This window comes from Lonchura striata, chromosome 4, assembly GCF_046129695.1.
Source record: "Lonchura striata isolate bLonStr1 chromosome 4, bLonStr1.mat, whole genome shotgun sequence".
Taxonomy (NCBI): Eukaryota; Metazoa; Chordata; class Aves; order Passeriformes; family Estrildidae; genus Lonchura; species Lonchura striata.
The window spans coordinates 27,484,778-27,909,896 of NC_134606.1; the positions used below are offsets into that span (position 1 = coordinate 27,484,778).

Genomic DNA, 425,119 nt, shown 5'->3' on the forward strand with positions numbered 1-425,119 from the left:
AATTGTAATGCACTGTATGTTCTTTAAGTACCAAGTTTATCTGCATTTCTTCTGTGGACCCATTTGTCCCCTAACGGACCAAAACCCCCTCAGTCCTCTGCCGTGACGTCACTGGAGAATGCTGACGTCACTTTGGGGGCGGCAGCTCTGCCCCGCGCCCGCCGCGCCCACTCCTCCCCGCCAGGGGGCGCTGCGCGGGCAGCCCGCCCCGAGCCGCGCGCCGCCGTCACGAGGGCGGAAGCTGCGGCGGGAGCGCCGCGTCCTGCCCGGCGCTTCCCGGCCTGGCCCGGCGCTTCCCGGCCTGGCCCGGCGCTTCCCGGCCTGGCACGGCGCTTCCCGGCGCTTCCCGGTGCCGCGGTGAGAGCGAGGCGGCCCCGGCACCCTCCGGCTCTTCCCCCGTCCAGGCGTGGGGCTGGCGCGGTGCTCCGCGGGCCGGCTCGGCCGTGGCCGTGCCTCCGGCTTCGGGGCGGGGCCGCTTGTGCGGGACTCGCAGGTGGGAGGCGGTGAGGCGGTGTCAGACGGGCCCTCGGGAGCCCGCCGCTGCTCTAGGTAGCTCTTCTGAGGTTTTTCTGTCCATTTGTTGATCTTGTGATTGAGTTCCGGCGATGCTGTGGTTGGGCTGCGTTCTGTTGTGGTGTGTTCTGAGCCGGTGGGATGCGGGAGCAGCGTCTTTTCCTGTTTGCGCCCTCAGAGAGGCCAGGCAGTGCTGAGCAGCTTTACCACGCTGCCATGCCCCGTCTGGCGTGTATTTCCTGGACAAGCCGCGGCTGGGATGTCATGTCTCGAACAAATTTCATGTAGCCTTTGTTTGGCTCATTACAGGAAATGTTTATTTCCAGCTTCTTAGGCTGAATTCTGTGTTCCTTTGAGGCAGCAGGATTCAAGTGTGAAAAGCTTAATTTTGTGCTTGGTCCTGGCACACTGTGAATGTTTTGGTGGCTGTGACTAAAAGAACTGAGTTTTTAATTCAGAAGTTGAACTGTTTATGAGAGCCAGTCTTGGATCTTGGATTTATCATGATGTGGGAAAGGTGTACTCTGCCTAACCTGCAGTACTTGTGATAGCACTGAAATAGGAGAGTTAGCAATTTGTAGTAGCTTGATTGTGACTTAGAGCAGAAAATAAAATCCTAAATAAGGAAGGAAAGAGGCATCTGAATTTGAAATATAGCAGATTATTGGTATTTTGTGTGTTCATCTTATGCATCTGTTGAAGAGTAACACGAATGGTGACCTGGTACAATTGGGGAAACAAAAGGTGGGCCCAGCATTTGATGAAGAGAAGGAAAATTATTAGCAGCTATGGAGTGGTACATTGCCATAGGGTGTCATTTAAACAGCATGCCCTGAGCGCTGTTGACAATACTGTTTTCACTTTGGCATCGTGGCCTTGTTTTCACAAAGTTCTTAACTTTCTAATCTTCAAAATTGCTGTAGTGCCCAAGATTTTGTCTTTTCTATGGGTTTATCAGAGGAAACAACTCGGGCATCTTCAAGAGAACAACCCAACCTGAAATTCAACTCTATATATTGTCTCAGCATCCAGCAGTGTAGTATGTTGTGTGTACTAATCATGCTTTTTTAAAATGAACTGTAGAATTTTAAGGCACAGATAATATTGAATCTTCTGTATTTGAATAAAAACGCTTGAATGTGATGTGTAATGTGTTTCTCTGTTCAGTCTAGATAAAATCTCTAGTGTGAGGCACTGTTCTTAATCAAGTAAATATTGCTAATTCCTTAATTTTCTGGAGCTTGGAGAGGGGTTTTTGGTTTTGTTTTGTTTGTTGTTTTTTGGGCTTATGTGATTGAATTCTACAAGCTTGAGTATTGGATGGTCTTTTTTTCCTTGGTTCCAGTTTCAACTTTATTGAATGCCTAGTATTTCCCTCTACTACAAAGAAGCTTTTTGTACTCCATTAATTTAAGCTCAAGAATTATCCAGGTATTAATAAATTACAGTTTTCTAATTGAAACAAGTAAGGTTTTTGTTTTTTTTTTTTTCCTAAAGTGGTCTGGTCTTCTACCCAAGTCATGCCTGTCTAGATTACAAGTCATTAAGTTATCTATAAAATTGGATTTTAAAATCCTGTGGTTACTGTAAGTACATGACAGGTTCTTTTCTCGTGCGTCTGGTAAATATGCTTGAGTTTATTTTTTACCTCCTAAAATCTTTCAGCTGAGAGAAAATGACTGCAATCAAGCATGCTTTGCAGAGGGATATTTTCACTCCCAATGATGAACGTTTATTGAGCATTGTGAATGTGTGCAAAGCAGGCAAAAAGAAGAGGAACTGCTTTTTGTGTGCCACAGGTATATATGAATACCACACTATATTTCTTATCTTCACCTTTGTTTTTTCTTGGTTGCATTTGTTTTAGCTTTATGTACAATTCTTATTCTTGACTTGTATAAAACAGGTGCTTTCCATTCCTAATGGAGAAAATTATTTATAACTTGTACTTTCATTATTGCTTCTACTAAAAAAAGAAGCAAACCCCACTACTTTTATTCACTGATCTCATTGTAATTTGAAAGGAAAGAATGAAATAGTATTCTCTAGGGACTGGTGGGCTTTTGAAACAAGCTTTATGTAGTGCTTAAAACAGGGTTTAGTAATAATCTAAGCTGATAAGCCTAAATAAAATGCTTTAAAGAATACTGGTTAGAGACCAAGGAAAGGCACAGCAACTGCATTGAGTTCTAATGTTCCTTGAAGTGTATGTTTATTACATTTTATCTCTTTAAAAAACTAGGTGCTTTGTGTTGATCTGTCAATAAATTAGCTTGCTAGAATATTTTTTGACTGAAAAATGTCTGAAAATGTTTTCATTCTGACTGTACTCTCCAGTTATGTCTGTGCTATGTCAGTTATGTGGTCATGGTCCAAGATCTGCTGCATCAAAGAAATAGCTGAAAATTGGGGTCATTACCTCACAAGCTGTATAGAGAAGTATACCTGTTTGGTTGAGACTTAAACTGAGTTGCGGTTATTGTGGATGAAAAGGTTTCAAAATGTTTCTTTTCATCAGATAAATGCTAACAAATCTCCCCCACAGATAATTTGTTTGGGAAGTTGAAGTACAGCAGACACAGATGTGAAAGTAGTATGTGTGTTTTGAAATGACTCTCTTACTTCATTTAATAGTGACAACAGAACGACCAGTGCAAGTGAACGTGGTAAAAGTGAAAAAATCTGACAAGGGAGATTTTTACAAAAGGCAGACTGCATGGGCACTTCGAGACCTTGCTGTTGTTGATGCCAAAGATGCTGTTAAAGTATGTGGCACTTTTTTGTTTAGTCCTCTGCTCCCATGATCTTCTTCATTCCAAGTTAGACCTAACTTCCTTGTTACTGGCTACTTTAAAAATTAGATTGATAACAGGTTAATTAAGATGATACATTCCTGTGCTGCCTGTGCCTGTGTTTTCTTTCAGCCTTTGCAAGACTATAACCCTGGTAAATTGAGTAAGAGTAGTCTAGATACACTTGAATAGCAGTAGTCTCAATATCTGCCCTGTTAGTTGTAGTGATCTTGCAGTGACTGTAGAGAGCATCTGCTAAGGACTAGTAGTACTTTTTCGTTGTTAGTCTTATGTAAAGTCTTACCCAAGCTTCATTTCCAGTAAGAAAATTTATGACTGTTATACTAATGACAGTCAAAAATTTGTTAAAATATCGAAAATGTTTTGCTACATGTCATATTTTTTTTCTGGGACACTTAAAACATTCTTAATGAGCAGTGTATAAGCTTGAGGGTGAGCTGGAAGCATAGAGTCCTGATGTGGTGGACTTTTCCATAGAACAAGAGGAGCAGCCTAATTTGACCACTTAAATTAATTTGTTGCCATAAACTTTGTGAAAAATCTGACACATCTTTGTATTGTGTTATTTTTGTCTTGCCTTGACAAAATACTGCTGTCATAGCATGGGTTCTTGTTTTTCACTATCACATTTTTAACACATTTGTTAAGGTGCATGAAGGCCTTAAAGTGCTGTATGAGCTTAAGGCTGGCATCTGTGTAATTTAATTTTTATCCTGTCATCTCCATTATTAAATGTGTGGACAATCTCTGCTACTTAGAGAATCATTTGACTGTGGAGCATTTAACATATTTCATCTTTTGCAGGAGAGTCCTGAATTTGATTTGCATTTTGACAAAGTGTACAAATGGGTTGCAAGCAGTACAGTGGAAAAGAACACCTTCATTTCATGTATCTGGAAACTCAATCAGAGATACCTTAGAAAGAAAATTGACTTTATTAATGTTAGTTCACAGCTGTTGGAAGGTAAATGTCTACAATTATATTTGAAGTATAAAGCTTAGTAATTACTGATTTAAAACAGATACACTAAAAAAAATACTCTTAATCCTGATGGGTTTTCTTATTTTTATTTCTTTTCAACTTTATATTTTCTAAATCTTTAGGTAGGTGAGATAACTATACAGGAGATTTTTTTGTTAGAAAATGGAGAACCAAGACAAAATACTTAATTAATAAAAGTACTAAATATTGATAAGCTTTCTATATTTCTAAGACATTCTGTTTCTTGAAAAAAAAAAATCTACCTCCAAGAACTGGTAGGTCTAAATGTGTAACGAATCTGCTTTTGTTCTCATTTACATTTCCCCTGAATTAGAAAAATTCTTTAAAAAGCCAGCCTCTGTAGCATTCTAGAAGGTAAGGGGGTTTTATATGAGATTTCTTGTTCATTGACTGTGAGGCATGTGCTAAATTCTGCTGGCCTCTATTACAATTTATGTGACTGATTGGTGGCTAGGATGGCTTTGTATCTTGTTTGCTTATCCTGTACTAAATGTTTTATGATCACATTATCTTTTAATAGTTAACACTTTATAGTAAAGCTTAGCAAGTAGGAGTATATCACATGGAGTGTGTCAGAAGTGGCAAAACTACTGGTATTAAATACTAGACTGGTGTGTGCAGAAAAACTTGAATTAGAAATGTGAAACAGGAAGGATAGCATTTCTGTGTTTTGGTGTTGACCAGAATTTGTTTTAAACCAACATCTAACAGTTCAAGTTTGTGCAATAATAAAACATTCAAACTTACTGCCACTTAAATGTGTACACACTGTTCGTGCTTTGTCTAGCTAACATTCTCTGCTTCCTTTCCTCTGCTTTTCCATACCTTTTAATTCTTCAGAACTTCCTAAAGTTGCAGAAGGTGCGTAACACCTTTTTCCTTTATTTTGCCTTGTAAGCAATTTTCTTAAATAATATGTTTTTTGGTTGGTTGGTGGTTTTTTAGTGCTTTGCTTAGCTTATCAAGTTGCTAGAGAAATAAGAGAGATGTTTCAAATGTCCTACACTTTCTGTCTGGACTATGTTAATACTCATTTATCAGCCTTTGAGTGGCTTGTTAAATTCATTAAGCACTTCTGTGAGAAATCATAGTTAATGAAACCACTGTTTATTTGATTTTCACTTAACTCAGTACGAATTTTCCTGCTGTTAAACACATCTCGAGCATCAAAATAACTTTTATTTAATCAGTGGTATGTATCTTAAACAACTTTGGTATATTTCCCTTATGGTCTGTCAAGCAAAAGAGAGAATCTAACCTGTACTGATTTTCCACTAACAAATTGAGTCTAATACTGTAATGTATTCTGATGCTGGTTACTAGTGTAAGAAGTGAATAAACTGAGACTCGGTTTGTTCCTTGGAATAATGGAAGGTGGATATTTGTATTTTGCTTATGTTACATAATTTGGAAAACATCGCTGTTGGGAATCAGTTCTGGAAATTGTAATGAAGTGTGTGGAAGACTGAGACTTGAAAATGTGTTCATAGGCAGCAGGTGCTTTTTAAGAGAGTTGTTTAATGGATAGATATACTTGTGGGTAGTTAAACATGCTTAAGTACTCCTAAAATACTTGTGACTTTCTTGATAACGTGTTTAATTTTCCTTCTCTACCTAAGAATCTGTTCCAAGTGGAGAGAATCAAAGTGTAGCAGGAGGTGATGAAGAAGCTGTGGATGAATACCAGGAGTTAAATGCAAGAGAGGAACAGGATATTGAAATCATGATGGAAGGGTGTGAATATGCTATTGCTAATGCAGAGGCCTTTGCAGAGAAGTTGTCAAGAGAGCTGCAAGTGCTAGATGGGGTAAATAGTCCTTCCAATGTACAGTGTGCCAGCATGTTGAACTGTTCCCTTTGATGGTGACCAAACAGCATTCTCTGAAAAGATAGTTAACGTTACCTCTCACGTACTGAAATGTAGATTTTTTTTTTAGACAACCCAACATTCTAGAGGTCACTTGAAAAACTTAGGAGATGCAAGGGTACAGACTTGAGGGAACCATCAACAACCTCCTCAAACTGCCAAGTTGTGTGTTTCTTGTATATTTTGAAAATTGCTGCTTTCATGGTGATGGCTGATCTTGCAACAGAGAATCTGACCCTATCACCTATGTTCTCTTTTTTTTGGAACTAAAAATGTTCTGGTATAGTAGGGATTACTGTTTGGCCTTTTGTTTTTCTGCAGACCAGTAATTCAGCTGGAAGAACTTGAGCAAAGTTTTGGCTTTATGTCTTATGTTTTTGAAACAAGGAAGTGTCACAGATTTAGGAATTTCTGTGTTCAGTAACACTATGGCTTAAATTATTTTGTTGATTGCATGAAGAGTTTTGGAAACTATTTGACAGTAATAGAGGGAGAAGGAGATACCAGAATGCTTTTGAGATATAAAAATATCTTCTAAAATGTGACTTTATTTTCTGTACAGGCAAATATTCAGTCCATTATGGCCTCAGAGAAACAGGTGAATATCTTGATGAAGTTGTTGGATGAAGCTCTAAAGGAAGTTGACCAAATTGAGCTAAAGCTGAGCAGTTATGAAGAAATGCTTCAAAGTGTAAAGGAGCAAATGGATCAAATTTCAGAAAGCAACCACCTAATTCATCTCAGCAACACAAATAATGTTAAACTGCTGTCAGAGATAGAGTTCTTAGTGGTAAGGATTTTTATTATGTTTACTATGGTTGTTCACATCAGGTATAAAATTCTTTTAGGTTGCTACCCTCTTTGAGACTTCTTTAAAATAATGAATTTATTTTTCTATTCCATTTATACTTATTTTCAGTAAGTTATAATAGCAAAATTATATTTATCCTTCTTGGTTCATTAGCATAGCAAACTAATTTCCTTTCAGCTTATGGACAATACTCTCCATTATTTTGTAGAATCACATGGATCTGGCTAAGGGCCATATAAAGGCCCTTCAGGAGGGAGATCTGACATCTTCTCGAGGCATTGAGGCCTGCACTAATGCAGCAGATGCTCTTCTGCAGTGTATGAATGTAGCTCTTCGTCCAGGTAACGTTTTTGTTAGACTACTGCCTAACAAACAATATTTATTATGGTAGTGCCTTGCCAACTAATCTCAGATTTTGTTCATTGATTGAAGGAATTTTGACCTCTGGTCCTCTTAGTTCCCCTACAAATATATTACTCTGTATTTTGTACACTCTAAAGTCCTTTTTGTTTGTTGTAGGACATGATATGCTTCATGCAGTGAAGCAGCAGCAGCAGCGGTTTAGTGACCTGCGTGAGCAGTTTGCACGGAGACTTGCCAGTCATTTGAACAGCGTATTTGTTCAGCAGGTATTATTTCTTACTATTGAATACAAAATTTTTGGTCACAAACTTTTCTGGAAAATAAAAAACCCCAAAACAAAACCAAACATACAAAATAAAACATATGAACCTTGGTTTTGTTTCTTAAGTGATTCATAAAACACTGACTTGACACTTGTTTCCTAAAGTCTGGGTGGTTCTTTTAGCCTCAGCTTTTTAATTTGTGTTTTTTATCTTCAATCAGTTTACTCAGACCTTCCTTCAGCTCTATAACAGGTCCTCCTATCATTCAGTTCCAGTGAGTACATTGAGTTTGATACAAGATTTTCTAATCAATTTTTTTTTCCTGAGCTTGAAATGATCTAACTAGCAGCTGCATTTTTGACTTTGCAAAAAGAAATTTGTCCTTACTGATTACAGAGCATCAGACTTATGTGCCTTTTCACTTCTATTATTTTTGTCAGCCCTTAAGCTTTGTTCGTCTGTTTATGAGCTAACATTCCACTGATCTCATTCCCAAAAGTTGCTGAGAGACAGATTGACATGCATGGAGGAAAAATACTTTCAGTATTTTTCAGTAAGTTTTGGCTTGTTGTTAGCTGTGAGGTAGTAATCAACAGATAAAAAATTATGACTTTGCTGTTAAGTTTAAACAGGAAGAGTTCATTAACTGCAAGAGATGAGATTCTGCAAAGCTTTTTTGTTGTAAAAGAGGAAAAAAAGAGGGTTTGTACTTCATTTTGAGATACAGATTCAAATGTAGAGGTATAACTGAATGAGCTTATTTTGTTAGTTGGAGGAATATAGCAGTTTCTTAGTCTGTTGTTGAAAACCTCAACTCCAATACTTTATTACCTTTAACATCTGAAGAGTTGCATTATTTGTTTAGAATTTCTTAAAAAAGAAATTTAAAGCACTTTAGAAAAAACTAAGATAAAGGTAAAGAATTAGAAATTAAAAAGACAAATGAAAACATGGTAATGTCTGGAAAGCTGATAATATAAGCAAGACATTCTGATTTGGAAATCATTAGGTAGAAAAAAATAGTTACATTGACATTTGAGCCTAAATACATTACCTTGAAAGTATGAAATTGCTCTTTATTTTTTGAAAAGCGAAATTACTCAATGCTTGATTCAAACTACTGTTGTAAGATACTAAAGTGCTTCACCTCCTTTATATTAAAAGGAGAATAAATATGAAATTTTTTAAACAGAAATGCAACTTTATATTGCCATTTGCTGCAGTTTTAAAAAATGTTTACTAACAGTTAATGTAGGTGTCTTTTTTGTGTAATACTAATAATTAATTAACCTATTACTTTAAAAATCTTTTAACAACCAGGTTCAGCACTCAATTTAAAGGCAACTCCATGCTTTCTACTTTTGAAATATGAAGTAGGTTGGAGGCTTGAAACTATGAAATAGTTGAATGACAAATTCATGGTGTCATTTGATAACAGTATAAATTTATGTGTAACGAGAGAAAGCCTGTTAATGAGATGGGAAAGGTGCCTCTAGAAGCTCTGTAATGTTTTAGAGCAGTCTTGAACAGAACATACTTTACTGTAACCAGAATGAGTAGTGCTGTGGAAAAGTTGGCCTGGAGAGAGAAATGTACCTTGTCATGGAATTTGTCATCTAGCTTTATAAAGAATGGAACTACTAACCAGAGAAGTTGTGTATAACAAAGAGGCATGAATAAAACTGTTCCATGAAGGAAGAAAAAAATTTGGAAAGCTGAGTATTTCCTAGCAGTAATATGAATGAGCATTTGGGCTGTTGTAGTTGATGAAAGATGTGACAGCCACCAGGTAAATTATGTTAAACAATAATGAACTTGAACATTAAAAATACATGGTGTAGGAATCTGACAAATGAGGTGTTAGAGGGAGTTTCTCTGATCTTTTTTTTCCATAGAAGCATATCAAAGATTTGTTCAAAATTTTCCTATATGTATCCCCAAAAGTATGCACAAAGTATTGAGTATGACCTCAGTAATCACAAGAGCAGCTGTGTTGCTAGTGCTGGCTGGATTCCAATTCCAAATTCTGTGTTCAATAATTACACTGGCTTCTTGTTGAACTACAGGATTGTTTTTATAAGCAAAATTTATAGTGTTATCCTTTGCCATTTTCTGTGAGTATAAATTAATGAAGTTGGCCAGGACTTGTTTCTTTGGGTCTATTTGTATGTCAGTTTATGTAGTTAAAAGAGGAGGGCTCAGAGCAATTTCACGCTCATGTTGCATACAGAAATGTATACTGAGACAGGTTGCAAAGAACTTGAGGATGACCCATCACTGTAAGTGTTCAAATCCAGTTGTTCAAGGAGAGGGTTTTGGCAGCCTGGTCCAGTGAAGGTGTCCCTGCCCATGGCAGGGGAGCTGAAGCTAGATGGTCTTTAAGATCCCTTCCAACTCAAACCATTCTATGATTGTTATGTAGTAGTTCAGCTTTGTCCAGAAGCTGGCAGTGTTCATGTTGCCTTACTTAGTAAAAGTTGGTATTTTACAAATTAAATCTTTGATTTTTTTTTCAAACAAAAGAGAAGCTTTCTCTAACAAAAGGCTTGATTAGTATCCAGTATAAACAGAAAAAGGGTAAGACAAAGTTGCTTTAGTTTTGATCCAAACTGGCTTCTGTTCCAACTTAGAAACAGGCAAAGGCAGTTTTTAAACAGTACAGCTTATTCTGCTGACTTGTTGTGTCCAAGATGGAACTATCAGGAATGCTTCCTCTATCAGGGATGGACATTGACTGACCTGCATAAAGCACCTGCATGTGATGCAGGAATTGGAGACCAATTAGTACAATTTTTGTGTGCTTCCATGGCGCAAACTATAAGTTCTGTTGCTTTATTTACAGCAAGCCCAGTAGAAAAAGACTTTACAGAAAATATTAAAACCATTTGGAAGTTAGTTACATAAATTATCCATTCTTTTAACCCAGGGATAGTGATTGTGTGTTCTGCTGTATGGCTGCACAGAGGTGTTACCTTGCTTGGTCTTCATGAATTGCTCAGGAAGCTTGTTCAAGCAAGTGAAAGCTTAAAATGCTAAATCATGTGTTGGTCTAGCAATATGATTGGATCTTTGTGTAAAGGAGGAGCATGAAATTAGTAGCTTGTGTTAAATGGATTGTTTTATGCTGCTGGCTGTAAATGTTCACTGATGGTGTGTTGTATGTATCTGTTTGTGTGGAGAAGAGGGAATGTGTGTGCACTGATGTTTTTAAGATTTGATCAAGGAAGGCTTGGCCAAAGTGGACTACAGTATGTTGAATTGGAGCAGGCTGTCAGAGGAGAGGTATAAATCTCATCATTAGCACCCAGGCCACCCGTTAACTGGAGACTTGAAAACTGTATATGGGAAAAACATCTTTAAACAGAAGCAGCTACTTTTTTTTGTTAGAAGAATAATGTGATAATCTATTAACATTTTTCAGGAACAATTGAATGCTTCTCATTACATTTTCATTCAGGTGTACATTGCATTCTTTTACAAAAAGTGCCAAAGTGACTCACCTTGAAGGCAAAAAGCCTTAAAATGAGCAAGCTTATTAAGATGCACTACCTGCCTCGGCTGTAATAACTCAGTGTCTGTATTACGTTAGGTGTCTTTTTCAGCCTGCATCTCTAGACCTTGCTTCTATGCAAGGTGTTTTGAGGCCTTTCGTTTGTCTGAATGAGATACTGTCTTCATACTACATTTTACAGGAAACTTCTAATGTGTCTGTGTAGTGCTTCTAGATTTACTTTAATACTTTTTCTTACCAAGGGTCATGATCAGAGTTCCACTCTTGCCCAGCACTCTGCTGAATTGACATTACCCAATCATCATCCATTTCACAGAGATTTACTTCGATATGCTAAACTGATGGAGTGGCTCAAGAACACAGATTATGGAAAATATGAAGGGCTAACAAAGGTATGTGAAGTGATCAAATGATGCTACAGAATGTACATAATAGACTGGGCTTGAGAGTCAAAAGAATTCTCTGTGTCATTTTAATATTGCTGTATATTATGTATAACTCACTGTTCCTCTTTTTTTATTCCTTTTTAGGATAATAAACTTCATTTTTTTAGTATTTGTGGTTTTCTGCTCTGTTTATTGTTTTTTTCCTCAAACAGTTTATGCTGAGTTATCACAAGATATTTATATTGATATTTATGTAAAACAAGCTTGCTATTATACAGCATAGTAAGAAAAAATAATTCATTAATTTCCAATTGGTGTGCTTATTGCCTGTGTAACACCTCTATTTCAACAGACCTTCATTACACTTGGAAGTGTCAAAAACTTCAGAGGTCTCTTGTGCAATAGATTAAATAGAAGTGTTTCTCCCTTGTATGCATGTAACTTTTAACTACCTTGTTTAAAACTAACATGGAGTAAAAAAATTACTAAAGAACTATACAAAACGTTCAGGTAGAAGTCAAGGAAAAGTTAGTCCTTACAAAACAACTATTTTTTAAATTAAAATTCTGTCATTCTTAAATGGAAGATTTAAATTAGACTTTGAAAATAGCTTTCACATAGTTATTTGTTTGCCTTCAGTGTAAAGCACACAGTGAATGGTTGACATCTTTGTGATCTTCTAAAAAATGTGAAAATTACATATTTATGTATGCTTTGGGGGGAACAGTAAGAGTCTGATAGAAGAGGGTGCTGAATTCTCTCTCTTCTACTACCCTTGAAATGAATTCTGTGATGCTCTACCACCAGTAATCCTATCTGTATGTAGTGCATTGCATATTTTTTCTTATGAAGGAAAAGTAGAAGTTTCTGATTAATGCTCAGTGAACTCACTATGAAAATGAATGTAAGCTGTTTAAATATCATTAATATATTTTTGTGCATACCGCATATATATATATATATATATATATATATATATATATACTTATATAGTCCAAACCAGTTTGCTGTTTAGTAGGACTTGAAAATGCACATGTTTAAAGAGTTATTTAATAACTATTTCTAGAATAGTTATTTTATAACTATTTCTATAATAGAAGAAAGTCATTATGAATACCTGTTAACTAAATTTACATTTTTCTTTTAAGAATTATATGGATTATTTATCACGACTTTATGAAAGGGAAATAAAAGATTTCTTTGAAGTTGCCAAGATCAAGATGACAGGCACAACCAGAGAAGGAAAAAAGTTTGGTAAGCTTCCAGAAGGCACATAACTTGCTTTGAATCTTACTATTTGCATATAAAACACTCATTATCTAAGGCTAATTTTGTAATGGTGTAAAATTCTTTACTTTTGGCAAGATGGAAGAAGTTGAATGAAAAATGACTGGTAAAACTTCTGACTTACACAAGGCCAAAGTAGCACAACTGAAACCTTGTGAAATTGGTCAAATAAAAGTATAAAATACAGTATTTCTCTCAGTTTTCAAGTCTACACTAATTTTTTATTACTTGAATTATCCCACTTTATTACCTGAACAAATTTGAAAAATCAACTCTAGTAATTAAAGGGGGTTTGGGCAGCATTTTTTTATATTTCTTCTACTGTTATTTCTGCTTTTAATAAATCTTGGGTGGATTTTTAAGAATGCTAATCCTGCCTAGTAAGACTTGCATATTTTAATGTGTTTTTTCAGTGGGATTTACCTATGTACTATGAATCTAGAAATCATAATTTGTTAACTTGTAGGTATTTATTTTTAAGGGAGTATTCCTGCTTGAATTAGTTGAATATGGAAGTATAGCTTAAAAAAATAACCTAGATACTTAAAAAGCAACAGTGCTGTAGGTGTATTTATGTATTGTCAGTTCTATATTTTGAGGTGCAGTGTTTCAAAGCTTCTTTGAAATATTTATATTTGCCGTGGATTGCCAGTTTGCGAATTTTGAATTCCAAAATTATGTGCAGCTGTAAGTAGTAAGTTATGTCAGCCTCTTTCGGGTCCTGAATTTGTGCTTTGAAGCTTGATCATAGAAATCAGAAAAATGTAATAAAGGGAAGAAAGCAGGAAGGTGGTAAGGCTTGTTTGAGAGATGGAGAACGGGAGATAAGGCTTGGCAAGCTGTTGGACATGGAAAGTGGAGGTGCCATAAGATGTCATTTTCAGAACATTTGAATTCCTAAATCTTGAAAAGCAATCTTACTGCAAGAAAAAAAAAATACCTTTAGTCTAATAGAAATTGATTTCCGAAACATTCTAAACACTTTGTCTTGACACTTGTTTTGTGATTGGTATTTGTGAAGAGACAGCTTTTGTAGCAGTTCCCTAACTTGTGTAAATGTTACGGAGCAATCAGGCATTTTGGAGAGAGAGGTCCTTCAATTCACAAGAATAAAACCTGCACCTTGAGAAGACTTTCTGTCATGTATTTGTGCAAATTTAGTTATGTTGCAGCACCTCATAAGGGTGTGTAATTTCAAAGGCTTCTGTGTTCATTGTAGTGATTGTACTACTACTAATTACACATTTATTCAAAATATATCACTTCTCAATAGTAAACTTGTTTGAGGAGTAGTGTAGGTGCATAATGCTCCAGTTGTACTCAAATACTAAAGATGACCTGTTTCCAAGTTGTGTTGGTGTGTGTTCTTGCCTTTTTTTTGTGCTTTGGGAATAGCACTGCTATTTGAATGCCTCAAATGCAGAGGAGATGCTGGGAGAATTCTGGCAATCTGTGCTAATGCAAGGTTCTTTGTCTGCATTTTTATGGCAAAAAAAGCCAGCCTGGGTCATGAGCATTCACACTTGTCTTCAGTAGTCCTTTATTTTTTTTTTTTTTCCTCTTTTCTGATGAAGCCAAGACTTTGATACTTAAATACCATAAAGTCAGTGTTGGAAAGAGTGCTACTACTGCCATATGTTTATATGATGTAGCTTGTCAAAAGCTACTAAGGCTCCCCTGGTTGTCCAGGGCCTAATCTTTGTAGTTCTTCATATTCTGTAATAAGTCCCATATGTTTAGAAATTGAGGATGATGAAGAAGTGGGACAAGTGCATGACAGTTGCATATGCCAAGTATATCATGCCTAAACATTTTTTATTCAAAATCAGGCAAAACCCATATGATCTAAAAACTAGGCTGGAATTAAATTTGAATTTGATGTTACAATTATCTGTAGTGTTGCCTACTGAGAACATCTGGTATTTAAGACATGTTTGTGGCATTGAGAAGTATCTACTCATTCTATTACAGTAGGTTCTGCTTGTCTGCTCCATTCTGGGGGGCTTGTAGCATCCATCCTCATCAAGATCTCTTTAAAACCACATATTGCTTTTAGTGTATGTATGCAAATGCCTTTTACTCTAGGGATTCTATATTTTCTACAAATGCTCATTTACTTTAAATTTTATATTTAAGTCCACTTGAGAAAACGTCAATTCTGAGAAAAACACAGGAAAAATATAAAAACCTCCTTGTAATTTTTTTTACTATATGTTTATTATCTTTATCGTCTCCAAATTTGCAATCATCTGTTTTTGTGCAGCATGAATGCAAAAGATGTAATCTCTATATAAATATCCTGATATGCAACAACTAAGAAAAGGTTAGCCAGTCTTACTGTTGATGTGGATTATATTGCAGTAATTGTGTGTGTGTTTTGAATTGAAAAGGTGGACAATATTTCCGACTCAGTAAAAAAATTCCATAAGTATGTTTTCATTTCTTCATGTCAATTGTTGATATAATTTATCATGGAAACTGAGTCTGACAAATAATTTAATGGACTTCTCAATTTGGGAGAACTTAAATACATGTTACCAAAAGTATTCTTCAAACATACTATATAAGAAAAATCAGATTTTAATACCTAGAAACTTACTCTATTTTCCATGTAGTGTAGATACTGAATTTCTAAAATAGTACCTCTCCAAATAAATGTGTTTGCTATGTAGTTACTTGCTGCTTATAGTTCTCTGCATGTTTCTTTCCAGTTAGAGCTTAACTTGCATCTTGTGCATGTTTTGTGCAAACTGCATTTTAACTTGTCTTTGTCTTTGATGCTTGCAACCTAATCCATCCCAGCTACACTGCCTCGAAAAGAAAGTGCTGTCAAACAGGAAACTGAGAGTGAGTATAACTAGTTGCATTAGTTGGTGTTGTCAATGCATGTGTGTTGATGTTACAATGTAGTGCTGCATCAGGGAGAATCTACCTCACACTGAAGCACTCTGTTCAGAATGAACTAAATGTGAGCAGAACCATTGGGCTGGCAAGACAAAAAGGAAGCACAGCTCTAAGTCCCAACATAGAATTTGAGAAGATTTGCACATAAAGACTATCTTTTGGTTTTCCCATGCTACTAGTTGATAGTAAAAATACGTTTGTGCCTGAGAGCACAAACATAATTTTTTTTGTCATAGTTTTCCATTCCTCCAGTAGGTTGAAGCGACAATTTAGATTAGAACTATAGACTTTGTCTTGTGTCCCTAGACTAGATACCAACAGAGCAGTTAAGTGAAGCTTGCAGGATTGCTTTTAAGTTTCTTTATGGCTTCGATGTGAGAAGTTTACTTATAATGATAATTTTTTGGCCTTTTTTGTTACTAGCTTTCTCTGTCCTGGTCCAACATTTCTGAAAATTTGGGGGTAAAAAGAAATAAAAAAGTAAATACATAGTCCTAGGTGAAGGCCCAGAAGTATCATGAAGAAATGACTGAAAAGGAGGGGAGAACATGAGCAGCAGAATTACTATGGGGCTGTAGATCTAGCAAAATAGCTGAAACAAACTGTGCAGTTAGAGGATGTTAACAGCAGCAGGATCGAGTTCAAGATGGAAAAGTGCCTGTGTGTATATAAAACGTTTAAATTATGTTCCTTCCTGTAGTTCAGTCCTTCTGGTTATGGCAGCCTTTGCCCAAAAGACATCCACAAATGTCATAACTGGTCTTAGCTTTCAAGTCTTCAATCCCCGTGTTCCTGTATTTTAGTTTTGTTCCTTTTATACCTTTTTGCCATACTTTACAATGGGAATTTAAATAGTTATATTGTACTTTGAAAATTGCTGAAGGATTTCAGTTACCTTATAATGAGGAAAGACTACATTTACAGCAAAAACATAGGCAGCTTAGATAAAAGTTGTCTGATTTTAATATAGGACTACTTGCAATTCTTGATCTCATATGTTCTGTAACAAACTTCATATTCTTCAGTATTTTATTCTGCCTTCACTTTCCTCCTTCATAGTGTCTTTATTTCACAGGTCTTCATGGAAGTTCTGGAAAATTAACTGGGTCGACTTCTAGTCTAAATAAACTGTCTGTTCAGAGTTCAGGGAACCGTAGATCTCAGTCATCCTCACTGTTAGACATGGGAAACATGTCTGCCTCTGACCTGGATGTGGCTGACAGAACAAAATTTGATAAGGTAAAGCCAAAATATCACATAAAATTCCTGCTTAGTTTTGTATTAGAGGTATCTTACATATCCTTCTTGTATAGTTCAAAAATCTCTACTTTTTAAATCTTAAAACATTCCAATTTCAAAGTTTGTATGTACCATACATCTAATAAAGGCAGTTCCTAAGAAATATGTAGATCACAGCATTATTCTCAGATTATAAGATTCTATTTAAATCCTTTATGTGCTGTATTTGGTCTTTAAAGAATATCAAGCATAAAAAACTATCTTTTAAGTTTAAGCCAAATATGTGTTTTTAAACAAATAGGAATGAAACTGATGGATTCTCCACTGGTTTTTTTTGTTTTGTTTTTTTTTTTTTTTAACTCATTCAGTGTTCTATGACATTTTACTAGCATGTAAGCAAAAGTGAAAGATAAGAATTTTAGCCAGGACTTGAGCATGGCCCTAAAATTTTACTTATGCTGGTTTCACATTAGTTATCATCAGTTTTCAACTTTAACCAATAGCACTAAGTTGTTATTGGAGTGGCCTCATGTTTTAAAACCTGATGTCCTCAGCATCTGTTGACTTTTTTCCCTGAACCATTAAAAGTGACAGTGCTCACTATTTCTTGCACAGTTGATTCCTCTGTGCTGTGGAAGGAAAATCAGCAGTCAGAGATAAAAATAATTTTGTTGTTCTCTACTGAATTATTTGATGGAGATGAATGTTTTTCTTCTGACCACTCCATTGCTCATTCATTTTTCTGGGAGGAAATATATGCCCGAAACAATATTAACTGTTATTACAAACTTGTAGCAGCAACTTGTCTAGCATAAAAAAACTAACTTGTTAAAACAGTTTTATGCAATTATTGTGCTGTTATTTTCAATTTCTCACTTGTGTCTCACACCCACTGGGGATATGTGAATGTGATTTAATATACACAGAGTCATAAGCTATTGAGCTGACCTACTAAGTTGTTGGTTTTTCTATGGGAATTTTCATCAGCATGGATTTCCTATGTGGCTAGATTGGTTTAATTTATGTAAATTATTACATGCCTTAATTTTTAAATACTTGCAGAGAAAAATGTAAGAGAAATATGTTTAACATCTGATTTATAATTTCCTTATTTTGTATTAATTAAGTATTGTAATTACTTATTGCTAAAATAGTGTTTCACTTTAGTTTAAATCTAAATATTGTGTTGTATGCTTTAGTACAACACCTACTTATTTGTTTCTCTAGCTGCTGTGTAGAAACTTTTTCTGCTATTTCTACAGAACAGTTGACTTCAACATACACAGTTGACCTGTTTTTCTTCCCTGAGGCTTTTAATTTTGTCTTCCTCTGCTCAGCAAGCCAGGCAGAAAAGATGGTGGCAGAGCCCAAGACTTACTATTAAAATACGAGTGCTTCCATTATAGCAAAAAAGTGCTTCCTCAGGCTGCAACTAGAAAACTTCTAGTTGTGGAAAGACTTAGATTGTTCTTTTCTTCACAGTATTACATGGGTAAGAAAGGGCTGTGTTGAAGATGCAGCTATTACTTTTAGACATCTACTTACAAGCTGTTTCCATTAAGTAGTAGTAAGCCTTCTAAAGCTCAGTGAAGATAAAAGGTACATGTAACAAACAATTAAAATTATTACTGTTACCCATCCATAGAGTTTGATGTGTTGATAAAATATTTTAACTTTCTTTAGATTTTTGAGCAAGTATTAAGTGAACTAGAACCTCTGTGTCTGGCAGAACAGGACTTCATTAGTAAATTTTTCAAACTGCAACAACATCAGAGCGCCTCTGGAACAACAATGGTATGGCTTAGATTCTCTCACTGGAGTAAAAAGTATTGACTAGGCCTCAAAAGAGACCTGTTTAAAAGAGAACTTTGGAATTTATTGGTGATTGTGTGATCCAGGTGATAAGTAATTAGTTTTTCTTCATGAACGGAACGATCTTTATTTTGGCTAACCAAAACAACATTTTTTATAGAAGACCTAATATGTTTCCTTTGCCATGGGTTTGTGTCCTCTTAAGATGACAACAAACCATCATGCTATATAGGAAGACAGTGGGGAGTAATTGTGGATAATATTGAATTGGTGGAATGTGGCTGAAAAATTACCAAAACTTGCAAACTGTTCTGTTTTCCACTCTGGAGGCAGGGGGTGCTGGGGGTATGTAACTGTTACTTATATTGGTTTTGTCAGATGTAGTAACTGCTTTGATAAAGCAGTGGAGACAGACCTTATCTTTACTTACATTCCTTGTTCTCACAGAATGAAGTGGAGGAAATGGATGGAGTAGCTTTATCCCGTTCATATACTTCTGGTGTTCCACAAACAGTATCATCTGAGTATGTGCTGCTGTTTTTTATTTAAGCCTGTGTGTGAGTTTATTTGGCATATAAAACTTTTTTATCTAAAATCAGAAATTATTCCCTTTCAGTGAAAGTGAGTAGTAAACTTTTAATTTTTACCTAGATGCTACATGTGTTGGTAAAAAGAATATTTTTTGTATATAGAATGGGTGCTCCTGTATATGGCTGTTTAATTCTCTTAATAGTTTGCAAATTGAAATTAGGCACTATAATATAGAAAATATGCTTAGCAAACTTCTGAGAGTGTGTCGCAGGTTCCACAGAGAAAATACTTTTTGGAATGTTTTATACCTGTGACTGTTGATTTTTAATGTGTGGTACTGACTTTCTGAAAGTCATGAGACTTGTTGAATGCAAATGAAACTACTATATGAAATAAATATATCAAAAAGCATGTAAAATAGCCTAGTAAACTGTCAGAGTAATATTTTCCTCTTATGCATTTTTAATAGGAAGGACATGATCCGACAAATGATGACAAAAATATTTCGTTGTATTGAACCTGAGCTGAATAACCTTATAGCACTGGGAGACAAGATTGATAGCTTTAATTCCCTTTATATGTTAGTTAAGATGAGCCATCATGTATGGACAGCACAAAATGTGGACCCTGCGTCCTTTCTCAGCACAACACTTGGGAATGTTTTGGTGACTGTCAAAAGGAACTTTGATAAGTGCATTGTAAGTTCTTTAGTTATTCTGATTAACCTAACTGTAATATTATAGGAAGCCCACTCCTACTCAGTTTCATTTTACATTTCTGTGTACTTAAATTCTTTAAATTTGAAGTCAAAATTAGTAATTTATTGCTTTTCTACTGGCCAAGCCTTCAAATAAATGGTGGTTGTGTTTCTTTTTTCCTCTCCATTCCAGTCTTCCTCAATAAGTAGCTTTTTGTACCAAATAAGACCACTCGCTCAGCGTTCTGAGCTACTTGACATTCTTAGTTTTTTGTTTAAACTTGTACTCCTTCTGAGATTACTGAAATCCATTAAGTAAAATATAGCTCTCTGCCTTTTTCACTTGTCAGAACCAAACTATGTGGACTTAAAAGGGTATGAGGTCTTTTGGCAGTAGCAGAGGCTGCTCCCGCTGTCTGAAACTTTCTTTTGCTAATTTCCTTTGCAGTTACCACCATTATATTATGGCAGGTGAAAACAGAGTTGTTGGTATAACTTAGTTTTATTGTCATAAATGTAATTTCACTCTAGGCAAACATCATAAAACTGACCATTCTTAATCAGTTTAATACTTAAAATATTTGGAAACTTATTCTTTTGTTACACTCAGAAATAAAATTTCTTCAAAAGACTAAAGAAATGTCATGCAGGAAAAGAAATCATTAGCTTGGCTGAATCAAAAAAGTGAAATTCCTTGTTAGATTATAAAGTGAAAATTGTTAATTGCTTCTGGTGCATAAATTTGGGGTTTTTTTTATTGTGTGTTTGTTTTCGTAATACTAAGTAAATAAAGGGGAATAAAATACCATCTTTCCTTTTTCTTTCCAATTATTTTACTTAAAAAATTTTTAAGGGTAAAAAGCGTGGAAGACTAAATGAATGTACTATTCGAAAGAATTATTTGTCTTTTATATATGTCAGTTTTTTCAGTATGTCTACATGCTCTAGAGCCTAACACTTGTTCTTGTTTCAAATTCAAGAGTAATCAGATGAAGCAGATGGATGAAGTAAAAATCTCAAAGAAGAGTAAAGTTGGGATCCTTCCATTTGTTGCTGAATTTGAAGAATTTGCAGCCCTTGCTGAATCAATTTTCAAAAATGCAGAACGACGAGGAGATCTAGATAAAGCCTACATAAAACTTATTAGAGCTGTCTTTGACAGTGGTAGGTCTTCCAAGGCTGTCATAGTTTACTAAAATAATTGTTTCCACTTGTTTATATATAATTTTACCCCAATTAATAGGTGGGGTTTTTTTTGGACTACACTAAAATTTTGGTTGTCTCTGTTATTGTGAGTAACTGTAATCCTTTTGATTGTAATATACTTTTAGATACTTTCCTTTGTACAGACCTGTAAAGTAACTTTTGAGTTGTGACAGAGTGAAGTGATTAAGACTTAAGAGGGAGGGGAGATAGCAACTTGGCATGCCCACTTTGCAGTGGTTTCTTGTCTTTTTGTTTCCCCCTGTAAAAAATCATATAGGAGGAAAAAAATTTGGCAGTAGATTTTTCCTTGTTAGCAGTTCAGTGTTTTGACTAAATTAATCTGTGCTATTACTGATACTCTTATGCCCTGGATCACATTCATGATGGGCATCCTAATAGTCTCAGCAAAATGATTAATAAATGAACAGGCATGGAAAATTAACTGCTTTTGGTTGAAGCCATCCTCTTTCAGCCTCCTTTTAGGTGCAGTACGGGAGAGATAGGTAGAATTATTTTTTTTTTTGCCTGCTTGGTTTTTTTTTTTGGGTTTGGGCTTTTTTTTTTTTTTTTTGCAGGGGAAGGGGGAAGTAGAAGATCTAGGTGCAAAATTATCTATTTTCATTATGACATTTAGGGACTGATGGTAATTTTGACCATAAAACTAATAAGCAAAAACTGAGATTAAGAAGTACATTTAAGAACCCCCCGCTACCTTACTGAAGATTTTTGTCCTAGTGAAGATGGGAATTGATTTTGCTGTTGACTTCTCTTAAATAGTTCTATCTTGTGAAATTTATTAGGGATACTGAAAGCATGCTTGTAAGCCTCCTCAGAATGTGACCTGCTCCTCACACCTGTAAATGAGATCATACATTTATCTTTTTATAAGTGCATTTTTTGCCATACAAGTTTCATTGTCTTAGAGCCTGAATGTATCTGTTCCTTCCTTTGAAGGCTCTTAGATAGCATTTTATTTACTGGTAATTCTGACTAAATGAGTTACATGAAACTCAAAATTCCCTTTTTGATAGTATTATGGTTATTGCTTATGTTTTTCTGAATTTGTTCTTTTGGTATTCTTAGTATTTTGCTTTTCATTTCTTTTAGTTGAGAAAGTAGCTAATGAAAGCCAGAAGACACCCAGGGATGTTGTCATGATGGAGAACTTCCATCATATTTTTGCAACACTTTCTCGCTTGAAAATTTCTTGTCTGGAGGCTGAGAAAAAAGAAGCCAAACAGAAATACACTGATCATCTTCAGTCTTATGTAATCTACTCACTTGGACAGCCTCTTGAGAAATTAAATGTGAGTATATTTGAGTATTCATTTAAATGGTAAAGGATAGTGGAAATAATACATTCAAAAACTGTTTGATGTCTTTATCACTGTATCTATCGTAATCCCTTATTATTTTGGATTGGAATATGTCTGGCAAGAGTATTCATGAGGATAACAGTTTTGGATGAAAATAACCAAATTTTTCATGGCAATTAATAGTACTGACTAAACATCAGTGTCTTAAGCAAAAGGTTTTGAGGAAGAAGAAAGTGAGGGGAAAAGTCATCAGGATTTTGGGGATAATCTTTCTCACCTCAACTGCAGAGAAAATTGCTGTAGTTTCTGAGCTGTTCAACAAGAAGAACAGTTATAGGAAAATTCTGTGTATCTGAAGTTGAACTAAATGTTAAACTGAGTGGTGACTTAGGTTCAGATTCAGTTCTGTCCACATGAACGTCTCATGGCTTTTTCTATAAACAGGATTTCAGGCATCCATTTTCAGAGGCATTTAAGATGTATTCCTGTTTTGAAAATTAAAATGCTTTATTGCTGTTTCCACTTTTGGATTGACTCTGACCAACATCTAAGATGTCACATAGCTAAACTGCTGCTCAGTCCCCCCTCTCCAGGGGGGACAACAGGAAGAGCAAAAGTGAAAAAACTTGGAGGTGGAGGTTAAGACAGTTTAATCAGAGAAGGGGAGAGAGAAAGATAGAGGGAAAAAAAATAAAGTAAGTGGTACAAAACCAGTCATTGACTACCTCTCACAAGCAGACTGATGCCCAGGCAGTTTCTGAGCAAAGCCACTTTGAAGCCAAACACCAAACCTGCCTCCTCCAACCCTAATTTTTATAGCTGAGCATGATGTTATGTGCTATGATTTGGTCAGGTTTGACCTGTTCAGCAGTAACCAAAACATTGCTGTGTTAACAGCCCAGTTTTAGCCACAAATCCAAAACACAGCACCATAGAGGCTGCTGTGAAGAAAGTTAACTAGGGAGTTACTTCTGTCCTACCCAGACCTGATGCACTGTTGAGCTCAACCTACATGTTCATAGAAATACTTCCCTCTATTACTAAAACATTTTTATTTACTATGTTGAGAAAACTGGCTAATGACAGTGAGAAGGGAGGGCAATTGTGAACAAATATGCTCTTGTGTAATTATGGTTTAAAAGATGCTCAGGTGCTTAGGGAGATCATCCAATAGATCCAGTATTTGGATCCCTGGTTATGAGCTCATGAATTGAGGATTTTGAGGCTGACTGGTTATTAGTTAAAAGGTTGCAAAGAAAAGCTCAATTGCTTCTAGAAAGGATTGGTTTCAATTTTATTCTAGTGCTTGGACTGCTGTCTTGTTGAACTGTGTTTTAATGTTTATGGCTGAGCAGTACTTCATGCCCAATTAAGAAACAAAAATTGGGAGAACACAACAGTCATTAAGCCAGATCAAGATTTAACCACAGATATTCTTGTCAAATGCTCAGATTTGTGATAGTGACTAATGCTATTACTTGTTAGCATTTTTTTGAAGGTGTTGAAGCTCGTGTGGCACAAGGTATACGGGAAGAGGAAGTAAGCTATCAGCTGGCTTTTAATAAACAAGAGCTTCGTAAAGTTATAAAGGAATATCCTGGTAAAGAAGTGAAGAAGGGATTGGATAATCTCTACAAGAAGGTAGATAAACATCTCTGTGAAGAAGAAAACTTACTTCAGGTAAACTAAATCGTGTCTTAAAAACCCTATAATGTTACACAGAGGCTTTTTATTACTGCTTTTGCATATGTATTCTGTGAGAATGTTCAGCATAACTCTAAAAACATAAATTTTGAGTACAGCTTTTGGGTTTTTTTAATAAGCATACTCTGTTTCTATTTGTTTAATACTGATTTGGACGAGAGCAGTAGAAAAAAGTCCAGAAAGAAACTACTTTATGATTCCCTAGCTGACCATTAATGGGTGATGTCTGTTCTGCAAAATACATTGGAAGTAGAGAATAGATTTAAATTAATGGATAACCTGATGTGAATCTTAATTGGTGCACTATAGCAGAATATTTTCAGTTATCTATTTTCTGATAGTTGTATTATCTAATGTTTTCCTTACACTGTGTGAACTTTTTCACTGGAGTAAATAACAAGTAGACTTGAGTTAAGCTTGTTTAAACAGCTTTTTAAAGTCTGAAATGTGAATTATAGCACTCTTCTGGTTCGGGGTGCTTTCCTGAAAGGCAAAAGCAATACCTCTGTTAGGAGAACTTCCCCATCTTCTATTTTCTTCTTTGCACATTTATTATGTCATGTCAACATTACAGATCTTAATGGATAAAAACCATCAATCTTCTTTTTAATACAGTAACTCAATCTATTGAACTTTATTAGTAATCTTTAGCTGTAAAATGACACCTGAAATGTGAGAATCAATTAATGAACCAATGTTTTCTAGTTAGCCTATGTATTATGCCAGTTGACTTTTCCTAAAGTTTGCTTTCTTTGGCAGGTTGTGTGGCATTCCATGCAAGATGAATTCATACGACAGTACAAGCACTTTGAAGGACTGATAGCTCGCTGCTACCCTGGATCAGGAATTACTATGGAATTCACTATACAGGATATTTTAGACTACTGCTCCAGTATTGCACAGTCTCATTAAGTTCTAGGAAGGGAAAGAAGCTAGCAAAGTGTGTGCCTGTATATAAGGGAATCAAACACTATAAATGTTAATGGGTTTTTAAAAGGTGTTTTTCCATGTGTGTGTAGTTAACTGCCATGTTTGAGTAACACTCCTGCTTCAAATGCCTTTCAGGGCAAAATAAAAACTTTGGGGATTTATTGTGCTTCTATTGGGCTGAAGTAATGTTTGAAAGCATTATTCTGTGAAACACTTTGGATACAGTTTTTCCCTTACCCTAATATTCAAATATTTTTATTTATAATTCCTTCTCTTGCCAAAAGCAGTAAGCACTACCTTCATAGTATGCCAAAAGAATACTGTTTTCACTAATATTTTTCATCTTAGAAATTATGTAAGTATTGAAGACTATCAGATGTTTTCCCTTCCTTGTTGTAGGAAGTATGGATGTAGAACTTTATGCAGTGGGAAGATTGAATTCATGTTCTAAGATATGTGACTACAGCTATAATTCTTAATTAAACTATGTTCATCATATTCTTTATTTCTGTGGAGAGTTATTTCAAAAAGTTGAAAATACCTGAAGGAATTAATTCCTTTGTTTTGTTGATGGTTATTGAAGAGTTGGTGCCTTTCTGCATTCATGTTGTTTTTCTTCCTTTTAGTAAATATGATGTAGTATCACTGTACTCTAACCTCATGTAAATCCTTCCTCTTCCTGGAGCTTCAGTTGCCAGGGATTCAGGACCTAGGTTTTCTGTACAGCTTGGTGAAATTGCCAAGTTGTTGGATAGAAGTGGGGTGTATACAGGGTAGAAACACATAAAATAAACATGCAGAGGTAGAATGTTTTTTCAGATGCAGATGCAATAATAATAAAAAAAAAAAAAAAAAAACAACAGTATGAATGTCAGTTTTTTTGTAACAAACCTGCTAGATGCAACCTGGATTTCACAGATTCATAGAATTGTGTTGGAAGGGATCTTAAAGATCCTCTAGTTCCAACAGCCTTCCAAGGGCAGGGACACCTCCCAGTACACTAGGCTGCTCAAAGCCCCATTCAGCCTGCCCTTGAACACTTCCAGGAGCGGGGATTCTACAACTTCTCTGGGCAACCTGTTCAGCGTCTCACTGCCCTTACAGGAACCAGCTTTCTCCTCCTAACCTACCTAAATCTACTTCTGTTTCACTCTGAATCCTTTGCCCCTTCTCCTGTCGCTGCATGCCCATGGAGAACATCCTCCGTCTTTCCCGCAGGCTCTCGGGGCCGGGCTGTGGGCACGGGCGAAGCCGCTAGTCCCGGGTCTCCCGGGTCTCTCCGCTTGTCCCGGAACTCCCGGCTCGCGGGGCGCTGCAGGAAGCGTCCCGCCCGGCGCGCGAGGGCTGCCGGGCCGGGAGGGGAGGGGAGGGGAGGGGAGGGGAGGGGAGGGGAGGGGAGGGGAGGGGAGGGAAGGGAAGGGAAGGGAAGGGAAGGGAAGGGAAGGGGAGGGGAGGGGAGGGGAGGGGAGGGGAGGGAAGGGAAGGGAAGGGAAGGGAAGGGAAGGGAAGGGAAGGGAAGGGAAGGGAAGGGAAGGGAAGGGAAGGGAAGGGAAGGGAAGGGAAGGGAAGGGGAGGGGAGGGAAGGGAAGGGAAGGGAAGGGAAGGGAGCGGAAGGGGCGGCCGGGCCGCGCGGGCGCGTCCCCCCGTTGCTGCGGGGACGGGCCGGAAGCGGCCGCTGCTCCGCGCGCCATTTTCAAAGGATTTCAGGCGCTGGGACGTCGCGGGCCTGCCAGCGGGCCCGCTTGCCGACGCCTGAGTTTAGTGGTGAGTGTGGGGAAAAAGTGGCGTGAACCTGCTTGGAAAGTGACCGACCGCCCCTCTTGTAGGTACAGACTGGGATTGCTGGAAGGTCTGCAAAGCTTGCAGTTTAGGGAGGCGGGTGATGAGCAGGCTGATAATCGAAAGGGTTTTGTTGTGCCGAAGTGGGAACGTACAGGGCATGGTGTCAGGCTGCCAGGGAGGACGTGGAGTCTTCCTCTCTGCAGACATTCTAAACCCACCTGGACGCGTTCCTGCCACCTGCTCCAGGTGACCCTGCCTTGGCTGGATGATCTCCAGAGCTGCCTTCCTAACCATTCTGGCATTCCATTACACTTTAGCGAAAAAAACCTGTTTCTTCGGGAAAAGCGTTGTCTTTCCATTGGCTAAGTGCCGAGACTCCACGGCAAGCGTGTTGTATGAATACCTTAGTCAGAAATGAGCTCCCGGCAAATCCACTTGGAAGCAGCCTTTCCTGAAGCAAGTGCTGGCTCTCTGGGTGTGTCTTCAACACGATGTTGCAGCGACTGCGTGTCACGGCACAGCCCTAAAGCACCGCGGTAGTCAAATATCAGGTCCGCTGAGTGCCTTTGGTACCTGGGCGAACAGGACAGGGAAAAAAAGGGAAAAAAACCTTTAACATGTAAGTTCTGGTGAATGAAAAATGCACTTTGGTATTTCCCAAAACTGAGACTGAAACTGCAGTTCACTATTGTCTTTGGTGTTAATGTTACAGGCTCAATTAAAAAACTTGTTTCATAGCATATACATTTGTCCAGAGTAATTTCTTTGTGTTCAGCTGTTATCGATGTAGTTTTGTTGTCCACATGGCTTGATGACTGCATTATTTCTTCCATGGCCAAGATCCACCTTTGCTCTGCTTTTTTATTATTACATTTTCTGATTGATAACACAAATATTCCATCTGCAACAGTTCTGAACCTGTACTCAGCATAAATTTTGCTGTGTTATTCTCCGAATAAAAGGAGGACTTCAATCTGCTAATCTAATACCTATAAATATTGCTTATTTCACACAATTTTGTGCCAGTTGATTCTCTAGTTAAAGCCTAGAGCAGCAGGATATAAGGTTTCACTTTTGCCCATCTTTCACATCAAGGATCAGTTGGTGACTTAAAATACTAGGGAACACTTCTTAGGTGCTACATATATCTATTACATAAACGTATCTTTAAAAGACTGCTCACAGCCATCCAAGCATGTCATAAAATGAGGCATGTGAATGTTGTTACCTTCAGCAGTTTTCATCAGCAAAGGGGGAACAAAAATGAGGCTAATTGGCTCTGAATACTTTTCAGCAAGCAACTGAGAGGTGTAATCATTTAAACATATTAGTAAACCCTATTTAGCAAATGACTGATTTCAAGTGATAGAGGTGTAATCATTTAGATGTATTAGTAAGTCCTGTTGAGGAATTGTCTGAGTTAAAGTACTGTTCAATTTTCTCTTTTCTATTTTTCATCAAAAATGGAAATTTGATTCTCTTCACAGCAGTCCTAAATTGAAAGAAATATTTAGATGATAAATTATGTGAACTATTTATGCAGCTAATGTAGCCTGTCTCATGGGAAATACCAAAGCTGTTAAGAGTGCTTTCCAGTACTTTGCAAACTTACAGACATCTAGTAGGTATGACATACCTTTCATCAAGATTCGGTTGTGATTCACAAGGCTATTAAGCTTCTTTAAAGAAAAGCAAATTCTGGATTGAATTGACTTGGGTGCAAACAATGTAGAAAACTTGGATTTACAAAAAGGCTTTTTGAGAAGGTTCTTTACCAAATGTTTTTAAGAAGGCAGGTGTCTGTCAGAAATGGAGAAAAGAAGCTGGAGATTAAAAGAGAGAGTAGAAAGTACAACCTTACACAGTGAATGTGCAGAAGATTGTCTGCTGTTTAAGACTGATCTGAAACAATGGGTTAAACAGCAAGGGAAAAATTTGCTCATTTTATAAACATGTTAAGTGTGATCTCAAGGATTGTGAAGAGTTTCACTGGACTGAATAATAAAGTGGGAATTAAAGAATAGCATTAATAAAGGCAAAGTGATACATGCTGTGTTCTCTAGAATGGCACTAACTGCTCAGAAAAAGATGTGGCACTGTGAATGCATCTCATCTATGCTTTAGGGCAAACAAAGACCAAATGCCCTGGTTTCAGGTAGGATAAAGTTCGTTTCCTTCCTAGCAGCCAGTGCAGTGTTGTGTTTTGGATTCAGCATGAGAATAATGTTGATAACACTCTGGTGTTTTGGTTGTTGCTAAGTAGTGCTTGCTCTCAGCTGAGGACTTCTCGGAGCCAGTGAGGAGCTGCACGGAAAGCCATGAGGGAACATAGCCAGGACAGATGATCTGAGCTGGTATTCCACTACTTAAAAATAAACCAGGGAGTACCCAGAGCAGGGCTGGTTGTGCTTCGAGGACATGCTGGGCATCAGTCAGCAAGTGGTGAGTAATTGCATTGTGCATCTCTTGGTTTTATCACTCTTTCTTGCTTAGTAGTAGTATTATATTTTGTTTTAAATATTAAACTGTTCCAATGGCAATCTAAAAAAAGTTTTGCCTTTTATTCCCCTGATTCTCCCCTCCACCCCTGTGGGAGTGGGGAGAGTAAGCAAGTCAGCTGTGTGGTGCTTGCTTGCAAGCTGGGGTTAAGCCATGACAAACACTGATCAGTAATGTGAGAGAGTGGGTTAAACAGCAGGGGACAAAATTTGCTCATTATGTGGACATGTTAAGTGCAGTCCAAGGGTGCCAGAAAAATTTCACTGGACTGAGTAGTGATGCCAGAGTTGAGGAGAAGTGTTAGTAAAGGCAAAGTGATACATGCTGTGGTCACTAAAGTGGTAACAACCACTCAGATGTGTCATGGTGAATGCATCTAATTGATGCTTTAAAGTGATCAAAAAGGCAAATGGTAAGTTAGGAATCAATATGAATAGTGACGGCTGCAGCCAAGTGTCTCAGTGTCTGCTCGGAGAAAGGTCTATCAGGTACTATTACTATTATTTCAGTCCAACTTGAAGCTCTTCAAGGCCCTGCATTATAGGTTTATATGAAAAAAATGTATGTAGGAGTAAGATTTAACTAGTATTTTTAAGGTTTTTATACTCTTGCTGTGGCAACTGTATAAGAGACACGGGACATTGTGTCAGACAGGTCTTGGATTCAACTGAATCAGTGCATTTAATGTATTGATTTTATATTTCCAGAAAAACAAATTTTCCTCATGTAGAAGTTACTAGATACTTTTTCATGTCATGGTAAGAATAGTGATAGCCTAAGTTTAGGGTGTAAGATTTAAATTATGGTAGTCTGTAATGGCAGAGGTCTGGAATTACTGACACATAATTTCTTTCTAACAAAGGGTGTATGACAATTATTGTCTTTGAAGACTTTAATATCTATGTTAACCTCTCTGAAATAACAACACCAAATCTTCCCATATTCATTCCAGGATGCCTTTTGGACCTATACTAGAGCTATTCATTTCCTGGTCTTATGATCAGATATGGCTGTAGGGAATATAAGATAATACTCTTTCTGGATTGATTCCAGTGGTAATAATGAGTTAGATTAAAAATTTCAGTTTTTAGGAAGGAGAGTGATTCAACCAGCAATTTGTCAGTACTTCCCAATACTGAATTGTGTTTAGGTTGCTGTATCTTGAATGCCCATTGCAGGGATTTAGTGAGATTATATATGTACTTCCTAGCCACAGTTACTGAAGTGCTAACATATGTCCATTTATTTTTCTTTGCAGTTACTTTCTGTACAAGCTGTCACACGGATATGTTAATGATACTTCTTCTGTAAAACATTCTCAATTCGATTAGTAAAAAACCTTTGCTGTTTCTAAAACACAAGCTTTTAAACGAATCTGAACTATTTGGAGGTAATTTAATCTTTTTAACTGATACAAGTCTTCTTAAGGAGAAGATGGGCTCAGGAGTTACCAGTTTTCTTCTGTAGTAATATAAAATGTATTCCTGAGTCTCAATCTAGACACAGTAAAACAATTGCACTTTTCCTGAATTCAGTACAGAATCTTCAACTTTGGTGTAGAAATACCAAGAACTTGTTACTTTAGTGTTTGGCTGTCAGAGGAGTATGAAGAGCATTTCCTACACATCAGGACATTGACTTCCACTGAGCACACTGGTGGAACGAAAGTGCACCTCCTCCTCCTTCAGACATCCCAGCACAGTATGTAAAGGATTGTTGGCAATGCCATTGCTTAGTTAATATCCCAACAACCTGAAACCTCTTCAAGCAAATATTTTTAGTAGTACTCAGAGCAGATGCTGTGCTTGCAAGACTGGTGATTCTCATCCACAGAGCATTACCCGGCAACCACAGGTCAGTTGCTAGACTTCTTTGTAGCATTTTAATAAAATGAGATGAAATCTTAACTTTCCAGCATTAGATATGAGAGAAACATGCACATTTTCCTCAATTTATCATCAATAACTCATTTCCCAATACCTGAATGTATTTATTTAATATATTTTTTAAAATCTGGTGGATTGTGATGATAGTTTGGGTGGTCTCTGAATTCTGTTCCTTTTATGTGAGATGCAAACAACACCACCTTGAATTGGTAGTTTGGTTGCTCAGGTCTTTGCAGCCAATAGGTTAATATTGAAACTTCTAAAAAAATGTGAGGGAATATGTTTTACAGAAATAACTACTTTTCAAAAATATTTCTAACTAGTCAACAGATGTTTTTACAGATTACGAAACATAAGCTTTAGTACTTGATTTGTCTTCTCATTCTGTGTCTAAATTCAGAAGGATGTAATGATGTTAAAGTTCTTCTTCCCTCAGGTGTACGCAGGAAAACCAAAATTATCATTTGGATTCAGACACAGTAATACTGATCCAGTCCCCTTTAAATCAGCTTAGTAATAAAAGATAACTAATGAGTCAATTGAGAAAACCCAGCTCTCTGATCCTTGAACTGTATTTTTCAGAAAATGATGCAAGTATGACTAGAGTACACTGGTAGTTTTTATCATTCCTATTTTCTATCATAGAATGTAGATGAAAGTTAATCTGTCTTCAACATTTTACATGTTTTATGCAATTTTAGAAATGGTTGCCATAAGTTATATTAAGTACTGGCTTGTAAACTTTGAAAGTAAGATTTATATATGAAAGAAAAAAGTGTGAGTTTTTCAGCATAATCTAGCAATTTGTATTGTGTAAGATACAGTGATGACCATGATTCGAAAAATTCAGAATATAATAGGAAAACTAACTGCCAAGGCAAATACTTATTTTTAAAGGAATATCTAAATATGTTTAAAACTTTTCAGTTGCAGTGATCCTGTTTTGATTTACTTAAATTTTAAGGACATGCTTATGCACTGTATTTCCTACAGAATAAAAAGGTTTTTCCATTACTTTTCCCCTCTGTTTTTCCTTCTTTAAAGGACAGATGCTGTAACCAACAATCTTTTGCAGGTGTCCTGTTTTTGTTGACTGCGGCAAAAGCAGCTTTGGAGGTGTGTTAACAATGAGTACAAATGCAGAGCGAAGGTTTGTTAATCTCAGGAAACGCCTGAATCAGCTGGGCTATCGGCACCCACTGGGAGTGGACAGTTTACCTTTGGTGGAAAAGCTTTTCAGGTATTCAAAGGGGATTAATTTGAAAAATAGTAATTGTATTGTAGGTATTGTTTGATTTTTGACATGTAGGAAAGAAGGTTTAATATGAGGATTATTTTCTAGCAGTGTTATTTTAGAGCTACCATTAAGTTCTGGTGTCAAATGAAGTCAAATGGGTTTGCTTAAATTATGGGAACATCTTAAGATTTAATTTAATTCAGTAAAATTGCTTCTAAGTATCTATGGCATAGGAAAATGCAACTTTTCTAACCTATTGATATGTGCTTAAAAGGACACACTCTCATAACTGGTTGTATAAAAAATAATCTCTATTGCGTGTTTTGTGACTTAAAACATTCACATCTCCATTTATTATGACCTCATTTAGGGAATTTTAAATTTGTTGTCTCTGCCCTCTTTGCAAGACACGTAACAGAAATAACCGCAAAAATTTTCAGATTTCCTTCTTGTTAGATCTGCCATTTTTTGGCTTTGATATTACTAAGAACACAGTAATTTCTATAGTAATCCAGTTACATTTGACTAAATACAAAAATGTAGCTATTCTGGCTCTGTTGCTCCTGTGTGTAATACAGATGGAAAAACATAGGTAGGCAAATATGGAGTAATCTGTCTTCAACATTAAGTCTCATTCATGTGTCTACCAGGTAAGTTTATTCTCCCCATCACTAGCTTTGATACTTCTCAGATGTAAATTCATGATATGCTTTGTAACTGTTTTGTTTTCTTTTTTTTTTTGTCCTGTTCTTTCCTATTTACTGTTTTTTTTAAACAGGTGGTTCCTAGCTTTCAGTTTTTCTTGCATGACATTAGTGTTTTGTTGCCTTTGTTTGAACTCATTTGCTCCCCCTCTTGGGGAAAGGGTTTTGTATCTCAGGTTATAATAAACGTTTGCATCTGCAGTGTGAAGGCTGATAACATTGCTAACATATCTGATGCTCCTTTATCCTAGTGACTTAGTTCATACAACTGAGAGCTTGCGCAAAGCAAAGTTTTCTTCTGGAAAGACTGAGAAAGAATGCAGCAATTATGATACTATTTTGGAACCTTATAAAACAGAGAATGCTAGACTTACCAGGGAAAATAATGATCTACATTTAGAAATATTAAAACTGAAAGAGCAGTCTGATCGTCATGTTAAAGGTAATATACAAAAGATGATTTTTTTTTTTTTAATCCTTCCATGTCAAAATAAAAATATGGCTAAATCCTTGATCTGCAGATTATTTTATCTGTACTTTTAAGTGAGTGTGAGTGGTCATAGAGTTCAGTGCTTTTAATGAATTAAGATTCATGCTTAGACATTTCTTTTGCAGTCAAAAAACTTTGGAAGTTCTTCAAATTACTGTTTTAATAAGATATGAGAATGTTAGAAATCTTAATGCATACTTTTGTACCTTGAAATGGTGTTTTTTAATTGAAAATGAAATACTGTTAAATGCTGTTAAATGGGCCTTTGTTCCACAGTGGGTGTTTATTTGTAAAACATGTATAAATATATATTTTTGTGTGTTTGTTTGTAAAAGTATGCACATATGTATGTGTATTTGATAATTTTCTGCTATGGAAAAAGAATATAGGATTTTCTTTATGCTTATTTTGTGCTACTAGGAAAAATAATAGTGAATAAGACAGATAATACTGCTTTTCTCTCCCTTGAAGATTTGAAAGCCTCCTTAAGGAGGATTGAACATGAAACAACTGACTTGAAATTTCTGAATAACCAGTATATACATAAAATTAAAATGCTGGAAAAAGAGACCAAAGCCAAGACTGAAAAAATTCAGCAGCTTCAGGAGAAGAATCTGCAAGCAGTGGTGCAAACACCTGGTGAGTGTAAATAATCACAGATATTTCAACTTTTTTCTGTTTTTTTTTTTTTTTTTTTATCTTCAGAACATAATATCCTCTCGTAAGAGCAGTTACTGTAGTAAAATATCCAGTAGAATAGCATTACCCTTTGAAAGTTTGGGCTCTGAATTCTGTAATTTCTCTGTTTGAACTTTCAGTTAGGGACAAATTTGAATGCGTATTGTTTGACACTTGCATATTTTGGACAGGTAATTGAGTGTAAGTGACAAATTCAGATTTTTGGAACCAAGATCTAAGCATAGCAAGATGCAAAATATGTCTACAAGTATTCCAATCCTCTATAAACTTACAATATTTAGAGGATCTTTTGATAACTTAAAATGTTCTAGATGTTACTTTCAGGTTAATTTCTTTCTCCAGGGTTTCATTTTTCTTAATTTTTTTGAATCTAAGGAATATAGAATTACTTTGGGAAATTTTGAGACTGTCTTTATTTTTCCAAGCCATTGAATTATATATGCATTTTTTGGCATTTGAGGAAAATCAATAGATAGCTAGGAAAAAATAAATTTCCTCTTTATTTTTGCATACCTTTCTGCACTTCATGTCCTTTGCTTCAAAGATGACATGTCAGGCTTTTGTCTGTCTTTTTGCATTCTTGTCCCTTGGTCACAAATCTTCTAGGATTTTTCTATACTACATCATCCAATATTACATGTTCTTATTTAACCATATGATGAAGAGGAAATGTTCTATCTGGAAAAAAATACTGCATTTTGCCTTTTTCTAAATATGTTATCATTCAAGCTAATAGCATACTCTGCTTTATGGGCAGTAGGATATGATAGTCACTGAAATGAACACAGAGTAGAAGGAATAAAAATATTACTAAACAATGCAAAGGTTAGTTCAGTCATAAAATAGTTCTTAAATGTGAAAACCAAATGCCTTTTGTGGTGTTTTGATTTAGCTGTTTTAGTAAGCTGAGTCACTAACAGCTTCAACAAGTTTCAAGTATAGAGTATTTGGGATCTTAAACACTGGGGAAAATGACTTATAAAAGCTTTGTGTGTTTCCTTATTATAATAATGAACTTTGGCAAAACTGGTGCTAACCTGCAAGAATGGTATTGCCTAGAATATGTGAATTTTATCAGCTTATTGTAGAAGGAATAAAATGGTGTATGCCCATTCAGAAGCAGTGAAATAAATAGGAAAATTAACTTTGTATTAAAGTAGATTACTCCCTTGCTTTAACTCCAAGTAATATATCTCTGGGTTTGTACTTCTAGGTGGCAGGAGGAAAAGCATTCCCTTCAGGCGTCAGCGCATGCAGATAGACCAGTTTGTGCCCCCCTCAGGTGTCAGTGCCTACCCAGTGCCTCAGCCAGAGGACCCATACATTGCAGACCTTCTCCAGGTGGCTGATAATCGGTGAGCCAGAGAGCTTCTTAACTTTGAAGTTTAGGTGTGTCTTTGATTCTCAGTGTCCTACTCCTTTTGACTGATAAGTTAAATTAATGTTCCCCCACTTGAGTCTGTCACTGGTGACAGTAGTTGGTAGATGGTCTCCCTGTTTTGAAAAAGCCCCTTGACCCATGAGCTTTTTCTTCTTTTATCTCCCATCCTGTTGAGGAAAGGAAGTAAGAGAGCATCTATATGAGGGACTGACAGTCAGACACAGTCAACCTGCTGCAATATCTCAAACAACATCTTCTGCATTAATATTTTGCATGAGCAAAACTATTTCTCTGTGACATATTTGGGTTCAGGAGCAAAGAGGAAATGATAGTGCTGAATTGTGTGCATACAATTCTTTCATGAATTAATATAAAAATGTAGCACTACATTTCAGAATTCAAGAACTGCAGTCAGAAGTAACAGAACTACAGAAAAAACTGGAGACATCTGAAAGTGGAATGAAAAAGTATAGCAAACAGGTATGTTTATCTCTCAGTAGTAGTGGGATTGTTGTTTTATTATTAATATTAATATTATTGTTATTATCTGGGTGTCATAGCCATGGCAATGGCCTTGTCTTAAAAACCTTCTTAGGAATGCATTGTAGGGCGTGTGAAATATAATTATTCTAACTTGCCTATGTTGAGCATTTTTCTTCCTCTGCTTTTGGAGACAGCAGCAATGACAAAATACTTGCCTGGTGGTTTTGCTGATAAATTTGTCTATTGAAATTACATTAACTAAGGTAAACTTGACAATCATAAGTAGAATTTTTCTGCATATTTTAGTGCGTAAGTGTTAACTTGTCCAAAATAGCAGTTTGATCTACGTACGTCTTAGGATTGTTTTTCATTGCTTGGACTGGTTATATTTTTAAGTTTTTATTAATAACTTATTTTACAAAGTTTTAATGGTATTGTATTTATAAGGTAGGTACAATCTTTAAGTAATGGAATTACATCAAATGTTCATGTGTTACGTCTTTCAAAATCTAGGGATTGGTGGACAGTCCTTTTTTCTTTACATCTTGGTTTTTCTCTTCCAATATTTCCTTTTTTCCAGCGACTAGAATAGTCACTGAGTTAGCCTATTTAGAAGTTTTTTTCCCTAATTTTAAGTGCTAGTCTCAGTTAAGTTGTAGCATTCGTTAACTTCACTTCAAATTAAAATTGAAAATTAAATTTGGTTTTCTTCAAGAATGTAATCTAGTAAGAACTGTTTCAGTTTTTCCTTACAAATTGTGTTTGATTCATTTATTTCTCTTTCAAAGATACTATTTTTTTCAGAAGAACCGATAATCTGAAATACAAAAAAAGATAGAAATTGCATTTTTAGTTGTGTACCTTTTGCTGAATGTTATGTGTGTGTTTATTTAAATGAAGGGTTTATTAATGGTGTATGAGGATACTGGAACATTTTTTTTGTCCATCAAAGGTTGAGATACGAGACAAAGAAATTGGGCGCTTAATGCTGGCATTGGGTGGTGGGCGTTCTCATGAGGTTCTCTCTCTGGAATCAAGAACTAAAAGTAATGAGAAGCTTATTTCCTGCTTGAATATACAGGTAATGCATTTATTGCAGTTGTTTAGTCAAACATAAAAATACCCACAAAACTTCTAGCTCTTCAAAAAATCACTATAGATATAAAATCAGTCAATGGAACTTGCCTTTCTTTTTTAGTGGCAGTGTTTCTTGTCCAAGGAAATTTAATTTCCTCTTTTAAAAGTCTGTCAGAAAGGTTTTGGTAAAGAATTCAATGAACTCACATCTGTACATAGTATGTTAATCTGAAAGTATTCAGCAAATTTTTGTATACCACACCATTTTCAGCAAGTTTTAAAATCCTTTTATTTAGTTAGAAAGTTATTGCATGCATGCCATTTACGCTTTAGAAAGTAACAATGGTATATGTAATTATGATAGGGGGTAACCCTGTAGATATTCTCATGAGAGAGTGGGGAATCTTCCTTATGGATTTCAAATGGTCCCCACCTTTACTCCAACACAAATTTAGGAAAGGATAAGCTTAAGGTAAAGGTGTTTGTGTTTACTGTGTGTATGAACATGCATTCAGTAGTGGTCTCTGAATAAGAATTTAAAGATGAGCTGGAGTACAAATCACATAAAGCCCATCTCTGGATTTGTACCATCAATTCTCAGGTTTTTCTCACGTGAGTTAGATGTTCTGTGTACTGATTGTGCATGATGTACATGATGGCATGGGAGCCACATTGAAGAGTTTATTCACTTAGGTTCAGTGCTGCAAAAATCTAGAATGAGTTATGACTTGGAAGCAGGACAGCTGTGCTCAGTGATCCTGAATTAGTAAGTCATGAGGAATACAAATTTATTGTACAGGGAGTGAGCCCAGAGCTGCATGAAGCTGGTTTTGCACCGTCAAGACTAATTTGCTCAGACTTGGTCCCAATATACAGCTTTTATTTGACAAGAAATGTATGATTGTCTTTAGATAGCAGTATTCATGACTAGGAGAGAATTCACAACATTGTATTTCTTTTTCAGGTTGATAAGCATTAAGTTCTAAAAATAGAAAATCTTGCCATTTTTGGCATTTTTACTTTGCATATAGAGATACTGTATTTCAGAAGATTTGGAGGAACTTTTGCTACCTAACTTAACAATGCATATTAATATTTTAATGAAAAATGTCTTTCAGGTTGATTATCTTCAGAAAAAAAACAAAGAACTTGAAAATCACATTCAAGATCTCTTGGATACTAAACAAAATGTGACTAGTGAGGTAGTGGATTTAAGCAATAAAAATGAAGAACTGTGTCAAGAACTGAATGAAATAGATCACTTGGCACAGCAGTTGGAAAGACACAAAGAAATAGTGCTTGAGACTGCAGATAAGGAAATAGGAGAAGCAAAGGTAATCACTAACATGTCACAGAGTGAAAGATCTGTTTCATTTTACTTGGTTTTATATCTTCTAATTGCAATGAAAGGCTTATTAGCTCATGAAATGAAGATTAAAATAATTTTTTTCCAGTTTTCCTAATATTACATGGAATTTCTCAGTTAAAGTAGATTATTTGCAACTATTTTGTCTTTTTACTGTATTAAATTGAGATTATTTTAGTTAAGGGACAATCTGTCTTTTTTCTTTTATTAGCTTAATATGAAATAAAATGCTGAGGTACTTAAAGCTATTGTGAGGTAATGCATATTTGCAACAGCAGTATATATATTTGGAGGGTTTTTTCCTATGAGGAGTCATGCAGTGATTAATTTAATCATTATGCTCCAAAAGAACGTGGGTGTTTTTACCACAATTTTTTTATGCTTTCGCTTCCTAGAAGCTTTACTACTTTATTACAAGGAACTAACTTCATTCTAACTTCATTTCTTACCAAATAGTGTGCTTCCTTCTTTTTTTTTTTTTTTTTTTTTTTTTTTTTTTTTTTTTTGTAACAAAGGGATTTTTGTCATTTTGAATATGTAACTCTTAACATATAGGTTAATTTTGGTTGATAGAAAGAAATTGAAAGACAAGTCAGTGAAATACAGGATCTACAAGAAACGATAACAAGGCTTAAATCAGTAAGTAAAAATATTTTCTGTTCTTGTTTGTACCCTTTTTATCATGCTGTCATCCGCATGATTGTTTCATTTATTATAAGATAAATCAATTTTACAATTAGCAAGATAACTTCTTTAGTACCCTGAACCTTTGATGCAAAAATTACTAACGAATAAACGAAAGAGCTAGAGAAGCTACATCATATTGTTGCAAAAATAAACTGAAAGAAATTTCTGTAGACAGTATGGTTGACTATGTCCTTATTGTACATTTCCTTATTTCTGCTATCTGAAGTCATAATTTCCTGGTGACATAATAATTTTTACCACAGATGAGTTATAACATCCCAGAGGATTTTCATTGTCTTGAAACTGCTTTGTCTCTTAATTGGGATGTGAAAAATTATCCAATACTTGGCTCACTCAGAAACAAAGCATAGGCCCCAGATGAAAAGCATCACTATTATAAATTCTTTGAAGACCAGACTCTTTCTAGTATATATGGCAACTTGTGTATTAGCTGAGTGCAGTGTTTTCTTTTAATCTGCCTAGGGAACTTGCAAATACAAAAATACTTAATTTTCAGGACATCAGATTATAGGAAAGATGTGTCAGAATTGCATTGACTGAGGTGCTGTATTGTAATGCACTTTAACACTAACACTATTACCAAATGCCCTTAAAATTATTTATTGCTTTCGTCGTTAATTTTTTTTCCCATGTTTGTATCCCACTATCCTACTGGTTAGTTTGCTTTTCTTGTTGCTGATTGCAAACCTTGTAAAAAGTAATGCTTACTTAGGCTTAATAAAATGTAGTAGAAATACAATGATGGCCTGCAACTAATGTTAAAGCATAAAGCATCCAGGTCAACCAGAAGTAAACAGTGTTGTATATTAAAAAAACTATCAAAATGTTAATTTTTTTTCCCAAGTGTCTCTATTGGCAGTTCTAATTTTTATAATACTTGTTACTTCAGGAGTTGTGCTCATGTCATAAGGAGAATGAGAGACTGAATGAAGAACTCTTTGGGAAAACAGATGAAAAAGGGAATCTTGAGCTGCTGTTAAACCAGCTTCAACAAGAGAAGCAAAGGCTGACAGAAAAAACAGAGAACTTAGAAAGAAAAGGTAAATCATCAAATGTAGATTCTTGGAAATTGCTTTTCTATAATTTTTTAAATAGAATACCTACCTAGTAAACATAGAGTTAATAGTACTAAAAGACTTTTGATATATATAAATTAAAATAAGACCATAGTTCTCCAGTCGTAGTTGAAGTGAAAGCTCTTGTCATAAAAAGATATTTTCATTCCCTATGTGAGAACTGAAAGTTCATCTTTTTACTGTGCTCCCACAGGACATCCTTATCCTAATTCTGTGGTAGTTTCATACAAAGTAATTTCCAAAACTCTTCAGATCCATTTCTTGAGATTTATCCATTTAGATTTTGAAAACCTCCAGGGATGAAAATTCCACAATATCTCTAATGTTCTTCAGTTGTCAGAGTAAATTATTCTCCCCATATTACAATTGTTTGTAATTGCTTGTAGCAATTAATTGCCACTGTTCCTTATTTACCTATTATGTACCTGTGAAAAAACTTGCTCTACATTATCTGTAAGTGCCTCATGGTACTGTCAGTCTGCCCTTTGCTCTCAGCACTTCTCCAGGCTGAATAAACCCAGTTCCCTTGGGTGTTCTCCACAGAGCCAGTATTCTGTTCCCTGACAATCTTGCAGTGCTTGCCTTGGATTTAATTTATGTACATCTTTCTTGTTGTAGGAGGGGCAAACCTTAAAACAGTATTTTAAGTGCAATCTCATGGGTGCTAAATAAAGGAGAATAATCACATCCCTCTGTCAATACAGCTCAAGGTGCTGTGAGGCCTCTGATGGTCTTATGCTATTCATTTGTGTTTAGCCTTCTTTAGCCTTTAGAACTCTTACATCCTGTTCAGCAGGATTGCTGCCTGGATGGTTGGTGTGAGTTAATCCATCCCAATTACCAGTGTCTTTGAGGAAATTCATTACTTCCCTATAGAGCTTTTTTCTTTCTTTTTTTTTTTTTATTTCCAGAACGAGAACTTGTCCTTGAAATTGAAAGAATGAGATTGGACTATGGTATTGCCCTAGGAGACAAATCTCCATCTCGTCTAGATGCATTTGTAAAGACCTTAGAAGATGACAGAGACTACTATAAGCGAGAATTAGACTATCTTCAGAAAATGGTAAAACTAAGGCCTAGCCCAAGCCGCAGGACTGCAGAGAAGGTAAAGTTCTTGCTGTCAAGATAAGTGAAAAAAATACTGTAGAAACATTTAAGAAGCCATCAAATATATTTTAAAATTTATTGGCATTAAATGACTGTAGTAATTTTCTGAATTACCTTCTTGATGCAGAAGGTCAACTGAGAGAAACTCCAATGAACTTTTCTTTTTCTTTCCTTGTCACATTTTACAGTAACGCTGATTATTTATTGATCAGTTTATTGAAATAAACAGAGCTAGATAATAACCAGAAAAAGGTTGAAATCTTACTGGTAGCGCCTTTGCTTTTTCTTTATAACAGCTGGTTCCTGTTGTTTAGATTACACCACCAGTGTAATTTTTCTTGTGATTACAGTTATTTTGAATATATTTTTTATGTTTTGCTAACAGGAAGAATTATTTTATGGCATTAATTTTTCAGACATTTTAATTAGCAAATTTTAACAACAGTTTATTGATCACTTTTCAGAGCGAAGAGCTTAAATCAATCACTAGAGAAAGAGATGAGCTGCGGTCTGTGTTAGACAGATTTGAAAAACACATGATAGAAATTCAGTCCAATGTCAAATTATTGACTGCAGAAAGAGATAGATTAAAAGTTCTTTATGAGCAGGTAAGAAGAGATTGTTTATAGTTAACATTGAAATAACCAATTAACACTTCTTGTACTGTTAGTTAATTAAAATTTAAAACCTAGTAGAACATAACCAAGGCTAATAAAATACATACCTGTTTTTATTACTTGTTAATAAATTATGTATTCTAGTTAGTTTACTAATTTGAAAGCTATTAAAAATTACTGTACTGGCTTTTGTAAATGGTAAACATCAGGAAAAAGCAGTAGAATACATGAGAAGGTTGTGTAAAGATACAGCAAGGGATCAAGAAAGGAGTAGTTAACTGATAAGAGAACAGTGAAGTTAGGCGATATTTAGGACAGTAAAAGAAAAGAATGATGATTATTTTGAGTAGTTTAGGGAATACATTTTAGTTATCTAGAGAAAAATAAGACTGTAATGGGACTTCTCTAATTATAGCATTTGTTCATGTGTACACTATATTGTAGTCCCATGTATGCTAACAAACTAATCTTTTAAAGTCTCAGAGTGAATTGAACAGGATGAGAAGAGAAGCAAAACACAGTTTTCTTTCTCAAAGTCACACAGAAGAAGAAAGAGACATTGCACTGATTGACTTTAAAATACTAATGGCAGAAAAAGAAAGTCTTGAAGATAAATTAAAGGTGAGCTTTTATAGCTTCATTGCTTATATTGAGGTGACATATAGGGAAGGGTTATGCAATAATGCTGTGTTTGTTTTTGGCTGTCTATCAGTTCCGCTTTTCAATAACTTTGGATTTCAAACTCATAATGAATTTTATATTATTATCAAATATCTATTATTGTTATTGTTACTGTTATGAATTACCATGTTTTCCTGTAAACACAGTCCCAGGCAGGGGTAGAGGAACATGCTTTAAAGGGCAAATGTGTCATCACCTTGTGTGGGAGACCTAGATATGGAGGCCCAGCCACAGACTACTTCTTGCATATGCACTACTTTGAGGATGTCTCGATGTCATTGTTGTGTCGTTTCTCCAATGCACTGAAGTGCCTTGAAGAAATCATGCACTTCACTCACAAGAGAGAAGTAACAATGTATTTTGTTCACTTAAGGCAGTTAATTTCTAAAATTCAATGGTAGATGCAATGGTTTAACAAGATTTGATGGTAAGGTACATTTGAGTATTTGCTGCATAGAGGCCAAGGTCAGACAAAACTATCAGGGAGACCTTCCCATTGAGTCATGAGGTTCAGAAGGGTCTTCTTGCCTTCCAGATTGCTCAGAGGAGTGTGGCTGGATCCATACTTGGTCAATAGTTTGTGTCTAAAGGATTATAGCAATCAATCCTGTATATCATTTAGCTAACATTTCAACTTTTCAGTGTTCTCACTCCCAGCTCATTAGCTGAGTATGAGATGCAATAAGGATTCTCTCTGCCTTAACGAGTAACCTTCAGAAGCTTCTCAGCTCAAGGGGAGATCCTCGTGTGCAGCCTGCTGCCATGCAGGAGAGCTCAATGGGCTGTGGGCTGTCCACTAGTCATGGATTAGGATGATTGACTTCTATTTGCATACCAGCAGTATTTCAGTAGCCACATGCTCAACTAGCCCTCAGCTGCTGCCAAGCAAGACTTACAGTCCTTAGCTATCTGCTGTTAGCTCTCATCCCAGAGTTCTCCTTGAGCTGGATGCAGCTATCAGGGGGGCCACTAGTGACTATTGGTTAACCAAAAAAAAAGAGGGGGATGGGGTGAAGCACACTGTCACATTCATATATGGTTCTTATCCTACAAATTTGGTACTATATGGGCTTTTTCATTTTTGCTGATCTTTAGTTGCTGTTGCACTTTTTAGCAGATTATATTTTAAATGGTACATAACTGAGCCATGAAACATAAATTCAGTCCAAGTTTCAGTATTTCTGACCTTTAAAAAATGTTTATTAATGCAGTGATTTTCCTGTTACTATGATCTTGACAGGCAGCCCAGGAATGTGGTGGAATCACCAACCCTGCAAATGTTCAAAAAGCATGTGGATATGGCACACAGGGACATGGTTTAGTGTTGAATATGGCACTGCTGGGTTAATAGTTGGACTTCATGTCTTAGAGGTCTTTTCCAACTTAAATGATTCTATGATTCTATGAGCATATGATATCTGGTATTAAAGTGCATTAATGGTTGTAGTCAAGAGCCTATGATTTCAGGGGATTTGTTTCCCTGCTTCTTCTGTATTGGTCATTAATATAATGTTTTAAAACTTTTTAAAAATAATTTTAATGGACTTATCCCAGGACAACATATGTCAGTAGTGATTGTATGATGATTGCTTCCATCGTTTGATTTTACTACCACAAAAATAAAGACCTGTTGTGTATCTGAATGCAGTGGCAGTAAATTTGACCTCTTTGCTTAAAGTATGTGCATGCAGTAGTAGAGGTGTGTTTCCAGTTCCATCCTTTCTTCTAACAGGTGGCTACCAATGTTTTATATGTGTGCCATTTTGAAATACCTTTACAAACACACTAATCTAAGGCATTTCTAGGAAGTTTGAGAGTTTGTTTCACTGTGGTTATGCACAGAAGTCAGTGAAGAGATAAGTAATCTTTAAAAGTTTCTTCATAGATTTAGGGAAAGGCCAATTAGCTTTGTAGTGTACACTACATGTTGTAATTAATAATATTTGAATAAATTTATTTAAAATGTTTTAGGGCACTAAGTTATACATGCACGTGACCTCATGTAGTTCAATAAACTCTATGACAACTCGCAAATATTAATTTAGTTGGGACCAAATATAAATATACTATTTTAAAAAAATCTAAACCAAGAATCAAACCCAAAACAGTAATGTTATATTAAATTACAGTAATGTATTTTCAGCTAATGTGTAGTTTTACAGAGAGAGCTTTGCATTTGGTCTTTTATCTGAGAATGTAAAGCAGTATTTTCTGAAACATGAAACTTAAGTTTCTCTGATTAAATCTAAAAATATTGTTACATGTAATTTTATATTTCTCAGATGCATCAGGAAGCAGCAGACCATGAAAAATCAAAGCTGCAGCATGATGTTTCAGAACTGGAGAATAACATTAAAGGAGTAAGTGCTTTTTTAGGAAGTAAGCTTTTATTATTTCTAAAATAGGATAGACTATTCCAGAAATTAATTTTAATATCTGTTTTCAACTTTAATTTATTTAGAAGCCAAGTTTGATAGCTTTCTGCAATAGTAATGTTTGGTTATTTATTTTAAATTGCAGCTTCAGATTGAAAAGTGTGAACTAAGGACTACAGTCTCTATCCTGAAAGAAAAAATAAACTATTTGGAAAATGAGTTAAATCTGAAGTCAAGTAAACTTGCCCAGACTTCTGACGATTCTTCTCAATTTAAAGCTGAGATTTGCTCACTTCAGTAAGTCTGATACAAAATGTGATGATCTTTTACAGATGCTAGGATAATTCTGTTTATTCTGTAACTGTATAACAGAGTTGAGTTCCTGGGAAAGACTGTAATTATAAATATTTTAAAAATCACTTGGTACAGCTTGTATGTTAAAAGAAAAGTAAGAGAGGAAAGTGCTGTGGTAGCTTTTCACAGCAAGCTTCTCCTGGACTTACTTGATGACCAAATATACTGATAATTTTTATGGCTCATTCTAGAATTGTTTCATGCAATAACCATATTTTCTGCTTATGAATGTAGCAGAACTGAAAGTTTCTAAAAGGATTCCCAAACTCTGTTTGTTAAAAAGAAGACAGAGGCCTTTTTAAACTGCAGCAGTAGCACCTACAGTTTTGAGAACCAATATCTTATGATCCGTAGACACAGTCTGTGGGATTTGACCAGCTTGCTTAGAACTGGAGGATTTAAGTATCGTCATGTACTTGTAAGGTCTGTTTAAGGTTGCAGGATCATTGTGTTTTTTAAACTTGCTTTAGTAAAGCAAGTTTACTTGCTTTCCCATCAGGTGTCTAAATGTCACAGAACAAGGAAAACGCTTAGAGAAAGTGAAAACAGTATTGAATAAATTTGGGTGGAAATGAGAGCCGTTGATGTAACAGATCATTATAGGATGGGTAATGCTGTAGATGACATCTTTCGGATGTTTTACAAGGGAAACCAGGGTCTGTGTAGTATCCCCCATTCCCCACCTGAGCAGTACCACACAGCACCCTGTAACAGCACAGCACGTGAGGGAATCCTAGGAAGAACTGAAGCTGAGCAGCAGGCCTTGCAGTTCATCTAATGCACCCAACTGCACAGAGTTGGGTAAAACAATTAGTGTATTGATAAAATTGTGACAAGAATCATGAAAATTAAAAAGCCTTATTAGGTTCCTCTAATTTCAGTGTAAAGCATTAATATTGCAAAAAGAAGACAATGAAGAGTAGAGCTACATTTATGTTAGCATTTGATTTTATTTTATGCATGATGGAAATGCTGTGTTTGCCCCCTTGCCCTTTCTTTTCCCCCTCTCAAGTTTCACTTCGAAGTGGATGACAGCAATCTTTATAAAGAGACATGCTGTATTCTACATTAGTGAGGTTTTTTAAGAATGAAAAGCTTCTCTAGCTTTTGTGGGATCCCACTTGAGAGGGATTTTTTTCTTTACCTGTTTCATAAATAATCCATGTAGTTACTTCAGAATTTTGTTGATTTTTTTTTCCTAAGTCAATTTGATATTTCTTTCCAAGACAAACAACTATGTAGGTAGATGATTTCAAATATCTTTTAGGCTCTTTATTTTTTAAAAGTAGGATCAAAACTGTAGTTGTCAATTTGGTTGTTTCTTAAAATGTGGTGGGGCTGATAATCACTGCTATGAGCTCCATATCAAAAACTTTATAAAACAAGAGTCAAAAGATACAAGTAGTGTTATGAAGAGTAACAGAAATCAGAGGAGGTGAATGTTTCTGGTTAAGTGGTTGCTCCACCAAGGTTCCATTGCTCCATTTTGCATTGATGTTGAGGTGAACTTGAAGCAAGGGTCCAAGTGGTGTTGGCTTCAGCAATCCTTAAGTCCTCTCTCTCCTCAAGGGAGAGGATGATTAGTAATGGCACAACCCTGTGCTGCTGGTTGGTGAGACAGCCCTGTCAGGAGGTTATCCTGGAACTGTTCCAGCACTTGAAGCAGCTTAAGAGCAGAAGCTGAAGACTTTCAAGTTCCAAGCTTCTTTCAACTGTATACTCATTTTTCAGGCTTTTAAATGACCAACACCAGAAGTCTATTGAAGATTTACAGCACAGATTGTCCCTCAAAAAGGATGAACTGCTGACAGCTCATGATGAAATTATAAAGCTGAAAGAGATAATAGGTAATTGTAATTATTTTTGTGCTTATTTCGTGATTTTAAAATAGAAAGCACTTATTCTTTTGTTTTTAGATAGGTTAAACCAGAGGAGCACGTCACAGGAAGAAGCAGTCAGTGTGCTGAGAAGTACAATTAGTGTTTTGGACAAAGAAAAGGACAGTCTTCAAGAAACCGTAGATGAAAAAACAGAAAGAATTGCATGCTTAGATGACAACCTAGCTAACAGGGTATGTCCAATAAAAGTACTACTTTACATTCCACCAGGGGATTTTTAAAACAGTTATGTTTTAGGGAAACGTTTTGCCTTGATGACCAAGTCTGTGCAGAGCACATAAGCACTATGCTTGGACCCAATGCAGAGTAATTTGCCAACTCAATAGAACCTTAATTATGAATGTTTCTGTATTCTCTAAATACTCCAAGAAAATAAAGAAGCATTTGTTTGCATTTTACATGTGGGGGTATTTATTGAGATATAAAGTACTAGCCTGAAGTGACAAAATCTATAGCTGACTTCCATCTGTTTCAATGACAAGACAATCCTTTATCAGTAAATAAACCTGGAAATTACTTATTGGTGAAGAACCAAAAGGTTTATATTAAAAGTTCTTTAACTTGAAGTGTTCTCTTATATTGCAATATAATAATACCTGATACAACTTTTGATTTTTTTTCCACAGGAGAAAACAATTGCTCATTTACGTTTAACTCTCTCTGAGCTGGAGTCCTCAACAGAGTAAGTTAAGAGTAGGATGCCTTCTTTGGAGGTTTTGTTTTATGTAGTAGTTTCAAAGTGAAACTAGATGGCTATTTTAGTTATTTTGATGAAATTGAGTTAATTCCATTTGAGTCAAGTAGAGGAGTGTATAGTGTTGAGAAAGATGTACTCAGCTTTGGAAGACACTTCGTCTGCAATTATATTGCAGGCTGCTAAGGAACTGTTTCAACAGTCATTAACAATTGCTTGTCTGTATCAATTTCCCTAAACTGGTAACATTTCCTAACTCTTGGTCAAGAAGTAGTTTGCTATAACTAGGTATTAGATTGACCCAGGTAAGATTCAGAGCTGAATTCTTAATGATTGCCAATCTAGTTCTTCTAGCTTAAGATATAAGTACAGCCTTAATTAAATTGTATTTATGTAGTTTTTAGCTGGGCTTCCTCTGATCTTCTGTTCTTTCCTCTTTTTAAGTGTGACTTTTTAAACTATAGCATCTTAAAAGCAAAAATTTAAACACCAATATTTAAATATTTGAAGACCAATGTAACTGAATATTTGCAACATTGGTGCATGAATTATATGTGACAAAAAAAAAAAAATGCAAAAGTTCACTTAAGTTTACGGATGTTTATATTTCTAATTTTTTGGTTAATCTTTTCATTTCTCTTTTCATAATTGTCCTTCAAGTGTAAATTATTTGTCTTCTTCCTTTATAGCTTATAAAATATGCAGTTACCATAATCACTACCAAAGACAGATAAACATAGGTATCTGTAATTGCTCTTTGTTTAATAAGATATGTCTTACCAAATACATCGTCAAAACTGACGATTAAATCCATCTTACTTCAGCGTATTGACATTTTGCGTACTTAGTTTACATTCTATTTAGACTCAGTTTGTCATCATTCAGAGAGCAATAATTTTATCTGATTATTTTCAGCAGTATGTGGTATAGGACAAGAAAGGACAACTTTAATAATGTTTTCACTTGATAGCCAGATGCAGGACATGCTGGGAAACAGAGACCGGGAGATATCCACCTTACGTCGCCAGCTTGATACATCCCAGCTAGAGCTTGCAGAAATGGGAAGAGTGAAGGAAATGGCTCTGAAAGAAAACAGGAGACTGCAAGATGACCTGGCTACAATGGCCAGAGAAAACCAGGTATGAAGACAGTACCTGATACTGATGTGTTAAACTATGTATTGCTTGCATCAAAACTGTTACATCCTCAATTTTGATTGATGTGTTTCATGATTGGTATTTCTTGATCACTGGGATGTGGAAGATCACTGAGCAGAAATTGTAAAAGCAATACTTCAGATACTTAAGTGTAGTCAATGCAGTGAGGGAGAAATGGGCAACCTTTCGGTTTGGTAACCATTCCTCAGATGAAAAAAGAAATATAAATAAAATAAATCTAGAACTTTATTTATAATATAATGAAATTTTGTTAATTGGTTATATCACTTGGCAATTGGCACTCAGTTGGTAAAGACTGGGTTTTATTACCTGTAGGAGTGATTATTAAGAGAGAAAGAAACTCCAAAAGCAGACATCAGATTATGAGGTGAAAGTGAGAGGGAGAGGAGGGAGATTGGTAGCACATCTGAATTTATTCTGGTGAAGCAATTAATTAATTTCATCCATCTGGTTTCCATGAAGCACTGGATTTATTGAGTGAGGTATGCTATATTTGAGGTTAGGGTGTTTTGGAGATCAGAGCGTTGGAGGAATAATGAGTTGGTTTCATGCAGCAGTTGGTTATTGCTGACCAAAAGCCTCCAAGTGCATGACATGGATGTCCCTGTGGTATACAATGTTTCTGTGGACAATATATAATAAAAATGTTCAGTGTTTTATAGGGTAAGTAACATCTTTTATTGGGCAGAGCATTAGAAAATCTGTGTAGAGAGTATGTGAGAGTTATCTTAAGATGGAACCTGGAATTTTGTTGCGACTCATTATATTCAACTTCTATAGCAAATGCAACTATTGTAGCTCCTCATGAAACTCAAATGCCTTTTAAAATTTTGATCTTGAGATACAAAAATGTTTGTTTGAATTCACTGTAAGTGCCAACACTAAAAACAATCCGGACATTTTTAACTGAACCATTTATTTAAATTCCCCTCAGTCACCCTGGCTGAGTCTAATGCCACAAAGTATAATATAGCAACATATTTCAATAAAGTGATGTAGGACCTTGAACAGTTCTTGCAAAACCTATAGTGCAATATATAAATATGTGGATGTACTATTGAAATTAGACCTGCTCCACACAGGTGTCTAATAAGACGAAATACTAGATGTTATCATAATGTGATGATGAAAGTTTTCCCAGTGTTTGGGAAGGCTACCACAGAGACAAGCAGACTGATTTTGTCATATGTTAAATAAGGCATACAGTAAAAAGGCTAATGAATAGTAATGTAACACAAAAAAAAAGAAGGGGAAGAAATAAGGCAGCATCCTTTAGTTCCCCACATTTGATCATGGAGATAGAAAAAGATTCTTGCAATTTTGGCTCTCTGGGCTAGAGGACTTGGAAGGAGATGAGAGCTGAACCTGGGAGGGACAGAATTAGCAGCTCAAATATCTCAAACAAATTCCATGGTGCATTTTTGATGTTTAAATATGATCTTAGTAGTGCATTTAGTTATTTAGTCTTGCAATTCTACTTTAAAATAAATAGTATTTTGTTATAAAGTTGGATTTCTATTGAACTTAAACTTTCCTTTACTCAGGGATAGTGAATCTTAAAGCTAGAAAAATTCCAGCTCCCAAACATCAGTATGTCAAATTTTCCAAAGATCAGTAGGGTGTGTCATCAGGGAAGCTGCATGTTTTATGAACTGGGGGGATAGTCGTTGTTTTTTGTGATTATACTTGCCTGGAATCTCTTTGGTGTATCTAAGGTAGCAGGGAATATTTCTAACCCTACAAATCCCAAAGAGGTTTGTTAGTAGAATAGAAAAAAATCTAGGGCATATACAATTACTTTGATTTAATCTGATAGAGTATTATATAGTGATTAATTTACTGCAAAGAACAATTTTGTCTTTATGCAATCTCTCTAGGCTATCAGTACCGAGCTTAAAGATGCAATACGTGAAAAAGAAGAAATGAAAACCAGGGTTCATAGTTATATAACTGAAGTCTCCAGATTTGAGAACTTGATAGCTTCAAAGGTAAAAATATAATCTGTAGGCAGTCATTACTGCATTCAGTAAAACAAAGTAAGAATTACATGGTTAAGGTGCTGCTCTCCCTGCCTGTCCCATTTCCTTCTTTTATTTTTCCTTATTTTCTCTGTAGTGTTTAAAGCTACTATTGTGGGATTGATATAACACCTTCTTAGATCTGAAACACTAATTAATTCTAGCACATCACAATTTCATCGATTGTATTTCAGTTTGCCATAATGCTGGAGACTGACAAACATGTCATGTTTGAATGTTATTTTGCTTTTTTTGGGTTTTGACCAGGCAATCAATAAAATAACAGGTACTGTTTCATGATTGTAGGCAGCAAGCAGCTTATACAATGATTTTAATTCTTTTACTCTTTTGGAAAACAAAAAATTTTATATATTGTTCTGCATAAAGTTGTAAAAATAGTACTGTTAAAATAGTGCTCTGGTTAAATGTCCTTTATCCTGATACTTGGATTCAAAACATGATGTCTGTGAGTTAAAACTTAAAATAATTTGGAACGAATAGGATTTGGATCAGGACAACATGAACTGGCAAATTTATTATGTGACTTTGAAGGGAAGAATAAGTTTTGATCTGATTTGCATGTCTAGATGAATGCATGTGAATTTAACCACTTTTTACAAGTAGAAACTGAAGCATAGAGAAAAAGTTAAGGTCAGTAGTAGGTTAGCTTAGAACTATCAATCTAAAATATTTGAAGTTTATTTTTTGAGAATTTTACAATATATCATATCTTCAAAGTACTTCAGCTACAGACATAACTACATATTTGGCAAATGATAATCCAGTTATTCAAGTCAGGTACCAGGAATCTATAGAATACACAGCCAGAAACCAATCGTGAATGCTTGATTTCAGGGATTTTTCTAGTATTATATCTGGATAATGCTTGTGGAGACAAGGATTTATTTTTCTGCACAGTGTTCACTTGCTAAATCACAAATTTCTATTTCCCAATACTCCACCTGATCCTGTCTGCACTTTCCAAGTTCTGCAGGAAACTTATGAAACTTCTGATCATACACAGAAAGAATTTCAGAAACAGTTGCATTTCTCATTAGATAATTCTGATTTATACTACCAATGTACATATCCTACTGCACATTATGTGAGCAGGGAATGGAGGTAAACAAGAAAAATTTATCCTTGCCCTACAATACGCACTTGGCCAGAGTAAAATTCACAAGCAACATTCATGCTATCACTGCACAAATGGTGAGCACCAAAACTTGCATTTTTGTACCTCTGTGATGTACCTTAGCCATATATACTCTAGTAGATTACCATTGTTAGAGGCACTGGTGTAATACAAATATTTATAAGGGTGTGGTAACTAAAAGAGCTGAAAACAGAATTTCTTGGAAAGGGCAGCACGCATTGTATCTCAGTAACGTGACCCTTGACAATGCAGAGAGATGCAAAATAACCCCTCTCCTGGGAGCCTTAAAACTCATTAACAACTTCTAAGTGTAAGTACTTCCATTTTAATAAAACTGAATGCCATCACTACATTTATTTGCTGTTTGGACATGGAAAAGGAATGATGAATTTTAGTAGTTGCTGGATAGTGGGATTAAGAAAATGAAGGAAGTTCTGCTTTCTAGGGAGAAAAAAAGAAGAGATATTGTAAGGAACAGTCTTGAAACGAGATCAAACAACTTGAGGGTATATTGATCATTGCAGAGTGATTTACTGTTTCATTAGGAAAAAGAAAACCAAGAATTGTTAGAGAGGTTCCAGATGCTGCATACACAAGCTGAAGGCTGGGAAATAAAGGCTCATCAAGCTGAAGGAGAAAGCAGCTCCATACGACTGGAACTCCTTTCAGTAGATACGGATCGGAAACATCTTCGAGAGAGAGTAGAACTTCTGGAAAAAGAGATTCAAGGGGTAATAACTTATGCAATGAAATTCCATCTAGGAAAGTGGGATACATCCAAATGCTTTTTTAATGAAGTCAATGTATGATTTTTAACACCTTTATGGAAAATAATTTCTATATGTAAATGTTCCAAATACAAACACTGGAGTTTTTGAAACAGTAACTGATTTTGTTTAGATGTGCTTTGCTTCACCCCTGCTTGCCCAAAATTAGAATCGTGGCATATATTTTCTTAGTTTTAGATCTCTTCTGTTGGGTTATCACTGTTACTATGACATTATAGGTAACGTTTTAGTTGCTTCAGAACATTTGCATATAGCTTTATGAGTATTTTGCAAGCTTAGTTCTTAAAGTTCAAAGTTCTTTGAAGCTTTGAATTAAGTATTTGAAGCATTGGTGGCTGGACTCAAGGTAAAAATCTGGTAGAGATCCAAATTCAGAATCACAATTCCGTAATACTGAATCCTAGACCAATGTTATAGAACATAAGGTTTATATTTTAGAAACAGAGTTTTATATTTTAGAAGCAATAAGAGAAGTTCTAGAGCATAATTGTGGTGGACTAACTGCATTTTGTCCCATACTTTTAATTAGCCACAAATAGTTAAGAGACGATATTATAAGCTGAGTTAAAAAATAAGTCGTATGTTTGAGGGTTAAGCTTTTTTAAATCTTGCTCCACCCTTCTATAGTACTTGTCTAATTACTCAAGTTGGTGATTAAAAATTGCAGAGATGTTTTATTAGTTGCCTTAGCTATATTTTAGGGAGAGGGAAGAAATATTAAGTTAATTTTATAGGGAAAACTAACTTTGAAGGGAAAATGAAGTGTTAAAACACCCAGGTAATTCAACAGGAAACTCTTGAATTTAACACTGAAAATGTATCCGCATTTGGTTTTGTTTAGCATATTGTTGCACATCAAGTATATGAGTCTCAGATCTCCTCCATAACCAAAAATATGTCCAGATTGGAAGAGGATCTTAAACGTGAAAATCAGGATAAGGCTTCTGTGTTGGCAGACCTCACTTCTGTGAGAGAACTCTGTGTGAAACTTGAGGCTAGCAAAGAACTTTTAGCTCGACAGCTGACATCCAAAAGCATGGATTATGAAAGGGTAAGCAGCAAAGGCAAATTTAATTTGCTGTAACAGAGTAACTTCCTTTGCTTTTAATAGGTTGTAGAGAAAATTATTACTTCTTAGAGCAAGGTAAGTTAATTTATATCATTAGTTTTCTGGTTTTATGTAAATTATAAATTTTACAATATACAGGTCTGTAGCGGTGGATTTTGTACAAAAAGATTCTTTGATTCATTATCACTGCAAAATGTTGCAGGTAGAGTTTTAGCTGTACCGTAGACAGATCTTATATATAGTTCTTTTTGGTTTTTTAATTTACTCAAACTTTATAAAAAACCAATAGTGCACTTCTTATTTAAATAGTAAAGACCCTACCCTAATGGCTTATTTTCAATTAAGAAATTTAGATACAGCTGGAATTTATTGAATATTTTGAAAGTTTAAAAAGTTCTAAATATTCATATTTTATGAACCTTTTTCTTTACAGCTGATTTTGTCTTCATTTAGTGACTGGTCAGCCTTTCTGGGACTGTAATATTCAAGACCTTGAGAAAAGTAAAATTTGTTTATATTCACAGAACTGGAGAGGAAAACAAGTATTCCTACATTTTCAGCAAAAGCCAAGAGGCTAATTGTGGGCTGACCTAGTCAAATAGAATGAAGTATAGTAAATACTGTTTTCATACTTGTGCAAAGTTCTCCTGTTAAAAGCCAGTTCTTGTTCCAGGTACTTACCTAAACATTTCCAGCACTCAATAATGCAGCTCCCAGTAAAACACTGATAGATGTACAGCTTGAATAGTTTTAAATTAAGCACAGTTTAAAATAATTATAGGCTTTACATTATTTTGTTAGCTCAGTTTCCTATTCTTTTTTATTAAACTTCTGATCATTTCAGTTTTTGTAACAACTCTTCACAAAATAAAATTCTCTGTGTTTGTAAATTAGTGTATTAATAACATAAAATATTTGTGCCTTAGGTTCTAGGAGAATTAGAAGATACAAAATCAGAAGGAGAGTTGCTGAAAAAGCAGCTATCCAGTGAGAGACTTACAGTTCAGAATCTTGAAACGTTATTGGCTACTAGTAGAGACAAAGAATTTCAGAACCAATTAATGTCCCAAGACAAAGATACCGAAATTCAGTTACTGAAAGACAAGCTAACCCTGGCTGAGAGCAAACTGTAAGTTTTAACAAATGTGTGTGTGTTATGTAGTTTGCAAAAAAACTATTTCAGTGTGACAATACTTATTCACAAAATCTGGGTGTTTAGTATGGCTGAGCAGATTTTTGCAGGAATGTCTTTTGGCCTTTCGTGGCATCATTTACTTAAAGTTTCTTTACAGGTCTTTCATATTGCTTTCAATTAATCAGCACTTTGATAGACATCAGTTTAGTGCAAGCAGTAAACTTAAACAGGAGTTCCAAAGGAAACATCCTCTACACAAAGTTTCAACACGTGTTTACTGCTCACAAAACAACCCCCCCCAAGTAAATTAACGCTAAATGTGAATTCCTGATCTACTGAAGATGCCTGTTGTCCTTGCTTTGATTAAAGCATCACTTACATTATAAATAGTGAAGTCACTGTGCTTTAAAAAAAGCAAAAGTACTTTTGCTGCTGTTGATACTAACTGTTGAGGAAAAAGCCCTGTGTCACTTATTATTCCTTTGAAATACAAACAAAAGTAAACCTGATGTCTCCACTAAATGTGGCCAACAACTTCTTCTGTGGATCTGCCTAAAGAAGCAATAGCTTTTAGCAACACTTGTTTATAGAAAAAGAATGATCTATTTGTAACAATGAAGTTAAGAAGGTAGTTGCTTTATGTGTGTGAAATTCTCCTAAGGATACATCAGCAGGAACTAATGGTAGGTCTGCATTAAATAGCAAGAAGGAGGAGTAGCAGCTGAGTGCAGATGGTGGTGAAGAGTAAAGTCAAAGCAGAATTTCAGATGTAGAAGTCCACCTGTTTAGTAAATACTAACGTAAGGAGGGAAAGGAAACATGTGGAACTTAATGGAACAGGTAATACTCCTTATGAGATATAAAATATAGCCAATTTAAACTGTCTGGAATTTGGTGACACAGATGTGCAAGAAATATGCTTTTCGTTGATTTATGTAGAGGCTACAATTTGTGGCTTATGATTGTTCACCTCAAGTAGCAATGTTCTCAGTGAATCTGGAGATGATGACATTATTATTGCCCCTGTGCAACTAATTGCTTCATGTTTTAGTATTGTTGATTTTTGTTTACTTGGGGAAAAAATGTTAATTGCAACAAACAACAAACATACAACAAACATAAGCTAATAGAATATCCTGATTACAAAGTGCAATGCAAAAGTTAGAAAAAACACAAACCAACGAAATCCCAAAAAACAAACACAAAGAAACCAAAAGGAAAGGAGTTTTTCAATTAAATTGATTTTTTTTAACTAAATTGAATCCAGTTACTTTGTGTACAAACATTATAAAACTTTTCAACTACATACATAGTAATTTTTTTCACTATTTTTCTTTTGCACACATAGTAGGGTTCATTTGTTTTTTGTAAATGTTAATACTTGCAGTGTTAATAGGGTGAGATATTTGCAGGAAGAAGGAAAACATTCTCTTGGAAGAAGAGTGGCCATTCTGTTGAATTGCTTTCCATTCTGTATCTCAGAGGTTCTGTATATTACCAGCCAAGTGCTCAGGTGTCAAAACTAGTTCTATATATCTTATTTTCTACTATTTGGTTTGTGGTAGTTGTATTCTAAAGAGCAGGAACTTAGATGCTCACAGCTGTGACTGAAGTATGTGACAATTATTTGTGTCTTGCAAAATTGTCAATTGACTTGGCAGTATTTCAGCTCTTAACTGACAAATGTCATGTGCCAATATTTTAGAACATGATTTAAAGTTTTAGCTGTATATTACCTGTCTCTCTGCTTTATTTAGAAAATAGCACTGCTAAAGCCTCTGACTTTACAAGGTGTCTTAGAATTAAGTTTAACTTGTGAAGTTCTCCAGTGCTGAAATTATGAGTGTAAAGAATAAGTAGTTTTACTTTGAGTACTGCATGGGTGATAGTACAGTAAATGAGGTCTGGATGTTCTAGAGTGGTTAAAGAATTAAATACACAGAGAATATGGAATAGCTAAACTACTTCTGGAGAGCTGTATGTATCTACTGTGAAATAGAGAGATGTCCTCTGAAAATTGTGTATCATCATGTAAACTTATATGATGATTACTTTGCATAAAGGGTTTAAAAATATTTCTAAACTTTGGAGTGATTTACTTAATGCTCTTAATTTTGTTTAAATGTCATTGACACAGAATAACCTCAGAACTCACAAACTGTTTACTTTCTTTCTTTATTTTACAATAATGATATTGGGCCCTGAATTCTTACCTCCATCTTGAAAGCATATGCCTGTCTTTGAAGGACATATAAAATATCATCAAGATGTCTTCTGCATCTGTTCTCAACATACTGCATCAAGATACCATTCTAGGAATTTTACTGATGAATAGGGAACATGGGAAAAAACATTCTGCGGTTTTATTTGGAACAAATCTCTTGAGTAGTTTTCATCTTCCTGGAGTTAAAGACCAGCAGGTGCCAGACAGGAAGCCTGTGACTGAACTAGGAGTGGAACTCATATTTCAGAACTCCAGTCCAGTGCTTTAGCAATAAACTAGTAAAACTTTGCTTCTCCAGAAGAGACTTTTCAGCACTCCATGTCACAGTGGCTTTGAAGACTGTATGGAATAATATAGCTGTCTAGATTCTTACTTAGACAACTTATTTTACTTGCAACAATTTCTTTTTCTTCCTTTATAATGTAATTGATGGTATTTTGCAACCAAGCATTGAATAAGCCAAGCTGATGATTTACTGAGAAGTATATTAATCGTGTTTCTGAAGATTTTCAAGGCTCTTTTTAATTTTGACTCTTGCACTTGAAATGGTTAAGCCCAAATACCATGGGTGTAGTTAACAAGCTTTCAGACTCTGGGTTTTGCTCGTCTGGTATTTGCTTTAATACAATTTTTACTTCTATTTGGTTCAGCTGTATTTGTGGCTAGCCATAGTTCTAGCCTACTTGATAAAAATTTTACTGAAGCCATTGTCTGTTACGTTTGTAATTTTTTGTGGATATTTACTGCCTTTTTCTTCTTTGTTTTTTACACAAAGACTATCTCAAATTGCAACAGAGAACAGTAAAACAATAAACTAATTATTTAATTGTTTTGTCTGCTTTTATCAAACATGTTTGTGTCTACCTTTGTCTGAAAAATAGCATGATATAGTCAGGATGTAGTGAGAGGTGAGTCTGCTTCTTGCTTTATTCTCACCTTAGGTTCTTCCAGAAACATTTAGTTCTTGCTGCTTCTAATATGTCTTTGATTTTGTCTGTGAAACATGTTCAGTATCTGGTTTTGTTTTATCTTTCTCTAACTTCTCTAAGCTCCTAGCTGACATTGTTCAAAGAAAACTTTGTTACTTCTCATGATTTTTTTTAGAAGCAGCAATAATAGAGAGGTTTCCATGCTTCGAAGTAAACTTGCACAGATGCAGACTGACACTGATGTTTTAAAAAGGAAACTGACTACTGAGCGATTTGAGCGGTAAGATGCTGATTTTCAGTGAGTTGACTCTCCATCCTTATTTCTTCTTTCTCACTTTTAAAACTGTTGCTTTTTTGAATAGTGAGAAACTTATGGGAACACTCTTGTTCCTCTTGTCATACAAAATTTAGTATTTTCATAGTTTCTGAATTTCTTCATAAGTTTTGTGAATTTACCACTGCCTCTAAAAGTAAAAAAATCCCTTCTCATGAAAACAGAAATAGAATTGAGGGGCTTTACAAGAAAGTGAGACTTTTTGCAGGGTTCTGTCTTGTTCCTTTACCATGGTACAGTCCAGAGTGTTGTGTAGCTGAGGTTGCTGTGTGTTGGCAGGGAGCGAGCGATCCAGGAGATGCGGCGGCACGGCCTCTCCACCTCCTCGCTCCAGGCTTCGCCTCCGCTCAGCTCCACGCTGAGGTCGCCCTCGCGTTCTCCAGAGCGCAGCGCTGCAGGAACAACTGAGCAAGCAGCAGCTGAAAAGTAAGTGACTTGAATTTAGCAAGTCTTTTCTATTTAAGAGTTAGGTTTAAACTGTTTCTAAATAATACCTTTGTAAATTGTAACACACTTCAGATGTTTCTAAGTTCTGCTTTTGCTGTCTCTCCTACTATAAAATATTGATTGCAACCAATAAATGCAAAGTGCTCTCCAAAGACCATATAATATAATGGATTCTCCTTCCTCTTTTTCTTAATGGACTTGTACCACCTGACAACTTTCAAATATATGTTGCTTGCATATTACTACTGTTTATTATATCCAAATATACTTTACCAGTTTATTATTGTTAATAGTTATCTCCAAACAATGAATGGTTCATATTAAGAGGAACACCATGAAATTCTCCCAACTACAGCAATGAAGGAAAGACGCTCCATAGAAGAGTCCAAATCAAATCCATTTGAACCCTACACTAGATAAACTATCTCCAAAACAAGTGCTTAAAAACAATTAATATATTTTTTCATTGTTAGTGCTTGAATCTATGAATGTCTAAGATCGTGATCACTATAGTTCATAAAAAAGAAATCAGAATCGGCCTCTTACCTGTTCATTTTCACTATCATTTGTTCTTTTAGAGATCGTTGTTGGTTTAGATGTTGCCAGTTAAGTGTTATAGGCCTGATTATTGACTGTATAATCCCACCTGTCCTATATTGAGTTGTAGTGAAAAGGGGAAGGACAGGGAGAGTTAAGGATTGTTGTAGGAAATATGTGTACTGTGACAGCTGATGAATCTAACAGATTTTAAAGTTTATTTTTGCCAGTAAATACATATGGCTTGTTCTAAGCTTACTTTTGTTAACAAAAACACAGGTTTCTTGAGAACTGAGCTCAGCCTGGCATGAACAATAGTGAGCAATTTTTCTCTTCTGCGAATTTTTGGGCAAAGCAAAAAGTGGAAACTGTAGCGAATGAGATACTGATAGTGGGGATGAAACAGCAGATATGCCTTTTGCTTTACTAGTGAGCCCCATGGCATACCCTGTTTTGTTGTAAAACAACATTTTGACTGAAATTATGACAGGTGATATATTTCTGAGAATAAGTATCATCAGTAGAGTATTTAGTCTTCCTTGTTTTACACTGAGTCCCGAGAGCAATAAAAAGTCTAGTTGCTATGTTTGGAGGATACTGTGTAGTGCACTATTTTTATCTAATATTTGTATCCCTAGTTTTAACAATGTCAACTCTGTACCATAGTTTACCAGAAAATACCCCATTTTCATGAAGTGTGTATTTTTAAAGAACATGTTTTTTTTAACAACTGAATTCACATGCAGTTGTTATGCACACCTTGCCTTTTAAATGTATCATTTACAGTAGAGTGGTCTCAGCAGTGCTGTTACCATCTTTCATCCTTCTTGTTTATTCTTTCTTAGGAGCTTAGCAGAGTGGAGTGTACTCTGTAATTACTGTTCTGTAGTGTTACAGCAGTCTCTCTCTGACCTGATTTCATCTTCTCAAGAAATTTCCTCTTCTTCCTCATCTCACTTTTACTTCTGTAAATCATTTTAGCAATGGGTCAGTGGTGTAGAGTTTTAAGTAATATGCTAATAGTTGATATTTGGGAATAACAGAAGAGCATCTGAGGAGGCTAAAGCTAATTGCTACTTTTTATTCTAATATTAATTAGTAAAATATAATAGGTACCTTTATTTTAACATCTTTTCTTTCTCCACAGGAATGTGACCTTCAAGGAATAATCAGTACTTGAGTAACTGAAGCATTACCTTGTTAAAATGACTTTTTTTTATAAATTATGAATACTTGTATTTCACCTTTGTTTTCTTCAAATCACTGATTACCTTTGAAACCTCTGGGAACAGGTCTAGTAATCAACTTTGCAAAATTCTGCTTTCCCAACCAGCAGGAGTGACTGATTTTTTGTTGGCTGTTTGATGGGTTTTATATCAAGCCTGCCTAAGTTTTGTTACTATTTTGGAAACATAATAATTAAAAGAAGGAAATGAGTATTGATTAGAAAACCTCTTATTTTCATTTTTCCATTTTATTTGTTTGCTTATCTCATATGATTGGAAAAGTTTATTAATCTAGTGTGAGCTAACATAGAATAACATCCCCAACTGTGTTAAAAATGCTGAGCCAGTGTATATTTTCTACTCATGATGATTTCCTGTTTGTGCATCTAACAAGTGTTTTCAGGTTATTCTTTATGGTATTTAAAAGTACTGATTATCTATTTTGTGAATGCATTTTGTTTACTGTACCTTTTCTTACTAAAAAATATATATCAATTATTCTTTATTACTTGTTCTATCCCTTTGTTTAACATTTCTGTGAAATTGCATTTTAAATATCCCCATATTTAATGAAAAGTGAAGACAGAAATTTTTAAAGATGTATTGAAATACTTTAAATATTAAAAAATTCTTGAAGTATTTTATTTTCAAACTTTTGAATCATAGCTGGAGATGTTTTTTCAAATGTTGATTTTAAAAGTTAAGAGCAACACCTGCGATCATTCACACAGTTAAGCTTAAGCTGTTGGAGAGGTGACACAGGACTTTATGTTGTGACATACATATTAGGTAAATGAAGTGAGAACCAATCTTGAAAATATCTGGTGTGTTTAGCAGAGAAACATTTCAAACTTAGGCTTTGAAGTAAGATGGAATTAGGAACATACAGTTTTCTAAATAATTACATACCAGCAGGGTGACATGATGTGCATTCATAAGAATTATACAGAGCACTAGAAATGGGAGGATGCATTGCTGCCCATCCTTGCACTGGGCAAAAGGTCCTGTTCTGCTTGCCTAACATCCAGTAAAAACCTGTGATTATCAGCTGACATTATAAGCATCTCTAAGGTGCAAAGAACACATTAAATAACATGGGGGAAAAGATTATTTTTTTTGCTTAGATTTTATCTAGTTTGCAACAAGATTGTTCCACTTTAAAATTATGAATACTGTGTTAACTGAAAATATTGTATCATGTATTATATATTAAATTTTACTGATTAAAACCAGCTTAGAACACCAGTTCAGAAGTACCAGAAAATACTTGTATCACTTGTGGTTTCTCAGCCACGTAGGGAACTGTGTATTCATGGTGGGTACATTTTACTTTCTAGATCTTGCATTTGCCAGTTATAGGAATGAGGAAGATTTTTTCTCTGGTACTTACCTATTTATACTGTTTGTAATTAAGTCAGTAGTTTCCACTGATGTTAATTGGTGTTAATTACTCAGGTTGATTTAGTAAGAAGGAGAAAACTCATGTCCTGGACTTGACACCTTCAGTGGTGATTTTTAAGTATCCTATTTTGTAAATAAACCCTTTAAAATTGGTATTAGTTTTTTGAAAGCTAGTGTTCCACTATATTGAATATAGTGTATTTTATCTTAATGGAAAATGCATATTTTGGCACTACAATTAAAACCATAACACTTCAATTAATAGTAATTCATACATGGATATATCAATTACAAATAATTAGGACCTCATTAAACACAGCTATTATAATAAAATTGGTATAATTTTGATGACCAAAGCCTGTGCAGATTTTTAGTATTAAAACAGTACTAATATTCAGATTGTAGCATAGCTGTCAGTTTGCCTTCTTGCTACTATTATTTTATATATATTTTGATAAGCAACTAGAGTAAAACTAAAGTAATTCTTAAACAACTTCACTTTTGATTCAAGTATTTCAATTAGTGAAGTAGAAAACCAGCATAAATTTGTGAAAGATTTAAATCTGTGGACTATTGCATATGCCATGTCCAAAACAAGCCTTATGTGGGCAAGATGTTAATGTGGCTCACCTGGACTCTGCTCCCAGAGGCTCCCGTGCTGTTCTCACCTTTCATGCTTGGCTCTCTTCACCAGGCACCCTTGGCTGTTGTGTGTAGTCCTCAGCTGGGACAGTTGCAGGGGGAGAGTGGCAGACATGAAATTGTGCTAAAACGCCATATACTCAAATTGTCTGTCCTATTGTCTGCAGCTGGGGAGGGGGAAAATAGCTTCAGAGAAATAATAAAGGAGAACAGTAATTGTTAGGGCTGTTTTTCTACAAAACAAATGTTTTTCTGAGTCTAGCATCAGAAGCAGGGAAATCTAGAAATAATAAAAGGACAGGTGTTTTCAATTTATTAAAACCTGAATTTCTCAATTAAACATCATTATGTGTTTTTGAGAAATTTTTATAATTAGCTGGTTTTGGGGTTTTTGTGTCTTACATTATGTCCCTAAAATTTAGGTAATTAATCTAAAGATTAGTAATTCTAGGGTTCAGTTGGAAAGTCCAATTTATTCTTCTTTTATTACCCTAAATCTGGGAAATGCTGACATTCCTGCGTGATGCTAATTAAAAAAAAACAACAAAAAAAAAAAAAACCAAAAAAAAACAACCCACCAAACAAGCAAAAAAAAAACCCCAAAAAACAAAAACCAAAAAACCAAAGGTTGAGAGATTCAATATTCCAATTTAAAATATTTTATATAGAAATTGATCTATATATGGCAACCTGACCTAGGCAAATGCTGTTATTCCTTAATGAAACCTGTAGATTTTGTGGGGGTTTAGATCATTCCTTGGGAGAGAACTTTATACTTTGTCTTTGCTAGCAGTGTAAGAAACCACGGGTTGTGTGGTTTTGGTACCATAGTCTTGCAACTTTTTATAAAAGGATATTCCAGTTTCATTTCATCCTCTGACCCTTCATAGGCCACACAAAGATCATAGTAGCTGCAACAATATTAATTTCTGGACCTAAACCCTTACCATTCATGCTGCACTGTAAATGGTGTGGGGGGAGAGAAAGCCTTGATGTGTGCAAGCATGATCAGCAATAGCTGAATGGTGTCAGGTGCTGCTGAGCTACCACAGGGCTCTGGCCACAGAGGCAAAGAACCTGCCCATCCATCTCCTCAGGGTTATCTCTGCCCCACGCAGCAGCTGAGCTGGCACGGGGCGCTCCAGCAGATCCCCTGCCCATTTGGGCTGCAGACATGGCTTGCCCAAGGTAACCAAACTCCCAGCACACAGAGTCTTCCATAGGGCCCCCAAGACAACAGGGACATGGATGTTCTTGGGAAGTGCAAAAAGAGCCCAAAGATTATTAAGGGATTGGAGCATCTCTCACATGAGGACAGTCTGAGCAAGCTGGGGGTGTTGAGCCTTGAGAAGTAAAGGCTCGAGCGAGGCCTGTGTGTAATGGTGGGTGGGAGTGGGAGTAAATTGGGTGGAAGTAAAACATCTCCTCTTGGTTGTGTCTAGGGGAGGTACAAGACAATGAGCACAAATTGAAATACAGGGAATTCAACTGAAACATACGATTTTTTTTCCCATGAGGGTGATCAAACAGTGCAACAGGCTGCCCAGAGAAGTTGTAGAGTCTCCTCCACAGAGGTATTCAAAACCCACTTGGAAGCAGTCCCAGACAGCTGTAGGTGACCCTGTTTTGAGCAAAGGTTGGTTGGACAAAGCAGTCTTCAAAAGGGCAACAACCCTTTGAAGGCTGTGGGAAACTCCTACAAATCCCCAAAATGTGATCAGGTAAGTGCTTACCCACCTGTGGTGAAATTGGCCCTTATTTATGTATCATCTATATTATGATCTTTGACATTTTGAAAATTACAAGTATAAAAATAATTGCCATTGTTTTGTCTCAGCATTAGTTGTATCTATGTTAGAGCTTGGGTGAACTTTGGAATTTATAATGGTGGTTGCCTCTCCCACCTGTGTGTGCTGCAGGCTCAACATCATCCAAGCAGAGCTGCCCCAGCAGTGTTGTTAGTGTGTCCTTTACCATTTCAAGGTGATGGTGCAGGAATTAAACTAAGTAGAACAGCATGATGGCAAATGGATGAAAGAGGGAGAAATGGAATTATTGGTAGCTTCTTCTCAGTTTAAATCCTCCTGAGCAGAGATTGCTGTATTTTCATGAATACAAACACAGAAATGAGTTTCAGCATGGTTACTCAGCTGTGAGTCAGTCAAGGTCTGCAGGAGCAGATACTGTTCTTTGGGGAGATTTTCACTGAGCTTCTAGTCCAAAGGAGCCCATTGACATCTAAACTTGTCTTTATGAAAAGACATGTGTGGATTGCTGGACTATAGCTGTGTCTGTAGTCTTTATCTTTGCATAAATACATAAAGATTTTGAATGGAAAGAAAGGCACTCCCGGCTTACTGCTGGCTTTTACATGGCCTCTTTGTGCCACCTAGTGGACCTGGGTTTTTCCAGTGATCATGGCACATCCTGGAAAGGTTTGGGTTTCTCTACAGAAATTCTAGATTTTAATATTTCTATAATAAGATAGACTTGCTAATAAAGCTATGCATGCCTGGAGCCCGGTCATCATTTTGCTGCTGAGATCTGTGACTGCATCACTTTCCAATTGTTTCCAATTTCTGAATTGTTGGTTCTTAAGAGAAAAAAACAACAAAACATACAAACAACACTTTTACTTATTTCCTGCTCCAGGAAAGAGAAAAGTTCCACCTTTGCCAACAACTTGGTTGTGATGGGACTGAATAGGGCTCCCAGGGCTTGTATGACTAGTCATCTCTAGAAGACTGCAGGTGAAAAAGTGATTTCTAGCAATTAGTGTTTATTTCAGAGTCATAGACTAGTTTTTCTCACAAATATCACTTGCACACAGGAATTCACTGAGCAACAGCTCACTAAGGAGTGGGAGAATATCAGTTAATGCCCACCAAAGCTTATATTCTTCCTTTAAAATCTCTGTATCAGGCACAGATAAAAAAAAAAAAAAACCAAAAAAAAAAAAAAAAAAAAAACCAAAAAAAAACCCCACCAAAACCAAACCCAAAACAAAACAACAAACAACAAACAAACAAACAAAAAACCGAAAAAAAAAAACAACAAAAAAGGGAAGATAGCTCTTTGGTCCAAACCAGCATGGGTCTTACCTTTTAAGAATATCAGAAGGACCACTTCTGACTGGACCAAAAAATTAAGGAGCAGACAAAATCTATAGCTGCAAGGCCTTTTTCTCCAGGGGCCATCTGAATCTGGAGAGCTGGCTGAAAAAACACATCTGTGTCAGTGATGGAGAATCATGAACCGTGGGATCAGTGTTGGTTCCAAAAGTGTAAGAGTCTGGATGGGACTAAGTGCAGCATGTGCTTTTACCATGGGAAATTCAGGAAACAGGTGTCCAATTTGGTTCTTGTATTGGAGAGCTCAATTGGAAGTCTGCAGCCCCAGAAGAGCTGATACCGGATTTAAGGCTATGAGAAAGAAGGGAGGCTGATTTCTGTGCTTCTGTGTTGGGGGACAGTTCGTTTTGGTTTTGTTTCTTGCAGTTTTCCCTATTTCTCAGTAAATTAAGGGGATAAGTATTTGCCTAACTACAGCACGGGCTAGGCGCTGGGTTCAGACTTCGGTCTTGCTGCGAGAAGAGAACAAACGGCGGATCAGAGCACGGTGCGTCTGGAGCTGCGGACCTCTGCTCCTCGGCCAGTGCTGGGTCCCGGTGAATGCGGATAAACCCAGCTTCACCCCTTCCTTGCCAACAGCAGGGGCCGAGGGGACGCGGGCGGGGATGCGGGCAGGGACCCGGGCGGGGATGCGGGCAGGGACCCGGGCGGGGATGCGGGCAGGGACCCGGGCAGGGACCCGGGCAGGGATGCGGGCAGGGACCCGGGCGGGGATGCGGGCAGGGACCCGGGCGGGGACGCGGGCGCGGCCGGGGCGCGGCGCTGCGGGGCGCCCGTGAGCGGCGGCGGCCGCGCTGCCATGGGGCGGCCGCCACGGGGGCGGCATCCGACGGGCTGGGCGGCACCGCGCCCGCAGCAGCCACCGCCGCTTCCTTCTGGCAGCACGGACAGGGAGCCCAGGTAGGACCCTGCGCCACACCCCTCGTCCCCGGGCAAGGGCCGCTGCGGTGCCGGTAGAGGGAGGGAGCCTCGCCGCATCCCGGCCCCGCCGCCTCCCGCGGGGCTCCGCATCCCGGCCCCGCCGCTCCGGGAGCGTTCGCCGTGCGGAGCCGCCCGCTGTCGTGCGGGGCCGTGCGGGGCTTTGTGCTGCCCCGTCTGTGCTACATGTGCCCTCGGGCTCGGCAACGCCAGCGGCGAGCACCCAGGGGCAGGAGGCTGCGCCGGGAGGACGGCCAGAAAACCCCCCCGTAAGTAGCTCCCTGCCACTGTTGGGCTGCCTTTGTTCGGCGGAGGGTGTAAGGAGGCGTGCGGGTGATTTTTCAGAAGGTGTCACTTCACTGCTGCCGGGGAATTCAATGGCTGGGCTGGTTCTCTCCGATTCATTCTGCTCGCCCTTTGTTAGCGTTTTCCCGGGGAGTCCGGTATTGTTTCAGCTTCGCTGAAAAAAAGCAGGAGCTGTCAAAGGGATGACTTTGTTCCCTGCGATGCTTCCCTGGAGCAGCATCGCTTTGTTCAAGCTCCCGTGAGCCATTTGTCACACAAGTGCCGCTGCGCTGCCGTAACGAGCGGGCTCCGCTCCGCGTCCCTCTTGCTTAGCCTTTCCCACAGCTGGAGCAGGTAAGCCAGAGGCAATACCATTCATATGGGAAACCCATCTCCTCAGTTACGCCATCTCCTCACTTAGAAAACGTCTCTTTCAGCGACAGAAATGTGTGTAACGCGCATCTTTTTATGTCACGGGTTGATTTTTAATGAATGACGGTTTGGGGGTTTTCAATTAATTTTGCTGGTATTGCCTCTAGTCAGTTACAAATCTGTTTCTCTGTGGCTGTAGTATGTTAAACGTTATTACACCTCTGCTCTGTTATTTTAAGTGTAAGAATGCCCAGTTAAAACACAGTTCAAGGGGTAAATAGAGACCTGGAAACCACAACTGGGCATGCTGAAAATTTAATATGCCTGACAATAATGGCACTGAAAATGATCTGCTGTTGGGGGGATGGGACCATGGAGAAAGGGAAGAGTAATTTGCAACCACAGGCCTAATATTCTGTCAATAATAGATACGTAGATAATATAATTTGTTAGCTTCCTAATATGTTTTCTGTACATACCTTAAATGGTATTGTATGAAAAGAGCGCTTAGATTCTGGATTATTTAAGATAGCTGATAGCAGTAACATGTTTTAACAAATTAAAGATGATAAATTAGAGCCAGAGCTGACTTTTATTTGGTATTTAGTAATGCATGTTCAATAAATTCCCATCACTGAAATAAATCTAATTGCACCTTGCATAGACGATTAAGTCTTGTAACTATATCAAAACATTAATCAATAGGCATAAATGTTATCATGAGTTTCTGTAACAGAGCCATTGTTACTTCAGTAGCTAGCAGTTCTATGTATTACTTATGTTGGATGGTTTGAATCCAGGTCAGGAATTCATCAAACAGACAAATTCAACTCTTCCCTGCTAAACTGCTGTCAGTTTATCAGATTAGATGTTGTGTTTGGGGTTGAATATTTCATTGCAACAATTAGCTTGAATTGAGCATTGTGAAGTGTATTGAGATTGTATATGAAAGTGATTTGTATATTTATTTGTGCTCCACTGGATAATTGCAAGAATTTCTGTGGAAATATTTATTGGTAAATATGGTACATAGCAAAGAGGTTGTTTCTGGTTGGTATTGGGTCTACTTTTCTCCACTAGGAAAATTTGTCTTAGTGCACCCTGTTCTAAAATTAAGGACCATTTTCAAATACCCACTTGGGCAATCCTGCATTTTAGAGAGAAGTGCTTCACACTTACAAGCAAATATTATTTTATATACTGTATAACAGAATTTTTAAAATTGCACTGGTAGCAAACACAGTTGGTCTGAAGTATGAATGGCTTGCTGGGTCCTGTGCTAAGACATTGACTTTTTCCTTTCTTCCCCACATCCCTCCCACCCCCTTCACCGTTTGTCCCCTATAGGTTTTATTTTGGTCTGTTGTTTTGAGAGGTTACACAGGTAGTAGCATTTGTGAAATAGAAAGGCATTTGGTAAAATCTTTTTTTTTTTTTTAACATAGAGTTCCTTAAAACCTTAACAAAATTTATTAACTATTAAAAATATTGTTTGGCAATAATATTTAACTTAAATTGCAGATACTAGAAAAGCGGCAGTTTGTTTTGGTTTCACACTTCTGATTACAGCAATAAAAATAACTTTTGCAGTTTCTTCTGCTGAGGCTTTTAGTCACTCTGAATAATGTTTTGCCAGGTATCGCAGTCACTGAAAATGGATTTGTCTGTGACTAATGTAGTTTAGAGTTATTTCAATATTCCCGTTATAGATGTGTCAGGTAAGCTCTTTTTAAATAAGAAACACGTGGCATAATAAGTGTTGAGTGAAATGTGATGATGAATTTATGAATATGAATATATTTGGTTGTTGTTTTAGAATGAAATCTAACACAAACAGAATTTTTATAGATAGTGTTACCTTGAATGACTATGTTTTGACTTCTAGTCCTCACAAGCCAAGAGACAAGATTTTTTTTCAAATTCTGAATTATTCATATTTGAAAATTGCTGACTCTGATTGTTGAGAGGGATTTTTTTTCCCCCTCCCATAAAATCAATGCAGTCTGTATTCCATAAAGGCACAAATAAGAGAATCATGGCACAAATGGATAAGCCTACTATTGGCATGTTGGAAAAGTACAGTCAAATTTTTTTGCATCAACATACTTAGGGCAATGTAGTTGCATAATAGCTGCCATCAACATGATGTAAATGTTGAGATGCTCTAAACACCTGCATGTTGACATCAAGCCAATGTATTTGAACAAGATATAATAAAGTTACATAAAGCGCACTGTAAAATAGAATTAATTGGTATTAAGTAGTATGATAAAAGGCAAACTAAAGTTATAGTGTTAACTTTAATTACATTGCTGCTTCTACTGGAGGGGCCAAATTTTTTTTATCTGTTATTTAAATTAGTTAGTGATGGATAAAAATTATGTTTGTTTCCATGGAGACTCCATGAGTTCTGCCTTTAGGGAGCAATCAGTTGTTCTGTAGATCTTACACTTATTTTTTTCCCATCGTTTCCTGAAGGAACTTTCACTCCTTTTGACTCTGCACCATACAACTTCTCTCTTTAAGACCTAAAATATATTTTGTCAGAAGCACACAGCATTTACCCTTGCTTCACATTCAGCATTTTCACTTATATTGGTGAAGCCTTACAAAGAAATAAAATTGACTCGTAGCAAATATTTTTTAAGTAATGCTGTTCAAGACCGGTGCATCGCATGAGCCAAATCACAGTGATTTCATAATTAAGTTTGGTGGGAAGAAAAATGTAGAGATCTTGCTGCATATTATCCTGGGTAAGTGGCTTACAGTGCTGTTTTAGCACACATTGAGTGAAGCTGATTCAGATGCCACTACAAATGTGTAAAGTACATCAATTCATTTTTAAATATAGTTCAGCTTCTTCTTTATATATGTAGGCTGTGTACCAAGTAATGGCAGTAATGGTTTCATGCCTCTAACAAGGCCATTTATGAAAATACTGTAATATGCAGATGATTTTAGTTCATTTAATTCACATCCAAACATTGCTTGGAAATGGCTTATCATTTTAATGCTAGCGCATGTGAAAGCTTTATTTTCTTCTCTATTATTGCCTTAAGAGAAATAGTAAGAAAATGATTGAAATAAGTAAGAACTTTCCTCGCACTTTAGTGTTTGGGAGTGCAAACTGCTGTGCATTTTGCTGGCATGCTTGACCATCTCTTTCATTACTCAGCATGTTTTGAAAGTCAGCTGTCAGACTTGGGCAGCTTCATAAAGCAGCTCAGTCTAGTGATTCGTAGTAAGGCTTCTGTAGGAGGATCCCGCACGTTAAAGATTATGTTTACTGTTAAGTTGAAATGTGGAGGGAGTGTGATGAAAAGAATTGAAGTGAAATGAACCAGACAAAATTCTGACTTTCATGTTGCTCTTCAAAGAAAGTTGATTTTCTTCAAAGTAGCATGCTGTCTTTGTGGGTTTTATGAAAGATGTATTTGAAACTTCAACACAGAAAAAAGAGAAAAAGGTACAATTACAGTGATCTCTGGAACAGTTTGGTCCAGATGAGAAAAACAGTGATAGGAAGACCTGTGAATCTTGTATTATCTTTGGGTATCTGTTGGCACATATGTGAGATAATTGGATTGAGTGGATTCATCTGCCAACAAAACCGAACTGCCTTCCGTGTTGAAGAACCTCTTTTTCTGTTGCTTATAACTTTGGCAAATTTTAGCCATGTGCTCTGTAGTTCATCACATATATTTGTGACTCATGTTAATTTTTATTGTAATTAATTAATTAGTTGAGCATTAGACTAATTGTTTTGCCTTGCTAAAAAGTCCTAAGACAGTTCAGAAATATGGTACTGTTCTGTTTTTTAGCTAGGCTCCAGATCCTGCTAAGGCAGTCTCCTTTTATCTGATCTTCATTTTTACTGTCTTCATGAAAGTCTACCCAAATTTTCTGTCCTAAGTCTACAAAATGCTAGTCTGCAAATAAAGTTAAAATACTAAATCTACAAACTATTGTAATTTTCACACACTTTCAACACTATAATTTTCACATACCTGTGAAGATTTTAGCAAATAAAAAGAGAGATTACATGTTTATACAACACCCAGTGTTACAGAGTATTTTTAACAGTGACCTCAGTGGTACTTTCTATATCTGCAGTAACAATTGCAGTGAGATAGTGACTATGCTGGAGACAGAATGAAGGTTTTCAACAGAACAAAGATGTTGTAGTTATGAACTCTATAAGGAAGGGATTTGGCATTTATTCTTTGGAAGAGCTGTGGTTTATGGTAGATTACTCAAGTTACTGCTGCAATAGAAACAAACATTATATGATGATACATGAGAGAACAACAGCATAGAAGATATGAGAACTCCTCCTCAACTCTAACACCACGTCTAGGTACAAAAATGTGTATGAATTGGAGAGTATCCAGAGGAGAGGAATGAAAATAATTAAAATATTTAGAATATATGGTTTATGAATGAATGCTGAAATGTCTGGAGTTGTTTCAGCTCAAAGGATGAAGACTGACATGGTTAACAAGACATGATAACTTTCTAACGTCACAAAGCTGTTGTGAAGCAATGTTGTCCATGCCTGTGCCCAACCAGATGATTTGCAGTGGGCTCAGCAATAATGAGGTTGAAGCAATAAAATGGATTACTGAGTTTGGATTTTCATTATTTTAGCATCATTAAACCTTGTTTGAGTATTAATCAGGAATGACATAAATATAGTTGAATTCTTTCTGGAGCAGTGTGATGGAATTGATTACTCTTTGCGGTCTCTTGTAGTCTCCTAAATCTTCAACATCTATGCACCCTGGTGTTGATCAGATTGTCCCTTGTTCCCTCACCAGTGCTGCACATGGCAGAATTGCCTGTGTGTGATGTCTCTGAAGTGAACAGGGTTCTGAGCAGAGCAGTTCAGAGCTTTTGCTGTGATCTCTTGATTCAGATCAGCTCTGACATCCACTCCTCTCTCCTTTCATAGTGATTCCTCTGCCGGTGCTTGGGCAGGAATTGTGAGGGAGGAAAGTGCCATGGGATCCTGGGGGGAGCCTGAGATCCAGCTGACCATGTTTGGAGAGCATGGGCACAGATTTCACAAGGAACCAGGCTAACAGGATAGCACATGAACATGGGACATGATGAATGTGGAGGGGAGGTAAGACACAGGGACAGATGATGGGGCTTGAGAAAGAGTAGGGTACAGAGTGAACTACTAGGTGGGAAGGTGGGTTTCTGGCAGGGACTCCAGTATACCAGAAGCCTTGACAATTGCAAACTGGGATCGATGTAGTAAGAAGACAACAAAGAGCCATAGGAGATGAGATGAATGACTGGAAAAGTTATGTTGGAGACTATGGGACAGAATTAAAAGCTGGAAGAAAATTGCAGAGTCTTCTTAAGATTACACTGTCTTTTAAATCTTAGCATTTGTGCTTTACGAGACCCATCATAAATGATTTTTTGGTCTTTTCAAATGGAGAATGACCACTTGTTACTCCAGAGATCAGCTGGAAATAGAGAATAAAATAGAGACTATTCTGTACCATACTGGTCTTAGGTGGCTGAGCAAAACAAAAGATGTAAAAGAAGCATTTTTCAATTTATTTTGGTTTTTATGGGTTTTTTGTTTGTTTTTGTTGGGGTTTTTTGAGATTGACAGGTTTGCAAGTGAAAGAAAAGAAGTGCCAGAACTACACAGAGCTGTCAGAGTTGCAAGTTGCTAAGAAGAAGAGGAAAAAAGCAGGTTTTTTGTCCTTTCCGGATCCTGTTCCAAGCTTGGTAGATATTGTGCAGTAGCCTACGCTGGCCCATCTGGGAGCTATGACGATGAATGGTGCCATCCTGCTCTCAGCCCTAAGCTTTGGCAGTCATTGCTTCATCCACTGCTCATGTTTGCAGGAAGGACAAACACCCTCAGCTCATACATGTGGGTTTTGATGTTCTTCCCAACCACCCTGTTCCAACATCCCCTGCTGACAGCACAAGGGTGGGTTGTACTAAAGAGCCCTGCTGTGTTTTTTCTGGCAAGTAGATTAATCTTGCAGCCACCCACACTGCCTGCTGAACACTGTCACGAGTTGCTGGTAGCCTGATACCAACACCTGATATCTGACAAACTGTGTGCTTCAGGTTATTGTGTTTCCTTGGATAGGAGGCCAGAAGGAAAACAATGCAGGTGAGCTTTGGAGCACACAACAGTTACTTCAGAAGTGAAGTGAAAGCTCCATTTGGCCCAAGGTTACATCCCTCATGCACCTGCCTCCTGGAACACCCTGTCCAGCAGTTAAAGGATAGATTCCCAATGCTTTAAAGTTCCCCATTTCTGGCACTCTTCAGGAGCTTTTCCAGACAGAGGCTGCATCAGTAAGAGGCACATGGGCTGTAAGCCAGAAGGGTCACTGAAGTAATTCTTTCTCCACCCAGGTGTTTTTGTGGGGATATTCTACATTGTCAGAGTGAAAGAGAAGCTGAAGACCCATTTGTGACTCTGACAAGATGTTGAATGCTGTTGTTTGTCAAGCAGAACTGTGACAGTAGCATTAGTTGCTAGACTGCATTTTGCCTCATTTTATGTGCACTGTGCTTATTTACAAATTGCAGCTTGCCTGGTATGTAATGCCCTGGCCCACTCAGCAGGTTTAGCAGAAGGTAATATGATCCACTCTGGGTGATACATGGGACAAAGAAAAAATTCTCAGGGAATTTGACAGGAAATTTTTACTTGCAAATTTTAGAACTTTTGGGTAGAATAATGTACTGGAAAAATTTTGAAACAACATCCAGACAAAGTAAGGCACTTCACAAACTTAGTAAACTTTACTAAGTAAACCAAACTAAGTTTACCAAGTAAACGTGGTGAACAGTAACTTATCCAGACACAACAAGACCCTAAGGCATTGACTGGAATTTTTTAGTCTGGTTTCCAATATATTTTGAGGAGAAGGAAAAGGGAAAGGGGAAAGGGGAAAGGGAAAAGGGGAAAGGAAAGGAGTGTGTAATCAACACTCTAGGATCCAGTGGATTGTGCCAGCTCAGCACACGTGTTGCTCTGGTCTCCTGGGTCCTCCCCCAGGCCTGCACTTAAATGTTTCCTGGATGTCGCTGGCATCATTTTGGGGCTCACCACAGGCCACACGAGGTCAGGCCACAATTTTGGACCAGATTAAGAGCTGACTAAGGCTCAGTGGGGTCGGGATGTGGAGCAGTGCATTGTTCCACATACACAGAACTCACTCTGTCCCCCAGAACTTCCCACTTCCCAGCTGGTTTGAGCCAGCCATTCATTCCTCCTGTCTCCTACAACCTTCACTACTGCAGTCAAAGGGTTTGCTGAAGGGTTTGTTTACATATGTGGACTTCTGCAAAACCTTTGACATGATCCCTCACAATATCTAGACTGGAAGAGGTGGATTTGATGGGAGGAGTGCTAGATGAATAAGGAATGTGTTGGACCATTTCATCCAGAGTCCTGATGGGCATCAGTGGTGAGCCCCAGTAGTCCATATGGAAGCCAGCGCTATTTATTATCTTCATTAAGGATATGGACAATAGGATTGAATGCAGTCTCAGCAAATTTGCAGATGACACCAAGCTTACTGGTGCTGTTGACACACCTGGAGGATAGGATGCCACCAAAGGGACCAGGACAATCCAAGGGGGCCCATGGGAATCTCATGCAATTTAACAGGCCCAAGTGCGAGGTGCTGCACCTGGGTCAGCACAACCCCTGTGCATCCACACAGGCTGGGGATGAACAGACCCTGAGCAGCCCTGCTGAGAGGGACCTTGGGCTGTGTTGGTGGATGAGATGCTGGACATGGACCCAGCCATGGGCACTCACAGCTCAGAAAGCCAAACATGTCCTGGGATGCATCCAGAGCAGTGTGGTCCCCAGCACTTAAAGGAGGGCCACCAAGATGAGTAGAGGGAGGGAGCACCTCTCATACAAGGAAAGGCTGAGACAGTTTTGATGGTTTATCCTGGAGAAGACATGGCTTTGGGGACCTAGTTTTGGCTTTCCAGCACCTGAAGGAAGCCTACAAGAAAGATGGAGAGGAATGTCTTACAAGAGCATGCAGTGATAAGAAAAAGGGGAATAGCTTCAAACTGAGAGTAAGTTTAAATTAGATACTAGAAAAAAAATCTTTACTATGAGGGTGGTGAAGGACTAGGAACAGGTTGCCCGGAGAAGTTGTGGATGCTCCAACCCTGGAAGTGTTCGAGGTCAGTTTGGATGGGACTCTGAGCAACCTGGTCTAGTGGAAGGTGCCTCTGCCCATGGCAGGGTGGCTGGAACTTGGTGATCTTTAAGGTGCTTTTCTACCCAAGCCATTCTATGAGTCTCTTATATGTACATGGGGTACATGAATGTGCATGTAAGGCTATATGAAATTCCAGTTGTTGCTGCAGTGACTTTCCATCTCTATGGATTTTCTGTGTACCTCTGCATTCCCTGAGCTAACCTGCTCACGTGGTCCTAAATTCCATATCCTTCACTTTGTATGTGCCTCAGTTAGAAGTTGTAGCTAATTTTAATAATTTTAATCAAATCCAATTAATAGAATTGCTGAACATCATAACTGACTGCAGTTAACAGTTGCATTTTAAATGTGTCAATAACTGCATAACATTAAGTAGTCTCAAAAAAACAAGTGTAGATATTGTAAGTTCGACACTAAATATTAGTGACCATGTTTTTGCTATAATCTCTTATATTTACTTTACTTCTATCAGGTGGGTTAAAAGCATCCTCCCTGCCTTCAGTCTGCTCTGCAGTGTTAACCCTTCCCTTGGAGGTTTTTTGGCCCCATGTCCAGTCTGTCCCACTGATGACTTATGAACTTTGGGAACCTTTTACTCTCTGAGATTTGCACTCTTTTGTGTTGCTACTGATTTGTGGCATGAGCACAACTGACCACAGGTGTTTAACCCCATTTCTCCCAGGGACCAGACTCAGTTTTGCCCAGACACACAAGTAAACTGCATATCAAATTTGTCATGTGCATTTGTTTCTGCAAAACTTTATTGCCCATGGCAAGAAAAGCAGTATAATGTGTGACAGGGTCCCAGGTGTCCAGCAGTAAATCCACAAAAGCCCAAGCAACTACTCTATTATGTATATGCATCAGTTCTTTACAGATAGTGTTATGGACTCTGCTGTTGATTATGATTGTGATTATTGTGAAGCTTTTACAAATTTTCATTCATTACTTTTACCACATGTAAACCACTAATGCAAGTTCCCCACATTAGTAGCACTGCTGCTTTTTCATGTTATACAGCTGTTAGAAGGTAACAGGTAACTTCTGTTAAGTTTGACCCTGCTTTAGTTAGAAAGCTATAATAAGTAGCATAATTTAATATTTGTTTTCCATTGAGGTACAGATATGTTCCATAAATTCTAAGCATTTTTATACTGTAGAACTGTGACTAGATCTGCATGTCTGGAGCTTGCACGTAGCATTCTGAGGATACAATACTGACTGCACCAGAAAGGTTTGTGAGGAAATGAATCATTTGGTCTGCAGAGCAGAGCATGGCTACTGTGTCATAAATCAAGCCTTTGTTTCTGAACAAGAAGGAAAAATATTGTCTAACTGCCCATTAAGTCAGCTTTAGTCTTTCAGTTCTCTAACCGTTAATTCTTATAACATTAATAATAGTAATTTAAGTAATGTTTTGGGTGCAGTATTGTGTATGTATGCCATTGGATGCATTTGTGCAGTGTTTTGCTTTTCTTGGGCAGAGCATTCCAAGATGATGTCTTATGTTCTTTATAGGTGCTGCCTATAATTCCTGTTACTCTTCCTCTAATGCATTTACTTTATTTGGGCCATAGAATCATAAAATTATTAAAGTTGGAAAGGACCTTGAGTCCAGTCTTTACCTGAACACCATGGCTAGTTGACTGGCTTGTCAACTAGATCGTGTCACGTCCACTGAACATTCCTGAACTGTTCCAGGGACAGTAACTCCACTGCCTCCCTGGGCTCTAATCCATTCTAATCCTTGATGACTGTTTGAGAGAAAAAATTCTTCCTGGTGTCCAACCTGCCATGGCTTGAGGCTGTGCCCTCTTGTGCTGTTGAAAGCCTTCAAGCCTCAGAATGACTTAGCCAAATAATGAATATTCTTATTTTTTTTGAAAAGCAGTTGGTGTTCTAAATACCTAAACTGAGATATTTAGGATTTTTCTTGCAACAAAATGTTAAAATAAGATTTTTTTTTAAAAAAAATTAGATAACTCTAAGTGAATATGAAGGAAATTGGACTGGATTGCTTAAAAAAATATATATTTCTTAAAGCACCCCCCAGATCTCAACCTTGATTTCTAGTAGGGAGAGCAGAAAATCTAACCAAAACACTATTGACAAATCTTTTTTTAAATATTCATTTCATCTTTGCAGTGCTGTATGGTTTAGGATAAAATATTGAATTCATAATTTGAAGTGTTAGAATTCTGTAAATTCAGCATTTTTAGACAATGAAGTTGCTTGATTCACAATGAAACAGAAGGAAAATGAGGATAATAGGAGAAACACCTTAGGAAATGCTTTGACTTGGCTTTGTTTTTTGTCATTTTGTGACTCATCTTAATTCCCTTCAATCCTCTCTTCCAAATGAACAAATAACATGCACTCCCCAAGAATCCTACCTTTTTTTTCTTTTTATCTTCAAAAAAGATAAAAGTGCTGAAAAATTCTGGCACTAATAGTAGTTTGTACAAGGTGGTCCTACATCTGTGGTTCTAATTTTTAGGAGATACTGAATTATAGAATAATGTATTTACTAAAATATAACCCTGTAAAGGTGTGTGTATAAATTCACAAGTATGTTGTTGAATATAATGTAAAACACAATAGAATTAATCTTTATCCCAAATAACAAATTAAAGAAACCACTAAGTGCATCATAGTTTTGTAGACCAGCACTAGCCTGCCTAATCTGATTTCTGCAGTCCTTCTGTAAATATCAGCCTTACAGCATCTGCTCAAAGAGCAACCCCTCTGCACTGCCATCCCAAAGTGCTGGTGCTAGGAGAAAGGGTTTCAGCAGGGAGAAATGCATGCCAGCATGGGAGAAATGCATGCCAGCATGGGAGCAGCATGCAAAATTTCACTACATGCTCGCTGGAGCGGTGCCAGATTTCCTTGAGGAAAGAGGCAAAAGGAGTGTGTGCTTCTATTACACACTTCAAAATGAGGTCTGTGAGGACATGGTGGAGTCAGCTGGGCTTCTGGGGAGCATGAGTTACTCCTCTGTGTACATGTTTGTTGTTGTGTCTTGAAGAGCATCAGTGGTTTCACATCTGAGAGATTTGATCCGGTGGGGAAGGTGGCTGGTGTCAAAATGCAAAGGAATAGACAGCTACACCATCACAAGTAAACCTACAAATGGTGGCGAGACAGGGCTGCTTGGGGACTGGTGCTGGGAAGGGCTCTGGCTGGGTTTAATCATTCAGACTGTTATCTGGTGACCTTCACGTGTGCTCATTTGTGTGTGTTTGCTTTGGTCTCTGTACTCCATGGCTGCAGCTCATGCTGAATTCTGCCTCCGCTCCTCATGCCTGCGGGGACCGCAGTGCCAGCTTTGCTCTTCTCGCAATTAATTGCAGTTACTCATTGTTCTCTTGTCTCTTACAAGTTTCAACTCCTGTGACTTTGAGCTTGGAAGTTTTTGCTAACCTATCCGTCTGCAAACAAAGAGGACATTTGAATGCCTTCTATCCAAAAAATGCATTTGTTTTATGCCCTTTCCTGAGTGCAACCGTGAAATTTTTTTAAGCCCCATTATTTACATTTGTAGGACCTTGCATTCTTAGTTTCAGTCAGCAGAAAAAAGGCAGCATGGTCCTTTTTTCTAAACTATCTTATAAAGTTGCAGAAAAACCTCATTGTTATAATGAGTTATCAAATTTCAATAAGCAAGCTATAGAATGTCAGTAAGTAAGCCCTGAACTTGCAATAATTTATAATATTAAAAATAAACAAAAAATACTTAGTGGTGCTGCATGGTAAGTAATAAGCTACGTTGATTAGAATCATGTAGTGGTTACCACAATATGGGTAAGAAGATAACTGATGTCAGACTTTTCTTAGAGAGGTAAGAAGCTGAAGACATTAATTTCTTCAAGAAACTTTAATTTCTTTTTTAACATCTTGGTATATGGGGATGGGAACCAATCTTCTGTCTCAATAAAAAAGGAGAGCAATTAAAACCTCAGTAGTTTTTTCCAGGCTTTTCATTGGATGGTGTCAATCAGGAAAATACAGACTGATGATGCCATGTGTTGGCACTTTGTAATCTTCTGTATTTGGTAACCAAAGAAAGTGAATTCTTTTCTTCTTTTACTGTTCAAAGATTGCCTTCAAAAACATTCCAGTGATGTTTACCTTTGATATTTCTGTTAAACTCTACCAGAGATCCCCTGTGAAGCGGGAAGCAGATGCAGATGGCTGCAAACAACTGCAGGTGTTTGGTAGTCAGCTCTTGACTTCTGATGAAGGTTGTTAGAACAGGAATGAAATGTCACTGATATGCTGAAATGCTTATGTGATGAATCCATAGGTTTAAATGACTACATTTTGTGAGTTTTTTGATTTAGTACTAGAATTAATATCTCATGGCTTTGAACTTCAGGGAAGAATAGTGTTTTATTCTTTGTTACTTTGCATAAATCTTCTATCAGAGCTGTTATTGGTGTGAAGTACAGTATCTTCCATTTGTGGACCCTAGACATGGGTGATGGTGGCATCAACTTTGTCCTTTCATTTTCCTCCTTTCCAAGAGCCTCATGAACCGGTTAGAGACATTTTGTGCTTGGACAGAGGTCTGGCTCCTAGGTATTTTTTGTTGGGCTTTTTAAACCGTTGCCAAGATCTGGAAGGCTTCTTGATCAGTGATACTGAAATAATGTCAGAAGTAAATAAATTAACTTGCAGCTGCTTTGTAGGTTTAAAAAATAGGGAGAACAACCTCACTTGCACAAGCTGATGTACAAGAAAGAGGCTATAAATTTTGTGGGGTCTGGTTGGTCCTTCATCATTGCTACAATTTAAGAATGACTTTTCATTCAGTTGATAGTTATGTAATCTGTTGTGTGTGGTCAGACTGGGGAGAAAGCAGCATGAAATCACAGAGACTGGGCTTTAAAACAGCAGTTTGCCACTTCAGGTAATTCTTGAGGTAATCTCTTGGTCTGTGCTGCTGAATCTGGATCCCCCCTGATAAATGTTATATTCATTTTACGTATTGGCAAAATGCAGATGTGCACAATAAATGACATGACAGCTTTCTTACTTAAATGGCAACAATTCTGATATGAAAATAAAGCACAGGACACCTTTCTGCCCTTGCACAGACCCCCCACAGTCCTGGCACAGGCAGCTGCTGGCCCAGTGGCCCAGTCCCAGCTGAGGAAAGGCAGTGAAGCGCTGCCGAGCGTGAGGGATGCTCTGCTGGGGTGGCTCCACCGGTCAGTGGCTTTTATCCTCCCCACGAAATGCTCTGCTAGCTTCGTCAAAGATTAAAAGGAGAAGCAACACTGTGCTGCACACAGATTTGCTTTCTTGTCAGCTAAATATGCTGTGTCCACCTGACTGACCTACTTTTGCTCTTTTTCTGAGCTGCTGTTGTTCTGAGAGAATGCCTAAGATCCTGCCAATGTGTTATATGTACTGCCTTATTCTTTAAGTTTTCATACAATTTAGTCATATTTGACACAGACATTTCTCAAAAAGTAATTGGTATTCTTGTTTTTCTTTTATCTCCTACAAGCTGCACTAATATTTTGCATCTCCCCTTGGATTCCAGTGTCAAAATACTCAACTTTTTTTTTTTTTAGGAAGAGGCAAGTAAATATCCCTCATTTTCCTTGCAAAATATTCCTTATTTTCTAAATATTTAAAGAACTAATATTCATCAAAAGTCATTAATTCTGCCATGCAAACTTATTCATTAGTATTTCTATTTTCAATGTGTACATCTGTCTTGTGCCTGGGGAGATGGGTTGATCTAAACCCACATTATTTTCTAATGGAGGAAACCCTAGGACTGACAGTGAAACTCAGGTTCTTCCCAGTGCTTTAGTGTGTAAACAAACACTGTGCCTCACAGCAGACTTCACAGCAAATAGCAAGGCCAATAAAAATACACATCTGTTTACAAAGGAGATATTTTCTTTTTGTTTTTTATGCAACACGTCTGGAGGAGAAATGCAAAAATGGTTCATGGAATGAAATGAAATGTTTCTACTATGGAGGTTATCTGTTCTTTTGCTTCACATGAAGACACTTTGAAAGAGAGTGTAATAAAGTACTGCCTAAGGCAAACCTAACTCATTGATTATCTCTCTACTGCTGTATTTTTGCTCAGCTATTTCTTGATACATTAATACTGTACTTAATACACTGGCTTTTTTATAGTCTAACAAATTATAGATAAATACATGTCAGAATGATTTGACACTTCTAACTCTAGCACACTGTGATCATTGAATTATAGAATGGTTTGGGCTGAAAGGGACTTTAAGGATCATCCAGTTGCAAGTGCCCTGCCTTGGGCAGGGACACCTTCCACTAAACCAGGTTGCTCAAGTCCAACCTGGCCTTGATTATTATATCAGATAACTATTATAGCAGATATGGTTATATCATAGGACTATTATATCTGATAGCAGATTGGTAGGGAAGAATATTTTGCTTTAGGAAAAAGAATTTTTCTCTGTAATTCTAATGTCTGCTAGGGAGCCATTAGAATAGAAAAAATTCTATGTGTAAAGTATATGTAGAATAACACAGAATATGGAGAATATGATTTTTGCTTTACAAATTCTCATGTATGTTAAAGGACTACTAAATTCACATCTGAGCATTTCACAGATCCATTCATAAAGCCATTTACAAGGAGTTCTTTACAGATTGCTTTCATATCTGAAGGACATAAAGAGCATTCTTGGGTCACATATGCTATGTAGGACACAGGCTTGGCTTTAGTAGTCTTAGATAACTGTAATGATAAGGTATAATAAACCTGTCCACCAAAGGCACTAGTAAGCATTGCTTTCTGCAACTACTTTCCTGATCACCTACATAATTACTGTGTCTTGTAAAAGACATGGGTGCATATATATATACACACACACACATCTGTTTAGGTGCATATGTCACTCAAAGCTCTTTTTCTTTTGTAATATATGAAAATCTTTTCTGACAAGATTCATAAACTTCATTAAAAATCAAGTCGACTGTACCTAATCAGATTTTACCCCCTTTTTCCCAAAAGAAACAGATGGTTTTTTGCTCCGTGCATCTTCTTCCTACATCTGTCTGTGTTTTAATTATGAACAGTTGAATATAGCAATACAGTCATTCCAGTTATTGTCATAATGAAAAATAAGAAACAATATAGAAATATTTTCCTCCACAATATAAATTATGTTTTCACTGTTAGTAAAGGGAACATGATAATTAAAATTTCAAGTTATTTGCAGTTTCTCATAATTAAATATGAACTCTAGCTGGTCTCCAAGTTGGTAGGGAGTAACTGAGGGAGCTGGGGTTGTTCATCTTGAAGTAAAGGAGAGTCAGAGGAGACCATTTTTATTGTCTACAAGGCCTGAAAGGAGAGTGTAGCCAGGTGGGGGTTGGCCTCTTCTCCCAAGTGACTAGAGGATAAGTCCAATAGGACAGAGAAAATGGTTTTGGGCTCCACCAGCGGAGGTTCAGGTTGGACATCAGTAAGACTTTCTTTACAGAAAAGTGTTCTTAAGTGTTGGAACAGGCTGCACACAGGGAGGTGATGGAGTCACCATCTGTGGAGGGTGGCACTCAGTGCCATAGTGTAGTTGAAAAGTGGTGACCAGTTCAAGGTTGGACTTGATAATCTCAGAGGTCTTTTGTTATCTTAATCATTCTATGATTTCTACAGCCTCAGGTTGTGGACACAGTGCTAAGGAGGGGGCAAGCACATCTGGGTTCACAGCTGGCTGGTGTTGTGCTGTTCCCAGTTATGAGTGACTTATCTCAAAGGCTATGCAGACATTTTTAGGGTAGCACTCTGCTAATCATCAGAAGTGTTGGATCCATTGAGAAACTACCTGTGAAAGAACTTGGACCTGTCACTCACAGTGTCCAATTAAAACACTTCTAATTGAAGATCTTTATTCTTCAGGGGAAATACAGCAAACACAATGGGCTGTCCTGGTCTATCAGAAAAAGAGAACCTTTCTCTGCTTTTCTGATGCCTGGATGGGGCAGCTGAGGCAGTGTGAGGGATGCTTTGTGTCCTGTAGCCAGGCCCTCCAACTTCTGATCTCAATCTCTTCTCATTTGCTGGTCCTCTCTGAGTTATTGGAGTTGAATTTGGTCTTTGTATGCAGGTCTCTATTCATTGCAAAATGACAGCCTTTCCTCTTGTGTGGAAAGTTTAACCCCACCATTTACCTGTAGGAGCATAAGTGTGTGCATCCTTTTTGCCCCTAGCCTTGTCTGGACTGAAAGCCATGGACGCCTCATTGGCAGTGGGATCTGGTCATATTTTGTGCCCAATTACTGGAAGGCATGCTCCTCTTCTTGCTTACCTTTGCAAGGCAGTACTCTGCATTCTCTCAGCTGGCAGATCTCCCATTGACATGAGCCTGGGATGAAGGTACTAGAGTAAGGAAGAGTAATTGTGGAGGTTGCTGACATTTGGAATTGTGAAAAGAGGTTTCCAATGCATTAGAAAATACAGAATTATATAGAACTCTAGGATGTACCATATATAGAAGTGCTGGAATCTCCTGTACTTATGTGTGTGTGGGCTTAAAGAGCTGTTTTCTAAACATTACACTTTTTTTCCACATTATTAATCTAACAAGGAAGATTACTTTGATTTTTTTTTTTCCATTAGTGGGATAGTGGTGGGCTTCTTGGAAAAGTCAAACTCTTATTAAAAAAAAGGAAAATGGAAATGGTTATCACATGAAATAGGTCTGCTCTTTCAGACAAGTGGTGCCTTTTTTTCTGCACCTAATAATTGCTGAAGAATAATACTCACCCAGATCTATCTTCTGCTTTAGAAAAAAACTTTCAGAAAAATGGGTGACAGTTTGATCTGAAAAGATATTTTAAAGCTGATTAAATTGAATATTTTTTATTTCTGTTTTCTTTTATACTTGAAGTTGTTTTGTAACTGATCTAGGTTGCATAGAATTTAAAGTACATACACTGTTTATCCTATTTTTTCCTTTTCTTGCAGACAAATGTGTGTACATTCAAGAAAAGTAATACAAGTGATTTAATGCCCGGTGTGGGATGGCAAAGGACTCATGACATTAAGTCAACAGATGAGGAATATCAGGCAGGTCATGACCAAACACTGACAAATGCAGAACCAGGTTAGAGTCAAAAGACTTTTTTGTAGTTTTGGCTTTTATGCACATGTAGTTTTAGACCAAGCAGCTAATAATTGTTCTTCTGCTTGATTATCTGTGAAAATATATACAGCAACATCTGTACTGCTTCACCTGGCAACTCAACAATTTGATTACTTTGTGCTTCTCAGCTTCTCAAAGTCATCTGTTGGTGGTGTACAACTGGAGTTAAATTTCTCCTGAAGACATACATAAAAGCAGAGAGGATCCTGGAGATGTTCTTGCATCTTAGGCTATATGTTTGTATGTGCCTGTGCATGCCCATGTTTAATATGCATGACATATTTGTTCTGGTAGTGTCCAGTCCAGCATGACCACTGATAGCAGTGAGGCTGGAACTGCATTGGGCCAGACCAGTAAAACAACAGCCCTCTCTGTCTGGAGATGAGAAGGACTCAGGCAAGAATTCTGAGTTTGTAGATGAAGAGGGATCTGCTCCTTGCTAGGACTTAAAAGAAGTGATGACATAGTTATGACAGTCCAAGCCAGATTTTAAATTTATTGTCTAAAACAAAAAAAGAGGTCTTAGTGATAAGCCTGGGAGCAAGAAGTCATCTGAGCTATGCTGACCTCAAGCTGACTTTGTCTCTGAGAAGACAAAGCACAAAAGAAACAAACTTCATAGAAACTGTTCTCTTGTCTTGCTGAAGGATTCATGAGTTGACTAAGCAAATCTAGATTAAGCAGAAAACTTGGAGCATCAGCTTTAAGCCTTAAACTCAGAAGAGCATCAGAATTTCTGAAAATTAATCCCTAGCTCTCTTAGTAATTTATGTGCAGAAACTGGCATCCCCTCTTCCTATCTTCATAATAAGCCTGGTATATTTTCCTGCCAACACAGTATCCTGGCATATGTTAAAGGCCAGTGAGTATTTGCATTGAATTCTTATTGGTAATAATAGTGATTTATTTATTTTTCACTCAAAGATTTCCAGGTATTGAAAGATTAATTCAAATATCTGTGTTTTATTTTAATTTCTGAAGATCTCCTGTTCTGAAAAGATTTGGAATGGTCTCCAGGACTTCCATGGATTAGTGATGCAGCCTCTTTTAAAGAGTATGTTTTCACACATACCAGGTATCCAGCACTGCTGGACTACTGAAACACTCTGTTTTCACTTTTTAATGCCCTAGACAACTATCTAACATAGGCAATGAATAAGACAAAGGTAGAAAAAGAAAATGGTGCAAGATGACAAATGAGTCACAGAAGCTGCCCATTGCAAATGAAGAACTTCCAAAACTGTGGGGATAACCAGCAGATTTTATAACTGACACTGTAAGCCATTACTGGTTTTATATGACATTTTTTGTGCTTAAATGATTTGCTATGCACATTACAGATTAAATGTGACACACTACAAAATTTGGAGAATGTGTAACCAGGCTCTCAAGGGAAGGCTTGCTGGACAGGCCCCATTGGTTCTGTGTGCTTCAAGCACTTCAAGTTGGCTCTTTGCAAACTGAGTTAACAAAATGTAATGTCAGAAAACAGTTTTGTTGTTGAAAGCAGCCATTTTGCTGTGCTAGAAAACAGACTAAATCAAGCCATTCTGGGGCATGAGACTGTGCAGTATGACAATCTAGAATCTAAATAAATGCATTCTGTCACCCCAAGGACAAAGTCACAAAGCCACTGCAGGCTTTGGTAGAATATCAGCGCAGGCATCAAAAACGTGCCAAATAAAAATTATTTTTTTGTTCTTGGTGGGCAGCTAGGTTATTCAAACCTCTTGTTTGCCTGAGCTTTCTAAAAGGTTATCAGCCTTACTCAACAATTTACCAACATTGTCAGTTTTCTATCCAGATAAATGAGAGATGATTTTTGATGTTTTTTGGCTTTTGTAAAATGCTGCATTTCAAGTGCAGACTAATAGGCTGCTTTTCCACAAAAGAACTTTTGAAAAAGAAAGCATGCTGTCTGTTTTGCAGTGAACATGGCATCTCAGAATTCAGTAGAAAATGCATGCTTATGTGACAGAGAATAGGGAATGCCCTTGTTTCTACTTTGCATAATTGTTAACTTGTATGAAACAGAAGTTATTTATGATGAACCAGATATGTGTTTCTGGGCTTTTTGCTGCCTTTATTTCAGTCTGGTAAATGTTTATGAAAACAACTTTTCTTCTAGGAGGGAAAATCCTTCTAGTAAGTCTTTCTGTCCATTTAAAGAAGTAGGACAGAAATCTTCAGCAGGTTCAGAGAAAAATATTTAATTAGGTTTTTCTGTGCATTTCAGTTTTTTTAATGATTTCTAGTGTGAAAGTAAAGAAGGAAATGTAAAGTTACTGGAGAAGATGAAATAGTGAAAGACTTTGTGTGTGAATTTTTAATAGCCTATACAGTTCAGCTCAGTTCCTATATGTGAGTCTTTTTGGAAACGTCACCTTAACATGACACTATTTTAAATACATACTTGAATCCAGTCTCAGCTGCCATTATTCAGCCCTTATGAAGTTGTCCTTATGCATTGAAACTCTTTCAGGGATTCTTTTAGCCATGAGTCTCCTGCAGCACTCTCGCTCAGGAATGGAATCTTACATTGCAGCTGCAAGGGCTGCAGGAAAGAAGAGCGTTTTGCTCTGGTGTTTGAGTGTGGGGAACAAGGAGTTTTGTCTCCAGCTTTGAATGGGGAAGAGATGCTGGAGCAGCAAAGCTTGGAGGTACCCTCTTAAACCACTGAAATTTTAAAAAGCAGTGTCTGCACGGCAGCGATGGCCAAGCCCAGCTGGTTTGCTCCATGGCTGCCTATGCAGATTAGCAGCTGATGGCAATATAGGGTGGCAGGACATTTTCAGTTAGTGTAACAAGGATGTTCCCTCTTCTTTTCACCAAGGTGATGAACCTCCTTCTGCGGTCTGGGTGGGGAATTTTGATGGGCTGCCACCTCTGTGCTCTCTGACCTGCACCAGCCTGTTGTCAAGGTCTGGATGGTGCCAGAAGTTGGAAAGGCTCCTTCTGCTGCCAGGAGCACAGACAGCACAGATGTGGGCAGGAGGAATGCTCTCTGTGTCTGAGGTACAGCTGGCATAGAGTAAGATCCTACTTTGCACAGAGTGCAGGATACACCGTCTAATGAGAAAGTACCAGGCAATGTTTGTTTTTGTTGTAGATTGGGAAAATCTGATATTTTTGTCATTGCTGTCTAGTCTGGACATCATGATTGAGAACACTGTCAAGGCTCCAGTGGTCCATCTATGCTAGTGCTACAGCTGATGCTTCTGTTTCAGGGCATGAGATAGTCAGCAACTGTGGATGTCTTTAGGGCAAAAACTAGTTCATAAAAGAATATATAGTCATATTTATTGGAATTTTGTCTTCTAAAAGTTTACATTTTATGGATTCTTATATCAGTGTCCTAATACATTTCCCCATTTATATTAAGAATTGCTTAGTGTTTGTTGTTTTAGGCAACATGCGTGAACAAGAAGTGTTCAGAGCACTGAAGCAGCTAATGTAACAAAAAGAGATCGTAAAACAAATAAATCTGAATAAAGGGGGAAAAAATATCAATGGGTGTATTTGGGGGGGTGTCTCTTTATATACAAATATATAATGTCTTTTCTAATAGACTTCTCTTCACATGAAGCACTATTCACATTATGAATAGCCTTTTCAAAAAAATATGGCTTCTTGGCATGAGCATCAAGAATTGCTATGGCTGTCAGCATCTGTTCTCTTATTCTCAGAATAACTTTTCCATCTAACATTAGAGGCCAAAAGAATTTTTAACTATGGTGTAGCATTACATTGTAATTTTCCTACTACAGTCAGTCTGGCAGCAGAATTTCTTTCAATGAAAAAGTGAAAAAATCAAGGTTGTTTGTTTGAATCCAATGCAACAACCTCTTCCTCCACAACCCTGTTAGCAGAGAAAGCATTCACTTTGTAGAATGACACAAATTTCATGTAAATAAGGGACAGTTCCTTCAAACAGATGTTTAATCCTTAATGAAACTATTTTCATTAATCACACAGAAAAAAAATATTTTTTTCTAAATAATTGCCTGATTGTGATTGACTTTTAAAATGCAGAGGTCTATGAGCAACATTTAAAAGAAAAAGCCTTCTTTGTGTGAGCTTTTCAAACAAGTGCATACATCATTTGTGCTTTGTTTCTAGCACAGTCTCTGCCAGCATCTGTGTGAGCTTTACCAAGGAAGCATCATTGGGGTGGCTGGAAGCAATTCCTGCCAGCTCTGATCCTCTGTAAAGGCTTGTGGTGTCTGCTTGTAACCCCTCATACAAGAGGCAGATTTTGCAGCTGAGGCTGGCACAGCCCTGGGCAATAAGGTCCAGGATCTATTGTTGCTACTTCAGTAGGATGACCAAGAGCAAGGAGGGGAAAAGCCTGCAGGCTGTAACCGGTGCTATTGGCTGAGGTGGGTGTCCAAATTGAGAGGCACTTTTCCTTCCTCCCCAGTTGTGGGAGGCTGGATCTGTTCTTTGTGTTCCTTGTGAGGCAGGTGAGATGCAGAGTGTGAGATGGCAGCAAGTGAATTTGCTCTATCCCAGGTAGTGCTTTTGCTGCTGGTGAAGTGATTGTTGGCGGGGCCTCCTGCCCTCCTTTTGGTCTGGTGTGGATTACACCTGCCTCCAGCTTTGTCTCCAAATCATAGATATTTCTGGTGTCTGTCGCCAAGGCATCCTAGCAACTGTGACAAAAATAAAGGTGGGTGAGTGCAAAGCTTTTGCTAGAAAGTGGAAGAATTCAGAGAGGTTATAAAGCCTTGTTCACTGTAATGCTTTCTGTCAGCTGAAATTGCTGAAATTCCAGCAAGCCATGGGCACAGAGCTGCCACTGCCCCAGCAGGGAGGAAGGATGTTGAAATAACCACCCACAACCTGATGGGAGAGGTAAATTTATAATGTTTTATTAACCAAACTGCATTTCCACAGTAGAATATTTAATGACATCAATGGCGGTTCAAAAGACCCTAACAGTTTAAATGTCTCATTGATTTATTTTTATTGATATAATTTAAACATTTATTAGCAGAACAAGTAGATTTTTCAGCCTTTTATAGTGGTTGCCTTGTGTACTTTACTTTAGTCTCAGTCTGCTCATTGCTGTGTTAAATTAACATATAATGGCACTTCAGGCAGAAGAAGCATTTGATCAGTCTGCCTCTAACTGCAGTTGCACTGCATATACTTTCTGTTTTGAAGAATGGTAATCCTTTGTATTATACAATCCTCTTTTGAAAAAATAATCCTGGTGTTATGTAAGTGATAAGTAATGTGTCCTTAATATATTATCGTGGGTGGGAATATTTCATCACAAATACTTTTATCCGCATAACTATCAGTGAAAATGAGGGGGAATAACACAAGAGTCACACACTGTCATTAGGCAGCCAGTGGTTCCATCAGGCCATGAGAGTCCTTTTCCAGATCACAGGTTTCGTTTACTTTCACATCCCCTTGCTGAATATTGCTGCATATTGAAGCACTGATTTTTTAATCAGAGTTCATATCTCTGCTGTGGAAAGAATTTTCAATACAGTGTTCAGTAAGTTTAATTATTAAGATGCAATATCTGCACTTAGATTATGTCTATTTCTGGAACTGTTCTTGAAACAACTTTTTGCTGTTTCTTATGCTTGCAGGATTCTAGAATATAATAACTCTGGATAACACCATCTGTGCATATAGAGAATTTTTGAATGCATGGTAGAATAACCTCAAGAAATCCTTAAAGGAGTATTTTGTGGTTTTTTATCTTGTAAATCAAAGTGTCAGAATGATGCTCTTCCAGCATAGCAAGCCACTGAAAATTCATAAAAGCTTTAAAACCTGCTTAAAGAAAACAAACATGCAGCAGATGTATTGTATCTTATGCTGTGCTAATAATTCTTCTTGACTCTCCTTTGCCTTTTATTATTGCTCTGTATTCTTGCACACACAAACAGTCCCAAGTAGGAAACCCTTTATTTAAACAAATCCTGGACTGTACTTTTGTCTTTTGGCTTAGAAAAAGGAGATTATTTTCTGTTCATTAAGGAAATTTGTCTTTGTAAGAATCATGAAGTCATTAGCATCTCATAAAAAGCTATATCTGGTTTTTCATCCAGATGTGAAATGTCTTTACTAGCATGATGGTTCCACACCAAAATAATAAGTATATGTAGGGTGTCATGCAATGTGATTGTATCAGGCTGTTAGTTTCAATTAACAACAGCAGCTGGAAAAGCAGTCATCATTTCTGTCTGCACTGTGTAGGACACAGAACAGGTCTGGAAGCTCATGGGTTAAGTGATTCAGAGGTGCTCTTAGACTGGAAGTATGGGAATCCATTTTTACTTTGAAATGCTTTAGAGTTGCAGTGTTGTTTTGCTTTTCTGCAAGCAGAATCTTGAGACAATAATGCTTAAAAGAAGATCGGTTAGCTGTCCAGAAAACTATTCAGCTTAAAGAAATTACGGTTTTGCTTTTAGAAAATGGAGGAGGTGAACAAAACCACCATAATAGAAAGTCCAGAATTGAAAGTTGTTTGCATGCTCACAAACAGTTAACATTGCTTTTTCTTTTTCAAATGTCTGCCTTTGGTTAAAGAGTGAGGACTGAAAGGGGGGATGCAGTTTGTTCAGCCAGACAGGTTGTGCAGTCGGGCTATCCAAATGTCTAATCTAATTATGGTACGTTGTTGGGAGACTAAATGAAAATCCTGCTTGGTAACAGTCCTTGGATGGTGTCATAATCCTGCTTGCAGGATCCAAGTTATGCACTTCTCTGGAAAGTCATGCCTGGGATGCCACTCTTTCTATATTCCTCTCATTTTCTTTTCCATCCCAGAGCAGGAGGAACCCCCACCTGCTGCTGGCTCTCACTGATAGCAGAGAGGGACAGGTCCAGGCTGACAAAGCAGCTGTAATGCACAAAGTCCTTCACAAGTCTGCAAGCACAGTTCTGGGGGACAGAGATCTTTACAGCCAGCCAGTTGCCAGGGCGTACTTCAGAGACTGGAGAGCTTCTGTGGATTTTATTTGGAGTTGGTGGTTCCAACACCTACTGACAGCCCATCTTGGAAAAGTCTGTGCTCTGGTGATGAGAAGATCTCATGGGTCTTAAGATTTTTGTAAGTATGTGGTCTTACAGTCTCTTTGTACATCAGGTAAACAGGCTCTGGTTTTAGAAATTTGTCTTTTTGGAATGATTCATGGAAGGAAAAAGACTTAAGATTTCAGTAACTAGAAGACACACAGGAAAAAGCAATGCTTTCCTTAGTGGTGTCTTGGACAAGGAAAGGGAAATCCTTTGTGGAACAGAATGATCTGGTGTGGTTGCACGTACTTAGATGTGAGGGGCCAGTAAATCCACTCTGAATTTTTCTTTAGATCTGACCTTCCACACAGACACTTCAGTGAGTTTGTCTGGCTCTTTTTGAGTTTGCTTTGATAAAATTGTATTATTTTATCAATGTATTCCCTTCCATCTACTAGACTACCCTTTATTTTTAATACATAGAATAGTTTATTTATTATAGTTTGAATAGCTGTCACTCCTAGAAAGCATTTCCCTGTTGGAAGCAGCACAAAGTCTTTACATGCTTTTTGCCATGAGAAAGCTGTGCTTGGTGGGGGGTTCTGTCACTGAGAGAACTGAAAATATCCCACACCTTGGGATTGTAATGTCAGGCTTTATGTGACTGTCTTGCTGGTGGCTGTCATACTTAATATGTGAAGGCCTCCTCTTCCTGTCAGCCATTCAGCTACTGGAATGCAGGCCAAAACTATGGATCCACTCTGCATTTGCCCTTGGCTCTGGATGAAGAGAACTGTCAAATGTTCATCCTTGTTGATTTTGACCCTCAGCTGGACATTGCCAAGAGGCAGCCTACAAAATGTACTACAATATCTGCAGGTGCCCTTTCCAAATCCCTGTATTTCCAGGGCACACTGTGCTGTTCTTGTTCACAGTTTCTCAGCTTGGTGCACTGCCTCATGTTCTGGGACACTGTGTTGGGAGCAGCATGCTGAGAGTATAGCTCCTCACAAAAAGCTATGAGGATCATCCAAAGTTGTCCTATAAGTTGAAACAGATTTTTCAAGTGCAAGAGGATGTTCTGTGTCCAGGTGCCTCCATTGCTTCTCCTATTATGGGTTGACCCTGGCTGGACCCTAGACACTTGGTACCCACAAAAACTGCCCTGGAACTCCCGTCCTCATATGGACAGGGGAGAGAAAATATACGGCTTATGGGTCAAGTTAAGGGCAGAGAGACATCACTCACTGTGACTGTCATGGGCAAAACAGACCTCAATTTTGTGAAAATTCATTTAATTAATTACCAATCAGATTTGAGTAGGATAGTGAGAAAATAAAAACTAAATGTTAAAACACCTTCCCCTCACCCCTCCATTCTCTACCTCCTTCCCTTCAGAGGCACAGGGGGACACAGAGTAGGGGCTCAGGGCAATTCATCACTTCCTAACTGTGCCATTCCTTTGTCTTCAGGAATAGGACTCTTCACACTCCTTATCTCAAAGTCCTCATGCCACACACTGGGTGCCAGAAAGGACCGTGGTGCATTGACTTTGGCTGGATGCCATGTGCCCACCAAAGGGCTCTATCCATCCCTTCCTCTGCAGGACAAGGGAAAGGAGAAAGTAAGATGGAAACAATCTCATGGACAGTTTGATAAAGCAAAGGCCATGTGTGGAAGCAAAGGAAAACAAGAGACTTATTCCCTACTTCCCATCAAGAGGAGGTGTTCAGCCACTTCCCAGGATCAGGGTTTCAGTACGTGTAGTGCTGCTCCAAAAGACAAACTTGTTTTGTAGCTAACAAATGCCTCCAGTCCCTTAGCTTTTACACCTGAGCAGACATCATTTGGTATGGACTGTCCCTTGAGCCACTTTGGGTCAGCTGTGCACCACCATGGCTGGGGAGTCCAGCAGAGCATGGTGTGCCATGCCAGCCATGTGCTGGGAAGTCATTACTGGGGCTAGGCATTACTGGACAGGCACTGAGCTGACCAAAACTGGGCAGAGAACAATCTCCTCTTGAGAGGTACTACTTTTGTTAGTGTGGATAGAAAATGCTTGAACTATCATAGCATCTTCTAAGATGTTGCTATAAATTATGTTGTTTTAGTTAAGCTGTCAGGCAGTCCTGGGAGTTAAGTAATTAAATTGCATTTAGCTGTTCAGGTGAACTTTAGTAAGTTTAGTGTTCTTTAATGCAGCTTTTTGATTGGGGGACTTTTGGAACTGAAATGCTGGAGTCAAAAGGCTGGGTTCTCTTCTTTTTGGGAAAGATTTCTTATGCTGGAGGATTGCATCCAAGATCTGTTGTACTTCTGAGTATCTTAGGGGAGGTTGCCTCTCTCCATCTGCTATGTTGTCATTCTGTGAGGGTAAGACAGACCATTAAGGACTTGCTTTGCAAAGTTCCAAAATGTATTAGTCTTTAGGGTGTTCTTATGACCATATTTTTAAATAAAAGCCAGTGTAGGTTTGGCAGAACTCAGCAGTTAAATATTAAGTGTCAAAAAAGACACATCTGGATGCGGAATTAATTTCTGTTCAGGCTCTGTGTGAAGTGTATTAGGACAATAGCAGTGGAAGACAGCGAGGTACCAGTTCTACTGTGCCAGAAATGATAGAATGGTAGAAAGGTTAATGAAATTTTGACTTAGAAACAGCTATTGGTTTTGTCTTTCAAACATAAAAATGTGGAGATCTTCTGGTTTTTTGAAAGAAAAAAACAAATTAAATGCGAGAAAAAAATACCCAGTTCTCTGAGAGGTCAGCCATGAAGGTAACAGATTTGGCATAAGATGCAGCTTGGAGATGAAAATGAAAGAGTGGAGTCAGCTCTCTATGACTTGCATAGAACTAACAGAGTATTGGTCTTTTATTTTCAGCCGCACTGATAAATTGTATGAAAGCTTGGAACAGGCAAATGGTACCAACTCAAATAGCTAAAAAATATATTTTTACCTGTAATTTGTAGTAAACATGAGAATGCATCTGATTTCTAGCCAATAAACATGGAGTAATTACTGCATTAAAGATAGAAAGTTTATCTTTTTATGCTGCAGTTTTCTTCTCCAATTACATTTGCTTAACATAATTTAATAGACAGCAAGTTAGTATTTGCACATGAAAACATTCAAAATGTAGGAAGCATTTATTTAAAACCTTCCCCTCCATTAAAGGCTTTTCTAAGCTTTTAGGATCTCAGTATGTTTTTATTTAAGCCACTTGTGGAATCCTTCCCATATCTGTTTGTCAGGGTATTTTTAACAATTTGACAAACGATTAGAAATACACAATGTGTCTTTATACAAAGTTCTCCTGGTCTGCCTGGCGAGCAGAGGTGAGGACAGTGGTGCTCCCACTAGGTGGGGCAGCATCCTGTCACGTTTTTAAGAACTAGCACGCTCATGTTTTCTTCTGTGAGAAAGCACAATTTTCCAAAAGCCTGTGGGAGCCTGTTGAGAGCCAACCCATCTGGAGCAGACAAGCTCAGGAGATACTGCCTCTTATGGCTCCCCTTGGATAATCATTCCAGCAGTTGACACAAGAGCCTATTCTTGGGAAACATTGGGGGTATTTTGCCTTGAGGTTGATGGGATCAGTGCCTGCAGAGCTGGAAGCATGGGAGCATCCTGTGCTATGGCCCAGCCATATCAGCTCTCTATCAGCTCTCTGCTGAGCGGGAGGTGGCACAGGAGCCTGGATGAGCAGGGAGTTAAGGACTGCCACTCAGAGCCAGGATGTAAGGGGAGTGGTAGTCCAGACTATGTGTGCTTATTTAGTATATTTAGTGCTGAAATGCTTCAAAATATTTATTCAGAAAATAGTTACAAGTGACTTTTGCTTCTGCTTGTATGTGGGATTTTTCTCATAATTCTGGAGCTGCTTTTGGAACAGTAACTGTGCCTTTGACCAGGTCTGTTGGTGCCTGAGTGGAAGGGACGTGTTGTGTCCCGTGGCTGTGGAGCTACCATCATGTGCAGATGCTGTTGATGCAGGGTGCTGTTCTGAACTTGTATTGCACCTTGGTAGGAATAATGAACCAGACCCACAATTCTGGTTTTTGGGTACCCTCTGATCCTAAAAGTGTGCTGGATATAGAGAACACCAGAATGTGCTGCAGGAAGATTCAGACCTACGTGGCTTGTGTCATTTTTCCTTCCTGTACATTTCTCCATTTTTGGATGTTTTTTTAAGATGTGTCCATTGACTGTCAACAGATGTCTATGAAGGAGTTTATTGCCTTTTTTCCACTAGAAATGTGATGATTCAGTGATGCAAAGGCCTATGCAGATTACAGTGTAATTGGTTCTGAAGGTTGTCTGAACCTTGCCTTGTCACAATGCTTGCCCAGTTTCTCATCCCTAAGTTGAACTTAAATGTTCCTTCAATGTGAGATTCTTACTTTTCCAAGAGTTCCTGTTTCAAAATAAAATTTTCATAATGCAGAGTAGTCTGTCATCACTTCTGGGAATAAATTCGGGGTTTTTTTAGTAAGCCAGTAACAATATTTTTTCTTTTGCCTTTAAAAGCTGTAATTAAATGTTTCACTTAGCAGCCATTTATTCATGATGATTCTAGTTCATTATCTAATGTTTTTGAATTATATATATCAGTCTATGAAGGGCAAGAGAGTGATAAAAACACTGAATTATTTTTAAACAGATCCTTATTATAAAAATAAATAATACAGATGATTCTTTATGTTGTGATGTTTCTGCATATGTTGTTAGAACAAGGAGGAGTGGCTTTGAAGTGAGAGTAGGCTTACATTGGATATGGGGGAGAAATTCTTAACTGAGGGTGGTGAGGAAGTGGAACAGGTTGTCCAGAGAAGGTGTAGATGCCTCATTCCTGTTAAAGGCCAGATTGAACAAGATTTTGGACAGCCTGGCCTAGAGAAAGGTGTCCCTGGCCAGAGAAAAAAAATTGATTTGAAGGTGGCAGCATTTCAAAATTACTTAAATCCCTTCCTTTAAAATCGTTCTTGTCTCTTTAGGGTCCGAACGTTTTGGGTGGGAGGATGATGGGTTATTGACTTTCAATAATTTACTTTTAATATATTATTATTCACCATAAATTATTCCACAGATTACTATTAAAAGTGTAATACAATCCCAAATTGTTAACATTTAGCATACTAATGATCTTCAATTATGAAAAATAGTGACAGTAGATGGAAGAAAACCTAGCAACTGATATTTAAGTGAAAAATATTATATGGATAGAATACTGTGCAATACTGTAATAAGAAAAACACTAATTTAAATATGTCCTAATTTTCCTGCTACTCTGTCTTTTCAGGCTAGAGTTATCAGTATCTTTCTATTAACATGACTGGACTATTACTAAAGGTGTCTCTTAAAAATTCTGGGAGCATGATGTTTTTTTCTGGGAAGAATCATAAAATGCCTGAGCAGATCCCCCTCTCCTCTCTCCCTCAATTTGCTTGTATGTGGTCTAAATAAAATTCAGGTTCCATTAAAGATACTTTTTTTAATTTCAAAGAGGGGGAGAGATATTCTTTGTATTTTCCTCTGACAGGCAATATTTTGATATCAAAGAGAGCGAAGCACTTGAGCCTTTTTAAATTATTCAGGACTGTCATATATTTTACATGAGAAGATTTTCTTGTATATCTTGATTAAGTATAGGAAACTGGTCTAATACAGTATGCATTCATTAGTAGAATTCCAATTCCTAAGAAATGAATGTGGTGTATGTATGAAAATGTATTTATATAGGTTATAAATTAATATAAATTTTATTTATATGATGTAATTAATTGAGGGGGGACTGGAAACCACTAGTTTCCATGACTGATTGCAGTCTGAATTTTCCAGTATCGTAAAAATCAGCTAAGGGATATGAACAGGGCCAGGAGCTGGACTTGATGATCCCTTCCAGCTCAGCATATTCTCTGATTTTGTATGTCTGCAGAGAAAAATGTTGTTCAAGTGTAAAACTAGCAAGAAAAATAACTGTTGTCTATTTTAATTAATAAAATTTTATGGAAATATCTCTTTTTAACTCTGTTTCAACTTTTTTACTCAGGGAAAACAGCTTAAGTCAAACTTTCTGTCTTGATGAGGAAAATTCACTTGGTTTTAATCTTTACCAGTGAAATAAAAATTACAATTAATGTTTAATCCTAGTGCATAAAAGTCCCGAATTCAAAGACATAAAATATGTTAACAGAAAACTAATGTAATTAATTTGTTTGTTGATGACATCCAAATGTTCTACATATGCACTTGCTAGGCAACAGTAGACATGTTCATTATGAGGCACTTCACTAATGCCTACAGACTCATGACACTGTGGTAAGTACATTTGGAATTTTTGACCTGTAGCAGGAATAAAAATATTTATTTAAAAAAAAATGTACTGTAAAGAAAGGTCAGATTACTCCTTAAGACTCAGCTTGGTTTTTTTTTTTTTCTCCTTTTTAATCTTTGAGAGAAATTCAGTAGTTCTTTCATCTGTAATGACCTGATATTTATTTTTCTCTGAAAAGCTCCCAGATCCGTTTTTTTACAAATTACCAGTGTCAAAAAGGTACACTTGTACAAATAAACTCTTTCACATTGTGCCTCTGCAATAGGCGTGGAATCCTCTAGCTAAGAGTTTTAGCCTCTCCACTTCCCCCAGAACATAGCTGAAGTATCATTACCTGGTAGGCTTACTAAAATCTGACTGTTATTGCCACTCATCATGGGTACACTCTAATGTCTATCTCCAGAATAAAGCAGAATAAAATAGGTGGCATCCCACTGCTATGAAAAATAAGGGTTTCATTATGAATCATTCTCAAATCACCAAGTTAAATTTAGCGTCTTTGGATTTCATCAATGTCAGAAATTTAATCCTCCTGGTAGAGTGGAAAATAGAATTGATTTGCATCTAAAAATATTCAGAGTAACCTTATTTACAAAGCAATACAACTTGTGTAGATATACTTCTAAAAGTGTGTGTGTGCCTGCTTATATACATCTAAGCAGCTGCTACCTTCTTTCTAGTAGAAGCAGTAAAATAAATAACCTTTAAATAGTTTTCATATTTGGATAATGAACCACAACTGAACATGGAAATCACAGGTTTCTGTCTTTGTCTATTTATTGTGATTCCACAAAATATTTTTGTGCCAGCATGGCTGCCAGACTTTGTCCCATTGCTGTGAAGTGTGGGATAAAGTCTCTGAAAATGGTGCCCTGCACATGGGACCACTGCTCACTTAACCTTTTTGCTATTTATTTGCAGCATTTTCTCTGTAAATAAAATAAAGCCAGAAGTAATTAAGTGAAACAAGTGTAGGTATTACTCCTCTGGCAGAGTAATTCTTGTGAAAATATCACTGCCTTACTCCAGAATATATGATTTTCTTTCATAAGCTGTGATCATTTGGTGAGATGTGAGATGTTAAAAGAAGTATATTACCACAAGTGTGGTACAGTAGCTGTCCAGTTCAGGAAATGTGAGTTCCACACATTGCTGACAGTCAACGAGATGCTGTATTGTAAAATACATGTAAAATAGATTTCTCAGTGTTTTGTCAAAAACTGAGAAATGTGTGTTTCTTTCCCTGTACCTTCAAGGGAATAGTCCTCCTCTCCTGCTATTCAAACACCAGCAAGAAAACATGCTGCTTTGCCAGTGTTTGTATCTGTCCACCTTGAATATTACTTCACAAATTGATTTTATTTTTTCCGTGGAGAGGGAAAAAAAAAAATCTCACCCAACCAACACAGTTGTAGCCAGTACAAAATCTGTGCATAGACCAGAAAAGCAAAATGTTCTCACTAGGACATGTTGGAAGAAATCCTGGCTTTATATAAATTAGTGGGCGTTGTGCCACTTACTTCAGTTGGAGCAGGCTTTTTCTCAGCATGTGCCATTTAAAGAATACTGAAAAATTCAGACCAATTCTGGTGGACCAGATGGTTGTGTTTCAACCTTTGATGGTACAAAAGTAATTCATTTAACTTTTTGGCACAAGGGCTGCACCTTTTCAAACTCAAAAATAATGTTTGGAATTCAATCTTGAACTATTATGATAAAATGAGAAAACTGGACTAATATAGCCACATAATGATGTTAAATTGGAAATGAATACAAACTTCAGAAAACAACAACAATTCATAGTGACAGTCAGGTTTTCTTCCCTAGTACCATTTTATTTGCAATTGATGGGAAATCAAAAGAGAAAACTGTTTCATTAAAAAAAAAATAAAAATATTTGGATTGTGAAATTATCCCAGTTGTTTGACTGCAGTTGATTTAGTAAATCTAATTTGGTACTGAAACAACACATAAGGACTTTATGTCAGTATTGAGGAATGCTCACAACACACCTAAACACTCTTTAAAGCATGTAACAGCTTTTAATTAGATTACTTTTTCTGCATTTATTTTTATTTTCATTGCTGCAGAAGGACTGGTATTCTAATCTAATATACAAGGGTTGTTGATTTTAACTGTAATCTTGTGAAAATAAGACACAAGTCCAACACTTGTTTCATATTCCTTGCCAAGTGCCAGAAATACAACCTTAGGAAATGATTGTGGGGCCATCATTGAATTTTTCTTTCCCACAGGAAAAAGAAGTAATTAATTTAATGAAATTAAGCTTAATTAAATTACATATTAAAAAGTCTTATGTAATACTGGAGCACAGAGGTGATTTCCAGATGCTCAGGGAGAGAGAGCCCCTTCCCACTTCCATAGGGATGTGCTGGTGAGAGTGCTGGGGTGTCAGAAGTCAGTTTCTCTTCAGAGACTTGCTTAGTAAAAGACTTAAAAGGGAAATTAAGTAGTTTAATAAAAAAAAAACTTCCCAGGACTATGTAGAAGTATTCCTGTTTAGATTAGATATCATACCTTTGATGTTGTTTTGTTAAAATGAATGCAAATGTACTTTCTTTGTGGAAGGACAGGCCAGCTTGGAAAAAATGTAAAATGTGCCCTATGTTCCGCTGAATATGTAAAAATCATAAAGGAACTGAGCTGATTGTGATGTACATCACTTAACTGGATCATGCTTAATAAGAAAATCTGCTTAATTGGGCTATCTTCCAGAGAAGATGTTTAGGCTAAGTCCAAATGCTGCTTAAAAGGAAGATTATGAAGAACAACAAAAATTTCATCTAAATGAGGGTGCATTTGGCTAAAGACGTGTAGCAATAATCAGTGGGGTATTTAAACAGATATGAAATATAGGTGTCTTTTTCTTAAATAGAAATAGACCAATAAAGATTATGCCTTCATGTAACTCTGCCCTTACAATTTGTGGGGTTATATGAAAGGCATCATAAACCAATCATGGCCAGCAACTAAAGAATCCTAAATATTCCCTGTTTCTGTTTTGTTTTCCTGGTCTGCATTCATTTGCTCACAAGGCTACACTCACAGATAATTTTAGACAAGTTACAATCATTGCATCTCTAAATGTGATGCTTTGATCCTTGTTATTATGTCCTAGAATGCCTTAGAGCTTTCATCCAGTTCTGCTCTGGTGGAGGCTTAGCAATTTGTTTCAGTAGCAACAAATGTAAAATAATACATAGATGAGTGAACAAGTATCACTTCAAGACTTGTGTTGGGATTCTGTTCAGATCTGACACTTTTGATTCAAATTGGATACTCTCAATTTACATAAATCTGTCTCCTGAGATGTATTTTCCAAATGCATCTTACAAATGCACCTGTCTTGGTGACACACTCCTTTCCAGCTTCTTGGGGCACTTGTTTTAAACTGTGCTGTATCCTCTGTGTTGAACATTGAGCATCTTTTGTGTGTTAGGATTTTCCCCAAAGCACTGATGTCTCTGAGCAGCAACATGTATCTACATCTCTTATTTGGCAATGCAATTCTGAGGGCCTCATCCTCATACTGGGACACAGGATTTTGATGCCCTTCTTATTCTTCACATTTGATTTCATTCTCATCAAATGTAGTACAGACTTTTAAAAATTAGAGGAGCTGTCTATATATGTTAGCTGGCATGAGAGATTTCTTAAAGCTGGCAAATAAAGTGTGATCTGTGCCACAGCTGGCTTGAAAACACAGCATAAGCGTTCAGTGAAAGAGAGGCTGGGCAGCAGCACTGCTGTGCTGTGTTGGTATTGCCTAGAATGTGGTCCTACTCTGCCACACTGAAGAATTCCACCTTTATCCATGATATTCTTTTAGATCTGGCTGAAAAAGTGGGGGGATTAGAGACAAGATGTCTTTCCTTGAAGGAAAGATTAATTTCTTGTATAAAATTTTAGTATACTTTTTGGCTTTAATATTTTCATTCAAATAACAAACCACAGATTTTATTCCTCCATAGAAGGAAAGAATTACAAAGAAGTAGTGTTAGAACTAAATTTAGATGCTGTGCTTGTCCATATAAGTCTTTACAGCATGTTTTGGGTGCTTGCAACTGTGGCCAGGGAGAACCTGCAGCTGTTTGCCACTGACCCTACAGAAGGAAAAGAATACATGGACTGTGTCTGTGCACCAAGTGAAAGGAAACAGGCTGGAGGATTTAATGTCCTTTTGCTCTTCTGCTACTCAACAGCCAGATGAGCAGCTTCTTGCACTTGCAGGAACCTAAGGCTCTCGGAGGGAGTGGGATGCAGTGAGTGGGAGGACAGAGACTGCCATGTGTGAGTGCTTCCAGGGCTGTGGCCTTTCCAAGCCATCCCCTTTGGACCTGGCTCTACTGGATAGCATCACTGTGTGAAGGCAGGATAGAAACAGCTGTGCAGGATCGTGTATTTTCCATGGACTGCCTGGAGAACCACATTTTTACTTATATTTCAATGTGGTAAATTGCCTGTCTTTTACAATGGTATTTAGCCATGGTGTCTTTCTAAAGTGTCATGGTTCAAAAAGATGCAGGAAGTTGGACTTGGTAAATTAGGGCCTGAGAAAAGATGGTCTGACCTTTCACCCTGAGAAAAGGAAAATGGTAGTAACATCTACCCCTAAGCAACATCTACTCCTACTAGCATTTGCTTGGTATTCAAATTTTACCCACTTCCAAAAAATTAAGAGAGATGAAGAGCACATGTGATGACAGTTCAGCTTTGTAACAACAGCTGACATCGTAGTTTATTTGCTTATGTTTTAAATGATATTTCTTTTTCCAATTGTTGTTTTCTAACCGTAAGAATCGTTAAGATCTACTTCACTCTGGATGTGAAAAATTCTGTTTTATTTGCTCTTGAGCAGTACTTTCAAGTGAACTGGAGACAGCAATCTCCCAAAACAGAGAACTGATATTCTTTCTAACTGAAGTGTAGGGACCTCAAAGACATAGACAGACTGAGCTCTGCAAGGATGCAAAAACTGGTTTGTGCCCATCACCAAATTTCTAGAAAGAAAAGTATTAGTTAAAGGTTATTGCCTCCAGCACTAGTCAGTAAAATTAGGGTCTGGTTTCATCTGGATGATCTGAAATCTCTAAATGTTTCTGTCGGGTTTTTATTTCTTAGGCCAATGTAGCTGTCAGAGAGTTGTGTTTTCCTGCTCCAAATGTATGTGGGTGTATGGGAATATGTAATGCAATTAATTACCCAGAGTGGATGACATTTCTTTTCTTTACAGGGCTGAAATAGAAGTCAATTATCACTTTAAAATAGCTTGCCTTTCTAGCCTTCAAACAAATAGAGAAGAATATAGAATTTGCATGTGATGACTGTACCTTGTGCAATTCTTTCCCCTGCATGCATTTGCTTTCTTTCTTGTTATTACAGCAAATAATGGAGTGTTATAGGGAATGATATACTGGCTTGATATAGAGCCCCAGGAGATGGGAAAAGTCTCCTTTTGCCTAGCCGGTTCTGCAGGAGGAGTTAAGAATCCTGTTGCTTAGCCTAGGTGGTATTGGAAGAACAGAAAAACTGTCTGAATAAATTACTTCAAGGCTCAGAACAAGACTAAGCCTTAAACATTCTACAGGGCTGCAAGTACCTGCAGATTATGAATTGTTTTAGTGCTAAGCAGTAAATGATAAAAGAATAAAGACAGAGAGGTCAACTGCAGAAGGGTTCCTCTTGCTTAGAAAGGTGTTTGGTTGCTGCATACAGAGAAGTTTCAGCCTTTTGCTTTACTATAATACTGTCATCATGAACCACTGCTTTGCCACTATTGGAGATTTTGCCAAGAAAATAACATGTGTTTATTCAATGTAGTTGGGATTATTAGTGGGTTGATTTAGAGTGCTACTCAAATACCAGCTTTGCTAAAGAATGTTTATACTTTTTATTTACTGACTGGTTCATTTAGTTTTTGTTTTTTCAATTTTCATATGTTTTCAATACACAACTGCCATGGTGTTATGTAGAAGTAATTTGGCATTTTACCTTCCTTAACCTTCAAGTTGCAGTCCACTGCTGTGATGGGCAATTATGACATGCACTTCTTTCATGAACTCATCTCACTCCAGTTTTGAAACTGGTTATAAATATTTTTCTTCCATATATTGTGCATTTCCCTCCCCCTATTCCTACAGTTTTATATCTTGGAGGGGTGTGAGAGGAGGGCAGGAAGTTTTGTGGATTTCACTTTTTCCCCATGACCTGTAGACATGCACTAATTCTCATTCAAGCTGCTCATTATCTTAAATTAACTTTTCTCTTACAGCTTCTACCTCTCTGTGTTTCTAGAACCTCTCTGCCATTCCATGTTTGCTTTAGTTTTACCACTTTGCAGAATCTGGGGTTTCTGTGCCGTTGTCCCACTGAGTGCTGCAGAACAGACACACACACAAAGATTTTGGCTGGCAGGGAGGTATCTTGTTCCAGAAGCCAAAGCAGCAGCTCTGTGCCTCAGCTGAAAAGCCTTCCTCAAAACATATGGTCATGCCAATGTATCTCCTTGTAGGATGAGAGAGGGTATCTCCATGTAGGAGACACAGCAGCAGCATAAGGATGTGCTCTCCTAAAAATAATTAGGCTGCTAATGTGAGGATTAGATTTGCTTCCTTTTTTGCTGCCTCACCTTTTAAATGCTTAGATACATCATAGCTAGTAATCCTTTCGTGCAATTTAAGGATTAGTGGTGTGGCCAGGTTGGAGTTTCGTAACTGACTGGACTGCTACTAACCTGGATGATGTGCTCAGCAGATGTGTTTGGAGCTGGGGGAACATGGCAGTTGAAGTGCCACCAAAATCTGAAGATAAATACTGTATGTTCTTGCTGCTCATGACAACATATGTAAGCAGAATATCTTTAGCTACCGCAAGATCACTCTGTTCCCTTCCAAAGCAGTGGCTTGTGTGCTGACACCCACTCAACAAGGAATCTGTTCTCTGGCATTTGGTTTTTATTTCTTTATCTTTTAAAATATAGTGTCTGTCACTTGGGAAGATGTCCTGTCAATGGCTGTTTCAACACAGGCTAACAAATAAAACTCTCTCAATTAAAATGACCTGCTTAAATGAGAGTTGAAGTTTGATCCAGGGTTTTGGTTCATTCCCAATTTCTGGATCTGTTTTTCAGTTCCCTCCCTCCTTAGGGTGTTCAGACTCTATCCATAGTAGATGTAGCTGAATAGCTGAAATTTTCCTGTAGTTTGTTCATAGGGACAGAAGAAATATATCAAATATATTTTGATATAACCTCACGATATTTAGAATCCTGAGATCAAATGAAAATGCATTATTCTTTTAAAGGGTTGCTCATTGTACCAGACATGGGTTCAGCTTGGTTTGCTCAAGGACTTTACAGATACCACAGGAAATGTGCAAAGTGAACTTGCTCAAGAGTGCAAATGAGAATGGAATTGGATGCATGAAAAACAAATAGACCTGCACAACCATATCACTGCTTGAAAAATTGTAGGTTTTTTTAAATGTAGAGTTCCCTTACTGCTATTTGCCCAGCTGTGGTATAGCAACCTCTCAGACCTCAAAAGGCTTGAATAGCCCAGAAAAGTCTAACTTGTTTTTTCTCTGCAGCACAGTAGATTGCTTTAGAAAATGCATTTTAGAAAATGTAGAAAAGCACAAATCTGTCACTTCAAAGTTACATGCTGTTATATAAAGACTTACTATGGAAATATTTTTTAAAGAATTCTTGAAAGTGACAGAGATGCAATAGAATATTTTAAGATACTGTTATCAAATGAAGAAGAATAAATATAAAGAATATGTCTTTGTGTCCAGCGGGCTGTGATGAAGCAGGTAATCAGGACAGTAATGGGCATTTCATTTTCCAAACTGTTTATGCAGGGGGAAATTTGTAATACTGTGAAACAACAACTGTTTCATTGGAAAATCTGAAGTGCTGACAAAGACATTAAAAAGTGCTGTGGTTCACTGGCTCATGAGCAAAGCAGCTCAATATTGCTAAACATGCTTTACATTCCTTTACTTGCTGTCATCAATGTTCTTTGGCCACAGATACCATCAGAAGCCTATTGCTCAGGGACCACTCTTTTGGAGCGCTAATTTGTCTTAAAAAAGGAGATATAAGTAAGTGACTCAAGATGAAGATAGGTTTGTGAGTATTGACATTTGCTAGGTGTTGGTACAGAAACAGAATAATGTATAAAGAAAAAAAATTACACCTAAAACATATTCTTCTCTATACTGTTGGCAGAAAGTGGTGTGCAAGTTTTCAATTTTAATGAGTCAACCAAAAAGCAAAAATCCTTATCAGCATCCTAAGATCTTACAACCCAGGCATAAAATTTTGTTCGATATCTTCTGGTCAAGCAGTTAAGTTCAATATTCCTAAAGACCTTGTTGTTTTGAGCTTTTATTTTCCTGATCCTCAAATTGTTTGTTTTCTGGTGTTAGCCATCAGGGACCTTAAAAGTTCTCTTTTAGAGTAACAGATAATTGCATTTGTTTTCCTAATTTCAAACAATATGTAGATTGCTAAAAATATTGGGTGGAACTCTTGGGAAATGCAGTTTTTGTCCCACTCTCCCTCCAAAATTAATACTGCTGTGAGACAAGGCTTTAGCTGGATGAATAGATGCCTAGAGAACAGATGTTATTCTTTTTTCTTAGAACTGGAAAATTTCATAGCATAGAGATAATAAAAAATTCATCACCTTGATGAAAAATATTGTTTTCTCTGTTATTCACTGAAATTGAGCCATTAAAGATACCTGTTCTGGTTTTATTTGCATGATGCTGTGGTAGAATTGCAGCTTGCTGACTCGTATGAAATGTTTGGTTTTACCCAGGAGGAAGTCCTGAGTCTTCAGTGATGGTTAATATGGTAGAAGAAAATATAGATGCCCCTAGAAATGGTTTATTGTTGAAATGTCCAGGTTTCTTGTTCAAAATAATGCATTTATAGCATTGAAGACATCTAAGGTGGCATTCTGATATACTTTTAATATTTAATGTTAAATGGTAAGGTTTGTGGTCTAATTCTGTCTTGATAACAGATCCTTCAGACACCAGAGGGTCATTTCTCTTCTGTACTTCTGAAGTACAGAAGAGAAATAACAGGCTGAAGGCTACACCCATCAGAAGTCCAGCAACTTCACTATGAGGCACAAAGCATCTAGTGGAGGCCAATATCTATCTTGTAATTATATCTAAGTTGTAATAAGTTTGAACAAATTTTTGTGATGTTTTAGCTATTGTTTAGGTGTTTTAGTTGTTTAGACGAGCTAATCTGAAACAAATTTCCTCAGCTTTTCTGACCTCAACAAAATTCTGAGATAGGACCTAAGTTCCTTTTATACTTAGCTGGATATGAAGGACCACAAGAATTTTATCCACATGCTTTGCTTTTTGTGCTGCCTTTATTGCTGTTCTGCCTTCCTGTCTCTGTCATGTTACACACCCTGATCCCCCCAGGTCCTGCCATATTCTGCCCTTACCATTCAGCATCTAACACTAGCAGTGTTATGCCACAGCAATGAAATTCTCATCCAGAGGAGCCACACAGAGGTGCATCAGGCTGGTCCCTGTTCTCACAGGCAGCTTCCCAGGTGATCTTATCACCTATTAAACAGCATTTTGCAGCAGCTACCAATGTCACATCTCAGGGTCTGGGGAGAATTCTTGGGCATGACCTTCTTAGGAAAAGCATGCAAGGAGAAGCATGTCAGTGCCTTGTCGTGTCATAAATCTTGGTTAACCCTCTGCTAGGCTCCATGGAAGCTGAAAGCAGCTGGATGCTCCCTACATCTAGCACAGCACACAGCTCAGGACAAAGATGTTTTTGTGTCACATTTCCTGCAGAGTTATCTCAGAGGTGATGGAATAAGGAAGGGCCCTGTTCTTGTCCAAGCTGTGCAAGATCACATCAGGAAGACAGTAGGACAATTTATTTCAGTTGCAGGGAGAACTGACTTTATCATAAGTAAGATTTAGAGGAACCCAGAAATTCTTTCTTAACTGTTTACCTGCTATGTTTTCAACTTTGGTAATTCCAATTACAGGACATGGGTATTTGACAAGTATATGACATGAAATTTAAAACAGTTTTAAATGTACCTGCCCCTTAGGGCTCTCCTTATCTGATCTAGCCCAGTCCCAGCCCTTTCTGGGAGCAGCACAACCCACACTGCAGTGCAGTGAGAGAGGCAGGCTGGAAGCTGTTGTGAGAGCAGATGGTTCAGTGGGCTGCAACTGATTTGTAGCTCATGGGAGCATGAAGTATTTATTGCACTCAGGAGCTATTCTTGTTTAAATACCCTTACATATTGTCTTTAAGTGCTGCTATTCCTATTTTGTTTCCAGTAAAGAAGATGAACGTGCTTGTGCTAAATCCTTCCCATTGTAAATACATTTGGGGATTTCTTCCTGAACAGCTGTTTCAGGTACCCCTGTCATGACGGCTAAAATTAATTCAGGATGAGGTGACAGAAGTATCTTGCTACTAGCCTAAATAAGGAACATTGATAATATCTCCTTCCTGCCAAGATGAGCTTGTAACCTCTGGAGATGAAGGCAACAGAAACTCTTGGGGAAGGTTTTGAATGAAAAATTTAATTACTCTTTCTTAAAACTGAAAATAAGTAAAAATTAAAACACTTATGGAAACAGTTGAATGGTAGGTATTTTAGCAACAGTGTTTTGGGAAACATTCAGCTTGGAAAGCAGAGAAGGGTTCATCTATTTTGGGCAGATTCAAAACCTTTTACCTCTAATGTCATGTTTCTTGCCCTTGACCTTCCCTTCCCAAGAGTTTTCAGAATGAAATAGAGATCTAAATTGGAGTGTTTAAAACCAACAAAAAACTCCCCATATACAAAATAAAAACCTATCCTAACTTTAGCTCTTAATCTCAGAATGAAGAAGGGCCAGTGCAGAACTTGTTTATTGTAAGTGAGGTGTGTCTGAGCACTGGGTGTAAGTCTCAAACAGGTTTTGTTTCCTTGTGGAAGTCTTGCTGCTTCTGTCCTGATTGATCTGTGGTTAATTTAGCAGAAACTGTCTTGATAAGAAGGTTTTGTACAACTTTGCTTGTCCTGGTTTACCTTTTAACCCAACCTGTTCTGTCCTGAGGATTATTTTTAACTTTTTCAGAAGAAACTGGCTTCTCACTCATGGGAAATTTAATCTGAGCAACAGGGAGGAGATTTCTCCTTTCTTTAAATACTGGAGAAATGGAAAGCCTACTTGCTCCAGATTTCAAGTGTTGTAAGAGACATGACAGGATGTCATGGCTCTTTCTATTGCCTTTGTAAAAGAAATAACTATAGCCACATCCCCTTTCCATGTCTGGAGATCACAGTTTTTGAATGTTCATTTAGGATTTACTAATCCTGGATAGTAATTAGGATGCTACTGGAGATATTCTCCAGAGAGAACATCAACAGTTGCCTCCTCAAACCTCTCTTAATGTGTAAGTGGATCTGTGCATGGACTACACTGGAGCAGAGAGATCTCAGTAGAGCTTTCTCCCAATATTGCTTTATGCTCTGGCATTCAGATGTGCTTCCTACACCTTCCAGACATTTTTCAGATGTAGTTAATATGCAAAGTATTTAATGGTGTTTGCTACCAAGACCATCGTTAAAATGTTTAGCTCATATAACTTTTCAAGAATAATGATTTTTGTGAGGACAGCTCTGCAGGCAAAAATTCAGAGCAAGCAGATTGGAAAATGTAGTAATTCTCTCTAGAGTGGATTCTATGAGTGGGTGATACACGAGTAGCATGCTAAATAAGAGGGGAAAATAAACACTTTTACAACAACTTGATGCTAGAGCCCTCTTTTACTCAGGTCACTAGGGATTTGTGTGATGTTGCTCTGGACAGTACTGTTCCTCTACAGAGATTTTCACTGCCTAGATGTGAGGCTCCTTTCTGTTCTTTTCAAACCCAACTCCCAGCCTGCACATCCTTGCTGTGTTCCCTTTACTGTGTCTATGGAAAGTGATAATTTACCTGTGGGGAATTTTGGAAGGAATTTGAGACGGGACCTCTGAATTATTTTTGATAATGCAGATTATTTTTCGTATCTTTTTTATATAGGTAGGAAGAGTGAGTTCAGCTTACATTGTTACAGCATAGTTCAGAAGGTCACAAGACCCCTAGTTACAAGACCTTTTAAGGATTTATTTACCAATAAAACACTGACAAGGATATTTATGTCTTTGGCCCAATCCTTAAATATTTTTTCTTATGGGTTCTTATGGATCCATGTTACAGTGTAAGCTTTCTTAATCAATCATGTTATGACACACAAACCTACAGTACTGTATTTTAAACTCTTTGTTTACCTCTATAACTACTTTGATTTTATATCTTAAACTATAAGCTTTTCTCTATTTAGCACGTCTCTGCTTCAAACTATAAAGCTACATTCTCGCTTTTAGGACCCAAGTTTAGAAGTCTTTTCCGAGATCTCAAATTAAATCTTGTGTTTAATTCCAAGCTTTGGCTTACAGGCCACAAGTTCTGAGAATTCCTTGCATTTCAGACTCCAACAATAGAACAGCTTATTTCTTTGCTGCACTCTCAGCTTAATTTCATAATTAAATAAGGGATTTTTGATTTGCCTTGTGTGCTCTATTGTTTCTGGTTTGGAGGCAAGGCAGGAAAATATTTTAAAAAGTAGAGTGTTCTTGGTTTCTTCTCTAGGCTTCACCCTTCTTGTCCTATGGCTTGTTGCAATCTCTATGCTGAAGGTTGCCTAACCCTAGGATCATACTCCAGTGAAGGGGATTTGAGGTAAGCATCTGGTGAGGGAGAAGAGAATCGACTCAGTTAGTGAAGGAAAGAAGACGGAACAATCACCATTTGGCAAAATAGGCAAAAATTTGCTTTCATTATAATGACTTAGGTTTAGGAGTCACAACTACTTGCTTGTGTGTTACTACCCTCAATCACAGTTATTTCATTGCACTCCAGATGGCATCTATAATTTGTATTTTAGCAATAAAAAATGTCTAACAAGACTAGTCTTAGACAAGAGAAGCCATTTCCTTGTAGCTTGTGGACATCAGAGATTTGTTCAGGATTTAATGGATTTACAGTTCTAAATCCTACTTGCCCATAGGATCCAAATAGCTATTTCCAAATCAAAATTCTGGGAAAGCTACAGTAATTTGGTGAGAAATGATCTATTACAGCCTGCTATTGTTGGATAGAGGTGATAACACCTCCTTTGCAGTTTCACATGTTCCCTTTGTGTGGTGAACTTTCTAAAATTAGGTGGCTAATTCTGGCAAGGAGACAAAGCTTTTCTGGCACAAGGAACTTGAACTAAAGTGATCTGGCTGCAGCTGAATTCTTTGGAAATGTACAGGTTGCATTTGGAGAATATTTGACTGCTTCCTTAATGCATTCGGTTACTGTAATCCCTTGGGACAAGTCCCCAGGGGCAAGAAAGCTTTCTAAAGCACTCCTTCAATGTTCTGTCTCCATTAATAACTTCATGCCTAGAGAAGATATGCCATACAACCAGGAGGGTGCAATTTATAGATTAAAGACACCTAAGGGAACAGTTTCTCATTCAGTTAAAAGCTACAACTGTGAACCTTGCTTATGTGAATATTTTGATTGATTTCTCTTTTATAACAATTTCTGGAAGCATTTAAGAGATTGTTTTTTAGTATTTTTAATCAACAAAAGGCTTAAACTAATCACTCGTGCTATTAAGGCATAAATATAGCTCTCACAAATTAACTACTGCAGTGAACCAACCCAGCCCCTGCCTGGACAGCGTGCGTACATTAACATCAGTGCAGACATCTTTGCATTTCTTCTTTGCTTTTCTTCTTCTTCTCTTTTAATACAGGTTGAGTTATTAGTGAAAAACCTTGTAATTTGTGTATGGACCCTGAGCATATCAGAGAGGGATTTTTTTGTGCTGTCAAAATTAGCTAGGTCTAGCACTCAAGGCTGCAGGGTGGAGGATATGATTTGTCACATGAGGATGTGTATAAAGCTTTTTATATAAACTAAAAATTTGACTTTTTTCCTGCTTTATTTCCTTTCTTTTTTCCTGTTTTTTCCTTTTTCTAACAGCATTATCTGGTTTATTGTACAGCAAGCTGTGGACCAATTCTTAGGCTTTTACTTCTAGGTGGTAAATGGACACACTGACTGATGGGGAGAAAAGCATATCTTTGTTAATTGTGATCCAATCTATTCTTTAAACTGTCTCTGTTGCTATTGAAACATAGAATTTTTCAGATCTGTTCATTTTTTGTTTCAAACAAATGAACTTTTGTCCCCCTCAAGTTATCTTTTCGTAACACTTTGTGTATTTTCCAACATTCACTCCTTCTAGCATAGGGAATAATTTTTTTAATATCAAGAGCAGATGGACTTATCAAAGATTTGAAGTTGTATTTGCCTTAGGCATGCATGCTAGACTGGTTATTTAGGCTCCTTGAACCTAGACCAAAGATGGAACAAGCTGGAAACATTCACTCCATGCTTTTATGTAAATTTTCATTCTATTCTGAGATTCCTGGCAGCAATATTCTGGAACCAAAATTTCTGGTAGTATTTTGGTGCTTCTTGGAAACTGAAATAGAGCATGCAAGATCTTGTGAAAGCTTCTTAGACATTTTATTTAAAAATAGCTGTTGAAAAGAGCATTCCCAATTATAGCCAAATGATTCATCTGCTGGCAGTGGGGTATCAGCACTGGTGTTCTATCTGCTCACCTGCTTTTGCTGCCATAGCAGATCCCCGTGCTCCCTGCTTTTGGTATATACATCCAGCTTCTGTAGCTGGCATTCAGGTCACTTTAATATTCCCTCCCAGGTCATTTGTTTGTACTTGCTATAGACTTCTCTTCAATATGACTATTCCCATCAGAATCCCTAGTCACTTAATCCCTAGTGAGCATCATGGTCATTCCAGCACCATTGAGTATTTATTTATTTATCACTGGGCAGTATCTGAAATACTGAAGCAAAAGAATGCAGGAAGTAATTGAAACAGTTTTTATTCTCTGATGTCACTATCACAAACACCAAACTTTCTAAACATCTGGAAAAATGGTTTGTAACTGGGTCCTTTTCAGTGCTCAATATCACTTTCACTTGGCCATATTTATCCAGCTATCAGAAAAGGGGGGAAATTAAGAGAAAAAAATACTAGGTCAGTGCACTGAAAGTCTTATGGGAGTTGGGATCTCTGGGTTTAAAAGGGCACAACTGAAAGTGAATCTACATTTGGAATAATTCCTTGGTGGTGAAGAACCTTTTGCCTGTCAATAACAAATTGTGGTTGATTGACCTTGGCCAGCTGCCGACCCAGCTACTCTCTCCCTCCCCCTTGACATGACAGAGGGAGAAAATACCACTTCCCAACCCAGCCCCTTCTTCCCAGGCTCATCTCATACCCAAACAGACATCAAATACACATTTCAAAGCACTCATTTTTTTGTCTTGGTACCTAATTACACAAAAATCATCCTGATATAACAACAAAACAAGCATTTTTTGCACAGTGTGTCTGCAGGATGTGCCCCAACTGTGCAATGGTGAAGCCTGCAGCTGAGCTGGTGGTGGGCTTTTCCAGGTTATCTGAGCTCTACCAAGAGAACCTGCTCCTCCAGAGAAGCTGTGGTCTTGGTTTGTTGTGTCACTGAAAATGCCTGGTACATGTCCGTGGAAACAACACAGCAGTCTTTTTTTTCCACATCTTCTTTCCTCTCCCTTCAGGGCATGCTGCTTTAGTGGGTTTTCTTTCAAATTTCTGCCCGTTTTCCTACTCTCAACACCTTCCTACTAAGAGAAAGTGAGCAGATTTAAGTGTCTCTGCTACTGGCAGTTGACATATTTACCTTCTACCATCTCATTGGTAGAAGTGCCCTTTTAAGGATGATGATGAAAAGATGAGAAACATAAAATTGATCCACAGGCTTGTGACAACTTCTTACTGCTGGGATAACAGTTCCAAAAACAGGTTGGATGCTTCTCAAACTCAGAAAAAAACTTTAATGCTTATCCAGAAGAGAATGCAAACTGTATGATTAGAGCAACAACAGCCTAGGAAATTAAAAGCACAGGAAAGCTTCCTAATCCATACATCTTTTCACATGGAGAGAAAAGGTTTCCAGGTGAGCATAAATATCTGCAGGAGTGAAACCTTATTCAGTGTCCCAGAAATGCAAAAGACAAATGCTCACTGCTGTTGTTGTGCTGTATTTTCACTGATACCTTTCTTTCACTTCATACATTTTCTGTCTGTCACACTAGAGGTGCTGATGGCACAACCAGCCATACCTGGAAAAGGATATCTGAGCTGCTTTAAGATGTCACTAACTTGATAGAATTTGTGGTGTCCACAGCAAACTTAATCCAGGAGATTTTCCTGATAATTTGTAATTAGAAAAAGCATACAGTCAGAATCCTTTAAATACTGTCATATATATCATATTAATAAGTTCCTATTAAAATAAAGAACTCATTTTATAATTGGTTGCTTTTTAAAAGGTCTTTTACATCTAGTATATATTTCTTTTTGTAAGAATGGCTTCTGCAAAAAAATGCATTTTCCAATTTGAAAATAAACAGAGTAAAGCTATTAATCTCTTGCTTCACTTTGCTGGGAGACGGAACTATTTAAGTGAAGGAACAGCATGACACCGAATAATAAGCAGCACACATTCATCTTTTCTAGGACTGAAGTTATAGCCCACTACAATTACAAAAAGATATCTTTTTTAATAACTATATAAAATTCTGTGTGCATTTTCTTGAGATTAAAAAAGATGTAGCAGGAAGTTTGGGGAGGAGGAAGAAACTTAAAATTATTTCTTGTTTATTCTGTTGTTTAATTCAACAAAACCACAAATGTCAAACTGGCATTTTTCAAATGTGTTCGAAGATATGGCCCTGAATAGGTGATGTGGGAAAAAAGGGCAAAATTTCTAGCAGAGCTGTAATTTCTTTGGAGTCAATATTTGATATTTGAATAGATACTAATTCGTTGTGAGGTGTGTGAAAGGTCTCTTGCCCTATTAGCTGTTTTATTTAATTCCGCTGACTAAAGCTGGGGAGTTTTTTATTTATATTTTGGGAAGATCACATTGTGAAATGTAACTAAAAAATTCTTTGATGTTTGAAGCTTTCTTTAATGTATTGTAAAAACCTGAAGACTGGTTGTGTGTATATGCCTAAGGGGGTGAATAGTTGTATTTTTTGCATGCATATATGTTTTACAGTTTTATGTTTTATTTATCACTGGTAGTAAAAGGTTTAGGAACTTTGCTGCTGATAAGGGGCAGTTCTTAGCGTCAAGTGGAGAGATATTAATGTGCTTTCTGGAAATGTTATATATTTTATTCATGGAAGCATCATGGAATTGAAAGAAATATTGTTCCATGGTATTTGGTGTGGGTCATTCAGAGACAAGAGTAAACTGGAGAGTAATGATTGAAGAGATTTTTTACTTCCTTTGAGTTTTTTGAGTTTTTTTATAGTTTTACATAACTGTTTTTTCACAAACACCCATACAATTTCTCTTTCACTACATGTAGTGCTTTATTAAATGAACACAACAAACACTGAAAGTCCTAAACAAAAAAATTTTATATCCTTGAATTTCATAGAAGACTGTCAGACTTTAGTACAGCAAATTATTTCCTTTCCTTATCCCTTCCCATCTCTTGATATTTAGTACATTTCATATTTTATATCTTTAGGATAATCAGAAACAATTAGGGAAACTATTAGTCCTCAGCACTTCATTTTCTATCTTCTCTCTTTTTGTATGTGAGGGAGAAAATATAAAAGGTTACAAGGTTTTCAGGAATGGAACTATTGATTTATCACTAAATGATATTAATCTCATCTAGACAATGTAGCTTTTTGCATATAGATTTCTTGCAGGGAAAGAGTGCCAAGTGTTTGTGCAATCTCACTTCTTGATTTCCAGATAACAGGATTGCAAGAGAGGAGAGAAGCACAGACCCTTCTATGCCTAAGCAATGAAGTATGAGAGAAGCAGATGTGAACTTTATGTGACAACAACTGAAACACCTGTCAGGATGAGATACTGGGCTGCCAGTAACCATCAACCACAGTTTCAGAGGCAAATTGTCATATTAGGACAAATTAGCTGGAACAAGCTGGGAAAATATAGTACTTTCATTGCTTGTATATGTAGCTGGAAAACAAGTTATTATGTATACAGTAAAGCATGTAGCTTAGGCCATTTGTCAGGTGAAATCATTGCATGCAGCTGGAACAACACTCAGCTGAGTTCTTTTGCTTTGTTAGCACGATGAAGATGCTAGTGTAGTGCTCCCTCTAATTTCTCTCTACAGAGAGGAAAAAGTGCAGCATATCAGTCACAGAACTGCTAGCCCCAAAGGATTGTCCAGCATGGGTTCATTTGGCTAACTTTACCAGACACAGCATCCCTTCTGCTCTGCCAAAAAACCCACAGAAATCTTTGCCTTTGGGTTTTTTTCCCTCAGAGGTGATGTTTATATATTGAACAACCTCATTGGGTTGTTCTTGCAGTCAGATCTTGCAGTCACCTGTGTCTGCAATGTCCTGTCTCATTTAAATGCTTTTTAAAGGACTGCTGTCCTCTTGAGGACATTAAGATACCTGCAGCTACTGGAAAAATTTGGAATAACCAAATTTTTTATTCTAGGCAATGCGGAAGTCTCTGTCAAATGCCATAGCCTTGATCTCCCATGACTTGGATCTGATACTTTGGATCTGTTGATCCTTGTTTCATGTAGCAGCAGCTTTATTCCTGTGCAGGAGGCTTTTTCCTTGTCTGACTTCATGCCAGCAGCTGCCCTTTTTTCCTGGCTTTTGCTGGCAGCCTTTGCCTCCTGTGTCTTCCGTGTGAATGGGCCAGGGAGGATGTTTGGCTGGAGCAGCTGCAGTCATAGGTGAAAGGTGAGGGATCTGGGCTGAAAAGACAAAACCCCAAAAAGCTGGGCTTTTCTTGGCATGGTGTGGGGTGCAGGGTGGGGCTGGGAGAGCTGGGTATTACTAAGCAGAGTTTCTGGTTTTGTGTTTGGCCCCCATCTTCTCCAGGTTGGTGCTGCGTGCCACAGGTTGGACCTCGGTGGTCTGTGTTAACAGCTTTGCATCGTTTATCAGTTTAGACACAATTCCCGGTTTTGTGTTCCTAAAGTTAGCAAGATGTTTTTTACATCTGTTAAATGCTTTACTTCAGGCAAGCCTTGGATGAAACAAAGAGATCAGGCAGGGTTCCCACTCTTAATTATTGAACTGTGACTTCATTTTTCCTCAGAAGCTTCTGCTTTTTGCCACCCGTAACCTGTAGTGGTTGAGACAAAAACACAAAGCCTGTCAAGAGGAATCTTCAATAACGTCAGAATGGATACTCTTGTGTTTACTGCCCACTGGTGCGTGGCACTGCTGACTAGAAGACTTTCTACCTATAAAGCATGTTGGGTTTAAGCTTCTCTAGTTACCCAAAGATGAGGTCACTCTGTTCATTAAGGATTTATGATTATATAGTGCCTTTCTTCAGAGAGCTTCCAAGGCAGCTGGCAGGTTTATATCTGCATGAGCGAGTGCCTGAAACAAACCATTAGTGATTTCTCCACAGACTGAGGACCTCAAAGAAAATTTCCTTTTCTCCATATTCTCGGGTACACAGTAGGGTTAGGCATCATTACTCCATGAGGCATTTGCTGCCTGTGCACTTTGTGATATGACATTCCTCAGACAGGAGTCTCTTAGGCTTTTTTTGTTCCCTTTTTCTTTTTCTTTCAAGTTCATTTGACTGAAGTTTTTTTTTGGTTTTTTTTTTACTTTTAAAAAAATTTTTACTGTGGTAGAGCAGGATCCTATTCCTCAAACAATTTTACAGCCTCATTTAAGTTAGCCTGTAGCACAGAATTCAATTTGTATCAAATAAAGAGAGTGGAAACAGGTCACATAATATTGCAAATAATTTTTCTAGCCATGTTTGGAAACTGTGGTTATATAGTCAGGAATGAACATAACCATAGAACAGTGTTTTGAATTACACCTTTAGTGGACAAAAAGTAACTGGAGGAGTTTGCGATCATAAATTAATCTTGCAGTGTTTCATGACCTGTATTATCATTTAAGTTACTGAAAAGAAAGAGGCAATGTTTTTTCCCCCCTAAGCATTAGAGGTTATACTTGGCACAATAAACAGAGAAGAAAAATCATAGATCTTGCTAGTGAAATAATGACATGGTAATAGATGATGTTTTTGTCTTTCATAGTGTATTAGGAGCATTTCTAATTGAAGATATTAGTGGTATTTGAGAAAGAAAATGACATTTTGTTTTTAAAGCACATGATCTATTGTGTTTATTGTTTTGAAAATAAAAAGCTATGTCTTCTTAAGGCAGTGTTGCATATAAAGTGTGTGGAAAAGAAACCAAGGGAGAACCTGGGTTTCCATTTATTCCTTGGCAATTTACACCTAAATCCTGCCAGCGTAAGTATAGCTGACACACAATAAAGTGTACTTCCATTCACACTTGTGCAAGCTCCCCATGGCTAGGGACAGGTTGAGGTTAGCCAAGCATGATCAGAGAGCAGATGGGGTAGTCTGACAGAGAAGTTAAAGGTAAAACTACAGTGTGCCCTGGCTGTGCTGCAGGACTGTGTGCATTAGTCATTGCAAAGATGCACCCACTTTCCTACTGCAGTGCGTGAAGCTCCCCTCAGTCTTGGGGGTCTGGAGGTCGAGGTGACCCCGAGAATTCAAAGTCCTTGCTTCCCAGCTGCACAGCCAAAGAAGAAGTTGGAATGCGTAGGGTCAGCTTCTCAAGGTTGTTTGTTTTCTTTTATCTGTAAAATGCTTTATCAAGGAGCTGCGGTCTGTCTAGCAGGTCAGTCTGTGACAGACTCCCCCCACCTTGGGGTGGTGTTATCATTTTATACTAAAAACTACCTGTACTATGTTTACAACAATGTGCCAGTATCTATTATTTATGTTGGACAGTGTGTCTCTGCCTTAAACCAACAGAAAAGTGTCACCACCACAGCAAGACATGGAGGGCAAGAAGAAGGAGGAGGTCAGGACATGCCCAAATCCCTCCATCTTGTCCCCTTGAACCCCTTATTTTAAAACACTAAAATTCTACTTTTTTACCCTGTGTTAATTCAACTATCACTCTACTCAAACCCTTGTGGCTTGTAATTCCTCATACAAAGTTTTTTCCATGGGCTAAAATCGAAGCCACAGCTGTTCTTGACTTCGTGCCAAGGTCTCCGAGCCCCCTGCCAGAGTCTTGAGACAGCCAGGGCAGCCAGAGGGATGTCCTGAGTTCCCACACCTAAGCCCACGAGAGTTTCCCCTTTCCATGCCTTATCAGCAGGGATATCATACAGGTCAAACAGCCTCATTTACCCATCTGGATGTCTCCCAGTGTCTTTGATGCAGCTTTGAGACTGACCTGTGCAAATATAATTAACCTTCCCTGCCTCTGGCTGTGCTGGAGAGAAGAGAAGGGAGCACAGAGGCACATAGGGGGTGATCAGACCCACAAAATCTGCATTTTTCATCTTATGATCTGACAGGTTTTTCTAACAAGATTATTTCTACCCTGTAGTTTGGGAGATCAAAGCTTCCTTTTTACCCAGTCTTTTGCTTGCGTTTGGATTTTATCTCTATAACCTTGACTAGATAGATGAGTTTTTAATGATGTCAGCATGACCCAGGGAAATTACAATGTCAACAGCAATTGTTTTGAAGGTCTGTTGATCCAGTTTCATCCTATTTACTCATGTTGTTTTTTGGCTTGTGATAAATAGGGTTGTACTTGAAAAAAAATAGGAAAGTTTTCAATTTTTTGTTTCCTAATCGTGGGAATTACTTTCCTAGTTTCTTCCCTTCCATTTTCACAGAATCACAGGTTGTCTGAGTTTGCAAGGCACCTCTGGAAGCATCTGGTCCAACCCACCTGCTCAAGCAGGCTCAGCTAGAGCTTGTTGTGCAGGACTCTGTGCCTTTAGGTTTTGAACATCTCCAATGGATGGAGATTGCACAACATCTCTGGGCAACTTGTGTCAGTGCTTGGTCACTCTGACAGTTAATAAATATTTCCTGAGGTTCAGAGGGACCTCCTGTGTTTCAGCTTCTGCTCATTGCTCCTTGTGCTGTCACTGGGTATCACTGGGAAGAGCGAGGTCTTCTTTGCATCCTTTACATCATTCTACCTTGTTGCCATTGAGTGTATTGTTCAGACATACAGGCTTGCAGAATACTGCTGATAGTCAGCTCAGATCTTTTTCAGAGATTTTGGTCATTTTTTTTCCTTTATTTTTTTTTCCTGGGTTTGCAGCTCAGAAGAGGATTCCTTGCAATGCATGGCTGGAAATAACAGTATAAGGAGATCTGGGAGAATTCTCCACTCCCACCTCTGCCACTCCTATCTCTATTGAAGACTGGGAGCAAAACATTTTTACTGCTTGTTTTTCCATCAAACAGCTGTATGAATTAAAAAACATTTTGTGATACCCTGGAGTTCACAATACATGTAACACAATACATGTTAATCATAATAGGCATGCTAAGTTACCAAACCTCTTTTTATGCCAGAATTCATGTGCTCCTTTTTGAGATATTATTTATTAAATGTGATTTTTATATTTTCTGTTATTTGCATATCTTTTAATTACTAGTTCTGAATGCTTAACTTCTTACTTAGCTCATGAAAACATGTGAGTTTAATTTTGGCTGAGAAGTGAGCATACATTTTGCCCACCATGCTTGGAAACTTTTTTCTGCATATAGAGTAAAAACATAATTTGCTACTATATTTGGAGGGATGGATAGGAAAGGTACATTTAATGGTGTCCTGGTAGCCCCTTTTGACTCCTATATATGTTTTGGTTAAGGAATGTGTAACTTGCAGGAACCTAAGAAATGGCAGGCCAGATCCTAACTGCTGGCATTTTTTTTCTTTAATGAGTTTTGGTATTTGCAATGAGGGGATTCATTCCCCTTGAACAGTCCAAACCTCTGATTTTGGGAAGGAAGTAATGATGTAAGTAATAAACTTTGCCATTCTAAAGCTCTGTGTGCGGGTGTGAACATGCGTGTTTGGGAATTGTGATACTGCAGAGGCTGGAGAGGAAAACCCAAGTTTGGTACCGTGATAAAGTGTTAATCTGATCTAATATGATCTCTGGAGTTTATTTTCTCTGCTTTGAGCAGTTGTGGATACTAATGATGCATTATCAAAGGCAGCAATCCAAAGCAATGGATTTGTACCATGTGCAACACAAAACAAGCTCAGTATCTGGCACAGAGAAATTAAGGTTTAGTGGCCACCAAAGAAGTGCATGAGTGTTCATTTTAGTTTTGGATTTAATTTAAAGCTAAACCTTGATATCAAAATATACTATAACTTGCTAATAAAACAGTTTGTAGTACTAATTTCTCTCCTAAGCCTGACCATGCTGAAAGTGTTTTACTCAATTGTTCTGCTTTTCCTACTCCATAGAACCTCTCTATGAGGACAGGCTGAGGGAGCTGGGGCTGTTAAGCCTGGAAAAGAGAAGGCTTCAGGGAGACTTTAGGGCACCTTCCAGTACCTAAAGGGGGCCTGCAAGAGAGCTGGAGAGGGACTTTTCGCAAGGTCCCATGTAGTGACAGGACAAGGGGGAATGGCTTTAAAGTGAAAGAGTTAGATTGGATATTGGATAGAAAGCCTTCACTGTGAAGGTGGTAAGGCATGGAAAGAAGTTGCCCAGAAAAGCTGTGGATGCCCCACCTGTGGGAGTGTTCACATCCAGGTTGGAGTGGGCTCTGAGCCACCTGGCCTAGTGGAAGGTGTCCCTGCCCATGGCCATGGCATCAAGCTGGAACTTGATGACCTTTAGGTCCCTTCTGATCCAAACCATAACCCATATGGTTTTAGGATTCATAGCTAACTACTCACTGTAAGCTTTTATCAGTAAGTAGTCTGGAAAACATGTATGTTTTAACTGATATTCCATATATTTTAACTGCGTACTAAATGCATTAATTTTAAATGTTATTAAAATTAATTTGAGGATCAAGTTTTAAAATGTGCTAGCCCTGTTTCTAGTAATGGAGAGATGTACTATGTTCTAAAGAAACCATTCAAGTCATAGAGGGTTCTTATTCATTAAATGAGAAATTGAGTCATAATTTTCAGTATTTTAATGGGCAGGTATCTCTACACTCTTCTGATTTTTTCAGCAGTTGCTGTTGGTTTTTTATGTCTGATGATATTTTTTATTCTTTAAATCACAGGCTTCCTTTGCATTAAAAAAATATTCTGTGAGTATGTTGATTATATTTACCTGTGATATGCTGACTATATTTCCTTTTGGACTGTTACTCACTTATCCTGATAAGCTGAAACATGTTTTTAGCAGAATGGGGACTTAATAAGCAGGGTGAAAAGATCTAGTGGGGTCCTTTAATGGACAAATATTTGATAGTTTGCCATGCTTAATTGTCTACTGGTCTTGTGTTTTGTGGCAAAGTAGAAACCATGTGGACCAAGTACAAGAACAACTATTGTCTGAGAAGCTGAAAATAGACCAGTTGATCAATTTACCACTTGTAACTCTAGGCTTACAGTAGGTATTTTCAGGGACTTGCTTTATAATGGCCTTTCTCTGTTCTAAGGTTTTGTACTATTATTATGTCTTGAGGTAGAGTGTAGATTGTGAAAAGATAAAATGCACAACGTAGAGGTCTGTGTTCTCAAATGAAACCTGAGGCTACATATTATTTCCTGATTTCTGTTCTGCTCAGAATTGCACGGGTCTGGCATCATTGCTTCTATCAGGTACTTATTACTGTAGTAGTTTTCCCTAAGTGTATGCAGAATGTGCATTTGCTTAGCTTTCTGTGTTGGAAATATGTATTTCTAATTCTGCATTCAATTTTATGGTGTACTGGAAAAGGACTGTATAGAATAGTTTCCTTAAACAATCTTTCAGGATCCAAATATTCCATGCTGGCCTGTTTTCAGGAATTTCCTTTTCATTGAAATGTTTCCAAATCCATCCATCTTCATGTCTTCCCCTGAGAATTAAAAGAGCGTTAGTAAATAAAAGGAAGACCTTTTCTGTTTGTCTATTACTGCCAGGGCATCTTCTTGCACACATCTTGAGCTTAGTAGTTTACACCGGTTGTGCAAAATTTCTTTTTCTTGCACCTTGAACAATGAAGGTCTGTTTTATACCCAGGAGTCCGAAGTGCTTTGAATTCTGATTTTTGAGAACAATAAACTAATTCAGAAGTTGGCCCATTGCTCCCATGCTTCCAAATCTTACCCAGAAGACTGAAAACTGGCTCTCTCTAATGGACTGGTAGATTTTCTGGTTCCCTTGGGATGCAGGCAAGGCACCAGACGTGAAGTCTCTCAGTTACAGCAGGCTCGTCATTGCACGTTCACTGAACTCCTGGTTTCTGTGATGCCATAGCCACTGCCATAAGTCACTGTGGTGCAGAAAGGGCAGGGAAACATGTGAAATTAGCACACTGAGAGATATTCTCTGCTCTGCCAGTTCACAGCACGATGTCTGCAGGGCAGGGACACCAGAGAGGCTGTGTCAGGCATTTTGGGTGCGTGCAGGATTTAAAGCTATGAACTAAGAGAGATCTTTGCACTGGCAGTGGATTACTGGGGGATGTTTTCTGGTGACAAAGGAAATGTATTCCTACCTGTTTTGCCAGAACTACATTGACCTGATGCAGACCACAAACTTTCCATGCTCAGACCGTTGCACATCCTATTGTGAATGCTGCATCTTGTGCCCAAAAAAAAGAGGGTAGTGCTGAGTCTGCAAGTGAGAATTAGATTAGAGGTTGATGTGTGTATATGACATTTTAACATCTGATGTACCAAGTTACACACAAGCACCAGTTTGAGATGTTAAAATTTTGTCATATACATTAGGAGTACTTTTCTTTCTTTTTTAGAATTGGCCTGGCATGCTCAGGATGTTTTCATATTGCTTTTTGATCCCTCGTTCACACTGTCAAGACATTCTGAATATTATGAGTGGTGCAGAGTCAACTGAGTGCTAATTTCTCATTTCTTAGCTTAAACAGATTGCTTTGTTCAGGTACCTTTCCTAGCAAAAGTACAATTCTAGATCATGTGTCTTGGCAGCCTGAGAGCCCTCACCAACATTTAGTCCTTGAACTTTAGCAGTAACAATTTAATGCTTGGAAGCAGTTTGATCTGATTACCAAGAACCAAATATACACCTACTCTTGTCTTGTCAAATGGGGCGTAATTTAGCCTATACAGTAATTATATTGTTACAACAAAATACTCTTATTTGTGGCTGCCTAAGGATGTAAGGATGAATGAACATAGCAAATGCTATTTAATAACTGATAGAGTCTAGGAATAGTATAGTTGCTACAAATTCCCTGTCTGATCCTTCTAGTTATATGTAAAAGGAAGCATAAAAATCCCCAAAAAGAATAAAAAACTTTTGATTAAAATTTTGAATAATATATCAAAATCATAAAATTACAGGTAAATTTTTCAAAGTAGAACTTGAAATTAGTTTTGAAATAGTGAAATGAGAAGAAAAAAAAAATCTGTCAAAAAACTAGCTGCTTTGGTCAATTTTGCAGGTTGTTTTCACTTCTTTAAATTTTTCCTGTTTTGCAGTTATTCAAATAGATTAATTTAAGTTTTTTGCAGTAGATATGTTTTTAATTTTAAAAAAGATATTTAGTTATCTTTTGCCAGAAAAATAGTTAAAACTTATTTCTCCATACTCTAGTAGAGGGAAAACCAAGGATATTATAAGCTTAGTTTTTAGAAGTTTTCTGGTTTTCATTTTAAGAGAGTCATATATGGCATTTTTATTTCAGACAAACTACAGTAAAACCAGTGACATATTTTTCTTCAGAAATAACTTATTTAGAACTGCAGGAAGGAAAAATAAAAAAGTGCTGCCATTTCGCTAGTTAGAAGGAGGAAAGAAAGACCATTTTGTACAAAAGTCTCAAAGGGAAATCCAAAGCTAATGAAAAATTTCTCAGGTTGCAATATCTTTTCTTTCTTTCTCATTTGTTTTTTCTTTAGTCTGCAGACATCTCAAACCATTTACAAGAGATGTGGCAGGCAAGAATTGCTCGGCTTATAAGCACCCTTCAGAAGAGTGAAAACACAAAACCCTCTCAGGTTTGCCTAGAAAAGTTGAACTAAAGTTCTTTCTTTTCCACTTATACCTAGGCAGCCTGGGAGAATGTCAACCTCTGGTCCCTAGCAACATATCCTGACTTCTGATCACTTATATTAAAGAAAAACACCCATTTCAGAGAGAGTGCAAGACTGCCTGGAAGTAGAAAATACCACACCCCACCTTAAAAAAGGTAAGAAAGGTTTTCCTGCTGATGCTTTAACAATGGAAGTGATGTCTTCATTTCACAAATGAAAATTTAGATAATTGAACACTAAAACATTTATTTAACCTGCATGTTCTAACTTAGAAAAAAGGGTTTTTTTTGTTTAAAAGGGAGAATGTAATGCAATTGTTCCTGAGCTTAAAACTACTTCTTTTGTAGGTTGTGTGTATTGTGGAAAAAGAAGTACTGTGTAAACCAGGAAACATTATCTTTCATGTCAAGCACAGAAGTTTTTGTTAGCCATGCAAAGTGTTACATAGCTTCCAGTGAATTTTGCCAAGACATACACAGCGTGTTCGTAGAATGCTGCTGCTGGGAATTAGTGCTAAGGAGTAGTTCTGCCATTTGTGCTTTTATCAGAACAAATCTGCACTATCTCCCTTTCTGCTGGGTTTGATTGATAAATATTTATAAAATATTTGCAATTCTACTTCCTTAGATGCTTCAGTTCTAAAAAGTATTGGAAGAAGTTGAGAACAGTTAAAACATACTGGACCCTGCACCTGTACCTCTGAAAGTGGAGTGACAGCAATGGAGGATCTTTTACATTCAGATTTTCTTTGCACACCCCACCCAAAGTTTGGTTTTTTTGAGTGTTTTTTTTTTTTTTTTTTTTTGTTTGGTTTTGGTTTGTTTTTTTTTTTCCTAGGGAATGTTGAAATTCTGATAATCTCTTTCTATAGCAGCCATTCTACAATGTGTTTCCAGGACAAATGTGTTCAACACGTTTGTGAACGCCCTACCTACAGGACATACCTATAAATTTTGATTTGGAGTGTGTCTAACATAGAAATGCTGCGTTTGCTTTTGTACAAAGCAATGTGATTCTGCTGTTTGAAGTTATTGTGGTTTTAGAGAATCTGTGCTGTCTAACCCAAATCATCTTGTAAATTCAAAAGACTATTGGTTACCTGTCAGTCCTGACTTGTGACTGTCCTGCCAAAATGTTTGTTTGGCTGGTGTTTTATGTGGCAAGAGAATGAATGACAAGCAGATATCTTTGACAACTCTTTGACAACAAATGTTCAGCTGAAATGCATTGGCTTGCTGCTGAGAAACAAAGGTTCTGTTTTCTTGAGATTGTTATAGTAATTTTGACAGTTTTCTACCACAAAAACCTTCTACACCTTAGCTGAGGGTAGAAAAGTGCTTGTGACATAACTGTTCATGAGATGGGGTCTGTTTACAAGCAGGACATGTTTTTATTTCCTCAAAGCAGAAAGGTAATAAGAGTGCCACACACCAATGGAAAATGCTCTGTGAGTACAGGATGCTTCCTACCCACTCTGTCTAACCTCAAATTTCCACGCCATTTGTATGTAAGGATCACAGATTCTGAACTGCCTTCTGTTTCCTTTGAATAGACTTAATTTTTGCAAGCAACACAGCCTTTTTCAAATAGCACATTTTATATTTTGCCCAAAAAGATACAATACCCATTGCCTTAAAATACAGCTGTTCAAAGAACAGTCTGTGAGGGTGGTCAGGTACAATAGCATGTTCAGACTGACTAATACAAACTTCATAATGAAAATATGCAAGACATAGGTTTCTGTGGAGAATTTGCATATAATATTTCTTCCAAGAGAATTAAACCTACATTTTTTTTTTCTGAGAGTGTACCCAATGTTCTTTCGTAACCACCCACATATGCTGTTGTTAGAATATTCTACTTTTTACTGCAGAAAATGTCCAAACCTTTTTTAGAAAGTAATTTTCAGTTAGTAGAGATTTTGTTTAATCTGTGAGATTCTCTGTAAATCATTTGTGAATGTAGTGTTAGTCAACTTTTGAACAAGTTTATTGAAGTATAATATTTTGGTTTTTTTCCTAATGCAGGCTATTTTTTTTTCTAATTCATTCCACCATTTCACATTTTCTAAGCTAAAATGCTCATGGCTTCAGACTCACATTTACTGGTGATCCTACCCAGCTTTTCCAGAGACTTCAGATTTCCTTTGAGGTATTGTCCATTAAACTTTTTTTTTTTTTTTTTTTTTTTTTTTTTTTTTTTTTTTTCATTCTACAAAAAAGTGGAAGTACAGAAAATCTTGTTCTTTGGTATTCTATTAAAGTGTTTTTTTTTTTAAATTTAATTTGCATCATCCAAAGATTTCCCCCCTTTATTCTGCAATTTCTTGTCTCCTAATTTTGCTTCTCCTGTTCTTTATATTTGCCCAATTCACATTTCTTTCTTACAACACTTAATGACTATGGATACATTTGGCTGTGTACTTTCAGTCACTTCAGAGGAAGTAAAAATAACAAAGATTTTCTGAAATGAGTCACTGTTGAATAATTAGCTATGCAAAGAATCTATTTCCTATTTTAATGAAGAAGGGGTCCTGCAAGGAAGACAGAGACCTTGGTTTAGTCAATGTTATGTTGTAGCATTTGTTCATGATTCATTTTTCATATTTTTAAATTTCTCTTGTGTTATTCTTGCAATGAGTTTTAGTGATAAGCCTCAACATGAAAAGTCCCTTGATTTGCAAACCCTCCGCATATTAATGTGAACAAATTGGTTGTCTTCTCAAATTTAAAATCACAAAACCAGCCAGGAAGTCTCTCACTGTAAATGGACTCAGACTTCATGCTCTTCTGCAATTCAGCCCTCGCTTGTTTTTGTGCAGAACAATGTCATCTCCTCGTTCGAGCCCAGTAACGAGCGACTCCACGCACCTGAGAAATTTGCTTATTCAGTCCATGGTTTTTTCATCTGGTGCCTCTGGCCATGCAGGACTGGACCTGGGGTATGGAGCTCAGCTGGATAGCTTCATCCTTACACTATGTGCAAAACTTCTCTAAAAAACTTCCCTGTGCTTACCGTAGCCATACCAGTCTCCTGTGTTGTACTTAGAAAGAATCAATGCCATTGTTGCCTCCATGACCTGAGAAGAACAACTAAGAAGATGGCTTGAGAGTTGCAGCAATCTGGAATTATGTTTGCAGTTCCATGGAAAGTATTTTCTGATGTGCAATTAATTAGTAAGTTCAGCATATCACACTGTCTGCAGAACATTGCAGCAGGAGTTGAAAACTGGGGTGGTTACATCCATCTCCTAATACTTGTAGGGCAATAGTTACAGTAAAAATGCTCAAGATTTTGATGATCTGAAACCTATACAGTAAATATCCAATAATTGTTTCATATACTGTTTGGGATACCTGCTGGTTGGGTGTATTTCTCTCTGTGGCTATCACAGAGGGCATTGGAGGTTACCAGCCTGAGAGTCTAAGCACCAAGAGTCTAAGCTCTTGGTAAGAGCTGCGAGATCCATGCCTGATATTTACCAAGCTGGCAAGCAGTGAGAGATTTGGCTTTTTTGACTATTACTGGCAGGACAGTGGAAGGGCAGTAAGTAGATCAGTTATAATATGGAAGCTACCTGACAATTTTGGGAACTTCCAGAGAGCCTGGAGTAAGTGAAGCAAAAGGCTCAAACTCCTTCTGCATAAATTTCCTCTGAAAGCTCATACCATCATGCTGAAGAGCACAGTTATTGTTGATCAACTCCTTTTGAAATAATGGTATGACAGCTCTAAATAAAAAAATAATGGACAAAAGAAGATGCCATGTCCCATTTTTCATGTTCCTTTATCTTCCCAATATATAACAGAACTGGTTACCTTTTGCATCTGTTCTGTTTCTTGAGGAAGCTGCCCAGTATGCAAGAACTTGTCTTGATAATTTTGCAATAGTTTTTTCTGCTTTTACTTCCTTTCAATAAGATGGATGGTATATTTATGTTAAAATCAGAGGAGTATTTATGTTCAGCCTCTAAATGTCTGTATGTTTTTGAATTTTTGTGCTTAATACAGAATAAGAGCTTTAGGAAAATGAATATAATATGTTCTAAGGCAGAGCTAATTCTTGTGAAGTCATTTGATTGCAAGAGTATCGCTTGATTGTAATTGAATCTGTTTCTTTCTTTTGGTCACCAGCTTAGAGTTGGAATTGAAATTATTTTTTTCCTAATTAGATTGACTAGTTCTAAGCAAGATTTCCATGCTCACCAGGAGTATTCTGGAGCAGCTTAGATCTTAAAATGGGGTCCAAATTGTGCAACTTGATGATTCTTGAATTTTTTCAATGTTTTCAGAGTTTCTTTCAAATTTCTTTTGACAAGCCAGTATTTTCAGAAGGCCAGGAAACCATGCCTGCCAAATTAGGATTGGTTTCTGTTTTGGTTGTTATTTTTGTGTTCTATTTAGTTGTTCTTTTTGTGATCTTGCTGACACAAATTGACTCAGATATAGTAGTTCTGTAAACTACATTGTTTTAAGTTCTTCTATACTGAATTTTGAGAGGATACTGATGAAGTGTACTGTAGGAAAAATTATCTGAGGGCAAAAGGTGATTTATGCTTCCTTTACTGCTTTTAGAACTGGGTCCCTATGGTAATACCTTTTTCATTTCTGCTCCTACATTACAGTGTCAAAGTTCAAATTTGCATCTTAAGAGTACTTAGGAATTCAGATTCATAGGGTTAGGACAGGAAAAATTGACACAAATCCTGATTTGACTTTGCTAATATGTTTGTGATGTTCTGCCTCAGGCAACTGACAGTGGTTAAATAATCTTAGAAAGTCAGGAAAAGACACTCATATGCTTAATTTCAATATGATTTAGTGCTTTCTTAAGCTGAAAGCTCAGTATAACACTGGGTTTCAGTGACTGACTAGGATGGAGAGAAGTAAAGTACTTCAGGAAATTCTAAGCAGAAAAGAAACTCAAGCATTTACCAGAGCTAATTCTGAAATGTCACATGAAATGCTGTTATGGTGGTGGTTGGACTATCTGGTCTGTATTTAAGGACTTAAAATTCCCTTTGACCTTCCTCCGCTACATCCAAACGAATCTCTGAGCTGAAATGCAGCTCAAAGACTTAGGCAGCTTTTAAAAAGCTTCTTGGAGATTTGTAATGTTGTGAACCAAGAGTAGACAGGCTAAAACAATATCATATAGTGCTGGTTTGTGTATTTTGTAGTTTTGTATTCATATATTGTTGTCTAAAATGAGACTTCTTCCCAGAACCAAAGATTGGTTCTGTAGATGAAGCAAGGGTACAAAAGATATATAACCTACAGGCAAATTTCCCCAGAAAAGTTCTTCAAGGACTTTTAAACTGTTATTTTAATCTGACTATGTTTTATAGAGGACAAATGTTGTAATTATTAATGGCTGTAGTATTTTCAGATCTAGAAGATACAATGTGACATTATAATTCTCCTAAGTAACATAGGTAGTAAAAGTATATTTTATTGAGCCTATTAATGTAGTTGCTTATTCTTTGGTGCAATTTAACATATGGGAAACATGCAACTAAATAATGTAATTTGAAGAAAATAAGCTTTTGTAAATCCTTGTGTTTCTGCAGCATTCAGGTAGCTAATACAGTGCATATACTATAATACTGTTCAATACTATTAAGCTATCTAATATAGTGTTCATGTATGGCACTATTTGTTTATTGTGTTAAATAGAAATGCTATTTATTGTTTATTAAATAAACATTTAACATTATTAGTTTCCATTAGTGATCAGAGGAAGGAATGCAGACAGTAAGAAGAAAAGCATGTCCTGTACAATGTGACTTTCTTATTACAGAGTGCTGCAGTTCCTGAGAGTTTTGATTTACAGGTCTTTGTTATAACTGCAGCTATAATTTTCACAGGTTAAAGACCTCTAATGAAATGTAATGATTGTTGTATCCTTACAATGCTGCTACTGCATTGTTCCAAATCAGCCTAAAATGTAAGACACTTTAGTGCATGATTTAAAGCTAAGGGAGAATTTACCTTGTGTTTGATTTCAAAATCTCAGTGGTGATATAAATGTGTTGTGCTATACTTCTTGTTTCAGCAACACTTGGAAAAAAACAAAACAAAACAAAACAAGAAAACCCCAAACAAACCCAAACCCAAAACAAAGACACCAACAAAACAACATGGCTGCAGCTGAAAGTGATACTAACCAAAATGTTTTGTCTGAGGTACTGAATACTGATGATTCAGGTATTGTAAAAATAAACTGGGTTTTACATTGTAAATTAAAGAGACAGGACATATTTTCAGTTTATTTACAGAGGAAAACTCTTCCTTCTTCCTAAATAACTGTAAGGGATCTGCCTATGTCTGAGTCTGCTTGTGCCTAAACAATGTAGATCTGACCAGGCTGGTTTTGTGGTTCTTTCTCACTGCAAGTGGGTCACCCAGTGTCTTACATAATCTGGAGCATATCTGATCACTTGGGATAGCAAGACCCAAGTATTTGTATAGGAATTCTAAGACATGACCTTTTACAGCTGGAACAGATTTAGTGTTTTCTTCCTTACTTCCCTTTTCTCTTATCTTTCCCATTATTTCAAGCTGCAGCAAAGATAAGCTTAATTCTAGTATTTGAGCTAGAGAGTTCTAGAAACTGTCTCTAAGAAGCAATAAGGTATTCAGTTTATGTTGTCTTCCTCTTTTAAGTGTAGAACTGTTAATTTCATTGTATTTCTGAGTACCTTGTTAAGGTGAATGTATCTGCACATCATGGATGTATCCAATTGTTTAATATACTTTGTTTAGAAACTTTTCCTGATACTGAATCGAATCTTTCTCTGGCAACATTTTGTCATAGAAAACACTCAGACACTCCTTAATAACCCTACTCATTTCATTCTCTGTAGTCTCACTTCAAAAATTAAAGTTTAGAACTGAAAGACAAGACGACCTTTAAAGATTCAATATGTAATCTTTTATATTCCCAAACTTCTTGGAATTCCTCTGCTAAGGTATAAAAACAAAGCTGCAGTAAGGAAATCTTCAGCGATAGAAATATAGGAAGGAATTATAGAAAACTAGATCATGAACAAAATCTTTTTAAAAAATTTCAGTTCAGGAAGGGTTGAGGGTAAATTAAACTGAATTCTTCAACTGGGCTATTGGTATCATAGTTTCAGAAATTGTTAATGAAAATAATACCAGCTATTTATTTTACTTCTGCTGAAATGATTAAATAGGCTGCCCTTATGGACTTTTCCAAGGGAACTGGCCCAACAACTTTCGAGGTTACAGGCTTGATAAATGCATTTTGAAAGACTGTCACATGAAAATGAAAGGCAATCCTCATTCTCAATAGCTTAATTACTTGTAATTCATATTAAGTGCATAAGAGAAATTTACATAGCCTTTGTGATGTCTGTATGAAGTTGTAAATTGAAGTCTATAATTCATCCATTGAGGGACTGTCAGAATATGTATGAATGAAGAAATACAGAACTTTCTTATGGGAACCTTAATGCTGAAAAGCAAAAAACATTTCCTTAGAAGACTTGAAATGCCTCTTAATCTGTAAAGAAATCTGACCTGTTGAGAACTAGTTACAGAAGCAGAAGTAACAGGGCTTTCTCTGGCTTTAAAGATTTGTATCTATATTCAGCTAACTAAAAGCTAGATGAACATGATCATCCTAGATCATTCCACCAATGATATTTATCACTTGAGTGCAACAGAAAAGACCTGGGCTATTTGCCTTCCTTAAGAGTGCTTGACTGTGTCAGAGTCAGCAGGATGTATACACAGTAGAAATTTGGGAAAGACTTTTTGTTTATACTAAAATAGATAGTTGAGTTAATTATGAAATGGGAGTGGTGATTTTTAGATGCTTCCACTAAATGCCAGTTTCTCCATATGTTTTTTAAGCAGCTTGGAAGAACTATGCCAATTTCTCCTTATGTTTTAAGAAGCTTGGAAGAGCTATGCAATGGTAGCTCTTAAAAGTTAAAATACTGCTGAAAGCTTTCCTCATAAAAGTCATCATACATCATGAACTGCCAGTTTTCTGCTAATTGCATGGTCGTGACTTCAGAAGTCACAAAATCCACTAGGCAGTGATTTTAATCTTTACTTAGGATTCACTTGTAGCTAATACTGTTTAAATTCTCTATGCCTTCTTATTTTTCTCCCCACTCTCTTCCTTCTGTCAGCCCTTCATCCATTTGCTTTAAAGGCCCAGGGTGGATGAGTCAGTGATTCCAATCTGTATTTGCTTAGATACCAACTCCCTTTTAGGGATAGCATTATCATGCTTTATCTCAGTAGGTAGTCATGCTTTTTGAACAATTTTGACATCTGGAACTTTCTTTTATTAGATATAGACTGCTGCACTCCTCTCTATATCAAAAATAAAGCATGATCTCTGGGTATGTTTTAAAAGAAATCCAAAACACAAACAACCCAGTTCTTGCAGTATCTTGCTGCACAGATATCACCAATCCAATGAATAGACAAACTGGTTTAAGCTTGTGTGGATCCCTCACTTCCTTGTCTACTTTTTGGTTGTTCACTTGAACATGGGTCTCCTTGCTTCCTACCTCTCCCTGGTCTTCACCTTCTCTGCACAGCCAGGAAACCCTGAACACTGACCCTGCCAGACCTTATGGTTCTGAATTTTACCTCGTGTGACTTGATAGTTTGGAGGGATGCTAATAGTATGTCTCTTCCTTGCTAAATAAATAACAAACTGCAGATGTCTGGCATAAGAAAGACTGAAAAGCCAAAATACCTGATGAGAAGCAGACCTTTCATGATGCCAACACAGCAACAGCTGAGTGCTTGAGCAGGAACAAGATGTTTCTGAAGCACCCTAAATGCCATGATTGTTTGATTCCCTAGAGCTGCAACCACATACCAAGATTAGGGGTATCTCACTTGGAGGACTTGGAGAGGAAGGGAACATTTTTTCACCCTTCTTAATTCTCTCTTCATCTGTCAAGCCAGGAGAAACCTGGAAAGGGAACACATGATGGTATTGTTCTGTGTTAATTATTTTCTAATTAGCCGAAGCATTGAAAATGCTTCTGTTTCTTTTAAAGTGTGGTAGTTTGTGCTGTGGCTACTACCAAATGTGAAGTTATTTGAGTGAATGGAATAACTTTGTTATTATGTGTGTTGAGGTGTGAGGTGACCTCATTATTCTTAAATCTGTTCCTGTTTTGTAGCACTCCTTATTCAGCTCTACTCTTTCAGCTGCTCAAGTGTTTTTATCCCTGCTCTGGTTGTGTAACAGATTTTTTTTAAAATATCAGAATCACGGCAACATAAGTCAGTTGAACCAACCTCGCAGAAATTTAGCTGCTCATAGATAAGACAATAATAGAGCAATATTAATCAGGGTTTGTGGCTTAATAAGATAAGAAGCAATACTTAACAGGTTTTGCTTTGATGGAAGGTTGTTGATTAATGCAAGATATTTTTCATTCCAACTGAGACTTCTGGTAAAGACATTTAAAACATTTTCACTTTGCCTTTGCTTGCACAAAGTCAGCACTTCAGAGAAACATTGTGTTGAAAACTCTGACAAATGGTATTCCTTGTCTGCCTTCAGAAGGGTGTGCACGGGGAGTGTTAGTATGCACTCTGCAATCTGTGCTCTCCAGGGCAGGAGTGCACGTCTCCAGGGTGATGCTGCTCCCTTCAACCCTTCATGCTTTTGCTTTTGCTGAGGACTGTGCTGCTGGAACCATTCACCTGAGAGTGGGGAACCTGTCCACTCCCAAGGAAACAGAAGTCTTTCTCAAAGCTCACTCAGTGGGCCCCAGGCAGCCTTGCTGGTAGTACCTAGCAGAGTTTGTTTGAAGAAGGAGATTAGATGGTTACATTGCAAATGCTATAGACTGCCAGGGTTCTTATGCTAACTTGAAAGTTTTACCTTTCAGACCTCCAGCATTCAAGGGCCACCAACGAAACAAGATTCCAACCACCCTGCTTGAGAACTCTCTGTCACCTCCTGAGTAGTTCCTGTGGGACATGTTTCTCTAAATAATGCATCCCACCTTTCATACAATTAACCACTCATTAGAAACTTCCTGGCTCCAGTGGTTTTTGCCTGCTTTCATTCTCTACCACTCTCTCTTGATTTCTTTTACTAGCTTCAATATTCTCCATTGACTGCATATAGCTTTGGAGTGCTTGAGTGAGTTGGTGATCTGTGGGGTTTTTAACAAGCAGGTAAGTTTTCTGACAAAGTCTGCTTCTTGAGTTAAAGGTGTAGTGCCTATGATAAATCTATGCTTGCATTATTAACATCCACATCTACAATTACATATAACAAGCCTTTATAAGTCCCACTGCCTCCATTTCCTGTTGCATTGAAAATAAATCAAGATGAAATTTGAAATAAACTAAGCTGGCAAGAGGATGCAAAAATTTCAGTTTGGCATCATACGTGGCATTGCAACCAATTCAGTGATGTAAATTATTTAATTGCAGTCTGCAGATGATGTAAAAGCAAAACATACTATGTGCCTAATATTTTTAGGGGATTTACATGAACTGGAGTTGTTTTGGAAAAACTAAGACATTTTAAATGTCTACTGCATTACACTTTTCAGCTATTAAAGCCTATTTTCAAGTAAGAAAATTGAAGGAAAATACTTTTTCTCTTTATAATTTGCATTGTTTGATTTTGTCACTTCACCTTTTATCCCCTTTCATTTAATGTTGTGATGTGTAACAAAAGCTTATGTTTCAATTTTCATCCCTGTTTAAACAGAAAAAGGCTGTGATGCTGGAAGCAGGCAATTTGGGTGTGACTGAGATAAAGCTGATACTAGGAAGTTATAGGGAGAGTGATTTCTGCCTCTTCATTACCAGATTTCCACCACTTATCTTCATGCTTTCTGTCTGAGTGATGCTGCTTTCCTGCTTCTGGTACAAAAAGTCATTTTATAACCTTGTATGACAGTTAAACACTACTAATTGTCCTCAGTTAGGAGGCTGTTTTGTGGCCATTTATGCACCTCCAACGTCAATGCTAGATTAGGTAGTCCCTCTAAGAGAGGTAAGAGGTACCCCTCGACACCTGTGCTTTTCAGCATTGCAGTATTCATCTGTTGGTCTCCAAGGTGAATCTTTGTTGTGGGGTTTGAAGTGCAAAGGACCTGAATAGCTACAGAATGTGCTCAGGACAGGGACCACACCTGAGTCCAGACAATGTTTGCTCAGGTACCTGTGCAGCCTTTCTGATAGTCCTGAGCCCTGCTGTAAGCTCTCGTGGTCTTAATTAACCCTGGCTTGCTGGCTGTTTGGAGGGATGCTAGATCCATGTTGTGCTGCAGGAGGAAGGCTGGGTGAAGTTATTTATTTGCTAAAGAGAGTCTTGGTCTGGCAGCTGTTGGAGTGAAGAAAGTAGCCCTTATAGATGAGTCAAAAAGTCATGTATTTTGATAGACCACAGCAATTTCACTTTCTATTCTCCTTTTTTTTAAGATCTTTTTAATTAAAAATTAAATTGGGTGAAAGTCTTGGCTCCTGAGAATGTATCATTAGTGAAATAAAAGGTGTCTCTAAAGAAAGAAGTTGCTGAAGTCATTATTACACATAAATCTTGGTGTATCTGCCAAAAACAAACCTGTTTGTGATACAAATCTGTATGACAAGGAGAAACAACAGGGGGATACTACTCTCAAGCTCTTTATTTTATCTTCTCATTTCCTTTTCAATCCCATTTGCTTGTGTTTAGGGGGATTATTCTGTATGTCAGTATTTGCAGTGCTTAGAAAAAAAGGGACTGCTAAGCAGCCTGGGATTCTTCAATGTTTATTCACATATTATGTTTTTAATTGACACAGAGGGAGATTGGAGAAATGAGACACTATTAAATGCACTATGTACAATAAATTAATTAAAATTCCTCTCTGTTGAAGGCTTTATCTTACTTCAAGAGTTTCTGCAATTGATATGAAAATGCCAAGGACCTCTGTCGAAACTAGATGACAACCAGAAATTTTAGTTTCACATTGAGAAAGCACAACTTTGTCTAGATCTTAAATTTTATGAGAAACTTTTTGGTCTAAACACTTTTGGGATATGAAGGCCTAAGCTTAGCAACTTGTTCCTGGTCTTTGGGTAAAACTTGTAGAACAAGTTGATTTTGAACAAACACCAAACAAGATTCAAAAAGGCATCACTAAAACATTAATTTCCTGTAGAGGATTTTACCACATGATTAGCTACCTGGTTCCCAGGAGATTTGAAAATCAGATCTCCCATTTCTCTGCCAAACTACAGATCTGGGAGCATAGCTTCACTGGGTATATTTTCCCTTAAGCCCTGGTTTATACAGCCTGTTTGTGGAAGACTGCCAGCTTTGTGAAAGAAGGTACTGGAGCTATGGGAAGTTCTACCCTGAGCACAGAGAAGTAGGATTTGGCTCAGCCAGTGTTGACTGAGAACTGCATAATGAAGCCCTTTTAGGATTTATTCCAAACTTTATTGCTTTCAAAGAGGAATTTGCATTACTGTTGCTTCTTCCATGAGAAATAATATAGATTGCTTGTGTTTGTCTCCCTTTCATGGTACTATAGGATGCTTCAGGAAGTATTGGTGTCTAGCATAAATTTTCTTGGAAAATGCAGCCTCCAGATGTTATGGTAGTAATTGACATTAAACTGTTCTTGTCTAAATAAAAACATGGATAATATAACATCAGGATTTTTCTTTTATAAAAATCATGCTATTATTCACAGCACCTATAAAGAGTAGTCCCAGTTTATTGCCCTTGTGGGAAGGTAATGTTATTTTTTGCTTTGTGATTGGGGAAGACTGAGCAAAAAGCAGTTGTATAAACTGTAACAAATGAACGATCAGATGGGAATTTTTATCTATCAATCTGAAATCATCTTGAACAGAGTGCTGAAATACATGCCCAGCTTAATTTGAAAGGCTGTTCCTACAAGATTCCTATCACATTACAATATGTCCTTCAGAGTTGTCTTTAAAATCACAAGAAAAATAGCCAAACAAGTCCTTCTCTTTGGTGATTTCATGGCTTCTGTTTCTTCCTCAGAGAAGATCAAGTCTGAAGTTTCTCTGACTTCGTCTGAAATTGTAGGCATGATCAATTTGTTTAAGAAACCTTGTAAGTACTTGACTGCTGGAGCACATGGTGTCCTGTCATTAAAAGCTCACTGTTAAGTTTCTGTGGCTTAGTCTGGAGCACTTCCAGCGGGGAGCTGGCTGAGGGGGGAATGTGCTGTGCTTCTTGTTTTTCAGTAGGAGCTGCTGCTAATGTATGTGCTGCTTTTGTCCATTTTTATGGCAGGTAGAATAAACAGTGTACGTGTGAAGCGCAGTCAAATTCAAACCAGAGAGGTTATTCTGGTTAATTTTTTGCCCTGAGGTATCACTTGGGGGTTTCTGCTCCACTGTGGGAAACTTTACTCCTCCATTTGTGTTATGTCAGATGCTGTGCTTTACCACGCCTTTTGAAATGGTCCCTTTTAACTGAAGAAAGTTTAGAATTTATGGATTTAATTTTTTAAGTAAATAGAAAAATATATATTTTTATATGGTCATCTGGATTCTTTTTCAAAGTTGTCAGAAAGCTTGTTATTTTAAAGCTTAATACTGTAGTTTTAATTTTGATGGGTTTTCCTATGTCAGTTCTCAAATATCTTTCTGTTGCTCTGATACTGACTTAACATAATTCCATTTCTATTTTTTGCATTGGATTTGCAGGGATTCTTCGACAAACTCAGAATTTGTTTGAGTTAAATGTGAATGGACTGAAGCAGTGTTAAGTTTGCACTTCTGTGTAAATAGCAAGCATGCTGTTGGATTCATGCAGTGGTGTCCTGTTCACCTGTTTGTTTGGGGGGGTTGGGGAGGGGGGAGTTTGGGGACAAGGGGCCATCCAAAGTGTTTATAATAAACAAGACTTGCTTTTACTGTGACATGATGGTTAACACTGTAATATGACTAAAGCTTTAGTCTGTTTTCAGATTTCCCCATTATGTATCTATTCCAGTTCAGAAGTAAATGGTGTCTCTGTTTCCTCCGGATTGTGTGATGTTCTGCATGAACTTGTGGTACTGAAAAGGCGTTAACGGGGGGAAAGACTCTCACCTGATCACCAGGTGCCCTTCAGAGCAAAGCATGAAGCCCCCCAGTCACTGACAGTCAGGTTGGATGCTCTCCAGGGAAAGAAATAGAAAGAAAGGAATGTAAAAAAAGCCTTTACTTCTCAACAAGTTATTTAATCAGCTCCAATTACAGATTTAAATTATGGAAGTAGTAAGAAGACTTACTTGGCATGTACTGTTGAGGAATTCATGTAGGAAGAAGAGACACAAGTGTTTGAAATACCTGGCTAGCTCTCTGTTGTCATCTGTTAATAATTCACATGGCTCTTTCATTTCTATTTTGTTGAGAAAAAGAGAGTAGGCTTGACACAAAGAAGCTCTTAACTTCCTTTGTAAAGGAGTGGGAGTACAGTGTGTCCATTCTGTACAAAGAAAAGAATTTACTTTTGTGAAGTTTTCAGACTTTTTTAGTTTTCTTTTTGTCGGCAGCTTCACCAGTGGATGGTGGGAAGGAAAATCTGTTTCTCATGTGGCTTTTACACTTGTGTTAGCTATTATTAGTTAAGCCATAACTAAGCTGCAAATTCCAGGCACAGATTTTCCCAGAATTTGGTGCCTGCTTTTATAGGGAATCATTTGTTCTACAGTTACCCCCAAATAAAATTGTGCATTGCTGTCTTGCCTTTTACTGGGTTTGTGGTGGATCTCTGTAGAGTACTACCAGAGAGGCTGAAAAAGCCCTGGCAGACAGTTGCAGGGGATGAGTCGGATTCAGTGTCATTGAGACACTTCTCTGAAAGTTTCTGTTCTAGGAAACCTTTGCCTATAACCACTGCCTTGTGTAATTGGCAAAGGATTAGCTAAATTACATGTTTGCTCTGAGGGTACTTGTGTTTCATGGATGGGATTAAAAGCAGAACGGTAGAGAATATCTACAGTTTGCCAGCATTCCAGCTGAAGTGAGTGATGACATTTCTGCACACTTTGGTGGTCTTGTTCACAGAACTTGCTTTCCTGCTAGGGCTTTATTTTGTCTTTTCTTTAAGTTTCTTTTCTAGCCTACTATGTGCAATGGTTTCTGAGCTCCCTTCCTCTCAACAAACTTACCCTGGGTAAAGAGCAAGTCTTGAAAATGTTATGCAATTAAAATCTTGGTGATATCTTGCCTGGGATGTTTGTTTCTGTTTCCCTAAGAAGGATACATTTTATAAAGAGGTAAGTATGACTTACCTCACTCCTGCGTAAGTATTAGCAGAAATCTAAAAGACGAGAATGTGAACGCAGCTGATCTATTTATCCAGAATCTCTCTACTTAGGATAATAATGCTTGCTATAGATGGAACATGAAGTTTTAATAGCTCATGGGTGGAGACAAACACTAATTGTTTCACCTGGTCATTTGTAATGAAGGCATTCATTATTTTTGTCCTTTAATATTTCTTTCAGAAAAGCTGGAATGCACGGTCTGCCTGCCTGTCCCCATGGGTCAGGACTGAATTGCAAATTACTTCTCTGGGGCTTGAGCAGACTGGCTGCTGTTGGAAATGTGACACTCAGCTATGTGGAATTCTTGTCTGTACCAGCCTTGCCATTCTGAATTAATTTCTCCTAAATTACTAAACAACTTACACTTAATGAGTTTCAACTAATTAGTACCTCTTGCTTTGCTATACCTGTAAAATTATACTTCATGAACTAATTAGATATCTCAACTCAGTTGACTTTTGTCCTCTTGTTTACTGGTTTCTTACTAGATAGTGAGATTAAAATCTTGTCATCTTACTTCAAAGATGCAATCTCGTCATGTCCTTCTCCCATTACAGACTACACTTAATTCTTATTCTGGAATGCTGTTTCCCTAAATGAGGTGTCCTCTTTATCCTGTGGAGCAGAGTGCCTGTCCCATTTCACAACATAGCCTAAAGCAGGGATGACCAGCTGCTCTGTGGCTACACTTGCCCCAGCTGATGACTCGGGTGCTGAGGATAATAAGAGGCTGACACTGCAGAGGGTGCTTGGGGTATCCTGAAGAACAGGTACAGCCAAACCTTACCAGTCTGGTGGCATGGTCCAGGAGGGCAGGGCAGGGAGACACAGCTGTTCTCCGTGAGGTCAGGTCCTCAGCACTTAAAAGCTATGGCATGGAGCCCATTCCAGCAGAGGAGAGCAAAGTTCTGGTTTGGCAAGGCTGCCTTGGTGGCTGTGCCCTTGCCCAAGAACACCTAGAGGGGCTTACAGCCATCTTGGTTTTCTTCACTGTGGATCTTGGAACAAAAAACTGTTTTTAGTGAAAGAAACAAAGCAAAGTAAGCCCCCTTCCCCCTTCAGTTTGGGCTTCCTCTTGTAGAGAGCAAGTAATGGTGGTGATGCCTCTGTGTGTGCTCCCCAGGCAGGGTCTTCAGAGCTGCTACTTGGGATCCCGCTGTGCTGTAAGCACTGTGTTTCCACCACAGCTGCAAAGGGTGAGGTATTTCAGAGAGTTTGTTTCTTGGGGACTCTGAGGACTTTTCTACGGGAAGTTTTGTGGCAGACAGTTTAAGGAAACTCTTGCTATTATTACAAGGAAGCAACACAGAATGCTGTATCTTCTGGTCCTTCCTGGGACCTTGCACATGTTCTAAATAGCCATGTTTCTTCCCCCTATCTTGGTCCCAGCTAATATCAAATCCTTTGGTTAAGGGGCTTTTGGCCTCCTTTACAGTGATAAAATACTGACCAGCTGGCAAGACCTGCAGCTGGCTATCAGTTGCATGGATCCCCAAGGCACCGTGAGGAGGAGCAGATAAAGGTAGATAGCCCATTTCAGCTTCTATCCAGTGTCCCCTTGCACTTTGTTCAGAATGCTTTATTTAAGTAAAACTGGTGAAAACACTTCCCTCTGCTTTTAGAAGAACTTGGTAAAAATATTAGAGTATTTTTAAGAGCCATTCAAGTAGCTGCTTATTACAAAGTAGTGGAGGCTGTAGCTGGGTGGGGGTGGCTCTCTTCTCCCAGGCAACCAGTGACAGGACAAGAGGACAGTCTGAAGTTGCACCAGGGGAGGTTTAAGCTGGACATTAGGAAGAAGTTCTTCACAGAAGGGTTGATTGGGCATTAGAAAGGGCTATTCAGGGAGGTGGTGGAGTCACCGTCCCTGGAGGTGTCAAGGAAAGGACTGAATGTTTCACTCAGGGCCAAGGTCTAGTTGACAAAGTAATGTTAGGCCATAGGCTAGACTTGATGATCTTAAAGGTCCTCTCCAACCTAAGTGATTCTCTGATTCTAAAAAATCTCACTGCTCTCTTACTTTCTCTTGTTTGATTAGGTGGCTATCAGAATACTATCTGTATTGCCTTACTGTTAGCGACGCTTTAGGATACAATGTGGGTGATGCCCTTACAGGAACCTGTTTGCCAAACCCAAGTACAACTATTTTGACATTTTTTAGTCACATGTTTGACTGTGATTTCTGAAATGGCACCTTAAAATTAAGTAGCAGCTGCCCTTCTATTAATAAATATATATATGTGTGTATACAATGCTAGTTATGCATTCTTCCAGAAGTTTTCTTTTACAAATGCATCAGTGATCTGCTGTATGCAAGTACATGATGCATTTTATGTACATGTAAGTTTCTGCACTAATTTTAATTCAGCATTTGTTTGAACATCAATAAACCAGATCAGTTGCCGTTAGCTAATTTTCAGTTTACAGTCTGAAACTCTTAAACTCTTTGTGCAAGTTCATCAGACAGAGAGCAGATATGTGCAATATTAGCTGTAACTGAAGCAGAACAAATTGCATTTGTTCAGAGTAATGTTTTCTGCAAACACAGTATGAACAATCCATACGCTGTGAAATAGGTCATCTCTCTACCATCATAGAGACATACCTGATAAATCAAGCTCAGCTAAAACCCAGAATATGTGGAGAGTGTCCTATTTTTTCTGTTGTGGTGTGTTCATTAATTTTAGGGTTTGTTTTCAAAAAAGCTACAGTGGAAGAGCAGGAAAAAGAAAAGGAGGGAACATGATTTTTCTTGCAATTGAGACTTATCCTCTGGTGGAAATCCTGGAGGAGATTCTGCATTGGTATTACAATATATTCCTGCCCTGCAACTGGCATTTTTCTTTCTTCTATATAACATGTAGTTATATAGTCTATAGTTATATAGTCTTAGTCTCAAAGTCAAAAAGAGGGGTGAAGAGGTGGGAGAAGCCTAAGCTTAACTTGTACACTGCATAAAGTTACCCCTTCTATTGTTGACAGCACTGTCATTTCATATATCTAAATTAAATGGTTCTTTCCTCTGACTGTCCTGGGTGGGTGTTACTGCACATATGGCTTTTGGGCTTTAGTCTGCTTCTTAAAAGAATGATCAAGATTAGCACAGTCATTTAGAGCACCAGGATTTTTCTGAAAATGCAGTAGAAAACATGGTATGAGGATCTGGGGGTCTAACAGAGCGCCAACACAGAGCACTGGAATGAATGTTCTGTTCACCCAGGACTTTTAGATGTGTTACTTTTCCTCTTCTCTAAGTCCACAGGACAAAGTAACAGCTATGGTTGTTTCCATACTCATTTGACAAATCTTTCAGGAATGTGCATGTGAGAAATTTTTCAAAAATTAGAACTTGGATTTACTTTGAGATGCTTTGCATTATCTCAGTGTCAAAATACGTCACAGAGAGAAATGTAGCATCTCTTGAGGATATTTGGTCACATAATGGAAATTGATTGCATTTTAAAACTTTTATCTTGTTTATTATATTTGTACTATTAGAATTCTTTTCAAACTTGCATATGTTACTGTAACTCTAAGTGATGCTTTACAGAGATGGAAAAACACTGTCTCAGCTACTGAGTGCTTGTAGTCCAATAAGTTAAGAATGAATACAAAGCAAGTAAAAAGGGTTAAAACTCAGTAAGTGTTCACCTCTCTTCTCTGGCCCCAACCCTTTCCTAAATCTTCTCTCTGATATTTTTTGCAATGAGTGCTCTTGGACCTTGAGTTTTACGGGTAGAGCAGGGGTACAGGTGGAAGGGTATTTATGCAGGGTGTAAAGAAGTGTGTGATATCAGAGAAGCAGTTAAGGAGGGGAAATAAATGCAGTTCGGTCAACATGGGCTTCCTCTGACTCTCAGTGTGAACTTCTCTTAACTGGACAGTCAGGGCACCCAGTCCTGTACCAGGCTGTTTGCAGGGATCCAAAATTTGCTTCAGCAGCTAGGAAACAAGTATTCAGAGCTGCTGAAATGGACCCCAGCTTCCATCCACACTAGACAGACAGACCCTGGCACTGTCAGATCCAGGACAGAATTTCTGTTCCTTGGTCTTGCCACTGGACTGGAGCAGCTGGAATGTGTCTGGTCTGCCAAAAGACACCCTGTACAAGTAACATTTTCTGGAGTGATGTTGCATCATGAGACACAGAACTTGGCTGGTCCCTGGGGCTGTCACAGCCGCTGCAGCCCTTCGGAGAATGACAGACACAACCTGCACTCCCAGTGTCTTTCCAAGGCTTACAAACTAGATGCTTGAATAGTTTTCACTCAAGGGCCCATCTTGATGTCATATCCTGCAATCCACAATGCATTAAATTCCCTTGACTATAGTTATGTTTAGCCACTCTCACTAGGACATGGCACCTTGTGATTTGCCTGGCCACCTGTGTCCTCTTTGTTCTTTGTTCTGGCACATAGTAAATAGTAAATAAATTTCAGTGTGGGTAAGTGATATTTCAGAGAAAGTGCTATCTCCTTTCTCAGGGAAGTTTAATCATGCTCACTTTGTGTGGCTAAATTTGTTGTATTTCACCAGTATAATGATGATAATGCCCTGTGTTCTCAGCACAGTGAGATGACGTGTGATTAGTGTCATCAGTCACATCCTGGCCTGGCAAATCCTCGCCTGGAACCAAAACAGCATGAAAATAGGAAATGGTTTCTTCTATTTGTTCTCACTACCTAAAGGCAAGATGTTTTAAAAGGAAATATAAGGTTGTCTTAGTTCAGGAATAGAGAGAATTGTGCTTTTGTACAAAAGCCATTTTGGATTTGAATAATTTTAGGTATTTTAAAAAATGTTTAGGTTTATAAAGGCTTGAGTATCATTTCTTTATGGCTGCTTATCTCCTCTTTGATTTTGCTTCTTCATGAGCAATACATTTTATTCTAGCCTTTTAAAATAGAAGAGAGGGGGAGATTTCATTTAGCATCACAGTAGTATGATGGATATTTTTTCTATTTTGTTGTTCCAGAATTTATAAAGAACCCTTTCTTGATATTTCTATTTGGAGTAGAAATCTTACTTGGTTAACATTTAAAATAACACTGCTTCTACTTATTATAATATACTCAGTGTTAGCCAAATAACTGTGATGGCAAAATACATCTGAGTGTCCTATGAAGTGAATATTCTAAGTTTTGCAAATATCAGAAGAAATATCTCTTAGATATTTATAGGTAGGTCTAAAAGGTAAAATTTCACCAGATTTCTATATTTTCTAGTGAGTAAGTGCTTCAAGTGATGTCTCACTCTAGTTTTAATTCTGGAAAGAAAAGGCAAACCAAACACTTCAATCTTATTATTCTGTATATTTTGGTACATTGATGACAAGACAAGGAATTGAGTCAATGATAAGGTCCTTTTCTAAGCAGATCTAGTGTTTGAGAAATTTGCCAGAAATTCAACCTGAAGATATACAAAAATCACAAAAAATGTCTTACTTGCCTCTTGTCTGTGCTTGGCCTGGGTGGTGAAGACAACCCAGGCTGAGGGCTCTGGTGTGGATGCAGAAAAGCAGTTTCGTGTTCCTGGTCCTGTCTTTAATCTGCCCTTTCTGTGTAAAAGTTGTTTGAGATTTTCTTTTGTTCCACAACCTGTTGCCTATATGGGAACAGGTGATGGATAAGTGATGATGTGTGATGCTAGTATAATTAGTGACTAATACTAATGATCAGTTTAATCTCCATGGTCTGTTTATTTGCTCAAAATCTTGTTTCTGAAATTACTGGTAACAATGTTAAGTGCTGACTCAGGTGAAGATGTTTTTTTGATAGCATTCCGGTCAAGACACCATTTTCATCCTTCAGCTGATAGTGGTCTATGCTACAAAAACCAGAAATTTCTGAAAAAACTGGAAATGGCCATCCGACCCTGGTGCCCAAAAGGGAGATCCAGTGCAGACTGGAGTAAGGGAGTGCCAGCAGGAGAGGCGGCAGAGCAGCACGAGGTGTTCTCTGTGCTGTGCCAAGGTGAGGCTGTGGTCCTGGAGATGAAAGGGGAACAGGAGGAGTTACAGGTCCTGGAGATAAAAGGGGAACATGCAAGTAACTGGCTATCTTCTCCTGCTGACATGCCCAGAAGGCAAATCTTGTCCCTGAACAGCATAGAGAATGTCTCAGTGTTCTTCTGCTCTTCCTGAGGAGGATAATCTGGGTCTGTGTATGCAGTAAAAGCTGCTCCAACAATGAAAATCCAGACGTTCGTTAAATAGGAAATATCACAGACTCAAGACAGATGCCCTAAATCTTAATCTGGCCACAATTTGTGTCAATATCAGAGCATTTTTTTGTCAGAAGGAGCAAGTGAGCCTGGCAAGGTGGCTGGGAAAGGGAAGTGTGCAGCAGGAAGGTGCAGGGGGAGCAGTGAGGAGCCAAAGGTGTCCTGCCAGAGCTTTGCACAGCTCCAGGGGCAGAGATAGCTCCATGTGCGAGCACAGCGCTTCCAGGCTTTGGTGTGGAACACAGAGCAGGTTCAGCTCCTGTGCTGCTGATTGAAGCTATTTCCTGTGATATTTTGGGAATATGCCAATCTGGGGAACGAGTGCCACGATTCCTTCTGTCTACGTTGCCCAGCAGAATAAGGAAGTTGAGGTTTGGCTTCCTTCAGAAGTTAAAGAAACCTCAAGCACTCAGCAAAACAGAACTGTTCCCAGCTCCATGCTTCTCTTCGCTCTGGTTTTCACCATGCAAACATTGACTTTGGTCTTTGCTTTTTACCAAAGCTTGCTGGAGGATTTATGATTGCTGTGGTTTATGCAGCTCTTTTCTTAAGGTATTGTTTATTTTCTTTATTTTGCTATGCAGCTGCAAATAACAGCATGATTTAATTCTGTGAAATCAGAGATCAGCACAAGTTGTTTCAGTTATTTTAGACACATTCAGCCTGAGGTCAGATTTAGCTTGGTTTTCAGCTTGCTCAAATAAGGGGGTCTTGTGATTTGTTGCAAAAATTAGAGATGATCTTGACATTTTAGTTCTTTATATCTGGAGAGGAAAGGTAGATCTACTGCCTTCTGTTCAGCATTATAAAGTTTAATGAAGAACTTATTAAATTAATGTTCGCTTGAGTAGTTCATAATTTGTTTAGAATAAGACCCCTTTTACTCCTTTTCCATTTTATTTTATAATTCTCAGAACTTTAAAAGAAAACACATAGGCATAAAGTAATTGTTGGGGTTTCCCCTTCTCCTAATCTCCCTCCCCTTCATTTAGAGTTACATGCAGAACTATGTTGGAATTTTTTATAATGTATTTTTACTTCATCATGGAGCTGCCCTAACTCAAAAGGTATATTGATAGTTTCAATAAAATCCACTAACATCTCTTATGACGGGGGAGTAAGTAAATTCATAAAATGAAAATTTGACTCTCTCCATTTAATCTGACCTATCTAAAATATTCTAGCAGTTCATCTGAATTGCAACTTTAAAATTCATATATGTTTGTCATAGTAAAGTATATTATATAAAACGGTACAAAAGTGAAAAAAAATCACTCTGAGTATCTATGTCTGTACTGGTCTCAGTTTGTGTTAGGCATTAAAAGCAGAAATAATGAATCTGGTTTTACATCATGACATGAAATTTTTATCCAATACAAGAAGAGAGAATTTGTTTTGTGTCATAGTGACTCAGTAATGCATTAGTTTGTTGCTCCCCTTAAAAAAAAAAGGAAAAAATTCCAAATCCCAATCTAAAACATATTGGATGCACCTGCTTTGTTGCAGCCTTGATTTATAAGCCCCTAGTGACCTGTTAGTCAGTGGGGTCTCCAGCCCCTGCTTGGGCAGTAACCCCTGCCACTCCCCAGAGCCCTTTCCAAAGGGGGATATTTAACTCCTGCAGCAGCACCACAGTGCTGGCTTCAATTATCCTGTAATCAGCTGGAGTGGTCACATCTGTCTTCTCACCCATTTCTAGCTGATTTGGGACACTTCAGCAATAGGACTTAAAGGAATGGGTTTGTATATAATACTTCAGCTCATTTCTATCCCAGTTATGCCAGTCCTTCAGCCATCCAGACCTTCTGACATAGCACTCTGACTATCCTTTGAGGTCAGGATATTTCTCTGCTTTTTCTTATTGATAGAACTCAGCAGCATGCTGGTAGCCTTTCTGCCTTGCCACTGAAGAGGTTTAGTGTATGAGTTTCATACTCTCTTCATGGAAATAATATTTTCTATGGTAGTTTCTGTAAGGGTGAAATGCTCCTCTTCCCACTAGTGGAAAACTGGAGGTAGTAGGGATATAAAAATGTTGACCAGTGCAATAAAGGATTTATTTAGAGCTGGAGAGGCATGAGAAACTGTTCATGTAACAAAATCCCTTGTAAGAATGATCCTATAAATTTTGTTTTGAGTGTAGGATCCTGGTCTGCCAGCCTTGAGGACGTAAAAATGACCTCTGGCAGCTGGGGAGGGGCAATGGGAGTTGTTTCTCCAGTGCACATGGTACTCCTTGGACTTTGGACTGCTCTGACATGGGGCCTCAGGGTGGTAGCTTTGCCTTAGGGAAGTTTATCTTTTCAAAGAAATTCCCTCCTGCTGAGGGACTTCCATGTTTTACCTTTTTTTTTTTTTTTTCTCTGAGAAGCAAATAATGGTCCAACATCTCTTTATTGCATTGACATAAAATTTTTAAATCAGCTCTGGAAACCTCAGATAAAACTCAGCACACCAAAAGGGTCTCCCATCATTAATAACTTGAGTTAGTAAGCCTTGCACTAGTAAAACAAAGCTTTCTCTCTTCTGTTTCCTAATACTTTGTTGGTGAATCAGAAGCTATTGTGATCTCTTCCTTCCTAAAAGTCTCACATGCATCACAGCACCCAGAGCTATAATAAGCAGGTTTTATCTTATCAGGTATGCTCTGCAATGAAGCCCAGCATCTCAGGAACATCTATTGCATTTACTTAACCCTTTCTCAAATGTCCTCATGGGTATGAACTCCACCACCCATTCTTACTGTCCTCAGATATGAATTCCAACTTTTTTTACACCCTCTGGCTACTGACTGTGTAGCCAATAACTGGAGCTTTCCCCTGGAAGAAAGGAACTCTTGGGCCTCAGTAGGCTTTGCTCCTGAGGTTTATACTAATTTTCTCATACTGGCTTCCCTGATGGGAGTCTCTGCTATCCCAAACCTACCTCACACATTCCCAAAGTGAACTATCTGCTCCAAGTCTGGTTGTATTTTTTGGAGGGCAACATCTTCTCTGTCCCAAAGGTGCTGCCCAAGGAGGCAGTGTGATGGATTAAGAAGGCTGAATGTCAATGTTAAAACACAGGGTTGGATGGTTGAGGCTTTCTGACCTCTAGGGCCACTCATTGTGATGCTTGATGAAAATAGATGGTGCAGGAATACAAAGACTGGCTGAGAAGTCCTTGATTAAAAGGCAGGGAAAATAGGAGAACAGGAGCTCAGAAATGAAGGAGAATTTTGCCATAGAAAATGAGATTGAAGAAGTGGATATTTACTTAGCTCTAATTCTTCTTCTTAAGAAGAAATATTTGTCATCCAAACATTTTAAAAGTTTTATTTACTCCTCCTCTTCATTCATACGTCTTTGCTGCCCCTAAAGAGCACTGTGCCAAACCTCATGCAGTGGAGATTAAGACCTTTTACCTTCAAGAGGGTATTTCCTTGCTATATCAAGAGAAGTGTCAAAATAGCCTTTCCTTGCTCTGGATGATAAAGCATATTATATGCTGCTTGAACATTAATAGACTCTATTATGATGATTCATAAGTGTCTCCTAACAGCTGACTGTCTCAGCTATGTATGGTTTCTGTGGAAAATATGGTCTTTGGGAGGAAGAAAAAGCACAAAATGGGCTGTTGCAGAAATGTTTTTGCTTCTGCAGATGGCAAGGGAAAATAGATGTTTCTGGAAAGTTTGTTCTTGCTGTGTTATGGATACTTTAGGTAGTATTACTAGTTTATATCAGGTAATCCAAGAATACCCCATCCTCTCTGGGACAAGGTTTGCAAGAAATAGTATCTCTTGTAAGATCACCTGATACTCTTGGAAAAACAGGCAAGCAATGCCCCACTATTTTTCCTTCGCTTTGCCTAGGTGTTTCATTAGACCATTGTGGCTACACCAATTTGATGCCTTCGATACCTCTCAATCTTGTTTTCATTTAATGTTTCTCAGGTATTGGTGTTACGTCAGGTGATATTATCCCTGTCAGCATGGGGCTATTGCACACTATCAGCTTTATGTCGGTTATATGCTAACACTAAATGTCTCACAGAGGTGAACCCATTTCTTTACATTATTAAATCTGAGCATCAGTCTTTTTTTTTTTAATGTCAGTCTTTATTCTCTGTGCGCTCTCTTAAATGTTTCCTTGTTTTTTTTTTTTCATGTTTCTCCCTGATTTGTATATCTGGACTCTGTCCATCAATCAACCCCAGCTACCTATGGAAGAGAAGGCAATGGATTGAGGGCAGGTCATGAAGGTAGAAAATGTCCAGAAATCGATTTTCAGTGTGAAATCAGATATTCTACCACAGGTACAGGAGCTCACACCTATTTTAAAATATGGGAACATGGTTAAGCAGAGCAAAGCCTGCTCTCTTCCTCCTTGATCCCAAACAATTTATTTCTCTTTTCTGGAGGAGTGGAAACACTTCTCCAGGGAGCGTTGAAAATTTATCAACAAAAATGAACATCTCTGGCATCTCACAGAAATGGATGCACTGAAATGTGGAGTGTGTGGGAAAGCTGGAAGCAAGTGCCAATCCTAGTTTGTCCAGAGAAGCTCTATGCCATTAGATCAGACTGGAAAAGGGGGAGGGAAGGTAGCTTTTCTGGTGGGAACCTGAAAAGTAAAAAAGTTTTTGTAGATGCCTGGCCAACCCAGGGCTCAGCGGAGCAGTGCTTATTGTAGTGGATGCATCCCGAGTTATTTTTAAAAAAGCATCAATAATCAAACCATTAGCTTGAAATTGGGGGATTTTTTTTTTAATAGTGATACTGGCAATGTGTACCATAGCAGCCTTTTTCTGTTGCAGAGATGCAATGAGAAATGTCAGTTAACTTACCCGCTTAACAATACCTTTAAGTCCTCTTTTCCACCTTGGCTGCTGTATTGTGCCTGCAGCCCAGTTACCCACATGTCCTCACCCTGCCACATAGTTCTTAATGCTACATCCATATGGATTTTCATTCCCTAAATTCATTATAGAAATAGGTATTCAATTAAATAATTTTTATTCACATTAATCTCGTTTATTTCATCATATTTTATAGCCATTAAATTCACTAACAGAGAATGCATAAGTTTGGAGACAGCTCCTGTGCAATATGTCATACTATGAGAAGTGTCACAGACAGGTGCTGCATTTCATATTGTGAGCAAAAAAATTCTGTGAAATCTTTACAAACCCCATTTCAAAACTGGGTCTTGAAAAATCTTGGTCATAATAACTTAAAATCAACAATATGAATCCTGCTTCTATTTTTCCGCCCCCCCTTAACAATCATCTTTCTACCCACCAGCTGATGCATGTGCTTGGTCAGCTCTGCTCAGAGATGACCTGCCCCCCAGGTTTCCTCACCCACACTGCTGTGAGTGCCCCCAGCACTGCAGCAAATAGGAAAAGCTGCTAGGAATAAACACCCTGTTAAATGTTTAGGTGTCTCTTCTAGGATAATGTGAGTCTTTCTGTTTCTCATGTTAAGTTTGCTTTGCTTGTAAACTGTTTTTCAGCTATTTCCAGGGGCATTGACATCTCCTGTATCCCATTAAGTGGCATAACCTCACCCCTGCCTGTTGTCTGGAATATGCTCCTCACTCCCTTCCCAGTAGTTTAAATCTCTTCCCTCTATAATCATGGTAGTTAAGTCTTTGTTTGGCCTGTGCTTGTGTGGAGGATTCTGTGCTGTTTTTGAAGGGCGGCACAGCCTGAGAATCCCAATGGAATTGAGCAGTTTAACTGCAAGCTATTTTATGGGGAATTTTCAGCTGGCATGTCGATAAGACTTTGCCAGCTGGAGTCCAGAGCCTGTGCCTGATTTCCTGGCCATTGCACCCACCGTCAACCTTCTTGGAGAGCACAAAGAGAGACTGCGAGAGGAGAAGCTGGTCCTCTTTCTCATTGGGAGTGAGGCACCACGTGCTGCCTATGTGATGGCAATTCTCTCTGATTTAACTGGCTCTGAGTTACACACTGCATGTCTTTGTGCATCTGACAAATTATATGACAGGTTACAGATTATTCTAGTCTGCTCTGCTACTCTTCTGGTATCTGAGAAGGGAGCGCCTACCATATGTGCTGTGTTATCCTAGCTGGTGTATCCAACCTTGTTTATCTGTCGCCTTCACACCTTATGTTATTCTGTGATTCAAAACTGGTTTACTGTTAACTGTTTACAGTGATTTGAACAAGATAGGCTTGTCAAACAGACAGAAAAAAAGGTTTAATTACTCATTTCTCCTGGCCTCCTGGGGCTGGATCTGTAGGATTCCATTAAAGTGCTTAAGAAGAGAAGCAAATAGCATTTGTAAACTGACTTGTTTCTTGGCTCTCCCAGCAATTGTCCTTGTTGCGAGTCGACACAGTTGAATGTCCCAACTTTAATCCTTTCCTATCCCACTTTTTTCTCAACAGTAGAGATGGACAGAAGGGATGAGCTGTGTTTGAGAACTACAGACTCAAAAGGCTTTTGTGCAGAGAATTGTATGCTGCATTGGTGATGTTTGGAATACTTTTTGTACTTGTTTTACTGTCACAGGAAGCATTTCACCGTGCAATATCATCCCACATCTTCCTCCATAAGATCTTGTGAAAAATTTACATAAACAGACTGTCTTGCAGTCAGGCACTCCCTCCTTGGAAACCCGGCAGGATGGAGAACAGCATGTTCAGCCTGTACAGGGCAGGGTGGGCTTTGGAGTGAGTCACAAAGCCTCATTTAAAGAATTCATGCTTAGTAATGTGACAGCTGTGATGATGGGTGTGCAGCAAGGAAACAGCTAAGGGACATGTTAAGTCACATGGGGAAAAGCAAATCTTGCCTGCATATAAGCATGTTGGTTTTCACCTATTTTGATGAAATGAAAGCTGTGTTGACCTGTTACATTTGTTTAACACTAGACTCAGAGTTGGTGAATCAGTACTGTAGAATTCAAGTCAATGAGGCAATTCACAGTTATATCTGAAGATCTCAAAAAGAGGAGGGGACAAGAGTAACGTGGATGAATGACATGGTGAGAGCATTTTCTAAAAAATGCTGTAGTTGAATTGATTTATGCAGTAAATTACATTAACCAGCAAAATTGGCGTCATGCAGCTCTCCCTTTTGAAGAAAGCTGAGGAAACAAGTGAGGTGAGAACTGAACAAATAGCTCTTCTACCCAGTCTTGTGTCTGGTACTGATGCTTTCTGTCCTGTATGCTCTACCATTTGATTTTTGGTGTTTTGCAGTCAGTTTCGGAAGTGCATTAAGGGTCAGAGCAGCTGTAGCCAAGAGCAATGATTTCTTTCTTTCTCTGCATTATTGCCTGCTTGTATTTTAGAGGTTTCATATAGGAATATATTCTGTTACTTATAAATATATTCTACATATATCTAAAGTCAGAACTGAGCAGCAAGCAATTGGTCTGGCTGGAGATGAAAGCTGGTCTGCTTATGGAAAACAGGGCTGGGAGACAGGTAATCTTCCATATCCTGTTTTCTCCTACACTGGTAAAACTGCTGTTCCAGTTGTTGCTTTTCTCATCTGCTTATTGTGAGTCAGTGATTCTGGACTGGAAAGTTCTGATGCTGGGCCTGAATTTGAAGTTCATAATTCAGCTTTTTATTTTTATGCTGCTATGAGGATGCCCTGATATTTTAATGAACTTGCACAAATGCTGTGTATTCTCACTGCCCAGGAAGAAGAATTACGTCTGTGTGAACTTCTATTGGGTCTGTAAAGGAAGTGCAGAATTACTATCTCTTGTGTCGTTGACTTTGTACTTTCAATGTAGATATCTTACTTCATCCATAATCAGGTACAGAAAGATGAACTGCGTGTAAGTTTGATGCCACACTGGGTTCAACTTGGACTCTCTGGTTCTATGCTAGTTTGGAAACCACAGGAAGTAGGCAGGTCAAAGTACTCTTGGTCACATTTTTTCTCTCTGAAAACCCTGCAGATACTCCACCAGTGACTGCAAAGGTGTGTTACCCAGATGTAGCTTTACCCTGCTTAGGTACAGCAGAGAGGAGTGTAAAACCCAAGGTGGAACTAAAGAATGTTATTGCACTACAGAAGATACTCCAAGTTTCCTGGTCAAAAGTTTCTACATGAATATACTTTGCAACTAAACCAGGGCTTTCTGCTGAGCCCCAGCCCACAGGAAGAGTAGAGCACACTGAGGCAGTGTGCATACAGCCTGCGAGAAAAGCTCATGCAGGAATGTAATTAGCTCATGAAAATATTTGTCACCAGCACAACATGATGCTTCTCAAATTAGATTATGATAGGAGGCTGAATGCTGGAGTTTAAAAAAGAAACAAACAAAGGAAAAACCCAACTACCTTGTTTTAAGTAGATTTAATGCAAAATTAAGGTAAAGCCTAAGAGGCATACAGTGCTTTAACAGTTATTATGTTTTATGCATTCTCTGATTCATCCCAGCCCCGAGAAATTAACCCATTCTTGACAGCGGTTAACAAGAAAGTCACAGTACTTCTTTTTAATAGATGGGGAGATAGCAGTTGGAGGCTGCCTTTATTTTTTTCCAGAAGAAAAGAGGTTACTTTTTCCTGGTTAGCTTTTTTATTTCTTGTTCCTGTCTTCATGTATGTTTTGTGGTTTTGCTGTGCTTTTTTTGGTGTTGCTTTGAAAATTTCAGTGTCTTGAGGAAGAAATGCTTGGCCAAATTCTGTCCTCAGTTACTTGTGGGAAAAAAAAGTCAGAGAAGTGTATTGACTTTGCTGATATAAAGCTGGATGTTTATTGAAGTAACCCAACACAAACCAACAGAAATTTATCCTTTTCTCTTTGTTCCTTTGTAAATTGGCTTGTATAACTTGTAAACAACTAGTTATGAGGCTAAAACACAGCTGTTTGTTTTCACTTGCTTTCAATTCAAGGCAGAGGATCCAAAGGGAGGTGACCAAAGCAGTAGTTGTCTCTCGGTAAAATGGTCAAAACTGTGCTATAAAACCTAAAACGGCCGCAGCGTTACGCTCTGGCTTTGCAAAATGATCCTTTCTGTGGATCCAAGCGCTTGGCTGCAGCTCGCTAGAGCCAGGAGCAGAGGTGTGAAGGTGCTGCCTGCGCCCTGTCAGTGACGCGCCCGGGGCAGCGGCAGCCCGGCATTCCCATGGCGAGCGCCGGGCCGCTCCGGGCTGCAGCCTCGCTCTTTGACCCCGCTCCTGCCGCCCGCGTCCCTCAGCCGCTCTCTCCTGTCATCTGCAGACAAGAAAAAGGCAGGCAAATTCCAGCCTTTCAAGAAGCTCTTCGGCAAGAGGAAGAAAAGAGAGCCCGCCTCGGAGTGCGAGGAGCCCAAGCTGAAGCCCAGCCACTCCTTCGGCAGCATCTGCAACGGCGCCTTCTCCTCGGATGAGGAGCGCGGCGGGCTGAGGTGAGTGCCCGCGCACGGCCGCGCTGCCTGCTTCCCACGGAGCTAACCGCATCCCCCTCTGTACTTCTGCTGCTGCGGAGCGTGTGCGTCTCTCCTTCCTCCGAACGTGACACCTCCTGCTTTAGACCTCAGAATCTCACCGCTAAAGGGGCACGTGTGCTGCTCTGCAAATCGGAAATCCCAGGGGGAAGCAGAAATGAATTTGAATCCAGCTCTGTGATTTAACACAGAGCGGAGGTATTAATGGCACTCCCGTTTTTAAAACTGGAAAAAGGGAAACCTGATCTGGCTATTATAGATACATAATTACATACATTTCTCTGCAGGGTGGTATCTTTGAGTTGGGACAGACACATCCTTTTTCACTCTATCCCAAATAATTTTTGCAGTGCAATTGTCAACAAACAGGCTGCTTTTATTTTGAACCAATTTGAATGTAGAGTAGAAGAAGGAAGAGAGGGGAGAGAAGCACCTGAAAAAAAGGTCATATTCCAATGACAATGGAGGATGACAGGACAGCATGAGAATTTTCTGTGGGGATGGTGGGAGTAAAAAACTGTATGAAGTAAACAAGTCAGCAATCTCTAACTAGGAACAGGGAAAAAAAAAAAAAAAAAAACAAACCCAAAAAAAGAAACAAGAAAACCCAAACAAAAAACCCCTTACCCCAATAGCAACAAAGCCCCAAGATGAGATGCACAAACTCCTAGAGTCAGTAATACCAATCTCACCTTCCAGCTGCTCATCTCAGAGAAGTTAGCTGACTCCTGATCAAAGCCTGCTGTTTTGGAAGAAAAAGAACTGTTTCCATTAGGAAGTGTATCTGGAAGTGTAACAAAAAACTCAGAATGCGTAAAAAAACTATTCCAAATTTCTTTAATTGAGAATGAAATGTATATCAGAAGCATCACTGTGAAAAGTATTTCTAATGGTGCCTATGCAAACATGATTTATAAAAATTTTTTAGCTCTGGATTTTTATTCCATTCTGTGAAATTCCTTGAGTACTAGGTTTCCTTTTGGTTTCCTTTTGGTGTAGTATTGTACACCTCTTTTGCTCGTCCCAGCTTTTTCAGAAAATCAGTAGCCACGCTGTAGCTGGAAGTGTGACTGAGCACTGTTGTGGTGCATGACCTGAGTGCACGATGCCAAGGCACTGTAGGAGGTTTTGGTGCCTTTTCCCTCAACAGCAAACTGAATGGCATCATCTCACTATCAGGCATTTCCCACTTGGCATAGCTGAAAATGCAGTGCTGCACCCAGAAACAAACAGTGATATGGGAACCTGTACTGTTCCTCAGCAGGCACATGAAGGCTTGTTTGAGACTGTTAAATGTTTGCATTTTTAAACCTATTAATTTTTCTAATTAATGAAAGCATTAAAAGTAAGCTTCTGGTAGAAAAATCAGACGGTACAATTTAAATCTGAGGGGATTATTAAATGTAAAGGGTTCCATGTCTCATCTCAAGTGGACCATTTCTTTCTGTGATTCCTCAGAGGTTTTAGCCTGTTAGAAATACTCAGTCAAAGCTCTGTTTTTCCTGACAGGTTTCATAGTGGAAAGGTGGGTGGGATTTGATGATAATTTTCAGTTTGCAGGTAGTTTTTGCCATGTTTTTTACTCATTTTACAACAAGCATAGGTGTTCAGTGCACTGCATTTGATTGCTTTGAGAGCTTAGTTTTGCCACTCCAGTCTGTTTTCAACATCTTCCATCCGTTATATTTTTTAGTCTTTACTTTAATTTCAAACATTTATGGATTGAGTGCAGAGATAGGCTGTCTAACTAAAATAATACACATCGCTGTTTACAAGTTTACTAACAAATTGCATTGCCATACTTTCCACTTTTCATACAGAAATAGACTAGATCAAATACAAATAACTAGTAGAATATTTACATAAGTAAAATCCTGAGAAGTATTGTAAAACCATTTGCTTCAAATTCTTTAAGAAAGTACAATAACCGTATAGTAAAAAAAGGGTAATAAAAGTTCCAATGCTGTAATAAAAGCTCAGGGATGTTCCCATTCCTTTAATAAGGTATATTTCTTTCTCAACCTGCAATGTACATGAATTTATTATCTACAAAAGTGTCCTGTGGACATTTAGCTTTGTTTTGGGGAGAGGAGATTGTTGTTTTGAAAATATTTTGAGGGAGGAAGCTGCTTCAGGAAAGTAGAGACAAGCAAATGAATGTGTGTAGGCTAAAGAAGACAACTGTATTGCTTCCAAGGCCTAAGCTAGTATTTCACCTAGTGCTGTATTGGCTTACAAGCCTGCTCACAGCTAACACCTGAATCTCTAATGGAGACTGCTGACTGGCTGATGCAGACGTGCCTGGAGCAGAGCAATTTAGGTAATCTACATATGGTGTAGATTGACTAGCTGAGTTGGAAGCAGCCTGAGATATCTGCCTGTCCATCCTTTCTTACATCCTGGATTCATCAGATGCAAATAACTTGCTTAGTATCCTGATATATGCACACTTCAGCCTCTGAATTTATCTATGTTATTTTGCAATACCCAGATGGGAAGTTTCCTTATGCAGTTTGTCTTGCTTATCTGGAATTCCTTTCCTGTTTCTATGTTGCCCTTCTTGAATTTACAAAGTTAAAACTGTATTCATCAACTTTCTGTCCTAACCATAAGGACTGGGAGATAGAAGTACTGACTACAACAAATCTCCACAAGTTTGTGGAGCTTCACTGAAGTCTCCAGAAGCTTCTGTTCTGAGGCTGTGATTTGGCACATTAAAAGACTTTATATTTGTCTTTTTGGTCACAGTTGACAAATGCTCAACTTCTGAGCAAGCATTGTGAAGACAGACCTGAAAGGGTATCTGTGCAGTTTGTCATTCTGGCTTGATGCGCAGAGGCAGTGGGGAATTAAATTTCTCTTATTGGGGGTACAGTAGAATACCGTTCCTAAGGCTGAATGAAGTATTTCAAAGGACCTGGAATTAGACCTGTCAGGTGTTTAGGACTCAACTGTGACAGCATTGACCTTCCAGGAAAAAAGTCTCTGAGCAAACTGCAGTGTCTTGGCAGTGACTTCTGCAGAAATGGGACCCCTTTACTTGCAGTATTGGGCAGTTCTGTGTGGAGCAACCTAGATCAACAGTAAAAAGTGATCTGTCTACCCACTTGGAGTTTCAAAGAGCTCCCAAGAAGCTTTCTCTCTGTCACACACTGGATATCTTTTTTCCTGTGTATTAACTGTATTTCTGCAATTGGCATTTGCCAGTCCTGATTTCCTTTCTAAGTGCCTCATTTTGAGTGCCTTGTTGCTGTGGTATTTGGTGTCCACCTTCTTCTGAAGACTTCATCTTACCAGAGTTCTGATCTAAGCAAGTATCTCTTCAAGCCCAAGCAGAGCAAAGCAACATAGGGACATTGTAATGAATTTCATTTTAGAAAAAAAACAAGCTTGGATTTTCCTTACTTTTGTCAGTTGACATGCAAACACCTGGAAAAAGTTTGTTATTTCTGGGTTATGAGGTGTGTTCAGGATGTTCCAGGACAGAAAAGGTTATGGCTGCAGTTTTCCATTTGCATGGCTTTTTAAAATAAATTTTATTACAGGCTTTGGTGAAATTAGAGTTGTTTCTCCCTTTTTGTAATTTATATTGCAGCCGAGTAGCACAGAAATAGGAGCCACAACCACCCTATAAATGGTCATTTCTGATGTGTACTCAGCACCTGGCCAGAGCAGAGGAGAAGGGAAAGCCTTCTTGGAGTGGTTCCTGGTGTCTTAAGAGAACATAGGGCTAACATCACACTCAGTATTTCTGCTGACCTTAGTTTTTCTTGACACCTCAACTCTTGACTTCCTCCTTTCTGTCATGAGCTTGCTGAAATCTTTGTGCTCCAGAAGATTTCTTCTCAGGTGTGTGATCTGGGACATTTTACTACTTGCTCCAATTTTATCACTTAGTAGAAATTTGCGGTAAATGCCTTTAGCTTGCCTTTTGTTTTTCCAGCTGCTACTTGAGAGCTAAGCTGCCTGTATTTTGTATATGATCCTGAGAGCCCTTCAGTGTTTCTTCAAGTCCTGACATTTTATATCAGATGCTGCTCTGTTTCACCTTTTTAACTTGTCTTTTGTCCTCAGCCCTGACTATGACCAGCTTCATTTTCACCTTAGTAATCCTAGAACCATTTTTACTCTGGTCTTCACTTCTATCACATAGGCTGTCTTGCTGTATTCTCCTGGAAGGTTAGGCTGTCTCACTGCCCACTTGTCCTCTCTTTTGCTTCCCTTTTGCATGTTTTTGTTGCACTCCCCCTCCTAATCATCATGTATTTAATTTCCTTTCAGATTCTGCATGGCAAATGTAATTTTCAGCAGCTGGTGACATCTAGGGCTGGGCTCTGAATAAAACAGATTTGTCACCCATAATAAAATGTACTGTCTTATTTCCTCTTCCTTTCCTTCCTTATTAGCTAAATGCAGTTTCTATATAACAACTATTCCTGCCAAGGCTAGTGTAGACTTTTCACTTCCTTTTCTGTACATTTTGCCGTATTTCATGGCAAATTTTGCAAAAACAGGTGCTGCTATTTGACAAAATAGTGTCACATGCAGTGGATTGCCAGGTCAAATGTGAAAGCTTGACTATTTAGAGCCCTGTTCCTTTTATTAGTCTGCATAGTTTTATGCTAACTGGTGAATTAGTCACATCCTCAAGCTGCATTAGGAGCCACTTGCAGAATTACTGTAAACCAGGGTCATACTTTTCTTTGCACATGCTGACACTTTCTGAAAGTAGACAATTAATGGATAATTACATAAAATTCATTTGTTGAGAACTATGTAGTCCCATCCAATTATCTTCTTGTCAGGCAGCAGCAAAGGCAGAGCCACCTCTTCAGGGAAGGCAAGCCAGACACAAAGGGGTCCCACAGCAGGAGGGTCCATGGTCATGCTGCAGGTCTATAGCTGAGAAGGCAGGGCCAAGGGCAAGCCAGGAAAATGGGCTGCAAACTGAGCTCTGGATCAAAGGGCTTCATGGCCAGGCACAGTTTTGTCTGAGCTGCAGACCAGCACTTCTCCAGCATGGCTCAGGCAGGGACCAAAGCCTCAAGTGTGATCTTAAATAGAACTCCTGGACCCGTGTGTGCAGGTGGAAACTCCAGATGAGGCTGATCAGGGACATTAGAGCTTGTTAGTGCACTCAAGGCCTTGATATTGCCCATGGTTAATTTTTATGCCCCTAATTATAATAATTTTAGTTATTATTATTTAGTTATTATTAGCATGGTGCATCAGATACTTAAAGCTAGGCTTGATCTCTACTTCTAAGAAAAATAAAATTACGGTAAGTTTCCAGGTTCCAGGTCCCTTGATGACACCAGACTGGAGCTTTGTATTAAGATAATGCTGTGTGGTATCTTTGAAGAGAGCAGGGCTACTCTGAGCCTGGCTGCACAACTGATCGTGGGCATCAGTGGGACTCAGATGGATCATAACAGGGGACTGTGCCATTTTCCCAGGGTTAGTGCCCTGAAATTCAGTGGTTCCTGAAGGTGATATGAATATATAGTTAGAATAAATGCAGAAATGATCTCTAAGTTTACTTCATGAAAAAGATTCCCCATTGAAAAAGCTTTTCTTTTGTCTGTTCAGACTGTGAGGCCCATGTTTGTGGGTTTGTTAATGCAATGAAGTCATGTGCTGTCTGAGCACAGCTCTAACTCAGAATCATGTTGCAGCATGAACAATATTCCCCATACAGACGTGAGTTAGGACCAAAACTCTCCTTCCAGCAGATGAAAAAGAGGACACTAAAAATACAGCTCAGAATTAAATCCATTTTCCTCTATTACAGTATTAATGAATCTCTGGAATGACTAGAAAATGCAATTTATGTTTTTCATCTCTAGCTGCCCTGGAGATATTAATGGGAGATGCAAAATGTTGAATCAGATTTCTTTTCTAAAACAAAACATCAAGTAGAGGCAACCCATGACTGCACTTGTCATTTCCCTCAAGCAATATTCTGGGAAATGGTTCTCAGTTTCCTTTGAAGAGATTATATGAAGGGTCAATACCTGGCTAAACCAAATTAGTTCTTGCTTTGCATGCTTTTTAAGTTTTTTATTGTTTAAAAATGGCTTTATGGTGAAAAGTTGACTTTGATCTTTAACGATTACAGAATTGGTTTCTAATGGAAATCTAAAAGAGTGAAAGTCATGAGACTCTGTTTTTTTTGGACTTGGGCTCTACAAACATAAAAGAACAGAACAACTCATTCTTTCCCTTTATTTTCCAGTTTCTATTTCTAACTCTTTAATATCAGAGTGGGAGGAACATTTATGACACACCAAAGAGGCAACTGGTGGTGTGAGATTTCTGTAATGCAGTAATGCATCAGCATGGGATTATATAAGAGTTGAGGTCTCAATATTCCTTTCTGGAAAAGGTTCCCCTTTTTAAAGGATCACACATTTGTCTTAAGGAGAAGAAACAGCTCTAGAGAAAAATGGCCTCTAAAAACATCACAGCCACCAGGGTCCATACAATAATGTATTCTGTGCGTAAGTGTCCCTGCACATGCTCTGATGTAGTTAAGGGTGCAGTCCCACATCAGGAAATGTTGATTGGTGTCTGGGTCTTTCCAACAGCTCCCTGGATATGCAGCTAGCATGGAAACTTGTGTCAGGATTTGCTCAGCCAAACCAGGAATTTGTGTGGATTTTTGAGTTCTTATGTTTCGGGGGATTTTTTTTTTTTTTTTTTTAACTTGGTTGTTTGCTATTTTGTTACCAGACCATTTCTCTGAATTTTCATGTGAACAATGATCACTAATAAGGCACAAAAGAGGTGATGGGAATACATGGAGAGGAGGATAAAGAGAGTGTGATACCTCACCTAGTCTTAAGGTACCTAGAACTGATAGAAAATCACATCCTAAATAGATCCATAGCAGTGGATGGCTGAGAGAGGGTCCAAAGAGGGTCTCTGTTGCATTTCATAGGAGAGGAGCGAGACTTCCTGTAGGCTCAGAGTGGTCCCATTCTATTGTGGGAGATTTATTTCTCATCTCCTAGTTTCTTAGCACACACAGACATCTCAGCAAGAATGAGTAATGGATAAAGAGCAAATGGAATTTAACTTTGCTCTCAGGATGAAAAAAATTAGTTTTGAAAATTTGTGTATTGCAATTGAAATTGGAACATGATATTTGGGTTGCAACACATCTTCAGAGAGAACATGTTCAAGGATTTGTTAAAATTGCTTTGTATTTTGATATAGCACATCCATAATTAATGTAATTTAGTCAGGTTTGTGAAAGTGAGTCAGATGATGATTCAACTATTTTCAGTACAAACAGCCTCTGAAGTGTCATCACAGGAATTATCAACAGAAGTGCTCATTAACTGATGTCCCTGTTTTCCTACATCCCTTGGAAGTTATATGGAAGTTTGAAACTGTAATAGCTTCAGCCATGCCTATGACTGTAGCCCATATCTCTGTCATGCTGTGAATTTGTTGAAATCCACTCCTGATATTGACATTCCTGATATTCCTTTTAACTGAAGAGAGAACAGTCTGTAAATGTGGATCATGAGGATGATATTGTATAAAGACTTCTGAGAAAACTTCCGAGATGGGTGGCAGCAAAGGAAACTCAATTATTCATACTGTATTATGACTTAAAACACATTCAGTCTTTCCAAAAGTAGAACATGATCAAAGTGAAAAATACAGTGGAAAAAGGACCTTTGTGATATAATCTGTCAAATTCACAACTGGAAAATGTGAAAGGACTGTGGACTCCAAGGGAGTAAAATAAAAAGCCTTTCAGAAAGTACAAGTAGCTTGGAAATCACCTTAACTGCTATTTAAACTTGCCTGTAAAAGAAACTAGGTTACTACAATGTGTGAATATTTTTTTTCCAATGTTCTTTAGCCTACATAGATATTTAAACAAAATTCTTAAACTATTTTTACCAGCTGTTGGACATGTGGCTAACAGAATTGCTGATTCATCCACTTCTTAAATATTCAGCAAATTTGCAAAGCATTTCAAAGGGATAGAGTAGACAGCAGCCTGGCATTAATTCACCGTGGGGTTTTTTGTGACTGTTTCATGTGTTCTGACAATTTGGAATATGTTTAATTACCAAATCAACAAGAAAACAAAAATGGAAACAAAACCTTTCAGATATGCTTGTCCTCAGCTCTATGAAACAAAAATGTGTGTGCCTTGTAATGAGGGGGAAGAGAGAGAGCAGTTGGTGTCTGGGAGAATGCTGGACATGCTGTAAATGCTTCACATGGTCCTAACCTGCCACTGGTACCATTGTGTCAAAGTCAGGGTTGGGTTTTCAGTGGTGATGTACTTGTGCTTGCAGGTCACATGGAGCTGCCAAGCTGCTTCATGTGACCTGGCGTTCCCAAAAGAAGCTTTAAATTAAATTTTGACAAGTTTGTAGGCAGGCAGAGAGACTAGATTCCTAAAAGAGTCCTTAGCTCTGCAGCAGGGTGGGGAAGATTTTCACTCACAGCCATGTCCCGGGCAGTCCACCAGAACTGACTTCAGCAGTTGCTCTTTTCTTCCACTTCAGAGATCCAGGTTTTATCGGGCAATTCCTACAGTCAGAGTATTCCTGCCATTGGTCAACTGCAGTTCTGGGGTCTGACATGCTGGCAAATTCTCTTTAGTTTTAAAGTTGCAGGTTGGCTGCTCCCAACTTCAATATTAACAATTCATTAGTAAGGTCAAGAACTACTTCCAAACAAGCCACTCAGCTCTTTGGTGCCTGAATTGCAACCCTTGCCTACTAATTAGTTGTAACAAACAACACAAATATACATGAGGTGACTGATTTTAAGTGTGAGAAATTCAACCCACTGGACAGCAAAAGGGGTGAATGGTGTTATATGCACAGTGAGTAGCTGTGAGACAAAGCCACAGGTATCTGAGCCACAGCATAGCTGGAAAAATATTTGAGAAAGGATCCTCTCTGGAGAACAATATGACCTGGACTATGCATTCTCAGCAGATCTCTCAGCTCAAAGGTAAATAGCAAACAACCAATTCCCACTGGCCTTGCCTTCTGCACCTGCAGCAGGCTCACACACTGAGCAGAGCAAATGCAGGAGAGGTTCCCGTGGGCTGGTTTGTCAAATCTTGCATGTGCCTTTCCCACCTTGTTGAATGCAATGCTGGAGCTTCCAGTTCAAACAGACCTACACTATTCTATGAGAAAAGCCAAATTTCACTCTGTTTCATGTCAAACTATTCATTTCCAGGCCTGCTAGGAATTTGTCTCTGTGCAAGAGACACTTCTCACATTGTGGTTCACTGGTTGACTCCTGGTTGGCCAAGCAAGGTAGAGGTATTTCAGTGCTATGCAATTTTCCCACAGCTCTGTGTACAGACTGAGTCACAGTGATTCAGTATAGAAACCTTTTTAGAAGCAGGTTTAAAAATATAATTTTATGATTTATCTAATCAAAGGAAAGTTTCTAAAGAAACATTTATGGTGTACTACATCTAACAGCCAGAGGCAACTGAGATGCGGGTTTTATAAAAAAATCATCTAATATCGAATACAGCATCAGTTAAATATTCCTCTTCTTCCATGGCTAAAAGTGTTGTGGAATATTGATCAACTCTTTGCCTGATTGTGTGTTGGTTTCAAATTAAACATGTTTCTCAAATATTAATCTGGATGAAGACTAATTTTTCAGTTAGTCTGTGATCGTATGGAAGATGAAATGATTCAGAGAACTGTGTGTGTTCTCCCTCCAAAATTGGATTGATTATTTTGTGAGTGCAAAAGTATTTTCTATATAAATGAGAGGGAGAGGGTTTGGGAGAATTTTTATTTGCAGGTTGCCTCTAAGATATTCTGTTATAAAAGTCAAGAATAATCTATCATCTAATCAGTTTCAACAGGGTTATGTAACCTTATATGACACTCTTCCTTTGTAAGAAAAGATTATTGTTTTTACTTAAAATACCTCAGGGAAAAATGAGATGAAAATATAATAAATGCATTCCCAAATTATTTGTTTCCAAAGTATGAATAGAAATATCTTGAACACTTCATGAACAATTAGCACATTTTAAAAGGCAGAAAAGATAATATACTGATCATAAATATGGGAAACTTAATTTTCTTGTTCTTTGATTTACATCTCTCTCTGGAAATATCATCTTCCTTGTTTTGCTGAAATATTTATTTATAATGTTTTTTATCATATGTAAAAGGTTATGCTGGATAGATCTCTATCAAAACTATGTTTTTTTCCCTCCAGATTGTTTCCTGAAATTCTAAGTGTGTTCTATATGGTTGCCAACAGGTTATTAAAAGGAGAGATTTAGGACCTCACAGTTATTCTGTTTTTTCAAATTATGGCTTTTATCATGATTATGGGTTATGGGCTTTTTGCTTACCGTGGAATATTCTAGGTGAGACAAAACATGACTTTTAAACAGATACATTTTTCCCTCAGTGTGCCTCCAGAACCACTAGCCCTTTTCTTTTTTTTAAATTCTAAATTCTCTTACAATTAAATTCATTAGAACAATTTCTGGTAAATAAAACCCCTCTTTGTTTCACGCCTCTGCCTGTGGACTTCAGTCAGAGCCATATAACAGGTTCATGTGTGACACGCCCTCCTCCTTGGCCGCAGTGTTCAGTTTAGCAGCAACACATGGGCATTTTTTGCTCTTTGTGGCTAAACAAGGACACACATCTTGGTGCAACAAGCTTCTTAGCAGTCTGGGGCTTTGGTTATAACCTTTTATTGTCAGTGTGATCATGCTCATGGACATAGGAAGTGCTGAGTAAACAGCTAAGGGAGATGGCTCTATAAAAGTAGCCTCCTGCACTGTAACACCTCTTTTTGTGTTACAAAGAGCTCCCTTTGCTTGGCACCTGCTCTTTACTTTGACCAGGAGCAACAGCGTGTCACTCCCAGGCAGTGGCACTAAGCATGGATGCACTTTCTTAGATATGCAGTCTGGCAATGTGTGCATCATCACCACGAGTCTGTATCCTGAAAGTAACAGTTAGATTTGAGACTTACAAGCAAAATCAGTTGAACTTCTCAACACTCCTATTAAAAACACCCAACTCTAGGTCCTTCAAAGGAGGGAGGCTGTGTATAAATTAATTGTGCTCCTCCATTAAACTTTTGAAAACCAAAAGTGTTGGGATACCCCTCCTCTGAGAATACACAAAGGTTTTACGTAGAAGGGGAAAAAATCCATGCAGGACAACTATGATATGAAGAGCCACTCTCATAAATTAGTACTTACTTACTTGTTGATTTTTTTTTAACAGATCCTCCCATTATTCTATGGGCAGTCGAGCTTTTTCCCATGACAGTATTTTCATACCTGATGGGAGAACAGAGGGTGAACAGGCCATTCAAGCAATGTCACAGGAGAACGTTTTAGGGAAAGTCAAAATTCTTCAGGTAAGAAATTGCAAGTGGGAAAAATATGTAAAATGTGGTGGGAAATGGTCTCCAGAACATGTTCAATGTGCACAGAGATAGGTTGTTTTCCTATAAACTTATGAGTTTCTCACCCATTTTAAGTTCTCTGGCAAAAGGCCGTTGTAAGTAATTCAAATAATCCGCAGAACTTCCAGGTATTGGTCTTGAAAGGTACAGCAATGATGCTGTAAACATATCTGCAGAAACGTCTGCACCTGTGGGACTCGTCTGAATTGAAGCAATGATTTTGGTGTGTCCTGATCTGTATGCCTATGTCCTACAAATGTGCTAATGAGAGGAAAAAATGAAGGCAGTGCTGAGGGCAGGGAATGGTATGCAGAGTGAGACTTCCTTGCAAAGCCAATTTAATTACATGTTTATATGTATTATTTTTTTTTCTCCTTTTTCTCACTGCACTTTCAATGGTTTCCATGGAGGGTGGACTTGTTTATCTCTCCAAAGCATAAACAACATATTTGGGTATTTGCTTCTAAAGAGCTTTATATGATCCACTTTCCCTTCTTTTCCAGAACTCTCTCTCATTAGTGCTCAAACTAATTTATTGCTTTACTTTCTGTATATCTGTAAGATTCCCTGCTTTACGCCTTTCTAGACCTTGCGAGAGCTGTCCTTCAGACACATGTTGCACTTTATTGCTCAGGATGCTGACATCCTGTCAAAATGCTGATGCATTTTTAATGCTGTGCAAGTACTGTTACCCCGAAGATAACTAGCAAAATACTATTGATTTCTCTTACCTCTAAGTCTACCCATGATCCATCTTTTCTGGTGAATGAGAGATCCTGAAATTAGACAGCTCTGACCTTCAGGATGGAATTGTTCCTGCCTCCTGCCCGGTGCTGTCAGCAGACAGAGCACCTGCACAGTGCTAGCCATGCTGACTGTGGATGAGCTCTGAAGTAGAAACTACACTAGGACATCTCCAATTCCTCTGTGCTGGTTTTTCAGCTTAAATTTCCCTGGGTCAGGTAGATTCAGTGCATTCTATTTTCCAGGCTGGAAACCATTATATTTCAAATGACTACTGACTCAGGGTAAAGACCTGAGGTATGTGGGCCTGTCCTGCAATGTCCTACAAAGCCACCAACTCTTTCAAGTAGCTGTGCCCTCCCTATCAATTGGATTTGTTTTCTTGGTTTCTTCCTGGTTTCTTCATAGCTTTTCTCTGAATAACTTTTCATTTCCAGAGGTGTTTTCCCTCATATCAAAACTCAGCTTAAAATTCTCAACGGAAATTAGTGCCTTTGCTAAACTAAGCCACCTGAGAAAAAGTATAGTTAATGCAGTTGGTAACAACCCTGCTCACTAAGCAACTGCTAAATCAAGAAAATTACATCAAAATGTCACCCTTGAAAGTCACTAAATAAATAGCCAGTGGTACTCTCTTGCTCATATGAACTTTGCATAAGCCTTTTTTTAGTGTGGTTAATTGCATGTATTTTAAGGGACAATATTGTTTCAGCTGCTTGATGAAAAGAATGTGCTTGCCTTTTTATTTAAAATTGAATGATGGTAGTTCATTTTTGTCATTTTAGTGTAGCTGGAACTCAGCCTGTAACATACCAGATTCATTTTTCAACTCTGAAAAATGGTGAGAGCCACTTATTCATTCAGAAAAGGAATGCATAAGGAATGCAAATGACACTCTTATGTATTTACATGTTCACACAGAACAGTCACACATTCATCTAAATGTCCATGGATTTTTTTTTTTTGCAAACCCATGGAAAGCCTCCCTGTAATAAGCCCAGGAGCCACTTCTTGTATCTTCAAAAATTGCTGCACACCATGCAACTTTTCCTATTTCTGTAGCCATGATTTCTTGATTTCTGCAACTGTTCCCTGAGTTTTAGGAAAAAGTCATGTCAAAATCCCATTGCACATTTCAAATTGACCTTAGAGTTGAGTCTTAGGTCTGATGAGATATTTGGACTATCATTCCTGTTTGAAGGTTTTATGCGCTCAATACCCCATCCTTTTTTCCCTGCTATTTTATGAGCCAGTGTTTGCTATGTGATTTTGCAGTCACAGAAAATGTTGATGCTCTGTCTCCTGATAACAGAAGCTTCTATCTACTCTGAAATCTCTTTCTGCAAGCTAACTCAAGGTGGGAACATCTGTATTTCTTAAAGCAGTAGATTAAGAGGAGACAGTCCTACTTCTGAAGAGCACTCTGCTCCCTAAGGCAATTCTGTGGCCAGCCACCAGCATTACTGTGGCTTTGCCAGGTTTGTATGTCAGGGTGGAAGCACAGCACTTCCAGTTTCCATTTACCTGGCAAGGTACTCTTCAGTAAAGAATTGCTGCCAGGATTCCATACCTCATGCTGACTCTAAACTTGCTGCATTCCAAATGGAGACCAAAAGCTCTGCAGATTTTAACCCTTTTCAGGATTTTTTTTTGGAGGTAGTACAGAAAATGTTCCTGGAAAACTTAAGTCTTTTTCTGGAAAAGTCCCTGTGCTTACAAACCTAAGAGACAGCATGGTGAAATGGGTTTTGAAGTCAGAATAGCAGTGCAAGCCATTTAATACTGATGGTGCTGGATCTCATTCTGGGGATGACCCAAGTGTTTCTTCCTTCTTGCCTTGCATTTCTGCTGACTTCAGAGTGTTGATGAACCCACAAAAAGTGTTGTGTAATAGTGCAAACTCCATAGTAATCTGGGCAGCTGGCCAGCTCGTGCACTGGTTGAACTGCTTATTGTGGGAATTCTCTCTTTTTAATTATACATGAAAAGTAAATTACTTCTTTCTGGAATTGCTCTCATTTGGTTTTATTGATTTTCAGATTGGCAGTATTCATCTTATCATGCTTTCTGTAAATGGATTTGGTCACGTTCAAAGGTTTTACTGTATGCTAGAACTCAGACTGAGAAAAGCCAGACCTCTCATAAACCTCCAGCAGCCCTTTTGTATCCTGAAGTTATTTGATGTTGGCTGAAGCCATTTGGTGTTGTAAAAGCAGTATTTTCCTTGTCCTTTGGAACTGCTGAGATTTATCACTACCTCATTTTTTAAGAGCCAAGGTGGAAAGCCAGCCTGAACCTGCTCCGAGCAAAAGGTAGTACACAGGCACTGGTACTCTTAATGTTGAACTCTTTTAGTTTCTGGGCATCTGTTGCTTTATTTGTCATACATGGCTGTGAATGAGACACAAGGAATGTTTAAAGTGTAAATCTAGCAGTGTGTCAGAAAAAACCCCACAACCCAACTCTTAGAGCTTCATTTTACATCCTTACCTCCAGAGGTTAGTGGATTTGTTTTCTTCTCCGTCAAAGTATCTTAGAAAAAATTCCTGACATTTTGTAGCTCTTTCTCTTCTTTCTACCTCTGATATTTACCAAAAATGGTCAGCAAATGAACAGAAGAGAGTTTTTATTTCAGACTAATAAAAACTACAGCAAGCAAAATGGCAGCTTGTTTAAAACATCGGTTTCCTGAAGCATCTACACTACTCTCTCCCACTTGCTGTCATGATGCCATGGTGTGGCACTGCTACTGCCTTTGTTCTCCACTGCTTGCCTTCATTGAAATTATGTTGGATCATCTGACATCTGTGTAGCTGCAGCAGTCAGCTGCAAGAAATATTAAAGATTGACTGTGACATACAGTTTATAGCCTTTAGGAACTACTGAGTTACATCCTTTTTGTTTCATGTGGCCGTGTAGTTTAAAAAAAACCCTCTGCTCTGTAAAGATATAAAGCATCTATTTATTATACAGATATAAATTATGATAAACATTTTTTTAATCACAACTTCTCAGTCAAATGCAAAAGGACTAATTTTAAAACTCATATTGCCCTGATTTTGTAATGATGAATGACCCGTATAACTTTCTTCTTGTCAGACTTATGACTGTTCAGTTTTGGATTACATTTCTTTTAGTCATTAGCATATCTTAGCTAATGACCAAGCCAGTGCTTCCCTCACTGTTCATTGCACATCTGTATTCTACCAGCCACTCCCAATGTATCTTCTGTTTCTTATTGCCCAGATCTCAAAAAAGTTACAAAGCCATTTTCCAAACCTCAAAGTAATTATCTTTTACCATGATGCTCTGAATTTTTCAGAATTGGGAGTAAATTTTCACTTCATGATTACCTAGCTTTGTATTTCTTACAATTAATTCCTTTGTTGCCATTATTTTCTAGTGCCACTGCAGAAAGATTGTTTTCCTCATATTTGAAAATTCTTTTTGCTTTATAAACCGAATTTATTATTTTTTTCTAAACCCTTCTAGCATTTCTTGGGCAGACCCTCTTTTTCTTACGATCACAGTAATTCTTGAACATAAGCTTCTTTTCTAAGCTTCTTTTCCAAGGAAGGAAATTTTCCTTCCTTGCATCTGCTTTGCTTTAGGAGAGACTGATGTGACAAATGCCACAGATGCTGTATCTTCAAGCCTCTCCACAAAATCTTCTCTTTACACATGAGCATGTGTAAGTGATCCATCGCCACTCTGCACCAAAATATTCATTCATGTCTGGATTTGTTGCAAATACACATCCCTAAAGGTCCATTTACAGTTTGCTCCTTCACTGTTCTTCTATTTTGGACTCTCCCAAAAAGTTTCTACAAGTGTAATGCCCCTAACTACATGCTGCTACAGGAATGGAGAGTGGAACATTTTTCTCCCTGCATCTTGTATCCAAAACATCTGTGTTAATATTTGTAATTTTCCTAATTTTCTATAGGTTTCCATGTTAATTTTATACCTGGATTATTTTCTAAAGCTATACCAATATAACTTTTCACATTATGATTTCCAGTTTATTTTCTCCTTGACCAAAAAACAAAATAGCTTATGTGGGTATTTAATTTGTCTAGATATGCTGCAGATATTCCAGTTTGGATTAAGAAATGGACCCACTTCCATGGTTCACCATGAATTAGGTGAACTGTCTTCTGAGCCTAGAAAAGAAATTATAAGAGAAAATATGGTAGAGATGCCTGAAATAATGAGTGGAATTGATAAAATGAATAGAGAAAAATTATTCAGTTTTTCACAGCCTGAGAACACATGAGCAACAGTTGAAACTAGTAACAATTCCAAATAAAAATAATTTTTTTTTTTAAGTAAAGTTGGACTGTATAAAAATTTCTCAGATGCCATAAATCATTGGAGCATTTACAAGTATGGGCTCAGTGTAGGCTCACCCTATTCTTATGTATTCCCAAGGCATTTGATTTTGGGGCCATTGTGAGAAACTATACAGGACCAAGTGGAATTTCAACAGTGTGCCTCTTTTTAGGACAAGTGTTAATTAAGTCATTATTTTCCATTTAGATATAACTAGAAACTTAATTTCAATTAAGTTTCATTGTATTTAGGCATTGCAAGTAGATATGAAGAGTAGATCTTTGAGTTGAAGGGAAAATATTACCAGCAATTTTTGTAACCCTTGTTTCAATGGAGTCAGCTGAAATAGTACACTCTGTTTTAATGATTTTTAACTGAAAAGAGTAGGCAGCTCAGCGGATCCAGTTTTGGATTCTCTCCAGGCATGAAGCCCTATGAATGATGTGGTTTCAGGGGCCTGAATCCAACAAACATGCAAGTAGGCATGTACACAGAAGAGGAGCCAAATGGGAGTGAGAGCGAGATGTACAGCATGATCTGGGCTCTTTGCCAATTAATATGGAAAACTTGTTCTGTGGCATTTCCTATGCAAATGCAAAGAGTGCTTTGAAAGTCTGGGCTTTTTTTAATTAGCTGCAGGTGCCAGACAATACAGAACAATTTTACTTAGGAGTTTTATTCCTTAAGTTATTAATGGGCAGCTGTTGTCAGTTAAATAGTATCACATTTTGGGCAAATTATTTTACATGAAATACAAGTGGGCCTGTGTCATGTCCAGTTATCAAGAAAGATTTAAAAAACTGGATGAGTACAAATTTATAATTATTTTTTTTAAATTCCTAGTATTTATTTATCTGTACTGGATGTGCAGACCTGTGCAGACCTCACTATTGCACTGACAGCCACATGTTTTGTGTGTGAATAGAAAAAACTATCAGAAATCTTACAGAAACCACATGAATCTTCCAGAAAAAAAAAATATGGATGAAGTAAACCTGGCCTGGATATTGTCCTAAAGCTCCAGCCCCTGCTTCATGGTATAGATACTGTGTAGTAGCTGAACTGTTTCGGTGGTGAGAAGGGTTTGTAAGTCCTGTGGAAATGTTTGTCCCCTGGCTGCAAACTGAGGGATCAGGAATGCCCGCTGGACTTGATAAGGCTGGAAGTGGGAGATGCAGGCACAGAAAGTTCATCTGTTTACTTCTGCTTCTGGTTGACAAATTTCAGAGCAAGATGGTGGTTTCTGGCTGCTAAATTACAAGTCTTCTTGAACAAACCAAGAGAGACCAAGGTCCTTTGACTGAGCCCAATATACATCTGTGGAGTTTTTTTAAAGGCTATTTAGCCACGACTATGCAATGGCAGAAGAACAAAATGTGATGCCTGCAACTTCTAATGACTGGCATTGCAAATAATCCTCCTTAGGCAACAATCATCCAGAAAATGTCAGCATAGGGAATTCTTAACTACAGAGGATTTATAATTATGTGTTCAGAAATATATGTCTAACTGAAACTTTTGAGAATTTTAAAGCAGATGCTCCTTTTCAGGGATTATGGACTCTTCTCAAGGTCTTGCATCTTAAACTGACATATCTTCATCTCTCTGCAAGACTATTTATGTGTTCTCCCAAATAAAGTTTATGGGTTCTTTATTTTCTTTCATGGATTATGCATTTTTAGAATTTTGATAATTGACTAGGTAGAAAATGCATTAGTGTGGAATTTTTCTGAGAGGGTGATTGCATTGCATTACATTATAAGCACATTCTAAAAAAGACCAAGAAGCAGGTTTAGCATTACTCTCTAACAGAAATAAGAATAAATTTGCTCAGTAGTTACAATGAGCTATCTGACATTTTGACATTTGGTCATTTGGTATTTAGTGTCAGCTTTAGAGATTATAATGCACCAAAAGAAAGTGGTCAGTGAAGACCTACTAGTGGAGCTTTTTGTTTTTTAAGATAAGATAAAAAAGGCCAATAAATAAATAATACAGAGATGCACCTTCTGTTCTGGAAGAGTGAGGGTGACTAGAGTTTATTCCTCAATCTTCAAAATTTATGCCAGTCTGAGCAAACAAACTTTTAAAGCTTTGAAACAATTCAAAACAAAACAAAACAAAACAAAAAACTGTCATGACTGTGTACAGTCCATTAATATTGAGGATAGTATATTTATTGGAAATATAAGGAAATTGGCATCTAAATTTTTATATACAGAAAAACACATTGTTACTGCAGAGCCCTCCAGCACCCTTGATGGTAATTAAAAAGGCCATTCTTTTTCAAGCATAGACCTTTCTCCACAACAGCTCCACCACCCAACTCCCGCCAAGCACTGCACAGACACACATCAAGAACTTGTCAGAAGATCAAAAGGGTGACACACCATGCCTTCCTCCAAAACACACTGAAGCACTGTGTTCATGTGTGTGTGTTCCCACCATGAACAGATGCACAGATCCTTAGTTTCCTAGGTGGCTGCTCAGTAATGCTGATAATTCCAGTTTTCTGCCCAGGAGAATTATTTGTCTAGGAATATGACTTTAGGAAGAAGAAAGGAGCAGTCTCAACTTGGAAAACACATTATCAAATTAAGGCTTTTTTTTTCAAATAATTTTACTTGGCATTAAAAGGCCTGAAGGGATAGAGCAGAATTAAAGGCCTCACATGATCTCCTACCATTTTGCCCACTCCAGCTTCCACATACACAATGGGAGCATGTGAGATTTCAAGTCAGAGAGCTGCACTGCTGACAAAAAAGCCTGCAAGGATTTGGTGAAACCCTTACCTTTAGATTATGCCAATAATCCAGATGGGAATAAAAGTTGCCATTCAGAACTGCCCACTAAGCCAAAATGCTTTACAATATGGATTTCACCACTTTCTGGCAAAATTCAAGTGGGCATAAATAAGGCAAACTTTAACTCAGTAAGGAGGCTGAAAAAAGCTATTCTAGTTTAATAACCTGACTATTAGGAGTTTCTGCATGTAATTTTTGTTTTCATGGTTCAATACAGAAATCTGTAAATGTCTTTGGGATAATATGGATAAACTTGATATAAGAGTCTAGACTACTGGGAACTGTGGCAAGAAAGACTAATGTGACCTGAATTCCTTTAGAGAATATCTTTTCTTAACAACTCCTCACGTGTGTGCTGTGTTACTGATTCTACACTAGAGGGGAAAAAAAAAAAAAATCTTTGTTTTACCTACTATCTACTCCAATCTTCCACAGCTCCCAGCAGCAAACTTCTCTTAGGGTCCTGTGTAAGTAACTGATATTTCCTCTGAATAGAAGCTTCACAGTTGAATTACTTGTTCATAATATCACAAGAGAAAAATGGGAGAGACCCTTTGGAGAATTTTTCTGTCCTTGAAAAACAGAAAAGCAGGAAAATAACTACAAAGTCCTTTCCTTCCTAATTGAGAATGACTCCCTGAAATATTTCAGGAATATAATATATTCATAAATGTTCTTTGCTCCATTTCCTCCTTCTAGAGAATTTCTTCTCTCTTTTGCAAAAAGTTCACATTCAAAGTCTGTATGGTACATGTCTCTGCAGTAGCCAGGGCTGCAATTTCTTTAACTCACTCTCCTAGAGGACATAAAGTACATGCTTCTTTTTTTATTCATCTTATGCTTGATGTAATTCAAGAGTACTTCCTTGTAACCCTTGAGAGATGATTGTTTCAACATGGAAAATAAATGGTGGGAAAATTTTTTATCTGTCCATCTCTTGCATGTCCCCTGCCTAAGCTTCTTTGTGTAACAGCAGTGAGTGGCAGTGCCCGTGAGCATGAGCAGACATGAGTTTGTATATTCTTCTATGAGACCAAGCATTTAAAAGAGCTGGTTTTCCCCTGCTTTGAGAATCTGCCTCTCTAAGGCAGGGTTGTGCCAAACCCTTAACACTTAAAATTTAAAAAATACAAATCTCATGCATTTGTATTTCTAAAAGGTATCCCTAAGGATACCTTTTAGAAATACAAATACATGAGATGCAGGGTTTGGGGGCTAAAAAATAAAAATATTGCCTTTTGGGGTAGTTTTAGTTTCTCAGTGTATACTTTTCTCATAAGCTTAAGTTTCACAACAATAAAGCTTCATAATTAGCTTTTATAAAAAAAGTTTTAACCTAGAACATAAATTTTTAAAAAAGATTGAGTGTTTTAAAACTCACAGTAAATTTTCAAAAGTTGGCAACATTGTCAAGAACTTGATTTTATCTTCCAAAATAGGAAATCATGTAGTAAATTCCTCACTTTAGTCACCTTGTGGGGAGAAAGAAGAAAGAGCGGCCACCATGTTGCAACAATTTGAGCCTTGGTATTTTTTTTTTTTCCAGAGTTAGAACTTGCCCAGAATATTTTTGTTCAGCTTTCAGGCAGAGAAGGGGCACTTGCTGAATTTGGCTTCCTTTGCTTGTAATATAAATACCTGCTTTATTTGTTTGTTTTATTTTTCTCATTTTTCAGCAACAGTTGGCCAAAAATATAAAATTTGGGCAGCCTCCACAAATGACAATTTCTGCAAGGACGATGGGGGAAGCAAATGCCAGTACAGAAGATGATGCACTGCTCAGCAGCCCCATGGAGACTGAGACCCAGCAGGATACGGTGATCTCAGACTGCACTAATAAAGTGAGCACTTTAAATTGACATGTCCATGGCACTAGAGCAGTGCTAAAGCAGCAAAGTTTACTGAGGTGTAGCAGATGTTTCCAGTGAGGCATAGCAGAGCTCAGTGGGCTGTTTTATGTGGGAGGGATCTCTCAGCTTGTGCTTCTTGGCCTGGTGGGAAGCATGCTCCTGGCATCCTGAGCCAGGTTGCACAGAATTACTGGTTGAGTGTTTGCTCTGAGCTTCCAGCAGTGCAGACATTGCTTCCAGTTGCTAGAACACAGGCATTTTCTCTAATACAGAAAACATTTTGAAATATAGACTTCCCAGCAAGGATAGTTGTTCACAACATCAAATACCAAAAAGGAAAATAACTTCTAAATGAGAGGTGTGTGAAGCCCAAACCTGTACAATCCTAGGTCTTGGAGTAAGTACACATATTTCTCATGGACAGGAACCAACGGCAAAGAAGGGGGAGAAGCATTTTGAATGCTTACTAAAGTTTTATTTTATTTATATATTTATATATTATCAGTATAATTAAAATAATTATTTAAATTATTCATGGAGATTTTGATGCTGTAGGCATTTAGGTGTCCAGAAAGGTCTTTTTCAGACAGTGAAGAAACATGGCAAGTGAGGAAAGGTGTCTGGAATAGCCCTTAGGATCCTGGGACACCGGGGTATGAGCCTGTGCTCATGTTCACTCACACTGTGCTGTCTGTGTGGGAGGCCAAGGCAGAAGGGTCCTGTGCAGTTCATGCCTATGTTCAGCCAAACATACTGAAGGGAGATTTATGGCTGAGCTGGCCCAGATTCTTCACCTGTCTTTAAAGGACAACATAGCTCCTCTGTGACCACTTCTTTCATGGTTGTGGCTCAATCTGCAAGGGAGCCAGGCATTTTGGTAGGACCTGCACACTCACACCTCTCCCTTGGTGATCTGGAAAGATAAAAATTAAACCAAATTAAGGTATTTTTTTTTTTTCCTAACAAGTACTTCTTCTGGTGTGATCAGGTGAGGTGAATCAAGGGGATCCTGTGTGCCTCAGAGCACAAAGTGTGCAGTGGGACTGTGGACAGGCATTGGTGATGCACTATACCTACCCTGGTGCTAGGTGAGTCTGTGTTTGAGATAAACACAGATTCTCTACAGACAGCCTTCTTCCTGGCTCCTGCAGGAGACCCTAGTGCCACCTGGTGACTTCCAGCTCAAAGGATACAGTAGTTCAAGCATTAAAAACCCGCTAGAGTATTTTTGTGTAACACAGAGGGAGAAATTCAGTTCTTACTAGCTACTCTTTAAAATACTACATTTTGAAAACAAAATTAACACCTCTTTGTGCAATTCTTTTTCCAAATACTGAAGAAGCAACCATGCCAACTTAGAGGCAGTTGGAGACACAAACAAACCAATTTTCCATGGATAGTGTCAGCCAGAGCACTTGGTACTTTCCTTTTGTTTCTGCACTCTGCTAATTACCTGTGTTATCAGAGAATTCTGGTGCATGGCAGCTTCCCTGGTTTCTGCTCCTGTCTCACCTGCTGGCCCTGTAACTCCTTGCCATGTCCATCTGCATAGGTCTTGGGCAGGGGGGGTGGCTTCTGTCAAGAATTGGTGGCCAGGACCACATAGATCTGCTCTACTCCTGTGGTGCTCTCTGACTTCTGATTTTCCTGACTGAGTAACGTGGATTGGTGGAAAGAGTTTTGGGTTTAATTTAACTTGTAGATGTGAAGCTGAGCTTTCAGCCTTTATATGAAAAATCATGTGGTGTAATCAGATCCCAACATACATTAGGTTACGAAGTGATACTGGGATAGAATGATTAAAACTAAAGTTTCTGGGTGTGATGAATGCTGCTTCAAGCCCTATGCCTTGAAAATTCCTCACCATGATGGCTTGGAGAGACACAGTAGCTAAAGACTCCTAGTTATCCAGGCTTCCATGGCTCTGGGGGACTGTTGGCTCTCTAAAAAGAGTAATCAAGAACATGGAGTTGAAACTCCTTGCAGCTAATGCCTGAACAGGCTAATATCTTTTTTCCTTATGTGTAAGTCAGGAGAAAATAAAATCATTAAGACCTGATCAAAATCCTACAAAGCAAAATCCTCTTTCTTTTGTTTTGGAAACTGAATATCTTGTTGAGGAAGCCTGATTGTTTTGCCTTTTGTAGTGCTGTATAGACAGCAGTGATTCAAGGAGCAGTGAAGACAAGCTCAGAGCATGCAGGAACAAGAATTGCTTATCCATCAGTCCTGAAGGGAGGAAAGAGGGAAAGATAACATATATGATTTCACATGTCCTTTGAATCATAATTAATCAATCCTTTCCATTTTAATACTTGTTTGTGGTAATCTTTTCTAGTCCACTGACACTCCAGATTTCTTGAGAAAAATGAATTTTCTTGGAACAGGACATGAAATGGAAGAAAAGGTAAAAAAACTTTCATACTTGGTTTGCACTGAGTTACATTCTAATTTTAGATATTAAAAGCCTTACAGTTTTTGTTTTCATACATTGTTTGCTTGATCATCCAATATTTTGTGAATGCTGTGCAGTTTTGGAGCTAGCAATAACTAAGATTGAGAAATCTTAAGAGCTGATTGCAGGAAACAGCAGAACCCAGTCTCTGCCAGTCTTGCAGCATTCCTCTATTTGATGTATTAATCACAGAGTCATAATTTTCATAAGTACTTCTAATACTTTGTTATGTCTGCATGTAATTCAATAAGCATATGCAAAATGTTTCCTCAGCTTTTAAGTAATTGGTTCCCTGATTAGCATATGTTTAACCTCAGAAGATTACAGAGCTGTCTTGAAAACAATGTATATGATTTCTTTCCTTACCGAATACATTTCTCCCCTTTTTTTTTTCTCTCTGTCTTTTTTCCATTTGTGTTTTGCCAAATGCAAGTCTTGGGATGATAGCTTGAGGACTTATGGAAGAGACAGATGACAGGCTCATTCTTACACACCTAGATATACAGTTCTGCTATTTATTCACAAAAAGGGTCTCACTGAATCACTCTGCTTATATTTGCACTTTCTGAACCCAAATATTTGAAGGGCATGAGAAAGAAAGCACCCATCAAAGCCAGTGTTGTCTTACTTTAGTATTTTGCTATTTGGAGCTGTCTTGGACCATTCCACACGACTCTGGAGGGAAGGTTTTCCACAGACACCATACCAGTTGGAGATCCAATGCTGCTGTCATCTCCCATGCAGAAAGTACAGCTCTGTAGCTGTTCTATTATGAAGTTTAGATAAGTCAATCTGATTTGCTTCTGCCTACAGTGTATAATCTAAATTATTTAAAGATGTAGATATTTTTTCACAGTAAACAAACTTTAAAATGTCCCAATGTTTGATGTTGCTTAAAACGCTGCCTGTGCCTTTCCCATTCCCAACAAGTTCAGAGTGGAGCTAAGCTCTGAAAAAACTTCAGTGGAATGGTCTAAGTAATTTCTATGTGAACACTATAAAAATGTGTAGTGCTGAAAATGGGAAAATATTAGAACTGCAACTTTCATGTCCAAAGTTTGTAATTTGTATAATGGAAAGCCAGGGTTTCTAATATTTTCTGCTAGTAATTCCTTTGAATTCAAACCTGCAAAAATGTGTGTATGTCTCTGTAATTTATTTATTTATGTATTTATTTATTTAATGGAACAAATAGCTTAATAGCGGTTTATTGTGTTTGTGATACAAACAGGTCACTCCAATTAAATCAACTCGGCCAAAAAGACAGTTTTCCTGTTCTGGCACAATTGAAACAATCAATTTGGATTCAGTTCCGCAGGCTCTTGCTCGTCTAGACAACAGTGCAGCTAAGCACAAACTGTCAGTGAAGCCAAAAAAGCAGAGGATGTCAAGGCAGCACAAGAGATTGACAAAGGTATTAAACGGCTGGCCAAAAGCGAGAGGAGGGAAATTACTTTTGAAACTGGGTACAAAATAACCATAAACGAGTGTACCAGGATCTATAGGCAGAGGACATAAGATCTGATCAACACTGTTATTTACCTGAAACCCTAACTGGAGAGAAGATGCAAAGAAGATTTAATATTGCCAGTTGAGACAACTGCTACTTAAACCTGAATTACTTCCACTAGGACTTTACATTAAGAGAGTTTTCTGATTCTAGTTTTTCTAGTAAAAACTTTAGGTCATAAAGGCCTGAAGATATGTGCTGCTGTTAATGCTGCTCTGATACAGGCAATCAGATGGTGCAAAATTTGGTTGGGAAAAAAAATCAGATTCTCTAAATTGGGCATGGATTCTGACGGGGTAATATCTTTGCCTTATAAGAAGGAATAAGACTTAAGCAATGTAGCTCTTGCAACAGCTATAGAGAGAAATATAAAGTTGTAGCTTTGTACACTTACTGCACATCTGTTTTGATTTTTATCCTGACATCTTATTTGTTCTTGTAAATGGGACAAGAGTATTCAAACACATGTGTCAGGAGAGCCCACTTCCCCTTCTTCTGCACACTGTACTTGCATTTATCACTGTTGTAATGAAGGAATTAAATTTAAACCTCTTGTTTATATAATGGTTAACTGGAGCCAAACAATGGCTCAACAAATAATAGCTAGACAGGACATTAACTGAGCTGTTTTCCTAAAGGGAAGCACTCTTCAGGTACAGAACAGAGCAGTATTCCTGGGAAGCTCTGGCTGTGCTATCCATACATGTTCCCATGGCTCCTACAATAGCACTGGAGTCTCAGCACAGCTAATGAGGAAGATATCCTGGCTCAGGATTTGTGAAAAGAAAGCAAATTGTGTTTCCCTGAGGAGCGTTCTTTCCTGGCTAGCATTGCAGAGCTTTTTTCTGCAGGCAACAGCTCTGTCTCTGCAAGTATCAGATTTGCCATGAAAGAACTGGCAAAACAATGCCCCTAAGTATGCATTAATTATTTCAGGCTTAAAGGATGGAGTTCTAAGTAGCAGAAGAAGATTGGGCATATGAAACTCATGCTCTGTTCCTTGGGCTTCTGCAAATTTAAAATAGCAGGTCTCAATATACACCAAATGGTGATTCAATATTGGCATTATACTGCTATCACTCTTGGGATGTTTTCTTTCTTTTAAAGGCTATCATCTGAATAGGGGAGAGACATGGGATCTACGATGATATAATCCATAAATTGGAGTGGGGTGTGTTGGCTCATCTAAGTCACTGTTTAATTTATTTTTTTTTGCATTTGCAACTCTTGGTTCACTGTGAAGGATAACAAGCCAACAGGCAATGTTCAGTAACTCCAAACTTGTCTCCAATTTTAGGGATCACAAAGTTTAACAATAACAGAATTTGAGCCAGAGGATCTAGAAACTCAGCTGTATGAGGACATATACCCAGGTTATAATGGACGCTTCACAGCAGACAAGCTAATCCAGGACAGAGATGAGCATAAGCAGCTTCAGCTGGCAGAGGAAAAAAGAATTGAAGATCAGTGGGGTATCCTTGAAGCTGAAAGGATAAGACAGATTGTAGAAATGGAAGAACAAAGAGAAATGGAAGAAAAAAGGTGCCAAGAACTCGAAGAGATGCAGAAAGAACAGGAAAAAAGATGCTATGAAGAAGATAGGAGGCAATACCTCCTTGAAGGAGAGACATCTTTGAAAATAGAAGAGCAAACATGCCATAAAGAGGAAAGAAGACTGATGAAGGCTGAAAAAAGGCCAGAGCTGGAGGACCAGATGCAGAAGGAGTTGGAGAAGCAACAAAGACAAAATCTGGAGGAGAAGAGGCACTGGGAAGTGGAGGAGCAACAAAGACGAGAGCTGGAGGAACAGAAGCTTAAGGAACAGGAGGAACAACAGAGACAAGAGTTGGAGGTGCAAAAGCTCAAGGAACAGGAGGAACAACAGAGACAAGAGCTGGAGATGCAGAAGCTCAAGGAACAGGAGGAACAACAGAGACAAGAGCTGGAGATGCAGAAGCTTAAGGAACAGGAGGAACAACAGAGACAAGAGCTGGAAGTACAAAAGCTCAAGGAACAAGAGGAGCACCAGAGAGAAGAGCTGGACAGGCAGCAACACCAGCAATGGGAGGAACAACTGAGACTAAAGCAGGAGGAAGAGAAGAACCGGGAACAGGAAGAGCAAGAGAGACGAGAGCTGGAGGAGCAGAAGCACCAGGAACAGGAAGAGAAGAGATGTCAGGAATTGGAGGAGAAGCATCAGGAATGGGAAGAGCAGAAGCAGAAGGCTCTGGAGGAGAAACAGAGACAAGAGCTGGAGGAACAGAAGAGGCTAGCACCAGAAGAATTAAAGCAACATAGGACTGAAAAAGACAGTCAAAAGGAAGAAGAAAGAAAATGGCTGGAGGAACAAGCAGAGCTCAAGAAACAAAATAAGGAAGAAATACAGCGACAAGAGCTAGAAAGGAAAGAGCTTGAAGAAATTGAAATAAAACTGAATCAAGAGGAAGAGCCTGAGAGCCTCAAACAAGAGAAGGAACAGGAAGAACAAAGACATCATTTGAAGGAGAAAGAAAAGACAGAGAAAGAACAACCCCAGCAAGTGACAGATAAGAAACAGAAACGGGAAGAGCAGAGAAAACACAAACTAACAAAACAAATGCACATGGAAAGTTCAGACTGTGTTCTACAAGATGAACTGAAGCAGCAAAAGGAAGAAAATGGACATGAATGCAACAAGCTGAAAGAGCAGAAGGTAGACACAGAAGGACAAAATCTTCAGCCAAAACAAAAAAAATCCTTGGAACAGCCACAGGAAAAAGATGAGTTGTGTTCTGCTGGAGGGGCTGCTAGGCATCCAGCAGAGGAGAAGCTCCAAGAAGGATCAAGTTCCCAAAAAGTCAAACAGCCAGAAAAAGGGACTAAAACAGCAGAAGAAATACTAGCCCAGAAACTGAAAAGAGAAGTTGAGGCTCAGGAGCAAAAACGCATAGGGGAAGAACTGCGGTGGCAAGAGGTAGATGAAAGACAAATGGCATCCAGACCTTTCACATTTCAAGTGTCTTCTGGAGATAAACAGATCATATTTCAGAAAGTAAATCTGAGTCCTGTTATGCCCATCAAAGGAGCAGGACTCTCTTCTCCATCTGCCAAAGACAGCAGGGTGCACACTACCAGTAAGGGCTCTCATTCCCTCCCATCATCTGTGTGTGTACCCCACACAGCTATTTTGGTTACTGGAGCACAGCTGTGTGGCACAGCAGTGAACTTGAACCAGATTAAGGACACGGCTTGCAAATCATTACTTGGCTTAACAGAAGAGAGGAAAAATGTGGATATTCCCTCTCCAGAGAAATCTGAGAGAAAAAAACAGGATCCTAAACCCAGCAGCAGTAAAATGAAACATGCACAAGAGGCACTGAACAACCAGGCCGTACTGGCTGAGTGGGCCTCTATCCGCTCCAGAATCCTAAAGAATGCAGAAAACAACAAATATAATGAGAGAGACCGAGTGACTGCCTGCAGGCACAGTGATGACTGGACACCCCGAGGACGTGGTGCTCCCCACGGCAACTTGAGGAAAACCCTCTCTGCAAATGCAAAGTTCTCAATAACACCAGCATGGCAGAAATTTTCAGACGTTTCAAAAAACAATTCAGATGCTGAGAATGTGCATGTGGCAAAAGGCAATGAAACAGTGGCTGTGGGGAGAACCACTGGCTCATCTGCTGATTCAAAGGAGGATGTGGTTTCCACTTTTAAGGATAACTTAGCTGAAAAACCTAAAGAGAAAATGGAAACCCATAGGGAAGTGACAGACAACACTGAAGGCTGTAAATTTGCAAAAGATCTTCCATCATTCCTTGTACCAAGTTTTCCACAGTCTATGGGGAAGGAATCATCCCAGCCAGAACTTCCCAATGCTCTGGAAAATCAGCAGAGTAACAGCACAAGAAAAGCAGATAAGCCACCACCAAATGGAGAAGAAAATGTTTCTCCTTTTGGGATAAAGTTACGAAGGACAAACTACTCTTTACGTTTTCATTATGACCAACAGGCAGAGCAAAAGAAAAAGAAAAGATACAGTGCAGGAGACAGTTTTGATGGTGTGCCTGACCCACTCACCTCAACAGAAGGTGAGAAAGAATCCTCTGTTTTCACTTCAAAAGAAAGTACCTCTCCTGGCACTGGGAGAGCAAACATCCCTGGTAATTTAAAAGACTCTTCAGTTACCGTGGTGGAGTTTTCAACACCTGTGGGCACACCAGTGGTCTCACCAGCCACTGGCCAGAGTGCTTTACCTGCTCATGAGAAACTAGCATGCAAGTCACTGGTCCCACAAAAACCTGCTTTAGCTCCAAAGCCCACCAGCCAGACCCCACCACCATCTCCTCTCTCTAAAATGAACAGATCAAACCTATCTGAAATGCTGGGGCAAAGAGTGGTTAAAGCTGAATCAGATGGTGGCTGGAGAAAAGAAGACAGACCAAATGCAGCCCAACCCATACCATCCAATGACTACAAAAATGAAGAGGAAGAAATCAAAGAAAAGAAGTCATTTTTCCCATCTCTAAGTATTCCATGGAGAGAAAAAAATGACAAAAAGCCTGAGCCATTGAAGAAAGGTATGTATATCTCAAAGCAAATTTACCTATTATCTACATTTCCAAAATGAGATACTGGAGGTCCAGAGGAAGACATTTGGTCTTAAGTTATAATTTTTACCTGGCCTGCAGTGTGTGTGTGTGTGTGTGTGTATGTTTTTCCTTGCAAGAATGTTACCTCTGCCTCTAGTGAGTCAGGTGATGGACTCTGTGGTCCATGGATAATGGTGTCATCAGAGCAGATGGTGTAATTTTTAAAATCTACATTCGGTTGCTTCTCTTTTTAAAGAAATGTTATCTAGCTTAAACAATATTAAGATGTATGTCCCCTTATCGTGGGGAAATTCTTTATTTAAGCAATACACCTGGGCACAGCAGTCTGTGCTTCAGAGGCATACTTCAGTGATGAAAACAATTAGAGCAGCCATAATGTCTCCTCAGAAGAGAGTTGAAAGCCCCTGTGTCCTGAAATGGCATTCTGTACAAGAGGGAAAAGTACCCTTTCAGAGTAAGGACACTCAAAAAACCAAGGCAGGAATTCAGCACTTCATTGGGAAATCCCAATATTTTTCATTCTTGAATTTTTCAAACATCAGGACACTTCTAAAACACTATCTCAGTGGAACTGCTGACTTTTTGTTTCTTTTTTTTCACGCACACACACACAAAAGGATAAATTTGAGCAGCTGGGTGTGTCGAATTAGGTCTTATTCCTGAGGCATAAAATCTGTTTCAGGATTTGTTGTGCAGTCTGCAAAGGTCCGTGACTGACATGGCATTCAATGGGCTTAGCTCCAGAATTTTCACAAGGTAGTTGTAGGGGTTTTCTCACGACAAGAGATGTGCATTACTCAATCAATTCTTGTCATGTTTTCTTTCAGAAAAGCCTGTCCTTCAGAGCAGGCACTCTGTAGATGGCTCTAAATTGTTGGAAAAAGTGGAAACTTCACAACCACTTTGGATTACATTAGCACTGCAAAAGCAAAAGGGATTTCGTGAGCAGCAAGCTACGAGGGAAGAGAGAAGACAAGCAAGAGAGGCAAAGCAAGCAGAGAAACTGGCTAAAGAAAATGTAAGCAATCCTCAGAAACCTGCCCATTAGAAACACTGACACCATAATGATAACTGTTAGCTACCTTTGTTATGTGGGAATATTTTTTTTAATGTCTGGTAAGACTTCATAAAAGCTAAAATGACAGTGAATAAAATGTATTCTCAAAGTCTGGAGTTCCCTCTTGCAAAACTGAGACCTCCAGGAGAAAATACGGTGCAATAGTCTGGCAATTTTAGTGTAAACTCTGATGACGGCAGGTGGTAGTTAATGACAATCATAAGCAGAACTACTGTGCAGGGGATAGAACAGAAAAATTGCCTGCAGGGTGGTACTTTCAGAGCTTACATGAGATGTTAACCTTTAATGCTCAGGGAATAACAGCTGCAATATGCAATTATAGGTGAATATTACTAAGTTTGAATTTATTTTTATTGCACCATGTACTATTTGGGTAAAATACAGATGAACAAAAGAAATGAACAATCACGATATATCCAAATGCCTAAAGCAGGCACTGAATTCAATCACTTCTTTTCTGTTCTCCCAATAGCTTTTTACTCTCTATGGCTTTCTATTAGTAAGGGAAACATTTCTGCTTACAGTACCAAAGTGATGCTGCACAAACATTATGTTGTATATAGATATCACAGATGGTAAAAAGGGAGAGTATGTGGATAACTAAATGTATTTTGCTCTTTGTTATGAGAACCAAATTTCTCATGGATACATGCATAACCTGAGACATAGACAACTGATGGAAGAAAACAGCAGTGGGTGTGGTTGCCCACAGGTGCACATTGTTTCAGTGCTGTATTTAACAGGGAAGGCTGGCTCTAACTCTGTATTTTGACTGAAATGACAACATAACAAATTAAACTTTGTGGTGGCCTTTTTACAGTCTTCAATAATTGTTGGTTTAAGAAGTATCAGTGTTGTGAATCTTTGCCAAAAAGGAAGGTTAAGGAAAGGTCAGGTGAAGAATGAAAGCATCAAGTGTTAATCTCTAACTTGTAGCCATTACATGACAGACTTTCTCATTTAGCAATTTTCTTTCTCTGTTCTAGGCTGCTGTAAGTAATCAGTCAGATAATAAAAGTAGCAGCAGCAAAACAAGCACACTGCAGAAATCTACAACTCAAGAAGGAGAGAAGAAAATTGATACTGCTGTGTCAAGACTAGAAAGAAGGGAGCATCTAAAAAAGTCGAACACCCTTCCAACTTCTGTGACAGGTACAGTTGAGAGATTCAGTTTCACTCTAGGAATAATGCACTTCAGAAATGGTATTGCATGTTTTTAAGAACGTGAATGAGGGGATTTCCTTTCCCTCATATACTACTGCTAGAATTACAAATGCATTCCATAAAATAACACAACTTATTCCCATCTCATGTGCTGGCCATTATGATGGAAATACATAATTTTAAGAGACTTTTACCAGTCTTTACCAGGTTATTATGGCTGCACTGCTGCAATTCCTTAGAATTGCCCCAGTTCAAGTTAACTAAATTAGGCTGTCTCCCCAAGCCATATCCAACAGTATTTTTGGAACATGACTAATGAACATTAGAGGGATCTGATTTACTGTAAATTGCAACTGCAGTACTGTTTTGCCTTCAGGTTAGGGGATAGCACAGACAGGGAATGATATTTAACTTCTACAAAGTATATTTGTGCAGGAAATGAAGCATGTTGTGTTCTCACACCTCCCAGTTTGTCAAGGAGAAATATTCACACCCCCCCCCCCCCCCCAATATTGGAAATAAATATTCTCACTTGAAAAATGCAAAATATAATCAATTCAGTTGAAGGCAGCCTGTTACTTTGCATCTAGGACTTCTCCCTCCCAGTCAAATATTTGGCATGGTAGGTTGAAAACAGAACCTACTGCTTCTGTCACTTCAGTTAAGCTGAAACCATCTCAGGCAAATCAAAATAAATACTTCCCCAAAGGGCATAATATTTGGGGTGGCATGAGGTGATTGTTGAAATACAGACTTGCATATATTTTTCTAGCTAACACAGTCCTAGGGGAAAGGTCTAGGAGCAGATAGGTGTTGAAGAAACCTTTTTAGAAGTTGTGCAAGTAAATAGCATTTTTGAAAGCAAATACACCTATCAGCTGTATCTATTCAGTACCACTCTACACCAACGGAGTAGGATGGTGAAATGCAGCTATTGAAAGCAATGAGGTGACTCAACTGATTTGTTAAAGGCTAAACCAGTGCTACTCCTGCATTACAGACTGTCCCAGACTGGAAACCCCTACATCTGCCTATATTCAGTTGACTCAGCAGCTGGATCTTCACACTGCAACTGCACACCCAAGCAGATGCCCCAGAGAACTTCACTTGGAACATCTTGGGTTGGCCAAATGACCTTTAAAGGTCCTTTCCAACCCAAACTATTCTAAGATTTTACATAAATTGACCAAAATATTCATGCTTTGCAGCATTCCTGTCAAACTCTAAAATTCTATTGGCCCTTAAGAAATAGTGACTGAATTTCCCTGTGATTACTGACTATATTTGGAGCCAGGCAGCCTTTAGCAACTACACATATATACCAGTATTTGTGGGTAATAAGACCGATTTGGGCTTCCACAGTTAGAAGAGCATTTAAGACAGAGGACCAACCTAGTTCATGTTTAAATTGGAAGTCTGCTGAGTCCTCCTCTAAGGACTTTAAAAAACATCCAACTTGAAGGTGGTCTATTTCAAAACTGCACTTGTACAGCAGGAACTGATAAGAGTGTGGGACCTTTAAAATAGCATAAATTACCATAGTATTTAAAATAATTAGCTTTTCAAAGTGTCCATCTACAGAAATTGCTGCTGTTACTGTTCATTTACTTGCAGATAAAGAGATATGACTAAAGATGTGCTAAAAAGAAAAATAGAACTTTTTTGGTTTTTTTTTTTTTTTTTGCATCCATGGAATTTTAAAACCTCTACACAACTTTAAAGCTTTTATACACATTCAAAACCTCAAAATGAAATGCAACTAAAAGTAATTTGGAATCTGAACATTTAGTAACAAAAAAAATTGTGTTTAAGTCGGGGGGGGGGGCTGGGGGGAAATGAGAGAGGAGTTATTCTGTAACTAAGGTTTTAAGATTTTTAGAGTTACTTCATATGTTTCAGACAGGACTTATTTCTATTCAGATTGCCTTCAAGGGGATTCACTGTCTCAGAATTTATTTTCCCATCTGACCTCTAAATACTTCCATGGTTCTGCTCTGTGAAATTGCTTTTTAGAAATAATTTGTTTATTAAACACATTTTCTTATGGAAACAGCTGTTTGTCTTACACTACTTTGAAGAAAATGTGGCAAAGAGCTAGTTGGAAAAGAAGGTTGCTTTTTCAGGACAGTCTTTTGGGCAGGGTTGAGGCAGGAAGCTATAGGATCACCTTCTTCTCTGAAGAGGGAATTTAAATACTACTGAATACATTTGGTTTACATGTGTGCAGCAGCTGCATCACCAAAGAGAAAAAAAAAGCCAGCTTTATTCCCCATTGTTTGCTATGGTGCAGATGTAATTAAAATAGTTTATTTAAAGAGTAAGACTAGCAAATTGGAAATGCTTTCTTTGGATGTTACAAGGACTGAAAATTTTGTCCCTATTGGGAGTTAGATTACTTGGAGTCACCTCTGAAAAAGGAAACTCAGCTTCTCCTAATTTGATTATTTTGCAAATACAGTAAGATTTAACAGAAAGTGTTGGAAATAAATATCTAGTGTTAGAATATCGTCACATAAAAATGCAATCTCTAGAATCCTGCAACAAAGCACAGAATTCAACTTATATTGTTTTTTTTCCCTTTCCCTATCCCATAAAAAAAAGTGGAAATTTCAGATTCTGTTCCATCAACCCCAGTGACAAAGGAGGTGGCCAAGAGATTCTCTACGCCTGATGCTAACCCAGTGTCAACAGAACCAGCCTGGCTTGCCTTAGCCAAGAGGAAAGCAAAAGCCTGGAGTGACTGTCCACAGATCATAAAGTAAACTGTAAAGTTACATCTCTGTTGCTGACTATTAATTGCTTTATTTTATTTATTCTGCTTTTTACACATGACAAAACTGAAAATGCATGTATTGGAAGGACTGAAAACTGAACTAATTACCATTTTGCTCTAGCTCACTGTAAAGTCTACTCAAGTCATATATTCCATTGCTTTGACAAATAGCTAAAGGACGTCAAAGGACGGCAAAAATCTCACAGCCAGACTCTCTCAAAAACTTAAGAGTGCTCAGATACTGGATGTAAATTTTAGCAGGTATCATAAATAAGGGCCAGAACAGAATAAGAGTTCAGATGCTTTTTAAATTATGTTGGTATTCAGTTCTGGAATTTTACATCTCTATGTTTGAGATCTCAGAAATTTTTTCAGAACTTCGTTGTTGAAATTAAGGAAAGATGCATGTTTCCTTCTCTTAAGTCTTAATTTATTTAAATATGTTAAACTGTATGAACTGCCAGTTCTGCCTGCTATTTGAAAGCTTTTTCCCTAAGGAAGAGCTTCAGAATACACTATTCCACATGCAAATGAAAAGTGATGGTACCATTCAAATGCTGAGGTAATTTCTTTCATCACAGGATTAATATACTACATCTATATACCACCACTTTTAAGAAGAAAACAATTAATCCTACTTAAAAAGCCACAATTTTTAAACAAATGTCATTAAGTTCTCACAAAGAAGTCAGGGATTCACTGTTTCTTCTAGACATTTAAGTGCATCACTGTTTATGCTTGGCCATATTTATGCTGCATAGACAGTGATTGTGGATTACAACTTTAAATCAATTGACTGGAATTAACCTGCTCCTGTGTGAATGCAAATTCCTCCAGAATTTGTCTCAGTAAGTTCCCATGGGAGTAGACTGGCAGAACTGAAGTTAACTGAGAACTGAGAAGGAAGTCAGTGAGAGTTATAGGAGTTTTAACTCTGCATTCTTCCTGACTTTACTCCACATGCAACTTCAGGCAGTTCAGATAACTTCCTGTACTTTGACCAATATAGCCAGAACACTTCAAAAAGAAGTTTACTTACCCCATCTCAGGTATCTGGTGTGGCAATTGAACACTTTATTACTTCACATAACTAAACCAGAAACGTCCACCCCCTCCCTCTTACAAAAAAAGGATAAAGTCCATAAATGTAATAAAAACGTCACTATCCTCAACATCCCACAGAAATCTCTAGGCCTGCATTTTAAAATATCACCCAATTAAATAAATCAACTGAGTTTGTTTTACAAGAAAGCCTTTAAAAAAATTTGAAAGTCTCCTTCAAACCAAAGGGCTCAAAGGAACCTTTAAGCCTACAACATCATAAAGGAGGACATTTTCATGAAAAGAAATTACATCATTCTAGAATGATACAACATATGCTTCATGGAAGTGTTTTAGCCAAACTGCTGTAAGCAGCATGAGAAAGAGTGTTTTAAACTACGCAGGAAACAGAATGAAACCTGTTGTACACTCTGTTCCCAGAATTAAAAAGGAGTTTCAGCAAAAATCATTGGCAAGTACAGCCTTTCCCACTGAACAGAAGAGAGGGGCTCAGTATCATGGTTACAGTAACACAAACACAATGGATGTGTTAGATCAAGTACCTGTACAGCAGCAAGATAAGCTTTCTTGGGTGTCTTAAGCCATCAGTTTTGCTCAGTTTCATATTTAAAACTAGAATCTCTAAAGTAATCTTTACCAGGAATTTAAGTAATTAATATCTTTTAAGCAGAAATGAGACAATGCTGCTCTCAAATGCTTGGGAAAAAAAACCCCAACTTAATGCCTTCAATAACTGAAGAAAGGATTGGCCCTGTAATTCCTTTTGCTCTGCTAGCACCTGGAATTAGTGCATCTTAAAGTTAAATTTATATTTTTTCCATGTTTGTTTGCCTGCAGTATGGATATGTAATAACTAAACTGCCTGAAATCCATCTTTACAATTATTTATTGGGAGGGGGAGACAGGTAGAAATGCAGAGAAGGTGAAGTAAATCAGGATTAAAGATACTGATATTTTGTAAAGCATAGCAAAATTAGGTGCTATTGTGCATGACATAAGGATGCAATTTTCCAATACAATCCATTCATAGCACAGAGAATAGAGCTTTCATTAAGGATGGTCCTAAGCTAAAGCTTCAAAGCAGAGTTTTTTTCCAACCATAAAGGTATCTAGTGTAACAATGGAAACTGTATTATGTACAGTACTTGATGGAAACATTTCTAAAGCGTACATGTGCAACAGTGACATTTCATGTTAAATTAACAAAGATTTGCACTAAATACCAATGAAGTGAAGTTTCACTTTGCTTTAGCTTTGTTGCAACCATTTCTGATAAAGTATTGGAAATCTGTAAAAATAAATCCAAACCACTACTACCCAGTTTAAAACAGCAAAAATGTTTTAAGGACTGAATAAACCACTATGTAGTATATTGTCTCAATTTTTTGTAACTTATACAAACACAAAATACCATTTCTTTTGACAAGGTTATATATGATTAACCTCTATGTTCATATAGTAATGTATAAAAACTACAAGATGTATAATTGTGGGGTATTTGTTGTGTACCTTTTTTAATTTTTCAAATGTTTTAAAGTGCAATTGTTTATTATACTGTCATTTTAAATCTTATTAAACTATAACCTGGTCAGAATTATCTAATCATTGATATATGTCCTCTGTGTCTCATTTTGCTAATTATTTAGCTCAGGTTTGCCTTACAAACAGAACTTTTTACAGTGCTACAACTGTACTGCATACTAAACAGGATTCAAAGTATATGGCTCATGAGAGCAAGTAAGGTAAGAGTTTCTACTACACTTCTTTTAGAAGACTCTCAGGAAATGCTCTCAGTGAAGTGTACTTTTGCCACTGCAAGTACTTGATTTGCATTGCCAGACCACTGGTACTTACTTCTAAGGTCTTAAAGAACACAAAACCCAATTTGCACAACATTTTATTAATAGTTCTTGTGAAGACAATGTAAACAGTATTCATTCAAATATCTTAAAAAATTATTTCACAGTGGTTGATTGAGCAGTGCACACTTCATCTTGGAACTCATACTGTTCCTGTCACTGAAATTTAATAAATATTTATAGTGTTATTTCCACTTTAGAATACAAGAGGCAACTCCTACTGACTTCAATGGAGTCTAAGTATATGCTAGATTAATTAAGCCATTGACAGGCTTAGGTCCACAGAAGATGAGCTATTCTGTTTGTACAAACTGTAGTAAACAGGTCGCTCCTTCCAGGTATATGAAATTCAGGCTATGTCTCCAGAAATCAAATTAAAAGTGAGATTCAAAAAAGAACTTGGTTTAGCTTGCCTGGCACAGAAATCATGACAGACAAACACTAGTCTGGTGCAAGGAAGAGCCAGGCACAGGCGAGGAGAGACTCAGAGAAAGCAATACACTCCTCCCCTGGAGATAAGCCTGCTATCCAAGCTGTGGAATATGGCTCCTCACACACTTTGTCCCGTCCCTGGCAAGGTGCTGAGCAGCCATCCTCCCTCCATCACTGGACACTGCCTGATGCAAAATCCCACTGATAAGCCTGCAAGGAGCATCTCTTGCCTACAGCAAAATAGGCAGAGGGGTAGAGGGCACCTCTGAGCTCCTAGTTTACAAACATAAACAATAAAAAGAAGCAGCCTAACATCTCAGCTGTTATTTTTTCCTGCTATATACAGATCTAGACAATAAACATAATCATTTCTACAGCCAACAACAAGCTTTGTTCCCCATACTACGGGCGAAGAGAAAACCTCGCCTGGAAGCTTATCTACTCCTTCTGCTGTTCCGCTCTTGGCATCCAGGATCCACACTTTGCCATCTGTAGATACTGCTGCCAAGAGAATTTTGTTATTTAAGTCATCACTTTGGAAAATAAATGGTGTTCCATATACACTTGAAGTGGCTTCAAATTTCCACAGTAAATTACCCTCCATGTTACAGCAGTAGATAAAGCAGTCATGAGAGCCAAAAAATATTTCTTGCTTAGTTAAACTTGAGAGGCATGGAGATGAAAACACCGGCCCATTAGTGGAAAATTGCCAAACCTAGAGAAAGAACATAACCACCCATTATCAAAGGTTTTTTACATTATCAGTTTTACAGCAACTGTAATTTTTAATAGACTCACTGTTGATAGGACAGCATTTCATTTCTAAAGTACACTAGATTTCAGTGAGAGCTAGTTAAATCCTTGTCAAATCATAAATAAGGTTTTACACAGAGAGTAAGCAATAAAAGTCTCATAAAATAGATGTAGAAGAGGGAAGAATTACTGCCTTTGGTGAGGCCCATGTAAAAATGGCCAATCTGGGAAAAGAATATTCTTGGGCTGTTTTTCAATTAGTAATGAACATCAAGAATCCTGTTAATGCGCCATTCTTTGCCAGAAAGGCAGATATTCCTTTTGTAATATGGATTTCCTCTGCTTAAGCTAACAATGTGCAGATCCCTCCTCAAGAGATTATCAGTTCTGCAACACTGCTGCAAGCAGAGAGCAGTGCACAGATGGACTAACATGTATTTTACAATCAGAAAAGGCTCAGGAATTGCCATTGTATACTGCCTCTCAGGTCAACAAATGAATGGTGTCAGTTGTTTTAACACCAGATACAAACTACATTTACCTCTTAGGAACTAAAAAGATACTCTCACTTAATTCAGTGTGAAGGCTGACACATATTTTACCAGAATTATGATTTGGCAGTTTTTTGACAAATGCATAAAAATTCTAAGAAACCTTTACTTCTGAATAACCACCATCTTACAGGAGAGATACCTTAAACATACTTGGAAAGCTCCAAATGAAATAATTTTATTTGCTGGCACTACACTTGACAATTCACTTTGAGTATAAGGTCTGAACTAGAAATTCTCCTACTGCATCAGGCAACTTGAGTTTGTGATTTTGCCATGAACTGCGTGGACTACAGTTTTTCTACTTTCTTATCTCTAAGAACAAACACTCCTATTTGGTTCACAAAAAGCTATATGTCAATCATTGAGCCTCAGAAAACAGTCCTAATAAAGTATCTTATTCAGGGTTTTGAGATGGACATAAAAAACCCAACAACACTTTTACCTTTTCTCCATAATGAGTGTAACAATATAAGTTTCCATCCACACACCCAACACAGACATAGCCCTCATTGCAGTGAGGAGAGGAGAAGAGTGGTTTTCCAAGATTGCTTTTCCAAATCTTACTCCCCGTCACCTGTAAGTGGCAGCATGGAATACCTGATGCTTAACACAACTGTAAGAAGCAGCACAAAACCACCCTTCCTGACCCATCACTGCCTGACCCAGCCCTTATGTAGTGTGGAATAAAAAGCCAAACCCCCAAACCAAATCAACACCCACAAAAACCAAACATGTAATCAAAACCTAATTTTCTACCTCACTGTAGGCAAAATAAAAATGATAATAGTGTATTAGCAGTAGTTCTAATAAATTTTAGATTCAGTTTTTTCTTTCATTCCCAGCTGTGACAAGGAGTAATGAAGAAGAGATACTTTGGAATCACGTTATATTGATACTCTGTGACATGTTGCACGCACTATCTATGACTGTCACAATGCATTCCTACTGTATCCTGCACATTCCCCAGGAATTAGGATTATTCACAAAAATAAGAAGGCACAGTCTCACTTGTAGGTGGGTTTCTCAACTACCTCTTACTGTGGATTACAGAATAAAAAAATATCTTTTTTAACAACAGCCCACTCTTGCAAAACAACACACTGGTTTTCTAATGGTAAACTGGTTACTGCTGAGGACAATTGTAATGGATGGAAGGTAAAGGTGATTAGGATTGCTGCTCTGTGTTGTGTGACTACAGAAACATTAACAGCCGCTTCAAGCCCTTGTTCCTTTTATCAGGCAGGACCAGCTGTAAGCCAACAATGCCTTAGAAAACCATGAAATTGCTCCACATCTATCAAGAATACCATTTCCCCAGTGCAAAGAAAAGAACTGCACACTGAGATTAGAAGGACAGCTCCTAAATATGGGGAGGGAAGCAGTGAGAGGAATGAAGGGGCTTCTTTCTCCATTCTGTTCTGATTTCTGTATATTTTTTTTTTCAATCCTACTGTAAAAAGAGGAGGGGGCATGAAATAAATCTACAGACTTGCTCTCACTTACTGGTTTTACAGATACAGGAATGACAAGCAATTGACTGCAACTTTGGCCTATGTTCAGCATTTGAATTCAACCACATCACGTCAGACCTCCTTATCACCAGGCAGATTTCTGAAGTATGGGAAGTATTATGGTAACCTGGCATATCATTATAATGCCTCCAAGTGAAAAATATTTCATGGTAACATATGATCATCTTCCCTTCCATTGGAATAGCAATCTTAACTTCAGAAATACATTTGGTTTCATTTAAACTTGAGATTGGGATGAGAGACAAAGGTACATACTGGGTTAACAGCCAGTAATAGTCCTCCTAGCGTAGCAACATAGAGATGATGTGGAAATGAACTTAGACAAGGAGATGAAAACACAGCTCCACCTTCACAGTGTAACTTCCATATACACATCTTTTCCTGTAAGTACATGAAAAAAGAATAATAAACCATTTTTCAATTGGAGTCAGAGCTCATCATGTTTACAATGACCTTTGAATGTCAAACATTATGAAGTACTCAGCAAATACTAGTTAAGAAGTGAAGACAATCTACAGCACCAAATGTGGCACCGGCTTTCTCTTCCAGTAAATAAAATAAATTCAGCTAATGAAAAGTCAGTATCTGCCCCTTTTATTTCCCATGTGCCTCCATCTTCTCATTTAGCATGTAAGATTGAAAACTAAAATTCTATTTCTAGCTAGGCACCATACTCTGAAACACCTGTGGAGAATTTAATAACTAAGAAACTTAAGCTTTGGTTTCAACCAGGACTGATAGCACAAGAACCACAACTGAGAGGACCATTAAAAGTGTTCACTGTCGCATAATCCTAACTCCGCTTACAGCAGACCTAACTTTCAGAAGTGTGATTGTGGACTCCTAAGACACTAACACCAGTGGAAATTTCTCTGGTGCACTATAAATGGAATCTAAATTGGATATTTATTGTTCTACATATAAAAGTGAGTCAGTGCTCTTACATAAATATCCAAAGCATACACATGTTGGTCATGTGATCCAATGTAAACCAGTCCACTGGAAGGGTCTACAACTGCAGAGCTTTTCACAGTGTCTTCTGTGACAAAAGTCCAGTGTATTTCTCCATCACTGCTTTGAAGCACATACACCAAGCCATCATAACAACCTATGTGGAATAAAACATGATGGGGGAAAAAAGAATAATTATTATTTGCGTTTATGGTATGATTTATGCTGCTAGTTGCATCACTCCTGGAAAGAAATGAGATTATTCATAAGGTAGAGTTTCAAAATATTTTTGAAAGCTCTACCTGTGTTTTCAGCTGAAAGGTTTTGCTGATACAGTCGAAGATGATTATTCTGTGTGCTTTTTCTAAGTTACATTTGGAATATACTTATTTCACTACCTTTCTATCAAATTTTTCAGTAGCAATATTAGAAAACACAGAGAGTTGCTGAAAAGGGAGAATACAAAAATTTTTCATTACCTCTTTTGTGTAGGTTTTGTTTCTGAAAAAAGGTGTTAAAATTTGTAGGCTTTCTATTGAAAACTGAACTGTCACCATAGAAACTCATTCATGTTAATTAAATATTCAATTTTATGGTCAAGAGTGAACAGCAATCAAAATACAAACAAAAAGATGGCAACATTAGAATTCCATTAAAAAACCTCACCACTTGGACATCTATACTAACCACTGACGTAGATTATTAGCTAAAAAAGATGACACCAAGATAAATAATGGCAACTCTGCTGACAATAGATATGACAAAACCAAAAAATTATCCAAACATGTTCTTTACATTTCCAAAAAGAAGAGTCAAATGAGATAATTAAACTCTGAAAAATCGTATGAGCTACCATGTACTAATTTCTAACTCTATCAATTTACAAAGATATTTTAAGACTGCATTGCCTTTCCATATTTAAAAAAACCAAAAACAACAGTTTAAATGCCACAGCTTAATCTACTACTAAAAAAGAAATTGCAGCCATTGATTATTCCTTATTAATAAACTAGGATATACTAAACCACAAGTGTTTATGTTAGATAAGCTCCATCTGTAGTTATCATGAAACTTAAATTACTTCTTCCTTCTGTTTCTATTTTACAATAAATTAGTTCTGAGGCAGATACAGAAGTTGATGGATGGAGGACAACCAGAGATAAGAAATGTGATTCTCTGTCATTCATCTTGCATTTAGCAGAAAAAAGAATTCAAAATGAAGGCTGAAACAAAAGACATACCAACAACAATGAAATTCCCACACTTGGATACACAGGCAGAAGATTCAATGCGATCTCCAAGGGTCTTCTCCCACTTTATTTCTCCCAAATCTAGATCAATTGCCTGCATTGCATGGGAATGAGAGCCAACATACACAGATGCAGATACTTCTTCTTTAGCTGGTATTATAATCAGTGGTGATGCATCAACACATTTTTTTGTGTTTGACTTCCACCTCACACGCAGGGCCAACTCTGCCACTGATGAATGGCTACATTCTGCATGAATGTGCTGAACAGAGGAATGGTCATTTTCATCTGCCTTGTTTTCAAGTGTTAAAATTCTGTTCTCCAGTTCAGACCCTCGCACATGGCTTTTCATTACACCTGGAATCTTGGAATGCAGAAAGGATGGGTGCTGTAGTGGTTCCACTCCTACCTGTACTGTATTTTTGGGCTGCATAGAAGAATTGGTGAAATTCATAGAGAAAAAATTATTTCCTCTGTTCAGTGCAATAAATGGAATTAATCCTGAAGCAATCTCAAGCCCTCTTTCAGATGTCAGTTTAATGTATTTTCCATGGAATTCCTCTTCACTGTTTCCTCTTGATTTTCTTTTCACAACATTGTCAGGGATCATTAATTGTTCTTCATCTGCAAACAGCATTTTAAGAGTATGTCTGTAAACCTCTTCAATTGAATGGCTGAGAATAACTTCAAGGAGTCCAGGCACACCTTTGCCTACTAACATCTCAATTTCTTCATAAAATCGTAATGCCTTCAGGGAGTCTCCACCACTGTACAGAAATACTGCATCTTTAGAAATTCCAGTGGAATCACATGGAAGACCAAGGACAGACTAGACAAAAAAAGAGGGAAAGTGGTATCAGTCCACAGTTTTATACCATGTCACACATATAAAACCTCAGGTGGGGTAGAATCCACCTGAACACCTAGAAGTCTTGCTAATAATGAACAACTGAGAAAATTCACTACTCTGTAAAAAATAATTGAAAAATGTTAGTGCCAAGGGACGGACAGAACAAAAATTGGGGAGGAACAAAGAAATAGAGACATATTAATTCTGTACTACAAAATGTCTTGCTCAATTCCAATTCTGCAGTCTACGGAATTAAAGGGAATTGTACTATATATTGATTGGCCATTTTCAATACCATTTATCAATGACAGCTTTGCAGATAAAACATACATGCCTTTCAATAAAATAAATTTAGGTTTTTTATTTTAATAGTAAAGCTTATATAAACTGTTCTTTTTTACTTCTAAATTATTTAAATAACCTACTTACCATCCTACTTTTGAAGTTATCAGCCCTTATGTTCATGAAAGATTTTGCATTTGGCATTGTTACTACAACAAACAACAATAACTGTGTTGCCTCCTACCACACTCCCTTGTTATTAAGCCTGGATGTTAGATCCAAACCCTTTGGTTTTGGTAGCCACCTTCTGCTGTCCCTACTGGGTCTAGGACACAACTAATCCCCTGGGTTACCACTTCATAGCCATTAATGTGACAAGGATTGGCACAGACATATAAATACACTACATTTACTTGTTCGAGTCCTAGGCCACACCTAATCCCACTTTCAGGTGAAACCTGTAAGTCTACCTTTGAAAAACAAAGTAATACTGTTTGGCATCATATTTCAATACCTTGAAAAACAAGTCTTTAGCACAGAAATTTAGAAACAATCCAGACAGGCAGTTCAGACAACAGTTGTGCAACTGTGCCATCTATTTAAAAAAAGGACTCTTGAATTTATAATTATCTTGAGAAATAAGAGACTCTACTAACACAGCAACTGATTTTTTACAAAGTGTCCATATTGCAGTTCCTTGTTTTCTTTAGAGATACCTTCTTTTGGCATGTGAAGCAGCATTCAAAAATCTACTGACATTACATTCTTTTTATACTAATTGCTTACACCTCATAGCCTGCAGGTTTATCTAACAGAGAAATAAAAATGACTCTCTCTTGGCCACTGCAAAGCAGCTATGTTTAAGTATTAGAATAGTAAAAGAATGTATAGGCAGCTAGAATGTTCTGGTTGCATTAGTCATACTTCTTAAAGCTGTTTAATTCCTGACACATGCATAATGATCCACTAGCAAAGAAAAAAAGGCAGCTCAAAATACTACCTTCCATAAATACTGCAATCTTTCCCACAATTCTTCTGCGTCACTCAGCTTACTGTCACGCCTTCTGGAGTTTAGATGGTTCTTGTAAATCTTGTTCAGCTCAGATGTATCAACTTTGCCTTTGTAGAAAATAAAGGACGATTTTTTGTCATTGTTCTTTTAGTATTAGCACTTTCAAAACTTGCTCTGCCCAAATAGTCACATATTCTTGTATGCATTTCCTTATTCATACTGTACTGCATCTGCATTTTTTTTTACACAGTTGATCAACTACATGAAACCCAGCAAGGTCTTCGAAAATTTACCCCTCCCACATAATCCCACCTTCAATGCCTGTTTTTTCCTCAGCAGAAGTGAGGGTTCTATTGCAGACTGCAACTGAAGCAACTGAGGTAATAGTGTTAAACTAAATTGATTTTTCCACTACACTTTGACTCTCAAAAGAAACATCATCAAGAAAACATAATAATGCATGGCCATTATTTCCTATTAGGTATTACATTACTTACTAATGTACATATTCTAAAAGCACGAATCAGATACTGGATTTTGGTCAATCAAAAAATTATTAAAAAAAACAAAGGATACCATTAAAACAAGAGGCAAGGGTTCTTAATGGCTTCATTTACCATGTGATGTTAAAGGCAAAGCTTTAATCACTACAATCTCATCAGGGACTGCATAAGCTGGTAGATGCTTCTGGAGATCTTTAAGTGTTTCTCTCTCCTCAAAATCATCTTTGGGTAAAACAAACAGGATAAGTTTTTCTTGTTGATACCAGGTAACTGCACAAGCTTCTACCTGGCAAAGATCTTCAGCAACCTGTGTTTAAAAAACATTAGTCATGTTTTGAAATGCATTTCATCAACAGAGTAACAGAATAAAAAAAAAAAGAAAAAATGCACACCTTTAAAAACTGTATTTTTCTCACATTCCTACATTACCTATGAAATAGCTTATTTTGTAGCTGAAACTTGTACTTCACATAAAAACAAACTCAGAGATATATGTATTATTTGCCAAAATGTCATGAACGAGATATAATCCAGGAGTCCGACACTCAGCCATGTAGAACAATCACTATACTCAGTACCTTTCAGATGTTTATACAGTTCTCAATTCTCCTGGAAGAAACCATACAATAAAACAGACTCCCAAAAACTCAGAACAAACTCCTCCCTAAATTATGTAACTAGATATTTCATAATACACCCACTGAATTCCTTCAGACTCCTAAAAGTCATCTGAAAATAAACAAATACCCATTTCTGATTATAACAATGTGTTTCTTATAGCAGCCTTTTTATAGTGGCATACTCCGTGGATGTGAGCACTTACCTGCTGCAGATATTCGATATTGAAACGTTTGCCGTGACGTTTAATCTGATTGTCTTTCCGACCCAAGAAGAACAACTTTGCATTCTTCACTCTTACAAAATCCCCTGTTTCTCTCATTGTACCCAGTGGCACAGTCATTTCATCATCAAGAAAGCAAATTCGTTCTTCACCACCTAGACAAAAAAAGATTGCAGTCATATCTATTAAAATAGCTAACTGTAAATGAAAATTATAAAGAGTGTTTTAACAAATTCTCTCAAACTTTACCATGAATTATAAGAAATATTGAAATATTTTTATCAACATCCAAACTTCTGCAAGTACAACTTTGACTATGCAGTTAATTCAGTTAATACACAAAAATTACTTCAGCTCAGAATGTCAAAATCCAAGAAGGGTAAAAGAAATCAATATAATGAAGGGATAGTCTGCAGATAAAATGATGGTAATTTCCTGTTCATCATTCCAACATCCTAAAATACTATCAGAAAGCTCCTAGCCCAATCAGAACTTAAAATGCTGTATTAATCTGTATATCACAGGCAAAAAGCAAGTAAAATAATGAATATATTATTAAAACTCAATCAATTAAGCATAGCATCTTAGAAGAATTAGAAACATAAAATAACCTATAAATATTTGTCCCTCGCCTTCAAGAACTTCAGATCCATTGGCATCTCTGACCTCAAGTTTTGTTCCAAGGAGCGGTGATCCCAAAGGTATAGGAAAATCTGTTCTAAATTTATTAGAGAGAAACAGTAGAAGTCTTTCTGTTCTGAACACAAAACAACTGCCCCAGAAACCAGGTATCATGTAGATTTTTAACAGACTGGCATTAGAGCTTGGGACTTCTTTCTGCAAATGCTTCTTAAAAGTATCAATGTATTAGAAACTAGAAACCTTATCAGAGTGCATGGGTGTCAGTAATATATACCAGAAAACCCCACAGAACTACAGAAAATAAGGCCTGAATAGACCCTGAAATACCCTGAGAGAACCCCAATAATTTCAGTTAACTTTTAAGTCTCCCAGATTGAAACATCCATCAAGTCAACCAATTTACACATTTGTAACTGCTTTCTAACTAATTTTTTCCTTGCCTAATTTTAACTTTTACTCTATTTTAATAAGTACAGTTAAGAAAAGTTCAGAAAAAGATTTAGAAAATGTTCAGTTAAGAAAAGACTGAAATACAAGAAACTGTCATTTCAATATCATGTATTTATTATAGACTTCTCTTGAACTACTGACCAACTCCTTCCTTTCCCTTCATTCTCCAGCCTCTTCAAGCAGTTGCAGGACCTCATTTATTGAATATAGAAGCTATTTCTGAGTGGGAATATAGAATAATTTATTTTCTTCAGTAAAGCAAAACTTAAAGCAACTTCAAATAACTTTGGCATGGATTCCAGTTCAATTTATATTTTAAAGTATTACAATTTTTGTTTGAACTCACAGAAAATTAGTTTTACCTAAGAATGTAATAACACTTCATGACAATCCCCCATTTTTAGTCTTCAAGGGTTTAAGCACCAGGTTAATATATCACATCATTTGTGAAAACCATCCTATTTTGTAGGACACATTTAACTCAAATTGCATGTATAATTATTATGCCAGGGAGTAATTTCAGAAACAAAATTAAACAGTGAGATAATGGGAGGTACCTTTCACAACTCTATAAAATAACATGAAGAAAAAATGCCAAACAACCAAACAAGTCAGAAACAGAGTAATAAATTATGAAAAGAAAGTACTTATTGAAGCTTAAGTAAAATTACTATGAAACCTTGGGTGAGCCACTTCGGACAAATTTCTGTCACACATACTACTAAAATAGGGGAGAGGGGGGCTGTAGTGGCTCATGAGATAATGGATGAGTCTGTTTCTACATAAACTCAAATGTAACTTCTTCCAGTATAAACACTCATGAGGACTCAGTAGCCCTGGTAACAGGAGACTGAGGTTCTATTTCTGGTGATTGTCATCATTCACATGCCAAACCATTGAGAACAATGAATTTTCCTACCTAAAATCAGCACTAAAAACCTCCTCAGGAATCTTGTAGCAAGTGGCCCAGCTTGACACTTCAGTAATACCATAGAGATTAAAAATGCTTGTTTTGTTCTCCTTGTGCTTCCAACTTTTCAAGAGACTCAGTACAGGAAATGCTTCACCACCAAGGGCTAAGACACGAAGTGAAGTATTTGCAGACAACACTCTTGATTTAATAATGTGAGCTCCAAACCTCCTGAGAAGTGTTGGTGTTGCCTGAATGATACATATTTAAAAAAAAAAAGAGAAAGACCTGTTACATTTTATCAGGGTATGTGTACCCCTCTTCTGCTACATAGCTGTATTATGGATGTACTTGAAAACATCTACATACCAACCATCACAATGGTGTTTTTTGAGATTTTGTTTCTTATAAGGCCCTGAATGAGTACTATCAGCATAAATTTATGCTCTTCTGCAAAGCTTCTTCTTTACTCAGGTGTGTTATAGGTCCCCTTTTGTGTCTCAGCTATTACCTCAAGTGTATGCACATTAGTTCTTATGTTAAGTACTTGTAAACAGAAAGCAACACAGTATTCTCTCTATGTAATTGTCTGAGCCTTTTTTCCTTTCATTCTAGAATGTTACAGCAAAAATATAACCTATATATCTGATTAATGTGCATACAGAACATTTAAAGACTTTACATAATGCTAAAAATTTCTTGGTTGTCAGATTCTGAGTTATCCTTGATTTATGTAAATAGAGCAGTTTATAAGAATGGGTTTGTCTCGAAGCTTTCACTAAAATAAGCAGGGCGAAAAGATATAAAACCCAAAGCCCCCAAACCCAAACCAGTTTCCTTAAACAACTATTTCTAGAAAACTATTGGTGATGTAGAGACCTTTCACTGAAAGGAAAAAAAAAAAACAGTATATCATTTTACCAGGCACATTTCACTCTCATTCTTGCCTACTTTTCTAGTGAGAAAACTGGAAAATTAATGGGATTATTTCTTACCAGGTTCTTTTTTTCTAGTAACAGATGATGAAAATAATTTTTTCAACTGATAGCTTTAACATTAGTGAAATTTTAGCAACAAAACAAGGGAAAAAAATTTATACTCTTCCCTTCCTATTTTTGGTTTTCTCAAGTCTGCTCAAAAACTTCAAGGCAGGGAGGTAATGGCTTTCTATTTTTTAAGAAACGTCATAAAATTACTCATTCATCAGTTAAGCTATAAGGAGAATATTTTTGTCAATTATTCAGCTGAGAAGCCCTTCCTTCAGAGATTAGGACAGTGATCATAAAGAAAAAAGCCACAAAAACAAATCAAACTTTTCTTAGAAAGTATTTTCAAAAATCTTCATTCAGGAAATTTTGCCTTCCTCTATTACTGCTTAAGAAGCTTAACAAATATAACTTTTTTTTTAAGGTCTTAAAAGACACTTAAAAAGTCTTACTCATAGAGAGCAGTATCTCAGACAATTTTTTTCTAAAAGCAAGTGAGCTCTACTAATCATGAAACTTGTGTATCATAGGATAAGCTACCATTTATAGCAATCCTAACAAATAAAGATAAGAGCAGAGAATAGTTACAAAAGATTTGCAACTAATGGATATTTTCCTGCTGTGGAATCTTCAGCCAACTACTCTCTAATCTTAAATTTACACCCTACAATCTCAACTATCACCAGTCTTACAAAAAAAAAAAGGGGGAAGAGGGTCTGGAACATAAATCCTACAAGGAGCAGCTGAGGGAGCTGGGGGTGTTTAGCCTGGACAAAAGGAGGCTCAGGGGTGACCTTTTTGCTCTCTATGACTGCCTGAAAGGAGGGTAGAGCCAGGTGGGGTTCGGCCTCTTCTCCCAGGTAGCAAGTGACAGGACAAGAGAAACAAGAGAGGACTACAGGTAGAGGCCTGGCTTATTCAGCCATGCTGGGTGCTTCAAGTAAATTTTGCAAACTTTAAAACTATTAAAATTGAAATCATATAGGAGATATCTATTCTAAGACACAAGAGATACATGAAGCCTCATATAAGCAGGTGACATGAAAACCGTAAGTACTGTTCTGAAATAAATTATTACCTTGTTCTCATTTTTGTTAAAATTTCAAGCATTTTACCATCCTACATATAGCACTGGGTTAGTTGTACTGTTAGCATAGAAACTAGGGTTAATATTTCAAAGTTGTTTATGACAAAATACCCCAAGATCAAGTCCATTAAAAAGTGCTTAAAATGACTAACGGTTTACTCTATTATCAGATTCTTCAGAACAAAAAGTTTAATTAACAGATTAATTCTAAAAATTTCTTAAAATAATCTTCAGCTCAGTGTTTTGTGGCATAAAATGTTTGAGGTTTTGATCAAATGGCAATTTTCTAGACAGCTAACAGTCTACAACAAAAAGGATAGCTATTGCCTTTGAGCAAGAACACTCCTGTCCTACCAACACTAGATTCTAGGCTGATGAAAATATAATTTGAGCATTAGTGAAAAGTGAGAAGCAAGACACTGGAGACACTTAGATTTTGCCTACCTGCAACACTGTCACATGATGGTGGTGAAACAGAGCAGCAGAGAGCTCCACAGGCATCATTTTAATGGTGTTTGGTACAACAAGAATAGAGGCTCCACTTGTCAGAGCCATGAACAATTCAACCACAGATGGGTCAAATGTGAGAGGAGATGCCAAGAATAGTACATCATCCTGTGTGATCTCAAATATGGATCTAAAACAAGAAAGCTAGGAATTACAAATCTGTTGTATGAAGTCAAAAAACCCTTTCCAACTAAAAGAATGAAAGCATGAAATAAATGCATTAGCAAAGCTCAGATCTTAAGGGCTCTGAATATGCAGACATGTAATTTGAAGAAGAGCTCCTGGACTGTAACTGTTCATTTCACTAGTGATGTCTTTTATGAAGATACCCACCATATTACGCACCAACAGAGTTCACTGAAAGGCATATTTCAACTAACAGAAGCTCATTAAAAAAGGATAAATATAAAGAAAGAAAAAGCAAAGAAGAAAGGAAAAGACAAGACAGGAAAAATATTGTATTTTCCATAATAGATATTTTTTAATATTAAATGAAAAAGAAGAAACCTGGGTAACCTAAAAAGGAATTATGACTTAAGAACTACAGAAAACAGTAAATATAACTGTGAACAGATGATTAATTTTGTTGTCTATTTCTTTTAAACCACAAGCCAGATGACAATACAAAACTTAGAGCAACAATGCACTATTTGAAGCACAGCCCTCAAAAATGAAGGCCAAGCACAATTTAAGTATAAAATTGATAGAGAAATAAAATGTTGCATGATTCCACTTGGAAATAAAAGCAAAAAAACCCACAAAGGTGGATAAGGAGGAAAAAGCAAAGCTGTCAGCAAAAACTCTATGTACACTCCTCTGAAGTATTAAAAAAAAATCCTAAAACCATCACATTTGAAAGGAAAACTGAAAACCACACTTACTTAAGATGCTGAATATTAGGCACTATACATTTATGAGGCACTCTGACTATTTTGGGGATCCCTGTAGTTCCTGATGTATGCAAGACATATGCTAAAGTGTCTTTCTGGCCAGCGTCCTTGTATCCTGCTTCTGATGTTTTTACTTCCGTTTGATCTGGGCAAATGGTGTATCCTGTCTGTGAGTTACCCACAGCTTTGAAAGGTTCACATTTACTTTTCGTATTGCCTACTTCTGAACTGAAATCAGAGTTGCTTGAGCTCACTTGGAAGAGAGTTAAACCAATATGTTCTATGGCAGAGGAATTATGGTAAAAACAGCCAGCATGGGACATCTGGAATTTCTGCAAGAGAAAATGAACAATTCAAACAGTGGAACTCAGGAGGTACTGTTGCTGTTCTACTGCATGCAATGACATAGAAAACAGCATTTCATACAAACAAGGTGTGATTCTTCATACCTTTACTTTTGGAGGACACACATCAGACAGTTATAAGCTCATGTATTTCTATAAATTAAATATAGCGAAAACAGACTTCATAAATGCAAAATAAACAGTTATCTAAGCAAATGGAAAAAAGAAACGGAAAATATCTTAAAAAAAAAAAAAAAACGCTGCAGAAGACCAAGGAATCTGAATTGCAACTTGTCTATTCCCTTTGCAATGAGTGAGCGTGTAAGATTTGGAATGAGTTAGACAAAGAGAAACTCAAGTATGAAATGCAGGAGCTTTTTTAACTACTGCATATTTCCAACTCTTAGCATGGACATTAAACAAACAAGTCTGGAAAAGTCTTCCTATATCAATGCCCAAAAAGGTTGCCTGAACAACAGTGTAACAGGAAAGAAGGCAATTGTTTTGAAGAAGAGAGAAACATTTTGTACTTCTGATTTTAAAGATGTTCCCTTCTGAATAAGAAAGACAACCTTTTGCCATGTAAAAACAAATGCGTTCCATCCAAGTTTATTAAAATAGAATTCAATTTGCAGATCTACAGATCTAAATTGCCCTTTAATGCTTTCTATAGAAGTCTGACACTTACATTTATTTTGTCATTCTCAACAAGAATATACTGAAGCTTGCTTTTTTTCATGAAGTAAGTGGATATCGTTGGTGGTGCATCTGGATCAATAGGTGAATAGGCAGCTGGAACTTGAAGGATTCTAATAAAACACAAATGTTTTAAAACAATTAAAAAAAATAAGAAAATCCTCTCAGATTTTGCTAAAATTTCTTTCACACCTTTATAGTTGCCTGAGCTAGAAAATGTAGTCATAACATGACTTTTAAAGATCTTGTTGGTAACAACGTAGGATGAAAATCAGTGTTGCCTTTTGGTCTTTTACAGCAAGGGAAAAAATTAAAGCTAGATGAAACATTCAATATTATTTCAGGCCAAGCAAGTCAGTGACGACAAAAGGTATCACTGACATCAACAGCAGCACATTTAAAAACCTTCTGATATTGACTAGAAACAGAAATATAACCTTTCCATTTACCCACATACAACACCTATAAATGTATTCTAAATAGGCAACAAAAGCCTGCATGCTGAAAACGCTTTCCTACGAGTGCAACGAACGCAGTGTAAGAAAACCTAAGCAGACACTGGGATGTCTTTCCTAAGGCAGGAGGAGGGGCTCCCAGTCCCGGTGCTCCCGGATAAGCACAAGCGCTGAACTCGCCACCATCAGGAAAACCAAAGCGACTATGCGGAGACTGAAGTATGAACCATCCCCAAAACTCTTCACATCTGCTCTGCTGTTGAGTTCTGTACTGTACGTATGTCCTGTACTGTTTATTTATTATACTTCCTCCCTGTGCAAGTGGCTTGTCACTGCAGTAGTGCCAAGGTCCTGAAGAGGCGTGGGAATGGCAGCATCCCGCATGCTCCTACAGCCACCTGTGCCAGCCAGCACCTAAGCCTGCCCTGCATCACACAGCCGGCAGCTACTCGCAATGATAGCTGTAAGAGTCAAACAGCCCCAGCAAACCCCCTCCCATAGCAAAGGAAACTGTTACACTCAGCTCATTGGGATACAGGACAAATCAGACAGCAAGGGACCTCAGTATGACGAGTTCAACCTCCTGCTCAGGCAGAGCCAGCTGTGACACCAGACCAGGTTGTTCAGGTCTTTGTCCAGTCAGGTTCTGAATGCCTCCAGGGACGGTGCCTGCACATCTCAGAGCAACCTCCTGCACTGGGGCAGAAGCATTTCCTGACTGGTGAGAAAGTTCCTCAGTGATTGTGGGAGGCTTATGACTACACTGCTTGCTCACTCCACTGAAATCTTCATACTCCACTGCGGTACCTCTTCTGGTGCCATTCTGTATCTTACATCAGTTGTGAACAACAGGAAAATACCAACACAGGCCATTCCCCCAGGAAGCACAACTGCTGCTGTATTCATCAACTAAAAAAACCAGGCTTGTGATCCTGTGATTATCTATTCCATCACAAATGCTACAAATACAAAAGATACCTATATAAAGGATACAAACATTAGAATCCTTCCACAGAAGCGGGATTTTAAAAATCTATGGATTAACATGAGTGTTGAGATCACAAGCATTTCAACTTCCTAGCCATCAGTTAATCAATACTACTTTAGTATTACAATGCTCATTACTTCTTTCCGTAATTTTCATAATGGAACGTTAAATGCATGTTCATCTAGCTTAAATCATGGAATTTGCATTCAGAACATATTTTTTTATACCCAGCAAGCCTATAAAAAAAAATCTGCACAGTCCTTTTCTCAATAGATGTTTTCTGCCAGATTTAAAACTTCCAGCTTTAAACAAGAAGAATAAATATACTAGTCATTAATTTCGCTGTGTTTCTATAAACATGCTAAATCACTTTTAATGAAGGGATGCAGTTACAGTTTACAGCTTTAAAACTTAAGATTCAGAACTATTTCAGCATTGGGTTTTCAAAAGGTTGTCATATTGCCATTTTTTTTCCCCCTAAATGATGCAAGACTCCAGCACCCACGCTGCTCTGCTATGCTATTACTACATTTTTGTTGTTAAAAATATAAGCAAACTATAAAATTTTCTTTAACAGAGATGACCTTTAAAAAGCCAACACAAAGTGCAAACATTCAAACCATTACCCTAAGATCCAAGACGGCAGGTTTATTCCTGGATAGCAGTAAAGGCCTATTTCCCAGCTGCCTCGGCGGTCACAGTGCTTTCGAAGGAAAGCTGTCAGCTCCGCGGCAAGCTCGAGCAGCGTGGCGTAGGTGTGGATCGCTGGCGGCTGCCCGCGGCACGGGTGGAAGCAGACCGCCGCTCTGTGCCGGTGCCGGGCGCCGGCCCGCGCCACCAACTCCTGCAGCAGCATCGCGCCGCGCCGCCCGCTCCCCGCACCGCGCCGACACCGCCCGCTCGCGACTTCAGTCGGGCTACAGAGCCGCACTACCAGGAAGGAGGGAAAAAAAAACAAAAAAGGTCCATGGCAGAGCATACACAGGTCTACCACGCCTTAGACCGCAACAGGTGCAAAGCTGGATTCTTGACTTGTACTGAGGTAGCTCCTCACCGTTACACTTTGGTGGGCATGGCTGAATTGATAAATTCATTAACGCAACTTAACTAGTAACTCTTTCAATGGAGTTTTAAAATATGAATCCTTCTTTCACAAGTAGAAACCCCCAACACGTGAACTTTTGGGGCACTGTGCTTGTGCCCGTCTCTGCCCCGCCAGCCCTCCTGCCAAGCCCGGACCGGTGACCGGAGGAATCCAGGCTATGGCCCCCGCTCTCCTCTTTCGGGTTACCCCGTTTCTACACGGCACAGGCACGGCCCGGCGGCTGCCGGCGCCACCCGGGCTCCGCGCCCTCGGCACGCTCCGGCGCGGCTCGGGATCCCCACCCGCGGCACTTCCCGGTGTCCTCCTGGCCCCGCCCACGGAAGCGCCTCCGATTGGCGGGACGCGGTAATGCCGCGCTCTCATTGGTCGGCGGCCGCGCGCCGTTTGGGTACCCGCAAGCAGCGCCTGCTCCGCCAGAGCCACGCGCCATTGCTTCCTGAGGGAAGGAGAGGGAGCAAGGAGCAGCGAGTGCGCCAGAGCCTTCCCCGCTGTCCCCTGCAGACATGGGAAACGGGCTAAAAGCAAATGCAGATGGCTCGGGGGAAGGGCAGGGTTCCCCCTCACGCTCAACGCTCACTCGTCTCCGTCCCCGTATGTCCGTCCCCCCCCGGCCCAGGTGGTGCCGCCGTGGGCGGGCGGGTACGTCACGTCCGGGTGCGGCGGGAGCGCCGCCCTGCCCTGGGCTGGCCCGGGAGCGGGCCCTGCGGCTGTCCCGGGACCGGCCTCCGGAGCGGGCCCTGCGGCTGTCCCGGGACCGGCCTCCGGAGCGGGCCCTGCGGCAGTCCGGGGACCGGCCTCCGGAGCGGCCCCTGCGGCTGTCCCGGGACCGGCCTCCGGAGCGGGCCCTGCGGCTGTCCCGGGACCGGCCTCCGGAGCGGGCCCTGCGGCAGTCCCGGGACCGGCCTCCGGAGCGGCCCCGGCAGCCAGCCCGTACCCGGCGAACGGCGGCACCGGGGCTGGGCTTCCCTCGGGATGGGATTTAGGGCCGCCAGGGGGAAGTGAGGGTGAGGGTAGCGGGAGCTGTGCAGGGGGAAGGGGGGCACCGGTGCTGCTCTGGGGGCCACGTGCGTGATTTAATGACACAAAGTCATAGAACTGTGGAATGGTAAGGATTGGAAGGGACCTTAAAAATCCTCTAGTTCCAATATCTGAGCAGGGACACCTTTCACTAGACCAGGTTGCTCAATGGCCCATCCAGCCTGACTGAGCACTTCCCAGGATCGGGGCATCCACACCTCTGGGCAAGCTGTGCCGGTACCTCACCATGCTCACAGTAAATGGTTTGCTTTGGCTCCGAGGCGCATTCAAGGTGTCCTTATTAAATAAATAAGCCTCTGCGTGATGCTGGCGATGCCTCAGAGGGAGAGAACGAGAAGACCAGTTCACAGCCGTTTTTAATGTTTGCATGTGAGAAGTTAGACATCAGCTTTCTACTCTGTCGCATTCTCAGCACAGTTGCACATTGGTAATGGAGCGGAAACGGTTTCACAGTGAAATGCAAATAGCGACACCTAAAGCCAGAATTTTCTTCAGCACACTGGTGTGTGTGTTGACTGTGTTTCATAGTGTATCGAAACCTGAAGCATAAATCCATCTGCCAGAATAGAATGACACTTGAAAAGTATCTTTAACTTAAGATTTTGAGAAATACATAATAAAGATTCAGTATTGCAGTGCATCCAAAAATTACAGTGCTCAGAGTTGCAGATGGAATTTCATTTGCATAATGTGGAGGGGGGGAAAGGCAATGAGACTATTTTTTTTTTAAATTAGAATTATGCAACCCAATGCTCAAATATTAATTAGTGATAAAGCAATTATTAGGAGATTTCAAAAATAGTACTTTGTTGAAAGCACATTAAAAGAGAATTTGCATAAGTTTCATTTCCAGTCCTGTGGATAATTTCAGACAGATATACTTCTAACACAGTGAATCTAAATGTTTATTTCACATATAAAGGGCTCCTTTTTTTGTATTTGTATTTTATATATTTGTAATCTAAGAGCTCAACGTAGCCCTTCTAAAAATTATTTTGAGGGTGGGAAATAAGAACAGTGAAAAATGTTCACAACACTTTTTCTGTTTTTTTCATACTCCTTCCTGGTTAACCTGGAAGAGGGGGTGGTCAGTGTCCACCCAGTTCTGGTTTTGTTCAATTTACTGTCCAGATGAACTGTTACGGTTCTTTTAACAAACCAAACCTGCTAATTAGAAGAGATCCACATACATCCCCCAGTATGCAGATCTGGGTGCTGATGAAGCCTCGGGCTCATCACACCTAGGTTCTCCCTCAGGTTTGGCTGCAAGTAGGTTCTGATTCCACTGCACAAGTCACAGTCCTGACTTCATTAGAGCATGTGTATTTACATGCTTTTTCAAACTAGGACTTTAGTGTGATTGTCAGTGAGGCATAATTGCTACAAATCCCACATAAAACTTCCTTTTGAATTTAATCAGCAATCCTGTAATTCTCAACTATATGGAAGATGATGGGGAAGGAAGAAGCTCTTAAACTTTTCTATTTATTTTTTTAAACAGTGTCACAAACAATTATAAGGCCAAAATACACAATATTAAATAGAAAATCTACAATTAAGTTGCTGGTATTCAGTGAGAAAGACTGAGGTATACAAACTATACTTAAAATTGTGCGGAAATTTGCAATAGTTATGAAAAGGTGCTTTTCCATTTTCAGCTTGTGGTTCATTGTCCAAGTTTGCATGTGTATACTTCCTGTAGACCAGTAACTGTGACCAACTGAACACTGCATTTAACAGCTAATGGTTCTTCAGAACAGTTGAATTTGTTTAAACATTACATTTCTTCTAACAGCTTCTAACAGCAATAATGTAGTAAAATAAGACTATGCCCGAAACAACTCATGATCTTCATTTGATATATCATTTTTACTCTTAAGTATGGAAAGTTGGGGGCTTTTTTTTGTTTACTTAGGATGTTGACAAATGAGATGTACACTTCAGAAATTGTCAGACTTATCCCAGAGAAAACAAGGCATAAAACAGAAAAAAGAATGGCAGTGCCGATTATTTTTTTCTTCCACACTGTACTGGCAATTGATAGAAGCACACAAAGATAATGTAATTACATGACTTTAAAACAATTTTTAAGTTACAAAACTAGAGAGCTTTTGGCTGAGCATTTCCCTGAGTCTTCATTCTTAACAATCATGTTAGACATCATATGCATAGGATCTGTTACAAAGGCCTCAATTAAAAAAGGATGTATGCAGAAGTTTGATACTTCTATTCTTAAAAAGCCTAAGTAACAACTGTTGAGGAAGCAATTTCAGTCTTCAGAATCTGGTATTTTTCCTAAGGAGAAAAGCAAACTTCAGATACTTTTGCACTAAGACTTTGATAATTTGAAGTTACATCATCACACAATTTGTGCTTTGTGAGCAAGTCTAATGGGGGAGCTTTTAAGGCAAGACCAAAACAACAAACTTTGGGACTTCTACATAATTAAAAAAACTTTGGTTTTTATAGCATTTTGTGAGAAAGCAGAAGGCACAACTGTGCATTGAAACAATAGGATTTTGTATTTTAATCTACTTACATTGTTTTTATCAGCACATCAGACTTTTTGTAAGTCTTTGCTTAAAGATGTGTTTTAGTAACAGTAATTAGTTAGCTGTCATAGGCTTCTGTTTGACCTAAATGCAAGAAGGCTATTTAGCAATAAGGCCATCACTGGAAAAAGTACATTCAACAACAAACGAACTGATGTCCATCCACTAAAAGTTCACCATTCTAGCTCAACGGGATAGTCTCCAGTAAGACACGCTGTGCAATGACCAAGCTTTCCAATAAATGCCTTCTGGTTTTTGGGGTTGTTTTCTTGTCTTGCTTTGATGCTTTCTTGCACAGATGACACCAACCCTTCCACAGAAAGATAGACAACACTGTCTGCTCCTAGAGGGAATAAAGGATCACCAGTTAAAGCTGCAATATTGCAACGAATGCAATGCTCTTTGGAAATGCAGTCACATTATCATACAGTTTATGAAAGAGAATGACTGAAAAATTTTAAGATTGTGGTATGTCTTGCCCTTCTCAAATGCTCTGTGCAGGGAGCAGACTCACTGAAATCTAGACAGAAGGTTCTGTTGGGATCAAATATGGGATACATAAGTGCAAACACAGAAGCAAAGTCCAGAGTGTGTACTAAGACTCCCTGAACTCCCTGTAGTCTCCCAGAGTTAACCTTAATTGAGGTCTGGAAGTAGATGTGTATTTGGCTAGTGCTTCCCAAATGTGAGCACCAAGGACTACCAAGCCTCTCTGTGACCTGGAGGAAGGGAAGACCATCATGTTAAAAAGAATCATTACGCACTTCATGCAAATTTTCTAGAAGTAGGAATGTTTGATAGCCTTTTCATATCATTAGTTTTCTATCCTTTGCACTCATGTAGTGAATAATACTTAAAAATGAGATCCTAGAAAATATTGAAATATTTGCATACACTTTCACAACAATTTGGGGAAAAAGATTCCATCGCAGTAGACAATGAAAGTAAGTATTTAACACAGGAAATCAGTATTTTCATGGAACATAAACTGTCAATCTTTCTTTTGTTCTGCAGCAAACATGACTCAAAATTTCAGAAGGTTTTTAACATTCTTTGGTTTCAAATGTAATTTCTTTTGAAGTGAAATATGTGATGCAGTTAAAATTATTTATATAAATGTAAATTTGTAGAAAATTCAGTGGGTGTTTACAAATTCCGAATATATTTTTATGACTATCTCATGCAAATGAGATATTTTCACTACTTATTTTCCTCCTGGTGTTTTGATTGCAGTAGCTTCTTTTTGTCAAGTTTCTCTGAAGGAGCTTTAAGCATTGGAAAGCTTTGTTGTCATACTTTATTTGAAACTTATGAAATTATTCTAATACTTTCTATTGTTTTGACAAATACAGCTCCCTAACTATGCTAAAAAAACCAATATGTAGCTGAATTAGTTTCATCCATAGAATATTCACAATGCAGAAACCTAGCTTACCAACCTTACAGTTCTTTAGTCAGTTTTGCCTGGTGCCTTGATATGTTCTGCTTTATTCTGAAATAGATTATAAAATACAGTTGACAACTCTTACAAGAGGGAAAAAAACAAGCAAGTAGCATTTACCTATATAGTTTGCAAGATCATGAAATTCAGGTCTGTTGGCAATGAGTTCTTCTTTAGTTGGAATGTTTATTCCCATGTAACAAGGAAATCTTATAGGAGGTGAAGCTACACGAATGTGCACCTGAATAAAAATAGTTTCAAAACAGGGTGATATAAGTTGATAGTCAGCAGATGATAAGAGCAAAGTCTCAATTCTACACAGTGATAATGAACAGAACACAGCACTGCACAGAAATTATTGAAGGGTTAAAAGTAAGATAAAGTTTTTATCAAATACCAACAGAGCAGGAGAAGGTAAGACAGTTTTAGAACTTTATTTTTACAGTATTTCCTAATGTTCTTAAGAAGGTTCCATCCTGATTTTACTTCTATTCCGTGGTGTTCAGTCCTTGATAAACAAGTTTCAGCTCACAAAATCAAACATTATACAGGACATTTTTGCTCCAGTGACTGACTTGCACACTGTTTTGCTTAAAAAAATCTTTATCAATTAAAAAAATGGTGCTCCAGTGACTTAAGATATGTGATATTTACAGCAGTATATGGTTGTACTCTGCACGTTTACAAGTCACACATAAGGAATACTTGGTTTTCTGATCTTAACTGATTTGTATTGCATTCTTTTATTTGCCAGGCAGTGCTTTGTAAGCAGAGACCTGTTCCTGTCACCTCAAGCACTCAAAAGTCACACTCGTACAAAAGAACCTTAACCAATTTTACAATAAACACACACTAGGCATTGTTTTTTTCCACATTTGCCCTTTTAAATAAGGCAGCAATGTACAGTAAAATGAAGACAAGTCCCTCTGCTTTAACAGCCCATCAACTTCTATTTACATCTGTATTGTACTGACTTAAAATTGACTTACCTCTTTGGCTCCTGATTCTCTCAGTAGTTTTATTATGGGTGAAATGGTATTGCCTCTCACAATTGAATCATCAATGATAACAACTCGTTTGCCTTTAAAATTATCAGACAGAACACCAAACTTCTTTGCAACACCAAGTTGCCGTAACCTCATATTTGGCTGGATAAATGTTCTCCCTACATATCGATTTTTACAGAGTACTTCAACATATGGTAATCCACACTGCAAACAGGAGACAGTTAAACAGAATTAATATAGAAGGACTTGTCAGTCTCAGTTATTGTTTTTTAAAGTGACCTTAGGACTTAGTATGACTTCACAGTAACCAAAAAATGTTTAAATACCTTAATGTAGAGGAATAATGAGAGAAAAAACAAGGCAGGGGACTTAACAGGAGTAGTCTACATACTGAAGATATAGAGCTTTATCAATATGCAAATCTAACAGCCCACATGATTATAGTCCATTACAAAAAGAGATATGTATAAATATGCTTAGGGGGAAAAAAACAGCAAGGTAACATATACCTTTTGAGCATAACCAAGAGCTGCTGGGGTTGCAGACTCTGGAACAGTGCTGACCAGGTCTGCTTCCACAGGTGCTTCAATAGCAAGCTGCTGCCCACATCTTTTGCGGACTGAATATACCATCTGACCTATGAACAGAAATAAGTGGTTTTCTTGGTATGCATGATTCACACTTCTTCTCAGTTTTCTGTGTTTGTATGAATTTTTGTGTCAAGTTGTAGGCATATTATGTCAGTCAGAAAAGTTTCAGAACTAATAAGAAATTACTTGCGTGAGGTCATTTTTTATTTCCTTCCATAATGTCACATTCTAGCATTCACATCTGTATCACTTCCTGGATAACTAAAATCCAGTTTGCCCTAATTGAGTAACTAACTAAAGGTCCTTTGGATGTTACAAAATCTATTTGCAGGAGGAAAGAAATAGAAATTATGCCTGCCTGTTCAAAACATGCACATTCTATTTTTAGACTGCTTTTTCCAATAGACAAAATTTATGCAATCTGTCTCCTTCTGTCCACTTACTGGCTTTGAATCTGTTGGCAAAATTCACCCTGAATTTAGTAAAGGGATAAGGGGACTCAGACAATCTTGTAAGGTCCTAAAAAACTTGCAACATGGGAGAGAACTGAAAGTATTGTGATGAGATGAGGCATAGCAAAAGCTACAGCAGCAGTACCAAGGAATGTGAGAGGTAAGGATATTGAAGGGTAAGGCGACTGTGAAAGAAAAGCAATTTGGGGTGAAACTGGCTTTATAAGGGTGGGGAATTGTACTGGATCAATAGATAGCATGTCCCTAAAAAAGCAATTAAGAGTTAATTGCCAGGTATGAGAATCCTGGCTAGTATTTTGAGGGCTTCTATTGAAATAATAATAAAAGCATTACACTGACAATGCCAAGTACTTAGATAATGCATAGATTTACAAGTTAAATTACAAGCATCTTCCCGAAATGACCCTTATTGCAAAGAAAAATATCAAAGTTATTTTCTAAATTCTGTTTCACCCATCTAATTTTTAAAATGTTTCCAAAAAACCAATAAAGTTCCTTTCTTCACTCTCTCGCTTTTAAAAGTTATCTCATATACCTTAATCATGTTTGGCCCTTTTCATCCCTCCCATAGGAGTATGCAGGCAGCCTATCTGAGCCTGTATCCACATCCAGAAACAGGAAGGTGATGCTACACACTCTTCTTGATGAGCTCTGCCAGCCCATTCTGTCCCAGCTGTGCTCTGTAAGCTTATATCCAGTGGTACTCTGCTATGATCCCAGAGTCACTGTGCTCCAGGAAAACATCTTGCACATTTTAGGTAAGAGCTCTGTATGCAACATTATTGTACCTTCAAAAATACTGTCTGGTCTTGCAAAATAAACATATTCAAAGATGCAGAATGCTGATGGATCTCCTTCAGATCTTTGTACAACATCCAGTGTCTGGACATCATGTCTGGATATTTTCACAATCTCTCCAGGAAGGACCTCCCGATAGTACCTTGAAAAAGAAATACAGAGAGGTTAGAAATGTCCTGAAGCTGGGTGATAATTCTGAAGTACAAACAAGAGACAACTGACAGATAAAAATATTTTAGAACATCCTAACATGACAACTTGTTTCTATCTTAGCATTTGACCTAGAGCATTTTAAGACCAACATGCTAAGACAACTGACCCTTCCTAAAACAGTCTGAATTAATATGCAAAAGCTATAAACTAAATAAAAATACTAAACTTGGTACCAGAGAATTATGGTACTTGTCCTATGTGTCAGACATACTGTCTTGAGATTGAATATGTTTTCATAATATAGTCCTGTATCAATACTAGAGAACTTTCCTATGAAAGCTAATAAACCTTACGGTGCAATATAAGAAATATAATTACCCAAAATAATCCTGGCTCACAAGCCAAATCTACTGAAATATCTGTCTAGAGATAACAGATAGCTACCCCCAAATGATATAAAGCTGACTAGAAATGTACCTTCTATTTCTCAAATCTGCAGAAGTATGTTAGTGGTTAATAGTTAGGGTTAAGTATGGAATAGTTTAGGTATATTATGTTAAAGTGTTTAACCTTATTAAATATTTTTCTAGATTCTTTAGTGAGTCCTCCGGTGGCTATTCTAACATCTAAATTTATCCCAAAATATTGAAGTATTCTGGAGATACAAATCAGAGGTGAGCAAATCTGTTTATTCACTGGTCAGATACTAGCAGTAGCAGGCAACACTAGCTACAGAAGTAGCATACACAAAATTGCGTATTGAAAGCACACAGGATTCAGCTGATTGTCCTACATAGTGAGCTTGTCTAAACAGAAATTTCAAGGAAGTTTCAGAAAATAGTTATTTTTTTCTAACAAGGAGGGCAGCTTACCAGACAGCATACTACAACTCAGGTTATTTCAGCCTGTGAACTACCAGTGTATCTTTTCTGTAGGTAAAGAATTACTTTGTATTGCAACTATGCTGCTGAAAATGAGGATTAAATGAATAAGTTATATGAGCAACCAGGTATAATGCAACAAGTAAGAGGCATTTACTATGTGATAGTAGTTGTCTTTACTGTTACTTTCTGCACACATAAGTCTTTTTTCACAATCATCTGTTGGCAAAAACCAGGACTAGCAAAAACATCCTCCACAGCAAACTAAACCTTGGTGTCTTTCATATTCTTATTATTATGGTATTTGGTAACTTGGGATTTAATGTTTAATCACTGCCTAAGGAAGAGTTTTCAGACAAAGTAAGAATCAGGCCACTTACTCTGCACCAATAGACAAAAAGCTGCAGGACTCAGAAGAGACAACCCATCCTTCTGTTTCACTGTTATCTTTTCCTGAAGTAAAAGATTTCAGTTAAAGTCCCCAGTTTTTGCTACCATGACCCCCCACTATCACATTTTTGCTGCAGTATCTGGCTTGCTATGGTTTCCAAGTGTGTAATTAAAGGCTATTGTAATTTCTAACTAAAATGTATAGCATTCCACTATTTTCACCTTTCTATTATTTAAAAAGTCCCAAACAAATCCACAAAATAAACATTATAAACCTGTTCTAGGCATAAGTGGAAGTAATAGCATTGTAGTCACAGCTCATTAAGAGAAATAGTTCAGGTAACTACCTTTGTTATCCCTGCATTATTTCAAACTTCTCAAATTCTAGTTTAGTGACTTGATAGACATAATTACTTTTGTTCACACAAGAAACTCCTTACTTTTCCTACACTAAATAGGTTGATAGAGAGATGCTTTTGATTACAATGGATGCTGGATTGAGTTCTAATGAGCATTTTGAGAGTCAAAACCATAGGAAAGATGTATATAGGATAGGAATGTCTGTATGCTTTAAAAAATCTTGGTAATTTTTCTTGTTGTTTAGAATTACTCAATTTACTGAAGATATGGAAACATTTACTACTTTGCCTTTGAATTATTTTAGTTTTAAACAAGTGAAGATATTTCAATCTCACTTGATGGAAACTTGTTGATTTGCAGGCTGAATAGGAACACAAGGAATTTTTCCCATAAACTGTTGTGTAATGGTCCAGTCACCCATGTGACTGGGTTACTTGGAATTCAGAGATACATTGCAAGTAATCCAGCACCTTACTATAGGTAAGTGAAAAAAGGAAGAAACCAGACTTGTTTCTAGACATTTTCCTGAGCAACTGGTTTTAAGTGGCCTGGCTTGAGCAAGAGATTTGGACCGATTGACCTTCAGAGGTCCCTTCCAAGCTCAACACCTCTGTGATTCTGTTAATCCCTGTTTTCCTGTTAAAGCAATGAGAATTATTTGAATTGTATTACAGTTGGGATGCCTAATTGTGGCTATCATTAGGTCACTATGATTCCCTGTATCTAAAAATGGAATTTTGCACACCACCTATATATGATTTTTTCTTTACCAACTTTTTTTGTTTTAATTTTTCAAACTTATTTTTGCATCACATATTCCTACTTACACCTCAGTAAGTGTAGCTTTACTTACTTGTATCAGTGATTTCAAGCACACACTATGCATATGGAGATTCATTCATACATACAGACATACATACACATATATATATATAGTTTACCTTTTCCATTCATGTCCCCTACTGGAATAAGGCGACCAATGCAGAGCGGGCGATTCCCATAAGGATCACGTACTGCATAGATTATGTCTTTATGCATAATTAGCAATGAATATGAAGTTGGAGTTTCCCTCATTAAGTTTTTTATTCTGGAATGAGACATAAGTGAACATAACTGTGTGCCACACTGTAGGAATAAAAAGGTAAAAGACTCTAGAAAGTGCAAAAAGGCCTTAGAAAGTAGACATAAAGCTGAGAAAGGCTGGGAAATTTCAAAGCCTTCTAATGGGAAGCTATGAAGTTAAGAACCAAGTGAATACACTTATATTTATCATAAGGAACAAGAAAGAACAAGAACTTATTAATAGTTTGGGATGTGAAAAGTCCTAGATATATGCTTTGCAAAGACAGAGAAAGTTTCAATCTTAAATAATGAATTGTTATGTATTGCTTGTGGTTCATAGAAGTCCTTTAGTCCTTTTGTTAATGTTAAACCCACGTGGGTTTCTTATTGGTGAAAGTATAATGACTTTACACCTTTTCTTTTATGCTGTTGGTTCAAAGAATAGGTAGAAAAAGGCTTTGCATAAGCTGCTATCCTGTCTTTGATCTGGATTTGCATGGATGTTGTTTCTCCGTGTCTCTTGCTTTTTGCTTGTATGATACGGACAGATAATAAATCCTAAGTTTGCAACCAGTCAGGGTTCCATCCCGTTTGTGAGACACAGACCGATCTGGCAGACCACAGGAACAGCTGTGTACATTCACAGCTGCACATCATGCCGAGGTGCAATGGCTGGTGCTGATTATGAAGCCCATGCTCCTCACCTGGCCACCCAGTCGGCAGTATCGTCGTTTTCCAGCGGAGGTGTGAAAGCCAGCAGCTGGGTGATCAGTTCGCTGTCAGAACTGGTTGACAGGCCCACACCATGCTTCATAACCTTTTAAGACACAAGCCAAAAGTGTTACCAGCATTAAAAAAACAACCTCGTATCATACCACTCAGATTTGAACCTAACAACACCTTGGTGCAATGAACAAACATTTCAGTGCTTCAGGTGATCACAGCATAATAATGCAAAATTTCTTCTAGCAAACCAATATTTTTCCTTTTTCCTCTCATTCCTTTGCTCCACATGCAACCAAAAGTAATGCCACCAATGTTCAGGGCATAAATTCATGTTTGGGTGATTTAATTAGCTTTGTGCATGCTCTGGGAAGAGAGTTAAAATATAGAGGAGAAAATATGAATATGAATAGATCCATAAAGAGATATCATGGCAGAATCCCCTTCACAGGGTATTTTCCCCCCAAAATGATTTATTTTGTTTAGGGAGCTCTTTCATAAGCCAAAGCAGTTTGGTATAAAGGAAAAGTCACAGCAGCCATATTGCTCATTTCTGCCTCACACTCAGAAAGAAACAATGCCAGAGCTCCCAGAGGAGGTACTAACCTTCTTTCTGAGACGTGAAGCATTTGTTAGCTCCCCATTGTGTGCCACAGCAATCTTCCCATGAAGAGTCTCTACAACAAAAGGCTGGCAGTTCTGAAGCTCAGAAATTCCTGAGGTGGAGTACCTCGTGTGCCCAATACCAAGGTTTGAAGGGTACAGCTTCTTCAGGCTGTCTGCACCAAAGACGTGATTTATAAGACCCATTCCCTTTGGAAGAAAAAAAAAATGGTTGGTTTTATTTTCCTGGTGACTTTCTGAGTTCTTCTGTGCCTGCTTAATGCTGATATAGTATTAATGGAACTTTAAGAAAAAGGAAAATAACCTGAAAGATATGGGAAAGAAAGAAGCTGAGTAGGTCACAGTGCTATATCACATCCCTTTAGTCCCGTTTTTAAATAAAGCAATATACATTTTTGTGCCGAGGTTTTTCATGGAACAATCTATTCCCTGGCTAAAAATAGATATTTTTAAGGCTGTGGTCATTATGCATCTTGTAACATCCCCCGTGATTCTCTCAGCTTGAGAAAGTCTGTGTGACCTTCTCAGGCCTCTATTCTGTCTTAGATTCTGTTTATTGTAACCAATGGGTAAAGTAGGTGCCACTTCCTTGAGTCTCACTAGTGTAAGATTTAGTCATCCATCTTCTTGTGCAAAGTCTGTAATAGTGTATTTTTTATTTTTGAGATCAAGAAGAGCATCAGTCCTCTTCCAAATCTGCAGAGTTAACACCTGAGGTGCAGGGTGACTTTGGTAAAAAGTTTTTGCGACATCACTGGCATGCTCTGGTAACTTCTCTGTGTCTGCCACTGTATGCACAGAAACACCTATCAGGACAATGTTGGCAGGTTTGTTTTAAACATACGCTCAAGACAGGTTACAAAATGAGATACTCTGACAAAATCAAAATAGCCTATCAAGCATGTTACTTTAACTACACTGTTTCTTAGCAGAAACTAACTTACATGCATCTCACCTAAGAATACAAAATGCATTTATTTGCATTTTACCTTGTGCACTTTGAATGCCTGGGATGACTCGCCATCACTTGTCACAATTCCAGCACTCTCCTGGCCCCTATGGACAAAATAAAATTAAAATAAAGCACTGACATACACTTTAACATGCAATGGATAGATTTTTTTTAAATGGCATTTTAATGTAGGCTTATTTGTTGTTTTATTTTACACACTTATAATCGCTGTGTTAATTGCAGGTTTCCTGCCTGTGTTATGCTTTATTTCAAGACAGTCACATAAGGTTTGTGCCTAAGCCCACTAAATTCAGTGGGAATCTTTCCACCCATAAGTACTGGCTCAGGCTCTTAATGGACTTCAATTTCAATACAGGCATAATGTAAAAACAGATGCTTAATCAGAAAAGCCATTTTTAGAGGCATAATGGTCTACATGATAGTACTAGGTTCTGTAGTGCTATTCTATTTCTGCTTTGGGCTGTGAGATATTATTAAAAACTGATGGTGTTGCTTAGGGGAATGGATTGTCTTTTCTAGTGGTCACCTATGCAGAAGTTTTTGCATTTTTGCGCTTAGCACAAGCTAGTATTTACACCTCTAAAATCTACACAGACCCTCTGATGAGAGCATCTGAGTACATAAACCGTTGGGCATCTCGGATTCTGAACTCAGGCAAAGCAACTCTGATGTCCAAGTGTCACTGCAAATGGAAATACTTCTCTTAAGTACATCAGCCTTGGGCTGGCAGTTGTGCTTTGTTGAGCAGAAGAGCTGATTCAGCTGAAATATGTGTGTTTTTCCTGTCCTGCTGCCTGTCTTCCCAGCCCTTCCCCCTGCTGGGTCCCCTGGGTGTACCCCCGATCCCCTGATGCTGCCCTGCCCAAGGCAGGCAGAACACTGTGTACCTGCCCACGGTTTGTAATCCAGTCCTTATCCATTGAAAAGGTGGGTAGACTTCGCAGACTGGATTTTTTTTTTTCTGGTGGGTAACAGTGCAGGCTACTCCATCTCCCTTTAAAAGATTTCCTGAATTAAGGCAGTGTTGCCTTATTTCAACAAAACTGCTGCTATATGCCTGCCTCTGCCTGTAATACTCATCAAGACTTTGGTGGACAGGTGAGCTCCTGCCCACTCTCATATATAATAATGACTGAATAAGAAAGATGCTTTTCTTAAAAAGTGAAAGACAATTAATGTCCTATTTGTACATTGGACAGGTTTAACTCAGTTGAAGTCACTGGAATTATTTATTACAAGCAGAATCGGGCACAAAAAATAGCATCAATAGAATGGATGCTAATCTACAACTGACTCATTGCCAATTTTCTCCAATTCATAAAATTCCTTTATTTGTAATTAGTCCCAGATGGATGTAAAGCAAACAATTTGAAGAATGCTTACTTACAAAAAGCAAAACAAACCAAACTTTCCACATATCTGAACAAATTTACCCTGTTAGTGACACAGTTCTTCAAAGAAAATAATCAGAGATGAGAACATTCTTTAAGCCATTTACCTTAACTCAAGAAGATGTTCTATCTATAAACACTACGATGGGCAATAAGACTTAGGGGTTGATGCACCGCATTCAGCAACTTGTAATTGCAATGTTAATATTACAGGAAATTTCCATTTTAATACTGTCATGGTCTCTTTAAATAGTAACTAAATCACCAGGGAGAGGGAAGCAGACACCGCAAGGCAGGCCCTGGTCAAGGCGTAGGATTACATCTTTCACATGGCGCTGACAAAAGGACGGGATCTCAGTGTCATTACCACCATGCTTGCACCGCTTCACCGCCTGAGCCAGACTTGAAGTATGCCAGCTTTCATTAAAACATCACCAATATATGAAACGCGTCTCTAGGGCCCGCAGTTCAGAGCAAACAGCGCAGAGAGATGTGAAGATGCCGGGCAGGACGGTTCTAAACGCGATCCCCGAGGGGAAGGCTCGGTCCGTGCCCCCGGAGCAGCGGCTGCCCGCGGCCTCCCGGCAGAGGCCCGGCCACAGGGGCCGTGTGTCTGACGTTGCTTTGGTGGTTTTTGGGGTTTTTTTTGTGTTTTTTGTTTGTTTGTTTGTTTTTTGTTTTTAAGGGACGAAACAGGCTCTTTTTGCCTCTCTTCTCCCACCCTGGTGCCCCACTGACTCCTGAAGAAGAGTCACAGCAGTCAGCCCCGGCCCAGGTCTCCCCGGCGGAGCCGCTTCCCTCGCCCGGCTCCAGCGCCGAGCCCGCTTATTTGGCAGTGACTCAAGTTACTCCCCTCAGGCAGCTTGAGCCAGTAAAACTAGATCCTTTCATCTCAGCGGAGCTTACTGACAACCAGCCGTCTGGTTTCCTAGGAAACAAAATCTCGGCTAGAAATAGTGAATCATTTCCAGGTCACTTTCAACATGGAGAGTGGAGCAGGGAAGCACTGGACTGAGGAGGAGGTTAAAGCCTTGTTAAGCGTCTGGTCAGAAAAAAATATCAGAAAGCAACTGCACGGCACCCTGAGGAATAAAGGAATATTTATCTACATTGCTAAAAGGTTGCAGGAGTTGGGAGTGTGCAGGGACTGGAAACAGTGCCGTGCAAAGTACAAAAACCTGAAGTACGAATACAGAACGGTTAAATATGCCCACAACTCTGGGGATGTCACTAAAACCATGAAGTTTTTCCATGATCTGGATGCCATATTGCGATATGAGCCTGTCACACAATTAGCAGCAGAAGAAAACGGCAGGTGTTCTGCGACTGAGATGCAGCTGAACACAAGCCCCACAACAGACAGCACGCAAGGTAAAAAAAAAAATATTTTTGCTTCTATTTTTCTGTCTTTGCTTAAAACCCAAAGGGAACAAAACCGAAGCCCGACTTGGCTGGCGCTGGAGCAGAGGCTGCTCAGCGCCGGCAGCGCTGTTAGAAGTGACTGGATGCACGCCTCGCGCAGGGGAATAAAATGTTAGCACCCACCAGTGTCGAAGTCTGTAAATACAGCGTAATTCCAGCAAAATTATGCTAACTGCCTGTATTGCAGCCGCGGTGAGTACTTGCTAGTGTCCAGGCTCCTGCACGGGGTGGAAATGATAAATTAAAATAAGCTGCTTTCTTTCCCTTTGCCTTTCATTTGCAGTACTTTGGAAGCAGATTTTGTAGAGGTGCAATTCAGATGTAAACGTAAAGAAAAAGAAAAGGTTGAAACTGTCAGGGTGTTGTAAAAATTGTTATTTGTTGTGACACAAATTTATGATTTTTATTTCTCACATATATATCAGCTTGATATTTGAATGTGATGACAAGGTAAATTATTTTATAAGCAGTTTTACTTATGATATTCAAGAAACACATGCATAATAATCTCTCATTAAAAACTCTAGTTTAGCAGTCAAAGTAAAAATTATATTTATCAGACTGTTTTGCGGCAGACCAAGTTAATGCAGCTGCCTTTATTCTGAAGTGGGTTTTACTAAATTATTTGCATCTCTTGTTTTATTCAACCTTCTCTACATATGCATTTAAGATCTGCTTAATGTTTCATTAGGGTCAATCTGCTGTTTGACATCAATCAAATCTCCTTGTCACATTCTAAATGTCACTGAAGCATCAGTCAATGATAGTTATAAGTACCAAAATAAGATGACTAAAAAGAGAAGTTAAAAGATTAATTTGTTCACACAGTATGTAGCAATTTACATTAGTTTTGTCAATATTTTTTAAGAAAACAAGAAACTCAACATTATTGCCAGGGGATATTGTCAAAGGCATAGAAAAGAGCTGGACATTGAGCTTGTCCTTGTACTATTCCACACCTCCCTCTACAAAGCTGTTTTAAAGATTTGAGGAAAAGAAATTGCCATTTTTCATTGTAATTGTTTACCTTAACAAAAAGCTTGACCTTAATTTGTCATCACTATCAGAAATCTATCTAATCTGTCAAAGTAACTTCAAATTAAAATGGCTATTTTATAATATTGTAATGTGCTCTCTGCACTGTGAATTGCAATCCATTTTTAAATTTAATCTTGCAGAACTGAGGCTAATATAAGCTGATACACTTTGAGGACTATCTGAAATCAGGATAGTGTCCTATGTCTGAGAATCTGCCATTAGATTATCCTCTGTGTTTTGATGTAGTTTGCATCTGGTAATCCTAATTCTCATCTGCTTTATACCTCTAGCAAATTTAAATCAGCAAAAGTTAATTTCAACTCTGAATCCCAAACTGTAGTATCTGTATTTATAAAATAGTAAAGTATCTATATCTATAAAAGTAGTTACCTCTAGGTGAGACATGCCTTGTTTTGCAGCACTAGGACAGTTTGGTTTTAAAGGTGGTATAATTACATATATCTCCTGATTGTACAAGCACTTCTGTTACTTGTTCCAGAAAAATAAAAGCAAGCAAGTTTTATGGATAAATAAAAATTAAATGCAGGTAACTGTAATAATGCAACACTAATGCAAAAATTGAAATGTGAAGATTTTCGCAATAACCACAATTGAGCTGCAACGAAAGCAAACTAAGATAGAAATGTGTCCTGCAGCTATGCAGAATGCATACACACATACACCACAAGGGGCTGAGGGAACAGCTGTGAGGTCATCAACTTTCTTATTAAAGAATGCAAGTCAAGCAACTAACACTGTACTAGAGGCCCAGTCCTGTTCCACCCGCAGTCAGTCCTATGCCTGCCCAGCCCAGTACTTTGAAGAGCACTTGTAAGGCAAACCTGGCATCAGTGGCTCTGCAGCTGATGCTCTCAAGTCCTTCTGCAGGGACGGAGCTGATGGTGTCGCTCCCACAGAGGGAAAGGCAATTCCTGGCACAGGCAAAGGCAGCCCCCTACTCCTGCCCCAGCAGCGACTGCAGGGCCCTCCTGGGCTTTTCCCTTTCAACCACAGCATGTTACAGGAGAGGAGAGAAAAATGGTCCCTCGCTTATTTTAAAAGAGGCAAAAAGAGATCTCATTTTGAGGGGGCTGGAGGAATCAAGGATGTCTAGGCTTATGGCTTGGGTAGCAAGAACAAAATGTTATCAGCAAACTAAAACCTGTGACTAGTGATACATGTCCACCATGAACATCTTATTTTATTTTAGGAAACTAATAGCTATTCTGACTTGTCTTTTTAAAACACATGACATGGGACAGGGCATGTTCCCAAATAATTCACCATATATTTACCATTCTGCTTAGCCTCAGTCTCAATATTCCTATGCATGCTTAATGTAAAGATGCAAAGCATGTCTTTACATTATCTCAGCTACTGGGAGATTGCTGGGGAGGGGGAAAAACAGGAATGGAGGAAAAGAGACTACTTTTTTAATAGGACTGAATGGTATTTCAGTAGTGTTTCCTCGAGGATTTTTCATATGTGGTAGAATCAATTTTCTTTTGAAAGTGTATTTGAAGAAATTATTACTGAAAATCTTAATCAAATCTGAGAGGGGTGTCTCAGGACAAACCTAGTATCAACACATACCAGTTCCCAGCTTGTTCATGAAAAGATAACACTTTATGCATAAGCACATGCAGAAATGTAAGCAGAGATGTTCATTGCTGCCCTCCCAAACCACATTTCAGAAGCAGAGCTGTACCTTAAATAATCATTAAGATACAAGTCAACACATTCACTTCTCTTCAAGTATAGTATGTGCATTACTACCCTAATCAACAACCATGAAAAAGTAGTGGTGCACTATGAAAAATTATATCTTTCATTAGAATTCAAATGAATGACCTTCACATTTTTTTAATCAAGTTAAATCAAGTATAAATAAACTAAATACATTATTTTAAAAAAATACTTGCCTAGTAGTTTAAGTTGTTTACACTTTTTATATTTATTTCTTTATATTTAAATATTAAGGCACTGGTCACCTTGCTTGACCTTCACTTTACCTCAGCAAATGCAGAAGGATTATCACTGAGCAGAAATGCATCAGCAATGACTGGCAGAAAACTCAGCTACTAAAATTCAGGAAGATCTTTCAGAAATGCTGACATAAAAGTGCCAATTACACATGGTTTTCCATGTGTGCACTTTTTAACGTGTCATTGACAGTATTTTATATAGCTTTTTTTAAACAAGTGTGCAATACTTTTATTGCACACTTGCTTTTCTGGTATAGTAATATCTTTTTGTGATAACTGTTCTTACTTACTAAAAAGAAGTTTCTCTTTTAATATAAAAATGCAATTAACCTTGCTCATGCTAGTACCTATGGCACACTCAGAAGCCTTCCAGCAGAGAATTTATTCTCCTCTCCCTGGTTTGCTCTGCTGCTCCTAAGCAGCTGAAATGCCAGTCCTGTCGCTGGAGGTGGAAGCATGAGCAGCATCTCCTGCCAAGGAAGCCAGTCAGGCAGCTGGGAGCAGCCAGAGATCAGGCCACTGCATCTATGAGTCATAGTGAGCCTTGCTGAAAAGTCAGGAGGATTTAGGATAATGGTTTCAAACGCAGTTTTCCGACGTCAGGGGTAGGAGATTGCATCCTACCTGCACCTCATTACTGCTCCTGTGACGCAGAGCTGTGAGCTTTGATCTGGGTGCCCTGCCTGGCTGGAGCTCACAGAAGCTCAGCTCCCGTAAAAGGAAGCAACATTTCAAACCTCCTGTCAACATGGTATGTAGAAAACAGCACACTACCACAGGACAACTTACAAGTCTGTACTCTGTGAAAATCTGGCTGGTTCTGAACCTCACGTACATATGCTGCTTTTTATACTTACATAGCAATTGTTGTAATGCTGCCTTTTAAACAAATGTAGAAAAGCTATGCTGGAAAAAGCTAGACTTAATCCTGTCAGCTACAAATACACCTGTTGTCAAATCACAATGAATATGGATTCCCTCCCCATACTATTAATGAATTACATTGTTTCCAGAGCTTTTTGCAGGAAATCCTTGTTTTCTTCATACTCTTCTATGAATTTATTTTTTGTTACATAAATGGATTTGTGATTTTACGAATGTGTGTGCAAAGTCTGCCTTTATTTGTATGTCCCTTACTTTACATTATTATTTACCCTGAATACTGAATCAGAAGAGCATACAAGTCACTAGAATCAATCAGTTTCAACCAGAATTTTTAAAAGCATTCAGGCTTCATATACAAGACATAAAATGATTTGCCTCCTATAACACATGTACCCCTTATGGGGACAGCTAAATTAATTTAAAATTTAATTTAACTACAAATTAACTATCGAGATTTCCAAGTTAAAGATATTTTCATAGTGTATGCGACTTTTAAATTTAAACTGCTAATTCAGACCATACCTATTTTTCATCTAAAAACTCTTTCCTTCCCAGGTGATGTACCAGTTTCTTTAGAAGATGATGAGGATGTTCCAGGAGATCCACTACTTTTTATATCTCATGCCAGACCAGTTCAACTAGGTACAGTATGATGGTACAGAGAGATCAAAAACTAAAAAGCAACATGGGTGTCAGAGTACTTCCCCATAACTTGAAAACACTGTCATCCTGTTTCTGACCAGTATAGTTTTATTTCAGCCACACTCTGGCACCATCTCCTCACCACAGCTAGCACTCAGCCGTGTCGTGCATCAGTAGACACTGACCACTGTATATGATGTAACACCTGCATGACCTCTATTTGCATGGAAAACACATCCCATGCTATAGCTTAGTCATGATAAACTGCATTAACCGCAGTAATTTTCTTAAATGCCAATGGAAAGTATGCCAAATGCTACAGAGGATACCCATGTCAGCTTGCAGCTTTTCCCTAGCTCATTTTCTTAAATCATGGATGCTTAAAGCAGCATGAGTGAGTGGCCTGGGTGAGGAGAGAGATGCAGAGTAATCCAGACTTGCAGTGGTCTCCAGCATAACTTCAAAATCACCTGCCCAGGCAAGGAGTGGTCAGCAATGCTTTAGTCCAACCAACCACAGAACTAATTTGGAAAACATCCTATTCTAGTAGTTTTGCTCAGCAAAGTTACAAAGCAAAGGCATAAATTGGGCAAGACAGAAAAAGGAAGAGCATCCTCGGTGTGAGCCCCTTCAAGGGGAAGTTACAGGAAATGGAGAAACAAACACATTTTAGGCAGATTTAAGCAACTGATGTCCTGATTTGTTGCCTGGATGCATACCAGCTGTCCTGAATTTCCTACATGCTCTTTCTATTTTTTATATACCCTCTATGGCTTAGTAAACATTCCAGTCCAGTTACAACAACTTCGATTACAAAATCTGCAAGGTGCCATATTTAGGAAGAAAACAAGGCACAGGCTAAGCCTATGGCTATTATGTTACACATTGCACCCCTCTTGCCTGGCATAGAAAGAAATTAAGTAAGAGACCGGAATGTTACATGGAATTTATGCATATATAATATACAAAACATGCAGAAAGTGTCTGAATCAAGTTTTACAGGAACATATTTTTATTTCTCAGTGCTCAACACACTGCCAAGCAGAAAAGTCTTCAATTCTGAGGAAGCTGCTTTCTACAAAGTCAGGACTTCAATTGCATGGGCTCTCAAGTACATACTAATACTAAAATGCTCTCTCCTAGTACTTCTTCTAGTCTGTAAGTTTCAGGCAGTATCTTGGAAATGACTGAAAGAAAAAGTTCACCCCTTTGTATCTATAATACCTAATATTTTGGTTTTATTTCAGCAGATTTCTCAGGTTTGGGAAAGTTTAGAAAAATCTTAACTACAGCATAGTGCATCTTTCAGATAAAAAAAATTATGTATGTCCTGCTTAAACATTTTTTAAAACAAATTAGGTCTAAAATGCTTTTAAGATATTAGGAAAATTTTTGCACTGACCATAACGACTTTGTTTCAAAGCAGTGTTTGTAGGTAGGATATTTTGAATCAGCATGTTTTTTAAATGGAATGCAAAACAAACAAACCCACCATTTTCCACTCTGCACACAAAGCTGAACTAATATTCACAACCAAAAGTGAGTTCAGTTGGAAATCAACTGACTAGTGAAAAATACTGGTCTATACAAAGATTAAAGAAACTTTATTCCTCCCAGATGCCCCTGTGCTCTATAGCTTTGACTGGGAAGTGTAGAGAGCACCTCCTTGCACTCTTCATCCTCTCTTCTGTCATCTTCCCTAGGCTGTTCCTCAGTGGCCTATCTGATGTTGGCAGTTATCATCTGTGGCAGTTCCACTGATTTCATTCACCAGTAAATTCACCAGCATTTTCTTTCAGTCCCTCAGGAAGAAATGGAAAAAGCATAATTGATGTGCCACATGAAAATTACCCTTCTCAACTACACTGCCTATGATCTGGCTGCTGCAAAGTCCTGATTAACCCAGGACTATAAGGAAAAAAATATGGTATCTGTTAGAACAACTTACTGACAACTAGAATGAATTATGGAGACTAGCAAAGAATGGCTTTATCTAGGACAAATTTGTCCTCAGACAGGTTATGATAAATATGCTCCACCGAAGCTCTGTGCACAATCCAGGGTCGGATGCTATTGCCATCACACACATCTCAGTGGCTATAAAGTATCAAACCCCCATAATCTGGTTTGCTCTTCCAGAAAAAAACACTGACAAAGGCATTTATCACTGCGGTATGACTGTAAAAACCTGACAGTTACTGTGCATTTTTATGCTGCTTCATTTGATCATGCCCTGGAACTGTTTTTGGGTTGGTTTATTTGGGTTTTTTTAGTTATTTTTGCAAAGCTTCAGGAAATGCATGAGAAATCCTCTTCCAAACTAATCTTATAACCAAAACAAAGTCTTAAACCAGTTCATAAATAGAAAAAATGAAACATTAAGAAACTAAAATATATATTTCAGTGTTATTGCATGGGTGGCAACCTTTACCTCATAACATTAAAAAATAAAGTTATAGACTGGAGAAAATGGAAAATACCTAAAATACCTTAGTTTTCCAGAGTAAGGCAACTCACACTCATTTTCACTAAAAATCCCCAACTATTTTTGATTGATTTGCCCTGAGAAAGGTGCAGGTCCTGTGCTATGAGAACTGGGTTCTAGCACACAAATGTTCTACTTAAGCAAGTCTCCACTCCTCTGTCCTCTACAACTGGCATGCTTTGTTAAGAAAGAAGGATCAGATTCTTTAGATCCTTATCCAGGTTAATCTCTCCATGTGTGTAAAAACTAAATATTTCTTTTTTTTTTTTTTTTTTTGCAGAAAGTTAAGTAAGTCTTAATGCTAGTGTCAGTGACTTGGGGCCAATTTATTATTGTGCTCATGTGGCACATCCCATCTTCACAGTTCTCTTCTCCTCTCTTAATTTCTGAAGGACAAAGCAGCTCATCAGTTGCTCCTAAAGGTCTTAGAGGTAAAAATTTAGTGTATTAGGTCAGAAGAAAGAAATGTTCCTCTTAGATTAATTAAATGTACATGTGCTATCTTAATATCTGTCTTCAATGAAAACAAAAATTACATCAGAATTAACAAAAATGCTGACAAATTAATAACCAATAGCTTGATTTTAATGTCACTTCTGTTCTTTCTTTAATGTTTTTTCTGCTCTTTCTCTGGAGAAACAGTGTCCTTCATTCTCATTCTCTCTGTCCTTTCCCCACCCCAACCACCCAATGCAGGTAACAAATATCTGTGTCTTTCCCCCACCCCACACAATGCGAGTAATCCAGCATCAGCAGTAGAGGCTTCCAAACCAGCGGCTTTCATTCCTACAGTAGCAAATGAAGGAGGAAAACACTGGACTGCTAATGAAGTCAGAGCTTTGATACGCATATGGTCAGACAAAAATATCCAGCAACAACTGGAGGGGACAGTGAGAAATAAAAGAATATTTGAAGAGGTTGCTGCTAGACTGCAAAAGTTTGGAATTGAGAGGGACTGGAAACAGTGCAGGACAAAATACAAAAATCTGAAACATGAATACAAGAGTGTAAAAAGTGCCCAAGACTCAGGGAGTACGAGTAAAAGCATGAAATTTTTTAATGAACTGGATGCTATTCTGGGGCACTGCACGACGGAACAAGCAAGTAAATCAGATAATGATGAAAGTGAGAGGCCTCCAGAATGGACAGAAGCAAAATCAGAAAAGGATTCTGTAGGTAAGTACTTCAACTACCCACATATCATTTAAAATATTTAGTTTTCCAGCACTAGAGAGACCTTAAAAAAAGTCAAAAAGCACATGCAGAGAGATTAACCGATTGGCTGGGGTGGAAAAACACTGAATAGAAATTTACTATTTTGTCCAGTAGTTTTGTATTTTGTCTAAGGTATTATTTCAGATTGAATGATTGCCCTGTACTTTTTAAATAGAACTGAGAACCAATAGGAGAAAAAAAAAGACATATAATAAAATGAGAGAGAGACAATTCCAGTCAAAGTCATGTCAGAAGAGACTGTTTCCAATCTAGACAACAGAAATTTATCTGTGAGATAGTCAGACTCACTGTTACTGGAAAAACATATGTTACTGGAAAAATTAAGACATTGAGCAAAAGAAATATGTAGTAACAGACACTGGTTAAAAAAATTAATGTCTAAATTGTCTTGCTCTTATGGTTCCAAATAGCTCAGTTTGATTGGACATTGGAGCAAGACTCCCAAACTGGTGAGACAACAGTGAAAATAGCAAAAGGAACAGCACTAAGAATGCTGGCAGAGCCTGCCTTTGATTTTGGGTGGTTATTGACAATTGATGGTAATAGATGATCAATGCAGAATTAGAGTAGACTGATGAACCTACACTACCCAAGACTTAAAACATTTTTATTGGTATGTGCAACCAGAAACATGCTTCTTGTTTAAGAACAGAATTAAACATGAAAACTTTTAGTTGAGGTGAGGAGATGATACTATGTTGGCCAAATGTAAGACTAGAAGTTAGTAAAGTAATGGGAGAAGTCAAGAAAAATATTACTGTCTGCTGGCATAAAGAGCATCCGAGGCTGAATGGATTTTTTAATTTGATACACCACAGCTGTTCTTATAAAGTATAGAAATTCAGTGCCCTAATTAATTTAGCATTATTTACACAGAAATGCCTGGAGACACAGGTGAAGAGGACTCTGTTAGTAACATGTCGGAAGACCTACAGGTTGCAGATACAAAGAAAGTTTCTGATTCAGGTAATCTGAAAAGTCTTCTCTTTTATGTAAATACCCAAATTTAGTAAATGAAAATTAATTTCTAAAATAAGCCCAAATTTAATTACAGGTAGAAAATTCAGAGACCTAAACAATTAAAAGCAAGAGATAATGTCATAGAGATAACCATCATGTACTTATGTACATATTTACAATGTCCTGCTAAATTTGATAAAATCAGTGCAGTAAGTAATAATTTCAAAGACTTGTGACATAGAATGTAGAGAAGAAACTACTGGTTTAAGCAAGTTGAGTGCAATGTCCTACTGCATGTGCATTTACTTAAACTATGTTATTCCCAAGGATTAGAATTGTTCAGTCTCCTGGGCATGAACTAATAGAGCATCTCTATTTCACAATATGTGATCAGGATATAATTGTGTAAATGCTCATGACAGGGCATAAAAACTTCATTAAAGAGTCTCACTAAATATGAAGGTCATATGCTCTGCTCTTTACATCTGAAAACAAAAATTTCAGGGGAAACGGAAGTTTATCATTCAGCTGGAGACACGTGAAAGTCTCTCAGGCTGACAGGTTTTATTGTCCACAACAGAGCACCTCATGTTCTCTTTCAGCAGAGTGAGGCAGAACATGGTTTAAATTAAGCATCAACGACTAGTTTTAAAGAATTTAAAATGGTCTAATGTGAACTTGAAGGATTTTAATATCAAATTAAAACTCTTCTGACAGATGATGTTACTGTAAATACTACTCCAGAGAATCGGGCAGCTCTGCATACAACGAAAGAAACAAATATGACAAGTAAGTAAAGAGATGGGTGTAACTTAAGGTATACCAGAGATTAACATTTTTGGCTTTTTTCATTCAATAGCAATTACATTATTAAATTTAAATTTAGAAACAAATAAAATATAGCGACCTTTTACCAGCTCACCATGGACACTTGATGCATTCCATGGAGAAAAACAGGTTGTCATGAAAACTGCATGCCTACAGGGACCTAATTTTCAGAGTGACAAACATGAAAGAAATAAACAGCATTTTGTGGGATCCAGTTAAGACTGCTTAAAAATATGCATTAAATTCAATTTCTCCCCATGAACAAGTGAAAGTACTACATACACATGGAGAGTAGTAAGACACTGTAATAATGCAATGATTCAGCAGTGCTCCTTAACTGTCATCTGGCAGTTGTAGCACTACCTGGTGCTACATAATATTGTAACTTCTTGGACTGAACTCTTCCAAACAAGCTATTTAAAATGAAGTTAAATGAATATTTCTAGTAAAGTTTTGAGTCCACATTTCTGTCATTTAAGATAAGTGTAGGTGTAAAGATATCTGTAGTTTACTGTGGTTACCATCTCCCTTTTAAAATATGTGTATTTTAACTGCAGAGTTTCTTTGTTTCTGGGTAATTGTAAATGCAGTATGATTTTGTGGGAAACAGTTAAAATAGCAAGTGGTTCAAAAATGTCTGTGGCTCAGCCTATCCCTCTTAAGACTATTTTTCAAACTTCTGTGGGGGAAATGCAAAACCACACTCCAAGGTAAAACCAACGAACAAGTTTAGTTTGCAAAATTCTTTCTCTCATTCCAAAACAAAGAATACACACTCAGGTTTTTTGCAGGTGGTAAAATACACATAGTCTTCAATTTTATTTGTGGTTACATAAATAGGTATTGCATAAAGCAGAGCAAAGATGCACACTTTTTACATTACAATATCACGGGGACCCTTTGTTCTCTAATTGTGGTACATGCCTTTCCTAGACAGTCTAAGTAATTTTAAAGTGAGAAACTGGTAAGTAAAGAGATTATATGTACCTCTGTACTCATAAATACACATGCTGATAAATAGTGAAAAGGCATTGATACATTACATTGGTTGTTTGATGTGAGTAATGTCTCACAATCACTGGTGTTTAGGACGTGACTTTTTAAAAAATTTCTTTCATATTTGACAGAACTTTTGTAGTAAAGTGTTTCTCAATGGAATTATTAAATTTATAGGTATTTCTGTGCCTTGAAAAAAAAAAAATCCGTAGAAAAGCCCAATTTGGCATAAATAAGAATTTAGAAATTGTGTTGAACTCATATCTAGGTATCTTCCTTATCAGTATATGCAGTTAATGTACTCTGCAGCCAGATCTGTAAATGCACTTACTTATACACACACACACACATATATATATATATATATATATATATATATATGTGCATATATATATATATGCACATATATATAAGGTAGCCTGGGTAGGCATTGCCTTCTGGCAACTGCAGCTGTGTAAATGCATAGAAGATGCACGAGCTGCTTCAGAGTGCATGTGCTTCTCATGACCTTACACGTGAATCTGAGTTAGGAGCCACAGTAACACTCTCACCACTGCCAGTCTTTATAAAAAGCCCTTTTTGGTTTGCCATACTCTAGTAAGAAAAATACTAAGATGGTGTTAGTCAAAAGACAAATACATCAGTTGCAGGAGAACAACTAGTTATTTGATGTGCCATGGTATTGTTTTTCTCCTCTGCCCATATGAATTTGCTACTCAAAGAGCAGCAAATGTCCACCTGAGAAGACAAATGTAAATAAACCCTCACAGCTCCTTTCACAGCCTGTCCTAGTTCCCGACACGCTGCTGTCAGCAGTGCCCAGCTGGGGGAGCAGAAGGACCACAACAGTCCCCAAGCCGTGGGTTTTTAGCTGAAGTGTCCTGTGATAGGCTGGGGACACTGCAGGTTGCTCTCTCTTTTGGCAAAACTTTGAATCAGTCTGAAAATTAAACCTTAAATAGTCATTTTCACTGATGTTTTCAATCTCGTGGCATCACTTTTAGTTGTTACTAAAAGTAACAAATCTGTTCAGAAGAGCCTGTCTAGCCTTCAGTCTATGCAGTCTGTTGTTCTAAACTCCATGTACATTCCATGTGTCAGACTTAGCAGTCCACAGAGTGTATGTATAGGTGTTTGATTAAATTTGAAGTGCCAGGGAGAAACAATGGAGATGAAAACAGGTTTCTAAGAAATACCAGTAGCCTGATGTTCTTAAAAATACCTACAGCAAGTATTTTATGTCAAACAAATTCCTTTCCTTGTCTTTTATTTTCCTAGGTTTTTTTATACACCATACACTTTACTATATGTCCCTCTCTGAACAAATTTGGAGTAAGCAGTGACACTTCCAAGATGCATTCCTAAGCAAGGGCTTTTTAAAAACCTATTGTTTAAAGTTAAGATCTTAAGTTGGTACATATTCAGGCACTTAACACTGGCTTGAACACTTGCTGCTGTGTGCATGGAATTTTAAAATGTACAGATATAAAGTCAAAAGATAATGTTTTCATATATATGACCCAGGCTAGTGCTAAGCAGTATTTCAGAGAAGTGCAAACCCCAAAGTTCTTGATTATTCACTGCCTTAGCCAAGGCATATTTGGGCTGCAGACATCAACTCTTAACTGTGCATCCACAATTTTCTGTATCCATCCTCAGATCTGCATGACAGAGCAGCAACTTTGCAAGTTGTTGGAGCGTAAACATAAGCCACACACTGCAAATTTTCCCTAGTTTAAACATATCCCAATTCTGTTTTATACTATACAAGACCCACATGAGAGTAAGGATTCCGAGACAAATTACTAATCTTGCCTCATGAGCCAGAAAACAAGATAATTAGTGATGGTGACAGAGTGCCAAAAGAGAACAGAACTTGTATCAGTCTGAGTGGGTGAAAGACTGTGACAGCATTGCTCGGGTGGCCTTGTGAGCAGTGCTTCAAACACAAAGTAGAGATTAAGCATATTTGCTGGCAAGTGTCTATAGCTTCACTAACAATTCAGATGGAGCCACTGTGTTTTATCCAAGCCAAAAACTGTTGATGGCTTGTTCTGTTTGGCTCAGTCTTCTTGTGCCCTCCCTCCAAAACTCTGAAAGGTGCCTTAGAAAAAAAACAGGCTTCCTACCCACATTCTTGGCTCGCAAAAAAAAGGCACGTGATGCTAGTCACATCATAAAGAACATCTGGTGCAAACAAAGCTGTATTGATCTGGGGGTAATTTTTAATAAAATGGCTCTAGATTAAACCTTATTGCTCAATGTTTAGGGGCAATATTCTTAAATGGACTGAGAACAAGTTGGGAGACAGAAAACTGCTGTCATTGATCCATGATGTGGCCTTCACCATTTAATCTCTGTAGAGCAGTGTCCTCACTGGGAAGCGAGGATCAGCAAGACCACTTGCATCATCCACATGCCCATACCTCTGTCCTAGGGCAGAGGGGTGGAATTTTCCCTTAACACCAGCGGGCCAATGGCACAGGAGTGGAGCTCTCCTCCCCATGGAGGAGAGCCCAGGGACATCTCTTGTCACCCAGCTGTGTGATGTAAACCCCTGCAAGCTGCAGCAGCAGAGATGCTCTCAGGACAGGCTTTAGTACATTGTCTCCATCATGCAGGCAGCTTTACAGATCAGTTGTCTAAGCACAGCACCGTGATGTGTCAGGGTCCCATGTTCCTTTCTGGGGCTAATTCAAACACTCTTGGCATCAGTCACTCTCAATAATTTCAGTTATTGCACCCTTTATGCAAATCACTGCCTTGCCTGTTCTGCTGCACAAACATTTGTTAGTAACTAGATATCTTACCCACCATCAGTGAACCATTCTACAAATTCTGATCCAGGTTAAAATAACTTAAGAGTTTGCACACGTAACCCATAAACTTATATCCTGCAGCTGTTATGTGATGTTCTGGATTTACTTTATAAGTGGGTACACTGTGTTCTTAAGCCTATTACTGCAGAAAAATGGCAGCTTTAATGTATTAAGAGGGGAAATCTTTAACAGTAGTTACCAGCAGCATTCTGAGTAGGTGATTCTCAAGACATCACTTAAGACATGTTTAGTTAATAAGAACTCTGTAAATTATTCTTTTTTGCAGAAATCCTTGAAGATGAGAGTGACTTAGCCAACTCCACCCCAGCATCTCTGGAAGCTACACAAATAAAGAAGGAGACCATTGATATAGGTAGGTCAGGACTTTGTCAGGATAGTTTTTAACAGGACATTCTACTTTACAGGCATTGCAGATTCCAAAGGCTCATATGTTATTCCAGCAAATTACACTTGTTCTACTTCTAGGTTATGAAAAATTATGGGTTTTGTTTGATTTCATAGTGCAGAAATGTATGAACACTTATTTCTCCTTGCCATAATTATAACAAAATTTTCTTTTCCCAGACAACATGATCCTTTTTATGATGAATATGATTAGTGTGCATTTGATTGTGACACAAATACGGTTTTTCTTACACAGTTGCTAGAGACGATAAAATGGAAAGGTAAATAGCTGTCTCAGAAACTCAGAACATTTTATACATTGTATTTTCAAACTACTTAACGACTGCATTTATTATCAGATTATTTACTATTAAGAAATTTCCCTATATATATTCTGAACTATTTTAAATATAAAACTGAAATCAGCACCTCAGCAATATGTAGAAGTCATATATTCAATGATAAGTGATCAGGAGAAGATTTGTTTAGTTTAAAATGTTAAAATATAACATTAGAACATAGTAGGGATACTAATATTCTGAAATAAATGAGCATAAAACCATATAAAATCATGAAAAAAAAGACATCAGAGGAAATAATGATGGCATTGAAATATAGTGACCTGACACTCTGGATCCAAATATTCTTTACAGTAATGCTGTTTGTACACAGAAGTTAATAGGAAAAAAAAATCAATTCTAGTGATTCTGTGAACAGCAATTCTTTGGCCTTTGACACTGAAAGTTTCTACCCTAATAATATTTCCATTGTATCCATCAGGCATATTCCAGGCAAGAGCTTCCTTTTCAGCAATTATGTTATCTGTAGTTTGGATGTTGAGACATCCTATGCTACACACTCTTTACAACTGTTTGCATTGGCTGATCTTGATCGTGAAAGACAACTGTAGTGACTGTGACACTGAGGACACCAGAGCAATGCCATCACAACAATGACACACAGGAACACAAGTAGCACTGAGGATAAAGTAAATCTGTGACCCTGAAAGTTGAGACACAGCGAGGTCACACAAATGCAAAGTGAAGAATAAAATGTCATGCAGCTCAACTGACTGCCTCATACACACAAACTCCCTATCAGGTAATATCCAATTGAACACAGTAATCATGCAAGTCAGCACTACAGGTGCCACTGCCAAAGACAGGAAAAGATAAGAGAGCCAGTATGGTTGAGAGAATGAGCAGAGAAATGGAAGCCATGGGGAGGCTGGTTAACGGTTTGAAAAAAAAGGAATCTCTCAGGAGCTTAGGATTAGACCTACAGCTCTGTTTTGGCCCATTTTCAACAGTTGCAAGTGTTAAGGAAGATGCAAAAATTTTCTCAAGAGTTTGTGAGAAAACCCACTTTTTTCTAGTACCCCAAGTAAATCACTTACATGTGCTAATGAGAATATGATTTCCAAGTTTTCCACAGGTACAAAATATATTCTTGCACATGGCTTATGAAAAACAAGTGTTTGCCAAATGACTGAAGAGAAAACAAGTTATAGAGCAAATATGAATTCCAAGTACTAGTTTGTGCATATATTGGCAAGTACCATTATAGAAAGCTCATCAAATGAACATACTTATTTACAAAGAAACTTTATTTCTGATAGATCCTAAATAAAAACTAGATTTTAAAACATAAAAGGAATATTTAGAGAAGTAAATACTGTGTTGGTAAAGTACCCTTTACCAAAACCAGTATTGAACATAATTAGTCTATGGCATCCTCTAGCAAACAATGAGAACTAATCTTTCTCTTCTTCCCAACCCAAAGAGTAAGTCCACACAAAAGTGAACTTTCAGCCTCAGAGTAGTCTGAGCATGAGCAAATGAACACAGAATCAGTAAAACTGGGTTTTGGTTGTTCATAGACAATTTTAATAATTTCTTAGTAGGCAACAATGAAGTTCCAAATAAAAAGAGACTTCAGGGCGTTGGAACAACTAGTTAAGGGATCAAGAGCACAAGTAGTCTTCTCTTCTTCCAGTTCAAGAGCCAGCAGATCACTATCTGGCTCCAAGCTTGATGACACTGGGAAAATACTAGAATTTTTAATCATGGTTCCATGACACCAGACTTGTTGGCACGTATCTCAAAGTGGGGGAAAAGGATCTTAGCACAGAAGTTAGCAAAACTCATTGAAAGAGCTTTAAAATAAATTTGCAGGTGGAAAGAGATAAAACCAGACTTACTAGAGAGCCTGGGGGCCACATGCCAATGTTTGAGGGGTGGTGTTCTAGAGAGGTTCTTCCATCTGCTGTCTCAGTAGTCAGGGAATGGAGATCAGCAGACACACAGGGGTTGTTGATGTGTTAGAACCCACAGAAGCACCTGAGAATGACCACGTAGAAATTAGAGCTTTTCACCCCCAAAAGCCCAGCTGTGATGCATCTACACCAGTGCAGACAGCATGGGCAACAAAAAGGACAAGCTGCAAGCCATTGTGTAGCAGGAAAACTATATCATAGTTTCCATCTTGAAGACAGAGGGATGACTTGCCCAGCTGGAGTAATGCAATGGATGGCTATAAACTTCGCAGAAGAGAAGGCAAGGAAGGAGAGACTGTGGGGTACTCTGTATGTTAGAGAGTGTTTTGATTGTCTAGAGCTCATGATGGTGACTACAGCGTTGAGGATGTATGAGTAAGAATCAGGATAAGGCAACAAGGCAGGTATCCTGGTGGGAGTCTGTGTTTGACCACCCAAGCTGGGCAAAGAGGCAGCTGAAATATTTCATAAGCAGCGGGGAGAAGTCTCACAGTCACTGGCACTTGGGGGGGATTTCAGCTGACCAGATATCTGCTGGCAATACAACACAGCAGAGGACACAGCCGAGGAAGGTTCCTGGAGTGTTCCTGGCTGACAACTGCCTGACACAGCTGGTGAAGGAGCCAGCTAGGGAAGGTACCCACTGGACTTGGTGTTTGTCAATAGAGGGCTGGTGGTGGCTGGAGCCTCTTGGCAACAGCAGTCACAAAATGGCAGTGTTTTCAGTTCTTGGTCAAGTAAGAAGGGAGCTCAGCAGACGTGTCACCTTGGACTTGAGCAGTGGTGGAGTTACTGTCCCTGGAGGGATTTAAATGACATGTAGATGTGGCAGTTAGGGATGTGGTTTACTGGTGGACTTGGCAATGTTAAGTCCATCTTAAATGATTAGTGCTTCCATCCTAAATGATTCCATGATTCTGTGATTCTTCAAGTCTATAACTGATGGGTTAGATTGAGGGCTTAGGACACTTAGGTGGAAATAGGTGTTTCCTACAGAAGGTGACAATAATACTAGCAATTTATTTGTCTAAATCCAAGTCTATTTAAAACTGTATGTTTCTATAGATGATGATTCTATAAGCACTACCTCAGAAGACAGATCTTGTACGCCAGTAGCAAAACAGATGGTTGGGACAGGTGAGTATTAATTTCCATGCATTTATTATTAAATAAATCACAATGTAATTTCTGTACCAAAGCTGGAGCAATCAGATCTGTACTGTAAACACAGCTCTACTTTTCTGGTCCTGATTCCATTCTAGCTTTATTAGTAGACTTAAAAATTAGTTTCATAGCTCTTTTCCTTTCATGAGCAAAACCTGTATTAACACTGTACTTCAACTTTGCCTTCTATACATAATCTAATGAGCAGCATCTGCCTACTTCTGACTATTTTCGAGTCTGAAGATTTTTTTTTCTTCTGTTGAATCCCAAGTAGCCTTTTCATTTGCACATTGCTATTTTAATTTGAAACCACACTTCTCACCAATGCTGAGATTTTTAAAGCGTAATGATTTCTGCTTTTCTACGTGTAACACTTGGATACATCTGTCTTTAATCTCACAACAGTAGCACAATTACAGCAACAAAATGTTGACTTTTAGATGCCTTGGAGAAACAAAAGATTCCACTTCCTACATATCTTGCATACTTAAGAGAACACAATTGTGTATGGATACTAAAATTATAAAATATTAAAAGATATAAAGATATAAAATATCCAAAATATAAAACATTAATCATTAACTGATTAATTATCAGTTGCAATTATGCTTTCATATATGTATATTTAGTATGCATTTATAGCATTTACAGTTAGTTGTTTTTTTATTTATATTTTCAGAGAATCACATTCCCTTAGAAGAAGCACAGAATCACTTTAAAGTTATTACAATTAATGATACTGGAGCAGGAAAACACTGGAGTGATAATGAAGTTAGAGCTCTGATAAACATATGGTCAGATGAAAAGATACAACAAATGCTTGAAGGGGCCACAAGAAATAAAGAAATATTTGAGGAAATTGCCAGAAGGTTAATGAAACATGGTATAGACAGAGACTGGAAACAATGTCGCACAAAGTACAAGAACCTAAAATACGAATACCGTGCACTGCAGAAAGAAAATGAGCATCTTGGAAATCCCAAGAGAAAAATGAGATTTTATGATGAAGTTGACTGTATCTTAAGAAGGCAGCCTCTGGGAACCTCAGGCTGGGGATGTGAAAGCTCAAGTCTCCTATCAGGTACTGAAAATTTCAGTGATGAGATAAAGTGCTTGAAGTGAACTTTCTAAAGTCACGTGTTTGAGCCATGCTGTAGGTGTGAAATGTGTGGCCAGAAATGGGGAGAGAAAATAACTGGGGAGGCTGTATCTGCATGGTCACATAGGGAACGCTCAAGAAACTCAAATGGTCTATGGAGACACGTGGAAGTGAGAATATTAGCAAAAAGTGAGAGCACTGAAGTGTTATTGGAGAATCTGCTTTTGAAAGCCTAAGTGACATACAGTGAAATGGTGCTAGAACACATGGCAGGTTCTAGAGGTCATACAGCAGGCATGTCAAGTCTGATGGATAGAGAGCTGCAAGCTCATACTCTTTGGAACTGCAGAAATCAGTAGCAATCAAGCCAAGTGCAAGGACTCCAAAAACCCCAAAGTATATTAATTCAATACACAACGCAGTCAAGAGAGAGAAAAATCCAGGACAGTGATGTTTATTTGAGCACTTGTAATAATTGTATTAATTTTGCTAAAGCAGATTCATTTTTCAAAATAGAGTTTGCCTCTATTTTCATATCAAAACCCCTCTGATCTAGGAACCACACAGCTAATCTTGCGTCTGCTGTAAGGGTTCTTGTGACTGGCCAACTGCTTCAGACCTCAGGGGCACCTGCCCCCTGCTCCAGGCAGATTAGGTGCTCTCAGAAATAACTGAACCTCATCAACTTAGGATTCAGTGACTTAAGGTAAAGCAGAACTAGTTGTGATTGTTCTCAATATGTTAAATAGTTTGCAACAGCACAGCACAAACGTTATTTGAGGACTTGAACCATTTCTGCAGCAAAAGCCAGGTGAATGGCTTGAGCAGGAACTGCTAGAACCAGCCTTAAGCCAGCTGTCTTCAGTCATGAATCAGAGCCCTAATGTGGTGTCCAAGGCTGCATTAGTTGCAGCTGGAATGACAGCCATAGAGCTTTGAGATCACAGTTCTCCCCACCTCAGTCTTGTGCTCTCAGAATGTGCTCAATCACATTCTCAAGACATATATTTTCTTCCAAATACAGAAACTGAATATATTACTGTTCATTTCTACTCTCCATGAATGGGATATGTCAACACCAAGAATGGTGTTTTACATTTTAGCATGCTGGAAAATGACTGTGTGATCTGTGAATGCTGATGCAGTGGCATCAATAACCTTTCAGAAAAGAAATTTCCATTGTTAATCTGTTTGAGGCATTTGCCAAATAAATGTGTCTTGTCCTAGGGTATTTGCTTTTGTAGTATAAAACCTTTTGGTGTGTGACTGACTGTGCCGTGAGAATTTTGAAAAAAGGCTTAGTCAACCTTGTTCTTCTCTTCTAAGTTTCAGTGGGAGATGCTACAGCAAACACAGGATCTTTGAGTACCAAGAGAAAAACATGGAATGATGGTAAGAGCACCTGACTTTTAAAAGCATCTATACACTGCTGTTGAATTGGATGCCAGATTCTTATATCCAGTATTCAAACAGTTAAAAAAACATAATCCTAAAACTTAACACCAAACTCCAAGCCAACATTCTCCTCTCACCCACAACAATCGGCAAAATAAGAGTTCTCATGAAAATGTAGGCCTAAGGAAAATTGCAATTAATTTATTTCAGTCCTCATCCCTGGTATAAATGAGGTAAACATCAGGAAAAAACTTGATTTATAAGAATCAAATGCAAAGAAAATATAGTATTTAAAAAACAAGACGTCTCAATGGTGTTGCTTAAGGGAAAATAGGGACAGGCAGTCATGGATGTGATTTCCTCATATTACAGTACTGTGTCTGTAAACATGTCTAATGTGTTGTACACAAGAAAACAGGTCAAGACAGAAGTGTCAAAGACAAGACAGACCAGAGAACCATGGAGAGAGAAAAATTATGAGAAGGATAGAAATATATGGCATGTGATCTAATAGGGGAAGTTCAGCAGCTTATTTTTCTTTCTGCAAAACTGACAGGCCCTAAATAAAATCAAACAATAAGGAACAAAAGGATTAGTTTTAAGGAGCTCACCACTATGTCTGTAGATACCATTTTGGTATTTTTAATACCAAAATGATGTCTACAGACAGATGAAATGAACATTACATTTTTTAATTCAACCTGTTTAGTTCACCACCACAAACTGTACTAACTCTGTATTTAATCATTCTGTGTGATTGAATAGACTTTCATTTATTGCCTGTTATAAAAGTAACTCTTGGAGAGGGCTGTAGCTAGGGCAAAACTGAAAGTTTGAGATATAAGTGATTTTTACAGGGTCTGCTGCATTCCTACTCTCCATTATACAATGATCCCTTATACAACATCAGGTAATGCCTGCCAAAAGAGCAGATCAGAAGAACAGCTTTAGGAAAATCCAGTATGTACTAAACTTCAGTGTCAGCAGTTCATTGACTTGTGCACTCTAACCACGTACTTTGCTTTTGTCCACAGAGGTGTCACCTGTTCCACTTAAGAAAAGTGCTTCTGAAAATGCCATACTCCATTTCCAAAAACTATTAACAGAGAGAGTGCACACAGTAACAGAAGGCAAAAAGTTACTGTTTGAAAGGCTTTGTAAGCAGGAAGAAATGCAAGACCTCAACAGAAAACAGCTGTATACTGATCCATCAGCCATACAACAGGTTGGTTTCACAAACTTTCTACGAAATTAACATGCAAATAGATTATGTCAGGTAGTATGAAAGGAGATATTTAGGGGTGTAGGTTACCCACAAGAGTACATGCTTGATTCCCTTTAATATAGTCACCTTTAGCCATTTACACTAAAACAAGGTGTGAGTAGCTTTTACTAGTTATATCAGTTAGTTGAATAAAAATTATGACCTCTGCCTATATATCTTGGTTCACCTACATTCCACAATTAACAGCCATAATTGAAAGAAAATAATACTTCAACTCATCAAAGAATACACGTACAGTTGAAATTTCATTCCATCATTTCCAATTACCATCTTCCTAACAAGTTAGTTCTCTGCAATTACCTAAACAGTTGAAGCCATAGGAAAACTTTCTGGTTAGGCAGGGCTGGTGGGGAAAATACAACTCTTAATTCCTTAACCAGCATTTACCATCCTCCTAGCCTCTCTCCCTGCTTATACTGGTGTAGGGGAATGCTGAAGGCTTCCAACAATGTACAGAACTGAAATGGAGAATTCAGTGAGCCAGAAAGAAAGTACACAGGATTGATGCCTACGTAGAAGGGGCAGGCATGAGTTATGGTCCCTGTGCTGTACTGGGCAAGGGGTCTCTTATGTCCAGTAACCCACAGAAAACATAGAAACAGTGCAGGGAACAATGACATGAGACAAATGCCATATCATAACTGTTATTCTGCAAAATCCTATTAGCCACTACTTCATTTTATGGTTGTGTAAGTACTTATGGTCTGCATTACATTTGCAGGGTTTTTCTTTCACTGTATTCCAGCAAAACAACTTTCTGAATCTCAGTCATGTTTGGGCATAGACCTACACAGCCTGGTGAAAGCCAGGTCAGTTCTGGGCACATACAAAGACACAACTCAAGTCAAACAGTCAAGTCCTTATTGCAGCAGCAACAGCCACCAGGTTTATTTACACACAGAAGCCTAAATTCCATCCAGGTCCCTCTTCATAAAACTTTACATAAAAATATTACTGGATATAATGTGTTATTTCCTGCTCTATGCTTAATTATTTCCTAGTCAGTTCCGCTATGAGAGACATTATGAAGGGAAATACTTTCGACCAAGGTGTATTTAATCTGCCATTTGAATAGCATTTTTAAAACAATTCTGAGGAGTTAGGAGAGGGATTCCTAGAAAATAGTAGTTTTTCGATAATGTTAATTTACACAGTCACATGGATACATAATTTTTTCAGTGTATGCTTATCTACCGCTTTTCAAATTTTACACTGATTTCTCAGTATAAACCTTCTTTGGTTTGTTATACTGTCACCGAAACTATAATTTCCAACAATACTATCATCATTGGCTTAAAAATCTTTCTTATTTCTCTCTTTACAATGAGTTAGTTTAAAAGTACATCCTTGAACTTGCATTGAATTACTTGCACTCAGAAGTGTTGTCTTTGGAAGAAGGACAAGGTTGGCCCCTGGTATCACAGCAGTCAGGTATCACTATAGAACATGCTGAGTCAGCTGAAGACCCCACCATTCCCACACTTCCACATGTGAAGCAGAAAAATTGTGACCCAACCCTAATTCGCACCAGTACATTTAAAAGTTTAGTTCAATTAAATTATTATTTAAAATACTTGCAGTAACTGTACTGAAAATAATATGGGTAACTTAAATGTTTTGCTCAACCTTTTCTGTTTCATGAATGCAAGGCTGAACTTAACTTGATAACTCATTCCAACGAGAAGATTCCCCTTCTCTCCATGCTGCTCTGAGTAATCCAGTTCTTGCTGGATGCCCTATAAACCAGTTCATTTCGCTAACCTCACACAAGACTAGCCCATCTAGTAAGAAAAAACTCTGTTTTTTCTGTGTCAGTTGAAGTAGCTCAGCAAGTTCCCAGATGTTCCAGGACTAACTCTGAATAGCTGAAAAGTTATTTTTGTTGCAGTGTGCCTCTCCTTTTAGAGGAAATACTAACTTGAGGGAAGCAGTTAGTACTGCAGAGATGACAAACTCCACTTTAAATTCTGCATGATGCACAAGAATCCAAATCTTTCCAAACCTTGCTGTCATTCAGTACAATGGTCCAAAAAAACCCTTTATCTTCTTCAAGAAAATACAAAATAAAGACTTTTAATTCATTAAAATCAGCAGATCTTTCAAGAATATGTATCTGTTTTTAAATGCTGATATTCAGGTGAGAACAACACAAAAGCACTGAGGCAAATGACTTGCTGAATTCTTAGCAGGTCAGAGCAGAGAACTGCAGAGCACACTTGCAGTCTTTACTTGGAAATGATTCATGTCAACACTAGGTGGTAGACATGAAGCAAGAATTGACAGTAAAAAAAGAACACAAGAGTGTTTACTTTCAAAGTAAAGGGTTTTTTTTCCCTCAGAAAACTTTTCAGAGAGCAGGATTTATCCAACAAACAAGTGTCCAAAGAAGGTGGATTTCCCTCTGTGTGGGATTCCTCTTCTATTCTGCTTTGTGACTGCAAAGCATAGCTTGCTTTTTGTAAATGTTTTGTCAGAAAGCTGTCTTCTGCCCTGCTGTTCATTTATTGTTGATCAAAGATGGTAGGAGATGTCAGATGTAGGATGGGGCATTTGGCATCATCTGATATTTGTGCACTACTCTCGTTTATACAATTAACAATTAATTTACTTGAGACAGATCAAGTGATATCAAGACAACCTTTCTTCACTGAGGTTGTAGTTAGAATTCCACATTAACGTTTTGCTTAGAGACAAAATTACCAGGAATGTTGACATTTATAATTCTGGTTGTCTAGAGCTATGATCTGTCTCCTTTGGACAGCATCCCCAGGGGTAGTGACAAAGGGCTTAACAGAATGTTGCTAGGACAAAGGATTTCTCAAAACAGTCCCTTCAGAAATAGTATTAGTTAATCTAACTCATCTTTCCAGTATATGTTTATATCTGCTAAAACTTTATATCCACTAAAACTTTTGCTGTGGCTCTTCTGTCTGTGATCACAGCTTTACATTTACTTTATTGGATTGAAAGAGAATTGTGTTACATTGGTGATTATCTGGGTTCTGTTATATGAGTATTAATAATGGACAGTAACAGAAAAGTTATCCAAAAGTGCACTGGCCAAGCCTCCACTGATAACAAGTTCCATACACAAACCCAGCTGAGACAAGGAATATTCCCTGACTTAATAGGACTTCCACCTTCATAGAAGAGGGCTTTTAAAGACTTTTCCTAAAAATGAGTACAAAGCTGATACACTCAGGTTTCAGTACACAGTATTACTGCCAAAAATATTTTCCAGAAATTTTGCAAAAAGTTAACATAAATCACACTTCCTCGAAGATTAACTTTGCAAATTTGTCCTGGTCAAGGACTCAAATGACGTCTAATAGATTTGTAATTCAGAGTAACTCCTCCTCCCTCCCTCACCGCCCCCAAGAAAATCCTCTCCTTACCAACATCCTCTGATTTTATTTTGGCATGCTGTCAGTGGATTTTGCAGTGAGCTTGTTCTCTGGCTTATAAAATGTGGAGATGATTTAGACCATCTACTTTTGAGCCTTGTTAATGTTGATGCCAGAATAACATGATTTGCTTGAGCAGAATTAAGTTAATGAGCATTCACTACTAACATAACTGTAAAATGTTACCATGGTGTCAAATTAAATTGATAAAATGATCTAAGTTTATTGAAGGCCTTGATTAGACTGTAAGAATATACTGGTTTTTGTTTTAATTCACAGTTTGCCATTATAAGATTAAAGCAAATAAAATGCTGTGTTCTAACTTCTGCTACAAAGGAGTGAGAATTTAAGCTTCAACAACTAGCAGCCTTTTTTTTAATTATTAAAAAATTGCAACCCCAAACAACTTTTAAAGTTGTTTCTGCTAATGTCACAATAGTGAAACTACAAGTTTATCTTTTGTCTTTGATGATGAGCCTACTTGTGGGCTCTCAAACTTTGCTTACATATACACATCAATTTTTCATGCAGGACAGTTTCAGTGAGTGAAGCAGCGAGCACTGCTCATACACACCACTGAACACATTTAAATATTTTGGTTGCTTGATGCAGTGTATAGTTTCAAGTTTTCAGCTGCAAACATCCCCACTGAAGAAAATCTCTTCAATGCCACAGTAGTAAAAATGATCAACTCATTCTTGGCCATTTATCAGAAACAGCCAAGTCCTTCACCTTGCTGCAACCGGCTGTATCAGAACACAAAGCACAAAGAATTTGTGCTGCATGTTTTTGTGGCATCTAACAAATACTCTGGATTTTTACACATACAGGTAAGATTTCAAAGATTAGAAATTATAACATGTTCTCTGTGACCCAGGCATCTCATAAATGCAGCTTCAATGCCATGCTTTAATATTCTCAATTTTAAAATCTAAGACAAATTAAGGGTCAAATTCTGTAATTTGATTTATTGCACAGTTCTAATTTGAATCTAGAAGAACATTCTTATATCAAAAGGAAGTAATCATTACATAAATATCCTTACTAATTTGAAGATGATATCTAAGGACTATATTTTCTAGTGACCAGTCAGATTTCTGTTAAGTCACTCAGGCCTGACTTGGATAGTTCGTTAACATTTACTACAATCTTCTTTCATATTTAATTATTTTTAAAGGCCTGTAGTTAAGAGACATGTCTTAGTTTTTAACTTTAAAACCATGGGCCTAATGTAGTTTACTGATTCAGTGAATGCTAAATTTTAACTCTCATTTTCAAGAGACATTCCAAAAAGTAAAAAGAAAAATAGCTGTTATCCTCTTGCTTCCTGATCAGGATGCCAGCTCTTCTACCCATTGTAATAGGAAAAATGCAAAGAGAGAAACATTAGCAAAGAAAATAGGAACATCTCAGCTATTAAACAGAATTTTATTGAGTGCTTGCAAAGGTAGACCTAATGGAACAGACTATTTCACCTTTACAGGTGCAATGTTTATGCCTTCAGGAAAGCAGTCCTTAAAAATTCTGACCATTACTGAGTTAGATCAGAATTGGTGATAGTGCATATATGCCTCTATGTGTGTAGCTTCCTGTACAATTTGCGAATGAATAATGAATTTCACTCATAGTATAAATATTGGTGTGTACAGTCATGTCCTCCACAGGGGATATCTGATATTAAAGAGCTCAAGCAAATTAAATATATTTGTCAAGTGGCCATCAAAGAAAAAAAAACAAACAACAAAGGATATTGAAAAGTTGAAATAAGGTTGCAATGAAAATTGAGATAATAAGACGCAAAATAATGAAAATACATCAATAATTTTATTTCCACCTAAAATACTCCAGGTCTACCAGTGTAACTGTAAGCACAAACAAGGTAAGATTATTTCCAGCCTCTTCAGAGGTTGGAATGATGCAAGCTAAAATGACACTATTGTTTCATTTTACATTAAAACCATGGGTTTGTTTCTGGGACTTTGGCTGCATCATTCCCAATAAAAACATTTTTGGTGGACACTGGCAAATATATATACCTGCAGCTGAAAGAGAGTTATTAGCATATGAGAGTCAGTAGGAATGCAGCATTTTACCAGGAAAAGTATACTCTCTACTGTAATAAAGAGAAAATCTCCATGTAAAGATTTCCTATTGTTGCTCCAAAACCAATTTCAGAGCAACATTTGCATGTCTGTGACCTAAGAAATACAAAGAATGTATTTTATCTATTCAGTGCATGTGTACTTACCCATGCCCAGGTTACCTAGGTAGCCCACCTACCTAGACTGTCAGGACTGTGTTTACTTAGCACACTTTTTCCAGCTGTGAAATCAACCACAGCAAATAGGCTCAGCATGTAGTACTAAATGAGCTTGTGCGTGTGTTCCCACAACGACGATATCCCTTTCTGGCACCACTGAAAAAATTATTGGTATATGTCAGTCCATAACATTATTGTTTTGAATACCAACTAAATGGAAGCAGAACCCAAACTTCATTCTGTAGCTCTGAATCCACGTGGCTGACAGTGAATCAGGTCTGTTGTACATTGCCGTAGATATGTCAGGTAGAAGTTTTATTATATCATGATGATAAATCTAAACAACTACCGCTAGTAGGAGCCTAAAAACGCTTAATAACTGCTCAATTTCGGTAGCCTCGGATTGTGTGATTTACACTTTAAGGTGAACATCTCGAGAATGACGGCCGGGCCTCGCCGCGACTAGGGCAGGAGGTCACGGCTCGGCGCGGCTGAGACGGGGCGGCGGGCGCATCCTGCTCCTCGGGACATACTCCCCCTGCCGCTCGGGGCTCATCCCTCCAGCCCGGGGCTTATCCCCCCAGCCCGGGACGCGGCCACGCCGCGGGCTCCGCGCAGGGACGTGCGAACGCCCGGGCCGGCGGTGCGGGCCCGGCAGCGAGAGCGGATGCGACTCAGACGAGATGCAGCCGAGGTCCAAAGGCGTTCGACAGGTCTCCTTCGGCGGGACCGGCCCGGGAGGCAGAAGGCGGAGGGGTGTTCCTTGCACTTCGCCTCCGGGATGCTGCCGGGGCGGAGCGGAAGGGACCGGTCCGGGCGCTCCCCTCCGTCCCAGAGCGCTCCCGCCGCCGGAGACCCGAGGCCCTCCAGGCTGCACGTGCCGCCGCACGGCCCCGAGCAGCCGCCGCGGCCCGGGCCGACACCGAGCCGCGTCCGGGCGGCCCGTCCGGGCACACCGCGGCCCCGCGCCCCTCTTACCTGTGCTGCAGCCCCACCAGCCCCAGCGTGATTACGTGGGGCACGTCCAGCTCCGTGGGCCACGCGCCGGAGGCGATGCAGCCGAACACGCCGCACTCCTCCCGGATACCCAGCTCCTCCAGCTCCATGGCGCGGGCAGCACGTGGTGGCGCGGCGGCCCCGCTCCCGCTCCCGGTCCCGCTCCCGGTCCCGCTCCCGCTCCAGCGGCTCCCGCGCGCTGCTGCCGGCGGCGCGCTCAGCCCACAGCCCCGCTCCGCCCGGGGATCCCGGTGGCCCGCCGGGCGCCTCCCGCCCTCATTTACATACGGGGGGGCGACACCGCACCCCCGGCCCGCTCCACCGCCTCTCCCGGCCCCGCCTCCCCTACATTCCACTCTGCCCGCCGCCCCGCGGGGCGCTCCAGGCCGAGGGGATGTTTGCCCGCGGGGTGAGCGTGCGGGGGGCCGGGGCCCGGGCGCGGCTCGGCGCCGGCATTGGCCAGGCAGAGGGCCGGGGCTGTGTTTGCACGGGGCGGGGGGTGATGCTGCCCTCCGGGGTTGGCTCGGGGGGCTCGGCGGGGCCGCCCCGCGGCGTAGGGCGGCGATTGGCGGGCGATGTCGCGGCCCGCTGCCCGCGCTGCCCGCCCCTTCCGCCGGCCCCTTCTTACCCCGGCCGCCGAGCCCTGCGGCGTGCGCTCAGGCTCTCTCTTGTGCCCTAGGTGCCCGCGCCCGCTCCCGCCGCAGCCATGGCCCCCGCAGCATCAGGTAACCCGGCGGTCGTCGGGGGTGGGTTGGCCGGTCGGTCGGTCGGAGGTGCCTCTCTCGGGGGGCCGGTGCTCGCTTAGCATGGGGTATGGGTATGCCCCACCGGGCTTGGGCTATAGGTACTTGAGAGCCAACTTTTTCATGAGTGATTTTTTTTTTTTTTTTGGGGTGGGGGGTTTATTATTTATTTTTCCGTGGGTAATCGCTCGTACGTGGGCACGGCTGCGGAGAGGTGGCGGGGGCAGCTCCAGGCGCAGGATGCTGGGGGCGGCAGCCTCCCCGCGCCGCTCGTATCGCCGAGCTCCGGGATTGCCCCGAAGTTTGAAGAAGAAAAAAAAGAGAAGCGGCGGGGCTCTCGGCCGCCCCGCTCAGGCGGCAGGTCCCGGCTGCCCGCACGGTGGGGGCGGCTGGGGCGCCGCCGGAGCGGCCCCCGTGGCGCCGGGAGCGCCGGGCGGAGCCTTAGCGGGGCTGTCGGCCTCCCTTGGGGGGAAACGTGACCACATCACTCCGTGGGTCAGCGCTCGCAGAGCTCCTCCTGGTCGGGGACCGCAGCGCAGGTTCCTGCTGGATCCCCATGGACTAGAAGGTGGTGGCTCTGCTTGCGGAAGTAAACAAATCTTTGCGATGCAAAAGTGACTTTTTTTTCCCTCTTTTTGTGTTTTGTTTTGTTGTTCCTCTAGACCTGAAACTTGGCAAAAAAGTTAATGAAGGTAAAACGAAGGAAGTGTACGAGCTGCCAGATATCCCAGGATGTGTTCTCATGCAGTCAAAAGACCAAATAACGGCGGGAAATGCAGCCAGGAAGGACCGAATGGAAGGGAAGGCTGCCATTTCGAACACAACGACAAGCTGTGTGTTCCAGCTGCTTCAGGAAGCTGGTCAGTGTTTTAAAAGCAGAGTGTGTATGCTTGTATGTTCCAGAAATTATTACGAAACAGTATTGTTTTATAAGAGAGTTTAACCTGCCTTGAGGCTCTTGCGGTTTTTTTAGTCTCTTTTTATTAGCTTTTAATTGTGCTTTTCTCTCTGGTACTTTAGAGCTGGATGAGCGACTTGTTCATGAGAGTATCTGAAGTAATCTAGTGTTGCAGATAACTGCAATAGTTTCTCCTGCTTGTTTGGACACGCCTCTAATCCCCTCCCCTCTGCTTTTGTCAGTTCTTCCATACCCTACATCTCCTTACCTGTAAATCTGGGCTGGATGCATCTGCCTTGCTTTACTACATCTGCATGCATAGAACACAGGTCTAGCTAGTGGTACTACCACGCTATGCCTGGCATTGTGAAATCGCTGTATGTAAGTTGAAACGTAAAATCGGAGTGTCTTTTCCCTCCCTCAGTTATGTGTTATAGCAGTATAAACTTCCTGTAAGCTTTGCACATAACACTTGTGAGGACCAGATTGCAAAATACATTTATCAGTCTGTATTGAATGTATCAGAAGCTTAATCTTTACTTTAAAAGATTCAAAGCATTTCTGATGCTAGCAGAGTTTCATGGAGTACATAACTTAAATCACTCAAGTAAGTGTAGTAGCAAGTTTCCAGAAATGGAGCCAGTAGCTTTGCTTTGAAAAAGCATTTTGAAGTGTCTTTGACTGAGTAGATGGCAAGTTGCAAAGAATTCCTGCTGGTCGTGAGTCTGCTAACAGTAGTAGAATACAGGCACTAGTAAGCTTGGCTAAGATTCCTTTTAGCTGTGTGCTCTATGTGCTTTGAAACATTCACCCAAAGACTGCTTCAGGCAGCAGCTGAGTTACTCTGGAATTAGTATCTGTTACAAGGTATGGTGATAGATAACTATGAAGTCCTAGCAGGTTTCATATGGGGAAGAGAAAGATGGTTTCTCCAAAGTTATATCTTTGTCTCAGCCCATATTTTAAGAACTACTTACACATATGCTAATTCAGTGTAATCCTGAGTCATGGGCTTTCTTGAGAAGCCTGTTGTTCATACACTGCTAAGAAACCTCCTAGGTATTTGATTATTTTTGCAGTTGATTAAAACTTCTAATTTTCATTTAGGAGCAATTTGTGAGATGTTTTTGCCTAATTCTTGAATGGCAATAGTTAAGATATAACAATCAAAATAATAGCCTACAGATGTGCACTTTTAACATGAAGCCATTCTGTTGACCTTTCAAAAATCCGTGAGTGGCTTGTACTCATAACTTGCACAGGTGCCATGGAAAAACATGCAGAGTAAACTGCAGCTGCATTTAAAAGCAACAAAAGAACTTTGGAGGGTTCTTCTCCAGTTTCCTTATTTCAGTGGTGTAAATGCAGATAGTGGGAATGCCTTATTATAGAGGGTGTTTGTATGTTTGCCTTGCGCAACTCTTCTTTACCTACTCTTCCAGAGGTGATGATTTACAAAGTTCTGTTAAAGTTTCTCTCCCTTTTATAATAGACCTAATGTCAGCCTAGCAAAAGCACACATCTGCATGATGAAAAATGTAGTAGTGAACCAGACAGGGCCTTATTGTGCACTTGATTATTTAAGTCATTCTGCCTTTGAAGGAAATGCACCAAACTTCGAAGAGTCAGGGAAGACTTTTTTCTTCCTTTATGTTCTGGAAGTGGAATGGAATAGAACTGCTTGGTTTGACTGAGTGCAGCTCCTTTCCTTCTGTTTCTGGCAGATGCCGACTGGGCTTGGCAGTTGTCTTGCCCTGGTCAGGTATGCGATGCAGAGTCCCCAGGCAGTTGCAAAGGAGAGCTGCTTTATTGCAAAAACCAGGCCTTTTTAAGCAGTTAGCCCATTATCAGCTACATAGTTTTAAATCATAACAAACAGAATTCAGACAACCACCATAGCCCATGATGTAAACACACAATGGTTAGATAACTTGGTTTTTTTACCTCTAAGTCAGCTGAGTCACATTCCCATGGTCCTTTTCTACTTAGCCAAAGTAACCGACCTGAGCCATGATTTTACAAGGCCTTCCTTTGGTAAGGTTTTACCTATCTGCATGTCGAGGAGAAAGGTGGGACTTTCCTTGAGAGTAAAACTGAAAACAGAGCCATTTTGCACTTAAGGTGCTGATCTGCATGTTGGCTGTCCCTGTTTAATATGGGGTCCATCATCTTACAATTATGTAAGAAGGTTGACTTGTTGCAGCAGGTTTTGAGTGCACATTCTTCTGCATCTGTCTTTTGCCTAATAAATCACCAAGATCTAGTGTCCTAAATAACTTGGTTTGTGGTGAAAGGGAGGACAAAGCCATTCTCTCTGCCCCATCTGCTTTTATTAAGCAAAGTAGTAAAGACTGCTGTGCTCTGTTACTCCTTTGAAAAGCTCCAATTACTGTTTGATCTATAATGGATCTTTCACCAGAGAACATAGTTGGGTACTTGGTTGCTGCTATTTTTTTTTTTAACAAACAAAGGCATTGTTAATGATAAATTTAAATTTTTAAGGCTCTGTGAAAAAAATTATTTTCAAGAATAGGATTTCTGGGTTACAAGTGAGTGTTGTATGATAAAATTGGCAAAACTAATGACTTGTGGAAGATACTGTCTTTTGCAAGGCTGGAGTGGGCTTAAAATACCCTGAAGCGATTTAGTGTATCCTTTAGGTCCAGGGAACAACAAGATTCAGATGTGCTTAAAATTAAAGATGTTTGTGACTACTGTTTTAACTGTGGAGTGTACTTACTGATGAAACTAAGCTGACATCTTTTTCTTTAGGAATCAAAACAGCTTTTGTCAGGAAACAGAGTGACACAGCATTCATAGCAGCTCACTGTGAAATGATCCCAATTGAATGGGTGTGCAGAAGAATTGCTACTGGCTCCTTCCTCAAGAGAAACCCTGGTGTCAAAGAAGGATATAAGTTTTACCCACCCAAAATTGAGATGTTTTACAAGGTAAGTTTCCCTTCCTATGAAGTTAATCAAACTTAAGCAGGACTAGAATTCTGTATTATCTCCTTTAAAATGCTGATAGATAAATCAAATAGTGCTAGTGGCTGACCAATTCTGTCACTATCAGTAGTTTTACCATTCTAATGTTTTCTTACATTCTTGTCCAAAAGCTGTTTTGTCCCAAGTCCATACAGTAGTGGCTTACAGTACAATCAAAGAAAAACAAGCCAAGCTATACTGAAAATTAGAAAAATGTAGGTATAAGGGCTTTTTAGACATAGACTTAATGCATCAGTTGAAACAGATGTGTTAATGTATTGAAGAAATTAAACAGTAGTTGGATGGTGAGGGTAGGTAGCTAGCTAGTCATTTAGGATTCTGAACTCCTTTGGAAATGTGTGCAGAAAGATATATCTGGTGAACTGCAATTTAAAGTGTTTGTGCTATACCCTGTTACTCTTGAAGATGGTCAGGTGTTACAGCAAGTGTTTTCAATGTTACCGTAATTTTTTTAATGCTAATCATAAAATATTAGTTTGAAGCCTGTATTTGTTACCTAGAAAAAAAACCAACATAAAAAACCTTGTATGTTTTAATAGCTATTTTCCTCTTCTAGCAAGTTTAAATTGCATCATATATTTGTTCTGGTTTTCTTAACAGGATGATGCTAATAATGATCCACAGTGGTCTGAAGAGCAAATAATTGAAGCAAAATTCTGTTTTGCTGGACTTACTATTGGCCAGACTGAAGTGGATATTATGTCTCGTTCTACTCAAGCCATTTTTGAGATCCTGGAAAAAGCATGGCAGCCCCAAAACTGCACTCTTGTAGACCTGAAGGTATAAGAATCTAATTTTTCATGACCCTGGTTATGACAGGAAAAATAACACTGTAAAATTACTAAAATAGGATTCTTACTATCTTTTTAGATTGAATTTGGTGTTAATGTGCTGACAAAAGAAATAGTTCTTGCTGATGTTATTGACAATGATTCATGGAGACTGTGGCCAGCAGGAGACAGAAGCCAGCAAAAGGACAAACAGGTGGTGCTTCAATCTTTACCTTCTAAGTGAGCAGGGGAGAAGAATGAAGAATGTAAAGCCTACAGTTTAACATCTGCTTTCAGAGTGGCTTTTTCTAGGTGGTCTTCCTTTGTTACAGAGCAGTTTGTATGATCCCTCGTGTCCAAGCTTGTTCTCATTAAATAGTTTATCTGGTTTATGGTAGAAAAAAAATCCTCTGTCTGTATATCTTCAGCTGGAATACCCAACAGCACAGTCAGGAATACCTGACTGGAGCTATCATAATGAAGTGTGGCATTTCCAGGAATGATAAGGATTTCTGACTTGCACAGATAAAATAGTTGATAACAGATTGGTGGGAAGAATAGAAGCTTTGGTTCCCAGGTCTGCCTCCGAGTTTCCCAGTTTACTCAGATATTAATTATTATCTTCTACTAGTAGAGATCTGTTGATACTTAAAAGAGAGTTGCAGTACAGGTGCTTTTCTTTGTTATTTATTTTGGTTAACCATGAATTCAATAATGTTGCCTCCAAAAGCATTGCTAATAGACTATGCCCACATAATGAGGCCTGCAAACAAGTTTAAAACAGAACTTGTCCTAGATTTAAACTTAGAGCATTTATACTTCTCAAATATGTCTGAATTACCAGATCACCAGTTATGAAAGAACTGGTTTGGGAATGCTGGTGCCAGGAGTTTGTCATGGTTACTGAGAGGAGTGACCTACCCTGGGAGAGAAAGTGTTGTAGGCCATGGGAAGATTTCAAACTGTACATGGCAGGAAGGGTATTAATTTTAAATGGGGAAGAAAAACTGCTCTGTTGTTTACTTGACCTGAATTATGTAGTAGCCTGCTTGAGTTAATTGCTCTGACAGTTCCCTAAAATAAGGTATGTGATATCATGTAGAACCTAGGTTGGTACAGTGCTACTGCAGGCAATCATGTCATTACAAATCCAATTTTAAAGAAGTTGTATGTTTTTCCTTAATTTTTTCCTGTGGAAAGCTTCCAAAACCTTAATACCCCTGTGGCTGAAAGTCTTTTGTGTTGTAAATGGGCATAAATTGCAATGTAGAAGGCTGTTTATACCTGGAGTTGTTAGAAACTGTGCAAATATTTCATTTGAGGAATAATAATTATTATTACCAATTATGGTAGCAAAATTAGTCTTTTGTGTACCCAAATCACATTAACTTCATCTGCTGGTTTTGGCTGGGGTAGGGTTATTTTTCCTGACAGTGGCTGATATGGGGCTGTGTTTTGGATTTGTACTGAACACAAGGTTGATAATAAAAAGATGTTTTTGTTATTGCTGAGCAGGGCTTATCCAGACCCCAAGGCCTTTTCTGCTTTTGGTACTGCCACACTGCCAGAGGAAGCTGGGGGTGCATGGGAGGTTGGGAGGAGACACAGCTGGGACAGGTGACCCCAACTCACCAAAGGGATATTGCAGACCATGTCACATCGTGTCAGTATATGAAGTGTGGGGAAAGAGGAAGTGGTTATGGGGAGACGTTTGGAGTTGGTGTTTGTCTTTCCAAGTCAGTTGTGTGCTGTGGCCCTGCTCTCCTGGAGATGGCTGAAACCTGCTGCCCATGGGAAGCAGTGAATTAATTCCTTATTTTGCTTTGCCTGTTAAAATGTCTTTATTGCAACCCATTAGTTTTCTCAATTCTACCTTTGAGATTCTGTTCCTGATCTCTGGTGGGGGAGTGAGTGAGAGGCTGTGTGGGGCTTGGCTGCTGGCTGGGGTTAAACCACAACACTTCAATGCTTTTATTTTCCTTTTTTCAGTCCTACCGGGACCTGAAAGAAGTGACTCCTGAAGCACTGCAAATGGTTAAGAGAAACTTTGAATGGGTTTCAGAAAGAGTGGAGGTACCTGTTTTTATGAAGACCACATCTAGACTTTGATAACTGTGCCTTTAATCCTGTTAACTGCTTTTATTTCTCCTCTCTCTCTCCGCTCTTTTCTCTAGTTGCTTCTAAAAACAAAGAGCCAAGGTAGAGTTGTGGTGTTAATGGGATCTTCTTCTGACCTCAGTCACTGCGAAAAAATAAAAAAGGCATGTGCAACCTTTGGAATACCTTGTGAATTAAGAGTGACCTCTGCTCACAAAGGGCCAGATGAAACCTTGAGGATCAAAGCAGAATATGAAGGTAAATGCCAAGAAATACTGATTTGGATTGACACAGCATCATGTTTCACAATGACTTGGCAACTTAAAAGATGGATGTGGGGTTTTTCCATTTTTTGTTAAACAGAACACCAAGCTGTGTTACAATAAATTGTGTTTCACACTTGCTGGTAGCATGACTGCTTTAAGTAATTTTGGAGTAATGTATTGTTTTACTGTGCTGCCACACCTTCCATTACTCAAAGTTTAACCTCTGCTTTTATCCCAGTGTCAGAATTGCTTTGCCCAAGCCCTGATCATGTTAATAGATTTATTGTAGTAGCCTGCTGGTGATGCCAGTATTTCTGAAACAAGGCAGGACAACATTTTCTCTAGCTGACTGAATATTCTCATGTGTTACATTAGGCAGATGTTGCTCCCACAATGTTTTTTCTGTTTGATGAAAACATTTTTGCTTATTTATTTAGATGCCATGAGAAAATACTGTGAGAAAAAGATGCTTGCTTTAAATTACCCTCTTTGCCAAGAAGACTTAACATCTCTTCAAAAGTGTTTATAGCCTAGCTGAGGACATTCAGGCATTATTTTATTTCTGTGGGAGTATACACATTCTATGCATACCATTCTACTTGGTGAAACTACAAATGTGGTAACCATAGTTAAAACACTTAGAGGTGAACTGTTTCAGATTTAAGGTGCCAGAGGTTAACAGATGTCAGAGGTTTAATGGCTATGTTCTCTATAAAGCTAAGCAGCACCTCTTCCTCTGATAGAGACGTCCCCTCAGAGGCAGAGTAAGAAATGCCACTTTCAGCTGTATGTGGTAAACATCTCTGGGATTTAAGGATGTAAGATTTCTTAGAAGATATTTCTATTAAAGGAGGAAGTTGGACACAAAATATTAGTCCCATGTAATAGAATTGAAAAGATAACTGCAAACACAGTTGTGAATTCAAAGCTCCCATGAAAGCGAGTGGTAGAGAACAAGGTAGATTGCTTATCTCTGAATGTCTTCCTTCTCACAGGAGATGGAATCCCAACAGTGTTTGTTGCAGTAGCTGGCAGAAGCAATGGTTTGGGGCCAGTAATGTCTGGTAACACTGCTTACCCAGTTGTCAACTGCCCTCCACTCTCAGCTGACTGGGGTACTCAGGATGTATGGTCCTCTCTCAGACTACCCAGTGGTAAGATGATCTTCAACTTATGCTCTTGTTCTAATCAAGCTCTATTTTTTTGTTGTTGGTTGTTCTACTGTACACACACAGGGCAAAGCATTGGAAAAGCAGCTGGATCAGTACCAAGTGAAGTCTGTGGAAATATGTCACATACAGTCTTTGACTTCTTAATGGCAAAAAGCCCAACAGACAGAGTAAAGATTACATATGAATAATCCTTTTAAAAAGTAAACCTTGGCTTATCCTTGCTAAACATTTTGTTTTTAAATTGAAAATAACATTAATGGGAATTTAAGTAATTGGATTTTGATGTATTTTCCTTATTATCAAAGATCAAATAGTATCTTTCTCAACAATCAGGGTAGGTAAACCTCAATGCTTAACTGTTTATTCACTGCATTTTTACCTATATTATTTTTGTTAGTAACTTGAGTGAAGGCCCAGAAAACTGTTACATCTTTATAAGTGAGTCATTTGCATGATGGCTTTTAGTGTGAAGTACCACAAAGCAGTCATGTTAACACTAATGGAACAAGTGACACTTCACTGGCTTTAAAACTGGATCATGTGGCTCCTGGAGGCTGAAAGAAGCCTTGTCTTAAATTGCTCTTCAGAGAAAATGTTTTGTTTGACTATAAACTATGCTTTAGTAAGTGGCATTCTCTTCTCTGCAGGTCTTAGCTGTCCTACTACTCTGTCACCTGAAGGAGCTGCCCAGTTTGCTGCCCAAATATTTGGGTTAAACAACCATTTAGTGTGGGCCAAACTGCGATCAAACATGTTAAACACCTGGATCTCCCTGAAGCAGGCTGACAAAAAACTTAGAGAGTGCTCCTTGTAAGTCACACTAAAAAATAACTATTATTAGTTACATAATGATAATGGTGGGTGCATATTCATTCATATTAGGATTTACCCCTGGATGAGTTCTAAAGTCCTGCATCATTTCTTGCAGAAGAAAGCATTGTTAGAGAAGAATAGGAAGTCTGTTGTGTTGTCATCCTTCCCTTGTGTATTTTTTAATAAAACAACTAAGTAGAGATGGGGAAGTAGTATTTCAGGTACTCTTAGGTACTCTTTCTGTTGCTCCAGAATGGTGCTGTTCTGCTTTTTAGTCTATACTGTTAACTACAGACTATGTTGAGAGAATGATTTGGTGCAATCTAAATAGAATTCAACTGGTCTTTTGCATTTCTGTAACAGTAACATTCTTCCATAGTATGAATGTATATCTTGAACCTTATTAACTGAACTGGACTGTTGACAAAAGCCAGTGTTTATGCTCTTCTGCTTGCAATGATGGTATGCTTTCTCTAGCAATAAAATGGCAACATATACTGTATTAATAGGAAAAGAGTGTGGAAAAATGTTTTAAGAGCCTGAAATAAATACATGCCTTATTTTAAAAATGTATATACATACATGTATCTTTTTTAAAAATATGTGTGTGTATATTTACCCCATTGATATCTTTTGGAATGATGTGATGAAGTTGGCACCAATTTGCTTGTTCATAACAAGCCATAAATACAAATGGCTTGAGTAACCTGTAACTTGGCTTATTGGCTGTTTGCTCTAACTCTTGCCTAGTCTGGGCTTTGTTCTTTTAAATACTAGGCAGGTCTACCTTCAGTAGTTCTACAGGGGCTGTGTGATGATGTTGGACTGTCTTCATACACTTCAATAACTGTAGCTATTCTGTGTCTATATTTCCTCACTCTTTCTGTGGAAATTTTACTGAACAGGGGAACAAATACTAAAGCAACAAACTTCTGGGGGGAAATCTAAGCATGACTTTCTTGTCTTTACACACACCAGTCTTCTGAGTAGGTAAGATTCTAACAAATATGCAATTACTCAAAGTATGTAACACCTGTGCTTTACAATTATAAATAAACTATTGAATGCATTCATCTGGTTCATGGAGATTTATTGAAAAGTACACTCAAAAATAGCTATCAGCTGTGGTATGTAACTTCAGGACCACAAATTAGGTAATAATCTTGTAAGAAGCTTATGCACTAAAACCTGCATGGAACACTATTAGGTGACAGCCTTCTGAAAGACACTCTGCTGCTTGATTGTCTCAGAAGTGTTAGGTTGTTCATGAAGTACTCCGTGATGGTGTGGTAGGTCAGGCTTGCTCTGTAGTGTGAGTAACTGGATTAAATGTTGCTGCTGCTGGCCTTCTTCACAGGCACTGACCGCATATTATGTGTTTCTGTATAGAAGAACTCTAAGCAGTGTTTACTTGAATGCAAGGGTTTAAAATTGGTCAGAGCTTATCCTAAAGTAAAAGAACTAGAAATCTTAAGAATTAGGGTAGTTGCTTTTCTAATGAATCTCTAAATGAAGTATCAATAGTGAGAATTAGTGGAGAACAAAGAGGCTGAAATTTCTTTGTGGCATGATCTAGATGAGGGCATTTAGTCTATTATTGGCAAATTTGCAAATAACATCGAGTTGGGTTGGCATGTTTATCTGCTGGAGGGGGTAGGAAGGCTCTGCAGAAGGGCCTGGATTGATGGGTAGGGCCAGTGGTATGAGGTTCAGCAGGACCAAGTGCTGGGTCCTGTACTTTGGCCACACTAACCCTGGGCAGCACTACAGGCTGGGGCAGAGTGGCTAGAAAGCTGTCTGAAAAGGACCTGGGGATGCTGGTCAACAGCAGCTCAACATGAGCCAGTGAGTGCCAGGTGGCCAAGAAGGCCAGTGGCACCCTGGCCTGTGTCAGCATTAGTGTAACCAATAAGACTGGGGAAGTGATGATCCTCCTGCACTAGTGCAGCTGCAGCTCAACTGCTGTGTCCAGTTCTGGGCCCTCACTTTAAAGAGGACATGGAGATATTGGCACATGTCCAGGGAGGGGCAACAAGGCTAATGAGTGGTCCAGAAAACATGTCCTGTGAGGAACAGCTGAGGGAGCTGGGTTTGTTCAGCCTGGAGAAGGCTCAGGAGGGACCTCCCTGCTCTCTACAGCTCCCTGAAAGGAGGCTGTAGTGGGGAGGGCTTTGGGCTCTCCTGCTGTGCCTGCAGTGAGAGGACAAGAGGAGACGGCCTAAAGCTCAGACAGAGGAGATTCAGATTAGATATTAGAATTTCTTTTTCACTGTTAGTGTTGTCAGACATTGGAATAAGTTGCCTGGATGGTGGAGTCACCATCCCTGGAGGTGGTCTAAAAGTGTCTGGATCTGGTACTGGGTGATAAGGTTTAATGGCTCAGGGGTTGCAATGATAGTGCTGGATGGATGGTTAGACTTGATGATCTTAAGGGTCTCTTCCAACCTAGATGATTCTATGGTTCTATGCTGTATTTGTGGAAGCAGTGGCTTCCAAGTAAAGATCCTCAGGATTTTGGGTTTTTTTTAGCAAGTAAACTATTTACCAAGTTAGTACTTGCCTGCATATTTGCCAAGGCACATCTGAAAGCATGCCAACAACTCTCCTGACAAGACACTGATGTTAACTTCAACTAGTAGGAGAATTAAGGGGTGAAGAGTCCATGCTCCTTTGTTGGCTTGGGTGAGTGAATTGTATCATCTTATCTTGTAATCAGACAAGCACCAGAGCCAACAACTGTAAAGTCTGCCCACTCAGCTGCATAACAATACACAACCTGAGGGTGAAGTTACACAAGAGGTGAAGGTGTAATTTCCTATTCGGCCCTACCCAGCACTACAGTGGGTGTTGGCTTTGATGGGTAATCAACCTGGCACCTGACCACCCTAGCACCATGCTGGGATACACAACTACAGCCAGCCACTGGTGCCTCTTCAGCCCGTAGTGCTGTGCTGTCTGTAGTCTTCCACTATGCAATAACAATTAGTAATAGATGATGATTTGAGTCCTAACACCTGAAATACTCTGTTTGGTCTCTAGATACTTTACTCGCATTACTTTAACCTGGATTATGCTAACTTCATTTGTAAAATTGTGCCAATTTACGTGAGGCATGAGTGTGCCAAGTGCTTTAGTTGCCATAGAGATGGTCATTCTTCAGCTTTTGGATGGTGTGGGTTATTTGGGGGGGTTTTTATGCAGTCTGTATTGAACTTTCTAGTTGCAAATCCTTGCTTGAGCAGTTGCCTTGCAAAGAAGCACCAAGACATAGCAGCTGACATTAATAGTGTGCTGCTGTGATCAGCAGACAAAACCTGCAAATATCTGCAAGGATTTTCTGTAGCGGCCCTTAAGGCCAGCTGCCCTAAAGGTCAGCTGTTTAGTTTAGCTGAAACTTCTTCACAAAGCTTTTGCCATGGAATGAAAATACTTCCCTTTGATTCAGCATTCCAACTATTACATTGATGCAATAAACTGAAAATCGCTCCAGTCCGAAATTACTTTTGTAGCACTTGCACTTTTTTGGTCCAATTTTAAAAACAATCCTAACAAATTCTTGAATAAAAAAGTGCTTTTATCTTCACAGAAATTATGTAGAGTAGTTAATGAAGTTTATTTGTATTTGGTACATTGAGTTGAAATACCTGTAATGAAGGTCTTTTAAGCACCTGCTGTGGAACCTAGGACCCTGAATTAGATGATGTCCTAGTTAGCAGTTACCTGCTTAACAGTAAATGTTCTTTAAACATAACAGCAAATAACTGGACTTAGCAGAGGGAAGTGCTGATGGCAGAACTTCTTTTACATCCTACACTGCTTCAGGTACAGGTGAATGGCAGCTAATGCTCAGCCTTGCTAGCATAATTTCATTTCCACAAAAAAAGCCACAACCATTTTGTAAAAGTGAGGGGAAAATCAGTCATGGCTCACACAGGCTTGTTCTTCATCCACAGCTCAAAGGTTAAAGCATCTATCCAGAACACTGAAAGTATGTTTTTAACATCTGCTGCCTGTGGGGAGCTGTAAAAGTGAATTGAAGGCCTTGGAGAGAATGTGCTGTAGACTTCTTCAGGGTGGCATTAAGGCAGTCCCTATTTTAAAGGAATTCATACCTAAAGAAAAATTATGATTGTTCCTCCACTGGAGTGCACATTTGAACCTTTTCTTACAGCCTCAGTGATTTCTTTAGCACTGCAACTTAATTGTGAACTAGTGGTGGAAATTCTGAGCCATGTTTTAAAATAAAATCAGAGGTGCCAGTTGCACTGTATTTGGATTGTGTTGCAGTTGGCATGGCCTGTGCATTTTCAGTTGACACTTCCTGTTCAAAACTTCCAAAAGCTTACACAACTGCTCTTTGGGTTCAGGCAAAAATAAAGTGTAAATGTTGGAATGCTCAAGACTTCTTTCAAAGTATGTATTAGAGGAGAAAGGAAGAGACGTTTCATTGAGGGTTAATTAAAAAACCCAACAAAAACAATACAAACCCAATACAAACTCGGAATTTTCTGCAGAGCTGAAATGCCTCTAGAATTGTATTGCAGTCCCAGTTCCCAGATCCCTGTTCCACTTGTGATCTAAATGTGTGCATTCAGAGATCTTCACTGTAACTGTGCAATGGCTGCCTGGGTGAGAGGGACCTAAAACCACTTCAGCATCTCCTCTTGCACTTTTGCAGAAGCATTTTAGATCTTAACAGGGCAAAGCAGCCTCTTACTAACCATCCTTATCAGGATACACGAAGTTAGTGTTCCATTCAGGACCTCAAAGCACATCTATCCACACAAAACCTAATACACACTCCTCACGTTAGAACAGCTACCCTGGTTATAAGCAATTTGATCCCCTTGCTACTGGAGAAAAGGACAAAACATAACCTTTCCCTCAATACTTAGAAGAGTGCTTTAACCACCACAGGCATGCAGAGATCTGTGGGAAGATTATGACCTCCCCTTTTCCACCCAACTGTCTCAGTTTGTTTCCTTAAGTGAGCTTGCCTCTAGAGTTTTGGGTTTGTGCCTTGGGAGTCTTGTAGCAGGCCTCAGACAGGTCCTGTTATCTTTCTTCTGTATGATGACTACAAAATGTCAGTTCAGCTGCAATGGGCAGCTTTTTTCAGGACAAGATTTACTTCCTGAAGGGTACTCCCTGAGTGCAAAGGTCATCTTAGACAGACTTATTGTTCCCTGTGGGAGGTAAAATTCAGAACTTCTTTAGGAAGGAATGAAGATGCATTTGGACAGAAGTTGGTAAAAGAATGAACTGTAACAGCTTTTCTCTCTCTCTCCCCCCTCCAGATGACAGATGTCATCACCAGTAGGAGGATATCTTCACAGAAAAATAATATAGCAAATAAGCTGCCAGAAGCTTAACAGATGCTTGGGAATATCAAGCATTAAGTTCAAGTCTTTTTCAATGACAGAGCTTTTCACAGAAAAGAATGGGCTGTAATTCATTTGGTGCTTCTCAGACCCCAGGATTTCATCCAGCAGGCAGCTAAAGCATCTGGTGAACGGGTTTTATATGCTGGCAGGGGAGGAACCTTCAGTCAGAATCAAGTGAGGGCTGATGCAAGAGGGGTAAACAGAAGGAAGAAAACAAGAGAAAAAAGAAGAAACATTGCCCCTCCCCTTAGAGCACTGCAAGGGGGCTAGTATCCCACTTTGCCCCTCCTGTAGCTCTTTATGCTGATAAAAATATTCTGACAGGCCAGAAAGCTCTTGAGCGCAAGGAACCAACACTCACTTAAATAGACAGTATAATTAAGACGCCAAGCTCCAAAGAGCTTGTTTGGATTGGAAAGTGACTGTATTTGTCTTAGTATGGCACAGTCTCTGGCTTCCCATTACATCATTCCCTTTTTGAACACTAAACATCTACTAAATGGCCAGTTTCATAGCTAGTACAGGTTTGTATTCAGTATGCTTTAAAAGTTATTTCCAATATAGGACATCCTTCCAACTTACTTATGAAACAAAACCAAACCCCTCAACTGGAATTGTGAAGACTTCATTACCAACTACTTTCTCTCCAACACTCAAAACATTTTGTCCTAGAGCTTGTCATATGCTCATAGACATTTCTGACTCAAATTTAATTACATCACTTCTACAATCAAGAGTGGATTGTTTTTAAATCCGTCATGAAATCCTGCTACTTGTCTTTGCTTGTAAAAGCAGTTAAGAGTCATGAGCAGACAGGAAAGCATAACTTCACAAAAAGCAAGGGTCAATAGACTTTTGTTTTGGTAAAGGCCTTAGAAAATCTTAAATTCTATGATTAAGCATTTTACAGCTTTAGCTTTTTTGGGTTTATTGTGGAAAAGTGCATAAATGAAAGGATAATGGATAGATTGCAGCATGATACCATGAATACTATCTTCCTCAGAAAGGTAGTTCATCTACTAAGCGGAAACCCTTCCCAGTGTAAATCCAGTTGTAGATAGCCAGGTCATTACAGTCAAAGCCAGTACTGAAAAAACATCTCAACACTGGTGAGGTGCAGGCCAGGCAGATGTGGTTTGGATACTGCTCCTGACAGTGCCCAAAGGCAACCATTCTCTCTGGGAACTGTCCCTGGCACAATGTCAGGTGAGCAGAGCCTGGTACTGTGAGGCTCCCTCATGCTGCTCCCCAGGACTCAGGACTGTGTGCACGTAATTCTACCCTACTATACTGTCTCATTTGTAATTAATGCAAGTGAGTCTAAAGCACAGTTTGAGTATCTAGCAGACATTTACCCCACCCCACATGTACTGATGCAGAGCTCCAAGGAATGGGTTAGCTCACCTAAAAAAACCAAAAAGATGACCACGTTTTGTAAAGCATATAACAGTGTTTGAATCTGGCCTCATCTTTCACGGGGTTCAGAGCAAACATCTTTCTACTAATGTTCTAACATCGCTTTTAAGTTTCACTCCCATCAACATATCTTACAGTCATCTTTAGTCATCTTTGCACATTGTCCTTAAAGAAACTTGAGGCCAGTAAAAGGTCTACAAAGAAACAATTTGCTCTAATGAATGTGACAAATGCTTGCCAATTGCCAAAAAAAAATCAAGTTAGATGGAGAAATATGAATTTACTATTTCCTACCAAGAAATGGAAGTTTCTAAACCAAATGTTCATCAGTGCTCATGCAGGGCAGCAAGCTGTTACAAGAAATGATGTTTGGTAAAAGGCTGGAGGTAAATATTAATAATAAATTAAGAAATTCAGTGAGATCTCTGGCCATAATTTAAAAAAAACTGTGAAGAACTCCTTGCCAAAACACACACCACTTCCAGGCAGGTATTTCTGAGTATGGTGACTCCACCCCCATCTCATTGAAGTTTATGAGCTGTCGTATTAACATATGTGCACATCCAATTAACTGTATAGCTATTTATGGATCACCAGTCTTTTGAGACACATCTAATTTTGATCTCATGCTTATACAAAGAACATTTCTGCATGAACTTGTCAATCTTTCAACTGAACAAAGAAGGCACAATCTCAAAAATAAGGTAACCCAACAGTAATTTAGGACAGCACTTTGTTGGCTGGTTGTCCTATCCTGCCCAGCAAAGGAGACTCCCTTGAGGCTGACTCTTTTGTTGACTGTGACTCATCATCAGGTAAGACTAATCATTAATGGTGTTGTACCTTGCCTACATAAGAAGAGATTTCCCCTTTTCCCTTCTGCTCAAGTCTAGACTACCTGCATTCCATTCAGGCTTAACTACATTGATTTTGAACCTTGTAACAATATAAGGTGATCAAACATTGTCCTTAGCTGGCTGCTGTTTTATTGTTCGATAGCTAAAGAACCCATGCTGCAGGAAGGGGAGGGGAAGAAAATTTAAAAAATAACTTGTAATAACTCCCCAGATTCAAAATACAATGTACAAAGTACAGCATTGTATTCTCTCCAACCTGTTTACTGAAGGGGCTTTGCAAACATTCAGGTGAATTTGTTGTTCTGCCCCACCAAGTGCACAAAATGACACAATCTGGTACAAAAATATCCACTTTAAAAATTCCCATGTGAGAAACCTCTTAAAAATCTTTCATCTCCAATCTCAATTTTCTATCAATCTCAGAAACACCTATAATAATCACATCTGTGGAATGGTTACTGAAGAGTGCTACTTTAATGCAGCATTTGTTAAACACAGTAAATTTGTTTTTTATATTGTTCTTGTTTTTCTTCAATAAAGTTTTGCCTTACATAGTTTATACAATTCCAGAAGTAAAACTCCTTCATGCTCAGGGCAGAGCAACCCAATTGACACTTGCATTTTTTACTGTATTAAGAAGTCAAGGGGGCTTATAAAGACACTTAAAAGCCCCATCTTTCAGCAGACTAGGGAATACTCAATTTCAAACTCAAGTTCTTGGTGAGAATGAAAAAAAAAACAATTACAACTAGTTTATTTGGGTATTTCAAGCTTGGTTACAGGGACTTTTCACTGACAAAAAAAAAAATCCTGCCACCTGCATTCTTAAGAAGATCATTGTGATACAAAGATTACATTTCTAAGGGTATCGCATACAGAAGTGGAAAAATAGAGGATTCCCTTTCTTCTTTTATTATGCAAATAAAGCTTTCCAAATATTCACCAAGGACTTTAGTCAGACCCTAAAGGGGAAATTTACCCTAGATAGAAACTGATATTGGAAGATGATCCAGCAGATTTCAGGCTACCTGTAATATCTCCAGCCTTGAACTCCAGAAGAGAACAAGGCCAGAGTATCTGACTAGCAATTCAGTGAAATACCTCACTGCTCTGCAAGGACAGTTTCCTACTACTTTTAAGTTTTGCAAAATGCAGACTTCATACCTGATTTAAATAAAGTAGAATAAAAGCAGGACACAAGGAAAAACTTGTCTGACAAATGATCAGTCTGAGACAGGTACTATAATCAGAAACAGATTATGAACATACCAGTTTATGTCATGAAGTGGTCACAACCTTCATGTAGGTTAAACAGCAGCTTCTGGATTTACTTAAGATCCCAGAATATGGAAAAGGAAAGTGATTTTAAGTTTCTGATAAAGTTAAAAATATTACAAATTTTTAGCTTTTATTGAAAATTAAATATATTAGCAAAAGCAAGATTTAAGAAATATTTTACAAATGATTTACATACAAGAAAGCCAGTATCAGACATATTCACAAATATGCAAACCTTTAATTACAAAAAGTACCTATTGGCAGCATGATGCTAACCTTGCCACTGCAGTGTGCTCTACTATTTATATGAATAAGGCATAGAACTCACATTTGCACCAACTTAAAAAGTTCAAATAAAACTTTAAGCTTTTGAATCCTGGAAGCACAATCCCCGACAGACACACGCACACTTAACATTTCTTCTTCTAAGCTCTACAAACTAAGTGTGTGCTCTGGAAGAATAGTCTGAAAAGCCCAGTAGAAATGTAACTGGTACTAGCATTTAGATTTCAGTTTCCTCTTTAAAATGTACAGGCCTAGGTATGTAAACCATATTCACAGTTTTAAGTATTTTTAGACAGAAGTACCTTTTTTTTCTGCATTTGTTCCTTAAAGTTGGCTCTCAGCTCAGCATACAGTTCATGTCACTTGTTTTGTGATGCATACCTTTACAAGATAACTTAAAAAAATCTGTGCCATATTCATGGTCAAGTTAGTTAAACAAGAGTAGTAATAACTGTGACATTCAATACTGTATTTCAAATATTTGTGCAAACAGCAAAAAAAGTTGTTTGAGGCAAACATTTGCAAAACCTTTATTACCTCCTCAATGTTGTAAACTTGGACTGTCAGCCTTAAGTCCTGCACTTCCACAGCTTAGAAAAGTCAATTCCTAAAACGATCAAGTCTCAAAAAGGTTCTTTTCTACATAGTGCAAATTTTAATGTAGATAACGTGAAAAACGTATCTAGCTGGATTGACTCTGTGCAATAGTCAGTGGTCTTCTCTCATAGCTGAAGAACATGTGCATCCAATGAACCATGTGGTTCAGGAAGCCAGGAGGGTGGAGAGAAAAAACGGTTCCATTACACTTCTCAAACCAGTGCTAGATGTGCAAAGGCAGCAAAAATTCCAGCTGCTACTACAACCAGAACAGAGTAACTTTTCAGGAAGACCCAGGCGGTTAGTCACTTGGACTGGTCTCTAGAAAAATAGGTGAGTATATGTTGGATTTTTATCAGTCGGTCTTTTAAAGACATCATGGAGAGAACTGACAGCTGGTACCTGGGATCTACTGGGAGAACAGCTAGAAGCCACCAACACCAAGCAGGACCATTGGGCATTGCCTAGAAATAAAACATAAACTGGTTACCAATAAACAATGTCGTACAGTTGACTACCATGGAGACATCAAAAGACAAAGTCATCAATGACCAAGACTTCTTTAAAGATTGATATAACTGAGAAGTCAAATGAAGTACACTTAAACTAATCTTCTAAAGCAGTAATTTTTAAGACAACATAGGAAGCTCATAGATTCCTTGGGAAAAGATGGCTAAGTGCAAGACAGCCACCCAATGACAAATCTCCCTGATAAAAATTAAATCTAATTCTTGTCATGCTGTTCTTAAGGCTTGAATATTCTTGAAGCCTAAAGTTTTCGTTGTAATTACTTTTATTTGATGGACTTCTCTGTCACCTCCCAATTCCACTCCCTTCTCATTACCTTCTAGACAGAGCGGGACTACTTAGTAAGTTTCTTCTAAGCAGTAAAAACTGTAACTTTTTCCTATGCTTTAATTACCAACAGCAACCATTAGATGTCAGGCCTTGAACTGGATTTAATACTCCTCAGTAGAGGTCCTACTACTGCAGAGAATATTAAGTACCTCAAGTGTTTTGCAAAATTGTTACTGGTAGTGGTACACTCCAGGATAACATTTCCTCACTTGCAGCTGTTGCCACACAGCCGACACATTTGTGTCCTATTATAAATCTCAAGTACACACCCACAGTATTGCTACCCTGCTAATTATACTGGTTTTGCACATGTATCCCTCTTTACTAGTATGCTGTTTTAAATCTATTTTTATTCAATTGTTCTAAAAATCCCTTCTGACTTCGTGCACTGGCCTCTACAGCATCTACAGTTCCCTCAGACAGGTTAATGTGGTGAGAACCCACAGAATAGGGGGGCCAAAGTCCTGTATACTTTAAACCATCTAACAATACTGCAAAACTCCCAAACCCTTGTCATCTTAAAAAATTTCTTATCATTACAGTCCTGTAATGACATCCAGTTACCTAAACCTAAGGTTTAGGTACAGGGCCTCATCACTAACAAATGAGAAAGCCCTTAAGACCTTGTCACTCGAAAGCACGGATACACAGGCCGGTATTGGATGGGTTCCTGCTTGGTGTGCGGGACCTGCCCTGTGCTCTGCTCTGCACTGCAACCAACAACGCCTCCCTGACGGCCCCACAGCAGATGCTGCAGAACAGTGACCAGAACAACCCTCTGCACCAGCCAGATAAAAATCTAAAACCTTTGGAATGACAACTCACCTGTGATTTCACCTGGACCTCAAGAGCCGGACACTTTAAGGACATTACTACCAAAAGCAAATGCTGCCTCTGATAGTTTTAAATGTTACCTCTGATAGTTTTTAAGTTGGTTGTTTGTCACGTTCAAGTTGTAAGTTATAAATAATTAGCCTGCAGCATGCCACCCAGTAAAATTGTGCCTTTGATAACTCCTAGACATGATCATAACATTTTTGATAAGACACAACAATAGCTAGAAAGATCAGGCTTGTCAAGTTTAGTGAAGAACTACATTCTCCTTGTACTGTGTTTGCTGTCCTTTCTGCAAAGGCCCCTGCAGAGGGATAATAAACACAGTTTTTATATTTTGGAAACAGAAAGGGGGAACTATAACAGCAAACAGCTGGACTGTGAGGCTCACAGACTCCTAACTTTAACCTGGTAAGCCTAGAGAGGGCACTGAGAGGAGGAGGGATCTGGCTACAGAGAGCGGGTGCCAGCTAGTCCCTGATGAGAACGTAAGCAGGTAGCTATTGGCACTGAGGTGGGCAGTAACCAAACCCGAGTCACTCAGGTTTGAATGTGGAGTGTTTGAATAACCTGTATAAGAGCTGTGCATGCCATTAAAGCTCCCTCTGGCGCATGAACTCCCATGCTGTGTTGTCTCTCTGTCTCCCCCGGCCATGACAGGTAAATACAGTTTCACAGAGGTATGTAGCACATGGGTGAGGGACAAGCTCCCCTAAGATCCCAATTCACATAAAACTCTGCTTTGAAAACCAAGTCTGATGTATTTTTAAATGTTACTTTTCTACAGCCTCCACTCCCTCAGGATCTCACGTTCATTAATTGTTCATAATAACTATCAAAACGGATTGCTGCAGCTAGTTTCTTAAGAAACATTTGTCAAATGCTAGCAGCTGCAGCAGTTTATGGCACTAGCTCAGAAAGGAGGAACATGTTATTTGTCATCACTTCTTTGACAAAGGTAACTGCCTGCATGTGGCAGATTGTTTCTTTACTTTCACAGGGAGAAAACAGAGAGCTTTTTCATTTTGAATTCTAACAACTTTACTAAACTAATAGTTTAACTGTTACTGGAACTTAAGAGTGTTTTCAGTTTACTGGTTTTATTTCCACATCAGCATATCATCCTTTCCTGGAGAAACTGCTGACCAGTGACAGAATTGCTTTTTGTTGCTCATTTTAAGAAAAACAAGGTGCAAGCCTTATTGTCTTTGAAGCTGGAAAAAATAGTGGTTTTTTGTTTTTTTTTTTAATACTTAGCAGTTGGTAATAGGGCTTTTATTTTTAGAAATAAGGATTTAATAATGAATATTAAATGATGTCTCACCTGTATATTTTCCTCCCTGTCAGGCATTGGTCCAAAGTGCTGAAGAATTTGAGTGCGAAATTTGTTTCTTAAGTTTTGGAACCAACTGCAGGCCTGATTGTAAACGAAATTGTGCAGCTCTCTCAATTTCTTTAGTTCTTCATCAGCAACCTGTAGGAGGAAGGTTGTGAAAATATGATTGTGATAAAGAAACAATTAAGAGGTTTAAGCTAAAATCAAAAAACACTCAACTATATTTAGATACATTTCTTGTGTTCTCCGTAGCCTTGACTGCTATTGACTGAATGGTAAATAAGTATTTTGATATTTTTAAAGTTACAGCTTCAAACTATTGTTGAAAAAAAAAACCTATGGTTTTCTTATTTGTTTTATAGTAATAAAAAAAAAAAAAAAGCTAGCTTCTAGGGACCTAAAAATTTGAAAGAGAGCTTTCCAGAAAAAATCAGGCAAAAATCTTGATATATTAATACTAGTAAGTATTTAGACATCATTCTGCATACCTTAACATCTTCCAAATATTCAATGTCTGCAGTGCAATAACCATCTTTCATCCCTCTCCGTAAAACTCTAAATCTCTTTCCACCAATTGTATCAACAACAGAACGTCCATCAGGTAGAAAATGAACGTTCCTAATTTGCAGCATGCAACCATAATCTGCAAAACTAAAAAGAGACCTTGTCAGTAATGCAATTACTCACTTCTGAAAAGATGCTTTTTGAAATTAAAATGACAAAAAGATGGAAGCTTAGAATTAGGATGTAAACCTACCCATTTTGAGAATCACTTATGCACATCCCAAACTGTTTCGTTCCAGTTTCCATACTCCTGCGAATCATGAGTCGGTATCTTGGCTCAAATACATGTAGAGGACAAGGCACAGTAGGATATGCCATAGTGCAAACAAACATTGGAACATTCTTGGTCAAGCTTCAAGAGAACATAAAAAGAAATATACACCTTCAAAATCTGAACATTGAGCTATGCCGAGACAAAATATTTTTTTCAGTATGTCTGCTATATTTGAGGTCATAAAGCACACTTTTCAAAGTCAGAACATGTAGAAAGTTTAATGAATGATAACCCCATATACTAGTAACAGTGGCTGCAAACCTATGTACTGATTTGCATATATACTGGACAGTAAGACTCACTGCTATCTACGTAGTGAGTACCTAGTCAGTGAATAAAGGCCTCTGTTTTGGGGTGGGAGTGTCAGCTGCTTTTTCATTTTTGCTTTAGGTTGCGCTATAAAAACAATTAAGCCCTCAGAGACACAGTTTTCCTGTAAGTAAAAGATGTACTAGTAACTACACAGTAGCTAGGTCACTGTTTAGATTATTTTCAAGGAGGGACTCCAGATCACAAGATGTAGCCCAGTGTATAATTTGCACCTTGCAATATGCCAAAGCAGACATAACTGAAAAACAAAGTATTTTTTAATCCTATTTTATCAAGTATGTATAGTTGATAGTAGATACAATAAAGTTATCATTAAAACATTACTTGGTTTTTAATTTTAATGCCTTTCAGACTATAAAACCTAAATAAACTATAAATAGGTTGCAGGAGCTATAATGTTAAATAGTTTTCCAGCATTCATATCTACAATACATGATGCTCTATGTATTTGAAGAACTCTCTATGAGATAAACATGTTTACAAAAAATCCCAAAAACTTTTATTACATTTATCTGTGTAAGATTAATGTCTAGCATTAATTACTTTGCAAGAAATTCAAGTCTCTGAGACTCTGAAGTCAAATGAAGACAATTTCATTAACAGCAGCAAAACTAAAACCAAAGCTCCCTGACAGTGCACTCAGAAAGAGGAATGGAAGGGGAAACATGCTTCATAGAATCATAGAACAGCCCTAAGTTGGAAGGGACCTTTAAGATCATCTAGTTCCAACCCCTCTGCCATGGGCAGGGACACCTTCCACTAGATAGGTTACTCAGAGCCTCATCCAACCTGACCTGACCAACCTAGTGACCTTCTCAATGATGGAGTTACAAGGGAAGGGCTACAGATATCATTTTATCTGTAAAGAATTCCCCTCAATGTCCTCTCCAAAATGAAGAGAGATGAATTTGATGGGTGGGCTGTTAAATGGATAATAAAGGGTTGGATAGTTGCACCCAGAGGGTAGAGATCAATGGCTCAGAGTCCCAGTGACCAGAACCAGGGGTCTATACTGGGACCAGCACTGTTTAATGTCTTCATCAATGACACAGACAAAGGGATCCACTGCATCCTCAGCAAATTTGCTGATGATTCCAAGCTGAGTGGTGTGGATGGCACAACTGAAGGATGGGATGATGTCCAGAAGGACCTGGACAAGCTTCATACTTCTTCTTGCACCCATAATATACCACAGTTAATGACTATAAAAATAATAAAATATTTCTAAAATGGATATCCATATTAATTTCTCAAATTTTTCAAGACAGGAAGCTTACTTGGAGTGTTCTGCAGTTTCTTCAGCATGAATTCTTTTTCTCTCAAATAATTCATCAGACAAATATTTCATTATTAACTCCTCCAGCAGTTCTGTGATACTGTATTTTCTGCTTGCAAGGTACTGTAAACAATTAAAAAATTATTTTAATGTATCTTAACAAAAGGCTTGATAAAAGGGAGATTTTTTATAAAAATATGATCTATAAAATGTGACAAAACTCATGAAAGCTTAAAGCTCTAAAGTTTTTATGTTTCATTAATTAAAACCTAATGATACTCTAATATTTGAAAATTAGATTCTCTGTGTAAGTTCTTAGTGCCTGACAATTTGAATGTCTAACTCAGTTTGTATCTCTATGCTCACCAGAGACAGAACTGACTTCCCAGGATATACAGCAATAGCAATAGGAATAGTGTATAGTAATCACAGAGAGGTTTAACTGAATAGACACTGAAGTTTACAAATATGCAGGATTGAATTACACCACTGAAGCAAACGGTCACAGAAACAAAACCTCTAAGACCCTGAGACCCTTTTCCATTCTAGCAGTAATCCATAGCCCAAGCAAATCCAAGTTGTTGGGTTCAAGAGAAACAGCTTTTAAAATGATACAGTATTTGTACTTGTGAGCTTTATTGAGAAACAATACCTCTTTCAAACTCTCCTTACAGAGTGGACACTGTGGAGCATGATCTAAACACCGTTCCAAACAACCTTTGCAAAAAGTATGTCCACAAGGGGTTGTTACTGGCTCAAAGAATAGCCTGAAACAAAATTATTAGACATTAGATGTCATGTCTAGTGTGTGTTTTTCCAAAAATGTCAGTCATTAATCTCTTGAATTTTTAGGACTAGTTATGTTATAACAAAGTAAAGAAACAATTAGTCCCAAGGCTCCTTATTCTACTTTTTCCTCTATACTGCAGTTTGTTTCCATTTACTGCAACACTTGTTGTTTTGTTTTCTGATGAAGCTGGACACATTCCAAAACTCTAGGTAACTAAACATTTACCACAATATACAAAGATTTTGGTCTCCTTACAGAGATTCACAATACACAGAATTATGTGATTCTTTGAGAAACTGTTGTTTTAACAGCAGTATTACATATTAATAACATAACTATGAATAGTTAAGTACACACCGTATGTTTTATGGTAATTATTCTAAAAATCAAGATTATTCAGTAAGATTTTCAAATACAACCTACAAGGTTCACAATGCAAGGCTATGCTTCTAAGCATTAACCTTCCCAAAATAAGTTTTATTGATTGAAGAACCCCTAACATTTAATCACAAAAGATCCTGTCCTTTGATGGTGACCAGTTAACACTGCCAAGTTTAACTAAAAAGGTAACTGGATTAAAACAGTCCTACAGTATATAGCATTGTAGCAAGTGACATTTAAATACACATTTAAGTGCAGGGATAGCGAAAAGCTGCAAATTATTGACTGATATCAGAACTCAACAACTTACAAGTACCTCCGTTTGTACCTGTAACACATATGCAACCAAGCATCTGTAGCTAATATTGAATCAAGGACAAAATCTTACCTCATACATAGAGAGCACTCAAAATCTGATACATCAATCAAATCCCCTGGGATTGCTCCAAAAGCCAGTGTTATGTCCCTTTTTGTACTTTCTAAGGAAAAGCAGAAGATACTTCTTCAAACAAAGCCACAAGGCAGTAAATACTTCAAATTTCACAGTAATTGACTGTTTACCTCCTTGCTTTTTGTGTTTGTTTCTTCCATCTTCACATACAACTGTATCCTGTTCTGAAAAGGAAAGCTTTCTTTTTAACAAAGCACCTTTTCCTTGGCCAGACAGGAGGGGTTCAGAAGACACTCTCTTTAAGCCATCTTCCTTGGCAAGGTCTTTTGTTGAGTTAAGAGCATGGGCAGACTGTGCACGATTTAAGCCTCCACTCACAGGCTCCAGTACATCTGATCCCCCTAAACTCTGTAACAGTAAGATGAACCAAATTGTATTCTAAGAGTAACACAAATCTAAGTATGTGAGACATGACTGTGCAAAGATATATAAGCCAAACTGATACTCACAGTTAGTGGGTACCTATTAGTTAATTAAAAAAATTTCTAAGTCAACATGGTACTTAAATTTGTTTAGCATTAAAAATTCAAAAATCTTCACCCACTTCAAACAGAACAAAAATTGTATTTCATCTGCTTCAAAAAAAATAATTGTATTTCTCTTTGTCTTGAAGTCCCTAATGTCAAACTTCAGTACCTTCTAATACTGTATTTATTGCTCATTCTAGTAATTACAAATAATGAGGAGTATAGAATTAGGAGTTTTAACACTACAAGTGAAAATAAATTACTTCTAAACCACGCTTCTTTTCCTCCAATTTATCCAATTGCATAAAATCAGTATTTACACTTAAAAGTATGATAAATCAGGCTATTAGTACATCTGATATATACACATCAGTCAACCACAGAAGTTACTGTAGAGTTTTTATTACCTGTGGAGGACAAAGCTGTAAGTTGCAGTAAGATGCAGTCACCTCAGAACCATGTATAAAAGGTTTATTTCTAATATGGGGTGAATTCCAAGCAGATTCCTTCAGACTCTCACCTAACTTCTCTGGTGACAAAACATCACACAATATCTAGAAAAAATGGCTCAATGTTAATAACAACGAAAAAGAATCCAGACATACCTTTGTTTAAAATTTACATATCAAAAACTAAGAAGGTAATCTACATGAAGTTATTCTCGTGAACATATCTTTATTCAAACAGTAACTGTGAAGGCAGAGTTGAAAACAAACAGAAACCTACACACCTACATTGCTAAAGAAATTTATCTAGAAATCTTTTCTACTACAAGTCAAACAGAGTTAGATGCTATCAATTCAGTATTATGCAGCTTTTCAATGTAAATTTTTATTATCATAGGAAAAACTTTTGTGCTCTGGGTACAGAGGGTTTCAACTTGGAAAATTTCACTTGTTGCCTGCTTTCCAGTAACTTCGAATGCACCTGTACTTTTCAAGATGTATGTAAAACATGTACATTGGGACTAACTCTTCAACATAGTATGATTTATGAAATATCTTAAAAGGAATCTGCCACCTAAACGTGTTTTCTGTATGTAAAGAAGATTTTAGATGCTCAAAATCTATCATAATGGGAGTTTCATAAATGAGTCAAGTCAGAGATAGGAATCTAGTATCATAAATAAAATTACCTTTTCTACTTCTAGCTTGGCTGGAAGAAAGTCCTCATCAAGGGCTAAGCACTGTAGAAACAGTTGTAAGGCATCTCCTACAAAGCCAGAGTCTTGCAGAACTTTTCCTTTCTGAAAGTAGACCTGAGAAACAGATACCACAAAGATATTTGTAGAGAATAGGGGGAACTGCAGTATTGATCTTACAGGCATTGCAACAGTGTTAGAATCAGAACCTTCCATGACAGAAAGAATGCAGCTTTAACAAATTTGAACTGTGCACAGTGTGCATGATACACATCCCTTACAGTGTTTGAGAAGAGTCGTGGGATAGGTTGGTGCAAGTCTTCTTCCAACTAACTTGTTTTGTCTTATATAAAGGGTTAAAAATCTCACTAGTGCTGAATTCATAGCCCTTAATTTGCCTCTTCTGTGAGCATTTGGAAAGGAAGAAGAGGGACAGGAAATGCAAATTATTACATAACCTCACACAACAGCTTACAGAATACTTTTTTTGCCCTCTCTTTCATTAAAAGCCTTATGGTTCCAACCTTCAGAAGGGTGAATACAAATAAAACAATCCACACAACTGCTCACCCCTTACATACATCTCAACATATAGTCTTAAAATAAAACAATGTGCTCTCAGAATTAATTGCTTCTTCAAACTACATTTTATGCTTGAACACTGGACACCAGCTAGGAGGAAAAAAAAAAAAATCTGTGTATTGTTTTCTTTGAAAGAAAAAAAAGAGGGAGGAAAGACTACCGGATTTCGCTGAACCTACTCAAAAGTAGATGACATTGAAATAAGAATTTATCTCAACTTTTAAAAGCTGCACTGACAGTAACAGAAATAGTTAAGTTAGATAAAACCAATAGGTATCAAAAAAAGTTTAAACAACAATATCTATTTGTATATAGGAATATGGATAATGGACCAAAAATTAAACTTAAAAAACAAACAAATAAACAAAAAAAGCCCAACAACACAAAACAAAACAACCAAAAAAGACTCTACCAAACCCAAGAATGCAGTTTCTACAGAATGACTGATAGTACGAACAGTAACATCTGTTCAACTAGACTGTCAGATAAGGACACACAATCTTTGATGGATTCGGGCAGCTTCCTTTAAGATGAATTCTGAAGAAGGGAAGTTTGCTCGTCCTCCTCTTACAGACAGTTTGTTTTCCTACAGAGGTAAGGATTGTTATAGGAATACATCCATCAAACCAAGCTCAGTTAAGTGAAGTGACACTTCTTTCCAAACATACAGAAAAAAGTAGACAGTACTATGAACACTGAGAACAGAAAAGCAGGAGGCTTTATGAATTCGCAGTAGCCACGGAATTGCTGAACACAGGAGAAACAAGATCTCCCTTGTGTGGCAAGATCTTACTGCTCCTGCTGAGTTCAGAGTTTAGACAGTGTAACAACATGCATTCTGAAGACCACAGACTCCCCAGCTGCCTGTATTAATTGTAAAGCTCAGTTCCCAGTGAGTTTATTTAGGCTTTTTGAAGATAAACTTTTCAAGCTAAAACAGCACTGTCCCTCTGTTAACAAAAATTAACAACTAAACAAAACAAGCCCCAAACCCCAGCTGCTACAAGTTACATCACCATGAACTATTCCAACTCTCAGTGTATTTGTCAACCAGCTCTAACCTGCCATACTCACCAGGAGCCTGTCTGATACAAGTTAACTATTTTAAAGATTACTTTTAGGATTTTGCGTGTCTTAAGAGACAACATTTAAAGTAGCTGGCCTAAGTTTTTAAATCAATGCAAATATAATTTGGAATTTATTAATTTTACAAACACAATATTGAGAAATGATTATTCATACCCACTTACCTCTGGCCAATTTGGCATTTTGGAAATAACAAAATTTAGATCTTCTATGGCTGTTTTATATTCTTGGAGGCCAACATATGACTCAGCTCTGTAAATTCTTAGCATCAAGTCACTGGAATCTGCAGACAGAAATTAGGTAAAATCTTTTAAAAGTAAGAATTTTGTAATTTTTAATTAAATTTGCTTTCATAGTGATATGTCATAATTAGGTAAAATCTTTTAAAAGTAAGAATTTTGTAATTTTTAATTAAATTTGCTTTCATAGTGATATGTCATAATTACAATTTTTTGTACAATTCTTCCAAAATTAGTGGAGAACCTTCTCCCTCACTCCCTGTGTTTGGCTAACAAAAGTGGCAGTAATTCCCAGTTTATGTCTCCTAAACTAAGGAACAAATTTTGGAACATGATGTATCTTGCAGCAACAAGAAAATTTATTTTCAACTACTGAACAGAGAGGCTCAAAAAGCACTGCTCAGTACTGCTGGGACAACAATAATTGAGGACTAAATAAACTTTATCTTTACAGTATAACCAATCAAAACCACAGAAACCTGGGAATACACCACACTTGTATTAAAAGCCTAAGTATTACAAAGTTTGATTTCAAATACCCAAGTCTTTCTACAGACTGCAATTTGTTTTTATAGTGCTTGACCCCTTCTGACAATGGCTGGAGATGCCACTGTGGCATCCATCTGGGAGGTACCAGAACCAGGCCTTATCACTATGTGATAAAAACAGATAGAAAATTCCAGAAAGCCTTTAGCATCAGTTGGCAGCCCTGTTTTAAGGAGTTGTAGTAGTGGAACTCTAGAGTGGGAAAAAAGCAGGATGTGTTCAGTGAGACCAAATTCCCATGTCAGACATATAGTATTTTGCACTTGCAGTACAGCAACCTCTAAATGGGAAGGAAACCCATCTCCTTGCCACTAAAACAACAGTTTTGTAACACAACTAATTGCAGTTGCTGCTTGGAAAAAAAATGCCAGAACACTGTTTTGATCTTAATTGTTTTTTAAAATAGACCTGATTTTGATTGAATAAGATAAACTAGTCAAAGGTTGGTCTACCGTAAACAATACTAAAATCAAATAGTTCTTTAAGTTTGTTTCAAAAAAGGCTTGGAGGCTATCATTTCAATTTAAAAAAATCTTAGTTTATTCTAGATGTCTAGTATAACTTCTCATAAATTTCCAACATTAGCCTGTTCTACAGTTAGGAGACATACTGGTCAATATTCCCATAGATTGTAACACACTGCTTTGTATTTAGATTCCCAATGCTATATGTAAAAAGATCTTAATGTAAAAGAAAGGGTCAAGAAAATCAGAGAAGAATTAAATTAGCTGAAAGTAGAGTGTCTCCCTGATTTGTCTTTCTTTTGAGTTGATGGTTCCCCCTCAAACACAAATATTGCCAAAGCCAGTTTGTTTCATTTTCTCATTCCACATAATAAAATGGTTGTTTTAACTGAATTCCGGGACACTCTTTTTGTCTGAGTAAAATACAAATTCTGCAAGCAGAACAACTCTGAAGCCTGGTTTCCTGCAGCTGTGTTTGGTGTCTGCTATAGCCTAGCAAGGTAAGAGCTTAGATTAAACTCTTCAGATAGTTTTTAGTGTTGTACTTGACTCTTTGATGTCCAACAGAGTCAGTAGCAAATCGAACTCCTTTGTCCAGAGGCAGCAGTAAGTGCAGGTCTTTGTTCTCTGATAAGCTGCCTATTTGCACAGAATCAGAGGAAGCTCATCTGTTTCTGCCTTTCAAGTGCAGAACATGACCTGAGGAACTCCGAGCCTTTTTTCCTAGGGGGAAAACGAGGGCTAGTTCAAAGATAAATATGTGAGTTCAAGTGTACAGCAGGTGGGCACTTTACCCACTTTTTTTTCCCAAAAGAAATGCATGATTCCAACTGAACTAATACAAAACAAAGAGTTTAGCTGAGATCCCAACTTTGCTGCTGAAGATACAGTCATTGAATGATCAATAGATATGACAAACTGGGCCTGAATATTCAGAAGACCAAAGGCAGATGATTACTAGTAGTGTTTCTCAAAGCTTAGTACTGGGGCCAATCTTTTTAATATCTTCATCCATGATCCAGACAAGGGGATAGAGTGCACCAAAAGTTCATAAACGACAAAAGTTGCGTGGGACTGTTGACCTGCTGAAGGACAGGATGCTTCTGCAGGGGGATCTGGATAGACTCAATCAATGAGCCAAGGCTATTGGTTTGAGGTTTAGCAAAGCCAAATGCTGGGTCCTGCACTTTAGTCACAACAACCCCCTGCAGTGCTACAGACTGGGATAAAAGTGGCTGAAAAGCTGTTCAGTGGCAAATGATCCAGGGAATGCTGTTCAACAGCAGCTGAACATGAGCCAGTGTGTGCTCAGATAGCCAGGAAAGCCAAAGACATCCTGGCCTGTAGAAGGATTAGTGTGGCCAGCAGGACCAGGACAGTGATTGTCCCCCTGTACTCAGCACTGGTGAGGACATAGCTCAAGTGTATGAACTGTGTCCAGTTCTGAGCCCTTCACTACAAGAAGGACATTGAGGGGCTGGTGCAGGTCCAGGGAAGGGCAATGAAGCTGGTGAAGGGTCTGAGTTTAGTCAGGAGAAGTCTCAGGTGGTACCTTATCACTCTTTACAACTACCTGAAAGGAGGCTGTAGACAGTTGTGGGGCGGTTGGCTCTCTCTTCTTCCAGGTAACAAGCAACATAATGAGAGGAAATGGTGTCAAGAGAGGTTTAGTATGGGTATCAGGGACTATTTTTTCACTGAAAGGATTGTCAGGCATGGGAATAGACTGCCCACAGCAGAGTTAAATTCCCTGGTGGAATTTAAAAATATGTAGATATGGCATTTAGGGACAGGAGTGATAGACTCAGCACTCAGATGGCTGGATTAATGATATGAGAGATATTTTCCAACCTAAATAATTCTCTGTTTTTATCTAAATTTATAAGACTTTTTAAACCACAACTTAATTTCTAGGCTTTGTTACAATGAAAAACAATTTTGCAATGTTTCAGCATATATTTTAATGTTTTTCAGCTAAAGTTTTGAGTCTTTGGCTCAAAGCAGAAACATAGCTAGTTCTAAAACTTTCAATTTCAGTGACCAAATATATTGTAAATACAGAAATCACACACTTCTAGCATCCCAAAGACAAATGATTTTAACAAAAAAATGTACTAAGTATTTGCAGCATAGAGCTGTATGTATCAATTGTTATTATTACATTAATAGGAAATTATACAAAGGTGTACACACAAGAACACATTCAATAGTCTAGAGTTTTACATTACTTCCAAAGCATCTGCTCTTATTTTAAGTATAAATATACCAATAAATGGACCACCTCTGATCTGATTCTTCATGTTTTTATACGGTTCTTAATATGCCAAATTTTTCAAAATAATATGCACATTAAAAACATTACATAGAAATAAATATTTATTAACACAGTACTACATGGCCACCCTAAAAATCAGAGCTGGAACACACAACCCTTAAGAGCCAAAAGAACTGGGCTTATTTAGCAGAAAGTAATTCCTGAAAGCGTTGGGAGAGCACAACAGCTTTTCAGAATCCAAAAGTGGGTTACCTAGAAGACTCTACTGAAGTACGCAGTAAAAAAACCAAAAGAGACAATGGTTATAAAACAAAACAATGTCAGTTAAGACTTGAAATAAGGAAAAGATTTTTCACTATGAGGATAATTAACCTTTGAGCAGATCACCCAGAGAGGCTGTGGAATTGTCAGTTTGTAGGTTTTCATGATCCAGCTGTACAAAACCTCAAGCAAACTGCTCTGATCACAGTATTTGTTCTGCTTAAACAGGAGACTGATTGCTCAACGTATCTCCTGATGTCCACTCGAGAAGGAATGAGTGAGAATCAGATCAAATTCAACCCACTAGTGGTGTGTTTCAGGACACTTGATTAAAGGCAAGCTGCACTTGTATTTTAATTTAAAAGAGCTCCTTTAACTAAGCTATTTCATTTCAGCAAGGAATATACTAGCTATATGAATGTTAACATTATTTTGGTTTTTAAAGTCACTTTTGTATAAGGGCAAATACGACTCTTTCAAATGTTTCAGAAAGAGAAGAAAGTTATGAAAAGATGCCATTTGAGTAGAGGTTTACCATCAATGACGTATTTAGGACAGATTTAAGTTTATCACAACTTTTTATCTATGTGCATTAAAAAGAAACAGATGAAGCAGCAGTAAGGAAACGCTGAAATGGAACACGAATTATTTTAAACATGAACACATTTCTTATGCTACATCTTTTCCATCTCTAAGTGTCTTCAAAATTCAAGGTTTGAAGGAACATGGAAAGTATACCAGCAGCTATTAATTTATCTATTGACCTGGAATCATCTTCAATTTGTGGTTGTGAATCCGCAGTTCTAAATTCACATAACATATGCCTACACACTGATGCCCAAAGTTCTTCAGTATCTTTTCCAGAATATGTGTAATGTTGATAATTGTAAGGATTGAAGACACAGGAAAGAACGGTACAATGGACCTTAAACTGAGCTTCTAATACTTAATTATAGCACATGTACTGAACTTGAATAATAAAATTTTGAACAAGCATCACAGCTGGTAAGTATACTCAAATTTCAAACCCATTTTGAAGCCAAAAAGAAGATGCAGATTCACATAAAAAAGAATCAAAATTCTTTCCCCATATTTAGGAATATCTAAATAATCTTCCTAAATCCATAAAAGAAAGATTAACAAAAACTGTGTAATTATTTCAGTCTTTTATTCTTTCAAAGCAGTCTTGAAACATGAAAAAGGAGCCCTGTAAACATATGTGATCAGTACTGGATTCATCAATTTTACCCTGGAAACTACTGAGATTTCTTTTTGACCTGTATGAGTCAAAGCTGTACTTCAGGAAGAAGTCTGCATCTTATAGTTTCAAGATTTAAAATCCATCTTGTATTCTTACACTTTGGAAACACCCTGGAAAATAAAGTAAAATCAATAACCAAAGCTAAACCCCTTAAAATTAGGTTGCCAAAAAGCATATAAAATAGATATTCGACTTAATCCCACCTACATTGAGAACAGTTTATTCTGGAGCTAGACCTAATGTATCTCCCCAGAACAGATTGGAAGGATTAGACTTATGCAAGCTTTTGGTTTTTTATCTCCACTGCAGACAACTGTATAAACGTAATACACTTAATCTGTAAAAATATTAATTTCTAAATTACCGAACAGAAAAAAAAAATATCCTGGTATAATTCATAACAGAACCTCCCATGTCACCAGGTGTTAAAATCCATAGTCAAATTAAAATAACGAAGGAATCCCTCGCTGGATCCATCTAGGTGTATCAATCACATAAATTTGACTCTCTATAAAGAGTAAACTTTGAAAAATTGAGCGTATCTTAGGAGTCCATGGTACCAGCCAGATTGCGACGGATATAGGATAGCCTAAAAGCGTGCCTCTACCTCCCCTCTTTGGACCCTCTTCAACACTATATAAAACTCCAACCACACCCACCTATGATGTCACTGCCATTACACAACCTGTCCCCCTCCGTGCCTGTCTGCTTATGCAACTCGGCCCGGCCTGCTGGGAATTGTCTTGGTGACACTTAAGACTGAAAATAGGTCTCTCTCTCTCAGGAAACAAGGTTAAATACACCAACGGAATTTCTCTTTGCCCGCGCACAGCGATTACCCAACACAAACCGAAGCAGAGCCCACGGACTCCTCTGTAAACAAGTCCCACAGAAGCGTGCGGGGGGAGACAGACCGCAGCCCATGCGGGACGCTCGCCCACCCCTCTGGAGTAAGCAGAAGCAGGTGTACCCCACTAGCAGGCTGGGCGCCCAACCAAGGGCCGGGCAGCCGCGCGTCCCCTCCACTCCGCTCTCCCAATGGAGAGGTTCCTCGGATCCCTTCAAACTCGAGAAAACTTCGGACGCTCTTCATCGGCACGCGTCGATGGCTGGCGGTCCCGCCGCACTCGGGGATAAGGGCGCATCCACCTACTCCACCACAGCCCCAGCCCCCCGAGCCTGCCGCCCCGGGCCGCTAGCCCGCCCCGGTCCCGCCGGGACACGGGCGGCACCGGCGGAGCCCGCGCGGCCCCGGCGGGCGGCAGGGCGGAGGAAGGGAGCGCTCCCCACAGCCTTACCTGCTCGCAGAGCCTGGTTGGCGGCGCCCAGCGCCTCTCGGAAGCGGCCCTGGGTCAGCAGCTCCTCCAGCCGAGTCCCTGCCCTCGCCCTCTCGCACTCGCCCGGGAACCACTTCTCCGCCAGCCGGTTGAGGACGACGCTGGTGCGCAGCGGGGCCGCGGCCGTGCTGGTGCCCCCCGCCGGCAGCAGCCAGTCCCGGCAGCGGCGGCAGCGGGCCCGCAGCTCCCTGCGGAGGCAGCGGCGGCAATAGGTGTGCCCGCACGGGACGGTCACCGGCTCGCCCAGGAACCTCCGGCAGCCGCAGCAGCGCAGCGGCCCCTCGGCCCCGCGCTCCCGGCCCCGGCGCGGCCCCTGCCGCAGGCGGTAGTTCAGCACCAGGCAGTCCACGAGGGTCCCGAGGCGCTGGGCTCCGCCGAGGGGGCCGAGGCACAGCGACGCCAGGGACGCGCCCACCGCTTCCTTCAGGCGGCTCGCGGGCACCAGCCGCGCCAGCGGCAGCTCCCGCTCTTCGTCCGCCCCCTCGCCGGGGCCCCCGCTGCCGCCCGGCTCCGGCGGCAGCTCCGAGCCCACGGCGGCGGCGGGAGAGGACGCTGCCATCGGCTGCGCGGCTGCGGCGAAGGGGGTGTGGCGCTCCCGCTCCGGCCGCCGGGACGGGCTCCGGGCTCGGCGCGGGCGGGGGGCGGGAGGAGGCGGGGGGAGGTTACAAAACACCGCTCCACGCGCGCGCCGCCAGCCGCGCGGTCACGTGGCGGGCCGGGGCGGGCCCGCCCGGGAGCGGCCGGCTCGGGGGCGGCGGTGCCGGAGCCCCCCGCGGCCCGCCGGCACCGGGCAGGGGGCGCGCCCCGGCCGGGCCGGCTGGCGGGGCCAGAGGGACGGCCCTGCGGGTTGACTCCGGGGAGCGGCTGCCGTGGTGAGGGTCGGGCGCTAGCAGGGCTGTGCGGGAGGCAGGGATAGAGGGACAGTCACCGGGGCCGGGAGAGGGGTCTGCAGCGGGGAACGGGGCTCTGTAGCTGCCGTGGTCCCGGAGGCATCGCCCGGCGGGCGCCCGCCGCCCTCCCTGCGGCTGCTGCTCGCACTCGTCTTGGGCCGCTTGGGCTTGCCCCTCTTCCTTCTTTGTTAGTCTTTTAATGGAGGACACGATAAGATAAAAGTTACAAGGTTAAGGAAAAGCTCTTTGTCCTTAGGGCTTGTTTCCCCCCCTCTCTCCCCGAGTGTTCGCAGCCCTCGCAGGACTCGGACGCGCCCGGCGGGCAGCGAGCCGCGCTCCCCGCCAGTGTGCTGCCGAGGCGGGCTCTGCGGGGAAGCACCTGATCGGTTTCGCCTCAAGTAGTCCCACTGGGAAATGCTCAGGCTTTCCAGGTGAACGCCAGCCTCTAAAGGAAGCTTGAAGCCTATTGCATAAGTGCTATGTATTTATAATTGTTACAGTGCCTTTTTTTTTTTTTTTTAACGTTAGAAGTCTGTCATATATCCAGACGTTTCAGATAAATATAGCAGTACCTTTAAAACCTTCCAAGGAAAGCTTGCACATCAAGAAAATTAATATATGACTGTACGAAAGGAGCAAAGCTGTATATATCTTCAGCTGTGTTCCATGTATGGCAGGCTGGAAGATGATGCTAAAGGTTGTTAAGAGAGCTGTAGGCAAACATGGCATGATTGGAAATAACTAGACACATCTGGATTTACATTCAAGTGTTTTGTCTGACCTCAGTACTCTAAGCTTGGTCCTTTGCCAGTGGCTTTCAAGTTCCTAAAGTCAAAGAAAAAAGATGCTATGGTAATTGAAGCATGAGGGCACCATGGGTATATTTTAAATATGGATAGGAAAGATGGTCTCTTACCGTAATCAATTAAAAAATTGAGTGAGTTAGGAAATTTTTTATCTTTTGATCTAAGGATCAAAGTAAAGTAGATATCTGTAATATGAACTTGAGTTGTGATGGGATGTTGAGGATTGCTTTGAATTATTATGAATGGTTTTAATAGATTACGGATTCTGGTGTGGACATGTCAAGCATGAGTTGGCCCCTCACAAAGAATTTGAGTTAGCCAATTTGGACAAAAGTACTTCTCTGAAAGAAGTACTGTTAAACAGTAGTTTATTTTGCATTCCAGATTAGATTACTTGTGGAAATACAGAAGACAAATAAAACAGGACAAACCCCAAGGGCTTGTGGGATTGGAATTAGAATAGTAAAGCTGTCCTCTGATGAAACAATTTAAAACAGTAGAAATGAAAACATGTTTCCACCATTGCCACCATAATTCCTATTAAAGTTCATACATTAGTGATTCAAGCAATCAATGCAATCAGCTGTTTTACATAATTTCCAGTGTAAAGGCACAAAATACTCATGGCTTTGCCAGCATTAACATCTTGGAGCAGAAGATTTGAGGTTTTTCCCCATTATCTTTCCCTGCAAAACTGAAACAGTGAAAAAAGGGATTTGAAGTAGGATGAATGAATATATGGGTAGGGAACCTGACATTTTTTATTTCTCTCACTAGTTGTAGAAATATCTGTATCTCGGAGATTATTTACAAGAAAGCTAGACTATATATTCACCTGGTCCTTATTCTCTAGACATTATTTTTTATCCATGTTGGAAATGATACTGAGCCTCGTTAGACTGTGAAATTACCCAATGTTAACACTCTTGTGTCTTTGAACTACAGTTGATTCTCTGAGCTTTGGTTTTGGTGTATTATTCCACCTTTGGCATATTTAACTAAACAAGGAAAAAGCCTTCAAATTTCAACATTTTTACTGTGTTACCATCAGGATGTTATCGTTATGTAAGAGAGGGAAAAAGACATTTTCAAGATTAGATAACAGGCAGCTCCACCACCACTCCATTAAAATAGCACACTCAAAAAACCTTTTTTTTTTTTTTTTTTTCCTTGCTTGTAGGGTCAGATAAATGATATTTTAAAATAGCAAAGCCTTGCCATTGTGCAGTTCATGTGGGCCGTTCTAAGAAAGACTTCAGGGACTGTCGTTTCCCTTCCTGCTGTAGAGCAGTATTGTACTGCTGGTTATGGACGTTGGTGGTTCTCATTCAGGAAGGTATCTGCAGAGCACTGTGCCTTCAGTATAGTGAGATAGGAGTAATTCCTTTCTTATGCTTTTTAAGGTATTGGTTGGACATTTTTGAAGCAATTCCTTGTATGAGTAGTGTGTGCAACCTACATGAGATGACAATAAAACAGTAGTTTAAGTTGTATTTGATCCCACTTTAGTTAAATTAAGCACAGTTATTGTGATTCAAGGTCTTCAGAAATTAGTAGCAGTATAAACAAAGTAAAGCAAGACCAACCCAGATTAGGGAACAGGCAGTGGACCTAAAAATTAATGCCTACATACTGGAAATCTGGAGCCAAGCCCCATTTTTACAGGTTCTAGGCATATACCCCATGAAGAAGTAGTTAACCCAAAAGATATGGTTGTATTCTAAGAGAAAGAATGGCTTTCTGGCTGTTTCTCCTCTTTTTCTGTGAAGGTAAATGCTAGTTACCCAGCTATTGTAACTTTTTGCAAAGAAATGTGTAGCAGAGGCAAAATAAAATTAACAAGAGAAAGATTAGGCAAATAAGAGTCATACTTAGAAAAGCATAATATTCCTGAAAACTATTTTTTCTACCACAAAACACTTAAATATCATTTCTTCTAGGGAAAAAAAAAAAAAAACTCCAAAAAAAAAAAAGGAAATATCAAGCCATATTTAAAATTCTTGAATGGCTTTTGAAGACCTTAGCTGATAATGCTTGAGTTCCTTCAGCCCTGGTTAAGAAATGATGCTCAGAATCAACTATGATTTGTTTTGTTTCAGATTTTCATGGTTGTTAAGTAGAATTTTGGGGCTTTAGTGAGATCTGGCAGAGAGATTTTTAAATGGAAAAATCCTCAGCATCACTGCAGTAAAACAGACACTAATCCTTGTTTGTGCAACGTAGTGGTGGGCAAAAGTTGGTTTTGAATTTTTTTTTCAGTTAGGAGTGGTCAAAAAGCTGCATTTGCAGCTTGGTCTCAGAAGGTAGTTACGGTAAGCTGAACAGGGCTAGACTGTCAGCAGTAGTGTGGCCAAGAGGACCAGGGCAGTGATTGTCCCCCTGCACTCAGTGCTGCTGCCATGCCTCAAGTGCTGTGTCCAGTTCTGGGCTCCTCACTACAAGATGGATGTTGAGGTGCTGACACAAGTCCAGAGTAGGCTAACAGAGCTGGTGAAGGGTTTGGAACATAAGTCCTACAAGGAGCAGCTGAGGATACTAGAGTTCATCCCAGAGACTAGTCTTTCCAAAAGAAAAGAATTTTAAATGAACAAGATTTATTTTAGATTTTTTTCTTTTGGCAAAGGCAAGAATTCTAGCATTTGTATGAAATCTGTTAAATGCAGTGACTTCTGTTGCACAAAACCAGTTTTTAGCTGTCTAAATAAACTGCTAATTAACAAACAGTCAAGTGCTCATTGGGATTTCCCTTCAGTGTGAAATCTGAATTCTTCATAGTATAATAGTATGGCAATTGCCGGTGGATAAGGGACAGACTGAATCTGGTCTGTAAAGCCTTTGATAGTGTTTCCCACAGTCTTCTCCTGGAGAAAGCTTCCTGGAGCAGCATGGCTGCTCATGGCTTGGACATGTGCAGTGTTCCAGGCTGAAAAGCTGTCTGCATGGCCAGACCCAGAGAGTGGTGGTGGGTAGAGTGACATCCACTTGGCAGCCAGGCCCTATTGGGGTTCCCCAGGGCTCAGTACTGGGACAAGTTTGGTTTCATATTTTGATCAATGCTCTGGGGGTAGCGGTTGGTCTCTTCTCCAAGAAACAACCAATAGAATGGGAAAATGGCCTCAAGTTGCCCGAAGGGAGGTATAAATTTGCTATAGGAAAAACTTTCCTCACTGAAAGGGTGGTCAAGCATTGGAACAGGCTGCCTCGAGCAGTGGTGGACTCACCATCTACGGAGGGGTCTAAACCACATGTAGATGTGCCAGTTAGGAATGTGGTTTAGCAGTAGTCTTGGCAGTGTTGTGTTAACAGCTAGACTTGATCTCAAAAGTATTTTCCAACCTAAATGATTCTCTGGTTCTATATCCTCATTTTTGGTTCAATTACAGTTTTGGAGGTGTCTGCCCACTTTGTCAAAAGAGCCCTGAAGGTGATTTTGGATTTGGGGCAGTGACACCCAGAACCCAGGAGATGCTTGCCTCCTTTCTTCTTTCCCAGTTACCAGAATCCTAGTTTGTCTGTGGTGCTGAGAAGTCTCTTCTCATCTCCAAAAACAGTTTTGAGTCTTAAGATACAAATGTTAGGGACTGATTTTTTTTCTCTCCAATTAGAGACTACTTGTTTTCAGTAGATCCAATGACACTTTTGATACTTGTCTGAATGAGATTTCTCTCACTTTGATGATGATGGCAGAAATACTTGTCTTAAAAATACAAATGGCTGACAAAGATTGACCTCAGGGATTAAAAGTAGAGTGTATAAAAGGAGTGAAAGTTTAGAGCAGATTTTATCTAAAGACATAAAATCTCAGCTAAGGGAGGCTGAGCACATAAGTTTCCAAATGTGACAGAACTGACAGCCATGACGGTCAGATGATCTGGGAAAAAATCTGGGACACTGGCTATAGCTCAGCAAGTAAGTATTGCTTACAAGAAGGAAGAAAAAGGCATTCACCAAGTATAAATTAAGCTACCTCAATAGTACATTAGGGATGTAGAGCACATTTTCAAGTGAAAAACTAATGAGAGCTGTAAAGCTAACATGAACAGCATAACCCATAACCCTTGAATTTACATAACATAGATTAAAGTCAACCTAAGTAAGTCTGCTTTTGTTCTTGTAATGGAAATTCTGTTCTGCAGACGGGCAGTGCTCAGGCTCTCATCTCTATAGACTTGAGTAAAGCAGATGATGTAATGAGTCACTTGGAGAATTTTGACTGAAACAGAGTAAGGTGGAATTGCTAAAAAGTTGTCAGATCCGAAAGATCCTTTTAAAAGCCTATGGAAATGGATCATGAAGAACTTCTGGAAACACACTTCATATGCATTTTTTGAGGATCAGCTTTAGTACTAATTTTACTTGATATTTTCATCAGTGACCCTGGCACAAAAAGGCAGGAAATTGATCTTTTGGTTTGGCAGCAAGTAAGAAAGTGATGTCAATAAACTGAGGAGAAAAATGTCAGACAGAAAGAAACCAACCTGCATGACTACTGGGGTAGTAGATATGAAAGAATTGTAGTCATGCAAGTGCCAAACCATGTACATATATTGAGAAAATTATTGCTAGATACTGAGAGTTTATTAACAGGAAATGCTAGAAGATGAGAAAGAACAGGAAGCTATAAAAAAACCTGATAGCAACCTAGACTTTTTTTTACTGTTGAGATAAGGAATTACTCACTGTGCTCTGTGTGACTCTGGTGAACAGGGTCACACAACAGACAGACTGATGAGGTTATTTGTAAAAAAGAGAAAGTGTAACTAACTGAAGGAAGAAAAAGATAATTGGAACAGATTTGCCATACAACAAGAATTGGAGAAATGCTTGCTCCCCTGTTGTCTTGCCAAAATGAGGATGGAGAGGGGACACAGTTGCCCTAGGTAAGTGATTTATGAGAACAGATAGCAAGTGACACATAAGAAAAATTACGAAGTAAATGACTAAAAGAAATTTAGATTAGGAGAATACTTCTGAGAATCTGAAGTGAGATTATAGGATAGTTTCTGAGAAACAGTGGGAGGATTTACAGGCTGTCAAACAGTGCTTGTTAATGCCAGGACAGGGATTACCTGACTTGCTAAGCTGTTACAGCAAGGGACTGGATTCAGTCTGAAGAATGGAAAACAGTTAATCAGTAGGAAACTAGTTAGTAAATAGAAGAATAATTGACAAACTGCTGCCTAGATTTTTCAGCTATTGAGTCCACTCCTTACTCTCAGTCATTGTTACACAGTGAATGTTTCAGTGTGTCTCATCTCAGCAATGAAGGAACAGTTGCAAAGTCATGAGGACCACTATTGAAATATTCCCCAGGTCCTTGGAAAAAATACAAACTCACTTAGGGAAGAAGACTTTGGAGAAGCGTGAGAAGGAGAGGAAACAACTTCTTCCTTTGAAAGACAGCAGGAATAAGGCATCCTAACCCTATGCTCAGGCTAGGATACCCAACACGCAGGACTGACAGAGAAGGTAGCTGCTGTCAGTGCAGCAAAATATCCATATCCCCATGGAGCCATAGAGAGGCATGTTAGCCACTTACTTCCATGGTCGCCAAAATTGGGTGGGGTGAGAAAGCAGCAAAATCCAAGCTTAGCCACCTTGAGCTTCCTGTAGTATCACTCCAGAGAGGAAGTGCTTGTGGCTGCTGCTCTGCCTCTGCAAGCCATGCGTGGCCCTGGGGACTTCGCAGAGATGGTGACTATTTAAACCATTACCTTTTGCTTTTCACTCCTAAATGGCTGTTCTGCCAATTCTCACTGCTTTAGCTGAATTGGGCATATTCCACTTCAGGCAGATCCAGTGAAGGACAGAGCAGGCTGTGCTTATACCTTTGGTGATTGCTCTAAATGGGAAAAGACCAGTTGAGCTGAAGTTGAATCCTCTCATGGGAAATAAGCTTATTACTACTAATAAAATTTTTGTTGAATAACATTTCATTATTTTTTAAAGTTCCATGCACAAGAAACCAGCAAAACCCCAGAATAAACAGCCCTGTGAAAATGGCCATGCCAAATACTTCTCTGAGACATTTGGTATCTCTCTAATAATATTTTTGTAATTGTTTCAGAAGGAAAGTGTGCAACATAACAACCTGCAAACAGTTCATACATAGTCATGCCTTCCATGTGTTAACTGTTGGGGAGTGGCTTCACATTGCTGCACATTATAAATTGTTACTTATTTACCATGCCAGTTGGTGGCCAAGGTAGCATATGTGAAATTAATTTGCAGTTTGTATTACTGTTAGTTTAAATTTTCCAGTGAAACATTTTCTCAATTTAAAAGGAAAAAAAAACAGTTACCCTTACCCATCAATCAGGAAGGCAGTGCTTTGTAGAAGACTATTTATTCAGATAATCTGACAAATCTTGGGTAAGTTTTCATGAGAAGCATTTTCCAAATATGCATGAAGATAGAACTAGTGGTTTGTGTATATTTCCAGAATAGCTCTACCGTGGGACTAGTCCCCACATGCCTCTAATCTGTAAAGTCCCTGTTGTGGAACAAGAAAGTGATTTTGGGAAATCCATTTCTTGTCAAAGGTCAGCTCCTGGCTCCATAGCAATAGCCTCCTGCCATGTGTCTGTAGCTGCAGTTAAAAAACTTCAAAATTTCTACTGAATCGGCAACCAGGACCTTGCAGTTCTGGCTTCGAGCCCTCCTCACATGAAAAACCATGATATGCAAAATTAGTAGTGATATATACATATTAGAGAAAAATCAAGTTTTTCTTGAGAATCCACAGTAATTTCCAACTTCTAGAAGCAGATCTGTTTAGAAAAACATTTTTACTTCTTCATCCATGAATAAAAATATTTTGCCTCAGCTTTATGGTATTTATTTTTTCCTAAAGTAGTTAAAAGTCATTAAAATTGATGCTTGATGTTTGAGTCACTTCATCCCTGGCTAAGAAATAATGCTCAAAACCAAGTTGGTTTTGTTTTGTTTCAGTTTGTTCTGTGTTGCTTAGTAGACTTTTGAGGCTTTAGTGAGATAATTCCAGCAGAGAGATTTTTAAATGGAAAAATCACTGCAGTTGAACAAACACTAACCCTTGTTTGTGCAACACAGTGGTAGGCAGAAGTTGGCTTTGAGTAATTTTTAGTTATGAGTGGCCACAAAGCTGCATTTGCAGCATGGTCTCAAAAGTTAATTTGAACTGAACAAAGCTAGACTGCTACCACTGTCTCTAGCATTACTGTACAACACTGCAGTGTGAATTTTCCAAGGGATCTTAATTCCCTTTGAGAAAATTTGAGCTATGAATTCTCAGTTCTTTTGAAAGAAACCAGCCCAATAGTATGTTATTTAATTACACGGTAATTATGTGTGCACTAGTATGAGAAAAAATGCTCTCACACAGGATAAATAGTTAGCTACATGTTAGAAAGATAAAGATCTCATTAAAAATAAAAAGGGAGGCAAAACATAATAGGATCTAAAATACTTAGGTAAAGACAGAGAGTTTATGGGCTTGATCCAATAAGGGACTTAAATACCTAAGACAAAGTTTATGGAGAATTCAGGTTCTTAAGTCAAAAAATGAGATCTCAGCTCACGCAGCTACTGCCTAACCCAGGAGTGCTTAAAATCACAAGGTTCTTCCTTGATTGTAATCTGTATCTTTAGAGTGTCTTGGATTTTGCTTTTGTGCACAGTGTGCAGCTACTAGAGCAGTTTAGGCACTTTTTAACATTCAGCCATTTGCAGTCTTCAGCTGAAAAGTTCAAGGACGCTTTTCTGTCACAGGCTACACCAGGCACAGATTCACGTTCTGAAATTCTTAGGTTGTTGTAGTTGCTTACTTTTAACATGAAAGACGGAGAGGTAGACTAACCTTTTATTTAACAATCTCTCTGTTAGATTATTGATACAAGGATAATTCTTGCACATCATTTCTGTTCCTACAAACAGCAGAATTCTTTGCTTCATTGTGGCATGACTTTTAACAGGAACAGGGAAGGATCATCTTTTTTTTCAATAGCCCTGTCTCTTGCTGGGTAGGTTCACTTTTCTGCCCTGTATTGATTTGCATCTTTTATGTTTAATGGGGAAACACAAACAATGGGTTGCTGTATAGGAGGTGCTTGTTTTCTCATTTCCTTCTGTTAAACTGGCTGTGATTTAACAGAATACTGCAAGCCCTGCTCCTCATTTCTTTTTTTTTTTTTTTTTTTTTAACAGAATGGTAATTGGATCCTACAGTTAGGAGGACTCTAAGCTGTGAATTTTAAGCACGCAGTGTTATCTGTGTTGTGGCCTGACTTAAGTTTCTAAGGAATTGCAATAATGTTGCTGCATTTCTGGGGTTTGGTAAGTCTGGTAATACTCTGACACTGTTGAACTGACTATCCTGGAAACACTAATAAATGGAGTTTCATTTTCCTGTTTTCATGTTCATCGTATTTTTTCTTTTCCCATATGTGATAATATGTGGTTGTAGATTCTAAAGTATAGCTGAATGCTTCTATGTGTGCAAGGAAACAAACTTAAAAATGTGATCAAGAAGGTATTATTTTAAATTACTCCAGCTTTAAAAAGTAACTTAGCTCCAGATATGACATGAATCATAATTGTCTTTTCTTCAGGAAGAGAAAACTTGGACTGATCAGACTCTTTCCTTCAGCCATTGTTGCTTGGTAGGAGAGATGGATATAATCTACAGATTTATAAAATAGCTAAATATTCACTGGAAAATGTGCTCCTATTAATATAAATAGTAATTATTCAAAGAGCAATGCACTTACAGGGTGAAGTACTAAATTTAAAGAGATAAAGTGCAGGAGCTCTTAGTGCAGAACTGTAACTGAATGATGAACAGAAACCGAAATAATAGCCAAGGAAGTACTGAAAAGGCTTCAATTAAAGAAGGCTTTTTATTTTTTTAATAAAACTTGCTTATTAAGGAACTGTGCAAAAAGCAAATAAGTCAGCATTTTTAATGTTTATCAGTATGTTTTCCTTCAGCTGAAAGCTTTTGCCTAACAGTTATGTTGAATATCTCACAATTTTTTTCTGAGTTTTTATGTATTCACTCTACAGAAAAAGTAGAGGTTAATTGGTTAAAAATAATGTATAGCAAAACAAAAAGTAATGATTTTGGACATGTGTTCTGTATTTAACTTAGTATTTAAAAAACAATTTATGTTGGTATCTATTTGTATAGTCTCTAATATTTTCTAATGTATTTCCTGATAAAACATATATATTCTCCAATATATTCCTCGCTATCAAGCTGGATGTTTTGTATCTCTTTATGATTGTCCTCTGAGATAAATAACATTGAGATACATTTGGTGTTGAATATAGTTTGCCAAATAGGAGCAGTCTATTTGAATTTTTAATAATTATTGCTCTTCATTCTTATTCAAGTTAAAAAAAGGGGAAAATTAGAGTTATTGCATCATAGTTGCATTAAGGTATGCCTGAATTGTAAAATCAAATCTTCAACCAAACTAGAAGGAAGGAAAAAAGCTTATTATGCTTGATACCTAGCCTCTTGGAAAAAAACCTTTCATTTCTGGATGGTCAATAATGAATGCTCAAATAGGGTTTCAGTCAATTAAAATATATCTTAAGAAATGCATATAGAAATCAGAAAATACTTAGCAACCTACTTATAGTGGTAACTGGAGGGAAAAGCCCTTCATTTGTTATTACTGGATTGGACTGCTGCTAGTATTAGATAAATTGCTGAGTCTAAATAAATCTAGATGATGATAAAACAGTTAGCAATCTTTTAAAATTCTGAAGAAGTTGTTAAAGTTACAAAATTCGTGTTTACTTACTCTTCTTAGGTTAGCTCTTTGGGATAAGAGGAGCAACTGCTCCTTTTGTTGTAGATATTTGTCATTCATAGAGTTCCACAGAGATTTTGCATGTATATCCACTTTTTCTGTGTCTAATGGGTGTCCTTCCTTCAGAGGTTTTAGAACACTTGGCAAATGTTTTGTATCAAAGAGAATAGGAAATACATGATTTTTCTTCAAAACTCTGTGACTTGTACTCTTTACTAACTACAGTGTAATATAAAGAACATGAACTGAACAAAAAGCAGTCACTTTAATCACAGTGGCAGAAGGCCACTAATTAAATCACCTTATTTACAGTAGTTTACCTTTTAGCAGCAAAATGAATGTTACTGTTTATTCTGACTATTCAATATTCTTTTTCTACTTTGGCTTGTACCTACTACTGTAACCCATGTCCTGTTTGCTTCTTGAACATTAGTAGCATCACCAGCAGCACGTTGTGTGAGATAGGGAGAGCCTATCCATAGGCTGAGATATCACAGCCACATCTTTTCAGCCTCTCCTACAAATGTGCTACAGGAAATGTACACCTTTATTTTACTTCTGCCAGAGACACCAGATGGCAGGGTTCAATTGGGAGACCATTAGTCTCCATTAGACCAATGTTTTTCAGTGGAGCATGGGATCATACAGGAGAGAAGTGAGCACTCAGATTCTTCATTTCAGCATGATTGTATAAAGAACATTGTGTTTCCATCTTTCCCCCACCTATATGTCTCTTTCACCATGTTCATAGAAGAAAATAATTGAGTATCTGGTCTTTGGCTGTTGTCCACAAATATTCTATCTAGAGACAAAAGAAGATTTCATTTAAATTTTTTCCATTCCTGAAAATGCAATGCAACATTTTTTTAAAAAACTCAAATGTATATTGAACATAATTTATCCATGCAATTGTAACAAGTTTCAGTCATACTGAGTCTAGGCTAGACACTTGTTCACAGGAGGCTCTGTGGTAAATACCTCATCCCAGAAGGATTCTATGTGATGTGTGCTGTCCTTGTCATACTATATATAACCATTTTAGGGATCTTTTTTAATGATTGCCCAGGAAAGGTTTCAGAAGGGCTGAAAGACTGTGATAAGCCCATGTGTGTGAAAGTATTTTTAAAATCACCTAATATATTTTATTTATCTTCATATTTCTACCTCTAGTAAAAAAAAAAAAAATCACTTTTTTTTTTTGGTGAATAGCTTATCCCACTGTTTTTCATGAGTTTGCTGATGGGCTGGATCTGTTTTACATTTGTGTTTGGCTATGCTGGTATTGATAGATCACTTGAGGGCCCTGCCTTACTCCCAGTTCATGCTTACCCTTCACTGGAGAGCTGCTAACCTGACAAGCTGTTGCCATAATTTTTCTTTGTGACATACTGTAGAGCCTTCTTGTTAAAAATTCCTTGGTTTGTGTTCTGGGGCTCTCAGCTCTGGAGATTTGATGTATGGCTCACTCTTTAAAGTTTCATGGTTCCTGTAATATTTCAATTTCCTGCTGGTGCTGATTTAACACCTCAATTCCTGGCCATAAATTTAAGCCAAAAGTTAACTTTGTAGACTAGCTGTAAATATTTATTATTAATCTTAGAAATAGAAGCTATGACATGTTTTTCTTTGCTGTTTTTAAACATTGGAATGGACTGCTGAAGGAGGCAGTGAAATCACCATCCATGGAAGTGTTCACCAAACGACTGGATGTGGCACTTAGTGCCATGATATAGTTGACAAGGTGGTGATCAGTCAAAGATCTCAGAGGTCTTTTCTGTGTTTCATTAAAAAAAATGTTCTCAGAGGTTTTTTTCCTTGGTTACCTGGATCATCTTAATGAAAATGACTAGTAGAAAACTCTGGTGTTTACAGGACTAATTTCTGGGGGTAACAGTTTCCCAGAATTTTTGAATTCTGCAGCACCATTAACAAAATTAATAGTTAGTAATTGATTTCAGGTTTAAAAGCAGAGCTGAGTCATATCTTAGACATAGTAGCTAAGTAAACTGTTCTGGTAAAGTAAACAGTAATACATCAGAACAAAAGGTTTCTGAATAAGGTATTTGCTGATAAATTACAGCATAGCAGAGCCTGCCTGTCAGGAATGAAGCAAAGAAGGCGTCAGCCTATAGTCCTTTTTTATCCGGAAGTCTTTCTCATTGTAAAAGATTTACATTGTAAGGAAAATACCAAGTATTTGTAGAGGGAGGTTTTGGTAGAATAAGTAATTATTGGGAAGGAAGAAGTAATACTGAAGGTATATTTTTCAAAGACCTCCTATATGTATATTTACATAATGGGACTGATTGATACTAATGGGACTGAGTCCCTCTTTTCCTTGAAATCACCTCTCTGCCAGTGGTGTAAAGTTGGCAAGTCATGGATGTAGCTGCTTTCCTACTTTCTGGTATCACTTAAAGAAAAATATACATTGTGTTCAGATTGTACCATAGCTCAGATTTCCCTGTGCCCACAGCCCTTTTGGGAGCACAGTGTTAACTGTAAGCAGCCTCTGAGCCTTCCTTTCCTGGCCCAGATATAAGCATATGAGTGATAATATGCATCAGTAAACATGAAACAAGTCTTCAGTCTTGGTACTGCTTCATTTTGCAACAATGGCCTCCTTTCTAAATCGAAATAGAAAGATGTAATGCCTTTACCAATTCTTACTGCAAATAACAGTTTCTTCATGGAATGTCTATATTAAGAAGTCTTGCTTTGAAATGACAATTTTAAGGTGATTTACATAAGAAATAACAATGGACATGCAGCATGGAGCTGGGGGAGCTGCTCTGCTTCCCTGCTCTGGGGGTCACTGCTCCTTGGTGTACAGTGGTCCTCTGGTCAGGATCACCACTGCATATCAGAGGTTATAGAAAAGGAAAGGATCTTCTGAAGGTTTTAAAGTGTGTGTACGTCCCTCCAAAGCAACCTGTTTTAGTGCCATTAGTATTGCCTGTGCTTGCCTGTATTCCTGCTTTAAATGCTTTGAGAAGACACTTCTATTTCTCCTGCAGTGGAGATACCATCTTGTAGTTTCACTGCTTGACTCCTGGAGTTAGGATTAGGCCTTAGCAAAAAAGTCTGTGAAGATTCTCAAGGGCAATTAAAAATTGTGAAGCAAAATCATGATGATTATTGAAAATTCCACTGTTACCATGGAAGGTGTTAGTGCTGAATGAGATTAATAAGTTCTTTTAATAAGGCAGCATCCAATTTCTGTTTTTCTTTCATGTAGAACAAAAGTTATTTTTTAAATTTTTGCCCACTTAGTCAAGTTGCAGACAAACAAATACACATCTTGGATTATTAAAATTTTGGAATTACTTTTATTTCTTTTGGAACAACAGACATAATATGCTTTATTTAATGTAAATTCAACTCTCAGTGCTTTCTGTTTTAGGATGGTACCATCTGGGAATTTTAGAAGGGTTTGATGTGCTTATTGTGCTTTACAAGCTCAATTCTCTGGCCAGAATGTGTTTCTCATGATGAAGCAGAAGATTCATATATCTCCAGGCAGATGTTTTCCTGCAGGCTTGGCCCTTAGAAGAAAGGAATTTTAAATTCCTGCTTGACTTAGTAAATGTGCTGAGTGGGAGATACATTTATTCAGTGTTTAATAAACTAGTTGGGAACAATTTTTCAGATGAGATAGAGAAAAAAAATTGTAGTTTGAAATTATGTTTAGTTTTCCCACTAGAAAATTGGCAGTTAACAACTACATTATTTGTCAAAAAATCTTTCAAGCAAGAAACTAAAGTCAGTTCTATTTGCTCAAAACTAATGGTCTAACATTGTAAATAGTTTTTAATAACTTCTTTCATACATAATGCATCCCAAAAGCAACATACATTTGAATGCAGAACAACTGCACTTTTAGGAAAGTACAAATAAAAGACAAAAATAGAGCTTTCTGCTAACCTTTCAAGTAATTATTTATTATGAAAAGTTTGGCTGTAAAACTTTAAGGACTGCATTTTGCATTGAGGTTTTCAGTGGAACAGTAAAGTTATTGGATACAGCAAAAATAATAAAGAATTTTTTTTAGTAACAGGGAGCAACAAATTATTTTTTAAACTATTTTCATACTATTATGCGTAACTGTTTCAGTTAGGTAAGAATTTTACTAACTGTCCTTTATATTTATTTTGGTTTGTCATCAGATTTTGAATTTCATGAGTCCCACAGGACAATTCCCATTCTTGATCTGCATAATCCTCATGGGAGGCATCTGAGTTCTGGACCACCAAAGCTTCTTCTGTCATTATTAGAGATGGTGGATGCTTCTTGTGTTGGGCAGGAATGTGGACTCACTTATGCTCACACAGAGAAATATTCCTGCACTTGTATGTGCTTTTAGGAAACTCCTGGCCTGACATGCTCTGGCTCTTGAGGAATGGAATACACTCAGTGCTGGTAGCTCTGTGAGCAGCTGCAGTGCCAGCTCCGGGTTCAGCTCTGGTGGTGAGAGCCCCAGACAAGAGGCTGTGACCTGGAACCAGCCATTGCACAGCAAAGGGCACAGGGACTGTGGTGCCAGCCAGGGCATTGGGCACTCAGAGACACGGCAGGAGCTGAGGATCTCCAGATCTTCCTGTACATTGACTGTGAGGGTATAAAACCCTGGGTTTTTCTTTGGACCTCCTTCTTGGCAACACCAGCTCAAGCTGTTATTCTGTTGTTACACCATGATTAAAATATTTGAGGGATCCAGACGTCTGGGACTCTGCTGTGGGAAACGTGGAGTTGAGCCAATAGGGAAACCTGATGTGACTGTGAGAGTGGCACGTGTGGCTGCAAAGGGACCTCAGTGCCAGCATGGGTGGCGTGAGAGTCACTGGCAGAGTGGCTTCTGAATGGTCAGGCAGGAAAGTTTCCTTAACACATCCCTTGGTGGCCTCCAGTTGTGTTGTGTCAGAGCAGAACGGGTCAAGTCCATGTACATGGTTTTGTGCCTTTTGCTCTTGTCTTAACCAGTGTATCTGCACAAGTGCTAGGGCAGTAAATGCCTGGCATACCCACAAACTTCCAGCTCATTTTGAGCTAGAAAAATTTTCACAGAGGTCTGTCTTTAGATGTAGACAAAGGAAGCAGATGCCAGTGGCTGCTTGGAGCAGTTACTTTCTGTTCTAGCTGTGCCAGAGGTGTAACACGGTGTACCTTCTTTTTGCTGCTTTGCTGATGTTGAGGGAGAAAAGTGTGGGAAATCAAAGAATTGCAGTTTTTGCAGAGTTGTCAGTGGCTCTTTCCAGCCATTGATTTCATGCTTTCCTCCTTTTCCTCCTACTTTATGTATCATGCAGCCACAGAAGTAATACTTGTTTTCTAGGAATTTTCTCTGACTTTCTAGGCACAGCTTATTTCATCACCCACCCTCCACCCCTTTTGTATGACAAGCCCTTTCTGGTTTCTGGAACCTCAGACAATGTAGAAGTGTTATGAGAGATGGTTTTTAGGGAAAAAACTCTTGCAGGAGTATTAGTAGGAAGTGCTTGTGTAGGAGTATGGTGGGAATTTAAATTTGCTTTGACAAACTAGTTGTTAACAGTGAATGATGTTTTGAGTGACCTTTTGTACAGCAGAAGTGGAGTTGTGCTGGTGGTTTTGCAACAGTGGACATTTCCAAATATTCCATCAATATACATACAATTTCAAGGTGACACTACTGCCAAGAATTTACAGAACAAGAGGCAATAAAAACAAACTGAAATAAAAAATAGGAATAATATTTTTAACCATGGTGGTGGTCAAACTCTGCAACAGGTTGCCCAAAGAGCTTGAGGAGTCTTCATCCTTGGAAATAGTAAAAACCTGAGTGGATAAAGCCTGAAGAACGTGCTCTAGTTCAGTCTCCTTTGATCAGAAGGTGGACCCAAGACCTCCAGCAGTGAAAACTCAACCTATTATTCTGTTGTAAGAAAAGCATGCAATAATCCTTTTTTAAGTGAAGGTAATTCCCTGAAGTATTGTTCTGACTTCCCGCATTTTGTGGTTCACACACTTCTGAATACATTCAGTTGTCACTTTAGAACCCTTAATTATTATACAGGATATAAGTATAAATTACACATGCAAAAAAACTAGACACCAAAATCATTGTTAATTAATAGCTCCAGTTTTATAGTCACTAGACAGAAATATTTTAAACAATAAAGAGACAGGTTTTTCTTTCTTTGAAGTCTGCAATTAAAACTTCAGTTGGCTTAATGAGATGAGGAACTTTATTAATCACATTTTATATCTAACAGAAAATAGAAACTTAAACAAAATGAATAGGTTAGTTATATATTTAAACAGTCTGTAAAACCCAAACCTCAGGTAATAGGAAGTTCCCTCCAACCATCAAGCAGCTGTTTCTGGTCTGCTCTTTGCACAGTGCACTAACTGTTGCATGCCCACCGTGTGTGCATTACTTGCTGACATAATGGTCTGGCTGCTTGGCAGAAGGGAAGAGCTGGGAAGTTGCATTGTTCTATAGGAAGGCTTTTAAATGTGTAGAAGCAGCTTGGGAGTGCACAGTTAAGGAATGGGCCAAGCCTTGTATGTGACAAGACACACTTTGTACTTCACTGGACAAAGAAATCTCTTGATTTGTTATGTTTGAAAGTGGAAAATATTATTGTCCTGTTTGATAAATGAAAATGTTTGTCTGCAAAGCAAGCATAAAAAGAATAGAATAAACATATTTTCTCACTAAAGGGATAGTTTCAGGAAAAGAGGATTAAAATTCTTGGAAAATCAGTGAGGCAGCTACAAGTGTCAGGTGATTATATGGTCTTATGTAAGTACAGTGGTTGGTGTCTAGCCAAGTATTTCTAAAACTTATAGGGTAACTTCACATTTAGGCAAGCATAAATCTGAAAGCACTTCAAAACTCAGCAGTGTTTGCTCCTGTGTTAGAGTTTCTTTTAAAAATGAAAATAAAAACTTTTTTTTTTTTTTTTTTTTTTTTTACTACAGGGAATTCTTACAGGGGATGGTGTGGTTAAAACAGGGACTTCCAAGAACTGAATTTTATTTTGCCTTTCTTGTAGATCCCTTGTACTGTAATGGACAGGCCATTTTTGTAGCTTGATTTCTCGCATAATCATAGCAAACATATGTGTGCATATGACACTGAAAAAATACAGTGTGTGTTGGTGGGTGTGGCTGGTGGGTGTATTATCTAGTTGTTGTATGGCAGTGTATTAAAATAATTTTGTTACTGTTTTGTTTCATTTAAAAAAAAAGGTTCCTAACTGGAACTAACTGGGAGAAAAAAATGGTTTTTTTAAAACAAATTTTACTCCCATTTAGTCTGGTAGTGCAGGACTTAATAACCTGCTTCTGAAGGCAACCTGTCTTAAATGAGTAATTTATTTGTATGGTTTGGTAGGGTTTTTTATAATATAATGACTTTTCAAAGTCTCTTTTTTTCCGCTAAGATAGCATTCAGGATGCATTTTTTTCTCTGGATCTTATTTTGCTTGTACATCCACATTTTTTTTTATATCATGCTTAGTTTTTGTGCTGTTTATATCACATCACTTTTCCACTTCAGGTTTGATTTATCTTTAGACTTGTTGAGAGACACAATACCATTGAATGATTCTCTGAGACACAGGCAAATCTTCAGGTATTTAAAAGGAGAAAAGGAATATTTTTCACTGGCAGAACATTGCTTGAAGGGATGAAGATGACTGGCTAAATCTGGTGAGTACTAATTAGACAGAATTTGTCAGTCTGTCAGTCAGTCTTACAGATTTTCTTGATCACATACTGAACATACACAAAGGAAGAGAGTAGATACAGTGAATTTAAGAAAGGTCTTCAGAATTATGCTTCTTTTGAAAGAGATTTATGAACTGATTTCTAGCAGAAGCGTAAAATGTTTCCATATGACAACAGGATGACAGATGTCAGAGAGATCTCAGAAAGAGAGATAGAGTAGACAAGAATCCACTTAGAAATGTATTAGCTTTTACTGAAAGTGTAAATTTGGACATCAGAGAACTTCTGTAATGCCTGCCAGGCTGTGTTCTCTGTCCCACAGGGCTTTTGGCACTACAGTTGCCCACTAGGCAGCATCAGATGAATCATCATGAAAACCAAACAAGACAACTTTACTTAAGAGAGAGAATATAGAATATGAACAATCCAACTGCCATCTGTATGTTTTCCTGATGAATGGCATTATCACATCTTTTTGTGCCAAATGAGTAAACTGTTTTCACCACACAAATACTGTCTATTCCAGCACATATTACATGCAAACTACCAGCACAAATTTCAGGGTGATGTTTGCAATGTGAATTCACTCTGCCAGTTGGAATCCTATCTAACAAGTTCTGGTTAGAAAAGTAATGTCAGAAGAAGTGTGGGTTTGTTGTTAGGTCATGAAAACTTCACAGCTTTCCAGGGGTTTATAAAATTCAGCTGAGTCCATCGCTGTTAGATTGCTTACTAATGTACTTAAAACCAGCTGATTTAGTTACAGAGAGATGTACAAGCTGAAAATGTATATGAAATAAAAGAATAATGGCAAATTGGAGACTTGTATGCAGGAACATTTCAGTGAGCTAAAAGAGAATAGAAAGACAAGATGTTGTGGTATTCTCTAGTGTTTCACAGGAACCTTCCAGCCCATCTAGCCTGGTTTCAGAAAGGAAAGTAACATTTTTGGTTTACTGTCTATTTAAACAATATGAATATGTATTCTATGTTTGTAGAAAGAAACTTTTAAATCATTACTTAACCTTTAAAATCAAACATCTTTTTTTCAGAATGAAAAAAAGTTAAACTGTCCCTCAAATAAGGTTTTCATATTAAGAAAATATTAGAGATCTAGATTCTCAAAAAGCATTTGCTAGCTTAAATGTAGAGACTTTTAAGATCTTAAGTTTTGGCTCATTGAGTGGTGTTTCTTTGTGCAGTGTGTCTTACATACAGTAAAGCCCCCTCACAGATTTCCCAAAGCCTCTGTGCAAATCCACGATTTCTGGCAGCTCATGTTTATTAAACAATAATGTGCTTTCAGTGGAATAATGTCAGTAGTGGACCAATGGCTGCCTGAGCAAAGCTCTGTGAAAAGAGAAAAGTAATAAAAAAGTAATAAAAAAATCAACTTTTCATATTGATTAGAGAAAACTAATTTACAGCAACAGAATATAAATACAATCAGAATTCACATTTTAAGATGGGTATATGAGGGCAATATTGTGACAAGTTTGACAGTTGTTCTTCCTGGTCATGGTGCTATTTGGTGTTTCTCATACAATGCTGTTTAGTACTAAATGTTTTCAAACCTAGAGGATGCTGTTAGAACTGGTAAGGGCAACACTGGAAAATGCTGCCATTACAAAGCAATAACAGTAAGATTTACCATGAAGAATATTTCCATTAAACAGCTTTCAGGAGTAGTGCAAAAGAAGTTTCTGGAATTGTGCTTGTGACAATGACCTCAGTCTTTGAAGATCCAGCTAGGATTGGATTATACTTGTTAACAGTACACATTGCAAGCTGTTGACAAGTTACACTTCTTTTTATTTTCCCTTTAAGATGTGTATTTGTCTTGCATTCTGTATGTACCTTTCACCTCAAGATATATTTACTAAATAATTTATGACGTACTTGAGGTTCTTTCCCCCCCACCCTTTGTGGCTGAACAAACTGCTGTATGTCAGCAGCATAACTTGTTACAACAAGAAGTAAAGCACAATGCCTAGCTCATAATGCAGTGCAAAGATTTGAGAGACCAAAACCACACCTTTTCATGAGATTCTTGACATTGAAGTGGGCATCTCTGCAAAGAACTCATTAGACTTACTGAAGTTGTTGGGACAAGAATCTCAATCTCGGAACTCTTAAGAGTTCTGGTTTCTGAAATACCCTTTAGTATAAATATCTGACCCTAAAAGAGTAGAGGATCAGAGATTACCTAATGAACTACTTACGCCACTTCCTGCTGCACCTTGCATTTATATGCCAGCTCCTGAAGCTGGCTATGTGATCAACTGTTGAATTTTGGGAAAAAGAAAACAAGAAAACAAGAAGACACAAGATATAAATTTTAAATCATTTTTTAAATTTTAATAATAAAATCAAAGAAGAAGTTTTAGGAACTTGAAAGTAAATCAAATTTGTAATAGTTCTCCTTTACAATAAATAAAGGTGACATGAAGACTTTTTTAGTACCTCAGGCTCATATGCAGTGATTTGGATCTTGAAGAGGAGAGACTTTTTTTAAGCATTTCCTGATACTATTTGCCAAACTCTGCTAAATGATTTACTGAGTAGTTTCAGGGCTCAGTTATCATACAATTCTTCAGTGTTAATATATCACTCTTTCATCTGGAATGGAATTACTAAAGAAACTATTTCTCTTGATATTTTCTTGGAAACAGTAATTATTTTTTGTGTCTCATGGCATTTGATTCCATGATGGTTATTTAAAAGTGTTTAAAAAATCTTTAATCATTTCCTCATCATTTCTTTCTTTCTTTCACAAGAATCTCTAATATTACCAGTAGCATTTCTGTTTCTCTGTTTCATTCTTTGCCTCATTAATTACCTCATTAGCTCTCATTTGCCAATAGGGAACCATATTTTTCTTTCAAATTGTGCAGTTTTTAAAAATAAGTAAAATAAACTGGGATCCATTTGTTCAAATCTTTATTCATCCTTTCAGACCAGAACGAATAATGGTGTATGCTAAACTTGTCTTTTTTTTCCATCAGCTGTGTCAGGTGGTCTTGTAGAACATAATATTTGTCCCACCAAGCTTGCCTTACTTCCCTGTTGGGTGATCTGCATTCACCAAGGCTTTGGTGTGGCTGAAGGAGGAATGGGTCTGGAGACAGGGGTTCTGTAACGTGGGACTCCAGCTCTTCCTTAGACCTGGGAGATGAGCAGGAGCTCCCAGCCAGGAACTCTGCTGTACAGTCCTGGAAGACAGAATGGGTCTTTGGGCCCTGCAGTTCCCCTCTCTGCCATACAGGGCTGTGCTCTTTTTGCAGCTTTTGAGCTGTAAACATCCGAGGATGAGAGCTGTAATTGAGAAGCTGTCCCTTAGCAGAAATGCAAACATGAGAGAAATTTTTTTCCTATTCTTTTGACTAAGAATTTTCTACCTTAATTTTTATTGAATTCTTCTGGTTTTTTACTGCCTATAACTCTAAATGTTGTATGTGCAAACATGTATGACCCTGATAGTTGCTGCTTAGCCAGTTGCCTTGTGACTGCATATTCAGTGTCCAAAAAAGCCAGAGGAAAAAGCATATTACATTAGTTACACTGGTTTTGCAAGTAATTTTCTGAAATAACTTCTGGTAAAAAAAAAATGAAACAGAACCTTTCCATAAGTTATAAAATGCAGTAATAAGAATTCATATTTTTAGTTTGTTGTAGCTTCTCCAAAATGTCTACTGTGTTGTTGACTCAGAATAGCTTTCAAACTAGGAGAACTGGATCTCAGCCATGATACTTGCAAAATAAAAATAAAATAAAATAAAACAAAAAATAAGATAAAATATAATCAATTTGTTGATCCTCTGTGTTCTGACAACCTAGATTATCCTCACAATAACCTTTGTTATCTTTGATTTTAAAGTCCTATACATAAGAAAGTCAACTTTTTAACAAAGTTTAGTTTACTTGTGCTGGAAATTTAGAACACGTCTGACTGCTTTTCAAACCAGAATAGTGAATTGTGTTACAGCACTGAGAAGGTTGATATATAAAAGGAAAGCAAGGCCAAACAAATATCTTGAAATACAGGTTTATTAAGTTATGATACATGTTAGCTTTGTTAATTCATCAGAAAAGAATGTTTGGATTTTTTTAACTTAATGAGCACGTGAGTCTGTTTATCACATGCCTCCAAAATAAGTGTCTTTGCGGATGTTTTCTCTAAATACTTTTTCTCTCCTCAGGCCATGCTGCACTATTAAATTAAACAATGAATTTCCTTGCTTTTTACAGAAGACAGAACACTATGGCAGGCATAGCCCTGGCTATCCTGTGCATAGCACTAACTTTTTAATATCAATTTTAAGATTTATTTAAAGATTAGTAGTGTAGCACCTATATATTTTGTCTGGCAAAACTTTTTAATATAAATTCTAGGAACTGTCTGCACATTATTGTAGTATTTCATTGATGCTATATATGGTTAGTCAAAAATGATCAGTTCATTTCATTGAGAGTGATATCTGTGATAAATACCATGAATTTTACTGACTGCTAAATGGTCTGGGTCACCTAGGATAATTTTATTACCCTACTTAATTATTAATTGTTTCTTTGTCCTAGTCGTCCTTCCCATATCTGCAATCACATTTCTTTCACAGTGAGTTTCAAACTTACAGTTATTCTCTAGTGTCAGATGTCATGTTGTCAGTGTTACCTCAACAAACCCAGCTGTTTATGACTAGACAGTCTCTTCACAGGCAGAATAAACACAAGCACTTCTGAAGAGGCTTTATAAAACTCTAGAGGGGAAAAGATTAAAGAAAAATTAGAAGTTACTGTGTAGTTAAGGAACTTTGAGTTAGAAAATGCTCTGATACACGCCTGTTTAAATTGCATTTCAATCTGAGGTAATTCACTATTAATGTCTTTTACAGTAAAAGCCTGAAGTCATTTAGTAATGTAACAATTAGTAAGGAATAATAATAGCTTTTATTTGCATATCCTGATAAAATGTGGTACCTGCTGACTTAGCAGTGAAATTTTGCCCCCTCACCCCCCGTTTTTAAACTTAAAATGCTCAAGTCTGGGTCTACTGACTAGGCTCATACTTAGAGAGGTAAATACTACAAACCTAAAATGTCTTTGCCTTCCAGTCAAGGTTGGTCTATATTGATACTTGCAAAGTTAAGCAGTTATCACATTCTTTAAATATAGCTATCTTGCCTGGTCATAAGAAACCTTCAGCACAGTTTGCACGCATTGTAAATTACTTCAAGCTCTTCCTAAGGAGAATTTTCTTGGCATAGTTTCTACAATGCATGCTTCCCTCATTAGAAGAATAGCTTAAAGAAATAGAGTATGAAACTACAAGAGATTACAAAGAGCTGTAAAATTAACTTTGTGTTTTTTGATAATGTCTGTTAAATCCTTCCTTGTGTGATACAAAGTGGACATGATGTAAAATCCACCATGTGTACAGAGCTGTAACAGAAGTCCTGACAGGGCACTGTTCTAGCACTCCATTGTATAGTGGCCAAGGATATAGACCTCCCTTGCAAAGAAATAACCCAAGGTAGTGCTGTCATCATGTAACATTCAGTTCCAGTAGTTTGCCTTAGTTTGAATCAGTCACCAAGAGAGGAAAGGGAAGGAATGCTGGGCATGTGTATATTTGTGATAAGTAATTAGTGTTCATGCACAACACTAACATCCATCAGACTCTGAAGGAATGGAATGCAGTGCATCTGCAGTGAGGACATGTTTATGTTGGATTATCCTGTGCTAATGCAGAGTGTCATTTTCACCATTTGACTCCTGCCACTGTATCTCATGTAGCTGAGCCACCTTACTGCAGTGGGCTGTGGCTTGAGGGCTTTTCAGATGTGGAAATGGTTTGCTTTGTGTATCTATAGTAACCAACTGCTGGCATTTTCACTAAGTGCTGTGCATAAGCTGAGGGTGTGTTACTGTTATTATTATCTGCTTTATAACTTATCCCAGAAGGCAATGTAGTATGTGGAAGCTAAATTTTCTTGAAATAAAACAGTTCATGATCTGAAGTGGTTCAGCTCTGGCAGCAAAGATGCTCGTGAAGTTTAATTGACCCTGTTGAAAATAACCTTTAGTATGTCTAGAGAGACCTTTGAGTGTTACAATTTACCTTTCTTGATCCAAGAAGAGTAGAGTACAATGGCTGTGTGGGCTGTAATGCTCTCAGTGCCTATCACTTCCCTGTATGGTAGACATACCTTTTAGTTAGTGGTACAGCAATCAGCAGGTGAATTTATATTTCATCCAAAACATCACTTATAATTAAACGTCTGATCTTCTCAGTGGTGCCTAGTTCTGCTGAACTGTTTTTACTCAAGTAATAAACATTCCTTTGCACATTTTAAATAGCAGTAAGTGTAGTGGCAATTTCATATGGTGAAGGAATACTCAATGACAGCATCTTATCTTACCTATGTGTGAAAGGCAAGAGGTTTTATAATTATGAAATTACCCACTGAGCAAACTTTCTTAATAATGCTCTAAAGAAATTAGTATGAAACACAGGTAAGGGTAAAGAAATTATCAGAAACCAAAATCATCATTACATCATTTTTCCAAATAGAATACTTTAAAACTTGTCAAGCTGCCACTGCTTGGCTTGTGTCACTATGCCCCTTCCCTAGCACCCAGCCAAGTGTGCTTAGCAGCTGTTGATTTCCTCCTCATATGTTTTTTAACTACCATCTCCTTTGGGTTGTGGTGGTAAAACATGAATGGACTTGGGAATAAAAATCAGGGCGGGAACTACAATCACAAAGTCACAGAACGGTTTCTGCCATGAGCAGGGACACTCCACAGTAGACCAGGTTACTCAGAGCCACATCCAATCTTGAAATGTTGATGGGACATCCACAACTTCTCTGGGAAAACTAATAGTGATATTGTAATAGCGAATTAGTGATGCTGTGATATATTGTGGTATTAGTGAAATAGTGAAATTGCAATCAATATCTGTTGATGTCTTTGCATGTTTTCCAGTGAAATTAATTATGAAGCAATTCTGTCTCTCACTCTGTTTCCTGTCACCCTCTCTTTGTCACCATTTTACAACAGGTATTTTTCACTAAAGCCTATTTCTTAGTAGGTAATGTATTACAGAGCATGGAGGATCATGTTACAGAACTTGGTGCATATAAGTTTTATACCGTTTCTTCTAGGATGTGTTGTGTCTGTAGAGAACTATTGTAAACTAAAAATACTTCATTACCTTAAAAGCAGACAATTTAAGAAGTCTTCCTGTATATTGTGAATCTGAAGTCAGGTGGAATTCATATTTCATCACTCTGTAAATTATGTGGTTTTAAAACTGTGGTTAGCAGCTTGTTCTGATATTGGCATTCCATAAAGAAGTTAAAAGAGTTTTTGAGAACAGGGCATTATGTTCTCTGCCATGTCAAAAGTGAAAAGTGTAGCAAGTGTGGCTTCAGAACTGGAAGTTCCTGCCAGATGACACAGATTGTATTAAATCATCCAACCCTTATGTTGATACTTTGCTGTGCTGTTCTGCCTTGTGCAGAGATGGTTAAAAAAGATTTGTCCTTGCAAGAAAAGGTAAGTAGACTAAGCACAGTCATCCTGCTTTATTGCTGTAACATCAAGGCACTATAAAATCTGCAAACAAATCAAATGGGAGAGGAATCTACAGCTTTCCTAATTAATTTACATAATCTTTAGCTTTTCTGCTCAATTTTTATGTATGAAGATAGTACCTCATAATTTGTATGTACAATCTCTTACCTTTCCCATGCACATAATTTTAGAATTTTTGAAGCATTAGGATTCCTTCACATCTTTAAATATTTTAATTATAAATCCCTCTTGATTGATTGAAATTAACATCCTCCTAAACATCCACAAGTAATGATTGCTGTTGGCTAATTTTTATACCATTGCTGATAAAACAGTAGATGATGAGTGATCTAACAAGTATTTCAACATTCTGCCAGCAATTATTTGTTTAATTAAATTATACATGATAATGTAGGGTATTCACAGCTGCTTTACTTCAGCCTGCCTGTATGGGTAAATCTCAGTTTATATTCCCTTACTGGGTGCAAAATTCCTTATATTCAGTGAACTATTGGGTAAGAGTTGCATAACATAGAACAGCTGGCCTTTTTTAAAATAATACCCTAGATTATGCAGAGATAACATTTTGGAGTTAAAATATCAAGCATTTTCCTGTCTTTTTTCAGTCTTGCCAGAACACACAGTACCAAACCTATAGTTCTCAAAGGCATGGAAAAGAAGTTGGGTATGAGTTTTAAAACCTGCTGCCTTGCTGACAAGCATAAAGAATCATGGTAACACCAATCAGCAAATCATCACCTTCTGGCTCCTCCCAAGTTTCAGCAGACTTCCTACCAGACCTGTGAAGCAAGCTGTAAGAATTATCTTCCTCTAGGCACTAGGCAGCAGTTTCCAAGTCAGCTTGCTCCACAATGCCTGCAGAAACTTGGTGGAAACAGCAGATTTTATCTTGCCTAGGGATTATAGTCTGCTGCCTGAAAAGATGGTGTTGACAGTTTGTTCCCTATTAAAAATGCAGTAGTACAGTATACAACTTACATAATCATCCACTCAGTAGTAGAACTCTTCAAAGCACATCCTTACCAATCTCCTTTGAATATCAGCAGGGACAATAACCCTGGGGATTATCTGAATACATCTGAGGAACAAAATCTGTTTTTGGGATATCCTTGATTGTTCAACTTCACTTTTTCATATCTGTATGTCAGATAGGAAGGTTGGAATCATCTAGACTAATCCCCATGCCCAAGCAGTGTCAGCTAGAACCAGTTACCTTTGACCATGGCTGTGAACTTTTTAATACCTCCACAAGTGGAGATTGCAGAGCCTCTCTGGGCAGCCTATGCTGGTGTTTGGCCACTCTCACCAGTAAAGCATTGTCTTGTGTTCACATGGATTTGTGTTTTCATTGTGCCCATTGCCACTTGACCTATTGCTGGGCACTACTTGAAGGTCTGTCTCTCTCATTCTTTCCTTGCATATATTTATTGAATGATAGAATAATTTGGCTTAGAAGAGACCTTTAAAGGTCAACTAGTCCAACTTTCCCTGTGATGAGTATGGATGAAGCTGTGAGCTATACCCTTCCTCAATCCATTACACCCATTGATGTGCCTGAGCTTTCTCTTCTCCAGGCTGAAGAGTCTCAGCCTCTTCTCATACAACAGATGCTTCAGTCCCTTTATCACCTCTGTGCTATCCATTAAATCCATATCTCTTTTGTATTGGGCATTCCAGTCCTGGTCATGCAATGCTCCAAACTATGGTCACACAAGTGCTTAATGGAGGGGGAGGATCATTTGCTGTGACCTATGGTCATTGCACTTCATATTACCCGGGATGATGTTGGCCTTTTTTTCTGTGAAAGTGCACTGCTGGTTTGTGATCATCTTGTCCACCAGGACCCCAATGGCTTTCTCTGCAGAGCTTCCTTCCAGCAGGATGGTCCCTGGTGTATATACTGCTTGTGTTTATTCTTCTCCCACAGTTCTTTTCAGGACTTTGCATTTTCCCTTTTTAAAATTCATGAGGTTCCTCTTGAACCAACTCTCCAGCTTGTCTAGGTCCCATATGGTAGCACAACTATGTAAGTGGTTCAGCTGCTCCTCCCAGTTTTGCATCATCTGTGAACTTGCTGAGATGCACTCTGTCACATCATTTCAGGTCATTAGTGAAGCTGTTAAACAGTATTAACCCCAGTAATGATCCCTGGATTACACCACTTGTGACTTGCCTCCAACTGGACTTTGTGCTGCTGATCACCACCCACCAAGCCTGGCCATTCAGTTAATTTTCAAGCTGTGTATTTATCTAGCCCTTAATTTGTCAGCTTGTCTTTGAGGATGTTACAGAGTCTGCCTTAACTCAAGTTGAGGTGAACAGCTTAAGCTGCTCTCTCCCTCATCCAACAAGCTGCTCATCTTGTAAAAGGTTATCAGATGGTTAAAGCATGATTTCCCTTCTGCAAACTTATACTGATTGCTCCCAGTCTCCTCTATTCCCTTCATGTGTTTGGAAATGGTTTCCAGAATGATTCTCTCTATCATCTTTCCATGGATATAAATTGCTGCTATTTATTTACTTCCATTTTGGCTTTTCAAGACAGTGGATAAACCTACACGAATGTGTGAGACCAACTCCCTTATTCCATTCAGTTGGATATCACCTTACGAGAAGTGGATCTGTAGGACATACTGGTGGGTTTGTGTGGGCAAGTGAGGTATTGCCTACCGAACTAACCATGGCAGAGAGGGAGAGAAATTGGAAATATGTCAGAAGATGCCTCAAAACAATGCATATTCTGATAGCTAATTTTAATTTGCTGGCTAATCATGGAGGACAAAGTCATTCCTACTACTCAGACATAAGTATTTCTTCTCTTTTTAAGTATGGGTCAATCAGACAAGAATCTAGGTGGAAAGGCAATCAGACAGAATGAAATTATGAGGCTTTATAAATAATCCTGTTTTCAATATACCCAGAGAACTTGCGTGATTGGATGTGATGTATGTAAAATCAAAGGTCTAAGAGAAAAATCGAAGACAACTGTAAAAAGCTTTTTTCTCTTGTGATTGAAGGCTAGAAAAAATGAGTTTCATATCAGCACCACATTGTCCATATGGCCTGATCACAGAGGGGAATGAAAAAAATTATCATGAAAATTAGCTTTATGGGCCAGATAGAGAAAAATAACATTTTAATTATTACTATGGCTTGTTTGTGAAAGTGGTAAAAAGAATTCATTTCACAAGCCTCCAAATGCTTTCTTACTGTTTTTAGCCTTTAGGTCCCTCCTTGAAGTTTAGAATTGGCCCATGTATTTTCAGAACAGGTTCTGATTTTTTTTTCCTCCTATTCTGATTATTATCTTTGTCCTGCTTTCTTTTGCAGTAGTTTACAATTTAGCTCAGTATTCCATCTGCTTTTCCTGTAGTACTAAAATAATATAAATAACACATTTTTCATGTTTTCATGAACAATTTGAACTCTTGCAGAGTGACTGCAGGCACAGAGGTGGGGAGTTTATCACCATGTGAAATTATTTGATACAATGAACAGCTGGGTGATGAAGGCTCATCTGTTAAGAAAATGTTTTATCTCATGTTGTGAGACATACTGAATATGAAACAGTAGCTGGTAGTTTAAGGTCCATCCTTATATGAAAGTCAGTGCCTACCAGGAAGTGCCTAAAACTTGTGCAAGGCATGTTCATCTTTTTCTCCTTGTGCTCAGAGCTGCTCTGTTTCAAAGAGTGCTGTTTAGGAATGCTGCTGGATGCTCTCATACTAGGAGATTATAATACAAAGTTTGTAGTGTAAAGAATCAGCTGAAATTCTGCAGTTGCACTGGAGGATTATTTTTAAATAAATTCTCAGCTGGCATAATGTGCAAGCATTGCTTTATATTTTGGAAAGGCTATCTACCTGTGATTCAATACCATCCTGCATCTTAAAATTTGCTGTTGTGACTACTACTATGCTTGCAAATTTAAATTACCTCTTAAGAAACTTAGTGTATCTGTTTTGTGTGACTAATTTCTATTTTTCACTCTAGCAAAAAGGGGAAGAGGAAGAGAAGAGGGAGTCATTGTTTTGTGATGATGGGACAAAAGGTGTTTCTCTAATTCTTCCTCTGCAGACTTAAGAGGAATTTCGGAAATAAGCTCCTTTTAAGAGTTATCTTCACTGATTCTCTCCTTGTAATAGTGCTTAGCATTTTGAATGTTCTGCATTCAGGTAAAGAACAGTATATATGGATCTCTTGGGATAGCATGTTCTAGCTGTAGAACATCCGAATTTGTAATTTCAAACTTTAATGGATAGAGTTGAAAGTTTTATTATCTGCTTTGTCTTGGCGATTTTATTTTCCCATGGAACAATTCTGATCTCACTGTTCTACAATCAATTCTGCTTTGACATCTAGTTTGTGTTTTCCCAAGAGGCATAGTTAGTTCTTGCTGATCACTCCTCCTGAAAGAAAATTCAATGTACATTTTAAGACGTTTTCCTGAAAAGTAGCTTCTGTGGGATGTTTACATAAGCAGACTGCAGTGTACCCTGTTTTTTGAAGGCATTTCTGGTACAGCGGATAACTGTTTGTAATACTGTTGGGGTTGGGTTTTTTGGTTCTTTTATTTCTTTTTTTTATTACATGCTACAGTGTCCTTTCTGGATCCTTTTGTTTGTACTGGTTTAGGAAGGTACTGATTTTAGACATTCTGCAATACTTTTCCTCATGCATCTGAGCATCCTCTGAAGATTTTTTTATGGAGGGACTTTGAGAACCATGGTCCTAGCTATCCCTAATGTACTAGATTATCTGTGATTTTTTCTAATAATTGCTTATGTCTTAGCTGTATTATTTCTGTTAATACTTTTTTTCATATCCCATATTCACAGTGCAGGATTAGACCCTACAGGCCTGTTTTAAAATTATTTGCACCTTTATTTTGATGTGTTAAATTGTGCATTCTCAAAAATCACACTGTGGTGTGGCACAGAACTTATATTTTATTGATTAATTTTATGTGAGCAGGTGTAAGGCTTCTAGAGTAGATGTCCTGTCATTCACAGCCCCATTAAATACATCAGGGCATTCATTTGTCTCTTGTTGGTCTAAACTAGATGAAATCCCTAGGATCACATATGCTTATTCAGCATGATAATTTGTCCAAAGAGAGATTAGCTAACATGTCACCAGTTCCATGTTGCTGCCTTTGGCCAAATTGGTGTCACTCTTTAAGGAATTGGACTGATGCCTATGGCTGGGTCTGGCCTTGACAGTATGTCTATGTTCAGTGCTTGTTTCATCCTGGAATCACTGCTGTGCTCTTCCTTTGATCTTTCAGTGCTTCTAGGCCTGTTGTGCTTCTATTGCTGTTTAAATTCTAGGGCTCTTATAGCTAAATTAGAGCTTTGGTTTGCCTGGTTTTTCTCCCATTTCCTTTTGCTTGAAAGTCTTGTGTATCTTAGGTCCTTATCTAATCTGATTTCTAACAAACTAAGATCAGAAGTTCAAGATTGGAGTCTCAGTTAGAATGAATACAGGAATTATTTCCCCACTTTAATGCTCTGTGATGTTCAACCTAGACAATGCATTCTTCACAGTTAATGTATCCAATTTTTCTTTAGGAGTCTGATTGGTAAAAAACTTGGATTAAAAACATATATAACAGAAAGGAACAAAGGCAAATGCAGAGCCCTGCTGCTATTCCCACTCCCCTCCTGTATTTTTTTCTCACTTAAAGAATGAGTACACAGTTCATGTACAACTCTTAAGGAACTAGGACCATACAAAGCAAAAGTGAAGATGATGGAAAATGTATGTATTGCATTGATATGATACACATGTTCAGAGGCTGCTTCCTCACATCTCTCCTTTTAATCAACCTTTGAATCTATTGATCTGCCGTGCCCACTTCTATTGCTTTTTTTCAAGTGAGCCGTGCCTTTGACATTGACAGATTTAGATTTTATCCCATAGATTTCAGAAAAACATGCCCACTAAGTGCAGTTTGCCTTACTGTTTGATTACTTCTTTGAAAACCTTCACATTTAAATGGAGAGAGGAATCATTTGTCCAGCTGCTCAACCTTGCCATCAGGCTCATGTTCCAGGGATAAGCAGGATTTAGCAGAGGTTAAGGGGGTACATCTGTACAAGAGCTACTTGTTAATATATTAGTGACGTATCACAGAAGGATTCACTTCGGGCAGGAGCTAAGTGTGGGCTTGGTACATCAGCTGATCTCAGACAATAAGCTCCATTCTGAACTAGATTGCTTTATCTTTTGAGGCTCATCAATTTATAGAACAGTATTTATTGCTTTTTGCAATGTTCCAGTAAATAATTAATCTGGTAAAGATTTAATGGAAGAAGTCCTATATTCATAGAAATTTCTTTGATCTTAAGCAAAGTGCAGTGGAACTACAATGTTAGCTTTTAATACCTTGAGAGTTTCTTCAGAAATAATCTTTCTTTGACATAAGCTCTTACACATAACGTGTGCCAGTTAGGTCTTGTGTATTAACTGCAAACACGGGATGTGATATAATGCAACCCAGAGCATATCAGAATTAAATTTGGCATTGCTGCAGGAAAGAGCCAGTTAATGTCCTTGTATAATGCTTATGTAATAGATTAGATTCTCTGCCTGACTGTTCTAGTTGTCAGTGGTGCTATATAAAAAGCTTACCAGCTTGCTAGTACTCAATTAGCTCATTCACCAGGAGTAAACTAGTTTTCTAGCTTATAGGAGCAAAGCGCTTCCAATCCTCTAATTGGTTTATGCATATAATCTTTTCCACACACCAAGTGCAAAAGTTGACTTGCTAATAGAATTGGAGAATAAAGTGAGAGAGGGGAAAAAAATACAGAACTATCTAGAAACTCAATCTGTATGAACCACTGTTTATTAATAGCACCATTTGTTACTCCTTCAGTTCTTGGTTACTTGAGATAACAGGTAAATCTTAATAGACAAGAAAAGCATTCATAGTCACCTAATGCATAAAAAATGTTTGGTTTTCAAGATATACAGTTGCTGTCAAGCTCTCAAACTTTATTTGTTTTATATATATTATTTTAATTTTCTACCTTTTTTCTTTTTAATGTTTTTAGAGGATACAGGTAGGCTTTAATTGTTACCTGTTATAAGTTTTTAATAGGAAATTGTACATTTTATAAAACAAAACTGGTAAAAGAGATTGGAAAGCATGTTTGGAGATACTATGTCAATGTTAGTTCCAGTTGATTCTTTGAAAAATTATGCCTTATAGCCTATTTTATGGCATAGAAGATAGGATTTTAGGGCTTTTAACTGAAAGCTATAATAATCTCATGATAGTATATTTAGTGACCCTTCAAATAATTTATTCAAAACTTTTAATTATGAACATTGTCAGGACAGAACCAAATGAGTGCTGGGCTTTTGTTATTGTCTGTTCCTCCCAGGGCAGAAGCACTGTGTCTGAGAGATATCATCCTGAGATGGGACACATACCTTCCAGGCTTCAGCTGCTCCTCCAGCCTTTCTTACTTGTCTTTTGGCATCAAAAAATGCAGAAATATCCCTTCTAGAGTTAACCAGGACTATGGTGAGGCTTCACTTTAAATTTTGTTATTTTAGCCTCTTGTCTGACTTCTCATCCATGCAGAGTCTTACCATGAATAAAATGTGGGAAATTCTTGCTTCAAAGTATTCAATGCTAAGGAAAACTTGAATATTTTATAAAGCTGTTGGTAACATCTGCTTCATGTCCTGCTTTATTTAATATAAGCTCTTCTTAAAACTGCATAGTTTTCTTTTGAGATGCTGAGATGTTTTATAGGTATTTTTCATCCAAATGTACATCTAGCTTGCTCATCTCATAGCTAATGCATGTTTAGAAATTTTTATATATGAACATAGCTAATAACATACTTTTTAGTTTAAGAATCAGTCTAAGAGTAAATATGAACTGAAAGCTTAATTCTTCTGCTAGAGTTTAAGCAGATCCTTGCTACAAGCAAAAGAGAAAGTAATTTTCCTAAAGACTTTTGAGCCTTTAATAATAATTCAAATTTGAAAAATTGCATCAAATTGCAATTGAAAAGCTTTAAGTAGGAAATCAGGGCCATGGTTTCACTTCACCTATGATTTTTGCTCCTTTTAAACTTCAAGAGAATAGCTCAGAAAACAGGTTGTATTATTTAAAAAAATGGGCTTATCAAAGAAAATGCATATGTTCCTGTACCTGCATGGACAGGTACAATTTATTCTGCCAAAATCTTTGCTCTGTGCCAGTGAACCTCCTCTGTTCATTGGACAATATCTTCCACATAGGCAATTTATGCAACTGATTTCCAAGATACCCATTGTAACTCTCTGAAAGAGCTGCACCTTCTGGGCATTCTCAGGCTGGATACCTGGTTCTGACTGTTACTTGATAAGAATAAAATATCTTATGGTTTGCTTTTTCCTCTGAGCATCTTTGAGCCCTTATAGTCCTAAAAACATTCCTCAAAGAAGCTGGATGTGTTGATTCTCCCCAAGCACACTGAGTCTCAGAGAAAAAAGAATGCCACCTTGGAGAAGAGAGGGCTCCTGAGAGACCTCATTCCAGCCCTATGCTACTTAAAGGGGACTTATGTAAAAGAGGGAGAGTGACTTTATACGGAAAATAGTTTTAAACTACAAGAGGAGAGATTTAGATTAGATGTTAGGAAAAAATTCTTTGCTGTGAGAATGGTGAGGTACTGAAGCAGGTTGCCCAGAGAAGCTGTGGGTGCCCCATCCCTGGAGGTGTTCCATGCCAGGTTGGATGGGGGGTCTGAGCAATCCGATTTAGTGGATGGCATCCCTGCCCATGGGCAGGGATTGGGACTAGATAATCTTTAAGGTCCCTTCTATGGTTCTTGAAAAGTCTTCTGATACTAAACTGGACAAAAAAAAAAAAAAAAAAAAAAAAAAAAAAAAAATATATATATATATATATATATATATATATATATATATATATATATATATATATCTGAGAGCTTCCATTCCATCTCAAAATGCAGAATACTTTATTTTCCACAGAATGAGGTGGTGAATGAAAATGGTGATAACTTTAACAGTGCTCCTTGTACTGTGCTTTACTGCTGTTGTTCCCCCCCTGTCCCATGGCTCAGGGTGGATGTATTCCTCAGATGGGAGCACCAGGCTGGTGTGTGTAAGCACAGGGGAGGGGAGCACAGCCCAGCAGAGGGAAGTGCCTGGATAGCAGGACTGTGGTGTCTGGGCATGGTGGGAGGGCAGGTCTGGTCAGGCACCCAGGATAAAGTACTGCCCAGCAATCACCAGGCAAGCCCACAGAGATGAGGCAGGGCTGAGAGCAGGCCAGAGAGGCAGCCTGCCTCTCAGGGTCTGTCCATGGGGCTGGTGGCCAGGTACAGGCACAATCCATGGCTTGTGTGGGACACAAGCTGTTGTGGCTCAGCTTAAAGACAGCTTGTGTGAGAAAGGGGAATCAGCACCAGTGGAGTGTCCCCACAGCACCGTCAGGAGGGCTCTGCCCAACGTCACCAGAACCCCTACAGAGGGATGTAAATTGTCTCTAGTAGAACATTTCTAGTGGTGGATGTCCTTCTGTGCAGTGCCCAAACCTCACTGCTGTTTAGCAGCTTTCAGCACTGATTTCATGCCCAGTTCCTAAGTCTGCTAAAGGTTCAGGCTGCTTTCTGAATGTGACAGAGAATGTCTGTTGCTGTGGCAGAATGCATAAGAGAGAAATAAACTCTTGGTGACTAGGAGTTCCGGTCTGCTGATAGACAGGTGTAGTTTTCTGTAGACTGTTAGTCCAATGCTGTCTTTAGAATCTAAAGGTTAACATATTAGCAACACTGCTTGCTAGCAGTGACCCACCATTATGCAGTCATTTATATGCAATAGTATTGAAAGGGTAAATGTTCTCCCGCAGTGCAGAAGTGAAACATGACTCCTGCTTTAAGGTCACACATTGCTTTATCTGATACTACTGGACAATATATTACAAACAAGATGGATCCCAAACCATTCATCTTTTGCAATGCTTGTCAAATGGATTTTATGAGACTGTATTATGCCAAGCATTGTGAAGACCACTCAAGACTGACAGAAAGTTTTTTGGACTGCCAAACCTCTTTGGAAAGTTCCACATCCTTTCATATTGTCATAGTTACAATCATCTGTTTATCATAGTTTAGCAGATTCTTTCAAGAATGGATGGTGTAGTTATAACAAGAAAATTTGTTAAATTACATTAAATGATATTAAATGTTCCATTTAAATAATTAACAATCATCAGCAAAAAATAAAAATAAGTGTGCAAGTTCATGATGCAGAGACTTCTGCGATGCTCTCTTGTGGTACAGGAAAGGATGACAAGTTTCTGGCTTTTGATTGTCATTGCAGACATTTGTTTGTGTAGAAGTCAAAATAAAGAGACTGGGCCCTCCTTTATTTAGTGTCTATGCCCTGAAAAAAGGGATTAGCACCCATGAAATTTTTCAGACTCTGAGAAGGAAAGTCCTTTATAAAGAGAAGACAGAAGTGCTAATTGTGGGAATAAGAATATTTCTTGTTTATGACAGATGTTTGCTTGAGGTTTTTTGTTGACTCTTAAGCAAAGTCCTACACACCATAAATACAAAGCAATAGAAATTTAAGTAATGTTAGGTCTTATGAAAAGGTGCTCTTCCTCTTAAATAGTGCATATTTTAAAACTATTTTCTTTGAAGAAAGGTTTCCCAGTAGCTATAACAAGCTGTCATCAAACTAGACAAAGAAATGCAATAAATCTTTGCTTGACACTCATTTATTGAAATTGCACCTCGATAAAAAGGAAGCTTAATAATTAATTATTTACCTCTACTCTTGCACTTCCTCTGTATCCTCCTATCCCTGTCTTATGGTGTGCAAATTTTAGGAAATGTGGCACAAAATGACTGGATGACAATGGTAAAGGAGCACTGGTGCAGTCTCATGTTGGTTTCAAAATCTAGTCTCAATTTGCTATAGGGCTTGTCATTATTAGACTTGTGGCAAGAGAGGTAGGAAAGGTCAAGGTGAGGATTTTCTGTGTATCCTTAAATATCATATAATTATACAGTTGTGTCCTTTATTCCCCACATTCTTGATAGTTTGTTCTTGAGAAGATAATGCATCTGCCAGTACCAGCATGTACAGGGATTTGTGGATTAACATTTTTTAAATTATGTTTTTATTCTTAGAAGCCAGAACTATAAGAACTAGAAATTAATATTCAAAAATACTTTTTTAGCAGTTTTCTGCTTTGCTGAGGAAAAAAAAAAAAGGCTGCACTTCACCCAAACTGGAGTAATTTTTACTCCTTTTGATTACAATGAATTCGAACTTCAGTGATATATTTTGAATATATTGTCACATCTTTCAGGCATTTGTGGAGGAATAGTAAAATAATGGTCACCAACATCTCTGATTTGTTTAAGATCAGAATATTTGGATCAGCAGTGTCCATTTCATTGCATTTGAATTTTTGTTTCTTTGTGTATCAAAAACTTGAGGGTGAAAGATAAGATTGACTTTCAGCCAAATCCTTTTCATCACACCTACATTTAGAGGAACTCATTACTATCAGTTACGAATTTCTGATTCTTTTACCCCTCTTCTTTCAGTTAGTGGTTTTATCAATTTCCTATCTGTTTAATATTTGTAGACCTGTAAGTCCCTGTGCAGACTTAGTGTACTGCAGCTAAAGGATCAAATCAGGTGGATTACATTTCTAATGTAAATAGCTGAATTGTTTCCAGTTTGAACATATTTATGGTTTATCTTAGTTAACAAAAAATCTGTAGAATTATCAGCAGATTATAATTATGGCAACAAGAACAGAGAAGATGGAACATTTTTTTTTCAGGCAATTTTCTAATAGGCAAATGATCTCAGGTTTTGCTTCCACTTCTGATACTCTATTCACAAGTCAGAATCATTAATGTGCGGCATCAGAAACATTTGGCAGCCTCATGTCTATGAAATAAATGCAATATTAAACCATAGCATGATTAATAGTGGATGTTAAACAAGTTTGTGATTTGGAGAAATAGTCTACAAAAGATTTGGTGAAATTTGTGAAATTGCAGAGAATGAGTCCTTGTGTTTGTGGTTGAAAAACAATGGAAACAAATAATCAGTGCCAGATTAAGCTGTTACAACATGGAAGTAATTATACTTTTCATAGCAATTAACAATTAAATATTTACAAATTCTAAGTTATTTTAATGACAATTATAACAATGTGTATACACTTTCCACTGCATAAAATACAAAGGTCCATCTTGAAAAATAGAAAAGCTAGTTTCTCATTGAGTTGCTCTAGTGAACCTGATGAAACTTTAAGCCCTTTATTTCTTTGCAAAGTGAAAAGCTGTGTCAGGGGTTATTGTCATTAATAGTCATGGCTCCAGTTTCCTCTTTTTGAGATGTTTTTTCTTCACTGAAATGTTCTATACAGCCTGGGTCTCTCTCATTGCATGCACTCCATCTCTGCATAGGTTCTCTTGGAAGTCTGTGGATGAGTTCTCCACCAGCAATTCCAGGTTCAGTGAGTAGGCATGGAGGAGAAAGAACTTACAGCTCTGTCTGCTGGTCATGAGCACTTGAAATCCTCTGGTGCTTCATCACTAGAGTTTTGGTCTCACTCTCGAACAAAATGCTTCTTCCATTCACTTTTCTGTGACTGTATTTTTCTTTCCTTTCCTTATCACTGAGAAAGCCCAAGTCTCACTTTAGTGCCTGATGGCTCTTCTGAAGCCGCTGCCTGTGGCATTCTGTGTTTTCCAGCTTGTTGTGATTATTTAGCAAAGTCACAAGAATAGGCCAGAGTCCAAGTCAGCCTGAATGCATCCTCCCACTGGAGGAGAGAAAGCTCAATGCCTCAAGCTGAGAGATTCCACTGGCTCATGACTGCTGCCTCTGATTGCTCTCTGTGCAATCAGCCCTTGCCAGCTCGACAGTGAGAGCACAAGCCTGAGCTCTACCCGGGGCTCAGGGAAAATCAGGACAGTTGAAGGTTTTTCACTGGTGCTGCAGTGGAATGGCTCTTTCTCCCTAGGAACTTCTGCCAGCCAGGTAGCATTGCCACTAGGGCTGAGCAAAACAACTTTATTGCAGGCAGCAGAGAAGGGCTGACCACCTCTACAACCAGGGAGCATTTGATTCATCTGCTGAGCAGCACCACGGGTCAACAATATGATTATTGTGGTGAGTCATCCTCGCTCAGCTGAAGATGATCATGGAAAGAAACCCCGTGGGAAATGAACCCTTTTGAAGAGAATAATTCAGCCCCTTTTAGTAACTGATCTTTTGTTTTGCTTGTTCATGGTGTTGGAGGAGAAGCTGGCCATCAGTGAGCACCAAGCAGTGGGACAGGACAGCGTAACTCCAACAGTTTGTTGAAGTGGAGATGGAGGAGGCAAGGAGAGGCCTGCAGACAGATTGAGAGGCTGAAGCTCATTTAACATCTCTACTGAACTGGTAGCTGAGAAGAAGGTGGAGGAAGCAGATCTACCACAGGAAATCCCACTGTTGCAAGCAGTAACTTATGCCACAAATCTCTAGGGTTTTGCAACCTCTGATGACAGGGTTTGTGGGGAGAAAGTGCAATCCCAGCATGGCTCCTGGTGAACAGGACATACAGAGCAGTCAGGTGGATGGGTGAGTGTTTCTTCACTTGTCTCCAGACACAAAGTGTCCTAAGGATAGCCAAACAAGGTGAGCCTCTCTTTCTTCTTCGGCTGTTCCTCCAAATGATGAGTGCCATAAGGCCCAGGAGCATTCTCTCTACATTTCTATCCTTGTTACATGTGTTGTGTCTCACTGCATTCACGTAGGTCTCAAATTCCTGCCCTGTCTTCTAACAATGTATCATCTAGTCTTTATGTTCTCTTGTGTCCCACCATGTTTCACAATTGGAATTAAGGACCTTTTCCATGTCCTTTTCCAAGACCTTTCCATCCAAAAGCCTGGATCATGAATAGTAGAGGATTGTGGCTTTTATACTTGTGGGTGAGCCCCATTTCTGTTTTGAGGACTTCTTTCTGGAGTACCTGTAGCCTCTTTTGACTGGAAAGGTTTGATTAAGAATTAGGGGAATGAGTCAAAACAGTGTTTGAGAAGAAGGTCAATAGATGAGACAGAGGAGGAATAAATGTACCCAAGTGTGGTTGAGGAAGCTTAGTGTTAGGGGTTTTTCTGTTCTGGCAGACTTATTAGTAGCAATCTTGGCTGTGACTTCAACATACATTCAAATAAGTAAGTACAATTAAATTTTTTGTGTAATCACACAATTTTTTTAGTTTGTTGCAATTAATCTGAAGTGCATGTATAAGGAAATAGCTTTAATCATGTCTCAAAAATTAATAGATTCAAAAGTTCAGGTATTTATAAGGAGGGTCAAGACAGGTTTGCAGTGCAAAAGAAGTTTCTGGTAAAGTAGTTTAGTTTGATAGTGATTAAAGGGTTACAGGTATGTAGAAATGTGTACTGATTACACACATTTCCTGTTTCAAAATTAGTCTAAGCTAAAAGTAAATATATATGTATATAGGTACTTAGTGGAATAACAAAATGCTTTATTTTGTTTTATGTATCTGTATTGAAAGGAGATAGGCTATGTATTTAATTAGTAGTTTTAAATTAAGAAATAATAGCTAATGAATCTGCTGAATCTCCTGACAAATATGTATGTGGCTCCAGCTTCCCTCTCAGCTGGAGCCTGCCCTCCCACCACATCTCTTGTGGAGAAGTCCTGGCTTCTGTATTTTGTTTGCAGAATGCGTAGTGAGCTAAAGGCTTTTTTATGGAGCTGTGTCCCTTGTCTCAGAAAATGTTGCCATGTAATTGAAAAGGTATTCTTTTCAGTGGTACCCAAAGTGCTGGTACGTTTTGGCTGTGCCTCACCATTTCAAGGTTAGTTTTGTCAGTCAAAGAAAAAATGTGAAAGCTTTAAATTAATCCACCTGCACAGTCATGGATCTCGTGCATTTCCCGTTGGACGCGAAAACAAAACCAAAGCAAAGCGGATGGAAGGAGGGGGCGGTGACGCGGGGCTGCGGTGCGGGGCGATGCTGATGGGGCAGCGCGGCTGCTGCGGTCGCTGGGTCGCTGCTGCCACCCGCTGGCGCCGGGCTGGGGCTGCCCGCCGCTGCTCCGGCCTGCAGGAAGCGCCAGGTGCTGCGGAGCCAAGCGGTGTTTGCTGGGATTCTGCAGGAAATGGGCAGCATTTGTCCGAAGAACACTGCGACTCTTTAACATCGACCGTCTTGTCTGGCGACTGCCATGTTAGTACAGAGCTAAAAAGTTTTTTTATTCATATTTTCTGTTTAGTTTTATAATGATTTTTTCCTTTTGTCGTTCTCATTACTGTAATTCTGAGGATAGTATATATTAGGGCTAATGATACTTCATTCACAAAAAGCTCCTTACTGGAAACTGTTCCTTTTAGTAATGTCTAAATATAAAATCACACTTGTCTGTATAAAAAGACTCCCAGTTTAGACAGTGACTGGGAGTAGACAGACCTGTTTAGACAGTAACAAGAAATCCACCCCAGAGCAAAACAAGACCAGTGAGACCTGAGAGGGTTATCTCAGCTGTAACAGAGACCTCTCCCCTTCAATTTACCCAGATGGCTCAATCTCTCTAAACTCCAGAGCAAACACATAAGATTGAAAGGATGTTTTGAAGGTCAACATGCTTTGAACCTTTCCAGTGAAAGTATTGCAAAGTCACTATTGAGTGTTCTGTCAGGATCTCCCATTACCCAGTTTTGCTGGGCACTGGCCTCATTGCAGCACAATGTCACTTATGGACATTTTAGGCCTTAATTGTCCTTTAAAATGTTTTTCAGGACATCTGTGGTTTAATACAAAGATGCACATCTATTTAACCTCAGCATATGTGTGAACTTTGTGATTCTACTGCTTGTTATCAAACACATTTTAAGGTACTGCTTTTTTTAAGGAAAGGTTTGCTAGGCTAGGACAGAGATTACATAAATGTGAGTTATTAGATATCATGATGATAAACTGCCAGGTTTGGCTAGCAACCTGAGGCTATCTTCTCCTTTATTGCATTAAATGTTTTAGCTTTCTCAAATTTCTTGGTCTCAGTGTCTGTCTCAAATCTTGCAGTTGTATCATCTGTCCCAGACATGGCTTATGTTACAAGCATCCAGGACTCCATTACACTCTTGTAATACAAGTTATAGATATACAACATATATATATATATATTCTTGAAGGAGTTTACTGTAAGACTGAGGTTATTCTTCTTTATTGCTGTTTCTGGAAGCTAACTAAAGCAGAGGTGAAGGACATTGGACAAATAATTGAATTCCTTATTTAATGGGAGTACCATTTTCTGTTTCTACTGACATGATCTCTCTGGCATCCTTTCAGTCTGTCATAAACAGGGGGAGTTAAAAATTTTCTTAGCATATGAGTAGGAGAGTTCAAGGTGGAATTGGGGTGGGAGTTGATTTATTACTCTCCAAAAGAAATGTATTCGATTCTTGGTGTGGTAGCCTGTTAGATCCGAGGATAAAAGATTTGCTCTTTTGCACCCATACTGAGCGCTACTGACAGCTGTGAGACCTCTTACATAGTTTCCACGTGCTGCATGTAACAGAGACTATGGTTGGAAGGCAGACTTTGCCAAGGAGCATATCTGGAATGCGTGTGTTTTGGAGGAACACAATCCTTTTGGTCGCTGTTGAGAAAGCCGCGGAAGAAGCCGTTGGCGGGCGGCGGGGAGGCGCCGGCGGGCGAAAGGCGCTGCGGAGCGCCGCTGCAGGGTGCAGTGCTGCCCGCGCCCGCGGCGCGGCGCTGCGGGCGGCGGTGCCGGCGCTTCGGCCTCGAGCTCCGAGCCGCGAGCGGGCTTGGCCGGGGCCGGGGCCGGGGCAGCATCCCCCCGGCAAAAGAGCAGCTCGGTGTCCGAGTCTGCGACAGGCTTTCAGTAGCGCGTCCACGGTATGCTTCCCTACAGGCAGTAAGTTAGTAATTCTAGACTCACGAGAGTTACTTTTACTTGCGTCTTTCTGATAGCTTTGTCATTTTATAATCCTGCTTTTTTCTGGTTTTGTTTTCTCCTCTTCCTTTCTTTGTTTGCTTGCTTTGTGTTTGTCGGTCTGAGGCTGTAGCTTTAGAAATTATTTTACTAGTGGCTGGTCCAGGTATAGACCCTGCCCCCTTCCCAGCTGTGCACTGTCACCTTAACTGTTTCTTCTGCTATAATAGTGGTTTGCTTGATTGCTCTATCTGCTAAAGTTTTGTAATAAAAAATTCCATTTTATAATGGGATTTTTACCCTATTTACCTTATGCTGTTATTCTGTTTTTAAATTTATGATAATATCACAGGTCTGTTTAAGAGGGTGGTGAAGCAAATACTAGTATTGAGCAGAACTAAGATAATGGTAACTTCATCAGCTGGCTGGTTAATTATGTGATAACTGGAGTTAAAAGAACATTTCTGTTCCCTGTATGTGACCTTATATATTTCCTATATATTCCTTACAAGGGATTTTTAACAATATGGTGTTCTAGTTCAAGGCTAAATTTTGGCAAAGGAACCTTGCAGCTCTTCATAGGAACTTGTTTCGTGTCAGAAACATTTGTTTGCTTTCAGAAGCTACCATCCATTTGGGACACTTTGTGGTGCTGGTCATAGCTTGTAAGCCTGGTGGGATACCATGTGGGATAAGTATTTGAATTGCTTCTGTGCCTGCAGACAGGAGACAACCTTTCTAAGCACATTGTATTGCTCATGCACTTATACTGTTTTTCAGGAACAATGAGATAACATTAGAACTCTGAGACTCTGTGTTAGCAATCAAAAGGTAGAAATATTGTAAATGCTTTATGAGTTTAATAATGATCTGAAAACAATTCAGCTTGGTCTTTTGGCACTTGAATTGCTTTGGGATCCAGCCAGTATTTCAGAGCTTCAATGTCTGAAACAATTCAGTGCTGCAGGCCATTTTTAGGATGTAAAAATTACTGTGGGTGGCTCATCTTTATGTGCCTGTTCAAAGGATAGGCAATGTCCTGATCATTTTCCTTCAGAATCATAAAAACAAGAAACATCAATAGCAACTTTTAAGCATTGATTAAAATTAATGTGAATAGTCATGAGGTCTTTCAGTAAAGAACGTTTGCCTTGCTAGAGTCGGACCACTACAAAAACATTCCCAGGACAGTCTGGCTTTCTGTAAAAACACATTTCATATTAAAGATGAGATTTTATTAGTCATTATGTTGATTTGTTTACCCACTATTTGTGTTGTCCTCAAACTAATTGGCAGTAGGTAGCTCTTTATCTTGAAGGTTATTTGGAATTACATGTTGCATCAGAACACAGTAAGTTTAACCTAGTCAACAAATTTAATATATCCAACAGGAAATATAATGTGATAAAGCAAAAACCTTTGTTTATTGTAGCTTGTATTGGTCTTCCACTAAAATAGAGATTCTTTTGTGACAGAAACACTGATGTTATTGGTACATAATTATTTCCTGTTTCAATTAAAATCAATTTCTGATGATAACAGGAGCTATCCCTTTTGTTGCTGATACACCTCATTATTGATTGTCATGAAGTTTTTTTCTGAGGTATTTATACACAGGTCTATTAATGCTAGCATTGTTGGGAATAAATATACAATTATATTAATGTGGTTCTTTCAGAAAGCTGTGCCAAGGGACACCATAAGAGAAAAAAACCTTTTGAATTTCATTTACTTTCTCCTGATTAGGCACTTGGCTGCTCACAGCCAAGTGAATAGTCATTTATAGTAAAAATGAATGTGCTGTGGCTGTGAATAATGGCTGTGTTGTAGTTGGAACAGAGTCATATCATTTTTTCTGTTCTGGTATTGCAAATATAGCTTCAGTTCAAATGTCTGCATAATGTTTCTATTTTTTGCACACTTACATAGAACTGAACCAACTGAGGGGCTCATATACATATATATATATATATAAAATTTGGACATAACTAAAAAAAAAAAAAACAAAACCCAGAGTTGCTCCTCATATTCTATTTGAAGTTATCCATAAACGAAAATTTTGTATTTTTTAATGTATTGCTTTACTGTTTATGCCCTGTGTGAAGCTGTTTTACAGACTATGCTGAAAATGGTGATCAGCAAGCGATTTGTTAAAGATGATGCAGAACTGCTTTTGCACTAATGAAATGTTGAAGGTCATCTATTAGAGCACTCTTATAGTCCATTTAGTATAGGTTCCAATTCATAAAACTATGCTGTGAGACAGAATTCGTATTATAGGCTGGTATGCAAAAGCAAGAAAATAAAAGGCTTATGCATGAAGCAGTATCATCTGTTATTGTATTTTGAAGCAAAATTCAGGTCTATGCAGGTTACCTCTGTCAGAAAAAGCATGAAATAATGTATCTTAAGGATGATTCCCCCATTTATTGACAAATAATTAAAAATACCCCAAAGAACCAAAGCACAATTATTTCTTTAATCACAAGAAGATAAATTAATTTCTTAGGATTTCAAGAATTCCAGTCAAAACTTAAAATAAATAAAAGTAATTTTATATGGTAATCCTATGAGATCACAATATTACAGGACGATTGGTGGGAAAGTCTTTTCAAAACTTCTTGCACTTGTGTACAATTGCTCACCCTCTCAAATTGTGTTTTTGAAGCCAGGTTGTTTAACAAAGCCAATCTATATAACAAAGATGCAGCTAGGAATGAGCAACTGGGGGCAGCAGAAACAAAGCAGAATTTGCTCTTGGCTTGAAATTAGTGTCCTAATGCTGCATTTTGATGTTACCTTTCTAGAATTCTGTTCATGTTTTTCTACCTCCCTCTCATTGAAACAATAGCCATAAAAATTCCCATTATTTTAATGATGTTTTACAGAATCTACCTGTATTTTTTATACAAGACTCATTTCTGTCTGTTGGTGTTAGAATTGCCGTTGCCCTTGGTAAACAATGCCCTATTTTCCAGCAGGGACTACAGCCTTCTAGAAGCTGCTGTTCACTCTTGATATTCCAGAACAGCATTGCTCATTCCAGCTGTACCCATAAAATCAAACTCTTCATATCAAAGGAGGAAAGCTCAGGTTTTGATAGAGAACATGATGACAGGTGAGTTAATATAGAAGGTTAATATCTCTGGAAGAAACCCCATGGCCTTCCAGATTGTGGAGTGTGTTGTTAGCGGTGATTTCCATGAGGTAGGACATCTATGTAGGATATGCACTGAATATGCACTGAATGCATGTGGTCCTTCTGGGAACAGAAATTCCAAGTGGTGCTGAAAATGTCTGTGGTCAGGTAAGGGTTGTCTCAGGGCTGCTGAGAATGTAGTGAGAAATGTCACTGCATTTCTATACGATGTTAACAGGATTATGTACTGCAGACATGAAGCATGCTTATGTGGGTATATTTGGTTTGGGTGGCAAGGTTTTGGTAGTGGGGGAGCTTCTGTGAGAATCTGCCAGAAGCTTCCCATGTGTCTGCCAGAGGTAATGACTGCAGGACCCACTGCCGGCCAAGGCTGAGCCCATCAGTGACAGTGGTAGTGCCTCTAAGGGTGGAGAACACCTGTGTAACAGCACCGGGAGAAAAAAGGAGTCAGAATATGTGAAGAAACAGCCCTGCAGGCACCAGGGTCTCTGCCCCAGGCACTGGAGCAGAGATTCCCCTGCAGCCTGTGGGAAGGACACAGCACTGGAGCAGGGGAAGAATGTGGGGAATCCTACCCCTGATGGGGAAGGAATGGCAGAGACAGCATATGATGAACTGGCTGCAGCCCCAGTTCCAGTTCCCTATCTCCTTGTGCTCCTGGGAGGTAGAGAATTCAGGAGTGAAATTGAGCCAAGGAAGAAGAGAGGAGTTGGGGAGAAGACATTTTAAGTCTTTGTTTTCTCTCTCATTACCCTGCTCTGGTTTGATTGGTTATAAATTAAACTAATTTTCCCAAGTTCTGTCTATTGTGCCTGTCAAAACAATTGCTGAGTGATCTCTCCCTGCCCTTATCTTGACACACAAGCTTGTTGTCATAGCAGAGACACAGCAGCTTTGGTGGGCACCTGACAATCAGGGGCCACCCACCACAGCCAAGTGTGTTCTAAACATATTTGGGAGTACTCTTCTACTGAGAATGGGACTATTGAAATGGTGTTGGGGGACTGTATAAGGAAGAAGGAGCCAGCCCTAGTGATACTTTGTCCATAGGAAATGTAGGTTGAAGTCTTCAGAAAAAATTACCTCTGGCCCTCACCTAAGCTTTATTTTGTTGAGGAATACCCTCAGTGCTGGTAGCTCTGTGAGCAGCTGCAGTGCCAGCTCCGGGTTCAGCTCTGGTGGTGAGAGCCCTAGACAAGAGGCTGTGACCTGGAACCAAGCTTTGCACAGCAAAGGGCACAGGGACTGTGGTGCCAGCCAGGGCATTGGGCACTCAGAGACACGGCAGGAGCTGAGGACTCAGCTGGAAGACCCCAGACTTCCCTGCACTTTGACTGTGAGGGTGTAAAAGCCCAGGGGTTCCTTTGCTTGGGGTCCCTCCTTGGAGGCACCAGCTCCAGCTGTTATTCTATTGTACTATGGTTCAGGTACTGAAAGGATCCTGAGCTCTGAGACTCTACTATCAAAACCTGGTCTGACTCTGTGAGTGTGGGGTGTGTAGTTGTGAAGTGCCTCTGACCAAGTGAGACTTCCAGAGTGGCTCATCAATGGCCAGACAGTCTTTAATAGCTTTAGGGGGTCTAGTCATTTTGTTCCAAGTGAGAGCATAAGCAGAACTCAGATGCGTGCAGACTAAATTTTGGGAATCTTTGGAAGAGCTGAGAAGAGCAGAATGAATCTTGGGAAGAGCTGAGAGCTTATATCATTTGATAACATAAATTAAGTCTGTGTACACCTCTGCCTCTGATTATCCATTATGCATGTATTTCACCTGTGAGAAATATCTCTAGTATTTTCTTTATCTATGAGTGCAAAGACTGATTAATAAAGAGCATTTGATAAAGTAACAAATATTTTTATGAAGACAAGGATATTCAGAGCAAAATGTGTCTAGGGAATATTCAAAAAGATCAAAAGCTTGTTTTCTTCATTATGCTACTAGGGAGTGAAAGGAAAACAATCCATTTGGCATCAAAGTACCACACTGTCTCATTGCAGCACAAATAAAAACCTATCTAGTTTATAGCAAAGTTACTGAACTGCTGTCCTGTGAACTGGATGAGCTGAAGAATGAATTTTTCTCAAGTCTGTAAAATTTTCATACAGATATGCTGAGCATCTAGTTCCTCAAACTACTGCTGAGCCTGTCCATTTCCAGGAAATGATAAACTTGATTTCTGGGAGGCTCAAAACCCAGAACATTGATAGTATAAATAATGCTGTGCATTGACAACATCCAATAACATGTATATAACACGTACCTATAATAGAATAAGATAAAAATAATAATTTTAAGCATGAAAAACCAGTTTTAACACAGCATTTTTAATTGCATTTTGAATGAAATATTGAGAGTACTTGCATTTATTCTGAATTGAAATGAGGTCAGATATTGAAATGCCTTTGTTTCCTGCGAAGTGGAAATTTTAAGTACTGATCAGTTCTATTTCTAGAGGAACTTTGTGACTGATTAGATGTCAGACTAATTGCTAGTTCTTGTTTTCAAAAATCCAAAGAAGGAATCTGTCACTTTGAGTTGCCAAGATTATTTTATGTACATGTGTTGCAGTTTGTACGTCTTTTAGTCAAACTAATCTTCACTCAATCCTGTGTATGCATTTAGGAATTTCTCTTTGTAAATTACCTTTTTCCCCCAGTTGACAATAACAGGTATACCAAACATTGCTTTCATCATTGCTTGTCCATCTACCATCCATACAGGAGAAACTATGGAGAAACATGTTCTTGAAGAGATCAGAATCCTGTATTAGGCTGTAGTTATTTTGCATGTCCATATACTGTACAAGAGTAAACATGATTAACTCATAAGTAAACATGATTAACTCCATGAACTTAGAGGTCTTTTCCATCCTAAATGATTCTATGATTGTATGAGTATCTTAAAATTATGCTGCTAAAATCTTTTGTTCTGACCTATTTACCTCATTAGCCTGCACACAATTTTCAAGGTTGGCCTTTCAGCTTCAACTTATATAATTACAATGACAAAGATTGTTAAAGCTGCTACTGTGCAGTTTCCTTATTATAGACAATGTCAGAATGAGTTAAGATATTCATGTTTACATGTATTCAAATTCTGATTAAATGAAATGTAAATCTCAAAACTTGAAACTACTATTTCAAGTTATAATTTATCTTTGCCTGTATTATGAGAAAATAGCACACCTCAGTCTAGTGAAGTACAGGCATGTCTTGTAGGCATTTTTACATTATTTGATCAGCATGTCTCCACTGATCTTTTTATTGCTGTTACACTGAAAGAGCAACAAGAGCCCCCAAAGAGACTCTGAGTGAAATATAGCCAATGGGATTTTACTTTGAAAATACTTGCACAGTATTTAATGAAAAAATGCCAGTGTACCGAGGATTCATTAACTGTTGTATGTTGCCAACAGAGCTATCATAGTTTTTCCTTTCCTCCAGGCCACAAACGCCACCCCTATGTCTTTATCTGACAAAACAATTATGTGTTCAGGCTGTGAAATAACATATGGTAAAGTGTTTTATTCAACAAAGACATCCTAGTGAAAAATCTACTAGTTTTTTTGACCTGAAGTGCCACACTGTATCTTTGTCCTTTGAAATCTTTTACAGAATCATAAAGAGCATGTCACTTAACAATTTGGAAGTGCATCAGATGCATACATTTTTCATACAGAGTAAACCCTTGCCAGGAAAATTTAATAAAGTATTTTGCTGAGGTAGAAGAATGTTGATAATGCACTCAGCATATCTAGCCAGCGTACAACAGTGACAGTTAGTTCTTCTAGATAAACAGAGGACTTTAGATATAAATGTCTAAGTAAATCCCAACACCTAGGATATCATCACTTGGCAGTCAATAATAAGTGGATTCCCATGGTATCTTACATGGCATCTTAAAAGATTTTCTGTTTACATTTTCACCATTCCAGATTTTCATCTGAAATGGCAAAACAGTGTTATAGAAGTTTCCCATCAAATAGAATTCTGTGGCAAATGCTTTATCATCAGATAATATTCATTCATAAGAACCAAAGACTTTTTCTGAAAAAGGATGGTTTTGCTGAGTTGTTTTCTTGACTTGTTTAATTTTCAGTTTCTTTAAAATATTACTTTTTGAACACTGTTTTTGTTTACATTAGAATTAGAAATGGTGGAGACTCAGAAGATCTGATAAAATTTTCAGTTTAAAATTTTGGCTGAACTAATCCAATTGCCTATCTGGGACACTTGGAAAAAGAGGAAAAGAGGGAGGGATTTCTAAATTTTTTTTCCTCTTTACTTTCAGATTTTTCATCCCATGATAGTTTGAAATTTAATTTTTGCATCAAAAAGTACCTTCAGGACTGGCTTGAGTTTTCCAAATGATCTGACAACTCTCTCTATGGAGCTTTCTGGCCACCAAAACTCTAAAAGAAATCACTGTGTTTTTTCTGTTGGGGTCACTATTCTTGCACCTGTGTAGGCGTGAGCTGATAGAGGAATGGCATATGTGAATGTTTTGCATGAAACCTTCTTGTGCTGGTCCAGTAGAATCATAGCAGCTGGCACATGTAAGAGCCATGAACAATGAAGAAGCATAAATTTAGATCTACTGGACTTTCACACATGATGTAAGGTCTAGATCTTCAGATGATACTAAAGAAGAGCTAGGATGACTTACTTGGAACTGTATCAGCACTGTATTGGCACCTTATATAGATCGCAGAGGATAATGGTATTTTAAAATCCCGGATAAACAGCTTTTTTCTGCTCTAAAGTCATTTTAGTAAGAAAGCTGGATCAAAACTGAGATCAGAATTTCAAATAATACTGGAGTATGTCATTATTCTTCTATGGGTGGAATTGGAAATCAAGAAATTATATAACTATATATGCATTGTGATTGAAAAATATTAATATGAAACATACAAGAATATGAGAGTTTTCATGCATTTGTTTTTCTACCATATGGCTGTGATAGACACCTATGCCACAATAAACAGAAATGTTGATTTAATATTCTCCCTCTTGTGCAGGGATGTATAAAGCACAGACTAGAAGTTAAGTGTTTTAAATTAGACTTAGCTGATGTAATAGCAAACAAATGTGCTGTGTGTCCAGATTTCACGAACATGTAATAATCTGTGTATTCATAATGAGTATTTTCATTGAGCTATTTGTTTTGAAATTCTGTGGCAATCCATCTGTTTTCTTAATAACTTGACTCTGGTCTTTCAGGTAATTTGATTAATTTTTATGACTTTTTTTTTTTTTTTTTTTTTCAGTTGGTACACTCTCAAATGAGTTTTGATATTATTACTGGAAATCCTATCCATTGAAGTACATTTAAGTTTTATTGTCTAAATTATCTATATAATAATGAGATGCTTTAGATTATAATTTTTTACGTGCTAGGTCAGCTGGCCAGTGTAGAAATGCTTTCTAAGGCAGGAAGATGTGAAAGGTACCCAGTCAAGCAAAAGGAAGAGATATGGCCTTTTAGAAAAATCCCTGAGAGAAACTGCTATGCCTCTGCTTTTGTAGTCTTTGTTTTCATCTGTTTTATTGGACTCTAAATACAGTGGACTTATTGTATATGCATAGTGAAGTTGTGTCAGATTAATTGTTACAAAAGCCTTATCTTAGTCTTTTACAGTTGTAATCTTCTCCTGTTTTATGTTGGATGGTAATTTGGTGATATGCCTAGTACTTGTGAAGGTTAGTGGCTTAGGCCTAATTTAGTTATATCCAGACTGTTAAAACCTTTTTTTCCAGTGATGAAATAACCTTGATAGATTAAAATAACCTTGAAAAGAGTTTGCCAAATTGGCAACTGTAATTGTTCATCAAGTAGCTGGATTGCTATGGAAGCACACTATGCAAGCTTTAAGAGGAGGCTGATTTCATTGACATATTTTCTCACTCCTTCAATTGCTGGGATATTGTGAGCATAGTGAGGTGAGTACTTGTTTGAGCAGCTGCTGCCAATAATGTGCCTGCCTGAAGGCTGTGCTAGCTGCTGGAAATGCTGTAATCATATTACCACAGTATGTGCTTCTCTTTGGAGGCAAGGAAGCTGTAAAGCCTTAAACATTGGATCAGCTAGTATTCTATTTGCTCTTGCAAATAGACTTTGGCCAGTCTGAATTTGTTGTTTAAAAAGGAAAACCTGGCATGATATTTTCACCACATCCTTTCAGATCTGAAATAGGCTCAGAAATGGGTCTCAGTGGTGTAGTCATTTTCTGTACGACAGAAATTCAGAGTTGCCTGTTACATCGCTCACACTGAGAGTGACTAATCCATTATAAGGTGCTTAAATCTGGCTCTTGCCACATCACTTTTCTGAAACTATAATACATTAACTGACCAAGACCTTTTGCCTAACACTTCCTGGGAGACAAACTGTGCAAAGTCCTCTGGAGCAGGGTTTTAATCCTTTCCAGCTTAAGGAGAACTGATCTCATTTACGCTCTTTCAGAGTTCTTGTTCAGTCCTCTGAAGGACGGTGTAGAAGTAAATTAAAGTAACTTCTCAGATACAGCTTTCCTCTCTAAGGACTGGAAAACCTCAAAAGAAAAAGAATTTCCAGTCTGGTAGCAGTTATTTTGTATCTGTCTGCAGATTTTTCATCATCAAATTCATTTTCCTAATGGCAATTACATAAAACTTAATTGACTTGTTCAGTGGAAAAAGCAAACCATGTGCAAAAACCACACAGTGGATTCAAATTCCCCCTTTTCTTACAGAAGTAGCATCAGTTTGTGTGACAGCTGCCAGTTAGTCCAGGTACAATGTTATACTAAAGTGCTGCTTTTAAAGTCACTGGGAGTCTGCTCTGCTGTGCTATCACTCATACCCTGGCAGGAATGCTAGAAAGCAAAGGCCTGGGAGGTCGACTGCAAACTGTGCTGCATTTAGAGTAAGAAAAAGAATTGCTGTTTCAGAGTTCTTGTTTGCATGGTCCTGTTGTTTCACAGGCTTGAGAGAGGAGAGGAAGTGGCTGAACTGCTCGCATCCAGTGCAAATTAATTTGTAGTTGTGCCAGCAGGCTCCAGCTGAAACTGAGCTGTGCTGTTGTAAGGCTTGTATTAGCTCACCTCTGCCTTCAAATGGGCTTAGCATTCAGATGAGAAAATCTAACAGGGTTAGAAGAAAGTAGGCTTAGTGAGGTGGAATTACTAGAAGTTTTTGTGGATCCAGATTCTCCCATTGAATTAAACTCTCCTTTCAGGACAGTAACTATGTCTGTTCTCTGTTTTTTTCCCCCCAGCCATATGTTTCTTAGGTAATTAAGACTAAGTAAAATCAGTGGGTGAAATTTTTAGGTATCTTTGGGAAAAGTGTCATTACAGAGCCCTGATTATGCAAAACAGAAAATAAGGTTTTTCCACTTGGCATATGCCAATTAGCTTTTTCAGTGGCTTAGTGTAGGAGTTCAGCATGATTTCCATATTTTGAAAATAAGAATTGCTGAGAGATTAGGACAACATGGATTGCAAAAAAACAGGTATCATATTCTAAAAATTATTGTCTTCACAGTTTTGAGTTAACAGGACATATAAGAAATGGTGCTATATGAGTGTGTCATTGAAGAAAATAGAATTGCAAAATCTAGCTTCTTTTTTCTCACTTGTAAAATTTGCTCATTTTTCAGGGTTTTTTTGTGATTTAAATATTTTTATTCAGGAGCTGTCAAATGGAATTAAACTAAGCACAGTGCACTGCATTTCACTTAATTTCATGTCCACTGCATCTCAAGTGAAATCCACCAAGCAATTATTACCATTCACTTGCAAAAACTGCTATGTTCATAATTTATGTTTCCCAAAATGTAGCCAGTGAGGGAAAGTGTGAAATGCTTCTGTGCTGAATTGAAACATGAAATGAACTCAGAAATTGTGGCTTAGATTGAATTTAAATATAACTCAGCATTGATTGAAAATCTCAGTGTCCTAGATTTGCACTTTTAGGTTTCAATTTATACTAGGCATGAATAAGTGTTGTTAGCTGCATGAATAATGAATTATTTTCTTCAGCTCAGCTCATTCCCTTCACATATTTATTCATATATGCTGTTTAAATGAACCTAAATGCTTGTATTGGTAGGTATTCACTGGTGTTCCTGCAAGCTGCAGGATAGACCAGTTTCCTCAGGCTTAAAACAGCTACAGAACTACTTACCAAGAGACCACCCTTCCAAACAATCATTTATATTTGGTTGTCATCAGCATTCAGTGACAGAAGCCCCCTTTCATTATTATTATAATGAATAAAATTCTTGTAAATTTATATGTATTTTTGTAATATATTTCCAGTGTCAGAATACTAATTTGTGGAAATGGGAAGTAGCTTTTATGACAGAACCCAGGGTTTGGGGCTTGAGGATGTTTTTCCCATAGACACAGGATGCCATAATCATTCCACACCTTTTCAGAGCTCAGGGAGTGTGTGAACAAGAGATTGCATAAACAGGAGGAGGAAGTGGGGCTGAATTTGTCAGGTTTCATTGCTACAGGAGCTGCACAGTTCTGTTCATGTCAGTTCAGAAAAGAAGGACTAATATTATCTAATTTTAGATGAAACTAATTTTGTAATTTCATTGTCAATTTGTGTTTTATCATTCTACAATTTAAATGTCACAAAGTTAGTTTTTATATCAGTTATTCAGACTTGTATGGATCCATAATTTATTACTGCCTCTAGGTAGATAATTAATATATTTCCTTTTTATAGTAAGGTTTAGTAACAATTGTTAAGGTAGCACATTATTATTATTGTGCTCAAAGCACAATAAATAATAAATAATATATTTAATTTTCAAAAAAGCTTTTAAAGATGTTAGTGATAGGTATATGCCACACAGCCATCAATTTCTGTATGGCTTTTTCCTCAGTTTCTTACCATAAGTAATATATTTTCTTGCTCCCAGTGTTTGTGGTGTTTGTTACACATTAGGTACTGAGAAATGCAAATAACATGCATGCAGTCACAATAAAGTCTGCAATAGAAATGGAACCTAATTTGTGCTTCTTGAGTCCCTATTATTTCCTGGATGCTACATTACTGCCCATCTTTTTTATTCTACGGTTGTGTCTTTGGAAATTATCTCTAAATGAGGACTTAGTAGCTATTTGAGTTATTCAAATGAAAAAGATTAAAAGAATCTGCTTGTTAATAAATCTCATCCTCAATTCTCTCTTTCTGTAACTGGTAGTCCACTAAGATTGTTTTAAAAAAGAAAAAACAACAACAACAAAAAAAAGAGAAAAATAATTAAGTAAAGTGTATTTGTGGTGCTGGGAAGAATTTAATTTTCTGTATTATGGAAAATGTAAATATATGTGTTACAGAAACACTGCCAAATTTTGCTATTGTGAAGTGAGAATGTTTTAAAATTTAACCCAGAATGAAAATGTTACTAATTCCTTTAATTTCTGAAGCAGAATTTCTTTACAATGACACAATTCACTTATGCTGGTATGGGACAATTTTTCCTAAGAAAATTTCCTGGTTGTTTTTTATTAACATTCCATCTTTCTGAGACCCGTGTACAATTCTTAAATCAAGTCTAGAAGCAAGCAGCTCTTCCATATTTATGAAATAGCAAGACTCCATGAAATACTAAGGCAATGAGAGCTTGGAGGTGTGAGCTGTTGGCAACTGTTACTGTCTATCAGTCTAATAGGATTTTCTCAGAAATGAGCAGAGTCTTTTCCAGTGCAGAATATAGAGTTTCTGTCACACCAGTACAAATAGAAGTACCAGTCATTTTCAGAGAAAATTGTATTTCACATGAAAAATGAAATAACAAAATGGTCATTAAGGCTCATGTAAAATCCAGTGAAATGGCCCAAGGAATGATAGATCCACAAGCTAGAATCCCATTAAAATTTTCACATTTTTCATGTCTTAGCTCTCTTGTGTCAGTCAGCTTAGACCTTAAAACATATTTCTGCTGCTTGTCCTATTTCTTTTCAGAGATAATCCAAAAGGGCCAGTGTATTGGGTTTTCATGGCCAGGTTTTGGTGGCAGGGCAGGGCTACAGGGGTGGCTTTTGTGAGAAGCTGCTGGAAGCTTCCCCATGTGTGACAGAGCCAGTGCCAGTGGGCTCAAGGATGGATCCAGCACTGGCCAAGGCTGACCCCAGTGATGGCAGTAATGCCCCTGGGATAATATATTTAAGAAGGGAAAAAATTATTGCAGAGAAGTAATTGTGGCAGAGAAGAGAGGAGTGAGAATATGTGAGATAAGTCCTGCAGACACCAAGATCGGTGAAGAAGGAGGAGAAGGATCTGCTGCAGGTGCCGGAGCTGTGATCCCCCTGCAGCCTGTGGTGAAGCAGGGTGCCCCTGCAGCTCATGGAGCCACAGGGGTGCAGGATTCACCCACAGCCTGAGGAGGAGCCCCACACCACCTTGAAGTATTGTACCCTGTGAAAAGGAGCAGTTTCTCAGGAACTGAAGACTGAAGCCCAGGGGAAGAACTCACACTGGAGAAATTCATGGAGGACTGCCCCCCTCCCCAGGAAGGACCCACACTGGAGCAGGGGCAGGACTTTTCTCTTTGAGGAGGAAGCTGTGGCAGAAACTTGTGATGAACTAACCATAATCCATTCCCCACCTCCCTGTGCAGCTGAGAAGAAGGAGGTAGATAATTGGGAGTAAAGTTAAGCCCAGGAAGAAGTGGGAGGTCAGATGAAGGGTTTTTTTGCAGCTTTTGTTTTACCTTCATTGTGCATCTCTGATTTTGATGGGGAATAAACTCAAGTAATTTCTCCAAGTGGAGGGTTTCTGATCCATAGTGGTAACTGATGAGAGATCTCTCCCTGTCCTTATGTACACAGCACAAGCCTTTGATTGTATTTTCTCTCCTCTGTCCAGCTGAGGATGGAATAGTCAGAGCAGTTTTGGTGGGCTCCTGGCATCCAGCCACGGTCAAACAGGCACAGCCAGTTAGACCAGTGTGGCAGCATTCTGCATGACTGGGATCCCTGCACTTTGGAAATAACTCACCTCAGCTCTCTGCCTTTCAGTATCTGGATTACAAAAAAGCTACTGGGTGACAATTACTTCGAATTGCTCTTAGAAAGGGTTGGATCTAAAGCAAATGATTTTAGAGATGTGTGCTCCACTCAGCTGCCTGCATAAACTCTGCTTTTTATTAGTCTGATTAGCAGTCCCAAACATTTAATGATTTGTTTGCTTCTTCCTCCACACATGTGCTTCCTTTTCATCAGCACTGGCACACACTGCACACAGTGTGGGGAAATGCAGATGTCTGAGATAACTGGCAATGTAATAAATAGAATTAACTGACACTAAAACTGGAATGTTGGACAAGGACATCTATGAAAACAAAGGAAGACTGGCCTTCATGAAAGAATAACAATATGAAAATAGAACTTCTTTTTAGCAAAATAATTTTAGTGACTGGTCCCTTTGATGGAAACTTACTGGAATAGAATTTATTTCTGGCAAATGAGATGAGCAACTACCCTGTTCTGTAGAGATACAGCCTTTCCAGTGCTTTTAAGGCCCAGTTTCCCAGCTCTCAAAGGTATTAGTGATCCTCTCTGGTTTTTCCATGAGAGCACTCACCTGGTGTTCCTTCAAGTGTGTCTGGTCCTTAATGTGCCTTTCAGGGCCCATATATCCATGGTACTGATGATCTGCCTCATAACTGGCTCAGTCTAAAATGGCCAAATCTTCCAGCACCTATCAATGGTCTGCACAGCTGAGCCAAAAACATCATTACATGCACCAGTGCCCAGACTGTCTCACCCACTGCATGCTTCTTTGATACTGGGAAAGAGCAGGAACATGCAACAGTGACATCCAGCAAGGAAAGAGACTGTGACTGTGTGCTTTATATGTGGTAATTTTTAACAGCTTATGTAGACTGTAATGTGTCAACATGAGAACTCAAGCATGGCAGTAGAAGATGTGCTTATGTCTTAGCAATATTTAACTATACAGTACTTAAGGGAGAAGAAATGAGAGAACTGCAAGATAACTTTGGTGACATTGAATAAGCATAACTATTTATGGAATAGATATGAAAATGGCATTGGGTAGCTACAGTAGTCATTAGCAGCATTGCTCTTTGAACCATGAGCAGCACAGTGTTATGGTTATGGCAGCAAATTTCTGAATTGTCCCAGTCCAGTAAGTCCTCAATATCCCTCCCTTGGCATTCTGGCCCCACAGTCCTGGCAGCTGATATGTTGAGAGGCCTTGAGGGCTGTTTATCAGTATAACCATCAATTCTTAGGTGCTGGGATCTTCAACACTGATCATCTTCTGCTGATCCTACCTTGGTAGTCTTTGTTTTTTTATACCTTCAAGGTGCTGTGACCTTCTGTACTTCTCAGTATATAGTTCTGTAATCTCTCAGAGAGATTATTCATTGCTTCTGTTAAATCAGTTCAATCTAAAGACAATTGGTCATTGTTGGTCACCATGTCCTCACCCTGCAGCTCTTTTCCAGCAGTGACAATTCCATGAAACCATTTCTCTGTCCTCATGCCACAGCGGTTTTAATGGCACTGTTATTGCACTATTTTCTTGTATTTTATTAATGGCCTTCAATCAGAAATGTTAAATTACTTTATTTTAGTTCAGCATTTCCTATATGGAGATCTTGCATTTGTGACCAGCTGTTTGGTTAGTCCTTATGTTGCTACAATGCCAAATGTTTGTGCAGGGTTAGTGAAGTTACATCCAAGCCAGTCTTGACTTAGCGGTTCCCTGTACTTCGCTGTGATGACTTGCAGCCTTTTACCGAAACCCTTCTTAACCCAGAGAGGCCTGGCACAGCTTGGTTATTCTCAGCTCCCTGACACATACCCAATGCCCACTTGTTTTTTACAACTCTGTGAGATACTCCTCTGCAGCTGAGGAACTTTCCATTTCTCTTTGTTGAGCTCCATGATGTCCTGCCAGACCCCTTCTCCAACCTCTCATGATCCCTCTGAAAAGCAACCATAACTTCCAGCATATTGCCTGCTCTCCTCATTTTCTCTTTCTACTGCTTTGCTCTTTTCTCCTTTGTCCATTTTCTACATTTTTTTGGGATGTGAGACCTAAGTAAGAGAACCCAGTTGGCTTTTATGGCAGGGAAGAGTCAAGGGCCCCTTCAATGTATTGGCACAGTGGCATCCTCCTGCTCTGTTGTGGAAGACCAGCAGCCTGAGATAGCGCTCAGAGCTGCAGTGCAGGATGGAAAAGCACAGTGTGGTGTTGGATGCCACCTTCACCATGGGAGCAGTGGCTGCTGAGGAAGCACTCCTGTGTTGGGTGCTGGGCTGTGGGCATGCCCACCCGTGTCCTGGGAAGTGCTTTGGAAGCACTTGGAGAGGAGCTCCTGTGCTGTACATACTCGAAACTGAAGTAACTGAAATACTGGGAGCATTGGCCTCTCTGAATCCCCCTTGCAGGAACACTGGGTTGGAAATGTGTCTTCTTCATGATCTTGGTACATTTAGGCATATGATGATTTGGCCAAAGGCTCTGATATTTGAGAGCCCACTCAGGGTGTACCCTGATGGTAGACTGCTCAACACAGCTCCGCTGTGATGATTCTGGCAGTGAATATACTGGCACAAAGCTGCTTGAGCCATGGATTGCATTGAGAGGTGTAATAAAATTTCTTGGCATCAACTGACCCATTTCTGGGAATAGATGCATATGTAAAAATGAGTGTTCTGTGGCACAAGAACTACTGCCAGCTCAGCACTCAGGACCATGCAGTGACCTTGCATTCAGATATTAATGGCCCAATGGTGGTTATTCTTCAGCTAGGTGATAATACTTTCTTTGCTCTTCACCAACCCTGCTCTGACTGCTGGTGATCTGACATCTGAACCACTATGCCATGGGTTTTGGGAGTGGGTGGCCTTGGCCTGTGCCAGGCTGGAGCCAGCAGTAACCATAATGGACATGACAGTCTAGCTGCCAGAGCATCCTCCAGAACCCTGCTGGGCCAGGTGCTCAATACCACCAGTCAGACCACCACCATACCATGTAAAGGAACCTCATTTTTTTCACTCAGAGGAAATTAATATAGTAGTAAGACCACTGCATTATGTTATTTATCAATTAAAAATATGTTATTAATTATTATTAATTAAATGTACAACATGTTAATTATTTCAGTTATGAAATCTTAACAATCTTAATATTTTAAAATAATTGCAGGTTTGGTAATCAAGGAATAAATGGAAATTTCTGGCTTATTCCAGTGAATAAAGATAATTTAGAAATGACACCAGCCTCCTTAGAGGAATTGCTTATTTGTTAAACATTATTATAAGCTGTATTTCACCCTTTGAGTACCTAAAAAATTGAAAGTGATAACACAGAAACTGGAAATCTATTATGGAAGTAAATTCGTAGTCTTGCAGCCATTAGGAGTGATTACTGAGGAAGTGTTTATGTACTGCTATCAGTATATTGTATATAATACAGATTCATAAATCTGCTGAAGAATGTAATTCATCATAACACTTATTTTACATAATACAGGTGAGCTGACCAAAGAAAAATAGCTCTACAAATAAAACAACCTAAAGTATTCAGACCTGGAGTAGTTGGTTGATCAGATTTGTCACCTCCTCCCACAAGAAAACTGTTTGGTATCATGATTTGGACAATCTGGGGTCAATTAAGTTTGCACTACTGGAAAGAATAATATATATGGAACTAGCTGGCATTTATGGATTAATTAGTTAATTTATTAGCATAATACAATTAAGATCCTGATTCAGCAAAGTATTTTTTTCAGCAAAACATATCTTACCTTTCACCATTGTCACAAAGTAGTCAGTACAAGTTCATTGCACTTTTATGTACATAAACATCTTCCCGGAGGACTCTTTATTTTTATGGAAATATTTTAAAGTAATTTTTCTGCTGTCATTCTTTAGACAGCATTATACCAAAGCAAAAATTAGATTAAACTGTTTATACTTTTCAATTAAATTGAAGAAAACCAAATGAACCAGTATTACATAGGACAAGAAACAAATTTGGTTTTCAAATGTTTCTGCTTTAATGAATGATGGCAGCTAAAGGGGCAGATATTATTTTGCAACCTTTTAACATACCAGTAACGATTTGTAAACATTGCATTATACCTTTCCTGTTTCAACCCTCATTGAGCATCTCTCATTTTTCAGCTTATACATTCTTCAGAACAGGATGTGTTTGCTCAGTGCCTAGAGCAAAAGGGCTCTTGATCTTAATTGGGGCCTTTGGCTTCTGTGGTAATCTAAGCTATTAGGGAACAATAGCCTACAAGACTGTTAGCAGTATCAGCAAGGACATTTCAAAGGCCATTAACGCTAGCTAATATCCATGTATCACATGAGAGGCTGCTATTACTATGAAGTTAAAAATGGCAGTTGCAAGATATTATTAAGCTTCTAAAATTCACTTTGCTTTTGTGGGCTAGGATTTTAATAACATCAAATTATCAGTTTAGAATCTGAATCTTCTGATAATATATTGGATAGTAACTTGGTAGAAATGTGTGGGTGTCTAATGTCACTTTTATTTATCCTTTCCATCACCAGTGACCTACAAACTACAAGCATAGAATCCTTTAGGGGATTCACATCATTCTTGATATATGGAATCACTCTGCTCTTTAAAGCTGTATCTAGTGGTTTAGGAACTGTCATTTAGGCAAAGGCAAAATGTTCTTCCTGCAAAAGAAACAGACAAATGTAGGATTGTTAGAGTTTCATCCCATGTGCTCTGTTTCTTCTTTAGCTACAGGAAATATCTAAAATCATAGGCACTGTGATGGGAAATTCAATTAAGAATGAACAATATAGTGTACATAAAGATTAGAAAAAGGAAGCAAATATAAATTAATTCAAAGGTAATGATAGTAATAAGCAATAATGGTAAAATGATTGTCTATAAATAATGGTTAATCAAATACTGTTGTACATGCATATGTCATTTTGTGTCCCTACTGTCACAAGCTGTTGATTCTGTAGCTGTGAACCTTCTGTAAGTTCTTCTCTACAGGAAAATAATCTGAGTATTGTTTAAAAGTCTCTATCTGGGTTACACCAAGCACATTGTTAGCTCAGGTTAAAGCATGCTCACGTTATCTAAAAACTTGAAAATCTTCTAATAGCCTTCTTCATCATTTTTCCAGATAGGTAAGTAAGTTCTCATGTTGTTGATTTAACCCACTTAATGTCCCCATAGAGTGGACACAGTGAGGTTGCAATTGTACAGGGACGTAAACTGAAGAACCTGTTGCCAGGCTGAGAAGATCCTGGAACTCAGATGCTCTGTGATGGACACATCATCCTTACTCTAATCAGGGTAATCACATAGGACTGAATTTTTTCATAGTTGGTGGGCTTATTTTATCTACTTTCTTTAGTGATCTTGGGTTTTTTACCTCCTGGTATGCTATCTTTGGTCCTTAGAAGAGTTTTCCTCCTTTTTTTCTTTCTGAGTTCTACTCTTTACTTATGTCTCTTACTCTTAAGTCCCCTTTGAAGTACCACCTACCCAGGAATCATGCCTTGTTGGGAGAACCCATTTCGAGCTCTTTTTTTTGGTGGCTAATATGATTATTTTTTAAAGCAATATTTTTTTTTACCCAACCCCTAACTTTTCTTTTTTTTCTGTAAGGAGAAGATGTAATTACTTGAAGAATGCAATGTAAGTATCTGGCACTACAGACAGGCTGGGATTTATGGGAAAGCTCAGCTTTTAGGTGATGTGGCAATATGTGATTTTGAAGCCCTGAATTCATTCCCTCTAATCCCTGTTTTGCTCTCAAAAATTTGTGACTGTGCCCTCTGTCATCATAACTGCTTTCTTGTGATAATTGTAGCTTGTTAAAGTTAGAGTAGTAGTAACAGGAAGAAACGTCCAGATTTAGACCTCTCCAGAGACAGCAAGCTAATACAACGAAGGCTGAATTTATGGCTAGGAAGCTATTTCCCTTTTTTAAAGGGCACTATCTTGTGCAATGTAGCTCATCTGGGTACTTGATAAATTCAACTTACTTAATGAGGAAAGTCCTGTGAAAAATGGTATCATATATCTTGTCCTTGTCTTGTTAAATGTGTCACCCAGAGGCATATTCAGAAGTCATGTAAATTCGATGAGGAGGAATTGGCTCCTTTTTTCTCCCAAGTGCTCCAAATAGCTGGGAGCACAGGGATGTTATTACTAATAAAGGAATTGAAGAAGAATTTTGTCTTGATGATAAGCTAGCATAAAAGAAATGAAATATTATTTAGCTAGAGGTTTATGCAAAACTCATAACTGCAGTATCTGAGTATCAGTTTAACAATGAAGGCTGTCTTGAAAATGGAAATTCCTCTTATAATGATTTACAAGGCAGCAAATTATTTGTTTCTTGCTAAAATCAATACCTAGAAATACAAGCTTGCACACAGCACATCAGGCTAGCTTGGATGTTGTATTCACAGGCTGAGTTCCTGTTGGAGCAATATTAACCCTGAGAGTAAATAACTGAAAGTGTTAACTCAGAGAATAAATCATTAAAAATGCCATTGCATGAGATAGCCTCCTGTTAGTGTACTCCAAGGTAGTCTACATGGAAGAGTTACCACAGAAGGCTATGAAAGTTGACTTCCCAAACACCCTAAAATGTTTTCTGCCTTTCCTCTAGTAGTCTGAAATTCATCCAGCTTTCTCATTTTTTTTTTCTTTAAGATCAAATTAAAAGAATAAATAATTAATTATACAAATAGCTATAAGTATTGGAAGTATTGGTGTAATATCCTCAGCTATAATTCATAAGAATCTGGCATGATTTTCAAAAATGTCAGTATGTCACTAAGGCTTACTCAATATTCTTTTACAAACAAGGCATTTGTATTCTCACAAATAAGTATCATCCTTTCAAGTTTGTGTTTCAGATATCACATTAATAAGATAAATTATAAAAGAGATTAGGAACATTGTAACTGTTGCTTTCTTTTACATGGAATTATGTCAGTTGTGAAGCCCGAGTAGCAGGAAAGTGAAATGAGTTCTGTTCAACTACTAGAGCTCATCGAGCAATTAGATTTAAAAAAAAAAAAAAAAGTATTCTTCCAGGTTCAGCTTTTGTTTTCTTGTGTAAAGAGAGGGAAAACAGAAAAAACTTTGAGAGCATTGATTTGTATATAAAGTATATGAGTAAAAGTCCATCTTCTGCTGTGATTATGTAATGAGTTTACATGAGATATTTTCAAACATTCAGTGGAAGTTTTTAAACTGGAACCCTGACATTAGCCATATAATTTTTTCCTCTGAAACAGAGTCAGCAACTGCCACATACAGGATTTCAGCTTATACAGAATGGTCCAAGTACAATGACAAGATTTAATTCTAGAATCTCCTGATTTACTTTTCTCAGTTGGGTGTTGAAAGGAGCAATTTGTGAAACTCACCTAGATGAGGAAAAAAAATGCATCATGTCCTAACCTGATATTTCCAATTATTGGAATTTTCTTGTCAAAATACTCCTTTAGCATCTCTTGGTCTGGCTTACAGAATTAACTTACTTCTCCTGTCTGTATTCTTAGGAAAAAAATGATGATCCTTCACTTTGGGACTGATATTGGATGACACTGTATATAGAACAAGTCTAATGAGTTGTTTTGAGGCAGTGTAACAAGAAGCAAGGTCACAAGGCTGCTGAATTTCATCATTCAATAGCACTGTCAATTTATAAGGCACAAAATGACATTGCTGTTCAAGATTAACAGAGCATCCTTACAAGAGAGAAATAAAGAGAAGAAAAATACTAAGCTTTTGGATGTCTGTAACAAATGAACTGAAGTTCCTAAAGGCTGCTTATTTTTGTCAGCAGAGTTCACATCAACTGCCAATATGTCTGAGGAATGATTTTCTATTATACACACCAAATCTGTGAACCAGAGGTGTCCTTTTAATATTAATACAGAAAATATTTCATCGTTTACAAGGCAGTTTCCTCTGAATTTCTGTTCAGTCTTTAGGATTATGCCCTGTAAGGTGTTTCGAAAATGCTAAGAGCAAGAAAAATTTCTTAGAGAAATTCTTTCTTGGGGGAAATCTGTTCTGCTTTAAGAGAAGACCTGATGTCCTCCTTTAGGTCTGTACAATATAGGGGAAAAAAAAGAAGAAAGAGGTAGGTGTTTTGGAAATACAGTAGTTCATTAAAGTTTCTCAAGATAAAGATAAGCAATGTATTTTCACAGAATTAAATTAGAGAGGTAATATTATTTGTCTTGGAAGACAAATGAACCACTGTGGATGAGGTAATTGAGAGGTGAGTTGGCAATAATCATATGCCTGCTGAAAAGTAAATAAATAATGTATAAACATGCAATTTAAAAAATCCCTCCTGATTTGGGGCTATTGCTCTTGAAAAGCTAATAGAATAAGTATCCTAGGAAGAGCACCAGCAAAGAAAAGGCTGGTGAGTAGCCAGCTGATGAATAAATGTAATGTTTGTGGTGTTTGTGATGAAACACAAACTACCTTTTGAGCATTAATCCTAAAGCAGCTGTTACCTTGACAACTGCAGGTAAGGGATGGTTGTAGTGTTCACCTCTCCAGATTCGCTTTGAACTATTAATAAAATCTTAGAATAGCTTGTCTTTTTAAAGGCTTCATGTGGCTTTCCAAATATTTGGATTGATCTGTTCCTGAATGGCAGTTTTGCATACAGAATTGAATTTGGGGAACCTGACACATAGCAAAGAGAAGCAGTTATTTATGAGGTCATCTGACTTAGTGGTTGCCTTAGTGGGAAGCCTGTTATGGAAATAAAGCACATGCTGTTTCTGTGCTGTGTTTTGCAGGTCCTCAGGCTGTGTGTGAGTGCACCTTGCATTGTGTCACTGGAACACAGGCACGGCTGCTGAGCTCCTGGCCCGGGTGGGCTCCAAGGTGTCTCCCTGTGGTGTGAACACATTCTGTCCTGGCTGGTGATCCTGCTGGAAGAAAGCAGCCTCAGGTGGCACTGCAGCAGAAAATATCTCCTGCAGCTTAGTCATGTGAGCAATGCATCACAAAGTAAGTAGTATTTTAAACTGTACACAGCAATGGCTCTCTCAATAATCTTTTATGGACTATTCTACATCAGCATGGTGTGGTTGGTGAGCCCTCAGAAGGGATGGAGAAAGGCCATTTTGGCATTTCACACTACCCTAACAGCTGACTGCTTCCTCCTGCTCATAGTCCCACAATTAGAATACAAGCCTATGCATGTTTCTGACCCTGCTTCTGCGGATGTGCAGCCTCACTCAGATCTGAATAATGTCTTTGTGTACCATGAAGGGAGTGTCTCACTTGGAGTTTGGGTGATCCTCATATGATATACTAACCAAATAACAATGTCTGTACCTGGATTGTTCTTGACAACTCTGTTAAAGGAAATATAAAAGCTTCAATTTTTCTATGTGCAAACTGATCCTTGAAAATGATCCTTGAAGCTGTTTTTAGTGCTCCAAATTGGATTCCCAAGAAATTAATCAAGGTTAGCAAGACTACAGTTTCCTACTTACATTGCAAACTAATATTTTTGGATATACTGAAGTTTATAGTCAGTATGTAGACCCCTAAAAAGAATTTTTCTTTCAAAGGTCCTCGGTATGTGCATATATTTTGTCCATTCATTTGTTTACTGAAAAAGAAGTTCAGCAACAGAGGTTGGATTTTGATATTGAACTTGTGACAAATTATACAAATACCCTTCTGTGCCTTTTAGTAGATTTTCCTCTATGGAAAATACTTGTTAAATCGCGTACTTAGTTCTGTCACACTCTGATACTATCACACTCTGAACACTTTTGATGTTTATCTTCTCTGGCACTGAGGCGTTATGTTTTCAGCTGATGTACATCCAGTTACTTAGCAATAGAACTTAATGTCTTCTATATTAATAGGATTGTTGGAAAGTGTGAATGGTCCTTTGACAGAGTATTAAGCCAGCCCTGGAAGCTACAGCTATTTATATATATGAGAGATAAACAGAGAGAAGTTTAATATTGATACTGAAAATTTTATTCTGATCTGTAGCACCTTGTGATCTATGGCATAGCCTTAGGGTATGAGCTCATCAAGCTGATCTCAGAAAATTGGGTAAGTGCTTGCTTAGTTCAGGTTTTAGTCCATATATTAACTTCTTACGGTTTTGTGTATTTTGTGCATGTGTGTAAGTATAGACATGTTTTAAGTTTTTACTGCAGAAAACAAATTTAAATTCCCCTCTTTTTAACAGCAGAAGAAAAATATTCAAGTTTCAGGACTGTGAGATTATTAAAATGCCACAAGTCTTATTCTTGGCAATGAAATGAAATTATAAGTAAACACTACTGACATATTCATCAGTTTGATTTGTTCTCTAAGACTTCATAGAGCAGCAGAAAGGCTTCAACAGCATTTGCCTATTTAATAATGCAGCTGTTTCTGGTTCAGAGAGCACAACAGAGAGTTAATAAAAAATGACCAACCAAAAATCAAGACACGTTCCAAAACATTGTCAAGAGAATCAACAATGACGATTTCCACTTTCTGCCCTTCTCCTTTTCTCCTGGGATTGTCTGCCTGCCATCATCATCAGTTTTATCTGGCCTTTTAGGTCTCCTGGACATTGAATGTGCTTTGTTACCAATGTATTGGAGATTCTGATCAGTAGGGTGAAGACATCATCTATGGGTACTGAACAGAGAAAACTTGGACATACACTGAATGGCAGTTTGAAGGAAGTGGGATAACAGCAAGGTTCATCCTGTGTTGTAGCAGGTGTTGACAAGATTAGTACAGTTAGGAATAGATACAATTAGATATATTCCATTATATCATTTGACACAGAGCCAGAGGAAGAGATCTTCCTCTGTGTTACAATACTGTAGAAACTGTGATATTTCAGCAATTTCCTTTGCAAGAAAAAAAAAAAATAGTGTTTCCACTGGCCTTAGTTCAAGATGGAAATAAAGAAAATTAGTATCACCTCCTTTGCTGGGTCACTGCAGAATGCTTTTTGGCATTCTAGCAAGAGCACTTTGGTTGCCAGGAGACAATAAGTTAATTTTGGAAGGTAATGCCCTCCAAGCAAGTAATGCCAGCATTCTAGATCAGAATAAAATCTAATGCTCTGTAGCCAGAAGATTGCCTTTTAAAAAGATTTACCTCTCTACCTTACTGATAATAAACAAACTGCTGCTGCATTGTCTCTTGCTGGCAGAACAAAATCCTGAACAGTAAAATCTTAGGGTGTTGTTAGGTAATCAACATAAAAATAATGCTGCAGCAGGCTCATCTAGGTTAAGCCATCTGCTAGCTATGCTGGTACATATGTCAAATGACAGACTGCCAAAACTATTTTTCACAATCTTAAAATACAAGGGATACCAATGAAATGTTACAGGGATAAATTCAAAATGATTTCACAATTAATGTATGGCATTAATTTCACCATATGGGACATGGCAACCAAAGGGTTTTGGGACACTAAACATTTACTGATGCTGTTAAAGTCTATACACAAAACCATACTGACACCTTGGAGTGGAAATAGCAGCAGAGCAACGTAAGAGACACAGGAAGCTGTATCTCTGATGGTGGTACCAACTATAGCAGCACAGACACATTTCTCTTCAGTCTAGCTGCAAAACTGAATCTTCATATATTCACACTCAAGGTTGTCAGAGTTATGGAGAATTCATGGAAGATGAATATTTGAGACCAGAATCACTTGTGCAATTGTTTGAGCTTTTCTGGGTGGAGATGGGATCCATAATTGTACAGATTGGTCTGAACTGAAAATCTTTTGATTATTTGGGAGAATGGATAAATAGGCAAATGGATTGCAATGGTCAGCACATATGAACTCTGACATTGAACAGTGACATTGACATAGTTCAGGAGTGTTTTGCAGTCAGTGACTCCTTCAGTACCTGAGAAAGTTCAAGTAAGTTAAGTCAATAAAATCTACCTGACTGCTAAAATGATTGTAAACTGACAGTGGAATTACAGTATTTGCAGAGAAAAGAATAGTGAGGCCTCAGGGAAGAACTGTAACAGTTCTTTGAACATTAGAGAAAATGTCTTATAATGGCATAATTAACGATTATAAGATAACTGAGAGGTGACTTGATTATGGTGCAAAAGTTCTAGGAAAATATCATTAGGTAGTAATATTCACTTTCAGTCTAAAAAAATTACACCATAAACCCCAGCATCTGGGAATAAAAACCAAGGAAAACTGTAATCAGCTGTAGAATCAGATTTTTATCAGTGTGGGTGATTAACTTGTGCAATGAAGTAGGTGCTTTATGAAGTATATTTCGTAAAACACACGTAACAGGGCCTGTTAGAAACGTAATAGGGCTGGTTAGAGATTAGATAAAATGGCTTAGCCTGTGGTGTCCAGAGGGTGTGATCAGATTATTTGTGGTCTCATAACATTCTATCATAAAATCTTTTTAAAGGTGTTTGGGCTTCAGTTAAAAACTTATAATGGTCCACACATCCAGAAAGATTGAAAGCTATCTGACAGAATGCTAAACTAAAGAAAGCCAAATTCATGGTGAGATAATATCTTTCATTAATAATGGGAAAGTACACTTGCATCTATATATCATAAGTTTAATGAATGGTCTAAAATACCTATTTTAACTTCAAAATCTTCAAGTCTGAATCTAGTAAATACATTTTCATTCTTAAAATTGTTGGAATTTTCACAAATAATGTGGCAATTTTCAAGACTAATTATAATGTAGTTTTTTAAGCTTCTGCTCTAAGGTACATCTTGTGTTTCAAACACATTAAAATAAATAAGAAAACATTAAATTTATATTTGTAAGAGTTTTGTGAGTTTTGAACTTCTGATTTTTGAAGTAGTGTAACCATGGTGGCTATTCCTACATGAAAAAGAATAAATTTATGGTTCTTGTTATTACAATGCCTTATTCCATATAAGGCTTTTAGCCTAGAAATTGCCACTTCAAGACAAAAATTGCCACAGAAGCTAAATGGACAGCTTTGATAGAAGAGATGGAGTTTGATAGATAGCAATGAGGTGATGCAGTGGTGATGCTCTTTGCTCTGCTGGATGAAACAGGCCATAGGACTGTCCTGAGTGACCTCCTGTCTGAACTGGGGAATGAGGGTGGGGGTGTGTGTGAAATCCAGCTATGAAGGTGGACTACAGCCTACAGGAAATGCAATGTGAGTACTCTCCAGCATTTCTTTGTGGTGTGTTCATAACTGGTTTTGGGCCCAGACAGAAGAATTATTTTACCTCAGGCACCCAACCAGAGTGTTGCTGTGTCAGATGTTACAGGGCCTGCTCACAAGCATTGCCTGGATGCTGTTTTGGTCGTGAATGTACTTGTTATGTGACCACTTATACAAGAGTTGGAAGCCCACAAAGTTTTTAGGATGAATACATTTAATTCACCTATCAAACTAAAATTTCCTATCAAACTAAAACCAGCTTCCTTAACTTCATCTGTGGAGTGTCCCCACTGTGAAACCTAGGGACAAATCAGTATTGAATATACAAGCACCTATTGTCCTTGTTCTACCTGAAGAGAGAAAACATGACAGAAATGGCTTATGCTTACATGAAACTCTTATATTAGAGCAGCAGTTGATGGTGGAGCAGCAGCTGACTTCAGAGCAGCTTGCAAAGGATTTTGTTTTGAAATTGAGCTTGTCTTTATTTAGATGGGGGGCTTTTAAATTGAGAAAGAGAAATCACATGGTAACCGGTGCTACAAAATATGCTCTTCCTGAAACAGTCCAATCCCAGGTTGCCAGTGCAGTCTCTTGGCTGGCTCAGCTATCATCAACTCTCACACTTGCATGAAAGCCCAGGACCTGTAATACTGTAACAAAATACTCAAGATGTTCTGATCTTAAACGGATATTAAGTAAACCTCCTCCACTCCATTTTTCGTCTCCTTCCTATCCACGTTGTATCTTCATTATTTTTCCAAATGTTACAGTTCTTATGGGCCATATGGTTCACGTTTGTAGGTGTAATACCAAAGATAATTTTCCCAGAGTTTTTTTAGTACATTTTAGAACATTTTCATAATGTTAAATAAGCCTAATAGGACATAATTCCATCTTCCTTTTGAAGTCACTTTCAAGCATCTAAATGTTGGATTTATTTGGCCTTCCCTTCCCTTTTGGGCATTATAGCCATAATAATCTTTAGTTTCTTCCCTCTCTTTTTCTCATTCACTTCTTACAGACTACTGTAGGACCAAAACAAAATTGAACATTGAAATGCTATTATTTATTTTGTTTTAATTTTTAAAATGATAAATTCATATATATAAGCAGATTAATGAGACCAAATTCACCTGGAGTATAAGTGTTCACTAGTTATTGGAGATTATGTTTCTGTTCTCTAGTTATACTGGAGAGGAATTACGTGCCATAAAAAATAAAAATAGAGAAGCCATGAGGGTTTCAAGGAGGAGGAACTGAAGACAATGTGCTGTCAGCTGCAGTATATCAAAACTGCTGAGCAGTGGATAGCTCTTTTAAAAATTCTTTTTTTTTGTAATGGAACTCTGGGAAGCAGGTCAGAAACAGCAACACTTGTCTACAGCACAAAATGTATTTGTAAATTGTACATTGTATTAAGTATTATGACAAAGGCAGAATGCCTGTCAGTCACACAAACACAGACACAAATATTTGTTCCACTGTTCTCAGTGCAGCTCTCTCAGGTTTACAGTGGACTAGGTAGAGATACAGGTGCTGTACAAGCAGGGTTAACTCACAGGAATATCAGACATTATTTCTTCTCATTACTTGGGCCCCTAAGGGAGCCATGTTGGTATAATGAGATCAAAGACACTAGATAATTTTAATGTGCTTAAGTATCTCCATTCCAGAAGAATCTATTTGGTTTTATTATGGATACAGTATGCAATTTAGTTGCTAATAGCAGCATTGAGCCTTGAAATTAAGCAACACAGCTAAGGAAGGGCTGCGTGGCAGAATGTGTTTCATGTCTGTAATTACAGACTTCAAAAACCCTCTCTTCCCTTGAAATCTCTTACAGATTGCCATCTAAAGGGAAATTTCTATAACTGAGTTGAACACTGGATATTTTCAAAACTCGTGTGCGAGAATCACAGTAAGGAAAGAGACAGTAACTCTAAGATTGTTGTAGTTATGATTATTTTGCAAGAATCACCTTTTTCCCCTGGGAGGTAGCAGTGATCATGATGCATCCTCTAGAAAGATATCCAGATGTTTCTCAGTGCATATCACCTGCAGCTCAAAGTCTAATTACTCATTTTCACTACCTTCTTGTAATAGAATTTCTGTTTTGCAGAAGGCTGAAGATGAGTCATGGAGGAATTGTCTTCCAATCATGTTAGCATCCATCACACAGCTGCTTAAAAGGATTTTATCAGGAGATGCTTATTCACTAGGATGCCTCAAAAAATTGGATTCTGCAAAATGTACCCATGTGAAAATCTTCATGCATACAAGCAGCTTCACTTGAACAGTGACTGTCATTCAGCAGTTACAGAGCTAACAGTTTATGACTCTGAAATTTTTTAGTCCTATAAAGCTGATAGTTATTTCTCTGGTGTTTGTAGTTATGACTTCAGGGTGGTTGAAGAGGAGTAAAGCATAAATCTAGGCTTTCAAAGCTTAATTCTACACCTCCTTAATTCTTTCAAATACAAAAATCAGCAAAATATTTCCTGATGTGTTTTGATGTTGAAATACTGTATTTTCTTCTAGTCATTACATGTGGCCTTGTGCCCACACTGTAGGAGTGCAGTACATTAATCAGGACTGTAGTGTGATATCTTGGAGAAGCAATAGGAAGGGATCTGCTGCCTCCTGCCCACTCCTTCAGTGAAGGTGTTCTGAAGCCCAATACAGTATTTAATTTCTATTTATGTATTCTCTCACTTTGACTGGGAAGTTGCTCTTAGATCTGTGGGAGGAAACAGACATTTTGTGACATACACATATTTGAGAAAAGCCATGAGACTCTATTATCTCTGTATAGTGAGTATAGACAGAACCAGAAATGGGACTTAAATCCCATAATGTAGCCTCAGGCCAGTTCTTTTTAGGGATGTATATGTCAGAAACATGTGACAATAGGGAGTTGAGATGAAATGCTGTGTTACAGTTGTCTCTGTTATTCACTGCTAGTTTGGCTTGCAATGTGTCTGTGCAGGCACTTTGGTTGACATGACAGTCTTTGAGTGCTTTGAGGGACAGCTCATCTGGATCAGACAGATGCTCTGAGCTGGAGCAGAGCCTGAACAGTGAGCCCAGCTGGATGCTAGCTGGCTTCTTGCTGGTCAAACATCTTCTCGAAGTCAGACATAGTGGGAGGTGCATTTAGTAGTGACAAACCTGAAGCTCAAAGAGGGACAAGAACAAAGTTTCCTTGAGGGAAAGGAGATGACGAATTTCTTTTTGGGCAATTTGCTTTTTAGCTTAACAGTGATGTGATAATGCTTGGAAGACGCTTGAGGCAGCACTGTGCCCAGTCAGCACTGTGCCCAGTCAGTGCTCTGGGAAATAAAAATCCATGATCTTCAAGTGACTCTGTGACATATCTGGGCTTGAGTGTTACTCATGCACATCTGTCCTATGTCCTGAACTCCTGAAGCTACCCTGACACTCTGCTATGTAGCTAAAAAGTAAAAGATTCTTAGGGAGACAACAATTCTACAGCAAATGAGGGAAAAGGTTTCTGGTTATAGTGGTTGTGGATGAGGATGGAAGGTAGAGTTTTTTGTAACTAAAATATTTTACAATAAATGTGTTTGTTCTTTTTAAGCACAGTATTTTGTCAGAGAAAGCCAAGTTGGCTTCTGTGTAGAGGTTGTGTGGGAGACTTTTAATTTACCCACTGATATTTAATGGCATTAGATAGCCTTCACACACAATTGTCATTGATTTGCTTATGTATTCTGGAGAAAGTACCAGAGGAGCAGTGAGGCCCTGTGGTGTGTAGCTATTATGTATTTGCCTTCCTGCTTAACTTGAGCTCTGCCAAAGTCTTTTTCAGGACTTTCAATAAATCCCTAGGGTATGTTATCAAAAACTTTTATATGGAGCAGTAATTCCCATTAATAATTCCCAGACAATGAGGGAGAACCCTAGGACTTTTTAAATTAAAATACTTCACAGATGATTAGATGAAATATTGTAAAAAGCATTTGGAATATTATCAAGAACTTTATGATACAGACCACTTGATGATACAGACTACTTACCTCTTTCTTTTTTTCCTGTGAAAAAACATTTCCTATTTTCATGTAATAATTGAATATAATATGTAAATTTGGTCCTTACTGTATGTTTAGAAGTGACTGTGTAGTCTCCATTACTAGCAGGATTCCAGCAGATCCACATCTCCCAGAAACAAGAACATATAGATCATAAATGAGGTATGGTTTAGAAACTGAGACATATTTCCCTGTAAAGTTCATTTTTTCCCTTTAGTTGGCTACAGCTTCCTCATTATCTCCTGTTTCTATAACCTTTTTTACCACTTTACTGTGTCTCCATTCCAGAGGATTTTTTGAGTATAGCCTGTTGAGACCCCTTCCTCAGATTCAGAAACAGCTGCTTCACAAACTAGTCATTGTCACAATTCTTACTGAGAAGTTTCTGGGAATCAAAAAAAGGCTGTCCCACTCATTGTTGACACGCAAACCATAGCATATTGCAATTAAAAACATCCTCACTGTGGGAAAGAAAAACTACTCTTCCATGGAAAATGCTGTGTGTGCAGCAGGTAGGCTATCAAGGAAAATTAGGCATATTAAGAATTTTGCCCACTTTAGTTGAGACTGGGCAAAGAAAATTTTGGGTTGAATAGCAGATAATGTGTAAGATACGATTTCTTCTTTTGTTTAAGGAAAAATAAATCCCAACAGCCCATCAGTTCCAGACTAGTCTCAGAAAAAGGACTTCCATGTCTTCTGCAGTGAATTACATATTTATATTCAAATCGATTGGACATTAAGAAAAAAAAAAAACCAAACAAACATTTGTCAGAAATGTCAGTTTCTAGTTAAGAAAGCTTCATCACAGTTGTTACAATTCTATTACTCCCCTACACACCAAATCAATCAGAAGAGCTTGAAAAAAAACAATCAAACAGGCATTCCTAAAAGCTTGTTCTTGTTTGAATTAGTGTCCAAGATCTTTCAAATTACAAAGCCCACATTAGGATTTTTCTAAATTTCTGTTCATGAGGCTCTCTTGTATTAGATTTAAGTAGGCTACATACGATAGCTTTTTATTTTTGTAAAGTACTATGAAGCCAGTCAGAGCCAGACAATATAATTAGTGTTTCTTATTCCCTGGACTGTCCCAGTAAGGCTTTTACTGACTTTGATAACATCATGGAGAATGACTCAGATACACTTCCAGATAATTTTCCATTGAAATTGGATGCATAATTTCTACTATAAAACGGCAGATAATTAATGGCTCTGATTTTATTTAAAATATTTAAGCCTTGTTAACTCTTTCAGATAACTTTACATAAATAATAAAATGAAACAAGTGTAGAACTCTAATTGCTGGATATAAATGGTAAAATTATTAATTTTGCACTAAGATGCTAATGAGAGATTTAAGAAGCAGCTTAATTAGGAGGAAAGATAGGAAATTTGACCAATACTCTGGTGGAAAAGTGTGAAGACAGAAGGCAATGTCCCTTATAAAGGGACTTTGGCTAGAAATGCAGATGGGTTTCTTCCTTGAGACAGATACAGAGCTCATCATTGAAAGCTCTAATCTTTTAGACATTTGTCTCTCTCATGGCACTAACAGTTTGGTAAAGTTTGCCAAAGCTCATCCATATGGTGAAATTTAACCACATAAGAATGGCATTCATGGAAGATAACACATGGCTCTTGTCCTCAGCTGTCTTCTGGAAAATGTGAATAATGGGGTTTGTGGTTTTAGGAAAAAGAAGTTCTACCTTTTCCTAGGAGTTAGATTTCCAAATCTTAAGTATTTGGCTCTTCATCTGCAGAGAATTTTCTGGAAAAGCTTAATGCTATTATCTCAAAAATTTAGCCTTATATTCAGGGATTCAATAAAGTTGTCTTTCAATGCTCTTGTCTGTCACAGAGAACTTGTGCCTAGGTCTAGAGTCTCCCTGAGGTTCAGTGCAAAGCTTTCTAGAGTAGAATTTAAGTGAGTTAGTTCAAATACTGAATGTGGGCTACCTATGAGTTTGGTCTCCTTGATAAATAAATTAAGCCCGCTATATTGCAATTCTACTCAAGATGGTGAACATAAAGTTTAGATACTGATGTCAGAGCCATTAGGGACTTAAACACATAGCAAAATAGGCAGACAAGGCTAAAACAAAAGTCTTGGATCTCAAGAGTAATGGCCATTTCTGAAAATGCAACCTCACACATTTGTGGTAGAAAGCAAGGTTGAAAAAAAGCAGCCTGAGGCTGTAGAACAAGACATTGTCCTCACTAACCCACCAAAGGGAGGGGAAGCTATTAAGAAAACTGTTGTCTCAGGTCTTAAAAATAGGGATTTTTATTTGCAGCTACAACAGGTTGCTTCTCTGTTCAAAAATTTTGCTGAAAACTCACTAGAAGCTGAGAAAACTCACATTCTTTTGTTTTTCTGTCACTGATGCTTCATGCTTAGTGAATGTCGCTGTTTACAGTGAAATTACTCATGTACCTGTAGATTGCTTTTTAAGGGGTCATCTTTCTCACTGAACTCCTTTGAACATTAATGACTAAAGAATGTGATATTTTAACATGTTTCTGTTCTTCTTTCCTTTCATAGAACCACAGAATCACTAAGGTTGGAAAAGACCTCCATGACTGGGTTCAACCTTTAACCCAACACCACTATGTTTATGATTAAACCATATCCCCAAGTATCACATCCACACATCTTCTGGACGTTTCCAGGGATGGTGATTCCATCAGTTCCCTGGGCAACCTGTTTGAATGCTTGACCACTCTTTCAGTGAGGAAATTTTTCCTACTATTCAGTCTTAACCTCTGCTGGAGCAACTTGAGGCCTTGTCTTTTCACTTGTTACCTGGGACAAGAGATCAACCCTGACCTTGCTACAACCTCCTCTCAAGTGTTTGTAGAGAGCGATAAGGTTCCCCTTGAACCTCCTTTTCTCCAGGCTGAACAACCACAGCTTCCTCAGACTTGTGCTCCAGACCCTTCACCAGCTCCATTGCCCTTTTCTGGATCTGCTCCAGCCCCTCAATGTCCTCCTTGTAGTGAAGGGCTCAGAACTGGACACAGCACTCAAGATGTGGCCTCACCAGTGCCAAGCACACAGGGACAGTCACTGTCCTGGTCCTGCTGGCCACACTAATGCTGACACAGGCCAGGGTGCCATTGGTCTTCTTGGCCACCTGGGCACTCACTGGCTCATGTTCAGCTGCTGTCAGCCTCGAGGTCTTTTTCCACTGGGCAGCTTTAAGCCACTCTTCTCCAGACATGCAGTTTTGCATGAGTTTGTTGTGACCAAAGTGCAGGACCCGGCACTTGGCTTTTTTGAACCTCATACTGCTGAACATGGCCTGTCAATCCAGCCTGTCCAGATGCCTCTGCAGAGCCTTCCTGCCCTCCAGCAGATCAACACTTCTTGCACAGCTTAGTGTCATCTGTGAACTGACTGAGGATGCACTTGATTGCCTTGTCCAGATCATCAGTAAAGATGGTAACAGGACTGGCCCTGAGCCCTAGGAAGCCCAATAGGGACTGGCCACCAGCTGGATGTAACTCTATTCACCACCACTCTCTGGGCCCACCCATCCAGACAGATTTTCACACAGTGAAGTGTTCATCTGTCCAAGCCATGAGCAGCCAGTTTCTCCAGGAGAATTCTTTGGAAGACAGTATCAAAGGATTTGCTTAAGTCCAGATAGATGAACATCCACAGCCCTTCCTTCATCTACTAGGCAGGTCACCCTCTCATAGAAGATCAGGTTTGTCAAGCAGAACCTGCCTTTCCTAATCCCATGCTGTCTGGGTCCTGTTTGTGCTGTATGTGCAATATGATGGCAATCAAGATGATCTGTTTCATAGCCTACCCTGGTACCAAGGTCAGGCTGATGGGCCTGTAGTTCCCTGGCTTCTTCTGAACCATCTTGTAGGTGGGAATGTGCTTCTTCTCCCTGTTTCTAGCTCTGGGGGCTGGGTACCCCAAAGGCACCTGGTTCTACTGAAGCAGAGAGGACATTATGTATATCAGCCATTTACTCATCCTTTGTCACTAGGTTTCCCTCTGCATCCAATAAAGGCTCCTTAACCTTTGGAGAGTCTCCTTAGCTCTCCTTGTGATTCTGATTCATAGAAACAGTTTTTGTTGTCTTTTGTGTCAGCAGACAAAGTTCTAGCTGAGCTTTGGCCCTTCTATTTTTTTCCCTTCATAACATCACAACATCCTTGAAGTCCTTCCAAGTTGCCTGCCCCTTCTTCCGAAAGTGATACAAATGAATATTCCAACAAAGGACTAGCCCAAACTTGCTACATCAGCTATAATGCAAAGTCACTTCTTTAGGTCAGGCAGAAGTATCCTTCTTATAGCCAAGGAAAACTACTTCCTCTGTCTAGCCTTTATGGATGTTATATTTTGCTTTTTGAGATGGTTCTTTCTAATAACTATATATGTACCACTTCCCCTTCCTTTGCTGGTAAGCCTATGTAAATATTTATTACAGAGCAGAGCCAGCTCTTCAGGATCTATAAAGAGACATATTTTAAAAAGGCATATATTTGCTTATCAATGTTCTGAAATAATTTTTGTTGATCTGAGGGACAAATTGGTTGGTGTAGATGGCCAAGTATGCCTTCATGTGTTACTGTAAATGATTTATGAACCCTGGGTTTTCATGGCATGTTAAAAATTCATATGAACATTAGATTTAAAATTTAATTATCTGAACTAGCTGAAGCACTTCTTCAGGCTTGTAATTGGGTAGATATATAGCATTATACACAGCAGGGGAGACTTGGGACTTGCATCCAGATCATCAGATGTATTATGTAGCTTACTGTCATTGATGAAGGGTCTAAATTTGGTACTTGAATAATTTGGTATCTCCCTTTAATCATCCTAATACAGAATATGTCAATAATTTATGTTTACTCTTATCCTGATTTTTCCAAATTTCTTTAGACATACTTAGATTAGTAGACAGTAACAACTTACTTAACTAGGAAGCACTACTAAATGTGAGTGGTGATAGTGAAATCTGACCCTACATCTGCCCTTTGCAGGAAAAATTATAAAAGAGTTACCTTGCACTTAATTTTCATCTTTATTCAAATCACATAGCTTTGTTGGGGCTGTATTCCTCTTACTTGACCAGAATCATCTGAGCACATTATTCAAGCACACTAAACATGTGCTCCAATTTAAATTATTGAACTGGCTTTTTAGCAGAGTAGAGGGACCATTGGAAGGCAGATCATCCCACCTTCTGTAAGAGTGTGATAAACTGCCTTGTGCAGCTGCCTGTCTCTCTCCCTGCTATCCATGTGGGAGTATGGACTGTTAGGTAGTAATACACCTGGTCAGACAGGGAGTTTTAGGTACCAAGTTACCAGAGATTATAAGATATGTCTTTTTTTTTCTTCTTTTTCCTTTTCTTTTTTCTTTTTTTTTTTTTTTTTAATTGAGAAATCAAACGTGGACCTATGATGTTCTATTCTTTGTACAATAGCAAAATATTGGCAAAGAAACTGCTAAGGAGAGATTCTGCTAGTATTCTCTCAAAATTGACAATGAAAGTAAACAGAGAGATCCAATCATTTAAAATTTTAACCAAGATGGCAAATAAAGTGTGGTTTTTATGCGTGCTTATGGGATTTAATTTGCTAAAATAACTTCTCTGAGATTCCTGGAATAAGAAAGCTAATAAACTGAAAAGCTTCAGTGTTGCTAAAAGGAGTAGCTCTTTAAGCATTTGGTTTGAGAATTTGTGTGAGCTGGAGGAAAACTCAAAGAGTTATATTGTCTTAATTATACTTAAATTTGAAATCCTAGGGATACAGACTTCTAAAGTTATAGATGTCATAGCTTTGAAAGAGCTGAGATAAAGGAAAATTAAACTATTTACAAATAAAGCTTTCTTGCGTAAAAGAGAGAAAGCAATAACTGATATGTGTAATATAAATGTTTATATTTCAAATGTTATCCACCAGACTTCATATAAAAGATCCAATATTCAAAGATATTTAAGCTAATTGTTTATCTTACTCCAGATGGTAAAGAGTTGTTCCTTACAGTAGAAGTGAGCATGACAATCAAAAGTATGCATTTAAGTAGAAGGGAATGTGCCCAGTTATGTAATAGCAATTTATAGTTCTTGGCTTGATGGTCATTTAGGGTTAAGAAGGGGCTACTTGTGTAAGAGGAAGCCACAGGTAAATGTAGGTATCAGATACTGCACCTTAGTACTCAGAGAAGATACTGTGGCTGTCACAGGACTGGCAGTTCTCATCCTCTTGACTGATGATCTTGTGATTTTTGATGTCTCCTTCTTCATGGAGCCTTGTTATCTCTGAAAGGAAACTTAACCAGCTGTGAGCCTATGCACTTACATCTCCTTTGAGGAAACAAGGGCAATCAGTGAACAGCAGAACACTGGTGTGTACTGACCAACCTTTCTGGCCGCAAAAATCAGCCTAGATGTAGCTTCCTTTATGAAGACATTGTATAGGCTACAGTGTTGATTAGAAGGGCCTCACTGTAGGTGAGAATCTTGTCCCTGTCTCTCCTTATCTTTCAGTGTCCTAGTGGCAGCCTTGGACTAGGAATGTGCAATCTGCTCTCTGGAGATCAGGGATCTCCTATCATGATAATGGTCACTAAGAGTGGAGAATGTCACATGAAGAACATGCCTGCCACTGACCAACAAGTGCTTTGTGTTTCAGACTAACAATTTTTCTCTGATTGAGGCAAAATCTTTCAAAACTTGCCACCTCTCCTCCTCAGAGTAGACAAACAGATAACCATTTCTGAAATATATATTTTTTCCTTTAGAGCCCTGGAAATTCTCAGTAGTAAAAGTAATAATAATAAACCTGTGGGTCTTGAGATATAACACAGAAAAATATTTCCTTTTCCCTCTGTACAGTCACTTCAGAAATACCTGCTGGCTGAACTGAGACCAGCCAGCCAGTCCTTTTTGAGTTAGGCCTATGCAGAACAGAATGTAAAGTTTGCATCAACCTTGAGTGATCCTTTGATCTTAACAGCTGTATGTCCTGAATGCACACCAGCATGAGCTCTGAAAGGCTTTGTTTATATGGTCTTTCTCCATCACAGCATGAGATCTTCCTCCATCATCCTTCTCACAAGACTCCTGAATAAGCTCATCAGTACTCATGAAATGGTTTCAGAGTCTTGAAGATATATTTTAAAGGTGTGACACAACCTAGCTTTCTGCCATAATGTAGAATTCCTGCATCCTGGGGTAGTGGGCCATTTGGGCTAGGGTATCCATTAAACTCATCTCCAGACTCAGGTATGAGTTTGAAATGTGAGAGCTGAGCTGAAGAGCAAGGCAGACTCATGGGACTGCCAACTGATCTGTACCTCTCATACTACTCATATGCTTGAGGAGTGATTCAGATGCTTAGATGATGAGTATGGGTTGAGAGTCTGTGTAGAACAGAAAAATACAGTTAAATGAACAAATGAAACACATGTACAAAGCAAAAACATTTCATTTGTAACAATATCAAACAGAAACTAGGGAAAATATCATGACTCTTGGAGAAGAGCACTGAAATTTTCTGGTGTTTGTTTCCATTATTAAAATACGATCTACATATAATATAAACCAAACTGTGGAGTAATAAAAGTAAGATAAGAACTACTAATGCTGCAAAATACTATTAATATGCAACAAATAATATGTTTCAAAAAATATTTTTAGTTCATATCTATATAGCACCAAGGAAAGCCAGTCACATTTCTAGTTGGTCTGATTGTAGGTATTTATCAAATCAGCACAAGAATCTCAAGGGGCACTTCACACGAGTAGCAAGTGTGAATTTGGGAACAGAGTGTGGTCTTGTGATTCTTACTGTGAAGCAATCAAAAATAACACTTTTTTTTTTTTAAGTTAAGACTCATAAATCTTAACAGCCCTATATTTTGCCATCTGATCTGCTTTCTGAACTCCAATCTAAATAAGTATCATATTGACTTAAGGAATATGTGCATATTCACTCAGATGAAGACAGTAAGTTTCAGGTCAATGGTCTGAGTCTAGATTTCAGTGCCATTTTTGATGACCCAAGGAATCCTGCCAGGTTTCCACACTTCTGCAGAAAAGCACAGGTTTTGTACAGTTCATACATTGTATTTTCTGGTCTTGTGGGGATATTTCAGATGCACAGTCCCCTCTCTGTAGCCTTCTAAACTGTGATATCTTCATCTGTGAGGAAGTACTTGTAACTTATGTTATATAACTAAACATACTTTCAAACAGATGGCTCAGCAGCATCCATTTGTCTGATTTAGTGGGAATTGCATACGTTGTCCAAATGCAGATATGTGGTTAGCAAGCTCTAAAATCTTTACTGTGGATGCAGAACTCATGCACAGCTATGTGACAAGTGTGACTGGTAGTGGTTAAACTGGTAGAAGCCAAACAACTTACTGTGTAAGCATATCCAGAGAAGGTAAAGAAGTTCCCTGCTCCCTCTACCTCTGAATGCAATAATATTCAGCATCCTGGCCCTTACCAGACATTTCCCTTCAGGTCTTTGTTGCAATTCCTGTCAAAATACAGAGATGCCAACTTCAAGTCAACTTGTGCTCAAGAACATTTTGCACAGCTTTTCTATTTAAAGATTTTGGGAGTACTGTGTTTCAACCACATCTTTTTACTCCTTATGCCAGGTGCTTTTCCTGCCACTGGTCATTCTCTTGTGGCCTAAATGCTCCAAGTAAGATCAATGGAGGAACATGTTCATTTCTCCCTGCTGGCAACAAAGTATGCTTCCAAAGGAGAAATCTGAATGTTCTTGGAAAGTAATCTCTATGGGTAAGTCTAAAATAGCTAACCATTTCAATGTCTGCTAAAGTTCTGTTGTGCATTTTGGGTGATCTTACTGCTATTAGGGTACTTCAGAGGCACGAGAAAAGTGAACCTACAGCTTTAGTGAACTAAAAAAGGTGTATTTTCAAGATGAGAAGTGAAATTCAGTTTGTCAACAATTAAGTAAAAACCTCAGCTAAAGACCCACCTGGAAATTACAGGCAACTCCCTTCAAAATGGAAATAGTTCCATAATATACAACCAGGATAGCAACTCAGTACTTACTGCCCCTGTGAGTGCAGTGAATCCCTCTGCTCTGCATGGGTCTTCTTGAGAAGTAAAGCTGAGGGAGCTAATGCCTGCAACAAGGATGAGAAATTTCCAAGTGAGGTAGTGTTCTTTTGTGCCTGGAACTGCAAAGGACTGAACTAGCAGTTCAACAGCCTTGTCAGGATTTTCCCCAAGATTTTTCTCCTTTCTGGAGAAAGAAAAGGAAAGTTATTAAAAAGTTTTAGATATGGAAAGATAGTAAGATTCCCAAGACCTAATAATTGACTTAATTCCTATCCAGAGCATAGCATAGGGGTGCTTTCATAACACCTGTACACCTGCCATTCTGTGGCCTGGGGAGGGGGCACAGGGACTTAGGAGACTAGATTGTGGGTAGTATATGATAAACAGCCCCACAAAGCCAAATTGTGAAGACTTGCTGATCTTTTGACCAGGTATCTATCACAGCACTGGCTGAGACCCTCTTTTATGAACAATTTATTATCTGAAGTTAGAGATGGCCTTTGAGAAAGATCTTTGAGGTGTGGTCTCCAGAATGCCACATATTTGCTCTTCAACACTCACTCCCTCTTCCATGTGCTTTCTGAATCCGAGTTTCCTCTTGCTCATAGGAGGGTGCAGAAAGATAGATTCTGGAATTAAGTGGTTGAGGTAGAAGTTTTGGTGAGACTATGATAAACATGGATAGAGATTTGCTCATCCCATCCCCCTGTGTGGAGACTCATAACTCTAATTGGAGTTCTTCCCAGATCTTAAGAAGCTCCTACTTACTACTGTGTTAATTGTTATGGGGTTAAGGAAAAGGCACATTTTTTACTAAGTCTGTTTTTCTGGACTGAGAGGACTCTGCAGCTCTTCAACACATGCTCTTTTCTTGGATTTATTTTTAGTAATGTTCTCCTCATTTTTTGGTTTTTGGGTTTCTTTCCAAATATCTTTTCATAAAACTAAATTAAACTAAAAGAGAAGAGAGAGAAGCATAAGACACTTCACTTTATTGCTGTAGTGTTAAAATGGGCAAAGGCAAAGGTTCTGGAATATAACAGATCTGTGAGCCATCTCTAAGAAGTGCTTCCAAAAGAATTCCTTTCCCATCAATCTATTTTTAAATACAAAAGAATAGAAGAAACATTTTCAGCATTTCACTGCATTGAGTATGCAAGAGAAATACCATGGGAATAAGTTTAGAAACACTGAGAACTCAAATTCAGACTCTTTGATGTTAACAGCTTTTCTTGCCAAGACAGAATATTTTTCTCTACTTAGGATAGAAGTTCTCACTGTTACACATATGTAGCTGAAGTGAGAATTTTCCTAGTTCTGATGCAGGTTAGACAAGAAGGTTTACTGGAGCACATCACATGTGCTTTCTGCTTCTTGGTGATCAGAAGAATTAAATTAGACTAATCTCCCTGTCACCTCCTCTTCCCCCCATGAAATGGGCTAATGCACAAGAAAACAGAATTCTGTGCTTTGAGTCAAGATTAGAACTTTGGGCTATTCGGTCCTGAGAGTTATGAGATTGGGTAGGCATGGGAAGAATAGGAGCCTCAGGCAGTATGGAGAAAAGTCAGAGGTCTCTACAGCCCCAGAAAAACAGTTTCTGCTCAGAGCTTAGGGTACCAGAGAGCTGAGGTATTCACAGTAGCTCAGATAGCTAGTTCAGCAAAAGACAATATTTAAAGTCCTATTCAAAGCTCATCTTCCACCTGAAGAAAGGAAAGATAAGAAAGATGCACATGGTCTTGCTGTGATGGATCTTGGTCTCCTGTCAATATGAGGAGACTGTGGACATGCCATCCTTCCATACTGCCCATGTGGCCACTGCCAGTGTGACACAAAGGCACTGCCTATTAATGGTGTGTGGCCCATTCCATGGAGGGACTGATGGGATGCTTACCTACTTTCTGTCTGGTACAATAGAGAGTGGCTTTAGCAACATTTTCAAACATTTGGTGACGGTTCTGTTTTTACAGTGTTTAAGTGTTTCTTGTTCAATACACCAAAATCACATGAGAACTGAATCATGTTCACTTAGTTCCAAACTGTGCGTGACGATCTGCACAGAATGAGAAATGAAGAGCAGTCATTGTATCTTTCAAGCTCAGTAACTCAGGCATTAGAAGAGCCAACTTTTTTCAAATTCTAGCTAGATTTGTAATGCCCCTGGTAAATGTCTGCCCTTTCAGAAACACAATTTCACTTCTGCCAAAAAAAGCATTAAGAATACTAATTCAGGTCAAGTTTACTGTTGGTATGAGCAACACCATAAGTAACCCATAATGAATCTAAAATGAATAACAAGTAGCTGCCATTGTATGATTTAAGATTATTTAAACAAAAGAGAAGGCAAAAAGAAAATCAAAGAAAAATGCTCCTGAAAGGACAAAGGAAAACAATGTTATAGCTGAATTGCTTTTTTTGCTTTTGCTGTGACACTGGTGGGAGAGCAACTGTGCAGGTGACTGGAGTCTCAGATAAAGGCTTGGAAAAGCTCTAAAGTGTGTTAAAGGACAGAGAACCCTGAATCTCTGCAAGATCGCTTTTGAGCTTAAAGAGGCGAATCTGAATGAAGAGTACTACCTCCAGTCTCCCACATCTCCTGGGACAGCTGGTCAAAAGCCTGGTAAGACTCTGTTAACAGAGCGCACTGAGTCAAATTTGCCACCACATACAAATAATTTCTATGAACAATGTGCACTACACTGTCCCAGTCTGTTTTAAGCTGTTTCTAAATTGAATAACTAAAACAGTCTGGGACAGGGTCAGTGTCTAGAAAGCTAAGGCTCTGGCTAATTCATGAATTTATTTTGTGTTTTTGGATAAGTAATTTGATCTTCTGTGACACAATGATTGTTATTAACTTAATAGAGGAAGCAAAGTCAATGATTTCTGAAGAGAAAGTAGAAGCATTAGGGGCCTGTATCCTTCCAGGAATGGATAAGAATCTCTGTTGTGCAAGTACACTATTCACTTTCTGTTTTCCCTCTTTTACCTTTACTTATCTCTAAAGCTGAACTTCAGTCATACTGGAGACAGTCACTGAATTGAATTTTTATTATATGCTTCAACTGAGATCAAAATGTTAAAGCACTATAGAAAAGTAGTCTTTATTTTTAGCCACAGAGAGGACATGCATATACTTAAAAAAGTCTGTCCTTGTTAAATGTCTGCAGCACTTTTGCAGAGGCAAGAAATGCAAGTACTAAGGGCTTTGTCCTGAAAAGACACTTCCATTGAATAACAATTAGTCTTTGTAAGGTAAATAAACCAAACCCTCCTTCTCTGCATGCCAAATAAGGTCTTCATGACTTCAGGATGCTGGGATGCAGCTCAGGGTCCAACAATATGCCACCTTAACCTCTACAGTTTGTGTCTGTCAGCAATCCTGAAACACATATTCCTCTATCTCCAGCATGCTTAAGTGTAAAATGATGTCACATTGTCCTGTTTTGCATTGCTATTTTATTAGCAAATATTTTGTCCCTTTGCTACCACAAAAACCCCAATGACTTCTTGCTGCTGAAAACTGACATTATAAAACAAGAAAGAAGAAGGTTTATATCAGAAGGAAACCCAACAAAGCAATTGCATCAGAACAAGGTGTTCCCAATCTGATTAATAAAGACAGCAGTCTGTGTTCATATTTCTTCCAAAATTTTGACTTAAATAAGCTAAAATATATATGAAGTACATACAACTTACCAATGTACAGATTTTACCCATCCCTACTGTCACTTGGCAGCATTTTCAGCTGATAAATTTGGTTTATCTATAGGTCTGGGATTTGGAGTTCTAGAGAATAGTCTGTGGATCTACTTGGGCAAGATAGGACATAGTAAAAATTACAGTACTGGCACATTAAGGAGCCCTGCATTTTACATGGATTTCTATCAGTGCATTTCATAATAATTATTTTTCAATTGATTTTACTGCAATACCACTAAGTTGTATCTCACTTTACTCTTTGATAATGAAATGAGAAAGGAATTTCCTTCTGTCATGGTCAGTTCTGCCTGCTTTACCTCTTGCAACAACTGTACTGAAATCACAAAGAAATAACAAAGACTCTTTCTAGTGAGGTGAACATGAGTTGTCCTGTAAAGCTTGGTTGTACTTAAGTATTGAGTAATAATCTTAGCACTTGTGCAACTTAATGCCTTATAATCTTCAAAGCACTTTACAAATCTTAACTAGTAAATCCCCACAGCAGCTCTGCATGGTAGGCTATGAAGGTCACACATTAAAAATCTCCCATGATACAAGCTTGACTTCATAGTAAGCCTATGGGAAAAAATATCTGTACAGTTATGTTCCTGAAGTAATGAGTGTTTAATTTTACTGGATTGTAATATGGCTTACTTTCAGTAAATTTGTTTTGCTTTCTTATCCCATTCAAAGTGAATCCATTACACCCTGCAGCATGGCTCAGCACACAGTATTATCAAAATTTTGAGGATTTTGTTATTATTAAAACTTATGGAAGTAAATGAGAAGTAGAGGATATGAATTTTATTCAATAAATCAAGTTTCTATTGCCAGTGATTACAAAGACCATGTATGGGAAAAGGTAAGAAAGTCCTAACGACTGAAGCACTCAGGACAGTAACTACCATTTTTAGCAACTTTTGAAAATTTGACTTCTGTTATATTGAGATTGCCAAGCAAACAAAATATGTTTATACTAAATTTCACTGGGAAACTTAAGCCTTTAGAAACCCCATTTCATTTGAAAAATAGCACAGTTTTTCTAGATCAAATTTGCTTTGGATTTTCATGTTGCAAAAAAAAAAATTGAATAATTGCTGCTAAAGAATATTATTTTTTTAGCCTTTTAAGGTCTAAAATTTCCCACTAAGTGAAGCTACTGCTTTTAGTTTACTGTAGTACTATCACAAACACCACTGCTTCCATCTGTTGTTAGTTTTCATGGAAAACTTTTTAAAACAACATTACAGTTTGACAGTAACATTATAATTCTATGTGAAGACCAAATTCACCAACCAAAGATGCAAGTCATTAGCTCATGACTACCTCTCAAGCATCTGCATAGAAAATAAGCTTCTCAAAGGTGTTTAGTCTTTGTACTATTTATTGTAGAGAGGAAAAAAAAATCACACTGATGAGGCCTTCTTCCAGTGGAAGCAGACATAAAGTAGACTTTTTGTCACAAGCTTAAAAAAAAAAAATCAGTTTTCCAGAATGTCTACTGAGACACTGCAGCCTTATTTATATATAAATAAAGCAGGATCCTTCCCCTCCAAGGCACCAGGCAACTTAATACTGCCTTTTGCTTTCAAGTACAACTGTCTCTTTGTAAAGCTTGTAATTTGAGAGATGATCCTCTGTAATAAGGAAACTCTGTGATATCATGAAGACTGACCTTGATTCCTTACTTCCCTACTTCTTCAACCTGAAACTTATTTCCTTGGGTTTCCTTGTCTTTTTTCCCCTTGCTTTGTTTTTATTCCTTTTTCTTTCTTTCTTTTTTTTTTCCCCTCACCTTTGGAGAAAAATCACAAATAACCTTTGAAGGAATAATTAGCAGTTCCTGTAACCCTATGGGGGTTACCTTTACCTGACTGACTGCAAAAGGTTATCTAAGGGTAAAGGTTTCAGACAGACCAGGGAGAGAACAATCTCCAGATGAAAGATGATAAGGGATGAGCACAAAAGAAATGCTAGAGAGTAAAGGAATAAATTAATGGGAATGCAAGAGGCAACATAATTAGCCAGCCTTACATGCTTGCCACTACATAATTTCAAATGTTCCAAATGGAGCCTGGTATTCTGCAGAGAAACTCATAATTAAGTACAGGGTTGCAATACACGGGCACAAGAGGTCTGAATTAAGGTTTCATAGGCAGCCTTCTGGCTTTCCCAATGTTTGGTCACTTAATTTAATGACCTAAATCCTTTTTAATATAGAAAAAATATTTTAATGAGGTCTTTTAATTGTTTAGGGAGGAGGGGTTGCTACAGACTGCAGTTTATTAGGTAATTGTAGATGCATAGTACTCCAAAGGAAAAGGTATTCTATTTTCATTCTGCCTAAATTTGTATGATGAGACCATGATGAGACCTTAATAAATGTAGGGGTTGGTTTAGCCTTAATTAAAAAAGGGTTTATCTTTTCTAAAGTGTATTAAGCTACATGCCTAACATATATTTGAAATGCATCAGAAGCACAAAGTCTTCTGATGAGAGAATCTGTAGGACTGATACATAATTCTAGTTTTAAGGAACATCCAGGAAACATTAGATGGTAAGGGAAAAGGCTGTGTGAATTGCTGACAGTAAAGTTTTATGAGTCTACATCATAATCTTTTTCTAAGAAGGTTAAATTTGAGGCAGTTATTTCAAACTGTCAACAAATAACATAAGGTAGTATTCACACTTGAGGACTTTTACCTGAAGGAAGAATGAGGCATATATGGCATTATCTTCCAAAAAAGGTATCTGAAAGAGCCTGGGAATGGCAGACCCCGATTTGTCTGCCAATTTAGCCCTCACCATATTACAGAATTAAATTAGCAGAACATACATGGAAGTATGGCATAACAGGGACAAGTCAACACAATGTTTGCAAAGGACATTCATGTCTTTCAAATTAGTCAAAGCTCTTTGAAGGTGTTAAGAAGGCTAGTTATTATCTAGCTGTTTAATTCCTTCATAATGGAGACCAAGAGTTTTATCATTACTCCATTACTTTGGTACATTTAATGGAATATTAGGTTTATGTGTTTTCACTGTGCTTATTCTCATCTTGTTCTTAAAATCTTCCCCTGAATATTTTCATTCAGATGGGATTGTCAAAGTAACAGGAATGCATGTTCTTGAGTAATTTTGTCAGTCATGAAAACCCCATCAATACACAGTCATGTTCCTCATAATCCTGTCTTCAGGTCTTAAAACTGATTTGAGGAAAAGACTACCTGTAACAGTAAATAATTCAGTACATTCATACTTTGTGCAATGTTGTGCTGAATTCCCTGCCTGTCATACTGGCTGATATTGTTTTGTTGCATTTTTCTTTATCTGTAATCACTTATGCATAATTTATAAGTTCTTGGGACAGGACTATCTCTTTAGCTCATGTTTATAGTGCTAATTGTATTGGGGTCCTGGTGCATGGCTGGATTTTTTCGCACTTGTGCAATAAACACCTGTAAGTATACAAAAGTATAGAAACGATCTGCCATTTTTAGACTGCTTTAATAGGAATCAGTGCGGGAGTAGGAGAAAAAAATATTCCCTCAAGAGTCAAGAGATGGGAAGACTTGCAGACAGGACCTAATCACAAAGGTTAGCTTTGCGCTTAACCTTTAAATGACAAGGGCTAATCTTCCTTGGCCGCCTTTGCCATCAGCAGACAGCGGCGGCTCCCATATCCCTCGGTTTAGAGGAGCTCGGGGACCCTGCTGCTCCCCCCACAGCAATTCCCACTTCCCTGACGGAGCATCCCACCGCCACCACCACCTCCATCAGCAGCGTCCTCCTCGCAGAAGCTGCCCAAGGGACTAGAGAAGACCGCAAGGAGAAGAGTTAACAGGGAATTGATAACCCGGCCCCTTTTCTGTCTTACCCCGCCTCCTGCCGCTTGCGGGGAAGTGAGGATCGGGAGGCGCCGAGCGGGGGTGGCCCCGGCGGAGAGGTGCGGGGAGGGCTCCCCTCCGCGCCGCTCCGCCGGGGGCCCCGCGGCTCGGCCCGGCCCGGCCCGGCCCGGCCCGGCTCGGCTCGGCTCGGCCCGCTCGCCCCGCCGGGATGGAGCCGCCGCCGGCCCGCGGGAGCAGGTGAGCGCGGCAGGACGGGGCCGCGGGGGGATGCGCAGGGCAGCCCCGGGGAAAAACCGGGCGGTGGGGAAAGCGCAGAAAACCCCACCCCGACCTCACACCAAAAAAAGCGTCGCCGTACATTTCTGCAGCTTGAGATGATCGTCTTAAAAACGCTGCCCGCAGAGCCGGGAGTCGCCCCTCTGGAGCTGACCCAGCCGAGAGGGAAGGATTTGGAGATTGAAGTGGATTTTTACACACGTGCGGTGTCCCCGCACCCCCCGCGTCACATTTTAATTGAACGGAGCCGCGGGTTGCAGAGCTGAGAACGAGCGTGGATGCTGGAGCTGAATTTGGTGTAGCACTTGGGGAGGGGAGTTTTTACGAAACGTGGAGGGGGGGATTTACCGCGGCAACAGTAAGTTTCTCCGTGGTCGCCTGATCAGTTAAAAATTAAGTACGCGCTGTGTGTTGGCAGACAGTCCTAAGCAATGACCGGGAGCAATCTTAAACCGTAACACTTCATGATTATTTTCTTCTTTTCCTAGGGGATTCTAAAGCCTGAGGTATTGCCGCCACATAGGGCTCTCAGCATTGCAGAGTGTTCGCTGCTTAATGAATGTTTGTAAAGGGATTTTCATTCCCGCTGAGCATCAGTGGGAGCAGCCAGAGCTCAGGGAATCAGCTCACCCGTGCATTTTCTTTTGCAAAGAATTTCTGGCAGAATTCAGCAGCCCTACTGTGTTGACGTAGTGCACAGGATAAAATTCCTTGCTGATGCAGTTGCTCAGGTGAAGCATGCTTCTGGAGTTTATGATTATGTGCATGAAACTCGAGAAAGAGATAGGAAAAGCATTCAGCAGCCTCTCCATGAGCAACAGAAATGGTCCTTTCAAGACTTTTTCCTGCCCATTGATGGACTCCAGAGGGTTGGTTTCATTTTAGTAATTAGTTTTCAGTCTAGTACATAAAGATATTTATTTCAGTAATATATGCTATTTATAGACCATGTCTTTGAGCAGAGTTTGAAATCAGCCCTACATCAAGGAATAAACACTTCCCAGGCAAACTCTCAGATTTGCAGGTATTATGTGATCCATTCCAGATGGATAAATCAGAATATCGGACAGTAGAAGCAGTATAAGGCTCAGTCTTAAAAAGTATATTTTGCAAATTCCTGCTTTTAGTTATTATCAATAGGCTACCTGAGGTCAGTAAGGTGATTTATAGGTATAAAGTTGAGCAGATGTCCATATGTTAGCAGTATCAGGGCCAGTTCATAGGTCATAATGGCAATGGAATACTCCTGTGTGACAGAAAAACTTGGCTTGAGGGCCACGTCTCTTGGATTTATGAAGATTAGAGAGATTGAAAAATGATTTCAGATTTCTGTATGCTTGTGAAATAATTTTTAAATGAAATAAATAAGAGCAAAGACAGTGATACTTAAAAAATTTGTATGTACCTTCATAAATGGACATAGGAATATTAACTGAATGACTGGGAGAAAAAGAATCTAATTGTTGAAAAATAAGATAAATTCTTGTGTCAAAGCCAGGCTTTATGTAACTGTCTTAAACTCATGTGACACAGAATCCTGGCCGATTTTTTTTTTGTCAGAAAAGTTTAAGCGGAACACAGTTGGACAAAAGGCACTGTATTATTGTGTTTATGTTTTGCTGTTGAAAAGTATTCCATTTTGAAGAAAACTTTACATTCACATCAACATGTATTAATTTCAGAGAAGTTAATTACTTACAGCCCAAATTTCTTCTAAGCTAATATTTATTTTTATGCTCCAAATATTGATGTTTGTAGATATCAACTTTTTTCCCCTGTCATACAATAATTTCCTGATTTTAAGAAAAAAAAAATTACACCTAAACAGGCCATGGGATTAAAATATTTTCCAAATAGAGAACTTCAGTAGTGTTTATATGAAATTTCAGCTCCCCCCAGAGAGCCTTTCCTTTCCATGCTGATGAAGAAAAATTGTGTTTTTCAAAGGCCTTTCTCATCTTTAAAATAGAGGGCTTAGACTTCACAAGTTATGTGAAAAGGTATCGCTCATACTATAATGCATTTAAAAGGAAATAATCTTTGAGTGAATGTCTGGTGATTTATGAAAACAAAGGATCTTTTCTAGGGATTTTGACTACAGCACCACTAGACCTTCACACTGCTCAGTCTACTACAGTTAACACTGGAAGGAGCCATCAGTGACAGACACTTCATAGAGGGTTTCACCTCAAGCTTTCAGTAGCAACGTAATGCAGTTTTTCTGTGTCTAGGTCTAAATCTGAGCCCTGATAGGATTACTGGTGTATCTTCAGGAGCCTTTGTCAGCTGCATAAACACCCAGTTACTATTAGAGAGTTCTTAAGACACTTTGGAGCACTAGCCTCAAAGATATATGAGACATCTTTTCTTTTTTGAGAAATAAATACCTGACTGCCTATAACTAAAACTTAACAAAAAAACAAAAAACAAACAAACAAAAAAACCCCCAAACAAACCAGTGTATCAGTCAGATTTTCTAGTTTTGTAGGATAAACAAAAGTCATACTGGCTTTGATTTCATTTCAGTGGCCATCTACTGTGGTAACAGTACCTAGTACTGTCTACCACAAGATCTGTTCCTTTAAAACTGTATTTGGCAAGTATGCTGAATACTGAATACATTTGTATATGAATATTTTAAGATAGGAAATTATATGTTCACTTGTAATAAACATGATAATCAAGAGTTGTTTATAAAATGTATCAAGAGAAACCACTTAGTAGTTCTGTAATTACTGTAATTGATTCTACAACATTTTATATCAAAGATCAAAGGTAACCACTGGCAGCCTCCATTATAGATCCTCCTTGATAATGTGCTACTTATCTTTCTGTCTCTGAGATTTCAGCAGAAAATATGTTTTCAAGTAATTGAATGTCTTAAGTCAGTTTGTAAATAATTTTAAATGGGGAGGTTTTGTGTATTACAGCAAGTACCATGTAAGTACCAACAGTGATGAGCTCTATGACTGAAAAAAAGGAGAATTATATTACATAAATTAAAGCTAATCCAACTGAAAATAGTACTCTAAATGCAAACCCAGAGTGTGAGAACACAGAAAAAAATTTAAAACCTGTAATTTGAGAACTGTAGAATGACATTCAGGAATAAAATATTCCTGTGAATATCCCTTGGCCTAAAGAATCAAGACATACGGAGAGGATACTTAGAATGAAAACAGTACTTGTAAAAGACCACCTTGACTGATTCATCAGGGAAGATGGAAAGTACTAAATATTTAATGCTTGCTTAACTGCTGGAAAATGAGGAGACGTGGTAATTGCATACAAATGTTTGAGACAAACAGTGACCAAGGAGAAAAAATAGCTGCGTTTAAAGCTTATGGGTAGATTGGCATGGTCAGGGGCTTTGAGATACTGATGCAGGGTACAGAGTATTTCCTGACAGGTGCTTAATTGACATAGATTTTTAAAACCCCATTGGTAGAAGCTCCATGTCCTACCCAGTCCACAGTCATTTCCAGTGCTTGTCTGTCCATCCGCTTTTGTTTAAAGTGCCCTATCTGCATCTTCCATGTTGTAGCTTAAGCTAGTGTCCTTTGTCTTCAGTTCTGGGAAACAGCTATTTCCCTCTACTTTGCAGCCCTTCTTGTTATGAGATGGTCCTCTCTCATTCTGGACCAACACTTTGAAACAAATTTCTTTCTCCAGGATTTACGTGATTTCTGATCTCCTAGATATATACAGTATCCCATAATTTTTCTCTTAATTTATTCTTGCTTGAAGTTGAACATAATGCTCAACCTGATATACCAGCAGTGCTGAATGTAGGAGAAGGAAAATCTTATGTAACTTGCCTTATTTCTGTGTGCTGATCCTGGGGTGTTTTTATTTTTGGGGTTTTTTTGTGTGGTTTTTTTTTTTTTTTGTTTTGGTTTTTTTTTTTTTGTTTTGTTTTTTTTTTTCTTTCTCTTATTTTTTGGCAACAGTATATTGCTAAAACCATCATAACAACATAACATGTATGGTGTTAAATCTGTGAAATGTTACATGGCCCAGATCCACTTCTGCAGAGCTGCTGCCAGTCATCCCATCCTCCCTCCTTCAGTCTTTGTGCAGTTGGTTATTCTTATCTAAAAGTAATGCTTTGCTTTTGTCTGTTTTGATCTTTTACACATTTGAATTCTGTTACCATTATCCAGTTCATTTGGACCCTGATGGTTTGGTCTGTCTGCAAGTATCATACAAAAAATTATTGAGAAGTGTCCAAAGCATATTTCTGGGCAGGTTTGCTGAGGGTATCCTTCTAGTCTGATAGTGAATTTTGATAACTACACTCTAAATATTCTCTTCAAAATGGTACCAACTGTACCATTCTAGTGTAATTTCTAAAATCTAAAACAACTGTCCCTAAATTTTTTTTACTAGAGTATGATGAGACCAGGGATTGTACATGTTGCCCTCAGTTTCTCAAAAGCAATTTCTTGTGATTTTGAGACTGTCTAACCCAAAACCAGCGCAATCAGTTCCCTACATACTGTTTATTAGGCTAGTTTAGAAAACTCTGAAATTAAAAGCCCCAACCTGTTCTCTCCCTAAGTTCTTATCCCTTCGTCACTGATGTATTGACACCTGGTGGCAATTAATATGAGCAGTGAAGAAGAAAATCCTAAATACTTTGCTCTTCTCAGCACTACTTATTATTAGACTTTCCTTCCTGCTTAGTAGGCCAAATTTTTCCTGGTCCCCACTCCTCTGATGCCTGTACAGGGTGATTCTGTGCAGGATCTGAAGATCCACATCAGTGCACATCCAGCATCATGGGTTTTTGACTGTGTAGGACTTCAGTAGGAAGGGACTCAGTGCTGGGAGGTGATTTGTGAGTTTTGATGTGATAGTAAAGATGAACAGACACATAAAGGGACTGTGAAGCTTCTGCATGAGTATGCAATGGCCAAGGGTCCATGTTTGTGCATATTCATTTAGCAGAATGCTACCTATCTACAGAATGTAGTTTATGTACTTAGTGAAAATAAATCTGTTTCAGGTACATAGACTATGACCCTAAATGTGAAGCAGCAAGGAGGAATATTAAATGATTAACTGATCCAAGAATATGCAGTGAATAGTACTAGGTTTTCTCTGAACTGGAAAATAAAGCTAACAAAATTAATGCGACTGTGAATGGCTGTCATTTTGAGTTACTAGAGCTTGAACTATAAGTTTATTTTGTCCGAAGTCTTGTAAGAGCAGTCTCAATTCTTTTACTATTTTGCTGGGACAAAGTTCTATGTATTTTAGTAAGATAAAATACAATGATAGTGACTTCAATAAACAAAATTACTTTAAAATGCTAATTTCAGAGTTAGTGTTCCACTAACTGTGGTTCTTGTCAAATGTGTCCTAGCTCTTTATTTTTTGTTTCAGAATTTGCCAAATTTTACTGGAGGAATGGTTTTGAACTAGGATTTCAGCTCAAAAAAGTTTTAGTAATGCTGCATTGAGCTCCCCTTGCTCTGATTTCAGGCTGTGCATTTTCATGGGATTATAATGGTTCATGCATGGTTGAAATTAATTACTGGAGCTGTTAGCCTTATGTAAGCAAATCATCTTCTATTGTATCCTCTTGCTAAACTTTCATTGCAGCTAGTTTAACTGTTCATGACACCATTCCTATTATTTTGTTTCATAATGTGGCTGCTTTGCGTAATGGTCGTATCTGGAAGCCACTTAGTATGTCAGCATAGACCAGCTTGTTGTCTGTATTATTGAAACTGTCCATCAGAATGGAAGTTGCTGCTATTGAATTTATAAATTCAATCCAAGGGTGAGCAAAGTTCTGATAAAGAAATCTTAGGTTTGTTTTTCAGAAGGGCTGCAATGATGTTTTGTTGTTGGGGATTTATTGGTTTTTTGTCTTTGCATGGGAAAAAATACTGTGGTTTATAGTCCACTTGGCTGTACACTTCACTTTCCATGGCTGCCTGTATTTGAATGAAAAGACTGATAAGTTTTGGATGTAAACTGGAAACATATCTCACTAAATAGGTGATTCTCCCTGTTCTAGAGATGAAGGGAGAAATACAAATTGGACTGCCCCATCTTTTACTTAGGTGTTAATAACAGCTACAAGTGCATGTGTTATTGCTGGAGAGCAGGGTATTGAGGATGTAGACCTAGCCCTTGTGGTTTATCCTGTTCCATTTAAGATTAATTAGGTTATTGCATGTGTAATCAAGATTTATGTTGCTCTGGCAACAGAGAGACACAGCTGTGCTGAATTTCCTAGAACTTTGAAGCAGTTGTTCTTACCCAAAATGATGTTGAGAATTCCCATCAGCATGTGAAAACAAGTGTATCTAAGAGGTGTTCTCATTAATAGACTGAAATCTTGCCCTGAATTGAGTGAGTCCATGCTGCTCATCAAAGGGTTAGAGAAAATAGGCAGTAGCAAGAGAGAAGACGAGGAAGGCCTGTGGCGCAAATTAATCAGGAGCAATTGATTTCAGGACAAGTGGGAGCAATGCAGGAAGATTACAGTGGGTTCCAAGAGGCCACTGACAAAAGCTTTGTGACGTATCCTGGGTACTGTGCTTGGCCCAGATAGAAAAGCAAGGAGGAGCTGTACATGAGCTAGGTCAAGAAGGAAGTTGCAATAAATGAAAAGAGTGTGGAAAATAAATATTGTAGGTGACTGCAAGGAGATAACCTGCGGTAGGTGAGGAAGTCTGCAAGTGATTCAGAACTGCAGGTTAGTGTGAGAAGCTTTTGGGGTAGACTGTGGTAGAGGCAGTGTTTTTGGACTGAACACTACTTCTGCGCTTCAGTTTCAGGACACTCCAGGCATCTGGGAGCCAGCAAGTATTTTGTCCATTTGAGGATGAGGTATTTAATACCATTAGTCAACACTGTAAATTAAATGCTTTCAAAACCAACAGCAAAAATCCAAACACACTCCCCCTCCCAAAAAAACCCCCAAAAACCCAAACATGATTTTCAAAAAATGTTGGAAATGGGGGTTATCAGTTTTATTTGTTTTCATTTCAAGGTCACTTGCTGAAATGTATTTCTTACTTCAGCAGCAATAAAAAATACCCAAGCAACATGACTTTTATTAAAGCAGTATCCTTGAAAAGTTAATTATCTAAAGGGTTGCAGATTGTTAATGGAATGGGAAGAAATTAGATTACCTTAGAGTCAAAGAACTCTTAGTGAGATATATAGCTATGAAAATATATCTCGTGTTTGTATAATTCCTTTTGCCTTCTTGCAAGGTGTAATATTTTGGGGGGGTGGGGTTTGTTTGGTTGGTTTTTTTTCTTAATAAAGAGGAAAAAGAGAAATGTAAGAAAAAGTCAATGGACTACAGCCTATTTACTTCCTGACAATTTACTTCCTGACAATTTGTTAATGAACAAAAGTTACATATTATGGACTTGTGATCCATTTCCCTGCAAATTCAGCAGGATTGAAAATACAGTTTTTATCCAGTTTCCTAATTTAATAGATCAGCTGCAACAAGGGGCTGTTGTAGTCTCATGAACAAATCCCCAGGAGGATGCCCAGGAAGCACTGAAAGGGAAAACAATCCTGCTCTTCAGTTTTTGTCCAAGCTGCTTCCTTGCAGTTGGTGGATGTTTGTTGAGCTGCATTCATATTTCGGGGGCTTGGCAAGACTTGTTGCAGAGTGACTGAACAGCTCAGTGCCAGTTTACTGCACACTCCCATCTCTGCTCCAAGCCTCTCCATGAGCCCTTTTAGCAGGAGCATAAGCAGAAGAGAAGAATTGAGCATGGGAAAAGCGTCCGTAATTACCACCTTCTGCTTCTCTTCGCTGCTCTTATCAGACAGCTTCTGGGAAGCTTAAATGAGAACTGGAGCAGATGCTGAAGCAGTGGGATTTCTGAGCAGATTTTCATTACCCACTTTGCAAAACAGACTTTCCAATTATCCAGGAAGTTAAATCCAGAAGTTGGATGAAATGAACGTTTTCTACAATTCATGTCCAACAGAGGCACTGTTACTTTCAAAGCAAAGAAGTTGTTGTGGTTGTTTTTGTTTAGACAGAGAAATAGGGGCATTGAGTTTGGCTGGTAAGGTTACATGGATCTAAGTTTCTGTGGTTTTTCGGTGACAGCATATTTGTCTAAAAATGATACAGCTGCATTGTTTTTGTTTGTTTTGTTTTGTAAACATTGAAATGGAAAGGTTAATTGCTGGGACATTTCCTGCCATGGTGCAAAGTAAAACCTGATAGTATTATGGATCTTGACTGGAAAGTCAAATTGGGAAGTTTCATTGTCATGTGCCTTAATTGTTTGCCAAATAGAAACAATCAGCAGGAATGGAAATTGTTACAAAATGGTGCATGAAATAATTTGTCTTTAAGTATACTACCATTATTCTATTATAACCAAATTATTTTCTTGACACTATTTATTAAGAATATCTAAAAATAATAACCTCTAATGGTTTGTTGTAAGACGTGAAAGTCTCCAGCACGTTCTGTGTAGTTGAAGACTCAGTACCAGTTCCAGTGAATGAGAAAGTTAAAGGAAGAACTTAATGGTCTTGGATTCAATAGGAAATGAAGCCAGATCTCAGTCTGCATTGGAATTCAATGTAGGCATTTTAGGAAAATAGAGGAAAAAAGCCAGCATTTGGAATTCAGTATGAATGGTTGAAAACATTCTGCCTTTTCATTTCTTTTTAAAACTGCAAAGGTTGAACAAAGAGCTTCAAGTAGAAAGATAAAAGAAAGCACTTGGATACACTGAACCACATGGTAGCTAAACATGAAATATAAATTAGAGCAGGGAGCTTATCAGGGAACAAAATAAAATAAATGATTGTTAGTCTTTGGAATTACTGCTTAGAGGACTGCTAGGCAGTTGAACAACCAAAGAGAGTATGTTTTGAGGCAGAGAAAAAAGACAGCTGGAGACATGAAACACCTAATTTATTTTATTTAAACAAAGGATTGAGCTTTCAAATCTAAGGAATACTTACTTGAAAATACTGCAACTAACCTATTCTATGTGACAATATAACTTGAAATGGATTCTTAGAAAAGTTTGATTGAGTAACTTCTGGTACATGTAATATAATTTCAAATCTATGTTGCTTCTTTTGTTCAGTCTGTTACAGCTTTTCACTCTTCAATGAAACTGAAAACATGCCTATATATGTGCTATACTGTTCTTGAATTTAATTTTTATGTAAAATTAGTAAAAGGTGAACTAATGCAAAATAAAAGAAAATAGTGGATTGTAGAAAAAAAAGATAAATTATGGATTGTGAAAATATTGAACATAAATGTTTTGAAGAGAGATATCGATAGATACTACAGTCAGAATAGACTGTGAAAATTGTTAACAATTTGTCCCTACCTCTTACATAGTACCAGTGAAATGGATCAAGCCTCACATACTATTCTGTAAACATTGACACACACTTGAAGTATGTTGTTTTTTTTCAGGTACTGGGATTAATTCCCAGTTTTAATTTTTTTAAATAGAAAGGATTCTTTTTGTATGACAGGTGAAGGACAGGTTGTGTCTGTAGAGCAGCTGTGCTTCCAGCTCACATTATTACACATACATTTAAAAAAATAAAAACGTTTTTTCTCATAGATATCATAATTTCTTATACAGTCTCATCTTTTCTCTCATACTAATGTATTTCAATACTAAAAGTGACAGGAAGAAGAAATTTTTATTATGGTTCCTAAGTGTATGTTATTTGAAAATCAAGGAAAGTAAATTAAAGTCTTTGCTTCTGACCTTTTCAAATGCAGTCAAAGGAGTAACTTTTATAATTTTATCTTGATAATACATTTCATACTCTGTTTGATGTTTGGAAGCAGGCTTTAATCTCTGTGGAGCTCTTGGACAATTTAATAAGTTTTGTTTCAATAATGGGAAGAAATATTTCCCATATAAACAGGCAGTTTAAATTAGTTTGAAAAATGCCTTAACACTTTGGAACATAATCTCATCAGCCTTCATCAGATACTCAAGCCTGACCTGGTTGGTCCTTGGATGAGAGGATACATTAAGGAAGATGTGAGATTCTGTACAATGGGATTCTGCATCCGCCTGGTATTCTACATGAGCTCAGGGGTAATACTTGAAGTTTAAGAAGATACCACTTCTTGAATCACTAAACTAAAATATATGCTAAGACATGAAGATAGTGGAGTGGAAGTAGGGAAAGTGAGGTTTTGTTGACAAAAATTTTAGCAAAATAATCACTTCCAGAGGGCTGATAAACCACACATCACTTATGAATGATTTAGGGGCTTAGGTTTCAGGTACCAGGTTATATTTCAAGTAACATATTAGTAGTTTCCGTACATTACATTAGCAACAACAGGAAAGTTGGTTCTTAAAATCCTGTTCACAGCTGGTTGCACTGGTGATCGTAAAGGTCTTTTCAAGCTAAATAATTCTATGATTCTATAATAATTTTGCACTTTCACTGAATACAGGCTCTCTTTTATACCAGATAAGCTTTTACTATATTGGTGAACTTGGGAATGTGCCTGTTATTGCATAGTCACGTTCAGTTACATAGTGCTTTACAGGGGAGGTGATACATTCACATTTTCTCTTGATTTTCATGAAATAAAATCAGATCCTAAAGACTATTTTATAAATATGACTGGTAGATGGAAGTAATTTATGAGTATAAGCATACAAGGTCCTGAATTATGCATGCCATATTATAAAATATAAAGTCTATACTGGAACAATTTGTGTTTTGTTATACATAATCTTCATTATGTTTTCAGGATGGAACATGAGGCTACCCAGCTAGAAAAGCAGCACGTGCATAGTGTGTATGAAAATACTGCTGCCTACTTTAGTGATCTGCAGACCAAAGCATGGCCTCGTGTTCGGAACTTTCTGCTGGAACAGAAGCCTGGCAGTCTCGTTGTTGATATAGGTAAGCCATTCTTTGAGGTGGCATAAAAGATTGTTTGTAAGATTTGTTAACTTACCTGTTAATTATATTTAGCCTTCATATCAACTGTTTTTTAAAGTTGTTTAAATCTGTTTTAAAATAGTTTTTAAGCCCCAATGCTAGATGCCATATACAACTTCTTTTCATTCTTTGGCAGTGTATCAGTAGACAGTAAATAATTTTTTCCTTCATTTTTGTTGAGCTCAGTCTTAATATATCAATTTCCCCACTGGCTTAATGGTCTTTCATTCCCCCGGAGCCCTTTTGAAAAAATTATCTTAATAGCCCAATTATTTAATATTTCAGTTTCTTTAGATGGCTTGGTTTATGTAATAATACCAGTCTGCAATTTATTGGTTTTAATTTGTTCTAAAGCTCCTCCAAGCAAGGCTTTTTCTTAAATTTTCTGATGTGATTGCTGTTAAAAATATATAAAAAAAAAAGAGATCTAAGAATCTCCATATGATCCTAAATATGGACACCATATTTAGGTGTTTTCCTGTTATGGCATTGTCTTCCCTACATGTAGTATTTATACCTGGATTTTCTGTTGTTTTTGCAGACTCTCCAGGGGCTTCCAGGTGCTGGAATGTTTCCTTTGTTTGCATTATGATTTCAGTCCTATACAGCACATTGCAAAACAAATGCTTGTTTTCACCATTGTCTTTTCCATACTGTTTAAACTAAAAAATACTTTTATACAGCAAGGTTTAACAAATGTGCACAATAAATTATGCATCTGCTTTATCGTTTAAGAGAAAAATATTACTTGAATATGCTGTAGGCCATAATCAGAAGACAATATGTAGTTCTCCTGCTGCTGTTGAGCATTATATCAAAAATACTTACTTCGAGCATGTAGCTATTTTTATATGTCTGCATCATTGTCACTGATAATCTCAGGAAGTTCCTATGGCATACACTCAGCTGTGAGCTAGATTGATACTTCTCAACCAAAATCATTGCCACCTCAATAGAAGTCGTTTGCATCTTAGCTGAAGTTTTTTGAGGCTTTATCAGCAGTGATTGCTGAAAGCTTAAGGTCACCCTGTTGCAGTGTCATCAAGAGAAGGTCAGTCCTTAGAGTTGCCAATAAGAATACTCCCACTCAGGCACACAAGATATCTTCTTTTATAAGGTTTAATAAGTTCTACAGGAATCTGACCGTTGTATTTACTTTTGGCATGTATTTAAGGAGGAGTTGCACTAAAGTGGCACTAGTGCCTAGTGGCACTAAAATTTTCAAAATCTTGAATTGTAATTTTCTTTTCAGTTTAATACTGCCTTTTATTAAAACATAATTTTGTCTATTTGCCTTACTATTTTTCATTGATCAAAACACATGAAAATAGCTTGGCCATTCTTAGCTTCAAGGAATTCACCTTCCTGATGACTCATTTAAAAGTGAATCTCTGGCAAATGTAGATTTTTAGAATACTGGGATTGTTGACACTATTTAGCTTCATTCTAGAGAGGACCCTATACTTCCAAAAACTCACAGTGATTAAAGAGTACTTCACCAAAAGCCATGTATTATGCAACTGAATCTTCCAAATTAGTGATGGTTGAATAAATGTGTTCCTCTGCAAACACAATAATGAATAATAAATTATACAAATTTTAAAAATTTGTAGTTTTGTAGCATGCAGAGCTTCATGTATTATTGCATATATTCCTTGAACTGCATTAGTAATATTAGTATTTTCCATTTTTCTCAAGTGTTACTTCAAAGAACAGTGCTTGCTTTTAGCTGAGAAATATGCTCTTTTTCACAACTGAAGTGCTGTTCTGTTCTGCAGTGGTTCCTGTGCTGTCTCTCTAGATAATGGTGCACATTAACATCACTGAGAGCAGCAGTGCTGCAAGAAGCAGTGATGTTTCTAAAGATAACTCCAAGCCTTTAAATCGAATTACCAGTACTGAGATGATTCTCTTTGCCAAGCTGCTACCCCATTGCTTGGCTGTCAACTTTCAGAAATTATTCCTCACTAGTGACCCAGAGCTGCAGTGAACTGCTCCCAGTATAATTTTGAAAAGTGCTTGTTATGCATAAGGCATTGAGGGATCCTCTGAAAGATTTCAATTTAGTACAGCACAGCACAGTCCTTGAGAAGACAGACTTTTAGGTGGAAGACATTCTGGAACAGTTCATTACATTTACATGGGTTCTAATGCATTGGCACAAAGACAAAAACAGGATGTGCCTGCAATATAGAAAGAACTTTCATGATTTATAATTATTTTTGAGTCTGTATCTGTTGCAGCCTGAATTGCTGCTAGTAAAGTCCAGGGTAAAGAAGCAGAAAGGGCCTTTGCATGGTATGCACAGATGTTTAATTCAGCCGTGCGGTGAGATGTTCAGAGTCCCAGGCACACACACGTGCAGGGTCCAGGTTGCTGTCTCTCAGAGGGCCTGGGGTGACCCTGGTCTGGGAGCAGTACAAAGATGAGGGCCAGTCAGGGAATAGGGGTTCAGGGACACAGGAACCGACGTAGGAACAGGGCAAGGGGCCAATGGGGTTTTATTGGCTTTTTGAGGGAAGCTTCTTGTGTTTCCCCAACCTAGGGGATGCCCCCCAGGGTATCCACATGTATCTAAAGTAAAAATTTTCCACTCTGACTTGTCTAAGTGGCATTTATGGTTTAGGACTTCTTGGAGAAAAATGGGATGCATCCCCTGGAGAAGTACTGTATGGGGTTAAGCAAAAGAAAGAGATCTGCTGCAGATCACTGAAACATAACACAGTGGCTTCAGGAAATCCCCTGAACAGAAAGTAGTTGGAAGCTGGAATGGTACTGGGGAAAGGGGCCTTAATGCTTATCCTTTTTTTACCCTCTCCTGGGCGCCCATTTATGCTCTTTGTTGGTAGTGGGATACCAGGTTATGTAGACTCAGTGTGAAGCAGCATTGTTGAGTTTTTATTCTTGAAGATGTACAATACAAAGGATAATTCTTTCCTCCTCCCACCTGCACTTATCCCTGTTCCCCACAGAAATACAGATAACCTGCTATTATACAGGGCTGTGTAATAAGTGTTTTTGTTGGTGATGTTGGTACTGTTACAATCCTAATAGTGTGAATATACAATTTAAACAGGACAAATGAACAGCAGTTAGGCTAGTCGGCACAAACCCTCTTCTTGTTTTTCAGGAAAATTTAGGATTAGGAAAGCCTGCATATTATTTTCACTGCTTTGGGAGGGAGAATAAATGTTTGGAATATATGACTTCTGATCTAGTATCCATTTCTTTAGGTTGTGGAACTGGAAAGTATCTCAGTGTCAACAGTCAGGTGTATAATCTGGGCTGTGATTACTGTGAAGGACTGGTAGAAATTGCAAGGAAGAAAGGTGATGAAGTTCTGGTGTGTGACAACCTTAACCTTCCCTTTAGGGATCAGTGCTTCAATGCAGTCATTTCAATTGGAGGTAAGAAAACATACCTACATTCTGGCCCCAGCAAATGAGAATTTCTGAATGTTCTTTTCTTTCCATGTGGCTTCCGTGTGTAATTGTTTTGAAACAGTTCCTTAGAATTGCAGGAGATATAACTTAAATTAATTTAGTCAACATGAATAAACATAACTCCCATTACTCAAGAGGCACTGCTGACCAAAGAAATATGCATATCACTTGTTTGTTTATATGTGGTAGAGAAAAGATTTCCTTCCAGCATGGATTGTAAACAAGTGAAAACTAATCTAAACATGGCTGCTTAAAGCTTAAACAGATTAGATGCTCAAGACAAACTCTTGGTTTCTCCATAGTATCTGTTTTGATCAGCAAATACATTGTAATGAAAACTTTATAGCAGAACTTGGAACTTGCATTAACTAATATGTGTTATGAATTTGGATTTCTCTTAGTCATAAGAACTCAGATTCATAAAAGCACATGTTGTCTAAAGTGACCAGAGCAACTCTGCATCATACTCTTTTGACATCTCTTTTTGAAAATACTACTTGTAATTTGAGAAGCATATTTTGCAAAGTGTAGATAAAAAAGAGTACCCAATTAGTCTACATTTTTAGCTCTAGTCTTGACTGAGCTCCTTTCAGGATTTTTAATTCATCAGCAAAAGTACAAAGCATGATAATTAATATTGATAGCAATCAACAAACTACTTGAAATGTGATAGAAATTTATTTTAAAATGTATCTTTACCATAAACAGGTGGAAGGAAAGGGTGACTAATACACAAGCAGTAATCATATTACTTTGCTTTCATGTTGGCTAGTTAAACCAGTGAGCCCTACTCACATTTTAGGTCTCATAGCATCATTTCAGTGCTTATCAGATCAGCTGACTCAGAAGGATAGCACATCTGTCTAGAGTTTATACCAATTATAAGCCTGACATGTTTAAAAGTTCACATTCTATTTCAGTACATTTAACAATAACAGATTTTAATCTCTCTTGAATAGAGACATGGTATGCCTATGTCCATCTAATTCTAAATAAAGTGGTTTTCATCCTATTACAGAGAAAAACAATTATTTATGTACTTAGTCAAGTACACTTCTTGGATTTGCTGGTATAATCATGTTTATAGGATTGATTTTTCTGCAGAACCACCAGAGTGATTCTAACCAGATGGAATATTTAACCCATTAAAGAGTTTGCACAGATTGACAATCAATTGGTTGACTGTCATTTCTTTCTGGTAAATTAAGCTTGTATGTGTATGCTGCCTCTGTCAGCAAATCTAGTACTGATGACATATAGAAAAACATGACCAATGTGTCCAAGCTCAGTACAAGTTAATGCCTCTAAGAGTTTAGAGAGAAAATAGTTCTCTTAGCTATTCTCTGACTGTTAAAATTGGCTCATTCGTACTCCAGGTGAATAGGAAGATAGAAATAATGTAGAAATCTTGAAATGTAGTGTCATTTCACATTGGAGTGAAATTTGAAAGTGTAGAAATTGTCCTGGAAAGAAAATCAAAATATTGTGATCCAAGTTTTTATTTTAAATTTGACTTTATTTTTTACTAGCATAGCATAATGTAAAAAAATCATAAATGCTGAGACATGCAATGTAGACATTATTTTTTACAAAAATTAAATTTAATTTGACAAAATTAAAGCAATAGTGAATATTTGTCTCAATTTTCTCACTAGATCTTTTCCAAGTGTGTTGTGTGAAAGTTCAAAGTATCTTTTTACTGATGTTACATTTTGCTGTTATTTATTATATGGTGAAAAAAATTTCTATTTTCAGTAAGATAAGTCTGAAAATTGGGCCAAAAACTAAAGTCAACTAGATACTAAATCACCTAGTTTAAGTGAAAGCATGCCATGTTATATTGTGTTATGGATTATGCAGAGAAACAGAAACCTTAAGCTTATATGCCTAACTTTTCTTGAATCCCTATTTTGGATGAGATTAATTTCCTCCTTCCAGATTTTCCTATTTTTATCTATTGAACATACAAGAGAGCAGTCTGAGGTAACCTTCCATTGTGGTACCTATAAATTCAGCACTGTTGCTGACTTGCAGCAAGTGATAATTTGGAGTGAGGCAACTGAAATGCTTGAACATGTAGAACAGGTTGTAGATGGAAATGCTTTGTCTTTACTAATATTCAGTACATAATACCTTTCTTTTTTCACAGTGATACATCATTTCTCAACTAAACAAAGGAGAATCAAAGCAATAAAGGAAATGGCAAGGATATTGATGCCCGGAGGCCAAATAATGATTTATGTTTGGGCTATGGAACAAAAGAATCGTCGCTTTGAGAAACAAGATGTATTTGTTCCATGGAACAAGGCCTTGTGCTCACGCCATTTTTCAGAATCAAATCAATCTGGAGATAAGGGTGGGTTTGTTCATACTGCAAAAGGCCAAGACATACACCCTGCAAAGCTTGTCATCTCTGAGTGCAGCTACCAAAATAATCTGCAGCCAGAAACTGATTCAAAACATCCCCGCAGTATGGACCATTGCTTACCCAGAGCCTGCTGCATGAAAATTTCTGAGGAAGAAAACAGATTTTACAGTGCTTTAGGAAGATCTTTCCGCTCATGGTTTTTCTCCAGATCCCTTGATGAATCAGCCCTGAGAAAGCAAAGTGACAAAATGAAGCACCTGAAACATGAAGGAGTGTGGGCCAACAGCGCCGTACCCATTCAACATTCACGACACTGCAGTTTGGATTTAGGTCACCATGGGGCACTATTAAATGAACAGAGTTTAGATTATGATGATGATGTGTTTGTGGAAAGCTTGTCTCTCAAAAAACCACAGTGGTCGCCAGCCACAGATGCACCGAAGGATTTAAGTTTAAATGGAGGACACCAAAATGTAGCTCAGAGCAAGGGGGACAAATCTTCATTTATAAATGGCCCAGTGGAAGACAGGGACTGCATCTGTGGTTGTAATAAAGATGGTGCTGGTAAGTCTGATGCCAGCAAGTTTTTCAAAAGAACTTCAACAACTGACTCCACTGACTCGGCTTTGGATTCAGCAGTGTCTGTTGGGGACCAAACTGATGCCATGTTGGATCCAAAGGCCTTCATGCGTTATTACCATGTTTTTCGGGAAGGGGAACTGAGTTCTCTGGTAGAAGAGAATGTGCCTGAGCTTCAGATACTTTCATCCTGCTACGACCATGGAAACTGGTGCATTATTGCAGAGAGAAGAGGAACATAGCTATAAAGAGAACAAAGCAGAATCCAGTGACTGAGGATTTTAAGCTCTTCCTTGTGTTACTGTGATTGTGCAGTGTGACATGGAATTTGAATAATGTAGTTGTGTGCCATTCATTTTTGAGTTATTATCTCTTAACTATTTAACTAGCTAATGCAAGGTCTGTATATAGGAATGTAAGTGGTAAGCAATATTTATGTTTTGTTAAACTTTTATGAAGTTAAAACTGTAGAGTTTTATACTGCTGTTAGCAAATAATTGTGTTTTAAAATATACTTTTCTATTGAGAAATAAACCTTTTTATAAAACAAGGATCAGGGCATCTTTTATGAGAAATATCCTAGACTAGAAAGTCTAGTGTTTGTTCTTCAGATGCCAGAAGTTTGTCACATTGCTCCCTATTCTTGAAGTCCTATAAATGAGGCATAGACACTATGTCTAAAATTGTACTTGACTGCACACTGGTAGAGTGCATACAGCAGAACTGGGAGCAAGCATGGTCCCAGTGCTCCTTAGTTGGGAGTAGAGTTATTAATGGGCAAAAAACTGTGTACCAAACAAGCTCTGCATATTCTGTCATTTGATGTTTGTATTTGGGAGTAAATGACAGCACAGATTTTGGACAGTGTTTTTTACTTTTGTTTTTAAAATAATTTAATTTGTTTCTCAGGTGCAGGTGAAGTTTGATGTGTTAGCTCTCACAAACACATTATCTTAATTTCCTTTGCTGTAGATTTTCATTGGCTATGTATAGATAAAAGTCAGAGGGATTTGTGAGAGTGTGAATATTATGTAAAGTTCTAAAATAGCAAATCCTTGAAATACATATATCTTTTTGATAAGCCTGGGAAGCTAAGATTAAATTAATAAAAATGCAGTGCATATCTGGTCAGCTGTTGTATTTACTTTTCTTGATCACAGATATGAGAGTATATATTAACAGTGTGTTAAATAATGTAGACAGGAAGAGGATAAGCCCAGTTTGCATATAAAGTACAAATTCTTGTGAAGTTTAAATGACCCTTTTGAGACCTAGGTGATAATAGATGGTTTACACAAGTTTCCTATTCCCTCTAAGACATACCATCACTATCCATCTGTAGTAGGTTGTAGCATTTTATAGTGCTGGGGATAAAAAGCACCTGGCTTCAGAAGATCAGTAGTGGAACTGCCAACAGAAGCAGGGCTAGAAGAGGCTAATTGCCTCATTAGCACAGAGTTACTCCATTCCTGGACGTAATTCATAGTTAGCTGGTGTGATTTTGTGACCTTTAATGGAGCTGCACAGATTTCCCACTTCTCCCTTCCCAGCCCCCCCCCCCCCCCCCCCCAGAAAAAGGACCCCCAAACCCCTTTTGTTACAGCAGTTTTAAAGAGCTATATAATTAAGATGTATGCCCTATTATTGAGCAAGTAGCTCTGAATACAAGGCAATAGGAGTGAAATGCCAAACTTTTGCAGTCTGTGCTGCATGAGCAGGTGGATTTGGGATTGTTTAGTAGAAAACCTTGGTGGTGCTGAGTATTTTTGATGTAGCTTCCCAGCTGTTAATTGCCACATGGTAATGTATTATAAATTTGTTTACTGGAGCTATGTCCTCAAGTGATCATTTTTGTCTTCCTCATAGCTTGGGATCCTTATACTTTATCCTTCCTGGGTCTGTACACTTGCATTCACCACAGGCCTTTGAAAATAAAAGTGTGGCCAAAGAGCCATACATTTGAGACTCCTGAAATACCATTCCACTCTAATCTAAATGTTACTTTCAGTACAGCCTGGGGCTGTGGCTTTCAGTTGCTGTGTATGAGCCATACTTCAGAAAATGGGGCATATTCCCTGCCTCACTGGGTCCAGCTGCTCCTGGCTGAGGGGGCTGCATCGGCTGCATCCTCAGGCTCCAGATTTAGACACTTAGTGCCAAAGTACCCATATTGCAGAGCCAGCATGGATTGTGCTGAGCTCCACACCTCATTTGCAATGTGATTGTGTCAGACAGGGGAGGCCTGCTTCTTTTGTTGGGAATTTCTGGATGAGCTTGAGAATTTTAGAAGAGAAGTCAGGTGCTTCCAGATAAAGTATGCCAATGGATATTCAGCACTCCTGGAATTTGGGCTGCATTTAAGAAAGAGGTAGATTATTATCATGCTATATCCAGTTCTGAAACTTCATCCCTAAATGCTAGCATGCAGAAACTTTATTACACAGATATAAAAATACTTATTTAGTATTAGTAATTTTAACTGACAGCTGAGTTTAGTTATTTGGAAGAAAGAACATCACAATTTTGTTATATGAACTTCTGCAGTCTGACTGTGGTGCATTTGATGTGTAATTAATTAGACTGATGAAATTTGGGGTAAACTGAGAAAGGAAAGGTGTTCAATCTCTTTAGAATATAAACTTATCATCCTTGCAAGAGACCGGATCTGTGTTAGGCTCCAGTTAGTACTTCATGCTCTATATGTTTGAATAACAGTTGTCCCCTCAAAGCTGCTGAAATATTTTGAACCACTTTTCTGTTTGTAGACTTTCCATGCATTATTTGGTTTGAGGTTCTTGCCCAGGGATGCTTTGCTGAGTTTGGATTGTATTCTTGTAAATTCCTAGGAGAAGGAGAGGGGAGGTTTGGTAAGCAGCTTTTTTTTTTCTTCCCCAAATATTTAGTTGGTCTCTGAGGATGTATCATCATCATGTAACGTAATTTTTATGCAGTGGGGTCAATCAGATGAGGTAGTGACTGTGAAGTCTGCACAGCAAACCTTTATTCTTGCAGTCTCCTATCTATTAATGGAGCCTGCCTGGATCAGTAACAGCTTCATCATCTCATAAACCAGATTACCTCACTGAGAGCATGGTGAAGGTCTCTGTTGAGTGGTTTTTGTTTTGAGGAGTCACACCTTAAGCAAAAGGTAATTTCCAGCAGAATCCATGTGATCTCAGACTTTAATAGCTTACAAAGTTAATGTGGTCAGAGAAGTGGATATACCATTAAAAAGTATAGTAAATTAATGAGTAAGTAAAACCCAGCTGTCCTTGCATGCCTAAACTTTTGGTAATGTCAAGACTGAAAGATCTGACTGTTATAAGGTAAAAGGCAAATGTGTTTTTAGATTGCTTTTCTGATAATTGGGCAATAATCTTACCTAAATTCTGCTGATAAAAAACTTGCTTCTGGCTTTAGTGGGCTTGGATTGCTCCTAAGGTGCTTATGTAGCACTAAATGGCATGTGGAGAAGTTTTGATGACATAAGAAATATGCCCTGGTTTCTTACAAAATTAATGCAGGTGGAACTTCCCGTCTATCAGTTTCTGCCCATTGCCTCTCATGCTATTGCTTTGCACCACAACAGCAATAAAAAATACATTGAACAGATTTATTTTTCCAGGACTGATACAGTTGTAATCGTTGATAAATTGTTTCAATTGGAAGTGAACATGTGTAATTTTTTTGGTACTAACAGTGACTAATTTACTTTCTCCAAGCTCATGCTGTAGGAATTTTAAAATCACAGTTGAGAAGTGAAAGCTAAAAACATTCTAGCAGAGTTTACTGGTACTTATTTTTATACAGGTTCCTTATAAGCACAGTTCAAAATGATGAGTGAAGAGTTGTGTGTGTTCCACCAGCAAAATATTGCTGGATAGGTTCTGAGAAGAAATAATAGCTCTGATCCTGCATCCTCTCTGCTGTGTCATATCTCCATCAGACTGCATCCATATCACTGTTGGGCTGTATTAGTATGGACAGTGTGTTAAATCTGCTTCACTACCCATTTTCTTGCTCAGCACTTTCACAGGATTTGGGACTACTTCAGTACTAAAGGAAAATGAAATGTGTCAGTGTTAAATATATACAAGTGCTTCTCTCTTCAGTCTTAAATATATACAAGTGCTTCTCTCTTTTATGATTTCAGCATTTCTTACTCTTCCAATATATGAATTCTGGCAGTTAGCCATGATTTTATCTTCCAGTCTGCTGGTGAAAACCATACTTAGGTACTGCTCTGAAGTCAGCTCTGTGTCCATACATGGAAACTGTTCTTTAGCATTCAACAGAAATAAATCCTACTTGGTTAAAATATAATTTTCTACAAAATTTGTGTGTCTCCACATTAGCTAATAATATAATAGCCCCTGAAAATCTTTGTCTTGGAAAGCTCTTAATGAATGTCAATTTGAGAAGACGTGTTAGTGCTGTTTTCTCATTAAGTTAGACCACATGGACCCAGTGCAGAACAGGAAAGCACAGTGGTTTGCTGTGGAGGAGGGGAGCTCTGCCCTTGAACTGTTTAAGCTATCTCTACATCTTCCTAGAGCTTGGGGTGCTTGAGGACAGCTGATGCCTCTGTTGCTCTTGTGGCAATTCACCTGCTTCTTCCCCTGCACCTGCTTCTTCCCCCAGTGCTCAACAGAGCTAAGTTGTTTTAAAAAGAATACAAATTGTCCTGTTTTAAAAGAGCAAGCAACCAACCCTCCACCAAAACCACCACTACCACTAATAAAAAAAAAACCTAGTAGGGGTGATTCAGCAATTATGATCATATCTAAGTAGAAATAGAAATGTGAAAGAAGGAGAAAGAAAAGAAAGATACTATGTGTGACACTCCTAGCTTTGAAAAGATTTCTACATATAAATTCTCCACCCCCTTTAGCCTTGTTGGCAAGGTGCTATGCTCTGTTTTGAGGAGGGGTTTATGGATGGGACAGTGGATGCAAGAACAGTGAGATGGTATTAGGTTGCCCTCTTCAGTTGTGACAAAGTAGGTTGACTTCTGCAAAATTTTCAGTTTATTTTTGCTTTTTGTGCAGCATCTCAAATTATTTTTCCAGAATGAAGACAGTATTTTTTGTCATTTTGAAACTGTTACAAGTAAAATAGACAAATTATGTAGCTGAAGATACCTCCTCTTACACATGTGATAACAAAGATATCTGTGTGTACACAATCAGGTTGAAAGCCAATGCTCCTGTTGCACAGGATAAAAATAAGTAATTTGTGAGAGTCATTTTGTGAGAGGCAGCGTCATATTCTTCTCATGTCTCTTCTTCATCTTTGCAGAAGACACTATGCTACATGTCAGAATTACAGGGAATAAATTGACCCTTCACATCTCTGCTTCCTTTCCACAGAACTGACAGGATAGTCAGGTTTAATTCTGAAACAAAGTGTTTCTTGTGAAAGGAGGAATTGGCCATTGGGCAGAACAAATGCTGTAGTGCAGAGAAAGGACAGATACTCCAGACGAGGTTAAACCTCTCTACTTTAAAAGAGGAAAGCAGAATGTTTTGTGGCTCACTGGCCAAAGCTGTATTCCAGTGTGTCCAAGAGAATGCAAGAGATGAAACAATGAAAAAATTAATGGAGAACAAGTTGTGTACAGCATTTCCAGGCTTGTTTAAATTTGTGTTTTATTCCATGATGTAGCCTGATGAAGGTCATTGCCTGTACTGAGCACTAGCAGCAGCTATCAACATCAATAACCATCAAGAGTGCTCACTGCTTCTTGGGATCTGGCCCTCTCCACTTTACAAAGACTGGTGTTCTAACATTGACCACTGGACCATTAAAAATATCTGTCTAACTCCTGAGGTTTAAATAATGAGCAAATACAAATATATCTCTGCCTACATATATTTCATGTATAATTATTTTTTAATGCAACCTTTTAATTTTTCCCCCCCTCATATGTTAAATGCTTTAGTTACATTATAATACAATGGTATGTAGCCCTTGGTGCAATTTCAGAAAGGGAAGGAAACAATTTGACAGTGAGGAAGAAAGAGCTAAGCCGTGCATACAATTGAGCTGCCAGCCAGAGCATGTTTCGATGGAGGTAGCAGGAAAGAAAGGGAAGGTGCTAGGAGAATCATATTAAAGAGAATGACAAAATGTTTCTCAAGGCTGTGAAATCTGACTTCATTCAGGGAAAAAAAACCTCAAAATCTGATTCAAGGTATTCCATTGACCTTCCTGGTCTTTGTATTGGTTGTTCTTAGAAATTTCTGTTTGCCCTGGGATTTTCCTTTCTGTGGCTCCGAGCAGAAACAAAGATCCCTGGGAGGTCTAATTTATGTTTAAATATGAAGTAGAGCAGTCAGATTAATAGTGGAACAAATGTTTGGCCACAGTTTCACAGGAGTGTTTCCACAGTTCCTAGAAGAGCGAGCCACAGGCACACCCAACTCTTTTTCTTTCTCCTGCCGCTACCTGAGATTCACAAGGAAATAAAAGGAAAAAAAAAAAAAAATGTGCATGAAGGGCAGACTGGGCTGTGATATGTTCTCACCTGCTTCTAGGTAGCAGGTGAGAACATAGACCTAGCTTTGAGCTGGGTACTCAAAGCACCAAAACTTTGCATGTTTTTTTTTTTATTTGCTATGAAAAATACCTAAGGCTTGTCTGGAGAGACCAAATTCTGAAGTGAAAGGAAGCTTTTAAAACTTACCTGTGAGAAACCAGTGATTCTGTACCTGAATTTGCTTTGAGTTACAGCCATTGATTTTGCTAGTGTTTGGGTCAACCTCCTAAATGGGAATTTTGCCACACAGAGTGCATGCATGCTGTATGCATCCCAGGGTCCTCAGGTGCAGCTTTGCCTTTCAGTTCTCATAAAAACCTTACAGGAGATGTAAGTGATGTGGTGCTGTGCAAAGCAGCCTTTTGACTGTGAACTGAATTTGTAATTGATATATCTGTGAAATAAACAAACCATTAATGTCTCCGAGCAGGTTAACCACAGGAGCCCTTCAATCTGCGCTGGATCGTGTCTCTGTGGTAACATATTAGGCTCTGGTTTATTTAGAGTAAAGAAGCCTAAAGGAGAACTGACTGGAGACAGAGTATGAAAAACCCATGCTCCAGCAGATAAATACAAAACCAGATTTAATACAGCAACTACGCAAAACAGTTTCAACATTCTTACACTGAACTTTGAAATAAACAAAAAGTCGTGTGCAGCAATACCCATTTGGTGATGATAAATACGGAGAGTTCAGGAATATGAAAATGGAATGCTGGCAATGGTGACATGAAAATGGAACTCTGGCAATGAAACCAAAGGAAGGAAAAATTATATTTTCATGTACATTGGTCAAAAGGGTTGTTCCCTATGTGTAACAGGCTATAAGATGCCTATGTGAAACCAAGGAATGGAAAGAGGATCAAGAGAAGGAAAAGATGAGTGCATATTCCCGAAATTCTACACTTAACCCACTGGACAACCCTGTGGAAATGTCACTCTTAGGTGACACTTCCAGTCCCTTCCTCACATCCTGAGGAGGACATTGAATGACAGTGATGTTCATACACCATTGTGGTCCATATGTGAGCTGCATTCTTTCTCACAGGATGTTTGTCAGGGTGGCTTCTCTGAGGTGCTCACTGAAAGCCATCTTGGTTACATCGAGCTGACAGTGTGAAAATCATCACTGCAGCCTCTAATAGAGACAGACTCGTACTCTTATCTTAAGTACAAGGGGAATACATAATCAAGGAAATACCAGGGCATGATCTGGGGCTACTTTTCAGCTGGTTTGTGTGTGCCAAAGCTAGATTGTTCCTGGATTGGTTGGTTGTGTGTAGAGAATAATGTGAAATGATGTTTTTCTGCCAAAGCTGAGATCATTGCTATCACTGTCATAGTGGTCTCCTGCATTTGCATGCCTGCTTACATTCAGAACAAGTGCAAATGTTTGAAAAAATAACTCAAAAGGATTAATAAATGGAAGAAGGAGAGAGACAATAGGTAGAAATATTCATAACAGTGAGGTGAATACCACAGTTAAGAAAGAAATGTTAAATGAAGAAATTAAAAAAATTACTAAAGGAAAGGAAGAAAAAATGTGAATATGAAATTTAAGGCAGTGTTTTTCTCATGTAAACCAGCCAAGAGTCCATTCAAAGGACCACAGGAAGTTTCTCAACATATTTTTTGATTGATAAATAGAAAAATTTAAAAGTAAGACCTGATCATCATATAGGTGGACTACAGAAGCTCTTATGGGATTATTAGTCTGGGATTTATGTAGGAAAATTAACTTTGGGGTAACAGTGCCATGAACAGACTCACTTATAAATAACTTCTCAGGACCTAGACATATATTTAAGGTCACCTCAGATCAAGATGTGTATTCATTATCAAACCTGAAATTCAGATATGTGGGATTTGGGTGTGAATGGCACTGCTAGGAGTACCAAATTTTATTCTAAGCTACTTACTATATAACTTCTTATTAAAAGAAACCAAACATCAGATTATCTTTCAGGACCCACATGACACTTATTTGAGATAGAGGAACAAGGCAGAAGAACATGGAATATGGATCTGACTGTGTAGATAACATACTGTGGAAAAGTACAGAGAGATGCACTGGGAAAACAGAAGTGCTGTCCTAAGGAAGTGCATGCAAAAGCTTCTTGCTACCAGGAGACTGTATTTGGAGATTTTTGCCTGTAATTTTTCACCAGCTGGACCTTGTGATTTCTCAGCAAGGCTGGCAAAGCACAGCATTGCACCCATCCCATGCCTCAGTCACAGCACTTGTGGGACAGTACCTGCCTCAGTCTGTGGGAGCTCTGCAGTCAGCTCAGATGGGTTGAGCATTTGTCTGGCATTGCAAAATCACTTCACAGATCCTGAATATTAGGTGACCACTGAGACAAGAGTCTAAAATATTCTATTAATCCTAATGAGAAAGCAAAATTTTCTTCATATTTTTGCTGTTAGTCAGATTAATGATAACATACAGTGAACTTTTTAAGGTCATTAGAAATAAAAATGTACTTTTCACTTTTAAATATTTACACATAAATTATTAATAAGGGAATAAATAATTCTGTTTTTGGTAGAAACAACAACTCCAGAACACTGTTAGTTTTGAGAATAATTTATGCTTATTCATTAGTGCTTTATGGACTTCCAGAGCTATGTGTTATTGATATTCTCAGTGTTAGGAAGGGATGTGCTTGGTTTGGTTTAATACCAAGTTCCTTCATTAACTGAAGAGCATGAATATATTTAAAATAAATTCCTGTTGATTGTCCTGTCTGTGCTTCTGTTGAATGTTTGAATACTAATGAAATAGAGATAAAATACAGGTGATCCAGTAATAATATTGTTTTCTACAGCAATGGTAATACGTATAAAGTCAATTGAATGCTGTCTGAAGTGTTTCACTTAACCAAATAAGATGAAGAAAATCTTCAGTTTTCCACTAGGTGTCAGTCAATCTATTTTTTTGGTTAAATAGGATCTGCAGAAGAAATCTGAGAGCAAAAAGCTGATGCCAAACTGCTATAAAAATAGTTACATTTTTTTGTGAATACCAAACAGAGGTATTTTGAAAGAATGAGACCAAATGGATGACTTTTTAATTTTAATTGTGCCTCTATTTGTTTTGTTCGCTTTACATTTTCCATTTAACAGCAGTCAAGAAAACTCCCACAAACTCTAACCCTGATACTGCTCCAGGGAAACAGGGGAGAAGGAAGGAAGAGAAGGAGCAGTCTGGCCTTGACTGTGGAGACTCTGCTTGCTTATTTCGTGTTGGTCCTGAGCCAGCAGCAGCAGGATTCGTGCTTTTAAGTAGAAGAGTGCCCAAGACAGCAGAATCCAAAAACTTTCAAGAAAGCTCCAAAGCATCAAGCATTTGAACTGCCACTGTACTAAATGGAAATGGCCCTTTTCCCAGTGCAAGGCATGATAAGGCCCTTGGGAAAGGTCTTGAGGGTGCAGGAAGAGTGCAGAAACATCTGTGCAGGAAAAGAGAAGACAAGATGCACACAGCGAGAGGAGTGTGCCAATATGGCTTTGAAGAGGGGAACCAGACATAGCTCTGCTAATGGTAGCCTTGGCCCCACGTTGCTGGTCCTAGTGGCCATTGAAGGTAACCAACCTCTTCTTTTGCCAGGCCTGGCCAGACCAGAGCTGCTGTGGGAAGGCAGCACTCAAAAACATACAGAAAAGGAAAGGTCAGAAAAGGGATGGTGCATTTATCAAGCAGACAAAGCGGGCCAGATGCTGCTACTTAAAGTACAAGAAGAAAGAAGGTAACAGCCTTCAGCTCCATAAAAACAGAGCCCATCTCTTGTGTGTGTACCTGTGTCCCAGCTACAGCTTTCAGTGCATCACATACACAACTGCTCTGAACAGGCTGCTCTTTCACGGCTCCTGAGGCTGTCTGCTGTGTCCCAGGTAGTTGTGTAAAGCAGGATTGTTAATCCCTAAGGCTCTGTAAAATCATTTCTCATCATCTCTGAGTCCTTCTCTACCCCAGCCACATAAAGACTGGCAGGATACCTAAGGGAGCAGTGATTTGAGGGGCCAATACAAATGTCTGAGGTATCTGTTAAAAGAGAGCAGTAGTTTCTGACAACAGTTCAATTTACGTCCCTTGTCCATCAGGGAAAGAGTTAAAGACTAACTGTGCTCATGTAAGAGGAAGCCCTCTCTGAAGAACTGGTAAACAATGTCCATAGGGACAGCAGGGGAGCAGGGCTGTCTCTGCAGTCTGCCCAGAGAGCCAGTTGGTCTTGCTTTGAGTCTGTGGCTGCTGGGTTACGTGATCTGGGAGTTCAGAAACCCCCAGTGTGGAATTCTATTGTCCAGCCTGCATTTTCTACACCGACACCAGTGTCCTGTCATCTCTGTGATATTTTCCAAGTTACTGCTCTTGTCTGCTGGACTGCCTCATTTCACTGCAGTGCAGTTATCCCATTCACCCAAGATATTAAGCCATTAATGTCATGGGAATTACTGAAATAATCTGGCAGAGGAATTATGGTGTACTTTAACACAGACCCCAAAATCTAACAACTAGTTTATTGTATTTATTATTGCATTGCTCTTCTTTGTGGCTTAAATATTGGTTATGGCACAACAGAGAGAGAACTGAATCTTTTCATGGGTCTGTTTGTGCAATTTTACAAGACATACAGAATGGGCAGACTCAATGGCAGCTACAAAAATCCTTCAGGCTTCCTGATTTGCTTTTCTTCCCTCTGAAATACTCAGATTATACCCAGAGCTGTATCTTACTTTACATAACAAAAGATGAAGTAAGGCACCTCACTGTGCCTGAGGTGGTTAGAAGAAAACCAACACCAGTCCATGTTCCTCCTGTGAGTGTTGGAGCTAGCAGAGCAGCCAGGAGCAGCATGGCCTGGGAGCCCTGGAGGTACCTGGGTCACCACCTGGAAGAAGCAGCAGCAAGGCTTTGCAGGGTGAACTGGGAACCAGCTGTCCCATGTCTCTGAGCTATCCTTCAGCAAACCTCTTCAGCCCTCCTCATTCAGCTCAGCTTCCCTGCTTGGAGGATGAAAATAAAATCAGCTCATATCTTCACAGTGTGCTTCCAAGCTCCAACATCAGCAGCCTCATAGTGTAACTTCAGGGACTTGAAAAAGAATGTTTAAATTTTCTCATATTGCCTATGCTATTGAAGTAAAGGGTAAGTTTCTGCATTGGATCAGACATGGAAAGATTTTTTCTAGAAACATGTGATTTGGAAGGTGTGTATCAGTGTTTGCCAAGAAACATATTCAAGTACTCTTATTAATAGCAGACCTATGCTAACCATTTTTAAAGTCACATATCTAATATAGGCTATGCTTTGGAGGTCACTGGAATTGCCTTCTGCCATCCTTCCACTAAGCTGTGAGCCTCTGAATATCTTGGCTGCAAGCCAAAAGGAGGTACATTTTCCTAGCATGGTAAATTTAGGAGGTTTAGGACCTGAATGTTCCCTGTGTCTTAGTGAAGGCACTTCCAGATGAACTGGAGGCTGTAGCTTAGTGCTACCTATCCCTCCACCCCCAGGTATTTAACTAAGTTGTTTAGCTCTTGCATACTTCTAATTTAAGTCTCATGATTTTCTTCCTTTAGTCTGATGTATTTCAAATCAAGCTCATACAAATCTCTCAACCAAAAGGTTTTTAGAGTGTGTGTATGCAGGGGTGTTGGTTTGGGACAGTGCAGGGCTGGGGGAAGGAGCCAATGGTCTCAGGATGAGCCAGGAGTGCCCATGGGAGATTTCACAACTGCCTTGTCATGTGTGCCTTGGCTTATAACAAGCCTACAAGAACCAAAACCCAACAACATTAGCTGATTTTGTTAAAATTGCATGTCTACTCAAGACTGATGTCTTTGGTGCTGGAATCAGTGCTGCTATTACACTGTGTTCTCTTCCTACTATTCACAAACATCCATGATTTCTAGCTCAGCTGTGTTTTCCTCCCAGCTGGCAGAAACTTTGGCTGTGAAGTGTGGGAAGAAAGCTTGGGATCTGCTGCAGCCAATTTTTATTTTGCTGTTGAAATTCTCACCTCTGTGAAATCCCTACATTAAAATGTTTTTATTTATGATGTTTTATTTATTTTCTATTTCTATGACACGTACTTCAGAAATGCAAGAACCCTCCTTTGTTTTTCTGTGTGTATCCAGCTCGTTCCCAAGGAACGAGTGTGGCTGTGTATTTGTTTGAGGTGGAGGCATGAGGGAAGTGTTGGCTCCCCTCAGCTGAACACGTGGGAGCTCTGGCTTTCCATGTGTGGCTGTGCAGATACCCAAGTAAAATGGTTTCCTATGGAGGCCTTCAGGACAGTACTTTATCCTGCTGCGATGCTGGAATGGAAATGCTTGTTGGCTGCTTTCCTTTGAGGTTGGTGCTCTGTCCTTGTACAGCACAACTTTCTAATAGCTGAACTTCCAGTGAAGCTCTGAAATGTTGAGCAGCTGAAAACCCATCGTGTGCCTCTCACTGTAAGGGACTATTGGCCACTGGGCTGAATTACTTATCTTTAATTACAGTGTCTGTACAGATAATGATCAGCCTGGAGCCATAATCAGATATAAAAAGTCTCTGAAACAATCTATAGGCCAAGTTCTAATTTATGTAAAGCCCCAACAATTGGGAAGGCATGCCAACACAAGTGGTTAATGCCACCATATTTTTATCATGTAAATATGGTTGTGCAGTTAGTGATGATCAGGGTTTCTGGATATGGCACTGCTGCCACACACAGAAGTTATTTCAGCCAGTTGGTGGCATTTGAGAGTGACTTGTATACTGACAGTTCTGAAGTGAAAGGAACTTACTATACTTGAGGAGACCAAGAAAGAAGCAGCTTTTCTCAGATTTTTTTGGAACAACTGCACTGACTTGGAGACTGTAATTCCCTGAGGAAGCTATGTTCAGCTATAAATATCTCCTGAGCTAGCTCAGTGGGTTTATCTGGACTGGGGCTAATTTATAGGTATGGCACTGGACTCTCAGAAGGGCATGTTTCTTATACTCCGTGACTATAAGAACAGTGATGGGTAATAATGACCAAGGGAAAGTCTGAGATACATCTTAACAAAAAGCTTAATCCTGACTATTGTGAATGTGAACCTCCCAGTGGTCCCCAAGAAAAAAGCTGGGGGACAATTGGTGTCTTGAGGCAGAGTTTGTCTGCAGGGAAAGCAGAAGATGGAACAAGAGCTGTGCTTCTTTGTCACTGTATGTGCCTGGTGCTAAATAATAAATCTTTTCAGAAGTTAAATTTAAGTAAAGCTGCCCACGATAGCCACCCCCACTGCCTGTGCTGCTGGATAGCAGGAGGAGAGACCTGGTAGTGGTAGATGTGCTTTTAGCTGGAGCCAGGCATCTGCCCCACCTGCAGGTAAGCTTCCTACATCAGAAGGGAGCAGGGCAGTGAAGCAAATTGTGGAACTGGGGTGTGTAGATATCAGTCTGAATAAAGATAGTTAAAAATACTGCAGTGAGTGAGGTTTTGGAAGGCAACAATTTAAATGTACTTCATGTTGGCTCTTGGAGAGTGTTTGCCCAGAGGAAAGCTGCTGGCATGGAATGTTGTCTCTCATGTTTCTTCCCTCGTTTTAAAGGCAATAGGAGAAGAATGTTACATGTACCTGTTTAAAAAGCCTGATGAAGAGCTAGGTATGGTCACTGTTCTTCTGCAGGCCCTGCATGAGCTTGAGGAAATGGATAGATGACTACCCAAAGCACGGGATGAGGCAATTTGGAAAGAGTTGTCACAATGGAGAGTGCCATCCATGGAGCAGGAGGCCTAGGCTTATCCATGTTTACCAAGAAAGAAAGTAGGTACTTTTCCACCTATCACAGATGCATCACAGGGAATATGACAGTAAAAGAGATGACTGAAAGCTAAAATAATTTTTACTAGTCCTAGAAATACCTTGTTGAATAGTGGCTGGTTCCTCCTTGGGAAGTGTCCGTGTATGAATCTCAAACGCTTGGACAAATGCTATCGCTACGCAGCAGCTCCAGGCAGAGGCTGTGCTCTCACAGGTTGGTCTCTCTCCTGATGAAAAGTGACAGGGTGCAATACTTGCCACCAGAAGCAATACAGAGTGAGGCAGCTGACTTCCCTGAAGACACCAACTTTAGCCACAATTGTATTGGTTGCTTTTCCAGGCTCGCAGAAAATTATGCTCAGCCAGTTCAATGCCAGAGTGGATCTCAGTTCTCCAGGAGCAGGTAGGTTGTGGTATAGGACACATGAGAAGATAAAGATTTCTTGCTCTTGGACACATAGCCAAATATCTTAAAATAGATCAAGGTTTAATCAAGTTCTCTTGTGCCAGCCAGGGAAGCTTCTAGGCAGTCCCTCCTCTTATGTAAATGCATGCAGTTTAGGGGGAAGGCTGGTTGTTCAGAACTTGAGCTCCCCAAGAGGGTGGTGACAGGCCCCTTACCTTAGAGCATTGCTAAGCACGATGCAATCTAAGCACCTAGTCTGAGCTGTGCATATGCCTGTGAGAGGTTTTGTATCAGATCAGGGTGAGCAAAGAGAAGGAAATGAGATACCATCATCTGAGCCAGATCTGACTGCAGTGCTGGATCTGGCAGGATGGACAGGATGTCACAGGCAGACAAAACACACAAGTAGTGTAGAACTGATTGTAAAAGAGAGCTTGCAGGGTTTAACAAAAGGTTTGCAGAACAGAAAGTGTCCATACAGAAAATAGGAGGACTGCAACAGCAGTGAATGATCTCAGAAGCTGTTGTTTCTCAGCCTTGACTTCTTATGCAGTGTTCAACAGAGAGCAAGCAGAATATTTTCTCTGTGATTGGGAAGCATTTGGGGTTTGCTGGTGCTTTTCTGAAGTGTGCATCTTTAAATCACATACAGTATGCTTGATTAATAATCAAGGTAGAAAAAGAAATCAGTATTTTTCAGCAGCTCCCTAGGAAATGCGTCCTTACAAAGGGCATCTCCTTGGCTATTCTCTGTTTCATGGCTTGAAACAACTGCAAATGATATGTATATATTCTTTTCCCAGTTTATGATCCCCTGGAGCATGATAACGAGTATACAACATTAATCGGATTTGTTTAAAAATATTAATCCAATTTTTTTTGCTTAATGGTACAAATCTGGGCACAACTGATAACAAAAACTGACAGCATCTTATCTGTTTAAGGAGCTAGCTAAATGCAGAGCCATTCATCACGGTGATAAGTAGTTTCTCAGGCACAGATGCACACACATCGCAGTCCGTGCATGATGCCGACCAGATACAGCTCTGTTTTCTGTCTGCTCTGCGTGGCGCTATCGACAGAGCTCTGAGCAAGGGCAAAGCAATACTCAGCAAATCCTTCACAAATGTTGGGCTTTGCCGTCCTATGAGCTTCTCTGGCAAATTTTAAACAGAATCTAGGAGTCTTTTAGCAGGAGAATAGACTGCAAATAAGACTTCAGTCTTGCAATCAGCCCAGCATTTTGTTTGAAAATGGATTTCTTGTCTTTGAGTCAGGCTAAAGCTGATGTCTGGGCTGCCCAAGGTTTGCTGTGTTGAGAAGAGCCCTGCAGAGCAGAGATCACCTGCAGCAGTCCAGGGGTGTGGGGGTGATGCAGTGTTTGTGCTGTGTCATGATCCTGAAACAAGACTTCTCTTTGTTATCCAGTGCTGGCTTCAGATTCCGTAACCACCTTAAGGTTACTACTATGAAGGTGTGTTACCAGGGAAATGTGGAAATACTTAAAAATCATACTTGTAATCTTTTAAATGAAAGTATTTTCTTTTTTTCTTTTACCCTTGAGTTTATATAAGCATCCTTTTAATGAGGTTTATAAGCTCTGATATGTCAAAACTTGTTCCTGTGATTAGCATGCAACATTAAGGTTCAAATATTCTGTCTGCATCTCTGGTTCAAAATCCTTTATACTTTAGCACCCCATCACAAAATGTAGTTGATAGCACATCTGTTTCATCTCTTGTCTACCAAAAGTAATTTGATTTAGAAATCCTCTAGAGTTGTGTATAGATGAGAAGGAGCAAAAAGGCAAGTTTTTTAGATATTTTTGTTTTAGTTTCTTGCAAAACTCGCACTTTAAATTTATGATTACTGAAGTAAAATAGTATTTTTTTCCTCTTGGTGTTCTGGGGAAATCTGCTAGAGAAGGCAAGACACAGAGAAAATGAAATTCACGTAGGAAAGCCAACTGAGGGACAGGCTTAAGTCATTCAAGGAAGCCTGGGCTGAGTTCCTACTTATACCAAAGTTTTTTTGGATAATTCATTCATCTCTGAGGCTGGGACAAAACCTGGCAGGGCAGTGGACTGTGGTGAGTGGGTAACCAAGTCCTACACAATATGGAAAATGCTCATGCCCCAGATACTACTTCAGGGACTAGTTTCTGTAAGAATTAGGCAGAAGAGAAGGGCAGCAGAATGAGCTTGTTTGTTTAGACACACAATGTTTGCCTTTATTTCTCTCTGTCTTTTCTAAGGACTGTGACGGCACTTCCTTCCTAGCTCATTTGTGTGGCTGCCTGAAAGGGATATGTCTAAATAGGGGTCAGAGCGACTTTGCTTGTTTGTTAAACAATATGGGAAGAAAACAGAGGACATGAAGAATACCTCCCTCCCCTCTGTGCCCCAGGGAACATTCTTTAAAAAATTTGGCAGCAACTCTGTCATCGCAAACCAGCAAAGCACTACATGGAGCAGCTGGCTCTGGAAACTGTTTTACTCATTTAACAGGATAGGAAGAGGAGGCAAAGGAAAGAAGCTTTTTTTAAAAAAAATGTATGAAGCCTCAGAGAAAATCTCTACATTAGTAAGATGGAATGTTTAAACAGTAAAAAGTTTGTGGTGGTTTTCAAGGAATTAAAACAAAAGAGTTTGATAAGCTTGACATGGTGCATTATATAAAAAAAAAACATAGTAAATATCATGTTATGTCCCAGATTGTGCTGCTGATCAATTTAAACAAATGCTGTCTCTGATAGTGACCATTGCAAGGCTGTTTGCACACCAGCACAAGAAACTTCCTGCAGGCTCTTGTGAAAAATACATCCAGGAGTAAGTCCAAGTGCCCAGTGCAGAAATTAAAAATAACAGGAACTTTGGTACTTATATTTTTCTCAAAGCTCTGCAAAAAAACTAATAATGAATTCCATGTAGAGTTTCAAATGATGAAATTCCAAATTATGAAAAGAATTACTTTATTATTATACAGCGGATGGTGCTAGAAAACAGCTTGTTTTGCCTTCTCTCCTCAGACCACTTGGTGAGATTTTGAGTCAGTGTCTTTACCCTCTTTTCTAGCAGTAAACTGGGGATATTATTCTATGCAAGCCTAGAACTCTAGAATTTTAAAACTTTCCAGGGTCTGCTAATTGCTTAGGTTTTTATCAAATATAAAGTGTGTTAGCCATGACTGGCCTGCTTAAACCTCTGTGCTCCTCAGCAGCAGGGCCTATGAATTCTATTACTGCTCTTGAGGTGTCATTCATTCCCCCAGTGATCTTGCCAGTAGGATGCTTGGGGCAGAGCTTCCCCTCCTTCCCCAGTCCCATATGTCTGTTGAATTGAACCTAGTTCAGTAGCTGCTCTGCCTGATCTTGTTTACAACTAACATGACAAGGCCAGAGCTTTACCTAGAAAGTTATATGATTATTTTATACACAATCATTTATCCTTTTCTTAGGTTGAAAGAGTGAAGACAGCGAGTGTGAATATAATTCCTTTTGGACTGTGGTTCAGGTGTTAGCTAGAAAATCTTGGCTTTTCTACTTGCTTGAGGTCATTCTTAAAAGGACTCAAATGCAATTTAATGTGTTTTCAGAGGTCCCCAAAGCCAAGTAAGGGAGCTGGCAGACCAAGCACTGTGCAGTGTTAGTGCTACTGTGGGTACCATTACAATTCTGGAATTCATGAGCAGTTGTGACTCCATCTAAATGTTTCCACTTTATTGAATACTTGCCCTGCATTCTGAGGACTATGTGTTTCTATGCTACACACCCCTGTACTTGGCACTGCTGAAGCTGCATCTCAAATCCTGTTTTCAGTTTTGGGCTTGTCACTGCAAGAAAGTCATTGAGGTGCTGGAGTGTGTCCAGAGAAGGGCAACAGGGCTGGTGGAGGGTCTGGAGCACAGGACTTCTGAGGAGCGGCGAGGGAGCTGTGGTGGTGAACCTGGACATAAGAAGGCTCAGAAAGGACCTAGTGAGGTGAAGGTCAGTTTTTCTCCTAGGGAAAAAGCGAGAGGACAAGAAATGCCCTCAAGTTGCCCCAGGGGAGGGTTGGATTGAATATTAGGAAAAATCTTTTTCTGGAAAGAGTTGCCAAGCATTGGAACAGGCTGGCAAGGGAAGTGGTGGAGTCACCATCCCCAGAGTTATGTAAAAGATGTATAGATGGGGCACTTGGGGCACACTGTTTAATGGAGGACTTAGCAGGGCTGAATTGATGGTTGGACTCAACCATCTTAGAGGTCTTTTCTACCCAAATGGATTCTGTGGTTATATGCATACTTTGAATTGATGAGTAGCTCAGGGATGCCCTTAGGGGAAGAGAATTACCATCGGTTCTCACTGTGGAAGACATGAATCATCCTCATCAGCTTTTCCCCTCACTGGGAGGAAGGTGCTTACTGAGGATTGCTGATCCTGTTGCTGAGGATTACAGGAGTCACCATCAGAGTTTTTCAATTTCAGTAATTAGTATGTACTTCTCCCTGTCTTAGATAACGGAGCAAAAGCACCTAAGTAGAGGGAGGGCAGGTTCTATCCTCCAGACACATTACCTTAATGAATCTCCCTCTCTTTCTTTAGAAGGCTTTCAAAGCTGCTTTTCTATGTATCTTAAAGCAGTTTTCATTGTTGTCTGCTGAATGAAATTGTTTGTAGGCAGGAAAGTTTTACCATTTTCTTCCTTTTACTTAAGTACCAATTTTAATGTTGTTCTAGCTTTGTAGGCTATGGGTGAGGTGAGGTATTGGTGAAGTGTGATATTCAAATTCAGTTTGGATTATTGCTTGTATTATTGCATGATTTATTACTTGTTCTATTCTTTGGAAACTCTAGTTGATAAATTATGTAAGTGACAAAGTCTTCAATAAGAAGCAAAAAAAGCCCATGTGGGTTCTTCAGACATTCTGTTGAGAGAGAGAAATAAAAAATACAGACTGCTAGAGATAATATGATTCACTTAAACCAAACATTTTAGTGTCTTTGCATTCCTTTTCATATGTTTAAATGGACTACTTAGAATACACTCTGTTGTACAGCTTTCTCCAGAGATTTGAGTGAAAAAGTAGCCTATTAAAAACTTCACTAACCACACTGTCAGTGTTTCGATGAACTTGAATTATAGCCTAGCTGAAGACGACATATTGAACCAGTTCATAACAGTGCCTTGACTGAAATTTATTTTCTTTTAGTTGTTTTGGAAAAAAAAGGCAAATACTTACCAGATGACCTGCTTGTTTTGAATAGACCTGTCAGGTTGCTGTCATTAAGCATGTTGGAAGTGTTAGGCCAAAACTTTAGAAGAACCATTCCTCTATTACACACACCTTTCAAACCATCAAAGTCTGGGCTGTTTTATGAATATAATCTGACTTTATTAATATAAAATGGTTTCGTTTAAAAAAATGACAGTTTTCTCAAGTGTCATTCAAGTGTTTTAATTTATGCCACCCTTCCCTGAAATTCCCTTTTCATTTGTTAACCATCTTCCTATGTCTCTAATAAATGAAGGTATAAGCTCCCTCAAATCAGACCCATCTTGGCTATTATCACCCTGTCTATGAGCTTATAACATGCTTATGTCATCATATAATGGAAAAAGCTGTTTAATTTCCTTCCCTGGAAAGCATACATAACTGTATCAGTCCTTTTAACACTCTACCTTTTGAATATTTGATTTTTTGAATAGTAGTATTCTTTTAGTCACTGAGAATTCTGTTCCTTAGGGGCTTTTCCATTTTTAGTGTTATAAAGTATTAAGAAATGTCTGTGTGGGTTAGGAGCAACTGTGATATTCAGGTATTCAGACCCACCACATCACCCTTTTATTAGTTGAGCTAATGAAGTGACTAGTAGAACACTGGTACCTGGAAAACATACACAACACACTTGCTGTAGGTCTTTTTCTTCCTGTAGTAAGGAAAACCCCCTGAGCCTACATAAGAATGGATTTGATTCTATGTTGAGGACATCATGCTAATCAGTTATGGATTTTTCTGGATTTTGAGTAAAACTTAGGAAATCAAAGGTCTCCATGTGGCAACCTCCCCATGCTGATTTTCATGCTCTTTGCCCATGGTGGGAAGGCACAGCATCTTCTAATTTAAGTGAAAGTCCACTTAAATAAAATCTAAGCAAATTGCACTCCACAGCCTCAAATATAATTCTTAGAGAAAGGACTATTATTAGTTCTTTATTATTATCATTATTAACTTCCAAAATAATTGAGATATTTTATTTTTGACACCAGATATTTTCTTGCCTAGCAAGGCAGTGCTATTTGACAGTGATTAAAGGTCAAAACCGGTAGTCTGTAAGTCCTGTAATCACGGCAAATAATGAAGACAGGACCTTTGTTATGTCTTTGTGATACTTTATGGAAGCTAGGATGTAATGATTCCAGGGTTTGAGCATGAACAGCTTTAAATTACTTATGCTCTTGCTGCTTCTCAGGAAGAGATTGTCCCACAGTCTCAAAGACCTCTTGCTGTGTGGAAAATGCCTTTTCCTTCCCTTCTGCCTCACATTTTCCATTAACAAATTTTTATCCCATCTTGTACACCCACTCAGCTAGTTTGAACCCTTCTTCTGGGCTTTTATGATCTTCTAATGCTAGTAGACATTTACTACATCCCCCTTGTCTAGTGACCAGACTGTGTCTTGAATTTCTCTTTATGAATGTGCCTCTTCAGTGCCTTAATCTCTTTTGATGGAATTTTTCTTCTTTGAATTCTTTCCTATACTTCACTCCATTTTACTGTCCCTGGATTCAGCTTGCAAGTGTATTTTTTGCAAGTAATATGGACACTTCAGAATACACAGGAAAATGCAGTAGGATGGTGCAGAGGAGAGGAAAATTTAGCAAGTCTCAAGAACTTAGGAGAAAACTCAGTGCAAAAGGCCCATGGGTGTAAGCAGTGCATATTAGCATCAGATCTTCACCCTAATCTCTGGTGCTATGAAATAATTGGTTTAGAATTTGATACCTTTCCTTGAGAGAGGTATAAAACATTCTTGTTGGCAGATGAGAAATAGATGAAAGTAACTTTTCAGAGATGCAGTGAAGGGTTGTATTGAGAAGTTATGGATGGTATAACAGAGAAGAAGGAATTAGTATTTCTTAATGCACTGTTAAAACAGTAGCATATTTTCATTCCTTATGATTGTAGGGCACTGCTTTCAGCAATTAGCAGATTTGTGTGTAACAGTTAATTTTCATATACTTTAAGTTAAAATATCCACCTTTCATAATGTAGTCCAAGTAGTGGATGCTGTTTTCATATTAACTTTCTCCTGGCACAGCCTACTGTGGATACCAGGTCCTGTACTTTTCAAGGTCTTGTACCAGACTGCAGAAGTACCTCTGTGCATCATTTCAGTCTCCCTTTCCCAGACTGTCCATTTGCATTAGTGACATTCTGGCCTTTAAGGTGAAGGCTATTGATTATTTACAGCTTCATAATATCTAATTGTGGAGTGAATTACTTGAGGAATGACAGTGAGACATGGCTTCTTCTGTCTGAATTTGTCAGAAAGAAGTACTGAAATCTAGCATTACCAAAGCACAGGGCAGACTGGACCTGTGTTACACCAGAGATGTGATGTACACAGTTATTCATAGCAGCACCTGGACAGAATGGAACAGGGGTCCAGCCTGCTCTTTCTCTGTGGCAATTACTGCTTAAAGCAGAATGTCCCCAGAGGAGCCAGTGCTGCCCTGAGTGACAGCTGACAAAAAAACCCACAGCCTTGGAAGATTGAATTCTGTTGTTCTGCAACATGGACATCTGCAAATGAAGGTACCAAGAACACAAACATTCAGGAGGCTGGGACTACTTAGAAGATTCAAAATTAACTCATATTGCAGAAATGTTCGGGAAGATGCTAATTTGAAAGTAAACTAAATGCATTTTAAACAAAATGCAGTGTAAATCCTTAAGTTGC

At 38.3% G+C, this 425,119-nt stretch overlaps 8 protein-coding genes across 29 annotated transcripts; 5 read left to right on the plus strand and 3 right to left on the minus strand.

Moving 5' to 3' along the window:
• The first annotated feature begins 244 nt into the window (after nt 1-244).
• Nucleotides 245-25,654, plus strand: EXOC1 (exocyst complex component 1). 9 transcript variants are annotated; one of them, XM_021530745.2, is made up of 21 exons: nt 245-357; nt 2,179-2,312; nt 3,148-3,278; nt 4,131-4,290; nt 5,170-5,190; nt 5,949-6,136; nt 6,759-6,986; nt 7,216-7,348; nt 7,527-7,636; nt 7,854-7,907; nt 11,387-11,536; nt 12,679-12,784; nt 15,620-15,664; nt 16,797-16,960; nt 18,644-18,754; nt 19,220-19,296; nt 19,773-20,001; nt 20,981-21,164; nt 22,314-22,513; nt 24,008-24,202; nt 24,986-25,654. In XM_021530745.2, exons 2-21 carry the CDS (start codon nt 2,189-2,191, stop codon nt 25,136-25,138), a joined length of 2,763 nt encoding a protein of 920 aa, XP_021386420.1. In that variant the 5' UTR covers nt 245-357; nt 2,179-2,188; the 3' UTR covers nt 25,139-25,654. The 9 variants fall into 9 exon arrangements, with proteins under 9 accessions (XP_021386420.1, XP_021386335.1, XP_021386585.1 ...); XM_021530660.3 differs by lacking the exon at nt 245-357 and adding an exon at nt 391-549; XM_021530910.3 differs by lacking the exons at nt 245-357; nt 15,620-15,664 and adding an exon at nt 391-549.
• A 1,002-nt stretch (nt 25,655-26,656) lies between these two features.
• On the plus strand, nt 26,657-62,556 carry CEP135 (centrosomal protein 135). Of its 2 annotated transcripts, XM_021531475.3 has the most exons (29): nt 26,657-26,920; nt 29,202-29,380; nt 30,696-30,827; nt 30,973-31,291; nt 32,399-32,563; nt 33,516-33,706; nt 34,226-34,393; nt 35,667-35,808; nt 36,230-36,314; nt 37,270-37,398; nt 38,513-38,728; nt 39,334-39,399; nt 40,358-40,508; nt 41,456-41,649; nt 42,116-42,259; nt 42,746-42,889; nt 45,232-45,309; nt 45,470-45,621; nt 47,410-47,525; nt 47,595-47,749; nt 48,203-48,258; nt 49,241-49,409; nt 51,326-51,436; nt 53,168-53,353; nt 54,252-54,461; nt 55,406-55,608; nt 58,943-59,047; nt 59,381-59,527; nt 61,233-62,556. In XM_021531475.3, the coding sequence occupies exons 5-29, from the start codon at nt 32,451-32,453 to the stop codon at nt 61,252-61,254; spliced, it is 3,453 nt and encodes a 1,150-aa protein (XP_021387150.1). In that variant the 5' UTR covers nt 26,657-26,920; nt 29,202-29,380; nt 30,696-30,827; nt 30,973-31,291; nt 32,399-32,450; the 3' UTR covers nt 61,255-62,556. The 2 variants fall into 2 exon arrangements, with proteins under 2 accessions (XP_021387150.1, XP_077638965.1); XM_077782839.1 differs by lacking the exons at nt 58,943-59,047; nt 59,381-59,527; nt 61,233-62,556 and adding an exon at nt 57,842-58,781 and having other exon boundaries at nt 26,659-26,920; nt 30,696-31,291.
• Nucleotides 62,557-66,875: 4,319 nt separating this feature from the next.
• On the plus strand, nt 66,876-194,350 carry CRACD (capping protein inhibiting regulator of actin dynamics). Of its 9 annotated transcripts, XM_021532357.3 has the most exons (13): nt 67,262-67,385; nt 126,012-126,151; nt 136,105-136,183; nt 139,023-139,094; nt 156,722-156,887; nt 168,191-168,326; nt 177,931-178,095; nt 180,443-180,511; nt 181,791-181,973; nt 183,367-186,631; nt 187,492-187,682; nt 188,729-188,894; nt 191,508-194,350. In XM_021532357.3, the coding sequence occupies exons 4-13, from the start codon at nt 139,070-139,072 to the stop codon at nt 191,666-191,668; spliced, it is 4,527 nt and encodes a 1,508-aa protein (XP_021388032.2). In that variant the 5' UTR covers nt 67,262-67,385; nt 126,012-126,151; nt 136,105-136,183; nt 139,023-139,069; the 3' UTR covers nt 191,669-194,350. The 9 variants fall into 9 exon arrangements, with proteins under 9 accessions (XP_021387954.2, XP_021388032.2, XP_021387630.2 ...); XM_021532279.3 differs by lacking the exons at nt 67,262-67,385; nt 136,105-136,183 and adding an exon at nt 66,876-66,972; XM_021531955.3 differs by lacking the exon at nt 136,105-136,183.
• A 275-nt stretch (nt 194,351-194,625) lies between these two features.
• AASDH (aminoadipate-semialdehyde dehydrogenase) lies at nt 194,626-212,916 on the minus strand. The gene is made up of 14 exons (XM_021532670.2): nt 212,142-212,916; nt 210,065-210,185; nt 209,024-209,364; nt 208,080-208,272; nt 205,572-205,813; nt 204,172-204,278; nt 203,543-203,715; nt 202,834-203,026; nt 202,205-202,323; nt 200,064-200,901; nt 198,816-198,979; nt 198,127-198,252; nt 196,782-196,913; nt 194,626-195,747 (listed from the first exon to the last, which is right to left on the minus strand). Exons 1-14 carry the CDS (start codon nt 212,492-212,494, stop codon nt 195,349-195,351), a joined length of 3,501 nt encoding a protein of 1,166 aa, XP_021388345.2. The 5' UTR covers nt 212,495-212,916; the 3' UTR covers nt 194,626-195,348.
• A 2,211-nt stretch (nt 212,917-215,127) lies between these two features.
• PPAT (phosphoribosyl pyrophosphate amidotransferase) lies at nt 215,128-256,901 on the minus strand. Its single transcript, XM_021532992.2, has 11 exons — nt 256,638-256,901; nt 225,702-225,768; nt 224,695-224,901; nt 224,070-224,182; nt 223,245-223,390; nt 221,934-222,006; nt 220,510-220,661; nt 219,168-219,295; nt 218,641-218,862; nt 217,772-217,892; nt 215,128-216,553 (listed from the first exon to the last, which is right to left on the minus strand). The coding sequence occupies exons 1-11, from the start codon at nt 256,763-256,765 to the stop codon at nt 216,384-216,386; spliced, it is 1,527 nt and encodes a 508-aa protein (XP_021388667.1). The 5' UTR covers nt 256,766-256,901; the 3' UTR covers nt 215,128-216,383.
• On the plus strand, nt 227,958-267,491 carry PAICS (phosphoribosylaminoimidazole carboxylase and phosphoribosylaminoimidazolesuccinocarboxamide synthase). Of its 2 annotated transcripts, XM_021532806.3 has the most exons (19): nt 227,958-228,447; nt 232,962-233,048; nt 236,230-236,709; nt 237,646-237,735; nt 238,447-238,518; nt 242,659-242,745; nt 246,118-246,189; nt 246,896-247,297; nt 248,642-248,707; nt 249,745-249,935; nt 257,335-257,380; nt 258,061-258,258; nt 261,069-261,247; nt 261,905-262,084; nt 262,175-262,288; nt 264,064-264,147; nt 264,249-264,429; nt 265,433-265,591; nt 266,257-267,491. In XM_021532806.3, exons 1-19 carry the CDS (start codon nt 228,060-228,062, stop codon nt 266,421-266,423), a joined length of 3,243 nt encoding a protein of 1,080 aa, XP_021388481.2. In that variant the 5' UTR covers nt 227,958-228,059; the 3' UTR covers nt 266,424-267,491. The 2 variants fall into 2 exon arrangements, with proteins under 2 accessions (XP_021388481.2, XP_021388553.1); XM_021532878.3 differs by lacking the exons at nt 227,958-228,447; nt 232,962-233,048; nt 236,230-236,709; ... (5 more) ...; nt 248,642-248,707; nt 249,745-249,935 and adding an exon at nt 257,020-257,064.
• A 7,811-nt stretch (nt 267,492-275,302) lies between these two features.
• LONRF1 (LON peptidase N-terminal domain and ring finger 1) lies at nt 275,303-293,551 on the minus strand. Its single transcript, XM_021555871.3, has 12 exons — nt 292,954-293,551; nt 286,774-286,892; nt 284,936-285,058; nt 284,208-284,354; nt 283,444-283,681; nt 283,271-283,361; nt 282,364-282,478; nt 281,713-281,834; nt 280,025-280,183; nt 279,756-279,918; nt 279,256-279,405; nt 275,303-276,703 (listed from the first exon to the last, which is right to left on the minus strand). The coding sequence occupies exons 1-12, from the start codon at nt 293,549-293,551 to the stop codon at nt 276,545-276,547; spliced, it is 2,184 nt and encodes a 727-aa protein (XP_021411546.2). The 3' UTR covers nt 275,303-276,544.
• A 234-nt stretch (nt 293,552-293,785) lies between these two features.
• On the plus strand, nt 293,786-403,564 carry TRMT9B (tRNA methyltransferase 9B (putative)). 4 transcript variants are annotated; one of them, XM_021533403.3, is made up of 7 exons: nt 293,786-293,864; nt 302,873-303,001; nt 359,761-359,974; nt 376,838-376,982; nt 395,853-396,007; nt 399,280-399,453; nt 401,639-403,564. In XM_021533403.3, the coding sequence occupies exons 4-7, from the start codon at nt 376,957-376,959 to the stop codon at nt 402,676-402,678; spliced, it is 1,395 nt and encodes a 464-aa protein (XP_021389078.2). In that variant the 5' UTR covers nt 293,786-293,864; nt 302,873-303,001; nt 359,761-359,974; nt 376,838-376,956; the 3' UTR covers nt 402,679-403,564. The 4 variants fall into 4 exon arrangements, with proteins under 4 accessions (XP_021389078.2, XP_021388977.2, XP_021388891.2 ...); XM_021533302.3 differs by lacking the exons at nt 293,786-293,864; nt 302,873-303,001 and adding an exon at nt 336,640-336,762; XM_021533216.3 differs by lacking the exons at nt 293,786-293,864; nt 302,873-303,001; nt 359,761-359,974; nt 376,838-376,982 and adding an exon at nt 384,980-385,060.
• The last annotated feature ends 21,555 nt before the right edge of the window (nt 403,565-425,119 follow it).

Bases quoted from the DNA above. Each gene is read 5' to 3' on its own strand.
- AASDH (XM_021532670.2), bottom strand. From the start codon at position 212,494: ATGCTCTGCCATGGACCTTTTTTGTTTTTTTTTCCCTCCTTCCTGGTA. The intron at 204,279-205,571 runs GTAGGAAAATTC...TAATAAATTTAG, and splicing joins GTTTTTAGTGCTGATTTTAG to AACAGATTTTCCTATACCTT. The intron at 202,324-202,833 runs GTAAATGAAGCC...TTTTCTACAAAG, and splicing joins TTTGCCTTTAACATCACATG to GCAAAGTTGATACATCTGAG.
- PAICS (XM_021532806.3), top strand. From the start codon at position 228,060: ATGGAGAGTGGAGCAGGGAAGCACTGGACTGAGGAGGAGGTTAAAGCC. The intron at 228,448-232,961 runs GTAAAAAAAAAA...TTTCCTTCCCAG, and splicing joins CACAACAGACAGCACGCAAG to GTGATGTACCAGTTTCTTTA. The intron at 233,049-236,229 runs GTACAGTATGAT...CACCCAATGCAG, and splicing joins TGCCAGACCAGTTCAACTAG to GTAACAAATATCTGTGTCTT.
- EXOC1 (XM_021530745.2), top strand. From the start codon at position 2,189: ATGACTGCAATCAAGCATGCTTTGCAGAGGGATATTTTCACTCCCAAT. The intron at 7,637-7,853 runs GTATTATTTCTT...ATCTTCAATCAG, and splicing joins ACAGCGTATTTGTTCAGCAG to TTTACTCAGACCTTCCTTCA. The intron at 18,755-19,219 runs GTATGGCTTAGA...TTGTTCTCACAG, and splicing joins GCGCCTCTGGAACAACAATG to AATGAAGTGGAGGAAATGGA.
- CRACD (XM_021532279.3), top strand. From the start codon at position 139,070: ATGATCAATTTGTTTAAGAAACCTT. The intron at 156,888-168,190 runs GTGAGTGCCCGC...TTTTTTTAACAG, and splicing joins GAGGAGCGCGGCGGGCTGAG to ATCCTCCCATTATTCTATGG. The intron at 188,895-191,507 runs GTACAGTTGAGA...CATAAAAAAAAG, and splicing joins CCTTCCAACTTCTGTGACAG to TGGAAATTTCAGATTCTGTT.
- LONRF1 (XM_021555871.3), bottom strand. From the start codon at position 293,551: ATGGCAGCGTCCTCTCCCGCCGCCGCCGTGGGCTCGGAGCTGCCGCCG. The intron at 286,893-292,953 runs GTAAGGCTGTGG...TTCTGTCTGCAG, and splicing joins CAACCAGGCTCTGCGAGCAG to ATTCCAGTGACTTGATGCTA. The intron at 283,362-283,443 runs GTAAACAGTCAA...GCTTTTCCTTAG, and splicing joins CAAACACAAAAAGCAAGGAG to AAAGTACAAAAAGGGACATA.
- TRMT9B (XM_021533127.3), top strand. From the start codon at position 385,838: ATGCTTCTGGAGTTTATGATTATGTGCATGAAACTCGAGAAAGAGATA. The intron at 396,008-399,279 runs GTAAGCCATTCT...CCATTTCTTTAG, and splicing joins CAGTCTCGTTGTTGATATAG to GTTGTGGAACTGGAAAGTAT. The intron at 399,454-401,638 runs GTAAGAAAACAT...CTTTTTTCACAG, and splicing joins TGCAGTCATTTCAATTGGAG to TGATACATCATTTCTCAACT.
- CEP135 (XM_021531475.3), top strand. From the start codon at position 32,451: ATGAGTACAAATGCAGAGCGAAGGTTTGTTAATCTCAGGAAACGCCTG. The intron at 34,394-35,666 runs GTGAGTGTAAAT...TTGTACTTCTAG, and splicing joins AGCAGTGGTGCAAACACCTG to GTGGCAGGAGGAAAAGCATT. The intron at 37,399-38,512 runs GTAATGCATTTA...AATGTCTTTCAG, and splicing joins TTTCCTGCTTGAATATACAG to GTTGATTATCTTCAGAAAAA.
- PPAT (XM_021532992.2), bottom strand. From the start codon at position 256,765: ATGGAGCTGGAGGAGCTGGGTATCCGGGAGGAGTGCGGCGTGTTCGGC. The intron at 225,769-256,637 runs GTAAGAGGGGCG...TTTTGTCCATAG, and splicing joins CTGGTGGGGCTGCAGCACAG to GGGCCAGGAGAGTGCTGGAA. The intron at 219,296-220,509 runs GTACAATAATGT...TTCTGTTCATAG, and splicing joins ACCAGACAGTATTTTTGAAG to GTCAGATGGTATATTCAGTC.